Source organism: Carcharodon carcharias, chromosome 32 (genome assembly GCF_017639515.1).
Source record: "Carcharodon carcharias isolate sCarCar2 chromosome 32, sCarCar2.pri, whole genome shotgun sequence".
In the NCBI taxonomy this organism is placed as follows: domain Eukaryota; kingdom Metazoa; phylum Chordata; class Chondrichthyes; order Lamniformes; family Lamnidae; genus Carcharodon; species Carcharodon carcharias.
This window is the reverse complement of record NC_054498.1, coordinates 26,699,398-27,276,113: the sequence shown is the minus strand read 5'-3', so window position 1 is coordinate 27,276,113 and position 576,716 is coordinate 26,699,398. Positions and strand designations below refer to the sequence as shown.

At 51.0% G+C, this 576,716-nt stretch overlaps 2 protein-coding genes across 3 annotated transcripts in view; both read left to right on the top strand.

Annotated features, from left to right (window-relative positions):
- The first annotated feature begins 146,772 nt into the window (after positions 1 to 146,772).
- Positions 146,773 to 447,927, top strand: LOC121272105 (nuclear receptor ROR-alpha A). The gene is made up of 10 exons (XM_041178549.1): positions 146,773 to 146,907; positions 241,666 to 241,751; positions 257,649 to 257,790; positions 284,108 to 284,494; positions 294,356 to 294,477; positions 294,582 to 294,714; positions 301,785 to 301,892; positions 309,361 to 309,471; positions 317,167 to 317,279; positions 447,638 to 447,927. The coding sequence occupies exons 1-10, from the start codon at positions 146,877 to 146,879 to the stop codon at positions 447,800 to 447,802; spliced, it is 1,398 nt and encodes a 465-aa protein (XP_041034483.1). The 5' UTR covers positions 146,773 to 146,876; the 3' UTR covers positions 447,803 to 447,927.
- Positions 447,928 to 484,575: 36,648 nt separating this feature from the next.
- Positions 484,576 to 576,716, top strand: part of ice2 (interactor of little elongator complex ELL subunit 2) — a 196,534-nt gene continuing 104,393 nt past the window's right edge. Inside the window, exons 1-4 of one of the 2 annotated variants that reach the window (XM_041178568.1) lie at positions 484,576 to 484,632; positions 484,917 to 485,021; positions 487,507 to 487,783; positions 489,667 to 489,786. In XM_041178568.1, the coding sequence (XP_041034502.1) occupies positions 484,619 to 484,632; positions 484,917 to 485,021; positions 487,507 to 487,783; positions 489,667 to 489,786 (516 nt within the window). In that variant the 5' untranslated portion in view covers positions 484,576 to 484,618. Of the gene's footprint in view, positions 484,633 to 484,916; positions 485,022 to 485,078; positions 485,251 to 487,506; positions 487,784 to 489,666; positions 489,787 to 576,716 lie in introns of those variants that run through there. The other variant, XM_041178569.1, reaches the window with a different exon arrangement.

The following is a 576,716-nucleotide window of genomic DNA, read 5'->3' as shown; positions in this document are numbered from 1 at the left end:
CAGTCAGAAAGGAGTTATTTTTCCAAGTTTGCTCAACTCTCTTGTGTGCAGCATTTACATTGTGGATGTTGTGGGTCAGAGATAATGGTTGAGCGTACCATCACAGCATTCTGACCACACTTTGGTTTTTGGGTAAGTTTTGAATCATAGGCCACAGATATATCCACCCAAAACTGCCATTTGCTTTAAGCAATCACTGTCACTGCTGCCACCCTGTACTGATACCTCTTTAAAGAGGAGGGTAGTGGTGGAAACCACAAGTTGTTTGAAAGATTGTCAATGGTTACTAAATGTACAAAGGAGTGAACTTGTGTTGTAAGCTCCATAAATCTGCAGCCCACCCAACACACACACAAACATGCACAGGCTCACACACACAGACATAGAAACAGACAAACATGCACAGGCTCACACACACAGACATAGAAACAGACAAACATGCACAGGCTCACACACACAGACATAGAAACACACAAACATGCACAGGCTCACACACACAGATACAGACACACACAAACATGCACAGGCTCACACACACAGACACACACACACACACACAAACATGCACAGGCTCACACACACAGACACAGAAACAGATAAACATGCACAGGCTCACACACACAGACACAGAAACAGACAAACATGCACAGGCTCACACACACAGACACAGACACACACAAACATGCACAGGCTCACACACACAGACACACACACACACACAAACATGCACAGGCTCACACACACGGACGCACACACACACAGACACAAACATGCACAGGCTCACACACACAGACACACACACACAAACATGCACAGGCTCACACACACACAAACATGCACAGGCTCACACACACGGACACAAACATGCAGAGGCTCCCACACACACACAGGCTCTCACACACACACAGGCTCACACACACACACAAACATGCACAGGCTCACACACATACACACAAACATGCACAGGCTTGCATGCACACACACACACATGCACGCAAACATACATTGGCTCACACGCACACACATGCGCGCGCACACACACACACACACACACACTCAGATGCATACAAGCACATGCGCACAGACATACATACACACACTAACACCCATGTACACAAACACACACAAAAACATACATACACACACGTGCACAAACGCACATGTGCACACATACACAGAAGAGGAAAAGAGAGGAAAAAAGGCAAGTCATGTGTGAGTCATGTGATTATGACACAGATGCTATGAAGGTAGCAAATCTGTGCCCATGTCACACTGCTCAAATACAGTAACCTCACACTCAGTATGTTTTAGTTGTCACCTAGAAAGTGAGACCTGCTTTCATGAAGCTAACAGAGGAATGGCAAATAAGGAAAGCAATAAATTTTGGAGTTCTTTGTTTAATCATTCATTTGCCCTTCAGCTGAAGTTGCCATGGAATTTGCACATAAACAAGAACTAGCGCCATCAGCCTCAGTGTCATTTTGACAGCAAACTCTGGCCCAAGATGTTTCCCCCCTTACTCAACTATAGTGCTGATAGAATGCATGTGGCTTCTCATGTTAATCCTGTGACTTCTTCCAAGTGATTGTTTTGAAGAAATTTGCAGGGTTTGTTCCAGGGAGTGGGGACTGAGGGCTGACTGGTGCTGCCTGCTTTCTGACACCAACTCTCATGCTTGGTGTGCACTGTGCTGTTGCACTGACTGATACCAGCCCCATAAACTGTCCCCTCCGTGGCCCACAGCCCTTGCAGAACCTTCAAACTCCTGATCTCTAAAACTGGATTTCCCTCACTCTGCAAAGCTCAATTTTGCTGTGACCTGCCTTCCAGTAACGTTTCCGGTGCTTAACTTCCTCCTAATGAAAGCTGCTCTCCATTGTCTGCTCTGTGTGTGAGAGTTATCATTCACGTTTGATCAAAATCATGAGCAAAGCAGCAGCAATAAATTTAATCTCCACATAGCGCATAACCAATCTTTTAGCCTCCTTCTCTGAAGAAACGGTGGAAAGTTATGAAAGGCTAAATTGGGTGGTAAGGCTCCCTGTCTAGTGAAATGCTCCCTCAGCCTCCGACACAGTGATCAAAGATAACCTGCTGTACTCAGGTGGTTTCTGCTGAGCAGAAATCTCAGTTGATGTTCCACATTGTTCTGATATCTGGCAAGGCGTGGGTGTGTATGTTGTAGATAGCAGAATCTGACCCTTATCTCCCAACAGTTGGCCGAGCGCAGTGCAAGATAGCACAGCTGGCCATGAGTAACCCTGAACATTCATTTTGGATATGAAGATGGTTAAGGAGCAGGCGCTGTGTTTATATGGGGGGGTCAGGATGCGATACATACCTTTGTTTCGTAATATGTACCTTCAGATCCACAGGGGCTGCATCTCAATCAGAAATTTGATCGACAGACACTGGCAGAATTTTTTGCTTGGTTATACCACTTGACTCTTCTTTCTACTCTGTACACCTTGCACTGTGCTGGCTTCCCTCTCTTACTGCAGACTTTACTGGGGGAAAAAAATGATCTTGTGATTATCAAATTAACACAGAACAAAATCCAATCTGTCACATGAGATTGGAGCTTGTGTGAGAGTTTCTGGCAGAACACTTTAACTGTGCTTTCAGTACGTTTTGTATATTTTATTCCTCTCAGAGCTATTTAGAGATGATGCACCAGCTTCTATGTGTGTAACAGGGTCTGTTTACCTACTCCATACTTCTAGCTCAGTCTGTAGTCCGGACCAGGTAAGGATGGCAGATTCCCTTCCCTGAAGGACATTAGTGAACCAGATGGGTTTTTGCAAGGATCGATGTAAGTTTCTTGGTCATACTTACTGAGACTAGCTTTTTATGCCAGCTTTATTATGGGAGGTGGTGGCATAGTGATATTGTCACCGGGCTGGTATTCCAGAGACCCAGGGGACGTGGGTTCATATTCCACCACAGCAGAAATAAGAAGCCTGATGATCACCACTGAACCATTATTGTGAAACCCCATCTGGTTCACTAATGTTCTTTAGGGAAGGAAATCTGCCATCCTTACCTGGTCTGGCCTACATGTGACTCCAGACCCACAGCAATGTGGTTAACACTTAAATGCCCTCTGAACAAGGGCAATTAGGGATGGGCAACAAATGCTGGTCTAGCCAGCGACACCCACAAACCAGGAATGAACAAAATAAATACTGATTGAATTCAAATTCCACCATGGTGGGATTAGTCCCCTGGTTATTCACCTGGGCCTCTGGGGTTACTAGTACAGTGATGTTACTGCCTCCCCCATCTCAGCTTCCTCAACTAAAGCAGGGTATTACAACTGGGTGAGGAGGGATGAACAGGGTCCCTTTATTCAGCTTCCTCAGTTGGTCACAGCGAAGGGTTTTTAATTTCATTTCCCCGTAGATTCCAATCCCAAATGTAGTTACTTCTTAATAAGGAACCAATCAAGCTGGGTTTTCATGAGCCAGAGAGTAAGGTTATTAGATACGAAACCTGAGAAACATAACAAAATACACGACAACACACACACAGATATCAGAAATAAGAAAAGTTACAGTCCAAATAAGTTAAAAGTGATATATTAGCATGGAAAGGGAATGGGCTTAACAGGGAGTCGGGATAAATGGGTAACTATCAAGTTGGCAGATCGTAACCAGTGGAGTGCCACAGGGTCAGTGCTGGGACCGCAACTGTTTAAGATCCACCTAAATGATTGGAAGAAGGGACAGAGTGTGTTGTAGCCGTGTTTACTGACAGCACAAAGATAGGTGGGAAAGCAGGTTATGCAGAGGAACCTTAAGGCCTGATTTTTACCCCTGGTGGGCGGGCGCAATGGGCGGGGCCGGGGACAGCCGGGAAATGGACCCCCCGACCGCAATTTCGCTCTGGCCGGCCGGTCAACGACCAGCCAGCGTGAGCCGCGCACCGAGAGGCTCAGCGCTGCCGGGGTGAGGGGCGGGAAGAGGGCGAAAGATGATGTCACCGCGGGGGTGGGACAGCGCCGGGACGCTCGCCCGACGTCCCCTCGCGTACTTTTACGCCCGATCGAGTCGGGCGAGGACCTGCCCCTGAGGGTCTGTTAAGGGCTAAGTGGGACATGGCGGGCGTAGCTGTCAGTGTCACTGGACTAGTAATCCAGGGGCCCAGGTTGATGCTCTGAGGATAGGGGTACAAATCCCACCACATCAGTCGATGCAAATTAAACCCCATTCATCATTTCAAGGAGAACCTGATAATTGTGGTTAAAAACCCATCTGGGTCACTAATGTCCTTCAGGGAAGGAAATCTGCCCTCCTTACTGGTCTGGCCTACACGTGACTCCAGACCCACAGCAATGTGGTTGACCCTTAATTATGGACAGGGCAACAAATGCTGGCCCTGCCAGGACATGCACATCCTCGGAAAGAATCGAAGGAAAATGTTGGTAGGTTAGGTGGGAAAATGTGAGGCTGTCCTCTTTGATAGGAAGATAGAAAAGCAGAATATTAGAGATTACAGACAGAATGCTGAGCTGGAGAGGGACCTCCAGGCAGAAGCCACCAAAAATTAGCAAAAAGGTACGACCAGTAATTAAGATGGCAAATGAAACGTTGAATCCTAGGCGGTGAAGAGATTGTCTAATGAGGAAAGGTTGGGCCTAAATTCATTGGAGAACACAGGGGAGAGGGTTTTAAGAAGATGCTTTGGAGTAGAGAAAAGAAACTGGGGGCTTTCTTTGCATTTGGTGAGCTGTCCACCATGTCCTGCTGTGTAGGGTGAAAGGTATACCCTGAGGTTCTGTGTGGACAGCAGACAGCAGAGTGAAGCTAGGAAGCAGACAATGCTGCAAGTATTCAGCGGGTTGGGAAGTGTCAGAGTTGAGAGAAACAGAGTTAGCATTTCAGATCGAGGACCCTTCGTCAGAACTCCTTTTATTAAGTAAAGGAACAAAAGATCTGCCCAGAGAAGGTGAGATAATGACAGGCTCATGAACATCGGCCATCCGAGAGCATAAAGAAAGGGAAAAGGATGAAACAAGAGAGTAAAGCCAAACCAGCAAAGATAAAGGAAACAAAATAGGGGCCAGAGGTTACGATCTAAAATTGTTGAACTCAGTGTTCAGTCTGGAAGGCTGGAAAGTGCCCAATCTAAAGATGAATGATGTTCCTAACACTCAGCTTCATTACAACACCACAGGAAACCAAGAACAGCCAAGTCTGAGTGGGTGTAATGTGAGAAATTAAAATGACAGGCGATTGGAAGCTCAGGATCATGCCTGTGAACTGAACAAAGACGTTCTGCAAAGTGGCTTCCCCAGAGCCAAGGAGACCACATTGTGAGCAGCAATGAGGAGAACAAATTAAATTGAATGAAGCGCAAATAAATCATTGCTTCACCTGAAAGGAATGTTTGGGGCCTTGCAAGGTGAGAAAGGCAGAGCTAAAAGGGCAGGTGTTACAAGGAACTTACAAGGAAAGGTGCCACAGAAAGGGGGCAGTGGAGGGTTGAGGGAGGTAACTGAGGAGCAGACTCAGGTATCACAGAGGGAACGAGCGCTTCAGAATGCTGAAAGAGGAGGTGAGGGGAAAACTCATTTGGTGATGGCATGCTAGAGGTGGCAGAAGCGGTGGTAGTTGTTGAAGCTAAGAATCTCTGTGATGCAGCTGCCGCTTCGAAACAATTCATCTGTAAACACCTGCCTGTCGGGTCAGATGTTGCAGCAGTTTACCTTCCCCCCACCCCCACCCACCCCGTCTCCCGTAAATTGCCCCCTCTCATCTACAAACTGAAATTTATAACCTTGTGTGACCTGAATAGGATTGCATGTTGTAGGATGAACTATTAACCTTTGACTTGACCTGTTGGGATTACAGGAGCTGCCCACCACATTGTCCTGTCCACTGTGTAGGATAACAAGATTTCATTGTCAACATTACCCATTCAGGCTAAATCTAATTATGAAATGTATTTAAATTGGGAAAGTTACACAGAAGCAGACACACAGCAAAGAATTGCACTAAAAAAACACAGCATAGTTTTACATTGTATTTGTTTTTTATTCATTCACGGCATGTGGGCATCATTGGCTGGGCCAGCATTTATTGCCCATCCCTAATTGTCCTTGAGAAGGTAGTGGGTGAGCTGCCTTCTTGAGCCGCTGCAGTCCATGTGGTGTAGGTGCACCCACAGTGCTGTTAGGGAGGGTTTTTTTCCCAGCGACAGTGGAGGAACAGCAAATATATTTCCAAGTCACGATGGTAAGTGGCTTGGAGGGGAATCTCCAAGTGGCGATGTTCTCATGTGCCTGTTGCCCTCCTAGATGGTTGTGAATTTGGAAGGTGCAGTCAAAGGACCCTTAGTGGGTTATATAAGTGAAATAGTGTAATAGCACCCTGTTGTGGCCATTCACGTATGTATAGTCAATTGGAATAAACCAGTTTCAGTTGGCATTTGACTTCACATGTGGCACACTGTTTACATTCCTACAATCTGGCAATGAGGTGGGATTGGGGAAGTACCTAGCTGAATAAATTTGGTTGGAGAAGGTTCGAACAAACCAGCAGATTCTGTGAGGTTTCTTTTGCTAAGAAATAGATTTTAAAATCCAGTCTTAGAGAAAAAAGCTGTTTCTACGCACAGGTTGACAGAACTTTGAAGATGGTTGCATCAGCAGGTATTGACGCACGACTGGGAGGGTCTTTCAGTGTGTATGTGGAGCGGTATGAGATGTTTTTCACTGTTAATAATATTCTCAATATCCCTGATAATCCAGTTGTTAATCAGACAGTGGGGGGAAAGGATAAGGGTGATAATTTGGACTGAATCAGGCCCAGAAGTGTTTGATAAAGGCAAAATACTGCGGATGCTGGAAATCTGAAACAAAAACAAAAAATGCTGGAAAAACTCAGCAGGTCTGACAGCATCTGTGGGGAGGAAGACAGGGTTAATGTTTCGAGTCCGTATGACTCTTCTCCAGAGCTAAAGGGAGGCAGAAATGTGGTGAAATATATACTGCTTAAAGGGGGTGGAATAGGTGAAGCTGGAAAGAAGACCAGCGATTGGTGGAAGCAAAGGAGAGATTGCGAAAGATGTCATAAAGAAAAGGTCAAAGAGTTGTTAATGGTGGTTATACTGGCTAAAGGAGGTGCTAATGTTGACATTAAGAGTGGAAATCAGAATGTGACAATGGCTGGACCAGGGTAAGCACTCTGGACAGTGACAGGTGGCCTGAGTGGAGATGGAGTTGGGGGAGGGGATGGTGTTGGGAAAAAATATCAAAAAGATTAAAAGCTGAGGATAAAACAATGAATGAAAATGGAAATAAATGTAAAAAAGATAATGAAAGTGGGAAAAAAATTAATTAAAAAATAAAAATGAATATAGAAAAAATGGGGGGGTCGGAAAGGGAATGGGAATGGAGGAGAGAGTTCATGATCTAAAGTTATTGAACTCAATATTCAGTCCGGAAGGCTGTAAAGTGCCTAGTTGGAAGATGAGGTGCTGTTCCTCCAGTTTGCGTTGAGCTTCACTGGAACATTGCAGCAAGCCAAGGACAGACATGTGGGCAAGAGAGCAGGGTGGAGTGTTGAAATGGTAAGTGACAGGGAGGTCTGGGGCATGCTTGCGGACAGACTGCAGGTCCACAAAGCGGTCACCCAGTCTCTCCAAAGTAGAGGAAACTGCATTGGGAGCAGTGAATGCAATAGACCAAATTGAAGGAAGTGCAAGTGAAATGCTGCTTCACTTGAAAGGATGGTGAGGAGAGGGGAAGTAAAGGGGCAGGTGTTGCACCTTCTGCAGTTGCATGGGAAGGTGCCATGGGAGGGGGTTGAGGGTAGGGTTGATGGAGGAGTGGACTAGGGTGTCCTGGAGGGGCCCGGTTACAGTGGGTGAGAGGAGCAGAGAAATTGAGACGACTGATGTCACACCGACAGTTCTCAATGAAAAGATCAGGAACAGGTAAGAGGCCAGAGTGAGGGATCCAGGTGGAGGGAGACTATTGGAGGCGGATAAAAGGATCCGTTGAACGGGGAGAGGACTCCTGCCCAAAGAAGTGAGAACGGAGGTGAAGACAGTGGAAGAAGAGTTCAGCATTGTGCCAAGCCCGAAATTCATTGAGGTGAGGGCGTAAGGGCATGAACCTGAGTCCTTTGCTGAGCACTGAACGTTCAGCATTGGAGAGGGGAAGGTCAGGGGGTATGGTGAATACACGGCTGGGGCTGGGATTGGAAGATGGGATGGGGACAGAGGGACAGGCAGGGGTGGAGGGTCCTGGATGGGTGTTGGTGTCGATGAGTTGTTGGAGCTTGTGTTCCTTTGAATCTGAAAGAAAGAGACAAAGTTTCTTGTTGAGGCGTTGGACGAGGCGAAGAATAAAATGAAACTGGGGGCAAGAACAGCTTAGAGATAGGGTGAGTCGGTGCTGCTGGAGGGAGAGGTCGAGTGTGTTCATATAGGGGCACATGGCACTGAGTGTGGATCTCAGGATGTGACTAGAACAGCAGTCTGAGGAGCGTGTGTGTCCTGGAAATACCTGTAATCCTGGGTGGGTTTGAAACATGAGGGACAACAACCAGAAACGTTTGAAATACTCAACAATTTTCTCACTCCTGCTAAGCCACAAGACGCACTGCTTGTGCAGCCCCATAATCCCAATCTATCTGAGATTGCAGAAAGCTAACCGTTTGGAACAAGGAATCAGTTGCCCAGTGAGGACATTGGAGAGTTTATGATGGCTTTGAAAAAGCTGTCCATCCATTGTAATTTTGGAGAATTTCAAGAGAGAGCATCGAGGGACAGATTTGTGTGTCATGTAAAAAGTGAACGTATTCACAGTAAGTGGACACTATCGCCAAAATTAACTTTCAACATAGCCCGCCAGTATCATTGTCCTGTTACTGATGCTTAGGCTAACACTGGGCGCAGAACGTTTACCAGACTAATACCTGGAATGGATGGGTTGTCTTATGAGGAAAGGTGGGACAGACTAGGCTTGTTGTTATGACGTGACAGAAGATGTGTGCCAGGTGAATCAAATCCACGAGGGAAACTTGACCGCGCAGTCACAACGATCTTGCAATTTGTATTTTATTTTGAGATGCATGCTTTGAACTCAGTAGTAATAAGTCCACCAAGATTTAAGGTAAAAGTGTTAGCTCGTCGGGCGAGCGTGTGCCCAACCCGCTCGAGTGTAAAATGATGCGCGATGGCCTCGGGCGAGTGTCCCAACATCATCACGCGCTCACGTGATCTTTCAGTCAGCGGGCGTGCGCCGGAGTCAGCAGCTCCCTTGCCGAGAATTAAAAGGCCTGTTAAGACCATTAAAAAGTGATTTAAAGTAAATTTTTCACTGCCCATCCCACCTTATGGTTGGCAGGCAGGCGAAAAGGGTTTGGAAACCTCAACCGCTGGCGGGATGAGGTTTCCAAAAGCAAATAAAAATAAAATAAAAACTTTATTTTTTCATGAATAACATGTCCCTGTACATGTGACAAAGTCACATGAGGGGACATGTTGCATTACATTTTTATTTTTAATTTATTTTTCATATCTCTTCATCTCCATGAGCCCCGCTAGCCCTCCCTCCCCCCCACCGCCCGCACAGGCAGCGCTGCTGCTCAGGTTTCATGCTGGGCAGGCCTTAATTTGCCCACCAGCCTTCCGGCCCCGATCGCGGGCAGCAGTCAGCTTCCCAACCACCCCCGCCAACCCCGCCCGACATGGGTGCAATTCTGCCCCTAAAGATTTTTTACAAAACTAAATTAAACACTTATTAACAAAAGAAGAGATTTCAAGCACGTACATAGCTCTACAAATTACTATAATAACTCCTAAAACCCCTAATTAATCTGGCTTCCAGTTACGCCCCCATTAAGGCAATAGTCAAAAAATAGATTTAAACAGACCCAGGCAAAGCCACACAATACCCGGGACAGTCGAATTCAAAGTGAGTTTTCTCAGCTTCAGTTCCTTTGGCCAGCAACTTGATGCACAGAGATTAGAGGCTTTTCACACTTGTGTTAGATCTTCGAATGCCTTGCTCCCTGACACATAGCCTCATCTCCTTTTTACATGTTTCTCCCTTTTCAATGCAAATTCCATTGTTCCCATATGGTTTTGCAACTTTACTAATAACCTTTAAGAAAAATAAACACATTGGTTGGCTTGGCTTCTTCTGGCGAGGTATAACACCTTTACCATTTCTTTGAAATCCAGACAACCCTAATTTATCCATAAATGCAAATTTTCTTCACACTTCACATTCTAAAGCTTCAGCCATGTTTACTTATTTAGCACTTCAAACCTAGCTTCTTGTTGATACTCAAAGTTCCAAACTAGCTGTCTCCAATTCAATTAAATCCACCCCTCCCTCCCCCACCACACACACAAACTAGGCCAAACCCCACTATTAACCCACTTTTACAATAAATCACAATAACATTATGAAAGTTATAATATTTTCATGACACTTGTATCTGCTGGAGTTTCGAAGAATAAGAGGCATGGACAGGGTGGATAGGGAGCAGCTGTTCCCCATAGTTGAAGGGTCAGTCAGGATGGGACATAAGTTCAGGGTGAGGGACAGGAGGTTTAGGGGGGGATGTGAGGAAAAACCTTTTTCACCCAGAGGGTGGTGAGGGTCTGGAATGCGCTGCCTGGGAGTGTGGTGGAGGCGGGTTGCCTCACATCCTTTAAAAAGTACCTGGATGGGCACTTGGCACGTCATAGCATTCAAGGCTATGGGGCCAAGTGCTGGTAAATGGGATTAGGTAGGTAGGTCAGGTGTTTCTCACGTGTCGGTGCAGACTCGATGGGCCGAAGGGCCTCTTCTGCGCTGTGTGATTCTGTGATTCTGTGAGGCAACTTGATTGAAACACATAAGATCGTGAGGGGTCTTGACAGGGTGGATGTGGAGAGAATGTTTCCTCTTGTGGGAAAATTTAGAACAAGGGGGGTCACTGTTTAAAAATAAGGGGTCGCTCATTTAAAACAGAGATGAAGTAAATGTTTCACTCAGAGGGTGGTGAGTCCTTGGAACTCTCTTCCTGAAAAGGTGGTGGAAGCAGAGTCTTTGAATATTCTTAAAGCAGAAGTGGATAGATTCTTGGTAAGCAAGGGGGTAATAGATTATCGGAGGTAGCTGGCATGCAGATTTTAGGTTACTATCAGCTCAGTCATGATCCCATTGAATGGTGAAGCAGGTTCGAGGGGCTGAATGGCCTATTCCTTCTCCTTGCTCGTATGTTCATACGTAAGTTCATAGACTTGTCCATTTGTGAAGGCAGAGTGCTCCAGCTGCAAGAAGCCGGGTCATATTGCGAAGATATGTTGAAAGAAGGTAAACAGAGGAAACACTGGCTGGAGGAAATGGCAGTCACTGCATAGGAGTGTCGAACAGCACCCGGTCAATGAGGTGGTCGGTTGAAACCCACACAATCCAAAGCACAAGGATATCCAGTGGAAACTCACAGGACATCACAGTCCAAGTAGTGTTGAATGGAGCTCCTGTAAACATGGAGATCAACACAAGGACATCAGTCAGCGTGATTCCTGAATCACTATATCATCAAAAGTTCAGTCGGCATCAGCTGGAGAAATTATGCATAGAATTATGAGGTTATGGAGAAGCGAAAATCCCCAAAATGGGAGATGAGTCTGTTCCAGCCACATACAAGGAGCAATGTGAAAACCTGCCTGCCATTTGGAGTGAAAATATCAGCCTTTTTAGGAAGAAACTGCTTAACAGCAACTTACGTTAAACTGGAACGAGCTTTCTCGTGTAGAAGTGAAATTCACATCAAAAGGTGACATGATCAAAAGATGATCAAACTGATTCAAGAATATAAGGTCAATGTACAGGTCCAGAGGAACACAAGACCAGTTCACTGCAGGCCTCATCCAGTACCCTCTGTCTGAGGGAGAAAGCAGAGAAGGAGCTGACAAGACTTGACACTGAGAACATGATCTCTGAAGTAGAACAGAGTAATTGGGCTATTCCCATTGTGGCAATACCAAAGTCAGAAGTTAGTGTAAGGATATTGGGGATTATAAGGTAACTGTAAATCAGGTACTGGAATGTAATCCACCCGAAACTTTACCAAACATGGAGAATCTGTTCACAATGTTGTCAGGAGGCCAGATTTTTCAAAGTTAAATCTGACTAATGTCTATTTGTAACTTGAGTTAGACGATGAGTCTAAGTCGTATTTGACTATTAATCCAGACGTGGGTCTATTTCTATTTCATAGGCTGCCATTTGGTGTTTGTTCAGACCGGAATTTTCCAAGGGGTGATGAAGCAGCTTTTTGTAAGGAATTCCGGGAGTCGTGTGTTAGTTGGATGACACTTATTTCAGCTCCAAATAGGCAAATCTGTGATGACAGAGTGAAAAAGGAGCTCCACCACTCGGAAAAGCACGGAGCTCTGGTGAAGACACACAAATGTGAGATGTTTCAAAACTCTGATGAGTATTTTTTTGGGTCACAGGCTGGACAAAGCTGGGTTACAATCTACCAAGAGTAAGGTTCAAGCAATAAAAAAATGTGCCACACCCTCAGGATATCTCCGAGCTCAATCTTTTTTGGGTTTAGGTGAATTACTGTGGTAAATTCGTATCCAATTTGGCAACTTTATTGCATCCATTGAATGAACTCTTGAGGAAGGGTGTTGTGTGGAATTGGACAAGGCATTGGAGTTGTCTAAAAGTCAATTTGTAGATGGTACAACACTTGCACATTATGAGGTGTCCAAAGAGATAAAGCCAGCATGTGACGCCTCTCCATACGGGGTAGGTGCTGTGATCTCTCATGTGTTGGATAATGATGAGGAGAGACTGATTGTATTTGCCTTGTGCACCCTCAGTCCAATGAGTGAAATTATGCTCAGATAGGATGTGAAACACTGTCTTTGATTTTTGGAGTAAGAACATTTCATAAATACTTGTATGGTCGTAGTTTCACAATCAAAACTGACCACAAGTCACTGACAGCTATATTGAATCCAAAATATCAAGTACCCACTTTAGCTGCAGCCTGAATGCAGAGATGGGCTTTGATTTTGTCTGTTTATTTGTATGAGATTAAATATAGACAATCGGAAGATCAGATGTAATCTCTCGATTACCATCCCCCTCAGAGCTGGAGCCCCACAGGGATGATGTCTTTTGCTTTTCACACATAAATGAGTTGCCATCACAGCAGGTGACATTGTTAGAATGACTCGTAGGGTCCCTGTATTGGCAAGAGTGTACAACTATATCGCCAACGGATAGCCAACACAGGTACTGGATTAGAAATCAGGCTATTTTTAATAAAGGTTGTGTTATGTGAGGAGCCAGAGTTGTAACTCCTGAAAGGTACAGGTCGCAGTTGCTTTGTGATCTTCCTGATCAACACTTGGGGATGAGCTTGACAAAGAGTCGAGTGAGAAGCCATCTTTGGTGGCCAGGGTTAGATAAGGACATGGAAGACACAGTGAAACAGTGAAGAGTATGTCAAGCTGTAGAGAGGAAGGCACCATCAGTACATTTGTAACCATGGAAATGCCAGCTAGAGTGTGGCAGAGGATGCACATAGATTTTGCAAAATTTGAAGAGCAACAACTGTTCATTCCGATAGAATGAATGGAGTAAAATATATTCTAATTCCACCATATCACCCTGCTACAGATGGAGCAGCAGGCCGCACAGTACAAATTGTTAAGCGTGCTCTTGTTAAGAAAATGCTAGATGCAAATCAGAAGAAACATTGTCATTGAATCCCAAACTGGTGAAATTTTTGTTTATTTATCATAACACGCGATGTGAGATATATTACTACCAGCCGAATTGTCTCTGAAAAGAGAGCCTGAAATGAGGTTTTCATTGCTGAAGCCACAGTTGGTACAAGAGAAACTATCCGGGCAGAAATAAGGTCATGACATGGGTAGAGTGAGTGAAAGAAGCCTGAAGTTGAACCGGAAAGTTAAGGTGAAAGATCATCATCATTAGTGGTTACTGGGAAGAGTTGTGAAAGTATGTGGTCCTTGCACATATTTGGTCAACATGTTTGGTAGCGGAAAGTTTAGGTTTGTACATATAGGTCATGTCTTACCTTCAGCCATTCATGAAGAAGAAAGGACTTAGGAAGAATCAAATGAGTTTGATAAATTGGACAAGTGAGAAATAAATAGATTACTAATAGTTATGCCAACACAAATCGTGCCTGAAACCAGTTCAGATCCGAGTCAGAGTCAGACTGACATGTCTGATGAAGTGGAAATTCAATTAAAGGTCAAGGGCAAAAGCAGTCTTTGTCAAAAAAAACTTCCTCTCAGGGTCAGGCCCAGATCGGTCCAGCACCATCTCTGAGTTCTGAAAGTTTCGGTCAAGAAAGGAGATATCCTCTTGGGAATACGAGTAGTTAAGCTGGTTTTATAAATAGCCGAAAAACCAGCAATATACATTGTATAAAATTTGGACATTGTGTAACATTTTCCTAAAGGAGAGAGGGAGGAGTAAAAGTACCCTCTTGTGGCCATTTGGGTATGTATGCATATATAGTCAAACCTGAATAAACTACTTTCAGTTGGAACTTGACTTTGCATGTGGCACACTACCTCTTTTCTATCCTGCAAAGATATCCCAGAACTTACAGCACAGAAGCAGACCATTTGGCCAAGCTGTACTACGCTGGTGTTTGTGCTTCACATGTGTTGAAAAGTAGTAATGCAGTGTTTCATTGAATACGTAATGGCTTTTGGCTTTGAACAAAGCTACTGTGCTGGCAGGGCAGAAGCAGATAATAATTCCCAGCAGTTAGAGGAATGCATTCTGAGTCTCAGGGGTTTTCCAGAGACAGCTTATTTGCATATTGATCGGCAGACTCCTGCCATCTATTGACCACAGGAGACAGTGGAAACTCTGTGGCTGTGAAATGCTTGTATGTACGCCATTGGGAAGCCTTCAGTCCCTCCCAGCATGGCTGATCTGTGATTCTTTCTAAACTCCTCATGTGTCAGTGCCTCTGGATTGGGGTGTCCAAAGTGGGAATGCAACCAAACCTGCTTCCTTGCCCTTTGATTGTGCTCACACTGTATAAGAAGTGATGGGATGACCAAGAGTAGGTTCATAGCCGGCTGGCTTTCAGCAACAACAGCTCGCATTGATATAGCACCATTAGCATAATGAACACAACAAGACGCTTCACAGGAGCATTATCAAACAAAATTTAACACTGAGGCAAATAAGGGGCTAATAGGATAAATGACGACAGACTGGTCAAAAAAAGTAGATTTTACTGAGTGTCTTCAATGAGTTAATGAGGAGAGAATTGGAGAGGTTTAGGGAGCAAATTCCTGAGCAGCTTTGAGCAACTCTGTTTTATTCTTCCATGGGATGTGGGAGCCAGTGTTTGTTACCCATTCCTAATTGCCCTTGAGAAGATGGTGGTGAGCCGCCTTCTTGAACCGCTGCAGTCCACATGGTGTAGGTACACGCACAGTGCTGTTAGGGAGGGAGTTCCAGGATTTTGACCCAGCGACAGTGAAGGAATGGCGATATATTTCCAAGTCAGGATGGTGAGAGGCTCCGAGAGGAACTTCCAGGTGGTGGTGTTCCCATCTATCTGCTGCCCTTGTCCTTCCAGATGTGTAAGAAATGACTTCTTTAAAAATATTATTGGATTGGCAGGCATAACATTGTGGTTCAGAAACAGAAAGTGCTGGAAAAACTCAGCAGCTCTGACAGCATCTGTGGAGAGAAAGACAGAGTTAACGTTTCGAGTCCATATGACTCTTCAGAAATAAAGAGAAGTAAAAGTGTGGTGAAATATAAGCTGTTTAAGGGGGGGTGGGACAGGTGGAGCTGGATAGGGGGTCAGTGATAGGTGGAGTCAGAGGAGAGATTGCAAAAGATGTCATAAACAAAAGGTTAAAGGGGCGTTGATGGTGGTGATACTGGCTAGAGGAGGTGCTAATGGTGACAATAAGTGTAGAAAGCAGGATGAGCAAGTGACAGGTGGTCCTGGTGGGGATGGGGGGAAAAAGATCGAAATAGCCTAAAAGGTGGGGATAAAATGATGAGTGGAAATACATTTTAAAAAAATAATAATAATAGAAATAGGTGGTAAAATATATATAAAAATTTAAAAATTAATATTTGAGTAAAAGGGATCAAAAAGGGAACAAAAATCTTTTGCAATCTCTCCTTTGCCTCCACCTATCACTGGCCCTCTATCCAGCTTCACCTGTCCCACCCCCACGCCCCCCTCCCCCCCTCCTTAACCAATATATATTTCAGCACATTTTTACTTCTCTTCAATTCTGAAGAGTCATACAGACTCAAAACTCTGTCTCTCTCTGTCCACAGATGCTGTCAGACCTGCTGAGTTTTTTTCCAGCATTTTCTATTTTTGTTTCAGATTTCCAGCATCTGCGGTATTTTGCTTTTATCACAGTATTGTGGCTGTCCAACAGAGTCTCTCATTCTCTCTCTTTGGTTAAAAAAAAAAGTTCTTAGCAACCAAGGGCAGAGGTGAACAAAGATAATATCCAAGAAGAATGGTGCTCTGAGGGATCGTGTGTCAAGGTCTCCTGGCTCAGTCTTCCATGTTGATGCTCTTCAGTCAATAGGATGGAATCTTGTACCTTCTCCTCGAGACCAGTGTCTGGCAGGAATTAACAAATGGCACCATGATAAGAGAAGCTGAAAGATGAGCTCGGGCCAATGTGATGGATGCAGTGTGGGGAAGGACGTTATACATTACGTCGCTACCCATTGGCGATTGGTAGGCCAACTAGCCCCCTAGAAATAAAGAATATAAAGGGTTGCTCATGCTGGGGGTGGGAGCAGTCATGGTCAGATAGAAGAAGATCAGAGGAGAACTTCCTAACACTTCAGTTCAAAGCCGGAGGTGTTATCAGCACCAGACCTCAGCTACAGAGACCAGCTTTACTCTGTGTTACCCATTCCTTTGCCCCCTGGGACCGGTAAACCACTCTCACCAGTCACAGGTCATCTGTTTTATTCTTTCTAATTAGTTTATGTATTATATTTAATCTGTTGCTTCTTAATAAGCTATTTTAAAATCACGAGCTAAACCCCCTTTTTTGGGGTAATCTCAGAGTCCTGAACTCAAGTGGTGGAGGTCACAGTTTGGAAGGTGCTGTCGAAGGATTCTTGGCGACTTGCTGCAGTGCATCATTGTTGATGTAGATACTGCTGGCACTGTGCGTCTCTGGTGGATGGAGTGAATTTTTAAGGTGGTGGATGTGGTGCCAATCAAGTGGAGCTGCTTTGTCCTGGATGGTGTCGAGCTTCTTGAGTGTTGTTGGAGCTGCACTCATCCAAGCAATTGGAGAGTATTCCATTACACTCCTGACTTATGTCTTGTAGATGGTGGACAAGATTTGGGGAGTCAGGAGGTGAGTTACTGTCTGTCGAACTCCCAACCTCTGATCTTGTAGCCACAGTATTTATATGGCTGGTGCAGTTCAGGTTCTGGTTAATAATAAATCCAAGGATGTAGACAATGGCGGATTCAGTGATGGTAATGCCATTGAATGTCAAGGGGAGATGGTTAGATTGCCTCTTGTTGGAGGTGGTCATTGCCTGGCACTTGTGTAGCATGGATGTTACCTGTTGTCCAAGTGTTGCTAAATGTGGGAATACACTGCTTCAATACCTGAGGAGCTGTAAATGGTACTGAACGTTGTGCAGTGATCATCTCTACATCTAACCTGATGATGAAGGGAAAGGACTGAAGGCACAGCTGCCACTGGTGGAGCACAGGAAATAGGGAATGTGCAAGAGACTAAAACTGGAGGAGCCAGAGACCCCGGAGGAACGCTGGGCTGGAGGAGGTTATACAGAGACCGGTTGGTGGTGGTGGGGGGGGTGAAACATTTGAAAACAAGAATGAGAAATTCAGGCATTTGCACTGGATAGTGGGTGGAAAGGCAAGATGGGATTGGGGCATTCAGGTGAGATAATCACTAATACCTCACAGTTGCTATAGTAACATCAGATCCTGAAATTTGGTGCGGAATCATCCCAGATTTGCACTAAGAGCGGTAGCAGGCGTATAAAACAATGCTTTACCCGCTGGCCGCAAAGGTGGGTTTTCACGCTGCACCATCCCTTCCTGCAGTCGGGAGAAACAAGCCGTTTCATTGGCAGGTTTCCCCCAATTCACCCGCCACATCATCACCTCGCTGCTTCCTCATGCCAGGCAGCATATTTGATCCAAAACAAAAACAGAATTACCTGGAAAAACTCAGCATCGGCGGAGAAGAAAAGAGTTGACGTTTCGAGTCCTCATGACCCTTCAACAGAACTGGGTGAATCCAAGGAGAGGGGTGAGATATAAGCTGGTTTAAGGTTGGGGGGGGGGGGGGGGGGGGGTGAGGTGGGTGTTGGGTGGGGGGAGAGAAGTAGGGGGGGTGGTGTGGTTGTAGGGACAAGCAAGCAGTGATAGAAGCAGATCATCAAAAGATGTCACAAACAATGGAACAAAGAAGTGTTGAAGGTGGTGATATTATCTAAATGAATGTGCTAATTAAGAATGGATGGCAGGGCACTCAAGGTATAGCTGTAATGGGGGTGGGGTGGAAAGACTAGCAGGGCATAAAAGATTTAAAAATAATGGAAATAGGTGGGAAATGAAAAATCTATATAAATTTTTGGAAAAAACAAAAGGAAAGGGGAAGAAACAGAAAGGGGGTGGAGATGGAGGAGGGAGGTCAAGATCTAAAGTTGTTGAATTCAATATTCAGTCTGGAAGGCTGTAAAGTGCCTAGTCGGAAGATGAGGTGTTGCTTCTCCAGTTTGCGTTGAACTTCACTGGAACAATGCAGCAGGCCAAGGACAGACATGTGGGCAAGAGAGCAGGGTGGAGTGTTGAAATGGCAAGCAACAGGGAGGTTTGGGTCATTCTTGCGGACAGACTGCAGGTGTTCTGCAAAGCGGTCACCCAGTCTGCGTTTGGTCTCTCCAGTGTAGAGGAAACCGCATTGGGAGCAACGAATGCAGTAGACTAAGTTGGGGGAAATGCAAGTGAAATGCTGCTTCATCTGCAGTCATGTGCACAGCTGTCAAAGCCCAGGACCGCTGCATAGAAGACATGGCCCCAAAAGGCAAGAGGACTGCAGCCCACCATTTTTCTGACGCATCCCTGGAATGCCTTTTGGATATTGTGGAGGGCCACTGCAATGTCCTCTACCCCTGCTTTGGCTGCAGGAGGCCCATCAGTCTCACCACTCCGGCTTGGGAGGCGATGGCAGTGGTGGTTAGTGCCAACGCTGCACAGAAGAGGTTGGCCATCCAGTGAAGAAAGAGGATGAATGATCTCCTCCGTGCAGCCAGGGTAAGGCAACCATTTCATCACTCTAAACTCACACACTCACAAGCCCATCACACACTCACTAGCATCTCACTCACTGCCAGCTCAAGGGGCATCACCACTCACTTTCTCACACACACCCTCACATCTCCATCTGGCCTCATCTTGTCTGGAGACTGTCCCCTCAGCCCTCACCATATTGAGACCACTTACGCCGATCAACATGTGTCCCCACACACACCCTGGGATACTCCCCTTCCCCAGTACAGCCCTCGCCCTGCAGCCTCTTCCTTTGCCTGAGGCCACTTCTCCCCCTTCCCCAAGCAAGCCCTAACCCTGCAGCTGTAGAAAAGCCACCCACATATGGCTGGTCTGGTAGGTAGAGACCTGCCCATGAGCCTCCCTAACAGTGATGTGGTGCTGCCTGTGAAGCCTGGCGCTGATGACTGCGAGGGCTGCCTGAAGCAAGGTGGGCAAAGAAACCTCAAAGTCCCGAGTGAGATGCAGCTCACCAGGGGCACGTTGCTTATGTACAGTTATGAAACACGTCAGTCTTCCCGAGTGGAGGGGGGGCTGATTCTGGCAGGCAGACATGATGATGAGCTGGAAATACATTAAAATTATGTTCCTAACATTGGACGACAGGAAGTGCGGCCTGCCATTGACAGGTGCAGCAGACAATTGCAAACTTGTTTCATGACAGCGTGAACCCGATTTTTGGCCTTCCCACCATATTGTCCCCCCAATGCCACTAAGCATGCCCTCCGCCCACAGGAGCAGATGACTCTGCCCTGAGTTAGAAAAAACTGCGTCTATATAGCATGGTATATGTATGGTATATGTATGCATACATTTATTTTTATTTATGACCTCTTAATGCTCAGCTGGTGATGTACCCAGGCTGTCGGGTCACTGTTAGAATGTAAAGAAAGTCAAGGTAATAAATCATTCTTATTCACCGAGGTAAGCAGGCATTGATTCAGTCACAGCCACAGCATGACCAGTGCAGCTTCTGCCCTCGGTCTAAACATCCTCCATTCGTTCAACATTGAAAATCCGTCTGAGTGCAAGTACGCACTCTGGCACCCAAAATTGTGTGTATGTATGTGTGGGCCGGAGTGGAAATCGCAGCAAATGGCACGAAAAGGACACCACAATATCAGCTCTACCCCTGAGCAGGTGCTTCTCTGAGAAACCTCAGTAACGCAACCTTTTAGCTGCTGAGCTGCTCCTCCTATGAATCATTACATGGTCAAGACACCCACGGGCAATGCAAAGCAGAGAGCTGAAGACCGTGGGGAAATCCCCAACTCTTAGACAAACTTTTCAGGGACTTCCAGAGACAGGTTCCAGCACCCGATATCAAAGAGGTTCATTTTGCAGTTGTCAGCCAATCAGGTTAATAAAACATTCTCGTTATGAACAGTTGTACCCGCTGTGGGCAAACCATTTACCTTGCCCCTTGTGGGGGGTTTTTGCCTTTGGCGCCTGCCTGCCAGAGATGGTCAGCAGATGGATGAAGGCATAGGCTGCCGTCAAACATATCCATTCTACTTCAAAGCATCAAGAATTCCAGAAAAGATAAAGACCTGCATTTCTATAGTGCCGTTTAAGACCTCAGGGGCAAGCCAAAGCTTCACTGTGCAGTTATTCTTATGACATAGGACATTTGTAAACAGCAGGATCCTACAGATGCTGACGTGATAATGACTAGCCCATCACGAGTGATGTTGATTGAGGGGGAAATATCGTTCAGGGCACTTGGGAGAACAGGCCTCGGACTGTTATCATCTATCCAAGAGTGCTACTGGGACCTCAGCTTAGCATCTCATCCCAACGGTGGTACCTCTGGCAGTGCAGCGATCTCTCAGTGCTGCCCTGGAGTGTCGGCCGATGGTATTGAACAACAGTGCAACCAGGGAGGTGCTGGTAGCTGCCAGTGCGACACTCACCCGAAGCCTAGGGTTGCCACTATATGCCAGGCCAGAGGTGAGTGATGGCAGGAGTGGGGGGCTGCAGAGGTGGGGGGGGGGTTGCGGTTTGTGGTCATGGAAACACGGGGCATTTCAGCAGCAGGGGCGTGGGTTGGCTCTCAATGGGCCCCCCCCCCCCTTGCTGATGCTGGCCCCCTCGATCGGGCATTGAGTGTCGTGATCCCTGCATGGCGAAACCCCCCACCCGCCATGGGGTGAAAACCTGTGGTGGTGGGGTGAGGCCCTTAAGTGGGCTTTAATTACCCATTTAAGAGCCTCAGTTGGCAGTGGGGCAGGAAGGCTGTTCACAGGCCTTCCCAGCACGTACTTAATTGGGGTGAAGGCAGGAAGGTGATGGGTTCCCCATCTGTCACCCTCCCAACTGATTAAATGCCCCACCACCACCAAACTCACCACAGCAGGGGGCACAAGATTCTGCCCACTGTAAGCAATCTCTGTAAATATTGGGCTCAGGTTCAAAGCCTGGATTTCTTTTCAGAGGTTCTGACTATTTATAATCATCATATGTAAATGATATAACATAGGAATGTTCCTGTGTGAGGTTGTAGTGGCACTAGATAGCAACCCAAACATTGGAGCCTCCTTCATATGCTTTCCTGTGTTCAAGGTGCTATGTAAATGCAAAGTGTTGTTGATTATTAATTGTTCTACATTGTTCATCCTCCCTCCTATTCGGACATGTCAACACTGGAGGAGAAGCAGGAAGCTGTCATTTCCATAAGCCTGATCACCCGATCTCCCTCCCCAGTTCCCAGTGTCCATGTGCAGCAAGTGTAACGAGTCTTCAGCATGGCTGAGTCTATGTAAAAAAAAGGAAGGTATGCATTTATATAGCGCCTTCAAAAACTCAGGACCTCCCAAAGTGCTTTGCAGCCAATGAAGTACTTATGCTGCTGAAATGAGGAAACAGGGCAGACAACGTGTGCCTGACAAGATAGCAATGTGATAACAGATGATCTGTTTTCATGATGTTGGTTGAATGATTAATAGGAGAACTACTCTACTTAAATATAATGGCATGGGATCATATACTCCCTGGAAGGGTAAGTGATGCCTTGGTTTACTCCACACCTGAAACAACTGTGCCGCACTCCCTCAGTACTGCATTAGAGTACAAGCTATTAACAAAGAGCTCAGCTGTAAGTAGGCAACGTGCTCTTGCTATAAGCACCATATTCACAAGCTGCTTTCTTTCTCTTGCAGGTATTTCCGTTACAAAGAAGACACACACGTGTAAGTAGATGTTAATCATTTTTTTAGTCATCCTGGTTCTAGCTTCTCCCTGGGCAGCAGGGTACACGGAGATGGGTGGGGACGTGGCAGGGGTAATAAGGGAGGCAAGAGGGAGACTGGACATCCAACTTATCCTAGTGATGCCTAACCTGGGGTGATGCAATAACATGTCTGATCGTGAACCGTGATTTGCATCGCCCTGCCTTGTGCTTAAGGAATGTGGAGCAGATGAATGTTGTCTAACTGGCTATTGGTGATGGGAGATGCCCATGTACTGGGCACTGGACCAGCACATGTAGCTAATTGGGAATCCAGATGTTGTAAATTGCATTTCTGATTGGTAAAAGTCATTGGTCATGTAATCTGCATAGTCACATGGTGTAGGCATGTAAATTTTAACCTTTTAGTGTACTTGTTGGCAACATGGTCAGTGAAATGCAAACTGAGTGCTTTCTGATTAGCGTGGTAGCTTTATTTCCTTGCTGACTGATTGGTGGTAGATATTTGTGAAGTAAATGTGCACATGTGGAATACATTGGCCCGTGTTGTGTGTGAAGTGTTTTCCATTGCAATGTGGCTAAAACAATGTCACTGTAGCCTCTGCTGGGCCTAGTCAGCAATGGACAAGGATGCACTGTGTTCTACAGTTATTGGCACAAGGTACTTTGGCATGTTTCAGATATTTCCGTTTTTAACGGCCTCTGGCAAGAATTTATCAGAAACACTGCCAGAATGGAAAGGTATATTTATAATTATAAATAAGGTAAAGTTTTTGCACACTTGTTGGATTCCTTAAAATGAAACATTCTCCAAACATCAGGTGACTTGCCCAAATCATGTGACCAGGATTGGATTTGACTTTGTTGTTTTTCTGAACAATCTCTATGTGACTTGTTAATTCTTTTGCGGGTTGGTCATATTGCATATGATGGTAATGTGAAATGGAAAATTCAAATTTCAGTTCCTTTCAAATAGGTTTTTTGGTGATTGTTCATTCAGCATCAATCATGGTCTGTTAGCAATGCTTTCTTTTACCTCAAAACTCACCTCTTTGGGGGTATTAATATGGGAAATAGGGAAATGATAGAGACTTTTAACAAGTATTTTGTATTTGTCTTCATGGTAAAAGGTGCTAAAAGCATCCCAGAAATAGTAGAACATCAGGGGGCAAAGGGAGGGCGGAGTTTAATCATTATCACGAGACAACTATACTAATAAATGGAACTAAAGTCTGACAAGTCCCCTGGACCTGATGACTTGCCTACTATTCTTAGAAGAAGTAGTTAACAGTTTACATTGGTTGTAATCTTCCAAATTTCCCTCAATCCAGGAAAGGTTCTGAATACTTGTCAGTATCTCGCCTGTCAGATCCCTTCAGAATCTTGTATTTCAATGAGATCACCTCACATTCTTCAAAATTCTGGAGAATATAGGCCTACTTTATTCAGTCTGTCATCATATCAACCCTGTCATCCCAGGGACCAATCTAGGGAATCTTTGTTGTATCGCCTTCGGGGGCAAGTACACTGTATATCCTGCCTTAAATATATAGAGCAAAACTGCACACAGTATTGCAGATGTGGCCTCACCAGAACTCTGTACAATTGTAGCAAGATTTCCTTATTTCTTGTACTCCAATCCCCTTGCAATAAAAGCCAATATGTCATTTGCCTTTCTAATTGCTTGCTGTACCAGCATGCTAGCTTTCTGTGTCCCTCATCTGAGCACAGCCAAGACTCTCTGAACATCAACATTTTGAAGTTTCACATCTTTTAATAGATATTCTGCTTTTCTGTTCTTACAACGAAAGTGAATAACCTCACTACTTCCCCATATTGTTGCTCATTCTTGTTAACCTGCCTCTATCTCTTTGCAGTCTCTTTGTGTCCTCCTCACAGCTTGCATTGCCATCTAGCTTTGTACCATCAGCAAACTGGATACATTACTCTCTGCCTCTTTGTCTAAGTCATTAATATAGATTGTAAATAGCTGAGGCCCCAGCACTGATCCTTGTGGCACCCACTATTCACAACCTGCCAATTTGAAAATGCCCCAATTATGCCTACTCTCTGCTTCCTGTCCATTAATAATATATTACCCCAAACTCCATGTGCTCTTATCTTGCCTATTAACCTCTGTGTTGCACCTTATCAAATGCCTTTTGGAAATCCAGATATAGCACATCTACTGGTTCCCCTTTATTTAGCCTACTGGATACATCCGCTAAAAGTTTAATAATATTGTCAACTAGGATTTCCCTTTCATTAAACCATGTTGACTTTGTCTAATTGTACTTTGATTTTCTAAGTGCATTGTTAAAACTTCCTGAGTAATAGACTCCAGCATTTTTTTCCGATGACTGATGTCAGGCTAACTGACCTGTAGTTCCCCGTTTTCTCTCTCCCTCTCTTTAGCTGTGTTACATTTGCTGACTTCCAATCTGCTAGGTCCGATCCAGAAGCTAGAGAATTTTGGAAAACCATTGCCAGCACATTCACTCTCCTTGTTTTAGAATCCTAGAATGGAGGCCATCAGGTTGAGCGGATTTATTGGACTGTAGTCCATAAATTTCTCCAGTATTTTTTTTCTGCTGGCATTAATTGCCTTTATTTCCTCACTCTTTTTGGCACTTCGGTTACTCTCTATTTCTGGTATGCAACTTGTGTATTCTACTATGAAATATTTGTTCAATGTCTCTGCCATTTCCTCATGCCCCATGATAGTTTCTCCTGTGTCTGCTTCTAAACAACCAATGTTTACTTTAGCTCCTCTCCTTTTTATATTCTTATAAAAGTTCTTACAATCTATTTTTATATTCTTGACCATTTTACTCTCATTCTATTTTTTTCCCTTTTTAATCAACTTTTTGGCAGCCCTTTGCTGGTTTCATAACGTTCCAAACCCTCAGACTTAGCGCTGTTCCTCGCAACATTTTGAGCCTCTTCCTTTAATATAATTATATCCATAACTTCCTGAGGGAGCCACGGATCGATCTTTCATGCTGAGTTTTTGCTTTCTGAATGAATGTATTTTTGTTGAACACTTTGAATTGTTTCTTTAAATGTTTTCCATTGTTAATTTCCTGTCGTACCTTTTAGTCTATTTACCCAGTGGACCTTAGCCAACTCTCCCCTTATACCTATTATAAAAGGAAATTGTAGCAGGGCATTTAGAAAACTATAATACAATCGGAGAAAGTCAGCATGTTTTTATGAAAGAGTCATTGTGTTTGACAATGTTCTTTGAAGACATAATAAGCCGGATAGATAAAGGGGAACCAGTAGATTTACTGCATTTGCATTTCCAAAGGACACCTGATAAGGTGTAACATAAAAGGTTACTAAACAAGATATGAGCTCATGGTGTTAGGGGCAATATATTAGCATGAATAGAGGGTTGGCTCACTATCAGGAAGCAGAGTCAGAATAAATGGGCCATTTTCAGGTTGAGAAGTTATGACTAGTGGAGTGCCATAAGTATCATTGTTGGGCCTCAACCATTTATAATCTATCTCTTCTCTTTATTCTTTCATGGAGTGTGGGCATCACTGGCAAGGACAGCACTTGTTGCCCATCCCTAATTGCCCTAAATGGCTTGCTAGGCCATTTCAGAGGGCAGTTAAGAGTCAACCACATTGCTGTGGGTCCAGAGTCACATGTAGGCCAGGCCGGGTAAGGTTATAGCAGGTTTCCTTCCCTAAATGGTGTTGACTGGGGATGAAGAGACCAAGTGTATTGGAGCCAAATTTGCTGATGATACAGAAATAGAAAGTGGCATGTGTGGAGGCTGCAAAGGGAGGAATCATTCTGCCTTTGGAGACTTTCTGAGGTCAGGACCAAAAGAGTGTCCTGGCCCCGTTTATGTGCACTGGTGCCCTGCTGGCAACCCCAGATGGAGAGGTGACAGGACGATGTGCCACAAATGGAGGCAGTCTCAGAAACTGTCAAAACTTAAGAAAGATTTTGCGGGCCACAGCTGCCAGACCGGGTCTTACATAGATGCCACAGCCTGATTTCCCACCCACTGAGAAAACTGGGATAAATGGCCCAAGGTCACGTGTCACCATGTGAAGGGTGCTGCAGTCAATAGACATGGGGGGGGGTGGGAGCGTTAGCGGGGAGCTTGACAACAGCTCAATCCTCCAATTTCCTTGTGGGGTCTGGAGAAGTATTCCTTTTTCTCTTCACCTGCAAGGACATAAAAACTTATCATCCTGGGTCTTTTCTGGTCGAAACCAGTGTTGGGCTGACCTGATGGGAAAATTGCTGCTGATTCTCACTCAGCTATCTGAGTAAATATTGTAGCTGGTCCCAATGACATAACCAGGCTTTGAAGTGCATGTATCGGCAGGGTCCCTGCAAGTTCTGTTGACTGCCTGTTCAAGAGAGCAAATTAAACCCAAAAACTATCTGTCCCTGGTGACTTCAGAATGAGGAAGTAATTTGGCCAATTTTTACCTGCTCACTCACCTGGTTTCTCCCAGTTAAATTCTCCCCCACTTAAAAGGGAATTGGATATATATTTGAAGAGAGTAACTCAGAAGAACACAGGAGTGTGAATTCGAGTAGAAAGCTCTTGAAGAGTGGTGTAAGCGTGATGAGGCAGACATCTTTGTCCATGCCAAAATTGGAATGATTCACTGAAGGTTAAGACAGAAATCAAAAGCTTTTTAAAAGCAAAGAGATCAAGAGGTATGGGGATAGTGTGGGATAATGACCATAAGACCATAAGACATAGGAGCAGAAATTAGGCCATTTGGCCCATCAAGTCTGCTCCGCCATTCAATCATGGCTGATAAGTTTCTCAACCTCATTCTCCCGCCTTCTCCCTGTAACCTTTGATCCCCTCACCAAACAAGAACTTATCGATCTCGGTCTTAAGTACACTCAATGACCTGGCCTCCACAGCCTTCTGTGGCAATGAATTCCATAGATTCACCACTCTCTGGCTAAAGAAGTTTCTCCTCATCTCTGTTCTAAAAGGTCTTCCCTTTACTCTGAGGCTGTGCTCTTGGGTCCTAGTCTCTCTTACTAATGGAAACATCTTCCCCACGTCCACTCTATCCAGGCCTTTCAGTATTCTGTAAGTTTCATTCAGATCCCCCCTCATCCTTCTAAACTCCATCGAGTATAGACTCAGAGTCCTCAAACATTCCTCATATGTTAAATAATGGCATTAAGGCAGACAATTAACCATGATCTGGGTGAACGACCTACTCCTGGCTCCTATTTCCCATGTTCCTCTGTTGTGATCCAAACTAAAGAGAGAGAGAACCAAGTTGTTAATGAAGGAAGTTGCCTGCAATATTACGGGGCACCCTGAAGGAAGTTGCCTGCAATATTACAGGGTACCCTGAGTGAAGCTGTTTGCAATATTACAGGGTATCCTGAGGGAAGTTGCCTGCAATACTACAGGGTACCCTGAGGGAAGCTGTCTGCAATATTACAGGGTACCCTGAGGGAAGTTGCCTGCAATATTACAGGAGATCATGGAAATTACAAACACACATCTAAACAGCACAATCTATTGTTTTACATTCCCAACTTCACCTTTGTCCTTTCTCGTTCCATGTATTTCAACCAAACATCAGACACTCAGAGATTCAAGTAATGGTTATGAAGGGACAAAGGAAAATGGGCTGATGATTTATTGTATCCTGTAATCACAATGTACAAGTCTCTGTGATGCCTCCGATGGGTATTTGAGTGTTACAATGTTGAGTGTGAACAACTTGATTTGATTTATCAGCCATTTGTGAAAGAGCCCCTGAACAGAGACAGCAACATCAAACTTGTTGCCTGTTTTACAGATAAGGATCGATGTAAAGTCTTCCTGTATTGTTGCTGAGTCCAGTGGAGAGTTACAACCTCTGAATGACACATAAATACCCTTTAAATCACGGCCACTTTGGTTTGTTCAGTTTAGCAGTGTGCACTGGCCTAGAGGTCACGGGACATGGAAACTCTGAAAAGAGTCAAATTGAAGTGGAAAAACCAGGTAATATATGTACCAATACCAGATTCTCATGAAAAAGTTTCAGGGCAGTAAATTTTTTTTAAATTCAATTGCGAAATCTGGGCATCACTGGCTGGGCCAGCATTTATTGCCCATTCTCAATTTCAGAGCTTTTTTAACCTACATAAGGTGAGTCTCACACAGAATTCCCATGTTACCAACATCTGATTGCTGTTCTGACTCCTGTGTCACAGTGACTGACTGTTCAGATCCCAATGTCACAGTGACTGACTGTTCTGATCCCAATGTCACAGTGACTGACTGTTCTGATGTCGGTGTCACAGTGACTAACTGTTCAGATCCCAATGTCACAGTGACTGACTGTTCTGATCTCGGTGTCACAGTGACTAATTGTTCAGATCCCAATGACACAGTGACTGACTGTTCTGATCCCGGTGTCACAGTGACTGACTGTTCTGATGCCAATGTCACAGTGACTGACTGTTCTGATCTCGGTGTCACAGTGACTGACTGTTCAGATGTCGGTGTCACAGTGACTGACGGTTCAGATCCCAATGTTACAGTGACTGACTGTCCTGATCCCAATGTCACAGTGATTAACTGTTCTGATCCCGGTGTCACAGCGACTCACTGTTCTGATCCCAATGTCACAGTGATTAACTGTTCTGATCCCGGTGTCACAGTGACTCACTGTTCTGATCCCAATGTCACAGCGACTGACTGTTCAGATCCCAATGTCAAAGTGACTGACTGTTCAGATCCCAATGTCACAGTGACTAACTGTTCTGATCCCAGTGTCACACTGACTGTCTGTTCTGATCCGAATGTCACAGTGACTGACTGTTCAGATCCCCGTGTCACAGTGACTGACTGTTCTGATCCCAATGTCACAGTGACTGACTGTTCAGATGCCAATGTCACAGTGATTGACTATTCTGATCCCAATGTCACAGTGACTGACTGTTCTGATCCCAATGTCACAGTGACTAACTGTTCTGATCCCAATTTCACAGTGACTGACTCTTCAGATCCCAATGTAACAGTGACTAACTGTTCTGATCCCAATGTCACAGTGACTGACTGTTCAGATCCCAATGTCACAGTGACTAACTGTTCTGATCCCAATGTCACAGTGACTGACTGTTCGGATCCCAATGTCACAGTGACTGACTGTTCAGATCCCAATGTCACAGTGACTAACTGTTCTGAACCCGGTGTCACAGTGATTGACTGTTCAGATCCCAATGTCACAGTGACTGACTGTTCTGAGCCCAATGTCACAGTGACTAACTTTACTGATGCCAGTGTCACAGTGACTGACTGTTCTGATCACAATGTCACAGTGACTGACTGTTCTGATCCCGGTGTCACAGTGACTTACTGTTCTGATCCCAATGTCACAGTGCCTGACTGTTCAGATCCCAATGTCACAGTGACTGACTGTTCTGATCCCGGTGTCACAGTGACTTACTGTTCAGATCCCAATGTCAAAGTGACTGACTGTTCTGATCCCAGTGTCACAGTGACTGACTGTTCTGAGCCCAGTGTCACAGTGACTAACTGTTCTGATCCCGGAGACACAGTGACTGACTGTTCAGATCCCAATGTAACAGTGACTGACTGTTCTGATCCCAATGTCACAGTGACTGAATGTTCTGATCCCAATGTCACAGTGACTGACTGCTCTGATCCCGGTGTCACAGTGATTGACTGTTCAGATCGCAATGTCACAGTGACTGACTGTTCGGATCTCAATGTCACAGTGACTGACTGTTCAGATCCCAATGTCACAGTGACTGACTGTTCTGATCCCGGTGTCACAGTGACTTACTGTTCAGATCCCAATGTCAAAGTGACTGACTGTTCTGATCCCAATGTCACAGTGACTAACTGTTCTGATCCTGGTGTCACAGTGACTGACTGTTCAGATCCCGGTGTCACAGTGACTGACTGTTCTGATCCCAATGTCACAGTGACTGACTGTTCTGATCCCAGTGTCACAGTGACTTACTGTTCTGATCCCGGAGTCACAGTGACTGACTGTTCTGATCCCAATGTCACAGTGACTGACTGTTCTGATCCCAGTGTCACAGTGACTGAATGTTCTGATCCCAGTGTCACAGTGACTGACGGTTCTGATCCCATTGTCACAGTGACTGACTGTTCTGATCCTAATGTCACAGTGACTGACTGTTCTGATCTCGGTGTCACAGTGACTGACTGTTCTGATCCCAATGTCACAGTGACTGACTGTTCTGATCCCGGTGTCACAGTGACTGACTGTTCTGATCCCAATGTCACAGTGACTGACTGTTCTGATCCCAGTGTCACAGTGACTGACTGTTCTGATCCCAATGTCACAGTGACTAACTGTTCTGATCCCAATGTCACAGTGACTGACTGTTCTGATCCCGGAGTCACAGTGACTGACTGTTCTGATCCCAATGTCACAGTGACTGACTGTTCTGATCCCGGCGTCACAGTGACTGACTGTTCTGATCCCAATGTCACAGTGACTGACTGTTCTGATCCCAGTGTCACAGTGACTGACTGTTCAGATCCCAATGTCACAGTGACTGACTGTTCTGATCCCGGTGTCACAGTGACTGACTGTTCTGATCCCAGTGTCACAGTGACTGACTGTTCTGATCCCAATGTCACAGTGACTGACTGTTCTGATCCCAATGTCACAGTGACTAACTGTTCTGATCCCAGTGTCACAGTGACTGACTGTTCTGATCCCAATGTCACAGTGATTAACTGTTCTGATCCCGGTGTCACAGTGACTCACTGTTCTGATCCCAATGTCACAGCGACTGACTGTTCAGATCCCAATGTCAAAGAGACTGACTGTTCAGATCCCAATGTCACAGTGACTAACTGTTATGATCCCAGTGTCACACTGACTGTCTGTTCTGATCCGAATGTCACAGTGACTGACTGTTCAGATCCCCGTGTCACAGTGACTGACTGTTCTGATCCCAATGTCACAGTGACTGACTGTTCTGATCCCAATGTCACAGTGACTAACTGTTCTGATCCCAATTTCACAGTGACTGACTCTTCAGATCCCAATGTAACAGTGACTAACTGTTCTGATCCCAATGTCACAGTGACTGACTGTTCAGATCCCAATGTCACAGTGACTGACTGTTCTGATCCCAATGTCACAGTGACTGACTGTTCTGATCCCAGTGTCACAGTGACTGACTGTTCTGTTCCCAATGTCACAGTGACTGACTGTTCCGTTCCCAGTGTCACAGTGACTAACTGTTCTGATCCCGGAGTCACAGTGACTGACTGTTCTGATCCCAATGTCACAGTGACTGACTGTTCTGATCCCAGTGTCACTGTGACTGAATGTTCTGATCCCAATGTCACAGTGACTGACGGTTCTGATCCCAGTGTCACAGTGACTGACTGTTCTGATCCTAATGTCACAGTGACTGACTGTTCTGATCTCGGTGTCACAGTGACTGACTGTTCTGATCCCAATGTCACAGTGACTGACTGTTCTGATCTCGGTGTCACAGTGACTGACTGTTCAGATCCCAATGTCACAGTGACTGACTGTTCTGATCCCGGTGTCACAGTGACTGACTGTTCTGATCCCAATGTCACAGTGACTGACTGTTCTGATCCCAATGTCACAGTGACTGACTGTTATGATCCCGGTGTCACAGTGACTGAGCGTTCTGATCCCAATGTCACAGTGACTGACTGTTCTGATCCCAATGTCACAGTGACTGACTGTTCTGGTCTCAATGTCACATTAACTGACTGATCAGATCCCAATGTCACAGTGACTGACTGTTCTGATCCCAATGTCACAGTGACTGACTGTTCTGATCCCGGTGTCACAGTGATTGACTGTTCAGATCCCAATGTCACAGTGACTGACTGTTCGGATCCCAATGTCACAGTGACTGACTGTTCAGATCCCAATGTCACAGTGACTGACTGATCAGATACCGGTGTCACAGTGACTGACTGTTCAGATCCCAATGTAACAGTGATTAACTGTTCTGATCCCAATGTCGCAGTGACTGACTGTTCTGATCTCGGTGTCACAGTGACTGACTGTTCAGATCCCAATGTCACAGTGACTGACTGTTCAGATCCCGGTGTCAGAGTGACTGACTGTTCTGATCCCAATGTCACAGTGACTGACTGTTCAGATCCCAATGTCACAGTGAGTGACTGTTCTGATCCCAATGTCACAGTGACTGACTGTTCTGATCCCAATGTCACAGTGACTAACTGTTCTTATCCCAATGTCACAGTGACTGGCTGTTCAGATTCCAATGTCACGGTGACTGACTGTTCATATCCCGGTGTCACAGTGACTGATTGTTCTGATCCCAAAGGCACAGTAACTGACTGTTCAGATCCCAATGTCACAGTGACTAACTGTTCTGATGCCGGTGTCACAGTGACTCACTGTTCTGATCCCAATGTCACAGTGACTGACTGTTCTGATCCCGGTGTCACAGTGACTGACTTTTCTGATCTCAGTGTCACAGTGACTGACTGTTCTGATCCCGGTGTCACAGTGACTGAGCGTTCTGATCCCAATGTCACAGTGACTGACTGTTCTGATCCAATGTCACAGTGACTGACTGTTCTGGTCTCAATGTCACAGTAACTGACTGATCAGATCCCAATGTCACAGTGACTGACTGTTCGGATCCCAATGTCAAAGTGACTGACTGTTCAGATCCCAATGTCACAGTGACTGACTGTTCTGATCCCAATGTCACAGTGACTGACTGTTCTGATCCCAATGTCACAGTGACTGACTGTTCAGATCCCAATGTCACAGTGACTGACTGTTCTGATCCCATTGTCACAGTGACTGACTGTTCAGATCCCAATGTCACAGTGACTGACTGTTCTGATCCCAATGTCACAGTTACTAACTGTTCTGATCCCGGTGTCACAGTGATTGACTGTTCAGATCCCAATGTCACAGTGACTGACTGTTCTGATCCCAATGTCACAGTGACTGACTGTTCAGATCCCAATGTCACAGTGACTAACTGTTCTGATCTCGGTGTCGCAGTGATTGCCTGTTCAGATCCCAATGTCACAGTGACTGACTGTTCTGATCCCAATATCACAGTGACTAACTGTACTGATGCCGGTGTCACAGTGACTGACTGTTCTGATCACAATGTCACAGTGACTGACTGTGCTGATCCCGGTGTCACAGTGACTTACTTTTCTGATCCCAATGTCTCAGTGCCTGACTGTTCAGATCCCAATGTCACAGTGACTGACTGTTCTGATCCCGGTGTCACAGTGACTTACTGTTCTGATCCCGGTGTCACAGTGACTGACTGTTCTGATCCCAATGTCACAGTGACTGACTGTTCTGAGCCCAGTGTCACAGTGACTAATTGTTCTGATCCCGGAGTCACAGTGACTGACTGTTCTGATCCCAGTGTCACAGTGACTGAATGTTCTGATCCCAATTTCACAGTGACTGACTGTTCTGATCCCAATGTCACAGTGACTGACTGTTCTGATCCCGGTGTCACAGTGATTGACTGTTCAGATCCCAATGTCACAGTGACTGACTGTTCGGATCCCAATGTCACAGTGACTGACTGTTCAGATCCCAATGTCACAGTGACTGACTGATCAGATACCGGTGTCACAGTGACTGACTGTTCAGATCCCAATGTAACAGTGATTAACTGTTCTGATCCCAATGTCGCAGTGACTAACTGTTCAGATCTCGGTGTCACAGTGACTGACTGTTCAGATCCCAATGTCACAGTGACTGACTGTTCAGATCCCGGTGTCACAGTGACTGACTGTTCTGATCCCAATGTCACAGTGACTGACTGTTCAGATCCCAATGTAACAGTGACTGACTGTTCTGATCCCAATGTCACAGTGACTAACTGTTCTTATCCCAATGTCACAGTGACTGGCTGTTCAGATTCCAATGTCACGGTGACTGACTGTTCAGATCCCGGTGTCACAGTGACTGATTGTTCTGATCCCAAAGGCACAGTGACTGACTGTTCAGATCCCAATGTCACAGTGACTAACTGTTCTGATGCCGGTGTCACAGTGACTCACTGTTCTGATCCCAATGTCACAGTGACTGACTGTTCTGATCCCGGTGTCACAGTGACTGACTTTTCTGATCTCAGTGTCACAGTGACTGACTTTTCTGATCCCAATGTCACCGTGACTGACTGTTCTGATCCCAATTTCACTGTGATTAACTGTTCTGATCCCAATGTCACTGTGATTAACTGTTCTGATCCCGGTGTCACAGTGAGTGACTGTTCTGATCCCAATGTCCCAGTGACTGACTGTTCAGATCCCAATATCACAGTGACTAACGGTTCTGATCCCGGTGTCACAGTGACTGACTCTTCTGAAACCAATGTCACAGTGACTAACAGTTCTGATCCCGGTGTCACAGTGACTGGCTGTTCTGATCCCGGTGTCACAGTGACTGACTGTTCTGATCCCAATGTCACAGTGACTGACTGTTCGGATCCCAATGTCACAGTGAATGACTGTTCTGATCCCAATGTCACAGTGACTAACTGTTCTGTTCCTGGTGTCACAGTGACTGACTGTCCAGAACCCAATGTTACAGTGACTGACTGTTCTGATCCAAATGTCACAGTGACTAACTGTTCTGATCCCGGTGTCACAGTGACTGACTGTTCTGATCCCAATGTCTCCGTGACTAACTGTTCTCTTCCCGGTGTCACAGTGACTCACTGTTCTGATCCAAATGTCCCACTGACTGACTGTTCAGATCCCAATGTCACAGTGACTGACTGTTCTGATCCCAATGTCACAGTGACTAACTGTTCTGATCCCGGTGTCACAGGGACTGACTGTTCTGATCCCAATGTCACAGTGACTGACTGTTCAGATCCCAATGTCACAGTGACTAACTGCTCTGATCCCGGTGTAACACTGACTGTCTGTTCTGATCCCAATGTCACAGTGACTGACTGTTCAGATCCGAATGTCACAGTGACTGACTGTTCTGATCCCAATGTCACAGTAACTGACTGATCAGATCCCAATGTCACAGTGACTGACTGTTCGGATCCCAATGTCAAAGTGACTGACTGTTCAGATCCCAATGTCACAGTGACTGACTGTTCTGATCCCAATGTCACAGTGACTGACTGTTCTGATCCCAATGTCACAGTGACTGACTGTTCAGATCCCAATGTCACAGTGACTGACTGTTCTGATCCCATTGTCACAGTGACTGACTGTTCAGATCCCAATGTCACAGTGACTGACTGTTCTGATCCCAATGTCACAGTTACTAACTGTTCTGATCCCGGTGTCACAGTGATTGACTGTTCAGATCCCAATGTCACAGTGACTGACTGTTCTGATCCCAATGTCACAGTGACTGACTGTTCAGATCCCAATGTCACAGTGACTGACTGTTCTGATCCCGGTGTCACAGTGACTGCCTATTCTGATCCCAATGTCACAGTGACTGACTGTTCTGATCCCAATGTCACAGTGACTGACTGTTCTGATCCCGGTGTCACAGTGAGTTACTGTTCTGATCTCGGTGTCACAGTGACTGACTGTTCTGATCCCAATGTCACAGTGACTGACTGTTCTGATCCCAATGTCACAGTGACTGACTGTTCTGTTTCCTGTGTCACAGTGACTGACTGTTCTGATCCCGGTGTCACAGTGACTGACTGTTCTGATCCCAGTGTCACAGTGACTGACTGTTCTGATCCCAATGTCACAGTGACTGACTGTTCTGATCCCAGTGTCACACTAACTGACTGTTCTGATCCCAGTGTCACAGTGACTACTTGTTCTGATCCCGAGTCACAGTGACTGACTGTTCTGATCCCAATGTCACAGTGACTGACTGTTCTGATCCCAATGTCACAGTGACTGACTGTTCAGATCCCATGTCACAGTGACTGACTGTTCTGATCCCAATGTCACAGTGACTGACTGTTCTGATCCCGATGTCACAGTGACTGACTGTTCTGATCCCGGTGTCACAGTGACTGACTGTTCAGATCCCAATGTCACAGTGACTGACTGTTCTGATCCCAATGTCACAGTGACTGACTGTTCTGATCCCGATGTCACAGTGACTGACTGTTCAGATCCCAATGTCACAGTGACTGACTGTTCAGATCCCAATGTCACAGTGACTGACTGTTCTGATCCCAATGTCACAGTGACTGACTGTTCTGATCCCGGTGTCACAGTGACTGACTGTTCTGATCCCAATGTCACAGTGACTGACTGTTCAGATCCCAATGTCACAGTGACTGACTGTTCTGATCCCAGTGTCACAGTGACTGACTGTTCAGATCCCAATGTCACAGTGACTGACTGTTCTGATCCCAATGTCACAGTGACTGACTGTTCTGATCCCAATGTCACAGTGACTGACTGTTCGGATCCCAATGTCACAGTGACTGACTGTTCTGATCCCAATGTCACAGTGACTGACTGTTCTGATCCCAATGTCACAGTGACTGACTGTTCTGATCCCAATGTCACAGTGACTGACTGTTCTGATCCCAATGTCACAGTGACTGACTGTTCTGATCCCAATGTCACAGTGACTGACTGTTCTGATCCCAGTGTCACAGTGACTGACTGTTCAGATCCCAATGTCACAGTGACTGACTGTTCTGATCCCAATGTCACAGTGACTGACTGTTCAGATCCCAATGTCACAGTGACTAACTGTTCTGATCCCGGTGTCACAGTGACTGACTGTTCTGATCCCAATGTCACAGTGACTGACTGTTCTGATCCCAATGTCACAGTGACTGACTGTTCTGATCCCAATGTCACAGTGACTGACTGTTCTGATCCCAGTGTCACAGTGACTGACTGTTCTGATCCCGGTGTCACAGTGACTGACTGTTCTGATCCCAATGTCACAGTGACTGACTGTTCTGATCCCAATGTCACAGTGACTGACTGTTCTGATCCCAGTGTCACAGTGACTGACTGTTCTGATCCCAGTGTCACAGTGACTGACTGTTCTGATCCCAATGTCACAGTGACTGACTGTTCTGATCCCAATGTCACAGTGACTGACTGTTCTGATCCCAGTGTCACACTAACTGACTGTTCTGATCCCGATGTCACAGTGACTGACTGTTCTGATCCCAATGTCACAGTGACTGACTGTTCTGATCCCAATGTCACAGTGACTGACTGTTCTGATCCCAATGTCACAGTGACTGACTGTTCTGATCCCGGTGTCACAGTGACTGACTGTTCAGATCCCAATGTCACAGTGACTGACTGTTCTGATCCCAATGTCACAGTGACTGACTGTTCTGATCCCAATGTCACAGTGACTGACTGTTCTGATCCCGGTGTCACAGTGACTGACTGTTCTGATCCCAATGTCACAGTGACTGACTGTTCTGATCCCAATGTCACAGTGACTGACTGTTCTGATCCCGGTGTCACAGTGACTGACTGTTCTGATCCCAATGTCACAGTGACTGACTGTTCTGATCCCGGTGTCACAGTGACTGACTGTTCTGATCCCAATGTCACAGTGACTGACTGTTCAGATCCCAATGTCACAGTGACTGACTGTTCTGATCCCAATGTCACAGTGACTGACTGTTCTGATCCCAATGTCACAGTGACTGACTGTTCTGATCCAATGTCACAGTGACTGACTGTTCTGATCCCAATGTCACAGTGACTGACTGTTCTGATCCCAATGTCACAGTGACTGACTGTTCTGATCCCAATGTCACAGTGACTGACTGTTCTGATCCCAATGTCACAGTGACTGACTGTTCTGATCCCAATGTCACAGTGACTGACTGTTCAGATCCCAATGTCACAGTGACTGACTGTTCTGATCCCGGTGTCACAGTGACTGACTGTTCTGATCCCAATGTCACAGTGACTGACTGTTCTGATCCCAATGTCACAGTGACTGACTGTTCTGATGCCAGTGTCACAGTGACTGACTGTTCTGATCCCAATGTCACAGTGACTGACTGTTCTGATCCCGGTGTCACAGTGACTGACTGTTCTGATCCCAATGTCACAGTGACTGACTGTTCTGATCCCAATGTCACAGTGACTGACTGTTCTGATCCCAATGTCACAGTGACTGACTGTTCTGATCCCAGTGTCACAGTGACTGACTGTTCTGATCCAAATGTCACAGTGACTGATTGGTCTGATCCCAATGTCACAGTGACTGACTGTTCTGATCCCAATGTCACACTAACTGACTGTTCTGATCCCAATGTCACAGTGACTGACTGTTCTGATCCCAATGTCACAGTGACTGACTGTTCTGATCCCAATGTCACAGTGACTGACTATTCTGATCCCAATGTCACAGTGACTAACTGTTCTGATCCTGGTGTCACAGTGACTGACTGTTCAGAACCCAATGTCACAGTGACTGACTGTTCTGATCCCAATGTCACAGTGACTGACTGTTCTGATCCCAATGTCACAGTGACTGACTGTTCTGATCCCAATGTCACAGTGACTGACTGTTCTGATCCCAATGTCACAGTGACTGACTGTTCAGATCCCAATGTCACAGTGACTGACTGTTCTGATCCCAGTGTCACAGTGACTGACTGTTCTGATCCCAATGTCACAGTGACTGACTGTTCTGATCCCGATGTCACAGTGACTGACTGTTCTGAGCCCGATGTCACAGTGACTGACTGTTCAGATCCCAATGTCACAGAGACTGACTGTTCTGATCCCAATGTCACAGTGACTGACTGTTCAGATCCCAATGTCACAGTGACTAACCTTTCTGATCCCAGTGTCACAGTGACTGACTGTTCAGATCCCAATGTCACAGTGACTGACTGTTCTGATCCCAATGTCACAGTGACTGACTGTTCTGATCCCAGTGTCACAGTGACTGACTGTTCTGATCCCAATGTCACAGTGACTGACTGTTCTGATCCCAATGTCACAGTGATTGTCTTTTCTGATCCCAATGTCACAGTGACTGACTGTTCTGATCCCAATGTCACAGTGACTGACTGTTCTGATCCCAGTGTCACAGTGACTGACTGTTCTGATCCCGGTGTCACAGTGACTGACTGTTCTGATCCCAATGTCACAGTGACTGACTGTTCTGATCCCGGTGTCACAGTGACTGACTGTTCTGATCCCAGTGTCACAGTGACTGACTGTTCTGATCCCAAGTCACAGTGACTGACTGTTCTGATCCCAATGTCACAGTGACTGACTGTTCTGATCCCAATGTCACAGTGACTGACTGTTCTGATCCCAATGTCACAGTGACTGACTGTTCTGATCCCAATGTCACAGTGACTGACTGTTCTGATCCCAATGTCACAGTGACTGACTGTTCTGATCCCAATGTCACAGTGACTGACTGTTCTGATCCCAATGTCACAGTGACTGACTGTTCTGATCCCAATGTCACAGTGACTGACTGTTCAGATCCCAATGTCACAGTGACTGACTGTTCTGATCCCAATGTCACAGTGACTGACTGTTCAGATCCCAATGTCACAGTGACTGACTGTTCTGATCCCAATGTCACAGTGACTGACTGTTCTGATCTCGGTGTCACAGTGACTGACTGTTCTGATCCCAATGTCACAGTGACTGACTGTTCTGATCCCAATGTCACAGTGACTGACTGTTCAGATCCCAATGTCACAGTGACTGACTGTTCTGATCCCGGTGTCACAGTGACTGACTGTTCAGATCCCAATGTCACAGTGACTGACTGTTCTGATCCCAATGTCACAGTGACTGACTGTTCTGATCCCAATGTCACAGTGACTGACTGTTCTGATCCCAGTGTCACAGTGACTGACTGTTCTGATCCCAGTGTCACAGTGACTGACTGTTCTGATCCCAATGTCACAGTGACTGACTGTTCTGATCCCAATGTCACAGTGACTGACTGTTCTGATCCCAATGTCACAGTGACTGACTGTTCTGATCCCGGTGTCACAGTGACTGACTGTTCTGATCCCAATGTCACAGTGACTGACTGTTCTGATCCCAATGTCACAGTGACTGACTGTTCTGATCCCAGTGTCACAGTGACTGACTGTTCTGATCTGGTGTCACAGTGACTGACTGTTCTGATCCCAATGTCACAGTGACTGACTGTTCTGATCCCAGTGTCACAGTGACTGACTGTTCTGATCCCAATGTCACAGTGACTGACTGTTCTGATCCCAATGTCACAGTGACTGACTGTTCTGATCCCGGTGTCACAGTGACTGACTGTTCTGATCCCAATGTCACAGTGACTGACTGTTCTGATCCCAATGTCACAGTGACTGACTGTTCTGATCCCAATGTCACAGTGACTGACTGTTCTGATCCCAATGTCACAGTGACTGACTGTTCAGATCCCAATGTCACAGTGACTGACTGTTCTGATCCCAATGTCACAGTGACTGACTGTTCTGATCCCAATGTCACAGTGACTGACTGTTCTGATCCCAATGTCACAGTGACTGACTGTTCTGATCCCAATGTCACAGTGACTGACTGTTCTGATCCCAATGTCACAGTGACTGACTGTTCAGATCCCAATGTCACAGTGACTGACTGTTCTGATCCCAATGTCACAGTGACTGACTGTTCTGATCCCAATGTCACAGTGACTGACTGTTCTGATCCCAATGTCACAGTGACTGACTGTTCTGATCCCAATGTCACAGTGACTGACTGTTCTGATCCCAATGTCACAGTGACTGACTGTTCTGATCCCAATGTCACAGTGACTAACTGTTCTGATCCCGGTGTCACAGTGATTGACTGTTCAGATCCCAATGTCACAGTGACTGACTGTTCTGATCCCAATGTCACAGTGACTGACTGTTCTGATCCCAATGTCACAGTGACTAACTGTTCTGATGCCGGTGTCACAGTGACTGACTGTTCTGATCCCAATGTCACAGTGACTGACTGTTCTGATCCCAATGTCACAGTGACTAACTGTTCTGATGCCGGTGTCACAGTGACTGACTGTTCTGATCACAATGTCACAGTGACTGACTGTTCTGATCCCTGTGTCACAGTGACTTACTGTTCTGATCCCAATGTCACAGTGCCTGACTGTTCAGATCCCAATGTCACAGTGACTGACTGTTCTGATCCCAGTGTCACAGTGACTTACTGTTCTGATCCCAGTGTCACAGTGACTGACTGTTCTGATCCCAATGTCACAGTGACTGACTGTTCTGATCCCAGTGTCACAGTGACTGACTGTTCTGATCCCGATGTCACAGTGACTGACTGTTCTGATCCCAGTGTCACAGTGACTGACTGTTCTGATCCCAATGTCACAGTGACTGACTGTTCTGATCCCAATGTCACAGTGACTGACTGTTCTGATCCCAATGTCACAGTGACTGACTGTTCTGATCCCAATGTCACAGTGACTGACTGTTCTGATCCCAATGTCACAGTGACTGACTGTTCTGATCCCAATGTCACAGTGACTGACTGTTCTGATCCCGGTGTCACACTGACTGACTGTTCTGATCCCAATGTCACAGTGACTGACTGTTCAGATCCCCGTGTCACAGTGACTGACTGTTCTGATCCCAATGTCACAGTGACTGACTGTTCAGATCCCAATGTCACAGTGACTGACTGTTCTGATCCCAGTGTCACAGTGACTGACTGTTCTGATCCCAATGTCACAGTGACTGACTGTTCTGATCCCAATGTCACAGTGACTGACTGTTCTGATCCCAGTGTCACAGTGACTGACTGTTCTGATCCCAATGTCACAGTGACTGACTGTTCTGATCCCAATGTCACAGTGACTGACTGTTCTGATCCCAATGTCACAGTGATTGACTGTTCTGATCCCAATGTCACAGTGACTGACTGTTCTGATCCCAATGTCACAGTGACTGACTGTTCAGATCCCAATGTCACAGTGACTGACTGTTCTGATCCCAGTGTCACAGTGACTGACTGTTCTGATCCCAATGTCGCAGTGACTGACTGTTCTGATCCCAATGTCACACTAACGGACTGTTCAGATCCCAATGTCACAGTGACTGACTGTTCTGATCCCAATGTCACAGTGACTGACTGTTCTGATCCCAATGTCACAGTGACTGACTGTTCTGATCCCAATGTCACAGTGACTGACTGTTCAGATCCCAATGTCACAGTGACTGACTGTTCTGATCCCAATGTCACAGTGACTGACTGTTCTGATCCCAATGTCACAGTGACTGACTGTTCTGATCCCGGAGTCACAGTGACTGACTGTTCTGATCCCAATGTCACAGTGACTGACTGTTCTGATCCCAGTGTCACAGTGACTGAATGTTCTGATCCCAGTGTCACTGCGACTGACTGTTCTGATCCTAATGTTACAGTGACTGACTGTTCTGATCTCGCTGTCTCAGTGACTGACTGTTCTGATCCCAATGTCACAGTGACTGACTGTTCTGATCCCAATGTCACAGTGACTGACTGTTCTGATCCCAATGTCACAGTGACTGACTGTTCTGATCCCAATGTCACAGTGACTGACTGTTCTGATCCCGGTGTCACAGTGACTGACTGTTCTGATCCCAATGTCACAGTGACTGACTGTTCTGATCCCGGTGTCACAGTGACTGACTGTTCTGATCCCAATGTCACAGTGACTGACTGTTCTGATCCCGATGTCACAGTGACTGACTGTTCTGATCCCAGTGTCACAGTGACTGACTGTTCTGATCCCAATGTCACAGTGACTGACTGTTCTGATCCCGATGTCACAGTGACTGACTGTTCTGATCCCAATGTCACAGTGACTGACTGTTCTGATCCCAATGTCACAGTGACTGACTGTTCTGATCCCAATGTCACAGTGACTGACTGTTCAGATCCCAATGTCACAGTGACTGACTGTTCTGATCCCAATGTCACAGTGACTGACTGTTCAGATCCCAATGTCACAGTGACTGACTGTTCTGATCCCAATGTCACAGTGACTGACTGTTCTGATCCCAATGTCACAGTGACTGACTGTTCAGATCCCAATGTCACAGTGACTGACTGTTCTGATCCCAGTGTCACAGTGACTGACTGTTCAGATCCCAATGTCACAGTGACTGACTGTTCTGATCCCAATGTCACAGTGACTGACTGTTCTGATCCTGGTGTCACAGTGACTGACTGTTCTGATCCCAATGTCACAGTGACTGACTGTTCTGATCCCAATGTCACAGTGACTGACTGTTCTGATCCCAATGTCACAGTGACTAACTGTTCTGATCTCGGTGTCGCAGTGATTGCCTGTTCAGATCCCAATGTCACAGTGACTGACTGTTCTGATGCCAATGTCACAGTGACTAACTGTACTGATGCCGGTGTCACAGTGACTGACTGTTCTGATCACAATGTCACAGTGACTGACTGTGCTGATCCCGGTGTCACAGTGACTTACTTTTCTGATCCCAATGTCTCAGTGCCTGACTGTTCAGATCCCAATGTCACAGTGACTGACTGTTCTGATCCCGGTGTCACAGTGACTTACTGTTCTGATCCCGGTGTCACAGTGACTGACTGTTCTGTTCCCAATGTCACAGTGACTGACTGTTCTGATCCCAGTGTCACAGTGACTGACTGTTCTGAGCCCAGTGTCACAGTGACTAATTGTTCTGATCCCGGAGTCACAGTGACTGACTGTTCTGATCCCAGTGTCACAGTGACTGAATGTTCTGATCCCAATGTCACAGTGACTGACTGTTCTGATCCCAATGTCACAGTGACTGACTGTTCTGATCCCGGTGTCACAGTGATTGACTGTTCAGATCCCAATGTCACAGTGACTGACTGTTCGTATCCCAATGTCACAGTGACTGACTGTTCAGATCCCAATGTCACAGTGACTGACTGATCAGATACCGGTGTCACAGTGACTGACTGTTCAGATCCCAATGTAACAGTGATTAACTGTTCTGATCCCAATGTCGCAGTGACTGACTGTTCTGATCCCAATGTCACAGTGACTGACTGTTCAGATCCCAATGTCACAGTGACTGACTGTTCAGATCCCGGTGTCACAGTGACTGACTGTTCTGATCCCAATGTCACAGTGACTGACTGTTCAGATCCCAATGTCACAGTGACTGACTGTTCTGATCGCAATGTCACAGTGACTAACTGTTCTTATCCCAATGTCACAGTGACTGGCTGTTCAGATTCCAATGTCACAGTGACTGACTGTTCAGATCCCGGTGTCACAGTGACTGATTGTTCTGATCCCAATGTCACAGTGACTGACTGTTCTGATCCCAATGTCACAGTGACTGACTGTTCTGATCCCAATGTCACAGTGACTGACTGTTCTGATCCCAATGTCACAGTGACTGACTGTTCTGATCCCAATGTCACAGTGACTGACTGTTCTGATCCCGGTGTCACAGTGACTGACTGTTCTGATCCCAATGTCACAGTGACTGACTGTTCTGATCCCAATGTCACAGTGACTAACTGTTCTGATCCCGGTGTCACAGTGACTGACTGTTCTGATCCCAATGTCACAGTGACTGACTGTTCTGATCCCAGTGTCACAGTGACTGACTGTTCTGATCTCAGTGTCACAGTGACTGACTGTTCTGATCCCGTTGTCACAGTGACTGACTGTTCTGATCCCAATGTCACAGTGACTGACTGTTCTGATCCCAATGTCACAGTGACTGACTGTTCTGATCCCAATGTCACAGTGACTGACTGTTCAGATCCCAATGTCACAGTGACTGACTGTTCGGATCCCAATGTCAAAGTGACTGACTGTTCAGATCCCAATGTCACAGTGACTGACTGTTCTGATCCCAATGTCACAGTGACTGACTGTTCTGATCCCAATGTCACAGTGACTGACTGTTCAGATCCCAATGTCACAGTGACTGACTGTTCTGATCCCATTGTCACAGTGACTGACTGTTCAGATCCCAATGTCACAGTGACTGACTGTTCTGATCCCAATGTCACAGTTACTAACTGTTCTGATCCCGGTGTCACAGTGATTGACTGTTCAGATCCCAATGTCACAGTGACTGACTGTTCTGATCCCAATGTCACAGTGACTGACTGTTCAGATCCCAATGTCACAGTGACTAACTGTTCTGATCTCGGTGTCGCAGTGATTGCCTGTTCAGATCCCAATGTCACAGTGACTGACTGTTCTGATCCCAATGTCACAGTGACTAACTGTACTGATGCCGGTGTCACAGTGACTGACTGTTCTGATCACAATGTCACAGTGACTGACTGTGCTGATCCCGGTGTCACAGTGACTTACTTTTCTGATCCCAATGTCTCAGTGCCTGACTGTTCAGATCCCAATGTCACAGTGACTGACTGTTCTGATCCCGGTGTCACAGTGACTTACTGTTCTGATCCCGGTGTCACAGTGACTGACTGTTCTGATCCCAATGTCACAGTGACTGACTGTTCTGATCCCAGTGTCACAGTGACTGACTGTTCTGAGCCCAGTGTCACAGTGACTAATTGTTCTGATCCCGGAGTCACAGTGACTGACTGTTCTGATCCCAGTGTCACAGTGACTGAATGTTCTGATCCCAATGTCACAGTGACTGACTGTTCTGATCCCAATGTCACAGTGACTGACTGTTCTGATCCCGGTGTCACAGTGATTGACTGTTCAGATCCCAATGTCACAGTGACTGACTGTTCGGATCCCAATGTCACAGTGACTGACTGTTCAGATCCCAATGTCACAGTGACTGACTGATCAGATACCGGTGTCACAGTGACTGACTGTTCAGATCCCAATGTAACAGTGATTAACTGTTCTGATCCCAATGTCGCAGTGACTAACTGTTCTGATCTCGGTGTCACAGTGACTGACTGTTCAGATCCCAATGTCACAGTGACTGACTGTTCAGATCCCGGTGTCACAGTGACTGACTGTTCTGATCCCAATGTCACAGTGACTGACTGTTCAGATCCCAATGTAACAGTGACTGACTGTTCTGATCCCAATGTCACAGTGACTAACTGTTCTTATCCCAATGTCACAGTGACTGGCTGTTCAGATTCCAATGTCACGGTGACTGACTGTTCAGATCCCGGTGTCACAGTGACTGATTGTTCTGATCCCAAAGGCACAGTGACTGACTGTTCAGATCCCAATGTCACAGTGACTAACTGTTCTGATGCCGGTGTCACAGTGACTCACTGTTCTGATCCCAATGTCACAGTGACTGACTGTTCTGATCCCGGTGTCACAGTGACTGACTGTTCTGATCCCAATGTCACAGTGACTGACTGTTCTGATCCCAATGTCACAGTGACTGACTGTTCTGATCCCAATGTCACAGTGACTGACTGTTCTGATCCCAATGTCACAGTGACTGACTGTTCTGATCCCGGTGTCACAGTGACTGACTGTTCTGATCCCAATGTCACAGTGACTGACTGTTCTGATCCCAATGTCACAGTGACTGACTGTTCTGATCCCAATGTCACAGTGACTAACTGTTCTGATCCCGGTGTCACAGTGACTGACTGTTCTGATCCCAATGTCACAGTGACTGACTGTTCTGATCCCAATGTCACAGTGACTGACTGTTCTGATCCCGATGTCACAGTGACTGACTGTTCTGATCCCAATGTCACAGTGACTGACTGTTCTGATCCCGTTCTCACAGGGACTGACTGGTCTGATCCGAATGTCACAGTGACTGACTGTTCTGATCCCAATGTCACAGTGACTGACTGTTCTGATCCCAGTGTCACACTAACTGACTGTTCTGATCCCGATGTCACAGTGACTGACTGTTCTGATCCCAGTGTCACAGTGACTGACTGTTCTGATCCCAATGTCACAGTGACTGACTGTTCTGATCCCAATGTCACAGTGACTGACTGTTCTGATCCCAATGTCACAGGGACTGACTGTTCTGATCCCGGTGTCACAGTGACTGACTGTTCTGATCCCAATGTCACAGTGACTGACTGTTCTGATCCCAATGTCACAGTGACTGACTGTTCTGATCCCAATGTCACAGTGACTGACTGTTCAGATCCCAATGTCACAGTGACTGACTGTTCTGATCCCGATGTCACAGTGACTGACTGTTCAGATCCCAATGTCACAGTGACTGACTGTTCTGATCCCAATGTCACAGTGACTGACTGTTCAGATCCCAATGTCACAGTGACTGACTGTTCTGATCCCAATGTCACAGTGACTGACTGTTCTGATCCCAATGTCACAGTGACTGACTGTTCTGATCCCAATGTCACAGTGACTGACTGTTCTGATCCCAGTGTCACAGTGACTGACTGTTCTGATCCCAATGTCACAGTGACTGACTGTTCTGATCCCAGTGTCACAGTGACTGACTGTTCTGATCCCAATGTCACAGTGACTGACTGTTCTGATCCCGGTGTCACAGTGACTGACTGTTCTGATCCCAATGTCACAGTGACTGACTGTTCTGATCCCGATGTCACAGTGACTGACTGTTCAGATCCCAATGTCACAGTGACTGACTGTTCTGATCCCGGTGTCACAGTGACTGACTGTTCTGATCCCAATGTCACAGTGACTGACTGTTCTGATCCCAATGTCACAGTGACTGACTGTTCTGATCCCAGTGTCACAGTGACTGACTGTTCTGATCCCAATGTCACAGTGACTGACTGTTCTGATCCCAATGTCACAGTGACTGACTGTTCTGATCCCAATGTCACAGTGACTGACTGTTCTGATCCCAATGTCACAGTGACTGACTGTTCAGATCCCAATGTCACAGTGACTGACTGTTCTGATCCCAGTGTCACAGTGACTGACTGTTCTGATCCCAATGTCACAGTGACTGACTGTTCTGATCCCAATGTCACAGTGACTGACTGTTCTGATCCCAATGTCACAGTGACTGACTGTTCTGATCCAGGTGTCACAGTGACTGACTGTTCTGATCCCAATGTCACAGTGACTGACTGTTCTGATCCCGGTGTCACAGTGACTGACTGTTCTGATCCCAATGTCACAGTGACTGACTGTTCTGATCCCAATGTCACAGTGACTAACTGTTCTGATCCCGGTGTCACAGTGACTGACTGTTCTGATCCCAATGTCACAGTGACTGACTGTTCTGATCCCAATGTCACAGTGACTGACTGTTCTGATCCCAGTGTCACAGTGACTGACTGTTCTGATCCCAATGTCACAGTGACTGACTGTTCTGATCCCGATGTCACAGTGACTGACTGTTCTGATCCCAATGTCACAGTGACTGACTGTTCAGATCCCAATGTCACAGTGACTGACTGTTCTGATCCCAATGTCACAGTGACTGACTGTTCTGATCCCGATGTCACAGTGACTGACTGTTCTGATCCCAGATGTCACAGTGACTGACTGTTCTGATCCCAATGTCACAGTGACTGACTGTTCTGATCCCAGTGTCACACTAACTGACTGTTCTGATCCCGATGTCACAGTGACTGACTGTTCTGATCCCAGTGTCACAGTGACTGACTGTTCTGATCCCAATGTCACAGTGACTGACTGTTCTGATCCCAGTGTCACAGTGACTGACTGTTCTGATCCCAATGTCACAGTGACTGACTGTTCTGATCCCGATGTCACAGTGACTGACTGTTCTGATCCCAATGTCACAGTGACTGACTGTTCTGATTCCTCTGTAACAGTGACTGACTGTTCTGATCCCAGTGTCACACTAACTGACTGTTCTGATCCCGATGTCACAGTGACTGACTGTTCTGATCCCAATGTCACAGTGACTGACTGTTCTGATCCAAATGTCACAGTGAATGACTGTTCTGATCCCAATGTCACAGTGACTGACTGTTCTGATCCCAGTGTCACAGTGACTGACTGTTCTGATCCCAATGTCACAGTGACTGACTGTTCTGATCCCAATGTCACAGTGACTGACTGTTCTGATCCCAATGTCACAGTGAATAACTGTTCTGATCCCATTGTCACAGTGACTGACTGTTCTGATCCCAATGTCACAGTGACTGACTGTTCTGATCCCAATGTCACAGTGACTGACTGTTCTGATCCCAATGTCACAGTGACTGACTGTTCTGATACCGCTGTCACAGTGACTGACTGTTCTGATCCCAATGTCACAGTGACTGACTGTTCAGATCCCAGTGTCACAGTGACTGACTGTTCTGATCCCGGAGTCACAGTGACTGACTGTTCTGATCCCAATGTCACAGTGACTGACTGTTCTGATCCCAGTGTCACAGTGACTGACTGTTCTGATCCCAGTGTCACAGTGACTGACTGTTCTGATCCCAGTGTCACAGTGACTGACTGTTCTGATCCCAATGTCACAGTGACTGACTGTTCTGATCCCAATGTCACAGTGACTGACTGTTCTGATCCCAATGTCACAGTGACTGACTGTTCTGATCCCGGTGTCACAGTGACTGACTGTTCTGATCCCAATGTCACAGTGACTGACTGTTCTGATCCCAATGTCACAGTGACTGACTGTTCTGATCCCAGTGTCACAGTGACTGACTGTTCTGATCCCAATGTCACAGTGACTGACTGTTCTGATCCCGGTGTCACAGTGACTGACTGTTCTGATCCCAGTGTCACAGTGACTGACTGTTCTGATCCCAATGTCACAGTGACTGACTGTTCTGATCCCAATGTCACAGTGACTGACTGTTCTGATCCCGGTGTCACAGTGATTGACTGTTCAGATCCCAATGTCACAGTGACTGACTGTTCGGATCCCAATGTCACAGTGACTGACTGTTCAGATCCCAATGTCACAGTGACTGACTGATCAGATACCGGTGTCACAGTGACTGACTGTTCAGATCCCAATGTAACAGTGATTAACTGTTCTGATCCCAATGTCGCAGTGACTGACTGTTCTGATCTCGGTGTCACAGTGACTGACTGTTCAGATCCCAATGTCACAGTGACTGACTGTTCAGATCCCGGTGTCACAGTGACTGACTGTTCTGATCCCAATGTCACAGTGACTGACTGTTCAGATCCCAATGTCACAGTGACTGACTGTTCTGATCCCAATGTCACAGTGACTGACTGTTCTGATCCCAATGTCACAGTGACTGACTGTTCTGATCCCAATGTCACAGTGACTGACTGTTCAGATCCCAATGTCACAGTGACTGACTGTTCTGATCCCAATGTCACAGTGACTGACTGTTCAGATCCCAATGTCACAGTGACTGACTGTTCTGATCCCGATGTCACAGTGACTGACTGTTCTGATCCCGGTGTCACAGTGACTGACTGTTCTGATCCCAATGTCACAGTGACTGACTGTTCTGATCCCAATGTCACAGTGACTGACTGTTCTGATACCGGTGTCACAGTGACTGGCTGTTCAGATTCCAATGTCACAGTGACTGACTGTTCTGATCCCAATGTCACAGTGACTGACTGTTCTGATCCCAATGTCACAGTGACTGACTGTTCTGATCCCAATGTCACAGTGACTGACTGTTCTGATCCCAATGTCACAGTGACTGACTGTTCTGATCCCAATGTCACAGTGACTGACTGTTCTGATCCCAATGTCACAGTGACTGACTGTTCTGATCCCAATGTCACAGTGACTGACTGTTCTGATCCCAATGTCACAGTGACTGACTGTTCTGATCCCAATGTCACAGTGACTGACTGTTCTGATCCCAATGTCACAGTGACTGACTGTTCTGATCCCAATGTCACAGTGACTGACTGTTCTGATCCCAATGTCACAGTGACTGACTGTTCTGATCCCAATGTCACAGTGACTGACTGTTCTGATCCCAATGTCACAGTGACTGACTGTTCTGATCCCAATGTCACAGTGACTGACTGTTCTGATCCCAATGTCACAGTGACTGACTGTTCTGATCCCAATGTCACAGTGACTGACTGTTCTGATCCCAATGTCACAGTGACTGACTGTTCTGATCCCAATGTCACAGTGACTGACTGTTCTGATCCCAATGTCACAGTGACTGACTGTTCTGATCCCAATGTCACAGTGACTGACTGTTCTGATCCCGGTGTCACAGTGACTGACTGTTCTATTCCCAATGTCACAGTGATTGACTCTTCTGATCCCAATGTCACACTAACTGACTGTTCTGATCCCGATGTCACAGTGACTGACTGTTTTGATCCCAGTGTCACACTAACTGACTGTTCTGATCCCAATGTCACAGTGAATAACTGTTCTGATCCCGTTGCCACAGTGACTGCCTGTTCTGATCCCAATGTCACAGTGACTGACTGTTCTGATCCCAGTGTCACAGTGACTGACTGTTCTGATCCCAATGTCACAGTGACTGACTGTTCAGATCCCAATGTCACAGTGACTAACTGTTCTGATCCCAATGTCACAGTGACTGACTGTTCTGATCCCAATGTCACAGTGACTGACTGTTCTGATCCCGATGTCACAGTGACTGACTGTTCTGATCCCAATGTCACAGTGACTGACTGTTCTGATCCCAATGTCACAGTGACTGACTGTTCAGATCCCAATGTCACAGTGACTGACTGTTCTGATCCCAATGTCACAGTGACTGACTGTTCTGATCCCAGTGTCACAGTGACTGACTGTTCTGATCCCAATGTCACAGTGACTGACTGTTCTGATCCCAATGTCACAGTGACTGCCTGTTTTGAACCCAATGTCACAGTGACTGACTGTTCTGATCCCAATGTCACAGTGACTGACTGTTCTGATCCCAGTGTCACAGTGACTGACTGTTCTGATCCCAATGTCACAGTGACTGACTGTTCTGATCCCAGTGTCACAGTGACTGACTGTTCTGATCCCAATGTCACAGTGACTGACTGTTCTGATCCCAGTGTCACAGTGACTGACTGTTCTGATCCCAATGTCACAGTGACTGACTGTTCTGATCCCAATGTCACAGTGACTGACTGTTCTGATCCCAATGTCACAGTGACTGACTGTTCTGATCCCAATGTCACAGTGACTGACTGTTCTGATCCCAATGTCACAGTGACTGACTGTTCTGATCCCAGTGTCACAGTGACTGACTGTTCTGATCCAATGTCACAGTGACTGACTGTTCTGATCCCAGTGTCACAGTGACTGACTGTTCTGATCCCAATGTCACAGTGACTGACTGTTCTGATCCCAATGTCACAGTGACTGACTGTTCTGATCCCAATGTCACAGTGACTGACTGTTCTGATCCCAATGTCACAGTGACTGACTGTTCTGATCCCAATGTCACAGTGACTGACTGTTCTGATCCCAATGTCACAGTGACTGACTGTTCTGATCCCAATGTCACAGTGACTGACTGTTCTGATCCCGGTGTCACAGTGACTGACTGTTCTGATCCCAATGTCACAGTGACTGACTGTTCTGATCCCAGTGTCACAGTGACTGACTGTTCTGATCCCAATGTCACAGTGACTGACTGTTCTGATCCCAGTGTCACAGTGACTGACTGTTCTGATCCCAATGTCACAGTGACTGACTGTTCTGATCCCATTGTCGCAGTGACTGACTGTTCTGATCCCAATGTCACAGTGACTGACTGTTCTGATCCAGTGTCACAGTGACTGACTGTTCTGATCCCAATGTCACAGTGACTGACTGTTCTGATCCCAATGTCACAGTGACTGACTGTTCTGATCCCAGTGTCACAGTGACTGACTGTTCTGATCCCAATGTCACAGTGACTGACTGTTCTGATCCCAATGTCACAGTGACTGACTGTTCTGATCCCAATGTCACACTAACGGACTGTTCAGATCCCAATGTCACAGTGACTGACTGTTCTGATCCCAATGTCACAGTGACTGACTGTTCTGATCCCAATGTCGCAGTGATTGACTGTTCGGTTCCCAATGTCACAGTGACTGACTGTTCTGATCCAAATGTCACAGTGACTGACTGTTCAGATCCCAATGTCACAGTGACTGACTGTTCTGATCCCAATGTCACAGTGACTGACTGTTCTGATCCCAATGTCACAGTGATTGACTGTTCTGATCCCAATGTCACAGTGACTGACTGTTCTGATCCCAGTGTCACACTAACTGACTGTTCTGATCCCGATGTCACAGTGACTGACTGTTCTGAACCCAGTGTCACAGTGAGTGACTGTTCTGATCCCAATGTCACAGTGACTGACTGTTCTGATCCCAATGTCACAGTGACTGACTGTTCTGATCCCAATGTCACAGTGACTGACTGTTCTGATCTCGGTGTCACAGTGACTGACTGTTCAGATCCCAATGTCACAGTGACTGACTGTTCTGATCCCGGTGTCACAGTGACTGACTGTTCTGATCCCAGTGTCACAGTGACTGACTGTTCTGATCCCAATGTCACAGTGACTGACTGTTCTGATCCCAATGTCACAGTGACTGACTGTTCTGATCCCAATGTCACAGTGACTGACTGTTCTGATCCCAATGTCACAGTGACTGACTGTTCTGATCCCAGTGTCACAGTGACTGACTGTTCTGATCCCAATGTCACAGTGACTGACTGTTCTGATCCCAATGTCACAGTGACTGAATGTTCGAATCCCGGTGTCACAGTGAGTGACTGTTCTGATCCCAATGTCACAGTGACTGACTGTTCTGATCCCAATGTCACAGTGACTGACTGTTCTGATCCCAATGTCACAGTGACTGACTGTTCTGATCCCAATGTCACAGTGACTGACTGTTCTGATCCCAATGTCACAGTGATTGACTGTTCTGATCCCAATGTCACACTTACTGACTGTTCTGATCCCGATGTCACAGTGACTGACTGTTCTGATCCCAATGTCACAGTGACTGACTGTTCTGATCCCAATGTCACAGTGACTGACTGTTCTGATCCCAGTGTCACACTAACTGACTGTTCTGATCCCAATGTCACAGGGACTGACTGTTCTGATCCCAGTGTCACAGTGACTGACTGTTCTGATCCCAATGTCACAGTGACTGACTGTTCTGATCCCAATGTCACAGTGACTGACTGTTCTGATCCCAATGTCACAGTGACTGACTGTTCTGATCCAGGTGTCACAGTGACTGACTGTTCTGATCCCAGTGTCACAGTGACTGACTGTTCTGATCCCAATGTCACAGTGACTGACTGTTCTGATCCCAGTGTCACAGTGACTGACTGTTCTGATCCCAGTGTCACTCTAACCAACTGTTGTGAACCCAATGTCACAGGGACTGATTGTTCTGATCCCGGTGTCACAGTGACTGACTGTTCTGATCCCAATGTCACAGTGATTGACTGTTCTGATCCCAATGTCACACTTACTGACTGTTCTGATCCAATGTCACAGTGACTGACTGTTCTGATCCCAATGTCACAGTGACTGACTGTTCTGATCCCAATGTCACAGTGACTGACTGTTCTGATCCCAATGTCACAGTGACTGACTGTTCTGATCCCAGTGTCACAGTGACTGACTGTTCTGATGCCAATGTCACAGTGACTGACTGTTCTGATCCCAATGTCACAGTGACTGAATGTTCTGATCCCAGTGTCACAGTGACTGACTGTTCTGATCCCAATGTCACAGTGACTGACTGTTCTGATCCCAATGTCACAGTGACTGACTGTTCTGATCCCAATGTCACAGTGACTGACTGTTCTGATCCAGTGTCACAGTGACTGACTGTTCTGATCCCAATGTCACAGTGACTGACTGTTCTGATCCCAATGTCACAGTGACTGACTGTTCTGATCCAGGTGTCACAGTGACTGACTGTTCTGATCCCAATGTCACAGTGACTGACTGTTCTGATCCCAATGTCACAGTGACTGACTGTTCTGATCCCGGTGTCACAGTGAGTGACTGTTCTGATCCCAATGTCACAGTGACTGACTGTTCTGATCTCAATGTCACAGTGACTGACTGTTCTGATCCCGGTGTCACAGTGACTGACTGTTCTGATCCCAAAGGCACAGTGACTGACTGTTCAGATCCCAATGTCACAGTGACTGACTGTTCTGATCCCGGAGTCACAGTGACTGACTGTTCTGGTCCCAATGTGACAGTGACTAACTGTTCTGATGCCGGTGTCACAGTGACTGACTGTTCTGATCCCAATGTAACAGTGACTGACTGTTCTGATCCCAATGTCACAGTGACTGACTGTTCTGATCCCAATGTCACAGTGACTGACTGTTTCTGATCCCAGTGTCACAGTGACTGACTGTTCTGATCCAATGTCACAGTGACTGACTGTTCTGATCCCAATGTCACAGTGACTGACTGTTCTGATCCCAATGTCACAGTGACTGACTGTTCTGATCCCAATGTCACAGTGACTGACTGTTCTGATCCCAATGTCACAGTGACTGACTGTTCAGATCCCAATGTCACAGTGACTGACTGTTCTGATCCCAATGTCACAGTGACTGACTGTTCTGATCCCAATGTCACAGTGACTGACTGTTCTGATCCCAATGTCACAGTGACTGACTGTTCTGATCCCAATTTCACAGTGACTGACTGTTCTGATCCCAATGTCACAGTGACTGACTGTTCTGATCCCAATGTCACAGTGACTGACTGTTCTGATCCAATGTCACAGTGACTGACTGTTCTGATCCCAATGTCACAGTGACTGACTGTTCTGATCCCAATGTCACAGTGACTGACTGTTCTGATCCCAATGTCACAGTGACTGACTGTTCTGATCCCAATGTCACAGTGACTGACTGTTCTGATCCCAATGTCACAGTGACTGACTGTTCTGATCCCGGTGTCACAGTGACTGACTGTTCTGATCCAATGTCACAGTGACTGACTGTTCTGATCCCAGTGTCACAGTGACTGACTGTTCTGATCCCAGGTGTCACAGTGACTGACTGTTCTGATCCCGATGTCACAGTGACTGACTGTTCTGATCCCAATGTCACAGTTACTGACTGTTCTGATCCTGCTGTCACAGTGACTGACTGTTCCGATCCCAATGTCACAGTGATTGACTGTTCTGATCCCAGAGTCACACTAACTGACTGGTCTGATCCCGGTGTCACAGTGACTGACTGCTCTGATCCCAATGTCACAGTGATTGACTGTTCTGATCCCGCTGTCACACTAACTGACTGTTCTGATCCCTATGTCACAGTGACTGACTGTTCTGATCCCAATGTCACAGTGACTGACTGTTCTGATCCCAATGTCACAGTGACTGACTGTTCTGATCCCGATGTCTCAGGGACTGACTGTTCTGATCCCGGTGTCACAGTGACTGACTGTTCTGATCCAAATGTCACAGTGACTGACTGTTCTGATCCCAATGTCACAGTGACTGACTGTTCTGATCCAAATGTCACAGTGACTGACTGTTCTGATCCGATGTCACAGTGACTGACTGTTCTGATCCCGTTGTCACAGTGACTGACTGTTCTGATCCCAATGTCACAGTGACTGACTTTTCTGATCCCAATGCCAAAGTGACTGACTGTTCTGATCCCATGTCACAGTGACTGACTGTTCTGATCCCAATGTCACAGTGACTGACTGTTCTGATCCCAATGTCACAGTGACTGACTGTTCTGATCCCAATGTCACAGTGACTGACTGTTCTGATCCCAATGTCACAGTGACTGACTGTTCTGATCCCAATGTCACAGTGACTGACTGTTCTGATCCCAATGTCACAGTGACTGACTGTTCTGATCCCGATGTCACAGTGACTGACTGTTCTGATCCCAATGTCACAGTGACTGTCTGTTCTGATCCCAATGTCACAGTGACTGACTGTTCAGATCCCGGTGTCACAGTGACTGACTGTTCTGATCCCAATGTCACAGTGACTGACTGTTCTGATCCCAATGTCACAGTGACTGACTGTTCTGATCAATGTCACAGTGACTGACTGTTCTGTTCCCAATGTCACAGTGACTAACTGTTCTGATCCCGATGTCACAGTGACTGACTGTTCTGATCCCGTGTCTCAGTGACTGACTGTTCTGATCCCAATGGCAAGTGACTGACTGTTCTGATCCCAATGTCACAGTGACTGACTGTTCTGATCCCGGTGTCACAGTGACTGTGCTTTCTGATCCCAATGTCACAGTGACTGAGTGTTCTGATCCCAATGTCACAGTGACTGACTGTTCAGAATCCCAATGTCACAGTGACTGACTGTTCTGATCACCATGTCACCGTGACTGACTGTTCTGATCCCATGTCACAGGTGTCTGACGGTTCTGATCCCGGGTGTCACAGTGACTGGACTGTTTCTGGATCCAATGTCCACAGTGACTGACTGTTCTGATCCAATGTCACAGTGACTGACTGTTCTGATCCCAGTGTCACAGTGACTGACTGTTCTGATCCCAATGTCACAGTGACTGACTGTTCTGATCCCAATGTCACAGTGACTGACTGTTCTGATCCCAGTGTCACAGTGACTGAATGTTCTGATCCCAATGTCACAGTGACTGACTGTTCTGTTCCCGGTGTCACAGTGACTGACTGTTCAGATCCCATGTCACAGTGACTGACTGTTCTGATCCCAATGTCACAGTGACTGACTATTCAGATCCCAATGTCACAGTGACTGACTGTTCTGATCCCAGTGTCACAGTGACTAACTGTTCTGATCCCAATGTCACAGTGACTGACTGTTCTGATCCCAATGTCACAGTGACTGACTGTTCTGATCCCAATGTCACAGTGACTGACTGTTCTGATCCCAATGTCACAGTGACTGACTGTTCAGATCCGGATGTCACACTAACTGACTGTTCTGATCCCAATGTCACAGTGACTGACTGTTCTGATCCAATGTCACAGTGACTGACTGTTCTGATCCCAGATGTCACAGTGACTGACTGTTCTGATCCCAATGTCACACTAACTGACTGTTCTGATCCCGATGTCACAGTGACTGACTGTTCTGATCCCAATATCACAGTGACTGTTTGTTCTGATCCCAGTGTCACAGTGACTGACTGTTCTGATCCCAATGTCACAGTGACTAACTGTTCTGCTCCCGGTGTCACAGTGACTGAGTGTTCTGATCCCGGTGACAGAGCGAATGACTGTTCTGATCCCAATGTCACAGTGACTGACTATTTAGATCCCAGTGTCACAGTGACTGACTGTTCTGATCCCAAAGTCACAGTGACTGACTGTTCTGATCCCAGTGTCACAGTGACTGACTGTTCTGATCCCAATGTCACAGTGACTGACTGTTCTGATCCCGGTGTCACAGTGACTGACTGTTCTGATCCCAATGTCACAGTGACTAACTGTTCTGATGCCGGTGTCACAGTGACTGACTGTTCTGATCCCAATGTCACAGTGACTGACTGTTCTGATCCCAATGTCACAGTGACTGACTGTTCAGATCCCAATGTCACAGTGACTGACTGTTCTGATCCCAATGTCACAGTGACTGACTGTTCTGATCCCAATGTCACAGTGACTGACTATTCTGATCCCAATGTTACAGTGACTGACTGTTCTGATCCCAAAGTCACAGTGACTGACTGATCAGATACCGGTGTCACAGTGACTGACTGTTCAGATCCCAATGTCACAGTGACTGACTGTTCAGATCCCAATGTCACAGTGACTGACTATTTAGATCCCGGTGTCACAGTGACTGACTGTTCTGATCCTAGTGTCACAGTGACTGACTATTCTGATCCCAATGTCACAGTGACTGACTGTTCTGAACCCAGTGTCACAGTGACTGACTGTTCTGATCCCAATGTCACAGTGACTGACTGTTCTGATCCCAATGTCACAGTGACTGACTGTTCAGATCCCAATGTCACAGTGACTGACTGTTCTGATCCCAATGTCACAGTGACTGACTGTTCTGATCCCGGGTGTCACAGTGACTGACTGTTCTGATCCCAGTATCACACTAACTGACTGTGCTGATCCCGATGTCACAGTGACTGACTGTTCTGATCCCAATGTCACAGTGACTGACTGTTCTGATTCCTGTGTAACAGTGATTGACTGTTCTGATCCAATGTCACAGTGACTGACTGTTCTGATCCCAATGTCACAGTGACTGACTGTTCTGATCCCAATGTCACAGTGACTGACTGTTCTGATCCAATGTCACAGTGACTGACTGTTCTGATCCCAATGTCACAGTGACTGACTGTTCTGATCCCAGTGTCACAGTGACTGACTGTTCTGATCCCAATGTCACAGTGACTAGACTGTTCTGATCCGGTGTCACAGTGACTGACTGTTCTGATCCCAGTGTCACAGTGACTGACTGTTCTGATCCAGTGTCACAGTGACTGACTGTTCTGATCCAATGTCACAGTGACTGACTGTTCTGATCCCTGTGTCACAGTGACTGACTGTTCTGATCCCGGTGTCACAGTGACTGACTGTTCTGATCCAATGTCACAGTGACTGACTGTTCTGATCCAGTGTCACAGTGACTGACTGTTCTGATCAAATGTCACAGTGACTGACTGTTCTGATCCCAATGTCACAGTGACTGACTGTTCTGATCCCGGTGTCACAGTGACTGACTGTTCTGATCCCAGTGTCACAGTGACTGACTGTTCTGATCCCAGTGTCACAGTGACTGACTGTTCTGATCCCAATGTCACAGTGACTGACTGTTCTGATCCCAATGTCACAGTGACTGACTGTTCTGATCCCAATGTCACAGTGACTGACTGTTCTGATCCCATGTCACAGTGACTGACTGTTCTGATCCCAATGTCACAGTGACTGACTGTTCTGATCCCGATGTCACAGTGACTGACTGTTCTGATCCCAGTGTCACAGTGACTGACTGTTCTGATCCAATGTCACAGTGACTGACTGTTTCTGATCCCGGTGTCACAGTGACTGACTGTTCTGATCCCAGTGTCACAGTGACTGACTGTTCTGATCCAATGTCACAGTGACTGACTGTTCTGATCCAATGTCACAGTGACTGACTGTTCTGATCCCAATGTCACAGTGACTGACTGTTCTGATCTCAATGTCACAGTGACTGACTGTTCAGATTCCAATGTCACAGTGACTGACTGTTCTGATCCCGTGTCACAGTGACTGACTGTTCTGATCCCAATGTCACAGTGACTGACTGTTCTGATCCCAATGTCACAGTGACTGACTGTTCTGATCCCAATGTCACAGTGACTGACTGTTCTGATCCCAATGTCACACTAACTGACTGTTCTGATCCCTATGTCACAGTGACTGACTGTTTTTATCCCAGTGTCACACTAACTGACTGTTCTGATCCCAATGTCACAGTGAATAACTGTTCTGATCCCGTTGCCACAGTGACTGCCTGTTCTGATCACAGTTACCCAGTGACTGACTGTTCTGATCCCAAAGTCACAGTGACTGACTGTTCAGATCCCAATGTCACAGTGACTGACTGTTCTGATTCCAATGTCACAGTGACTGACTGTTCTGATCCCGGTGTCACAGTGACTGACTGTTCTGATCCTGGTGTCACAGTGACTGACTGTTCTGAACCCAATGTCACAGTGACTGACTGTTCTGATCCCAATGTCACAGTGACTGACTGTTCTGATCCCGGTGTCACAGTGACTGACTGTTCTGATCCCAATGTCACAGTGACTGACTGTTCTGATCCCAATGTCACAGTGACTGACTGTTCTGATCCCAGTGTCACAGTGACTGACTGTTCTGATCCCAATGTCACAGTGACTGACTGTTCTGATCCCGGTGTCACAGTGACTGACTGTTCTGATCCCAATGTCACAGTGACTGACTGTTCTGATCTCGGTGTCACAGTGACTGACTGTTCTGATCCCGGTGTCACAGTGACTGACTGTTCTGATCCCAATGTCACAATGACTGACTGTTCTGATCCCAATGTCACAGTGACTGACTGTTCTGATCCCAATGTCACAGTGACTAACTGTTCTCATCCCGGTGTCACAGTGACTGAATGTTCGGATCCCAGTGTCAAAGTGAGTTACTGTTCTGATCCCAATGTCACAGTGATTGTCTGTTCTGATCCCAATGTCACAGTGACTGACTGTTCTCATCCCAATGTCACAGTGACTGACTGTTCTCATCCCGCTGTCACAGTGACTGAATGTTCGAATCCCAGTGTCAAAGTGAGTTACTGTTCTCATCCCAATGTCACAGTGACTGACTGTTCTGATCCCGATGTCACAGGGACTGACTGTTCTCATCCCAGTGTCACAGCTACTGACTGTTCTGATCCCAATGTCACTGTGACTGAATGTTTTGATCCAGGTGTCACAGTGACTGACTGTTCTGATCCCAGTGTCACACTAACTGACAGTTCTGATGTCAATGTCACAGCTACTGACTGTTCTGATCCCAATGTCACAGTGACTGACTGTTCTGATCCCGGTGTCACAGTGACTGACTGTTCTGATCCCAATGTCACAGTGACTGACTGTTCTGATCCCAATGTCACAGTGACTGACTGTTCTGATCCCAGTGTCACAGTGACTGACTGTTCTGATCCAGTGTCACAGTGACTGACTGTTCTGATCCAATGTCACAGTGACTGACTGTTCTGATCCGAGTGTCACAGTGACTGACTGTTCTGATCCCAGTGTCACAGTGACTGACTGTTCTGATCCCAATGTCACAGTGACTGACTGTTCTGATCCAATGTCACAGTGACTGACTGTTCTGATCCAGTGTCACAGTGACTGACTGTTCTGATCCCGATGTCACAGTGACTGACTGTTCTGATCCAGTGTCACAGTGACTGACTGTTCTGATCCCAATGTCACAGTGACTGACTGTTCTGATCCCAATGTCACAGTGACTGACTGTTCTGATCCCGGTGTCACAGTGACTGACTGTTCTGATCCAATGTCACAGTGACTGACTGTTCTGATCCCAGTGTCACAGTGACTGACTGTTCTGATCCCGGTGTCACAGTGACTGACTGTTCTGAACCCAGTGTCACAGTGACTGACTGTTCTGATCCCAATGTCACAGTGACTGACTGTTCTGATCCCGATGTCACAGGGGCTGACTGTTCTGATCCCGGTGTCACAGTGACTGACTGTTCTGATCCCAATGTCACAGTGACTGACTGTTCTGATCCCAATGTCACAGTGACTGACTGTTCTGATCCTGTAGTCACAGGGACTGACTGTTCTGATCCCAATGTCACAGTGACTGACTGTTCTGATCCCGGTGTCACAGTGACTGACTGTTCTGATCCCAGTGTCACAGTGACTGACTGTTCTGATCCCAGTGTCACAGTGACTGACTGTTCTGATCCCAGTGTCACAGTGACTGACTGTTCTGATCCCAATGTCACAGTGACTGACTGTTCTGATCCCAATGTCACAGTGACTGACTGTTCTGATCCCTATGTCACAGTGACTGACTGTTCTGATCCCGGTGTCACAGTGACTGACTGTTCTGATCCCAATGTCACAGTGACTGACTGTTCTGATCCCGATGTCACAGTGACTGACTGTTCTGATCCCAGTGTCACAGTGACTGACTGTTCTGATCCCAATGTCACAGGACTGCCTGTTCTGATCCCAGTGTCACAGTGACTGACTGTTCTGATCCAGAGTCACAGTGACTGACTGTTCTGATCCCGGTGTCACAGTGACTGACTGTTCTGATCCAGTGTCACAGTGACTGACTGTTCTGATCCCAATGTCACAGTGACTGACTGTTCTGATCCCAATGTCACAGTGACGACTGTTCTGATCCCAGTGTCACAGTGACTGAATGTTCTGATCCCGTGTCACAGTGACTGACTGTTCTGATCCCGATGTCACAGTGACTGACTGTTCTGATCCAATGTCACAGTGACTGACTGTTCTGATCCCAAGTGTCACAGTGACTGACTGTTCTGATCCCAATGTCACAGTGACTGACTGTTCTGATCCAGTGTCACAGTGACTGACTGTTCTGATCCCGGTGTCACAGTGACTGACTGTTCTGATCCCAATGTCACAGTGACTGACTGTTCTGATCCCGGTGTCACAGTGACTGACTGTTCTGATCCCAGTGTCACAGTGACTGACTGTTCTGATCCCAATGTCACAGTGACTGACTGTTCTGATCCCAATGTCACAGTGACTGACTGTTCTGATCCCAATGTCACAGTGACTGACTGTTCTGATCCCGCTGTCACAGTGACTGACTGTTCTGATCCCGTGTCACAGTGACTGACTGTTCTGATCCCAATGTCACAGTGACTGACTGTTCTGATCCCAATGTCACAGTGACTGACTGTTCTGATCCCAGGTGTCACAGTGACTGACTGTTCGATCCCAATGTCACAGTGACTGACTGTTCAGATCCCAATGTCACAGTGACTGACTGTTCTGCATCCCGAGTGTCACAGTGACTGACTGTTCTGATCCCAATGTCACATTGACTGACGGTTCTGATCCCAATGTCACAGTGACTGACTGTTCTGGATCCCATTGTCACAGTGACTGACTGTTCTGATCCCTATGTCACACGTGACTGACTGTTCTGATCCGATGTCACAGTGACTGACTGTTCTGATCCCGGTGTCACAGTGACTGACTGTTCTGAGCCCGGTGTCACAGTGACTGACTGTTCTGATCCCAATGTCACAGTGACTGACTGTTCTGATCCCAATGTCACAGTGACTGACTGTTCTGATTCCTGTGTAACAGTGATTGAATGTTCTGATCCCAGTGTCACACAAACTGATTGTTCTGATCCCAATGTCACAGTTACTGACTGTTCTGATCCCAGTGTCAAAGTGACTGTTCTGATCCCAGTGTCACAGTGACTGACTGTTCTGATCCCAATGTCACAGTGACTGACTGTTCTGATCCCAGGTGTCACAGTGACTGACTGTTCTGATCCAATGTCACAGTGACTGACTGTTCTGATCCCAAGTGTCACAGTGACTGACTGTTCTGATCCCAGGTGTCACAGTGACTGACTGTTCTGATCCAATGTCACAGTGACTGACTGTTCTGATCCCAGTGTCACAGTGACTGACTGTTTCTGATCCCAATGTCACAGTGACTGACTGTTCTGATCCCAATGTCACAGTGACTGACTGTTCTGATCCCAGTGTCACAGTGACTGACTGTTCTGATCCCATGTCACAGTGACTGACTGTTCTGATCCAATGTCACAGTGACTGACTGTTCTGATCCCGGTGTCACAGTGACTGACTGTTCTGATCCCAATGTCACAGTGACTGACTGTTCTGATCCTAATGTCACAGTGACTGACTGTTCTGATCCCAATGTCACAGTGACTGACTGTTCTGATCCAAGTGTCACAGTGACTGACTGTTCTGATCCCAATGTCACAGTGACTGACTGTTCTGATCCCGATGTCACAGTGACTGACTGTTCTGATCCCAATGTCACAGTGACTGACTGTTCTGATCCCAATGTCACACTAACTGACTGTTCTGATCCCGATGTCACAGTGACTGACTGTTCTGATCCCAATGTCACAGTGACTGACTGTTCTGATCCCAATGTCACAGTGACTGACTGTTCTGATCCCAATGTCACAGTGACTGACTGTTCTGATCCCTGTGTCACAGTGATTGACTGTTCTGATCCCAGTGTCACACTAACTGATTGTTATAATCCTGATGTCACAGTGACTGACTGTTCTGATCCTAATGACACAGTGACTGACTGTTCTGATCCCAATGTCACAGTTACTGACTGTTCTGATCCCAGTGTCACAGTGACTGACTGTTCTGATCCCAGTGTCACAGTGACTGACTGTTCAGATCCCAATGTCACAGTGACTGACTGTTCTGATCCCATTGTCACAGTGACTGACTGTTCTGATCCCAATGTCACAGTGACTGACTGTTCTGATCCCAGTGTCACAGTGACTGACTGTTCTGATCCCAAGGTCACAGTGACTGACTGTTCTGATCCCGGTGTCACAGTGACTGACTTTTCTGATCCCAGTGTCACAGTGACTGACTGTTCTGATCCCAATGTCACCGTGAATAAATGTTCTGATCCCAATGTCACAGTGACTGACTGTTCTGATCCCAATGTCACAGTGACTAACTGTTCTGATCCCGGTGTCACAGTGACTGACTGTTCTGATCCCAATGTCACAGTGACTGACTGTTCTGATCCCGGTGTCACAGTGACTGACTGTTCTGATCCCAATGTCACAGTGACTGACTGTTCTGATCCCAATGTCACAGTGACTGACTGTTCTGATCCCAGTGTCACAGTGACTGACTGTTCTGATCCCAGTGTCACAGTGACTGACTGTTCTGATCCCAATGTCACAGTGACTGACTGTTCTGATCCCAATGTCACAGTGACTGACTGTTCTGATCCCAATGTCACAGTGACTGACTGTTCTGATCCCAATGTCACAGTGACTGACTGTTCTGATCCCAATGTCACAGTGACTGACTGTTCTGATCCCATTGTCACAGTGACTGACTGTTCTGATCCCAATGTCACAGTGACTGACTGTTCTGATCCCGGTGTCACAGTGACTGACTGTTCTGATCCAGTGTCACAGTGACTGACTGTTCTGATCCCAATGTCACAGTGACTGACTGTTCTGATCCCAATGTCACAGTGACTGACTGTTCTGATCCCAATGTCACAGTGACTGACTGTTCTGATCCCAGTGTCACAGTGATTGAATGTTCTGATCCCAGTGTCACAGTGAGTTACTGTTCTGATCCCAATGTCACAGTTACCGACTGTTCTGATCCCAATGTCACAGTGACTGACTGTTCTGATCCCGATGTCACAGGGACTGACTGTTCTGATCCCGCTGTCACAGTGACTGACTGTTCTGATCCCAATGTCACAGTGACTGACTGTTCTGATCCCAATGTCACAGTGACGGACTGTTCTGATCCCAGTGTCACAGTGACTGACAGTTCTGATCCCAATGTCACAGTGACTGACTGTTCTGATCCCTGTGTAACATTGATTGACTGTTCTGATCCCAGTGTCACACTAACTGACTGTTCTAATCCCGATTTCACAGGGACTGACTGTTCTGATCCTAATTACACAGTGACTGACTGTTCTGATCCCAATGTCACAGTGACTGACTGTTCTGATCCCAATGTCACAGTGACTGACTGTTCTGATCCGAATGTCACAGTGACTGACTGTTCTGATCCCGGTGTCAAAGTGACGACTGTTCTGATCCCAGTGTCACAGTGACTGTCTGTTCTGATCCCAATGTCACAGTGACTGACTGTTCCATTCCCAATGTCACAGTGACTGACTGTTCTGATCCCGGTGTCACAGTGACTGACTGTTCTGATCCCGGTGTCACAGTGACTGACTGTTCTGATCCCAATGTCACAGTTACTGACTGTTCTGATCCCAATGTCACAGTGACTGACTGTTCTGATCCCGATGTCACAGTGACTGACTGTTCTGAACCAAGTGTCACAGTGACTGACTGTTCTGATCCCAATGTCACAGTGACTGACTGTTCTGATCCCAATGTCACAGTGACTGACTGTTCTGATCCCGGTGTCACAGTGACTGACTGTTCTGATCCCATTGTCACAGTGACTGACTGTTCTGATCACGGTGTCGCAGGGACTGACTGTTCTGATCCCGATGTCACAGTGATTGACTGTTCTAATACCTGTGTCACAGTGACTGACTGTTCTGATCCCTGAGTCACCGTCACTGACTGTTCTGATCTCAGTGTCACAGGGACTGACTGTTCTGATTCCTGTGTCACAGTGACTGACTGTTCTGATCCCAATGTGACAGTGACTGACTGTTCTGATCCCTTTGTCACAGTGACTGACTGTTCTGATCCCAGTGTCACAGTGACTGACTGTTCTGATCCCAGTGTCACAGTGACTGACTGTTCTGATCCGATGTCACAGTGACTGACTGTTCTGATCCCAATGTCACAGTGACTGACTGTTCTGATCACGGTGTCACAGTGACTGACTGTTCTGATCCCAAAGTCACAGTGACTGACTGTTCTGATCCCGGTGTCACAGTGACTGACTGTTCTGATCCCAGTGTCACAGTGACTGACTGTTCTGATCCCGTGTCACAGTGACTGACTGTTCTGATCCCAATGTCACAGTGACTGACTGTTCTGATCCAAATGTCACAGTGACTGACTATTCTGATCCCGGTGTCACAGTGAGTTACTGTTCTGATCCCAGTGTCACAGTGACTGACTGTTCTGATCCCAATGTCACAGTGACTGACTGTTCTGATCCCGTGTCACAGTGACTGACTGTTCTGATCCCGATGTCACAGTGACTGACTGTTCTGATCCCGGTGTCACAGTGACTGACTGTTCTGATCCCAGTGTGACACTAACTGACTGTTCTGATCCCAATGTCACCAGGACTGACTGTTCTGATCCCGCTGTCACAGTGACTGACTGTTCTGATCCCAATGTCACAGTGACTGACTGTTCTGATCCCGATGTCACAGTGACTGACTGTTCTGATCCAAATGTCACAGTGACTGACTGTTCTGATCCCGGTGTCACAGTGACTGACTGTTCGATCCCAGGTGTCACAGTGACTGACTGTTCTGATCCCAATGTCACAGTGACTGACTGTTCTGATCCCAGTGTCACAGTGACTGACTGTTCTGATCCCAGTGTCACAGTACTGATTGTTCTAATCCCGATGTCACAGGGACTGACTGTTCTGATCCGGGTGTAACAGTGACTGACTTTTGTGATCCTAATGACACAGTGACTGACTGTTCTGATCCCAATGTCACAGTTACAGACTGTTCTGATCCCAGTGTCACAGTGACTGTTCTGATCCCAGTGTCACAGTGACTGACTGTTCTGATCCCAATGTCACAGTGACTGACTGTTCTGATCCCAGTGTCACAGTGACTGACTGTTCTGATCCCAATGTCACAGTGACTGACTGTTCTGATCCCAGTGTCACAGTGACTGACTGTTCTGATCCCAATGTCACAGTGACTGACTGTTCTGATCCCAGTGTCACAGTGACTGACTGTTCTGATCCCAATGTCACAGTGACTGACTGTTCTGATCCCGGTGTCACAGTGACTACTGTTCTGATCCCGGTGTCACAGTGACTGACTGTTTCTGATCCCAATGTCACAGTGACTGACTGTTCTGATCCCAATGTCACAGTGACTGACTGTTCTGATCCCAATGTCACAGTGACTGACTGTTCTGATCCCAATGTCACAGTGACTGACTGTTCTGATCCCAATGTCACAGTGACTGACTGTTCTGATCCCAGTGTCACAGTGACTGACTGTGCTGATCCCAATGTCTCAGTGACTGACTGTTCTGATCCCAGTGTCACAGTGACTGACTGTTCTGATCCCAATGTCACAGTGACTGACTGTTCTGATACAAGTGTCACAGTGACTGACTGTTCTGATCCCAATGTCACAGTGACTGACTGTTCTGATCCCAATGTCACAGTGACTGACTGTTCTGATCCCGGTGTCACAGTGACTGAATGTTCGAATTCCAGTGTCAAAGTGAGTGACTGTTCTGATCCCAATGTCACAGTGACTGTCTGTTCTGATCCCAATGTCACAGTGACTGACTGTTCTGATCCCAATGTCACAGTGACTAACTGTTCTGATCCAGGTGTCACAGTGACTGACTGTTCTGATCCCAATGTCACAGTGACTGCTGTTCTGATCCCAAGTGTCACAGTGACTGACTGTTTCTGATCCCAGTGTCACAGTGACTGACTGTTCTGATCCAGGTGTCACAGTGACTGACTGTTCTGAGCCCATGTCACAGTGACTGACTGTTCTGATCCCAATGTCACAGTGACTGACTGTTCTGATCCCGGTCACAGTGACTGACTGTTCGATCCCAATGTCACAGTGACTGACTGTTCTGATCCCGATGTCACAGTGACTGACTGTTCTGATCCAATGTCACAGTGACTGACTGTTCTGATCCAAGTGTCACAGTGACTGACTGTTCTGATCCCAATGTCACAGTGACTGACTGTTCTGATCCCAGTGTCACAGTGACTGACTGTTCGAATCCAGGTGTCACAGTGACTGACTGTTCTGATCCCAATGTCACAGTGACTGACTGTTCTGATCCCAATGTCACAGTGACTGACTGCACTGATCACGGTGTCACAGTGACTGACTGTTCTGATCCCAAAGTCACAGTGACTGACTGTTCTGATCCCGATGTCACAGTGACTGACTGTTCTGATCCCAGTGTCACAGTGACTGACTGTTTCTGATCCATTGTCACAGTGACTGACTGTTCTGATCCCATGTCACAGTGACTGACTGTTCTGATCCCAATGTCACAGTGACTGACTGTTCTGATCCCAATGTCACAGTGACTGACTGTTCTGATCCCAATGTCACAGTGACTGACTGTTCTGATCCCAATGTCACAGTGACTGACTGTTCTGATCCCAATGTCACAGTGACTGACTGTTCTGATCCCAATGTCACAGTGACTGACTGTTCTGATCCCAATATCACAGTGCCTAACTGTTCTGATCCCGTTTTCACAGTGACTGACTGTTCTGATCCCAATGTCACAGTGACTGACTGTTCTGATCCCAATGTCACAGTGACTGACTGTTCTGATCCCAATGTCACAGTGACTGACTGTTCTGATCCCAATGTCACAGTGACTGACTGTTCTGATCCCGTTTTCACAGTGACTGACTGTTCTGATCCCAATGTCACAGTGACTGACTGTTCTGATCCCAATGTCACAGTGACTGACTGTTCTGATCCCAATGTCACAGTGACTGACTGTTCTGATCCCAATGTCACAGTGACTAACTGTTCTGATCCCGGTGTCACAGTGACTGACTGTTTTGATCCCAATGTCACAGTGACTGACTGTTTTGATCCCGGTGTCACAGTGACTGACTGTTCTGATCCATGTCACAGTGACTGACTGTTCTGATCCAAGGTCACAGTGACTGACTGTTCTGATCCAGTGTCACAGTGACTGACTTTCAGATGCCAGTGTCACAGTGACTGACTGTTTCTGATCCCAATGTCACAGTGATTGAATGTACTGATCCCAATGTCACAGTGACTGACTATTCTGATCTCGATGTCACAGTGACTGACTGTTCTGATCCCAATGTCACAGTGATTGACTTTTCTGATCCCAATGTCACACTGACTGACTGTTCTGATCCTGGTGTCACAGTGACTGACTGTTCTGATCCCAGGGTCACAGTGACTGACTGTTCCTGATCCCAATGTCACAGTGACTGACTGTTCGTATCTCCCCGGATGTCACAGTGACTGACTGTTCTGATCCAGTGTCACAGTGACTGACTGTTCTGATCCCAATGTCACAGTGACTGACTGTTCTGATCCCAGTGTCACAGTGACTGACTGTTCTGATCCCAATGTCACAGTGACTGACTGTTCTGATCCCGGTGTCACAGTGACTGACTGTTCTGATCCCAGTGTCACAGTGACTGACTGTTCTGATCCCAGTGTCACAGTGACTGACTGTTCTGATCCCAATGTCACAGTGACTGACTGTTCTGATCCCAATGTCACAGTGACTGACTGTTCTGATCCGAATGTCACAGTGACTGACTGTTCTGATCCGAATGTCACAGTGACTGACTGTTCTGATCCTGGTGTCACACTAACTGACTGTTCTGAACCCGATGTCACTGTGACTGACTGTTCAGATCCCGGTGTCACAGTGACTGACTGTTCTCAACCCAGTGTCACAGTGACTGACTGTTCTGATCCCAATGTCACAGTGACTGACTGTTCAGATCCCAATATCACAGTGACTGACTGTTCAGATCCCATTGTCACAGTTACTAACTGTTCTGATCCCGGTGTCACAGTGACTGAATTTTCGAATCCAGGTGTCGCAGTGAGTGATTGTTCTGATCCCAATGTCACAGTGACTGTTTGTTCTGATCCCAATGTCACAGTGACTGACTGTTCTGATCCCAGTGTCACAGTGACTGACTGTTCTGATCCCAATGTCACAGTGACGGACTCTTCTGATCCCGGTGTCACAGTGACTGACTGTTCTGATCCCAGTGTCACACTAACTGACTGTTCTGTTCCCGATGTCACAGGGACTGACTGTTCTGATCCCGGTGTCACAGTGACTGACTGTTCTGATCCCAGTGTCACACTAACTGACTGTTCTGTTCCCGATGTCACAGGGACTGACTGTTCTGATCCCGGTGTCACAGTGACTGACTGTTCTGATCCTAATGTCACAGTGACTGACTGTTCTGATCCCGGTGTCAAAGTGACTGACTGTTCTGATCCCAGTGTCACAGTGACGGAGTGTTCTGATCCCGATGTCACAGGGACTGACTGTTCTGATCCCGGTGTCACAGTGACTGACTGTTCTGATCCTAATGTCACAGTGACTGACTATTCCGTTCCCAATGTCACAGTGACTGACTGTTCTGATTCCTGTGTCACAGTGACTGACTGTTCTGATCCCGGTGTCAAAGTGACTGACTGTTCTGATCCCAATGTCACAGTGACTGACTGTTCTGATCCCGTTGCCACAGTGACTGACTGTTCTGATCCCAATGTCACTGTGACTGACTGTTCTGATCCCGGTGTCACAGTGACTGACTGTTCTGATCCCAGTGTCACAGTGACTGACTGTTCTGATCCCAATGTCACAGTGACTGACTGTTCAGATCCCATTTCACAGTGACTGACTGTTCTGATCCCGTGTCACAGTTACTGACTGTTCTGATCCCGCTGTCACAGTGACTGACTGTTCTGATCCCGAGTGTCACAGTGACTGACTGTTCTGATCCCGATGTCACAGTGACTGACTGTTCTGATCCCGATGTCACAGTGACTGACTGTTCTGATCCTAATGTCACAGTGACTGACTATTCTGATCCCAATGTCACAGTGACTGACTGTTCTGATCCCAATGTCACAGTGACTGACTGTTCTGATCCCGGTTTCACAGTGACTGACTGTTCTGATCCCTGTGTCACAGTGATTGACTGTTCTGATCTCAATGTCACAGTGACTGACTGTTCTGATCCCAATGTCACAGTGACTGACTGTTCTGATCCCAATGTCACAGTGACTGACTGTTCTGATCCCAATGTCACAGTGACTGACTGTTCTGATCCCAATGTCACAGTGACTGAATGTTCTGATCCAGTGTCACAGTGACTGAGTGTTCTGATCCCAATGTAACAGTGACTGACTGTTCTGATCCCAATGTCACAGTGACTGACTGTTCGGATCCCGATGTCACAGTGACTGACTGTTATGATCCCAATGTCACAGTGACTAACTGTTCTGATCTGGTGTCACAGTTTCTGACTGTTCAGAACCCAATGTTACACTGACTGACTGTTCTGAACCCAGTGTCACAGTGACTGACTGTTCTGATCCCAATGTCACAGTGACTAACTGTTCTGATCCCGTTGTCACAGTGACTGACTGTTCTGATCCCGGTGTAACAGTGACTGACTTTTGTGATCCTAATGACACAGTGACTGACTGTTCTGATCCCAATGTCACAGTTACTGACTGTTCTGATCCCAGTGTCAAAGTGACTGTTCTGATCCCAGTGTCACTCTAACCAACTGTTCTGATCCCAATGTCACAGTGACTGACTGTTCTGCTCCCGATGTCACAGTGACTGACTGTTCTGATCCCAATGTCAATCTTAATGACTGTTCTGATCCCGTTCTCACAGGGACTGACTGGTCTGATCCGAATGTCACAGTGACTGACTGTTCTGATCCCAATGTCACAGTGACTGACTGTTCTGATCCCAATGTCACAGTGACTGACTGTTCTGATCCCAATGTCACAGTGACTGACTGTTCTGATCCCAATGTCACAGTGACTGACTGTTCTGATCCCGGTGTCACAGTGACTGACTGTTCTGATCCCAATGTCACAGTGACTGACTGTTCTGATCCCAATGTCACAGTGACTGACTGTTCTGATCCCAATGTCACAGTGACTGACTGTTCTGATCCCAATGTCACAGTGACTGACTGTTCTGATCCCAATGTCACAGTGACTGACTGTTCTGATCCCAATGTCACAGTGACTGACTGTTCTGATCCCGGTGTCACAGTGACTGACTGTTCTGATCCCAATGTCACAGTGACTGACTGTTCTGATCCCAATGTCACAGTGACTGACTGTTCTGATCCCAATGTCACAGTGAGTGACTGTTCTGATCCCAATGTCACAGTGACTGACTGTTCTGATCCCAATGTCACAGTGACTGACTGTTCTGATCCCAATGTCACAGTGACTGACTGTTCTGATTACTGTTTAAGAGTGACTGACTGTTCCTGATCCCAGTGTCACATTAACTGACTGTTCTGATCTCAGTGTCGCAGTGAATGACTGTTCTGATCCCAATGTCACAGTGGACTGACTGTTCTGATTCCAGGTGTCACAAGTGACTGAGTGTTCAGATCCCAATGTCACAGTGACTGACTGTTCTGATCCGGTGTCACAGTGACTGACTGTTCTGATCCCAAAGTATCAGTGACTGACTGTTCTGATCCCGGTGTCACACAATTACTGACTGTTCTGATCCCAATGTCACAGTGTCTGTCTGTTCTGATCCCAATGTCACAGTGACTGACTCTTCTGATCCCGGTGTCACAGTGACTGACTGTTCTGATCCCAGTGTCACAGTGACTGACTGTTCTGATCCCAATGTCACAGTGACTGACTGTTCTGATCCCAGTGTCACAGTGACTGACTGTTCTGATCCCGGTGTCACAGTGAGTGACTGTTCTGATCCCAATGTCACAGGGACTGACTGTTCTCATCCCAGTGTCACAGTTACTGACTGTTCTGATCCCAATGTCACCGTGACTGAATGTTTTGATCCAGGTGTCACAGTGACTGACTGTTCTGATCCCAGTGTCACACTAACTGACTGTGCTGATCCCGATGTCACAGTGACTGACTGTTCTGATCCCATGTCACAGTGACTGACTGTTCTGATCCCAGTGTCACAGTGACTGACTGTTCTGATCCCAGTGTCACAGTGACTGACTGTTCTGATCCCAATGTCACAGTGACTGACTGTTCTACTCCCGATGTCACAGTGACTGACTGTTCTGATCCCGGAGTCACAGTGACTGACTGTTCTGATCCCAATGTCACAGTGACTGACTGTTCTGATCCCGGTGTCACAGTGACTGACTGTTCTGATCCCAATGTCACAGTGACTGACTGTTCTGATCCCAGTGTCACAGTGACTGACTGTTCTGATCCCAGTGTCACACTGACTGACTGTTCTGATCCCAATGTCACAGTGACTGACTTTTCTGATCCCGGTGTCACAGTGACTGACTGTTCTGATCCCAGTGTCACAGTGACTGACTGTTCTGATGCCAGTGTCACAGTGACTGACTGTTCTGATCCCAGTGTCACAGTGACTGACTGTTCTGATCCCTATGTCACAGTGACTGACTATTCTGATCCCAGATGTCACAGTGACTGACTGTTCTGATCCCAGTGTCACAGTGACTGACTGTTCTGATCCCGGTGTCACAGTGACTGACTGTTCTGATCCCAGTGTCACAGTGACTGACTGTTCTGATCCCGATGTCACAGTGACTGACTGTTCTGATCCCAGTGTCACAGTGACTGACTGTTCTGATCCCAATGTCACAGTGACTGACTGTTCTGATCCCGATGTCACAGTGACTGACTGTTCTGATCCCGGTGTCACAGTGACTGACTGTTCTGATCCCAGTGTCACAGTGACTGACTGTTCTGATCCCAATGTCACAGTGACTGACTGTTCTGATCCCAATGTCACAGTGACTGACTGTTCTGATCCCAGTGTCACAGTGACTGACTGTTCTGATCCGGTGTCACAGTGACTGACTGTTCTGATCCCAATGTCACAGTGACTGACTGTTCTGATCCCATGTCACAGTGACTGACTGTTCTGATCCCATGTCACAGTGACTGACTGTTCTGATCCCATGTCACAGTGACTGACTGTTCTGATCCCAGTGTCACAGTGACTGACTGTTCTGATCCTAATGTCACAGTGACTGACTGTTCTGATCCCAATGTCACAGTGACTGACTGTTCTGATCCCAGTGTCACACTAACTGACTGTTCTGATCCCGGTGTCACAGTGACTGACTGTTCTGATCCCAGTGTCACAGTGACTGACTGTTCTGATCCCAATGTCACAGTGACTGACTGTTCTGATCCCAATGTCACAGTGACTGACTGTTCTGATCCCAATGTCACAGTGACTGACTGTTCTGATCCCAGTGTCACACTAACTGACTGTTCTGATCCCAGTGTCACAGTGACTGACTGTTCTGATCCCGGTGTCACAGTGACTGACTGTTGTGAACCCAGTGTCACAGTGACTGACTGTTCTGATCCCAATGTCACAGTGACTGACTGTTCTGATCCCAGTGTCACAGTGACTGACTGTTCTGATCCAATGTCACAGTGACTGACTGTTCTGATCCCAATGTCACAGTGACTGACTGTTCTGATCCCAATGTCACAGTGACTGACTGTTCTGATCCCGGTGTCACAGTGACTGACTGTTCTGATCCAGATGTCACAGTGACTGACTGTTCTGATCCAATGTCACAGTGACTGACTGTTCTGATCCCAGTGTCACACTAACTGACAGTTCTGATGTCAATGTCACAGCTACTGACTGTTCTGATCCCAATGTCACAGGGGCTGACTGTTCTCATCCCGGTGTCACAGTGAGTGACTGTTCTGATCCCAATGTCACAGTGACTGAGTGTTTTGATCCCGGTGTCACAGTGACTGACTGTTCTGATCCCAGTGTTCACAGTGACTGACTGTTCTGATCCAATGTCACAGTGACTGACTGTTCTGATCCCAATGTCCCAGTGACTTACTGTTCTGATCCCTTTGTCACAGTGACTGATTGTTCTGATCCCGGTGTCAAAGTGACTGACTGTTCTGATCCAATGTCACAGTGACTGACTGTTCTGAACCCAATGTCACAGTGACTGACTGTTCTGATCCCTTGTCACAGTGACTGACTGTTCTGATACCGGTGTCACCAGTGACTGACTGTTCTGATCGCCAATGGTCACACTGGACTGACTGTTCTGAACCCAATGTCTCAATGACTGAACTGTTCAGGATCCCGTGTCACAGTGACTGACTGTTCTCTTCCCAATGTCACAGTGACTGACTGTTCTGATCCCAATGTCACAGTGACTGAATGTTCTGGTCTCAAAGTCACACTAACTGACTGATCAAATCCCAATGTAACAGTGACTGACTGTTCTGATCCCAATGTCACAGTGACTGACTGTTCGGATCCCAATGTCACAGTGACTGACTGTTCTGATCCCAATGTCACAGTGACTGACTGTTCTGATCCCAATGTCACAGTGACTGACTGTTCTGATCCCAATGTCACAGTGACTGACTGTTCTGATCCCAATGTCACAGTGACTGACTGTTCTGATCCCAATGTCACAGTGACTGACTGTTCTGATCCCAATGTCACAGTGACTGACTGTTCTGATCCCAATGTCACAGTGACTGACTGTTCTGATCCCAATGTCACAGTGACTGACTGTTCTGATCCCAATGTCACAGTGACTGACTGTTCTGATCCCAATGTCACAGTGACTGACTGTTCTGATCCCAATGTCACAGTGACTGACTGTTCTGATCCCAATGTCACAGTGACTGACTGTTCTGATCCCAATGTCACAGTGACTGACTGTTCTGATCCCAATGTCACAGTGACTGACTGTTCTGATCCCAATGTCACAGTGACTGACTGTTCTGATCCCGGTGTCACAGTGACTGACTGTTCTGATCCCAGTGTCACAGTGACTGCCTGTTCTGATACATGTGTCACAGTGACTGACTGTTCTGATCCCAATGTCAAAGAGACTGACTGTTCAGATCCCAACGTCACATTGACTGACTGTTCTGATCCCGGTGTCACAGTGACTGACTGTTCTGATCCCGGTGTCACAGTGACTGACTGTTCTGATCCCAATGTCACAGTGACTGACTGTTCTGATCCCAATGTCACAGTGACTGACTGTTCTGATCCCGATGTCACAGTGACTGACTGTTCTGATCCCAATGTCACAGTGACTGACTGTTCAGATCCCAATGTCACAGTGACCAACAGTTCTGATCCCGGTGTCACAGTGACTGACTGTTCTGATCCCCGGTGTCACAGTGACTGACTGTTCTGATCCCAATGTCACAGTGACTGCCTGTTCTGATCCCAATGTCACAGTGACTGACTGTTCTGATCCCAATGTCACAGTGACTGACTGTTCTGATCCCAATGTCACAGTGACTGACTGTTCTGATCCCAGTGTCACAGTGATTGACTGTTCTGATCCCAGTGTCACACTAACTGACTGTTCTGATCCCAATGTCACAGTGACTGACTGTTCTGATCCCGGTGTCACAGTGACTGACTGTTCTGATCCCAATGTCACAGTGACTGACTGTTCTGATCCCGGTGTCACAGTGACTGACTGTTCTGATCCCAATGTCACAGTGACTGACTGTTCTGATCCCAGTGTCACAGTGACTGACTGTTCTGATCCCAGTGTCACAGTGACTGACTGTTCTGATCCCAGTGTCACAGTGACTGACTGTTCTGATCCCAATGTCACAGTGACTGACTGTTCTGATCCCAGTGTCAAAGTGACTGTTCTGATCCCAGTGTCACAGTGAGTGACTGTTCTGATCCCAGTGTCACAGTGACTGACTGTTCTGATCCCAAGGTCACAGTGACTGACTGTTCTGATCCCAATGTCACAGTGACTGACTGTTCTGATCCCGGTGTCACAGTGACTGACTGTTCTGATCCCGGTGTCACAGTGACTGACTGTTCTGATCCCAGTGTCACAGTGACTGACTGTTCTGATCCCAATGTCACAGTGACTGACTGTTCTGATCCCGATGTCACAGTGACTGACTGTTCTGATCCAGTGTCACAGTGACTGACTGTTCTGATCCCAGTGTCACAGTGACTGACTGTTCTGATCCCAGTGTCACAGTGACTGACTGTTCTGATCCCGATGTCACAGGGGCTGACTGTTCTGATCCCGGTGTCACAGTGACTGACTGTTCTGATCCCAATGTCACAGTGACTGAATGTTCTGATCCCAGTGTCACAGTGACTGACTGTTCTGATCCCAGTGTCACAGTGACTGACTGTTCTGATCCCGTTGTCACAGTGACTGACTGTTCTGATCCCAGTGTCACAGTGACTGACTGTTCTGATCCCAGTGTCACAGTGACTGACTGTTCTGATCCCAGTGTCACAGTGACTGACTGTTCTGATCCCAATGTCACAGTTACTGACTGTTCTGATCCCAGTGTCAAAGTGACTGTTCTGATCCCAGTGTAACAAGAACTAACTGTTGTGAACCCGATGTCACAGGGACTGATTGTTCTGATCCCAGTGTCACAGTGACTGACTGTTCTGATCCCAATGTCACAGTGACTGACTGTTCTGATCCCGATGTCACAGTGACTGACTGTTCTGATCCCTATGTCACAGTGACTGACTGTTCTGATCCCAGTGTCACAGTGACTGACTGTTCTGATCCCAATGTCACAGTGACTGACTGTTCTGATCCCAATGTCACAGTGACTGACTGTTCTGATCCCGGTGTCACAGTGACTGACTGTTCTGATCCCAGTGTCACAGTGACTGACTGTTCTGATCTCAATGTCACAGTGACAGCCTGTTCTGATCCCAGTGTCACAGTGACTGACAATTCTGATCCCAGTGTCACAGTGACTAACTGTTCTGATCCCAATGTCACAGTGACTGACTGTTCTGATCCCAATGTCACAGTGACTGACTGTTCTGATCCCGGTGACACGGTGACTGACTGTTCTGATCCCAATGTCACAGTGACTGACTGTTCTGATCCCAATGTCACAGTGACTGACTGTTCTGATCCCAATGTCACAGTGACTGACTGTTCTGATCCCAATGTCACAGTGACTGACTGTTCTGATCCCAATGTCACAGTGACTGACTGTTCTGATCCCAATGTCACAGTGACTGACTGTTCTGATCCCAATGTCACAGTGACTGACTGTTCTGATCCCAATGTCACAGTGACTGACTGTTCTGATCCCAATGTCACAGTGACTGACTGTTCTGATCCCAATGTCACACTGACTGACTGTTCTGATCCCAATGTCACAGTGACTGACTGTTCTGATCCCAATGTCACAGTGACTGACTGTTCTGATCCCAATGTCACAGTGACTGACTGTTCTGATCCCGATGTCACAGTGACTGACTGTTCTGATCCCAATGTCACAGTGACTGACTGTTCTGATCCCGGTGTCACAGTGACTGACTGTTCTGATCCCAGTGTCAACGTGATTGCCTGTTCTGATCCCAATATCACAATGACTGACTGTTCTTATCCAGGTGTCACAGTGACTGACTGTTCTGATCCCAATGTCACAGTGACTGACTGTTCTGATCCCAATGTCACTGTGATTGACTGTTCTGATCCCAATGTCACAGTGACTGACTGTTCTGATCCCGGTGTCACACTAACTGACTGTTCTGATCACAGTGTCACAGTGATTGACTGTTCTGATCCCAATGTCACAGTGACTGACTGTTCTGATCCCGATGTCACAGTCACTGACTGTTCTGATCCCAATGTCACAGTGACTGACTGTTCTGATACAAGTGTCACAGTGACTGACTGTTCTGAACCCAATGTCAAAGTGACTGACTGTTCTGATCCCAATGTCACATTGACTGACTGTTGTGAACCCAATGTCACAGGGACTGATTGTTCTGATCCCGGTGTCACAGTGACTGACTGTTCTGATCCCAATGTCACAGTGATTGACTGTTCTGATCCCAATGTCACAGTGACTGACTGTTCTGCTCCCGATGTCACAGTGACTGACTGTTCTGATCCCAATGTCACAGTGACTGACTGTTCTGATCCCAATGTCACAGTGACTGACTGTTCTGATCCCAATGTCACAGTGACTGACTGTTCTGATCCCAATGTCACAGTGACTGACTGTTCTGATCCCAATGTCACAGTGACTGACTGTTCTGATCCCAATGTCACAGTGACTGACTGTTCTGATCCCAATGTCACAGTGACTGACTGTTCTGATCCCGGTGTCACAGTGACTGACTGTTCTGATCCCAATGTCACAGTGACTGACTGTTCTGATCCCAATGTCACAGTGACTGACTGTTCTGATCCCAATGTCACAGTGACTGACTGTTCTGATCCCAATGTCACAGTGACTGACTGTTCGAATCCCGGTGTCACAGTGACTGACTGTTCTGATCCCAATGTCACAGTGACTGACTGTTCTGATCCCAATGTCACAGTGACTGACTGTTCTGATCCCAATGTCACAGTGACTGACTGTTCTGATCCCAGTGTCACAGTGACTGATCTGTTCTGATCCCAAGTGTCACAGTGACTGACTGTTCTGATCCCATGTCACAGTGACTGATTGTTCTGATCCCAATGTCACAGTGACTGTTTGTTCTGATCCCAATGTCACAGTGACAAGCTGTTCTAATCCTGGTGTCACAGTGACTGACTGTTCTGATCCTGTGTCACAGTGACTGACTGTTCTGATCCCAATGTCACAGTGACTGACTGTTCTGATCCCAGTGTCACAGTAACTGACTGTTCTGATCCCAATGTCACAGTGACTGACTGTTCTGATACAAGTGTCACAGTGACTGACTGTTCTGATCCCAGGTGTCACAGTGACTGACTGTTCTGATCCCAATGTCACAGTGACTGACTGTTCTGATCCCAGTGTCACACTAACTTACTGTTCTGATCCCGTGTCACAGTGACTGACTGTTCTGATCCTAATGTCACAGTGACTGACTGTTCTGATCCAAGTGTCACAGTGACTGACTGTTCTGATCCCAGTGTCAAAATAACTAACTGTTCTGATCCCTGTGTCACAGGGACTGATTGTTCTGATCCCGGTGTCACAGTGACTGACTGTTCTGATTCCAATGTCACAGCGATTGACTGTTCTGATCCCAATGTCAAACTAACTGACTGTTCTGATCCCGATGTCACAGTGACTGACTGTTCTGATCCCGGTGTCAAAGTGACTGACTGTTCTGATCCCAGTGTCACAGTGACTGACTGTTCTGATCCCAATGTCACAGTGACTGACTGTTCTGATCCCAGTGTCACAGTGACTGACTGTTCTGATCCCGATGTCACAGTGACTGACTGTTCTGATCCCAGTGTCACAGTGACTGACTGTTCTGATCCCAATGTCACAGTGACTGACTGTTCTGATCCCAGTGTCACAGTGACTGACTGTTCTGATCCCAATGTCAAACTAACTGACTGTTCTGATCCCGATGTCACAGTGACTGACTGTTCTGATCCCGGTGTCACAGTGACTGACTGTTCTGATCCCAATGTCACAGTGACTGACTGTTCTGATCCCGTTGTCACAGTGACTGACTGTTCTGATCCCGTTGTCACAGTGACTGACTGTTCTGATCCCAGGTGTCACAGTGACTGACTGTTCTGATCCCTTGTCACAGTGACTGACTGTTCTGATCCCAGGTCACAGTGACTGACTGTTTAGATCCCGGTGTCACAGTGACTGCCGGTTCTGATCCCAATGTCACAGTGACTGACTGTTCTGATCCCAATGTCACAGTGACTGACTGTTCTGATCCCAATGTCACAGTGACTGACTGTTCTGATCCCGGATGTCACAGTGACTGACTGTTCTGATCCAGTGTCACAGTGACTGACTGTTCTGATCCCAATGTCACAGTGACTGACTGTTCTGATCCCGATGTCACAGTGACTGACTGTTCTGATCCCAATGTCACAGTGACTGACTGTTCTGATCCTGCTGTCACAGTGACTGACTGTTCTGATCCCAATGTCACAGTGACTGACTGTTCTGATCCCAATGTCACAGTGACTGACTGTTCTGATCCTGGTGTCACAGTGACTGACTGTTCTGATCCCAATGTCACAGTGACTGACTGTTCTGATCCCGGTTTCACAGTGACTGACTGTTCTGATCCCAATGTCACAGTGACTGACTGTTCTGATCCCGGTGTCACAGTGACTGACTGTACTGATCTTGGTGTCACAGTGACTGACTGTTCTGATCCCAATGTCACAGTGACTGACTGTTCTGATCCAAATGTCACAGTGACTGACTATTCTGAACCCGGTGTCACAGTGAGTGACTGTTCTGATCCCGGTGTCACAGTGACTGACTGTTCTGATCCCGGTGTCACAGTGACTGACTGTTCTGATCCCGGTGTCACAGTGACTGACTGTTCTGATCCCAATGTCACAGTGACTGACTGTTCTGATCCCAGTGTCACAGTGACTGACTGTTCTGATCTCGGTGTCACAGTGACTGACTGTTCTGATCCCGGTGTCACAGTGACTGACTGTTCTGATCCCAGTGTCACAGTGACTGACTGTTCTGATCCCAATGTCACAGTGACTGACTGTTCTGATCCCGGTGTCACAGTGACTGACTGTTCTGATCCCAATGTCACAGTGACTGACTGTTCTGATCCCAGTGTCACAGTGACTGACTGTTCTGATCCCAAGTGTCACAGTGACTGACTGTTCTGATCCCGATGTCACAGTGACTGACTGTTCTGATCCCAGTGTCACAGTGACTGACTGTTCTGATCCCATGTCACAGTGACTGACTGTTCTGATCCCGATGTCACAGTGACTGACTGTTCTGATCCCAATGTCACAGTGACTGACTGTTCTGATCCCGTGTCACAGTGACTGACTGTTCTGATCCCAATGTCACAGTGACTGACTGTTCTGATCCCAGGTGTCACAGTGACTGACTGTTCTGATCCCAATGTCACAGTGACTGACTGTTCTGATCCCAATGTCACAGTGACTGACTGTTCTGATCCCAGTGTCACAGTGACTGACTGTTCTGATCCCATGTCACAGTGACTGACTGTTCTGATCCCAGTGTCACAGTGACTGACTGTTCTGATCCCAAGTGTCACAGTGACTGACTGTTCTGATCCAATGTCACAGTGACTGACTGTTCTGATCCCGGTGTCACAGTGACTGACTGTTCTGATCCGAATGTCACAGTGACTGACTGTTCTGATCCCAATGTCACAGTGACTGACTGTTCTGATCCCAGTGTCACACTAACTGACTGTTCTGATCCCGATGTCACAGTGACTGACTGTTCTGATCCCAACGTCACAGTTACTTACTGTTCTGATCCCAGTGTCAAAGTGACTGTTCTGATCCCAGTGTCACAGTGACTGACTGTTCTGATCCCAATGTCACAGTGACTGACTGTTCTGATCCCAATGTCACAGTGACTGACTGTTCTGATCCCAATGTCACAGGGACTGACTTTTCTCATCCCGCTGTCACAGTGACTGAATGTTCGAATCCCAGTGTCAAAGTGAGTTACTGTTCTGATCCCAATGTCACAGTGATTGTCTGTTCTGATCCCAATGTCACAGTGACTGACTGTTCTGATCCCGATGTCACAGTGATTGACTGTTCTGATCCCAATGTCACAGTGACTGACTGTTCTGATCCCAGGTGTCACAGTGACTGACTGTTCTGATCCCAGTGTCACAGTGACTGACTGTTCAGATCCCGAGTGTCACAGTGACTGATTGTTCTGATCCCGGTGTCACAGTGACTGACTGTTCTGATCCCATGTCACAGTGACTGACTGTTCTGATCCCAATGTCACAGTGACTGACTGTTCAGATCCCAATGTCACAGTGACTGACTGTTTCTGATCCCAGATGTCACAGTGGACTGACTGTTCTGATCCAATGTCACAGTGACTGCCTGTTCTGATCCCGATGTCACAGTGACTGACTGTTCTGATCCAGTGTCACAGTAACTGAACTGTCTGATCCCGTGTCACAGTGACTGACTATTCTGATCCCGTGTCACAGTGACTGACTGGTTTCTGATCCTATGTCACAGTGACTGCCTGTTCTGATTCCCAGATGTCACAGTGACTGACTGTTCTGATCCAATGTCACAGTGACTGACTGTTCTGATCCAGATGTCACAGTGACTGACTGTTCTGATCCCGTGTCACTGTGGACTGACTGTTCTGATCCCAATGTCACAGTGACTGAAAGTTCTGATGCCCTATGTCACAGTGACTGACTGTTCTGATCCCGTGGTCACAGTGACTGACTGTTCTGATCCCAATGTCACAGTGACTGACTGTTCTGATCCCATGTCACAGTGACTGACTGTTCTGATCCCAGGTGTCACAGTGACTGACTGTTCTGATCCCAATGTCACAGTTACTGTTTGTTCTGATCCCAAGGTCACAGTGACTGACTGTTCTGATCCCAATGTCACAGTGACTAACTGTTCTGATCCCAATGTCACAGTGACTGACTGTTCTGATCCGGGTGTCACAGTGACTGACTGTTCTGATCCCAGTGTCACAGTGAGTGACTGTTCTGATCCCAGTGTCACAGTGACTGACTGTTCTGATCCCAGGTGTCACAGTGACTGACTGTTCTGATCCCAATGTCACAGTGACTGACTGTTCTGATCCCATGTCACAGTGACTGACTGTTCTGATCCCAGTGTCACAGTGACTGACTGTTCTGATCCCAGTGTCACAGTGACTGACTGTTCTGATCCCAGTGTCACAGTGACTGACTGTTCTGATCCCAATGTCACAGTGACTGACTGTTCTGATCCCAGTGTCACAGTGACTGACTGTTCTGATCCCAGTGTCACAGTGACTGACTGTTCTGATCCCATGTCACAGTGACTGACTGTTCTGATCCAGTGTCACAGTGACTGACTTTCTGATCCCAATGTCACAGTGACTGACTGTTCTGATCCGGTGCACAGTGACTGACTGTTCTGATCCCGATGTCACAGTGACTGACTGTTCTGATCCCAATGTCACAGTGACTGACTGTTCTGATCCCAGTGTCACAGTGACTGACTGTTCTGATCCCGATGTCACAGTGACTGACTGTTCTGATCCAAGTGTCACAGTGACTGACTGTTCTGATCCCATGTCACAGTGACTGACTGTTCTGATCCCAGTGTCACAGTGACTGACTGTTCTGATCCCGGTGTCACAGTGACTGACTGTTCTGATCCCAATGTCACAGTGACTGACTGTTCTGATCCCAGTGTCACAGTGACTGACTGTTCTGATCCCATGTCACAGTGACTGACTGTTCTGATCCCAATGTCACAGTGACTGACTGTTCTGATCCCAGGTGTCACAGTGACTGACTGTTCTGATCCCAGTGTCACAGTGACTGACTGTTCTGATCCCAATGTCACAGTGACTGACTGTTCTGATCCCGGTGTCACAGTGACTGACTGTTCTGATCCCAGTGTCACAGTGACTGACTGTTCTGATCCCAATGTCACAGTGACTGACTGTTCTGATCCCAGTGTCACAGTGACTGACTGTTCTGATCCCAATGTCACAGTGACTGACTGTTCTGATCCCAATGTCACAGTGACTGACTGTTCTGATCCCAGTGTCACAGTGACTGACTGTTCTGATCCCAATGTCACAGTGACTGACTGTTCTGATCCCATGTCACAGTGACTGACTGTTCTGATCCCAATGTCACAGTGACTGACTGTTCTGATCCCAGTGTCACAGTGACTGACTGTTCTGATCCCAATGTCACAGTGACTGACTGTTCTGATCCAGTGTCACAGTGACTGACTGTTCTGATCCCAATGTCACAGTGACTGACTGTTCTGATCCAAATGTCACAGTGACTGACTGTTCTGATCGCAGTATCACACTAACTGACTGTGCTGATCAAGATGTCACAGTGACTGACTGTTCTGATCCCAATGTCACAGTGACTGACTGTTCTGATCCCTGTGTAACAGTGATTGAATGTTCTGATCCCAGTGTCACAGTGACTGACTGTTCTGATCCCAGTGTCACAGTGACTGACTGTTCTGATCCCAGTGTCACAGTGACTGACTGTTCTGATCCCAGTGTCACACTAACTTACTGTTCTGATCCCGTGTCACAGTGACTGACTGTTCTGATCCTAATGTCACAGTGACTGACTGTTCTGATCCCAATGTCACAGTGACTGACTGTTCTGATCCCGGTGTCACAGTGACTGACTGTTCTGATCCCTGTGTCACAGTGACTGACTGTTCTGATCCCAGTGTCACAGTGACTGACTGTTCTGATCCCAGTGTCACAGTGACTGACTGTTCTGATCCAATGTCACAGTGACTGACTGTTCTGTTCCTGGTGTCACAGTGACTGACTGTTCTGATCCCAGTGTCACAGTGACTGACTGTTCTGATCCCAGTGTCACAGTGACTGACTGTTCTGATCCCGGTGTCACAGTGACTGACTGTTCTGATCCCAATGTCACAGTGACTGACTGTTCTGATCCCAATGTCACAGTGACTGACTGTTCTGATCCCAGTGTCACAGTGACTGACTGTTCTGATCCCAATGTCACAGTGACTGACTGTTCTGATCCCAATGTCACAGTGACTGACTGTTCTGATCCCGGTGTCACAGTGACTGACTGTTCTGATCCCAGTGTCACAGTGACTGACTGTTCTGATCCCGATGTCACAGTGACTGACTGTTCTGATCCCAGTGTCACAGTGACTGATTGTTCTAATCCCAATGTCACAGTGACTGACTGTTCTGATCCAGTGTCACAGTGACTGACTGTTCTGATCCAGGTGTCACAGTGACTGACTGTTCTGATCCCGATGTCACAGTGACTGACTGTTCTGATCCCAATGTCACAGTGACTGACTGTTCTGATCCCGGTGTCACAGTGACTGACTGTTCTGATCCCAGTGTCACAGTGACTGACTGTTCTGATCCCAATGTCAAAGTGACTGACTGTTCTGATCCCAATGTCACTGTGACTAACTGTTCTGATCCCGATGTCACAGTGACTGACTGTTCTGATCCCGGTGTCACAGTGACTGACTGTTCTGATCCCAATGTCACAGTGACTGACTGTTCTGATCCCAATGTCACAGTGATTGACTGTTCTGATCCCAATGTCACAGTGACTAACTGTTCTGATCCCGGTGTCACAGTGACTGACTGTTCTGATCCCGGTGTCACAGTGACTGACTGTTCTGATCCCAATGTCACAGTGACTGCCTGATCTGAACCCAATGTCACAGTGACTGACTGTTCTGAGCCTGGTGTTACAGTAACTGACTGTTCTGATCCCAGTGTCACAGTGACTGACTGTTCTGATCTCGGTGTCACAGTGACTGACTGTTCTGATCCCAATGTCACAGTGACTGACTGTTCTGATCCAATGTCACAGTGACTGACTGTTCTGATCCCAATGTCACAGTGACTGACTGTTCTGATCCCAGTGTCACAGTGACTGACTGTTCTGATCCCAGTGTCACAGTGACTGACTGTTCTGATCCTAATGTTACAGTGACTGACTGTTCTGATCCAGTGTCACAGTGACTGACTGTTCTGATCCCAGTGTCACAGTGACTGACTGTTCTGATCCCAGTGTCACAGTGACTGACTGTTCTGATCCCAGTGTCACAGTGACTGACTGTTCTGATCCCGATGTCACAGTGACTGACTGTTCTGATCCCAATGTCACAGTGACTGACTGTTCTGATCCCAATGTCACAGTGACTGACTGTTCTGATCCCAATGTCACAGTGACTGACTGTTCTGATCCCAGTGTCACAGTGACTGACTGTTCTGATCCCAATGTCAAAGTGACTGACTGTTCAGATCCCAATGTCACAGTGACTAACTGTTCTTATCCCTGTGTCACAGTGAATGAATGTTCGAATGCCGGTGTCACAGTGACTGACTGTTCTGATCCCAATGTCACAGTGACTGTCTGTTCTGATCCCAAAGTCACAGTGACTAACTGTTCTGATCCCGGTGTCACAGTGACTGATTGTTCCGATCCCGGTGACACACTGACTGACTGTTCTGATCCCAATGTCACAGTGACTGCCTGATCTGAACCCAATGTCACAGTGACTGACTGTTCTGAGCCTGGTGTCACAGTAACTGACTGTTCTGATCCCGGTGTCACCGTGACTGACTGTTCTGATGCCCATGTCACAATGACTGCCTGTTCTGATCCCAATATCTCAATGACTGACTGTTCTGATCCCAGTGTCACTGTGACTGACTGTTCTGATCCCAATGTCACAGTGACTGACTGTTCTGATCCCGGTCTCACAGTAACTGACTGTTCTGATCCCGGTGTCACAGTGACTAACTGTTCTGATCCCAATGTCACAGTGACTGCCTGTTCTGATCCCAGTGTCACAGTGACTGACAATTCTGATCCCGGTGTCACAGTAACTAACTGTTCTGATCCCTTTGTCACAGTGACTGACAATTCTGATCCCGGTGTCACAATTACTGATTGTTCTGATCACATTGTCACAGTGACAGCCTGTTCTGATCCTAGTGTCACAGTAACTGACAATTCTGATCCCAGTGTCACAGTGACTAACTGTTCTGATCCCAGTGTCACAGTGACTGACAATTCTGATGCCGGTGTCACAGTGACTGACTTTTCTGAACCCAATGTCACAGTGATTGACTGTTCTGATCCCAATGTCACAGTGACCGACTATTCTGATCCCGGTGTCACAGTGACTGACTGTTCTGATCCCAATGTCACAGTGACTGACTGTTCTGATCCCAATGTCACAGTGACTGCCTGTTCTGATCCCAGTGTCACAGTGACTGACTGTTCTGATCCCAATGTCACAGTGACTGACTGTTCTGATCCAATGTCACAGTGACTGACTGTTCTGATCCCAGTGTCACAGTGACTGACTGTTCTGATCCCGGTGTCACAGTGACTGACTGTTCTGATCCCAATGTCACAGTGACTGACTGTTCTGATCCCAATGTCACAGTGACTGACTGTTCTGATCCCAATGTCACAGTGACTGACTGTTCTGATCCCGGTGTCACAGTGACTGACTGTTCTGATCCCAGTGTCACAGTGACTGACTGTTCTGATCCCGGTGTCCACAGTGACTGACTGCTCTGATCCCAATGTCACAGTGAATAACTGTTCTGATCCCGTTGCCACAGTGACTGACTGTTCTGATCCCGTTGTCACAGTGACTGATTGGTCTGATCCGAATGTCACAGTGACTGACTGTTCTGATCCTGGTGTCACACTAACTGACTGTTCTGAACCCGATGTCACTGTGACTGACTGTTCTGATCCCAATGTCACAGTGACTGACTGTTCTGATCCCGGTGTCACAGTGACTGACTGTTCTGATCTCGGTGTCACAGTGACTGACTGTTCTGATCCCAATGTCACAGTGACTGACTGTTCTGATCCCGGTGTCACAGTGACTGACTGTTCTGATCCCAGTGTCACAGTGACTGACTGTTCTGATCCAGTGTCACAGTGACTGACTGTTCTGATCCCAGTGTCACAGTGACTGACTGTTCTGATCCAATGTCACAGTGACTGACTGTTCTGATCCTGTGTCACAGTGACTGACTGTTCTGATCCCGGTGTCACAGTGACTGACTGTTCTGATCCAATGTCACAGTGACTGACTGTTCTGATCCCGATGTCACAGTGACTGACTGTTCTGATCCCGGTGTCACAGTGACTGACTGTTCTGATCCCAGTGTCACAGTGACTGACTGTTCTGATCCAATGTCACAGTGACTGACTGTTCTGATCCCATGTCACAGTGACTGACTGTTCTGATCCCAATGTCACAGTGACTGACTGTTCTGATCCCAGTGTCACAGTGACTGACATTTCTGATCCCAGTGTCACAGTGACTAACTCTTCTGATCCCAGTTTCACAGTGACTGACAATTCTGAGCCGGTGTCACAGTGACTGACTGTTCTGATCCCAATGTCACAGTGACTGACTGTTCTGATCCCAATGTCACAGTGACTGACTTTTCTGATCCCGGTGTCACAGTGACTGACTGTTCTGATCCCAATGTTATAGTGACTGAATGTTTTGAACCCAGTGTCACAGTGACTGACTGGTCTGATCCCAATGTCACAGTGACTGACTGTTCAGATCCCAATGTCACAGTGAGTAACTGTTGTGGTCCCGGTGTCACAGTGACTGAATTTTCGGATCCCGGTGTCACAGTGACTGACTGTTCTGAGCCCGGTGTCACAGTGACTGAATGTTCTGATCCCACTGTCACAGTGACTGACTGTTCTGATCCCAATGTCACAGTGACTGTCTGTTCTGATCCCAATGTCACAGTGACTGACTGTTCTGATCCCGGTGTCACACTGACTGACTGTTCTGATCCCAATGTCACAGTGACTGACTGTTCTGATCCCAATGTCACAGTGACTGACTGTTCTGATCCAGGAGTCACAGTGACTGACTGTTCTGATCCCAGAGTCACACTAACTGACTGTGCTGATCCCGATGTCACAGTGACTGACAGTTCTGATCCCGATGTCACAGTGACTGACTGTTCTGAACCCAGTGTCACAGTGACTGACTGTTCTGACCCCAATGTCACAGTGACTGACAGTTCTGATCCCAAGTGTCACAGTGACTGACTGTTCTGATCCAATGTCACAGTGACTGACTTTCTGATCCGGTGTCACAGTGACTGACTGTTCTGATCCCAATGTCACAGTGACTGACTGTTCTGATCCCAATGTCACAGTGACTGACTGTTCTGATCCCGGTGTCACAGTGACTGACTGTTCTGATCTCGGTGTCACAGTGACTGACTTTTCTGATCCCGGTGTCACAGTGACTGACTGTTCTGATCCCAATGTCACAGTGACTGACTGTTCTGATCCCAATGTCACAGTGACTGACTGTTCTGATCCCGGTGTCACAGTGACTGACTGTTCTGATCCCTGTGTCACAGTGACTGACTGTTCTGATCCCTGAGTCACAGTGACTGACTGTTCTGATCCCAATGTCACAGTGACTGACTGTTCTGATCCCGGTGTCACAGTGACTGACTGTTCTGAATCCGATGTCACAGTGACTGACTGTTCTGATCCCGTTTCCACAGTGACTGCCTGTTCTGATCCCAATGTCACAGTGACTGACTGTTCTGATCCCAGTGTCACAGTGACTGACTGTTCTGATCCCAATGTCACAGTGACTGACTGTTCTGATCCCGGTGTCACAGTGACTGACTGTTCTGATCCCAGTGTCACAGTGAGTGACTGTTCTGATCCCGGTGTCACAGTGACTGACTGTTCCGATCCCAGTGTCACAGTGACTGACTGTTCTGATCCCACTGTCACAGTGACTGACTGTTCTGATCCCAATGTCACAGTGACTGACTGTTCTGCTCCCGATGTCACAGTGACTGACTGTTCTGATCCCAATGTCAATCTTAATGACTGTTCTGATCCCATTCTCTCAGGGACTGACTGGTCTGATCCGAATGTCACAGTGACTGACTGTTCTGATCCCAATGTCACAGTGACTGACTGTTCTGATCCCAATGTCACAGTGACTGACTGTTCTGATCCCAGTGTCACAGTGACTAACTGTTCTGATCTGGTGTCACAGTTTCTGACTGTTCAGAACCCAATGTTACACTGACTGACTGTTCTGATCCCGGTGTCACAGTGACTGACTGTTCTGATCCCAGTGTCACAGTGACTGACTGTTCTGATCCCGATCTCACAGTGACTGACTCTTCTGATCCCAATGTCACAGTGACTGACTGTACTGATCACGGTGTCACAGTGACTGACTGTTCTGATCCCAGTGTCACAGTGACTGACTGTTCTGATCCCGGTGTCACAGTGACTGACTGGTCTGATCCGAATGTCATAGTGACTGACTGTTCTGATCCCGGATGTCACAGTGACTGACTGTCCTGATCCCGATGTCACAGTGACTGACTGTTCTGATACCCGTGTCACAGTGACTGACTGTTCTGATCCCAGTGTCACAGTGAGAGACTGTTCTGATCCCGGTGTCACAGTGACTGACTGTTCTGATCCCAATGTCACAGTGACTGACTGTTCTGATCCCAATGTCACAGTGACTGACTGTTCTGATCCCAATGTCACAGTGACTGACTGTTCTGCTCCCAATGTCACAGTGACTGACTGTTCTGATCCCAATGTCACACTTACTAACTGTTCTGATCCTGTTGTCACAGGGCCTGACTGGTCTGATCCGAATGTCACAGTGACTGACTGTTCTGATCCCGGTGTCACACTAACTGACTGTTCTGATCCCGATGTCACAGTGACTGACTGTTCTGATCCCAATGTCACAGTGACTGACTGTTCTGATCCCAGTGTCACAGTGACTGACTGTTCTGATCCCAATGTCACAGTGACTGACTGTTCAGATCCCAATGTCACAGTGACTGACTGTTCTGATCCCAAGTGTCACAGTGACTGACTGTTCTGATCCCAATGTCACAGTGACTGACTGTTCTGATCCAGGTGTCACAGTGACTGACTGTTCTGATCCCAGTGTCACAGTGACTGACTGTTCTGATCCCAATGTCACAATGACTGACTGTTCTGATCCCAATGTCACAGTGACTGACTGTTCTGATCCCAATGTCACAGTGACTGACTGTTCTGATCCCAATGTCACAGTGACTGACTGTTCTGATCCCGGTGTCACAGTGACTGACTGTTCTGATCCCAATGTCACAGTGACTGACTGTTCTGATCCCAATGTCACAGTGACTGACTGTTCTGATCCCAATGTCAAAGTGACTGACTGTTCAGATCCCAATGTCATGGTGACTAACTGTTCTTATCCCGGTGTCACAGTGAATGAATGTTCGAATCCCGGTGTCACAGTGACTGACTGTTCTGATCCCAAACTCACAGTGACTGGCTGTTCTGATCCCAATGTCACAGTGATTGACTGTTCTGATCCCAATGTCACAGTGACTAACTGTTCTGATCCCGGTGTCACAGTGACTGATTGTTCCGATCCCGGTGACACAGTGACTGACTGTTCTGATCCCAATGTCACAGTGACTGCCTGTTTTGAACCCAATGTCACAGTGACTGACTGTTCTGAGCCTGGTGTTACAGTAACTGACTGTTCTGATCCCGGTGTCACAGTGACTGACTGTTCTGATCCCAATGTCACAGTGACTGACTGTTCTGATCCCGGTCTGACAGTAACTGACTGTTCTGATCCCGGTGTCACAGTGACTAACTGTTCTGATCCCAATTTCACAGTGACTGCCTGTTCTGATCCCAGTGTCACAGTGACTGACAATTCTGATGCCGGTGTCACAGTGACTGACTTTTCTGATCCCAATGTCACAGTGATTGACTGTTCTGATCCCAATGTCACAGTGACCGACTATTCTGATCCCGGTGTCACAGTGACTGACTGTTCTGATCCCAATGTCAAAGTGACTGACTGTTCTGAACCCAATGTCACAGTGACTGACTGTTCTGATCCCAATGTCACAGTGACTGACTGTTCTGATCCCAATGTCACAGGGACTGACTGTTCTGATCCCAGTGTCACAGTGACTGACTGTTCTGATCCCAATGTCAAAGTGACTGACTGTTCAGATCCCAATGTCACAGTGACTAACTGTTCTTATCCCTGTGTCACAGTGAATGAATGTTCGAATCCCGGTGTCACAGTGACTGACTGTTCTGATCCCAATGTCACAGTGACTGTCTGTTCTGATCCCAATGTCACAGTGACTAACTGTTCTGATCCCGGTGTCACAGTGACTGATTGTTCCGATCCCGGTGACACACTGACTGACTGTTCTGATCCCAATGTCACAGTGACTGCCTGATCTGAACCCAATGTCACAGTGAGTTGCTGTTCTGAGCCTGGTGTCACAGTAAGTGACTGTTCTGATCCCGGTGTTACCGTGACTGACTGTTCTGATGCCCATGTCACAATGACTGCCTGTTCTGATCCCAATATCTCAATGACTGACTGTTCTGATCCCAGTGTCACTGTGACTGACTGTTCTGATCCCAATGTCACAGTGACTGACTGTTCTGATCCCGGTCTCACAGTAACTGACTGTTCTGATCCCGGTGTCACAGTGACTAACTGTTCTGATCCCAATGTCACAGTGACTGCCTGTTCTGATCCCAGTGTCACAGTGACTGACAATTCTGATCCCGGTGTCACAATTACTGATTCTTCTGATCACAATGTCACAGTGACAGCCTGTTCTGATCCTAGTGTCACAGTAACTGACAATTCTGATCCCAGTGTCACAGTGACTAACTGTTCTGATCCCAGTGTCACAGTGACTGACAATTCTGATGCCGGTGTCACAGTGACTGACTTTTCTGATCTCAATGTCACAGTGATTGACTGTTCTGATCCCAATGTCACAGTGACCAACTATTCTGATCCCGGTGTCACAGTGACAGACTGTTCTGATCCCAATGTCAAAGTGACTGACTGTTCAGATCCCAATGTCACAGTGACTGACTGTTCTGATCCCAACGTCACAGTGACTGACTGTTCTGATCCCAATGTCACAGTGACTGCCTGTTCTGATCCCAGTGTCACAGTGACTGACAATTCTGATCCCAGTGTCACAGTGTCTAACTCTTCTGATCCCAGTTTCACAGTGACTGACAATTCTGAGGCCGGTGTCACAGTGACTGACTGTTCTGATCCCAATGTCACAGTGAATGCCTGTTCTGATCCCAATTTCACAGTGACTGACTTTTCTGATCCCGGTGTCACAGTGACTGACTGTTCTGATCCGAATGTCACAGTGACTGACTGTTCTGATCCCGGTGTCACACTAACTGACTGTTCAGATCCCAATGTCACAGTGACTAACTGTTCTGATCCCAATGTCACAATGACTGAATTTTCTGATCCCGGTGTCACAGTGACTGAGTGTTCTGATCCCAATGTCACAGTGACTGACTGTTCTGATCCCAATATCACAGTGACTGACTGTTCTGATCCCGGTGACACATTGACTGAGTTTTCTGATCCCTGTGTCACAGTGAGTGACTGTTCTGATCCCGGTGTCACAGTGACTGACTGTTCTGATCCCAATGTCACAGTGACTGACTATTCTGAACCCGGTATCACAGTGACTGTCTGTTCTGATCCCAGTGTCACCGTGACTGACTGTTCTGATGCCCATGTCACAATGACTGCCTGTTCTGATCCCAATATCACAATGACTGACTCTTCTGATCCCGGTGCCACAGTGACTGACTGTTCTGATCCCAATGTCACAGTGACTGAATGTTCTGATCCCGGTGTCACAGAGATTGACTGATCTGATCCCGGTAACACAGTGACTGACTCTTCTGATCCCAATGTCACAGTGACTGACTGTTCTGATCCTGGTGTCACAGTGACTGACTGTTCTGATCCCAATGTCACAGTGACTGTCTGTTCTGATCCCCGTGTCACAGTGATTGACTGTTCTAATCCCAGTGTCACACTAACTGACTGTTCTGATCCCGATGTCACAGGGACAGACTATTCTGATCCCGGTGTCACAGTGACTCTCTGTTCTGATCCTAATGTCACAGTGACTTACTGTTCTGATCCCGGTGTCTCAGTGACTGACTGTTCTGATCCCAATTTCACAGTGACTGACTGTTCTGATCCCAGTGTCACAGTGACTGACAATTCTGATCTCAGTGTCACTGTGACTAACTGTTCTGATCACAGTGTCACAGTGACTGACAATTCTGATGGCGGTGTCACAGCGACTGACTGTTCTGATCACAATGTCACATTGATTGACTGTTCTGATCCCAATGTCACACTGACTGCCTCTTCTCATCCCAATGTCACAGTGACTGACTGTTCTGACCCCGGTGTCACAGTGACTGACTGTTCTGATCCCAATGTCACAGTGACTGACTGTTCTGATCCCGGTGTCACAGTGACTGACTGTTCTGCTCCGAATGTCACAGTGACTGACTGTTCTGATCCCGGTGTCACAGTGACTGCCTGTTCTGATCCCAATATCACAGTGACTGCCTGTACTGATCCCAGTGTCACAGTGACTGACTGTTCTGATCCCGGTGTCACAGTGACTGATTGTTCCGATCCCGGTGACACACTGACTGACTGTTCTGATCCCAATGTCACAGTGACTGCCTGATCTGAACCCAATGTCACAGTGACTGACTGTTCTGAGCCTGGTGTCACAGTAACTGACTGTTCTGATCCCAATGTCACAGTGACTGACTGTTCTGATGCCCATGTCACAATGACTGCCTGTTCTGATCCCAATATCTCAATGACTGACTGTTCTGATCCCAGTGTCACTGTGACTGACTGTTCTGATCCCAATGTCACAGTGACTGCCTGATCTGAACCCAATGTCACAGTGACTGACTGTTCTGATCCCAATGTCACAGTGACTGCCTGTTCTGATCCCAGTGTCACAGTGACTGACAATTCTGATCCCAGTGTCACAGTGTCTAACTCTTCTGATCCCAGTTTCACAGTGACTGACAATTCTGAGGCCGGTGTCACAGTGACTGACTGTTCTGATCCCAATGTCACAGTGAATGCCTGTTCTGATTCCAATTTCACAGTGACTGACTTTTCTGATCCCGGTGTCACAGTGACTGACTGTTCTGATCCGAATGTCACAGTGACTGACTGTTCTGATCCCGGTGTCACACTAACTGACTGTTCAGATCCCAATGTCACAGTGACTAACTGTTCTGATCCCAATGTCACAATGACTGAATTTTCTGATCCCGGTGTCACAGTGACTGAGTGTTCTGATCCCAATGTCACAGTGACTGACTGTTCTGATCCCAATGTCAAAGTGACTGACTGTTCAGATCCCAATGTCACGGTGACTAACTGTTCTTATCCCGGTGTCACAGTGAATGAATGTTCGAATCCCGGTGTCACAGTGACTGACTGTTCTGATCCCAAACTCACAGTGACTGGCTGTTCTGATCCCAATGTCACAGTGATTGACTGTTCTGATCCCAATGTCACAGTGACTAACTGTTCTGATCCCGGTGTCACAGTGACTGATTGTTCCGATCCCGGTGACACACTGACTGACTGTTCTGATCCCAATGTCACAGTGACTGCCTGATCTGAACCCAATGTCACAGTGACTGACTGTTCTGAGCCTGGTGTCACAGTAACTGACTGTTCTGATCCCGGTGTCACAGTGACTGACTGTTCTGATCCCAATGTCACAGTGACTGACTGTTCTGATCCCGGTCTGACAGTAACTGACTGTTCTGATCCCGGTGTCACAGTGACTAACTGTTCTGATCCCAATTTCACAGTGGCTGCCTGTTCTGATCCCAGTGTCACAGTGACTAACTGTTCTGATCCCAGTGTCACAGTGACTGACAATTCTGATGCCGGTGTCACAGTGACTGACTTTTCTGATCCCAATGTCACAGTGATTGACTGTTCTGATCCCAATGTCACAGTGACCGACTATTCTGATCCCGGTGTCACAGTGACTGACTGTTCTGATCCCAATGTCAAAGTGACTGACTGTTCTGAACCCAATGTCACAGTGACTGACTGTTCTGATCCCAATGTCACAGTGACTGACTGTTCTGATCCCAATGTCACAGGGACTGACTGTTCTGATCCCAGTGTCACAGTGACTGACTGTTCTGATCCCAATGTCAAAGTGACTGACTGTTCAGATCCCAATGTCACAGTGACTAACTGTTCTTATCCCTGTGTCACAGTGAATGAATGTTCGAATCCCGGTGTCACAGTGACTGACTGTTCTGATCCCAATGTCACAGTGACTGTCTGTTCTGATCCCAATGTCACAGTGACTAACTGTTCTGATCCCGGTGTCACAGTGACTGATTGTTCCGATCCCGGTGACACACTGACTGACTGTTCTGATCCCAATGTCACAGTGACTGCCTGATCTGAACCCAATGTCACAGTGACTGACTGTTCTGAGCCTGGTGTCACAGTAACTGACTGTTCTGATCCCGGTGTCACAGTGACTGACTGTTCTGATGCCCATGTCACAATGACTGCCTGTTCTGATCCCAATATCTCAATGACTGACTGTTCTGATCCCAGTGTCACTGTGACTGACTGTTCTGATCCCAATGTCACAGTGACTGACTGTTCTGATCCCGGTCTCACAGTAACTGACTGTTCTGATCCCGGTGTCACAGTGACTAACTGTTCTGATCCCAATGTCACAGTGACTGCCTGTTCTGATCCCAGTGTCACAGTGACTGACAATTCTGATCCCGGTGTCACAATTACTGATTCTTCTGATCACAATGTCACAGTGACAGCCTGTTCTGATCCTAGTGTCACAGTAACTGACAATTCTGATCCCAGTGTCACAGTGACTAACTGTTCTGATCCCAGTGTCACAGTGACTGACAATTCTGATGCCGGTGTCACAGTGACTGACTTTTCTGATCTCAATGTCACAGTGATTGACTGTTCTGATCCCAATGTCACAGTGACCAACTATTCTGATCCCGGTGTCACAGTGACAGACTGTTCTGATCCCAATGTCAAAGTGACTGACTGTTCAGATCCCAATGTCACAGTGACTGACTGTTCTGATCCCAACGTCACAGTGACTGACTGTTCTGATCCCAATGTCACAGTGACTGCCTGTTCTGATCCCAGTGTCACAGTGACTGACAATTCTGATCCCAGTGTCACAGTGTCTAACTCTTCTGATCCCAGTTTCACAGTGACTGACAATTCTGATGCCGGTGTCACAGTGACTGACTGTTCTGATCCCAATGTCACAGTGAATGCCTGTTCTGATCCCAATTTCACAGTGACTGACTTTTCTGATCCCGGTGTCACAGTGACTAACTATTCTGATCCGAATGTCACAGTGACTGACTGTTCTGATCCCGGTGTCATAGTGACTGACTGTTCAGATCCCAATGTCACAGTGACTAACTGTTCTGATCCCAATGTCACAATGACTGAATTTTCTGATCCCGGTGTCACAGTGACTGAGTGTTCTGATCCCAATGTCACAGTGACTGACTGTTCTGATCCCAATATCACAGTGACTGACTGTTCTGATCCCGGTGACACATTGACTGAGTTTTCTGATCCCTGTGTCACAGTGAGTGACTGTTCTGATCCCGGTGTCACAGTGACTGACTGTTCTGATCCCAATGTCACAGTGACTGACTGTTCAGATCCCAATGTCACAGTGACTAACTGTTCTTATCCCTGTGTCACAGTGAATGAATGTTCGAATCCCGGTGTCACAGTGACTGACTGTTCTGATCCCAATGTCACAGTGACTGTCTGTTCTGATCCCAATGTCACAGTGACTAACTGTTCTGATCCCGGTGTCACAGTGACTGATTGTTCCGATCCCGGTGACACACTGACTGACTGTTCTGATCCCAATGTCACAGTGACTGCCTGATCTGAACCCAATGTCACAGTGAGTTACTGTTCTGAGCCTGGTGTCACAGTAAGTGACTGTTCTGATCCCGGTGTTACCGTGACTGACTGTTCTGATGCCCATGTCACAATGACTGCCTGTTCTGATCCCAATATCTCAATGACTGACTGTTCTGATCCCAGTGTCACTGTGACTGACTGTTCTGATCCCAATGTCACAGTGACTGACTGTTCTGATCCCGGTCTCACAGTAACTGACTGTTCTGATCCCGGTGTCACAGTGACTAACTGTTCTGATCCCAATGTCACAGTGACTGCCTGTTCTGATCCCAGTGTCACAGTGACTGACAATTCTGATCCCGGTGTCACAATTACTGATTCTTCTGATCACAATGTCACAGTGACAGCCTGTTCTGATCCTAGTGTCACAGTAACTGACAATTCTGATCCCAGTGTCACAGTGACTAACTGTTCTGATCCCAGTGTCACAGTGACTGACAATTCTGATGCCGGTGTCACAGTGACTGACTTTTCTGATCTCAATGTCACAGTGATTGACTGTTCTGATCCCAATGTCACAGTGACCAACTATTCTGATCCCGGTGTCACAGTGACAGACTGTTCTGATCCCAATGTCAAAGTGACTGACTGTTCAGATCCCAATGTCACAGTGACTGACTGTTCTGATCCCAACGTCACAGTGACTGACTGTTCTGATCCCAATGTCACAGTGACTGCCTGTTCTGATCCCAGTGTCACAGTGACTGACAATTCTGATCCCAGTGTCACAGTGTCTAACTCTTCTGATCCCAGTTTCACAGTGACTGACAATTCTGAGGCCGGTGTCACAGTGACTGACTGTTCTGATCCCAATGTCACAGTGAATGCCTGTTCTGATCCCAATTTCACAGTGACTGACTTTTCTGATCCCGGTGTCACAGTGACTGACTGTTCTGATCCGAATGTCACAGTGACTGACTGTTCTGATCCCGGTGTCACACTAACTGACTGTTCAGATCCCAATGTCACAGTGACTAACTGTTCTGATCCCAATGTCACAATGACTGAATTTTCTGATCCCGGTGTCACAGTGACTGAGTGTTCTGATCCCAATGTCACAGTGACTGACTGTTCTGATCCCAATATCACAGTGACTGACTGTTCTGATCCCGGTGACACATTGACTGAGTTTTCTGATCCCTGTGTCACAGTGAGTGACTGTTCTGATCCCGGTGTCACAGTGACTGACTGTTCTGATCCCAATGTCACAGTGACTGACTATTCTGAACCCGGTATCACAGTGACTGACTGTTCTGATCCCAGTGTCACCGTGACTGACTGTTCTGATGCCCATGTCACAATGACTGCCTGTTCTGATCCCAATATCACAATGACTGACTGTTCTGATCCCGGTGTCACAGTGACAGACTGTTCTGATCCCAATGTCACAGTGACTGAATGTTTTGATCCCGGTGTCACAGAGATTGACTGATCTGATCCCGGTAACACAGTGACTGACTCTTCTGATCCCAATGTCACAGTGACTGACTGTTCTGATCCTGGTGTCACAGTGACTGACTGTTCTGATCCCAATGTCACAGTGACTGTCTGTTCTGATCCCCGTGTCACAGTGATTGACTGTTCTAATCCCAGTGTCACACTAACTGACTGTTCTGATCCCGATGTCACAGGGACAGACTATTCTGATCCCGGTGTCACAGTGACTCTCTGTTCTGATCCTAATGTCACAGTGACTTACTGTTCTGATCCCGGTGTCTCAGTGACTGACTGTTCTGATCCCAATTTCACACTGACTGACTGTTCTGATCCCAGTGTCACAGTGACTGACAATTCTGATCTCAGTGTCACTGTGACTAACTGTTCTGATCACAGTGTCACAGTGACTGACAATTCTGATGGCGGTGTCACAGCGACTGACTGTTCTGATCACAATGTCACATTGATTGACTGTTCTGATCCCAATGTCACACTGACTGCCTCTTCTCATCCCGATGTCACAGTGACTGACTGTTCTGACCCCGGTGTCACAGTGACTGACTGTTCTGATCCCAATGTCACAGTGACTGACTGTTCTGATCCCGGTGTCACAGTGACTGACTGTTCTGCTCCGAATGTCACAGTGACTGATTGTTCTGATCCCGGTGTCACAGTGACTGCCTGTTCTGATCCCAATATCACAGTGACTGCCTGTACTGATCCCAGTGTCACAGTGACTGACTGTTCTGATCCCGGTGTCACAGTGACTGATTGTTCCGATCCCGGTGACACACTGACTGACTGTTCTGATCCCAATGTCACAGTGACTGCCTGATCTGAACCCAATGTCACAGTGACTGACTGTTCTGAGCCTGGTGTCACAGTAACTGACTGTTCTGATCCCAATGTCACAGTGACTGACTGTTCTGATGCCCATGTCACAATGACTGCCTGTTCTGATCCCAATATCTCAATGACTGACTGTTCTGATCCCAGTGTCACAGTGACTGACTGTTCTGATGCCCATGTCACAATGACTGCCTGTTCTGATCCCAATATCTCAATGACTGACTGTTCTGATCCCAGTGTCACTGTGACTGACTGTTCTGATCCCAATGTCACAGTGACTGACTGTTCTGATCCCAGTGTCACAGTAACTGACTGTTCTGATCCCGGTGTCACAGTGACTAACTGTTCTGATCCCAATGTCACAGTGACTGCCTGTTCTGATCCCAGTGTCACAGTGACTGACAATTCTGATCCCGGTGTCACAATTACTGATTCTTCTGATCACAATGTCACAGTGACAGCCTGTTCTGATCCTAGTGTCACAGTAACTGACAATTCTGATCCCAGTGTCACAGTGACTAACTGTTCTGATCCCAGTGTCACAGTGACTGACAATTCTGATGCCGGTGTCACAGTGACTGACTTTTCTGATCTCAATGTCACAGTGATTGACTGTTCTGATCCCAATGTCACAGTGACCAACTATTCTGATCCCGGTGTCACAGTGACAGACTGTTCTGATCCCAATGTCAAAGTGACTGACTGTTCAGATCCCAATGTCACAGTGACTGACTGTTCTGATCCCAATGTCACAGTGACTGACTGTTCTGATCCCAATGTCACAGTGACTGCCTGTTCTGATCCCAGTGTCACAGTGACTGACAATTCTGATCCCAGTGTCACAGTGTCTAACTCTTCTGATCCCAGTTTCACAGTGACTGACAATTCTGAGGCCGGTGTCACAGTGACTGACTGTTCTGATCCCAATGTCACAGTGAATGCCTGTTCTGATCCCAATTTCACAGTGACTGACTTTTCTGATCCCGGTGTCACAGTGACTGACTGTTCTGATCCGAATGTCACAGTGACTGACTGTTCTGATCCCGGTGTCACACTAACTGACTGTTCAGATCCCAATGTCACAGTGACTAACTGTTCTGATCCCAATGTCACAATGACTGAATTTTCTGATCCCGGTGTCACAGTGACTGAGTGTTCTGATCCCAATGTCACAGTGACTGACTGTTCTGATCCCAATATCACAGTGACTGACTGTTCTGATCCCGGTGTCACAGTGACTGATTGTTCTGATCCCAATGTCACAGTGACTGACTATTCTGAACCCGGTATCACAGTGACTGTCTGTTCTGATCCCAGTGTCACCGTGACTGACTGTTCTGATGCCCATGTCACAATGACTGCCTGTTCTGATCCCAATATCACAATGACTGACTGTTCTGATCCCGGTGCTACAGTGACTGACTGTTCTGATCCCAATGTCACAGTGACTGAATGTTCTGATCCCGGTGTCACAGAGATTGACTGATCTGATCCCGGTAACACAGTGACTGACTCTTCTGATCCCAATGTCACAGTGACTGACTGTTCTGATCCTGGTGTCACAGTGACTGACTGTTCTGATCCCAATGTCACAGTGACTGACTGTTCTGATCCCCGTGTCACAGTGATTGACTGTTCTAATCCCAGTGTCACACTAACTGACTGTTCTGATCCCGCTGTCACAGGGACAGACTATTCTGATCCCGGTGTCACAGTGACTCTCTGTTCTGATCCTAATGTCACAGTGACTGACTGTTCTGATCCCGGTGTCTCAGTGACTGACTGTTCTGATCCCAATTTCACAGTGACTGACTGTTCTGATCCCAGTGTCACAGTGACTGACAATTCTGATCTCAGTGTCACTGTGACTAACTGTTCTGATCACAGTGTCACAGTGACTGACAATTCTGATGGCGGTGTCACAGCGACTGATTGTTCTGATCACAATGTCACATTGATTGACTGTTCTGATCCCAATGTCACACTGACTGCCTCTTCTCATCCCGATGTCACAGTGACTGACTGTTCTGATCCCGGTGTCACAGTGACTGACTGTTCTGATCCCAATGTCACAGTGACTGACTGTTCTGATCCCGGTGTCACAGTGACTGACTGTTCTGCTCCGAATGTCACAGTGACTGACTGTTCTGATCCCGGTGTCACAGTGACTGCCTGTTCTGATCCCAATATCACAGTGACTGACTGTTCCGATCCCGGTGTCACAGTGACTGACTGTTCTGATCCCAATGTCACAGTGACTGCCTGTACTGATCCCAGTGTCACAGTGACTGACTGTTCTGATCCTGGTGTCACAGTGACTGACTGTTCTGATCCTGGTGTTGCAGTCACTGACTGTTCTGATCCTGGTGTCACAGTGACTGACTGTTCTGAACCCAATGTCACAGTCATTGACTGTTCTGATCCCGGTGTCACAGTGACTGACTGTTCTGATCCCGGTGTCACAGTCACTGACCGTTCTGATCCTTGTGTTTTAATGGCTGACTTTTCATTTGCTGTGTTTTGTATCCACACAGAATTCACTAGTTTTCTGTATCACCTGGGATACATTATTGGTGGCTCCCTGAGTAATGGTTTTTTTCCTGCTGAGTATCCCCGGCGCACAATATATATCAGAATAATGCCTGCATTGAAGGAGCTTTCTTTCTATAATAACTACTTGCCAGAAATCCTTATAATTCTTCTTTACTTAGTGTATAAATAGCAGAAAACAATAAACAGGCATTTGATGTATTTCAGCAACTTTTATGAACTAAATAATAGAGAAATGATAAACTATTGAAGTCAACCTGCAGGCCAAGTGATATGTCCCACACTGGCAGACCTGACATTAGCAAATGGCTTCTGCAGTCTACAAGAATCTTCACACTTTCATTGGCAGCTAAACTCAAACTTGTGATTGATGAACTTCTTGAACAACTATTTCAGGCCTGTGTATTGACGCCAAGTGTCACAGAGGTTCCTTCATTCACCAACATTGGGGGATAAGAGTTTCACCACCAAAGTGGCAGAATGGGTGCATAAGGTTTGGGCAAAGGGAACAAGGGGGAATGTGTAGCTGGGTAAATGTGTTCTTTGGTGGGGTAGAGTCATTAACCAACATCTTGAGGGCTGTTATGGCATGTGGGAAAAGAAGGAAGGAAAGACTCGGATTTATACAGTGCTTTTTGCAACCTCGTCAAAGAGCTTTACAAACAATTAAATACTTGTAAAGTGTAGTCACTGTGGTAATGTGGCTGCCAAATTGTAAAGCCCAACAAGGAGAAGGGCGATAATGAATGACCAGATAATAATGTTGATTGAGGAATAAATATTGACCCAAGGCTTTGGTAGTAGGAAACTGAAAGAAAGGGAGACTGATACATGAGAACAGATTCACGTGAAATGTTTCTTCATTCTTGACTTTCACCTGTACAAACTAGGTACATAGCGGTCCGTTGCAGAGTATCACTCCCCATAACAACACTGGCATAGAAACGTGTCAACCAAGAAAAGTCCACTCAGTCCATCAAGTCGTTACCTTCAACAATTCAGGCTTCACTGACACGAGAAGGTGAACTTTGTCTTCGAATTTCTGCGTCCCCATTGGGCGTAAAATAGCGCACGATGACATCGGGCGAGCGTCCTGACATCATTGCGCACTCGCACGATATTTCAGTTGGCGGGCGAGAGGCGGCAGTGCGCCCGCTGACAATTAACAGGCCTATTAAAGCCCTTAATCAATTAACTTATTTCTGTTTCTCGCTGCCCGTTCAACCTTTTGCTTGGTGGGCGGACAAATCGGTCAGGCGGCCTTTGCATCTTTTACGAAACCTCATCCATGGGTGGGATGAGGTTTCCAACAGCAACTGTGAATAAAAAACATTAAAAAATGTTAACATCATATTTAACATGTCCCTCTTCATGTGACTGAGTCACAAATGGGGACATGTTTATATCATCATTTGTAAAATCTTTATTTGTGCATGTATGATTGTTCAGCTCCCTGAGGCAGCTCTATGCCCCATGCATCCTGAGGAGCTTAATAACTAGAAGCATGGCAGGACACCTCAGGATTTTCAGATGAAATAAAGAGGGAGATAAACTCAGGAGGGGGGCGCGGTATTGGTTAAGGAAACAATCACATCTGTAAGGAGGGACAATGCTAGAGAAAGCATCAAAATGAAGCCATTAAATGGGTTGAACTGAGAACAAAGAGGGGAAAATCACACTGTGGGCCATCTACTCCAGACCCTCTCTCAGTTCAGGAAGATTGCTGCAAAGTGAAAAAATGAAAGGCAATAATAATAAAGGATTTCAACCACCCTCATATTAATAGGGAGAAATCTAATGGACATGGTACAGAGAAAGCAGAATTTTTAAAATGCATTCCAGAAAGCTTTTCTAGCCAATGCATGGCAAGAAAGGGCAGTTCTGGATTTAGTTTTAGGGAGTGAAGCTGGGCAAGTGGAAGGGGTATCAATGTGAGAGCATTTTGGTAGTAGTGATCATAATTCAGTTAGATGTAGTGTAGTTATGGACAATGATAAAGATAGACTAAGAATAAAAGTTTTAAATTGGGGAAAGGGTAATTTTACTACCTGAGATGCGGTTTGGCAAAAAAGAACTGGAAACAGTTACTTGAAGGTAAATCAATGCCAACATTGTGGAAAATATTCAAGCTAAGGAAGTCTCTGCACAGATACATTCCCACAGAGAAAAAGGGTGGGACTCACAAACCTAAATGTCAAAGAACACATAAGGGGAACAAACTGTATATGCCAGATGTTAACAGCTCAGTACTGTGGAAAACCTAGAGGTGTGTAGAAAGTGCAGGGGTGAACTTAAAAAGGCAATTAGGAAAGAAGATAAAGGGCTTGGAAAAATATTGTCAAGTGAAATCAAAGAAATTGCCAAGATGTTTTATAAACACATAAAAACAAAGAGGATAACCAATGAAAGAGTAAGGCCTATTGGAGACCAAGAAGATAAGTTGTGTGTTGAAGCAGAAGACATCAGCATGATTTTTAATGAATGCCCTGTGCCTGTTTTGACAAAGGTAGGGACAAAGCAGGCATTGTAGTTAAGGAAGAGAAGCATGAACTGGGATAAACAAATTTGAGGGAGGAAATATTAACGTGTTTACCATCCTTGAAAGTAGTTAAATTTCCAGGTCTGGATGAATATATCGCAGGCAGTCAGGGGAGGCAAGAGAAGAAATAACAGAGGCTCTGACCATCATTTTCTACTCTTCATTTGTTGTAGCCATGGTGCTGAAGGACTGATAACACTGTCCCATTGTTGAAAAAGGGAGGAAGGATAGCCAGATTAATTGCTGGCCATTCAGCCAGGGTTGAGCGCAAATTATTGGAAATAATTCGAAGACGTTATAATTCATCATTTAGAAAGGCATGAATTAATCAACAACCATCAGTACAGAGTTTTTAAGGGAATTTGACTAACTTGGATGAATTTTTTTGAGGAGGTAACAAGAACATATGAACATATGAATTAGGAGCAGGTTAGGCCATTCGGCCCCCTTGAGCCAGATCATGGCTGATCTGATTGTGACCTCAACTTCACATTTCCACCTACCCCCAATAACCTTTCACCCCCTTGCTTATCAAAAATCTACCTACCTCTGCCTTAAAAATATTCAAAGACTGCTTCCACCGCCTTTTGAGGAAGAGAGTTCCAAAGACTCACCACCCTCTGAGAGAAAAAATTCTCCTTATCCCTATCTTAAATGGACAACCTCTTATTTTTGAACAGCGACCCCTAGTTCTGGATTCTTGCACAAGAGGAAACATCCTCTTCACATCCACCCTGTCATTACCCCTCAGGATCTTATATGTTTCAATCAATTCACCTCTTACTCTTCTAAACTCCAGCGGAGGGTCGACGAAATAGGTTTGAGCAAGTTTGTGTAGCCTAGATTTCAGCAAGGCTTTTGACAAAGTTCCACATGGCAGACTGTCCAGTATACTGAAAGCTCATGGAATCCAAGGGCAAGTTATATCCAAAATTGGCTGACTCACAGGAAGCAAATGGTTATTGTTGATGGGTGTTTTTGTGATTGGCTATCTCAGTACTAGGTTTCTTGCTATTTTTGGTATCTGTATCATTGATTTAGACATAAATTTAGGGGGCATGATTAAAAAGTTGACAGATGATACAAAAATTGGCTGTGCGATTGATGGGAGCATAGATGGGAACACTGCCACCTGGAAGTTCCCCTCCAAGCCACTCACCATCCTGACTTGGAAATATATCGCCGTTCCTTCACTGTCGCTGGGTCAAAATCCTGGAACTCCCTCCCTAACAGCACTGTGGGTGTACCTACACCACATGGACTGCAGTGGCTCAAGAAGGCAGCTCACCACCACCTTCTCAAGGGCAACTAGGGATGGGTAATAAGTGCTGGCCCAGCCAGTGAAGCCCACATCCTGTTAAGGAATTTTTTTAAAAAAAATGCTGTAGACTGGATATCAATGGACTGGTCAGGTGGGCAGAAAAATGGCAAATAAAATGCAATCTGCTGATGTCTGAGGTGATGCAGTTGGCAAATGCTATCAAGGCAAAGGAATTCACAATAATCGGTTGGATACTGAGAAGTGTAGACGTCCACAGATCCCTGAAGGTAGCAGGACAAGTAGGTAAGGTGTCAAGAACACTGACAGAATTCTTTCCTAACTGATGTATAGAGTATAAAAGCTGGGAGGCTATGCTGGAGCTGTATAAAAACTAGTTAGATCACTATGTACAGTTCTGGCTGCCGCACTACAGGAAAGATGTGATTGCACTCAAGAGGGTACAGATGAGATTTACAAGGAGATTGCCGGGAATGGCGAATTCTCGTTCTGAGGAAAGATTGAATAGGCTGGGGTTATTTTTTTGGGAACAGAGGAGGTTGAAGACCTGTGTTTCTTTGGAGCTTGTATATTCGCAAATTGTTATTATTTTCTCTCTAGTCTGATCCCTCTTTCCACTCTTGAAAGAGTTTTAAATTCTTTATCAAATTTTTCCTGCTAGTGGCTGGTGGGTAACAGCTGCAGGTTATGGGTGGGATTTTTCGGGTCTGCTGGTGGTGGGTGTGATGGGTGGTGTGCGCGGAGAATATGGTGCGAGCTGCTTCACGACAGCGTGGCCAGCCTCAGAGGTGACTGCTGAGGGGACAGGGGGTCCGGGGGCAAGTGCTGGTCAGCCTCAGAGGCAACCGGTGTCGGTGGGCAGGGGTCAGGTGTGCGGTCCTGGGCGCTGCATCCCACGCACAGGCAATCGAGGAGGGGGGCAGGGTAAGTGAGGGGAGTGGCTGCTCATTAGGGACCTGTATAAACTGACCAGGCCTCTGTAACTGAGACAGATCAGGCCCAGCCACGGGGATATGATAGCCTGCCCACCCATGCAAGCAATATGGAGTCACCAAAGGGCCACCAAGCGCTCCATGGAGACGCAGTGGAGGCCCTAACAGTCGCTCTATTGCAGGAGGATGATGATAAATGCAGTGAGGACACTCCATAGACCTTCACACAGCCTCTGAGAATGTCTGACTCCTGTCTGGCCGAGGGCAGGTCTATTACACTCTGTGATCAGAGTCACATCTCAGAAATGCAGCCATGAAACTTTAGACGCATCTGATGCTGTGTCCGCCTTCAGCACTTCAGCCCTTCAGGAGCTGGTGCACAGCATCACTGGTCACAGATGCTGGTGTGATGGGGGCCAGCCCCACATTAAAGGTGTTGAGAGCACACAGAGAGTATGAGGGAACTCTGGTGCCTGCCCACTACATTCTGACAGCAATAACCAGCATCGCCGAGGTGCAGGCATCAGTAATGTTTCCAGGGAGCGTGAGGCCAGACCATCACTTTGGTCTGAAGGCTGTACAAAGCTCAGGGAAGAGGCCCTGAACTTAGACATCTGCTTTTATCTTGTGCAGAAAGGCTTCACATCTGAGTGACATGAACACTGCTCATCAGAACAAGGAGCCACAGGCAGGGAGGCATTCTTGGGAGTTTATTGACAATAGTGAAAAGTATGTACAAGTGATTAACACACATGTCCAGGCTGTGCAACAACATCTTAACTTTCCTAACACTGCCGCTACATCTTGGTGCTCCCTGGCCATCCACAGCGGAGGTGGAGACAGCCTGCTGACTGCTATACCCTGTCTGTGATGAAATTGGCGGGCATCCTCTGGAGGGCCGAGACCTGGAGGGCCGAGACCTGGAGGGCCGAGACCTGGAGGGCCGAGACCTGCTGTGTGGCAGTGACACCCTCCTCGCCCTGTGGAGCTGGAGCTGCTGGGGTCACAGGAAGAGGAGATTCGAATGGGCCGGACACTCCCAGAGTCACCTGGATGGATGGCCCCAGGCTGTGCACCTGCTGATCCTCCTCCCTATGGGTGCCCGAGGGCCCCAGGCTGAATCCTTGAGGAGAAGGGGTAACTGGAGTGAGATCGAGCTGCCCCCACTCCTCTCACGTACACACTGTTGGAGACCAACTATGGCATCATCGATGGAGTTGAGCCCATGCAGCAGTACAGGAGCGATGTCCTGGACCAAGGTCTCCATAGCGACCGCTATCCTGCCAATGTTGACCTCGGTGTGTTGCAATGCTAGCGCTATCACCTCAGAGTGAAGGTGGATGGACTCCTCCATCGTGCCTTGCAATCTGAGGAGTGCAGCAGACACCCCTTCCTGATGTTCCTGAGCTTGTCTTTGCAGCTCCAGCAACTGTGACATGACCGAGAACCAGAGGCTCCTCATCTGACAGACTCAGCAACATTCTGGCCTCCAGCAGCTCTCCGAGTGCCGGGGATCTGGGAAGTCTCTGTCTCCACCTGCTGTGGATCAGACAGTGCGATGTGCTCACCAGATTGTGATCCCGACGCTACTGTAAAGCTAGGTCCCACCAAGGTGTGTGTCTCTGCGCTGGTGGAAGGTGTGGGTGAGGCTGTGATGGGTCTTCAGGGAGGGTGCCTTCAGATTCCTCTTCAGAGGTTTCTTCGGAGTTTGTTTAGAGGCCTTGGGTCATGGACTCTCTTGGCTGTTTCCCAGATGTGCCTGTGGAAGCAAGGGGAGATAATCAGTGCATGGCAGTGTCCTGTGAAAGAGGACACATCACTCACAGCATGGTTACTGATGGATGTTGCACTGCTGGATCCTCACTTGGTAGAGCAGCGCCGATCTCACCGTCAGCACAGGACCGGTCCCGGTCATCGCCGGCCAGCTGGATGGCTCTGTTTTCAAATTCTGTCAGAACTTTGATCTCCGGCATCCCTCCACCTGTCTGTGACCTTCCCCTCCTGTTGTGTGTCAGCTTGTCCTGCATGATAGAGATGGGGAGAGTGTATCAGGACGCCTGCCAGACCAGATGATAAGTATGTCTGGCCTGTGTGGGTGGTGACTGGTCCCATGGACAGGATGAGGACAATGACGGTGAGTGTGAGAGGGTGAATGGTGATGTCCCTTGAACTGGCAGTGAGTGAGATCCCTGTGGGTGTGTGATGGGTTTGTGAGTGTGTGAGTTGGGAGTGATGTGAAGAGTGAGTTACCCTGGGGAACAGAGGAGATCATTCATCCTTTTGCAGCACTGGATGTCTGTCCTCCTCTGCAGAGCATTTACACTGACCACCGCTGACCCCACCTCCCAAGCCGGGTTGGTGACTTTGCTGCCCATCCTGCAGACAGAGCGGGGGTAGAGCACATCCCAGTGACCTCCATGGCATCCACAGTCGCTCGAGGGACCCGTCGTTGAAGCAGGGGCTGCAGTGTATTTTCCTTTGCTGGCCGTGTCTCCCAGACAGCGGTGGTGAGCTGGTGGTGATGATCCCTTTGCTGGCCGTGTCTCCCAGACAGCGGTGGTGAGCTGGTGGTGATGATCCCTTTGCTGGCCGTGTCTCCCAGACAGCGGTGGTGAGCTGGTGGTGATGATCCCTTTGCTGGCCGTGTCTCCCAGACAGCGGTGGTGAGCTGGTGGTGATGAGCTCTTTGCTGGCCGTGTCTCCCAGACAGCGGTGGTGAGCTGGTGGTGATGAGCTCTTTGCTGGCCGTGTCTCCCAGACAGCGGTGGTGAGCTGGTGGTGATGAGCTTTTTGCTGGCCGTGTCTCCCAGACAGCGGTGGTGAGCTGGTGGTGATGATCCCTTTGCTGGCCGTGTCTCCCAGACAGCGGTGGTGAGCTGGTGGTGATGAGCTCTTTGCTGGCCGTGTCTCCCAGACAGCGGTGGTGAGCTGGTGGTGATGAGCTCTTTGCTGGCCGTGTCTCCCAGACAGCGGTGGTGAGCTGGTGGTGATGAACTCTTTGCTGGCCGTGTCTCCCAGACAGTGGTGGTGAGCTGGTGGTGATGAGCTCTTTGCTGGCCGTGTCTCCCAGACAGCGGTGGTGAGCTGGTGGTGATGAGCTCTTTGCTGGCCGTGTCTCCCAGACAGCGGTGGTGAGCTGGTGGTGATGAGCTCTTTGCTGGCAGCTGCCTTTTAAAGATGGCGGTCAGCGTGATGCAACAGCGGGGTGATGGTGAGCGGGTAAATGAGACCCCGCCCACCATGGAAACAGCGTGTTTCATGGTAGTGAACAAATAATGAGGTGGGCTCGGGATGATACAGTGTGAAAACCCGTCATTTTCATCAGCAGGTAGGACTCCATTTTACCCGCCCGCTACCACATTTAGTGCAATCCTGGGAAAATTGCACCTTGTGACTACTGTGGCCATGTTTATGGACAGGGACTTCCTGAGGAATTCTGGGACAGATCTGCAATGGCAAAGGGCTGCTCCTTCCTAAAATAGCTAACACCTGTCATAGTACCCAAACAATTCTTACCAAGGTCACAGATGGCTTCCAAAATGACTGTGACAAAGGTAACCCATCCCTCATCATCGCCCCCTGCCTGTCTTGTAGCTTTTGACCTGATTGAGCATAAAATCCTGCTCCAAAGCATCTTCACTGCTGCCAAGATGAAAGGGTCTGCATTTCCCTGGTTTCATTCTTGTCTATCCTGTTATAGCCAAAGAATCATTAAATGGTTTCTCGTCTCCCTCTTGCACCGTTACCAGTTGGCTTTTGGCCACCCAGGTTTTAGAGTCTGGAATTTGCTCCCTAAGCCTCTCTACCTCTATCGCATCCTTTAAGTCGCTCCTCAAAACCTACCTTTGTAAGCAAAGTTGTAAGCAAGGTCCTCCCCTTACGTTGCTCAGTGTTAAGTTTTATTCCATAATGTCCCTCTTGAAGTGCTGGGGTCATTATCTTCCATTAAAAGTATTAGAGTAAGTGATTGTTATACCAGAAATGCTCCTGTGTGAATGAAGTTCCTGGAAACCTGGGCCAGGTCTCATTTCACCACTTAACCACTTAAATATTCCAGTTATTAAACTATAAAAAAGGGATCTTTCCATTTGATGTTTCCTGCTTTTATTCCATGATTTTAGTATCATGAGCGGAGTTTCTGAGCAGAAGATGCAATGGCTACACAATCTGCTGAAACAGTGTGAATTCCTTATCCCTTCATGGGATGTAGGCAACACCAGCATGTGTTGCCCATCCCTAATTGCCCTCAGGCTTGTAAAGCGATTTCTGAGGGCAAATTCGAGTCAGCCACATTGCTGTGGGTCTGGAATCACATGGAGGGCAGACCGGGTAAGGATGGCAGATTTCCTTCCCTAAAGGGACTAGGGAGCAAATTGCGTTTTTACAACAATCGATGATTACTTAAGATCAGCTGTCAATTCTAGAATTTAATAATTGAATTTAAATTCCACCAGCACACCCTGATGGGGTTTGAACCCACACCCCCTGAAGATTGGCCTGGGTCTTTTAGGTTACTGGACCAATGGCATTACCACAACACCACTGTCTTTCTGAATATGTAAGAGGGCAAAAGAAAAAGCCAACAGTATTTTTCTTAGAATAGGGGCATCGGGCACAAGAGTTAAAATGTGACGATCAATTAATACAAAGCATTAGTTAGGCTACTGTTAAAGCACAGTTTGAGTGTCCTGTTACAGAAGGGACATTAAAACCAGAGAGAGTGCTCAGCATAGAGTCACTAGGATGTGAAATGACAGGGGGAGGTTTGAGCTATGAGACTATTTCCATTGGAACAGAGAAGGATATTTAATTGAGGTTTTGAAAATGATGAAGATCTTTGCAAAGTGAGGACAGGAAAGCTAATTCCTTGGGTTGGGAATTCAGTGATGAGGGATCATCAATTTCCTTGATCATGAAGAGAGGGAGAAGAGAGGTTGGGAGAACATTCTTCACCCAGTGGGTTATTACAGCACTGAATGTCTTGTCATAGGCAGTAGTTTCGACAGAGACCATTGCATTTTATAAGGAAAACTTAGATAAATATTTTGAGTGTGAGGCTATGGGCAGGGAGTGGGACAGTGGAATCACATTTGGTTTAGCAAAGGCAATACAGACATTATTTTTTATTCTCTCATGAGATGTGGGCATCGCTGGCAAGGCCAGCAATTGCTGATCCCTAATGTTCCTTGAGAAGGTGGTGGTGAGCCATCCTCTTGATCCACTGCAATACTGGACACAGTTTATACATCCAGTTGTACACGTTCTTCCATTCACTTTATCTCCGAGGTCCAGCAACAGAAGTTGTCAATTGTATCTGCTAAAGCTGGAAGACTACTTGCTCACCTCAAATCATATCACGGGATCTTTGGAAAGTCACTGGGCTAGGCAGCCTGTAGCTTACTGGTAAAACTCTCACCCCCTGATCCAGGAGGCTGTGGGTTCAAATTCCACGACAGAGGCTCAAGTATGAAGTTTCAGTTAACAATCGCAGTGCAGTGCCAGTACAGAAATGTTGGAGGTATCAGATGAGACATTACACTGAAGCTGTGCCTATCCTCTCTCTCATCTGGATGTGAAAATATTCACAGCATTACTAGAAGAGGAGCAGGGACGTTCTTTCCAGTGACCTGGTCAATGTTTATTCCTCAACCAAAATTACTCAAACAGCTTATCTCAATGTCCTGAGATCATGAGAGCTCCTACATGAACGGAATTCTTTTCTCTTTCTGAGTTTTTTTAAGGTGAGACATTTTACTGTGTGAAATCACTCACACCACATCCAACCAACTGTGAAGCTATAAGAATAGCATTTTATGTTAACATTTAACCCACAAGTGATTATACTCAGGTCTGGGTCACACTGAATGAGTGGTATTAGCTCATCAGACTCACTCTGACTCACTTTTCCAAAATCACTTCATCCAATTCAGGGTGGTGTGGAGTCGAGCGTACCCCGGCAGGCAGTCACAGGTACTTTTTGCAGAGCTGTATGTGTCTTTAAGGGGCTCTATTGCATTTCTACATGAAATTTCTGATGAACTCCATTAAGTGGCACGGTTTCGAATCAGTGAGTCTTACAGCAGAGAAGGAGACCATTGGGCCTGTGTCTCACTCTTTTGCTCGTTTCCACAGCCCTGAACATTTTCCCTTTTCAAGTATTTCTCCAATTTCCCTTTTGAAAGTTCCTATTGAGTCTTCTTCCACTGCCCTTTCAGCCAGCACCTTCCAGATCACAGCAGCTCATTGTGTTAAAAAGGAACTTCTCATTCCTCTCTGGAGCTTTTGCCAATTATCATAAACCTGTTTCCTCTTGTCTGTATTCTATCATATAAATACATGTTATGAGCTGGGAAGAGGAAGCTTCAGAGATTCTGTAACCATCTTAAAGATTTCTCCGAACAGGAGTACAATCCAGCCAAATAATTATTTGTAAAGCAAGTGAGACTGTATCACCCAAATGATATATTTACAACCTGCCAGAATAATCTTAGGCTCTGACAATACCTTCTAATCCACCAGGATTGGACAGGTCATAGCTCACATGTCACAGGGGACATCAGGAAGTCAGAATTGAATCGAAGAATCATTAAATAAAATTATAATGTACTCTCCAGCAAAGGAATGAGATACATGACTCTACCTTCCTATCTCTGTAACCTCCTCCAGCCATACACTCCTCCCTATCTCTGTAACCTCCTCCACTCTACACCCCTCCCTACCTCTGTAACCCCCTCCACTCTACACCCCTCCCTATCTCTGTAACCTCCTCCACTCTACACCCCTCCCTATCTCTGTAACCTCCTCCACTCTACACCCCTCCCTATCTCTGTAACCCCCTCCACTCTACACCCCTCCCTATCTCTGTAACCTCCTCCGCTCTACACCCCTCCCTATCTCTGTAACCCCCTCCACTCTACACCCCTCCCTATCTCTGTAACCTCCTCCACTCTACACCCCTCCCTATCTCTGTAAACCCCACTCTACACCCCTCCCTATCTCTGTAACCCCCTCCACTCTACACCCCTCCCTATATCTGTAACCTCCTCCACTCTACACCCCTCCCTATCTCTGTAACCTGCTCCACTCTACACCCCTCCCTATCTCTGTAAACCCCTCCACTCTACACCCTTCCCTATCTCTGTAACCTCCTCCACTCTACACCCCTCCCTACCTCTGTAACCCCCTCCACTCTACACCCCTCCCTATCTCTGTAAACCCCTCCACTCTACACCCCTCCCTCTATCTGTAACCCCCTCCACTCTACACCCCTCCCTATCTCTGTAACCCCCTCCACTCTACACCCCTCCCTATCTCTGTAAACCCCTCCACTCTTCACCCCTCCCTATCTCTGTAACCCCCTCCACTCTACACCCCTCCCTATCTCTGTAAACCCCTCCACTCTACACCCCTCCCTCTATCTGTAACCCCCTCCACTCTACACCCCTCCCTATCTCTGTAACCCCCTCCACTCTACACCTCTCCCTATCTCTGTAAACCCCTCCACTCTACACCCCTCCCTCTATCTGTAACCCCCTTCACTCTACACCCCTCCCTATCTCTGTAACCCCCTCCACTCTACACCCCTCCCTAGCTCTGTAACCCCCTCCACTCTACACCCCTCCCTATCTCTGTAAACCCCTCCACTCTACACCCCTCCCTATCTCTGTAACCCCCTCCACTCTACACCCCTCCCTCTATCTGTAACCCCCTCCACTCTACACCCCTCCCTATCTCTGTAACCCCCTCCACTCTACACCCCTCCCTATCTCTGTAACCCCCTCTGCTCTACACACCTCCCTCTATCTGTAACCCCCTCCACTCTACACCCCTCCCTATCTCTGTAAACCCCTCCACTCTACACCCCTCCCTATCTCTGTAACCCCCTCCACTCTACACCCCTCCCTATCTCTGTAACCCCCTCCACTCTACATCCCTCCCTATCTCTGTAACCCCCTCTGCTCTACACACCTCCCTATCTCTGTAAACCCCTCCACTCTACACCCCTCCCTCTATCTGTAACCCCCTCCACTCTACACCCCTCCCTATCTCTGTAACCCCCTCCACTCTACACCCCTCCCTATCTCTGTAACCCCCTCTGCTCTACACACCTCCCTATCTCTGTAACCTCCTCCAGCCCTACTGCCTTCTGGGTTCTCTATGCTCCTCTATTTTGGGTCTTTTCAGCATCCCCAATTTTTATCACTTCAGCTTTGGCAGCCCTGCCTTCAGCTGCCTCAGTCACAAGTTCTGGAATTCCCTCCGTCAGCCCCTCCACTTCTCTACCTCGCTCTCCTATTTAGGTGCTCCTTAAAGGCTTCCCTCTTTACCAAACTTTTTTCAACCGTCCCAATATGTTCTTTGTGATTCTGTGTCAAAGTTTGTTTGAAAATAAAATGTTTTGATGTTTTACAATGTTAAAGGTGCTGTCTAAATGCAAATTGTTGTTCAACATGTAAAGTGACAGTAACTGAGTAACAGCGTCAAGGAAGAGAAGCCCCCCCTCGTCCGTCTAGACCACTGCTATGACCACAGCCGATGTTAATTGCCCATAGGGAAACTTGATTTATGGGCCACAACCTTGTCTTGTATTCTGAAGGTAAAAAAAAACATACAAATCTCGGCTGCAAGAAGTCCTGTAACACATTTTTGGATTTTAAAGAGTAAAAGTACAAGTTTTATTAACAAGAATAAAAGAAAACTTAAGCACACAAGATTACTGTTGCAGCTAAAATTAGTGTTACAAAACATTCCCCAAAAAGCTCCCTACTTGGTCAGACCCATAAGCAAACACCTTGCAGGCTGCACTCCCTTATAGATGTTTAACTAAAAACAGCCAGTAATATTACCCAAGGCAAACTGCTGTAGCTTTAATAAAGTCACACCACATGACCTCTTAAACTCCCTTCCACTCTGCTGTTGCAGCCCAAGACTTTTCTGGCTTGACTGGACAGCTGATTCAAACTGCATTTTCTCACAGACTAGAGCTGTTTCCAGGAAATTTTCCTCACACAGCCAACAGCTACCTTAAGCTTCCCACAGTAACTCTAAAATACCTTTTTCCCTCTTTCACCTCAGGTTCCATTGTTCTCACATCTCTTTGAAACTCAAATCCTTCCAAATATAAAATATTTCATGTTTCTATTTTTCTCTGCTTTCAGATCAATAAAATATAATACCCCCACCTTTATTTACCTACTGGAACTCCTACAAGATGCAAACATGTCTCTTGTTACCTCTGACTTCCCTTTGATATTCAGACAAACTCTCAACTTATCTAAAATACAAATGTTAGATCCAACCGATTCACTTGTACCTCAAACCTAACACCTCTATCCTTTTATGTTTTAAACCCCCCAGACAATCTGTCTTCTAGTAACATTTCTCCAGCTTAATTAAATTTTTCACACACACACACACACACTTCTTCACAGAACAACACAATATTCCTGCAAAATATTTTTAAAAATAACATCCTTTCTCACAGCACTCACCCACCCACTCTGTTTCCTTGCAGCATTTCTAATAACCCACATGACATTTGTTGACTAGGATCTGCCCAGTTTCTTCTTCTTCTTCAGTTTCTTAAGGTTTCTTGTCCCAGCTGCCGTGCTGGTTAATCTGCTCCAGGGCAAAGTGTTTGAGCAAGAAGTGTAACCTGCTATTAATTATGAAGCACTGTGGTGGCTCAGTTGTTAAATATGTTCCAAGATAGTGACCAATAATTTGGGGGTGATGGTGGCACTGTGGTAATGTGACTAGACTAGCAATCCAGGGGCCCATGGGCTAATGCCCTGGACATGAGTTCACATCTCACTGTGGCAGCTGGTAGAATCTGGAATATAAAATTAGTTTCAGCAATGGTGGCCATGAAACTATCATTGATTGTTGCAAAAACTCATCTGGTTCACTAATGTCCTTCAGGGAAGAAAATCTGCCATCCTTACCTGGTCTGGCCTAGCTGTGACCCCAGACCCACAGCAATGTTAATTGCCTCCTAGTAAGCCACTCAGTTCAAGGGAAATTCGGGATGGGCAACAAATGCTGGCCTTGCCAGTGAGACCCACATCCCACAAAAGAGAAAAAATATGATTTTTGGGTGTGGGAAGGTGGAGCTGAGGTAGAAAGTTAAATTCCGGTCTTGTTAAATTGTGGAGTAGCCTTGAAGAGCCAAGTGGTTTAACTTCAGCTCCTAGTTCTCATGTTCTGATATGAAGAGCAGTTTGGTGCTAAGATAGGTCTCCGACCAGCACATTAGAAGTTGTGAGATGTTTCACAGAAGGATGGCCATTCAGCTGTCTGCTCACATGTTAATAGGAGTTCAGTTTGTTCACAGTGAAACTTCAGTGACAGAAAAGAATACTTTTTTTTAGACAAATGAAAGACCCAAAACTTTTAAGAGGTTTTTTTAATGCAAAAGACCTGTGAGTAAATACAAAGAGCTTTCACTTGTGGCTTTTACAGCCCAGGTATGTGTGGGCAATGCACAGAGTCTGACAACAGAACTGATGGTGATATTGCAGTGTTGAATGACAGCAAATGTCATAAACTTCTGCAATATTCTATCAAGTAACTGCTTTGCACAAACCACATCCACACTATCTAGATCAAGAGTGATATGAACAATAGGCATTAATCTTTGATGCATCCTCACAGGCACTGTTTTATCTATACCAAAGAACATCGTGGGCTCGCTTAGCGTCAAAAAAAATGTGAACAGGATTGCAAAAAGTGCCAACAAGACAAATCCCAGCGCGTACAGACCTGTGCATGCAATGCTGTAAAGATCAGACTGTGAGCTCACACACACACACACACACACACAAACTGCCACAATATGCAATGCGGTGGGAGCTTCTGAACTTTCCGATCCATTAACCAATCCATGCTAATAGGTAACGAGAGAAAATGGCGGAGAGTTTTATGTAAATATGTACATCATACGGAATCCAAAATATTTTACAGCAAATGTAACATAGAATCTAGTGTTTGTTACATACAGGGTAACTCAGAGTCTAGCTCAGAGTGTGTTGTGTACATTATAAACTGTGTCATGCACAGCTTCATCTCATTTTTGCTTTGTACAGGGTAACACACAATAATGTGTTCACATAAGGTAACGCAAAATATGGGATGTTTTACCTAAAGTATAACGTACAATGTATCTCAGACCCCAAAGTATCACTTGGGCAGGGTGATTCACAGTCAGGAGTACATTACATACTGAACAGCAATCTCTACTGAGAGCTGAAAGTGTGGTGTGTAGCAATCTGTACTGGGGCTAGAATTCACTCCTTAGCACTGATGGTGCCTACCTAGACTGGGCAGCAACGCTAGACAGGGTTTGTGAGAGATACAGGGGTCATGCTACACCAAGGCATCAGCCTCCTTATAAGGACAAGAAATATATGGAGTGTCTCTTGCCAGATTTAGTTGGGAATGCAGGTAAATGCATGGAAATCTTTGACTTACAACGAGGAGCCAAACCACATGTTTTGCTTCTTCGAAACATCTGTGCAGTGGTCTGTCTTTTGTTGTTGCTTTTATTTGAAGGCTTTTCCGCCTGCAATTTATTTTAGTTTTTATTTTTATTTTCTCTTTTTGTTACCTCGTAGTCAATAGTTTCCCTACTTACGCTGCAGCTCGTGGCGGTCGAGTGGAAGCACACTCCTTTCAAAAGCCCTTTGAACTAATTTGAAGTTTTGTGGCACTGACAGGCATGAACATGGTTACTCTATGTTGGAGCATAGGCATGTGCAAGATTAAGCTGTTAGCCCAGCGCTGGGGTCTTGTGCAGCAATATTAAGGGATGCAAGCTTTGAACTATGCAGGAGATACCTAGTATGATTGGGTTGCCAGACTGTGTGCCATCTTCATCTGTATCTGGTCCCAGATATTGCAGGCAATGCGGACTCAGTTGATCCTCCTTACCACCTGCTGCCAGCTATCCACTGGTGAGGGTGGCCTTAAATAGACAACTGCCCTCACACCCACTTGACCATCACTGAGACAGGGCCTTGGATGTGGTGCCACTCATAGAACCATAGAATCTTACAGCACAGAAGGAGGCTGTTTGGTCCATCATGCCTGTACCAGCTCTCTGAAAGAGATACAAATTAGCCCCACTTCCCTGTTTTTCCTCCTCTATCCTTGCAAATCTTCCCCTTTTCCCCCCAGTTCCTTCTGGAGAGTTTCTCTTGAACCAGCTTCCTCCACTCTTTCAGGCAGTACTTAGGAACTCATTCAGTAGTCCACAGAACCAGGTCCTGCCTCCACAAGGGATTTCCATCCACTTCATTTATGCTTGACACTTGTTCTAGCGGCAAAGCTGAATCAAAGATCTGAAATTTGATTTTCAACTTGACAAAGCCAGAAATAAATATTTATACCTCACACTCTGGCCCTTATTTACTTGCCCACACTCGTCTAATTTGGATCTGAACACTAATAATTCCATTAGTCCTATTGAACTGACGTTCTGCACAGGGGCAATGTGCAGATTTATTCAAACAAGATGAGGGTTGAATTTCTGGGTCCTCGGTTCTCCAGAAACAGACACAAGGGCCTTTATTTTCCAACTCGATTGTATCAGTTTCTTCATCGCATTTCCCCTGAAATGAGTGTAAAGGCAGCAGAAAAGATCAGGAAATTTGCAGCAGACGTTGTGTTCAGCGTGACTCACCTTATTGAAATCTGTTGTGCTAGTTTCAAACACATCACACTACAAAAGACCAGAAGAAACGGGAACAGGAGTAGGCCATTCGGCCCCTCGAGACTGCTCCGCCATTGAGTAAGGCCATGGCTCATCTGATTGTGGCCTTACCTCCACATTCCTGCCTGCCACTTGTCAATCAGGAATCTGTCTAACTCAGCCGGGATTATATTCTCTGCGGTAGAGAACTCCCAAGGCAAACAACCCTCTGAGAGGAGAAAATCCTGCTCATCTCTGTCTTAAATGGGAGACCCACCCCCCCCCCCACAATTTTTAAACTGTGTCCCCTAGTTCTAACCTCTCCGACAAGGGGAACCATGCTCTCAGCATCCACCCTGTCAAGTCCCCTCAGGATCTTAAATATTTCGATAGGAATCAGTTCTGCCCATAAAAATTGATCGTTGGGAGTTTCCGCTAATCACACCTTCTTGTGCCTTTTGAAGAGATTCCCGAAACTATTTGGTGGAACTTTTGGGGGCATGGACATCAACGGTCATATTTTAAAAGACTTTGATTGAACTTCGTTTTTTTTAAATTTACTAAGGAACTGACGAATGTACCCCAAACTAAATAGAAGATAGATCTGTACATGTTTTAAAATTCATTTTCAATTATATAAAATCTGGTGACTGGGGGCAGATTGGCACTGTGGTTACAAATGCTTATTTTTTTTATGATAAACAATTAAAAAAAAATACATCTTATAACGTTTGTGCTGTTCTGGGCAGACTCTGCAGTTGAAGATAAGCGTATAAGTTTAATTGGAAACTGGAGAAAAACAGCTTCTCAAAATAGGAAATATTCTGGCTGTAACTTGTGCCTGAATCACCGATCCTGTCTGAAGATCTACTTCCAATAATCTTAGTTGCATTGAAGTTTCAGCTCGATTTCTCTCTCCAATTCAATTTAACTTTAAATGCTTATGTCATAAAGTGCAGCAATTAAAATTATTACTTGTCTTCATCAGTGCAGCTGAAATGTTGTTCATGCACAGGTGTCTTCTCCTACGTGTACCTGTGTCAGTAAGTGTCTGCCTGAAGTATATGGCTCTGAGTAACAGTAAGTTGGATGAAAAGAGAAGCTATAGCATCTCCTTCCTGAGGAACCTCAGTGAAGGCTGAAGGCCACAGTGCAGCAAGATTGGACAGAACAAGAGGGAGAGTGAGAAATCTAGGTCCCTAAAGGCTGCGGGACACTGTGAGAGCGGACAGAATTTCAGCCCCTGCTATCTCTAGCATTTTGGAAATGGTCAATACTGAGGGGTAACAGAGAGGAAGGAGACCAGTTAGATCAGTTCTTAACCCCTATTGCATTGTGTTACAAATGCAAGGTTCTATAAGAGGGTTATGTTTTAAACTGTCTCTTTAATTTAAATTAAAATGGGATAATGAATGTGTGTGTGAGAGAGAGAGAGAGAGAGAGAGAGAGAAAACAATGGTGCAAGCAGCAAGGAAAAGGCTGTTCTTGTGTTAGATACCAGGCAGAATGCTGGTGGTAGCTGGTGGAGGAGAGGGAAGCAGTAGGAAATTAAGGATCATCCAAGGATTTATCAGAGTGAGCCAGGGGCAGGAAGTTGATTGAGGAAAGGGGTCATTGACAGTCACTGGACATTATGACTTGGTGAGATGGGAAGAAGCAAACTCACTGTAAACTGGGAGTAACAATGGACAGAGTCCTGTAAAGACTGTAATTCTGAGGAGAGCGTGCTGTAATGTATAAATTTATTGATTGTATTAAAAAACTAACAAAAAATGAATTTCCTTTAGTTTGGTGTATTTGTTGCCAAAGTAATGTTTAGTTAATGTTGGTTTCAGTTTGTTTGTTACAGTAATAGCCTCAAAACTTGAAATCTTGTTGGGCGACTCCTTTAAATTGATCACTGGGAATTCAAAATCTTTTTATAAGTTATCAGTCTCTACAGGGATAGAATTTTTCCTGGGCTTTCTCAGATAGGCAGAGCTAAGCCTGTGCCATAATGATGCAGGGCCAAGGCAGCCATGAAGATGAAGCAGATGGACATTCCTGTCCTCTCCACCCACCATCTCCTGGCCACCACCCTCAGGTTGAAGGATTTGAGGGGGTCAAGCAACAAGGCATGAAAGGCCCCAAGTAGATAGGAAGCCACCCTTTTCTCTATTGCAATGTCCACAGGGATCTTTGGGCCTGACAAGTCCTGGTTAATGTTGGAGAGCAGAAGGTAGCCTTTTAGAAAAGGAATCTTACGGAGATCCAAACAGTCAGAGAGATGGAATCATATTGTGCTCCAAACAGTCGGAGAGATGGAATCATTGCTACCAGCTGCTGTGGTGGGATTTGAACCCATGTCCCTAGAGCATTAGTGCTGATCTCTGGGTTACTAAACTCAACGATATTACTACTACACCACTGTCTTCCTTTAAAACTAATGTTTTATATTCATTTCACATAACCTCCCAGCTTTTGTACTCTATGCCTTCAAGATATGGCTCCATAACTCTCATAGTTTCAGTACCAAAGCTGCTGTTTTGGTACCAAAGTAAAATCTGAGCACATATAGTCCTGACTCGCCAGACATCATTGTGGTGAGATTTGCGTGTGGGCGTTGGGAATGTGAGCTGGAATGTGCGGCGTGATGTCAGTCAGCATGTGACGCTGATTTGACATTTTCGACCTTGCTGCTTCAGCTAACTCCCCTCTCTCAGCAGCAGCGAGGACCCCAGACTCATCCTCGGCTGGCCCTCGATTTGAGGATGACAGAGTCGCAGGCCTACCTCTCAGTCTTGCACTGAGCCAGGGTTGTCAACTTTCCAGGATTGTCCAGGAGTCTCCCTGCAGGAATTTACAGTGTAATGCCAGAGCAAATCCAGAAGAAAACTCATAGTGCCATTAAAATATTCTTTATTGTAAAAAATTTCCTTTGAATTCTTTTTTTAACTGGTTATAAGAAGTACAGAATTCATCCAATTGAGTAATAAAGTGACTATTCATTTTCCAATTGGTATATGGAAGCAAGGTACCATGAGGATGGGTATGCTGGGCAAAGTATTGCAGGTGTGTGGGGTTGGGCACCACAAGGATTGACATGTTGAGAGGCCAATGATGGAAATGTGGGAGTGGGGACCACAAGGGTCAGCGTGAGTGGCAACCAATGGCTGAAGTGTGGGGGGAGGCGGGGAATGACAAGGATGGACATTTTGGATGACCAATAGGAGTTGTGTGGGTGCAGGCAGTTGCTGTGCGTAACAGTGCGTGGTCCAGCCACATCCTTACAATAGACCGTTCTCCAGACAGGGACACCCAGCAGGGAAGGGCATGTGAGAGAATTTCAGTGGTGCAGAGACTGCAGTAGTGTTGATAAGAAAGATAAGCAAGCAGAGTCATGGCAGAGAAGATGGAGCCACTCAATAATTCATCAGATGAAAGACCTTTCATGGTTTCTATTTCGGAATGTCCAAAAGGTATTGGAAGGAACCTCCCCAGAAAAGAAAGCAGGTTCAAATCTAAGACATAGGAACATAGGACTGAGGAGCAGGAGTAGGTCATTTGGCCCTTCGAGCCTGCTACTCCATTTGGTTAGATCATGGCTGATCTGGTTGTGCTCTCAACTCCAAATTTCCTGTGTGCCCCTCCGACCCCACAACCCTTGACTCCCTTGTCTAGCCAACATCTGTCTAACTCAGCCTTGAATAAATTCCATGGCCCAGCCTCCACTGCTTTCTGAGTAAGAGGTATCTAATTAGCCCCACTCCACCACTTTTCCCCTGTCACCCCAATTTTGTGATCCCTTTTCAAGTATTCATCCAACTCTCTTTTAGAAGTTACTGTTGAATCTGTTTTCCCTGCCCTTTCAGGCAGTTTGTTCTAGGTCATGACTTGCTCTATTGCTCCTCACGCTCACACACAATTCCTTACCTGTGTCTATTGGCTACTGACTCCCTGCCAGTGGAAGGAGATAATTTGAACAACTCTATTTAATCCCCATTTAATCTTCCCTGCTCTCGAGAATGATCCCAGCCTCTCAAGTAACTCCCTACACCTGAAGTTCCGAAACCCTGATACCATTCTCAGAAATCTCCTCTGCACTCTCCTTACATCCATCTTAAATCCATCTTACATCCATCTTAAATCCATCTTACATCCATCTTAAAGTGTTGGATCTAGTATTAGACATAATTCGGGGAATTTTATGGAGCCTGAAAGAGAGGGAAATATAGCGGGCGGGAGCCAAAATTTTGATTGCTCGATGGTGGTTCAAATTTAGAGATTAAGTCGGCAGTGTGTTTGAGGTGGATTGGGCCTCACACCATCCAATGGTGGACTCCGACTTGCAATACATTGGCATGCCGTGAATACTCGTTATACTAAAACATTTTGTGAATGTGCCCTACCTTCAAGATTAAGGCAGCAGCTGTATGAGAATCTCGTGGCTCCCGGTTCATCTTTGTTTGAAGGTGGCGTGCAGCAGGTGGCTTTGTGCAGTTTTACCTGAGGTCAGCAGCTTTCCATGTTACACACTCAGCAGCACCAAGGGAGGGGAGCTGGAGAACTGCAGCTTGTGTGGACGCTCGGGACCAGCAAAGGCAAGTCAGGGGTGAGGAGGTGGTGTGAGTGTGGTCGGGGCATCGAGGAGTGAGGAGGGATCCAAGGCAGGACAGAAGGTGGGGTTGAGGGCATCGTTTGTTTCTCTAGAGTGCAAGAGGTCATTGACTGCACTCAGAGCTCAAGAGGTCCAGCCAGCAGCATCTGTGAATCGCAAAGGCATTCACTCTTTAACTGGTCTGTGACCACGGGTGAAGAACCATGTCTGTGCCCCATGTCCCAGGGACCTGCCATAACACATGCATCTTGCACAACACACAGCTCCCACAGCTTTCTGAGGCTCCAGCCAGACTGATGGCCAGATCCTGGCTAACAAAGCTACCCGCTGCAGCCAGGGCAGATGACACCAGTGAGGCATCCCTAGAGCTCAGCAGGAGAGCCACAATCCAGCTTACACCTCCACTAGAGCCACCAGCAAACACACCACCGGCTCGCTAAGAGTGTGCTTCCACTGTCTTGTCCGGTCTCGAGGTGCAGTACGAGGGTGTCATGAATAGTTGTGGTGGGCTGTGAAATGCAGACGCATGTTACCAGGGGATGAGCAGAAGCAGCGTCCCTCCTCTTCAGGGGAGAGATGAAATGTATTAGTCTGAGGAGGAGGCCGTGAATGTGAGTGACCTTTTACTGGATCCCAGGGCCATGGAGAGCTGACCACAGGATACAAGGGACAGACCTTACTTACACACGGCTCGCCCAAGATTGAGGCAAGGATCAATGCGCAGAGAAAAGTCTGATCTGAACAGTTTGCTGGACATGACCTAGATTCAGTAGGAAACAGCCACTGGGGCAGCAAAGAGGTCATGAGTTCCCTCAGCAGAGACGTCCTCAGCTCTCTGGTTTTGGATGTCTGCCCAGGTATAGAGCTGCTGTTTGCATCCAACATTCCCATTCAAATCAGACTTTGCATCAAAACATTCAAGCCCAGGCGCTGCTGCCTTTCCCATTGATTGGCCCCCGGCATTCCCAGCCTTCACGGGATAGAGTTCCACATTTCCCCTGCCCTTTGTGTGGAGGATCCCTGACATTGCTGTAAAACTTCGGCTGGTGTCTCACCTACAGGTCTGGACACGTGTATGTTTCAGCATAAACCATTTACTGTTAACCCATATTCCAGACACTACCATGCATGGGTGCTGCCTCCATAACTCCCTCCAGACTCTACTCCACAGTCCACTACAACAGTACTATTTACACAATACCCTTGCTCTGCCGAACACCTTCATACCACAATGGCATGCTGCTACTGCTTAAAGGCATATACAGCAGACCTCACCACTGAACAATTTAGCTCTCATTTTAAGACTGTGACCTGAGCTATATGCAGTACTCCACACGGAGACTAACCAAGACTTTATAGAACAGAAACATAATTTCTACCTCTTTGTATTAAATTCCATTGGAGATAAAGACCGACATTCCATCTGCCTTTCTGATTGTTAGTGAACCTGGTCTTAAGTGATTTGTAAACATGGATACCTTTTGCTTTGCTCCTCCACACTTCTGAGTCTTCCATCATTGAAAAAATACTCTGACTGGTCTTTCTCAGATCAAAGCGGATGACTTCACATCTTGTCACACCGACTGCCATTTGTTACTAATTCTTCCCACTCGATTCATCTGTTTGTGCCCCTTTGTAACTCTCTGCTCCTGTGATTTGCTTTAATCTTCACTGGGAGCAAGTCATGCATTGGGTTATCATTGATAGTAATGGCGCCATCAGCTTTACTTAGATCCCAGGTAACTATTCATTTTGAGGGGAATCAAAGCTGACAGATATCCCATTCTATTGGGATATGCAACTAAATATTTGAGAGATATTAGGCCTTTAATTTCACACTCTATTTCTGTCCAGCTAATTTCATAGGTTTCAATGAGATCACCTCTCATTCATCTAAACTCTAAATAATATAGACACAATTTACTCAGCCTCTCATCATTGGACAACCCCCTCATCCCGGGGACCAATCTAGTGAACCTTCAGTGCACCGCCTCCAATGTAACTTTATCCTTTCTTAAATGTGGAGACCAAAACTGCACACAGTACTCCAGATGTGGTCTCACCAAAACTCTGCACAATTCTAGCAAGACTCCTTCATTCCTGGATTCAAATTTCCATGCAATAAAGGCCAACAAGCCATTTGCCTTCCGAATTGCTTGCTGCACCTGCCTGCTAACTTTCTACATCCCTTGTTTCTCCAACCTATACACTGATATATATAAAATCCTTCATCCTGGAAATAATTCTAGTAAATCTCTTCTATAACCCTCTCAAAAGCCTTCATGTCCTTTCTAAAGCGTGGTGCCTGGAATTGAGCGCAGTTGGGGGCTGGACTATTTTTAAAAATTCTTTGGCGAGATGTGGGTGTCGCTGACAAGGCCAGCATTTGTTGCCCATCCCTAATTTGCCTTGAACTGAATGGCTTGTTGGGGCATTTCAGAGGGCAATTCAGAGTCAACCACATTGCTGTGGGTCTGGAGTCACATGTTGGCTAGACCAGGTAAAGACAACAGATTTCCTTCCCTAAAGGTCATTAGTGACCCAGACTTTTTAAAAAAAACAATGGTTTATAGTGACCGTTACTGAGACTACCTTTATATCCCAGATTTATTCATTGAATTTAAATGCTACCAGCCGCTGTGGTGGGATTTGAACCCATGTCCCTAGAGCATTAGTGCTGATCTCTGGGTTACTAAACTCAACAATATTACTACTACACCACTGTCTTCCTTTAAAACTAATGTTTTATATTCATTTAACATAACCTCCCAGCTTTTGTACTCTATGCCCTCAAGATATGGCTCCATAACTCTCATAGTTTCAGTACCAAAGCTGCTATTTTGGTACCAAAATACAATCTGGGCACATATAGTCCTGACTCGCCAGACATCATTGTGGTGAGATTTGAGTGTGGGCGTTGGGAGTGTGAGCTGGAACGTGCGGCGTGATGTCAGTCAGCATGTGACGCTGATTTGACATTTTCGGCCTTGCTGCTTCATCTAACTCCCCTCTCTCAGCAGCAGCGAGGACCCCAGACTCATCCTCGGCTGGCCCTCGATTTGAGGATGACATCTACTTAGGGTTGCAAGTTTCTGCCATGGGTCTCCTCGTGACTGAACAGGCCGATTCTCGGCCCGCAGATCTTTGGGCACATGAGGCAGGACATCGCACAAGGTATTGGGATCAGGAGTGTGGGGTCTACTTCCTTTTCTTTCCGTCTCTGTCACTGCTTTGCCTCAATCATTAGGACATTGGGGCTCAAAGCGTGAAGCAGTTTGATTGATACGTCGTCATCATTCAGGTAGCAAGCTCTTTCCACTCATTAGGGTCAACACCATCATGCTTCAAGCAGAGTTTCTGAACAATCTTTGAAGCATTTTCTTGCCCCCATTCCCCTCCCTTCCCCCACCCCCAACCCCTGACTAGCGCTATTTAAAAGGTACTTGTCTACTTTCGGCTTAGTTGCTGATTCATTTCTCTTGGCTTTGTTTGTGTTTATAGGAGCGCTGAGAGTTTTCTAGTGCAGCTTAAGGTTGATGAAGTTGCCAGAGTGATGCTGCACATGGCAATGGCCTGGGTTTTGACTCCAAGGGTTCTGGTCAGATCATTTACTCTCAGTCCTGGGCGCTGCTATCAGCGTCTCTTTGATCTGCAGCACGAAAGGAAGATTGAAGAGAGGGGCAGCACAGAAGATGACAGGAGGAGGAGGAGGGGAGGAGGACTCTTATCAGGAGGTTTTATCTACCAGGGGTCTTCAGGGACCATTACTCTTAGCTCAGTCTAAGCCAGAAAGATTGGGTCAGATCTTCAAATGCCAACAGTGGTGACTATTGAGATGTCCACCGTTGTTGTGCTTTAGGACCCATCAGAGGTCCTGACAGGTGCACAGGCACTGTAATAGCCTGCTCTGGACCCTCTGCAAATGTCTCTTACACTGTGGGGGTCTCCGCTAGGTACGTGCAACCTACCCATATACTCACCCTAGAGCTGTTCCACTGTTCATTCTCTGATCAACAGTGCAATCCAATCATTTACATCCCACAAAAAACCTCCTGACCCCCAACCCAACCTGACTGCCCCCGCAAAGCTCACTCACTCATTCACCCTCCCACTCACTCACTTACCCACTCACTCACCCATTGAATGTCCTTGAGATCTTTAAATCCTTACTTGAATATGGCAGCTGGTATGGTCAAAAAGAGGGCGTAACCTCTTCACTATTCCTCCCCCTTGCTGGCTACCCTGGGACAGGAAGTCCCTACTGGAAGGATGTCAAAGGGTCAAGGTTCAGTGATGTTTGCTGTCAGTGGTGGTCAGTGCTGCAGCAAGAATGCTCCCCCTTTTTAGGTGGTGCTAACCTTACATGAACCTGGGCTCTACTGCTGCAGGACAATGTCAATATGATTGGGATAGAGACATGGGGGAGATGTAGAGTAAAGGGTTAACATCAGAAACATACATGATGCTGATGTAATAATGATGTCAGATCACATGACTGAGAAGTAAGAGAGATCTGGAAGGAGGAGAAGCTCCAACCTCATGGAGTGCTCCAAATGTGTAAACACTTGCTGTAAATGAAGAGTCATGATTTTCAGAAACTACAGACTCATGCAGTATCCTTTGGGAGAATAGTCAATCCCCAAACCACGCCCCCCCCCCCACCCCATCTAGACTCTGACCACACAACAAAACATGGTGGCAGTGAGTAAAAGACCCAGCAGACCTTAAAAGGAAGATACAGGGCTGGCAAGAAAAGAGATCCTTGAAGGAAGATCAGAAGAAAAAAAATTATAATTCGCCAAGACGTCAGAGCATCACAGGGACAGCCGATACAAGCAGAGACACAGACCCGGAGACCGGACAGCAATGAGTAGAGGCCCAAAGCATCAAGCAGCAGTACAGAAGCAAGAACAATTCCAGGGCTCAGCAGAAACATGGAATCCACACTACCACTCCCAGAACCATTTCATAGTGCAGAAAATTTGCAACTGGGACAACTAGAGAAAAAGGTTCACAAGATACAGAACTGCTTCAGGATTACACAAAAAAGATCAAAGACCGGGTCAGTACACTACTTTATGCAGTAGGATCTATTGATGACGATGTGATAGCAAGGCAGGGGTTGATGAGACTACAACTTCTTAGGAAAAAGCCCTGCCAGATTTGACTTATTTCAGCCTCCATTGGAATTTAATGATAGAGAGGGCTAAATTTAACAACAGAAAGCAAAGACCAGGTGAAAGCATGGATTCATTCATCAACGATCTCTATAGGCCGACAGGGAACTGAGAATTTGGAATCTTAAAGGATGAGCTGATCTGTGACAGGATTGAAGCTGGGGTCCTAGATGAAGCACATTCAGATCTCTTACTGACAGGAGAGGATTTAACAACAGTGAAAGCCGTGCCCATTGCGAGGCAAACAAAGCTCAGGTAACAGAATCGGGGAGTTGTTCACAGGAAGGAGAAGTCCCACGGAGAAGATCGAGTGAGACCATTCAGTTTGTAAGTCAGAAAAGAGAAAGTGCGCCAAAGCTTAAGCCCTCTAAAATTGAATTGTTTTGAACCATCTTTGATGTGGCAGAAACAAACAAAGTGAGAAGAATGTCCAGCGGGGTGGGGGGCTGAGTGGAGACTGTGGAAATTAGGCCATTTCAAAACTGTCACACAAAAGCACTGCCAATCTGTGACAAAAGGGAGAAAATTTTAAAACCAAGCTGCATGCAAGAAATGGAGGAACCACAAGCAAAGGAACTAACCTTACTGGCATGGTAAATGATACCAAAAACAAGCCTTGGAGTATTAAACTCGAAGTGGGTAGAAATCCCACACAGTTTAAACTAGACACCGGAGCAGGGGTTTCTATTTTTTTAGATAAAGCCAGGTGAGTTTTTTCAGATGAAGTCAGCTGGGTTTTTTCCAGATGGAGTCAGATGGCTCAAACAGATTACATAGCAACCCTCATCTATCAAATTACAGGGTCCTGGTGGGACAACTTTAATAGTGAAAGGCCAACTCATGGCAAAGCTGAAGTGTAAAGATCGGGAAATCCTCGAATCTCTCAATGTCATTCAAAATCAAGAGTGCTCTCAACCAATCAGAAAGGCCTGCCTGAAACTGAAATGAATTGATAAAGTGGATGAAGTTGCTGATGTGAACTACAGCAGTACATTTCACAATGAATTTCCAAAATTGTTTACAGACCTAGGGAAGTTAAAGACCGAGCACCACACCACCCTACGAGCTGATGTTAAACCAATCTGCAGTGGAATGTGAGATCCACCCGATGGCCTCAGTGGATGAGAGTCTTACCAAACTAACCAAGATAGCTTTATTTACCAAACTGGGTGCTAAAATTCCAAAAAAAAAGAAAAATCTGGAAATATTCAGCAGGCCTGACAGCAACTGTGAGAAGTGGAACAGAGTTAATGGGCAGAATTTTGCCCTTGACGTGTGGGATCAGGCAGGTGGGCAGGGGGGTGGTCGAGAAGCCAACCATCGCCCGCGATCAGCAGCGCGCCGCCATTTTACGAGCGTGGGCCAATTAAGACCCGCCCAGCGTGATACGCGAGCGGTAGCGCTCAGCACTGCCCATGTGGGCAGGGGGGAGGAGGGCGAGCAGGCATCACACACAATTCACGCATGTGTGTGAAAGAGCGTCGAATAATCTCCCTGAGGCACCGAGCTGCCTGTAGGAGATTAAAAATATCTTGGAAAAAATTATTAAACAGCCCAAAAAAATGAATGAAACATGATCCTGCTCATGTGGCACTGTCACAAGAGCAGGGACGTGTTTTTAATTAAAAATTAAAGTTTTCATTTCATTTGTATTTGCTTTTGGAAACCTCATCCCGCCCGTGGATGAGGTTTCCAAAAAATTGTGAAGGCCGCTTGGCCCTTTCACCTGCTTCTCAACGGTAAGGCTGATCAGGCAGTGAAAAGTTCAGCCGATTGATAATTTAATGGCCTTAATAGGCCTTTTCATTGTGGGCGGGCGCGCTGCCGGTTTCAGCGCGTGTCCCCTGACCGAACTATCGTACGACTGCGCGTTGAGGTCTCCATGCTCGGCCGACATCATCGCACATCATTTCACACTCGGTCAGGTCAGACGCACGCCCACCCACCGGGGTAAAAATCCTGCCCAATGTTTCAGGTCAGAACCACCTCCTCCCCCTCCTGCCCCTCCTGCCTCTCCTACCCCTCCTACCCCTCCTGCCCCTCCTGCCCCTCCTGCCTCTCCTACCCCTCCTGCTCCTCCCACCCCTCCCACCCCTCCCACCCCTCCTGCCCCTCCCACCCCTCCTACCCCTCCTACGCCTCCTGCCTCTCCTCCAGCAGCTGGTGCGTTCAGCCTGGCCTCATCCTCGGCCTATTCCTCCTGTAGACCAAGAGAGACCCCTAGCAAGGTGCCCGTGACCAAACACTCCCTTTCTCCTGGTGACTCCTATAAGGTGTCCAGTACAGGAGCACAGCGCCCACTCTCTATAGGTGAAATGCTCTGAGATTTCCAGAATAAATGTGGATAGGGTGTCAGTGAAGTCATTGGGGAACAGATTGCCTGGATCACTTTCATTACTTTCCTTCACAGTCTCGAAAACTTCATTTGTAACTCCTGGTCTCCAGAGAAAGATCTATGCCTCTCCCCGCACATTGAATTACTAGAATCTTAGGTGTTCCTGGAACCACTCAGTCCTCTCTCTGGACAATATAAACCATCCCTTGGCCCAATTCTGGAGAAGAACAGGGGAACTGTCTCCAGTGTCCTGGCCAATATTTATCCCTCAACCAACATCAGTTAAAAATGGACTATCTGGTCATCATTACATTGTTCTTTGCGGGATCTTGCTATGCATCAATTAACTGCTGAGTTTCTAACATTACAACAGTGACTACATTTTTAAAAACCTTCGGTATTTACTCATGTAACACTGATTGAAACCTTTAAGATACTTTAAGATCCTGAGGGGTCTTGACGGGGTGGATGTGGAGGGAATGTGGGAGACTCTAGAACTAGGGGTCGCTGTTTAAAAATAAGGGGTCGCTCACTTGAAACAGATGAGGAGAATTTTTTTTCTCTCAGGGGGTGGTGAGTCTTTGGAACTCTCTTCCTCAAAAGGTAGTGGAAGCAGTCTTTGAATATTTTTAAGGCAGAGCCAGATAGATTCTTGATTAACAAGGGGGTGAAAGGTTATCGGGGGTAGGTGGGAATGTGGGGTTGAGGTTACAGTCAGATCAGCCATGATCTTATTGAATAGCGGAGCAGGCTCGAGGGGCTGAGTGGCCTACTCCCACTCCTGATTCATTTGTTTGTATGTTCGTATCAATGCTCGAGTTTCTAAGAGCAAATTTTTAGCCAAGCCAAAGGCGGTCAACTTTGGCATGAGTAATATTTTCGAGGGATTGAAATCCAGCCTCTGCCATCGTCTCGCTATTGCAGAGTTGCTCCCGGCAACCCCACCCCCAAAAGTACTACAAAAGGAGCCAATGGTATTTTTATCATGGAATTTTCATCAATAAATAACAACTTTCATGGAGGTAGCCATTCATTTGTGTTCACTAAATTCATCAAATTTATCAAATCTCTCAAAAAAACCCAGCTACTTATACAAGTTTAGACAATTTCATTCGGTTTTTTTCCATGGCCCAGTTACCTTCACGACTGCTGTATTCTCGCCAACTTTGCTGACTGTTTGACCGGTTGGCATGGTAACAGTCAAGGGAGTCTCATCCATGCTCCCAATACGAGCCAATCTCTATCCAATCTTTTCTTGACGTTTGATTATAAACCTCAGCAAACATGTCATCAGGTCTCGGTGGTAGATCCCGTGAAACCGTGGGGCAGAATTTTGCCATCGCCGGGCGGACATGGTGGGCGAGCCTGGGATTGGCTGGGAAGTTGACGATCGGGCCCCGCCCACGATTTCGCGCTGGCTGGCCAATGAACGGGGTGAAGGGGGCGGGAGGAGCACTGAAGGTCGTGCATGCACATGGGGTGCACACAGTTAAAGCCGCCGGAGGGCGCAAAGCTGCCTCGGGGAACTGAAGACTTTTATCAGTAAAAATAAAGATTTTTAAACTAATGAACACACGTCCCCTCATGTGACTCTGTCACACGAGCGGGGACATGTTAAGTATTAATGGAAAACGTTTCTATATTTTTTAATCACTGGTCGAAACCTCATCCTGCCCATTGGATGAGGTTTCACCAGAAATGCAAAGGCCGCTTGGCCTATTCATCCGCCCACCAACCGAACGGTTAGACGGACAGTGAAAAATTCTAATCTATTCGTTGATTAAGGGCCTTCAGTCGGCCGCTTAATCGTCAGCAGGCGGCTGCCAACTCCCGTGTGCGCCCGCTGACCGAGATATTGCGCGAGTGCGCGTTGACGCTCACCTGAAGTCATCGCGTGTCATTTTACACGAGACCGTGTCAGGCACAATGCCCACACACCGAGCGAAAAATTCTGGCCTTGGTCTTCTATCACTGACAAGATTTTTCAAATTCATTCACAGGATATGGGCATCGCTGGCAAGGCCGGTATTTATTGCCCATCCCTAATTGCCCTTGAGAAGGTGGTGGTGAGCTGCCTTCTTGAACCGCTGCAGTCCATGTGGTGTAGGTACACCCACAGTGCTGTTAGGGAGGGAGTTCCAGGATTTTGACCCAGTGACAGTGAAGGAACGCTGATATATTTCCAAGTCAGGATGGTGAGTGACTTGGAGGGGAACTTCCAGGTGGTGGTGTTCCCATGTGTCTGCTGTCCTTGTCCTTCTAGATGGTAGTGGTCATGGGTTTGGAAGGTGCTGCCTAAGGAGACATGGTGAGTTCCTGCAGTGCATCTTGTAGATGGTACACACACTGCTGCTACTGTGCGTCAGTGGTGGAGGGAGTGAACGTTTGTGGATGGGGTGCCAATCAAGCGGGATTGCTTTGTCCTGGATGGTGTTGAGCTTCTTGAATTGTTGGAGCTGCACTCATCCAGGCAAGTGGAGAGTGTTCCATCACACTCCTGACTTGTGCCTTGTAGAAGGTGGACAGGATTTGGGGAGACAGGGGGTGAGGTACTTGCCACAGGATTCCTAGGATCTGACCCGCTCTTGTAGCCACAGTATTTATATAGCTAGTCCAGATAAAGCTGGTACATTATCCAGGACTGGCTTTGAAATCTGCAATGCCTAATTTTCTTGTTTATTTCAGGGTGACAGTTCAGACAGATCCTCAAGAAGCTGAGTCCATTCTGGTGATTTTCATTGATGTATTTTGCGGCTTTGTTTTCCAACAGTGGCCATGTGCTAGGCTTTCCTCTGTTCGCACATTTACTCCTAGGTATCTGCCTAAACTGTGGAGAGAGCTCCCTTCAAACTCTAACATTCTTCTCCGATATCTTGAATGCTGTAGCTGCTGCACAATTATTTGTCTGATCTGCAACTCAACAGCTTTAAGTTTGAAGTGTGTTGTTTTTTTATTTTTTTTATTTGTTCATGGGATGTGGGCTTCGCTGGCTGGGCCAGAATTTATTGCCCATCCCTAATTACCCTTGAGAAGGTTGTGGTGAGCTGCCTTCTTGAACCGCTGCAGTCCATGTGGTGTAGGTACATTCACAGTGCTGTTAGGGAGGAAGTTCCAGGATTTTGACCCAGCGACTGTGAAGGAACGGCGATATATTTCCAAGTCAGGATGGTGAGTGGATTGGGGGGGAACTTCCAGGTGATGGTCTGCTGTTCCTTTTTGGTGCCATATTGTCATATTAGAGGGTGGGATTGTGGGCACACAGTGAGCATCAGTGAGGTGGTCGCCTTGACATCACATGTTGACACGAGCGGGCATGAGGAGCTGACCCACCCTCTTCAGCGGTGTGCTATTCCCTGATTCTATCCATGAATCGGTTTGCACCAGGGCGAGTTTGACTTCAGCGGTGAGCAGGTGGTGAGTACAAAGAACTTGGGTCTTTTGGCCCAAAGTCAGGGGCCAACTTATACACAAGACTGACCATGGCCCAAGTATATGTGGTAATTTTCTGTGAAACCACTGCCTCAATGCAAGACTTCCTTCTCTTCATTCAACCCACCCATTAATTTTCAGAATAGGATTTTCTTTATGCAGGAGGTTGTTGGGATAGAACCATAGAACCATAGAACACTACAGCACAGAAAACAGGCCATTCGGCCCTTCTAGTCTGTGCTGAAATATTATTCCGCTAGTCCCATTGACCTGCACCCAGTCCATAACCCTCCAGACCTCTCCCATCCATGTATCTATCCAATTTATTCTTAAAACTTAAGAGTGAGCCCGCATTTACCACGTCAGATGGCAGCTCGTTCCACACACTCACCACTCTGTGAGTGAAGAAGTTCCCCCTAATGTTCCCCCTAAACCTTTTCCCATTCACCCTAAAGCCATGTCCTCTCGTGTTTATTTCTCCTAATCTAAGTGGAAAGAGCCTACTCGCATTTACTCTGTCTATCCCCCTCATCATTTTTTAGTTAAGATATTGAACGTCTGGGTGGGCGGGCCAGTCAGAATCCAGAATAACTACCAAAAGGGAGTGGGATAAATATTTGAAATGGAAAAAATTGGAAAGATTTGGGGAAAGGGCGGGATGAATAGAACTCAGAGGGCTGGCACAGGATGACAGGCTGAATGGCCTCCTTACGGGTGTAAAACTCTGTGATCATTAATCATTTATTGCTGTGTTATGTTATGATCCAAGCTGAGGTTACTCCTGGATAAACCTGATCCCAGACTGGAACCCCGCTTGTTAGATCCTAACTTTTAATTTGTTTAGATACGTGGAGAGAGGCTACTGAACAGAGTCAGCTAATGAACTTTTAACAAAAGCATAAAACATTTATTTAACAAGAAAAGATGAACTATATTACAATACTCCTTCACCCACAACTGTACATTTACAGATATATACAGGTTTGTAAGGATAACACAAATTACAAAAGCTATCTTATATTCTAATGTACACAGTAAGTACACGTCAACAAATAGGCATCCTGTGGTCAGACACACCACACTCTGAAACTGAGTGACAGATGCCACCTCAACCAGATGTTATGGATCTCTCCTCAACTCCCCCAGATGTTTGTCACACCATTCTGTCTCACTGAATTCCGAATATCACATGAGGGTTTCCAATCTCCACACTCTAAGAATCTTCTCCCAAACCGATGCTTTCTCTCAGATGTCTTCCACAAGGGTTCATCTCCAGGGTTTCGAACTCTCCTTTCGATGTTCCTCTCCCCTGGATCACCACATTCATTCGAGCTGTCTTCCATGCACTCTCTCTCACCAACTCAGCCGTCAACAGTACACCACTGCTTCACATGCCCATAGCAAAGAGTTACAGAACTTCCCTCGTCTCTTTGGATCTTCTGGCCTCTTGCAAGATGTTTTCACCCTAAATCTGCTTTCTGCAGCTTTTATATTTTTAAAGCTGAAGCTTGAAGCATTTCTCTCTGCCCCTCACTCTTAACTTCATTAACAGGACCTTTTCCCTAGTTCCTGTCCTTCTATTGATTAGAATTTCTGCTTGGGACTCTCCCCTGTTCCACTCCCCTGGATTCGGGAACTTTTCTTTAGCTTGGGACTGACTATCTGTCCCCTTTTCTCCAGTCTTTTCTGGCAGCTACTTTCTAACGCAACTGGATGCAACAGCTTACAAATCAAACTGCTGTTTCTAGTTCCTCCCGTATGTGTCTGTGCAAGGGACCTGCCTCTCTGGACTCCTGTTGCTAGGCAACAGCCCAGGGTTTTTTTTTCCCTCTTGTTCGCTTACCCTAGCTGCAACAGTTACAAAACTCTCATTAGAAATGCAAGCACCTTTTAAAGTGAAACTAAAACTCAGCCTGACCTTTCCTCAACACACAGATGAAGAAATACAAACCAAACTTAAGCTAAATTCCTCACACCCACAAAATACACATATAACTTACTTAAACTGTCTCTATTTTCTAACAGTTGGTAAATGCTTCTCTCCATATAACAGATATTTACCTTTGTGATTCACACCTTAGTAATATTAGTTTTAACATTTTAGACACAATTGTCCTGTAGTTGCTCTTCATTAGATATGGAAGATCTGATAGTCCATAGTTCATCCAAGCAGGAAAAGCCTGTAGTCCCCTCTCCCACTCCAGCATCCATCTCAATCTCCAATGATTGCCGGATTGTTGACCCCAATCCTGTATCTGGAAATTTATTCCACACATTGGTTGCTCTGTCTGTATAAGAATGTCCTGTTATCAATCATACATTTAACTTTGACTTGTTTAAATTTGTGTCCCCTGTCCTACTCTGACACTATAGCTTAAGCTAACATTCTAGACTTACCTTTCCACCCAGTAGGTATCTGCACTGCAGCAGGTATCTTGCTGCCCAGTCAGCCTGACATTATTCAAAGAAATGGGAGTTCCTCTCAGTATCCCTGCCACTACTCATTCATAGGTTAGCTGCTGATGGTAGAACAGTGCTTGTCTGTCTGCGCTAGTAGAACAGAGGACTGGAATAACGATATGGAAACGTGGGGTAGGGTTTTATGCTCCCCCGCCAATGGGTTTGAAGGTGTGGGGGGCAGGGGGGAGCTTGTAAAATCCGGCCAACAACCTGCCCACCATCTACCGTCTCACTATCCCCTTCTCGCCAAGACCCTGACCATGGACTTCACTGGGCTCCTCGGCATGGTTGGACTGCTTGTAGTCCCATCAGTGACCAGCCCTCCTGGTGGCACTGCTGGGCCAATCACATGGGTTGGCAGTTCTCCAAGGCGGGACTTCTGTCCGAGAAAGGGGCGGGAACCTCGCTTTAAAACACTTAATGCTGTTATGCCAGCGTTAAGTTGCTAGAAGGCGGCCATTGGGATCACGGGTGGGCTCTCCATAACTTTCTTAGCCAGAGGTATGTGGGCCAGGGCACCCCAGAAAATCAGTTCCATGAGCTCAAATCACATCATGGAATTTAAATTCAGTTAAATAAAAATCTAGAATTAAAAAACTGATGTCAGTAAGGGAGACCACAGACTGTTGTTTGCTCATCTCCTTACCCAGTCTGACCTACATGTGGCTCCCTCTTCAACTCACAGCAACGTGGCTGGCTCTTGACTGCCCTCTGAACGCGGCTAGCACGTTATTCAGTGGTGTGACTCACCACCACCTGCTCATGGACAGTCGTGACAGACAAGAAATGCTGGCCTTGCCAGTGGTGCCCACACCTCGTGAATGAATAGTGAAAAAAGAAATCATGAAAGCAGGATCATCTGGCCATTATCACGTTACCTTTTCTGGGATATTGTTCTGTGCAATTTAGCTGCTTCATCTCCTGCATTACAACACAAAGTATGCTTCAAAAAAATTACTTTGCTGGGTATAAAGCGCTTTGGAAGGTCCTGAAGTCAGGAAAAGCAATATATGAATGAATATTTTTTTTCTATTTATGCCCCTCATTTTTCAAACACCACCTCTCCAGTGCATCTCCATAACCCAGTGGCTGCCTGCGGATCACTCTCACAGCTTTCACTGCATTGTCTCCTGCACTCGAATGCTTGTATATGAGTGATCAGCACTGACATCTTACTTGAGCTGTGGTTCAGTGTTCAATCCCTGCATGTCTGTTTATAAAATTTACCAGCTTCATAAATTCTGATCAACCCTGCCTGCTTTTTAGACAATCCCATCAGCTTTTGTTTCGGTATTTCTGCACCCACCGCAGCTGCTATGTGACATCAAAGGAGAAAAGTTACTGAGCCTAACCCTGTGATACGGCCAACTGATGCACACACTGACACAAAATGTGGCTTTGTTCTGGCTGGCTCACTGTCACAGCTTTATGCACTAGGTTCCTGAGGATGTCCATAAACTCAAGAGTATTAATGACTCAACGTAACGGAGTTTGAAAGGGCCCTGATGGTGGGCCTCAGGGCTGGAGTCACTGAAGGTTGAGGGTCTTGAATGATAGCGAGTGTCACCATTAAACACCAGGCAGAGGAACATCGTCTGATGTTCTTCCCAACAGTCGCTGCTTCTTGTGATCTCTGGAAGTGGTTATAGGGGCTAGCTTTCCTTTCAGTGAGATTCTGATGGTGAGCCTCAGTCTTTGACAAATGGGACCCGTTTTCCTTTATTAAAATCTGTTACGAGGAGGGAATCTCACAGCAACATGCAATGGGAGAGGGACACGACACCAGCCAATCAGAGACAGGCATAAGAACTGGGAACAGGTATTGGCCATTCGGCCCTTTAAGCCTGCTCCATCATTCAATACGATCTTGGCTGATCTCCTTCCTCAACTCCAACTTTGCACACAGTGTTCAAAAATCTATGATTTCTCATTTATCCACTCAACGAATATACTTAATGCCTGAGCATCCACAGCTCTCTTGGGTAGAGAATTCCCAAATCCATAACCTTTTGAGTGAAGAATTTTCTCAGTATCTCGGTCCTAAATGGTCGACCCCTTATTCTGAGACTGTGACCCCATGTTCTGGACTTGCCAGCAAGGGAAAGCCTCCTCCCTGCATCTAATCTATCAAGCCCCTTAACAATCATATATGTTACAATCATATCATCTCTTTCTCTCCTAAATTCAAGGGTTTGAGGGCCTATTGTCTATTCAACCTTTCTTAAAAGGTGATCCCAGGAATCAATCTAGTGATCCTTCACTGCAGCCCCTCTAAGAGTATATGCTTTCATTAGGAAACAGGACCAAACTGTTTGCAGCCTGTCAGGTAGGCCCACACAAGGCCCTATATCATTGTAGTAAGGCTCTTGAACTCCAATTCCTGTGTAATAAAGGCTAACATACCATTTACATTTGGAATTGCTCCCTGAATCAGCATTTTCACTTTCTGGGATTCATGTGCAACGATACCAAAGTCCCTCCGAATACCAACATTTTTCAGTCACTCACGATTTCAGAAAGAATGTTGGTTTTCTCATTTCCCTTCCAAATAGTAGATAACTTCACAGTTTCCCACATTACATTCCATCGGACATGTTCTTGCCCACTCAATGAGTACATATTTCTGTTTCTATATTTCCGTATATTAGTCTACATTCCTTTGCAGCCTCTTTGCACTCTCCTCAGAGCTTGCTTTACCATCTAACTTTGTATCATCAGCAAACCTGCTTACCTTACTCTCGGTTCATTCATCTAAGTCATTGATATAAATTGTAAATAGCTGAGAATGTGTAACACCAATCAGAGCAAGGCACTGTGCCAACCAATCAGGGACAGGCATTGTACTAACCAATCAAAGAGAGGCACTGGATAAACCAATCAGAAAGAGAGGAATTGCACCAAGCAGAGAGAAGCACTGCACCAGCATAATGATAAGACATTATTACAGTGTTAACAGTAATACTATTACATTATTAATGATAGCAAGTAATGCATTTTTAAACATAGCTTTACAGTAATTTTTTTATTTATTTGGTCACAGATTGTGGGTGTTGCTGGCTGGGCCAGCATTTATTGCCCATACCTAACTGCCCTTGGGAAGGTGGTGGTGAGCTGCCTTCTTGAACCGCTGCAGTCTATGCGGTGTAGGTACACCCACAGTGCTGTTAGGGAGGGAGGATTTTGACCCAGTGACAGTGCAGGAACGGCGATACATTTCCAAGTTAGAATGGTGTGTGAGTTGGAGGGGAACTTCCAGGTGGTGGTATTCCCATGAGTCTGCAGCCCTTGATGGTAGAGGTCACCGTTTGGAGGTGCTGTCTAAGGAGCCTTGGTGAATTCCTGCAGTGCATCTTGTAGATGGTACACACTGCTGCTACTGTGCATCGGTGGTGGAGGGAATGAATGTTTAAGGTGGTGGATAAGGTGACAGTCAAGTGGACTGCTTTGTCCTGGATGGTGTTGAGCTACTTGAGTGTTGTGGGAGCTGCACTCATCCAGGCAAGTGGGAAGTATTCCATCACACTCCTTCTTGTGCCTTGTAGATGGTGGACAGGCTTTGGGGAGTCAGGAGGTTAGTTACTTGCCGCAGGATTCCCAGCTTCTAACCTGCTCTTGGAGCCACAGTATTTATATGGCTAGTCCAGTTCAGTTTCTAGTCAATGTTAACTCCCAGGATGTTGATAGTGGGGGATTCAGTGATGGTAATGCCATTGAATGTCAAGGGCAATGGTGAGATCCTCTCTTGTTGGAGATGGTAATTGCCTGGCACTTGTGTGGCGTGAATGTTACTTGGCACTTGTCAGCCTAAACCTGGATATTGTCCAGGTCTTGCTGCAATTGGACATGGACTACTTCAGTATTTGAGGAGTCGCGAATGGTGCTGAATATTGTGCAATCATCAGCGAACATCCCCACTTCTGACCTTATGATGGAAGGAAGGTCACTGATGAAGCAGCTGAAGATGGTTGGGCCGAGGACACTACCCTGAGGAACTCCTGCAGTGATGTCCTGAAGCTGAGATGATTGACCTCCAACAACCACAACCATCTTCCTTTGTGCTAGGTATGACTCCAACCAGTGGAGAGTTTTCTCCCTGATTCCCATTGACTCTGGTTTTGCTAGGGCTCTTTGATGCAACACTCAGTCAAAAGCTGCCATGTTGTAAAGAGCAGCCACTCTCACCTCACCTCTTGAGTTCAGCTCTTTTATCCATGATTGCACCAAGGCTGTAATGAGGTCAGGAGCTGAGTGGCCCTGGCGAAACCTAATCTGAGCCTCAGTGAGCAGGTTATTGCCAAGTAAGTGCCACTTGACAGCACAGTCAATGACCACTTTCCATTACTTTGCTAATGATTGAGAGTAGACTGATAGGGTGATAATTGGCCAAGGTAGATTTATCCTGCTATTTGTGTACAGGACATACCTGGGCAATTTTCCATGTAGCCAGGTAGATGCCAGTGTTGAAGTTGTACTGGAACAGATTGGCTAGGCTCTGAAGTACAAGTCTTCAGTACTATTGCCAGAATATTGTCAGGGCCCATGGCCTTTGCAGTATCCAGTGCCTTCATCTGTGGAGTGAACTGAATTAGTTGAAGACTGTCATCTGTGACGCTGGGGACCTCACAAGGAGGCTAAGATGGATCATCCACTCGGCACTTCTGTCTGAAGATTGTTGTAAATGCTTCAGCCTTGTCTTTTGCACTGCTGTACTGGGCTCCTCCGTCATTGAGGATGGGCATATTTGTGGAGCCTCCTCCTCTAGTTAGTTAATTGTCCATCACCATTCATGACTGGATGTGGCAGGACTGCAAAGCTTAGATCCATCACTTTGCTAATGATGGAGAATAGACTGATGGGGTCGTAATTGGCCAAGATAGATTTATCCTGCTATTTGTGTACATGACATACCTGTGCAAATGGTTGTGGGATTGCTTAGCTCTGTCTATCACTTGCTGCTTATGCTGTTTGACATGCAAGTAGTCCTGTGTTATAGCTTCAGCAGGTTGACACCTCATTTTTAGGTATGTCTGGTGCTGCTCCTGGCATGCCCTCCTGCACTCCTCATTGAACCAGGGTCAATCCCCTGGCTTGATGGTGCATAGTAACACAGTATTAACAGTAACAACACTGGTATTTTCATTACTGATCCCTGGCAGTTCTGGCACAGGAATTGCCAGTATTATTCAGCAGTAAGTACCTAGGATGGGCTGCAACACAGATCTACCGGAAAGGTACCAAGCCATGAAAGGTTTAAATTGTGAGAACAGATTCCATAGTCTAGGCTCGTATTGCCTTGAGTATAGAAAATTAAAGTGTGAGCTCATCGAGGCTTTGGGCAGGACGGGTAGAGAGAAATCATGTTCTGTGATAAGAGAATCCAGAACGAGGGGATAAAACCTTAAAATCAGGACGAGATCATTCAGTAGGCCATGTGTGGATTGAGCAATGGAACAGCCTCCAGGAGGGATATGGCTTCTTTCTCTCTCTATGTAGAGTTAGGGGGTGGAGAGGGAGTTAAGAGGCATTGTGTTAATCGTGCTCAGCGTGAATGAACCAGGAGTGACCCACGAGTGTCGATTGTGTCCAATGTGACTGAAGGCTTGAAGCAGTATCTTATTCAATGAGTGGGGACAATCCTGCTAATCCATATTGGAAGCAGTATTGTCAACAACTGAAGGACAGGCCAGTAACTCGATGGCCATTAAGTTAATCCAATCAGCACAGAAGGTATCAAGAAAAGAATGAAGTTGATACGACTGAATGACCAACAATAAATATTGCTTTGCACTTACAGTAAACAGGAAATGAGTGCTTTTATCTCTCGCACAAATCGTAGTCAATTTCATATTTCCCGCTTTTCTTTGAATCCATTTCTAGGATGCTGCTGTTGCTGGCAAGGCCAACGTTTATTGCCCATCCCTAATTACCTCAAAAAGTGGTGAGCTGCCCTCTTGAACACTGTGGTCATTTCGGAGACAGTTAGAGTCCACTGCGTTGCTGTGGGTCTGGGGGCACACGTGTGCCAGAGCAGGAAGTGGCCAACGTTCCCTGTAGCTGCCCAGAAGGTGCCTGCGTAGGACCCTTTAAGCTATTGTGCATCTGCAGTTGCGCAAAATAGGAAGAAAACCACCCATTCCAAAAACAAATCCGAGACCACCTTAAGGAAAGCAGATTTCCTTCCCTAAAGGACGTTTGTGAATCAGATGAGTTTTTACAATAATTCCGTAGTTTCACGGCCTTTTTATCCCAGACTTATTTGATTGAACTTAAATTCGCCCACTGCCATCCAGGGATTCTAACTTGTGTATCTGGATCATTAGGGCAGGCCTCTCTGGGTTACGAGTGCAGTAATATTATCATTGCACTGCCAGAAGCTCTCTTGTTACCCAGAGGAAGTAATTGCAAAGATGATTGAGAGGAAAACTGAAGTTGGATGGCTGTTTGTGAGTGACTATCTGATGGAGAAAGAGAGAGAGAGAGAGAGAACGAGGTGTCGCTTGCTGCATACCTGCTGACTGTGTTAGACTGCAGTAAGCAGCAGTGTGGCTGGGAGACAGAGTGGTTGGTAGATTGAGCCTCCCACGCTGCCAATCAGCAACAGTGGGTGGAGACTAAACAGATTACTGGGTATGTGACTGGGTCACGTGGATTTTCAGATGGCTGGTGTTGTCAGGCAATGCTGCAGACCACAGCTGTTAAATAGGCAAAGGAAGACTCAAGCATAAACTAAATCCTGGACCAGGCAGCCATCAAATGATGTATTTTTTATGTTCAGCTATGAAAGGTATGTAGAAATTGTGCAACCTCTGCTGTTCAGTGACTGTTGATAGCATGTCGACCTGAAGCAGCCTGATTAAAGATGGTTCATCTTCAGATTGACGACTTGCCTCTTTGAGTCCTGCTGTGCTCAGTTCCTGTTGAGCTGCATTACAGGGTGAATAGGAATCCAGTTTTATTTCAAGGTACACGTGAGAGTCATTGGGAGAAAAGGAATGCCAGCAATCTGTGAGCTCTCGAGGTGCCTGGGTTCCTGGGCGGGCTGCAGTGAGTGGCTCCTGGAATGAAAGATGCTTTAGCGAGCTGTCAGCCTTTTTAGGGTTAGCTGGCTGTTTTCAGCCAGTGCGTGAAATAGTGTGTGAAGTTGCTCTGTGATCTCATCCGCCTGCTGGGACTCACTGGCTTTCGGTTGGTGCAGTAACAGGGAGATGGTAATGTTGTCCAAATCAGGGAGCCGAAACAGTATTAGGCTGAGGCTGTTAATCCTGCAAGTAGTTGCTGTCAGTTTGAACTCCTGGAGGCAGAAGGATAAAGGGATTGATGGAGTGTGAATCATTTTGGCTCTTGCCCTGGTCAAACGTGTAACAGTGAAAGGTAGGTTTTGGGCTTAGGTGCTCCAGTACATTGAGAAACAGCATTATTTATTATCCTGGTTTCTACAGCAGACAGAACATGATTTACAGTATACAAGGTTTATATAATTAAGACATAGAGAGAAACAAGTCTTTGTATCGCAGCTGTGGAGAAGCGTGGTCAGTTCTATTTGGTCTAAACGGGCAGTATTTTCACATGTTGTCATTCGAACTCTGAACTCTGGAAACTCAGATGGCCTGGATATATTTTGAAGCCGGAGATTGGCTACAGAACACATTTTGCCAGCACAGAGTCTCACTTAACGGGAATATAAACCAGAGAATCTTGGGCATGTCAGGTCAGGAGCATCATTGGTCCAGTGTGCCGACTCCCAGGGCCTATTCTCTGGCCTGAGCACCTGTCAGGAGAAGTGATGAACTGGGACAGCAACCTCGTAAAACTGCTCTTTAGTTTTCCAAGGCATCAAATGTTGTAATGGACTGAGTGTGTGTGTGTGTGTGGGAGAGAGAGAGAGAGAGAGAGCGGAGTGTGTGTGCATGTGTGAGTGTAAGAGTGTGTGTGTGTGTGTTTGTGTGTGGGTGGGTGTTGTCCATATGAGAACCCTGAATGTCAGTGCTTAACTTATGATCTCTGATGGGAAAGGTGAGGATGTATTTGGACTGTCGTGGATGTATTTGGACTGTTGGGGATGTATTTGGATTGCTGGGGATGTACTTGGATTGTCGGGGATGTATTTGGATTGTCGGGGATGTATTTGGATTGCTGGGGATGTATTTGGAACGCTGGGGATGTATTTGGATTGTCGGGGATGTATTTGGACTGTCGGGGATGTATTTGATTGTCAGGGATATATTTGGACTGTTGGGGATGTATTTGGACTGTCGGGGATGTATTTGGATTGCTGGGGATGTATTTGGAACGCTGGGGATGTATTTGGATTGTCGGGGATGTATTTGGACTGTTGGGGATGTATTTGGACTGTTGGGGATGTATTTGGACTGTTGGGGATGTATTTGGACTGTTGGGGATGTATTTGGATTGTCGGGGATGTATTTGGACTAAAGGGGATGTATTTGGATTGTTCGGGGATGTATTTGGATTGTTCGGGATGTATTTGGATTGTTCGGGATGTATTTGGATTGTTGGGGATGTATTTGGACTGTTGGGGATGTATTTGGACTGTTGGGGATGTATTTGGACTGTTGGGGATGTATTTGGACTGTTGGGGATGTATTTGGACTGTTGGGGATGTATTTGGATTGTCGGGGATGTATTTGGACTAAAGGGAATGTATTTGGATTGTTTGAGATGTATTTGGATTGCTGGGGATGTATTTGGACTGTTGGGGATGTATTTGGATTGTCAGGGATGTATTTGGACTGTTGGGGATGTATTTGGACTGTTGGGGATGTATTTGGACAATTGAGGATGTATTTGGATTGTCGAGGATGTCGTTGGACTGTCGGGGATGTATTTGGATTGCTGGGGATGTATTTGGAACGCTGGGGATGTATTTGGATTGTCGGGGATGTATTTGGACTGTCGGGGATGTATTTGATTGTCAGGGATATATTTGGACTGTTGGGGATGTATTTGGACTGTCGGGGATGTATTTGGATTGCTGGGGATGTATTTGGAACGCTGGGGATGTATTTGGATTGTCGGGGATGTATTTGGACAGTCGGGGATGTATTTGGACTGTTGGGGATGTATTTGGACTGTTGGGGATGTATTTGGACTGTTGGGGATGTATTTGGACTGTTGGGGATGTATTTGGATTGTCGGGGATGTATTTGGACTAAAGGGGATGTATTTGGATTGTTCGGGGATGTATTTGGATTGTTCAGGATGTATTTGGATTGTTGGGGATGTATTTGGAACGCTGGGGATGTATTTGGAGTGTTGGGGATGTATTTGGATTGTCGGGTATGTATTTGGACTGTCGGGGATGTATTTGGACTGTCGGGGATGTATTTGGACTGTCGGGGATGTATTTGGACTGTTGGGGATGTATTTGGACTGTTGGGGATGTATTTGGACTGTTGGGGATGTATTTGGATTGTCGGGGATGTATTTGGACTAAAGGGGATGTATTTGGATTGTTCGAGATGTATTTGGATTGCTGGGGATGTATTTGGACTGTTGGGGATGTGTTTGGATTGTCAGGGATGTATTTGGACTGTTGGGGATGTATTTGGACTGTTGGGGATGTATTTGGACTGTTGGGGATGTATTTGGATTGTTGGGGATGTATTTGGACAATTGAGGATGTATTTGGATTGTCGAGGATGTCGTTGGACTGTTGGGGATGTATTTGGACTGTTGGGGATGTATTTGGACTGTCGGGGATGTATTTGGACTGTTGGGGATGTATTTGGATTGTCGGGGATGTATTTGGATTGTCGGGGATGTATTTGGATTGTCGGGGATGTATTTGGATTGTCGGGGATGTATTTGGATTGTCGGGGATGTATTTGGATTGCTGGGGATGTATTTGGAACGCTGGGGATGTATTTGGAGTGTTGGGGATGTATTTGGATTGTCGGGTATGTATTTGGACTGTCGGGAATTTATTTGGATTGTCGGGGATGTATTTGGACTGTCGGGGATGTATTTGGACTGTTGGGGATGTATTTGGATTGTCGGGGATGTATCTGGATTGTCGGGGATGTATTTGGATTGTCGGGGATGTATTTGGACTGTCGGGGATGTATTTGGACTGTTGGGGATGTATTTGGATTGTCGGTGATGTATTTGGACTGTCGGGGATGTATTTGGACTGTTGGGGATGTATTTGGATTGTCGGGGATGTATTTGGATTGTCGGGGATGTATTTGGATTGTCGGGGTGTATTTGGACTGTCGGGGATGTATTTGGACTGTCAGGGATGTATTTGGACTGTCAGGAATGTATTTGGACAATTGAGGATGTATTTGGATTGTCGGGAATGTATTTGGACTGTTGGGGATATATTTGGACTGTCGGGGATGTATTTGGACTGTCAGGGATGTATTTGGACTGTCGAGGATGGATTTGGACTAAAGGGGATGTATTTGGACTGTCGAGGATGGATTTGGACTAAAGGGGATGTATTTGGATTGTTCGAGATGTATTTGGATTGTTCGGGATGTATTTGGACTGTTGGGGATGTATTTGGATTGTCAGGGATGTATTTGGACTGTTGGGGATGTATTTAGACTGTTGGGGATGTATTTGGACAATTGAGGATGTATTTGGATTGTCGAGGATGTCGTTGGACTGTTGGGGATGTATTTGGACTGTTGGGGATGTATTTGGACTGTCGGGGATGTATTTGGATTGCTGGGGATGTATTTGGATTGTCGGGAATGTATTTAGATTGTCGGGGATGTATTTGGACTGTCGGGGATGTATTTGGACTGTCAGGAATGTATTTGAACAATTGAGGATGTATTTGGATTGTCGGGAATGTATTTGGACTGTTGGGGATGTATTTGGACTGTTGGGGATGTATTTGGACTGTCGGGGATGTATTTGGACTGTCGGGGATGTATTTGGACTGTCGGGGATGTATTTGGACTTTCAGGGATGTATTTGGACTGTCAGGAATGTATTTGAACAATTGAGGATGTATTTGGATTGTCGGGAATGTATTTGGACTGTTGGGGATGTATTTGGACTGTCGGGGATGTATTTGGACTGTCAGGGATGTATTTGGACTGTTGGGGATGTATTTGGACTGTCGGGGATGTATTTGGACTGTCAGGGATGTATTTGGACTGTCGACGATTGATTTGGACTAAAGGGGATGTATTTGGATTGTTCGAGATGTATTTGGATTGTTCGGGATGTATTTGGACTGTTGGGGATGTATTTGGATTGTCAGGGATGTATTTGGACTGTTGGGGATGTATTTAGACTGTTGGGGATGTATTTGGACAATTGAGGATGTATTTGGATTGTCAGGGATGTATTTGGACTGTCGGGATGTATTTGGACTATTGGGGATGTATTTGGACTGTCGGGGATGTATGTGGACAATTGAGGATGTATTTGGATTGTCGGGGATGTATTTGGACTGTTGGGGATATATTTGGACTGTCGAGGATGGATTTGGACTGTCGGGGTTGTACTTGGACTGTCAGGGATGTATTTGGACTATTTGGGATGTATTTGGACTATTTGGGATGTATTTGGACTGTCGGGGATGTATCCGGACTGTCGGGGATGTATTTGGATTGTCGGGTATGTATTTGGACTGTCGGGGATGTATTTGGACTGTCGGGGATGTATTTGGACTGTCGGGGATGTATTTGGATTGTCAGGGATGTATTTGGACTGTCGGGGATGTATTTGGACTGTCGGGGATGTATCTGGACTGTCGGGGATGTATTTGGACTGTCGGGGATGTATTTGGACTGTCGGGGATGTATTTGGACTGTCAGGGATGTATTTGGACTGTCAGGGATGTATTTGGACTGTTGAGGATGGATTTGGACTGTCGGGGTTGTATTTGGATTGTCGAGGATGTATTTGGATTGTCGGGAATGTATTTGGATTGTCGGGGATGTATATGGATTGTCGAGGATGTATTTGGATTGTCGGGAATGTATTTGGATTGTCGGGAATGTATTTGGATTGTCGGGAATGTATTTGGATTGTCAAGGATGTATTTGGATTGTCGGGAATGTATTTGGATTGTCGGGGGTTTTATTTGGATTGTTGAGGATGTATTTGGATTGTCGGGAATGTATTTGGATTGTCGGGAATGTATTTGGATTGTTGAGGATGTATTTGGATTGTCGGGAATGTATTTGGATTGTCGGGGATGTATTTGGATTGTTGAGGATGTATTTGGATTGTCGGGAATGTATTTGGATTGTCGGGAATGTATTTGGATTGTCGGGGATGTATTTGGATTGTCGGGAATGTATTTGGATTGTCGGGGATGTATTTGGATTGTCGGGGATGTATTTGGATTGTCGGGAATGTATTTGGATTGTCGGGGATGTATTTGGACTGTTGGGGATGTATTTGGATTGTCGGGGATGTATTTGGATTGTCGGGGATGTATTTGGATTGTCAGGGATGTATTTGGATTGTCGGGGATGTATTTGGACTGTCGGGATGTGTCTGGACTGTCGGGGATGTATTTGGACTGTCGGGGATGTATTTGGATTGTTGGGGATGTATTTGGATTGTTGGGGATGTATTTGGATTGTTGGGGATGTATTTGGATTGTTGGGGATGTATTTGGATTGTTGGGGATGTATTTGGATTGCTGGGGATATATTTGGATTGTAGGGGATGTATTTGGATTGTCGGGGATGTATTTGGACTGTCGGGGATGTATTTGGACTGTCGGGGATGTATTTGGACTGTCGGGATGTGTCTGGACAGTCAGGGATGTATTTGGACTGTCGGGGATGTATTTGGACTGTCGGGATGTGTCTGGACTGTCAGGGATGTATTTGGACTGTCGGGGATGTATTTGGACTGTCGGGGATGTATTTGGATTGTCGGGGATGTATTTGGATTGTCGGGGATGTATTTGGATTGTCGGTGATGTATTTGGATTGTCGGGGATGTATTTGGATTGTTGGGGATGTATTTGGATTGTCGGTGATGTATTTGGATTGTTGGGGATGTATTTGGACTGTTGGGGATGTATTTGGATTGTTGGGGATGTATTTGGATTGTCGGTGATGTATTTGGATTGTCGGTGATGTATTTGGATTATCGGGGATGTATTTGGATTGTTGGGGATGTATTTGGATTGTCGGTGATGTATTTGGATTGTCGGGGATGTATTTGGATTGTTGGGGATGTATTTGGATTGTCGGTGATGTATTTGGATTGTTGGGGATGTATTTGGACTGTTGGGGATGTATTTGGATTGTTGGGGATGTATTTGGACTGTCGGGGATGTATTTGGACTGTCGGGATGTGTCTGGACTGTCAGGGATGTATTTGGACTGTCGAGGATGTATTTGGATTGTTGGGGATGTATTTGGACTGTCGGGGATGTATTTGGACTGTCGGGATGTGTCTGGACTGTCAGGGATGTATTTGGACTGTCGGGGATGTATTTGGATTGTCGGGGATGTATTTGGATTGTCGGGGATGTATTTGGTTTGTCGGTGATGTATTTGGATTGTTGGGGATGTATTTGGACTGTCGGGGATGTATTTGGACTGTCGGGATGTGTCTGGACTGTCAGGGATGTATTTGGACTGTCGGGGATGTATTTGGATTGTCGGGGATGTATTTGGATTGTTGGGGATGTATTTGGATTGTCGGTGATGTATTTGGATTGTCGGGGCGTATTTGGATTGTCGGGGCGTATTTGGATTGTTGGGGATGTATTTGGATTGTCAGGGAAGTATTTGGACTGTCGGGATGTGTCTGGACTGTCGGGGATGTATTTGGATTGCTGGGGATGTATTTGGATTGCTGGGGATGTATTTGGATTGTCGGGGCGTATTTGGATTGTCGGGGCGTATTTGGATTGTTGGGGATGTATTTGGATTGTCAGGGAAGTATTTGGATTGTCGGGGATGTATTTGGACTGTCGGGGATGTATTTGGACTGTCGGGATGTGTCTGGACTGTCGGGGATGTATTTGGATTATCGGGGCGTATTTGGATTGTTGGGGATGTATTTGGATTGTCAGGGAAGTATTTGGACTGTCGTGATGTGTCTGGACTGTCGGGGATGTATTTGGATTGTCGGGAATGTATTTGGACTATTGGGGATGTATTTGGACTATTGGGGATGTATTTGGACTGTCGGGGGTGTATTTGGATTGTCGGGGATGTATTTGGATTGTCGGGGATGTATTTGGATTGTCGGGGATGTATTTGGATTGTCGGGGATGTATTTGGATTGTCGGGGATGTATTTGGATTGTTGGGGATGTATTTGGATTGTTGGGGATGTATTTGGATTGTTGGGGATGTATTTGGATTGTTGGGGATGTATTTGGACAATTGGGGATATATTTGGATTGTCGGGGAGGTATTTGGATTGTCGGGGATGTATTTAGATTGTCTGGGATGTATTTGGATTGTCGGGGATGTATTTGGATTGTCGGGGATGTATTTGGATTGTCGGGGATGTATTTGGATTGTTGGGGATGTATTTGGATTGTTGGGGATGTATTTGGATTGTTGGCGATGTATTTGGATTGTTGGCGATGTATTTGGACAATTGGGGATATATTTGGATTGTCGGGGAGGTATTTGGACGATTGGGTATGTATTTGGATTGTCGGGGATGTATTTGGGTTGTCGGGGGTGCGTTTGGACTGTCGGGGGTGTATTTGGACTGTCAGGGATGTATTTGGACTATTGGAGATATATTTGGACTATTGGGGATGTACTTGGACTGTTGGGGATGTACTTGGACTATTGTGGATGTATTTGGACTGTCGGGGATGTATTTGGACTATCGGGGATGTATTTGGACTGTCGGGATGTACTTGGACTATTGGGGATGTATTTGGACTGTCGGGGATGTATTTGGACTGTTGGGGATGTATTTGGACTGTCGGGGATGTATTTGGACTATCGGGGATGTATTTGGACTGTCGGGATGTATTTGGACTGTTGGGGATGTATTTGGATTGTTGGGGATGTATTTGGATTGTTGAGGATGTATTGGTTGTTAAACAAATGGAACCCCAGGTTCTCAAAGTCACAGGCAAACAAGCAACAGCTCCCATTGTCCTGCTCTCCCTACCATACAAAGGCTCTCGGTCTGCCAATGCTTTAAGTTAAAAATTCACATTCTTGTGTTTAATTCTCTTCAAAGCCTCAGCCATCTCCATCTCTCTATCCTCTACTACAAACCTCTCTCCAAGCTCTCCATTCCTCAACCCAATCAGCAGTCCTGTCCTCTAGAGTTGAACCCTGAAACCTCTGCACAGGGCGTCTTGGAGCACAGTCGGTAGAGTTCCTCTAGGTTCAAGTATCGCTCCAGGACTTAGTGGCCAAGGAATTTGCACTCATAACGAGGCCAAACAGGTTGTGTATCAACTTGTAAATCCTTCCAGCACACGCCAATGACTGGCAGCAAGAGCGGGAGAGATTCCTGGTCAGCTGTCTGATTAAAAGAAATTGGAGCCTTTACCATCACTATCCATAGCTCCAGACTACCACATGCATGGAAAGTGTATGTTGCCACAGCAACTCGGGCTCTTTTGGGGGGTGCTGGTTGGCTCGTTCAGCTGTACAGCTGATGTGGATCAGATCGATGCCAACGCCAAGGGACTCAATCGCGGTTCTGGCTGGGCTGGACTCAGGACCTGCCTCCTTGCCCGGCCTGTGGTGAAAGTCATGGTGCCTGTGGGTCAGACCTGTCTTCGCTGTCCACATCGCCACCACCCTCTCCTTCCTTTAAGACCCTTCTGAAATTCCACTTTGACCAAGCTTCAGCCGTTACTCCTGATAGCTTTTTTTCTTGGCTCCTCATTATCCCTCTGTGGAGAGGCCTGGGATAGCTTTCTATGATAAATACACTTTATAAAATGTAAGTGCTTGTGTGTTAAGGATACACAGTTACTCAATGTTGGCAGGAATGTGATACCCACTGCTTTGGTAATTTGGTTTAAATGTTGAGCTGATCAATTAGTTGCCATTGAAAGTTCTGTGTATTACACAATAGAGCGAGTGAGAGGAGGCCTTCCCTTTGAATTAGCTGCAGCAGAATTACAAACCTATTCTTTACAAACAGGTTTCTAATTTTGTTATGGTTACTAGAAGAAGACCTCCCTCCCCTCTCCCCTTTTCCATTTTAGACTTCAGCAAGAGGCAGCAGCCCTGTGGCAGTAACAACACACTTGACATTCAGCCAAGATTCCTCCCCTCTGCCTCAACCCTATTTCTCAGCCTCAGCAAAGAGCTCCCTCAACTCACCAGGGCAACACTTGCCCACAACCTGGTCAATTAGTACCAAATACTTCCCATTGGAACCTTACAGCCACGAGACAGAGAACATATTTAACGTGAGCCCTGGTTCCAGGGACAAGAAGTCAGTGTCTATAATCCCAGACCTCCCTGTCACTTGCCATTTCAACACTCCACCCTGCTCTCATGCCCACATGTCCGTCCTTGGCCTGCTGCATTGTTCCAGTGAAGCTCAACACAAACTGGAGGAACAGCACCTCATCTTCCGACTAGGGACTTTACAGCCTTCCGGACTGAATATTGAGTTCAACAACTTTAGATCATGAACTCTGTCCTTCATCCCCACCCCCCTTCCAATCCTACTTTTTTCCAATAATTTATATAGATTTTTCTTTTCCCACCTATTTCCATTATTTTTAAATGTATTTCCATCCATTGTTTTATCTGTACCTTTTAGCCTATTTCAATCCCTTCACCTCACCCCACCCCACCCCCCACTAGGGCTATCTGTACCTTGCTTGTCCTGCTTTCTACCCTTAATTAGCACATTCCTTAGATAATATCACCACCTTCAACACCTGTTTGTCTTTTTGTCTATGACATCTTTTGACTATCTCCAACTATCACTGGCCATCTATTCAGCTCCACCTGTCCCACCCCACCTTAAACCAGCTTATATTTCACCTCTTTTCTATTTTCCCTTAGTTCTGTTGAAGAGTCATTCAGACTCGAAACGTTAACTGTATTCCTCTCTGCAGATGCTGTCAGACCTGCTGAGTTTTTCCAGGTATTGTTTTGGATTTCCAGCATCCGCAGTTTTTTGCTTTTATCTTAGTGTCTATAATCAGTTCCCCATCTTATGCACCTTCAATAAACCAGTAATAGGGACACAGGGTACCGGACGAGCTTCAGTGGAAGAGTTAGGGTACTAAAGAGATGGGCATTGATGCTAGAATTAAGGTACTTCAGGGGAGGTGGTGGTGTAGTGATATTATCACTGGACTAATAATCCTGAGACCCAGGGTAATGCTCTGGGGACCCGGGTTTGAATCCCACCACAGCAGATGGTGAAATTTGAATTCAATAAAAATTGGGAATTAAAAGTCTGATGATGACCATTGTCAATTGTAGTAAAAACCCATCTGGTTCACTAATGTCCTTTCAGGAAGGAAATCTGCCATCCTTACCTGGTCTGGCCTACATGTGACTCCAGACCTACAGCAATGTGGTTGGCCTTCTGAACAAGGGTGATTCGGGATGGGCAATAAGTGCTGGCCTAGTCAGCGATGCCCACATCCCATGAACGAATATTAAAAAATAAACCAGAGCAAAGAGCTTTGATGGTGGAATTATGGTAACAGAGCAATGGGTCTTTCTGGGAGGGTTGGAGTACCAATGGGATTGGCTTCAACAGGGTCAGTGGCCACTCTTGTTATAGTTCACTGGAAATGTGCTATGCATCAACCCGAGTTAAAATTATTTTCAATTTAATTCAAATTGGCCACATTTCTTGAAGAAACTGTCTGGAATTGGAGATTGGGATTGTACAATGTGAATCGAGCGTGTGGTCCTTCAGTGGAGAGAAAAGCCTCTCGAAGCTGTCCACCCATGAATTCCAGAAGGATTAACAATGACAAATGAAAAATAAATTATTTAAAAATTTGATCTATTTGTGTCAGGAATCAAATCAACTTTGCTGAATACAGTATAAGTTGATAGGGATTTCAGACCTCTGCTCATCAGACACAATAAAAGCTGCTGTCATTTCTACCATTCGGGAAGGCTGTCACACACAAAAGGTAATACAGCCTTAAATGGCATGTCGAATGATGCTAGGTAGGTAATTAGCCATAGTCGACGAGGGACCATAGGCATCTCTCTCTCCATTTGAGAGAGACAATTGGTTACATAGCTTGAGGGGCCCAACTTAACAGCAAGCATGGGGCAAGACAAGGAGGCAGAACCCACTAGTTGTGCCACTAATTGTAGCAGGAATCTCGATAGTAATCGCAGTGGTTATAATACAATGTGATAGAAATTGTGGCAGTGATTACCTCAGTAATTATGACTGTAATATTGCAGTAATTGTGGCAGTATCACTGCAGTAATTTTGGTTGTTAACATGGCAGTAATTGTGGCAGTATTTATTGCATCAGTTGTGGCAGTAATTGTGGCAGTAATCATTTCAGAACTTGTGGCAGTAACTCTTTCGAGTACAAACCCATTTCCATCTGTTTCAGATGAAGTTACATTGTTTCATAGTTTGCCATTGTGAGATTTGAACTCTTGATTTTGGGATTACAAACCCAGTACCATAACCACTTGGCTATTTAGGCCAAGCTCTTTGTGGCAGTAACTATTGCAGTAATTATGTCAGTCATCATTGAAGTAATCATTGCAGTAAACATTGCAGAAATTGTGGTTGTAATTAATGCAATAACTGAAGCTGTAATCAGTGCAGTAATCATTGCGGTAATCATTTGAGTAATTGAGGCAGTAATTGTAGCAGTAATCATTGGAGAGATTGTGGCAGTAATTGTGCTACAAAACATGGCAGCAATTGTGGTAATACTCAGCAGTAATTCTGTCAGTAATCATAGCAGTAATTGTGGCAGGAAAAATGTTAGTAAATGCAGATGTAATTGTGGTCCTAATCATGACAATAATTATGGCAGTAATCATGGTCGTAGTTGTAACAGTAATTGAGACAAGAATCATAGCTATAATCACAACAGGCAAAGTGATGCTGGTTGATAAGCCCTGTGTTCTCAGTACCTAATTGTATGGCTGTGTAACATGAACGATTTACCACAATCAAGAAAGGAAACTTGACCTTCACTGTTTGTGGCCCATTCTGGGCATCTCATGTGTAGACAATATCAGGAATGCAGAGTCCTCTCAAAGGCAAGGCTCCCAAGTATGCCGGCACTCATCAAGGAGAGATGACGTCACTGGCTCAGGTACGTTCACACAGCGGAAGACAATTGGATGCTTAAGGATTTTCTCTATGGTGAGATAGCTGGAAGCAGACAATGAGTAAGACACCCAAAGCTCCACTTCAAGGACACCTGCATGTGTGACATGAGGCCCCAAATATCGATTCTCGCACCTGGGAGACAGGAGCTGAAGACAGAGGAAAATGGTGACATCGTCTGTGGACCCTTGTGCGCCACCATGACGATCAGTGGCTTGGCAAAAGGAGCCAGCACTGAAAATAACAACCCTCAACGATGCCTGATAACCACTTCGTATGTGGCATTTGTGGTAGAACCTGCCTGTCACAGATTGGTCTCTTCAACCATCAGTAAAAATGCACCATATGAAGCTATCCCTTCCCAATGGATTTGATTTGCCACACGTCCATCTTCTTAGGCCAGTGGAAGGATTCCAACGACAATGATGAACAGGGAACATGCCAGTAATTGTGCCAGTATTCGTGACAAGAACAATAGCTGTAACTGTAACAGTAATCTTAGCAGTAATCGAGGCAGTAATGTCGTTGAACTTTTTATTGGTTTCTCCCTATGCAATCTGTTGGGAGTTTTGCATTATTTTCATTATTTATTTTACTATAAAGAGCCAGGATGACACAACACTAAGATGCAATCGGAGAAATGCTCAAGAGGAAGAAATACTACCTTTGAAACACTGAAATGCAGGTGTGGGTGTTTAACATAACGTGTGCTGTAAGCAGCCTCAGGAATCAGAGAATGCTTTGGTCAATGAGAAACAGGAATAACATTAAGAGTTGTGAATGAAAGGCAATATACCCTCCATATATGGGCAGCACATCTAGATGGCATTGCATAAAGGAAGCTGGGGAAGGTCATTGTTTTGTTTGTAAGTGATAACTGTACAAGCGATAATTGTACAAGCGATAGATGTATAAGCGATAACTGTACAAGCGATAACTGTACAAGCGATAGATGTACAAGCGATAACTGTACAAGCAAGAATTGTACAAGCGATAATTGTACAAGCGATAATTGTACAAGCGATAGCTATATAAGCGATAACTGTACAAGCGATAGCTATATAAGCGATAGCTATACAAGCACAGTGAACTGATTCATATTAAGTTATCAATTTGCTTCATCTCTGGCTTCAAAGTTTTGCAGTGATATGTTCAATCCTGTCATATATATTTTTACTTCTTCTGTGAGGGTTGGGCCAACATTTATGGCTTAGTTGCCCTTGAGACGGTGGTGGTGAGCTGCCTTCTTGAACCGCTTGGAAGGTGGTGGCATAGTGGTATTGTCACTGCTCTAATATTCCAGACACCTGGGGCAGTGCTCTGGGGACCTGGGTTCGAATCCCACCACGGCAGATGGTGAATTTTGAATCCAATAAAAATCTGGAATTAAAAGTCCAATGATGACCATGAAACCATTGCCGAGTATCACAAAAACCCATCTGGTTCACTAATGCCCTTTAGGGAAGGAAATCTGCAGTTCTTACCTGGTCTGGCCTACATGGGACTCCAGATCCACAGCAATGTGGTTGACCCTTAAATGCCCTCTGAACAAGGGTGATTAGGGATTGCCAGTGATGCCCACATCCCATGAAGGAATTAAAAAAGTCCCTGTGGTGTAGGTACACCCACAGTGCTGTTAGGGAGGGAGCTCCAGGCTCCTGAACCAGTGACGATGGAGGAATATGTCCAAGTCTATGAGCTGCGGTGGGGTGGAACTTGGAAGTGATGACATGCCACAACATGGCCCATCCTGGTAACAAAGGTCGGGAAGAGGGGCTTGCTTGGAAAATTGCTGCAGTGAATCCTGTAGCTGTACGCAGTGCTGCCACAGGGTCTGGTGGAGAGGGTGAATACTGCTTAGACTTCAATATGTTTCAGATGGCCAAAAAAATGACGACTTTCCCAAAGCAAGCAACGCAACAAGTGAGTAGACCTAGAGGAGCGGAGTAAGAAAACTGTATGTTATTAGGATCAACACCATTAACTTACTGTAGCTCGGAAACACACATTGCTTCTTAAGTAATGAGATACATTTCCAGATGGGTTGTGTGGCTAATGCAGTTAAGCAGTTGAGTTACACAAACTTAAAAGACCCCAGGTTTAATTTCTAGCCTCTGTTGATCTCAGATGAGGTGACACTAGTGAGGGCAATTAGGGAGGGGCAGTAAATGTTGGCCTAGCCCACATCCCTTGAATGAATACAAAAAAAGAGTAGTACAGTTGCCCCATGCACACTTGGGTTCGTATGGGCTCCCATTCCTGATTATTATCCATAGATGTGGATATCGTGTAAAGTCAGGTTTGTGATTGAATGTGACGTACACCATGGTAGAATAGTTACCTTGGCTCAGGTGTAGATTGTTTTTATTATATTTGTTCATGGGATGTGGGTGTCACTGGCTAGGCCAGCATTTATTGCCCATCCCTAATTGCCCGTGTTCAGAGGGCATTTAAGAGTCAATCACATTGCTGTGGGTCTGGAGTCACATATAGGCCAGACCAGGTAAGGATGGCAGATTTCCTTCCCTAAAGGACATTATTGAACCAGATGGGTTTTTACAACAATCAACAATGGTTTCATGGTCACCATCAAACTTTTCATTCAAATTTCACCATCTGCTGAGGTGGGACTCTAACCTGGGTCCCGAGAGCATTACCCTGGGTCTCTGAAATACTAGGGCCAGTGGCAATAGCACTTCACCACCACCTCCCCAGAGGGAGGTGTCTTCTGCAAATAATAACGTCTTCTGGAAGGTTGTTGAGGGTGCCTGGTGCCCAAGCAAGGAGTGAAGGTATAGGGAGAGAGAAAGCCAGGAGAAAACACCAACAAAGAGCAGAGGAACTTTCAAAAGGCCTGTAGCCTACCCTAATGAAGGATTTATTCGTTCGATCGAGCATTAAGACAAATGGCGTTTTTTTCCTGTCTGAAGCAATACATTTGACTCTCAGGTACAATAAATGCTTTAGATCTTAACAATGCACATAATCATTTTATTAAAGCTTTAAATTCAAAGGCCCAATTATTCAGACACTGATATTCATTTTGTTTTTAACACACACCGGTACACAATGTGAAGCTGTTAGTGGTGTCTCCAGATATAAAGTACTGAGGACAGATTAGGGGGAGCAGAAATTGCAAGAATAATAGAAGATAAAATAAGTAAAAGCTTCAATTCACACAGATAGTTAGAGGTGTTTCAACCTTGGTCATTCCTATCAGAAGAGGCTCTTACTTTACTGATGTTGCCCAGAACCTGGCTGATCTAGTTCTCTAGTTAATAGAGTTAGAACACTTTCCAGTCTCGAGGCCATTCAGCCTTTTGTGACCGTGCCAGCTCTTGGAAAGAAATGTTACTCAATCCAATCCTCTGCTCTTACTACCAACCCTTCCAAATATTTATCTCCTTTCCTTTGAAAATCTTCAATCAGTCCACTGTTTCTGATTCCTGTATGGATAGGGTAGCCTAGTCACAGGAATAACTAACCCAATGATCATTGGCTGGATTTTCCCACGGGCTTCAGAACAATGTGGGAGTCCCAAGCCCGCACCTGCCAACAGCGAGACTTCTGGGAGACAACCTCCTGATTGGCCGCCTCCGAGCTCACTGTCCCAATGCAGGCGGGGCCCCCAATGCTACAGGATCAGTCGGCAGGCTGGCAGCTCTGGAGTCTTGGTAGCTCCATCGGGAGAGGTCAGTGCTGCTGAGGCAGGTCAGAGACCACGGGGTCCCCTCAACAGAGCATGGCACGGAAGACTCTGGAAGTTCAGACCTTGGGATGTGGGGGAGGGGAATCTCGTCCACGGGTTTGGATCTGGCTGTGATTGTGGCTTTTCAGCCACGCTGCCCTGTCATTGGGGCTCTGATGGCCCCCCCAGCCTGGCTGCAGGGAGGGGTCATCTGCAATGAGCTTGTGAGCTGCACGCGCAGTGAGGGACCATCAGCTGCTGGAAAAGTTCCAGCGACACCGCAAAATTGCCCATAAATGGGACCTTCGCCTTAATTGGCTGCCCACCTGGATGGGGGTAGAAGTCGATCCTGTCAACAGCCCTACCCTGGGAAAGATACCTGGCAAAGGGAATGTGTTGGGAGCTGTTCCGATATGGCTGCCCCCTCTTTTCCCAGCGCCACCACACCCCCCACCTCTAACCCTCCAATATCTCCCAGGCTGGGAAAATTCAGCCCCATAAGTTCAAATCCCACCGAGGTAAGTTGCAGGATCGAATTTCCAAGTCTGGTCTTTTGTGGGGAGGCAGCAAGAAAATGACCATAAAATCTGTTGGAAAAATCCAAATGGTTCATATTCCTGGCCTGGTCTGTACATGACCCCCGTCCCACATTAATATTAATACTTCGAACGTAGACAGGTCAGCATAAAAGGTTATTTATGGAATGTCTGAAAAGAAGCAGTGGTCAAAGCAAAATCCAAAACAGCTTTTAAAATCTAATTGGATAGATATTTGAAAAAGTCATTTTGAAAGAGTGTAGAGCCAGCAGACATGTGATGGGCTGAATGGCCTCCTTCTGTGGTTCTATGATTTAGGTTTTGAATGGAAGAGCCAGTGAAAATTCAGCGAGAAATGATTAGGTGAGACAGCCTTTGTCAGAGCCAAGGCTCCGTAAACTGATGTTGATTTATTTTTATAATGGAGCCACTGAGTACATTCATCAATCACACTCTCCAATGTTGGAAAGGAGCACAGGTCAGGGGCCCGGTAACAAAAATTAATAATACCTAAAATAAAAGTGGACAATTTAAGCACAAGTAGCCTCCTTCAGGCTCAGGTGATGCGCGGCTAGGCCTGTGTATCCTCTGAACATGACTCAGGGCTGGGCATGAGATCACCACGTTTATCCTCAAAACTCAAAACACGGCTGTTCATCGACTGTTTCAAGTTTCCCATAAAACTAACCCAAAGCAACAGATTGTTAGCATTGCAGTGGGGAATTAACAGTCGTGCTGTTGATGAAATCCTTTCATCTATGAGAGACGACGGACACGCAGCAAACAATCTATTTAGGTGGGGCGGGGTCTTCATGGTCTTCATCTTTACTGATGGCTGAAGAGCCGGATCCTTGAGAATCAGGTTCTGTCACAAGCGCCTCACTTGAAGCTACTGAGTGACCGTGTGGGTTATTATTTTCGATTGGTGGCTATTTGCCAAGCTGCTGTAGCAGCACTCGTCATCATGGTAATGCACACCAACCCCCACAGGAGGTGCTGCCATTTTCCTCTTTTGCCAGCCAGTGACTCCCAGGCGTGATGGACAATGTGGAAGGTCTTCATGTCACGCTTGCAAGCATCCACGAATTGGAGCCTTGGGCAACCCCACTGGTCATCTGGCTCCAGCTACCTCAGCATACAGAAGGTCCTTGGGTATGCAGCTGCCCTCTGTCCTGTGGACGTGCTTGAGTCCTCCAAGCTGCCTCTGTTTGAGTAACACTTGGGAGCTCTGTCTTTCAGAGGACTATCACCATTTGTGAGGATACACACCTGTCAGGATACACATAATGCACCAGAGACAACCAGGATAGAAATGATTGAGCTTCATTCCTGGTGACTTCAGTCACCCAACAGTCCTACTGAACACCAAGTATATCCTGATGCCTAAGCTCAGTGGGTGAGCTCTGGCAGTTTATATGGACCAGGGTTCAGTGCATGGCCTCTGGGTAGTGTTTCTATGGGTAGAACAGTACTGGCCTGGTTTTATTCTTAATTACCTAGTGTGGTGACTCAATCCACAACCATTGCAAACATAGATCAATTTCAATTCCCAGGATCGAAAGTGACCACAAATGAGGATAGCAGCACTGAAACCACACAAAGGCTTGTAATTACCTGCACGGCAACTCATCAGCTGAATGCAGTATGGAGGGCATCCATTGCCAGCCTGCACTGCAGGAAGCAATTTGCAAATTCCCTGGTGTGGAGCATTGCACTGTATGGGTGTGAGAGCTGGACCCCTCAGTAAGACTGACAAGAAGAGGCTTACAGCTTTGAAATGTGGCCTCTGGCAAAGAGTCCTTAGAATCAGCCGGACAGAGTGAAGAACTAACCAATCAGTCCCATGGGAAAATCGGATCCCCGGCAGCTGGCGAGCTTTTATAGCTGAAGTGGAAATGGAGAGAGTGTGTGTCAGCTGGGAAGGGCACGGTCTGGAGTTGGCGAAAGTGGCAGGTGAAACATCAGGAAGGAGCAAAGCCAGGTCGGAGAGAGACTGGATAACTTCAGAAACTGGACAGAGGGAGGAATGACAGCAGCTCGCAGAGATGCAGTGAATGGAGAGATATGCTGACGGCTCTTTATTGATTAGACCATTGATCACAGTGTACAAGTTGACCCAGGGTATAAGCCAAGCCCATTTTCCTGGCCCCCAAAAATCGTATTTATGTATATGCTCGGCATAAGTTGACCACACACACCCCACCCCAGCCCCCGCACCCCCCACAGCCTTTTCAGCTTTCGAGCCATGACATGTTATGAAGGGAGATGGCACAGTGATAATGTCACTGGGCTAGTCATTCAGAGAGCTAGCCTGCTAGCTCTCGAGATACACAGAGTCAAATCCCACCATGGCAGTTGGTGGAATTTAAATTCAATAAATACGAACTGGGATATAAAACTAGTATCAGTAACAGCGACCATGAAATCATCATCGATTGTTGTAAAAACCCATCTGGTTCACTAATGCCCTTTAGGGAAGGAAATCTCACCTGGTCTGGCCTACATGTGACTCCAGACCCACAGCAATGTTGATTGACTTTTCAAACTGCCCTCTGAAATGGCCCAGCAAGCCACTGAGTTCAAGGGCAATTAAGGATGGGCAACAAATGCTGGCCTTGCCAGCGACACCCACATCCCATGAAATAATTAAAATAAATAGTCACACTCCACAAACAAACGCTTTACTTACCGGAACCTTATAACGGGGTCAAGTCGGTGATACAGGCTGCGTGGTGAAGGTGTGCGGGAGTTTAAGATACAGTCACTCTTCGCATCGGATGCTGAGGACAATGAAATTGACAGCTTTAAAAACACTTCGATTGTGGTTAAAAGTATCTTTGTACAGTTCACTTAATTTAATAAACTGTGTCACAATTTAATATGAATTACATGTTTGTTTCTGCTCAAAAAAGAGAGATGTTGAAGCTTTCTGACTTGCACTCATCAGGAGACTTCGCAAGAACACCAATATAAGCAGAAAACAACAATTCATATTGTATGTGAAGAGAGTGCTAATTGGTTGGCAAGTGGATTCCAGTCGAGGCATTGCCATGGAGCATGCACCAATTGATGGTGACAGACAGTTAATTGCCAAGTATTGTTTGAAGTTTAAACCAGCAGCTTGACCTTGATTGGTCAAGGCATTTCCCTGAGGAGTGAGTCAGTGAATTGCTGTCACCTCCTTTGTTTAGCTGAAACAGGTGTAATGTGTGTACATTTTGTTTCTGTCTATAAAGGACAGGGCCCTGTGTATTAATATATGTAGCTTCCAGTACACACCAATGTGCCACATTGCGAGCCCAACTGACAATCTTAACTTGGTTGTCAGCATAATGTTTAGCACACGGAGGATTATTTAGCAAATGTTTTCCAATCGTGGAATCACATCTAATATTGGACACTGTGTTTTGAGATTTGCAAGCACAGGCTGGTTGGGTACAGTCTGTACCTTGCCTGTTGTGAACAATGGCTGGGGTGTGCAGTTTGATACAATCCACCAGTCTCTGGGACATATGGTCTATATATCTAGCATCACACTGACTCTGAAATTCATATACCACATTACTCATTTGTGTGATAGGCAGAGCGTCTTTTTGGCTTGACGCAGCTTCCTGTTAGTGGCGAATATCACTCGTGCTGCTGCTGCAGGGTAGCAGCGTGAAACAGCTAGCTTCACCTGTTTTTGAGATACTTTGCCCTTCCAGGGTAATCTCAGGTAGAGTGGGCATTTTTCAGGGTTGAAAGTGATGGCCTTAGGCCCGTTCATGAGTTTGTGTGATTTATAGTGTGAAATGATCTGATCAGGGTGGCCATTATCCCACAGGATGCCTTTGGCCCTATTTCAGCATCAAGCTTGCATGGTGAGCAAATGGCTCGGGCCCTATTTACAAGGTTGCCAATAAACCAATCTTATAGCGTGTGGAACTGTAAGAATCCCAATGCGTGTCTCATGGAACCCAACAAAGATCTTAGTGAGAGCTGGGCCTAGAGGGGTCCCATGGAAACACCACCAATATTCCACTTAAGGAAGCCATAGACATTGGTGCTGCATCCCATGGCGATGTAGACCCACCACCATTGCATGAATCAGCATTCATTGAACTTATGAACTCAGCAATCTGCGCAGTTGAATTCAGATTTAATAACACTACGTATGTCCAAATAGATGGTGTTTCCATGGGACCCCTCTAGGCCCAGCTCTCACTAAGATCTTTGCTGGGTTCCATGAGACATGCATTGGGATTCTTACAGCTCCACACGCTATAAGATTGGTTTATTGGCAACCTTGTAAATAGGGCCTGAGCCATTTGCTCACTGCGCAAGCTTGATGCTGAAATAGGAGCATCAAAGGCATCCTGTGGGATAATGGCCACCCTGATCAGATCATTTCACACTGTATGTTATGCAAACTCATGAATGAACTTAAAGCCGTCACTTTCGGCCCTGAAAAGTGCCCAGTTTACCATCAGATTACTCTGGAAGGGCAAAGTATCTAAAAAATGCAACAGGTGAAGCTAGCTTTTTCACACTGCTACCCTGCAGCATCAGCACGAGTGACATCCGCCACTAACAGGAAGCTGCCGTCAAGCCAAAAAGACGCTCTGCCTATCACACAAATGAGTAATGTGGTATATGAATTTCAGAGTCAGTGTGATGCTAGATATATAGACTGTACGTCCCAGAGACTGGTGGATTGTATCAAACAGCACACCCCAGCCACTGTTCACAAAGGGCAGGGTACAGACCGTACCCAACCAGCCTGTGCTTGCAAAACTCAAAACACAGTGTCCAACATTAGATGTGATTCCGCGATTGGACAACATTTGCTAAATAATGCTCAGCGTGCTAAAAATGATGCTGACAACCGATTTAGATTGTCAGTCTTAACATGAACCGCTGCAGTCCATGTAGTGTAGGTACACCCACAGTGCTGTTAGGGAGGGAGTTCCAGTTTTCTGACCCAGTTACAGTGAAGAACAGTGATATATTTCCAAGTCAGGATGGTGAGTGGCTTGAAGGGGAACTTCCAGGTGGTGGTGTTCCCATCTATCTGCTGCCCTTGTCCTTCTAGGTGGTAGTGGGTTTAGAAGGTGCTGTTGAAGGAACCTTAATGAGTTACTGCAGTGCATCTTGTAGATGGTACACACTGCTGCTACTGTGCGTTGGTCGTGGAGGGAGTAAATGCTTGTTGATGGGGTGCGAATCAAGTGGGCTGCTTTGTCCTGGATGGTGTCGAGCTTCTTGAGTGTTGTGGGAGCTGCACTCATCCAGGCAAGTGGAGAGTATTCCATCACTCTCCTGACTTGTGCCTAATAGATGGTGGACAGGCTTTGGGGAGTCAGGAGATGAGTTACTCGCCACAAGATTCGTCGTCTCTGACCTGCTGTAGAAGCCACAATATTTATATGGCTAGTTCAGTTCAGTTTCAGGTCAATAGTAACCTCCAGGATGTTGATAGTGGGGGATTCAGCAATGGTACTGCCATTGAATGTCAAGGAGCAATGGTTAAATTCTCTCTCGTTCAAGATGATCATCGTCTGGCACCTGTATGGCGTGAACATCACTTGTCATTTATCAGCCCAAGCCTGGATATTGTCCAGGTCTTGCTGCATTTGGACATGGACAGCTTCAGTATCTGAGGAGTCACAAACAGTACTGATCATTGTGCAATCATCAGCGAACATCCCTTCTTCTGACCAAACATCTGTGATGAAGCAGCTGAAGATGATAGTATTTACTATGTAAAATGATTTAATATGTAAGCATGTCTTTTTAAAATACTCTATTTGAAGACACATGGTAAATTTGAGACTGCACTTGGAAGCAAGGACCAGCATGGATTGTGTTTTGGTTGGAAGTGGCTGTAAACTCTTCAATGGTTAAACATCACCACCCCCACCCCCCTCCCCTCCCCTTACCCCCTACCCCCTACCCCCAGCACCAAACTGGCCGATGGGCGAGGGCAGATCCGCTGTGGAAGTTCTGTTTCTCCTGGCACCTGCCCAGCTGGCTTTTTGTAGTTGGGCTGACAGGCTCTGAGTCTGTAGCAGGCCTCCTGTTGGGAGGCAGTCCTTAGGGGTTGTTGGGGGGCGGGGGGGTGGGGGGGGGGGTGAATTCCAGTAACGCTGCATCTCTTAAAGGGGCACACGTAATAGCTGAAGCGTCATCTCTGTGAACACAATTCTTTTTTATTCAACTGGCTTTTGTTTCCTTAAGAGTCTAGCAAAGTAAATTGAGCTCAAAGGACAGAGACAAAGAGAGACAGAAGCCCCATGGAGTTGCAGTGAAAATTATCACTCACCTGTTACTCGTGTGACACAGACACACAGGAATGGTAGCATTTCACTCAATTCCACACAGCGTTTCCTCTCATTTGGCGATTAATTATTGGAACTGTGTTCACATTAGAATAGATAAGCATCTCGTGAAGGAAAGCATTTCAATTTGCTGCTGGTTAGGGAGAGAACAGAGTAGGAACAGCTGTGACTAGTTTTAATTACATGCACTGAGCACTGAGTGTGGAACCAGCAGTAAACAACCAGCCTGCAGCTCTAATATGGCAGCAGTCTCTCTTAGAACACCAACACCAGTCAAAACCCTCTTGACTGTGTTCAGTCCAGTTCATCGCAGTGTCTACAGTTTAGCTCTGTATGAAAAGATGGATCTGTTTTAATTGACAGTGGAATGCATGAGGAGACAGGGAAGATTTCTCATTCCTGACACATTGGCTTCAAACATGTTTTGAAAATGCACCAGTGTGAGCTGCAGAATCCAGCTGTTTCCTGTGGTATCCAGCTGTTTTCTTCAGTGCCTCACTGTCGCCCTCAGTGCCCGGCTGTCGCCCTCAGGGTCCGGCTGTGGCCCTCAGTGCCCGGCTGTGGCCCTCAGGGTCCGGCTGTGGCCCTCAGTGTCCGGCTGTAGCCCTCAGTGTCCGGCTGTAGCCCTCAGTGTCCGGCTGTAGCCTTCATTGTCCGGCTGTCGCCCTCAGTGCCCGGCTGTCGCCCCCAGAGTCTGGCTGTAGCTCTCAGTGTCTGGCTGTAGCCTTCAGGGTCCGGCTGTAGCCCTCAGTGTCCGGCTGTAGCCCTCAGTGCCCAGCTGTCACCCCCAGGGTCCGGCTGTAGCCCTCAGTGTCCGGCTGTAGCCCTCAGTATCCGACTGTCACCCCCAGGGTCCGGCTGTCACCCCCAGGGTCCGGCTGTCGCCCTCAGTGTCCGGCTATAACATTTGTCTAAACCGTTTGCTGTTTGAACATTGTAATAGTTTAGTTGCTCTGATACCCCAGGGGGTGAATTTCACAGCCTCTCCCACCCCCACCCCCACCCCCACTCCCACTGGCGTATTTGAAGGCAGGAGAAATAAAGCAGCGTGTCAGCCTTCCTGCCCGTCCCCCGTGTCTCAGTGGGTGGGGAAGGTGTCAGGCAGCCTGCCCACCCTTAGGCCTATTGCGACCCTTAAGTGGCCAATTAAGGGCCAGCAGAAGACCTCACCCCACCTCCACCGATAACACAGGCAGCAGGGGGAGGTATGGGAAAGCCCAGTAGAGCGGCAGGTTTGGCTTCACAGGCTAAAGGTGACAGTGAGGAGGTGGGAGCAATTTCTTTTGGGGGGGGCGGGGGGGTCTCCTATGCCTATTGGGGGCACTGCCAGCCCCAAGACAACATTCCCCCCTTTGTGCCTCACCCCTAGCCTCTAAAACCCTACCCACACATGCTGAGGTCACAAAAACGTCCCCGACCAATGTGTCTGGAATTACCTGAAGCTGGGTCTCCATCTTCAGTTCTTGCAGTCCCAACAGTGGCCACTACCGTGTTGTGGCACTGCTGGGGACTAAAGAGCTGCCAACCAATCAGTTTCGCCGGCAGCTTTGGGGGGGGGGTAGTGGGGGCGAGACTTGCTGTCCTTGGGGATGGAAGTCCTGCTCTTCCCTGGGCATATTATCACTGCGAGGCAGCCAGAGGTAAAGTTGGTATGGCGCTGACTAACATTTCGACTGGGGTTGGGAGGAATACATTCTCCCCCATCCTGCAAAATTCCCCCCTTCAGTGTTGTTCTAATTATTGCTTCTGAGTAGTCAGAAGACAGCCTGTGTCTGCTCCTTACAGATATCCTGCAGTGTCAGTATGACAATAGCTCACCCCATCGCTCCTCACCCCTTGCCCTCTCTCTCTGCAATACACCCTCACCTTTCACCCCCTCTCTAATAAAGCAGCTCACCCCCCCCCCTTAACCACCCCCCCTCTCCCCAGTGTAATAAAGCCCATTTACTGAAGTTTTACTGTACGCCTGGATACTCAGCTGTGAAGTGAAATCTCCCCTCTGTTATCTCCCTAAGGTACTCCCACTCTCACACACTCCCCCTACCTCACATATACATTCCCGATTTCTCTGTCTCAGTTTCTTTTTCTCTCTCTTTGACCCTGTCTAAAACTCTTTCCAAGGCCTTTGGCCTTATCTGCCTCTCTCTCTGACCCTCCCTCTCTCTCTCTCTCTCTCTCTCTCTGTTTCCTTGTCTTTCCATCTTCTTGGTCTCTGTCTCGTCTATCCCTTGCTGTCTCTGTCTCTCATCTCTCGCCCTATCTCTCTCTCTCTCTGTGTGTCTCATCTCTCTCTGTCTCTGTCTTGCTGTCTCTCATTCTCTGTCTCCACTGTCCTTCTCTATTTCTGTCTTTTTCTCTCACTCTCTGCTTCTCTCTCTCTCTCTGTCGCTGTCTCCTTGTCTATCTGTCTCTTTCCCTCTGAATCTCATCTCTCTGTCCTCCTCTTGCTCTGCTTCTCTGTCTCTCTCTGTCTGTCTCTCTCTCTGTCACTGTCTCTCTCTCTCTCGCTCTCTGTGTCACCTGTCTCTTTGTTTCTATCTCTGTTTCTGTCCTTCCCAAACAGACATGCAGAGAATTTTTTCACAGGAACTACCTATCAAGTCCTCCTTTTATGCATCTGACTCAATAGTTAACTCTCGATTTTCTAATTTCAAAACCACATGGTGAAATAATAACTCCCACAATACTTCTAACAGAAAAATAAAGATCAGAACAGCAGAAAGTCTGCAGCATTGAGGTTCAGGTGAACTTCCCACCTCACATCTTAGGCCCCTGAGAGAAAGACAGGTAAGTGGAGCAACCTGCGGAACTAACTCAAACATTAAACAACCACCTTCATGGGTGAATTAAATGTCCCTTGCAGATTTGTGAAATGTTATGATGTTATTTCTATGTATGTACTAACCTGACTAAAGGAGGAAGTTGATAGTTGAGAAATTTGGACTGAGGTTTCTTGTGTGATTTATGTATGCTGCTTTGTAAATGATCAGTTTATTTTTTTAAAAAACGGAGGGATTTGACTTAGTTTTTTGTTGATTGCTTGTTCATTAGTGGTATTTTTTACTGCTTGTGTGGGATTCACATTTAGCCAATCAGGTATGTGATTGAGTGGTTGACTATTTGAATTAGATGCAACTTTGAAATGTGACCAAGCTGAAACGTGTGAATGAAATGGATGTGACCTGGATATGGTGCTAAATGGGATAATGGAGAGATCTTGCTGACATCTTGCTAGCTGGGTGTTTTCTTTAATTCAGTAGCATTTATTACCCATCCCTAATTGCCCTTGAGAAGGTGGTGCTGAGTTGTCTTCTTGAACCGCTGCAGTCCATATGGTGTAGGTACACCCACAATGCAGGGGTTATGGAGGGAGTTCCAGGATTTTGACCCAGTGACAGTGAAGAAACGGTGATATGTTTCCAAGTCAGGATGGTGAGTGACTTGGAAGGGAACTTCCAGGTGATGGTGTTCCCATGTGTCTACTGCCCTTGTCCTTCTAGATGATGGTGATTGTAGGTTTGGAAGGTGCTGCCTAAGGAGCCTAGGTGAATTCTTGCAGTGCATCTTGTAGATGGTGCACACTGCTGCCACTATGCGATGGTGGTGGAGGGAGTGAATATTTGTGGAAGGGGTGCCAATCAAGCAGGCTGCTTTGTCCTGTATGGTGTCGAGCTTCTTGAGTGTTGTGGGAGCTGCACTCATCCAGGCAAGTGGGGAATATTCCATCACACTCCTGACTTGTGCCTTGTAGATGGTGGACAGTCTTTGGGGAGTCAGGAGGTGAGTTACTCATTGCACAATTCCTAGCCTCTGACCTGCTCTTGTAGCCATAGTATTTATATGGCTAGTCCAGTTCAGTTTCTGATCAATGTTAACCCCTATGATGTTGATAATGGGGTATTCAGTGATGGTAATAATATTGAATGTCAAGGGGCGATGGTTGGATTCTCTCTTGTTGGAGCTGGTCATTGCCTGGCACTAGTGTGGTGCAAATGTTACTTACCACTTGTCAGCCCAAGCCTGGATATTGTCCAGGTCTTGCTGCATTTGGACATGGACTGCTTCAGTATCTGAGGAGTTGCGAATGGTGCTGAACATTGTGCAATCATCAGCGAACATCCCCACTTCTGACCTTATGATGGAAGGAAGGTCATTGATGAAGCAGCTGAAGATGGTTGGGCCGAGGACAATTTTTTTCTTCACTCACAGCCATCCGCTACACCTGACTTTGACTTTTCTGTTGTTTTGCGGCTCTGCTAAGTGCACCTGAGTCACCATGATGTACGGTGGTGACAGGAAGGAGAAGACGGCTGTCACATGTCAATGACATGATTTACTATGGCTGTGACAAGATGTTGTTTGACATCTGTTGTGTGCTTACTGTGCTGAATTTGGAAATGCCACAGTTGCACCTTGCATGATATACAGTAGATGTGTTGTTGAAAAATAGTAAGCCAGCTACCTCAACATGGAAATGTAAAAAAAACTGCATCCCAACTTTGGGAGAGAATGGTGACTTTTGACAGGCTTGGTGGGCCGTGTGTACTACCCCTGCTCCTATTTCTTATGTGACACCTGTGACCCTCTCAGAATGAATCATCCAGGCATCATTTGGTAGGGGAAACACCAGAACAACAGTGTTCTCGGCCAGCTCTGTAGAATAGATGCACTAAGATACCATTCAGATCTATCGTCCTGATATGTTCACCACAACCCTGCTGCAACTTGTGCCCTCACTCTCACTAAGAAAGAAGCCGGGCAACTTATAGTGAGTGATCTCTTAAAGTACTGACTGATCTGCTGGTAACCAGTTTGTAATTCAGTGCGCAGCTCACAGACCTGCCAGTGATAGTGATGCTATTGTGGAATAAAAGAGAAATGGAGTTCTCAGAGTCTTTGAGTTGTCAGAAACCATCCAAACAAATCCCTGTCAAATGTAGCATCCCCATAATAACTAACACCAACAACTCACCTTCTATTTTAAAACTGTTGAAGCAGGAATGACCACTGTTTCAGTACAACTCATATGTAAACATGCAAGTGTCACACATGCAAAAGCTGTGCCACATTTGCTTCTGATTGACTCCATTGTTTCTAATGAAATCAGAACAAATCAAAACTGAGCGCATGTGTGAAAAAGGTAGCAAAATATTATGAAGCTTGATCGCTAATTTTCAACACTGTTGGTTTCTTACGCTTTTGTTAAACATCACGTGCTCATTGTCTGTATCTTAAACTCAGAGGAATTAACACAATCAAAACTAATAGCATTAAAAGAGAGTAAGAATAATGCCTGCAGTGTCTATTGACGATTTGATATTGCATGGCAGTCCGATTGCAAACAGCAATATAGACACAGAACAAATTATGATGTTTGGTTCTTGTGCGCAAGTTGTTTCTACAGCTCTGTGTCCGTGACCATCAGGATTTTCCTGTAGGCCTCTCCAGTGATAGTCTCCCCTGGGTCCCTAGCAACAGAACCTGCCTGCGAGCTCACCCTCTGGTGAGCTGGAACAGGAGCTATCCTTTCCCAGTACTGCGTGGACCTCGGAGCCAGACCCCAGGAACTGACCTCCCTGGTCACCTCCTCCCATTCCACTCCCAAGGTTTTGCCTTGAGGGCCTCCTGACTTCCTGCGGGAAATGATGCGCTGCGTTTTTGGCTCTCCCGCCAGCGGTTTGAAGGCGGGGAGGCAGGTAAAAGCCAGCGGGTGGCCATCTCGCTGCCTACCTGCCCACACAACCTGTCGTCCATTTTATTGGGCCTGGGGGAACTGTTGTGTGGCCAGCCTGCCTGACCGTGGGCCTACTGAGGCCCTTAAGTAGCCAATTAATGGCCACTTTAGGGACGCACCCCATCGCTGGTGGTTTTCACCTGAGGCAGGGGAGGCCTAAGCCATGCAGGCAGCCCAGCAGGTACCCCTCCCTCCAAGATCATTCCCCCCTTTAACCCTACCCCCCCCCCCCCACAACCACCCCTTTAACCATCTCCCCGGCCTCTATACCCCACTATACCCCGCACCTTAACTCGCCAAGTCCCCCACACGTGGACCTACCTGGGCTCCTCGGCAGGGTTGGGCCCTCCTGTAGCCCCAACAATGGCCACCGCTCGCAGCTGGTACTCCCGGGACTACGGAGCTGCCAGTCTTCCGATTGGCTGCCAGCCCCCTCAGGCCGGAATTCCACCCGAGAAAGGGGCGGAAAAGCAACCAAAGCTGCTCTCAATGTTAAATTGTTGTGGGTCAGCTACCAGGATCGTGGGCCAGTTTCTCCACCCTCCCACCCCCCCGACTTTTCATCCAGAGAGCAGGGTGGGTGTGGCGAGCGTGGATCTCTGGAAAATCCAGCCCAGTGTTTCCCTCCCCCTGTCCAGCTCCTGTAATAATTCCTCCGGCCCTGCATCAGGAAGCCTGGGAGCACTCGGTCTTCCCGTTGCTCCATTTGGTGAGCTTTTACCTCTTTCCAAGTCTCCCGCAGATGGCCCACAGCAACCTCTGTTCGATTAGTGCATTTTTTAAATTCTTCCATGTGATGTTGGCTTCACTGGCTGGGCCAGCATTTATTGCCCATCCCTAGTTGCCCTTGAGAAGGTGGTGGTGAGATACCTTCTTGAGCCGATTCAGTCCATGTGCTGTTAGGGAGGGAGTTCCAGGATTTTGACCCAGTGACGGTGAAGGAATGGTGATATATTTCCAAGTCAGGATGGTGAGTGACTTGGAGGGGAACTTCCAGGTGGTGGTGTTCCCATCTATCTGCTGTCCTTGTCCTTCTAGATGGTCGTGAGTGTGGTAGGTGCTGCCTAAGGAGCCTTGGTGACTTGTTCAGACTGGAAAATCTGTAACCTCATGGCCCGGCATATCCCCCCCACTCTACCATTACCATCAAGCCAGGGGATCAACCCTGGTTCAATGAAGAGTGCAGGAGGGAATGCCAGGAGCAGCACCTAAAAATGAGGTGCCAACCTGGTGAACCTACAACACAGGACTACTTGCATACTAAACAATGGAAGCAGCAAGTGATAGACAGATATAAGTGATCCCACAACTAACGGATCAGATCTGAGCTCTGCAGTCCTGCCACATCCAGTTGTGAATGGTGGTGGACAATTAAACAACTCACTGGAGGAGGAGGCACCACAAATATCCCCATCCTCAATGATGGAGGAGCCCAGCACATCAGTGCAAAAGATAAGGCTGAAACATTTGCTACAACCTTCAGCCAGAAGTGCCAAGTGGATGATCCATCTCGGCCTCCTCCGGAGGACCCCAGCATCACAGATGCCAGTCTTCAGCCAATTCGATTCACTCCACTTGATATCAAGAAATGGCTGAAGGCACTGGATACTACAAAGGCTATGGGCCCTGACAAACTCTGGCAATAGTACTGAAGACTTGTGCTCCAGAACTTGCTGTGCCCCTAGCCAAGCTGTTCCAGTACAGCTACAACATTGGCATCTACCCGGCAATGTGGAAAATTGCCCAGGTATGTCCTGTACACAAACAGCAGGACACATCCAACCCAGCCAATTACTGTCCCATCAGTCTACTCTCCATCATCAGTAAAGTGATGGCAGGGGTCATCGACAGTGCTATCAAGCAGCACTTACTCAAACATATGGAACGTACGAACAAGAAGTGGGAGTAGGCCAATCAGCCCTTTGAGCCTGCTCCACCATTTAATGAGATCATGGCTGATCTGATAGTAACCTGAAATCTGCATCCCACCTACCATGATAACTATCACCCTCTTGCTCACCAAGAATCTATCCACCTCTGCCTTAAAAATATTGAAAGACTCTGCTTCCACCACCCTTCCAGGAAGAGAGTTCCAAAGACTCACCACCCTTTGAGGGAAAAATTTCACCTCATCTCCATTTTAAATGGGCAAGCCCTCATTTTTAAACAGTGACCCCTAGTTCTAGATTCTCCCACAAGAGGAAACATCCCCTCCACATCCACCCTACTCAGCAATAATCTGCTCACTGATGCCCAGTTTGGGTTCCTCCAGAGCCACTCAGCTCTTGACCTCATTACAGCCTTGGTTCAAACATGGACAACAGAGCTGAACTCCCAAGGCGACATGAGAGTGACTGCCCTTGACATCATTGCAGCATTTGACCGAATGTGGCATCAAAGAGCCCTAGCTAAACTGGAGTCAATGGGAATCAGGGGGAAAACTCTCTACTGGTTGGAGTCATGCCTAGCACAAAGGAAGATGGTTGTGGTTGTTGGAGGTCAGTCATCTCAGCTCCAGGACATCACTGCAGGAGTTCCTCAGGGTAGTGTCTTCGGCCCAACCATCTTCAGCTGCTTCATCAATGAACCTCCCTCCATCATATGGTCAGAAGTGGGGATGTTCACTGATGACTGCACAATGTTCAGCACCATTCACGTCTCCTCAGATACTGAAGCAGTCCATGTCCAAATGCAGCAAGACCTGGACAATACCCAGGCTTGGGCTGACAAGTGGCAAGTAACATTCACACCACATAAGTGTCAGGCAATGTCCATCTCCAACAAGAGTCGATCTAACCATCGCCCCATGACTTTCAATGGCATTACCATTACTGAATCCCCCACTATCAACATCCTGGGGGTTACCATTGACCAGAAACTGAACTGGACTAGCCATATAAGTACTATGGCTACAAGAGCAGGTCAGAGGCTAGGAATTCTGTAAGGCGTAACTCACCTCCTGACTCCCCAAAGCCTGTCCACCATCTACAAGATACAAGGCAAGAGTGTGATGGAATACTCCCCACTTGCCTGGATGAGTACATCTCCAACAACATTCAAGAAACTCGACACCATCCAGGGCAAAGCAGCTGGTTTGATTGGCACCCCATCCACTACCTTAAACATTCACTCCCTCCACTACTGATGCACAGTAGCAGCAGTGTGTACCATCTACAAGATGCACTGCAGGAATTCACCAAGGTTTCTTTGACAGCACCTTCCAAACCTGCAACCATTACCACCTAGAAGGACAAGGGCAGCAGACACATGGGAACAGCACCACCTGGAAGTTCCCCTCCAAGTCACTCACCATCCTGACTTGGAAATCTATTGCCATTCCTTCACTGTCGCTGAGTCAAAATCCTGGAACTCCCTTCCTTTTGAGGGTGTACCTACATCGCGTGGTTCAAGAAACCACCACCTTCTCAAGGGCAATTAGGGATGGGCAGTAAATGTTGGTCCAGGCAGCAACACCCACAACAGCAAAAAAACACTTAGAAAGACACTTTTTAGGTTAACAGTGATGTGACTGTTTCTTATCACACTGTGCTGTTGATCATAACAGATATTCCCACTAACTGCCAATGACAATATTGATCTCTGATAAATAATCTCTCTACGCTGCAAAAGGTTTAGGTATTTATCTTGGGTAACCACGTTACACACCAGTGCTACGGATCCTAATTAATGCTGCAGTGCATCTTGTAGATGGTACACACACTGCTGCCACTGTGCGTCGGTGGTGGAGGGAGTGAATGTTTGTGGATGGGGTGCCAATCAAGCGGGGCTGCTTTGCCCTGGATGACATCAAGCTCGATGAATGTTGTAGGAGCCACACTCGTCCAGGCAAGTGGGGAGTATTCCATCACACTCCTGACTTGTGCCTTGTAGATGGTGGACAGGCTTTGGGGAGTCAGGAGGTGAGTTACTCACCGCACGATTCCTAGCCTCTGACCTGCTCTTGTAGCTACAGTATTTATATGGCTAGTCCAGTTCAGTTTCTGGTCAATGGTTACCCCCAGGATGTTGATAGTGGGGGATTCAGCGATGGTAATGCCATTGGATGTCAAGGAGAGATGTTACATTCCCTCATTGCCTGGCACTTGTGTGGCATTAATGTTACTTGCCACCATCAGTCAATGCCCAGCTCTTGCTGCATATACACACACAGAATGCTTTAGTACCTGAGGAGCTGCCAATGGCACTGAACAGAGTGCAATCACCAGGGAAGTTCTTCCTTTTAAGAGGGGTAGGCTACCTTTAAGATGTGCCAGCAAGCTTGGAGCATGTGTGTGCTCCAGCATCTCATTTTCAGTGTGGAGCCAGCTAGCAGTGGACACTGAAACCCCTGAAATAGGGAGACAGCACTAAGTTTGCCTGTTATTCACTTGAACAGGACTAGTACCGTGCATTGCAAACCCTGCAGCTGAATCGAAACATAACCGGATTTTTCCCTTATGTGTTTTGTTAATTTACCAAGTGAGATGACTCGGCGTATCTATATGTAGTATGACTTGTCAGCTGTGATCCACAGCACTTCATTGTGTGAATACATTCTAATGCATTATTTAAATCAGATTGATTTTGATTGAGAGCAAGCAGCATTGTTTGAAGAGCAGAGTTATTAAGCATCAATTAATCTCTCAGGGTGTGAGTATTCACAGTGATTGAATTTTGCAGCCAAGACAGGAGAGGCTGGGTTAATGGCCAAATATTACACTGTGGCGTAATGTTCCAGTCCTACTAAACCCAGCATATCACCTGATGCTCTCAGCGATGGCAAACAAGATGATCTAGTATTTAGATAATTTCGTTTACAACATACACTCCTTGCATGTGTTTAATAAGCAGCGGAAGCCTAGCTGAGGGATGGCGGAACAAGGGACTAGAACACTGCACCTCCCAGCGCCTGCTCCCTGATCAGGAGCAACACAGTCTGGATCAGGCAAATGAACCTGAATCAGTACTGAAGGTCCGTGTCAGCGAGGGGCTAGCTTTTCCCAGTTTCTCACGTGCCCCTGAGTCCAGGAGTGAGTTTGAGTGGCACTTTTGTGACTCAGCTGCATGCCCATTGGAACCTGATTTGAACAACGGAAGGTCGGGTACACTGAGAGCGTTACCAACAACAGCGAGAGTGGCGATGGGGAGGGTGGGAGGTCCTCCTGTTATCTGTATTGAACCAAAGCCCCTCAGCTCTACAGAAACGTGTTTGAACTCCCCATCCTGCAGCTTTTTGATGTAACATCATTCTTACAGGATGTGACAGCAGACAGCAAGTGGAGACTCCCAGGCCTGGTGTTCAGTCTAAGCGTGTGCTGGCTGTTACAGGGGAAGATCAATATGCATTAGCCACTGGGACCTGTGTTTGAAAATCAGGCACAAAGCATGAGAGGAGCACACTCAGTGTAAAGAGAGGCCCCTGAAGGCAGATGAAACGATGACTCACAAAAGAGCTGCTCAGCAACTAACAACAAAACCAAGTGCAATCTAACCCATTCCGATCTAACCCATTCCGATCTAACCCATTCCGATCTAACCCATTCCGATCTAACCCATTCCGAACAAGGCCTCACCTATGAAAGGAATTCAGCTGAAGTGGGATCATCAGGGGCTCGAGCAGAATGCTGGAACCCAATGGGAGTAACACCGTTACTGTACTCCAGATAAGTCATTATTTTGCCTCTACCACCTTGCCTGTCAGTGCAGTTTTATATTTCAGGTTATGATTGAGAAGGGAAGCAGCCTGAGACAGTGTCACCTGGCAGATTATGAATCCTGTGTGTGATGGCAGGAAACAGGAGGTGACCACGTAACTGCTGCAGCCTATTCCATCATCCAGTTAGACTGTAACTGATAGGCACCTTAACTTCATTCTCCTGCCTTAATTCCATATCCCACCCTTACCCAATAAAATCAGCATTGAAAACTCCAACTAACTTGGAATCTACAGCCTTTTGAGGCAGAGAATTACTAAGTTACACGACCCTTTGAATGGAAAAGTGCTTCCTAACTTCATTCCTGAATGGAGAAGTCTACCTTTAATTTTAAGATTGGGCTTGCTGTTCTGCATTCACCCACAGAAGGAAATATCTCTCTTTATTTGTGCTATTGAATCAATTTATCATTGGAAACATCTTTGTTAGATCATCTATCAACCTTCTAAACCTAAGGGAATGCAAAACAGTTCTATACAAATACAAGAACATTCACTCCACACAGGAACACACTGTACACAGGAACACACTGTATACAGGAACACACTGTACACAGGAACACACTGTACGCAGGAACACACAGTACACAGGAACAAACCCACTGTACACAGGAACACACTGTACACAGGAACAAACTCACTGTACACAGGAACACACTGTATACAGGAACAAACTCACTGTACACAGGAACACACTGTACACAGGAACATACTCACAGTACACAGGAATACACCGTACATAGGAATACATTCACTGTACCCAGGAATACATGTAAATTAGAACACGCTCACTGTACACAGGAATACACTGTACACTAGAACATACTCACTGTACACAGGAATACACTGTACATTAGAACATACTGTATACAGGAATACACTCACACAGGAACACACTGTGCATTAGAACACTTTTACTGTACACGAAAACACACTGTAAACAGAAATACACTCACTGCACACAGGAATAGACTGTACACAAAAACACACTGTAAACAGAAATACACTCACTGCGCACAGGAATAGACTGTACACGAAAACACACTGTAAACAGAAATACACTCACTGCACACAGGAATAGACTGTACACGAAAACACACTGTAAACAGAAATACACTCACTGCACACAGGAATAGACTGTACACAAAAACACACTGTAAACAGAAATACACTCACTGCACACAGGAATAGACTGTACATGAAAATACACTGTAAACAGAAATACACATTGCACACAGGAATAGACTGTACATGAAAACACACTGTAAACAGAAATACACACTGCACACAGGAATAGACTGTACACGAAAACACACTGTAAACAGAAATACACACTGCACACAGGAATAGACTGTACACGAAAACACACTGTAAACAGAAATACACACTGCACACAGGAATAGACTGTACACAAAAACACACTGTAAACAGAAATACACACTGCACACAGGAATAGACTGTACACAAAAACACACTGTAAACAGAAATACACTCACTGCACACAAGAATAGATTGTACTTAGGAAAATTAATGCCCTGATTCCACGATGGAATCACTGGAAATATCTCAGAGATGCTGACTAATTATGTCTCAGTCATTCAGCTGCTATTTACAATAAGCACTGTCATAACTTATATTTATATAGCACCTTTAACAGAATAAAAAAAAATCCCAATGCACTTCACAGGAGCATCATCAACCAAAATTTAACACTGAGGCACAGTGAGGAGATATTAGGCCAGATCAGCAGAAGCTTGGTCCAAGAGGTGGGTGTGAGCTGGAGAGAGCCACTTTAATGAGGGAGTCCCAGAGTTTACAGTAATGCTGGCGATGATGGAATGATTAAAACTGGGGATACTGAAAAGGTCAGAATTGGAGAAGCTCAGAGAGCTCGAAGGGTTAGAAAGGGTAATCTTACCGGCAAGAGATGAAGAGAAAGCTTAGGAGGAATTACTTCTGCATAGGACATGGGATGGCCAGCCAGAAACAGTAGGCCACACAAATTCATGAAAGCTTCTGAAATGGAAATTAATAAGTATTTGAGAAAGAGGAATCCTAAAGAATACAGGGAAAGGCCAGGAAATGGGGATAAGTGAATAGCGCTAGCCGAGATGCACACTGCTCATCTCCCTCAAACAGTGCAGCATTCTGATTCACTTTCAAATCCAGCGATTTTTCACTGAATTGGAAAGGAAACAGATGGCGCAGGTTAAAAATCTGAAATTTGCAAAAGGGAAAAACAGAAGATACTGGAAATACAGCGACAGATTCATCCGAAGGGAGCCAGATTAATGCCAGTTTACTCAACCAGGATCTGACTGGGATACCCACACCTGAATCACTCCATCAGCCTTCCCTCGCTACAGATGCTGATGGACATTAGGAATTGGATACAGTGCAAAAACCGGGCGCCGATTGGGCCTGAACTTGGTTTGTTTTTCCTAAAATTATGTTTGAACTTGCAGCCGAAAATCACTTGTAAAATCACAAACATAAAACCATTCATGAACCTACACATCTGGACATCGTAATGGCTCATAACCAGTGTTTCTCTTTGCATTAAAAACATTCATTGATATATTTAAGAGTGATAGCCTGATGCAGTTTCATTAACAGCTGAAAATGGGGCCCATCCTAAAAGCAAACCTTTTTAACCAAAGTCCGTCCCTTCAACTGTGAAGAATTTGGCTTAAAGTCATGGAAATTGGCTTAAAGACAACGCAGAACCACGTCCTCATGTTGTTAGTGTGGGACCAGTCAGTTTCTTAGCAAATTAAATATTTCTAATGTTAAACTTTTAAAACGTGCCCCCTAGTGCCTCTGCATCTAAAACAGAAATGAGCGAAATTTGGACAGCCTCCTTGAACTGCTGCTAAAGGACACAGGCGACAGAAATTTGACATTTTCATTATTCCATTCCCTGGGGTTGGCCAGTTTTAAGGGTGTGATTAGCGACCAGGGCTCCACCTTTTAAAGCAGCATAAAAGATCGTGAAATCTGGATTTACGCTCGATGGTGCAATAAAATTCACCCAACTTCTGTGCCACTTCTGAGGCTTTCACCTGTTTTGTGTTGGAAATACCTGTGCACTTTAACAGCAACATGACCTCCTGGTGGGTTTCCTGTTTGTAGCCCCTCACTGAAAGACCCCCGCTGTTCCAGAATTGAGACGGAGTTAACACTTGTACAGGTGATTGAGGGACCGAGGAGGAGTCAGCTTCCTCTTCGGACTTTGTCAGTGCTGGACTGACAATAGAAAGAAATAACTTGTGCCTTTTACAACCTCATGATATCCCAAAACGCTTTACAGCCAATGAAGTGTTGTCACTGTCGTAATGTCATAATGGGAGCAAACTCCCACTAACAGCGATGTGATAATAACCAAAATATCTAGTTTAGTTTCAGCTGCAGAATGGCCATTTTATAGCTGGCAAATGAATTTCAATATAGATATAAGTGTGAGGATGACATGATGGCAAGAAAAATAAGCAGACTCCATATTACTTAGAGAATAAGAATCTAAATGGGGTACAGGAGGGAAGAGGCCTGGGAGTACAAATACGCAGGTCACTAAAAGTTGCAACACAGGTTAATAAGGCAATAAAAATAGCAAACCAAGCACTAGACTTTTTATTTCTGTCACGGCCCAGCTGATGGTAAACACTGAGCTGCTCAAATCCCAAAGGGAAACTTGAAACAGCTGCCACAACTGTTTTGCAATTTGTATTTTGTTTCGAGATGCCTGCCTTGAATTCAGTCATAATAACTCCACCGAGTCTTAGAGGTTTTTTTACAAAGCTAAATTAAACAATTAATAATAGAAAAGAAGATTTTAAGCACATACCTAGGTCTACAAATTACTACTATAATAAATCCTAAATCCCCTAATTAATCTGACTTCCAGTTATACCTCCGTTAAGGCAACAGTAAAAACAAATAAATCTCAACAGATCCAGGCAAAGCACACAATATTAACAGCAACCTTTGGGAAAAATTAACACACTGTTTCGCTTAGCTTCTTATGACTTGGTGTAACATCTTGCCATCTCTTTGAAATTCAAACTAACCTAATTTATCAAAAAATGCAAATGTTCCTCACACCTCACATACTAAAACTTCAGCCATGCTTACGTATTTAGCATTTCAAACCTAGTTTCCCTTTGATCATTCAAAAGTTTCAGACCAGCTGCCTCCAATTCAATTAAATCCTCCCACACACACACATTCGCACAGAGAAACTAATCCAAACCCCACTATTAACCTGTCTTTACAATAACTCACAATAATATTTTGAAAATTATTATATTTTCATGACATTTCAGAAACAGAATATCGTAGGATGTTGTGTGTGCCTGCATGCCATTATAATGTAAAGGTACTCAGGAGAGCGAGGGCTAACGTGGGACTGGAGAATAGCAGTGCCCACAGTATAATGTATAGAGTCACATGGTAATAGACTCAGAGACAACAGCCTAGAGAGAACACTCTAGAAGCAGCCTACCTGCATGGTGAGCAGCGCCATGCATGACAGTAACCTGGGATCTGTAAGTAGTTAAAGACTACTAATAAGGGGTTCATATTTAAACATACAAAACTCTCTCATCAATGAGTCACAGCAACCAAACCCATATTACAACACAGAATTGAAATGTTATGCTAAATTCACGTTGAACCCTGGTTAAAGCACACTTTGAATAATGTGTACAGTTCATGGTCATTGGTTTTATATGGGATGGAGAGAGGATGCAAAAAAAGATTTGCAAGACTAAAACCAGAAGTGTAAGGTTAGATCTATTAGGAAAAGGTGGTCTTGTGGCGCAGTGGATAGTGTCCTTGCCTCTGATCCAGAAGCTCTGGGTTCAAGTCTCACCCCAAGAGCTGATAGCCAAGGAAGGTGCTTCTGTAATGTGGCCAAAGAGGTTGAGTACCAACCTGTAAATCCTTCCAACACACACCAAAGACAGGCAGTAAGAGTGGGAGAGATTCCTGGTCAGTTATATGATGGGAGGAACACTGGAGCCACTACCATAGCTCCAGACCACAATATACATAAAAAGGTACATGTTGCCAAGGCAACTTGGACTCCTGAGTGAACAATAACACACCATCACTACTGCAGCGAATGGGTGGAACACAGCTATGTTCGTTTTGCGAGCCCATTCATCTCAAGGCACACATGTACATTACTCTACATTACTTAAAATCTTGAAATGGTTACAGCACAAGGAGGTCCCTCCTGCCTGGCCCTGACTCACTGTAAAAGCAGCTCAGCTGGGCCACTTTGTCCCACAGCTCTGCATTTAATTTTTTTTGGAGAGTAGTTGCCTCCAGCCGGAGTTCTCTCCCATCAGTAGTAGCGGCTTTTATCAGAGAGCAGCTGTTCAGGAATCCACGCCTTCATCAGTATGGAGTCACGTAGCTGGTGGAAGAGAGGGCGTGGGCTTCCAAAGTGACCAATGTCAGAGTGGTGCTGGATGGTGTAGGAGTTGGGCTGGGTGCTACCAGAGGAACTTGGGTGGTCAAAAACAGCAAAGCAAAGTACAGCACAGGAACAGGCCCTTCGGCCCTCCAAGCCTGCGCTGATGTACAATGTTGGACATCCAGCTCATGGCCATCCAGAGCCATGCTCGCCCCCTGACTGGACACTAGGTGGTGAGGTGACCATTAACTGGTCCGGGCAGCAGGCAATTGAAGGGGTCATTTTGCCAGAGACTGATTGCTCTCTCCCATGGTAATTCCACGCCGGGGTGACCTTGGAGAGGGAGCACGCGGTGTCCACCAGTAGGTTTGAGGCCTTCTGAGACTGTTGGGGGTGGGTGGTTGGGGATACCCTGTAGGGGTACAGGTGGGTACAGAGTTCATCATAGCCCCCCAGCCCAGCTGGAAATGTCATTTTAATTTGATAAGTTTATTTTAAAGCTTTTGTTTTGTTGCAATAACTTAAAGAACCCATTTCAAAGGGGTTGATCATTTTATTAAAATTTATTTCTCATCTGATTCTCAGAAGAGTATAAAGGGAGACCTCTGGGACACTGGTAATAGGCTAAGTGAGGAGGTGAATCTCTGTTGCATTCTGTGAATAAAGTTAGCATTAAATAAAAGATTACCATCCAGTTTCCTACTTCACAACTGGCTATAAAACTTTTACTATGGTAGCAGAGGATGGTTGCCTAAAGGTGAAGATTGGAAACGAAGAAATAGTTTTTTCAGACACAAGACTGTAATCGGAGTTGAGGGGGTGAATGTTACGGCCTCCACCCTGCCCATATTTGAAGGCAGGGGGGACGTGTGAGATGAAGAGGGTGGCCTGCTTGCCATCTTCCCACCCATTCCAGACCTGTCCCCCGTATTATGGGATGTGGGTAAGTCATCAGGCACCTCCCCCCATCCCATCCCCCCTCAACCCCAACCTTAGGCCTATTGAGGCCTCCAGCTGGGCAGCATGGACTGCTGCCGGCAGGAAGGTGGGAGTGGGGGTGCAATTTACCCCCTTTTGGCTCATCCCTATGCCCATCTGGGGCACCTGCCCCCAAAATGGTACTTTCCCTTTGCTCCTCACCACCCCCCTTCCCTCCGGCTTCTCTAACCAGATCCCCCCTCCCCAACTACCCTCCGCCCTGCACCCCACTCCTCCCACTACAGGGACTACAGAGCGCCGGCCAATCTGATTGGCCTGGCGGCTCTCTAAGGCAGGACTTGCTGCCCCTGAGGGTCAGAAGTCCCACTTTGTACTCATGAAGACTCCCCCGAGATCTGCAGCCAGGTTTCACGTCAGTGAGTTACCAGCCAACTTCTAAGTCGAGTGGGGGGTGGTTGGGGAAGTAGGTAACCCATCCTCTTGTAAGACCCACCCACTGTGAAGATTGGCTGAAAGAAAGTGTGATCTGTTAGGAAATGATTACTCACCCATGTTCTCCAAATCTGAACCTCATGACCAGTGGAAAATTGAAGTATATGGACATGGGTTATGCTTCTACTGAGGAGAAAGGAAGATATGGCCTTGTTATTGTCGCTTCCTCACAAGAGTAAAATCAGGGGCAAGGTATTTTGTGCGCTGGATTCCTGTTACTTGGTCACGGGTTTGGACCTTCTATTAAGCTTCATGGATGAAATTTACAAGAAAGATGATCCATGCAGGGCATGATTAAACTTTGATAGATTTCAAAAGCATGGAGGAATATATCATGGTCTTTAACAAACTGTATAAAAGATTGCAGACATTCAGTTTGCTGAGTCCTTATTCAGTGTTTGCATTTAAGTTGTTCGACTGTGCTAAGGTGTCACATGGACAGGCTTCTAGTCTTAACGGGAACTCAGTCCTCAGAAAGTGACTCCCTTTTAGAGCAGACATCTGCTGCATTAAAAACTATCCTGGGGGAGCAGTCATTTTCAGCAACCTTGATGGTACAAATGGGAGATTCTGCGTCACAAAAGACGTAAGACTCAATGATTGGGGTATTTCGAGACTAGGAGTCCGGACAATAGAAGAGTTACAGACAGAAGGAACGAGGGTGAAGACACTCTTTGCAGGTTTAGATATCATAGCAGACAACAGGATTGGTGCAACAACAGTAGGTGAATGAGTCCTAGGAATGCCTGGGGAATAGTTAACAGGTGCTTCAGGTTGTGACACAAAATATCATTATGCAGTGGATAGCCCAGAGTGGAAAAGCAGGGTTTTGGAAGCAGTGCATGAGACGGAGAATTTAGAAGTTGAAGATGATGATAATGATCAATGACAAGAAGCTTTAGTCCAATAATGGGTGTTATAGGCGAGGGTTCATTTAACTCCGCCATGTTAGATAGTGGTTGCACCTCACCAGTATGTGGAACAGATTAGTTAAAATGTTATTTAGTTACTCAGTAGTAAGGATCGAAGTAAGGTCAGGGAGTATGAAAGTTCTATTTGTTTCATCTTCAAGGGATGACAACACATTAAGTTCACTAAAAAGATTAGCAATTCCATGCAAAATAGCTGGAGTAAGCCACTTTATTAACAATGATGTAGCCTCTAGTGAGATACCTTGCCACTGAACAAATCTTCCATGAAAAACATACAAATGAAATTGCACATGGGACACGATAATGCAATTATTGTTGGAAAGCCAGGGAATCTAGTTTACCCAGTCAGGGGATTATTACACCGCCTATACAATTCTAATCAAAATGGTAAAGTGTTAATGGCAGCAGGGAATGGCATCTGAGAGAAGAAAGCAAACTGTCTGAAAGTTACACAGGCAATTTGCTCACCCTTATTTTTACAAATTAAAGATCTTACTAAAGGATGCAGATGCAGTTGATGATGAGTCTACAAGGCTCATCAAAGAGATTGGTGAAAAATGTGACATATGTAAAAAGTATCAGAGGATGCTGACACCTCCCATTATAATTTCCATTAGCGTGAGACTTTAATGAAGTAATAGCCATGGATTTAAAGATGTTGTGCACAGACTGAAACATTTACATTTTATACATATGGCAATCCGATTTAATTTCCGGTAAAGACAAACTGATGATCGTAGATAAAGTTATAGAAAATTAGATAGGGACCGGACTTAGAACATTGTATAAATTTGTGACTATCAATGGCAGGAAGTTTGCTAACGACAAGTTTAGAGATGTGAGAAAATATGAAAATATGTGGTCATGAGCACTGCAGCTAAAAATCCTTTCAGAATAAACTCTGTGAAAAAAAGACACACGGTGATCAATCAGATCCCCCTTAAGACCTTAGCCGATCACCCAGACTGCAAGTTAACAACTGCCTTGGCATGGATGGTCCATGCAAATAATTCACTTCAAATAGGTGGAGGGCATAATCCTTATCAATTGGTCTATGGGAGGAATTCCAAAGTATCTTCTGTGCTGTGTGATAGACCATTTCCCACCTCCCCCCCACAATTGCCCCTAGAAGGGGCTATGATTGGTTCCATTTTTTCTGTGCTTTTCGAGAAGGGTATTCATCAGTGCTGAAGTCTTAGAGAAAATTTGGAGAGATCTAGGGCATCATATAAGACCATCTGAGATCATTTTTAGTCCTGGAGATTTAGCATACTATGAAAGAGAGGGTCATAAAGAGTGGAAGATCGAGGAAATTATGTAATGGTAAGACAGTGGTTCTCTAACATGGTAGTCAAACTATTAAGGTCCATTGATCTCAGTTAATAGGGATTGAATACAAGCTTTCAGAATCTGAGCAGTTAATAGAAGGTGGTAAGGCACACTGTACCTCACAAACTCATGTGTTTGACAGTTACAAGGAGCAGAATACGAATTGGGGTCAGGTGGCGATAGGCAGAATGATACCAATGCACAGAATAGGGCTATCATGTCCAAAGGAAAATCACCCAGAGTGAGTACTCAGTGGTGTGCACGCCAGGCGGGCTCAGTGAATGGAGAAATGTGATTAATGTAGGGGGAGTAGGGAAAGCCACCAGAAAGTTCAAATATTGGCTAAATGTCCAATTGATGGACAAATAAGATCCATGGATTGGCTGGGTCGGATGAAAGAGTGGAAAGCAGGAAAACTCTGCGAATTCTCATAGTGGAATTGGAAGTGAATCATGTGCTGAAGAACGATCACATAGAACGTCTGATCGTGGGAGGGGAAGATCCTGGAGTAGTAGTCATGGAAATGCAAGTTGACGCTGTAGCTTGACTAGATTATGCAATAGAACAAGGACTACAGAGCAATCTAGAAACACTACTAGAAGCAAAAGCCCATTTGACCAGGAAGTTTTGGTGGCTGCCAATGAATTGGAAGATAAATTAATAAGAGAGGCAAAACCAAAAACTTGGGCGGTTGGAAGGAATTTGGTGTCTACTCTGAAGTGCCAGATAGGAGACAGCCAGCCAGATCACATAGATGGATATGTACAGAAAAAGTCCACTTAGATGAGACTTATAAGGCGAAAGCAAGACTAGTGCTCGGAGTTTCAAAGAGCAACTTAGAATTCGAGGTGTTAGAGTGGGTTCCACCCCCAGTGGGAAAAGGAATCCTGAAATTTTCTTAGCTCTGTAGGCCACATAAATTGTGGGAGTGTACGTCAATTGATATAAGAGCTGCATTTTTGCTGGGAGGAAAGTTTCAGGGAGGAGTGTTTTTGAAGCCACCTAAAAAGGCAAGCGATGTAGAAGGGAAACTAAACAAATATGCTTATGGATTGAATGATGCATCAAGTGTATGGTATTTCTCAGTTAGCTCTGTCTTGCTGTACTCAGCTGAAAGCAGATCCAGCAATGTTCTACTGGTATCAGAGGAGATGGTGGCAGACTGGTGATGTCACTGGACTAGTACTGCAGAGATCCAGGCTAATGCTCTGGGGACATGGGTTCAAATCCCATCATGGCAGCTGGTGAAATTTAAATACAATTAAAAAACCTGGAATATAAAGCTGGTCTTAATAACGGTGACCATGACAACCGGCATCAATTGTTGTAAAAACCCATCTGGTTCGCTAATGTCCTTTAGAGAGGGAAGTCTGCCATCCTTGTCTGGCTTTAAATATGGAGAAGTGTGTACTCAAGTTTCCAGCCTTGGGGGACGTGAAACTAGTTATTTTTCATGATGTTTCTCATGCCAGTCTTCTGGATGGGTGTTTGAATATAACTGGTTTTATAGTATTCTTAGTGGGTGAAAATGGAAAATGTTGTTCTTTGGCATGAGAAGCTAAGATAATAAAAAGGTGGTTAAAAACACTTGAGCTGCAGAAACACTGGCTCCTGTAGAAGCAATAAATATGGGGTTTTACGTGTCAAATATTTTACAGCATATTCCATACAAGAGGTGTTTTGAGAATAGTTTGCCTATGAAATGTTATACAGATAATTTTTCCCTGTGAATAATATATAGTTAACAAATGGTGTGAAAAGATTAAGGATTGACCTTGCTAATGTAAAAGATATGCTATTCATAAAATAAATCTTCAGGATCAAATGGGTTGATACAAGTCATCAATTTTTGGATTGCTTTACAAAAAGGAATGCTTGGACAAAGACACTATTGAAGATCTTAGAACTGTGACATCTTGGATTATGATTTGCTGTACAGATTATGGAAAATAATTTTTCCTTCTCTTCGGTTTGTTTTGAAATATTATTTTTGTGTTATAAAGTTTTGATTTAAACAGCGGAGCAGAACCTGTTAATAGTATGTTGATTGTATTTTTAAGGTTAAGGATACACAGGTGGAGGGCATTGATGCAATAACTATCTTGAGCACATATAAAGAGAGACTTCCAGAGCATGTGTGTCGGTTAGGGAGGCAGTATACATTTGTAATACTGCATCCTGTAAATAAACTTAGCATCAAGTAAAAGATTGGCACCTGGTTTCCTGGTTCACTATCTGGCTATCAGAAGTTTATAACACCTAATTGGGGTCTTTAAAATTATGAAATGTTTTGATCAAGTGGATATAGAGAGTGTGTTCCACTTGTGGAGAAGAAGAAAACTAGAGGCCATCAATATAAGATTGTCAGAAAGAAATCAAATGGGGAATTCAAAAGAAAACCCTTTACCCAGAGAGCTGTGAGAATGTGGAACTTGCCTGTTTCTGTGATGTATATCCAATATTATTCCTTGTCTGATGAGTGAGGGATAAATATTGGCACGGACAATGATCACTATGAAGTCGCCTACATGTGAATGAGCTTGTGTGACTGAAATGATCTGTGACTATTCCAATTCTTCTGTAACCCAGCCCACATCACGAAAGAAATAGCTGAACACCTTCTCATGATGCCCTTTGATTCAACGGTTTCTCAGAGAATTTGACAGGAAGTTGAATGACGTCTGGTTCGTGTGTTTGCATTGTATGAAAGCACAAACTCAGCTTGCGAAGAATAGTTTCAACCACTTCTAGCTTTGTGTCAGAGTGGTTACAGAATACAAATGTTACAAGGAACTTTGTGCTTTCTGTAGAACTATATTTAGACAGGAAAAGAAGGCATTATTCTCACACCTAACTAATCAGTGGGTTTGATTACAACATGGTATTATGAGACTGGGTGTGCCTTGTGTGCAGCATGCAAAAAGCAAAATCAACTACTCACATTAGTGTGAATGCAGATTGTTCACAGCTTGTATTAAATACAGTTAGCCCATGATGTGTGCTTGGGTGATTATAACCAGTGAGAACGTAGCTGAGTTTCTCCTCAGAAGCTATAGGAATTATTACCGAGTGCAGTCAGAGAATGTTAATCGTGCAATCATATGTGCGTGAAGTGACTGGAACAAATTTGCCACTTAGATCCCACTGATTTGTTTAAAAACCTGACAAATCAGCTGCAAACCAGCAATTAATTTTAGTGACAATTTCTGTGATTTTTCTTTGGATGAGATACAACAGAACCAAGAGTGATAAGAGTAACAAAGTACCCCCGGTGTCGGTGCATTTTATTCTGCATACGATGTGCCAGCTCCTAGGAGTTAAGCTCCCAGGTTCTCTACAGGCTTTGGGTATAATTGTACACAGCAACCGGGGAAGATTAACTGGGGACCTATGGTGTGTTTACACCATACCCCCGGTGTGAAATTTCCAGGCTGCATTCCTGAGCCAAGCATCAAAAATAAAAATCCAAAGCCAAGAGCTGTGGATGCTGGAAATTTGAAATATAAACAGAAAATGCTGGAGGAAGCTCATCAGGCCAGATGGTATTGGCTAACAGTAACGTTAACATTTCAGTTCACTGACCTTTCATCAGAACTAGAGATTTAGCAGTTTATGAATATGGTGCGCACATGTCTGTCTGTGACTGATGCAAATGCTGTTGCTCTGCAGTCACTGGATTATGCTTATTATATCTGTAGGAGCAGGTTTTCGGCCAATCGTGTGGGAGCTCTGGTCTCACGCAGGCCAGGAGGGGAGTAGCCACCGTGTGGGAGTAGCCATCGTGTGGGAGCTCTGGTCTCACGCAGGCCAGGAGGGGAGTGAGGAAATGAAACCTTGGTTGAGATACTCCCAGTTCTGGCTATAGCAGCACTCACATCGCAATGACTGAAGATAACTTACTGCCTTGTGGACTATTTTTATCCACTGCCCTGCAGGATGAGGCCTGGAAGCCTGTGCCTGAGCAGCCATTGAAAGCCTGGTTCCCATGGCTATGAGTCTGTCAGAGAGGCATAACTATAAGTTGTTGGCAAGGCAACTTGCCCAACATCGAAGCGCTAATCACTCAAAACCAGTTCCACTGGGCAGGACATGTCATTCACATGCCTGACATCAGATTCCCACATTTATTTGTCTACTTGGAACTTGGTTGTGGCAGGTGACTCCCAGAGGACAGGGGAAACACTTTAGGGATGTCCTCAAAGCATCCCTGAAGAGGTCAAACATATCCACCAATATGGGAGATCCTGGTTTGTGAGTGACCAAGCCGGAGAAGGCTCATTCAGGAAGGCACCAAACACATCGAGAGATTTTGTCAGGAACGCGCAGAGGTGACGTCGAGGCACAAACCTCCGAACAGCCCATCGACTTAATCCCGCAAGAACCACCTGGCCCACATGAGGCAGGGTCTGCAGATCGCGCATTCGATTTACCAGCCCTCTCAGAACCCATCAAACATAAAGCGGAAGCAAGTCATCCTCGATCCTGAGAACTGCTGAAGGAGGAGACTGTACAAATATATCTGATTATTTCTTTTTCTCCTATGGAAGAAATGCAACTTTCGCAACGTTAGGACATCTCTAACCTTAAAGCCGAGACACTGTTGTAATGTAGGAAGCATGGCAGCCAATTTCAGAATACAGGCTCTCACTAACTGCAATGTGCTAATACCTAGATAATCTATTTTAATGATGTTAGGTGATATAAAAGTATTCTCCTGGACCCTGAGGATAACTCTTTAATCTTCTTCAAAATAGTGCCATGAAATCTTTTACGCTTGAGAGGGCAGACATCTTGGTTTAACATCTCACCAGAGAGGTCGTTGCCATGACAGCACAGCACTCCCTCGGTGTTGTACTTGAATGGCAAGGAAGATTTGGAGCACAGCTCCCTGGAATGAGACTCAAACTTACAACCTTCTGCCTCAGAGACGAGTTCGCTATCGCTTAACCACTGCTGATGGTTGGGTAACAGTTTCAGTCTCTTTCTCATTTTTTTTCTTTTGCCTTAATGGCTTTCTTTTTCCACTCCCGTAGCAGCCATGACTAGTTACCATGTGAGCCCATGAAGAGTGTTGAACGGGTCACTCTCACTGTAGCTGCTGGAATAGCCCTCTCCCTATAGTCATCAGATGAGAAAAGAAGGAGGCTATTTAATCCATCTTGGAAACCACTATCCACTTAATCCCATGCCTCTGCTTCTTTTGAAAAAGAAGGCTGAGAGGTGAACTAATCGCGGTCCTTAAGACCTTGAAAAGTTTTGACGGAGTGGATACAGAGAGAATGTTTCCCTTTGTGTGGAAGAACGTGACTAGAGGCCATGACTATAAGATAGTCGGCAAGAAATCCGATAGGGAATTCGGAAAGAGTGGTGAGAATGTGGAACTCGTTATCACAGGGAGTGGTTGAAGTGAATAGTATAGATACATTTAAGGGGAAACTAGACAAGCATATCATTGAGAAGAGCATAGGGGGTTACAAGGATAGATATAGATGAGGAAAGATGGGTGGAGGCTCAAGTGGAGCATAAACACCAGCATTGACTGGTTGGGCCGTCTGTTCTGTTCATCCTTCCTCACAGCCCTGCAAAGGTTTCCTTTCAGGTAGTCATCCAGTTTCCTTTTGAAAGTTACCTTTGAAACTGCTTCTACCGTTGTAGTAATTGTAAGTAAAACCTTTGCTACTGTAATGGGAATCATGTGACTGTATGGGCGAATCAGCCCTAAGTGTGGGTAATCTTAGGGGCGGAGTTTTCTAGCCTTGGTTTTGGTACAAGCATGTAGCTTCATCAGGAGCTCTGTAAATAAAGTTTACTGTTTCTAACAAGAAACCTGCCCAGCATTCCAGTTTATTACAACTGGTGACAAGGATGGAATAGCTCTGGTCCTGCACCTCGCTCTGTGTATGTGAGTATTCTGATTTTTAAGGGACGAAAGGAAAGTATACTCACCAATAATGCTACTCTTCAGCAGAATCGACCTGTATGACTCATATACTGGAGTCAGTATATGGAGTGCCTATGTTTCTACATTGTGGTGAACGAAATAACGGCAGAGGAGAAACCAAAGGCAATTCTCCTAAGTGTTTGTGGGAGAAAACGTACAACCTAATCCATAGTCTGACAGCCCGGAAAGTGCCAAATTCAAGATCCATTAACGAGCTGGTAGACCTCGCGCAGGTACGTTTTCAGCCTTAACCATTGGTGATCACACAAAGATTCAAATTCAACTCTAGAGTAAGGGCCCCCAGCGAGTCAATTGCAGCATGTATCACAAAGTTAAAGCAGTTAATGGAGCACTGTGACTGCGGAGATAGTTTAAACGACATGTTGCGAGATCATTTGGTATGTGGTATACATGACGATGTCATTCAGCACCGTTTGCTTGCAGAAGTTGAGATAGACCTGAAGTGTGCCATGGAGATAGCGCTAGCAATGGAGAGTGATGAGAGAGACTCACAGGCTCTGCAGAGTGTGCAACATGGTGCCATTTGGCAGCTAGGGCGGGAACCTGCCACCGAGTGTAGCACGAGGATCAGCGAGGCTATCACAAAGTGGGACATGGTCCTTACCGCTAGAAAAACAAAAAGAAATGCTGGAGCAGCTCACCAACGATTCAGAAGTTAAATTGCTACCGATGTGAGGGTAACCACATACCAGAAACCTGCAGATTTAAAGAGGCAGAATGCCACTACTTTCACAAGAAAGATTATGTTATAAAGCAATGCAGGGCAAAATCAAAACAGCCATTCAGACAGCAGGTCAAGTTAAATGAAGTGCACAATATAAATGAGCCAGAAGTTACTGAGGCTGGTTTATTCCCTACACAATCTGAAGGCAGGAAAACTGAACCAATCACTGTTACCCTTCAAGTAAATGGGAAGGTGGACACAGGAGCATCAACCACAGTGATGGGATAACACATATTTAAATACCTCAGAGATGATACCCAGTCATTGAGTTTGGAGAAAACCGCTGCTCAGTTAAAAATATATACAGGAGAAACAATACAGGTGAGAAGCATCACCTCTGTACCTGTATCCTACAGGCAACAGACAGCTCAGCTGCCAATAATTGTACTAACGGGTGAAGGACCTTGCCTTCTGGGCCATGATTGGTTGAAAGAAATCAAACTAAACTGATCAGAAACTTTTCAAGTCAGGACAGGAGGAATTGCAGAGTTGCTGAAAAAGTATGATGGAGTATTCCGAGATGAGTTCGGAAAAATCAGAGGCCTAATAGCTAAAATATATGTGGATTCTGAAACAACACTCCAGCTTTTTTAAGACAAGACCTGTGCCTTCTGCCCTAAAGGAGAAGGTGGATGCAGAATTGTGAAGTTTAGAGAAGCTGGAAATAATTCAGCCAGTCCAATTTTCAGAATGGTCAGCACCCATAGTGCCTGTGATGAAACCAGACCAAATCATTCACATCTGCAGAGATTATAAATCAACGGTGAACAAGGCTGTGAAATTAGACAAATACCCAGTTCCAAGGATTGAAGATCTGTATGTTAAACTTGCAGGAGGAAGATCCTACACTAAACTGGACATGAGCCATTCCTGCCAACAGCTCGAGCTGGACAACACATCAAGAAGTTATGTCACCATAAACACGCACAAGGGCCAGTACCAATATACACGCCTATCCTTTGGTCTGTCATCTGCCTGTGCGATTTTCCAAAGAACCATGGAAAGTCTACTACAAGACTATAAGGACTTCCCTGAGTGATAGTGTACCTGTTCGACGTCCTAATCACAGGTTCCATGGAAGCAGAATGTGTGGCCAACCTCAAAGAGATTTTTGGAGGCTGGTGTTTGTTTAAAAAACAGAAAAGTGCACTTTCGAAGCAAAGGAAGTTATGTGTTTGGGTCATCAAGTGGATGCCCAAAGGTTGTATCCATTAGAGGAGAAAGTCAGGGAATCAAGGCTCTCTCCTACCAACATCAAGGAGCTCAAGTCTTTTTTGGGCATGGCAAACTATTATGGTTGATTCTTGCCTATCTACCTTCAGTGTTAGCCCCTTTACAATTATTATTGAAGAAGATCCACAGATGGTCCTGGAAGGCACAGCAAGAGGAAGCCTTCACAACAGTTAATAAGCTTTTATACTCGCCGTGTCTGCTAGTGCACTATGACCCATCTAAGTAATTAATACCCACTTGTGATGCATCTCCCTAAGGAGTGGGAGCAGTATTGTTACACAAGATGGAGGATGGATCTAAAAGAGTGATAGGATATGTACCCAGAACCCTTTCTGCAGCCGAGAAAAAAAGAGGGGTTATCTAATGTATTTGGAGTAAAGAATTTCCATCAATATTTGCACAATCAACACTTCACCATAGTGTCAGATCACAAGTTGTTGTTGGGTTTGTTTAGCAAAGATAAAGCAATCCCACTGATAGCCTCTGCCAGAATTCAAAGATGGGCTTTAGTTTGTTAAGCATATGTGTTCACTTTTATGCACTGTCCGGGTGTGCGTATAGCAAATACAGATTCCCTCAGTCATCCTCCTTTGTTAGACAGTATTACACATGTTCCAGTACATCAAGAGGTAGTACTTGTGTTGAATTTCCTGGACTTCTCACCATCCTGTGCGAAGCAGATAAAGAATTGGACAAACCGGGATCCAATTTTATCAAGAGTCCGAGAACAGGTATTGCCAGGATGGTCCAATGCCAAAGTCTCTGAAGAGTTAAAACCATTCCATGCTCATAAAGTTGAATTAAATTGCCAAGATGGTATCTTGTTGTGGGGAGCAAGAGTCATCGTCCCTTTGCAAGGTAGAGAACCACTATTGGCAGAGCTTAACGGTGCACATCCAGGCATTTCAAAAATGAAAATATTCACACAAAGTTATATCTGGTGACCAGGTATAGACAGTGATATAGAAAAAATGGTTAACCACTGTCTCCAGTGTTAGCAACAGCAGAAGTTGCACATTTCGGCTCCACTGCATTTGTGGGAGTGGGCTGGTCGACCCTGGGTTAGGCTACACATAGACTAGGTAGGTCCATTTTTAGCTACCATGTTTTTATTGATCATCATCGGGCATTCTAAGTGGATGGATGTGTATGAAGTGAGATCACCTACATCGTGTGTAACTATTGCAAAGCTGCACCAATGTTTTAGTGTACATGGCCTACCAGACGTCATTGTGTCAGAAAATGGTACTGCTTTCACTAGTACTGAATTCCAGAGACTCATGAACCTAAATAGGATTAAACATGTCAGAACAGCACCGTAACATCCCTCATCCAATGGGTTAGCAGAAAGAGCAGTATAAACCTTTAAACAGGCATGAAGAAACTATCCGAGGGAACATTAGAAACATGAATTTCAAGATTTCTTTTCAACTATCACACGACTCCTCAAGCAACCACAGGTTCAACACCGTCTGAATTACTAATGAAACGTTGCCTTCATACAAGATTGAGTCTAGTATTCCCTAATTCAGAGGGGAAGGTGCAGAAAAACCAGAGTGATCAGAAAGTGAATCATGGTGTTCACAGTAAACGTTGAGAATTTACTGCAGGAGAGACAGTTTTTGTACGAAATTTTGCAACTGGACCAAGTTGGATCCCTGGTACAATCATCTCTGAAACAAGATCGTTATCTTATCAAGTAGAAGTGCAAAACAGGATTGTTAGGAAACACGTGGATCATCTCAGAAGTAGAGAAACCCTCTAACAACCAATTAATTCACCTGAAATTGAAGTCGAAACTTCTACCCCAGCTGCCATATTGACAAAGAATAGACATACCTGATGTCTCGGTTGAAGTCAATAATTCTGAACTGTCATTGTCTAAGGATATCCCTGATGCTGCAGTTCCTGATCAAGTCGATCCAGTGGAAGAATCTCAAGTCGTAGAGTTACGTCACTCTACCTGAATCAGGAAACCACCTCAAAGACTAAACCTATAATTGCATAAACTGTGTATAATTGTATATGATATGGGTTAAGGTATTTTTGTAAATAAGAGAGGTAAAACAAAATTAAAGTGGGTGGAAAGTAGTAATTGTAAGTAAAACCTTTCACACTGTTATAGGGATCATGTGATGGCACAGACGAATCAGCCCTAAGCGTGGGTAATCTTAGGGGCGGAGTTTTCTAGCTTTGGTTTTGGTACAAGCATGTAGCTTCATCAGGAGCTCTGTAAATAAAGTTTACTGTTTCTAACAAGACACCTCCAAGTTTATTACAACCATCCTTTCAGACAGTAGATTCCAGATTGTCCATTGTTTTTTCTCTCTCCAGAATTACGAGGATGGGAGTTACAGATGCAGTGTCTCCAATCCACCTACCTAAAAACGGGAGATGTTCAAAAACCAGACATTTTTATAAGCTGCCATGCATGAATTTTAATTCTTATTAACTGAGCAAAATAACTTCCTGGCTTGCTCGGCTAGGTGCTGTATTGGAGTGGTGGCATGCCAGACTAATTTTCGGCTTCTCAGGCTGGTCTCCTCCCGTGCTCCAAGCGGTCTGAGTGACCTTTGACCCCACCCAATTTGGCCGGAGCCACCCAATCCAAAAAAAGCAGCAAGGTCCGAAATCCAGCATGGACTCAGTGCTGAGGTGGCCGGGTTTGAGACACTGCTCCCTGTATAAGGATCTCTGGCCCAACCATAGCAGTAGGGTAAAGCAGAGGGGAAGTGATTGGAGCTGTGATTTCTCTCCGATTGGAGCAGGCAGTAGGCTTGTCATTGCTATTGGAAACGGCAGTGTCTCCTCAGACAGGCTGGAAATGATCCTGAAGTCACCTGGCACAGTACGATGGGAATTCTAGTGCCATATGCTACCTGATTATTTCCTAAGGATGAAAACACGCCAGAGGCAGTGAAACTATTTGTTTCTGTGGAGAAATTGAAAAAGTCACTCCTCACAGCCTTGCTGTATGTGGGATGCCACTATATTATTTGTGCAAACAATTGCAGTCCCTCCACGCATACACCAGTCTGCAATACCATATCTCTCAGAGATGTTAAATGTTTCAACGACAAGGCAAAAAATTGTGTCTGAATGAAATGTTGGAGGAGCGTGTGTCTAAACTTTGATGAGGCAGGTTGGAGGGAGGGGCAGAGGCAGGGCAGAGTGGAATGATGGGGTCATGGGATGGCAAAGGGAGGGACAGGATAGGGTAATGGTTGGGGATAGTTGGGAGTGTGCAAAGGGGTGCAATTCCTTCCCCCAGTACCCTTGCAAGGTGCCCAAAATATTAAGCACCCAGAAAGTGCTACCACTGTGGTCTGCCAAGCAAGGGTGCATGGAGCCTGGCAACAGATGGGCATTAACATTTGCATTCTCGTGCCTGCTCCGAGGGTCTCCAGCTCGATAGAAGGTCTGTGGATCCCCACCAGCAGACAGGAAGCAGTCAGGCTAGAGAGGCTGGTGACTGCTCCTCATTGTCAGTGCAGCTCCATTAGTTAAATGGAAATAAAAAAGTGAATGCAGCTGCCAGCTAACTATCACCTGTTTTACACTGTCGCACAACATCAGACTCTGCCCCACCCTGAGTAATGTTCCAGGAAATTGAACTAGTTTATTTCACAATTATACATCAAGAGCCCCTCATTTGCTGAGGCTTCCAATCTGCGGAGAAACTTGTGCCACTTCTGACTAGCTGGTGGATGTGTGTATCAGGAACTTTGTGTGGTCTGATGGGCTCAACGTTTGGTCAGCCCACCAACAGTTGGGAGTAACTGAGGAATATTACAGTTTCACTGACAGTAAGTCACAGCCTGTACACCCGTCAGTTCCTGATCAACCTCCCGCTCTGTGCAGAGCCTGCCTTATGGTGGGTGTTGGGAAACAGTCCAACGCTCCTGTCCTTACAAAACATATCCTCTGACTACAGCGAGTAGAAGCACGGGAGGTTTCTTAATAATGAAAAAGAAAATCAAAAACACTGTATTTTAAATCCAAGATAAAGAAAGCTCCCTTATTACATTCCTGTGATGACTCAAGGTTCTTAGCATCCCTTTCAAAGAGCAGTCACTGATGTTTTGTTGGTAAATATAGCCACGAATTACCCACAAGCAGTAAGCGAGATGAATAACTGGATAAATCTACAGTTTTTTTATTGGATGGGACTCCTGGCTCCCCTTCAATTAATGCATGGGAGCGTTAATGTCCACATATGAGTTTTACATGCATCAGTGTACTTCACTTTCAGAGGTGCTGTCTTTTTGGTGAGATATTAAAGTGAAGCCCTGTCTGTCCTTTGAGGTGGGTGTAAAAGATCCCATGGCACTTTTTCAAAGGAGAGCAGGGGAGTTCTCCCTGGTGACCTGGGACAATATTTGTCCCTCAGTTAACATCACTAATCTGGCCATTATCACATTGATGTTTGTGGGAGCTGGTTGTGCGCAAACTGGCTGCCACATTTCCTATGTGAAAGTTGCGACTATAATTGTAAAGTACTTCACTGGTCCTAAAGCACGTGTTGAGGTTGAGAAAAACGCTATAGAAATGCAGTTCTTCATCACGAACAGGTGTGCAGAGCCTCGGTTTAATGGTGTCACCTCCAACAAGGCAGCACCCCTTCATTACTGCACTGCAGTGCCAGTACCATCCTGAGTATGATTGGGGTTAGGCTGGAACCAATGGTGAGATTGAGATGAGATGGGACATCACTGTGCCGTTGACCTGTGAACTATAGAGAGCTAGATAATGTCTCATTGAGAATACAATTTGCTATGCAGAGGTTCAGTTTTTACATCAGACTGTTACAGCTGCTCCTTCTATTGTCACTTATCTGGTCCTGGCTGGAATGTCTGTTTATTAATCCTACAGCAGTGAGTAAACTTCTCTTTTCTTATGTCTGCCACGCATCTTATGACTGATCTATTTATCACAGAAACTCAATTTGTGCTGAGTGTAAATTTGCACTTTCAGTTCCTAGATCTTTTACATTAGTTTGGCCAATTTGAGGCACAACCTGGTGGAAAATCTATCTAAACATAACTATTCCGACCAATTCTGTGGAAAATGGATGTCATGTTGATAGCATTTGGCCTTGCTCCATCTCTATGCAATGTAGGGGGGGTGGTAGGTGACCCAGAGGCCTGAGCCAATGCCCATGGGGACTTGGGTTCAAATCCCATCATGGCAGCTGGTAGAAATAAAATTCACTTAATTATTAAATGCAATTCATTAAGCTCAAGACTAGTCTCACTAATGGTGATCATGAAATTATCATGGATTGCTGTAAAAACCCATCTGGTTCACTAATGCCCTTTAGGGAAGGAAATCTGCCATTCTTCTCTGGTCTGGCCTACATAGGACTCCAGACCCACAGTGATGTGGTTGACTGCTAACTGCACTGGCAAACCGCTCAGTCCAAGAGCAATTAGGAATGGGCAATAAATGCTGGCCTTGCCAGCAATGACCACATCCCAATAAAGAATAAAAACATTGTTAATGGTCTGTCCTGAATAATACAAATTTGTGCTCAGTTCAACCCCTGGCCAATGTTAAGCTGAGAAACACCTCCCCCCCCATCCAGACCCTGCTGACCCCATTGACATGCAGGCATTACATACACCTGAACAGAAATGAAGAGAGTTACAAGTGCGAAAGTACCAAAGTTAATGTTGTGTTTGTAACTCTGATTTTCGGGATAAGGTACAGCATGTTATTTCACAGTGCTGTTGGCTAGATAGGAAGGCATGGTGAGATGTGTTTGGTTCATAGTTTTGGTTGCCTGCCTTGAAGCATTTTAGCCCTTGTTGTTTATTATTTGAACGTGTTCGCGATACCAAGTTATTTTCCTCTGATTTTTTTTTTGACTGGCCAGAGCTACATTTACTAATTGAACAGCTTGCACTGAGCTGGTACAAACACGTGGGTTACATTGTGCATTTTTACTTTCAAGTAATCTGGGAGGGGTTCCAAAAAGCCTGTCTCTCTAATTAGTTTGCAGTCACAGGCTGGCTGTAGCTGATTAATATTATTTTCCTCTGGTTGAGCTGCTTATATATGTAATAAAAAAGAAACAACAACACTTGCTGTGGCATTCTGTGCCCTCAGACTTGCTCTGAGAATGCAACAACTTTATTTATTAAAGATTGTTTGCATACATTCCATGTGCATTTCATCAGACGTGTATTTAGTAAGTTATAAATACAGTGCAACTGCACCTTGGCACCGCTTACTGAATGAGTGTTACCTTAGATGCCCCCTTGAGGTTAAATCATATCTTTACTGCATTGTGCCGAAATCAAGCCCACTCCAGATTTCTGGGGCTCAGAGTAGGTGATGGTGTAGGGCATAGTGCTGCATAGTTAAAGGAAAAGGTGCCAATGTGCAAAACATTGTTCTGCAGAAAGAAAAAAACATTCTTCAACTGTAACAAATACCTTTCCTTTTTTAATTTTGGGGCCTGGTAAGTAGCTGTGCAGGTTTTTATGGTAGTTACTGAGCAGATCTGTGCTTCAAATCACTGATCTCCTGCAATCGGATTATCAGGTGTCAGCTTTACAGTATGTATCGCCGATTTATCGGTGCAAATCCTTCTGAGAGCAGCCGTGTGTGATGCCACAGATTAGCAGGATGTCAGTGAAATTCTATGAACTTCTAGCCACTGAGGTAAAGAAAGGAAAAGGTTTACTTCTATACAACATTATAATGTGGAAAGCAGAGCAGCCAATTTGTGCAGAGCAAGATCTCACCAGCAGTAATGCATTAATGCCTAGATAAGCTGTTTTTAGTGATGTTGGTTGAGGGATAAATATTGTCCAGGACTCATGGAGAGAAGTCCTCTGCTCTGCTTTGAAATAGTGCCATGAGATTTTTTTACATCCACCTGAGAGTGCAGACAGTTTAACATCTCACCCGAAAGATGGAACCTCCAACAGTGCTATACTCCCTCAGTACTACACTGGGACTGTCACCCTATATCTTGTGCTCAAGCCTTTGGACTGGGACATGAACCCACAATCTTCTGACTCAGAGGTGAGACTGCTACCTATTATACTACAGAAAGACTGTTGGTGAAGGATAGAACTGGAGCCAATCTATACATGCTTTTATTTATTTACTGAGTTACACTTTACAAACATGCACCTCCTAACCCAACAATCTCAGTTTCAATCTGTCTTTATTTTTAGGGATTCAGATGAATCATCAGTTATTTCCCACCATCAAATCAAACACAAATAATATATAATTAACACCACCCACTGGGCAACAACTAAGACCTTTGACTGGTTCAGCCATGTCACCGTGGTGATGGGCTAAGCTCGCTATGATTGGCTCACTGTTTTATTTTCAGTGAATTGTCTGAATTGTGTTTCTCTCTGCCTCACGTACAAGATGAGAACGATGTTAGACTGGATCTTCCAATGAAGCCTCCTGGTAGCACAATTTTCTGTGAGGCAGTTGGGCCTCCTGCCTGAGTTGTAATTTGTGCAATAACAGACACAAAGTACTGTTACAAAACAGCCTCATTAAAGCATAGAGTCTTTGCAATAGCAAGTAAATGGCTCTTTACTCCAATGTGCTGTATTTTCCACATCTCTTTTGGACCAAAGCTGTAATGTTCCTGCCCTGACTCTCATTAGCAAGTTTCTTGAACCTGAAGCAAGCATATACCAAGTGTATAAATTATGTAACTAAGCTGGCCTGCCAGAATCCTAAGAGACCATCGATACAGCCATAAAGGAAGCAGAGCTCTCAGTGGTCTGACCCCTGTGACTAGGATATTGGGAGCATTGTGGCCTCCGCAGCATTAGTCAACTCCTGCCCTAATGGTTCCAGTCACTTGCAGAGGCCAGAAGAAAAGGATCCCATTGTGTCTCTCAGAAACATCTCAAAGATCTTTGTTTCCAAGTGACCCTGCAATGGAGCAACAGATGTTGTGTCAGCGAATGCTGCAGCCATTTTGCGCAGATGAAGATCCCGCAACAAACTCTAAGATGAATGACCAGGTTTTCTGTCCTCGGGAGAGGGAGAGCGATTCACCAGGGCCAGGCTTCCAATTGAGCCACAAGATCTGCACTTTCCGGCAGTACTGGAAAGGGTGGCACCCTCCGCACGATGACACTCTCCCAGTAAGACCAGTCTTGCTGGTGTGGTCTGACCATAGCAAGCTACTCCAAGCAGACGCTGAAGAGATTTTTTACAAAATAAGTTGCCAGTGATGATAACTATCCACCATTTTATAACAGCAGGCAACATACTGAGCTCTACCGGCAGAGGCTGGGCACTGATGCCTTGCAGCAACTAAACTGTTAAAGCAGACCTAGCAAGTCGACTGGTGGCTGCGATTTATTTTTCCACAAGCCTTCCCGGAACAGTTTATTTGGTTTAGGCCACAGACTGTGCAATTACGCAATTTCTGCTTGGTAAAGGATATTGATCCGCTATTAAATGTGTTGATTTTTGGATTGAAAGGTGGGACATAATCGGTCCTCCCTAATACTGGGTGCAGTGTGTGGTGGGGTGAGGTCAGTCAACCCTGCTCAAGAGAGAGGGGTAACAGTTAGCTCACGGTTAGTAAAGATGCAGAGGTTAACTTCAATAATAGAGCAGCCTGTGTGGAATTAGTCTGCTGGCTGCCTCCACACTCTGTTGGCTGAATAAGGAAACCCCATAGTCCCTGTGCTTGCACATCCCAGGAAGCTGAATCCCAGTTGATATCACCTTTCTTTGACCTGAAAAAATATCTAGACCAATCTATCACTTCTTAATTTAATCAGCATGTAAATCCCTTTTCAATATTCCATAACTCAACCCATCTCCCAACAAAGCTATGTCTAAAATCACACTGAAGACCTCCCTGTCTCTGAGTTTTACTTTACCGCTGAAACCTTCTCATAGAATCATAGGATCACACAGCACAGATGGGGGCCACCCGGCCCATCCTGCCTGTACTGGCTCTTTGAAACACTGTCCAATTAGTCCAGCTCCCTGCTCTTTGTTCACAGCCCCCGTGATCTTCCGTTTTTTTTTCTCAAATTCCCTTTTGAAAGATACTTTCAGAAAGTGCAGATTCCAGATCGTGACACCTGGCGCTTGACTTTCACAGCCATTCCTCTGTTGGTCTTTCAGCCGATGGGAGTATTGTTAAGGTGATATTGCGGCATGGTTTGCACAGGGACCTTTGCTCATGCTCATTCTCTTGATCTCCTGTTTCTGGCACATTTCCTGAATAGTCCCCTCCAACGGATTTGGCATTTTCTCTCCTTAGGTATTCCTCTGTGGAGCGTGTTTGTGACGGGTTTCCAGTTAACTGATGTGCTTCATTTTCTCTTTGTTTGTGGCTTCATTTCGGAGGATAGGTGTGGCTGATATTCGTGTACTGATGGCAGATTTTCTTTGCACAGTGTTGAGGTTTACTTTGTGCCTTCAGCCGAGAGAAGTGAGCTTTCCTGTTGTTGCTTTCCTTTAACAGCTTTCCTCTGCTTTTTGTTTTACCTTTTTAAGTGTAAGGTCAGATAGGACTGGAGTCTTTCTGATAGGCTCTCATCTGTCACACACTGATAAAGCGCTGTCAGAAATCAGTGGATGATCTACAGTGCCGCACAGGTCTGCAAAGTGGACTGTAATGAAACTGCTGACAGATTTCTCTCTTTATTTTCTTCAATAAAAATTTTACTTTCTAAAAACAAACGCTCCCTTGAAAACATCAGTTTGAAATCATTCCATCTCCCGCATTCCCCTTCAGCTGAAATGTGCCCAGAATCTACCACCGCCCCCCCCCCCAACCCCCCATCACCCCCAAGTGGATCCCAGGTCCCTGACTGAATCCAGAGGTGTGTGTGTGAGTGGGTCCCCCAGGGGACTGGGTGTGGATCCCAAAGGGGTTTGCAAGTGGATTCCCAGGTCTGCGAGTAGATCCCAAAGGGCTCTGAGTACATTCTTGTGGAGCCATTGTGTGGCCCCTACAGGTCTCTGTGAGTAGATGCTGGCGTGTGAGGGTGGATTCTTAGAGATCTGTCAGTTATCAGAAGGAGAATCCAGTAGGATATGGAAATGGTGGGAACCAGTACCACTTGCCCAAACTGGTCTTGCACACCTTGCAATGGAAGCCCATTCTGATTGATTTTCATTGGGGACTGACAGTCTTGAACTGGTCTTTCCTTCTTGCTGAGCCCTGGAGGGATTTGGGAATTGATTTTAAGAGATTTCTGAATGGACCCAGGAGGGTCTGAGTGGATCCTGAGGGCCTGTGAGTGGATTCTCAGGGGTTCAGTGGGGGTGGGGGAGGGGTTGTTGCGTGGTGGTGTCTGGAGGTTATTGGATTTCTATCTGGAGTCGAGCACCATATGGTGAGGTGCCAAGTGAATCCTGTACTCCACATTGTTCTTGTGTAATAACTAAAAAGTATTGTTGCTTGGAGTAATTCTCCCTGTCTTTCAGAAGCTCAGATGTGGGGACCCGAGCACAGGTCAATATTTGTGCCTCTTAATCTGAATAGCCAAAGCCCAGGGAGTGAAAACTCTGAATGACCTTGTGTTCCTCAAACAAATCACAATCTCACAACCTCATGCCCACAATTGCTGCTTCTTCCCTGCCTCTTATAGCTCTGTGTCTCCCCTCACTGGTCACTGCTGGATTTTGATTCGCTTTTGTTTAATATAGTGCCTTTGTAGTAATTGTAGTTTTAAGGAGATGTGGTGACTGTAGCTTGAGGACTTAATGTGTTGTAGAGTATCACATGACAGTGTGAACGAATCAGCTGTAAGGGCGAGGTATCTTAGAGTCAGAGAACTTCTACTAGTTATGGAGCTTGCTGGAAGCATGTAACTGCTGCTGCAGCCTGTAAATAAAGCTCAGTGTTTCTAATGAGAAACCTGTCTGTAAAATCAAGTCCATAATAGTCTTGCTTTCTGATTTTCTTTCCTCCAGTTTTGCAAAATTACCCCATATGCCATCACATGGTGTTGTGAGTTATTTTAATCACACTGTTACGCAGAAAAATTGAAATTGTAACCCTACTCTTCTAAGGCTGTTTGCTATTTCACTGTCCATATGCAAAGAAAGCTGATTCCTCCACCCACACCAACGAGGGAGATAAGTTTCCAACAGCATGGAACGTTCCACTCATTAAACACTGGTTGCTACATCCCACCCAACTAGTGACTCCCGTTTGAAGAAGCAATCTCACTGGAATGGAGTTAGCATACCGGTATTGGCATGTTCCAGTTATCTGGCAGCCTCACAACGGGTTGTGCTATCTGATAGCAGCCACTTCAATTTCAGTTCTGTTTCCCAGGAAAGAAGAGTAGGAACTAAGAAAAACCAGAAGAGGGTCCATGTAAAGGATAAAGGTCGAGGAGAAGGAGCAAGGCTAAAGGTGTAATGTATAGTCAACCGTCAGAGAATCCAACCAGACAGAAAGAACACAAGTCAAACTGGGAACAGATTAGGAGGCTGAGATTTGATCTGAAAGGAGAATGGTGAGGGGTGGAGGGAGGGAATGGTGGGATTGATGAGCTCAGCAGGGAGAATATATCAGGAGAAAATCAGAGCAAAGACAAGCATCACTGCTGTTCCTCGCAACCCGCCCTGATTGTTCTCTTCTCCCTCCCTCCAAACCTCTCATCCCATCAATGAACAAAAATCATCTCATAATAAGTTGATTAAGTAACTATAGCTCATCTTTCTAGCAGCCTAGAACTAATAAACATCAAAGATTGATCTTCCACCCAAACCAATTTGGATTCATCAATTCCCAAACTCGAGAAGTCAATGTGCCCCATCACCTAATTCCCCTTGACTAGGAGTAATTGAGCTGTGTTTGATTCTTAACCACATCTAGAAAATCAAACTATGGTAAATCAAGGGAGCCACCATGATTAGTTGAAAGCATTTGACAATTTAATAGTTTATTTTGAAGTGGTGAAGGATAAAACAGGAGCCAATCTTTACACACCTTTGAAAGCATTTATTTACAGAGAAACACATTACAAGCAGTTACCTCCTAAACTCAAACCCCAGTTTCAGTTTGTTCCTATTTATTGGAGCTCATGTGAATCACCAGTTAATGCCCAGTACCTACATCCAGTTAAACACAATGAATATACAACTAACAGTGACTGGGTTGATAGAGGGAAGGCAAAAGGTGGTCTTTAATGTGGACTTTCAAGAGGCTTTTAGTAAGATGGCTCACAAAAGGCTTGTTAGAAAAATTCAGGTATAAAAGGAAATGTAGCGGTATGGATAGAATTAGAGTTGGAGTCTAGAGTTGGGGTGAATGGGTGCTGTTCCAATGGAAGTAGTTAGGGTGGGGTTCCCAGGGGTCAGTGCTGGGGTGAATGAGCTTTGATTGGATTGAAGAGGGAAAATTGGGCTGGGGTAATTCAGGGGTAATTGCTGAGGTAAATAGATGCTGTTCCAATTGAGGGGGTTTGGACTGATGTACTCCAGGGTAAGGGCTGGAGTAAATGGATGTTGTTTGGATAGAGGGGTATCAGGGTGGTGTACCCAGGGTTCAGTGCTGGACCCACTCCTATTCTCAGTATAACAAGCACATCACAATCAATTTTGTGATGCTAGGGCATGGATTAAGACAAGGTAATATGTTCCATTGAAGTCTTGTGGTGCAGTGTGAATGTCCCTACCTCTGAGCCAGAAGCTTTGGTTGCAAGTTCCCCTCCAGGGCTTGATGGCCAAGCAAGGTGCATTCATAATGTGGCCAAACAGGTTGAGTATCAACTTGTAAATCCTTCCAACAGACGCCAATGACAGACAGTAAAAGCGGGAGAGATTCCTGGTCAGCCATATGATGGAAAGAATGTTGGAGCCTGTACCATCACTACCCATAGCTCCAGACTACAACATGCGTGGAAAAGTGTATACTGCCACAGCAACCTGGACTCCCAGGGTGGGGGGGTAGGGGGGTGTTGCGGAGGGAGACTGTTGGCTCGGTTGGCTGGACGGCCGACATAGATCAGGTTGATGCCAACAGCATGCCCACTGCCTACAACCCTTCCTGTGTTGTGATCGCGGCACTATGGGTTAGACCTGCCTTTGGGCAGAGAACTGAAGAAGAATACATTCCGTAAGGTGAGACATGAGGAATATTTTCAACAGAACACTAATGAAGGCTGTGGGTTAATAATGAGTTTGCATTTTAAAATATATGGGGTTAGATTTTAACTTACTGCTGGTCTGAAACGAATGGTGTGAATCAGCCCGATTCACATTTGCATTGATCACGAAGAGGAGATTTAATACAGGTTTATCAAATTTTGAAGACTTTTGAGTGAATTGGGGCGATAAAGAAACCGTTTCCTCATATCGACGAGTCATCAAAGTGTCATTGATATTAACTTTTCAGGGAGTGAGGAGGGGTTTCTATATATGCAGCAGGTTCTTTCAGCATTGAATGCTTTACCACAGCGAGGGATTGGGGCAGAGACCACTGCATCTTTTAAAGGGTAACTTGGAAGAATATTCGGAGCAGAGAAAAGTACAGAGTTAAAAAACTGGAAGTGCTCAGGTCAGGCAGCATCTGCGGAGAGAGAAACGGAGTTAACAAGCTGGATTTTACACTCCTCTGCAGGCAAGCATGAAACCGTGGTGGGGGTAGAGGGGCTCATAGACCCCCACCATTCAATTGTTGAGGGGCTGCCATTACTATGATATGTGGGCTTTTCAGCCAGCTGGTTTCCTGTCTGGGACCACCGCGCTCCGTAAAATCCCGCCCCACATTTCAGGCCAATGACCTTTCCAGAACTGGTACAGGATTATGGGGAGCAAGTGGGGAAGTGGGACTAAGTAGATTTGTTCCAGGAGAATAGCAATGAGATAGTAATGATGGGTCAGATGTGCTGTAAACCTGTATGGTTCTATGTACATCAGGTCGCAGACCGGAGAGAGCTGCAATACAGGTTAGCTCTGCTATGTTCGGCCTAATATTGATTGCTCAACCAATGTCACTGTAACAGATTGTCTGGTCATTATCATATCGCTGCAGACCAACCTTGCTGTCTGCAACCTGACTGCTGTGCTTCCTACGTTACAACAGCAGCCATTATACTGCTGTGGAAAGAGAAAATGCTGGAAAAACGCAGCCGATCTGGCAGCCTCTGTGGAGAGAGGAACAGAGTTAACGTTTCAAGGCCGTCTGACTCTTCTTCAAAATGTTTTTTTTTTTTTGGAGAGAGGTAGAAATGTGATGGGTTTTGTGCTGTTGAAAAAGGGGGGAGGGACAGACGGAACGATGTAGAAGATCAGGGATAGGTTGGGGGGAAGATTAAATGACAAAGATGTCATGGAACACAAGATGAAGGGAGTGGTAATGATAGTTTTCAAGTCTAAAGCTTTGGTCCAGAGCAAGTGTTAATAGCAGAATAAAGGTCAGCACTGTCTGAAAGTATAAACAAGAGAACAAGATACAGACTGACACTTGGGGGAGAAAGATCAAAATGGAGGACAGAGTTCATGGTCTGAAGCTGTTGAACACAATATTGAGCCCTGAAGGCTGTAATGTGCTGAATTAGAAGATGAGGTGTTGTTCCTCCAGTTTGTGTTGAGCTTCACTGGAACATTGCAGCAGGCCAAGGACAGACATGTGGGCATGAGAGCAGGGTGGAGTGTTGAAATGGCAAGCGACAGGGAGGTCTGGGTCATGTTTGCGGACAGACTGAAGGTGTTCTGCAAAGTGGTCACCCAGTCTGCATTTGGTCTCTCCAATGTAGAGGAGACCGCATTGGGAGTAGTGAATGCAGTTGACTAAATTGAAAGAAGTGCAAGTGAAATGCTGCTTCACTCGGAAGGAGTGTTTGGGCCCTTGGACGGTGAGGAGCGAGGAGGTAAAAGGGCAGGTGTTGCACCTTTTGCGATTGGAAAGGAAGGTTCCGTGGGAAGGGGATGAGGATGAGGAGATTATACTGTTGTATATGTAAACAATTGCATAGAATTAGATGGAATTTTACAGTGGAGAAACAGGCCATTCAGCCCATCTGTGTCAGTGTTTATGCTGTACATGAGACTCCTCCCACCCTATTGTATCTGACCCTATCAGCATGTCCTCCCTTTCTCTCTCGTGTTCCTATTAGTTCACCTTTGAATGAATCTATGCCCTTGGCCTCAAACATTCCATTATCTCACCGAGAACACTCAAACTCTAAACATTTGCAACAAGCTAAGGAAACTGGCTGACCATAACTAAAGAAATAATTCCTGTCACAATGTCAAGTCTGAGAGTGCTTCAATGCCAGTGGTTGGCTTTTTCAGTTGTTTTACTGAAGTAACATTCAGCAGCCAACGTGTGTACTCCAAGGACAACAGCAAATGCACAGTTAATCTATTTAAGGCTATGGTTGAGGGAGAACTCTGTATTTTTTCTTTCAATATTGCCATGGGATCTTGCTTTGTAGAGGCTGATGGGGTCCCCAAGTCAATGTCTCATCTAAATAGCAGCTCCCTCCAACAATGCATCACTTCCTGAATGACCAGCCTGGGCTGGGGGCAGAGTTTGGAAATGCAAGCTCCTGTCTCAGGAGTGAGTGCACTGCCACTAGGAATCTCAAACCTTTGCAGCCCATCAGTCAAGTCATTTACAAGGAAAGTAAATCATGTGATTAACACCCAGGCCAAAGACCCTCTTTTTTTTTCCATTTGTTTGTCTGATATGGGTGTCTCTGGTTGCCCCTTGAGAAAGTGGTGGTGAGCTGCCTTCTTGAACCGCTGCAGTCCATGTGGTGTAGGTACACCCACAGTGCTGTTAGGGAGGGAGTTCCAGGATTTTGACCCAGCGACAGTGAAGGAACGGCGATATAGTTTAAAGTCGTAGTAGGTTGTGGTTTGAAGAGAAGCTTACAGGTGGTGGTGTTTCCATGCATCTGCTGCCCTTATTCTTCTAGGTGGTAGAGGTTGCAGGATTGGAAGATCGAAGGAGGTCTGGCGAGTTCTTCAGACTGAGCAGTGCTCATCTGAGATAAAGTTACTCTTTGTTAACAGTGAAGTAAATGCTTCTAATCAGATTTTGCCTTTGATTGACAGTGTATAACAGGCATTCCTATTAACTGCCAATGATGGGGACTATATGGCTCTCTGATAAATAATCCCTCAATGCTGCAAGAGGTTTAGGTATTGATCTTTGGTCAGCACATTACACCACCAGTGCTACAGATGCCTTATCAATAACATTCTCAGAAAGCCAGCGGTATAGATACCCCTCCTCCCTGACCAATAACTTTTCCAGATTACCAAGTTACATTTTCAACCTCTTTCAGTCTAATACATGCCACTAATTAGAATGTTTACATTTACTGTTAACAATTCTCAGTGGATAAATATCCTCTGTTTGCTTCACATTCTTTTTTGAAAGATTAATTCAAATTAGAATGAGGAAAGACTCAATTAATTTCCTGAAGCGAATGGAACTTAAAACAAAAGCTACAATTGTTTTAGCGAATAATAATCTTCCATTTCTTTCTCTCTCATACAGATGGTTTTAAAAAACACAAACGGTATAGACGTTACCCTGGTGTAATTTCTGGCATTGGTCCTCCAGCTTTCCATTCAATAATTAAAAAAAATAACTGAGCATAAATCGTTACAAGCTGAAGCAAAATGTCTCCACAATTCAGCTTATTAGACGGTATTAATTTTCTCTGGAAAACTAGAATATTAAAATGCTGAGAGTATATTGCCTGGATTCCGTTAACAACGTTACTGTTCTGATATATTAATTTCAAGCCCAGCCTTGTTGGAGGCAGTCAAGTAAGAACTTAAATGAAAATGTTAAAAGACTCATAAATCAATTCAAGGGATAAATATAATTGCTTTTGTGGAATATTTAATTTTTGATTTAAAAATATATTATTTTACGTCTAAATTGGGCATTGAAAATTTCAGTTATTGAGAGGAAATGGTGTTTGTATATTTCTGAAAGCATTTTGAATGGTTCTGCAGCGGAGTGACATGACAGCACTGTGACATATGATGATGAGACGGAGCTTTGACAGGCTAGTTATCAAATTAATATTAAACTTTTAATGAAATGCCACCTACTGACGTAACAGGGAAATGTAATGGACAAGTATAGACAAGTGAAATGCAAATAGCAGCTCTCAATTAAGCACACAGATACTAATATATTACTAGAGATATGCTGAAGGACTGCAGTAACAATGTTGCAGTATAGGCTAGATGTCACTTGGGATTAAGAATATTACCAGATTGTTCTGAGAGTTATTTAAGTGGAATTAGCAGAGAATGGAAGATTCCTGTGGATCACAGTGCCAAGCCTTTACTGTAAAGAAGGAAACTTAAAGAGACCATGTCTGGATGAAATATATTTTTTGTCCCATATTTTGATATGAATTACCCTATGGGCATTTGTAAATGAAAATAAATGTGTGTTAAATATCTTTACTGTAACAGCGTTTGACTGTAAAAGTTACAGTCACTTGAGCAGAAATTAAGCACAGTAGAACAGTGTCCTTACTGTGCAGAAGGAGGCCATTCAGTCCATCGAGTCTGCACTGGCTCTCTTAAAGCATACTCCACCTGATCCCGCTCCCCTGCCTTATCCCTGTAAGTTTGCACGTTCTCTCTCTCCAGGTAGCAATCCAATTCCCTTTCCATACCTTGATCGAACCTGCCTCCAACACCCTTTCAGGGAAGTTTGTTCCAGACTCCAACCACCCTCTGGGTGAAAAAGACTTTTCCTCGCATCACATTTCAATTACTTTGAATCTTGCAGCTTGTAAATATGTGGTTCAGGTGTCCACAGCCGAACCAAGGGACCAGAGCACCGAATGAATATTGGAATCTCAGAGAATTTGTAGCAACATTTCCATAGCAACGTATCAGCTCAACCAGAAAACCATCTACTCATCCCTTTTAGCGCAGGCCAGTTTAATTGAAGGTTCTGCTTAATGTCTTTTTCTAAACCACAAGATGTTATCGAGTCTATAAAGGAATAATTATGAACAGAGTTCAGTGTGCCAGTAATTACAGGATCAGAACAGTCACCTCAATGATTCAACATGTGCCAACAATAACCATCACTTAATTGGGAAATTAGCAACTTTTAAAAAAGATCAAACTTGTTATATTTTATCCTTTGAACTGGAAATGTCTTCAGCCACACATCGACTTCTTGGAGTGAGTGCAAACGTGACACTGGAGGTTGACACTTTAGAAAGTAATCAAAGTCTTCGAGAGGGTGCAGAGGAGATTTACTAGGCTGGTGCTAGGGATGAGGAGCTTTAGTTATGTGGAGAAGCTAGGATTGTTCTCCTTAGAGCACAGAAGATTAAAGGGAGAATTAATAGAGGTGTTCAAAATCATGAAGGGTTGTGATAGAGTAGATAAGGGCGTTTGTTTCTGTGGCAGACTGATTTGCAAATATAACACTGTTCCTTCACTGCCATTGGGTCAAAATCCAGGGTTCCCTACCCAAGGCAGCAGTGTGGGCGTAACCTTCACCACGTGGGATGCAGTCTTACAAGAAAGAAGCCCACCTCCATCTTAAGGCAATTAGGGGTGGGCAAGAAATGCTGGCCTTGCCAGCAACGTTCACATCCCTGGAAAGAGTGGAAAAAGGGAAGAGCTGGTAACCAGAGAGCACAGGTTTAAAGAAAAGAATCAGAGGGGAGATAGCAGAGGGAGGTGATGAACGAGAAGATGGACAAGCAGCCGGGGTGGGGGAGGGGGTGTGTGCGGAGGGGGCGGTGTTATGGAAGGAAGTGGCGAGCAGGAGAGGTGGGAAGCCAAATTGTTTTTCTCATGCAACCATAGAATCACAGAATTCAGCCCATTGTCTCTGTGCTGCTGAAAAAGAGCTACTCAGACTGATCCCAGTCTCCAGCTCTTGGTCCAAAGCCCTGTGGATTGCAGCACCCCAAGTGAAAACCCAAGCTTGTTTTAAAATGTGATAAGCCTCTACACCCTTTCAGGCTGTGAGTTAGATCACCGCCACACTCTGGGTGAAAACACTTCTCCTCAACTCCCGCCTAATCTCTCCACCAATTACTTTAAACCAATATCCCCTGGTTATTGACTTCTCTGCTGATGGAAATAGGTCCTTCCTATCCACCCTATTGTGGCCCCTCAATTTTATACCTCATTTAAATCTCCTCTCAACCTTTTCTGTTCCAAGGAAAACAACGTCGCCTGTCCATTCTTTCCCCATAGATAACATTTTCCATTCCTGACAACATCCTCTTAAACCTCCTCTGTACCGTCTCTCGTACAATCACATCCGTCTTGCAGTGTGGTGACCAGTACCCCAGCTGTGGCCTCACTAATGCTTTATATTGTTCCTCTGTGAACGGCAAGGGACCGAGTACTGAGCCCCATGGCACCCCATTGGAAGCAGCCTTCCAGTCACAAAAACACCCTTTGACCATAACCCTTTGCGTCCTACCCCTGAGTCAGTTTTGGATTCAACTTGCCACTTTTTCTTGAATCCCACTTTTCTGAACCAGTCTGCCATATGGGTAAAAGCAAAATACTGCGGATGCTGGAAACCTGAACAAAAATTGCTGGAAAAACTCAGTATCTGTGGAGAGAGAGACAGAGTTAACATTTTGACTCCGTATCTCTTCTTCAGAACTAAACAGAAATAGAAATGTGATGAAATATAAGCTGTTTAAGGAGGGGGTGGGACAGGTGGAGCTGGATAGAGGGCCAGTGATAGGTGGAGGCAAAGGAGAGATTGCCAAAGATGTCATAAACAAAAGGACAAATGGGGTATTGACGGTGGTGATATTAGCTAAAGGATGTGCTAATGGTGACATTAAGGGTAGAAAGCAGGATGACCAAGAGACACATGGCCCTGGTGGGGGTGGGGTGGGGGGAGAGGACAGTGTGGGAGAAAAGATCAAAATGGGCTAAAAGGTGGGGATAAGACAATAGATGGAAATGAATTTTAAAAATAATAATAGAAATAGGTGGGAAAAGAAAAAAATATATATATAAAAAATATATAATAATTATTAGAAAAAAGGGGATCAAAAAAGGGGTGAGTATGGAGGACAGAGTTCATAGACTGAAATTGTTGAACTCAATATTCAGTCCGGAAGGCTGTAAAGTGCCTAGTCGGAAGATGAGGTGCTGTTCCTCCAGTTTGCGTCGAGCTTCACCGGAACAATGCAGGAGGCCAAGGACGGACATGTGGGTATGAGAGCAGGGTGGAGTGTTAAAATGGCAAGCGACAGGGAGGTCTGGGTCATGTTTGCGGACAGATCAAAGGTGTTCTGCAAAGCGGTCACCGAGTCTGCGTTTGGTCTCTCCAATGTAGAGGAGACCGCATTGGGAGCAACAAATGCAGTAGGCTAAATTGAGGGAAGTGCAAGTCAAATGGGACCTTGTCTAAATCCTTGCTAAAATCCATGTGGACTATGTCAAACATGGTACCCTCGTTGACTCTCTTTATACCTTCTCAAAAAATTCACTCCTGAGAGTCAGACATGGCCTTCCCTTAACAAATCTATGCTGACTACCGTTGATTAATCCATGCCTTTTTAAATGGTGATTGATACTGTCCTTGAGAAATGTTTCCACTAATTTGCCCACCACTGAGATGAGGGTTGAATAGCCTGCAAAAACTCGGGCTATCCCTTCCTCCCTTTTTAACCAACAGTACAACGTTAGGAATCCTCCAGTCATCCGGCACTACTCCCGTAGCGAGAGACAGTGGGAAAATGATCATCAGCGCCTTCGCTATTTCCTCCCTTAACAGGCCAGGTTACATTTTCATTTGTGCCTGGTGAGTTATCCACTGTCAAAGCTGCTAAACCCCTTAACATCTCCTCTCTCACTTTTATCTCATCCAACATTTCACAACATAGCTCCTTCCGCTCCCCCTCTTTTGTGAAGACAGATGCAAAATATTCACTGGGCAGAATTTTGCCCTTGGCGTGCGGGGGGGGGTGGTTGGGAAGCCAACTGCTGCCCACGATCGACGGTGCACCATGATTTCACACTGGCGGGTCAGTTGAGGCCCGCCTGGCGTGATATGCGAGCAGCAGCGCAGAGTGCCGCCTGTGCGGGCAGGGGGAGGAGGAGGGCGAGCAGGTCTAGCACGAACTTCGCTGCCTCAGGGAGATGAATATATTGGAAAAAATGATTAAACAACAGGAAAATGTAATAAAAGGTCCCCTCATGTGTCTCTGTCACATGGGAAGGGACGTGTTTTTAACTGAAAATGAAGGTTTTGCTTCATTTTGTATTTGGTTTTGGAAGCCTCATCCCGCCTGTGGATGAGGTTTCCAAAAAAAAGATGCAAAGGCCACTTGGCTTTCTCGCTTGCCCCACCAATCGTCAGAGTGAACGGGCAGCGAGAAGTTAAGGACAATTGATAACTTAATGGCCTTAAGAGGCCTTTTAATTATCGGCGCGCGCCTGCCGACTGTACTGTCACATGATTACTCGATGACATCGGCACGCTCAGCCGACATTGACGCGTTTCATTTCATGCTCGGTCGGGTCGGGTATGAGCTGAGCTAAAACTTCTGTCCATTAAGAAACCATACCTGCATCTTCCATTGCCCCACACAAGTTGCATTTTCGTTCTGTAATAGACCCTATCCTTTCCTGAGTTATTCCTTTTGCACTTTATGGGTTTATAAACGTCTTTGGGTTTTCTTTGGCTTTGCTTGCTAGTATTTTTTCATGCCCTCTCTTGCTTTCCTAGTTTTCTGTTTACTGCCGCCTCTGCACTTTCTAAATTCCCCTAGGCTTTCTGTAGTAGTGAGCTCTTGGCATCTGACGTACTGTAATTTTCCATACATAATATGCCCCAAATATAATACGCACCTGGGCTTTCAGGAACAAAAAATCAAAATTGCCCCATCCCGTGTATAATGTGCACCTAGACTTTTCGATACTGCAGTCAAAGTGTCACTACTCCAGGTGACAGGATAGACCAGTTACAAATGGTGGACGTGCACTGCTGCAGGCTCGAGTGTCTGTCCGAGAGTGCCACACTCACAGACGGTTCCTGCATTATCTGCCTCTTACACGCCTTACTCTACAAAATACCGACTCACGTACCTGGACCATGAGTATGAAGAGTTTTGGGTGACATCCTGCAGCTCATGATGCCATTTAAATCTTGTGGTGGATTTCGGCTCTGCAGTCCCCAGATGACTCGCCTCAGAGGAGAACTGTCACCGAGCAGATCTTGAAAGAAATGCTGCAGGATGCATAGTTTATCCCGCTTGCAGGTAGCAGTTTTCTTTCGTAGCCTCTCTGTCTCCTTGTGAGAGTTTCCATCCTTCTGCCATTAAATAACCTCCAGCAGGGAACATGAGACCTGACCTCATTTCTTCTGTGGGCCTTCCAAAAGGACCCAAACGTTTGCTTGGGAAAGATAGCCGTTCCCAAACAGGATCGACTGCATTCCCCATGAAGTCCATTTGCTGTGTGCAGATAAACTCACCTTGATTTGTTACCATGTAGACTATGCACCCTAACTTCTATATACGTTTTTAGGGAAAGAAAGACGCATTATATTCAGAAAATGACAGTAAGCTTTTTATGCCTTATCCTACCTTGTATGCTCCTTGACATTGGGGATCACTCTAGATTTGAGAATCCCACCATTTCTCTTTATGGAAACATATTTATTCTGAACCCTCTGTAGCTGCTCCCATTCCTCTGACACTGATTTACCATTTGCCAAATCACAGCTTAGTAAAGTGGCCCTTTTCCCAATATAAAAGTTTTAGTCTATCTTTATCCTTTTCCGCAATGACATTAAATCTAACTGAATTATGATCACTGCTACCAAAATGCTCTCACACTGATTCACCCTTTTCTCATTGGGCTTGCTAAGTACTGGCTGAAAAAGTTCTCCTAAATACAGTTTAAGAATTTTTCACCCACTGCACTTTTTAACATTATATTAATATTAATTTAATATCAGGGTCATTTAAATCTCCTGTTATTACCGTGGTTTATGTGCTTTTCAGAAAGCTACCTATATATCTGCTCTTCTACGCCCCCCCCACCTCCCCCACACACACAACCCCCTGAGTGTCTGGGGGTCTGCAGTACTATCTCAGCAGTGTGATGGCTCCTTTTTTCATCTTTAACTCAACCTATGTGCAGGGGAGTTGTTGTGATCTGGGGTGCGCTGCCTGAAAGGATGGTGGAAGAAGATTTAATAGGTATTGTTAAAAGCAAATTAGATAAGTACTTGAAAGGGAATAACATACAAAGCTGCAAGGGCAGGGGAGTGGGTGATATTGGATAACTCTTTCAAAGAGCTGGCACAGGCAGTATGGGCCGAATGGCCCCTTTCTGTGCTGTGTCTTTCTGCAATTCTGGGCAGAATTTTTCAGCCAGCATGTGGGGGCGGGCCCAACACACCTGCTCCCACCACCCGAAATATTCAGGCCCCCATGCTTCGAGAGGAACTTTAAACAAACCACATTATTCCATCTTACACTCGTCTTGCAGAATGTTTATTATAACTATTGATTTATTTAAGCAGATTACAGTGTGATATCCACTTTGACATCAGTCAGAGATTCTCCTGATGAGAGTTGGTGGATTTGTTTGACCTTCCTGTGATTACTGTAAGCTGCAGGATATATCGCTAACAGCAAAACCTAAGGCTTCCTGTAATTTGGCAAACATTTTACAGAGAGTTGCTGATAGATTGGGTTCACAGTCTCTGGATGGGTTAGCAGGAATGACACCCAGGAGATTCTAAACACAGGACAGGTCCCGACTCTAATCCTCTGACTGCTGGTGAATCAATACAGCTGGATTTGATCAACTGGATCTCATCTGTCATCCAGTAACATTTAACGTGGAATCATAGAATAGCACAGCATCGAAGGAGGCCATTGGCTTATTGTGTCTGTGCTGGCTCTTTTGACTGAGTTATGCAATTAGTTCCACTTCAGGCTAATTTTCCCTTTAAGTATTTCTCCAATCCCCTTTTGAAAGATATTATTGAATCAGCTCCCACTGCCCATTCAGAAAGTGCATTCCAGATCACAATAAGTCACTGTGTAAAATTTAAAAAAAATCCCCTCATCACACTGGCTTGTCTCAACAAAGTGATGGGGAGAAGCAGCCTTTACAATCTGACAATGAGAGAAAAGAAGGAATCCTGGGGATAGGGAGCAGAAAATGGTGTTACCGAGTGAGGGAGGAGACAGTGTCTGAAAGTGTGACGCTGACTGTGGAGTGAGTAGGAAACCCAACGGTCTCCGAGACCAAATTCCCAACTGGTTGTCCTGACAGGCAAAGCACCAAGACAAGAGAACAAATTCATCAACTCTACCCATTTAGATAGCTAAGCAACAGCTCAGTGCTGTTGGTCTGTGCGTCCGCAAATCTTTCAGCAAGACCTGTTGAGGCTTTGAAGGACAACCCTCATTGCGAGTATTACTTTCAGTATGGAGAAATAATTTACTTATCTTCAAGTCAATTGCATTGGGAATGTTTTTCATTCTTTCATGGGATGTGGACATCACTGCCTCAGACAGCATCAGCCCATCCCTAATTGCCCTTGAGAAGGTGGTGGTGAGCTGCCTTCTTGAACCACTGCAGTCCATGTGGTGTAGGCACACCCACAGTGCTGTTAGGGAGGGAGTTCCAGGATTTTGACCCAGTGATAATGAAGGAACGACCGATATATTTCCAAGTCAGAATGGTGAGTGGCTTGGAGGGGAACTACCAGGTGGTGGTTCTCCCATGTATCTGTTGCCCTTGTCATTCTAGATGGTAGTGGTCATGGGTTTGGAAGGTGCTGTCTAAGGAGTCTTGAGTTAATGCAGTGCGTCTTGTAGATGATACACACTGTGCATCAGTGGTGGAGGGAGTGATGTTGGAGGTGGTGGGTGGGGTACCAATCAAGTGGGCTGCTTTGTCCTGGATGGTGTCGAGCTTCTTGAGTGTTGTTGGAGCTGCACTTATCCAGGTAAATGGGGAGTATTCCATCACACTCCTGACTTGTGCCTTGTAGATGGTGGACAGGCTTTGGGGAGTCAGGAGGTGAGTTACTCTCCACAGAATTTCCAGCCTATGAGCTGCTCTTGTAGCCACAGTATTTATATGGCTAGTCCAGTTCAGTTTCTGGACAATGGTAATCCCTCGGATGTTGATAATGGGTGATTCTGAGATTATATTGCCATTGAATGTCAAGGGGCAATGGTTGGATTCTCTCTTGTTGGAGATGGTCATTGCCTGGCACTTGTGTGGTGCGAATGCTACTTGCCACTTATCAGCCCAAGCCTGGATATTGTCCAGGTCTTGCTGCATATAGACGTGGACTGTTCCATTCAGGATTGAAGAATTCAGGAGTAAAACTCATTGAGCGGAGGATGCGAGGAAAAGAGGGGAGGTGGAGAGGAAGAGAAAGAAGAAAAGGGAGGAGAAGGATGAGGAGGTGAAGGGGAGAAGGGAGAGAATTGGGAGAAGTGGGAAGAGAACAGGAAAGAGCGTAAGGACAGAAGGGGGATAAACGGAGTGAGGGAGGGTAAGGGAGAGGGAAGAAGAGGGGAGGAGAGGAGAGAAATGGGAAATGGGGGCAGGAGGGAAAGAGGGAGTGGAGTGAAGGGGTGGGAAAGGGAGAAGAGGGGAGTGGAGAAGATGGCAAGGTGAGGAGGAAGGGTGAGAAGAGAAGGGGAGGGGATAGGAGAGAAGTGGTGGGGAGGGGAGTGCTGAAAAGCGAGGGGGAGGAGAAACAGGAGGAGGGGGGTGGCTGTCAGAAAAAAATGAATTATGAGGTACCCAGGCTTCCTGATTACCCAGTGAAGCTGACTGTGGCTGGATTGACCCATTATCCAGCAACAGAGCACAGTGACACAGTGAGAATATACAGAGAGTAATCAATCACATGTATAATCTTAACATGGACTTCCTTCCAGCCACACACCATGATGCTTTGTGGGGATCTCCCCTGATTGCTGCCACACGTTTGATAGCAGTGACTCTGGACAAAACCCAAATACCAAACTGTGCTGTCGAACACTACACCCAAAGCAGCCCCCTTCCCCCTCCCTGAACACTCATAATCTCATCCATATCACTCCTTGGAAGCCAATTTCTCCAACTGCCTCCCATCCTGTCAAGGGCAGTTTGGGAGTGAAAGCATCATTGACCATCATGACTGCCTTGGACCATATGTGGAGACCAAAGACTCTGTCAGTTCATCCCTCTAAACCTCCAACAGGATCACCAGTAGAATCTGACTCAGATCATTTACATTGCCAGAGGCATCACCCTCCAGTTACCCAGTGAGTAAAAGTCAGGCCTGAGAAACTTGAGCAACAGCCAGAATATCTGCATTTCTTTTTCTTCATTTGTGGGATGTGGGTGTCGCTGGCTAGGTGATTACCCATCCCTAGTTGCCCTTGAGAAGGTGGTGGGTGAGCTGCCTTCTTGAACCACTGCAGCCCATGTGGTGTAGGTACACCCACAGTGCTGTTAGGGAGGGAGTTCCAGGATTTTGACCCAGCAATAGTGAAGGAACAGCGATATATTTCCTAGTCAGGATGGTGAGTGGCTTGGAGGGGAACTTCCAGGTGGTGGTGTTCCCATGTGTCTGCTGCCCTTGTCCTTCTAGATGGTAGTGGCCAGGGGTTTGGAAGGTGCTGTCTAAGGAGCCTTGGTGAATTCCTGCAGTGCATCTTGTAGATGGTACACACTAATGCTACTGTGTCAATGATGGAGGGAGTGAATGTTTGTGGATAGGGTGCCAATCAAGCGGGCTGCTTTGTCCTGGACGGTATCAAGCTTCTTGAGTGTTGTGGGAGCTGCACTCATCCAGGCAATTGGGGAATATTCCTTCACACTCGTGACTTGTGTCTTGTAGGTGGTGGACAGGCTCTGTGGAGTCAGGAGGTGAGTTACTCTTCGCAATATTCCTAGCCTCTGACCTGTTTTTGTAGCCGCAGTACTTATTTGGCTAGTCCAGTTCAGTTTCTGGTCAATGGTAACCCCCAAGATGTTGATTATGGGAGATTCAGTGACAGTAATGCTATTGAACATCAAGGGGCGATGGTTAGATTCTCTTTTGTTGGAGATGGCCATTGCCTGAAACTTGTGTGGTGTGAATGTTACTTGCCACTTGTCAGTCCAAGCCTAGATATTGCATTTGGACATGGGCTGCTTCAGTATCTGAAGAATTGTGAATGGTGCTGAACATTATGCAATCATCAGCGAACATCCCCACTTCTGACCATTTGATGGAAGGAAGGTCATTGATGAAGCAGCTGAAGATGGTTGGGCCGAGGACACTACCCTGAGGAACTCCTGCAGTGATGTCCTGGAGCTGAGATGACTGACCTCCACCAACCACAAATATCTTCCTTTGTGCTAGGTATGACTCCAACCAGCGGAGAGTTTTCCCCCTGATTCCCGTTGACTCCAGTTTTGCTAGGGCTCCTTGATGCCACACTCGGTCAAATGCTGCCTTGATGTCAAGGGCAGTCACTCTCAACTCGTGAGTTCAGCTCTTTTGTCCATGTTTAAACCAAGGCTGTAATGAGGTCAGGAGCTGAGTGGCCCTGGCGGAACCCAAACTGGGTGTCAGTGAGCAGGTTATTGCTGAGTAAGTGCAGCTTGATAGCACTGTTGACGATCCCTTCTGTCACTTTACTGATGGTGGAGAGTAGACTGATGGGGCGGTAATTGGCCGGGTTGGATTTGCCCTGCTTTTTGTGTACAGGACATACCTGGGCAATTTTCCACATAGCTGGGTAGATGCCAGTGTTGTAGCTGTACTGGAACAGCTTGGCTAGGGGCGCGGCAAGTTCTGGAGCACAACCTCCCCTTTAAACATTCTCACCCTCCATTTGCTGTCCTTTCCACACACCAGCCTTACCCACCCCCCCCCCACCCCGCCCCCAACCACCCCGCAAGAAACTCCGAGACTATGACAATATAAATGCTTCGGTTTGCTTAATATTGGAAAGTAAAGGGACACACAAATAGAGAGAGTTTGGCAGTACAGAACTTGACTGTTGCTGAGAAGAGAGATATGTTGCTGAAGGTTTTCCCCTTGCACTCATCAGGACAAATGCAAGAATGCCAAATTTCAAACTATCGCAACTATTTATACTACAGGAGAAAAGGGTGCTGATTGGTTGGAAAGTAGACTCTCTTTGGCTGAGACGTTGGCATGTAGAAAGCAACGGGGAGCTACAGGTTCCCTATGCATCCGGTTAATTCAGAAAAAAATGCAAGGCTCGAACATATTCCTTTTGTTTGCAGATAATGGGTTCCTGCATGTATGTATGTGTCACTTCTAGCAAGCATAAATAAGTCACATTATAGGTTTATAATGTAATCTAAATTGAGGTGATCATTTAAAATTTGGCATTCTTGCATTTGTCCTGATGAATGCAGGATGAAAAGCTTCAGAAAGATGTCCCTCTCTCTCTCTCCAGGAATAATCAAACAGAGAATTCCACAAAAGCCACACATCAGCAAACACTAAGTGTTGTTACAAACTGAGATAACACATCCATAGTTATTGAATACATCACCTGCTCTATTGCCAGTACCTTTAGCATGTAGACAGCAGACACTAGGGTGGATGTCATTATTCTGGAGTTAAGAAAAATGTTGCTCATTAATAACTCGCATCAGGAAGGACTGACTGATTGGCTTCATTGCTCCCATGATGATAGTGAGGCCTCATCACCAAGGGCTGATGGCCGAGTGGTATTGTCACCTGATTTCCAGCAGACCTTTGAAGGAAGGGAAGGGGGAGTGAAGGAAGTGGTTTAGGATGAAATTCCCTAGACCTGGAAACAGTGAACTGAGATTGACCATGAGGTAGAGAGAGAGTGGGGAAGGGGCAGAAGCCAGAGTGAGAGATGAAGTGGTCGTGAGGTGGATCATGTGATTGGGAAGATTGTTGTTTTAAAGAAGAACAAGGCCGAGGGCCTTTGGAGCCGTGAAGAGGTTGAATTTAATCCATGAGGAGACAGTGGAGCTGGTCCAGAATGGAGCTGATGCACACGGAACAACTTTGGAGCTGAGGTGACCCTGAGTTTTGGAGAAAGGTAGAATTCAAGATGGAGAAATGGCTTGGGATGGAATCCTCAGGAGTAGGGAATAGTGAATTCAGGAAAAATGAGATCCTGGTGTCCTGGGTGTGATCTCTTGCCCGTTCAGAGGCCCCATGTCTGCTGGCTCAGACTGAGTCCTGTTACTTCAGCCCGGAGTTAGCAGGAATTGAAATGGATGGAAAGGAACTTTCAACTTATCCATAAGTGTGTCAGGCGGGCAGGGTGGAAGTTTCGCTGCCCACTGGCGTCGGGCTCGTTCGGTGATTCGGTGACGTGAGTGGATAATATAGCAAGAAGGCCAAAATTCAGCTTCACAACATCATGAAACCAGTTTGCAATCGTCTGCTCAGCCCATCAATGGTGGGCTGCGTTTCCTGCCACTGGATGCTGGAAGCCTCATTGTAATATCTCTACGTATCATTATAAGGCCAGCCCACCAGACTCTCCCCCTGCCCTCCCCCTCCCCCACCCCACATCACTGGCCAAACCCCCCCCCCCCCCACTCCCTCCCCCCCACCGCACCACTAGATCATCCGCCCACATCGGTGGGAAAACACATCAAACACGTCTTGACAACTGTGACATGCAGAAGTCGGGACTGACCTGCCAGGGCCTCGCTCACATTGCGGACATTGAGGAGCAGAAGAAGCTGGAAGCCGATAGCAGTGGGATCCTGGAGGAATGTTCATGACCTGCTGGGTGGATTCTCATGGACATGGCTTCACCTCAAAGCAGCTCACAGAAGTTGGAAAGTCACCCTTGAGGGTCTGCTCACAATGGATGCTGGTCGAGGGGGTGGAGAGGAAGGTCCAGCTGTGTTGGGGAGAGGAAGATGTACCAGGGGGTGGGAGAGGAAGGTCTAAAGTCGACTGGGAGAAGAAGAGGTGTCGGCGGGAGTGAGGTTGGGAGGAGTGGGGGAATAATGGGGGAGAAGATGGCAACAGGGGAAGTAGGTGTAAGGAAAGGGGTTTGGAGAGGGGAAGGAGTCTGGGGGGGAGAAAGGAGTTTGGAGAGGGGAAAGAGTTCAGGGGGAGGAAGGAGTCTGGGGGGGAGAAAAGAGTTTGGAGAGTGGAAGGAGTCCAGGGGGAGGAAGGAGTGTGGAGAGGGGAAGGAGTCCAGGGAGAGGAAGGAGTAAGGGTGGAGAAAGAAGTAAGTGTGGAGGAAGGAGTTTGGATTTGGGAAGGAGTAAGGGCGCGGGGAGGAAGAAGTAAAGGTGTCTGAAGGAGTCAGGAAGGAGAAAGGAGGAAAGATGGAGTCAGGAAGGGGGAAAGGGTGGTGGTGGAAGGACAAAGTGGGAAGGAGTTCCAAGGGGGGAAGGAATGCGGAGGGTGAGGGGAGGGGGCGATGTCCAGGTGAACTTGGGCCCATGGCAGCCTCCTGGGGAGCGAGCTGAGGGTGGGTGTGGTACAAGGGAATGGTGAGACTGACCGAGGGCAGGGTGAGGTGGGAGGGCGGTAGGGTGGGAGGGTGAGGGTGCAGTGGAATCGGTAGAAGGGATGGTGAGGGTGGTTGGTGGGGAATCGGAGGCAGACACAGACCCTGGGGGTGGGAAGGAGGAGGTCGGGGAGGTTAATGTGGGAGTGGGTGGGATTCTCAGGAAAGATGGGAATGTGCACGTTCACCTGGACATCCCCAAAGGAAAAGGGTGAGGCTGGTAGGTCAGAGAGGGGAGGTAGGTGATGCTGGGGGTGTTGACAGTGATGGGGGAAAGGAGATGGGTGACTGGGGGAGGGGAAAGGCCAGGGGAATGCAAGAAAAAACTGTATTACTACCACGTTACTAAATCGAAAGTGAAACAAGAGTCATGGTGGATGGGATCAGGTGCTGCATGGGAGTGTGATCAGTGGGTGGACGGAGATGCAGCTCAGTTCAGGTGGACAACTGAAAGGGAACCCCAGCAGCAGCATTGAAAATGCTCAGGACATTGAGGTGAGTGTGAAACGTGAAGGATCCGTATGTGTGGGAGAGTGTTTGCACGAGGCTCCGAGAGACCCTGTCACACACACACTTCACCCTCCACCATCACTCCTGGGCCAGCTACGTGCAGCTGAACAGCGAGTGGGGGAGGGGGGTTGCATTGGGAGGAGTGGTGAAGCCTGTCAATGAAACTGAAAGTGAAAGTGAATATATTTCCAAATTGTAAAGTGACGAAATGTGTTCACCCATGCAACCAACAGTGATCACAATTACTTAACTTTTGAACACTTTAGACTTCTAGGTGCTGCCCTGACATCTGCAGCAGGGGTGGGGACAATCTGGGCAACGGTTGGCCCTGTTACCTCTGATGCTTTCGGTGAGGGTCCTCAGGAGAGCTAAGGCCTTGAGGGCCCCGGCTTGCTTTGGCTGTCCTCCTATGGGCCGGCTGCTCCCTCTGTGGTGACAGAGGGCGAGGTGAGGGGGTCACAGGCAAAGGGGACTCGGAATGAGAGGACAGCCTCTGAGATTCTGGAATGGATGACCCAGGGGTGTCCAGCTGCTGCCCCTCCTCCCTTCGGGTGCCTGAGGGCCACAGCCTGACTCCTTGAGGGGAAGGAGCACCTGGAGGGATGTTGAGGTGCCCGTTTGCCTCTTGCGTTGCCACTGCAGGAACTCACCCATGGCTCCCATGACGGAGTGCAGGTCTGTGCACATCTTCTGCTGGACCAGGGTCTCCATGGCATCCACCACCCTCCCTATGGAGTCCTCCAGACACACGCATGTGGGCACCACTTCATCAGAAAGCAGGTGGACGCACTCCACTGACTCACATGCCACTCTGTTGAGGGCCTCCTACATCTCTGTGTGATGTTCCCCCGCCTTCTGCTGACACTCCAGGATGAGTTGGGAGGCCGAATCCAGAGGCTCATCATCTGACTCGGGCCTCACAGGCGCCTCTTCCCCAGCAGTCCTCCAAGTGCCGGGGAGCTCGGCTGAACCTTCCTCCTCCTGCTTTGGACACGTGTCCGTGTGGTGACCACCAGATTGTGAACCCCAGCCTGGTCTCACCGAGGTGTGTGTCTCTGTGCTGGTGGAGGGTGTGGGTAAGCACTGTGAGGGGTCTCCCAGGCTGCTTATCTCCTACTCTTCAATGGAGGAGGTGTCCTCTTGGCTGGAGGTGAGGAGGTGGATGGAGCTGAGGGACTGGCTGCCTGAGGGTGTCGGTCACTTGGCAGAGCTCCCTGTGAACCAAGGTAGGGTTAATTAGTGCCTGGCAGCAGAGTCAAAAGCAGGACAGAGAGAAACTCCCAGTTGCGTTGAGGGAGGGATGATGTGGTGCAGGATCCTCATGAGGGTGTTCACCGCTGACCTCACTGTCACCACAGGCAGGGTCCACACCCTCACCAGACAGCGCAATGGCCACTCCTCACAGTGAGTGAGGGGCCTAATGTGGGCCAGTCCACCCCTGGGTCTGGGACCTCTCCCTGCTGTTGTGAGCCAGCTTCTCCTGCATGGAAACAGACAGAGAGAGTGTGGGCAGGACACATGGCGCTGTGTGGAATGTTTGTGTGGTGAGCGGGGACATGGACAGGATGAGGTGGGAGCTCCAGAGGACATGAGGCTGATGGAGATGTGAGGCTGTGTGTGAGAGTTAGTGGTGTTGCCCCTTGAGGTGTGAGATCCCTGTGGGTGTGCGATGGGTTTGTGAGTGTGAGAGTTGGGAGTGATGAGGACAGTGAGTTACCCTGGTGGAATGGATGAGGCCATTCATCCTGTAGTGTCACAGGGTGACTGTCCTGTTTTGCAGGGCATTGGCGCTGATCACAGCTGTCAGCGCCTCCCCTGCTGATGTTGCTGCTCCTCCTGCAGCCAGAGCAGGGGTTTGGGGACATCATGGCCTCCGCTGCATCCAAAAGGCGCTCGATGGACACGTCATTAAACTGGGGCGGGTGGAGGCTGCAGTTTCCTTGACTTTTGGGGCCAGGTCTTCAGTGCAGGAGTCCTGGGCTGGAAGCACCAAGAGGTGTGAGTGTGGGTGCACTTTACATATGGTGCCCGGCGTGATGAAGCGGTGAGGGGATGGTGTGGTGGGTGAATCAGATACCACATGCCATCCAAACAGTGTGATTCCCGGGAATGCATTATGAATGCGGCAGGATTGGGACGATACGGTGTGAGAAGCTGCTACTGCAGCCAGCGGGTAAAATGTCGTTTTTCCTACCAATCTGGGACAATTCCACCCACAGTCACATACCCAGGCTGGAATCGATGGCACCATGGAAAGGTGGAGTTGTGTGGTGGGGCCTCCACACTGAGTGTGTGTCAGTACCACTTACCTCAGGGAAACCCAACTTGCTGAAGGCCCCACGGTCAAAGCGATGTGGCAAACAGGCGGCCGGTCCTTTCCCCAAACCCCCTGCCGCACTCCCACTGCTCCTCTCTCTGATCCTGCTGTCCGAGGGTCCTTCTGTCCAGGAGAAGCAAGGCGTGCAGCTGTACCCAGTGCTTCACAGAAGCACTCGGCTGGATGATGTGAAACTGGAGGGTGGGGGGGGTGAGTGAGGATTTTGGATTCCCGGGGCGACCCCGCTACAGGGCACAGCCATTCGTTCAGAGCACCTCAGACAGGATATGCACGGCAACAGGAACAGATCAACTGCAGTGATATGAAGCTGCCCTTTCTATTTCCTCCCAATCACCAATCAGGACAGTGTGCGGTTTCCTCACTTATCAAAATAGCCAGGTTGAGTCATCCTCTACTTGCATGTCAGCAATCTTTGTAGAACCAATTTAAACTGTCACGCTGCATCTCGCTCCCAATTGTGATGACAATGGGACTCTCCGATTACACACAGCACCGAATCAATGGTTTGCAATTTGTATGTGTCCTTTCACACGCCTGCTATTGCCACACCATGGTGGTTTTCTGAAGGCCTTTATTGTTCAAGCATATTTTACTCCTTATCTCAGAAATCATGGATATTGTGTTCCAGCTGGAGGCAGGGTCGATTACCGAGTCTGTAGTGATGTCCTCGGCACCGACACACCGACTCACCCTGCCCCAGCCCTGCTGCTTTGCTTTCAGGCTGTTCAGCCTTTTACTTCTCCTGTCCTTCAGCCTTGCTTTCCCACAACAGCTGCTGCTGCTTAAATTCCACGTTACCTTTCACTCCGGTGTTAATGAACGCTGCGCCCTGTGAGAAACCGGGGAGAATTCGCATCGAGGGAAGGCATAAAAAACCCTGACCCTGTGCTGACTCCCTCTCTCTCTCTCTCTCTCTCTCTCTGCCCTCTCCTGCCCTCTCTCTGAACTTATCGCCACTTGAACTCTCCCAACCACATCCACAGCAACCCCCCCTTTGACCCTCCCTTTATGGTGGAAGATTTATGCCTGAGCAGTGACCTGGCAGAATGCATTGTATATCCTGTACAGGATGTACATCCATGCTGCCAAATCACTGTTCATAGAACATAAGAACAGGAGGAGGCCATTCAGCCCATCAAGCTTGTTCTTCAATTAGATCAAGGCTGGCCTGTATTTTTTCTCCAACTACCTAATTTGGTACTAATAGCCCTGGCCAGCAAAACTCTGTCCATCTCAGTTTTTTACATTTTTTCAACTGATGCACAGCCTCAACAGTTTTCCAGGTACCTTTGTGTAAAGAAGTGTTTCCTAAACATCACCCCTGAACAGCTTGGCTCCAATTTTAAGATTGTACCCATTTGTTCTGGACTCCAGTACCAGAAGGAACACAAAGCATATTATCTAAATGGTGAGAGATTCAGAGGGAGCTGGGTGTCCTAGTGCATGAATCACAAAAGGTTAGTGTGCAGGTACAGCAAGTAATTAGGAAAGCAAATAGAATGTTATTGTATATAGCAAGGGCAATTGAATATAAAAGTAGGGAGGTTATGCTTCAGTTCTGCAGGGCTCTAGTGAGACCACATCTGGAGTACTGTGTGCAGTATTGGTCTCCTTATTTAAGGAAGGATGTAAATGCATTAGAAGCAGTTCAGAGAAGGTTTACCTGACCAATACCTAGAATGGGTGGGTTGTCTAATGAGGAAAGGTTGGACAGGTTAGACTTGTATCCACTGGAATTTAGAAGAGTAAGAGGTGACTTAATTGAAACCTTTACAATCCTGAGGGGTCTTGACAGGCTGGATGTGGAGAGGATGTTTCCTCTTGTGGGAGAATCTAGAACTAGGGGTCACTGTTTAAAAATAAGGGGTCGCTCATTTGAAGCAGAGATGATAGAAATTTTTCCCCTGGAGGGAGGTGAGTCTTTGGAACTCTCTTCCTCAAAAGGCGGTGGAAGCAGAGTCTTTGAATATTTTTAAGGCAGAGGTGGATAGATTCTTGATTAACAAGGGGGTGAAAGGTTATTGGGGGTAGGTGGGAGGTTACAATCAGATCAGCCATGATCTTATTGAATGCAGAGCAGGCTTGAAGGGCCAAGTGGCCTACTCCTGTTCCATGTTTGTATGTTATCGACTCTATCAAATCCTTTATTCATCTCAAATACCTCACTTAGATCACCCTTAATCTTCTATATTTGAGGGAATTCAAGCCTAGTCTCTGTAACCTGCCCTTACAATGTAACCTTTTAGGAAGTGAAGGTATATATATTCTGAATGGTTGGGAAAGCAGTTATAATTCGGTATTAAGGTTAACAATCCATTCAACAGCTTTAGCTAACACCGTGTGAATGGCTGAGATGCCACAAGGAACGAATTTCTCAGAGCGGAAGTTCAGTACGTGGGCGATCGGTCTGACTTGGACGGCCTGTCACAATTTGACCCATTCCATTCCACTTGTACAGCAAGTGGCCACATCCCTGGCCCATCCTCAAGTGGTTGAGATGAAGGATTTTGACAGCTTTCGGGCAATATTCAGTCATATCTTTTTCTTTGTCGCTTTCATGAGACACGGTCCTTTGACAATCTCCAACTCCTCTAAATTCGCTCCAGGCCCTTCCAAATGGCAGCTTCAGTTCCTTCATTTCATTCTCCACAATCCCTTTATAACCAAACTAAACCTATCCATTTCAATTGATGCAGCATCTTGTTTGCAATTGTTTCCTACAACACTTCACAAAGTACTTCATTGGCTGTAAAACACTTTGGGACATCTGGTATTTGTGAAAGGTGCTATATAAATGCAAGTCAATCTTTGTTTTGCAGCCACCATAATCTTATTTGCATTAGATCAGTACAGTTCTATCATAATAAAATTACAATGATTTTACATTTCGCAAGTCTCATTCACCTGTCACAGCTGCACTTGTCTGACCTACACAAGCTTCCTGTCTGGCAAAACCCCGATCTTAAAAATCTCATCCTTGATTTCAAACCCCTCCACAGCCTTGGCCCTCCCTATTTCTGTCATCTCCTCCAACCCTACAATCTCTCAAGATTTCTGTGCTGCTTCAATTCTGGCTTCTTGAGCATCGCTGATTTAATCGCTCCACCATATCGGCCATGCTTTCAGATACCCCCAGCCTAAACCCTGCAATCCCCTCTCTTAACCTCTTCACCTCAGTCCCTTGCTTCTAAGCATTCCTCAAAACTTACCTCTCACCTGCCCTGTTACCCCTTACTTGGCTTGGTGCCAGATTGTTTGGCTTGGTAAAGCTCAATGGAAGTGTCTAGGGACATTCGGAATTGGAAGGTATCAGAGGACAGATTCATGAGAATGGTTTCTGGGATGAGGAACTCCTGTTACATGGGTAGATTGGAGAAGTTGGGACTGTTTCCCTCGGAGGAGGTTGAAAGGGATGATGGAGGTGGTTGAGATCATGAGGGGTCTGGGCAGAGAGTAGATAGGGAGAACTGTTCCCTTTGGTGGAAAGATCAAGTCTAAGAGGGCACAGATTTAAGATACTGAGAGAAAGAAACAATGGAGAAATGAGAAGGAATGTTTTACGCAGCGAATGGTTAGGATCTGGAGGCAGAGGTGGTGGAGGCAGGCTTTTAAGAGGAAGTTGCTTACCATCTGAAAAGGAAGAATGTGTAAGATTATGGAGAGAAGGCTGGGGACTGGCACTCGGTGAATTACTGGTTCGGAGAGCCAGCACAGACACGATGGGCCAAATGGCCTCTTTCTGTGCTGTAACAGTTCTGTGATTCTGTGACCTAACAATGTTAAAGCTGCTATAAAACTGCAAGTTGTTGTTTTAAACCTAACTAAGAAGATAGGGCCCAAAGTCCTGTGTAAAACTGTGATTTAACAGTAAAGTGCCATCACCAGTGGGAGGTTGCAATTACAACATGAGATCCTTGTGGGCAGTTTCTTATCTGGACAAGAATTAGTAATACAAATAACTAACAGAAGTGTGACCAAAATGTGACAACAGGACGTGAGGTTTTGTAGACTGGGAATGCATGTGTATGTTGACACGTGTGAAACATCAGAAACTGCACCCTCGGTCCCGGAGATGAATCGCTCCTCCGAAGGGTAAAGTCGAGCGTATGTGATTGAAGCTGGTGGGGTGGGAGTATTAGCAGTGGGGCAGGTGTTCATAGTATTGAAGTAACCCTTAGATTTCTATAATTTGTTGTATCAGCCTAATCCTTCTCACAAGAGAGGGTGCCCTAGATTACAGAATTATAGGCTACAGATAGATAGAAATACAGAGCTGGTCAGTTCTGCAACTTAACCAGTGTAAGGTGAAGCTTGAGATTCTAATTGTTGACCAGGATATTACAGTGAATCATAGTGACATAACATTATTGATAGATGCTTAGACTTCATATTGCAAAGGTTTGTGTGATGAGATTGTACTTGTTGTTTAAACTGTGAGGTTAATGGAAGGAATATTTGAATCTTATTCTAAAAATGTCTATTTGCAAATGAGACCTTTCGACTTCAGTTGTGTTTACTGTGGTAAGCTCAGTACCAAACTTCACCTGAAAAATAACTTGCCTACTCTTCCAGTTCTGTGTCCCTACGAGACCTGTTCCAAACTGTTAAAGACTACACCAAATACAGCATCAAAGGGATTTGAGTCAGGGTGAGTCAGGACCGAACAACCGGAAAATACAACTCACTGACTGGGGACATAAACCTCCTCCTCTGGCCTTAATACTACCTGAACACTCAAACTGCCCCCAAGGTTTGTGAAGGAGTCAAAGGGTCAGGAACCAGAAAATACAGGTTTGAAGGGAATTGGCAAAAGAAACATGTTGATTCACGATGAAAAGATGATGAGAATACTTTCTCCTGCACAGCGAGTTGTTATAATCTGGATTGAACTGTATGGAAAGGATGGTGGAAACAGGCTTAATATGATCTTCCAAAGAGCGAATTGGAGAAACACTTGAAAAGGAAACATTTGAGGGCAATGGAGAAACACTAGGGTGAACAATGGGCTGAATGGCTTCCCTAATGCTCTGCAAGATGATAAGTACTTTCCAACTTACTATCCCTTGTTGTTTTTTACACCACATCCATAAACATTCAATCCCTTCACCACTGACACACAGTAGCAGCAGTGTGTATCATGCACTGCAGGAATTCACCAAGGCTCCTCCTTCCAAAACCACAACCACTACCATCTAGAAGGACAAGGGCAGCAGATAGATGGGAACATCACCACCTGGAAGTTCCCCTCCAAGTCACTCACCATCCTGACTTGGAAATATATCACTGGTCCTTCACTGTCGCTGGGTCAAAATCCTGGAACTCCCTCCCTAACAGCACTGTGGGTGTACCTACACCACATGGATTGCAGCAGTTCAAGAAGGCAACTAACCACCACCTCATTAGGAATGAGCAATAAATGCTTGCCTATCCCACTGATAGTCACATCCCATGAAAGAATAAAGAAAATACTGCCTGTCTGACAGTACAGCACTTCCTCAGTACTTCCCCTCTGACAGTGCAGCACTCCCTCAGTACTGACCCTCCAACAGTGCAGCACTCCCTCAGTACTTCCCCTCTGACAGTGCAGCACTCCCACAGTACTGACCCTCCAACAGTGCGGCACTCCCTCAGCACTGCCCCTCTGACAGTGCGGCACTCCCTCGGTACTGACCCTCCAACAGTGCAGCGTTCCCTCAGCACTGCCCCTCTGACAGTGCAGCACTCCCTCAGTACTACCCCTCTGACAGTGCAGCATTCCCTCAGTACTGACCCTCTGACAGTGCGGCATTCCCTCAGTACTGACCCTCTGACAGTGCGGCACTCCCTCAGTACTGCCCCTCTGACAGTGCAGCACTTATTCAGTTATACGCCTCTGATAGTGCGGCGCTCCCTCAGTTGTGGATCGGAATGTCGACCTGTATTATATTCTCAAAGTTCTGGAGTACCACTTGAACCCACAACTCCTGACTCAGAGGTGAGGGAGCTAACCACTGAGCCTGGTTTGACATGTGAGCATTTTGTTTCTAATCAGTTTTGTTCAGGGGCCACTGCCACCTGGGTGAACTTGTTTGCAATGTGGCAGCGTTACACCCCATGTAATGGCATGTGCGGTAGGTCACAGGTACCTGCACAAACCTGATTGGTTGGGAACTGCTTGTGATGAACGTTGATTGGCTTGTGGGGACGGAGCCATCAGCATCTCTTGCATTGACACCGCAGTGTCTGCCAGTGAGGCAGAGACACACAGGGGCCTTGCGATCATTGATAGCGCAAACTGCCTATTGGTGTAGAATACAATGTGGAAAGGATGAGGGAGCACTGAGTGGTGATGGGAAGCCTAGGCACATGGTTTATTGGAGAGTCAGAAAAAAAACTTCAGGAAGTAATAAAACTAGCCAGGATTGGGAGCGGAAACAACTGAGATGTTGGATTTGAACATTTTTGTACCTGGCCCGTTTTGAGTTGAATCCTTTGCTGGATTGACCGTTTCATCTCCGTAGAGTAAGGTTCCAGCTTCCCAGTCAAACTGAGACAGACAGTGGACAAAACCCTAAGCTCTGGAAACACAGGCCAGCGTGGAATGGGGAAGGGGAAATGTTACCTTCCAGCCTGGGGCTGTACGCTGGGTCGATTTGGAAGTGGTGGTCGGGTAGGCTGCTGGTAACGGATCACACTGGAGGAGATGACAGCGCTAACAGCTGCGGAACCCTGTCACAGACACCGTTGAGCTCCCTGTAGTGAGTCAAGCACAGAAAGAACCCTCAGTGATACTGAGCGGTGTTGGCGCTGTGCACAATTTAGAACTTGTCCTGTAGAAGATCAGCGCCGTTTCTCCAAAACTAGTTTCTAACAGGCACCTGGGTTAAAGCTGTGACGTGGCCTCTCCTCAGGTGCTCAAGTCAGAATATTACAAAATTAAACGTGGTTGTCATGACACGATATTCGTTTATGTCTTGCAACTATCATGAAAAGCCGCAGCCTGACTGAATGACATCCACGTACAGTTTGCCCAGAGAATACTTCAGCGAGACTTTCAGCTTCACAGCTGGCTGGTGGGAGCCTCAGCCATTTCCAGTACCACACTGCCACCTCTTGCTCTCTCCTTGGAACTGCAGGAACAGCAAGGGAGGCAATCAAATTGAAAGTCCCCTGAGGGGACTTTGACAGGCTTCTGATACTGAGAGGATGGTTCCCCTTGCGGAGGAGTCTAGGACTAGTTTAACCATTTTAACACAGTTTAACAGTTGGGGATCTCCCATCTCAGACTGAGACGAGGAGAATTTTTTCTCTCAGAGGGTCGTTAGCTTGTGGATTTCTCTTCCCCCTTGTTCATCGAGAATCTATCTGGCTCTGCCTTAAAAATATTCAAAGACTCTGCTCCCATCGCCTTTTCAGGAAGAGATTCCAAAGACTCACCACCCTCTGTGAGAAAAAAATTTCCTCATCTCTGTCTGAGATGGGCGAGCCTTTATTTTTAAACAGTGACCCCTAGTTCTGTTTGTGTTGGTAGAGATATGTTAGGCTGGAGGGTTCGTTAGGTAGATGGAGGATGATGGAGATGAATCAGTTGTGTTGCAGTTACCTGTGCAACTCACAGTGCCCAAAATTCCTTGATCTTTTAAGCCATGTGATGGGTCTGTGGCCAGATGAGGTGTGTGTGTGGTCACGAATGTGAAGGAACTCCAAACGCCAATGTTTGGTGATGTTGCTGTCAGGTCTACATCCTGCAAAGTCTGTCTGGGCATCACTGCTAAGGACACATAATCCTTGCTGCCCATTGTACCAGTTAGAGCCATAGAACCATAGAAAAGTTACAGCACAGAAGGAGGCCATTTGGCCCATCTTGTCCATGCCAGCCCAAGGACACCGAAGTACCCTTTCTAATCCCACCTTCCTGCACCCGGCCCATAGCCCTGCAGCTTACAGCACTTAAGGTGCAGATCCAGGCACTTTTTAAAAGAGGTTAGAGTTTTTGCCTCTACCACCAACTTGGGCAGCGAATTCCATACACCCACTACCCTCTGCGTAAAAAAGTTCTTCCTCATGTCCCCCCTACACCTTCTGCCACTTATCTTGAATCTATGTCCCCTGGTTCTAGAATTCTTCACCAAGAGAAACAATTTTATCCTGTCCACTCTATCTATTCCCCACATAATTTTGTACACTCAATCGAGTCACCTCTCAGCCTCCTTTTCTAAGGAAAATAACCCCAACCTATCCAATCTCTCCTCATAGCTACACTTTTCTAACCCTGGCAACATTCTTGTAAACCTCCTCTGCACTCTCTCCAGAGCTATTACGTCCTTCCTGTAATGTGGTGACCAGAACTGCACACAATACCCCAGTTGTGGCCTTCCCAGTGTTTTATACAATTCCAACATTATATCCTTACTTTTATATTCGATACCTCTGCCAATGAAGGAGACCATTCCATATGCCTTCTTTACAACCTTGTCTACTTGAACTGCTGCCTTCAGGGACCTGTGTACTTGTACACCAAGATCTCCCACTTCATCTACCTCTCTTAGTATATTCCCATTTATTGTGTAATCCCTATAACTGTTTGACCTCCCTAAATGTATGACCTCACACTTCTCTGTGTTAAAATCCATCTGCCACTTTACCGCCCACTCCACCAACCCATCTATATCGTTTTGGAGATTATGGCTATCGTCTACACTGTCCACTACTCGGCCAATCTCTGTGTCATCTGCAAATTTCCCAATCCTGCCCCTCACATTCACGTTCAAATCGTTAATATATAACACAAACAGCAAGGGTCTCAACACCGAGCCCTGTGGAACACCCAGTGAAACAACTTTCCACTCGCAGGGACATCCATCAACCATTATCCTTTGTTTCCTGCAGTTACAGGCAGTGACAGAAACTAAGTGAATTCCCCTCCCCACTGCCATCACCCCCTCCCCCACCCCCGGCCCTGAAACAGACTTCTTCGTTCCCAAGTCAAGGGGATCTCCAGGCATCCAGCAACAGTGATGTCATCAAACAGATAAGCAACCAATCACATTGAAGTATTGTCACAGACAGCAAACCAGGAACTTAAATCACTGAAACCATAGTTAAAAAATTATAAGTAGCAAAATAAATGACTGGCATGGGATACACATGGGATTAAGCTAGAAGCTAAACATGTTGTAAGTAAACTTCATTTTATCCTTCTATAAATATGTAGAATTGCTTATCAACATGGAGAAATTTGGCATTCAACAGACGACTCTTTCAGGGCCAATGAAACTCTTTCGCAGTAATTATTCTGTTAAAAGTCCAGCTACACCTCATTCAACAGTCTTAACTTTTTCAAGAGTTTTTACAATGACACTAAGGGTGTAAGAGTAGAAGGTTTCAGTCAGCTGTTGATTTCCCATTGAGTGAGGCCCCAGGGTTTTCAGTAGTGCCCTCACTGGAGGAGAGTAGAATCACTGACAGCAGCTTCTGGATCTTCATGTTGTCTTGCACATGTCCAGACTCCAGAAGTTGCTCTAAGTTTCAGAGGAGTCCTGATGGCGAATGCTGACAGTTTCATGGTCAAATGCTGATGCAAAAATCCAGCCTTTCCATCTTCCTGAATGAGAAATGGGGCCTTTGCTTGAATTTACAAATTCTGACAGTGTTCCCTCTCAACACTGCCCCTTCACACATTCACCAAACTCCCTTAAGCACCTGGCAGCAATCTGACAGTGTTATGTTGTTGCTAAATTCAGCCTAATGTAATTAAAAACTGGAAATTACCTAACAGAATGGGACCAGCATTCTGGTCGGGGCATTCTGTATTAGGCCAAAGGTCTCGGGTGGTAAATTTAGAAATCCCGAAAGCCAGTGATTTATCCGTGTGACTTCACAATGAAGGTTTAAAATGGACAATGGTTAACAGATTGTTGCACTGTACCGTAAAAAAGGTGTTGCTTAGGGAAATGCTTTAGAGAACAAAAAAGTAAATTGTGATTAAACACTTACTTTGTTTTTTGTTCCAGCTCAAATTGAAATTATTCCATGCAAGATCTGTGGAGATAAATCATCAGGAATCCATTATGGTGTCATAACTTGTGAAGGCTGCAAGGTGGGTGATATCCAACTGTTTGTACCGAGTGCTCAGGAAGTTTGTGCTGATAAAGAAAATGCTGTCAAGCTATGTGTATGGATTTTCAAAAAGACTTTTGATGGAGTGTCACACACAAAGGTTGTTAATGAAATAAAGACGCATTGAAGCGTGAGGGGGAATGTGACAGCATTGATAACAAGCTGGTTACATAGCGTTGCACAACCGATGAAGGGCATTTGAAGTGTTGCCATTGCTGTGAGACAGAAGACACAGCAGTGTCACCAGTTTGCAAAACACCAAGTTCCTACAGACAGCAATGAGGTGAATGGCCAGATAATCTCGTCTAATGATGTGATTTGAGGGATAAATGATGACATGACGTTGGAATTGAGAATGTAAAGTGCTGTCCTGATGTGGGCCTGAATGGCCTCCCCTTGTTCCTGAATACTTATGTTCAATTATTTTACAAGAGAGCTGCTTTAAAAAGGAATGTTAAAGAGTAGGTTTAGGATTAGTTGAGGTTACTTGTGGAGAAAACACTTAACCAGAATTGCTGGTTGGGCCTTTGTAACATTTCTATGAACAAATGCACTGCATGAAGCAAATATTACACCAAGAATTTCATCAATCAAAACTCTTAGTTCAAAGACAATTCATTTAAATTTTCCGATCATTCAAAATTTCTGCTTCCCTTTGTTAAATATTTTGCTCAGCTCAGATTGGCAATTCCATTTATTGGTTCAAAATGACTGAATTATCGTCAAATAATTTGAATCATCAGAGAGGCACATTGGTAATCTCCTATTTAGTGCATCTTTTTGTTATGTGTATAGTTAAGCACAAAGACAGCTTTATGTTTGCTCCTTTATGAACTGTTCAAGCATCAGGTAGGTTTGTGTAAACATCAAAATCCATCAGGAGCATCACAGCACACTCCAATCACGCTTACCACCAACCCTGCACTCTGGCTCTCCTGGTGGGGATAGGTCACCAATCCTTGGCCTAGTGACAAAGCTCAGTAAAGGTATTAATCTCTGTAACAACCCCCTGTAAAATAAACTCCTCCAGTCTCTCCCAAAAAGGGGGGGTCTTGATAGGACAGGCCAACAGACCATTGACTTGTTTACTATGTTATTTTTCTAATTTAGCTACAATAAGCATGAAGTACAGGAAGTTCAGACGAGGTCCCTTTGTAGCTGGGGTATCTAAATTATTTCTGATTTCCGAAGGAATAGTAACTTGCCCGTGCAATTTATCTCTGAAATTGATCATCGTTATTTGATATGAAGTATACTTTGGGCACGAGATCAGTTTGTTATTGATACACTGGGACTGAGAGTTTCCATCTTTCACATGCTTCAGGAATGTGAATGTGCAAGAAAAACAGGTTTAAAGTTTCAACAAGTGCTGAAACAATGGTTACAATTCCCATGTGCTCCTGCAGACCAGAGAATGCACCTTGCTCTGATTGGGATAGCTTTCATTATGGGACTGAAACTGGAAACCAGCCCAACATAATCCATTTGAGCAGAATATTAATGGCTTCCCATGGAAACCACAAATAAATATTCCAGGGGGAGGTCAGAAACACTAGCCAGATAAAGTTCTTCAGCTGTGACAGGACTGTAGCATGGTCCCCAAATGACATTGCAAATGAAAAATTTCCGCCTTTAAACGCATTTTCAACTCATTCTGGCATTTGTTTCATTTACTTAAACCACATACTCTCGATCCTCGTTAATGTGATAGAGAGTAAAGCTTGCAAAGTTGGTTCTAAAGTCCTGCTGACTCACTGAGATCAATGTTTTCCTGGGCTCGGTGTCAAAATCAGTTAGAGCCAGCCAGTAAAACTGTGGTGGAAATTCTGAGGCTATTACAAACAAGAATTAGGCAACTGAGTTATTTATAGAGGTGGACTCCAATATACATGCTTCAAAATTCACCTGTTTTTAATGAACTCAAATTAGAAAAGCACTAGTTTCTCTCTCAACTTAATGGAACAGAGTTATGTTCTTAAAAAACTCATACAGGCTTAGAATGGTCTAGATCAAGAGGCCATTTGGCCTGTTGTGTCCATGCTGTTGTTCCCTGCAAGAGCAATTTACCTAGTGCTACTCTCCCACCTTTTCCCCATTGCCCTGCTGCTCTCTTCAGGTAGTTATCCAACTCTCTTTTCAAAACCATGATTGAACCTGCCTCCACCACACTCTCAGTCAGTACATTCCGGATCCCAACCCTTATTGTGTAAAAAAAAGGTTTCCTCTTGTGTCACCGTTGCTTCCTTTGTCAATCGCCTTAATTTGGCGTCCTCTGGTTCTTGATCCTTCCACTTTTGGGAACAGGGTCTCCCAATCTATTCTATCCAGACCCCTCATGGTTTTGAACACCTCCAGCAAATCTCCTCTAAGGAGACTCAGCTTCTCCAGTCTATCCTCTTAACTGAAGTCCCTCATCCCTCGAACCATTCTCGTGAACGTTTTGTCAATGAAGCCCCCCGGATTAGTTGCAGTTGCTTGCTCATGGGGTATCAAGGTAACCTGTGTAAGATCGCCAGCAATTCTGACAAATTTTGCCCCGATAAACATTTCAGAATACAAGCAGCAACTCCGGTAGCGGTGTAATCAGCATGGTTCGCTTTGTTTAAATCATGCACATATTCTTTTAAAAGACAGTGTGAACTTGACCTTAAGCTCTTGAGATCAATTTCAAGATGAACTAGAAAAAAAAAGCTAAAAAAAACACTCCAAGAGTTCAGTAAATGAGCTGAGAATGAGGCATCCTGAGAAATTGGATATGCAGCTCTACTTGCTCAGAGTCACAGAACGGAGAAAGAATCTCAAATCCGAGCCCAGGCTTTTTGGGGGAAGCCAAGGCCTGAATGTAAAAACTGTAAATGTAGGTCTGCTTCAGCTCTACAAAAGCCCTGGTTAAGATCACACCTGGAGTTACTGTCAGCAGCTTCTGGGCACCACACCTTAGGAAGGATAGGTTGACCTTGGAGGAGGCAGTGGTACAGTGGTATTGTCACTGGAGTAGTAATCCAAAGACCCACTGTAATTCTCGAATCCCACCACCGCAGATGTTGAAACTTGAGTTCAATAAAAAGATCTAGAATTAAAAGTCTTATGATGACCATGAATGAGATTGTCAATTGTCATAAAAACCCTTTGGGGAAGGAAATCTGCTGCCCTTATCTGGCTTGGCCTAGATGTGACTCCAGGTTGTCCCTTAAATACCCTCTGAAATGGCCTACCCTCTGATGAGCAAGCCACTCAGTTCTCAAGGATGGCTAATAAATGCTGATCCCCACCCCACCATCCCATAAACAGATTTAAAAAAAAGTTTGGGCCCCAAAGGTCAAGTTACAAGAAGAGATGACACAAGCTAGCATTGCACTCATGGAATTCAGAAGGTTAAGGGATGACTAAACCATTTCTTTAAAGCTATTAAAGGGAATAGACAGCGTAGTTATAAAGAAACTATTTCCGCTGGTTGTGGAGTCTGGGACTAGACGAATGGTCTGAAAGTTAGACCAGGCCTTTCAGAGTGAGTTTAGGGAACATTTGAACATACCTAAGGTGATTGAAGTTTGGAACTCTCTTCCACAAGTAGCAATTGATGTTAGATCAATAGTTAATTTTAAATCTGAACTTGATAGGTTTGTTCTCCAAAGGTATTAAGGGATATGGGGAAGAGGTGTAAGGTGCAGATCAGCCATGATCTCATGTGAAAACAGAATAAGCTCGTGGGGTTAAATTGCCACCTCCTCTTCCTTCACCCCCCCCACCCCATGTTCCAAAAGATTCAGAACTCTTTGAATGAAGAAATCACTCCTTATTTCAGCCCTAAATGGCTGAGCTCTGTCTCTAAAGCTATTGGTTTGGATTTTGTTTTGAGACTAACAATGATTTGCGCTCACTGTTGTTACAGTGTACATTGGACAGCAACTTCTGGAGTCCCTACATGTGGAATGAAATGAGGAAATACAGAAGCTGCTGTCCAATTTGTTCTTCCACTCCACAGGAGACTTGCAATCAATATAAGAACTTATGGTGCTTAACCCATGAGTAACGCACTAAACATACCAGGAAAATTAGGGATGGGTCTCATCCTTTCAGCATTTAATTATTGATACAAATTTTTAAAAATTAAGATTTAAAAAAAATATTCTGTCTCTTTTCTCTCTCTCTCTCTCTTAATCTCATCTTTCTCTCCCAATCTTTATTTTGCTTTCTGTAGATGATTTAATTCAGAGGATTACATATGGTACAGAAACAGGCCATTCAGCTGAATCAGTCCATGTCTCCTCCCAACTTTCCTCATCTAAATCTATCATTGTGACCCTCTAAACCCTTCTCCCTCATATGCTTGTCTTCTAGTTTCCCCTTAAACGTGTCCGTATTATTCACTAAACCACTCCCTTTGGTAACGAGTTCCACATTCTCACCACTCTCTGTAAAGGAGTTTCTTCTGAATTCCCTATTGGATTTCTTGGTGACTACTTTATATTGACGGCCTCTAGTTATACTCTTCCCCACGAGAGGAAACATTCTCTCTGTATCCACTCAATCAAAACCTTCAGAATTTTAAAAACCTCTATTGGTCATCCCTCAGCCTTCTCTTTTTCAAGAGAGAAGAGACCCAGCCTGTCAATATTTCCTGATACATACACCCACACCTTTCTGGTATCTTCCTTGTAAATCTTCTCTGCACCCTCTCCAGTGCCTCTACCGCCTTTCTATAGTACGATAACCGAAATTGCACAGTACTTAAAGTATGGTCTAACCAAGGTTTAATTCAGATTTAACAAAGCTTTTACATCCTGGTTTATACTTCCTACTTTAAATATTGAATGGTTCGGTGAAGATCCTGCAATCTGATTGGTTGAAGAGCCTCACTCTTGCTCACCTGGAGAAAGCACTGCACCAGATCAAACATCCACCGCGAGCAACTCTCTACTCAAAAGCCACAAAAAATCTACAGGCAGCTGTACTGTGTTCAGTGTGCTGAACAGCAAGTGCTGTGTCACTGCTGCTGCCTGCAATAATTGGGCTATTGTGCTTTTTAAAAACAGGCAAAGTGCATTTTGAACATATCAGACTGTCCTGATTACACAGCCAATGTAGTTTCTGTTTGTGTTACTTAGATTCCCCCAAAGTCCTTGAATGCACTGACAGCTCTCAAATTTGTACTATCCTGCTCCTCATTGGTTGAATCTCTCCACATTAAGCCCCTCTCACAACACCAAAGTCTAAACAAGAACATGAGCAACACTGTCTGTGACTGTGAAAATGTTATCTCCACTCATCCTTCTTGCAGCCTTTGGCACAGTTGACCACACCATTCTCCAACACATCCCCTTCATTGGGGTACATGTTGGGAACATAATTCATTTCAATAAATATAAATGTGTTTTTTTTTAATTCTTTCATGGCATGTGGGCCTCACTGTCAAGCCCAGCATTTGTTGCCCCATCCCTAACTGTCCTGAGAAGATAGTGGTGAGCCGCCTTCTTGAACAGCTGCAGTAAGTGTGCCCACAGTGCAGTTAGGATGGGAATTCCAGGATTTTGATCCAGTAACAGTGAAGGAACAGCGATATAGTTCCAAGTCAGGGTGATTTTTGGCTTGGAGGGGAACTTGTAGGCTGTGGTATTCCTATGTGTCTGCCCTTGTCCTTTTAGATGGTAACGGTCACAGGTTTGGGAGGTGCTGTTGAAGGAGCCTTGGCAAGTTGCTGCAGTGCATCTTGTAGATGGTACACACTGCTGCTACTGTGCATCGGTGTAGGAGGGAGTGAATCTTGAAGGTGGTCAGCGGGGTGCAAATCAAGGGGCTGCTTTGTCCTGGATGGTATCGAGCTTCTTGAGTGTTGTGGGAGCTGCACTCATCCAGGCAAGCGGGGAGTGTTCCATCACACTCCTGACTTGTGCCTTGTAGATGGTGGACAGGCTTTGGGGAGTCAGATGGTGAGTTACTCGGCTCAGAATTCCCAGCTTTTGACCTGCTCTTGTAGCCACAGTATTTATATAGTTGATCCAGTTCAGTTTCTGGTCAATGTTAACTCCCAGGATGTTGATACTGGGGGATTCAGTGATGGTAATGCCATTTAACATCAAGGGGTGATGGTTGGATTCTCTCTTGTTGGAGATGGTCATTGCCTGGCACTTGTGTGACGCGAATGTTACTTGCCACTTGTCAGCCCAAGCCTGGATATTGTCCAGGTCTTGCTGCATTTGGACATGGACTGCTTCAGTATCTGAGGAGTCGCAAATGGTGCTGAACATTGTGTAATCATCAGCGAACATTCCCACTTCTGACCTTATGATGGAAGGAAGGTCACTGATGAAGCAGCTGAAGATGGTTGGGCCGAGGACACTACCCTGAGGAACTCCTGCAGTGATGTCCTGGAGCTGAGATGACTGACCTCCAACAACCACAACCATCTTCCTTTATGCTAGGTATGACTCCAACCAGTAGAGAGTTTACCCCCTGATTCCCATTGACTCCAGTTTTGCTAGGGCTCCTTGATGCCACACTCGGTCAAATGCTGCCTTGATGTCAAGGGCAGTCACTCTCACCTCACCTCAGGGGTTTAGCTCTTTTGTCCATGTTTGGACCAAGGCTGTAATGAGGTCTGGAGCTGAGTGGCCCTGGTGGAGCCCAAACTGAGAATCAGTGAGCAGGGTATTGGTGATTGGTAGCACTGTCGACGAGCCTTTCCATCACTTTGCTGATGATCAAGAGTGGAGTGATGGGCTGGATAACAGAACAACAACATTTGTAGATTATCTGTGAAGAGGGATTGCAGCTACCTCCAGGAGGACACTGAGAGATTAATAGATTGGGAAGAGAGATATATTTACTGTGTTCAAGGCACTAAGTGAAATACAGTTTGTTGCTGGTGTCGAAGAGAGGGAACAGAGACTAGGAGTTAAGAGCAGTTTTTTTCAAGAGGTTAGAAGTGGTTAGTTGTGTCCAACATGATTTGCTAGAGTGTGCTAACTGCTACACAGCAGCTCATTTCAGGATGACTCAGGGACCAGGGCAGAAGACGCACAGCTTCTCAGCTGTGGCCCTTGAGATCCTGTTGGAGGATCATCCTGTACAAAAGGGAGAAGGAGTCCACATTGTCTTTGTGTCTTCCCTGTCCCTCTCTCCACCTGTTGTCTCCTCTCAGCTTCCTGTACTCTCTCCTCCCAGGGTCCTCCTGTCCTTCTGTCCTCGAGCAGCTTCCTGTACTCTCTCCTCCCAGGGTCCTCCTGTCCTTCTGTCCTCGAGCAGCTTCCTGTACTCTCTCCTCCCAGGGTCCTCCTGTCCTTCTGTCCTCGAGCAGCTTCCTGTTTCATCTCCTTTACCAAGATGGCGCCTTGCACTAAATGTGGGGTAAACTAGTGTTTTGGCGTAACGGCCCACCTTGGTCACTTCAGAAACTCTTCAGCTCCGAAATTACCTGGAGAAATCACATATATAAAACCTTAGTAGATCACAGTTGGTGAAATCTATAGGGAGGATGTTGAGACAAGAAAGGGGTTACAGCACAGATTCACTGGGATGGCTGCCTGGTGTGAGAAACGCTGAAGGGAGTGGTTAAAGGGAGGTTTGTTGGAGGTGTTTTAGAAGGATACCAGAGCTTATAGGACATTATAAGTAGAAAAATAGTTTTTTCCAGGGCTGTAGAATGAGAGGGTGGATGTAAGATTAAATTTAATATGTTTAGAACAGAGAGCAAGAGACCTTTTGCCACACAGGGTTGTGAGTTGATGGAATGCAATAACAGAGTTTGTGGGGCAGAGACCATTTCAATACTTGAAGGAAAGAGATATGGTGACAGGAAGGGTTATATGACTAAGAATATTGCTCGTATAGATGATAAATACCGACATGGTTGAGCCAAAAGGACTGTCCCTGTAGATATTTCTAGGTATGCCGATGTAAAACTATGGATTCTGAACTTTATAGATCAAGTTTTGAGGAGAGGAGCAGAGTTAATGATGAGGAATTCCTTTGAATCTGAACCCGCTTTGCCACTGTCACTTCTCCACAAACGCCATGGAAATCCTCTGTTACCCTGACCTCTGCTGCCACTTTAACAGTGCCTTAAGGTCCAGGATGTGTCCAGGCTCCCTCTGCTCTTTGGCCTAGGCTGGTTCTGTGCCTCCACATGTACCCGGAGGAAGCTGTGTGACCCTGCTCCGTGTGCCTGTGTTAATGGCACTGTGTTTGTCAATGGTGTCACAGGAGGTTAGCTAAAGAGAGAAAGACTTGCATTTATGTAGCTCTTTTCACCACCTCAGGATGTCCCAAAGCACTTTACAGCTAATGAAGTACTTTTGAAGTGTGGTCACTGTTCGTAAAGTTGGAATCGTGGCAGTCAGTTTGCACACAGCAAGATCCCATAAACAGCAATGCAGTAGTTACCAGATAACCCGATTCTAGTAGTGTTGATTGAGGGATAAATATTGTCCAGGGCACCAGAGAGAGCTCCCCGCGACTCTGAAAATAGCACCATAGTGCTACCTCCGGCAGTGCTGCACTCCTGCAGCACTGCACTGGGGTGTCCAGGTTTCTGGAATGGGGCCCAAATCCATGATCCTCTGACTCTGAGGGGTCTTGTTACCCAAGGCTGACACCTCATTAGCAAAATAAAATGAGTAAAAGGTTAATTTGAAATGGATGTTATCAGAACAGTTTCACTCGAAGAGTGCAAAAGGATGGGTGAAATCGAGACGTGCAGGTAAAGTGAGGTAGGATTTGCCGGGAGTGCGGCTGATCGGAGACTCGGCTCGGCACGGCTATAAGGACCAGCTTCAATGGATTGAAGGGAGCTTCTGAGTTCTTTTCAGTGCAGTTAGGAAGGCTGCACAATGCTCTGATATTGTTGTTACTGTATCAACACAGGGATTTAATACAAGCAGAAGGATTTAATGAGGCATGTTGTTAAAGATGAGTAGAGATGATAAATCACTCCGCAGCACTAAGAATAAACCAGCCCAGCTTCTCCTGGGCTATTCTCTTGCAAATGCACAAGTGCTGCGGTGTTAAAAAACCAGCTGGCAGCTGCTTTTCTCCTAATTAAACAGCCGGTGACAAACTAATTAAAACATATGGGCCTATTGGGGCAGGTCTGTGTGATCATTCGCTGTTAGTGTCAATTCATTTAGCTGATATTATCCGTCTACCAAACAAAGTCAAATGTGAACCCATCCTTTTAGTAATTTGGAGCTGGTGCCCGGCCTATTGGCCCATTCGGGCCGAGCTCAGCTTTCTGTATGCTGATTGGCTGTTTCTGAAGTGCTGTGCACTAATCCCACCGACAGATTCCAAAGGCTAAAAGTTCAGTACGGCCAGTTAGCAGGAGCAGGCTCGCGAGGTGCGACTGCACCCACAGCCGATGGAGACAGCAGGTACAGTTCATGCTGCCCGCTCATTTAACCGATTGTGGTCTGCAGCCTGATTCCCTGAAGTTGACCCCTTCAGGCCTTAGTCCCAGAACCGGCAAAGAGGAGGGAGGGAATGTTTCCTTAGGGGGACGAGGCCCACTCTCCTCCCACCCCCCACTCCCCCATCCCCCCACCCAACCCAGACACAGAGTGCAAAGGGAATGGGAGCAGCCATGGAGAGTAACTCAATGAATCTGTTGCCAAGGGCTTGGCTACAACACCCCAAAAATCTTCAATATTTTACACAAGTGGTCAAGGCCAGTCAGTGAATGCACCTTCCAATGCCACCTCTTGCCCGCCACACCACCAACTTCATCCACTGCTCCAAACCCCCAATCATTCACCCGTTCAGGACTCATGCCTAACATTCAGATGCTCCACCTCGCCCTCACACGCAGTACTGTCAGCCTCACCCCAGCTCTTGCAGCTTCCACAGACTTCCAGCTATTCAGCCACGGCAGGCACATCACTCAAACACACTCACTGACACTTGTTGCTCTCTCTCTCTCTCTCTCACAAGATGTGGGGCAGGATTTTGTTGAGGTGTAGGGGCTGGTGCCTGTCCACTGGAAAGCCAGCAGGAGACCCACCCTGCCTCTCCTCGGGAAGGCCCACCAATCAGGCGGTGGCAAGGCCAGCAGTGGGTCTTTTCCTGGAATCGAGACACCCAGGGGCTGAACGTTTCACCTCCCGAGAGCTGTTGGCCTCTATCTCAAGGGGCTGTCTGAGTTTTGATAAAAATAAACTCTGGCCACATCTGCCCGGCCGTCCTTGATGTGCTGGGGTGGCGGGGGTTGGTGGGAGGTGATGGTGGTGCCCGCTGACCTGCCTGCTGACCAGTGCTGCTCCGGTGTGGGGGTGGGGTTAAAAACAGGAAGCCATGTGCCCCCACCCCAGACCGGTCTGGCCAGCTATCTCCAGGCACATGCTGGACTCTGGCCTCAGTGTGAGTCTGTCCCAGCAACACCCCTGATCATCCCACAAATGGGCAGTCAGTTATTCAAATTGGCTACCCACGGGGTACACAGCTATTGCCAGTGATGATCCACCTCCGGCAAGATTGGCCGGGTTGGGAAATGTCAAACTGCTGAGTCAACACCGGAATCCCTGAATTTCCTCCTGGTCCCATCTTCAAGCCCTCTCCATGGAATGGAAGATTCTCCCCTTTGTGCGCTCTGCACAGCCTCCACTCACACTGAGCTCCGAATCATCAACAAACCTGGACACATTACTCTCTGTCTCTTAATCTACATTATTAATATAGATCTTAAATACCGTAGCTGAGGCCCCAGCACTGATTCTTGCAACACATCACTAGTCATAGTCTGCCAACTTGAAAATGCCCCAATTACCCTTACTCTCTGCTTTCGGCCCATTCGCCAATCTTCTATCCATGCTAAAATATTACCCCCAACTCCACAAACCCTTATCTTATGTATTAGCCTTTTGTATGGCAGCTTACCAAATGCCTGCTGGAAATCTAAGTATACTACATCTATTGGTTCCCCTTTATCTACCCTACTAGTTGCATCCTCAAAAACTAATAAATATGTCAAATACTATTACCCCTTCATCGAAACCATGCTGACTCAGTCGGATCATACAATGAGCTTCTAAGTGCAATGTTATGACTTCTTTCATAATAAGTTCCAGCACATTCCTGATATCAATCATTGGGATAACTAGCCTGTAGTTCCTTATTTCCTATCTCTCTCTTGTCTTGAATAGCGATGTTGCATTTGCTAACTTCCACACTGGGGAATTTTGGAAAATCCTAAGCAGTATGCTCACTATCTCTGCAGCTACCTCTTTCCGAATCCTAGGATGTAAGCCATCAGGTTCTGGAAATTTTAGTCCCTTAAGTATCACTCTTTCTCTGCTGGCATTAGTTACTTTACGTTCCTCATTCTTATTAATCCTTTTGTTGCCCTTTATTTCTAGTATGTAATTTGTGTTTGTTACTGTGAAGACAGCCACAAAATATCTATTCAACATTTCTGCTATCTCCTCATTCCCCATGATAATTTCTCCTATTCTGCCTCTAAGGGACCAACACTTACTTTAGCTACTCTCTTCCTTTTATTATATCTTTAAAAACACTTACAATCTGATGTGAGATGTTTGGCATCATAATTTGCCCACTCCACGTGCTTCCAGCACCCATGCTAGCACCCTTACAATCATGCCAGTTATACCTGAAGCGGCATTTTATGAGCTCCTGCGCTATGAAACTGAATTTTGTGGCCTCTGTATTGGTTCTATCAAAATCTTTCATAATTTTAAATACCTTTATTAGGTCACCCCCTTCAGCGTTCTCTGTAAATAAAAAAAAGGCCCAACCTATTCATACTTTGCTGATAGGTATAATGTCACAGCTCCGATATCATCCTTGTAAATCTTTTTTGCACCCTCACTAGTGCCTCTATATGCTTTTCATAATATGGTGAATAGAACTGTTCTCTGCACTGTGTGTGTAGTCTAACTAACATTTGCTCCAAGTTTAAGATGACTTCTTTATTTTTCAATTCTATCCCTCCAGAAATAAACCCAACTGTTTGGTTACTTTGATTACGATCTTATTAACCTGTGATCCCTTTGCACATTGACTTCATTTAGATTGTTATTTTTCAAGTAAAATGTGGCCTCCTTATTTTTCTTATCAAAATGTTATTTCGCACCCTTATCTGGGTGAAATTCATTTGTCAATTCTTTGACCAATCAGCATTTGTGTATTTTTGTAATTTATTACCATCCTTCTCAGCTTTGACTCCCCTCCCAATTTGGTTCCGTCCCCAGACTTAGAAATTGTGTTCTTGATTCCTCCATCTCCTTCCCACTCTTTAGGGTTGGACAGTAATCACCCAGCAATGTAACATCTCTTTTTTTCTGATCCTTAACTCGAATAAATTAGATTTGGTCTTGGAATCCTTTAGAATATCACCCCTCTGTAAAGCTGTAATATTTTCCTTGATCAATACTGCTACCTCTAAGACCAGAATATCCTTCCTGAAGTGTGGTGCCAACATATTCCAGATGAGGTCTGACCAGAGCTTTGTGCAGTCGTAACTTAATTTCCTCACTTTTGAATTACATCCCTTTGAGATCACAGGCTGTAATCTATTCACCATTTTCAATATTGGTTCAATGGAAGATTGCAGGAGAGCATGCCAGGAGCAGCACCAGGCATACCTAAAAATGAGGTGTCAACCTGGTGAAGCTATAACACAGGATTACTTGTCTGCCAAACAGCATAAGCAGCAAGTGATGGACAGAGCTAAGCAATCCCACAACCAATGGATCAGATCTAAGCCCTGCAGTCCTGCCACATCCAGTTGTGAACGGTGGTGGACAATTAAACAACTCACTGGAGGAGGAGGCTCCACAAATATCCCCATCCTCAATGATGGAGGAGCCCAGCACATCAGTGCAAAAGATAAGGTTGAACTGTTTGCAACAATCTTTAGCCAGAAGTGCTGAGTGGATGATCCACCTAGGCCTCCTCCGGAGGTCCCCAGCATCACAGATGTCAGTCTTCAGCCAATTCGATTCACTCTAATGTAATATCAAGAAACAGCTGAAGGCACTGGATACTGCAAAGGCTCTGGGCTCTGAAAATATTCCAGCAATAGTACTGAAGACTTGTGCTCCAGAACTTGCAATGCCCCTAGCCAAGCTGTTCCAGTACAGCTACAACACTGGCATCCACAGCTATGTGGAAAATTGCCCAGGTATGTCCTGGACACAAAAAGAAGGACAAATCCAAACTGGTTAATTACCACCCTATCAGTCTACTATGGATCATCAGTAAAGTGATGAAAAGTGTCATCAATAGTGCTATCAAGTGGCATCAACTCAGCAATAACCTGCTCACTGACACTCAGCTTGGGTTCTGCCAGGGTCACTCAGCTGCTGACCTCATGACAATTTTGGTCCAGACATGGACAAAAGAGCTGAACTCAAGTGGCACTGTGTGTCTCGAGTATTGTTGCAGCTGCACTTATCCAGGCAAGTTCCATCATGCTCCTAACTTGTGCCTTGTAGACGGTGGACAGGCTTTGGGGAGTCAGTAGGTGAGTTACTTGCTGCAGCATTTTCAGCCTCTGACCTGCTCTTGAAGCCACAGTAACTATTTACTGGTAAAGTTCAGTTTCTGGTCAGTGGTAACCCCAGGATGTTGATAGCGAAGAATCAGTGATGGTAATGCCATTGAATGTCAAAACAGCATTGGTTAGATTCTCTCTTGTTGGAGATGGTCATTGCCTGACACTTGTGTGGCTTGAATGTTACTTGCCACTTGTCAGTCCAAGCCTGAATGTTGTCCAGGTCTTGCTGCATTTGGACATAAACTGCTTCAGTATCTGAAGAGTCATGAATGGTGTTGAACATTGTACAATCATCAGTGAACATGCCCACCTCTGACCTTATGACAGAGGAGAGGTCATCGATGAAGCAGCTGAAGATGGCTGGGCCTAGAACACTACCCTGAGGAACTCCTGAAACGATGTGCTGGGACCGAGATGATTGACCTCCAACAACCACAACCATCTTCCTTTATGCTAGGTATGACTCCAACAAGCAGATATTTTCCCCTGATTCCCATTGGCTTAAATTTTCTTGCACTCTTCAATGCCACACTTGGCTGCAATGGTGCCTTGATGTCAAGGGCAGTCAGTCTCACCTTCCTTCTTGAATTCAGCTCTTTTTTTCTGTTTGAACCAAGGCTGTATTGAGGTCAGGAGCTGAGTGGCCCTGGCGGAATACAAACTGAGCGTCAGTGAGCAGGTTATTGCTGAGTGAGTGCCGTTTGATAGCACTGTCGATGACTCCTCCCAACACTTTGCTGATGATTGAGAGTAGACTGATGGGGCAGTAAGTGGCTGGGTTGTATTTGCCCCGCTTTTTGTGTACAGGACATGCCTGGGGGATAGGCAGGAAGGTGGGGTTGAGGTTACAATCAGAGTAACCATGATCTTATTGAATGGCAGAGAGCAGGCTTGAGGGGCTGAGTGGCCTACTCCTGCTCCTAATTCACACGTTTCTTTGGGTCATTTTCACCTAGCTGGGTAGATGCCAGTGTTGTAGCTGTACTGGAACAGCTCAGCCATGGGCGTGGCTAGTTTTGGAGCACAGGCCTTCAGTACTATTGCTGGAATATAGTCAGGGCCTTTGCAGTATCCAGTGCCTTCAGCCATTTCTTGATATCATGTGAAGCAGAGACCTCAGGAGGAGGCCGAGATGTATTACCCATTTGGCACTTTTGGCTGAAGATGGTTGTTAGTGCTTCAGGCTTGTGCTTTGAATACCAGTGGCAGTGGGATGAGGCCCTTAAGCCAGCATTCCCAACCGAACAAAGTCCGGGCAGAGGCAGGAAGGTGGCAGAGTCTCCACCCTGCCCGATTAAATACATCCCTCCTCCAAACTCGCCTTGGGGGTGGGTTTAAATTCCAGTCACTTTGACTGCATTTCCTGCTCCCATTCACACAATGCCTCCTAAATTAGTGCCATTTACAAACTTGGATGCACAACACTCTTTTCCTCATCTAAGTCATTGATAAATACGGTGCAAAGTTAAGACCCTACGATAGAACCCAGGGGAACACAACTTGTTACACCCTATCACTCCTTTCATGTTCACTCTCTCTGTCCTGCCTCTGTCCAGTTATCAATCAATGTCATAAAGTTATCTACAATGCCTTGTATTTTCACTTTTGATATTTTTATTTGTATGTAACCTTATCAAATGCCTTGTGGAAGTCCATGTCTAACATTCATTGACCCTCCCCTATCCACTACATTAGCGATCTCCTCAAAAAATTCAACTAGACATGCCTACCCTTCAGAAATCCATGCTTCAGCTCTCTTATTAACTGATACTCGTTTAAGTTTTCCGGCATTTGCGGAGAAAGAATCAGAGTCAACACTTCAGGCTGATGATTTTTCATTTGAACTCACAAAAGCAGCTGGGAACTGATCAGACTTTCTGACTAAGAGAAAGCAATAGAGAGAAAGGGCTCAGCGGAAGATTATACAGTTAGCTGGGCATACAAATGAAAGCGAGGTGGTAATTGAAGTAGATACACTATTCAGTAGAAACGATATGGTAAACCTTGATAATTATTTCAAATTACTCCGAAAAAGTAGGACCACTGTGGGATTGAGTGAAAAGCAAACATAGGAAAATCTTCCTTGCTCAGTGAGTTAGAATGAATAATTTACCAAGAAAAGTGAGGAACTAATTTCAAATACAAACGGATGTCATGATTGGGGAGTTAATGTACTGGAAGGATTGGTTCTGCTTCGAAGGGCCAAAGCACTTTTTTTGTCCCTGGCTGTTCCTTTACACTTCTCATGCCGACAGTGCACACTGCCCTAACAAAACTTAGAAATGGGACTCAGTTTGCCAGGTGGGGAAGGTTGAAGCTGGGTCTTAGTGTGAGACCGTGTCTGATGTGAATGTTTTATTTGTACTGAAGGGGTTCTTTAGGAGAAGCCAGCAGAGCAATGCCACGTACTCATGCCCTCGGCAAAAGAACTGCCTGATTGACCGAACAAGCCGGAATCGGTGCCAGCACTGCCGGTTACAGAAGTGTTTGACGGTGGGAATGTCACGAGACGGTAAGCTGTTTACGGTCACTGTGCGTTATCCAGGGTGTGCTCTACCTGACTGACAGTGCTTTACATACATGAGCTATACTGGGTGTTTAAGCGCATGGGCCACATTTCCCACTGGTCATTACCAAATGTCACGGTAACAATAAACTGGTGAGCAAGGCCAAGTGAATGCTGCGAAACATATCCGGTCGATATTTTGCATTATCCCGTTGATTGTTTTCCTATACTGAGATGGTTTAATCAAAACTACTGAGAAACGTCATGGAAGGTTTATCCAGAGATCTGCTCAAGGAAGGAGAAGGAACAGAGCAGAGAAGGAGTTATTAACCCTGAACTCATACACGTGAGTTATATAAAAAGATGGTGAAATAGCCAGGACTACTGTTAAAAATACTACAATTTTAATGTAGCCCCGTGTAAAAATGCACAAGTTGGTTCAAACATCATTTGTAGAAATATAATTTTTCATGAATTTTTTAATTATGTTTTTTCTTCAAGAAAGTATTTAGGAATAAACTGAGCTTTTCCAGGTATTTTTGTTTTTGTTCTTGATTTCCAGCATCTGCAATGTTTTGCTTTCATCTTAGGAATAAGTAATATTAAGTGTTAAGTTTTAAAACAAAGTAATTTTGGACTTTAGAAAGTTATAGCCTACAGTTACTGATACAGAGGGTGTATATTGTCTAATGGAGCGGACGCTGATGAATATTAACCCTTTACCAGCCACCTTGCAGAATGTTGTGCTTCACAATCAGCTTCAGAATGAGGCAGTGAGGCTTCTTCAGCCACCATGGCCTTTTTTAATGATCAGGAATTGTATCTATACATCAAAAGTGGGAGGAGACAAATGCTCTGGTCTCTTGGCCAATTACGTAGGACATGAGGTGAGGTGGGGGTGGGGGGGTGGGGAGGGGGAGAAGCTAGGGGGTCACATGCACTGGAATCATTAGGGATGGGCTGTTGTGGAAGTCCAGTGCCGGATGTCAGGATGGTAGTTGCCAATGGCAGCAATGCATTGAGGGAGGTGATGCCACTAGGAAGCAGCGAGAAGCCAGTGCTGCTCATTTACCTGGGGGGTTAGGTCTCACTTACATTCATCTGACTGAGATTTAATGTTTTATGTGGAATGAAACGAACACCACAGGGAGATCACGGGCTGTCAGATCCCTCCATCGTTTGAGGCTGGGGGTGCTGAGGGGAGCTCTCATTCCCCAGTGGAAATCAGGCCACCTTGGAGCTGTCTTCAATCAGAGAGCAGGAAGGGGAGAAGAGGCCATTCTTTAATCCCCTACTGTGGGGCAGCTCTGAGGAGCCAAGAGTAGTCTGTGGTAGTTGCCTCACAGTGGGGTAAGAAAAGACACAGGGTCAGAGGGGTGCATCGGGAAGGTCTGGAACCCACTAGACTATTTCCTGCAAGAGCAGCAACCAGTGAAAGGAGGGTTCATGGACTGGAGATGGTGGGATTCCTTGCAGCGACTGCTCAGTTGATCTGGGAGGGTTGAGAGGTACCACACTCAGGCCTGGTTGCCATTTCAAAATGGCACCAGCACTTGATATCTCCGCCTTGCTGCCTGACCCATTCACAATTGGACAGACTCCACGTCTCCATGTTACCCATTGACCAGCCACCACATGATCATGTTCGGCTGACCGCTTCACTCCAGATTGGCACTGGTGCCTGAGTCCAGTCCTGCTTCCAAGACCCGCACCACAACAATTAATGTCTACTCGCTAAGTGGAAAGATCCATAGACGTCAGCATAAGTGTCGACCTTTGAAAAAGGTCTCTCCAAAAAATGGGGATCGATTATATGGTGAGTATAAAAGTGAACCGAGTGTGGGTGTTCACCATCTGAAGCGTGGGCTTGTTTGAAACTTGCGCGCAGCTTTGCAACACAGCCTGTATCACCTGCTCGACCCCTTACATCCAGTTATAACATACCGGTAAGTAAAGCATCTTAACTATGGGGTGAAACATTGAGGATGATTACTGATGGGAGTGCAGCATGTCATGACTTGAAAAGGGAGGTCAACTTATACGCTGAGTGTTTGATTTTTCATGATTTTTGAGAGCTGAAAATGTGGGATCATCTTATATTCTGGGTTGACCTATACACCACATCTACGGTAAGTGGGAGGTACTTTCACTTCTTGTGACTACAGAGAAAGAATGGGAGAGCAGAGACAGGAGCTTTTCAACATGAAGGTGCAGACCCAGAACTAAAAACTAAGGTGCAGGAGGTAAGATTTACAGTTAGAAGCTGTTGGGAAAGAATGGTCATATAATCAAAAAAATTAACCCATAAAAATGACAGTGTGGGGTTATTATTATTTCTGTCTCTTTTTTTTTCTAGAAGAGAAGTAAGAATTAAGTGAATGAAGCTTGTTTACATTGTCCATTCCTCCAGCTGTCACTGGCTGCCTGTAAATGAGAATTTGTGTCATGCCTTTTAGCTGAAAGACTTTTAGAAATCCAGGTACTGAAAGATAGGAGAGAGGCACGAGCAAAGAAAAGGAAACATCCAATTCAGAGACAATGATTCCCGCAGTGATGTAATGCAACATTTAATTTAACTTAACATTTAGTTGCATAAAGGCAGGTGGGATACGCTCCTGAACGTAAGACCAGAGGGACAAAAACCTGAAAAAAAACCCATCATCTGCTATTTAAATATGGATTGCTATGCTTGACACATAATAAAGCTGTTAATAGTTTGAAGGAGGTAATTGCACCATTATGATATCTAATAATGTGATTGAACAATGGATGAACACCTTGTACTATTTAAACATTTAACAGGCAGAAAGGAAAGAAAAATGCAGACAGGATTCACTGGTTCTTTCTGATGGTGTTTCCCCCGAACAACTCCCAATCAAACTTCAAGATGTAAGAAAGGAGGGCACAACTTAAACTGTGTTTGTCCAATGGAAACTGAGCGAGCAGGCAGTTAAAATCGATGGACTGACTTAGCTGCCCTGGAACTTAACAGGCCTCCTGGACAGTTGGCAAGGGTACCTGCCCACAGCTGCTGATTTCCTTTGCATATGCCCGCTATTTCTTCATGACGTCACCAGGCCCCAACTGCAATTTTAACTCCGCTTTGAGCCTGAAGGCCCTGCACTTCCTCCACGGGCTGGAACATGTTGAACCAGCCGCAGAAAAAGCCAAAAACAAGGTCAACGTTTCCCCTTCTTCTGTGGGACCAAGAGGAGCTGGAGTTCTCCACCTGGCCCCATGAGGAAAGCTGAAGCCACCCCTGCTCCGGGCTCCCTCTGCCCTCCTTGCCCATTCTTGAGACCGCCCTCCCCCCCGCCCCCCCGCCATGGGTGGAGGAGCAAACAGGTGTTTCTGTAGCGACAGATGTGAATCTGAGAAGGTGTGTTCTGTCCCTGGTCCCAGGGTCAAGGAATGTCACTGGATGGCTGCAGAGCTCCCTGAGTGGGGTGGGGGAGGGGGGAGGGGGTGTGGGAGGGGTGAACAGCCAGCAGTCAAGGTGCACAATGGGACCAATGACATAGGTGGAAAGTGCAGTGAGATCCTGCAGACAGACTTTAGGGAGCAAGGTTAGCCAGCAGGACCTCAAAAGTAGTAACGTCCAGATTACCCCTGGTACCGCGTGCAAGTGAGTATGGAAATAAGTGATATAGCAGATAGATGCATGGCTGGAAAGATGCTGAAGAGGGTAGGGTTTTAGCTTCCTGGGACATTGGGATCAGTTCTGAGGAGATGGGATCTGCAGGAATGAGTTGCATCTGAGAAGAGCCAGGACCAATTTCCTTGTGGGACGATTTGCTGGTGCTATTGGGGAAGGTTTAAACTAACTTGGCAGGAGAGTGGGAGCCAGGAGGTAATATTAGAGAGAAACACCAAGAAGCACAGAATACTGCGAGAGACAGATAGTGCTAGAATAGGAAATAGTAAGATATTAGGTGGGTTCAGTGTATGGAAGAATGTAATAAAGGCTAAATTAGGGTTACAATGTGTGTATTTGAATGCACAGAACATGGTAAATAGGATTGGTGAGTTGCAGATACAGATAGTCACTTGGTAATATGTTACTGTGAAGTTCTTGGGTAGAAACTGTAAAATTCAGCAACATTCAGTTAGAAACAGAATGATGCACATGTTGTCAAAACATGGATCCTTCATAATCCCTTTTCACTCCCTCTGCTGGTACATTGTGTATGGTTCCCTCAAGTGGACAAAATGCACAATGCAATTTTCAACACACTACAGTGGTGGTAACAGAGACCTGGCTCTTAAAAGGGCAAGACTGCGTATTAGATATTCATGGATACAAGGTGTTCAGGAATGATAGGAAAGGGAGGAAGGAGGGCGGGGAGGCAGGACTGATTAAGGATAACATTGCAGTTCCAGAGAGAGAAAGGATGTCCCAGAGGTATCAAGGACAGAATCAATTTGGCTAGAGCTAAGGAATAAAAAAGTGTACTTACATTGTTCAGTGTAGCCTATAGACCACCAACGAGTGGGAAAGAAGTGGAGGAACAAATTTGCAAAGAAATTATAGAGAGGTACAAGAATTATAAAGTAGCTATAATGGAGGGCTTTACTTGTCTGGATATAGACTGGAATTGTAGCATTGCAAAGGACAGAGAAAGGCAAGAGTTCCTGAAGCGCATTCAGGAGAAGTTTCTACAACATTCAGGGGAATTTTCTAGTCCAACAAGAAAGAAGGCACTACTGGACCTGGTTCCTAGGAATGAGGTGGGCCAAGTGGATCAAATGTCAGTAGGGGAACATTTAGGGAACAGTGATCATTGTATCATAAGGCTTTATGCTGACTATGGAAAAGACAAAGACCAAACCAGAATAAGAATAATTAACTGGGGGAGAGCCAACTTCAATCAGGTAAGAATGGATCAGGCCCAGGTAAATTTGAATCAAAGATTAACAGGAAAAACTGTAACTGAACAATGGGCTGCCTTTAAAGAAGAGATAGTTTGGGTACAGTCAATGTATAAACCCACAAATAGGAAAGGTGGGGAAAATAAATCCAGACATTGCTGGATGATGGAAGAGATTGAGATTAAGATGAAGCAGAAAAAAGTGTGCTTGTGACAGATGTCAGGTGGATAATAAAATTGAGAACTGTCGTGCCGTTATAATGATATAAAGGCAGCACTCATCAGGCATTGGGTAAACATGTGGGTTCATTTATTAAAACTAGGCACATGGGAATAGATATATATGGAGAGGAAGCTTAAAGACATCATCGCCAGAGCTTTGTGTGTAAGTGTGCGCGCACGCATGTGTGTGTGTGTGTGTGTGTTTCTGTGTGTGTGTCTGTGTGCGTGCGCGCGTGTACATGTGTGTGCGTGTGCGCGTGTACGTGTGTGTGCGTGTGCACGTGTACGTGTGTGTGTGTGCGCGCGTGTACGTGTGTGTGCGTGCGCGCGTGTACGTGTGTGTGCGTGCGCGCGTGCGCGCGTGTGTGTACGCGTGTGCTTTGCTCAAAAGCGAAAGTGCAACTAAGACTGGATCACCTGACACACTTCCCTTCTAGTGATGTCATGCTGCTATTCCTTAAAGGCATAGTAAAACATACCCCTTTCTTTTTAAAGATACTTCCCCCCACCCACCCTTCCAAAGAAGTATAACTTTTTACAACACATGTTTAGTTACCATTGCATAAATATGTAGGACTGGTGAATTCATGGGTCTCTGAAGCATAGAGGTAATCTGCTGGTACACCCAGAATTTGTAATGGTAACCTTGCCCAGAGGTGTCTTTGATTGCTCACAGTGATCTGTGGGACTGGCAGTCTTGGATGTTGTTCCTGGCTGCCACATACCTTCTGTGGGATGTGAACATGTTGGCCCAACTGTAAACTTGGCAATTCTGTACTGTCGTTTTTATCTTCACATTGGTCACCTCTTGCAGCTTTAAAAGTGGCTCTCTAGTTTCTGAGAGAGTAGAATGGGTCAGAGTAGGTAAATAGGTACACACTGGTCTGCCAAATATGAGCTTGATGAAATAGTTGCACTTAAAGTTGTCGCTCTCAGATGTAACTTTGCAATGTGTCAGTCTACATTTGAGAACTAGGGATTTCACCATGTGAATCATTCATTCAGCAAGGCCATTAGATCTAGGGTAATGATGAGAAGAAGTAGTGTGTTCGATATGCCACTTCTTACACGTATCCTGAAATGGCTTACCAATAAATTGTGGACCGCTTTCCATAATTACATTAGGCACATCAAATAAACTGGAACTAGCACTTAGAGTGTGCATTGCAGTTGTGCTTGACGTATTGTACAATTGTCAAATAATGGGCTATTTGGTAAAGTAGTCAATATGATGATGAAGTCAGTGTCATGGGCATGAAAGAGGTCGGATTCAATTATGGACCAAGGATGGCTAAGAACTTTATGTGGAATCAGTAGTTCTTTGTGCTGACTTGGCATATGTTCCTGACATGCCTCACACTTACTGACAATGACTTCAATGTAACCATTCATAGCTGGGCAATAGACTGTCCCCCTTGTGAGACTTCTCATCTGATCTATGCCCATGTGTGAGTAATGAAGTTGTTGAAGAATATCAGGTCGCAATGATTCCGGTATGATGACCTGCCGGCCTTTAAAAATGACTCCCCGGGAGATGCCAAGCTTATCCCAGTAAAACCAAGATGGTCTCACGTGTTCGTGCTCATGCTGAATTGAATCAGGCCATCCTTCAATGATGATCATCACAGTTTCTGTAGTGTTGAATATTTTGCCATTTTTTGCTTGCAGCAGCTGGCATTTGTGTTGTGCAAAATGTGCCGGATCAATTGTTATACTTGCATTCTCCTGCAAGCATAACGTTGCAGCTCCTTTGAAACTGCTAATATCGTCGAAACTTCCTGGATATTTCAATGTTAGGTGAACTGAGGCGATAGGTAGTTTCTGCCATGTGATGTCTGACTGATTCCATGTATTCACTTGGATTGACATAGCCTCCAGGGCTATGGGCCAGGCACTGGAAAATGGGATTAGTATTGTCAGATATTTGTTTTTTCTTCCCTTATTTTATTCATTCATGGGATGTGAGCTTCACTGGCCAGACCAGCATTTATTGCCCATTCCTAGTAGCCCTTGAGAAGGTGGTGATGAGCTGCCTTCTTGAACCGCTGCAGCCCTTGTGGTGTTAGAAAGGGTGTTCCAGGATTTTGAACCAGTGACGGTGAAAGAACGGTGATATATTTCCAAGTCAGGGTGGTGAATGACTTGGAGGGGAACCTCCAGGTGCTGGTGTTCCCATCTATCTGCTGCCCTTGTCCTTCTAGATGGTAGTGGTTGTGGGTTTGGAAGGTGCTGGTGAAGAATCTTTGGTGAATTCCTGCAGTGCATCTTGTGGATAGTACACACTGCTGCTACTGTGCATCAGTGGTGAAGGGAGTGAAAGTTTGTGGATGTGATGCCAATCAAGTGGGCTGCTTTGCCTGGATGGTGTCAAGCTTCTTGAGTGTTGTGGGAGTTGCACTCATCCAGACAAGTGGGGAGTATTCCATAAGACCATAAGATATAGGAAATTAGGCCGTTTGGCCCATCGAGTCTGTTCTGCCATTCAATCATGGCTGATAAGTTTCTCAATCCCATTCTCCCACCTTCTCCCCATAACCTTTGATCCATCACACTCCTGACTTGCACCTTGCAGATGATGGACAGGCTCTGGGGAGTCAGGAGGTGAGTTACTCATCGCACGATTCCTAGCCTCTGACCTACTCTTGTAGCCACAGTATTTATATGGCTAGTCCAGTTCAGTTTCTGATCAATGGCAACCCCCAGGATGTTGATAGCGGAGGATTCAGTGATGGTAATGCCATTGAATGTCAAAGGGCGATGGTTGGATTCTCTCTTGTTGGAGGTGGCCTGACACTTGTGTGGTGTGAATGTTACTTGCCACTTGTCAGCCCAAGCCTGGATATTGTCCAGGTCTTGCTGCATTTAGACATGGGCTGCTTCAGTATCTGAGGAGTCGTGAATGGTGCTGAACATTGTGCAATCATCAGTGAACATCCCCACTTCTGACCTTATGATGGAAGGAAGGTCACTGATGAATCAGTTGAAGATGGTTGGACCTTGGACACTACCCTGAGGAACCCCTGCAGTGATGTCCTGGAGCTGAGATGACTGACCTCCAACAACCACAACTAACTTTCTTTGTGCTAGGTACGACTCCAACCAGTGGAGAGTTTTCCCCCTGATTCCCATTGACTCCAGCTTTGCTAGGGCTCCTTGATGCCACACTTGATCAAATGTAGCCTTGATGCCAAGGACAGTCACTCTCACCTCACCTTGGGAGTTCAGCTCTTTTGTCCATGTTTGAACCAAGGCTGTAAAGAGGTCAGGAGCTGAGTGGCCCTGGCAGAATCCAAACTGCGCATCAGTGAGCAGGTTATTGCTAAGCAAGTGCCACTTGATAGCACTGTTGATGACCCCTTCCATCACTTTACTGATGATCGAGAGTAGACTGATCTTTTTCGGTTAATTCTAATGTGTTCAGCTCGTGTAGATCTTCATTCCCAATTGCTGGGTGAATTTTTATGGCTTGCTTGTCTGGTCCAGACACACCTGAATCAAGAAACCATAGCTCTGTGCACTGTTTAAACATTCTGAATTCGGATAGTAGACCAGTTCATCCCAATTCACACTGGAGAATTTTGTAGACATTCTGATAATACCACTTTGACCTTCTGTCTCCCATATTACCTGGGACAAGCGTCGCTGTAGCCACTTTCATGCGCTTTTCCAAAGCCCCACCCTTTATAATCATAACTTTCCCTGGCCCGATTTTTATTTTGTTTGACTCTCCCTCACTCGCTATCAATCCAACCTGCTCCCTGGTCACTCACGTTCCCTGACTGAGCTGGTCCTCTGGATGTGCTGTCCCACTCACGGAACTGACAGGCTATGTGCTGCAATCTCGCCATGAGGGATCCGTCTGCTTACCAGCTCTTTATTTGAGCTCTGTCTCGGCCCTGTGTCTTCAAAACTTTTCTGCACGGTCACCAGACTGTGTTCTCAACATTCTCTGATGCTGCGACTCCACTGTGATCTGCCCAAAACGTTGAGGGTCATCTCATGCCATGTAGCATGATCTAAGACTGTTCACCATGTTGTACCTGTGCTTAACCTTGCTGCCAGGCTCTTTGACCACTGCTGAGCACCATGTTGCATTTTTATAATGATATAAAGGCACAAATCACTCATTAGGGATTGAGTAAACATGTTGTGGGTTCACTTATTGAGACTAGGCATTGGAGAACAGATATACACAGTTAGAGAACTTGAAGACATCAGCATCAGAGCCGTGTGCTGTATGCTCTGTTCAAAAGCAAAAGTGAAATTAAGACCAGATTGCATGACACATTTCTCTCCTAGTGATGTCATGCTGCTATCTCTTAAAGGCATATTACAACAAGAACCAGGCTGAACATAGAAGGTCCAGAGGGGAATTGGAAAAACAAATAAGAGAAGCAAAGTAGAGTATGAGAAGAGACTGGCAGCTAATGTAAAAGATAATTCAAAAGTATTCTATAGGAATTAAATAGTAAAGGGGTAGAAGAGGAGGAGTGGGGCAAGTAGGGGCCAAAGGGGGGACTTACAAAGAGAGGGAGAGGGCATAGTTGAGGTATTAAATGAAAACTTTGCATCTGTCTTTATCTAGGTAGAAGATGCTGCACAGGTCATGGTGAAAGAGGAGGTAATTTAGACACTAGAAGGAGGGGGTATCAGATAGGCTGTCTGTACTTAAAGTTGATAAGGCACCGGGACTGAATGAGATTCATCCAAGGATACTGAAGGTAGATAGAGTGGAAATTATGGAAGCACTGCTCACAAATTTCCAATCTCCCTCAGACTCAAGGCTAGTGCCAGAGAATTGGAGAAAAGCAAACGTTACACATCTTGTTAAAAAAAAGTGTAAAGATAAGCCCAGCAAGTACAGGCCAGTCAGCTTAACTTCGGTGTTGGGAAAACGTCTAGAAACAATAATTTGAGACAAAATTAATAGACACACGGACAAATGTGATTTAAATAAGGAAAACCAACACAGACTTGGTAAGGCCAAATTGTACTTAACTGACTTACTGAAGTTTGTTTGATGAGGTAACAGAGAGGGTTAATGAGGGTGATGCTGTTGATGTGGTGTACATGGACTTCCGAAAAGCATTCGATAAAGTGCCACGTGACTTGTGAGAAAAGTTAGAGCTTATGAAATAAAAGGGACACTAGCAACATGGATACGAAATTGGCTGAGTGATCGGAAACAGAGAGTAGTAGTTAATAGATGTGTTTCAGGCTGGAGGAGGGTTTATAGCGGAGTTCCCCAAGCTCTTCCTTATATATATTTGTGACCTAGGCCTTGGTGTATGGCCCAATTTCAAAAGTTGCAGAGGATATGGAACTTGGAAGTATTATGCACCATGAGGAGGATAATGCAGAGCTTCGAAAGGACAAGGACAGATTGATGAAATAGGTGGGACGTGGCAGATAAAATTTATTGCAAAGAAGTGAAGTAGAAAGAAGGCAGAGAGACAATATAAAATAAAGGGTACAATTCTAAAGTGGGGGTGCAGGAGCAGAGGGACCTGGGTAAATCATTGGAGGTGGCAGGACATGTTGAGAGAGCAGTCAATAAGGCATACAGTATCCTAGGCTTTATTAATAGGGGCACAGAGTACAAAAACAAGGAGGTTATGTTAAACTTGTATAAAACACTGGTTTGGCCTCAGCTGAGTATTGTATCTAGTTATGGGCACCATACTTTAGGAAGGATGTGAAGGCATTAGAGAGGATGCAGAAAAGATTCACGAAAATGGGGATAAGGAACTTCAGTTATGTAGATCGATTGAAGCTGGGACTGTTTTACTTGGAGAAGGGAAGGCTGAGAGGAGATTTGATAGAGGTGTTTAAAATCATGAGGGACCTGGACAGAGTAGGTCGGAAGAAACTGTTCCCATTGGTGGAAGGATCGAGAACCAGAGGGCACAGATTTAAGATGATTGGCAAAAGAAGCAATGGAGACATGAGGAGAAACTGTTCCACGCAGCGAGTGATTAGAACTTGGAATGCACTGTCTGAAAGTGGAATGGAGGCAGGGTCAATTGGGGCTTTCAAAAGGGAATTGGATCATTATCTGGAAAGGTCAAATTTGCTGACTACGGGGAAAAGACAGGGGAGTAGTACAGGTGAATTGTTCCTACAGAGGGCCAGCACCGGCATGATGTACTGAATGGCCTCCTTCTGTGCTGTAACCAATCTATGATTCTAGGATATGCCCGATTCCCAACCCTGCCACTTACCTTGCATCAGCAGATCCCTACCACTTGCTGATTGCAGGCTCCTGCGGAAGAGTGGATGTTAATGAGGCCTGGGAATTAAATTATCCAGTCCCTGAATTCTGCAGCAGCACATTTCCAGCGCACCACCCACCGAATAGTCAACCCACCCAGAGGGAAATTTGGGGCTGATTTAACTTAAAAGCTTCCTGCAGGCTTCCCCTCCTTTTGTTCAAAAAAGGTTTGGTATTGGTAGGATTGAAAGCGCCGGAACACTCTGATCATTACTTGATGTTAAATCAGCCTGCTGACACTCTCACTCTCAGAAACTCCTTTAAGCCTGACGCTCTAACCAGCACCTTCTGTACAAGTCGTTAGCACAGATCTCTCAAGTGGTAAAGTTCTGTCTCATTCTGAGCATTTTGAGTTCACTGTACTTTGAGAGTAATTATTCCAGTACTCTTTTCCTGCAGTCAGTCAGAGAACCCAAGCAATACAGTCAAACCCCCTAAGGTCATGTTATAGCCAATTACAAGGGAACGAGTGTGACCCAAGCTGACCTGCAACTTTCTGCACAGTGACCTTGCAGCTGTGGACATGATTAAATTGGGGTTAGTACCACTGACGGATGAACTCTGCTATATTGTTTAGATGAATGAAACTGTTGGGATTCTCTACAGGGTGAAACTGATGATCGCACATTCCCGGCACGAAATTCAGCTTAGTGTGGGCTGGAGATGGGGCTTGTCTCACAGACGAGCTCAGAAGTGTCGACTAAACTCTTGTGCTGTCACGGAAACGTTTGAGGCTTTCGAACAACGCGCGTGGTTTTTTTTTTAACAATTGACTTAATAATGTGGAGAGCGTAGTTTACTTACTGGAGAAATTATCAAAAGTGACACGTTTGGAATGTGCAATCCCTCCAGAGTGTTTTTGTAAATAACCTGACACGAAGCAAAGCCGCCTTCTTAACATGTACAGGGAGGAAAGGAGGATCCGGAAGATATGAGCCTGCCAAACAGAGTATCTCACAGCACTGACTCCCCGAGGTACCTTCTTAATCTTAGAGTCACAATGGTGGCATTGTTGCAGCCATGTGGAGAGAGATGCTGAAACAGAAACGATGGAATGATTTTTCTTCATTTCAACAGGTAAATAATTTCTATTATGTTTAGAAAAAAATTGCAAATTGCTTAATTACTGGTTACCTTTGCAAAATAAAATGAATTACGTACATAATCTTTGAAGATGATAGGATATAAGACAGTGAAAAAATTGTATGATTGCATGCTAACCAAGTTTGGGAACTATTATACCAGATTTTTCAAAAAGGTAGACAGAATGGGAAAAGGAGGGGTTTAGCTCGAATAATAAAGGATGATGTAAGGACAATAGTGAAGGATTTGTGCTTGAAAAAACAGGAATTGGAATTAGCATGGGTATGGATAAGAAATAACAAGGGTCAGAATACATCAGTGGGAGTAGTTTAGAGCTCATTACAGTAGCTATACTGATGGGCAGAGTATTAACCAAAAAATAAGAGGAGCTTGTAAAAGGGAATGCATTTAATCTTCATATAGACCGGACAAATCAATTTGGCAAAAGTAGTTTGGAGGTCAAGTTTATGGAAATGCATTCAAGACAGTCTTCAGCATCATACTTTGTGGAACCAACCAGACCTTGTCTTGTGTTGAGAAGAGTTAATTAGTAATCTCATAGTAAGGGAACTTCTTGGAAAGAGTGATCATAATATGTTAGAATTTCACACTCAGTTTGAGACTGATGCGCATAAGTTTGAAACTGGAGTATTAAACTTAAACAATTACATAAACATATGGGCCAGTTTGACCGAGATATTTTGGAAAATTAGATTAAAATGTATGACAGGAGATAAGCAGTGATGGACATTTAGCAAGATATTTCATAGTTCTTAACAAATGTATATTTCTTTGTATATTCTTCACGGGAAAAGTGATCCATCCGTGGCTAATTAAAGAGTTTAGGATAGTATTCGATTAAAAGGAGAGGCTTATAATGTTACCAAGAAGAGTAATATCTAAGGGATGAGAGAGTTTTAGACACTGGCAAAAGATGACCAACAAATTGATAAAGAAGGAGAAAATATGAGCGAACTAGTGTGCAAACAAAAAGGAGTACTGAAAATAAACGTGGGTTCCTCAGAGGCTGAAACAGGAGAAATTATAATGGGGAATAAGGAAATAACAAAGATGTTAAGCAAATATTTTGAGTTTTTCTTCACAGTAGAAGATATTAAAAAAAGCAGAAGTAGTGGAGAACAAAGGCTCTAATGAGAGTCAGGAAGTTAAAGTAATTAATGGTAGTAAAGAAAAGGTACTGGAGAATTAATGGAACTAAAAGCTGACATAAACCCTGGGCCTACACCTTAGGTTTCTAAAGAGGTGACTGCAGAGAGACATTGGATGCACTGGGTGTAACCTTCTAAATTCCCTAGATTCTGGCATAGTCCCAATGGATTGAAAGTTAACATATGAAACACTGAGATGGAGAGAAAATACAGGGAACTACAGGCCATCAAACCTGATATCAGTTGTCAGGAAAGGCTGGAATCAATTATAAGAACATAAGAAATAAGAGCAGGAGGAGGCCATTCAGCCCACCAAGCCTGCTCTGCCATTCAATAAGAACATGGCTGATCTGATCGTGGCCTCAACTCCGCTTCCCTGTCTGCCCCATCATGATCTTCAACTCCCTTGCAGGTCAGAAACTTGTCTAATTCAGCCTTGAAACTATTCATTGACCCAGCCCTGCTGCTCTGTGTGGAACAGAATTCCAAAGCCTAACCACCCCCTGAGAGAAGACATTCCTCCCCCTTTCCTTCTTAAATGGGAGACCCCTGGTTCTAAAGTTGTGCCCCCCAAGTTCTTAGCTGAGATTTTCTGGCTCCTCCATGGCCAGAACCCACCGGGGGGTGGGGGGGGTTGCGGGGATGATGTGACGGGCAAGTCAAAAGCCCATTGACTCTTGGTGGGACCAGAAGATCCCAACGGCGAGCAGGGTCATAAAATCGCAGCCCTCGGTTCCTCCACAGAAGTGGTAGCAGGGCACTGAGAAAATCGGAATATGGCTAGGCAAAGTTTACGGCCAGGATTTTGCGGCCCCACTGTGGTGGGACCCACTTGGGTGAGGGAAGGTGGTGGGGGAGGGATGTGGTGTGCCCGCTAAACACCCATTAACTTTCGGAATGATTTGACAATCCCCGTGGTGGGCGGGGCCCTGCATGTTTTTATGGAAGGGAAATAATGTTTGACAAACCTGTTTAGAGTTTTTTTTTGTGGATAGAGCTGCCAGAGTGGATAAACTAGTGAATGTAATAATTTGATTTTCACAAGGCATTCAATAAGGTGCCACGCACCGGGTTGTTATAGAAGATAAGGGGCCGTAACTTCTGAGCTCCCCACTGTCGGGTTTTGTGGGGGTGGGGGGGCGGGGGGTAATACCCCTCTCGGAATGTCAAAGGTCAGGGTTTGCGCAGCAATTGCCCAGAAGTGCAGACTTCCTCTGGGCAGTTGCCCTGCTCTGGGAAGCATTCGGAAATGCAATTTAAATCACAAACTTCAGATGGTTCCGGCTCTGTTACACAAATAGTTACTCAGAAAGAGTTAGAGTAATTAAAACCTCTTCTAACTACTGGGTAACTATTGTAGAGACACATACTGCCCCCGCCCTCCCCCTCGCCCCCACGAGACCGCCCCCACACCCCCGACCCTCCCGGGGTGTCACCCTACTCCTCCGACTACACCCCCCCCCCCCACATGTTATTCCCCAACCCCCCATGGGATTCTCCCCGACCCAACTTGATCCCCCACAGCCCAGAAGGCCTGCCCCCCCCCACCCCACCCCCACCGACCCAACCCCACCCCCGTGGTACTGACCCCCCCCCCTCCAGTAACAACCGTACACCCCCTGACCTGCCCGCCCCCTGCTGTCCCGGCTATTTACAATGAAGGAACAGAGTGTAATGTATCCCAACGCGCTGATGATGCCAGACTAAGTGCAAACACCAAGTGTCAGGTCAGGAGGACACAACAAGTCTGTAAAAGAATCTCGATTTGTTGAGCAGGCAAGAAAGTGGCGGATTGAGTATAACTTGTGGAAATTAGAACTTTGGGCGGAATAGAAATACAACAGTTTTTAAATGCTGAGAAAATATTGAAAGTTGGTGTTCGGAGTGATTTAACAAGGAGCAGAAAGTTAACATGCAGTTCCAGCAAGCAATTTGGAAGGCACATGATATGTTGGCCTTTCCTGGAATACCAGAATAAGGAAGTCTTGCTGCTATAGCTCAGAGCTTTGGTGAGACCATACCCTGGAGCACTCTGCACTGTTTTGGTCTCCTAACCTAATGAAGGATATACACTTTCCCTAGAGCAGAGGCAACGATGATTCGCTGAATCAGTTCCTGGGACTGAAGGGCTCTCCTTTGAGGAGAGATTGAATAAATTAAGCCTCCGCTCTCTGGGATTTAGAAGAATGAGAAGTGATCTCATTTAAACATATCAGATTCTGAGAGAGCTTCACAGGGTGGTCAGTGAGAGACTACTTTCCCTGGCTGGAGGCTCGAGAACTAGGGGGCATTATCTCAGAATAAGGATTTGGCTGTTTGGGACTGAGGTAAGGAGCAATCCCTTCACTCAGAGACTATGAATCTTTAAAGTTCTCTATCCCAGAAAACTGTGCAAGCTCAGCTGTTGAGTATATTCAAGGCTGAGGTTGACAGAATTTTGGACTCTAAGGGTTCAGGGGATATGGGATTCTGAGGGAAAGTGAAGTTGGGTTTGAAGATCTTATTGGATGGTGGAGCAAGCTCAAGGGGCCTTATGGCCCAGTTCTCCTGTTGTTTCTGTTTATATTTTCTTGAAAGCATGGGGGACCCTTGAGATTCTAATAAAGGCATAGGGTACACCTTTGTAAAATACTCATTCAGCCTCAGCTAGAGTATTGTATCAAATTCTGAGGATGACACTTTAGGACCAGATTCAAGGCCCTGGTAAGAGTGCAGAAGGTTACTAGAATAGGACCAGGGATGCGAGAATTTAGTTATAGGGAGAGACAGGAGGAGCTGGAATTGCTCTCCTTACAGCAGAGAAGGTTAAGGGGAGATTTAATGGAGGTGTTCAGAATCATGAAGAGTAAATGATAAGGAATTGTTTCCAGTGGCAGAAGGGTCAGGAGTCAAAGGAGACAGATTGAAGATAATTGGTCAAACAGCCAGGTGGGGAGACGAGGTGAATTTTATTTACACAGTAAATTGTTTTAATCTGGAATGCACTACCAAGGAATGGAAATTGGATAAATACTCGAAGGGGGAAAATTTCAGGGCCATGGGAAAGAAGCAACGTTATTGGGATTTTCTCCTATTCTTCCATGGGATGTGGGTGTCGCTGGCTGGACCAGCATTTACTGTCCATTCCTAGTTGCCCTTGAGAAGGTGGGGGTGAGGCGCCTCCTTGAACCGCTGCAGCCCATTGGATAGCTCTTCCAAAGAGCCACAACAGCAGTAAAAACACTTATAAAGCACCTTTAGCGATATAGGTCAGCAGCACAGGGGTGCTAGGCGAATGGGACTTGCTGCAGGTTAGGACACGGGGAGCAGAGTTCTGGATGTTGTCAGATTTATGAAGGCTGGGAAATGGGAGTCCTGCCAAGAGTGGATTGAAATGGTTAAGTCCAGAGGTAACAAAGTTACAGGTGAGGGTTTCAGCAGCAAATGAGCTAAGGGAGAGGTCAGAATGGGTCAAATCTCCTCCTCCTGCTATACCAGCCTATGAAACCCTATTGGAACCCGTTCAACGGATCCTTTTACCCACCTCCAATATTCTCCCTCCACCTGGACCCCTCCCTCTGGATTCTTACCTTCTCTTGATCTTTTCATTGAGAACTGTCGGCGCGACATTAGTCGTCTCAATTTCTCTGCTCCTCGCACCCATTCTAATCTGTCTCTCTCTGAACTTACTGCACTCCGTTCTCTCAGGTCCAACTCTGACATTGTCATCAAACCCACTGACAAGGGTGGTGCTGTTGTTGTCTGGCGCACTGACCTCTACCTCGCGGAGGCTGAGTGTCAACTCGCAGACACTTCCTCCTACCTCTCCCTGGACCATGACCCCACCACTGAACATCAAGCCATTGTTTCCAGGACTGTCACTGACCTCATCTCCTCTGGGGATCTTCCTCCCACAGCTTCCAACCTGATAGTCGCCCAACCTTGGACGGCCTGCTTCTACCTCCTACCCAAAATCCAGAAACAGAACTGTCCCGGTAGACCGATCGTGTCAGCTTGCTCCTGCCCCACGGAACTCATTTCTCGTTATCTTGACTCCCTTCACTCTCCCCTTGTCCAGTCCCTTCCCACCTAATCCGTGATTCCTCTGACACCTTACGTCACATCAACAATTTCCAGTTCACTGGCCCCAACCGCTTCCTCTTCACCAATCCCTCTACACCTCCATCCCCCACCAGGATGGTCTGAGGGCCCTTAGCTTCTTCCTCGAACAGAGGCCCAAACAATCCCCATCCACCACTACTCTCCTCCGTCTGGCTGAACTTGTTCTCACGCCGAACAATTTCTCCTTCAACTCCTCTCACTTCCTCCAAATAAAAGGTGTGGCTATGGGTACCCGCATGGGCCCCAGCTATGCCTGTCTCTTTATGGGGTATGTGGAACATTCCTTGTTGCAGTCCTACTCCGGCCCCCTTCCACAACTCTTTCTCCAGTACATCGATGATTACTTCGGTGCTGCTTCATGCTCTCGTCGGGACTTGGAAAAATTTATTAATTTTGCTTCCAATCACCACCCCTCCATCATTTTCACATGGTCCATCTCTGACACTTCCCTTCCCTTCCTTGACCTCTCTGTCTCAATTTCTGGTGATAGACTGTCCACCAATATCCATTACAAGCCTACCGACTCCCATAACTACCTCGACTACAGCTCCTCACACCCCGCTTCCTGTAAGGACTCCATTCCATTCTCTCAGTTCCTTCGCCTCCATCGCATCTGTTCCGATGATGCTACCTTCAAAAACAGTTCCTCTGACATGTCCTCCTTCTTCCTTAACCGAGGTTTTCCACCCACGGTCGTTGACAAGGCCCTCAACCGTGTCCGGCCCATCTCCCGCGCATCCACCCTCACGCCTTCTCCTCCCTCCCAAAAACATGATAGGGTCCCCCTTGTCCTCACTTATCACCCCACCAGCCTCCACATTCAAAGGATCATCCTGCACCATTTCTGCCAACTCCAGCATGATGCCACCACCGAACACATCTTCCCTTCACCCCCCCGGCGGCATTCCGTAGGGATCATTCCCTCCGGGACACCCTGGTCCACTCCTCCATCACCCCCTACTCCTCAATCCCCACCTATGGCACCTCCCCATGCCCAAGCAAACGATGCAACACCTGCCCCTTCACTTCCTCTCTCCTCACCGTCCAAGGGCCCAAACACTCCTTTCAAGTGAAGCAGCATTTCACTTGCATTTCCCCCAACTTAGTCTACTGCATTCGTTGCTCCCAATGCGGTCTCCTCTACATTGGAGAGACTAAACATAAACTGGGCGACCGCTTTGCAGAACACCTGCGGTCTGTCCGCAAGAATGACCCAAACCTCCCTGTTGCTTGCCATTTTAACACTCCACCCTGCTCTCTTGCCTACATGTCTGTCCTTAGCTTGCTGCATTGTTCCAGTGAAGCTCAATGCAAACTGGAGGAACAACACCTCATCTTCCGACTAGGCACTTTACAGCCTTCCAGACTGAATATTGAATTCATCAACTTTAGATCTTGAGCTCCCTCCTCCATCCCCACCCCCTTTCTGTTTCTTCCCCCTTCCTTTTGTTTTTTCCAATAATTTATATAGATTTTTCTTTTCCCACCTATTTCCATTATTTTTAAATTTTTTATGCCCTGCTAGTCTTTCCACCCCACCCCCACCAGAGCTGTACCTTGAGTGCCCTACCATCCATTCTTAATTAGCACATTCGTTTAGATAATATCACCAACTTCAACACCTCTGTGTTCTTTTGTTCTTTTGTCTGTGACATCTTTTGATTATCTGCTTCTATCACTGCTTGCTTGTCCCTACAACCACACCCCCCCCCCAACTTCTCTCTTCCCACCCCCCCCCTCCTTAAACCAGCTTATATTTCACCCCTCTCCTTGGATTCGCCTAGTTCTGTTGAAGGGTCATGAGGACTCGAAATGTCAACTCTTTTCTTCTCCGCCGATGCTGCCAGACCTGCTGAGTTTTTCCAGGTAATTCTGTTTTTGTTTTGGATTTCCAGCATCCGCAGTTTTTTGTTTTTACCTATTGGAAGTAGATGATTGAGAGGAAGCATCCCTATAAACGACCTTCCACAGGCTTTACAGGGAGAGTGATGCCTCTGTCACTGTGCCCCAACTGTAGTCAGCCAACATGCATAATGTGACCCCTGTATTTAAAGAACGTAAGCCAATCTGTGGAGCCTTAAATATAGTCCTCTAAACTCTCAGATTGCCCTCTCTCTCTCTCTCTCTCTCTCACACACACTGGCTGGCTCAGGATAGAGGTTTGACAATGGAGCAAATCAAGTCACAGCTTCCATTGGCGGTGTGTCCATTCATGTTTTAAAGGTGGACGGAATTTTGCAAAGTAATGGAGCATGAGAGAGGGAGGAGCTGCAGAAAAAGGATTTTGCTGCGGGTTTCTGTGGACATGTGGCCATGCATTTGAAAGCAGGAAACAGGAAAACAAAGATTGTATTTACGTGGCGTCTTTCATAAGTTCGGGATGCCCCACAGTGTTTCCCAGCCAATGAGGGACCTTGGACATATAGTCACATTTCAGTATAAGAAACAGGACAACCAATTTGCATACAGCAAATTCTGACAAATAACGATGAGCTATTGACCAGACAACCTGTTCTTATCACGTTGATCAAACAATAAATATTAGCCAGGACACCAGGAAGAACTATTGCCAAGGGATTATTCACGCAGAGGGAGTTGAGGGTTATTGGGAAAATGCCAGATGAGGTAAGGGAGCTGCAGACACTGGAGCGCACACACACAATGCTCGCATTACAAACAGAAGACAAGGCAGAAGGATTGAAACACCAGCCTGTGTGGACTGGGCACTGGGCAAATTCTGGCCCCACCCTCCCTCAGCACCAACAAGAAGACCCAAAAATAGAAGATCGATTTACCCAAGTTTCTCCATCTTTGCCTTGGCTTTTATATCTGGGGAATGGAGCATAAACACAGGCTGTGAAAAGGGGCCTCGTGGTCTCTTCCAAATTCAGAGGTTCTACTGCTCTAACATGACTAAGTGATTTTTCACGTGTATTATCGCACACTTGATGAATTTAATTAAGGTTATTCTTCTGTTAACATGCTGTCTTATTCCCCTTTCCCAGGTTTGAATCAAAAGGAGAGGAGATGGCTACAGTGGAGCAGGAAGTAAAGAGGACACGTGACAGATAGCGAGAAGGGGGAAGGGGGAATCTCGCCTCGTGGCGCTCTAGGTGGCCAACTCCCTCAGCTTGGTGGGAGGTGGGGAGATCCTTCCAGCTTCCAAAGTGCAGATGGCGCCCTTATTAAAGAACTGTTCACATTTCCAGCTGCTTCTGTATGAGCCGCTGTGAGCTGACTGAGCCCATCCCTGGCTGTCAGACTGGGTTTCTCAGAACCTGTTAACAGTTGCCAACGGTGATTGGCCATATTCCCTGGAGGGTGGGCAACCCCAGAACCGGCCAGTGGATGTGAAAGGTTTTCCCTGGCGTGCTGTGGAGGACCGTACCCGCAAAACAGTCCCTCGGGAGTTGGGTGTGGTGGACATTCTTCCCTGCTTGCCCAGTTAAGGGTCCAGGACCCTCCTGTGTGACCAGCCCTGACCTTAAAGCGTGGGGTGAGTCACAGGTCCGAGGGCAAATGTTGTGGAAATAAAAATGCTGGAAATGCTCAGCAGGTCTGGCCATACCTGTGAAGAGAGGAACACAGTTAATGTTTCAGGTCAATGACTGTTTTGTCAGAATGGGAATACCTTAGAGATGCAACATCTTTGAAGCAAGAGAGAGAGGTGGAGAAAGGGGGGGAAAATGGAAGGACGGAAAGGTGGGGAAGGAGCAAAAGGGAAGGCCTGAGGCAGAGTGGAAGGTGAAGAGATTAGATGAGAAAAGGCGTGATAGTTGCAAGGCAATGGGATTATGTTAAAAAATGAAACAAAAGATGTGCCAGAGAAGGTGTAAATATGAAAAACGGAATCATCACCAACAGCTTCTATTCTCCTCCCCACTAACCCCCCCAAAACAAATTATCGGAAGCAAGAATTAGGGTCTGAAAACGTTGAACTCAGGGGCGAGATGGAAGATTGTACGATGCCCTGTCGAAAGGTGAAATGTTGTTCCTTGAGTTTACATTGAGCTTCTGTGGAATGGGCTAGGAAGCCGTGGACTGAAGAGTGGCAGGAGAGCTGAGATTAAGATGACAGGCAGCCAGAAGATCAGGCTCATGTCTGTGAGCTGATAGGAGATGTTCCATAAAAGCAATCACCAAATCTGTGTTTGGCCTCCCCAATTCAGAGTGGACTGCATCGTGAAAGAAGTACAAGTAAATCTGGAAGGATTGTTTGGCTCTTGAGAAGGGAGGAGCCAAAATGGCAAGTGTTGTATCTCCTGTGCTTCCATGGAAAGGTGACATGAGAAAGGGAAGGGAGGTGTTGGGAGTGATGGAGGAGTGAACCAAGGTGTCATGGGGGGAATGGCCTCCTCAGAAGGTTGAATGGGGAGGGGAGAGGAAGATGTCTTTGGCGGTGGTATCAACCGGGAGCTAGTGAAATGACAGAGGATGATGTGTTGAGTGCGCAGTGGAAGATGAGGACACAGGGAGCACCCTTGAGGGAGGGGGAAGGGGTGAGAGCAGAAGTGTGGGAAATGGGATAGTCCTCACACTTTCTATCCATGTATCAATGTTCCCATGTGACTAATCTAAACATGTTTACACAATCCCTTATCTGCGATTGGTGCTCCTATCATTGTAACATAACAGCAATTCTCCAGTGAGGAAGACACACTGGAGACGCTGATGGGAAGATGGAAATATCAGAACAGATGCAGCGGGGAGAGAGAAACTGAGAGAATGGAATTGACACAGGAAGAGGGATGTGAGGAAGTGTAGTTGAAGTAGCTGTGGGAGTCAGTGAGCTTAAAGTGAATATTAGCCCATATAAGCTATTCAAAAAATGGAGACAGAGACATGAAAGAAGGGAAGGGAAGAGTTGGAGATTGATAATGTGAAGGAGAGGTAAGAAACGGAAATTGGAAGCAGAGTTAACAAAACCTTCCAATTTAGCAAGAAACAACAGCAAAATAATCTTCAGTACACTGGGGAAAAAGGGAAGGGAAGGGGACCTGAATAGGGAAAAACGATGCTCCACATATCCCAGGAAAGGACAGTGATATAGCCAGGACCCATATACCTTTCTGTAGAAACACCTTTTATTTGTAGGTCCACTCCTCAGTCACCCCCAACACCCTCTCCAAGTTCCCTTCCAAGCACAGGAGCTGCACCATGTGCTCTTTCACCTCCTTCCTTCTTATTGTCAATGGCCAGAACAGTCCTTTCAGGTGAAACAGTGCCTCACTGGTACTTGTACTTCTTTCAGTTGACGACACAGTTTTCACTACTCACGACATGATCTCCTCAACATTGAGGGTGGCCGATTGTTTTGCAGGACATCTCCATTTAGTCCACAAGCTTGACCTCGAGCTTCCAGCTCCGCTGTCCAATTAATTCTCTGCCCCATTCCCGCTCTGACCTTTCTGCCCTGCACCTCCTATATTGCCCCAGTGAAACACAACGTAAACCCGAGGAGTAACTAAATCCTTTGGCAAGGCACTTTACAACCTTCCAAACTCCAGTGAGTTCAGCAATTCTAGATCATAACCTCTGCTGTCATTCTGTCGGGAGACAGCCGTTGTTGGCGATGATTCTGCTTTTCATGTTTTACACTTCATCTAGACACATCTTGTCACTTCTCTTTGCCTTGCACTTGTCGTCCTTTTTGTCATTTAACCTCTCCCGCTTTCTGCCCTACCACAGATCTTCCCTTTTGGTCTTTTCCTCCTCTCCCTTGTTCTCCTGCCCTGTTTAAAAGCTGTTACATCCCTAAGCAACTCCCAGTCCTGACGAAGGGTCATCGACCTGAAATGCTAGCTCTGCTTCCAAACCTGCTGAGTATTTCCAGGACCTTCCTGTTTTATTTAAACCTGCTCCCATTTTTCTCTCGCTCTCCCAAAGTTTGGGATTCGTCCTGGAACCTGTTCTGTTTTGTGGAAAAATAATTGTATGTGTCTTGTTGCAGAATGTCTGCCTCTGTTTAATCCTGGAGCAAACAAGTATATTTGAATAAATGTCACATTTAAATATTTTCTGACTAAATTTCTTTTCCAAAGTGTGTTATTTGTGGTGAGACACCAGGTTTACCAATCAGGAAACCCTTGTTCCAATTAATGGCTGACTTCTCATTGGTTGTGGGACTTTGAGAGGGACTCTCCATCTGAGCCTGGAGATTGTAACCATGGTGATTGTCTCTGTTTCTGTACTTGTCCAGGGTCAGCTACAGTGATATCAGCAATATTTCGTATGCGACATATATCACATGCCTCCTCAGATCTAAAACCTGTTCTCCTACCAGTTTCACCAGGCGCATAACACTGGATTATGGCGAACTTTCCTGGGTCAGTGTACGTGGCCCACGTGAGTATGCGTGTGCATGCAAGGAGGAGATGCACGCACTAACATGGGCAATGGTGCACATATGTTCCACAAATAAAGGCTACTTTCACTATTTCGTTTTAGCTTTTTATTTTGACGCAAAACCTTCCCAGTCATATGTAAAGTTGGTCCAAATATCAGCCATGCAAGTACCCCAGGAATGCTGTTGTGATATTCGCCCTACTGACCAACTTCATATTCCACAGAATCACTATGCCATCCCATTTCACTTTAACAGTAAATATACAATCGCAAGATCATTCCTCATGCTTTAAACTCCCAAAGGTGCACCACAGATAGGATCTTCTCGCAAACAGCATTGACGGTGTGCAATCAAGTCTGGTGTTAAATTCATAATGGAGCAGAGGAAAGGGGACATCAGACTGAATGTAAGTGTTTTAGGCTGGAGAGGAGAGATTTTTTTCTCTCACGGGGATCTATAAGGCTGTGAAATGCACCTGTAATGTTTGAAACAGATTGTCAACATTTAGGGAGCATTTAGATAGGCGAGTGAAGGAGAGACACACAAAGGGATCTGGGAACTGGGTGCACTCATGGGATTAGGATACCACTGGTGGAGAAGAAACACCAATGTGGACTTCCTGCAGTAGATGAAACACACTGAGTATTTGTCTGGGAGGGTCAGATACCTTCACAGGGTTAAAATCAGCAATGGACCACCAGTTTCAATAATGCACAAAATTAGTATATCTGTGGTTACCAACAGACATCGCTAGATTTTGCTTCCATTCTCCACTCCTGCTTTCCTTGCCAAGGCAGTCACTAAAACTGTAGTGTAACCATAGTGTCTACTAGGAAAGCCAACTCCGTACTGGCTACATTCTTTAATTGGGCCAGAAATTGGCACTAGAATTAGCTAAAAGAGGTGAATAGCAAGATTCTGCTTCTGATCGTTATAGAGTGAAAGTCAGATGGGGACAGAATTGGACTCTGCTATGCTGCCCATCACTGTGAACTCTGCTCAATCTCAAGGTTCATGCATGAAGAATAATCCATGGGTGAGGTACTGGAGGCTTGTTGATGCCTGTGGAGACAGATCCCACAAGAAGAACAAGGAGGGAAGAGGAGAAAAGAAGCCAAAAATAACCTAGAAATAAATTATAATGCTAATGGACAAATCTGTCTTTCAGTTGTCCTAATATGTCTGTAAGGGATAGCAGCATGCCATCACTTTAAGGGAAGTGTGTCATGTGATCCAGCCTCAGTTTCACTTTGACCTGGAACAGAACACAGACATCCAGCTCTGCAGCTGTGATGTCTGCAAGCTTTCTATCCATGTATATCTGTTCACATGTGCCTAGAATCAATAGATGGACCCACAGTGTCTTTGCACAATGTCTTATGAATGATTGGTGCCTTTATATCATCATAACACACAGGTGACACTCCTCAACTGCAATTCCAACAGAAACTGTAACTCCTTTCTTGTAAATGGGGGAACTTCACTGCTCGCATAACACAGGAATCTCACAGAAACAATAGACGTTTGACCATCTGGGTTTATAACACCCCGTAAATTCAAAGCGCAATGAAAGAGAGACTGGCATTTACCACTTTGGGCCATCCCTAAGCACTTTACTGCCAATGAAATACTGCCTGAACTGTAGCTATTGTTGTAGAAACAAAGCATTGCAACCAATTTTCTCACAGCCAGCTCCCACAAAGAGCAGTGAAAGAAATGACCATATAATGTGTATATATTTTAGTGATGATGGTTAAAGGTTAAATACTGGCCAGGACACAGGGCAGAACTAGCCATTCTTCTTTGAACTCGTGCCAATGGACCTTTAACATCCAGCTGAGGGGCCAGATGAATCCTTGGTTTAACGTCTCATTTGAAAGATGCCATCTCGAACAGGGCAGTGGTGCACTGCCGATAGCATTCTCAAGTCCCTGGAATGGAAGGAAAATTGTGGGATTTCCTCTGGATCCTATCATGTGTTTTTTGTTTTCTATCAATTTTTTGGAATACAAAATAGGGAGAGGGGAGAGTTTGACATTCAAACAAAGCTCAAACACTCAATATTACTCACCCGAAATTAATGGGTTTAATGTTCTTAAAGCCTTGAAGATAATATCAGGTGAGATGTTTTTAACTTTGTGGAGAGTGTTTGTAGAAAATCTCTGCTTCTGAAAGTTTAGTTCAGATGTTTGTGAGGTTAGTTTAGTTTTGTAAATAAGCCCGAGTTCATTTCTCATTTGAAGGTGTGTGTTCTTTCTTGCAGCTGTCAAGTTTGGTCGGATGTCCAAGAAACAGAGGGACAGTCTGTATGCTGAGGTACAAAAGCATCGCCTGCAGCAGCAACAGCGAGATCACCAGCAGCAACCTGGTGAAGCAGAGCCCCTGACTCCAACGTACAATGGGCTCACAGAACTGAACAGTGACCTCAGCAACCTCTACATGGACGGGAACACACCAGAAGTGGGCAAAGCCGAGTCAGGAATGAACAACTTCTATTTGGACATTCAGCCTTCCCCGGACCAGTCCGGTCTAGACATCAATGGTATTAAACAAGAACCCATATGTGAATACGCAGCAGTGCCAGATTTCTTTCCTTACTGCTCCTTCACAAGCGGTGAAAGCTCTCCCACTGTCTCGATGACAGAATTAGGTAAGGTACCTCCCCCCCCCCAGCCCCTGAAGAAAAGGGATGCACAACCACCAACATTTTTTAAATTATTATTCGTTTATGTGGGCATCGCTGGCAAGGCCAGCATTTAGTGCCCATTTTTAAATGCCCTTGAGAAAAAAATATTCAGAAGTGAAGCAAGGGAAGGACTGGGCTATTAAATTAAAACAGGGGGTGGAACAGTCGAGATTGTGGGCTAGTGAGCTCATGAATTACGCTACCTGTGGGGCTTTCAAATGGCTGATCTCACCCATGTCATTGGCAATGGGTGGGAGAGTCTGTCTGGGGAGATGGAGTCTAAAGGGATCTATTACCATTCAGTGTTCTTCTGCTGTTCCCATCATGGTCAGGAGTAATGTTCCTACACTACACCCTGGGGTCTGTATCAGGATGGAATGCCACATCAAAGGGCCACGCCCCAAAATTTATATTGTTATCTTTTTTAGAAAGGTTTTAGTTAGATTCATTTCCTGCGCTAGTTTTGAGCCTAAGATTATTTGTGTTTGTATCAGAGCTGGCCAATTAACAGCCTTAAAATATCACAGAACCACGGAATTGTTACAGCACAGAAGGAGGCCATTCAGCCCATCTTACTGTCCAAGGGAGCATTCCACCTAGTACCATTCTCCTGCCTTCTCCCCATAACCCTACCACCTTTTCAAATAATCATCTAATTTCCTCTTGAATGCCTCGATTGAACCTGCCTCCACCACATTCTCAGGCAGTGCATTCCTGACTCTAGCCGGTCACTGTGTGAAAATATTTTTCTCATATCGCTTTTGCTTCTTTTACCAATTACCTTAAGTCTGTAAAATATGTAATGATTTGGTGCTGAGGTCTGTACAGGATCCACTGCAACAAACTCCAAACATTTTCAGGGAGTCATGATCTCAAATAGAAGAGTTAACAAATTTACCACTGATATAAAAACACAAAATTGACAATAAATGTGATTACTTTTGTTCTAGAATTTCAAGTTACATTTTCTTCATTGTTTCTGTACCGCAATATTCTCACTGGCTAACATGAGATAAATTACTTTTAAGAACTTAGGATGGTACATATCTTGGTTAAGGATGGTCTTGGAGATTGGACTTAGCCCAAGGGTGCATTTTTTAGCATTCTTTCTTGCAATGTGGACATCACTGGCAAGATCAGCATATATTACCCATTCCTAATTGTCCTTGAGAAACTGGCGGTGAAACACCTCCTTGACAACAGAGTCGGTTTCCAGATTGATTCAGAGGGAAGTTTATCGTCAGCAACATTACTGTGGGCATGGAGTCACGTGTAGGCCATACTGGGTAAGGACATCAGCTAGGTTTCCTTCCCTAGTGATTGCTTTTTATGACACTTACATTAGTCAGTGTGTGACTAATTTCTCTATTCCAGATTTTTTAATGAACTGAATTCTGCATATGGCTGAACAAAGAAACATGTCGAAGCTTTTCCTCTTGCACTCATCAGGACACATCGCAAGAATACCAATATGAGGGGGAAACAACAATTTATAACGTATGTGAAGAGAGTGCTGATTGGTTGGCAAGTGGTTTTACCATGGAGAATGACTGACAGTTAACTGCCAAGCATTGTTTGAAATTTATACCTGGCAGCTTGACCCTGATTGGTCAAGGCATTGTCCTGAGGAATGAGTCAATGAATGGCTGTCACTTATTTTGTTTAACTGAAACAGGCGCAATGTGTGTACATGTTCTTTCTGTCTGCAAAGAACAGGGCCCTGTGTATTAATATATGTAGCTTCCAGTACACGCAAATGTACTACATTGTGAACCAGACTGACAATCTTAAATTGGTTGTCAGTGTAATTCTTAGCACATTGAGGATTATTTAGCAAATGTTGTCCAGCCATGGAATCACACCTAATGTTGGACACCGTGTTTTGAGTTTTGCTGGTTGGATAGGGTCTGTACCTTGCCTGTTGTGAACAGTGGCTGGGGTGTGCTGTTTGATACAATCCACCAGTCTTTGGGACGTACAGTCTATATATCTAGCATCACACTGACTCTGAAATTCATATACCACATTACTCATTTGTGTGATAGGCAGAGCGTCTTTTTGGCTTGACGCAGCTTCCTGTTAGTGGTGAATATCACTCGTGTTGATGCTGCAGGGTAGCAGCGTGAAACAGCTAGCTTCACCTGTTGCTCACATTTTTCAGATATGTTGCCCTTCCAGGGTAATCTGATGGTAAACTGGGCACTTTTCAGGGCCAAAAGTGAAGGCCTTAGGCCCGTTCATGAGTTTGTGTGATTTACAGTGTGAAATGATCTGATCAGGGTGGCCATTATGCCACAGGATGCCTTTGGCCCTATTTCAGCATCAAGCTTGCATGTGAGCAAACGGCTCGGGCCCTAATTACGAGGTTGCCAATAAACCAATCTTATAGCGTGTGGAACTGTAAGAATCCCAACGTGTATATTGATCCGTGAAGGCAGGCTTGTGGTAGACCGTGATAGAGAACCTCATGGCAAATTTCTCAACTAATACGTGAAGGAAGGGGAGTTAACTTGACTGCTCTATTTTAAAAGTGAATTTGAGCACAGGATGGAGCTCTGTCAGTCATCATCCATCACTGGTGTATCCTCTATGGCAATGCCACTTGGCAATCAATCTGCACTCCCTTCTCATCGAGTATAAATTGTTGTTTTCCCCTTATATTGGTGTTCTTGCAAAGTGTCCTGATGAGTGCAAGATGAAAAGCTTCGACATGTCTCTTTTTTCTAGCCATACTCAAGTCCTGTACTACGAAACGACAAAGTGAATTCTGCTGCTGCAGTGGGATTCAAACTCATGTCTCTCCATCATTAGTCCAGACCTCTGTATTACTAGTCCAGTAACATAACCACTATGCTACTGTACCAATATTTGAACATTTCTGGTGGACAATTGATTTAACAATTCATTGCCAATTTGGCTGGACCACATAAAACAGGATCAGGCCCTACTCTCCTCTACCAAAACATTTCACTATTCCAGGATCATCCTGAAATGGGAAGATAATCCTCAGTTTTCTACAGACCATCTTCTGAAACCCCTCTTCCCTGCCTCATCCATCCTCACCTCCATCAGCAAGTTTGAGGAACACATGGGCTGCATTGTCACTAAGACTGAAACCATCTGTTCTGCCATTTCCTCCACCTTTCCCTGGTTCGCTCCTGTTTTTCCTCATAGCCACTATGAGCTCATAGTGTCCATGGCAGCCTCCTCCTGTTCCCTCACAGCCTATTTCCACCAAACTGCTGACTACCCAACTTTCTGTTACACTGTCCATGTTACACTGTCCCCCCACCCCCCTACTCCCCCCCTGTACACTGCTCATTGTTACACTTCATCCCCTTACACTGTAACCTGTTGCACTGGCATCTTTTACATTGGTTTCTGTTACAAAAACATATTACATTGGCTTCTGTTATTGTTTGGGCTTTTGAAAATATGATCTTACTAAGTGTACGACATAGCTTGCCAGAGTCATGTGACTCTGCCATGAGGCAGACTGACTGTCAGCTGTGATTTCTACACACTTCAGTCAAGCCTCTCACTGAGGACACATTAAAGAAAGCTGCTGTCCTTATACATGAAACGTGGTGTCAGAAGATGAAGAAAAAATATATTTTTGGACCCTGGAAATGAAGCGGAGGAGGCACTGAGAACCCAGGAACACAAAAGGTTCAAATCTGCAAAATGGCTGCTGAGAAAAGGACAGAAAGGAAAGCTGCAAGTAAACTATTGGTACAGAGAAGACATAGCTAAGGAAGCCACACAGAAAGGTTCAAAACTGCAGAAACCACTGAAAATAGGACAAAGGAAAAGCTACAGATAATGGACAAAGGAAACACAGACAAAGGCTGCAGGTATATCACTGTGTGAGTTAAATGGCTGCAGTAAATTTTTTACTGCCATCTCCAGTCATATTGAAAAGTGATGCAGTTGTTCCACTTACAATGACAAAACTATGAGATTGTAATAGACTTAATTAACAAGCCTGAACCGATAAGAGTAGTCACACTGTTAACACTGCTGGGGACGGACTCCTACAAAGTGTATACCTCTCTAAATCTAACAGATGAAGTAAAAAGATGACAGAAATTATGAAAGCTTTGTCTCATGTTTTGAACCCCAAGTGAATATTACATATGAACGTTATATATTCAACACTAGAGTCCAGAGTGAAAACAAGATCATTGAATGAATGTGATGGCGGTAACACAGCTAGCAGAGTCATGTGAATTTGGACAGCTAAAAGATGATTCATGATAGATTGGTCTTAGATGTGAGAGATCCCTCGGTGAGACCAAGTCTGCTGATAGATGAGAAACTGATGCTAAAGAAAGCGATGGACATGTGTCGAAATGTAGACGTTGTGAAACAACAGCTAGAGCATATGTATAGCACACAAACCAGGAGATACATTCTGCTGAGGGACAGTCCAAGCAGAAAGAGTGGAGCAATCACGGACAAAGGGCAGAATACAACTGCTGTGGCATACAGCATGCACAGGGTAAGAGGGACTGCCCAGCATGGGGAAAGCAGGGTTTTAACTGCAAGAAGCAGAATCATTTCACACACAAATGCTTCACTAGGAAAAGCAAAACAAGCCGATACAGATGAGATATCAGCAGAGGAGTCTGATGAAGAACTACACACCATATAACAGATTGGTTCAGTCAAGTTTATAGACAATAAATGGTTTGTGACTGTTACAATGATGGCCGGAGAGGGAGAGCATCAAGTGAACAAGCAATGTCAGATAGACATACGTCTGTCATGTAACATCATGATCTTCACAGACCTATGTGAAGTGGCTCAGCATGGTGATCCGAAAATGAAGCCCTCAAAAGTAAGGTTGAGGCTATATGATGGCACAAGGCTCAGGCCAAGAAGAATAGTTAATCTGAGAGCCCAGTGTAATGGCAAGAAGGAAGATCTGGAGTTCCAGACCGTAGATGGGACACAATGGCTGTACATCTTAGCTGGAGCAAATCTAAAGCTCGGGCTGGTAACCATGAACATACCAACAGAGATTCACAATGTGTTGCAGCACAAAACCATTGAGAGCAGAACAGATCCTAGAGGAGTACAAAGGTGTGTTTGCAGGGTTGGGATGTCTACCAGAAGAATTTCATCTCGAAGCAGATGAGAGTGTAAGACAATTCAGCATCAGCTGAGAGTTCCAGCTGTTCAGCTCAAGTTCAGCCTAAAAAACAAGATAGAAGAGCTGGTAAAGCAGTGAGTAATCAAAAAAGTGACAACTACAGACTGGATTAGCAGCAATGGTAGCAGTGAAACAAGCTGAGAATATGCTCAGACCTAAAGGATATAAATAAAGTGCTGAAGAAATCTCACTACCCCATGCCAACCATCGAGGGAATTTTGCCACAACTTGCCATGGCAAAGCTCTCTACTACCCTCCATGTGAAGGATGGTTACCAGCAACTGAAGTTGGATGAAAGCCGCAGCTTTCTAATAACATTATGGACACCGTTTGGGAGATACAGATCGTTGCGCATGATATTTGGCATTTCCACAGCTCCAGAAGAGCATCAACGCAGACAGTATGAGATAGTCAATGATCCTCCCGGAGTGAAGACATGGCGGATGATCTGCTAGTCTTTGGATGTGGAGACACAATGGAAGAGGCCATAGCTGACCATGGTCAGAATTTCATATGACTGCTGGAGAGACCTCGACAGATCAGCCAGAAGCTGAACTAAAACAAATCGCAATGGAAGATGCCTGAAGTCAAGTACATGGGTCATGTGCTGACAGCAAAATGTCTTCACCCAGGTCCTGATACGATGAGAGCTGTAATTGCCATGCAGTGACTGACAGATGTGGAAGCAATGCAATGATTTGTTGGATTGGTGAACTATTTAGGGAAATCTTTGTCTAATTTGTCATTGGAGTGTGAATTATGCCAGCTCACTGCCAAGGATGTGCAGGGGTATTGGGGCATAGAACAAGAAGCAGCATTCACAAAAATCAAACAACTGGTGACGACAACACCAATGCTGATGCTCTGTGATGTCAATGATGAGGTCACCTCACAGTGTGACATCAGTGATGCAGCAAGGACAACCCAGTCCCATTTGCGTCCGGGGTGTTGACACAAATTGATCGAAACCACCCTCAGATTGAGAGAGTGCCTGACTGACGTCTTTGCTTATCAACATTTTCATCAATACCTGCTTGGGAAAGACAGAGTAACAGTGGAGTCTAACCACAAGCCCCTTCAAAGCATTTCTCACAAACTGCTACAAACTGCTCTGAAGCGGCTGCAAAGAATATTACTTTGTTTACAAAGATATCATCTAGGCATGTTATACAAGCAAGGGACACAAATGTACATTGCAGACATGTTTTCGAGAGCAGCACTCCCCATGAAGCAAGTTGAGGATGCAGCAACAGAATGCAACATTTCCCAGATTCAACATGAAGCAGCAGCTAGACATGACCTGGAAGCCATCAACCCAGAGACATTGAATCTGACAGACAAGCGCCTTGCTCAAATCAGGTGAACAAGCCAACACAATGCAACTCTCCAAGCACGACAAGAAGTAGTGATGAAAGGACTGCCAGAGAGCATCAAGGACACACCTGTGGTCACAAGACCATATTGGGCACACCGAGATGAATTGACAGCCCAAGATGGCATCTTGTACAAAGAAAATAGAATTATTATTCCTAAGGGGGTGAAAGGAGAGATGCTGAAGCATATCCATGCAAGCCATCAAGGAATTGAATCAACTTTGAGAAAAGCAAAGGATGTGCTTTACTGGGCAAACATGAGCAATGGAATTAAAGACCACATTGGCCAGTATGGTGTGTGTAACCAAGCTAAACAAGCTAGAGCACTGTTAATGACACATTACATTCTGGATAGACCATGGATGAAGCTGGGAGTAGACCTTTTCAGTTTAGCAGGAACTGACTATCTTGTCACTGTAGAATACTATTCTGACCACTAGGAATTAGACCAGCTGACTTCAGCACAGGTGTATCATGTAACATCATGACCCTCAAAGGCCTGTGTGAAGTGGCTCAGCATGACGATCCGAAAATGAAGCCCTTGTAAATAAGATTGAGGCTATGTGATGGCACAAGACTCAGACCAAGAGGACAAGTTAATCTGAGAGTCCAATGTAATGGCAAGAAGGAAGATCTCAAGTTCCAGATTGTAGATGGGATGCAATGGATAGAGAATGAGAAATAGTCGAATGCCTATCGTTACGGAATTCCAGACATTGTGGTGAGTGACAATAGCCCTCAGTTCACGTGTGAAGAATTCAGCCAATTCACAAAGGATTGGGAACTTCAGCATTACACATCATCTCCACACTGTGCAGTCTAATGGAAAGGCTGAGGCAGCAGTGAAAATCACCAAAGGACCATCAAGAAATTGAGAAAATCAAGCACATACAAGGCAATCCTTGAGTGCAGAAATACACCGACTGAAGTCCTGTCCAGTGACTAATGTCACACCACACACAAACTACTCTTCCAATAGCAAAAAAGCAACTAAAACCAGAAGTAGCAGTAGGTGTGAGTGAAAAGGTCAGAAAGGACAGAAAGCCAAATTTCAGTTTAACAAGGCTGCCAAATCATTACCAGAGCTGAGCATTGGAGAGCCAGTCAGGGTACACGCCTTCAACATTCTCAACAGGAGGCTGCCCACGTGGAAATTTGGCACATGGGTATAGAAATTGTCACCTCGATCGTTCACAGTGGAAGTGAACAACCAAATATACCAGGACAACCGCAGGCAAACCAGACCAACTAGCGAAGCTGCTCCTTCACAGCAATCAGGCAGTCAGGGAGAAGGGATCTCACCAGCTGTACTGAGTACAGAACTACCATCAATCCCAGAGGTCTACAAGTGCCCAATAACAGACATGGAACAATAATAGTCACCAAAGCAACAAGTGCCTCAGGAACGACACTCTCTGGACAAGGAACAACACCCAGCCAAACAACCAATGTCAATGTGCACATGTTCCATTAAGAGACCTGTATGGTTTAAAGGCTATGTGTGAAATGCATGTGCAGTGACTGTCTAGTAAAACAAACAGCTGTTAATGCATGAGAATGGTAGGTGAATACTGGGTAACCTGGGTAACTCACAGTCACACGGGATGCAAATGTGTTTGTTGTTTGCTTGCAAAAAGGGGATGTTTGATTCTTTTGTTCAATATGAAAGGGGAGATGTTTAGAGTTTTGAAAATGTAGTCTTACTAAGTGTACTACCTAGATTGCAATGGTCATGTAACATTGCCATGAAGCAAGCTGACTGTAGGCTGCCATTTCTACACAGTTCAATCAAGCCCCTCACTGACACTGTAGAAGACTACTGTCCTTATACATAAAACAGTTATATTGGCCCTTGGCATTTTCCCTGTGTTACACTGTTCCAGTTACCCCTCCCTTGTCTAACACATCTCTCTGTTACACTGCTGTCTATCACACCGACCTCTGTTACACTGGTGGGTGGGATCCGGATGCAGAAAGTTCTCCTCCCATTTCCAACAGGTCCCATTTTTGCCGGTAGAGGAATGGTGGTGGGACATGAATCACACAGAAGTGAAACCCGAACTCAGAAGGGCCACTTAATGCTGAGTTTAAACAGACCCCATTTTGGCTATTGCAAGGGCCTTAACCCACAGTATGGGTATCACAAATTGATGGAGTTGATATAAATGCACCTAAATGGATAAGGTCTGTTTAACTGTAATGATCTGAATTTTGTCTTCTGAGTTCACAGTTTGATTGGCAGTTTAAAGAGGCTATTAAAGGCTTAGGGGTATGGACAGAAGATTGTTTTTATAAGAGATTAACTACTTGAGGAGATTTAAAAGTTTTAATGCTTTTAGGAATGGGAGATTTTTTCACTATCAAGCCTGTACGGTGTGAACAAAATAGGTTTTGAGAAGTTTTTTTTTCATCTCCATGTGGCTCCTGACGTCTGCCACAGTAGATAATTGATGAGTTGGCACTAAGTTGGCATGGAGGGTATTAGGGGCCATGAGAGATCAGGGTGTAAGAAGTGAGGGTTAAAGGACCTCAAATCTTCTAAAACAACTGAGACCAGGTCCCAGAGAACTGAGGCAGGCCTTCCAACCAGCCAGCCTTGGCACTCACCCACATCCATGTCCGCCTAGCATTTGCTTCTGGGGTTGTCAGGCCTTGCTTCACCTCCCGTCTCTCATGCAAGTTTCTTGTGTTTTGAGATACTTCTTACCGAGATGTGTCCAGCAAGTCAGGAAACTTCTCAACTTGAGCAACCTGCCACATAATCCACCCCACTGTTCCTGTTCCACTATCCCCATTATATGGTTCTATTTCACTGGCCCAATTACTCTGGCTCCAGTACACTGCAAATCACTGAGCTGAAGGTTTGATACTTTTAGATTTTTTAAGTTGGATAAATATTTGAAGCAAGGAAGGGCACCAGGACATGGGGAGCCAAGGACAGTAAGATTCATTTTCGATTGATACAAGGCTACAGAGAGAGTGGGAACTAGCCTAGGAATAGTAGGCTGAAGGGCCTCCTTCTGTGCTCTAAACATGTAGGAAACTAGCCTCACGACAACACAGTGACCTCAGCAGCTCTGGTTGTGTTTGTAAGTGCCTCATTATCAATTGGAATTTTGATGACATCCCCTTGTTAAAGATTGCCATTGCTGCTATCAGTAAAATACCCTCCGCAGATTAATCTCCTGTGTTTCAAGGCTCTGAAAGCATTGTCTTAGAACTGTTGACTGCTTAGATCTGTGACCGTTGGTCAGTTTTACGGATGCTACATAAATCGCTGAACATTTTGCCCTGCAGAGCACCTTGCACAGAACATTTCCAAGTCCCACCTTGAGACCTGCCAATACTTGTGGGAGGAGCTGCAGCAGATCACATGGCAAGCCTACGTACAAGAGGAAGTGGAGATTTACCAGAATAAGGTAGGGAGGACAAAAGCGGCCAGATCAAACGGTAAGTACCACAGTAACAAGTGTCATTTTCTCAATCAAATGTGTAAGTTCACACGACAATCCTTTCTATGCAGCCCCGAGAGGTGATGTGGCAGCTCTGTGCACTCAAAATAACTGAAGCGATCCAGTATGTGGTGGAGTTTGCAAAACGGATTGACGGGTTCATGGAACTGTGTCAAAACGATCAGATCGTACTCCTCAAAGCAGGTACTCAATTGTTGTCAAGTTACTCCTTAATCCTTTCCAGGTTTTACAGGCTGGAGCCCTTTTCTCCAGGAAAGAAAAGACTGAGAGATCCTTACAACCATAAAAGTCTTTGGGACGGTAGATTTAGTCCTGCCCCAAGGTGATTTGGAGGTGGGCAGTGGGGACCTCCCCACCTCTGCCCTGATTAAACCCGGGTGGGAAGGCTCGTGGACGGCCTGAAGAATATACCTGTTGTGTTTGCTTGCAGGCTTCCGGGGGTGTGACCCCCCTTGTTCAAAGGCACTCAGTGCCCGATCGAGGGCCATGGCATTGGGAAGGGGAGAGCTGACTGAGCATACCCCTCGCTCTTGCTGCTGACCCCCCTCTCGCCTCCCCCACAGCCTCCACCCTGAGGCCCCCATCCCTCCCTCACTCACTTGTGGCTTGATGTCCCTCGCTGACCCTGTGCCTCTGGTGGGTGCATTGCCAGCAGCAGCTGCCACTCCCAATGCCGCTGCCTGCAATGGACAGCTGCCGGCCTCTGATTGGCCAGAAGCTCTCACCGGTGGGCTTTCTGCTCCTGGGGTCATTGGTTCCTCAGACACTGAGATGCACTTAATACTGGCGGGTCTTCCCCAGTGGAAGCAACACCGGGCTCTCCAGCCAGCAGACGTCTGACATTTTACTTGTGAGGGAGATCAAAGCTAGAGGCCATAAATATAAAATAATCACTATTAAAACCACGAAGGAATTAAGAGCAACTTTTTTACTCAGAGAGTGCTGGGAATGCAGAACTCAATGTTTGAGATAAATAGGTTAGATGCATTTATCAGGAAACTAGAACACATGAGGAAGAATGGAAGGGTAGGCTGATAGGATTAGGATTAGCTTTAGGATGATATGGTTAGGATTAGTCTGATAGGATCACGATTAGGATTAGAGTTAAGGTGATAAGGTTATGATTAGGGTTAGGCTGATAGGCTTAGGGTTAGGCTGATAGGATTGGGGTTAGGGTGATATGGTTAGGGATAGGATTAGGTTGATAAGATCAGGATTAGGGTTAGGGTGATAGCATTAGGGTTAGAATTAGTCTGGTGGGATTTGGGTTAGGGTGATAGGGTTAGGATTAGACTGATAGGATTAGGTTTAAGGTTATAGTATTAGGGTTAGGATTAGGGTTAGGCTGTTAGGGTTAGGTTTAGGATTAGGTTGATAGGATTAGGGTTAGGATTAGGTTGATAAAATCAGGATTAGGGTTAGGGTGATAGGGTTATAGTGATAAGGTTAGGATTAGAATTAGGGTTAGGCTGATGGGGTAAGGGCTAGGTTTAGGCGCATTGGATTAGGATTAGGGTTAGAGCAATAGGGTTAGGTTTAGGCTGATAAAGTTAAGGTTAGGGTGATAAGATTAGGATTTGGTTTAGAGTTATGATGATAGGGTTAGGATTAGGCTGATAGGGTCAGGGTTAGGGTTAGGCTGATAAGGTTAGGCTGATGGGGTTAGGATGAGGCTTTTTGAGTTAGATGAAGATGGGTAGGAAGAGGTTCACGTGACGCATAAACATCCACATAAACCAGTTGGACTAAATGGTGTGTTTGTGTGCTGTGAGTTCTGAAAAAAGAGTGCTCATCGACTGACAACTGAGAACCCTCTTTTAATGCATTGGCTATGTGATGTAGTGACTCCAGAAGGACAGTATTTATTATTCATCCCTAATTATCCTGAGGGTATTAAGACTCTACTGAATTGTTTTGGACTGACTCCAGTACTGGTGAATGAGGTACTGATGAAGTCGGCTGTTTGTCCTGCATGGTGTCAACCTTCTTGAGCGTTGTTGTGCCCTTGAAATTGGGCAGCCCTGACTTAAAATGAGAGAACTTTCCCTATGTAAGACTGGGTCCCTTATCAGCCTCCCGGACTCCCAGGCTCCCAGACTCCTAGGCTCCCGGACTCCCAGGCTCCCAGACTCCCAGACTCCCAGGCTCCCGGACTCCCAGGCTCTCGGACTCCCAGGCTCCTGGACTCCCAGGTTCCTGGACTCCCGGGCTCCCGGACTCCCAGGCTTCTGGATTCCCAGGCTCCCGGATTCCCAGGCTCTTGAACTCCCAGCCTCCCAGACTGTCTGTATCTGTGTCCTTTGTTTCTCAATAGTCAAGAAGCAATGGATTGACCTGTGATTCTTCCCCAGATCTCTTGAACCAGTACGTGGTCAGCAAGACTTCCTGTAAAACCAGCTATCCTCCCCCCTCCCTCTACCCCTTTTCCAAGTGAGGGGTCCCTGCAACTACTCACTACTGGCTGACCTGGGTGGACCATCTCATAATAATGGGTGTGGCTGTCTAATCTGCTCTCACAGACTCACATTGAAGGAGAATGTACTTCACTTACCAGATTGTTGGGATTTAACCTATGCCCCAGCAAGTGACTGCTCTTATAGACAAAATTGCTTTCAATGAAATACACTAAACTCCTCCGAGGTTAAAGAACCAGAATTCCTGAGATCTCCACTCTCCCACTCCATCCCCATCCCTTTTCAAATCGATTCTGGATTTCGATTCCCTCACTGTTTCGGGTCAGAAATTCCACATCCTAACAACCCTCTTCACAAGAAAATTCTCAGAATCACTCAGTCTTTAACTGATAACCATTCGATATTCTATCTGCTATTCTCTGAAGTCTAGCTTGGCTATATCATTTTTATGGTCACTATTTACTAGGGGCTCCCCAATCCTTTTATTACTCGTCTTACTTCATTTCTTAAAACTGGAGCCAGTACTTCCTCTTTCCTATTGGGCTAATAGACTAGAAAGCACTGCTGGGTGTGCTGTAGAAACCTTTCTCTTTCGTTGCCACTTGGATTACATTTTCCCCAGTCTATCGTTGGATAATTTAACTCACTTAAAATTGTGGCCATGTTGTTCCTATATTTGTTTTAATGGCAAGTTTCTCTATTCTTTCCTCATTAGTAAAGGGTCTTTCCTCTTATATCACATTAGTGAATCACTTCTTCACTTTGTCCATGGCCTCGCCCATATTCTTAAAGAAAGGCAACTAATACTGCTCATGTTAGTAACTTTTAGAAATTTAGAATCACCCTTTGCTTTAGTTCTCCAGGCCCCTGTTGATAAATCTCAGCATACCGGAACTTTTTGTACAGATTTATTGACATGACCTACTACGTTAAAAGATTTGTGCATCTCAATCTCCATGTCCCTCTGCCCCTTTGCTACTTTTTAAGGTTTTTGGCATTTAAAGCATATTTCCTTTCTTCATACCTCCTCGAAAATATCTCCCCTCACATTTCTCCACATTAAATCTCATCGAAGATCCACCAATCCAATAAACTGAGCCATTGGTGTCCTCTTAAACCTCCCTTCCAGCCCTCTTCACACTTAATCACGCCCCTTATTATTGAGTCATTTACAAACTCTGATATTCTGCTCCACATACCTAAATCCAGATCATTTCTACTTATTGAGGACTGTAATGGTCCCAACACTGATCCCTGCCATTTGAAAAAAACATTCATTAATCACTTCCTACCCATTACTAACAAGCTTCCCATGCAGAAATTATGAAATGCTTTTTGAGAATACTTATTCAGAACATCCATTGCATTTTCTTTACCAAAGAATTCTAATAAATTTGTCAGACACAACTTTGCCTTTACAAACCTGTGTCCTGTCCTTACTGAACCTGATTTATGACAACCAGCCAGTTCTCTGGCACAATTCAAACATCCAAAGATTGTGGCCTGTGCCCCTTTGAATTTCTTCAGCATTCTAGGTTTCAGCCATCAGCACCTTTTCTACTTTAGGTTCTACCCATCTTGTTCATAAATCATTCCTTAACCAGAGATACAATATCACAGAAATATTTCTGGTAAAAGCTTTTCATCTTGCGCTCACCAGGACAATTCGCAATGTGCACACGTTGCACCTGTTTCAGCTAAACAAGATAAGTGGCAACCAGTCGCTGGTTCATTCCTCAGGAGACCACCTTGACCAATCAGAGTCAAGCTGCCTGGTTTAGGTGTCAAACAATGCTTGGCTGTTAACTGTCAGTCAGCATCAACTTGTGAATTCTCCATGGCAACGTCTCTACCAATCAGAGTCCACTTGCCAATCAATCAGCACTCTCTTCTCATACAGTATAAATTGGTGTTCTCCTTACATTTGATTTTGCTGCGAATTGTCCTGATAATTGCAAATTGAAAAGCTCAACAAAAAAGGTCTTTTTTTCAGCAATACTCATGCTCTGTAGTACCAAAAGACTATTCATAGTTATAATCTCAACTTGCTCCAGCTCCTCCTCTTGGCACCTTTCATTCTATAAATTTCAATGAGCACCATCATTTAGTAGCTCCTCCGCTGCATGCAATTTCTCTTCTCATCTCTAGTCAACCCACCCTTTTTTTTAGCTATTATTTATTTTGTTTTTAAGTCCCTTTATTATTTCCATTGGTCACCTGACAGTCTTCCTTCATAAACCCTTTTAACCTTGTTGATCTTGTTTACTTCGATATTATATTTCCAGTACTCTGCTTGATATTTTGGTGTGTTATTATGCCATGATATAAAATTTGCTTGTGTATTAAATTTATTTTAATCAATATTCTCTCCCTGTCCAAGGAATTTCTGCTTTAGTTGCACCACTTCGCTTCTGGTGGGGATATTTCTGATCCGTAGCAAACTATTTCTTGTTTGTATGTTTCCTATTATTTGTAAACTTATCTGTTAATCTTTCTTTCAAGTCTATCTTGGCTATGTCATTTTTGTGGTCACTATTTACTAGGGTCTCCCCAATCCTTTATTACTCGTCTTACTTCATTTCCTAAAACTGGAGCCAGTACTTCCTCTTTCCTATTGGACTAATAGACAAGAAAGCACTTCTGGGTGTGCCTTAGAAACCTTTCTCTTTCGTTCCACTTGGATTACATTTTCCCCAGTCTATCGTTGGATAATGTAACTCACTTAAAATTGTGGCCATGTTGTTCCTATATTTGTCTCTAATTTGCCTATCTGCCTATCTCTTCCCCTCTGTCCTTTCAAATATTTGGCAGTTTGTAATCTGCTCTCAATAGAGTTCCTTTTTCTTAAATCTAATCAAATCAGTTTAGATTTTGCATCATCTCTTATTTCCTCCTGTGGGAGAATCCAGAATGAGGGGTCTTTTATCTTAAAATTAATGCAGGACTGATCAGAGTGAAATCAGGATACATTTTCCACACATGCTCTCCACCAGAAAGTTATGGATGCTGGAGGTCAATTTAAACTTAATAAGGACAGGTCAACAGATTTTGTGAGGTATACCAAGGGACATGCGTGTGTGTTTGTTTGGAGGGACTTGAGTGTGTGTTTGTAGGGAAGTGCGTATGTATGTGTTTGGAGGGACGTGTGTGTGTGTGTGTGTTTATGTATGTGTTTGGAGGGACGTGCATGAGTGTGTGTGTGTTTTTGGAGGGACGTGTGTGTTTGTGTGTTTGGAGGGACGTGTGTGTGGTGAGTAAATAGGGTTGGGGTGCAGCTCGCCTGTGATCAAACAGAGTAGCGGAACAGTCCAAAGGGGCTGAATAGCCTCCTTTTGATCCAAGGCTAACCCTTGGATCTAGTGCCGTACTAGGATTAATACTTGCCTACCCCAGCTTTATCCCTCCTGAATATTGTGTAACCAACAATGTTCAGCTCCCAGTTCTATTATTGCCTGCGTTTGCATGAGCACTTTCTGTTTTTTAAAGAAATTCTTCATCCAGTTCCATGATTGATTTGGATTCCTGGGATTTTCATTTTAATGAGAAGCATTTTATGTGCAGCTATACTGAAAGCTATCTGCAAGTCCAAATGAAATATGTCATAGTTTTAGAGTTGACTGTTAGCCAAGGGAGATGGCAGCATAATGGTAATGTCAGTGAGCTACTAATCCAGAGGCCCAGGCTAATCCTCTGGGGTCATGGATTCAAATCCCACCAACAAGCAAATGATTTTGAAACTTGAAATTTTCTGTTAAAGGATGGAATTTAAGCTAAGTTAATAAATCTGAAATTCTGAAGCTGGATACATAGTGAGTAAATGGAGGAATAAATTAAAGTAATGGTGACCATGAGAGTTCTCACTGATTGTCATAAAAACCCCATCTGGTTCACTAATGTCCTTCAGGGAAGGAAATCTGCCATCCTTACCCGGTCTGGCCTACATGTGACTCCAGACCCACAGCAATGTGGTCGCCTCTGAAATGGCCTAGCAAGGGCAATTAGGGATGAGCAACAAATGCTGGCCTTGCAAGTGATGTCCATGTCCCATGAAAGAATAAAGAAACTTCACACTGATTATCCCTGAGTGTCGGCTGTTGTTTTATTGTGTGTACTTTTTCTTACCATTACCCACCCTTTGAACTTGCAGGTCAGACTAGCTCTGTAGATTCTTTTTCTGACCAGGAGGTGGCAGTACACTGCACTCTTTTCTCCACACCAGTATTGTAAACCTGGAATCCCATATGAACTTTACCTGTGACCTCCTGAGGTTTATCATGTTGGACCTTAGCCATGTAAACCTATCTTTATTATTGAGCTGTCACTGTATCTCTCCCATTCTGCAACTTTAGAATTAATTCCATTATTTTGCTTGTTATTAAAGTTTGGTGCATGGGCCTGTAGTTTCTCCTGGAGCTGGGTGAGTTGGGTTGGGTTGGAGTTTGATGTGATGAGGTGGGCTGAGGGAGTTGTGCCCTGTAGATGTTTTATAACCAGCAGTAGACACTTTTATGCAGTACAAGAAAATCTTTCACTATTACCTGTTCTCCGCTTTATTAAGTGAATTACCTATTACCACACAAAGGAATGGGAATTCACAAGCATGGCTGATAGGTTGAAACAACAAACAGTTTTGGGAGTTTAACCCATCGCTCCCAAAGACGTGTCTCTAAGCTGTGCTTTGTGAGCAGTAGAGTGGATTGTTGTGTACAGGTTTCCATATCTCCACTTGTCTTCTGCAGTTTGTGGGGAACACAGAATTAGGATTCTTCCCAGGAGCTGTGGTATATTTTTACAGATATGTTACCAATGCCAATTCTGAATTTGTGACTTTTTCTCCAGGTTCTTTAGAAGTTGTATTTGTCCGAATGTGTCGAGCCTTCGACCCACAGAATAATACGGTTTATTTTGACGGGAAGTATGCTGGTCCAGATATCTTCAAATCATTAGGTAGGGTATAACCGTCTCTTACTCTTCTGGAATAACAAATCACTTTGAGGCAGAGTCATTCAATATCCTAATCCTTTGAGTAGGAATAACTGCACCACAATTGGATTGTTCGAATCACACACAGCAGTTCTGATATTCAGTATTCCTAGTTATTCAAATGTGGATTTACCTGGGATTTAACCTTTGCAGAGCTCAACATTGGGCTTACGCATACACTCCGATCTAAGAACATAAGAAATAGGAGCAGAACTAGACCATTTGGCCCCTCAAGCCTCAAGATAATAGCTGATCATCGAACTCATCTCCACTTTCCCACCCGCTCTCCATACCCCTTGATTCCCTGACAGACCAAAGATCTGTCCATCTCAGCCTTCAATGTATTTAATGATGGAGTATCCACAACTCTCTGTGGGAGGGAAACCCAAAGATTCACATCCCTTTGAGTGGAGAAGTTTCTCCTCATCTCAGTCCTAAAGGAGCGACCTCTTATCCTGGGACTGTGCCCCCATGTTCTAGATTCCCCAGCCAGGAGAAACAACCTCTCAGTGTCTACCCTGTCAAGCCTTCTTCAGAATCATCTTCTTCAATGAGAATGGGAACAGAGAGCCTCCTCCTTTTCTCTTGCCCACATTCTATTCCCTGCTGTACTAGAATGTATAAGCTGAATGGTTGTCCCCTCACTTCTACATTTCATGATTCCTTTTCCTTGTCCAATAACCCCACCAAGACTGTCAGTAAAATGCACAGACCCACCCTCTCCCACCCCAGGCACATGGGGAAGATGGTGGCTGGAGTCACACTGTGACGTGTTGATTCAGATGGGGCTTCCACAGGATCATATTTCCTGAACTGGGAAAAGCCTTATTCATTCACAAGTTAACCCAAGGGGTTGTGATATTGTGTGTGTCTGAAAGCTGTTTTCAGTTCCTTGCCTCAGACGATTATCTCCAATGGTGCAGCCCCCAGTAATCACTGTTTCACTTTCACCCTTCAGACAGCACAATTCTGTAAGAACCAGAAGTGAAAGACATGAGACCTGTCACAATGTGAAAATGCTATTAATATAAACGCAGTTCATCAGGCTCAAGGGAACATCTGTATGTTTAAGTGTATTATGGTGTAACCTTGTAGGAGAGAGGCCACAGTGAGTGCTCGCACGAGCCAATGAATTCTTCTCTCTGACAGTTATGGGTTGAAATGAAAAATGAGCATAACCATTTGAAAAGCAGTTTCCACTGATTTCAAGTTACAGCACAAAGTTATCCTCGCAATCCTAAACAGGCACAAGAACTAAACTCTTACATAACATACTAAGCCCAGGTAGCAAGCTCCATTTCAAAAGTTTGACTGAAGTTTTTAATTTTAAGGTTTGTGTGTGATTGTTTGCTGATGATTGCACAATGTTCAGCACCATTCGCAACTCCTCAGATACTGAAGCAGTCCATGTCCAAATGCAGCAAGACCTGGACAATATCCAGGCTTGGACTGACAAGTGGCAAGTAACATTCACGCCACACAAGTGTCAGGCAATGACCATCTCCAACAAGGTGGAATCTAACCATCACCCCTTGACATTTAATGGCATTACCATCACTAAAATCCCCCACTATCAACATCCTGGGTGTTACCATTGACCAGAAACTGAACTGGACTAGCCATATAAATACTGTGGCTACAAGAGAAGGTCAGAGGCTAGGAATCCTGTGACGAGTAACTCACCTCCTGACTCCCCAAAGCCTGTCAACGATCTACAAGGCACAAGTCAGGAGTGTGATGGAATACTCCCCACTTGCCTGGATGAGTGCAGCTCCAACAACACTCAAGAAACTTGATATCATCCAGGACAAAGCAACCCACTTGATTGGCACCACATCCACAAACATTCACTCCCTCCACCACCGACGCACAGTAGCAGCAGTGTGTACCATGTACAAGATGCACTGCAGGAATTCACCAAGGCTCCTTCAACAGCACCTTCCAAGCCCATGACCTCTACCATCTAGAAGGACAAGGACAGCAGACACATGGGAACATCACCACCTGGAAGTTCCCCTCCAAGTCACTCACCATCCTGACTTGGAAATATATCACCATTCCTTCACTGTCGCTGGGTCAAAATCCTGGAACTCCCTTCCTAACAGCACTGTGGGTGTACCTACACCACATGGACTGCAGTGGTTCAAAAAGGCAGCTCACCACCACCGTCTCAAGGGCAACTAGGGATGGGCAATAAATGCTGGCCCAGCCAGCAACACCCACATCCCATGAATGAACAAAAAGAAGTCATCAATTTTAATTTGTGTAACTCATTAGTTAATCTGGTCACACAGTTTGCTATCTAACTGGCTGTGTGGTAAGTATGGGTGGAATTTTAATGGAACGATTTTGTTTCCAGCTGTGTGCCAGTCTGCGGATCGGGGACTCCGTTGTTGATGAAGCAGACTCTGTGCCCACCTCCAGGTTTCCTGGCCAATTCCAGAATGCGGGTGTGATGATGTCCCACACCTGCCAGTGAAATAATTCCGAATAAGGGGATTGAAGGCCCAGGGATCAGAATGGCTGCATCCTACATTGCACCGGAATGGTCCTGCAGGATAAACAAAGGAACAGAGACATGGGAAAGCCTGCCCTCTGCCTCAACCCAGTCCCCTGACTCTTCCCTGGGGAAGATGCTGGAGGCAGCCAGGGTCTGAAGTGACCCATCGTTTGCCATAGGCAGAAGGAAGAGGCCAGCCCTATAATACAAACTGGCATGGCTGGAAGTTTCAGAGACAATCAGCAGCATGAAAGTGGTCGCTAGAACCTGGATCCAGTACTGCAAGGGGTTTAGTGACCCCATAAGGGCAGCAAAAGTGACTGGTATCCTAGTTTCAACCCCACAACCTGACATCCCCAGCATTCTCCTGCACAACACTCCTCAGAGCAATGCATTCCTTTCTCTTGAGGCATGCCTTCACACCCCAATCTGAACAGCAACTCACATGGCTACCTCTCATCCAATTGACATCTCTCACCCGCCCCTCACAGCCATACTATCATTCAGTCCGCCGCACACAATCCAATTCTCTCACTCAGAACTCTGCTTAATTCCCTCCTTAGAGGAGGAGAGAGCGCACAACCCCGGGGGGAGGCAGAGAACCAGAGGTGCCATGCCATTGTAGCCAACCTGACTGGTGCAGAGCTGGAGGCGTTGGAGGTCAGGAGGGCGCAGAGTCCATGTACGTAGGCAATGGAGAGATGGGGCTCTCCCATATACCTAGTGACAGAATGAGATATCACACTACCACTTAGCATACAACAGTCTCTTATGTTCAAGCGGCGGTAGATGGGACGCAGATTTCAGGTTACTATCAGACCTTATGATCTTATTAAATGGCGGAGCAGGCTTGAGGGGCTGAATGGCCTACTCCTGCTCCTTGTTCACATACTTGCAACTGCTGTCACCACTAACTGAAATGTCAAGACCTGCACAATATAACCTTTGAACCCTTGCCCCATGTCAGTTTGAATCCATGTTTTTCACCTTTCACAGGTCCTGGAAGGGTGACAGAGGAGCAGGGGGAGACCTCAGGGGACAGCGCACAGTCCGAGGAAGCACCAGTACAGCACTCATGCACACCTTCCACCAGTGGAGCTGCACACCTCACTGGGAACTTTAGTAGAAATAGTTCAATTGTCACACGGTGAGACGCACATCATACATGAGCAGAAGTAGGTGCTGGAGACAGGGAGCACAGTGGACAGTACCCTTCAGAGGGTGCAGGATAGTGCAAAGGCTGTAAGCCCTGACCACATCCTGGCAATAGTACTGAAGGCTTGTACTCCAGAACTTGCCGTGCCCCTAGCCAAGCTGTTCCAGTACAGCTACAACACTGGCATCTACCCAGCTATGTGGAAAATTGCCCAGGTATGTCCTGTCCACAGAAAGCAGGACAAATCCAACCTGGTCAATTATCAGTCTACTCTCGATCATCAGCAAAGTGATGGAAGGTGCTAGCAAGTGGCACTTACACAGCAACAACCTGCTCACCCTGTACGTGTGAACAGATATACATGGATAGAAAGCTTGAGGACATCTGAGCTGCAGAGCTGTGTCCTGCTCCAGGTCAAAGTGAAACAGGCCGGAACACATGACACACTTCCCTTAAAGTGATGACATGCTGCTATCCTTTAAAGACATTTACAACAATGTCACCAGCAGATCCCTGGAAGGAGCTGGAGGTGAAGAAACTCAGGGTTGTATTGGCCTTGATGGCCACTGGCAAAGCATTGCCACTTGCTGTAGGATGTTGCAGATGTCAACACTGAAAGACTGAGACTCCTGAGGCACTGGTACTCCATCATATTGAGGAAGCTGATCCTCTGCCTGCCTACCCTGTTCTGGGGTATTACCTGCTTTGCGCTGCAGCTCTGTGGAGCAGCATGTAGCTGCAGAGAAGGCAATCGTTGCTGCTGTTGTCCCTCCCAGCGGCATTGACGTTGGTGTGGCTGCGCCTCATGTTCCTCTTCAGAGTCCATGCTGTTGCTGCAGAAGCTGCTCCCATGCTGCAGTGAAATCTGACAACTGGGAAGTGCAGATCAAAGTGGACTGGTAGGGAATAACTTCAAGTCCTGTGCTCACAAACCTCTCACATAGAAAGGACAACAGCTATCCTGTTTCAAACTTTAAAGGCTTTCCAGCCTGTCAGTTACATTGATCAATGACTCTGTGCTGTCACCTCACCGAACCTAGCAAGCTCCACGCCCCTGGTGAACCCTGTGTGCTGGCTGTCAAGGCTAGAATTCTGGGTTAAAGGCACAATTAATTGCATATTTTAATGACTGACCCAACATGAGTGATCCCGCTCACCTCCAAAAAAAGCCCTGGAAAGTGCCAGAAGTGGGTGAGATCATGTTGGGTTTCCAAAATGCTGACAATTTTTGGGGATTTAACCCATTCACTCCATACTGTCACATCTGAACCGCTCCCCCTTGGCAGTTAAAATTCTGCCTTGTATCTCAGCAGTTAAAACTATAACTCAACCCAGTCCAAATATGGGAGCAAGGCTTCGCCGGACACAATCCAAGTTATACACTAAGATTTTCATTCTTTCACAGGGTGTGGGTGTCGCTGGCTAGGCCAGCATTTGTTACCCATACCTAATTGTCCTTCAGAAGGTGATGGTGAGCTGCCTTCTTTAACCGCTGCAGTCCATGTGGTGTAGGTACACCCACAGTGCTGTTAGGGAGGGAGTTCCAGGATTTTGACCCAGTGACGGTGAAGGAACGGCGATATATTTCCAAGTCAGGATGGTGAGTGGCTTGGAGGGGAACTTCCAGGTGGTGGTGTTCCCATTTGTCTGATAACCTTGTCCTTCTAGGTGGTAGAGGTCATGGGTTTTGGAAGGTGCTGTTGAAGGAGCCTTGGTGAATTCCTGCAGTGCATCTTGTGTTATTTGCCACTTATCAGCCCAACCCTGAATGTTGTCCAGGTCTTGCTGAATATGGAGATGGACTGCTTCAGTATCTGAGGAGTGTCTGTTTGTTAGATTGATGCTCACTCTATACGTATTAGGCCTGATCTTGATCGCTATCTCACAATGCACGTCAATCTTTTAGACTTTACCCTACATCCTTTCGCTGTAAATGTTCCAGGCTGTAACTTGCTGGCAGTGAGAACTGATAGTGTGCAGAGGGCAAAGGGGCATCAGGAACCTCCCTGAATGATGGGATCAACAGTCGCCTTAACCAATGAGATTAAAGTATTGAGAAAGGAACAGAGTTCCTAAAAAAAAAGGAACAGTGTTCCTGAAAAACTGTGTACTAAATAGAAACACGCTAAACGAAAATCGATTTCCCAGAAGAATACATGACATTAGGGTGGGTTAGGTTCCTGACCTGTAATCTTTAATTTGAACCTTTGAACCTTTGAACCTACCTGGCCCAAAAACCCTCTTTCTAACTCTTACTAACTCTTTCTATTTACCTCCCACTCATCACTTCCGTCCCCTGACACCGCCGCTCGCTGCCTCTCCCGATCTTCCAGCCCACTGTTTCCTGCCATCTGTGCCATTCCCTGCCTCCCTCTCATTGCCTCTCCTGAGCCCTTACTCACAGCAAAGCTTGGGAGAATTGGGGGGGTGAAGCAGAAAACAAAGAGAGGCCAGGATTGGGAAAGACAGAATATTTCTTAAATGGTGAGAGGTTGGGAAGAGTTGTGCCCAAAGGGACCTGGGTGTCCTTGTTCATGAGTCACTAAAAGTTAGTTTCGAAATGCAGCAAGCAATTAGGAAGGCAAATGGTATGTTGGCCTTCATCGTGAGGGGATTTGAGTAGAGGAGTAAAGCTGTCTTGCTGCAATTCTATAGAACCTTAGTGAGTCTGCACCTGGAGTATTGTGCACAGTTTTGGTCTCCTTATCCAAGGAAGAATATACTTGCCATAGAGGGAATTCAGTGGAAGTTCACTGGACTAATTCCTGGGATAGCAGGATTGTCTAATGAGGAGAGACTGGGTCTGTATTCTCTAGAATTTCATAGAATGAGAGGTGATCTCATTGAAACTTACAAAGTTCTTCAATGGGCACAACAGGCTGGATGTAGATAGGATGTTTCCCCTGACTTGTGAGTCTAAAACCAGGGGACACAGTCTCAGAATAAGGAGTAGGCCATTTAGGACTGAGATGAGGAGGAATTTCTTCACTCAGAGGGCAGTGAATTGTTGGAATTCTCTACCTCAGAGAGCTGTGGAAGCGCAATCACCGAAAATGTTCCAAACAGAAATTGATAGATTTCTGGATACTACTGACATCAAGGGATATGGAGATAGTGTGGGAAAGTGGCATTGAGGTAGATGATCATCCATGATCAAATTGAATGGTGGAGCAGACTCAATGGGCCGAATGGCCTTCTCCTATGCTCCTACATGAAGGTAAATTAAGAAAAAAAAGTTTAAAATTTAACATTTTCAAAATCCCCAAAACCAAAATACTGACTGAAAGAATGCAATTGTTACTTTTCTGCATCATAGAGTTTGCTTGGCATTGCGCTAACAATTATCACACTCTTAAAAAAACACTTACGCCATTAAGTTCCAGATTTAACTTTCTACGATGCGTTTAAAGGGCAAATAATGTTAACAAAAAGGGGAAGGCTGAGCATGAGATGTCGGAAGGAGCAGCAGAAACTGACCATCAGGTCCTGGGGAGTCAGAATGAGTTTCAGATTTTCCGACGAACACACTGTTATTATTCCAGCCTGCTGGGCTCAGCATGAATGTAAATGTTTAATGAACTATTATGTGGTTTGAAGCAGGCTTTCCGCTCATTGGACAGCCTCCAAATCTTTTAACGGTATGAGTTATGAATTATATGTTGAATTATATGCTCAAACATTTGCATCAATCTATAAGTACCAGCAAACTGGTCGATTTGGGACAAAATGTGATTTGCCAAGTGTTTTAATTGTTTGGCCATCCCTTCTTCTGACAGGTTGTGATGACTTGATCAACTCCATCTTTGAATTTGGTAAAAGTATGTGCGCATTGCACCTAGTGGAGGATGAGATTGCCTTGTTTTCTGCATATGTGCTGATTTCTGCAGGTGAGCTCCACAGTAAACTCTCATTGAATGACTTTTCTCAGCCAGTCATTTAACCTAGTTTATTCTCTGCCGCCCATCATCCTTCATGCTTTGTGGAATGTTCAGTGGTTCAATTGATCTGTGTTTGATTGTGTAAGTCTGTTTACTTTTGATGCTCACTGTGCTTGACTGGTTACGCCTGGGTGTGAACACAGAGAAAAGTGAACAAACTGTAGAAAAAGCTAGAAGACCTGGAAGCATGGAGTAGACATTTTGAAGCACTGTAAATAAAACTTGTCACACACGTAGAAACTAGTGTCATCTCTACTAAGTTCTGAGATAAAAAAATATACAACACTTTGCTTGTCAAATGTGACTCTGTAAATTTTTGCAAGGGTCAAATGCTGACCAGATGTTCCAGTGAGATAGACACTGCCTATTCACGGCTATTCTGACTATTGGGCACTCCTCCTCTCAAGTGCTGGAGAACCAGCGCTGCCACCATGGTGTAGTAGCTTCTGTTCCTGGTTTTCTAAAAACACAATTATTCACCTGAAACAGGTAGCTGAATATCCTAACCAGAAGGGAGGGTATGGGTGGGCATAGGACTCACAGGGCCACACTTCCACCATCTGCACACCTTTCTCCTCTTTCTCCATGTGATGCACACTTGAGATGACCAGCATCTAGCTCTCAAGATTCGTAGTGTTTTGACACAAAACTTTGACGGTTTTAACAGCAACACTCCCACCTTTAAGGTGGTAAATCATCCCAGGGGTCTTTCCAAGGAACATTATTAAACAAAATCTGTTCAACAAAACAAAACTATTAAACAAAGCTGAAAGGCATAATGAGATATTACAACAGGCAACTAAAAGTTTGGTCAAAGACATAGGTTTTAAGTAGCATCTTGAAAGGAGGGTACAGAGATAGAGAGTTGAGAGTTTTAGCAAGGAAATTCCCTGAATTTAAGGCCTGGGCAGCTGAAAGTGTAGCCACCAACAGGGGAGGGGTGAAAGTTGGGGATGCACAAAAGGCCAGAATTGAGGCTAACATTGGAGAAGCCCAGCAATATCAGCAAGTTGTGTGGGGTGGAGGAGGTTACAGAGAAATGGAGGAGATAGGCCACAGATGGATTTGAAAACAAGATTGAGAATTTTAAAATCAAGTCATTGCTTGACTGAGAGGAGCGAGCGCAAAGTGATCTGGTTGCTTCATTAGCAGGCAACTAAAGTGAAGAATTTGGTGCAGGTGGGGAAGGAGGTGCTGTATTTTATGTTTTTATTCATGATGAGTATTTTCTTTTGATCTCTAAGCTAGGAAAATGTAACTTGCTGTTATTTTACCAAATTAGTAACTTAAACAAGGTAAACTAATTGATGAGTAAAATTATAATATTTGATATTTTTTAAGTATTAAGTAATCCAATAAATAAGGTGAAACAGACATGGCAGGGATGGTGATGTATTGTGACTGCAGAATGTGGGTATGTGTGTGGTCAGCTTTACAATCCTGGACATCCCACACCTGCCCTAAGTGTCTACAGCTCAAGTACCTTCGGCTCAGAGCTGCTGAACTAGAATCTGAGCTGCAGGCTCTGTGGAGCATCAGGGCAGGGAGGGCTACCTGGACACTGTTCCAGGAGATTGTCATCCCTCAGGTTAGACCAAACATTAGAGTCAGACAATGCTCAGGGAGTCAGGCAGGGATGTGGAACCAGCATGGCCAACTGGTAGAAGGCACTTATTACCTGTGTGGATGAGAACAAGGACCATAGAGTGAAGGAGCAAACTGACCATGGTACCTTGGTGCAGGAAGCCATTCAAGTTAAGGGAGTGAAAGTGGAAGTGGTAGTAATGCAGAGAGTATAGTTATGGGAGTGAATACTGTTCTCCACAGGCATGACCGATAGCTTCAAAGATTGTGTTACCTGCCCAGTGCTAGGGTTAATGACACCTCGACGAGGCTGGAGGTGAACTTGGAATGGGAGGGGGGAGGATCCAGTCGTCATGGTCCATGTACGAACCAATGACAGATAAAACGAGTGATATTTTGCCGAGAGAATTTGAGGATTAGGCTCCAAATTATACAGTAAAACCTCACAAGTAATAATCTCTCGATTGTTACCTGAGCCGCATGCCAGTAGGTATAGGGATAAACAGATTTGAAAGTTAAATGTGTGGGTGAAGACAGGGTGTGGAAGGCAGTGGTTTCAATTCATGGGTCACTGGCATCAGTACTGGGGAAAGAGAGAACTGTTCCTGTTCCTGTTGCAATATGTCTTAAAGGGATATCAGCATGACATCACTAGAAGGGAAGTGTGTCATGTGATCCAGTCTTTAGTTTCACTTTTGCTTTAAGCAGCAGAGCACTCAACAGCTCCTGGTGCTCCAAGCTTTACAACAACGTACGACTGTTCTCATGTGCCTAGTCTTAATAAATAAACCCACAACATGTTTACCCAATCCCGAAAAATGATTGGTGCCTTGTGTCTTATACAATAAATAAGCTCAAGGACTTATATCCTTATAATAACATGACAGTTCCTTCGAGAGGCATTGGAGGAGGATGAGGTGGTCAACTGTGTCAAAGGCTGCAGACAGGTCGAGAAGGACGAGGAGGGTAAGTTTACCCTGGTCACAATCACATAGGAGGCCGTTGGTGATGTACATAACAAGTTCTTTGCTACTGTGGCAGGGGCTAGGCTACCTTAGGGTAGAGCTGCTTGAGCTGAGACTGGTGAAGGTGGGCTGGATGCTCAGTGCTGTGGCTGGGTGTGGGCTGGGTACAGGCTGGTGTAAGGGGGTTAGAATCGGCGCTTGGGATAGTCTGGCAGTAGTGAGGGAGTCAGGAGAGCGGCTGGGAGGGTAGTCAGGGAGGTGGGGCGTGGGTGTTTAGTCATGGTTTCGGGAGAGTAGTCGAGGGGGGTGGAAGTAGGCAAGGGGGTAGGGCATTAGTTGGGGACTCAGGAGGATAATCAGGGGGGTTGGGGGGTGTGTTGGGGGGATGGGGGGTGGAGGGGGAGTTGTAGTGCAGTCGGTGGGCATGGTTGTTACCCTATAGTTACCCAGGAGTTATGAGTGGTTTTCATTCTTCTAACTTTTCATGGGTAATTATTCTGTTAAGACAGTCAGAACAATCCGAATTCTCTGATTTAAATCGGAATGTCACATGGTTCCCAGTGCAGGGTAGTTGCCTATCGGAATTTTGAACTTCCCAGGCAATTCCCAGTGTCTCCTTTGGGGTGCATCCAGGGTACAACCCCCCCCCCCCACCTCCAGAGATTGGGAGCTATGGGCTTATATGTTTGGTGCCAGTGTAATAAAGAGTCACTGAACTGGAATCTTCATGTGTCCAGTATGCCTTCACCTGTGTTCCATAGGGAACAGTAGGAAATCTCTACTAACTGCTCTCACAAGTCCCACCGGGTACCTGAATCTTCTGTGGTCCATGCAATCATACAACCATACAAATTAGGAGCAGGAGTAGGCCACTCGGCCCCTCGAGACTGCTCCGTCATTCAATAAGATCATGGGTGATCTGAATGTAACCTCACGCCTATATTACCACCTACCCCCAATAACCTTTCACCCCCTTGTTAATCAAGAATCTATCCACCTCTGCCTTAAAAATATTCAAAGTCTCTGCTTCCACCGCCTTTTCAAGATGAGAGTTCCAAAGACTTTCAACCCTCAGAGAAAAAAAAACTCGACTCATCTCTGTCTTAAATGGGCGCCCCCTTATTTTTAAACCCTAGTTCTAGATTCTCCCACAAGAGGAAACATCCACTCCACATTCACCCTGTCAAGTCCCCTCAGGATCTTATATGGTTCAATTAAGTCGCCTTTTATTCTTCTAAACTCCAGTGGATACAAGCTTAACCTGTCCAACCTTTCCACATAAGACAACCCGCCCATTCCTGGTATTAGTTTAATAAACATTCTCTGAACTGCTTCTAACACATTTACATCTTTTTTTAAATAAGGAGACCAGTACTGTACACAATTCTCCAGATGTAGTTTCACCAATGCCTTGTACAACTGAAGCATAGCCTCCCTCCTTTTGTATTCAATTCCCCCTCACAATAAATGATAACAGTCTATTAGCTTTCCTAATTACTTGCTGTACCTGCACAATAACCTTTTGCGCTGAATCTCAGAGCTCTGCAATCTCTCACCATTTAGATAACAAGCTTCTTTTTCATTCTTTCTGCCAAAATGAACAATTTCACGTTTGCCCACTTTATACTCCATTTACCAGGTCTCTGTCCACTCACTGGACCTATCACTTTGTAACCTCCTTACATCCTATTCACAATTTACTTTCCTACCTAACTTTGGGTCATCAGCAATTTAGCCACCATTCCTTTGGCCCCTTCTTTCAAGTCATTTATTTAAATTGTAAAAGGCTGAGGGCCTAGCATTGATCCCTGTGCCACACCACTCGTCACATCCTGCCAAGCAGAAAAAGACCCATTTATGCTAACTCTCTGCTTCCTGTTAGCTAGCCAATCTTCTATCCATGCAAATTTGTTACCCACTACACCATGAGCTCTATTTTCTGCAATAACCTTTGCTGTGGCTGTGATGAATGTCACTTCTTAATGTATGGCAAGCTCGGGGGAATAAATTCTATGGGGGGGGTTGACTAGGAAAAAATGGCTGTATGATAGGCTGGCTATATAAAAACAACCACAGAAGCTCTCATGTAAATAAAGTTTGTTTTGTTTGACTAAGCAGCCTCCCAGAGCATGGCACTTTATCAAATGCCTTCTGGAAATCTAAGAACAGTACATCCACAGGTTCGCCTTTATTCACAGCACATGTGACTTCTTCAAAGAACTCCAATAAGTTGGTTAAACATGATTTCCCTTTCACAAAACCATGTTGACTCTGCCTGATTGCATTGAATTTTTCTAAGTGCCCTGCTATAACATCTTTAATAATTACTTCTAACATTTTCCCTATAGCTTCCTGCTTTCTGCCTCCTTCCCTTTTTGAATAAAGGAATTGTGTTTGCTCATTTCCAATCTAATAGAACCTTCCCAGGATCTAGGGAATTTTGGAAAATTAAAACCAGTGCATCAACTATCTCACTGGCCACTTCTTTCAAGACCTGAGGGTGAAGTCCATCCGGACCTGGAGATCTGTCAGTCCGCAGCCCCAACAATTCGCTCAGTACCATTTCCCTGGTGATTGTAATTTTCCCCCTCCCTCCCTTCCATTTCCTGATTTACAGCTACTTCCAGGATGTTACTTGTGTTCTCTATGGTGAAGATCAAAGCAAAATACCCGTTTAATTCGTCCACCATCTCCCTATTTTCCATTATCAATTCTCCAGATGCACTCTCTATAGGACCACCGCTCACTTTGTTAACTCTTTTCTTATTTAAGTATCTTTAGAAACTCTTACTAGCCATTTTTTTATAGTTAGCTTTCTCTCATACTCTAATTTTTCCATCCTTAGTAATCTTTTTGTCATTCTTTGCTGTTCTTTATATTCTTTCCAATCTTCTGACCTGCCACCTGTCTTTGTGTAATTATATAATTTTTCTTTAAGTTTGATTCTGCCTTTAACGTTTTTAGTTAATCACCGGATGGTGGGTCCTCCTCTTGGAATTTTTGTTTCTCATTAGAATGTATATATTCTGCGTATTCTGAAATATCGTTTTAAATGTTTACCACCGAACTTCTATTGACAAATCCCTTAACTCATTTGCCAGTTCACTTTAGCTAGCTCTGCTTTCATGTCCTCATAATTGCCCTTATTTATAAAATACTAGCCTTGGACTCACTCGTTTCTCATTTCTCCCTCAAAATGAATGTAAAATTCCATCATATTGTGATCACTGCTACCTTTGGGTGCCTTTACTAGGAGGTTATCAATTAACCCTATCTTGTTGCTCAGTACCATGGTCTAGTATAGTCTGTTTTCTGTTGGCTCCAGAACGTGCTGTGAGAAGAAACTATCCCAAAAACATTCTATGAACTCCTCATCTAGCCTTCCTTTATCCATCAGATTTTTCAGTTTATATGTAGATTAATCATTGTTTAATCATTGCTGTACCTTTCTGGCAAACTCCCATTATCTCTTCTTTTATACTCTGCCCTCCTGTGTAGTTACAATTAGGGGCCTGTACACCATTCTCACAAGTGACTTCTTGCCTTTATCATTCCTCATCTCAATCCAAACCGCTTCTACATCCTGGTTTCCTGAACTTAGGTCATCCCTCTCTATTGTGCTATTCCCATCAGTAACTAACAGAGCCACCCCTACACCTTTACCTAACTTCCTGTCCTTCCTAAATGTCACGTACCCTTCAATATTCAGATCCCAATCTATGTCACCTGTAGCCATGTCTCTGTAATGGTTATCAGATTGTACTTATTTATTTCTATTTGTGCTTTCAGTTCATCTGTTTTGTTTCAAATGCCATGTGCATTTAGATACAGAGCCTTTAGTTTTGTGCTTTTATTATTTTGGTAGTGTCTAGCCTTTTTGCTGATTCCATCTTAGATTTGTACTCTCTGTCTCTTCCTATCACACTTTGTTTATCATTTCCCATATTAATACCTGTCTCTCTTGCCTTGTCTCTACACTTTGTTTTACCACACCTTCCTAAATTTGATCCCTTGCTCCCACTATTCAGTTTAAATTCCCCTCTACTTCCCTAGTTAGGCTGCTTGCAAGGACACCAGCCCCAGCACGGTTCAGATGTAGACCGTCCCAATGGTGCAGATCCCACTTTCCCCAATACTGGTGCTAGTGCCCCACAAGCTGGAACCCAGCTCTCCCACACCAGCCTTTGGGCCATGCATTCATTCCTCTGATCTTATTTGTCCTATACCGATTTGCATGTGACTCAGGTAATAATCCAGGAATTATTACCTTTGATGTTCTGCTTCTTAATTTGGTGCCTAGCTCATCATACTGACTATGCAGAGCCTCCTTCCTCATCCTGCCAATGCCATTGGTACCTACTTGGACCATGACAACTGGATCCTCCCCCTCCCACTGCAAGTTCCTCTCCAGCCCTGAGCAAATGCCCCGAACCCTGGCACTGGGCAGGTAACAATGCTGTCAGAACTCTCGCTCTTTGCTGCAGAGAACAGTGTCAATCCCCTTACTATCCTGTCGCCTAATACCACCATGTTCCTTTGTGCTCCCCCCACTTGGATGGTTTCCTGTCCCACGGTGCCATGGTCAGTTTGTTCATCCACCCTGCAGCCCCCACTCTCATGCAAATAAGCTGAGAGAACCTCAAACCTGTTGGACAATTGCACAGGCTCACACTCCTGCTTTCTGGGTCCCCTTAACTGCCTCACTCTCAGTCACATTTTCCTGTCCCTGGCCACTGACTAAATCAGAAGACCCTATCCTAAGTGGTGTGACTGCCTCCTGATATAAAGCATCCAGGTAACTTTTCCCCCTCCCTGATGTGTCGCAGTGTCTGCAGATCAGCCTCCAGCTCGATGACTCTGAGCCAGAGTCCCTCAAGCTGCAAACACTTACTACAGAAGTGTTTACCCTGGATCACAGTGTTATCCAGGATCTCCCACATGCTGCTGCCGCGACACATCACCTGTCCTACCGTCCTTAATGTGTTTTAAATAATGACTTAATGATATTAATCACTCAGTGAAGGCTATGAAAATTACTGGTGAGAAGCTGTGGGGTTGATTCCTGTGCTTATTCTTTCATTGCTTCTCCTCCCAGATCGTCTTTGGCTTCAGGAGAAAATAAAAGTTGAGAAACTGCAACAGCGAATCCAACTAACACTTCAGCATATTTTACAGAAACACCACAGAGAGGATGGCATTCTGACAAAGGTAATCAAGGAGTTCAGGATGCAAAGCTGCAGGGATATGAGGAAAGTGGGAGGGAGGAGGATAACGAAAGCTGGTGAAGTTTCAATGGGCTGAATGGCCTCCTCTGCACTATCCTATAATTCAGTGATTTACTTTCAGAGCTCTGCTTACTCAAACCCCCGGGTTATGGCTGAAAACCTGAACACAAAAACGCCAGGTAGCTGCAAAGATACAAGTTGAACAGAACATCAAAAGCCAGAATGTCTGAAACAGGACTTAGATAGAGTCTCAACTTTACATTAGTATTCACACGTACAGATAAATGTGCAGGTCCATGTAATTGAATCAGTGCAGCATGAGTGGAGCCTGATAAATTAATCTCACTCCGATTCACCTCGATGATAGTTTGAAATGCCAGGCTTGAGGATAGTTAATGAGGCTACCTGGTGACCACAGCTTTTGTTTTGCTGGGATTTTTGTGTATTAAGCTGAAAGAGTTAGAGCTCGCTTACACACCAGAACCAATAACACATCTGTGAAATGTCCGGATTTAAAACTGCCTCCCCCCCCACCTCTTGCTGCAAGTTAAGATTGTGACTGAACCAGGGTCTGACTGCACAACCCAGATCTATATAATGACAACCATGGGGATCTGATGGTTAGTCTCATCACTGCGAAATGTCCCATAAACAATTAACTGCTGGCACAGGCAAGAGGAAGCACTATATGAGTGGAAATTGAGAGCTGAGGAACAAAAGGTAATCTTCAGTAAAGTGCCAGTCAGGTTTATTTAGTCAGCTGGATGTCTGACTTGTGCAGAGGCCTATCACCATGTGCTGGAATCTTCAAAGCAAACTACAGAGAAAACTGCACCATGAGAGTCCACGAGGTGGTGGGACGTGGGTGTTCCTGGCTGGGCCAGCATTTGCTACCCATCTCTAATTGCCCTTGAGAAGGTGGTGGTGAGCCACCTTCTTGAATTGCTGCATTTCACCTGGCGTAGGTACACCCACAGTGCTGTTAGGTGTTGGATATGTCTCCATCTCCCAATCCAGTGTTGGGTATCGCTGAAATTTCAATTAAAATTTTGCATAACAAGATGCTGAAAGCCATCATTTACCATTGGATTCGGTTTTGATTATTTGACACAATGGGTCAGTTATTTGCTAGTTTTCTAGACTGACTTCAACAGAGTCCTTTGAACACACCTACTCTTCATTCATGTTACCAATGTGAACGTTTTAGGTTCCCACACCAATCAGCTTCGGAGGAGAATCACCACTCAGTGTGAAATGGGTCCTGTCCAGCAAGTAGAGGAGACTTTCATCTTTGGTCAGAAACTGGAGAAGAATATTCAGAGAGCCAGGTTCATCTGGCTATTCACGGCCATCAGACCCACTCTCCCGTCTTGTTGTTGAATGACACGTCCCTGCTTCCCCAGCCAAAGAGTAAAGAAAGTGGACTGAATACAAAGGAGAGTTCTAATAGATGAAGTTTAAGTAGGTGTTTGGAAAACATGTCATGAGACGTTCTTCAGGAAATTAGTTCCAAAAATTAGGCACAGAGGTTGAGAGGGCATGTAGAGAATGGGTAGCAGGATGCTGGTTGACATGAAACAGAAGATTGGGAGAGTGGGTGTGGCTTTAACTGATGGAAATCGTGCCTGCCCTCGATCTGCTCTAGCCCCATATAGAATAGAATCACAAAATGGCAACAGCACATGTGGAGGCCATTCGGTCGGTTGTGTCTGTGCCAGCTGTCTGTAAAGAGCCACTCAGCAAGCCCCACTCTGCCACCCATCCCCCATTGCCCGGCAAAAAGTTTCTCTTCAAATGATCCTGCTTCTCTTTTGAAAAAGACAACAGAACCAGCCATGAGCACAGTCTCAGCCAGTGCATACCAGACCCTAAACACTTCCTGTGTGAAAGGTTACTCCCCATCACCTCTGCACCTTTGACCAATAAACAATGGAGCCTCATTCTCGACCGTACTGCTGTCACTCCCGCACAGTGTCACTGACCGTCACTCCCGCACGGTGTGATTGACCGTCCCTCGCGCACGGTGTGATTGACCGTCACTCCTGCACGGTGTGATTGACTGTCACTCCCGCACAGTGTGATTGACCGTCCCTCGCGCACGGTGTGATTGACCGTCACTCACGCACGGTGTGATTGACTGTCACTCCCGCACAGTGTGATTGACCGTCATTCCCGCATGGTGTGATTGACCGTCCCTCGCGCACGGTGTGATTGACCGTCATTCCCGCATGGTGTGATTGACCGTCCCTCGCGCACGGTGTGATTGACCGTCCCTCGCGCACGGTGTGATTGACCGTCACTCCTGCACGGTGTGATTGACTGTCACTCCCGCACAGTGTGATTGACCGTCATTCCCGCATGGTGTGATTGACCGTCCCTCGCGCACGGTGTGATTGACCATCATTCCCGCATGGTGTGATTGACCGTCCCTCGCGCACGGTGTGATTGACCATCCCTCGCGCACGGTGTGATTGACCGCCCCTCGTACCTGGTGTCGTTGACCGTCCCTCACGCATGATGTGATTGACCGTCCCTCGTGCACGGTGTGATTGACCGTCCCTCGCGCTCGGTGTTGTTGACCGTCCCTCGCGCTCGGTGTCGTTGACCGTCCCTCGCGCATGGTGTGATTGACCGTCCCTCGTAAACGTTGTCATTGATCGTCCCTCGCGCTCTGTGCCATTGACCTCCGCTCACGCCCGGTGTCGTTGACTGTCACTCGCACACGTTGTGATTGACCGTCCTTCGCGCACGGTTTGATTGACTGTCCCTCGCGCTCGGTTTGATTGACCGTCCCTCGCGCCCGTTGTCGTTGACCGTCCCTCGCGCACGGTGTGATTGACCATCCCTCGCGCACGGTGTGATTGACCGTCCCTCGCGCACGGTGTGATTGACCGTCATTCCCGCATGGTGTGATTGACCGTCCCTCGCGCATGGTGTGATTGACCGTCCCTTGTGCACGGTGTGATTGACCGCCCCTCGCGCCCAGTGTCGTTGACCGTCCCTCACACACGGTGTGATTGACCGACCCTCGCGCACGGTGTGATTGACCATCCCTCGCGCTCGGTGTCGTTGACCGATCCTCACGCGCAGTTTGATTGACCGTCCCTCGCACATGGTGTGATTGACCGTCCCTCGTGCACGGTTTGATTGACCGTCCCTCGCGCACGGTGTCGTTGATTATCCCTCGCACGGTGTGATTGATCGTCCCTCGCGCCCGGTCTGAATGACCGTCCCTCGTTCACGGTGTGTTTGACCGTCCCTTGTGCACGGTGTCGTTGACCGTCCGTCGCACACATTGTCGTTGACCGTCCCTCGCGCATGCTGTGATTGACCGTCCCTCACGCACGGTGTGATTGACCGTCCCTCACGCCCGGTGTCTTTGACCGTCCCTCACGCCCGGTGTCATTGACCGTCCCTCGCGCCCAATGTGATTGACCATCCCTCGCACCCGCTGTCGTTGACCGTCCCTCACGCACGGTGTGACTGACCGTCCCTCGCGCACGGTGTGATTGACCGTCCCTCACGCCCGGTGTGATTGACCATCTCTCACACCCGGTATGATTGACCGTCTCTCACGCACGGTGTGATTGACTGTCCCTCATGCCCGGTGTCGTTGACCGTCCCTCGCGCCCGGTGTCGTTGACCGGCCCTCGCACACGGTGTCCTAGACCGTCCCTCGCGCACGGTGTGATTGACCGTCCCTCGCGCCCGGTGTGATTGACCGTCCCTCGCACCCGGTGTCGTTGACCGTCCCTCACGCACGGTGTGACTGACCGTCCCTCGCGCACGGTGTGATTGACCGTCCCTCACGCCCGGTGTCTTTGACCGTCCCTCGATCCCGGTGTCGTTGACTGTCCCTCGCGCCCGGTGTCGTTGACTATCCCTCGCACACGGTGTCCTAGACCGTCCCTCACGCACGGTGTGATTGACCGTCCCTCGCGCACGCTGTCGTTGAACATCCCTCGCTCCCGGTGTGATTGACCGTCCCTCACGTCCGGTGTGATTGACCGTCCCCCATGCCCGGTGTCTTTGACCGTCCCTCGCGCATGCCGTCGTTGAACATCCCTCGCGCACGCTGTCGTTGAACGTCCCTCGCGCCCGGTGTGATTGACCGTCCCTCACGCCCGGTGTGATTGACCATCTCTCACACCCGGTATGATTGACCGTCTCTCACGCACGTTGTGATTGACTGTCCCTCATGCCCGGTGTCATTGACCGTCCCTCGCGCCCGGTGTCGTTGACCGGCCCTCGCACACGGCGTCCTAGACCGTCCCTCGCGCACGGTGTGATTGACCGTCCCTCGCGCCCGGTGTGATTGACCGTCCCTCGCACCCGGTGTCGTTGACCGTCCCTCACGCACGGTGTGACTGACCGTCCCTCGCGCATGGTGTGATTGACCGTCCCTCACGCCCGGTGTCTTTGACCGTCCCTCGATCCCGGTGTCGTTGACTGTCCCTCGCGCCCGGTGTCGTTGACTGTCCCTCGCACACGGTGTCCTAGACCGTCCCTCGCGCACGGTGTGATTGACCGTCCCTCGTGCACGGTGTGATTGACCGTCCCTCACGCATGTTGTGATTGACCGTCCCTCGCGCCCGGTGTGACTGACCGTCCCTCGCGCATGCTGTCGTTGACCGTCCCTCGCACTCGGTGTTGTTGATCGTTCCTCACGCGCGGTTTGATTGACCATCCCTCGCGCACGGTGTCGTTGACCGTCCCTCGCACTCGGTGTTGTTGATCGTTCCTCACGCGCGGTTTGATTGACCATCCCTCGCGCACGGTGTCGTTGACCGTCCCTCGCGCACGTTGTCGTTGACCGTCCGTCGCACACATTGTCGTTGACCGTCCCTCACGCATGCTGTGATTGACTGTCCCTCAAGCACGGTGTGATTGACCGTCCCTCTAGCTCGGTGTCGTTGACCGTGCCTCGCATATGGTGTGATTAACCGTCCCTTCGCACGGTGTGATTGACTGTCCCTCGCGCTCGGTGTCGTTGACCGTCCCTCGCGCTCTGTGTCATTGACCGTCCCTCGCGCACGGTGTGATTGACCATCCCTCGCACACGTTGCCGTTGACCTTCCCTCGCACACGTTGTCGTTGACCGTCCCTCGCGCTCTGTGTCGTTGACCGTCCCTCATGCATGGTGTGATTGACCGTCCCTCGCGCCCAGTGTCATTGACCGTCCCACGCGCACGGTGTGATTGACTGTCCCTCGTGCCCGGTGTGTTTGACCGTCCCTCTTGCCCGGTGTCATTGATCATCCCTCACGTGCGGTGCGATTGACCATCCCTCGTGCCCGGTCTGAATTACCGTCCCTCGCGCACGGTGTGTTTGACCATCCATCGCGCGTGGTGTAATTGACCGTCCATAGTGCACGGTGACACTGACCGTCTCGCTAGCATGCTGTCACTGACCATCTCTCGCGCACGCTGTGATTCACCGTCCTTCGCGCCCGGTGTCGTTGACCATCCCTCGCGCCCGGTGTGATTGACAGTCCCTCGCACCCTGTGTGATTGACCATCCCTCGCGCACGGTGCGATTGACCGTCCCTCGCGCCCGGTGTCGTTGACCGTCCCTCGCGCCCGGTGTCATTGACTGTCCCTCGCGCACGGTGTGATTGACCGTCCCTCGCGCCCAGTGTCATTGACCGTCCCTCGCGCACGGTGTGATTGACCGTCCCTCGCGCACGGTGTGATTGACCGTCCCTCGCGCCCGGTGCGATTGACCGTCCCTCGCGCTCGGTGTCATTGACCTTCCCTCGCACTCTGTGTTGTTGACCATCCCTCGCACCTGGTGTGATTGACCATCCCTCGCGCTCTTTGTCGTTGACCGTCCCTCGTGCACGGTGTGATTGACCGTCCTTTGCGCACGGTGTGATTGACCGTCCCTCGCACACGTTGTCGTTGTCCGTCCCTTGCTCTCTGTGTCGTTGACCGTCCCTCGCACCCGGTGTCATTGACCATCCCTCTCACACGTTGTGATTGACCGTCCTTCGCGCACGGTGTGATTGACCGTCCCTTGCGCCCGGTGTGTTTGACTGTCCCTCGCACATGTTGTCGTTGTCCATCCCTTGCTCTCTGTGTCGTTGACCGTCCCTCACAGCCGGTGTCATTGACCATCCCTCACGCCCGGTGTGATTGACCGTCCCTTGCGCCCGGTGTGTTTGACCGTCCCTCGTGCCCGGTGTCATTGATCATCCCTCGCGCACGGTGTGTTTGACCGTCCCTCGCGCCCGGTCTGAATGACCGTCCCTCGCGTATGGTGTGATTGACCGTCCCTCGCGCACGTTGTGATTGACCGTCCCTCACGCCCGGTGTCTTTGACCGTTCCTTGCGCACGCTGTCGTTGACCGTCCCTCGCGCACGCTGTCGTTGAACGTCCCTTGCGCACGGTGTGATTGACCATCCCTCACACCCGGTGTGATTGACCGTCCCTCGCGCACGCTGTCGTTGACCGTCCCTCACGCCCGGTGTGATTGACCGTCCCTCGCGCCCGGTGTGATTAACCGTCCCTCTCGCCCGGTGTGATTGACTGTCCCTCACGCACGGTGTCTTTAACCGTCTCTCGCGCACGCTGTCGTTGAACGTCCCTCGCGCCCAGTGTGTTTGACCGTCCCTCACGCCCGGTGTGATTGACCGTCCCTCACGCCCGGTGTCTTTGACCGTTCCTCGCGCATGCTGTCGTTGAACGTCCCTCGCGCACGCTGTCGTTGAACGTCCCTAGCGCCCAGTGTGATTGACCATCCCTCATGCCCGGTGTGATTGACCGTCCCTCACGCCCGGTGTCTTTGTCCGTCCCTCACGCCCGGTGTCGTTGACCGTCCCTCGCACACGGTGTCATTGACCGTCCCTCGCGCATGGCGTGATTGAATGTCCCTCACGCACGGTGTGATTGACCGTCCCTCGCGCTCAGTGTCGTTGACCGTTCCCCACGTGCGGTTTGATTGACCGTCCCTCACACACGGTGTCGTTGACCGTCCCTCGCGCACGTTGTCGTTGACCGTCCGTCGCACACATTGTCGTTGACCATCCCTCGCGCATGCTGTGATTGACCATCCCTCACGCACAGTGTGATTGACCGTCCCTCGCGCACGGTGTTGTTGACCGTCCCTCGCGCCCGGTCTGAATGACCGTCCCTCGCGTACGGTGTGATTGACCGTCCCTCGCGCACGTTGTGATTGACCGTCCCTCACGCCCGGTGTCTTTGACCATTCCTTGCGCACGCTGTCGTTGACCGTCCCTCGCGCACGCTGTCGTTGAACGTCCCTTGCGCACGGTGTGATTGACCATCCCTCACACCCGGTGTGATTGACCGTCCCTCGCGCACGCTGTCGTTGACCGTCCCTCACGCCCGGTGTGATTGACCGTCCCTCGCGCCCGGTGTGATTAACCGTCCCTCTCGCCCGGTGTGATTGACTGTCCCTCACGCACGGTGTCTTTGACCGTCTCTCGCGCACGCTGTCATTGACCGTCCCTCGCGCCCAGTGTGTTTGACCGTCCCTCACGCCCGGTGTGATTGACCGTCCCTCACGCCCGGTGTCTTTGACCGTTCCTCGCGCATGCTGTCGTTGAACGTCCCTCGCGCACGCTGTCGTTGAACGTCCCTCGCGCCCAGTGTGATTGACCATCCCTCATGCCCGGTGTGATTGACCGTCCCTCACGCCCGGTGTCTTTGTCCATCCCTCACGCCCGGTGTCGTTGACCGTCCCTCGCACACGGTGTCATTGACCGTCCCTCGCGCATGGCGTGATTGAATGTCCCTCACGCACAGTGTGATTGACCGTCCCTCGCGCTCAGTGTCGTTGACCGTTCCCCACGTGCGGTTTGATTGACCGTCCCTCACACACGGTGTCGTTGACCGTCCCTCGCGCACGTTGTCGTTGACCGTCCATCGCACACATTGTCGTTGACCATCCCTCGCGCATGCTGTGATTGACCGTCCCTCACGCACAGTGTGATTGACCGTCCCTCGCGCACGGTGTGGTTGACCGTCCCTCACGCTCGGTGTCGTTGACCGTGCCTCGCACACGGTGTGATTGACGGTCCCTCGCGCTCGGTGTCATTGACCTTCCTTCGCGCTCTGTGTCGTTGACCGTCCCTCGCACATGGTGTGATTGACCGTCCCTCGCGCTCTTTGTCATTGACCGTCCCTCGTGCCTGGTGTCGTTGACCGTCCCTCACGCCCGGTGTCGTTGACCGTCCCTCGCGCCCGGTGTGATTGTCCATCCCTCACGCCCGGTGTGATTGACCGTCCCTCACTCACGGTGTCTTTGACCGTCTCTCGCGCACGCTGTCATTGAACGTCCCTCGCGCCCGGTGTGATTGACCGTCCCTCACGCCCGGTGTGATTGACCGTCTCTCACGTGCAGTGATTGACCGTCCCTCACACCCGGTGTCGTTGACCGTCCCTCGCTCACGCTGTCGTTGACCGTCCCTCGCACAGGGTGCCATTGTCTGTTCCTCACGCACCGTGTGATTGGCCATTCCTCACCCGCGGTTTGATTGACCATCCCTCGCGCACTGTTTGATTGACCGTCCCTCGCGCACGGTGTAATTGACCGTCGCTCGCACACATTGTCGTTGACCTTCCCTCACACATGTTGTCGTTGACCGTCCCTCGCACACGTTGTCGTTGACCGTCACTCGCGCTCTGTGTCGTTGACCGTCCCTCGCACACGTTGTCGTTGACCGTCCCTTACGCTCTGTGTCATTGACCGTCCTTCGCACTCTGTGTCGTTGACCGCCGCCCGCGCTCAGTGTGATTGACCGTCTCTCGCGCACGGTGTGATTGACCGTCCCTCACGCTCTGTCGTTGACCGTTCCTCACGCGCTGTTTGATTGGCCGTCACTCGCGCACGGTGTGATTGACTGTCCCTCACGCACGGTGTAATTGACCGTCCCTCGCGCACGTTGTCATTGACCGTCCCTCGCGCACGGTGTGATTGACCGTCCCTCGCGCACGGTGTGATTGAGCGTCCCTCGCACACGGTGTGATTGACCGTCCCTCACGCTCTGTGTCATTGACCGTCCTTCGTGCTCTGTGTCATTGACCGCCGCCCGCGCTCAGTGTGATTGACCGTCTCTCGCGCACGGTGTGATTGACCGTCCCTCGCGCTCTGTCGTTGACTGTTCCTCACGCGCTGTTTGATTGGCCGTCACTCGCGCACGGTGTGGTTGACTGTCCCTCGCGCACGGTGTAATTGACCGTCCCTTGCGCACGTTGTCATTGACCGTCCCTCGCGCACGGTGTGATTGACCGTCCCTCGCGCACGGTGTGATTGACCGTCCCTCGCGCACGGTGTGATTGACCGTCCCTCTCGCTCTGTGTCATTGACCGTCCTTCGCGCTCTGTGTCATTGACCGCCGCCCGCGCTCAGTGTGATTGACCGTCTCTCGCGCACGGTGTGATTGACCGTCCCTCGCGCTCTGTCGTTGACTGTTCCTCACGCGCTGTTTGATTGGCCGTCACTCGCGCACGGTGTGATTGACTGTCCCTCGCGCACGGTGTAATTGACCGTCCCTTGCGCACGTTGTCATTGACCGTCCGTCGCGCACGGTGTGATTGACCGTCCCTCGCGCACGGTGTGATTGACCGTCCCTCACGCTCGGTGTCGTTGACCGATCCTCACGCAGGGTGTGATTGACCGTCCCTCGCGCACGTTATCGTTGTCCATCCCTCGCGCACAGTGCCGTTGACCGCCGCTCGCGCCCGGTGTCGTTGAGTGTCACTCACACACGTTGTGATTGACCGTCCTTCGCGCACGGTGTGATTGACCGTCCCTCGCGCACGGTTTGATTGACCGTCCCTCGCGCCCGTTGTCATTGACCATCCCTCGCGCACCATGTGATTGACCGTCCCTCACGCCCGGTGTCGTTGACCGTCCCTCGCGCCTGGTGTCGATGACCGTCCCTCAGGCGCGGTGTCGCTGACCATCCCTCGAACGCGGTGTGATTGACCGTCCCTCGCACCCGGTGTGGTTGACTGTCCCTTGAACATTGTGTCGTTGACCATCCCTCGCGCACGCTGTTGTTGACCGTTCCTCGCGCGCGGTGTCGTTGACCGTCCCTTGCGCCTGGTGTCGATGACCGTCCCTCAGGCGCGGTGTCGCTGACCATCCCTCGAACGCGGTGTGATTGACCGTCCCTCGCACCCGGTGTGGTTGACCGTCCCTTGAACATTGTGTCATTGATCGTCCCTCGCGCACCCTGTCGTTGACCGTCCCTCGCACACCCTGTCATTGACCGTCCCTCGCACACCCTGTCATTGACCGTCCCTCGCGCACGGTGTGATTGACCGTCCCTCGCGCCCGGTGTCGTTGACTGTCCCTCGCGCCCAGTGTGATTGACTGTCCCTCGCACACGGGTCGTTGACCGTCCCTCGCGCGCGGTGTCGCTGACCGTCCCTCGTGTGCGGTGTCATTGACCGTCCCTCGCTCCTGGTGTTGTTGACCGTCCCTCGCGCCCGGTTTCGTTGGCCGTCTCTCGTGCCCGGTGTCATTGACTGTCCCTCGTGCCCGGTCTGATTGACTGTCCCTCATGCCCGGTGTGATTGACCGTCCCTCGCGCCCGGTGTCATTGACTATCCCTCGCGCATGGTGTCGTTGACCATCCCTCGCGCATGGTGTGATTGACCGTCCCTCGCGCTCGGTGTGATTGACAGTCGCTCACGCGCGGTGTGATTGACTGTCCTAAGTGCACTGACCATCTCTCTAGCATGCTGTCACTGACCATCTCTCGTGCCTGCTGTGATTCACCGTCCCTCGCGCCCGGTGTCGTTGACCATCCCTCACGCATGGTGTCGCTGACCGTCCCTCGCACGCAGTGTCACTGACCGTCCCTCGCGCACAGTGTCGCTGACCATCCCTCGCGCACGGTGTCGCAGACCATCCCTCGCACGCGGTGTCGCTGACCATCCCTCGTGCACTTTGTCGTTGACTGTCCCTCGCGCACGGTGTGATTGACTGTCCCTCGTGCACGTTGTCGTTGACCATCCCTCGCGCACAGTGTGATTGACGGTCCCTCGCGCACGCTGTGATTGACTGTCCTTCGTGCACGGTATGATTGACCATCCCTCACGCACGGTGTGATTGACCGTCCCTCGCTCACGGTATGATTGACCATCCCTCGTGCTCGGTGTCGTTGACCGTTCCTCACCCGCGGTTTGATTGACCGTCTGTCGCGCACGGTGTGATTGACCATCCCTCGCGCACATTGTCGTTGACCGTCCCTCGCGCTCTGTGGCGTTGACCATCCCTCGCGCACGGTGTGATTGACCGTCCCTCGCGCAAGGTGTGATTGACCGTCCCTCGCACACGTTGTCATTGACCAACCCTCGCGCACGGTGTGATTGACCGTCCCTCGCGCACGCTGTGATTGACCGTCCCTCGGGCACGGTGTGATTGACCGTCCCTCGCGCACGCTGTGATTGACTGTCCCTCGCGCACTGTATGATTGACCATCCCTCGCGCTCGGTGTCATTGACCGTTCCTCATGCGCGGTTTGATTGACCGTCACTCGCGCATGGTATGATTGACTGTCCCTCGCCCACGGTGTGATTGACCGTCCCCCGCGCCCGGTGTGATTGACCGTCCCTCACGCCCGGTGTCTTTGACCGTCCCTTGCGCACGCTGTCGTTGACCGTACCTCGCGCCCGGTGTCGTTGACCGTCCCTCGCGCAATGTGCCATTGACTGTCCCTCGCGCACTGTGTCGTTGACCATCCCTACCCGTGGTTTGATTGACCGTCCCTCGCACACGGTGTGATTGACCGTCCCTCGCGCACGGTGTGATTGACCGTCCCTCGCGCACGGTGTGATTGACCGTCGCTTGCATACATTGTCGTTGACCGTCCCTCGCGCTCTGTGTCGTTGACCGTCCCTCACACACGTTGTCGTTGACCGTCCCTCGCGCTCTGTGTCGTTGACTGTCCTTCGCGCTCTGTGTCGTTGACCGCCGCTCACGCTCAGTGTGATTGACCTTCTCTCGCGCACGGTGTGATTGACCGTCCCTCGCGCACGGTGTGATTGACCAGCCTCGCACACATTGTCGTTGACTGTCCGTCGCGCTCAGTGTCATTGACCATCCCTCGCGCACGGTGTAATTGACTGTCCCTCGCGCACGTTGTCATTGACTGTCCGTCGCGCTCAGTGTCATTGACCATCCCTCGCGCACGGTGTAATTGACCGTCCCTCGCACACATTGTCGTTGACCGTCCCTTGCGCTCTGTGTCGTTGACCGTCCCTCGCGCACTGTGTCGTTGACCGCCGCTCATGCCCGATGTCGTGGACCGTCCCGCGCACACGTTGTGATTGATCGTCCTTCGCGCACGGTGTGATTGACCGTCCCTCGCGCACGGTGTGATTGACCGTCCCTCGCGCGCCGTGTGTTTGACCGTCCCTCGTGCCCAGTGTCGTTGATCATCCCTCGCGTGCGGTGTGTTTGACTGTCCCTCACGCACGCTGTGATTGACCGTCCCTCGCACCCGGTGTGGTTGACCGTCCCTCACGCTCGGTGTGATTGAGCGTTCCTCGCGCACGGTGTGATTGACCATCCCTCGCGCACGCTGTGATTGACCGTCCCTCGCGCACGGTGTGATTGACCGTCCCTCGCATGCGGTGTGTTTGACTGTTCCTCGCGCACGCTGTGATTGACCATCCCTTGTGCACGGTGTGATTGACCGTCCCTCGCGCACTCTGGGATTGACCGTCCCTCACGCACGGTGTGATTGACCGTCCCTCGTGCACGCTGTGTTTGACCGTCCCTCGCACCCGGTGTGATTGACCGTCCCTCGTGCCTGGTGTCGTTGACCGTCCCTCGTGCGTGGTGTGTTTGACCGTCCCTCGCGCCCGGTCTGATTGACCTTCCCTCGCGCACGGTGTGATTGACCGTCCCTCGCGCACGGTGTGATTTACTGTCTATAGTGCACGGTGACACTGACCGCTGTCTAGCACGTTGTCACTGACCATCTCTCACGCACGCCGTGATTCACTGTCCCTCGCGCCCGGTGTCATTGACCATCCCTCGCGCCCAGTGTCGTTGACTGGCCCTCGTGCCCGGTGTCGTTGACCGCCCCTCGCGCCCGGTGTCGTTGACCGTCCCTCGCGCCTGGTGTCGACCGTCCCTCACACGCGGTGTCGCTGACCCTCCCTCGCACCCGGTGTGGTTGACCGTCCCTTGAACACTGTGTCGTTACTGTCCCTCGCGCACGCTGTCGTTGACTGTCCCTCGAGCGTGCTGTGATTCACTGTCCCTCGCGCCCGGTGTCGTTGACCGTCCCTTGTGCGCGGTGTGATTGACCGTCCCGCATGCACGGTGTGATTGACTGTCCCTCGCGCCCGTTGTGATTGACCATCCTTCACACCCGGTGTGATTGACCGTCCCTCACGCACGATGTGATTGACCGTCCCTCGCGCCCGGTGTGATTGACCGTCCCTCATACCCGGTGTGATTGACCATCCCTCACGCTCGGTGTCTTTGACCGTCCCTCGCGCACGCTGTCATTGAACGTCCCTCGCGCCCGGTGTGATTGACCGTCCCTCACGCCCGGTGTGATTGACCGTCCCTCATGCGGTGTGATTGACCGTCCCTCACGCCCGGTGTCTTTGACCGTCCCTTGCACATGCTGTCGTTGACCGTACCTCGCGCTCGGTGTCGTTGACCGTCCCTCGCGCACGCTGTCGTTGACCGTCGCTACCCATGGTATGATTGACCGTCTCTCGCACACGGTGTTATTGACCGTCCCTCGCGCACGGTGTGATTGACCGTCGCTCGCACACATTGTCGTTGACCTTCCCTCGCACACATTGTCATTGACCGTCCCTCTCGCTCTGGGTCGTTGACCGTCCCTCGCACACATTGTCGTTGACCGTCCCTCACGCTCTGTGTCGTTGACCGTCCTTCGCGCTCTGTGTCATTGACCGCCGCTCGCGCTCAGTGTGATTGACCTTCTCTCGCTCCCGGTGTCGTTGACCGCCCCTCGTGCCCAGTGTCATTGACCGTCCCTCGCGCACGGTGTGATTGACCATTCCTCACGCACGGTGTGATTGACCGTCCTTCACGAAGATTGACCGTCCCTTGCACACGTTGTCGTTGACCGTCCCTTGCGCTCTGTGTCGTTTACCATCCCCCGTGCTCCGTGTCGTTGACCGCCCTCGCGCCCGGTGTCGTTGACCGTCCCTTGCGCACCGTGTGATTGACCGTCCCTCACGCCCGGTGTCATTGACCGTCCCTCGTGCCTGGTGTCGACCGTCCCTCACACGCGGTGTCGCTGACCCTCCCTCGCACCCGGTGTGGTTGACCGTCCCTTGAACACTGTGTCGTTACTGTCCCTCGCGCACGCTGTCGTTGACCGTCCCTCGCGCATGCTGTGATTCACTGTCCCTCGCGCCCGGTGTCGTTGACCATCCCTCGCGCCCAGTGTCGTTGACCGTCCCTTGCGCCCGGTGTCGTTGACCGTCCCTCGTGCGCGGTGTGATTGACCGTCCTGCATGCACGGTGTGATTGACCGTCCCTCGCGCACGTTGTCGTTGACCAACCCTCGCGTACGGTGTGATTGACCGTCCCTCGCGCATGCTGTGATTGACCGTCCCTCGGGCACGGTGTGATTGACTGTCCCTCGCGCATGGTATGATTGACCATCCCTCGCGCTCGGTGTCGTTGACCGTTCCTCACGCGCGGTTTGATTGACCGTCCCTCGCGCACGGTGTGATTGACCGTCCCTCGCCCACGGTGTGATTGACCATCCCTCGCGCTCTGTGTCGTTGACCGTCCCTCACGCACGATGTGATTGACCATCCTTCGCGCCCGGTGTGATTGACCGTCCCTCACACCCGGTGTGATTGACCGTCCCACACGCTCGGTGTCTTTGACCGTCCCTCGCGCACGCTGTCGTTGAACGTCCCTCGCACCCGGTGTGATTGACCGTCCCTCACGCCCGGTGTGATTGACCATCCCTCACGCGGTGTGATTGACCGTCCCTCACGCCCAGTGTCTTTGACCGTCCCTTGCACATGCTGTCGTTGACCGTACCTCGCGCTCGGTGTCGTTGACCGTCCCTCTCGCACGCTGTCGTTGACCGTCCCTACCCATGGTTTGACTGACCGTCTCTCGCACACGGTGTGATTGACCGTCCCTCGCGCACGGTGTGATTGACCGTCGCTCGCACACATTGTCGTTGACCTTCCCTCGCACACATTGTTATTGACCGTCCCTCTCGCTCTGGGTCGTTGACCGTCCCTCGCACACATTGTTGTTGACCGTCCCTCACGCTCTGTGTCGTTGACCGTCCTTCGCGCTCTGTGTCATTGACCGCCGCTCGCGCTCAGTGTGATTGACCTTCTCTCGCGCACGGTGTGATTGACCGTCCCTCGCGCTCTGTCGTTGACCATTCCTCATGCACGGTTTGATTGACCGTCATTCGCGCACGCTGTGATTGACCGTCCCTCACGCACGGTGTGATTGACTATCCCTCGCACTCGGTGTGATTGACCGTCCCTCGTGCCCGGTGTCGTTGACCGTCCCTCGTGCGCGGTGTGTTTGACCGTCCCTCGCGCCCGGTCTGAATGACCTTCCCTCGCGCACGGTGTGATTGACCGTCCCTCGCGCACTGTGTGATTGACCGTCCCTCGCGCACGGTGTGATTGACCGTTCCTCGCGCATGGTGTGATTGACCGTCCATCGCGCCCGGTGTGATTGACCGTCCCTGCGCCCGTGTGATTTTCCGTCCCTCACGCATGCTGTCGTTGAGTGTCCCTTGCGCACGCTGTCGTTGACCGTCCCTCGCGCCTGTTTTCTTTGACCGTCCCTTGCGGGCCTGTCGTTGACCGTCCTTCACACACCGTGTCGCTTACCGTCCCTCGCGCCTGGTGTTGTGGACCATCCCTCGCACACACTGTCGTTGACCGTCCCTCGCACCCGGTGTGATTGACAGTCCCTCGCGGCCGGTGTGATTGACCATCCCGCGCACACATTGTGATTGACTGTCCCTCACGCACTGTTTGATTGACCGTCCCTTGCGCACGGTGTGATTGACCGTCCCTCGCGCACGGTGTGATTGGCCGTCCCTCGCGCATGGTGTGATTGACCGTCCCGCGCGCACATTGTGATTGACCGTCCTTCGCGCACTTTGGCGTTGACCGTCCCTCACACATGGTGTGATTGACCGTCCCTCACGCCCGGAGTGATTGACCGTCCCTCGCACACGTTGTGATTGACCATCCCTCGCGCACGGTGTGATTGACCGTCGCTCGCAGACATTGTCGTTGACCTTCCCTCGCACACATTGTCATTGACCGTCCCTCTCGCTCTGGGTCGTTGACCGTCCCTCGCACACATTGTCGTTGACCGTCCGTCGCACTCTGTGTCGTTGACCGTCCTTCGTGCTCTGTGTCGTTGACCACCGCTCGCACTCAGTGTGATTGACCTTCTCTCGCGCACGGTGTGATTGACCGTCCCTCGCGCTCTGTCGTTGACCATTCCTCATGCGCGGTTTGATTGACCGTCATTCGCGCACGCTGTGATTGACCGTCCCTCACGCATGGTGTGATTGACCGTCCATCGCGCACGCTGTGTTTGACCGTCCCTCGCACCCGGTGTGATTGACCGTCCCTCGCGCTCGGTGTGATTGACCATCCCTCGTGCCCGGTGTCGTTGACCGTCCCTCGTGCACAGTGTGTTTGACCGTCCCTCGCGCCCGGTCTGAATGACCTTCCCTCGTGCACGGTGTGATTGACCGTCCCTCGCGCACGGTGTGATTGACCATCCCTCGCGCACGATGTGATTGACCGTCCCGTGCACACGTTGTGATTGACCATCCTTCGCGCACGGTATGATTGACCGTCCCTTGCGCACGGTGTGATTGACCGTCCTTCGCGCACGATGTGATTGACCGTTCCTTGCGCACGATGTGATTGACCGTCCTTTGCGCACGATGTGATTGACCGTCCCTCGCGCACGATGTGATTTACCGTCCCTCGCGCACGGTGTGATTGACCGTCACTCGCGCACGGTGTGATTGACTGTCCCTCGCGCACGTTGTCGTTGACCGTCCCTCGCGCACGGTGTGATTGACCGTCCCTCGAGCACGGTGTGATTGACCATCCCTCGTGCACGTTATCGTTGCCCGTCCCTCACGCACGGTGTGATTGACCGTCCCTCGCGCCCGTTGTCGTTGATCATATCTCGCCCACGTTGTGATTGACTGTCCCTCGCGCCCTGTGTGATTGACCATCCCTCGCACACGGTGTGATTGACCGTCCCTCGCGCACGGTGTGATTGACCGTCCCTCGCACACGTTGTCCTTGACTGTCCCTCGCGCACGGCGTGATTGACCGTCCCTCGCGCCCGGTGTCATTTACCGTCCCTCGCGCACAGTCTGATTGCCCGTCCCACACGCTCTGTGTCATTGACTGTCCCTCGCGCACGCTGTCGTTGACCGTCCCTCGCGCACGGTGTCCTAGACCATCCCTCGCGCACGGTGTCCTAGACCGTCCCTCGCGCACGGTGTGATTGACCGTCCCTCGTGCACGGTGTGATCGACCGTCCCTCGCGCCCAGTGTGATTGACCGTCCCTCGCGCACGCTGTCGTTGACCGTCCCTAGCGCCCGGTGTCGTTGACCGTCCCTCGCACCTGGTGTGATTGACCATCCCTCACGGACGGTGTGATTGACCGTCCCTCGTGCTCGGTGTCGTTGACCATTCCTCACGCGCGGTTTGATTGACCGTCCCTCGCGCACGTTGTCGTTGACCGTCCCTCGCGCACGTAATGATTGACCGTCCCTCGTGCTCGGTGTCGTTGACCGTGCCTCGCGCACAGTGTGATTGACCATCCCTTGCACACGTTGTCATTGACCGTCTCTCACGCTCTGTCGTTGACCGTCCCTCGCGCTGTGTCGTTGACCTTCCCTCGTGCATGGTGTGATTGACCGTCCCTCGCGCACGTTGTCGTTGACCATCTTTCGCGCTCAGTGTCAGTGACCGTCCCTCGCGTACGGTGTGATTGACCGTCCCGCGCACATGTTGTGATTGACCGTCCTTCGCGCACGGTTTGATTGACAGTCCATCGCGCACGGTGTGATTGACCGTCCCTTGCGCATGGTGTGATTGACCGTCCCTCGCGCTCGGTGTCGTTGACCGTTCCTCGCGCACGGTGTGATTGACCGTCCCTCGTGGACGGTGTGGTTGACCGTCCCTTGCGCTTGGTGTCGTTGACCATTACTCACGCACTGTTTGATTGACCGTCCCTCGCGCACGTTGTCGTTGACCGTCCCTCGCGCACATTGTCGTTGACCGAACCTCGCGCACGTTGTGATTGACCGTCCCTCATGCTCGGTGTCCTATAACGTGCCTCGCGCACAGTGTGATTGACCATCCCTCGCGCACGTTATTATTGACCGTCTCTCGCGCTCTGTCGTTGACCGTCCCTCGCGCTCTGTGTCGTTGACCTTCCCTCGTGCATGGTGTGATTGACCGTCCCTCGCGCACGTTGTCGTTGACCGTATTCCGCGCTCTGTGTCAGTGACCGTCCCTCGCGCACGGTGTGATTGACCGTCCCTCACGCACGGTGTGATTGACCGTCCCGCGCACACGTTGTGATTGACCGTCCTTCGCGCACGGTTTGATTGACAGTCCATCGCGCACGGTGTGATTGACCGTCCCTCGCACCCAGTGTGATTGACCGTCCCTAGCGCCCGGTGTCGTTGACCGTCCCTCGCACCCGGTGTGATTGACCATCCCTCGCGGACAGTGTGATTGACCGTCCCTCGCACTCGGTGTCGTTGACCATTCCTCACGCGCGGTTTGATTGACCGTCCCTCAAGCATGTTGTCGTTGACCGTCCGTCGCGCACGTTGTCGTTGAACGTCCCTCGCGCACGTTGTGATTGACCGTCCCTCATGCTTGGTGTCGTTGACCGTGCCTCGCACACAGTGTGATTGACCATCCCTTGCACACGTTGTCATTGACCGCCCCTCGCACTCTGTGTCGTTGACCTTCCCTCGTGCATGGTGTGATTGACCGTCCCTCGCGCACGTTGTCGTTGACCATCTTTCGCGCTCTGTGTCAGTGACCGTCCCTCGCGTACGGTGTGATTGACTGTCCCGCGCACATGTTGTGATTGACCGTCCTTCGTGCACGGTTTGATTGTCAGTCCATCGCGCATGGTGTGATTGACCGTCCCTCGCGCTCTGTGTCGTTGACCGTACCTCGCGCACGTTGTGATTGACCGTCCCTCATGCTCGGTGTCGTTGACCGTTCCTCGCGCACAGTGTGATTGACCATTCCTCGCGCACGTTGTCGTTGACCGTCTCTCGCGCTCTGTCGTTGACCATCCCTCGCGCTCTGTGTCGTTGACCTTCCCTCGCACATGGTGTGATTGACCGTCCCTCGCGCACGTTGTCGTTGACCGTCCCTCGCGCTCTGTGTCGTTGACCGTCCCTCGTGCTCTGTGTCGGTGACCGTCCCTCGCGCACGGTGTGATTGACCGTCCCGCGCACACGTGATTGACCGTCCGTCGCGCACGTTGTCGTTGACCGTCCCTTGCGCACGTTGTGATTGACCGTCCCTCGCGCTCGGTGTCGTTGACCGTGCCTCGTGCACAGTGTGATTGACCATCCCTCGTGCACGTTGTCATTGACCGTCCCTCACGCTCTGTGTCGTTGACCATTCCTCGCGCACGGTGTGATTGACCGTCCCTCGCACATGTTGTCGTTGACCGCCCCTCACGCTCTGTGTCGTTCACCGTCCCTCGCGCACGGTGTGATTGACCGTCCCTCGCGCTCGGTGTCGTTGACCGTGCCTCGTGCACAGTGTGATTGACCATCCCTCGTGCACGTTGTCATTGACCGCCCCTCACGCTCTGTGTCGTTCACCGTCCCTCGCGCACGGTGTGATTGACCGTCCCTCGCGCTCGGTGTCGTTGACCGTGCCTCGTGCACAGTGTGATTGACCATCCCTCGTGCACATTGTCATTGACCGTCCCTCATGCTCTGTGTCGTGACCGTCCCTCGCGCACGGTGTGATTGACCGTCCCTCGCACACGATGTCGTTGGCCGCCTCTCGCGCTCTGTGTCGTTGACTGTCCCTCACGCACCTAGACCGTCCCTCGCGCACGGTGTGATTGACCGTCCCTCGCGCACGGTGTGATTGACCGTCCCTCACACACGGCGTGATTGACCGTCCCTCGCCCTCGCGCCCAGTGTGATTGACCGTCCCTCGCGCACGCTGTCGTTGACCGTCCCTCGCGCACGGTGTCCTAGACCGTCCCTCGCACACGGTGTGATTGACCATCCCTCGCGCCCGGTGTGATTGACCGTCCCTCGCGCTCTGTGTCATTGACCGTCCCTCGTGCACGTTGTCATTGACCGTCTTTCGCGCTCTGTGTCGTTGACCGTCCCTCGCACTCTATGTCGTTGACCGTCCCTCGCGCTCTGTGTCGGTGACCGTCCCTCGCGCCCGGTGTGATTGACCGTCCCGCGCACACATTGTGATTGACCGTACAATCGCGCACGGTTTGATTGACAGTCCATCACGCACCGTGTGATTGACCGTCCCTCGCGCTCGGTGTCGTTGACCGTTCCTCACGCACGGTGTGATTGACCGTCCCTCGCAGCCGGTGTGATTGACCATCACTCGCGCACAGTGTGATTGACCGTCCCTCGCACCCGGTGTGATTGACCGTCCCTCGCGCACGCTGTCGTTGACCGTCCCTAGCGCCCGGTGTCGTTGACCGTCCCTCGCGCACGGTTTGATTTACCGTCCCCCGCACTCGGTGTCGTTGACCGTACCTCGCGCACGTTGTCGTTGACCGTCCGTCGCGCACGTTGTCGTTGACCGTCCCTCTAGCACACTGTGATTGACCGTCCCTCGCACTCGGTGTCATTGACCGTGCCTCATGCACAGTGTGATTGACCATCCCTCGCGCACGTTGTCGTTGACCGTCCGTCGCGCACGTTGTTGTTGACCGTTCCTCTAGCACGCTGTGATTGACCGTCCCTCGCGCTCGGTGCCATTGACCGTGCCTCATGCACAGTGTGATTGACCATCCCTCGCGCACGTTGTCGTTGACCGTCCCTCGCGCACGTTGTGATTGACCGTCCCTCGTGCTCGGTGTCGTTGACCGTGCCTCGCGCACAGTGTGATTGACCATCCCTCGCGCACGTTGTCATTGACCGTCTCTCGCGCTCTGTCGTTGACCGTCCCTCGCGCTCTGTGTCGTTGACCTTCCCTCGTGCATGGTGTGATTGACCGTCCCTCGCGCACGTTGTCGTTGACCGTCTTTCGTGCTCTGTGTCAGTGACCGTCCCTCGCGCACGGTGTGATTGACCGTTCCTCGCGCACGGTGTGATTGACCGTCCCGCGCACACATTGTGATTGATCGTCCTTCGCGCACGGTTTGATTGACAGTCCATCGCACACGGTGTCGTTGACCGTTCCTCGCGCACGGTGTGATTGACCGTCCCTCGCACCCGGTGTGATTGACCGTCCCTCACGCACGGTGTGATTGACCGTCCCTCGCGCTCGGTGTCGTTGACCGTCCCTCGCGCACGTTGTCGTTGACCGTCCGTCGTGCACGTTGTCATTGACCGTCCCTCGCGCTCTGTGTTGTTGACCATCCCTCGCGCTCTGTCGGTGACCTTCCCTCGCGCCCGGTGTGATTGACCGTGCCTCGCACACATTGTGATTGACCGTCCTTCACGCACGGTTTGATTAACCGTCCCTCGCGCATGGTGTGATTGACCATCCCTCGTGCATGGTGTGATTGACCGTCCCTCGCGCAGTGTCGTTGATTATCCCTCGCGCGCTGTGTGTTTGACCGTCCCTCGCGCTCAGTGTGATTGACCATCCCTCGCGGACGGTGTGATTGATCATCCCTCGAGTGCGATGTGTTTGACTGTCCCTCGCGCTCAGTGTGATGGATCATCCCTCGCGTGCGGTGTGTTTGACCGTCCCTCACGCTCGGTATGATTGACCGTCCCTCGCGCCCGTTGTCGTTGATTGTCCCTCGTGCATGGTGTGATTGACCGCCCCTCGCGCTCGGTGTGTTTGACCGTCCCTCGTGCCCGGTCTGAATGACCTTTCCTCGCGCACGGTGTCGTTGACCGTCCCTCGCGCACGGTGTGATTGACCTTCCCTTGCGCCCGGTGTGGTTGACCGTCCCTCGCTCCGGTGTGATTGACCGTCCCTCACGCACGGTGTGTTTGACCGTCCCTCGCGCCCAGTGTGATTGACCGTCCCTCGCGCACGCTGTCGTTGACCGTCCCTCGCACACGCTGTCGTTGACTGTCCCTCACGCCTGGTGTCTTTGACTGTCCCTCGCGCGCCCTGTCCTTGACCATCCCTCACACGCCGTGTCGCTGACCGTCCCTCGCGCCCAGTGTTGTGGACCGTCACTCGCGCACGGTGTGATTGACCGTCCCTCGCGCACGTTGTCATTGACCGTCCCTAGCCCCCGGTGTTGTTGACCGGCCCTCGCACCCGGTGTGATTGACCATCCCTCGCGGACGGTGTGATTGACCGTCCCTCACGCACGGTGTGATTGACCGTGCCTCGCGCACGTTGTCGTTGACCGTCCCTAGCGCCCGGTGTCGTTGACCGGCCCTCGCACCCGGTGTGATTGACCATCCCTCGCGGACGGTGTGATTGACCGTCCCTCGCGCTCGGTGTCGTTGACCAATCCTCACGCGCGGTTTGATTGACCGTCCCTCGCGCACGTTGTCGTTGACCGTCCGTCGCGCACGTTGTCGTTGACCGTACCTCGCGCACGTTGTGATTGACCGTCCCTCATGCTCGGTGTCGTTGACCGTGCCTCGCGCGCAGTGTGATTGACCATCCCTCGCGCACGTTGTCATTGACCGTCTCTCGCGCTCTGTCGTTGACCGTCCCTCGCGCTCTGTGTCGTTGACCTTCCCTCGCGCTCTGTGTCATTGACCTTCCCTCGCGCACGGTGTGATTGACCGTCCCTCGCGCACAGTGTGATTGACCGTCCCTCGTGCACGCTGTCGTTGACCGTACCTAGCGCCCGGTGGCGTTGACCGTCCCTCGCGCACGGTGTGATTGACCATCCCTCGCGCACGGTGTGACTGACCGTCACTTCGCGCACGGTGTGTTTGACCGTCCCTAGCGCCCGGTGTCGTTGACCGTCCCTCACGCCAGGTGTGATTGACCGTCCCTCGCGCACGGTGTGGTTGACCATCCCTCGCGCTCGGTGTCGTTGACCGTCCCTCGAGCACGTGTGATTGACCGTCCCTCGCGCACGGTGTGATTGACCGTCCCTCGCGCTCGGTGTCGTTGACCGTGACTCGCGCACAGTGTGATTGACCATCCCTCGTGCACGTTGTCATTGACTGTCCCTCACGCTCTGTGTCATTGACCATCCCTCGCGCACGGTGTGATTGACCATCCCTCGCGCAAGGTGTGACTGACCGTCACTTCGCGCACGGTGTGTTTGACCGTCCCTAGCGCCCGGTGTCGTTGACCGTCCCTCACGCCAGGTGTGATTGACCGTCCCTCGCGCACGGTGTGGTTGACCATCCCTCGCGCTCGGTGTCGTTGACCGTCCCTCGAGCACGTGTGATTGACCGTCCCTCGCGCACGGTGTGATTGACCGTCCCTCGCGCTCGGTGTCGTTGACCGTGACTCGCGCACAGTGTGATTGACCATCCCTCGTGCACGTTGTCATTGACTGTCCCTCACGCTCTGTGTCATTGACCATCCCTCGCGCACGGTGTGATTGACCGTCCCTCGCACACGTTGTCGTTGACCGCCCCTCGCGCTCTGTGTCGTTGACTGTCCCTCGCGCATGGTGTCCTAGACTGTCCCTCGCGCACGGTGTGATTGACCGGCCCTCGCGCACGGTGTGATTGACCGTCCCTCGCGCCCAGTGTGATTGACCGTCCCTCGTGCACGCTGTCGTTGACCGTACCTCGCGCCCGGTGGCGTTGACCGTCCCTCGCGCATGGTGTGATTGACCGTCCCTCGCGCACGGTGTGATTGACCGTCCCTCGTGCACGGTGTGATTGACCGTCCCTCGCTCACGGTGTGGTTGACCGTCCCTCGCGCTCGGTGTCGTTGACCGTCCCTCGCGCACGTTGTCGTTGACCGTCTGTCGCGCACGTTGTCGTTGACCGTCCCTCTAGCATGCTGTGATTGCCCGTCCCTTGCGCATGGTGTGATTGACCGTCCCTCGCGCAGTGTCGTTGATTATCCCTCACGCACTGTGTGTTTGACCATCCCTAGCGCCCGGTGTCGTTGACCGTCCCTCACGCCCGGTGTGATTGACCGTCCCTCGCGCATGGTGTGGTTGACCATCCCTCGTGCTCGGTGTCGTTGACCATCCCTTGAGCACGTGTGATTGACCGCCCCTCGCGCACGGTGTGATTGACCGTCCCTCACTCACGGTGTGATTGACCGTCCCTCGCGCTCGGTGTCGTTGACCGTCCCTCGCGCACATTGTCGTTGACCGTCCGTCGCGCAAGTTGTCGTTGACCATCCCTCTAGCACGCTGTGATTGACCGTCCCTCGCGCATGGTGTGTTTGACCGTCCCTCGCGCAGTGTCGTTGATTATCCCTCGCGCGCTGTGTGTTTGACCGTCCCTAGCGCCCGGTGTCGTTGACCGTCCCTCACGCACGGTGTGATTGACCATCCCTTGCGCATGGTGTGATTGGCCATCCCTCGCGCTCGGTGTCGTTGACCGTCCCTCGAGCACGTGTGATTGACCGTCCCTCGCGCACGGTGTGATTGACCGTCCCTCGCACCCGGTGTGATTGACCGTCCCTCGCGCACGGTGTGATTGACCGTCCCTCGCGCTCGGTGTCGTTGACCATGCCTCGTGCACAGTGTGATTGACCATCCCTCGTGCACGTTGTCATTGACCGTCTCTCACGCTCTGTGTCGTTGACCATCCCTCGCGCACGGTGTGATTGACCGTCCCTCGCGCACGGTGTGATTGACCATCCCTCGCGGACGGTGTGATTGACCGTCCCTCGCGCTCGGTGTCGTTGACCAATCCTCACGCGCGGTTTGATTGACCGTCCCTCGCGCACGTTGTCGTTGACCGTCCGTCGCGCACGTTGTCGTTGATCGTACCTCGCGCACGTTGTGATTGACCGTCCCTCGTGCTCGGTGTCGTTGACCGTGCCTCGCACGCAGTGTGATTGACCATCCCTCACGCACGTTGTCATTGACCGTCCCTTGCGCTCTGTGTCGTTGACCTTCCCTCGCGCACGGTGTGATTGACCGTCCCTCGCGCACGGTGTGATTGACCGTCCCTCGCGCACAATGTGATTGACCGTCCCTCGTGCACGCTGTCGTTGACCGTACCTAGCGCCCGGTGGCGTTGACCGTCCCTCGCGCACGGTGTGATTGACCATCCCTCGCGCACGGTGTGACTGACCGTCACTTCGCGCACGGTGTGTTTGACCGTCCCTAGCGCCCGGTGTCGTTGACCGTCCCTCACGCCCGGTGTGATTGACCGACCCTCGCGCACGGTGTGGTTGACCATCCCTCGCGCTCGGTGTCGTTGACCGTCCCTCGAGCACGTGTGATTGACCGTCCCTCGCGCACGGTGTGATTGACCGTCCCTCGCACCCGGTGTGATTGACCGTCCCTCGCGCTCGGTGTCGTTGACCGTGACTCGCGCACAGTGTGATTGACCATCCCTCGTGCACGTTGTCATTGACTGTCCCTCACACTCTGTGTCATTGACCAGCCCTCGCGCTCTGTGTCGTTGACTGTCCCTTGCGCATGGTGTCCTAGACTGTCCCTCGCGCACGGTGTGATTGACCGGCCCTCGCGTACGGTGTGATTGACCGTCCCTCGCGCCCAGTGTGATTGACCGTCCCTCGTGCACGCTGTCGTTGACCGTACCTCGCGCCCGGTGGCGTTGACCGTCCCTCGCGCATGGTGTGATTGACCGTCCCTCGCGCATGGTGTGATTGACCATCCCTCGCGCACTGTGTGATTGACCGTCCCTCGCTCACGGTGTGGTTGACCGTCCCTCGCGCTCGGTGTCATTGACCGTCCCTCGCGCACGTTGTCGTTGACCGTCTGTCGCGCACGTTGTCGTTGACCGTCCCTCTAGCATGCTGTGATTGCCCGTCCCTTGCGCATGGTGTGATTGACCGTCCCTCGCGCAGTGTCGTTGATTATCCCTCACGCACTGTGTGTTTGACCGTCCCTAGCGCCCGGTGTCGTTGACTGTCCCTCACGCCCGGTGTGATTGACCGTCCCTCGCGCACGGTGTGGTTGACCATCCCTCGTGCTCGGTGTCGTTGACCATCCCTTGAGCACGTGTGATTGACCGCCCCTCGCGCACGGTGTGATTGACCGTCCCTCACTCACGGTGTGATTGACCGTCCCTCGCGCTCGGTGTCGTTGACCGTCCCTCGCGCACATTGTCGTTGACCGTCCGTCGCGCAAGTTGTCGTTGACCATCCCTCTAGCACGCTGTGATTGACCGTCCCTCGCGCATGGTGTGTTTGACCGTCCCTCGCGCAGTGTCGTTGATTATCCCTCGCGCGCTGTGTGTTTGACCGTCCCTAGCGCCCGGTGTCGTTGACCGTCCCTCACGCACGGTGTGATTGACCATCCCTTGCGCACGGTGTGATTGGCCATCCCTCGCGCTCGGTGTCGTTGACCGTCCCTCGAGCACGTGTGATTGACCGTCCCTCGCGCACGGTGTGATTGACCATCCCTCGCGCACGGTGTGACTGACCGTCACTTCGCGCACGGTGTGTTTGACCGTCCCTAGCGCCCGGTGTCGTTGACCGTCCCTCACGCCCGGTGTGATTGACCGTCCCTCGCGCACGGTGTGGTTGACCATCCCTCGCGCTCGGTGTCGTTGACCGTCCCTCGAGCACGTGTGATTGACCGTCCCTCGCGCACGGTGTGATTGACCGTCCCTCGCACCCGGTGTGATTGACCGTCCCTCGCGCTCGGTGTCGTTGACCGTGACTCGCGCACAGTGTGATTGACCATCCCTCGTGCACGTTGTCATTGACTGTCCCTCACACTCTGTGTCATTGACCATCCCTCGCGCACGGTGTGATTGACCGTCCCTCGCACACGTTGTCGTTGACCGCCCCTCGCGCTCTGTGTCGTTGACTGTCCCTTGCGCATGGTGTCCTAGACTGTCCCTCGCGCACGGTGTGATTGACCGGCCCTCGCGCACGGTGTGATTGACCGTCCCTCGCGCCCAGTGTGATTGACCGTCCCTCGTGCACGCTGTCGTTGACCGTACCTCGCGCCCGGTGGCGTTGACCGTCCCTCGCGCATGGTGTGATTGACCATCCCTCGCGCACGGTGTGATTGACCATCCCTCGTGCACGGTGTGATTGACCGTCCCTCGCTCACGGTGTGGTTGACCGTCCCTCGCGCTCGGTGTCATTGACCGTCCCTCGGGCAGGTTGTCGTTGACCGTCTGTCGCGCACGTTGTCGTTGACCGTCCCTCAAGCATGCTGTGATTGCCCGTCCCTTGCGCATGGTGTGATTGACCGTCCCTCGCGCAGTGTCGTTGATTATCCCTCACGCACTGTGTTTGACCGTCCCTAGCGCCCGGTGTCGTTGACTGTCCCTCACGCCCGGTGTGATTGACCGTCCCTCGCGCACGGTGTGGTTGACCATCCCTCGTGCTCGGTGTCGTTGACCATCCCTTGAGCACGTGTGATTGACCGCCCCTCGCGCACGGTGTGATTGACCGTCCCTCACTCACGGTGTGATTGACCGTCCCTCGCGCTCGGTGTCGTTGACCGTCCCTCGCGCACATTGTCGTTGACCGTCCGTCGCGCAAGTTGTCATTGACCATCCCTCTAGCACGCTGTGATTGACCGTCCCTCGCGCATGGTGTGTTTGACCGTCCCTCGCGCAGTGTCGTTGATTATCCCTCGCGCGCTGTGTGTTTGACCGTCCCTAGCGCCCGGTGTCGTTGACCGTCCCTCACGCACGGTGTGATTGACCATCCCTTGCGCACGGTGTGTTTGGCCATCCCTCGCGCTCGGTGTCATTGACCGTCCCTCGAGCACGTGTGATTGACCGTCCCTCGCGCACGGTGTGATTGACCGTCCCTCGCACCCGGTGTGATTGACCGTCCCTCGCGCACGGTGTGATTGACCGTCCCTCGCGCTCGGTGTCGTTGACCATGCCTCGTGCACAGTGTGATTGACCATCCCTCGTGCACGTTGTCATTGACCGTCCCTCACGCTCTGTGTCGTTGACCGTCCCTCGCGCACGGTGTGATTGACCGTCCCTCGCAAACGTTGTCGTTGACCACCCCTCACGCTCTGTGTCGTTGAATGTCCCTCGCGCTCGGTGTCCTAGACCGTCCCTCGCGCCCGGTGTGATTGACTGTCCCTCGCACACGGTGTGATTGACCGTCCCTCGCACCCGGTGTTATTGACCGTCCCTCGCGCACGGTGTGATTCACCGTCCCTCACGCTCGGTGTCGTTGACCGTCCCTCGCGCACGGTGTGATTGACCGTCCCTCGCACACGTTGTCGTTGACCACCCCTCGCGCTCTGTGTCGTTGACTGTCCCTCGCGCACGGTGTGATTGACCGTCCCTCGCGCACAGTGTGATTGACCGTCCCTCGTGCACGCTGTCGTTGACCGTACCTAGCGCCCGGTGGCGTTGACCGTCCCTCACGCACGGTGTGATTGACCATCCCTCGCGCATGGTGTGATTGACCGTCCTTCGCGCACGGTGTGTTTGACCGTCCCTAGCGCCCGGTGTCGTTGACCGTCCCTCACGCCCGGTGTGATTGACCGTCCCTCGCGCACTGTGTGGTTGACCATTCCTCGCGCTCGGTGTCGTTGACCGTCCCTCGAGCACGTGTGATTGACCGTCCCTCGCGCACGGTGTGATTGACCGTCCCTCGCACGCGGTGTGATTGACCGTCCCTCGCGCTCGGTGTCGTTGACCGTGACTCGCGCACAGTGTGATTGACCATCCCTCGTGCACGTTGTCATTGACCGTCCCTCACGCTCTGTGTCGTTGACCGTCCCTCACGCATGGTGTGATTGACCGTCCCTCGCACATGTTGTCGGTGGCCGTCCCTCGCGCTCTGTGTCGTTGACTGTCCCTCGCGCACCGTGTCCTAGACCGTCCCTTGCGCACGGTGTGATTGACCGTCCCTTGCGCACGGTGTGATTGACCGTCCCTCGCACCCGGTGTGATTGACCGTCCCTCGCGCACGGTGTGATTGACCGTCCCTCGCGCTCGGTGTCGTTGACCATGCCTCGTGCACAGTGTGATTGACCATCCCTCGTGCACGTTGTCATTGACCGTCCCTCACGCTCTGTGTCGTTGACCGTCCCTCGCGCACGGTGTGATTGACCGTCCCTCGCACACGTTGTCGTTGACCACCCCTCGCGCTCTGTGTCATTGACTGTCCCTCGCGCACCGTGTCCTAGACCGTCCCTTGCGCACGGTGTGATTGACCGTCCCTCGCACACGGTGTGATTGACCGTCCCTCGCAACCGGTGTGATTGACCGTCCCTCGCACACGTTGTCGTTGACCACCCCTCGCGCTCTGTGCCGTTGACTGTCCCTCGCGCTCGGTGTCCTAGACCGTCCCTCGCGCCCGGTGTGATTGACTGTCCCTCGCGCACGGTGTGATTGACCGTCCCTCGCACCCGGTGTGATTGACCGTCCCTCGTGCCCGCTGTCATTGACCGTCCCTCACGCCCAGTGTGATTGCCCGTCCCTCGCGCCCGGTGTGATTGACCGTCCCTCGCGCCCGGTGTGATTGACTGTCACTCGCGCACCATGTGATTGACCGTCCCTCGCGCTCAGTGTGATTGACCGTCTCTCGTGCACGGTGTGATTGACCATCCCTCGCGCATGCTGTGATTGACCGTCGCTCACGCGCGGTGTGATTGACCGTCCATAGTGCACGGTGACACTGACCGTCTCTCTAGCACGCTGTCACTGACCATCTCTCGCGCACGGTGTGATTCACCGTCCCTCGTGCCCGGTGTCGTTGACCGTTCCTCGCGCCCGGTGTCGTTGACCGTCCCTCGCACACGGTGTGATTGACCGTCGCTCATGCCCGGTGTGATTGACCGTCCCTCGCGCCCGGTGTGATTGACCGTCCCTCGCGCACGCTGTCGTTGACCGTCCCTCACTCCCAGTGTGATTGACCGTCCCTCGCGCCCGGTGTGATTGACCGTCCCTCGCGCCCGGTGTGATTGACCATCGCTCGCGCACGGTGTGATTGACCGTCCCTCGCACACGTTGTCGTTGGCCGCCCCTCGCGCTCTGTGTCGTTGACTGTCCCTCGCGCACGCTGTCCTAGACCGTCCCTCGCGCACGGTGTGATTGACCGTCCCTCGCGCACGGTGTGATTGACCGTCCCTCGCGCCCAGTGTGATTGACCGTCCCTCGCGAATTCTGCTGTTGACCGCCCCTAGCGCCCGGTGTCATTGACCGTCCCTCACACCCGGTGTGATTGACCATCCCTCGCGCACGCTGTCGTTGACCGTCCCTAGCGCCCGGTGTCGTTGACCGTCCCTCGCGCACGGTGTGATTGACCGTCCCTCGCGCACGTTGTCATTGACCGTCCCTCGCGCACGGTGTGATTGTCCGTCCCTCGCGCCCGGTGTGATTGACCGACCCTCGAGCTCTGTGTCATTGACCGTCCCTCGCGCACGGTGTGATTGACCGTCCCTCGCGCTCGGTGTCATTGACCGTCCCTCGCGCACGTTGTCGTTGACCGTCCGTCGCACACGTTGTCGTTGACCGTCCCTCACGACCGGTGTGATTGACCGTCCCTTGCGCACGGTGTGATTGACCATCCCTCGCGTTCGGTGTGATTGACCGTCCCTCGCACACATTGTCGTTGGCCGCCCCTCGCGCTCTGTGTCGTTGACTGTCCCTCGCGCACGGTGTGATTGACCATCCCTCGCGTTCGGTGTCATTGACCGTCCCTCGAGCACGTGTGATTGACCATCCCTCTCGCACGGTGTGATTGACCGTCCCTCGCACCCGGTGTGATTAACCGTCCCTCTTGCACCGTGTGATTAACCGTCCCTCGCGCTCAGTGTGATTGACCGTCCCTCGCGCACGGTGTGATTCACCGTCGCTCACGCCTGGTGTGATTGACCGTCCCTCGTGCACGCTGTCATTGACCGTCCCTCACACCCAGTGTGATTGCCCGTCCCTCGTGCCCGGTGTGACTGACCGTCCCTCGCGCCAGGTGTGATTGACCGTCACTCGCGCACCGTGTGATTGACCGTCCCTCGCACTCAGTGTGATTGACCGTCCCTCGCGCACGGTGTGATTGACCGTCCTTCGCGCAGTGTCGTTGATTATCGCTCGAGCGTTGTGTGTTTGACCGTCCCTAGCGCCCGGTGTCGTTGACCGTCCCTCACGACCGGTGTGATTGACCGTCCCTTGCGCACGGTGTGATTGACCATCCCTCGCGCACGGTGTGATTGACCCCGTCCCTCGCGCTCGGTGTCGTTGACCGTCCCTCGAGCACGTGTGATTGACCATCCCTCTCGCACGGTGTGATTGACCGTCTTTCGCACCCGGTGTGATTGACCGTCCCTCGCGCACGGTGTGATTGACCCCGTCCCTCGCGCTCGGTGTGATTGACCGTCCCTCGCGCACGGTGTGATTCACCGTCGCTCACGCCCGGTGTGATTGACCGTCCCTCGTGCACGCTGTCATTGACCGTCCCTCATGCCCAGTGTGATTGCCCGTCCCTCGCGCCCGGTGTGATTGGCCGTCCCTCGCGCCCGGTGTGATTGACCGTCACTCGCGCACCGTGTGATTGACCGTCCCTCGTGCTCAGTGTGATTGACCGTCGCTCGTGCACGGTGTGATTGACCGTACCTCGCGCCTGTGGTCTTTGATCATCCCTCGCGCGCTGTGTTTGACCGTCCCTCGCGCACGGTCTGAGTGACCCTCCCTCGCGCACGGTGTGTTTGACCGTCCCTCGTGCCCGGTGTCGTCGATCATCCCTCACGCCCGGTGTGTTTGAACTTCCCTCGCGCCCGGTCTGATTGACCGTGCCTCGCGCACGGTGTGATTCACCGTCCTTCGCGCACGGTGTCAATGATCGTCCCTCGCGCACGGTGTGATTGACCGTCCCTCGCGCATGGTGTGATTGACCGTCCCTCGCGCATGGTGTGATTGACCGTCCCTCGCGCATGGTGTGATTGACCGTCCCTCGCGCATGGTGTGATTGACCGTCCCTCGCGCACGGTGTGATTGACCATCCCTCGCGCATGCTGTGATTGACCGTCGCTCACGCGTGGTGTGATTGACCGTCCATAGTGCACGGTGACACTGACCGTCTCTCTAGCACGCTGTCACTGACCATCTCTCGCGCACGGTGTGATTCACCGTCCCTCGCGCCCGGTGTCGTTGACCGTCCCTCACGCCCGGTGTCGTTGACCGTCCCTCGCACACGGTGTGATTGACCGTCACTCACTCCCAGTGTGATTGACCGTCCCTCGCGCCCGGTGTGATTGACCGTCCCTCGCGCCCGGTGTGATTGACCGTCGCTCGCGCACGGTGTGATTGACCGTCCCTCGCACACGTTGTCGTTGGCTGCCCCTCGCGCTCTGTGTCGTTGACTGTCCCTCGCGCACGCTGTCCTAGACCGTCCCTCGCGCACGGTGTGATTGACCGTCCCTCGCGCACGGTGTGATTGACCGTCCCTCGCGCCCAGTGTGATTGACCGTCCCTCGCGCATGCTGCTGTTGACCGTCCCTAGCGCCCGGTGTCGTTGACCGTCCCTCACACCCGGTGTGATTGACCATCCCTCGCGCACGCTGTCGTTGACCGTCCCTAGCGCCCGGTGTCGTTGACCATCCCTCGCGCACGGTGTGATTGACCGTCCCTCGCGCACGGTGTGATTGACCGTCCCTCGCGCTCGGTGTCATTGACCGTCCCTCGCGCACGTTGTCGTTGACCGTCCGTCACGCACGTTGTCGTTGACCGTCCCTCACGACCGGTGTGATTGACCGTCCCTTGCGCACGGTGTGATTGACCATCCCTCGCGTTCGGTGTCGTTGACCGTCCCTCGAGCACGTGTGATTAACCATCCCTCTCGCACGGTGTGATTGACCGTCCCTCGCACCCGGTGTGATTAACAGTCCCTCGCGCACCGTGTGATTAACCGTCCCTCGCGCTCAGTGTGATTGACCGTCCCTCGCGCACGGTGTGATTCACCGTCGCTCACGCCTGGTGTGATTGACCGTCCCTCGTGCACGCTGTCGTTGACCGTCCCTCACACCCAGTGTGATTGCCCGTCCCTCGCGCCCCGTGTGATTGACCGTCCCGCGCGCCCGGTGTGATTGACCATCACTCGCGCACCGTGTGATTGACCGTCCCTCGCACTCAGTGTGATTGACCATCCCTCGCGCACCGTGTGATTGACCGTACCTCGCGCCCAGTGTGTTTGACCGTCCCTCGCGCCCTGTGTGATTGACCGTCCCTCGCGCCCGGTGTGATTGACCGTCACTCGCGCACTGTGTGATTGACCGTCCCTCGCACTCAGTGTGATTGACCGTCCCTCGCGCACGGTGTGATTGACCGTACCTCGCGCTCAGTGTGATTGACCGTCCCTCGCGCACGGTGTGATTCACAGTCGCTCACGCCTGGTGTGATTGACCGTCCCTCGTGCACGCTGTCGTTGACCGTCCCTCACACCCAGTGTGATTGCCCGTCCCTCGCGCCCGGTGTGATTGACCGTCCCGCGCGCCCGGTGTGATTGACCATCACTCGCGCACCGTGTGATTGACCGTCCCTCGCACTCAGTGTGATTGACCGTCACTCGCGCACGGTGTGATTGACCGTACCTCGCGCCCAGTGTGTTTGACCGTCCCTCGCGCCCGGTGTGATTGACCGTCCCTCGCGCACTGTGTGATTGACCGTCACTCGCGCACTGTGTGATTGACCGTCCCTCGCACTCAGTGTGATTGACCGTCCCTCGCGCACGGTGTGATTGACCGTACCTCACGCCTGTTGTCTTTGATCATCCCTCGCGCGTGGTGTTGTTGATTATCCCTCGCGCGCTGTGTTTGACCGTCCCTCACGCATGGTCTGAATGACCCTACCTCGTGCACGGTGTGTTTGACCGTCCCTCGTGCCCGGTGTCGTCAATCATCCCTCACGCCCGGTGTGTTTGACTGTCCCTCGCGCCCGGTCTGAATGACCGTGACTCGCGCACGGTGTGATTGACCGTCCCTCGCGCACGGTGTCGATGATCGTCCCTCGCGCACAGTGTGATTGACCGTCCCTCGCGCATGGTGTGATTGACCGTCCCTCGCGCACGGTGTTGTTGATCGTCCCTCACGCACGGTGTGATTGACCGTCCCTCGCGCCCAGTGTGATTGACCGTCGCTCGCGCATGGTGTGATTGACCGTCCCTCGCACACGTTGTCGTTGGCCGCCCCTCGCGCTCTGTGTCGTTGACCGTCCCTCGCGCACGCTGTCCTAGACCGTCCCTCGCGCACGGTGTGATTGACCGTCCCTCGCGCACGGTGTGATTGACCGTCCCTCGCGCCCAGTGTGATTGACCGTCCCTCGCGCATGCTGCTGTTGACCGTCCCTAGCGCCCGGTGTCGTTGACCGTCCCTCACACCCGGTGTGATTGACCATCCCTCGCGCACGCTGTCGTTGACCGTCCCTAGCGCCCGGTGTCGTTGACCGTCCCTCGCGCACGGTGTGATTGACCGTCCCTCGCGCACGGTGTGATTGACCGTCCCTCGCGCTCGGTGTCATTGACCGTCCCTCGCGCACGTTGTCGTTGACCGTCCGTCGCGCACGTTGTCGTTGACCGTCCCTCATGACCGGTGTGATTGACTGTCCCTTGCGCACGGTGTGATTGACCATCCCTCGCGTTCGGTGTCGTTGACCGTCCCTCGAGCATGTGTGATTGACCATCCCTCTCGCACGGTGTGATTGACCGTCCCTCGCACCCGGTGTGATTAACCGTCTCTCGCGCACCGTGTGATTAACCGTCCCTCGCGTATAGTGTGATTGACCGTCACTTGCGCACCGTGTGATTGACCGTCCCTCGCACTCAGTGTGATTGACCGTCCCTCGCGCACGGTGTGATTGACCATCCCTCGCGCTCGGTGTCATTGACCGTCCCTCGCGCACGTTGTCGTTGACCGTCCGTCGCGCACGTTGTCGTTGACCGTCCCTCACGTCCGGTGTGATTGACCGTCCCTTGCGCACGGTGTGATTGACCATCCCTCGCGTTCGGTGTCGTTGACCGTCCCTCGAGCATGTGTGATTGACCATCCCTCTCGCACGGTGTGATTGACCGTCCCTCGCACCCGGTGTGATTAACCGTCTCTCAAGCACCGTGTGATTAACCGTCCCTCGCGCTCAGTGTGATTGACCGTCCCTCGCGCACGGTGTGATTCACCGTCGCTCACGCCTGGTGTGATTGACCGTCCCTCGTGCACGCTGTCGTTGACCGTCCCTCACACCCGGTGTGATTGCCTGTCCCTCGCACCCGGTGTGATTGACTGTCCCGCGCGCCCGGTGTGATTGACCGTCACTCGCGCACCGTGTGATTGACCGTCCCTCGCACTCAGTGTGATTGACCGTCCCTCGTGCACGGTGTGATTGACCGTACCTCTCGCCCAGTGTGATTGACCGTCCCTCGCGCCCGGTGTGATTGACCGTCCCTCGCGCCCGGTGTGATTGACCGTCACTCGCGCACCGTGTGATTGACCGTCCCTCGCACTCAGTGTGATTGACCGTCCCTCGCGCACGGTGTGATTGACCGTACCTCGCGCCTGGTGTCTTTGATCATCCCTCGCGCGTGGTGTGGTTGATTATCCCTCGCGCGCTGTGTTTGACCGTCCCTCACGCAGGGTCTGAATGACCCTCCCTCGCGCACGGTGTGTTTGACCGTCCCTCGTGCCCGGTGTCGTCGATCGTCCCTCACGCCCGGTGTGTTTGACCGTCCCTCGCGCCCGGTCTGAATGACCGTGCCTCGCGCACGGTGTGATTGACCGTCCCTCGCGCACGGTGTCGATGATCGTCCCTCGCGCACAGTGTGATTGACCGTCCCTCGCGCATGGTGTGATTGACTGTCCCTCGCGCACGGTGTTGTTGATCGTCCCTCGCGCACGGTGTGATTGACCGTCCCTCGCGCACGGTGTGATTGACCGTCCCTCGCGCACGGTGTGATTGACCGTTCCTCGCGCATGCTGTGATTGACAGTCGCTCACGCGCGGTGTGATTGACTGTCCATAGTGCACAGTGACACTGACCGTCTCTTTAGCACGCTGTCACTGACAATCTCTCGCGCACGCTGTGATTCACCGTCCCTCATGCCCGGTGTCGTTGACCGCCCCTCGCGCCCGGTCTCGTTGACCGTCCCTCGCGCACAGTGTGATTGACCATCCCTCGCGCCCAGTGTCGACCGTCCCTCGCGCCCGGTGTCGTTGACCATCCCTCACGCCCGGTGTGATTGACCGTCCCTCACGCCCGGTGTGATTGACCATCCCTCGCGCATGCTGTGATTGACCGTCGCTCAAGCGCGGTGTGATTGACCATCCATAGTGCACGCTGTCACTGACCATCTCTCGCGCACAGTGTGATTCACCGTCCCTCGCGCCCGGTGTCGTTGACCGTCCCTCACACCCGGTGTCATTGACCGTCCCTCATGCACGGTGTGATTGACCGTCGCTCACGCCCGGTGTGATTGACCGTCGCTCGTGCATGGTGTGATTGACCGTCCCTCGCACACGTTGTCGTTGGCCGCCCCTCGCGCTCTGTGTCGTTGACTGTCCCTCGCGCACGGTGTCCTAGACCGTCCCTCGCGCACGGTGTGATTGACCGTCCCTCGCGCACGGTGTGATTGACCGTCCCTCGCGCCCAGTGTGATTGACCGTCCCTCGCGCATGCTGCTGTTGACCGTCCCTAGCGCCCGGTGTCGTTGACCATCCCTCACACCCGGTGTGATTGACCATCCCTCGCGCACGCTGTCGTTGACCGTCCCTAGCGCCCGGTGTCGTTGACCGTCCCTCGCGCACGGTGTGATTGACCGTCCCTCGCGCACGGTGTGATTGACCGTCCCTCGCGCATGGTGTGATTGACCGTCCCTCGCGCTCGGTGTCATTGACCGTCCCTCGCGCACGTTGTCGTTGACCGTCCGTCGCGCACGTTGTCGTTGACCGACCCTCACGACCGGTGTGATTGACCGTCCCTTGCGCACGGTGTGATTGACCATCCCTCGCGTTCGGTGTCGTTGACCATCCCTCTCGCACGGTGTGATTGACCGTCCCTCGCACCCAGTGTGATTGACCGTCCCTCGCGCACGGTGTGATTGACCGTCCCTCGCACCCGGTGTGATTGACCATCCCTCGTGCACAGTGTGATTAACCGTCCCTCGCGCTCGGTGTGATTGACCGTCCCTCGCGCACGGTGTGATTCACTGTCGCTCACGCCTGGTGTGATTCACCGTCCCTCGTGCACGGTGTGATTCACCGTCGCTCACGCCTGGTGTGATTGACCGTCCCTCGTGCACGCTGTCGTTGACCGTCCCTCACACCCAGTGTGATTGCCCGTCCCTCGCGCCCCGTGTGATTGACCGTCCCGCGCACCCGGTGTGATTGACCATCACTCGCGCACCGTGTGATTGACCGTCCCTCGCACTCAGTGTGATTGACCATCCCTCGCGCACGGTGTGATTGACCGTACCTCGCGCCCAGTGTGTTTGACCGTCCCTCGCGCCCTGTGTGATTGACCGTCCCTCGCGCCCGGTGTGATTGACCGTCACTCGCGCACTGTGTGATTGACCGTCCCTCGCACTCAGTGTGATTGACCGTCCCTCGCGCACGGTGTGATTGACCGTACCTCACGCTCAGTGTGATTGACCGTCCCTCGCGCACGGTGTGATTCACAGTCGCTCACGCCTGGTGTGATTGACCGTCCCTCGTGCACGCTGTCGTTGACCGTCCCTCACACCCAGTGTGATTGCCCGTCCCTCGCGCCCGGTGTGATTGACCGTCCCGCGCGCCCGGTGTGATTGACCATCACTCGCGCACCGTGTGATTGACCGTCCCTCGCACTCAGTGTGATTGACCGTCACTCGCGCACGGTGTGATTGACCGTACCTCGCGCCCAGTGTGTTTGACCGTCCCTCGCGCCCGGTGTGATTGACCATCCCTCGCACACGTTGTCGTTGACCGTCCCTCGCGCTCTGTGTCGTTGACCGTCCCTCGCGCATGGTGTGATTGACCATCCCTCACGCCCGGTGTGATTGACCGTCGCTCGCGCCCGTTATTGTTGACCGTCCCTCGCACATGCTGTCGTTGACCGTCCCTCGCGCACGCTGTGATTCACCGTCCCTCACGCACGGTGTGATTGACCGTCCCTCACTCCCGGTGTCTTTGACCGTCCCTCGCGCACGCTGTCGTTGACCGTCCCTCGCGCATGGTGTCGTTGACCGTTCCTCACCCGCGGTTTGATTGACCGTCCCTCGCGCACGGTGTGATTGACCGTCGCTCGCACACGTTCTCGTTGACATTCCCTCGCACACGTCATTGACCGTCCCTCGCGCTCTGTGTTGTTGAGCGTCCCTCACACACGTTGTCATTGACCGTCCCTTGCGCTCTGTGTCGTTGACCGTCTCTCGCGCTCTGTCGTTGACCGTCCCTTGCACACGTTGTCATTGACCATCCCTCGCGCTATGTGTTGTTGACCGTCCCTCGCTCTCTGTGTCATTGACCGTCCCTCGTGGTCCGTGTGATTGACCATTCCTCATGCCCGTTTTGATTGACCGTCCCTCACGCATGGTGTGATTGACCGTCCCTCGCGCAAGGTGTCGTTGACCGTCCCTCACGCACGGTGATTGACCGTCCCTCGCGCACCGTGTCGTTGACCGTCCCTCGCGCACACAGTGATTGACCGTCTCTCATGCCCGGTGTGATTGACAATCCCTCGCGCCCGGTGTCGTTGACCGTCCCTCACGCCCGGTGTGATTGACCATCCCTCACGCCCGGTGTGATTGACCGTCCCTCACGCCCGGTGTCTTTGACCGTCCCTCGCGCACGCTGTCGTTGAACATCCCTCGCGCCCGGTGTGATTGACTGTCCCTCACACCCGGTGTGATTGACCGTCGCTTGCACATGTTGTCGTTGACCTTCCCTCGCACACGTTGTCGTTGACTGTCCCTCGCGCTCCGTGTCGTTGACAGTCCCTCGCGCTCTGTGTCATTGACCGTCCCTCACGCTCTGTCATTGACCGTCCCTCGCACACGTTGTCGTTGACCGTCCCTCGTGCTCTGTGTCGTTGTCCGTCCCTCGCGCACGGTGTGATTGACCGTCCTTCGCGCACGTTGTGATTGACCGTCCCTCGCGTTCAGTGTCGTTGACCGTTCCTCACGCGCGGTTTGATTGACCGTCCCTCGCACACGGAGTGATTGACCATCCCTCGCACATGGTGTGATTGACCGTCCCTCGCGCACGTTGTCGTTGACCGTACCTTGCACACGGTGTGATTAACCGTCCCTTGCACACGGTGTGATTAACCGACCCTCGCGCTCGGTGTCATTGACCGTCCCTCGCACTCGTTGTGATTGACCGTCCCTCGCGCACGGTGTGATTGACCGTCCCTCGCGCTCGTTGTTTTTGACCATTCCTCATGCGCGGTTTGATTGATCGTCCCTTCGCACGGTGTGATTGACTGTCCCTCACGCACGGTGTGATTGACCGTCCCTCGCGCATGGTGTCGTAGATCATCCCTCGCGCACGGTGTGTTTGACCGTCCCTCGCGCACGCTGTGATTGACCGTCCCTCGCGCACACTGTCGTTGACCGTGCCTCGCACACGGTGTGATTGACCGTCCCTCGCGCACAGTGTGATTGACCGTCCCTCGCGCACGGTGTGATTGACTGTCCCTCGCGCACGGTGTTGTTAACCGTCCCTCGCGCACAGTGTGATTGACTGTCCCTCGCGCACGGTGTCGTTGATCGTCCCTCGCGCACGGTGTGATTGACCGTCCCTCGCGCACGGTGTGATTGACCGTCGCTCACGTGCGATGTGATTGACCGTCCATAGTGCACAGTGACACTGATCTTCTCTTTAGCACGCTGTCACTGACCATCTCTCGCGTACGCTGTGATTCACCGTCCCTCGCGCCCGGTGTCGTCGACCGCCCCTCGCACCCGGTGTCGTTGACCTTCCCTCGCGCACAGTGTGATTGACCATCCCTCGCGCCCGGTTTCGTTGGCCGTCTCTCGCGCCCGGTGTCATTGACCGTCCCTCGCGCACGATGTCGTTGACCGTCCCTCGCGCGCGGTGACAATGACCGTCCCTTGCGCACGGTGTGATTGACCGTTCCTCGCGCACGGTGTCGCTGACCGTCCCTCGCGCCCTGTGTCAATGACCGTCCCTCGCGCCCGGTTTCATTGACCGTCCCTCACGCCTGGTTTTGATGACTGTCCCTCACGCACGGTGTGATTGACCATCCCTCGCGCACGGTGTCGTTGATCGTCCCTCGCGCACGGTGTGATTGACCGTCCCTCGCGCACGTTGTCGTTGACCGTTCCTCACCCGCGGTTTGATTGACCGTCCCTCGCACACGGTGTGATTGACCGTCGCTCGCACACGTTCTCGTAGACCTTCCCTCGCACACGTTGTCGTTGACCGTCCCTCGCGCTCTGTGTCGTTGACCGTCTCTCACGCTCTGTGTCGTTGACCGTCTCTCGCACACGTTGTCATTGACCGTCCTTCGCGCTCTGTGTCGTTGACCGTCCCTCGCTCTCTGTGTCGTTGACCGCCGCTCGCGGTCCGTGTGATTGACCGTTCCTCACGCCCGGTTTGATTGACCGTCCCTCACGCATGGTGTGATTGACCGTCCCTCGTGCTCGGTGTCGTTGACTGTCCCTCGCGCATGGTGTGATTGACCGTCCCTCGCGCACGTTGTCGTTGACCGTCCCTCGTGCACGGTGTGAATGACCTTCCCTCGCGCACGGTGCGATTGACCGCCCCTCGCGCACGGTGTGATTGACTGTCCCTCGTGCGCCGTGTCGCTGACCGTCCCTCGCGCGTGGTGTGATTGAACATCCCTCGCGCACGGTGTCATTGACCGTCCCTCGCGCCCGGTTTCATTGGCCATCTTTCGCGGCCGGTGTCATTGACCGTCCCTCGCGTGCGGTGTCATTGACCGTCCCTCGCGCACGGAGTGATTGAACATCCCTCGTGCACGGCGTCGTTGACCGTCCCTCGCGCACGGTGTGATTGACCGTCCCTCGCGCAAGGTGTCGTTGACTGTCCCTCGCGCACGCAGTGATTGACCGTCTCTCATGCCCGGTGTGATTGACAGTCCCTCACGCCCGGTGTCGTTGACCGTCCCTCACGCATGGTGTCTTTGACTGTCCCTCGCCCCCAGTGTGATTGACCGTCCCTCACGCCCAGTGTGATTGACCGTCCCTCACACCCGGTGTCTTTGATCGTCCCTCGTGCACGTTGTCGTTGAACGTCCCTCACGCCCGGTGTGATTGACCGTCCCTCACGCCCGGTGTGATTGACCATCCCTCGCGCACGGTGTGATTGACCGTCGCTCGCACAAGTTGTCGTTGACCTTCCCTCGCACACGTTGTCGTTGACCGTCCCTCGCGCTCCGTGTCGTTGACCGTCCCTCGCGCTCTGTGTCGTTGACCGTCCCTCGCGCTCTGTCGTTGACTGTCCCTTGCACACTTTGTCGTTGACTGTCCCTCGCGCTCTGTGTCGTTGACCGTCCCTCGCACACGGTGTGATTGACCATCCTTCGCGCACGTTGTGGTTGACTGTCCCTCGCGCACGTTGTCGTTGACCGTCCCTCGTGCACGGTGTGAATGACCTTCCCTCGCGCACGGTGCGATTGACCATCCCTCGCGCACGGTGTGATTGACTGTCCCTCGTGCGCCGTGTCGCTGACCATCCCTCGCGCGTGGTGTGATTGAACATCCCTCGCGCACGGTGTCATTGACCGTCCCTCTCGCCCGGTTTCATTGGCCATCTTTCGCGGCCGGTGTCATTGACCGTCCCTCGCGTGCGGTGTCATTGACCGTCCCTCGCGCACGGAGTGATTGAACATCCCTCGTGCACGGCGTCGTTGACCGTCCCTCGCGCACGGTGTGATTGACCGTCCCTCGCGCACGGTGTCGTTGACTGTCCCTCGCGCACGCAGTGATTGACCGTCTCTCATGCCCGGTGTGATTGACAGTCCCTCACGCCCGGTGTCGTTGACCGTCCCTCACGCATGGTGTCTTTGACTGTCCCTCGCCCCCAGTGTGATTGACCGTCCCTCACGCCCAGTGTGATTGACTGTCCCTCACACCCGGTGTCTTTGACCGTCCCTCGTGCACGTTGTCGTTGAACGTCCCTCGCGCCCGGTGTGATTGACCGTCCCTCACGCCCGGTGTGATTGACCATCCCTCGCGCACGGTGTGATTGACCGTCGCTCGCACAAGTTGTCGTTGACCTTCCCTCGCACACATTGTCAGTGACCGTCCCTCGCGCTCCGTGTCGTTGACCGTCCCTCGCGCTCTGTCGTTGACCGTCCCTTGCACACTTTGTCGTTGACCGTCCCTTGCACACTTTGTCGTTGACTGTCCCTCGCGCTCTGTGTCGTTGACCGTCCCTCGCACACGGTGTGATTGACCATCCTTCGCGCACGTTGTGGTTGACTGTCCCTCGCGCTTGGTGTCGTTGACCGTTCCTCACGCGCGGTTTGATTGACCGTCCCTCGCACACGGTGTGATTAACCGTCCCTCGCACATGGTGTGATTGACCGTCCCTCGCGCACGTTGTCGTTGACCATCCATCGCGCACGTTGTCGTTGACCGTCCCTCGCACACGGTGTGATTGATTGTCCCTCGCGCACGGTGTGATTGACCGACCCTCGCGCTCGGTGTCGTTGACCGTTTCTCACGCTCGGTGTCGTTGACCGTCCCTCGCGCACGCAGTGATTGACCGTCCCTCAGGCCTGGTGTGATTGACAGTCCCTCGCGCCCGGTGTCGTTGACCGTCCCTCACGCACGGTGCCTTTGACCGTCCCTTGCGCATGCTGTCGTTGAATGTCCCTCGCGCCCGGTGTGACTGACTGTCCCTCACGCCCAGTGTGATTGACCATCCCTCACGCCCAGTGTCTTTGACCGTCCCTCGCGCACGCTGTCGTTGAACGTCCCTCGCGCCCGGTGTGATTGACCGTCCCTCATGCACGGTGTGATTGACCGTCACTCGCACACGTTGTCGTTGACCGTCCCTCGCGCACGGTGTGATTGACCATCCTTCGCGCACGTTGTGGTTGACAGTCCCTCGCGCTCGGTGTCATTGACCGTTCCTCACGCGCGGTTTGATTGACCGTCCCTCGCACACGGTGTGATTGACCGTCCCTCGCACATGGTGTGATTGACCGTCCCTCGCGCACGTTGTCATTGACCGTCCATCGCGCACATTGTCGTTGACCGTCCCACGCACACGGTGTGATTGACCATCGCTCGCACATGTTCTCGTAGACCTTCCCTCGCACACGTTGTCGTTGACCGTCCCTCGCGCTCTGTGTCGTTGACTGTCTCTCACGCTCTGTGTCATTGACCGTCCCTCGCACACGTTGTCATTGACCGTCCTTCGCGCTCTGTGTCGTTGACCGTCCCTCGCTCTCTGTGTCGTTGACCGCTGCTCGCGGTCCGTGTGATTGACCGTTCCTCACGCCCGGTTTGATTGACCGTCCCTCACGCATGGTGTGATTGACCGTCCCTCGTGCTCGGTGTCGTTGACTGTCCCTCGCGCATGGTGTGATTGACCGTCCCTCGCGCACGTTGTCGTTGACCGTCCCTCGTGCACGGTGTGAATGACCTTCCCTCGCGCACGGTGCGATTGACCGTCCCTCGCGCACGGTGTGATTGACTGTCCCTCGTGCGCCGTGTCGCTGACCGTCCCTCGCGCATGGTGTGATTGAACATCCCTCGCGCACGGTGTCATTGACCGTCCCTCGCGCCCGGTTTCATTGGCCATCTTTCGCGGCCGGTGTCATTGACCGTCCTTCGCGTGCGGTGTCATTGACCGTCCCTCGCGCACGGAGTGATTGAACATCCCTCGTGCACGGCGTCGTTGACCGTCCCTCGCGCACGGTGTGATTGACCGTCCCTCGCGCACGGTGTCGTTGACTGTCCCTCGCGCACGCAGTGATTGACCGTCTCTCATGCCCGGTGTGATTGACAGTCCCTCACGCCTGGTGTCGTTGACCATCCCTCACGCATGGTGTCTTTGACTGTCCCTCGCCCCCAGTGTGATTGACCGTCCCTCACGCCCAGTGTGATTGACCGTCCCTCACACCCGGTGTCTTTGACCGTCCCTCGTGCACGTTGTCGTTGAACGTCCCTCGCGCACGGTGTGATTGACTGTCCCTCGTGCGCCGTGTCGCTGACCGTCCCTCGCGCGTGGTGTGATTGAACATCCCTCGCGCACGGTGTGATTGACCGTCCCTCACGCCCGGTGTGATTGACCATCCCTCGCGCACGGTGTGATTGACCGTCGCTCGCACAAGTTGTCGTTGACCTTCCCTCGCACACATTGTCGTTGACCGTCCCTCGCGCTCCGTGTCGTTGACCGTCCCTCGCGCTCTGTGTCGTTGACCGTCCCTCGCGCTCTGTCGTTGACCGTCCCTTGCACACTTTGTCGTTGACTGTCCCTCGCGCTCTGTGTCGTTGACCGTCCCTCGCACACGGTGTGATTGACCATCCTTCGCGCACGTTGTGGTTGACTGTCCCTCGCGCTCGGTGTCGTTGACCGTTCCTCACGCGCGGTTTGATTGACCGTCCCTCACACACGGTGTGATTAACCGTCCCTCGCACATGGTGTGATTGACCGTCCCTCGCGCACGTTGTCGTTGACCATCCATCGCGCATGTTGTCGTTGACCGTCCCTCGCACACGGTGTGATTGATTGTCCCTCGCGCACGGTGTGATTGACCGACCCTCGCGCTCGGTGTCGTTGACCGTTTCTCACGCTCGGTGTCGTTGACCGTCCCTCGCGCACGCAGTGATTGACCGTCCCTCAGGCCTGGTGTGATTGACAGTCCCTCGCGCCCGGTGTCGTTGACCGTCCCTCACGCACGGTGCCTTTGACCGTCCCTTGCGCATGCTGTCGTTGAATGTCCCTCGCGCCCGGTGTGACTGACTGTCCCTCACGCCCAGTGTGATTGACCATCCCTCACGCCCGGTGTCTTTGACCGTCCCTCGCGCACGCTGTCGTTGAACGTCCCTCGCGCCCGGTGTGATTGACCGTCCCTCATGCACGGTGTGATTGACCGTCACTCGCACACGTTGTCGTTGACCGTCCCTCGCGCACGGTGTGATTGACCATCCTTCGCGCACGTTGTGGTTGACAGTCCCTCGCGCTCGGTGTCGTTGACCGTTCCTCACGCGCGGTTTGATTGACCGTCCCTCGCACACGGTGTGATTGACCGTCCCTCGCACATGGTGTGATTGACCGTCCCTCGCGCACGTTGTCATTGACCGTCCATCGCGCACATTGTCGTTGACCGTCCCACGCACACGGTGTGATTGACCGTCCCTCGCGCACGGTGTGATCGACCGACACTCGCGCTCGGTGTCGTTGACCGTTCCTCGCGCTCGGTGTCGTTGACCGTCCCTCACGCACGGTGTCTTTGACCGTCCCTTGCGCATGCTGTCGTTGAACGTCCCTCGCGCCCGGTGTGATTGACTGTCCCTCACGCCCGGTGTGATTGACCGTACCTCACGCCCGGTATCTTTGACCGTCCCTCGCGCACGCTGTCGTTGAACGTCCCTCGCGCCCGGTGTGATTGACCGTCCCTCACGCACGGTGTGATTGACCGTCACTCGCACACGTTGTCGTTGACCGTCCCTCGCGCTCCGTGTCGTTGACCATCCCTCACGCTCTGTCGTTGACCGTCCCTCACACACGTTGTCGTTGACCGTCCCTCGCGCTCGGTGTCGTTGACCGTTCCTCACGCGCGGTTTGATTGACCGTCCCTCGCACACGGTGTGATTGACCGTCCCTCGCACACGGTGTGATTGACCGTCCCTCACACATGGTGTGATTGACCGTCCCTCGCGCACGTTGTCGTTGACCGTCCATCGCGCACGTTGTTGTTGACCATCCCTCGCACACGGTGTGATTGACCGTCCCTTGCGCACGGTGTGATTGACCGACCCTCGTGCTCGGTGTCGTTGACCGTCCCTCGCGCACGGTGTGATTGACCGTCCCTCGCGCCCGTTGTCGTTGACCATCCCTCGCGCTCTGTGTCGCTGACCGTCCCTCGCACTCTGTGTCGTTGACCGTAACTCGCACACATTGTGATTGACCGTCCCTCGCGCACGGTGTCGTTGACCGTTCCTCACGCGCAGTTTGATTGACCGTCCCTCGTGCACGGTGTGATTGACCGTCCCTCGCGCACGGTGTGATTGACCGTCCCTCGCGCACATTGTCGTTGACCGTCCCTCGCGCTGTGTCGTTGTCCGTCCCTCTCGCACGGAGTGATTGACCATCCCTTGCGCACGGTGTGATTGACCATCCCTCGCGCACATTGTCATTGACCTTCCCTCGCGCTCTATGTCATTGACCATCCCTCGTGCACGGTGTGATTGACCATCCCTCGCACACGTTGTCGTTGAACGTCCCTCGCGCCCGGTGTGATTGACCGTCCCTCACGCACGGTGTGATTGACCGTCACTCGCACACGTTGTCGTTGACCGTCCCTCGCGCTCCGTGTCGTTGACCATCCCTCACGCTCTGTCGTTGACCGTCCCTCACACACGTTGTCGTTGACCGTCCCTCGCGCTCGGTGTCGTTGACCGTTCCTCACGCGCGGTTTGATTGACCGTCCCTCGCACACGGTGTGATTGACCGTCCCTCGCGCATAGTGTGATTGACCGCCGCTCTCGCGCGGTGTGATTGACCATCCATAGTGCATGGTGACATTGACCGTCTCTCTAGCATGCTGTCATTGACCATCTCTCGTGCACACTGTGATTCACCGTCCCTCACGCACGGTGTGATTGACCGTCCCTCGCACCCGATGTGATTGACCGTCCCTCACGCCTGGTGTGATTGACCGTCTCTCGCGCACGGTGTTGTTGACCATCCCTCACGCACGCTGTCGTTGACCGTCCCTCGCGCACGGTGTCGTTGACCGTTCCTCACCCGCGGTTTGATTGACAGTCCCTCGCGCACGGTGTGATTGACCGTCGCTCGCACACGTTCTCGTTGACTTTCCCTCACACACATTGTCATTGACCGTCCCTCGCGCTCTGTGTCGTTGACCATCCCTCGCACACATTGTCATTGACCGTCCCTCGCGCTCTGTGTCATTGACCGTCTCTCGCGCTCTGTCGTTGACCGTCCCTCGCACACGTTGTCATTGACCATCCCTCGCGCTCTGTGTCGTTGACCGTCCCTCGCTCTCTGTGTCGTTGACCGTTCCTCGCAGTCCATGCAATTGACCGTTCCTCACGCCCGGTTTGATTGACCGTCCCTCACGCATGGTGTGATTGACCGTCCCTCGCGCTCGGTGTCGTTGACTGTCCCTCGCGCAAGGTGTGATTGACCATCCCTCGCGCACGGTGTCGTTGACCGTTCCTCGCGTACGCATTGATTGACCGTCTCTCATGCCCGGTGTGATTGACAGTCCCTCGCGCCCGGTGTCGTTGGCCGTCCCTCACGCACGGTGTCTTTGACCGTCCCTCGTGCATGCTGTCGTTGAACGTCTCTCGCGCCTGGTGTGATTGACCGTCCCTCACGCCCGGTGTGATTGACCGTCCCTCGCGCACGGTGTGATTGACCATCGCTCGCACACGTTGTCATTGACCTTCCCTCGCACACGTTGTCATTGACCGTCCCTCGCGCTCCGTGTCATTGACAGTCCCTCGCGCACTGTGTCATTGACCATCCCTCGCACTCTGTCGTTGACCGTCCATCGCACACGTTGTCGTTGACCGTCCCTCGCGCTCTGTGTCATTGTCCGTCCCTCGCGCACGGTTTGATTGACAGTCCTACACGCACGTTGTGATTGACCGTCCCTCGCGCTCAGTGTCGTTGACCGTTCCTCACGCGCGGTTTGATTAACCGTCCCTCGCACACGGTGTGATTGACCATCCCTCGCACATGGTGTGATTGACCGTCCCTCGCGCACGTTGTCGTTGACCGTCCATCGCGCACGTTGTCATTGACCGTCCATCGCACACGTTGTCATTGACCGTACCTTGCACACGGTGTGAATGACCGACCCTCGCGCTCGGTGTCGTTGACCGTTCCTCGCGCTCGGTGTCGTTGACCGTCCCTCGTGCATGCAGTGATTGACCGTCCCTCACGCCCGGTGTGATTGACCGTCCCTCACGCCCGGTGTCTTTGACCGTCCCTCGCGCATGCTGTCGTTGAACGTCCCTCGCGCCCGGTGTGATTGACCGTCCCTCACGCCCGGTGTGATTGACCGTCCCTCGCGCACGGTGTGATTGAACGTCCCTCGTGCTCGGTGTCGTTGACCGTCCCTCGCGCACGGTGTGATTGACCGTCCCTCGCGCACGGTGTCGTTGACCGTTCCTCGCGCACGCATTGATTGACCGTCTCTCATGCCCGGTGTGATTGACAGTCCCTCGCACCCGGTGTCGTTGACCGTCCCTCACGCACGGTGTCTTTGACCGTCCCTCGTGCATGCTGTCGTTGAACGTCTCTCGCGCCTGGTGTGATTGACCGTCCCTCACGCCCGGTGTGATTGACCGTCCCTCGCGCACGGTGTGATTGACCATCGCTCACACACGTTGTCATTGACCTTCCCTCGCACACGTTGTCATTGACCGTCCCTCGCGCTCCGTGTCGTTGACAGTCCCTCGTGCTCTGTCGTTGACCGTCCCTCGCACACGTTGTTGTTGACCGTCCCTCGCGCTCTGTGTCATTGTCCGTCCCTCGCGCACGGTGTGATTGACCGTCCTACGTGCACGTTGTGATTGACCGTCCCTCGCGCTCAGTGTCATTGACCGTTCCTCACGCGCGGTTTGATTGACCGTCCCTCGCGCACATTGTCGTTGACCGTCCATCGCGCACGTTGTCATTGACCGTACCTTGCACACGGTGTGAGTGACCGTCCCTCGCGCACGGTGTGATTGACCGACCCTCGCGCTCGGTGTCGTTGACCGTTCCTCGCGCTCGGTGTCGTTGACCGTCCCTCGTGCACGCAGTGATTGACCGTCCCTCACGCCCGGTGTGATTGACCGTCCCTCACGCCCGGTGTCTTTGACCGTCCCTCGCGCATGCTGTCGTTGAACGTCCCTCGCGCCCGGTGTGATTGACCGTCCCTCATGCACGGTGTGATTGACCGTCGCTCACACACGTTGTCGTTGACCGTCCCTCGCGCTCCGTGTCGTTGACCGTCCCTCGCGCTCCGTGTCGTTGACCGTCCCTCGCGCTCTGTGTCGTTGACTGTCCCTCGCGCATGGTGTGATTGACCGTCCTTCACACACGGTGTTATTGACCGTCCCTCGCGCTTGGTGTCGTTGACCATTCCTCACACGCAGTTTGATTGACCGTCCCTCGCACACAGTGTTATTGACCGTCCCTCGCACATGGTGTGATTGACCGACCCTCGCGCTCGGTGTCGTTGACCGTCCCTCGCGTACGGTGTGATTGACCAACCCTCGCGCACGGTGTGATTGACAGTCCCTCGCACATGGTGTGATTGACCGTCCCTCGTGCACGTTGTCGTTGACCGTCCATCGCGCACGTTGTCGTTGACCGTCCCTCGCACACGGTGTGATTGACCGTCCCTTGCGCATGGTGTGATTGACCGACCCTCGCGCTCGGTGTCGTTGACCGTCCCTCGCGCACGGTGTGATTGACCATCCCTCGCGCACGGTGTGATTGACCGTCCCTCGCGCACATTGTCATTGACTGTCCCTCGTGCTCTATTTCGTTGACCATCCCTAGCGCATGGTGTGATTGACCATCCCTCGCACACGTTGTCGTTGACCGTCCCTTGCGCTCTGTGTCGTTGACCGTCCCTCGCGCATGATGTGATTGACCGCCGCTTTCGCGCGGTGTGATTGACCATCCATAGTGCATGGTGACACTGACCGTCTCTCTAGCACGCTGTCATTGACCATCTCTTGTGCACGCTGTGATTCACCGTCCCTCACACATGGTGTGATTGACCGTCCCTCGCGCCCGATGTGATTGACCGTCCCTCACGCCCGGTGTGATTGACCGTCCCTCGCGCACGCTGTTGTTGACCATCCCTCGCGCACGCTGTCGTTGACCGTCCCTCGCGCACGGTGTCGTTGACCATTCCTCACCCGCGGTTTGATTGACCGTCCCTCGTGCACGGTGTGATTGACCGTCGCTCGCACACGTTCTCGTTGACCTTCCCTCGCACACGTTGTCATTGACCGTCCCTCGCGCTCTGTGTCGTTGACCGTCCCTCGCGCTCTGTGTCGTTGACCATCCCTCGCACACGTTGTCATTGACCGTCCCTCGCGCTCTGTGTCATTGACCGTCTCTCGCGCTCTGTCGTTGCCCGTCCCTCGCACACGTTGTCATTGACCATCCCTCGTGCTCTGTGTCGTTGACCGTGCCTCGCTCTCTGTGTCGTTGACCGCCGCTCGTGGTCCGTGTGATTGACCGTTCCTCACGCCCGGTTTGATTGACTGTCCCTCACGCATGGTGTGATTGACCGTCCCTCGCGCTCGGTGTCGTTGACCATCCCTCGCGCACGGTGTGATTGACCGTCCCTCGCGCACGGTGTCGTTGACAATTCCTCGCGCGCGCATTGATTGACCATCTCTCATGCCCGGTGTGATTGACAGTCCCTCGCGCCCGATGTCGTTGACCGTCCCTCATGCACGGTGTCTTTGACCGTCCCTCGTGCATGCTGTCGTTGACCGTCCCTCACACCCGGTGTGATTGACCGTCCCTCACGCATGGTGTGATTGTCCATCGCTCGCACACGTTGTCGTTGACCTTCCCTCGCACACGTTGTCATTGACTGTCCCTTGCGCTCCGTGTCGTTGACAGTCCCTCGCGCTCTGTGTCATTGACCGTTCCTCGAGCTCTGTCGTTGACCGTCCCTCGCACACGTAGTTGTTGACCGTCCCTCGCGCTCTGTGTCTTTGACCGACCCTCGCGCACGCTGTCATTGAACGTCCCTCGCGCCCGGTGTGATTGACCATCCCTCACGCCCGGTGTGATTGACCGTCCCTCACACCCGGTGTCTTTGACCGTCCCTCGCACACGCTGTCGTTGACCGTCCCTCGCTCTCCGTGTCGTTGACCATCCCGCGCGCTCTGTGTCATTGACCGTCCCTCACGCTCTGTGTCATTGACTGTCCCTCGCGCACGGTGTGATTGACCGTCCTTCGTGCCCGGTGTGATTGACCGTTCCTCGCGCTTGGTGTCATTGACCGTTCCTCACGCGCGGTTTGATTAACCGTCCCTCGCACACGGTGTTATTGACCGTCCCTCGCACATGGTGTGATTGACCATCCCTCGCACACGTTGTCGTTGACCGTCCATCGCGCACGTTGTCGTTGACAGTCCCTCGCACACGGTGTGATTGACCGACGCTCGCGCTCGGTGTCGTTGACCATCCCTCGCGTACGGTGTGATTGACCGACCCTCGCGCACGTTGTCGTTGACCATCCCTCACGCTCTGTGTTGCTGACCGTCGCTCGCGCTCTGTCATTGACCGTAACTCGCACACATTGTGATTGACCGTCCCTCGCACACGGTGTCGTTGACCGTTCCTCACGCGCGGTTTGATTGACCGTCCCTCGCACACGGTGTTATTGACCGTCCCTCGCGCGCGGTGTGATTGACCATCCCTCGCACACGTTGTCGTTGACCGTCCATCGCGCACGTTGTCGTTGACAGTCCCTCGCACACGGTGTGATTGACCGTCCTTCGTGCCCGGTGTGATTGACCGTTCCTCGCGCTTGGTGTCATTGACCGTTCCTCGCGCACATTGTCATTGACCGTCCCTCGCGCTGTGTCGTTGACCATCCCTCGCGCATGGTGTGATTGACCATCCCTCGTGCACGGTGTGATTGACCGTCCCTCGCGCACATTGTCGTTGACCGTCCCTCACGCTCTATGTTGTTGACCATCCCTCGCGCACGGTGTGATTGACCTTCCCTCGCACACATTGTCATTGACCTTCCCTCGCAGACGTTGTCGTTGACCGTCCCTCGCGCTGTGTCGTTGACCGTCCCTCGCGCACGGTGTGATTGACCGTCCTTCAAGCATGGTGTGATTGACCGTCCATAGTGCACGGTGACACTGACCGTCTCTCTAGCACGCTGTCATTGACCATCTCTCGTGCACACTGTGATTGACCGTCCCTCACGCACGGTGTGATTGACCGTCCCTCGCGCCCAGTGTGATTGACAGTCCCTCACGCCCAGTGTGATTGACCGTCCCTCACGCCCGGTGTCTTTGACCGTCCCTCATGAACGGTGTGATTGACAGTCCCTCGTGCGCCGTGTCGCTGACCGTCCCTCGCGCGTGGGGTGATTGAACATCCCTCGCACACGGTGTGATTGACCGTCCCTCGTGCCCGGTGTCGTTGACCGTCCCTCGCGCCCGTTTTCGTTGGCCGTCTCTCGCGCCGGGTGTCGTTGACCGTCCCTCGCGTGCAGTGTCATTGACCGTCCCTCACGCACCGTGTGATTGACCGTCCCTCACGCCCGGTGTCGTTGACCATCCCTCGTGCATGCAGTCGTTGACCGTCCCTCGCACATGGTGTGATTGACCATCCCTTGCGCACGGCGTCGTTGACCGTCCCTCGCACACATTGTGATTGACCGTCCCTCGCGCTCAGTGTCGTTGACCGTCCCTCGCGCTGTGTCGTTGACCGTCCCTTGCGCACGGTGTGATTGACCATCCCTCGCACACGTTGTGATTGACCGTCCCTGGCACTCAGTGTCGTTGACCGTCCCTTGCGCACGGTTTGATTGACCGTCCCTCGCACACGGTGTGATTGACCATCCCTCGCACATGGTGTGATTGACCGTCCCTCGCGCTTGGTGTCGTTGACAGTTCCTCACGCGCGGTTTGATTGACCGTCCCTCGCATATGGTGTGATTGACCGTCCCTCGCTCACGTTGTCGTTGACCGTCCATCGCGCACGTTGTCGTTGACCGTCCCTCGCACACGGTGTGATTGACCGTCCCTCGCGCTCGGTGTCGTTGACCGTCCCTCGCGTACGGTGTGATTGACCGACCCTCGCGCACGTTGTCGTTGACCATCCCTCGCACACGTTGTCGTTGACCGTCCCTCGCGCTCTGTGTCACTGACCGTCCCTCGCGCTCTGTGTCGTTGACCGTAACTCGCACACATTGTGATTGACCATCCCTCGCACACGGTGTCGTTGACCATTCCTCACGCGCGGTTTGATTGACCGTCCCTCGTGCACGGTGTGATTGACCGTCCCTCGTGCATGGTGTGATTGACCGTCCTTCGCGCACATTGTCGTTGACTGTCCCTCACGCTGTGTCGTTGACCGACCCTTGCGCACGGTGTGATTGACCATCCCTCATGCACGGTGTGATTGACCGTCCCTCGCGCTCTGTGTCGTGGACCGTCCCTCGCGCTCTGTCGTTACCGTCCCTCGCACACGTTGTTGTTGACCGTCCCTCGCGCTCTGTCGTTGACCGTCCCTCGCGCTCTGTGTCGTTGACCGTCCCTCGCACACGTAGTCGTTGACCGTCCCTCGCGCTCTGTGTCGTTGACCGTCCCTCGCGCAAGCTGTCTTTGAACGTCCCTCGCGCCTGGTGTGATTGACCGTCCCTCACGCCCGGTGTCTTTGACCGTCCCTCGCGCACGCTGTCATTGAACGTCCCTCGCGCCCGGTGTGATTGACTGTCCCTCGCGCCCGGTGTGATTGACCGTCCCTCACGCCCGGTGTCTTTGACCGTCCCTCGCACATGCTGTCGTTGACCGTCCCTCGCGCTCCGTGTCGTTGACCGTCCCTCGCGCTCTGTGTCATTGACCGTCCCTCACACTCTGTGTCGTTGACTGTCCCTTGCGCACGGTGTGATTGACCGTCCCTCGCACATGGTGTTATTGACCGTCCCTCGCACATGGTGTGATTGACCATCCCTCGCGCACGTTGTCGTTGACCGTCCATCGCGCACGTTGTAGTTGACCATCCCTTGCACACGGTGTGATTGACCGACCCTTGCGCTCGGTGTCGTTGACCGTCCCTCGCGTACGGTGTGATTGACCGACCCTTGTGCACGTTGTCGTTGACCATCCCTCGCGCACTGTGTCACTGACCGTCCCTCGCGCTCTGTCGTTGACCGTAACTCGCACACATTGTGATTGACCGTCCCTCGCACACGGTGTCGTTGACCGTTCCTCACGCGCAATTTGATTGACCGTCCCTCGTGCACCGTGTGATTGACCGTCCCTCGCGCATGGTGTGATTGACCGTCCCTCGCGCACATTGTAGTTGACCGTCCCTCGCGCTGTGTCGTTGACCGTCCCTCGCGCACGGTGTGATTGACCATCCCTCGTGCACGGTGTGATTGACCGTCCCTCGCGCACATTGTCGTTGACCATCCATTGCGCTCTATGTCGTTGACCGTCCCTCGCACACGTAGTCGTTGACCGTCCCTCGCGCTCTGTGTCGTTGACCGTCCCTCGCGCACGCTGTCGTTGAACATCCCTCACGCCCGGTGTGATTGACCGCCCTCACGCCCGGTGTGATTGACCGTCATTCGCGCACGGTGTGATTGACCGTCGCTCGTACACGTTGTCATTGACCTTCCCTCGCACACGTTGTCGTTGATCGTCCCTCGCGCTCTGTGTCGTTGACCGTCCCTCGCGCTCTGTGTCGTGGACCGTCCCTCGCGCACGCTGTCGTTGAACGTCCCTCACGCCCGGTGTGATTGACCGCCCTCACGCCCGGTGTGATTGACCGTCATTCGCGCACGGTGTGATTGACCGTCGCTCGTACACGTTGTCATTGACCTTCCCTCGCACACGTTGTCGTTGATCGTCCCCCGCGCTCTGTGTCGTTGACCGTCCCTCGCGCTCTGTGTCGTGGACCGTCCCTCGCGTCTGTGTCGTTGACCGTCCCTCATGCACGGTGTGATTGACCGTCCTTCGCACACGTTGTCATTGACCGTCCCTCGCGCTGTGTCGTTGACCGTCTCGTGTGCACGGTGTGATTGACCGTCCCTCGCGCACATTGTCATTGACCGTCCCTCGCGCTGTGTCGTTGACCGTCCCTCGCCTCTGTGTCGTTGACTGTCCCTCGTGCTCTGTCATTGACCGTCCCTCGCGTACTGTGTCGTTGACCGTCCCTCGCGCATGGTGTGATTGACCGCCGCTCTCGCACTGTGTGATTGACCATCCATAGTGCACGGTGACACTGACCATCTCTCTAGCACCCTCTTATTGACCATCTCTCGCGCACGCTGTGATTCACCGTCCCTCACGCACGGTGTGATTGACCGTCCCTTGCGCTCGGTGTCGTTGACCGTCCCTCGCACACGGTGTGATTGACCGTCCCGCGCGTTCGGTGTGGTTGACCGTCCCTCGCGCTCAGTGTCGTTGACCGTCCCTCGCGCACGGTGTGTTTGACCGTCCCTCGCGCTCGTTGTCGTTGATTGTCCCTCGTGCTCTGTGTCGTCGACCGTCCCTCGCGCTCTGTGTCGTTGACCATCCCTCGCGCACGGTGTGATTGACCGTCCCTCGCACACGTTGTCGTTGATCGTCCCTCGCGCTGTGTCGTTGACCGTCCCTCGCGCACGGTGTGATTGACCATCCCTCGCGCACATTGTCGTTGACCGACCCTCGCGCTCTGGGCCGTTGACCATCCCTCGCACACGGTGTGATTGACCATCCCTCGCACACGTCGTTGACCATTCCTCGCGCTCGGTGTCGTTGACCGTCCCTCGCGCACGCAGTGATTGACCGTCCCTCATGCCAATGTGTGATTGACAGTCCCTTGCGCCCGGTGTCGTTGACCGTCCCTCACGCACGGTGTCTTTGACCGTCCCTTGCGCATGCTGTCATTGAACATCCCTCGCGCCCGGTGTGATTGACCGTCCCTCACGTCCGGTGTGATTGACCGCCCCTCACACCCGGTGTACTTGACCGTCCCTCGCACACACTGTCGTTGAACGTCCCTCACGCCCGGTGTGATTGACCGTCCCTCACGCACGGTGTGATTGACCGTCGCTCGCACACGTTGTTGTTGACCGTCCCTCGCGCTCCGTATCGTTGACCGTCCCTCGCGCTCTGTATCGTTGACCGTCCCTCGCGCTCTGTGTCATGGACCGTCCCTCGCGCTCTGTCGTTACCGTCCCTCGCACACGTTGTTGTTGACCGTCCCTCGAGCTCTGTCGTTGACCGTCCCTCGCGCTCTGTCGTTGACCGTCCCTCGCGCTCTGTGTCGTTGACTGTCCCTCACACACGTAGTCGTTGACCGTCCCTCGCGCTCTGTGTCGTTGACCGTCCCTCGCACAAGCTGTCTTTGAACGTCCCTCGCGCCCGGTGTGATTGACCGTCCCTCACGCCCGGTGTCTTTGACCGTCCCTCGCGCACGCTGTCATTGAACGTCCCTCGCGCCCGGTGTGATTGACTGTCCCTCACGCCCGGTGTGATTGACCGTCCCTCACGCCCGGTGTCTTTGACTGTCCCTCGCGGACGCTGTCATTGAACGTCCCTCGCGCCCGGTGTGATTGACTGTCCCTCATGCCCGGTGTGATTGACCGTCCCTCGCCCGGTGTGATTGACCGTCCCTCACGCCCGGTGTCTTTGACCGTCCCTCGCACACGCTGTCGTTGACCGTCCCTCGCGCTCCGTGTCGTTGACCGTCCCTCGCGCTCTGTGTCATTGACCGTCCCTCGCACTCTGTGTCGTTGACTGTCCCTTGCGCACGGTGTGATTGACCGTCCCTCTCACATGGTGTTATTGACCGTCCCTCGCACATGGTGTGATTGACCATCCCTCGCGCACGTTGTCGTTGACCATCCATCGCGCACGTTGTAGTTGACCATCCCTTGCACACGGTATGATTGACCGACCCTTGCGCTCAGTGTCGTTGACCGTCCCTCGCGTACGGTGTGATTGACCGACCCTTGCGCACGTTGTCGTTGACCATCCCTCGCGCTCTGTGTCACTGACCGTCCCTCGCGCTCTGTCGTTGACCGTAACTCGCACACATTGTGATTGACCGTCCCTCGCACACGGTGTCGTTGACCGTTCCTCACGCGCGATTTGATTGACCGTCCCTCGTGCACCATGTGATTGACCGTCCCTCGCGCACGGTGTGATTGACCGTCCCTCGCGCACATTGTCGTTGACCATCCATCGCGCTCTATGTCGTTGACCGTCCCTCGCACACGTAGTCGTTGACCGTCCCTCGCGCTCTGTGTCGTTGACCGTCCCTCGCGCACGCTGTCGTTGAATGTCCCTCACGCCCGGTGTGATTGACCGCCGTCACGCCCGGTGTGATTGACCGTCATTCGCGCACGGTGTGATTGACCGTCGCTCGTACACGTTGTCATTGACCTTCCCTCGCACACGTTGTCGTTGATCGTCCCTCGCGCTCTGTGTCGTTGACCGTCCCTCGCGCTCTGTGTCGTGGACCGTCCCTCGCGCACTGTGTCGTTGACCGTCCCTCGCGCACGGTGTGATTGACCGTCCTTCGCACACGTTGTCATTGACCGTCCCTCGCGCTGTGTCGTTGACCGTCTCGTGTGCACGGTGTGATTGACCGTCCCTCGCGCACATTGTCATTGACCGTCCCTCGCGCTCTGTGTCGTTGACCGTCCCTCGCCTCTGTGTCGTTGACTGTCCCTCGCGCTCTGTCATTGACCGTCCCTCGCGTACTGTGTCGTTGACCGTCCCTCGCGCATGGTGTGATTGACCGCCGCTCTCGCACGGTGTGATTGACCATCCATAGTGCACGGTGACACTGACCATCTCTCTAGCACCCTCTTATTGACCATCTCTCGCGCACGCTGTGATTCACCGTCCCTCACGCACGGTGTGATTGACCGTCCCTCGCGCTCGGTGTCGTTGACCGTCCCTCGCACACTGTGTGATTGACCGTCCCGCGCGTTCGGTGTGGTTGACCGTCCCTCGCGCTCAGTGTCGTTGACCCGTCCCTCGCGCACGGTGTATTTGACCGTCCCTCGCGCACGTTGTCGTTGACCGTCCCTCGCGCTCTGTGTCGTCGACCGTCCCTCGCGCTCTGTGTCGTTGACCATCCCTCGCGCAAGGTGTGATTGACCGTCCCTCGCACACGTTGTCGTTGATCGTCCCTCGCGCTGTGTCGTTGACCGTCCCTCGCGCACGGTGTGATTGACCATCCCTCGCGCACATTGTCGTTGACCGACCCTCGCGCTCTGTGTCGTTGACCATCCCTCGCGCTCTGTGTCGTTGACCATCCCTCGCACACGTCGTTGACCATTCCTCGCGCTCGGTGTCGTTGACCGTCCCTTGCGCACGCAGTGATTGACCGTCCCTCATGCCCGGTGTGATTGACAATCCCTTGCGCCCGGTGTCGTTGACCGTCCCTCACGCACGGTGTCTTTGACCGTCCCTTGCGCATGCTGTCATTGAACGTCCCTCGCGCCCGGTGTGATTGACCGTCCCTCACGTCCGGTGTGATTGACCGCCCCTCACACCCGGTGTACTTGACCGTCCCTCGCGCACACTGTCGTTGAACGTCCATCGCGCCCGGTGTGATTGACCGTCCCTCACGCACGGTGTGATTGACCATCGCTCGCACACGTTGTTGTTGACCGTCCCTCGCGCTCCGTATCGTTGACCGTCCCTCGCACTCTGTATCGTTGACCGTCCTTCGCGCTCTGTGTCATTGACTGTCCCTCGCGCACGGTGTGATTGACCGTCCTTCGCGCACGGTGTGATTGACCGTCCTTCGCGCACGGTGTGATTGACCGTCCCTCGCACATGGTGTGATTGACCGTCCCTCGCACGCGTAGTCGTTGACCGTCCCTCGCGATCTGTGTCGTTGACCGTCCCTCGCGCACGCTGTCGTTGAACGTCCCTCGCGCCCGGTGTGATTGACCGTCCCTCATGCCCGGTGTGGTTGACCGTCCTTCGCGCACGGTGTGATTGACCGTCGCTCGCACACGTTGTCATTGACCTTCCCTCAGATACGTTGTCATTGACCTTCCCTCGCACACGTTGTCGTTGACCGTCCCTCGCGCTGTGTCGTTGACCGTCCCTCGTGCACGGTGTGATTGACCGTCCTTCACGCATGGTGTGATTGACCGTCCATAGTGCACGGTGACACTGACCGTCTCTCTAGCACGCTGTAATTGACCCTCTCTCGCGCACGCTGTGATTCACCGTCCCTCACGCACGGTGTGATTGACCGTCCCTCGCGCCCAGTGTGATTGACAGTCCCTCACGCCCGGTGTGATTGACCGTCCCTCACGCCCGGTGTCTTTGACCGTCCCTCATGCACGGAATGATTGACAGTCCCTCGTGCGCCGTGTCACTGACCGTCCCTTGCGCGTGGTGTGATTGAACATCCCTCGCACACGGTGTGATTGACTGTCCCTCGCGCTCAGTGTCGTTGACCGTCCCTCGCGCTGTGTCGTTGACCGTCCCTTGCGCACGGTGTGATTGACCGTCCCTCGCACACGTTGTGATTGACCGTCCCTGGCGCTCAGTGTCGTTGACCGTCCCTCGCGCTGTGTCGTTGACCGTCCCTTGCGCACGGTTTGATTGACCGTCCCTCGCACACGGTGTGATTGACCATCCCTCGCACATGGTGTGACTGACTGTCCCTCGCACTTGGTGTCGTTGACAGTTCCTCATGCGCGGTTTGATTGACCGTCGCTCGCACACGGTGTTATTGACCGTCCCTCGCAGATGGTGTGATTGACCGTCCCTCGCGCACGTTGTTGTTGACCGTCCATCGCGCACGTTGTCATTGACTGTCCCTCCTACACGGTGTGATTGACCGTCCCTCGCGTTCGGTGTCGTTGACCGTCCCTCGCGTACGGTGTGATTGACCGACCCTCGCGCACGTTGTCATTGACCATCCCTCGCGCACGTTTTCGTTGACCGTCCCTCGCGCTCTGTGTCGCTGACCGTCCCTCGTGCTCTGTGTCATTGACCGTAACTCGCACACATTGTGATTGACCATCCCTCGCACACGGTGTCGTTGACCGTTCCTCACGCGCGGTTTGATTGACCGTCCCTCGTGCACGGTGTGATTGACCGTCCCTCGTGCATGGTGTGATTGACCGTCCTTCGCGCACATTGTCGTTGACCGTCCCTCGCGCTGTGTCGTTGACCGTCCCTTGCGCACGGTGTGATTGACCATCCCTCGTGCACGGTGTGATTGACCGTCCCTCGTGCTCTGTGTCATGGACCGTCCCTCGCGCTCTGTCGTTACCGTCCCTCGCACACTTTGTTGTTGACCGTCCCTCGAGCTCTGTCGTTGACCGTCCCTCGCGCTCTGTCGTTGACCGTCCCTCGCGCTCTGTGTCGTTGACTGTCCCTCACACACGTAGTTGTTGACCGTCCCTCGCACAAGCTGTCTTTGAACGTCCCTCGCGCCCGGTGTGATTGACCGTCGCTCACGCCCGGTGTCTTTGACCGTCCCTCGCGCACGCTGTCATTGAACGTCCCTCGCGCCCGGTGTGATTGACTGTCCCTCACGCCCGGTGTCTTTGACCGTCCCTCGCGCACGCTGTCATTGAACGTCCCTCGCGCCCGGTGTGATTGACCGTCCCTCACGCCCGGTGTCTTTGACTGTCCCTCGCGGACGCTGTCATTGAACGTCCCTCGCGCCCGGTGTGATTGACTGTCCCTCATGCCCGGTGTGATTGACCGTCCCTCACACCCGGTGTCTTTGACCGTCCCTCGCACACGCTGTCGTTGATCGTCCCTCGCGCTCCGTGTCGTTGGCCGTCCCTCGCGCTCTGTGTCGTTGACCGTCCCTTGCGCACGGTGTGATTGACCGTCCCTCGCACACGGTGTTATTGACCGTCCCTCGCACATGGTGTGATTGACCATCCCTCGCGTACGTTGTCGTTGACCGTCCATCGCGCACGTTGTAGTTGACCATCCCTTGCACACGGTGTGATTGACCGACCCTTGCGCTCGGTGTCGTTGACCGTCCCTCGCGTACGGTATGATTGACCGACCCTTGCGCACGTTGTCGTTGACCATCCCTCGCGCTCTGTGTCACTGACCGTCCCTCGCGCTCTGTGTCGTTGACCGTAACTTGCACACATTGTGATTGACCGTCCCTCGCATACGGTGTCATTGACCATTCCTCACGCGCGATTTGATTGACCGTCCCTCGTGCACCGTGTGATTGACCGTCCCTTGCGCATGGTGTGATTGACCGTCCCTCGCGCACATTGTAGTTGACAGTCCCTCGCGCTGTGTCGTTGACCGTCCCTCGCGCACGGTGTGATTGACCATCCCTCGTGCACGGTGTGATTGACTGTCCCTCGCGCACATTGTCGTTGACCGTCCCTCGCACTCTATGTCGTTGACCGTCCCTCGCACACGTAGTCGTTGACCGTCCCTCGCGCTCTGTGTCGTTGACCGTCCCTCACGCACGCTGTCGTTGAACGTCCCTCACGCCCGGTGTGATTGACCGCCCTCACGCCCGGTGTGATTGACCGTCATTCGCGCACGGTGTGATTGAACATCGCTCGCACACGTTGTCATTGACCTTCCCTCGCACACGTTGTCGTTGATCGTCCCTCGCGCTCTGTGTCGTTGACCGTCCCTCGCGCTCTGTGTCGTGGACCGTCCCTCGCGCTCTGTGTCGTTGACCGTCCCTCGCGCACGGTGTGATTGACCGTCCTTCGCACACGTTGTCATTGACCGTCCCTCGCGCTGTGTCGTTGACCGTCTCTTGTGCACGGTGTGATTGACCGTCCCTCGCGCACATTGTCATTGACCGTCCCTTGCGCTCTGTGTCGTTGACCGTCCCTCGCCTCTGTGTCGTTGACTGTCCCTCGCGCATGGTGTGATTGACCGCCGCTCTCGCACGGTGTGATTGACCATCCATAGTGCACGGTGACACTGACCATCTCTCTAGCACCCTCTTATTGACCATCTCTCGCGCACGCTGTGATTCACCGTCCCTCACGCACGGTGTGATTGACCGTCCCTCGCGCTCGGTGTCGTTGACCGTCCCTCGCACACGGTGTGATTGACCGTCCCTCGCGTTCGGTGTGGTTGACCGTCCCTCGCGCTCAGTGTCGTTGACCCGTCCCTCGCGCACGGTGTGATTGACCGTCCCTCGCGCACGTTGTCGTTGACCGTCCCTCGCGCTCTGTGTCGTCGACCGTCCCTCGCGCTCTGTGTCGTTGACCGTCCCTCGCGCTCTGTGTCGTCGACCGTCCCTCGCGCACGCTGTCGTTGAATGTCCCTCACGCCCGGTGTGATTGACCGCCCTCACGCCCGGTGTGATTGACCGTCATTCGCGCACGGTGTGATTGACCGTCGCTCGTACACGTTGTCATTGACCTTCCCTCGCACACGTTGTCGTTGATCGTCCCTCGCGCTCTGTGTCGTTGACCGTCCCTCGCGCTCTGTGTCATGGACCGTCCCTCGCGTCTGTGTCGTTGACCGTCCCTCGCGCACGGTGTGATTGACCGTCCTTCGCACACGTTGTCATTGACCGTCCCTCGCGCTGTGTCGTTGACCGTCTCGTGTGCACGGTGTGATTGACCGTCCCTCGCGCACATTGTCATTGACCGTCCCTCGCGCTCTGTGTCGTTGACCGTCCCTCGCCTCTGTGTCGTTGACTGTCCCTCGCGCTCTGTCATTGACCGTCCCTCGCGTACTGTGTCGTTGACCGTCCCTCGCGCATGGTGTGATTGACCGCCGCTCTCGCACGGTGTGATTGACCATCCATAGTGCACGGTGACACTGACCATCTCTCTAGCACCCTCTTATTGACCATCTCTCGCGCACGCTGTGATTCACCGTCCCTCACGCACGGTGTGATTGACCGTCCCTCGCGCACTGTGTCATTGACTGTCCCTCGCGCACGGTTTGATTGACCGTCCCTCGCGCATGCTGTGATTGACCGTCCCTCGCGCACGGTGTGATTGACCATCCCTCACGCACGGTGTGTATGACCGTCCCTCGCGCACGGTGTGATTGACCGTCCCTCGCGGACGCTGTGATTGACCGTCCCTCGTGCACGGTGTGATTGACCATCCCTCGCGCACGCTGTGATTGACCATCCCTCGCGCACTGTGTCATTGACTGTCCCTCGCGCACGGTTTGATTGACCATCCCTCGCGCACGCTGTGATTGACCATCCCTCGCACACGGTGTGATTGACCGTCCCTCGCACTCGGTGTCGTTGACCATGCCTCGCACACGGTGTGATTGATCGTCCCTCGCACACGGTGTGATTGATCGTCCCTCGCGCACGGTGTGATTGACTGTCCCTTGCGCACGGTGTGATTGACCATCCCTCGCGCCCGTTGTCATTGACCGACCCTCGCGCACGGTGTGATTGACCGTGTCTCGCGCCCAGTGTCGTTGACCGTCCCTCACCAGCGGTGTGATTGACCATCCCTCGCGCCCGGTGTCGCTGACCGTCCCTCGCACACCGTGTCATTGACCGTCCCTCGTGCACAGTGTGATTGACCGTCCCTCGCGCCCGGTGTCGTTGACCGTCCCTCGCACACGGTGTGATTGACCGTCCCTCACGCACGGTGTGTATGACCGTCCCTCGCGCACGGTGTGATTGACCGTCCCTCGCGGACGCTGTGATTGACCGTCCCTCGTGCACGGTGTGATTGACCATTCCTCGCGCACGCTGTGATTGACCGTCCCTCGCGCACGGTGTGATTGACCGTCCCTCGCACTCAGTGTCGTTGACCATGCCTCGCACACGGTGTGATTGACCGTCCCTCGCGCACTGTGTGATTGACTGTCACTCGCGCTCGGTGTCATTGACCGTTCCTCATGCGCGGTTTGATTGACCGTCCCTTGGGCGCGGCATGACTGACCGTCCCTCGCTCACGGTGTGATTGACCTTCCCTCGCGCACGATGTCGTTGACCATCCCTCGCGCTCTGTGTCGTTGACCGTCCCTCGCACTCTGTGTCATTGACCATCCCTCGAGCACTGTGTCGTTGACCTTCCCTTGCACACGTTGTTGTTGACCGTCCCTCGCGCTCCGTGTCGTTGACCATCCCTCGCGCTCTGTGTCGTTGACCGTCCCGCGCGCACGGTGTGATTGACCGTCCCTCACGCAAGGTGTCGTTGATTATCCCTCGCGCGCTGTGTGTTTGACCGTCCCTCGCGCCTGGTCTGAATGACCGTCCCTCACGCACGGTGTGATTGACCGTCCCTCGCGCCCGGTGTCGTTGACCGCCCCTCATGCCCAGTGTCGTTGACCGTCCCTTGTGTCCGGTGTCATTGACCGTCCCTCGCGCACGGTGTGATTGACTGTCCCTCGCGATCAGTGTCATTGACCATCCCACGCGCCCCTTGTCATTGACCGTCCCTCGCGCACGGTGTGATTGACTGTCCCTCGCGATCAGTGTCATTGACCATCCCATGCGCCCCTTGTCATTGACCGTCCCTCGCGCACGGTGTGATTGACCGACCCTCGCGCTCGGTGTCTTTGACTGTCCCTCGTGCATGGCGTGATTGACCATTCCTCGCGCACGGCGTGATTGACCATCCCTCGCGCTCTGTCATTGACCGTCCCTCGCGCTCTGTGTCGTTGACCATTCCTCGCACACTATGAGATTGACCGTCCCTCGCACACGTTGTCGTTGACCTTCCCTCGCACACGTTGTCATTGACCGTCCCTCGCGCTCTGTGTCGTTGACCGTCCCATGCGCTCTGTGTCGTTGACCATCCCTCGCGCACGTTTTGATTGACCGTCCCTCGCGCACGGTGTGATTGACCGTCCCTCGCACAGGTTGTCGTTGACCGTCCCTCGCGCTCTGTGTCGTTGACCGTCCCTCGCACACGGTGTGATTGACCGTCCCTCACACACATTGTCATTGACCATCCCTCACGCTCTGTGTCGTTGACCGTCGCTCGCGCCCGGTGTCGTTGACCGTCCCTCACGCACTGTGTCTTTGACCGTCCCTTGCGCATGCTGTCATTGAACGTCCCTTGCGCCCGGTGTGATTGACCGTCCCTCACGTCCGGTGTGATTGACCGCCCCTCACACCTGGTGTACTTGACCGTCCCTCGCGCACACTGTCGTTGAATGCCCCTCGCGCCCGGTGTGATTGACCGTCCCTCACGCACGGTGTGATTGACCGTCGCTCGCACACGTTGTTGTTGACCGTCCCTCGCGCTCCGTATCGTTGACCGTCCCTCGCGCTCTGTATCGTTGACCGTCCCTCGCGCTCTGTGTCACTGACTGTCCCTCACGCACGGTGTGATTGACCGTCCTTCGCGCACGGTGTTATTGACCGTCCCTCGCGCTCAGTGTCGTTGACCGTTCCTCACATGCGGTTTGATTGACCGTCCCTCGCACACGGTGTGATTGACCGTCCCTCGCGCACGTTGTCGTTGACCATCCCTCGCACACGGTGTGATTGACCGTCCCTCGCGCACGTTGTCGTTGACCATCCCTCGCGCTCTGTGTCGCTGACCATCCCTCGCGCTCTGTGTCGTTGACCGTAACTCGCACACATTGTGATTGACCGTCCCTCGCGCACGGTGTCATTGACCGTTCCTCACGCGCGGTTTGATTGACCGTCCCTCGTGCACGGTGTGATTGACCGTCCCTCGCCCATGGTGTGATTGATCGTCCCTCGCGCACATTGTCATTGATCGTACCTCGCGCTGTGTCGTTGACCGTCCCTCGCGCACGGTATGATTGACCATCCCTCGCGCACATTGTCGTTGACCAACCCTCGCGCTCTGTGTCGTTGACCATCCCTCGCACACGTCGTTGACCATTCCTCGCGCTCGGTGTCGTTGACCGTCCCTTGCGCACGCAGTGATTGACCGTCCCTCATGCCCGGTGTGATTGACAGTCCCTTGCGCCCGGTGTCGTTGACCGTCCCTCACACACAGAGTCTTTGACCGTCCCTTGCGCATGCTGTCATTGAACGTCTCTCGCGCCCGGTGTGATTGACCGTCCCTCACGTCCGGTGTGATTGACCGCCCCTCACACCCGGTGTACTTGACCGTCCCTCGCGCACACTGTCGTTGAACGTCCCTCGTGCCCGGTGTGATTGACCGTCCCTCACGCACGGTGTGATTGACCATCGCTTGCACACGTTGTTGTTGACCGTCCCTCGCACTCCGTATCGTTGACCGTCCCTCGCACTCTGTATCGTTGACCGTCCCTCGTGCTCTGTGTCATTGACTGTCCCTCGCGCACGGTGTGATTGACCGTCCTTCGCGCACGGTGTGATTGACCGTCCTTCGCGCACGGTGTGATTGACCGTCCCTCGCGCTCGGTGTCGTTGATCGTTCCTCACACGCGGTTTGATTGACCGTCCTTCGCACACGGTGTGATTGACCGTCCCTCGCACATGGTGTGATTGACCGTCCCTCGCACGCGTAGTCGTTGACCGTCCCTCGCGATCTGTGTCGTTGACCGTCCCTCGCGCACGCTGTCGTTGAACGTCCCTCGCGCCCAGTGTGATTGACCGTCCCTCACGCACGGTGTGATTGACCATCGCTCGCACACGTTGTTGTTGACTGTCCCTCGCACTCCGTATCGTTGACCGTCCCTCGCACTCTGTATTGTTGACCGTCCCTCGCGCTCTGTGTCATTGACTGTACCTCGCGCACGGTGTGATTGACCGTCCTTCGCGCACGGTGTGATTGACCGTCCCTCGCGCTCGGTGTCATTGACCGTTCCTCACACGCGGTTTGATTGACCGTCCTTCGCACACGGTGTGATTGACCGTCCCTCGCACATGGTGTGATTGACCGTCCCTCGCACGCGTAGTCGTTGACCGTCCCTCGCGATCTGTGTTGTTGACCGTCCCTTGCGCACGCTGTCGTTGAACGTCCCTCGCGCCCGGTGTGATTGACCGTCCCTCATGCCCGGTGTGGTTGACCGTCCTTCGCGCACGGTGTGATTGACCGTCGCTCGCACACGTTGTCATTGACCTTCCCTCAGACACGTTGTCATTGACCTTCCCTCGCACACGTTGTCGTTGACCGTCCCTCGCGCTGTGTCGTTGACCGTCCCTCGCGCACGGTGTGATTGACCGTCCCTCACGCCCGGTGTGATTGACCGTCCCTCACGCCCGGTGTCTTTGACCGTCCCTCATGCACGGTGTGATTGACAGTCCCTCGTGCGCCGTGTCGCTGACCGTCCCTCGCGCGTGGTGTGATTGAACATCCCTCGCACACGGTGTGATTGACCGTCCCTCGCGCCCGGTGTCGTTGACCGTCCCTCGCGCCCGTTTTCGTTGGCCGTCTCTCGCGCCGGGTGTCGTTGACCGTCCCTCGCGTGCGGTGTCATTGACCGTCCCTCACGCACCGTGTGATTGACCGTCCCTCACGCCCGGTGTCATTGACCATCCCTCGTGCATGCAGTCGTTGACCGTCCCTCACACATGGTGTGATTGACCATCCCTTGCGCACGGCGTCGTTGACCGTCCCTCGCACACGTTGTGATTGACCGTCCCTCGCGCTCAGTGTCGTTGACCGTCCCTCGCGCTGTGTCGTTGACCGTCCCTCGCGCTGTGTCGTTGGCCGTCCCTTGCGCACGGTGTGATTGACCATCCCTCGCACACGTTGTGATTGACCGTACATGGCGCTCAGTGTCGTTGACCATCCCTCGCGCTGTGTCGTTGACCGTCCCTTGCGCACGGTTTGATTGACCGTCCCTCGCACACGGTGTGATTGACCATCCCTCGCACATGGTGTGATTGACCGTCCCTCGCGCTTGGTGTCGTTGACAGTTCCTCACGCGCGGTTTGATTGACCGTCCCTCGCACACGGTGTGATTGACCGTCCCTCGCGCACGTTGTCGTTGACCGTCCATTGCGCACGTTGTCGTTGACCGTCCCTCGCACACGGTGTGATTGACCGTCCCTCGTGCTCGGTGTCGTTGACCGTCCCTCGCGTACGGTGTGATTGACCGACCCTCGCGCACGTTGTCGTTGACCATCCCTCACGCACGTTGTCATTGACCGTCCCTCGCCTCTGTGTCACTGACCATCCCTCGCGCTCTGTGTCGTTGACCGTAACTCGCACACATTGTGATTGACCATCCCTCGCACACGGTGTCGTTGACCGTTCCTCACGCGCGGTTTGATTGACCGTCCCTCGTGCACGGTGTGATTGACCGTCCCTCGTGCATGGTGTGATTGACCGTCCTTCGTGCACATTGTCGTTGACCGTCCCTCGCGCTGTATCGTTGACCGTCCCTTGCGCACGGTGTGATTGACCGTCCCTCGAGCATGTTGTCGTTGACCGTCCCTCGCGCACGGTGTGATTGACGGTCCCTCGCGCACGATGTGATTGACCGTCCCTCGCGCTCGGTGTCTTTGACTGTCCCTCGTGCACGGCGTGATTGACCATCCCTCGCGCTCTGTGTCGTTGACCGTCCCTCGCGCTCTGTGTCGTTGACCATTCCTCGCGCACTGTGAGATTGACCGTCCCTCGCACACGTTGTCGTTGACCTTCCCTCGCACACATTGTCATTGACCGTCCCTCGCGCTCTGTGTCGTTGACCGTCCCATGCGCACGCTGTCGTTGAACGTCCCTCGCGCCCGGTGTGATTGACCGTCCCTCATGCCCGGTGTGGTTGACCGTCCTTCGCGCACGGTGTGATTGACCGTCGCTCGCACACGTTGACATTGACCTTCCCTCAGACACGTTGTCATTGACCTTCCCTCGCACACGTTGTCGTTGACCGTCCCTCGCGCTGTGTCGTTGACCGTCCCTCGCGCACGGTGTGATTGACCGTCCTTCACACATGGTGTGATTGACCGTCCATAGTGCACGGTGACACTGACCGTCTCTCTAGCACGCTGTCATTGACCCTCTCTCGCGCACGCTGTGATTCACCGTCCCTCACGCCCGGTGTGATTGACCGTCCCTCACGCCCGGTGTCTTTGACCGTCCCTCATGCACGGTGTGATTGACAGTCCCTCGTGCGCCGTGTCGCTGACCGTCCCTCGCGCGTGGTGTGATTGAACATCCCTCGCACACGGTGTGATTGACCGTCCCTCGCGCCCGGTGTCGTTGACCGTCCCTCGCGCCCGTTTTCGTTGGCCGTCTCTCGCGCCGGGTGTCGTTGACCGTCCCTCGCGTGCGGTGTCATTGACCGTCCCTCACGCACCGTGTGATTGACCGTCCCTCACGCCCGGTGTCATTGACCATCCCTCGTGCATGCAGTCGTTGACCGTCCCTCACACATGGTGTGATTGACCATCCCTTGCGCACGGCGTCGTTGACCGTCCCTCGCACACGTTGTGATTGACCGTCCCTCGCGCTCAGTGTCGTTGACCGTCCCTCGCGCTGTGTCGTTGACCGTCCCTCGCGCTGTGTCGTTGGCCGTCCCTTGCGCACGGTGTGATTGACCATCCCTCGCACACGTTGTGATTGACCGTACATGGCGCTCAGTGTCGTTGACCATCCCTCGCGCTGTGTCGTTGACCGTCCCTTGCGCACGGTTTGATTGACCGTCCCTCGCACACGGTGTGATTGACCATCCCTCGCACATGGTGTGATTGACCGTCCCTCGCGCTTGGTGTCGTTGACAGTTCCTCACGCGCGGTTTGATTGACCGTCCCTCGCACACGGTGTGATTGACCGTCCCTCGCGCACGTTGTCGTTGACCGTCCATTGCGCACGTTGTCGTTGACCGTCCCTCGCACACGGTGTGATTGACCGTCCCTCGTGCTCGGTGTCGTTGACCGTCCCTCGCGTACGGTGTGATTGACCGACCCTCGCGCACGTTGTCGTTGACCATCCCTCACGCACGTTGTCATTGACCGTCCCTCGCCTCTGTGTCACTGACCATCCCTCGCGCTCTGTGTCGTTGACCGTAACTCGCACACATTGTGATTGACCATCCCTCGCACACGGTGTCGTTGACCGTTCCTCACGCGCGGTTTGATTGACCGTCCCTCGTGCACGGTGTGATTGACCGTCCCTCGTGCATGGTGTGATTGACCGTCCTTCGTGCACATTGTCGTTGACCGTCCCTCGCGCTGTATCGTTGACCGTCCCTTGCGCACGGTGTGATTGACCGTCCCTCGAGCATGTTGTCGTTGACCGTCCCTCGCGCACGGTGTGATTGACGGTCCCTCGCGCACGATGTGATTGACCGTCCCTCGCGCTCGGTGTCTTTGACTGTCCCTCGTGCACGGCGTGATTGACCATCCCTCGCGCTCTGTGTCGTTGACCGTCCCTCGCGCTCTGTGTCGTTGACCATTCCTCGCGCACTGTGAGATTGACCGTCCCTCGCACACGTTGTCGTTGACCTTCCCTCGCACACATTGTCATTGACCGTCCCTCGCGCTCTGTGTCGTTGACCGTCCCATGCGCTCTGTGTCGTTGACCATCCCTCGCGCACGTTTTGATTGACCGTCCCTCGCGCACGGTGTGATTGACCGTCCCTCGCGCACGTAGTCGTTGACCGTCCCTTGTGCTCTGTGTCGTTGACCGTCCCTCACGCTCTGTGTCGTTGACCATCCCTCGCGCACGCTGTGATTGACCATCCCTTGTGCTCTGTGTCATTGACCGTCCCTCGCGCACGGTGTGATTGACCGTCCCTCGCACAGGTTGTCGTTGACCGTCCCTTGCGCTCTGTGTCGTTGACCGTCCCTCGCACACGGTGTGATTGACTGTCCCTCACACACATTGTCATTGACCATCCCTCACGCTCTGTGTCGTTGACCGTCCCTCGCGCTCTGTGTCGTTGACCGTCCCTCGCGCTCTGTGTCATTGACTGTCCCTCGCACACGTTGTGATTGACCGTCCCTCGCGCCCGGTGTGATTGACCGTCCCTCGCGCATGCTGTCGTTGACTGCCCCTCACGCCCAGTGTGATTGACCATCCCTCACGCCCGGTGTGATTGACCGTCCCTCGCGCACGCTGTCGTTGACCGACCCTCGCGCACGGTGTGATTGACCGTCCCTCGCGCCCGGTGTGATTGACTGTCCCTCACGCCCGGTGTGATTGACCGTCCCTCATGCGCGGTGTGATTGACCGTCCCTCATGCCCGGTGTGATTGACCGTCCCTCACGCGCGGTGTGATTGACCGTCCCTAACGCCCGGTGTCTTTGACCATCCCTCGCGCACAGTGTGATTGACTGTCGCTCGCACACGTTATCGTTGACCTTCCCTCGCACACGTTGTCGTTGACCGTCCCTCATTCTCTGTGTCGTTGACAGTCCCTCGCAGTCTGTGTCGTTGACCATCCCTCGCGCTCTGTGTCGTTGACCGTTCCTCATGTGCGGTTTGATTGACCGTCCCTCGCGCACGGTGTGATTGACTGTCCCTTTTGCACGGTGTGATTGACCATCCCTCGGGCACGGTGTGATTGACCGTCCCTCGCGCTCGGTGTCGTTGACTGTCCCTCGTACATGGTGTCATTGACCATCCCTCACGCTCGGTGTCATTGACCGTCCCTAGCGCACGGTTTGATTGACTGTCCCTCGCGCACGTTGTCGTTGACCTTCCCTCGCAAATGTTTTTGTTGACTGTCCCTCGCGCTCTGTGTTGTTGACCGTCCCTCGCGCACAGTGCCGTTGACGGCCGCTCGCGCCCCGTGTCGTTGACTGTCACTCGCACACGTTGTGATTGACCGTCCTTCACGCACGGTGTGATTGACCATCCCTCGCGCCCGTTGTCATTGACCGACCCTCGCGCATGATGTGATTGACCGTCCCTCATGCCCAGTGTCATTGACCGTCCCTCACCAGCGGTGTGATTGACCATCCCTCGCGCCCGGTGTCGCTGACCATCCCTCGCACACCGTGTCGTTGACCGTCCCTCGTGCACAGTGTGATTGACCATCCCTCGCGCCCGGTGTCGCTGACCATCCCTCGCACACCGTGTCGTTGACCGTCCCTCGCGCACGGTGTGATTGACTGTCCCTCACGCACGGTGTGTATGACCGTCCCTCGCGCACGGTGTGATTGACCATCCCTCACGCACGGTGTGTATGACCGTCCCTCGCGCACGGTGTGATTGACTGTCCCTCGCGGACGGTCTGATTGACTGTCCCTCGTGCACGGTGTGATTGACCATCCCTCGCGCACGCTGTGATTGACCGTCCCTCGCGCACTGTGTCATTGACTGTCCCTCGCGCACGGTTTGATTGACCATCCCTCGCGCATGCTGTGATTGACCGTCCCTCGCGCACGGTGTGATTGACCATCCCTCACGCACGGTGTGTATGACCGTCCCTCGCGCACGGTGTGATTGACCGTCCCTCGCGGACGCTGTGATTGACCGTCCCTCGTGCACGGTGTGATTGACCATCCCTCGCGCAAGCTGTGATTGACCGTCCCTCGCGCACTGTGTCATTGACTGTCCCTCGCGCACGGTTTGATTGACCATCCCTCGCGCCCGTTGTCATTGACCGACCCTCGCGCACGGTGTGATTGACCGTGACTCGCGCCCAGTGTCGTTGACCGTCCCTCACCAGCGGTGTGATTGACCATCCCTCGCGCCCGGTGTCGCTGACCGTCCCTCGCACACCGTGTCATTGACCGTCCCTCATGCACAGTGTGATTGACCGTCCCTCGCGCCCGGTGTCGTTGACCGTCCCTCGCGCACGGTGTGATTGACCGTCCCTCACGCACGGTGTGTATGACCGTCCCTCGCGCACGGTGTGATTGACCGTCCCTCGCGGACGCTGTGATTGACCGTCCCTCGTGCACGGTGTGATTGACCATCCCTCGCGCACGCTGTGATTGACCGTCCCTCGCGCACGGTGTGATTGACCGTCCCTCGCGCACGGTGTGATTGACTGTCCCTCGCGCTCGGTGTCATTGACCGTTCTTCATGCGCGGTTTGATTGACCATCCCTTGCGCGCGGCATGACTGACCGTCCCTCGCTCACGGTGTGATTGACCTTCCCTCGCGCACGATGTCGTTGACCATCCCTCGCGCTCTGTGTCGTTGACTGTCCCTCGCGCTCTGTGTCATTGACCATCCCTCGAGCACTGTGTCGTTGACCTTCCCTCGCACACATTGTTGTTGACCGTCCCTCGCGCTCCGTGTCGTTGACCATCCCTCGCGCTCTGTGTCGTTGACCGTCCCGCGCGCACGGTGTGATTGACCGTCCCTCGCGCAAGGTGTCGTTGATTATCCCTCGTGCGCTGTGTGTTTGACCGTCCCTCGCGCCTGGTCTGAATGACCGTCTCTCGCGCACAGTGTGATTGACTGTCCCTCGCGATCAGTGTCATTGACCGTCCCACGCGCCCCTTGTCATTGACCGTCCCTCGCGCACGGTGTGATTGACTGTCCCTCGCGATCAGTGTCATTGACCATCCCATGCGCCCCTTGTCATTGACCGTCCCTCGCGCACGGTGTGATTGACCGACCCTCACGCTCGGTGTCTTTGACTGTCCCTCGTGCATGGCGTGATTGGCCATTCCTCGCGCACGGCGTGATTGACCATCCCTCGCGCTCTGTCATTGACCATCCCTCGCGCTCTGTGTCGTTGACCATTCCTCGCACACTATGAGATTGACCGTCCCTCGCACACATTGTCGTTGACCTTCCCTCGCACACGTTGTCATTGACCGTCCCTCGCGCTCTGTGTCGTTGACCGTCCCTCACGCTCTGTGTCGTTGACCATCCCTTGCACACGCTGTGATTGACCATCCCTTGTGCTCTGTGTCGTTGACCATCCCTCGCGCACGGTGTGATTGACCGTCCCTCGCACAGGTTGTCGTTGACCGTCCCTTGCGCTCTGTGTCGTTGACCGTCCCTCGCACACGGTGTGATTGACCGCCCATAGTGCACGGTGACACTGACCGTCTCTCTAGTACGCTGTCACTGACCATCTCTCGCGCACGCTGTGATTCACCGTCCCTCTCGCCCGGTGTCGTTGACCGCCCCTCGCACCCGGTGTCGTTGACCATCCCTCGCGCACAGTGTGATTGACCGTCCCTCGCACACGGTCTGATTGACCATCCCTCGCGCACGGTGTGATTGACCGTCCCTCGCGCACGGTGTCGCTGATCGTCCCTCGCGCACGGTGTGATTGACCGTCCCTCGAGCATGCTGTGATTGACCGACCATAGTGCACGGTGACACTGAACGTCTCTCTAGTACGCTGTCACTGACCATCTCTCGCGCACGCTGTGATTCACCGTCCCTCTCGCCCGGTGTCGTTGACCGCCCCTCGCGCCCAGTGTCGTTGACCGTCCCTCGCGCCCGGTGTCGTTGACCGTCCCTCGCGCACGGTGTGATTGACCGTCCCTCCCGCTCGGTGTCATTGACCGTTCCTCATGCGCTGTGTGTTTGACCGTCCAACGCGCCTGGTCTGAATGACCGTCCCTCGCACACGGTGTGATTGACTGTCCCTTGCGATCAGTGTCATTGACCGTCCCACGCGCCCCTTGTCATTGACCGTCCCTCGCGCACGGTGTGATTGACCGTCCCTCATGCTCGGTGTTGTTAACCGATCCTCACGCGCGGTTTGATTGACCATCCCTCGCGCACGTTGTCGTTGACCGTCCTTCGCGCTCTGTGTCGTTGACCTTCCCTCGCAAACGTTGTCGTTGACCGTCCCTCGCGCTCTGTGTCGTTGACCGTCCCTCGCGCACAGTGCCGTTGACAGCCACTCGCGCTCAGTGTCGTTGACTGATCCTCACGCGCGGTATCATTGACCGTCCTTCGCGCTTGGTTTCGTTGGCCGTCTCTCGCGCACGGTGTGATTGACCGACCCTCCCGCGGTTTGATTGACCGTCCCTCGCGCACGTTGTCGTTGACCGTACGTCGCGCACGTTGTGGTTGACCTTCCCTCGCACACATTGTTGTTGACCGTCCCTCGCGCTCCGTGTCGTTGACCATCCCTCGCGCTCTGTGTCGTTGACCGTCCCGCGCGCACGGTGTGATTGACCGTCCCTCGCGCAAGGTGTCGTTGATTATCCCTCGTGCGCTGTGTGTTTGACCGTCCCTCGCGCCTGGTCTGAATGACCGTCTGTCGCGCACAGTGTGATTGACTGTCCCTCGCGATCAGTGTCATTGACCGTCCCACGTGCCCCTTGTCATTGACCGTCCCTCGCGCACGGTGTGATTGACTGTCCCTCGCGATCAGTGTCATTGACCATCCCATGCGCCCCTTGTCATTGACCGTCCCTCGCGCACGGTATGATTGACCGACCCTCACGCTCGGTGTCTTTGACTGTCCCTCGTGCATGGCGTGATTGGCCATTCCTCGCGCACGGCGTGATTGACCATCCCTCGCGCTCTGTCATTGACCATCCCTCGCGCTCTGTGTCGTTGACCATTCCTCGCACACTATGAGATTGACCGTCCCTCGCACACGTTGTCGTTGACCTTCCCTCGCACACGTTGTCATTGACCGTCCCTCGCGCTCTGTGTCGTTGACCGTCCCATGCGCTCTGTGTCGTTGACCATCCCTCGTGCACGTTTTGATTGACCGTCCCTCGCGCACGGTGTGATTGACCGTCCCTCGCGCACGTAGTCGTTGACCGTCCCTTGCGCTCTGTGTCGTTGACCGTCCCTCACGCTCTGTGTCGTTGACCATCCCTTGCGCACGCTGTGATTGACCATCCCTTGTGCTCTGTGTCATTGACCATCCCTCGCGCACGGTGTGATTGACCGTCCCTCGCACAGGTTGTCGTTGACCGTCCCTTGCGCTCTGTGTCGTTGACCGTCCCTCGCACACGGTGTGATTGACCGTCCCTCGCACACATTGTCATTGACCATCCCTCACGCTCTGTGTCATTGACCGTCCCTCGTGCTCTGTGTCGTTGACCGCCGCTCGCACCCGGTGTCGTTGACTGTCCCTTGCACACGTTGTGTTTGACCATCCCTCGCGCACTGTTTGATTGACCATCCCTCAAGCACGGTGTGATTGACCGTCCCTCACGCCCGGTGTGATTGACCGTCCCTCGCGCCCGGTGTGATTGACCGTCCCTCGCGCATGCTGTCGTTGACTGTCCCTCACGCCCAGTGTGATTGACCGTCCCTCACGCCCGGTGTGATAGACTGTCCCTCGCGCACGCTGTTGTTGACCGACCCTCGCGCACGGTGTGATTGACCGTCCCTCGCGCCCGGTGTGATTGACCGTCCCTCACGCCCGGTGTGATTGACCGTCCCTCACGCGCGGTGTGATTGACCGTCCCTCACGCCCGGTGTGATTGACCGTCCCTCACACGCGGTATGATTGACTGTCCCTCGCGCACGGTGTGATTGACCGTCCCTCGCACAGGTTGTCGTTGATCGTCCCTCGCGCACGGTGTCGTTGACCGTCCCTCGCGCATGCTGTGATTGACCGCCCATAGTGCACGGTGACACTGACCGTCTCTCTAGTATGCTGTCACTGACCATCTCTCGCGCACGCTGTGATTCACCGTCCCTCTCGCCCGGTGTCGTTGACCGCCCTTCGCGCCCAGTGTCGTTGACCGTCCCTCGCACCCGGTGTCGTTGACCATCCCTCGCGCACAGTGTGATTGACCGTCCCTCGCACACGGTCTGATTGACCATCCCTCGCGCACGGTGTGATTGACCGTCCCTCGCTCACGGTGTCGTTGATCGTCCCTCGCGCACGGTGTGATTGACCGTCCCTCGAGCATGCTGTGATTGACCGACCATAGTGCACGGTGACACTGAACGTCTCTCTAGTACGCTGTCACTGACCATCTCTCGCGCACGCTGTGATTCACCGTCCCTCTCGCCCGGTGTCGTTGACCGCCCCTCGCGCCCAGTGTCGTTGACCGTCCCTCGCGCCCGGTGTCGTTGACCGTCCCTCGCGCACGGTGTGATTGACCGTCCCTCCCGCTCGGTGTCGTTGACCGTTCCTCATGCGCTGTGTGTTTGACCGTCCAACGCGCCTGGTCTGAATGACTGTCCCTCGCACACGGTGTGATTGACCGTCCCTCACGCTCGGTGTTGTTAACCGATCCTCACGCGCGGTTTGATTGACCATCCCTCGCGCACGTTGTCGTTGACCGTCCTTCGCGCTCTGTGTCGTTGACCTTCCCTCGCAAACGTTGTCGTTGACCGTCCCTTGCGATCAGTGTCATTGACCGTCCCACGCGCCCCTTGTCATTGACCGTCCCTCGCGCACGGTGTGATTGACCGTCCCTCACGCTCGGTGTTGTTAACCGATCCTCACGCGCGGTTTGATTGACCATCCCTCGCGCACGTTGTCGTTGACCGTCCTTCGCGCTCTGTGTCGTTGACCTTCCCTCGCAAACGTTGTCGTTGACCGTCCCTCGCGCTCTGTGTCGTTGACCGTCCCTCGCGCACAGTGCCGTTGACAGCCACTCGCGCTCAGTGTCGTTGACTGATCCTCACGCGCGGTATCATTGACCGTCCTTCGCGCTTGGTTTCGTTGGCCGTCTCTCGCGCACGGTGTGATTGACCGACCCTCCCGCGGTTTGATTGACCGTCCCTCGCGCACGTTGTCGTTGACCGTACGTCGCGCACGTTGTGGTTGACCTTCCCTCGCACACATTGTGATTGACCGTCCCTCGCGCACGGTGTGATTGACCGTCACTCACGCATGCTGTGATTGACCGTCCCTCGTGCAGGGTGTGATTGACCATCCCTCACGTACGCTGTGATTGACCATCCCTCAAGCACGTTGTCATTGATCGTCCCTCGCGTACGATGTGATTGACCGTCCCTCGCGCACGCTGTGATTGACCATCCCTCGCGCACAGTGTGATTGACCGTCCCTCGCACACGGTGTGATTGACCATCCCTCGCGCACGGTGTGATGACCGTCCCTCGCGCACGGTGTCATTGATCGTCCCTCGCGCACGGTGTGATTGACCGTCACTCAAGCATGCTGTGATTGACCGCCCATAGTGCACGGTGACACTGACCGTCTCTCTAGTACGCTGTCACTGACCATCTCTCGCGCACGCCGTGATTCACCGTCCCTCTCGCCCGGTGTCGTTGACCGTCCCTCACGTACGGTGTGATTGACCGCCCCTCGCGCACGGTGTGATTGACCGTCCCTCGCGCTCGGTGTCATTGACCGTTCCTCATGCGCAGTTTGATTGACCGTCCCTTGCGTGCGGTGTGAGTGACCATCACTCACCCGGTGTGATTGACCGTCCCTCGCGTCCAGTGTCATTGACCGTCCCTCGCACACGGTGTGATTGACTGTCCCTCGCAATCAGTGTCATTGACCGTCCCACGCGCCCCTTGTCATTGACCATCCCTCGCGCACGGTGTGATTGACCGTCCCTCACATACGGTGTGATTGACCATCCCTCAAGCCCGGTGTGATTGACCGTCCCTCGCACCTGGTGTGACTGACCGTCCCTCGCGCACGCTGTCGTTGACCGTCCCTCGCGCACGGTATGATTGACCGTCCCTCAAGCCCGGTGTGATTGACCGTCCCTCGCGCCCGGTGTGATTGACCATCCCTCGCGCCCGGTGTGATTGACCGTCCCTCGCGCACGCTGTCTTTGACTGTCCCTCATGCACTCTGTGATTGACCGTCCCTCGCGCACGGTGTGATTGACCGTCCCTCGAGCATGCTGTGATTGACCGACCATAGTGCACGGTGACACTGAACGTCTCTCTAGTACGCTGTCACTGACCATCTCTCGCGCACGCTGTGATTCACCGTCCCTCTCGCCCGGTGTCGTTGACCGCCCCTCGCGCCCAGTGTCGTTGACCGTCCCTCGCGCCCGGTGTCGTTGACCGTCCCTCGCGCACGGTGTGATTGACCGTCCCTCCCGCTCGGTGTCGTTGACCGTTCCTCATGCGCTGTGTGTTTGACCGTCCAACGCGCCTGGTCTGAATGACTGTCCCTCGCACACGGTGTGATTGACCGTCCCTCACGCTCGGTGTTGTTAACCGATCCTCACGCGCGGTTTGATTGACCATCCCTCGCGCACGTTGTCGTTGACCGTCCTTCGTGCTCTGTGTCGTTGACCTTCCCTCGCAAACGTTGTCGTTGACCGTCCCTTGCGATCAGTGTCATTGACCGTCCCACGCGCCCCTTGTCATTGACCGTCCCTCGCGCACGGTGTGATTGACCGTCCCTCACGCTCGGTGTTGTTAACCGATCCTCACGCGCGGTTTGATTGACCATCCCTCGCGCACGTTGTCGTTGACCGTCCTTCGCGCTCTGTGTCGTTGACCTTCCCTCGCAAACGTTGTCGTTGACCGTCCCTCGCGCTCTGTGTCGTTGACCGTCCCTCGCGCACAGTGCCGTTGACAGCCACTCGCGCTCAGTGTCGTTGACTGATCCTCACGCGCGGTATCATTGACCGTCCTTCGCGCTTGGTTTCGTTGGCCGTCTCTCGCGCACGGTGTGATTGACCGACCCTCCCGCGGTTTGATTGACCGTCCCTCGCGCACGTTGTCGTTGACCGTACGTCGCGCACGTTGTGGTTGACCTTCCCTCGCACACATTGTGATTGACCGTCCCTCGCGCACGGTGTGATTGACCGTCACTCACGCATGCTGTGATTGACCGTCCCTCGTGCAGGGTGTGATTGACCATCCCTCACGTACGCTGTGATTGACCATCCCTCAAGCACGTTGTCATTGATCGTCCCTCGCGTACGATGTGATTGACCGTCCCTCGCGCACGCTGTGATTGACCATCCCTCGCGCACAGTGTGATTGACCGTCCCTCGCACACGGTGTGATTGACCATCCCTCGCGCACGGTGTGATGACCGTCCCTCGCGCACGGTGTCATTGATCGTCCCTCGCGCACGGTGTGATTGACCGTCACTCAAGCATGCTGTGATTGACCGCCCATAGTGCACGGTGACACTGACCGTCTCTCTAGTACGCTGTCACTGACCATCTCTCGCGCACGCCGTGATTCACCGTCCCTCTCGCCCGGTGTCGTTGACCGTCCCTCACGTACGGTGTGATTGACCGCCCCTCGCGCACGGTGTGATTGACCGTCCCTCGCGCTCGGTGTCATTGACCGTTCCTCATGCGCAGTTTGATTGACCGTCCCTTGCGTGCGGTGTGAGTGACCATCACTCACCCGGTGTGATTGACCGTCCCTCGCGTCCAGTGTCATTGACCGTCCCTCGCACACGGTGTGATTGACTGTCCCTCGCAATCAGTGTCATTGACCGTCCCACGCGCCCCTTGTCATTGACCATCCCTCGCGCACGGTGTGATTGACCGTCCCTCACATACGGTGTGATTGACCATCCCTCAAGCCCGGTGTGATTGACCGTCCCTCGCACCTGGTGTGATTGACCGTCCCTCGCGCACGCTGTCGTTGACCGTCCCTCGCGCACGGTATGATTGACCGTCCCTCAAGCCCGGTGTGATTGACCGTCCCTCGCGCCCGGTGTGATTGACCATCCCTCGCGCCCGGTGTGATTGACCGTCCCTCGCGCACGCTGTCTTTGACTGTCCCTCATGCACTCTGTGATTGACCGTCCCTCGCTCCTGGTGTGATTGACCGTCCCTCGCTCCTGGTGTGATTGACCGTCCCTCACGCCCGGTGTGATTGACCATCCCTCACGCACGGTGTCTTTGACCGTTCCTCGCTCACGCTGTCGTTGAACGTCCCTCGCGCCCGGTGTGATTGACTGTCCCTCACGCCCGGTGTGATTGGCCGTCCCTCACGCGCGGTGTGATTGACCGTCCCTCACGCCCGGTATCTTTGACCGTCCCTCACGCACGGTGTGATTGACCGTCGCTCGCACACGTTGTGGTTGACCTTCCCTCGCACACATTGTCGTTGACCATCCCTCGCGCTCTGTGTCGTTGACCGCCGCTCGCGCTCAGTGTGATTGACCGTCTCTCGTGCACGGTGTGATTGACCGTCCCTCACGCTCTGTGTCGTTGGCCCTTCCTCCCGCGCGGTTTGATTGACCGTCCCTCACGCACGGTGTGATTGACCATCCCTTTTGCACGGTGTGACTGACCGTCCCTCGCGCACGGTGTGATTGACCGTCCCTTGAGCACGTTTTCATTGACCATCCCTCGTGCACGGTGTGATTGACCATCCCTCGCGCACGGTGTGATTGACCGTCCCTCGCGCTCGGTGTTGTTGACTGTCCCTCGCGCATGGTGTGATTGACCGTCCCTCACGCTCGGTGTTGTTGACCGATCCTCACGCGTGGTTTGATTGACCATCCCTCGCGCACGTTGTCGTTGACCGTCCTTCGTGCTCTGTGTCGTTGACCTTCCCTCGCAAACGTTGTCGTTGACCGTACATCGCGCACGTTATCATTGACCGTCCCTCGCGCACGGTGTGATTGACCATCCCTCGCGCACGGTGTGATTGACCGTCACTCACGCATGCTGTGATTGACCGTCCCTCGTGCACGGTGTGATTGACCGTCCCTCACGCACGCTGTGATTGACCGTCCCTCACGCACGTTGTCATTGATCGTCCCTCGCGCACAATGTGATTGACTGTCCCTGCGCAAGCTGTGATTGACCATCCCTCGCGCACAGTGTGATTGACCGTCCCTCGCACACGGTGTGATTGACCATCCCTCACGCACGGTGTGATTGACCGTCCCTCGCGCACGGTGTCGTTGATCGTCCCTCGCGCACGGTGTGATTGACCGTCCTTCGAGCATGCTGTGATTGACCGCCCATAGTGCACGGTGAAACTGACCGTCTCTCTAGTGCGCTGTCACTGACCATCTCTCGCGCACGCTGTGATTCACCGTCACTCTCGCCCAGTGTCGTTGACCGTCCCTCGCGCCCGGTGTCGTTGACCATCCCTCCCGCACGGTGTGATTGACCGTCCCTCACGCCCGGTGTCGTTGACCGTCCCTCGCACACGGTGTGATTGACTGTCCCTCGCGTGCGCTGTGAGTGACCGTCCCTCGCGCACGGTGTGATTGACCGTCCCTCACGCACGGTGTGATTGACCGTCGCTCGCACACGTTGTGGTTGACCTTCCCTCGCACACATTGTCGTTGACCGTCCCTCGCGCTCTGTGTCGTTGACCGCCGCTCGCGCTCAGTGTGATTGACCGTCTCTCGCGCACGGTGTGATTGACCGTCCCTCGCGCTCGGTGTCGTTGACCCTTCCTCCCGCGCGGTTTGATTGACCGTCCCTCGCGCACGGTGTGATTGACCATCCCTTTTGCACGGTGTGATTGACCGTCCCTCGCGCACGGTGTGATTGACCGTCCCTTGAGCACGTTTTCGTTGACCATCCCTCGCGCACGGTGTGATTGACCATCCCTCGCGCACGGTGTGATTGACCGTCCCTCGCGCTCGGTGTCATTGACTGTCCCTCGCGCATGGTGTGATTGACCGTCCCTCACGCTCGGTGTTGTTGACCGATTCTCACGCGCGGTTTGATTGACCATCCCTCGCGCACGTTGTCGTTGACCGTCCTTCGCGCTCTGTGTCGTTGACCATCCCTCGCGCACGCTGTTTATTCACCGTCCCTCTCGCCCGGTGTCGTTGACTGCCCCTTGCGCCCAGTGTCGTTGACCGTCCCTCGCGCCCGGTGTCGTTGACTGTCCCTCGCGCACGGTGTGATTGACCGTCCCTCAAGCCCGGTGTCGTTGACCGTCCCTCGCGCTCGGTGTCATTGACTGTCCCTCGCGCATGGTGTGATTGACCGTCCCTCACGCTCGGTGTTGTTGACCGATTCTCACGCGCGGTTTGATTGACCATCCCTCGCGCACGTTGTCGTTGACCGTCCTTCGCGCTCTGTGTCGTTGACCATCCCTCGCGCACGCTGTTTATTCACCGTCCCTCTCGCCCGGTGTCGTTGACTGCCCCTTGCGCCCAGTGTCGTTGACCGTCCCTCAAGCCCGGTGTCGTTGACCGTCCCTCGCACACGGTGTGATTGACTGTCCCTCGCATGCGGTGTGAGTGACCATCCCTCGCGCACGGTGTGATTGACCGTCCCTCACGCACGGTGTGATTGACCTTCCCTCACGCACGATGTCGTTGACCATCCCTCACGCTCTGTGTCGTTGATCGTCCCTCGCGCACGGTGTGATTGACCATCCCTCGAGCATGCTGTGATTGTCCGCCCATAGTGCACGGTGACACTGACCGTCTCTCTAGTACGCTGTCACTGACCATCTCTCGCGCACGCTGTGATTCACCGTCCCTCTCGCCTGGTGTCGTTGACCGCCCCTCGCGCCCAGTGTCGTTGACCGTCCCTCGCGCCCGGTGTCGTTGACCGTCCGTCGCGCATGGTGTGATTGACCGTCCTTCATGCCTGGTGTCGTTGACCGTCCCTCGCACACGGTGTGATTGACTGTCCCTCGCGTGCGGTGTGAGTGACTGTCACTCACGCCCGGTGTGATTGACCGTCCCTCGCGTCCAGTGTCATTGACCGTCCCTCGCGCCCGGTGTCGTTGACCATCCCTCGTGCACGGTGTGATTGACTGTCCCTCGCGATCAGTGTCATTGACCGTCCCACGCGCCCCTTGTCATTGACCGTCCCTCGCGCACGGTGTGATTGACCGCCCCTCGCGCACGGTGTGATTGACCGTCCCTCAAGCCCGGTGTGATTGACCGTCCCTCGCGCCTGGCGTGATTGACCGTCCCTCGCGCACGCTGTCGTTGACCGTCCCTCACGCCCGGTGTCGTTGACCGCCCCTCGTGCCCAGTGTCATTGACCGTCCCTCGCGCCCGGTGTCGTTGACCGTCCCTCGCTCATGTTGTGATTGACTGTCCCTCGCGATCAGTGTCATTGACCGTCCCACGCGCCCCTTGTCATTGACCGTCCCTCGCGCACGGTGTGATTGACCGTCCCTCAAGCCCAGTGTGATTGACCGCCCCTCGCGCCTGGTGTGATTGACCGTCCCTCGCGCACGCTGTCGTTGACCGTCCCTCGCGCACAGTGTGATTGACCATCCCTCGCGCCTGGTGTGATTGACCGTCCCTCACGCCCGGTGTGATTGACCATCCCTCACGCACGGTGTCTTTGACCGTTCCTCCCTCACGCGGTCGTTGAACGTCCCACGCGCCCGGTGTGATTGACCGTCCCTCACGCCTGGTGTGATTGACCGTCCCTCACGTGCGGTGTGATTGACCGTCCCTCACGCCCGGTATCTTTGACCGTCCCTCACGCACGGTGTGATTGACCGTCGCTCGCACACGTTGTGGTTGACCTTCCCTCGCACACGTTGTCGTTGACCGTCCCTCACGCTCTGTGTCGTTGACCGCCGCTCGCGCTCAGTGTGATTGACCCTCTGTCGCGCACGGTGCGATTGACCGTACCTCGCGCTCTGTGTCGTTGACCGTTCCTCACGCGCGGTTTGATTGACCGTCCCTCGCGCACGGTGTGATTGACCATCCCTCGCGCACGGTGTGTTTGACCGTCCCTCGCGCACGGTGTGATTGACCGTCCCTTGAGCACGTTTTCGTTGACCATCCCTCGCGCATGGTGTGATTGACCATCCCTCGCGCACGGTGTGATTGACCGTCCCTCGCGCTTGGTGTCGTTGACTGTCCCTCGCGCATGGTGTGATGGACCGTCCCTCACGCACGGTGTTGTTGACCGATCCTCACGCGCGGTTTGATTGACCATCCCTCGCGCACGTTGTCGTTGACCGTCCCTCGCGCTCTGTGTCGTTGACTGTCCCTCGGGCACAGTGCCGTTGACCGCCGCTCGCGCTCGGTGTCGTTGACCGATCCTCACCGCGGTATCGTTGACCGTCCTTCGCGCCCGGTTTCATTGGCCGTCTCTCGCGCACGGTGTGATTGACCGACCCTCCCGCGGTTTGATTGACCGTCCCTCGCGCACGTTGTCGTTGACCGTACATCGCGCACGTTGTCATTGACGTCCCTCGCGCACATTGTGATTGACCGTCCCTCGCGCACGGTGTGATTGACCGTCACTCACGCATGCTGTGATTGACCGTCCCTCGTGCACGGTGTGATTGACCGTACCTCACGCACCCTGTGATTGACCGTCCCTCACGCACGTTGTCATTGATTGTCCCTCGCGCACAATGTGATTGACCATCCCTCGCGCACGCTGTGATTGACCATCCCTCGCGCACAGTGTGATTGACCGTCCCTCGCACACGGTGTGATTGACCATCCCTCGCGCACGGTGTGATTGACCATCCCTCGCGCACGGTGTCGTTGATCGTCCCTCGCGCACGGTGTGATTGACCGTCCCTCGAGCATGCTGTGATTGACCGCCCATAGTGCACGGTGACACTGACCGTCTCTCTAGTACGCTGTCACTGACCATCTCTCGCGCACGCTGTGATTCACCGTCCCTCTCGCCCGGTGTCGTTGACCGCCCCTCGCGCCCAGTGTCGTTGACCGTCCCTCGCGCCCGGTGTCGTTGACCGTCCCTCGCGCACGGTGTGATTGACCATCCCTCGAGCATGCTGTGATTGTCCGCCCATAGTGCACGGTGACACTGACCGTCTCTCTAGTACGCTGTCACTGACCATCTCTCGCGCACGCTGTGATTCACCGTCCCTCTCGCCTGGTGTCGTTGACCGCCCCTCGCGCCCAGTGTCGTTGACCGTCCCTCGCGCCCGGTGTCGTTGACCGTCCGTCGCGCATGGTGTGATTGACCGTCCTTCATGCCTGGTGTCGTTGACCGTCCCTCGCACACGGTGTGATTGACTGTCCCTCGCGTGCGGTGTGAGTGACTGTCACTCACGCCCGGTGTGATTGACCGTCCCTCGCGTCCAGTGTCATTGACCGTCCCTCGCGCCCGGTGTCGTTGACCATCCCTCGTGCACGGTGTGATTGACTGTCCCTCGCGATCAGTGTCATTGACCGTCCCACGCGCCCCTTGTCATTGACCGTCCCTCGCGCACGGTGTGATTGACCGCCCCTCGCGCACGGTGTGATTGACCGTCCCTCAAGCCCGGTGTGATTGACCGTCCCTCGCGCCTGGCGTGATTGACCGTCCCTCGCGCACGCTGTCGTTGACCGTCCCTCACGCCCGGTGTCGTTGACCGCCCCTCGTGCCCAGTGTCATTGACCGTCCCTCGCGCCCGGTGTCGTTGACCGTCCCTCGCTCATGTTGTGATTGACTGTCCCTCGCGATCAGTGTCATTGACCGTCCCACGCGCCCCTTGTCATTGACCGTCCCTCGCGCACGGTGTGATTGACCGTCCCTCAAGCCCAGTGTGATTGACCGCCCCTCGCGCCTGGTGTGATTGACCGTCCCTCGCGCACGCTGTCGTTGACCGTCCCTCGCGCACAGTGTGATTGACCATCCCTCGCGCCTGGTGTGATTGACCGTCCCTCACGCCCGGTGTGATTGACCATCCCTCACGCACGGTGTCTTTGACCGTTCCTCCCTCACGCGGTCGTTGAACGTCCCACGCGCCCGGTGTGATTGACCGTCCCTCACGCCTGGTGTGATTGACCGTCCCTCACGCGCGGTGTGATTGACCGTCCCTCACGCCCGGTATCTTTGACCGTCCCTCACGCACGGTGTGATTGACCGTCGCTCGCACACGTTGTGGTTGACCTTCCCTCGCACACGTTGTCGTTGACCGTCCCTCACGCTCTGTGTCGTTGACCGCCGCTCGCGCTCAGTGTGATTGACCCTCTGTCGCGCACGGTGCGATTGACCGTACCTCGCGCTCTGTGTCGTTGACCGTTCCTCACGCGCGGTTTGATTGACCGTCCCTCGCGCACGGTGTGATTGACCATCCCTCGCGCACGGTGTGTTTGACCGTCCCTCGCGCACGGTGTGATTGACCGTCCCTTGAGCACGTTTTCGTTGACCATCCCTCGCGCATGGTGTGATTGACCATCCCTCGCGCACGGTGTGATTGACCGTCCCTCGCGCTTGGTGTCGTTGACTGTCCCTCGCGCATGGTGTGATGGACCGTCCCTCACGCACGGTGTTGTTGACCGATCCTCACGCGCGGTTTGATTGACCATCCCTCGCGCACGTTGTCGTTGACCGTCCCTCGCGCTCTGTGTCGTTGACTGTCCCTCGGGCACAGTGCCGTTGACCGCCGCTCGCGCTCGGTGTCGTTGACCGATCCTCACCGCGGTATCGTTGACCGTCCTTCGCGCCCGGTTTCATTGGCCGTCTCTCGCGCACGGTGTGATTGACCGACCCTCCCGCGGTTTGATTGACCGTCCCTCGCGCACGTTGTCGTTGACCGTACATCGCGCACGTTGTCATTGACGTCCCTCGCGCACATTGTGATTGACCGTCCCTCGCGCACGGTGTGATTGACCGTCACTCACGCATGCTGTGATTGACCGTCCCTCGTGCACGGTGTGATTGACCGTACCTCACGCACCCTGTGATTGACCGTCCCTCACGCACGTTGTCATTGATTGTCCCTCGCGCACAATGTGATTGACCATCCCTCGCGCACGCTGTGATTGACCATCCCTCGCGCACAGTGTGATTGACCGTCCCTCGCACACGGTGTGATTGACCATCCCTCGCGCACGGTGTGATTGACCATCCCTCGCGCACGGTGTCGTTGATCGTCCCTCGCGCACGGTGTGATTGACCATCCCTCGAGCATGCTGTGATTGACCGCCCATAGTGCACGGTGACACTGACCGTCTTTCTAGTACGCTGTCACTGACCATCTCTCGCGCACGCTGTGATTCACCGTCCCTCTCGCCCGGTGTCGTTGACCGCCCCTCGCGCCCAGTGTCATTGACCGTCCCTCGCGCCCGGTGTCGTTGACCGTCCCTCGCGCACGGTGTGATTGACCGTCCCTCTCGCCCGGTGTCGTTGACCGTCCCTCGCACACGGTGTGATTGACTGTCCCTCGCGTGCGGTGTGAGTGACCGTCACTCACGCCCGGTGTGATTGACCGTCCCTCGCGTCCAGTGTCATTGACCGTCCCTCGCGCCCGGTGTCATTGACCGTCCCTCGCGCACGGTGTGATTGACTGTCCCTCGCGTGTGGTGTGAGTGACCGTCACTCATGCCCGGTGTGATTGAACGTCCCTCGCGCCCGGTGTGATTGACCGTGCCTCGCGCACGCTGTCGTTGACCGCCGCTCGTGCCCGGTGTCGTTGACTGTCCCTCGCACACGTTGTGATTGACCGTCCTTTGCGCACAGTGTGATTGACCATCCCTCGCGCACGTTGTCTTTGACCGTCCCTCACGCCCGGTGTCGTTGACCGCCCCTCGTGCCCAGTGTCATTGACCGTCCCTCGCGCCCGGTGTCGTTGACCGTCCCTCGCTCATGTTGTGATTGACTGTCCCTCGCGATCAGTGTCATTGACCGTCCCACGCGCCCCTTGTCATTGACCGTCCCTCGCGCACGGTGTGATTGACCGTCCCTCAAGCCCAGTGTGATTGACCGCCCCTCGCGCCTGGTGTGATTGACCGTCCCTCGCGCACGCTGTCGTTGACCGTCCCTCGCGCACAGTGTGATTGACCATCCCTCGCGCCTGGTGTGATTGACCGTCCCTCACGCCCGGTGTGATTGACCATCCCTCACGCACGGTGTCTTTGACCGTTCCTCCCTCACGCGGTCGTTGAACGTCCCACGCGCCCGGTGTGATTGACCGTCCCTCACGCCTGGTGTGATTGACCGTCCCTCACGCGCGGTGTGATTGACCGTCCCTCACGCCCGGTATCTTTGACCGTCCCTCACGCACGGTGTGATTGACCGTCGCTCGCACACGTTGTGGTTGACCTTCCCTCGCACACGTTGTCGTTGACCGTCCCTCACGCTCTGTGTCGTTGACCGCCGCTCGCGCTCAGTGTGATTGACCCTCTGTCGCGCACGGTGCGATTGACCGTACCTCGCGCTCTGTGTCGTTGACCGTTCCTCACGCGCGGTTTGATTGACCGTCCCTCGCGCACGGTGTGATTGACCATCCCTCGCGCACGGTGTGTTTGACCGTCCCTCGCGCACGGTGTGATTGACCGTCCCTTGAGCACGTTTTCGTTGACCATCCCTCGCGCATGGTGTGATTGACCATCCCTCGCGCACGGTGTGATTGACCGTCCCTCGCGCTTGGTGTCGTTGACTGTCCCTCGCGCATGGTGTGATGGACCGTCCCTCACGCACGGTGTTGTTGACCGATCCTCACGCGCGGTTTGATTGACCATCCCTCGCGCACGTTGTCGTTGACCGTCCCTCGCGCTCTGTGTCGTTGACTGTCCCTCGGGCACAGTGCCGTTGACCGCCGCTCGCGCTCGGTGTCGTTGACCGATCCTCACCGCGGTATCGTTGACCGTCCTTCGCGCCCGGTTTCATTGGCCGTCTCTCGCGCACGGTGTGATTGACCGACCCTCCCGCGGTTTGATTGACCGTCCCTCGCGCACGTTGTCGTTGACCGTACATCGCGCACGTTGTCATTGACGTCCCTCGCGCACATTGTGATTGACCGTCCCTCGCGCACGGTGTGATTGACCGTCACTCACGCATGCTGTGATTGACCGTCCCTCGTGCACGGTGTGATTGACCGTACCTCACGCACCCTGTGATTGACCGTCCCTCACGCACGTTGTCATTGATTGTCCCTCGCGCACAATGTGATTGACCATCCCTCGCGCACGCTGTGATTGACCATCCCTCGCGCACAGTGTGATTGACCGTCCCTCGCACACGGTGTGATTGACCATCCCTCGCGCACGGTGTGATTGACCATCCCTCGCGCACGGTGTCGTTGATCGTCCCTCGCGCACGGTGTGATTGACCATCCCTCGAGCATGCTGTGATTGACCGCCCATAGTGCACGGTGACACTGACCGTCTTTCTAGTACGCTGTCACTGACCATCTCTCACGCACGCTGTGATTCACCGTCCCTCTCGCCCGGTGTCGTTGACCGCCCCTCGCGCCCAGTGTCGTTGACCGTCCCTCGCGCCCGGTGTCGTTGACCGTCCCTCGCGCACGGTGTGATTGACCGTCCCTCTCGCCCGGTGTCGTTGACCGTCCCTCGCACACGGTGTGATTGACTGTCCCTCGCGTGCGGTGTGAGTGACCGTCACTCACGCCCGGTGTGATTGACCGTCCCTCGCGTCCAGTGTCATTGACCGTCCCTCGCGCCCGGTGTCATTGACCGTCCCTCGCGCACGGTGTGATTGACTGTCCCTCGCGTGTGGTGTGAGTGACCGTCACTCATGCCCGGTGTGATTGAACGTCCCTCGCGCCCGGTGTGATTGACCGTGCCTCGCGCACGCTGTCGTTGACCGCCGCTCGTGCCCGGTGTCGTTGACTGTCCCTCGCACACGTTGTGATTGACCGTCCTTTGCGCACAGTGTGATTGACCATCCCTCGCGCACGTTGTCTTTGACCGTCCCTCACGCACGGTGTCACTGACCGTCCCTCGCGCACGGTGTGATTGACCGTCCCTCGCGCACGGTGTCATTGACCGTTCCTCGCGCATGTTGTCATTGACCGTCCCTCGCGCACGGTGTCACTGACCGTCCCTCGCGCACGGTGTCACTGACCGTCCCTCGCGCACGGTGTGATTGACCGTCCCTTGCGCACGGTGTGATTGACTGTCCCTCGCGCCCGGTGTCATTGACCGTTCCTCGCGCCCGTTGTCGTTGACCGTCCCTCGCGCCCGGTGTCGTTGACCGTCCCTCGCGCACGGTGTGATTGACCGTCCCTCACGCACGCCGTCGTTGACCGTCCCTAGCACCCGGTGTCATCGACCGTTCCACACCCCCGATGTGATTGACTGTCCCTCGGGCACGCTGTCATTGACCGTCCTTCGTGCATGCTGTCGTTGACCGTCCCTCGCGAACGGTGTCGTTGACCGTTCCTCGCGCTCGCTGTCGTTGACCGTCCCTCGCGCCCGGTGTGATTGACCGTCCCTCGCGCACGGTGTGATTGACCGTCGCTCGCACATGCTGTCTTTGACCGTCCCTCGCGCCCGGTGTGATTGACCGTCCCTCGCGCACGGTTTGAATTACCGTCCCTCGCACATGCTGTCTTTGACCGTCCCTCGCGCACGGTGTGATTGACCATCCCTCGTGCACGGTGTGATTGACCGTTCCTCGCGCTCGGTGTTGTTGACCGTTCCTCACGCGCGGTTTGATTGACCGTCCCTCGTGCACGGTGTGATTGACCGTCCCTCGTGCACGGTGTGATTGACCGTCCCTCACGCATTGTGTGACTGACCGTCCCTCGCGCACGTTGTCGTTGACCATCCCTCGCGCTCTGTGTCGTTGACCGTCCCTCACACACGTTGTCGTTGTCCGTCCCTCATGTTCTGTGTCGTTGACCGTCCTTCGCGCTCTGTGTCATTTTCCGCCACTCGTGCTCAGTGTGATTGACCGTCTCTTGCGCACGGTGTGATTGACCGTCCCTCGCGCTCTGTGTCATTGACTGTCCCTCGCGCTCTGAGTCGTTGACCATTCCTCGCGCACTGTGAGATTGACCGTCCCTCGCACATGTTGTCGTTGACCGACCCTCGCGCTCTGTGTCGTTGACCGTCCCACTCGCTCTGTGTCGTTGACCATCCCTCGCGCACATTTTCATTGACCGTCCCTCGCGCATGGTGTGATTGACCGTCCCTCGCGCACGTTGTCGTTGACCGTCGCTTGCGCTCTGTGTCGTTGACCGTCCCTCACGCTCTGTGTCGTTGACCATCCCCCGTGCACGGTGTGATTGACCGTCCCTCGCACAGGTTGTCGTTGACCGTCCCTTGCGCTCTGTGTCGTTGACCGTCCCTCGCGCACAGTGTGATTGACCGTCCCTCGCACACGTTGTCATTGACCATCCCTCGCGCTCTGTGTCGTTGACCGTCCCTCGCGCTCTGTGTCGTTGACCGTCGCTCGCGCCCGATGTCGTTCACCGTCCCTCGCACATGTTGTGATTGACCATCCTTTGCGCACAGTGTGATTGACCATCCCTCGCGCATGTTGTCTTTGACCGTCCCTCACACACGGTGTCACTGACCGTCCCTCGCGCATGGTGTGATTGACCGTCCCTCGCGCACGGTGTGATTGACCGTCCCTCGCGCCCGCTGTGATTGACCGTCCCTCGCGCACGGTGTGATTGACCGTCCCTCGTGCACGGTGTGAATGACCGTTCCTCGCGCTCTGTGTCATTGACCGTCCCTCACACACGTTGTCGTTGACCGTCCCTCATGCTCTGTGTCGTTGACCGTCCTTCGCGCTCTGTGTCATTGACCGCCGCTCGCGCTCAGTGTGATTGACCGTCCCTCGCGCATGGTGTGATTGACCGTCCCTCGTGCACGGTGTCGTTGATCGTCCCTCGCGCACGGTGTGATTGACCGTCCCTCGCGCACGGTGTGATTGACCGTCCCTCGCACACGGTGTCGTTGATCGTCCCTCGCGCACGGTGTGATTGACCGTCCCTCGCGCCCGGTGTCATTGACCATTCCTCGCACCCGTTGTCATTGACCGTCCCTCGCACACGGTGTCCTAGACCGTCCCTCGCGCACGGTGTGATTGACCGTCCCTCGCGCACGTTGTCATTGACCGTCCCTCGCGCTCTGTGTCATTGACCATCCCTCACACACGTTGTCGTTGACCGTCCCTCATGCTCTGTGTCGTTGACCGTCCTTCGCGCTCTGTGTCATTGACCGCCGCTCGCGCTCAGTGTGATTGACCGTCCCTCGCGCCCAGCCTGAATGACCGTCCCTCGCGCATGGTGTGATTGACCGTCCCTCACGCACGGTGTCATTGATCGTCCCTCACGCACGGTGTGATTGACCGTCTCTCGCGCATGGTGTGATTGACCGTCCCTCGCGCCCAGTGTGATTGACCGTCCCTCGCGCCTGGTGTGATTGACCGTCCCTCGCGCACGCTGTCGTTGACCGTCCCTAGCGCCCGGTGTCGTTGACCGTCCCTCACGCTCGCTGTCGTTGACCGTCCCTCGCGCCCGATGTGATTGACCGTCCCTCGCGCATGGTGTGATTGACCGTCGCTCGTGCATGCTGTCTTTGACCGTCCCTCATGCCCAACGTCATTGACCGTCCCTCACTCACGGTGTGGTTGGCCGTCGCTCGCGCATGCTGTCTTTAACTGTCCCTCGAGCACGCTGTCGGTGACCGACCCTCACGCCCGGTGTGATTGACCGTCCCTCGCACCCGGTGTGATTGACCGTGCCTCGCGCACGCTGTCGTTGACAGCCGCTCGTGCCCGGTGTCGTTGACCGTCCCTCGCACACGTTGTGATTGACCGTCCTTTGCGCACGGTGTGATTGACCATCCCTCGCGCACGTTGTCTTTGACCGTCCCTCACACACCGTGTCACTGACCATCCCTCGCGCACGGTGTGATTGACCATCCCTCGCGCCCGGTGTCATTGACCTTTCCTCGCGCCCGTTGTCGTTGACTGTCCCTCGCACACGGTGTCCTAGACCGTCTCTCGCGCATGGTGTGATTGACCGTCCCTCGCGCACGGTGTGATTGACCGTCCCTCGCGCATGCTGTCATTGACCGTCCCTAGGGCCCGGTGTCATTGACCGTCCCATGCCCCCGGTGTGATTGACCGTCCCTCGCGCACGCCGTCATTGACCGTCCCTCGCGCATGCTGTCATTGACCGTCCCTCGCGCTCGCTGTCGTTGACCGTCCCTCGCGCCCGATGTGATTGACCGTCCCTCACACCCGGTGTCGTTGACCGTCCCTCGCGCACGGTGTGATTGACTGTCTCTCGCGTGCGGTGTGAGTGACCGTCACTCACGCCCGGTGTGATTGACCGTCCCTCGCATCCAGTGTCATTGACCGTCCCTCGCGCCCAGTGTCGTTGACTGTCCCTCGCGCACGGTGTGATTGACTGTCCCTCGCGTGCAGTGTGAGTGACCATCACTCACGCCCGGTGTGATTGACCGTCCCTCGCGCCCGTTGTGATTGACCGTGCCTCGCGCACGCTGTCGTTGACCGCCGCTCGTGCCCGGTGTCGTTGACCGTCCCTCGCACACGTTGTGATTGACCGTCCTTTGCGCACGGTGTGATTGACCATCCCTCGCGCACGTTGTCTTTGACCGTCCCTCACACACCGTGTCACTGACCGTCCCTCGCGCACGTGTGATTGACCGTCCCTCGCGCCCGGTGTGATTGACCGTTCCTCGCGCTCGGTGTCGTTGACCGTTCCTCACGCGCGGTTTGATTGACCGTCCTTCGCGCACGGTGCGATTGACCGTCCCTCGTGCACGGTGTGATTGACCGTCCCTCGCGCACTGTGATTGACCGTCCCTCGCGCACGTTGTCGTTGACCGTCCCTCGCGCTCTGTGTCGTTGACCGTCCCTCACACACGTTGTCGTCGACCGTTCCTCATGCTCTGTGTCATTGACCGTCTCTTGCGCATGGTGTGATTGACCATCCCTCGTGCACGTTGTCTTTGACCGTCCCTCACACACCGTGTCACTGACCGTCCCTCGCGCACGGTGTGATTGACCGTCCCTCGCGCCCGGTGTGATTGACCATTCCTCGCGCTCGGTGTCGTTGACCGTTCCTCACGCGCGGTTTGATTGACCGTCCTTCGCGCACGGTGAGATTGACCGTCCCTCGTGCACGGTGTGATTGACCGTCCCTCGCGCACTGTGATTGACCGTCCCTCGCGCACGTTGTCATTGACCGTCCCTCGCGCTCTGTGTCGTTGACCGTCCCTCACACACGTTGTCGTTGACCGTTCCTCATGCTCTGTGTCATTGACCGTCTCTTGCGCATGGTGTGATTGACCGTCCCTCGTGGTCTGTCGTTGACCATTCCTCACGCGTGGTTTGATTGCCCGTCTCTTGCGCCCGGTGTGATTGACCGTCCCTCGCGCCCGGTGTGATTAACCGTCCCTCGCGCCCGGTGTGATTGACCGTCCCTCGCGCACAGTGTGTTTGACCGTCCCTCACGTGCTGTGTTTGACCATCCCTCGCGCCCGGTCTGAATGACTGTCCCTCGTGCACGGTTTGTTTGACTGTCCCTCGTGCCCGGTGTTGTTGATCATCCCTCGCGCGCGGTGTGTTTGACTGACCCTCGCGCCCGGTGTCGTTGACCATTCCTCGCGCTCGGTGTCGTTGACCGTCCCTCACGCACAGTGTCTTTGACCGTCCCTTGCGCATGCTGTCGTTGAATGTCCCTTGCGCCCGGTGTGATTGACCGTCCCTCATGCCCGGTGTGATTGACCGCCCCTCACGCCCGGTGTCTTTGACCGTCCCTCGCGCACGCTGTCGTTGAACGTCCCTCGCGCCCGGTGTGATTGACCGTCCCTCACGCACGGTCTGATTGACCGTCACTCGCACACGTTGTCGTTGACCATCCCTCGCGCTCCGTGTTGTTGACCGTCCCTCGCGCTCTGTGTCGTTGACCATCCCTCGCGCTCTGTCGTTGACTGTCCCTCGCACACGTTGTCGTTGACCGTCCCTCGCGCTCTGTGTCGTCGACTGTCCCTCGTGCACGGTGTGATTGACCGTCCTTCGCGCACGGTGTGATTGACCGTCCCTCGCACTCGGTGTCGTTGACCTTTCCTCACGCGCGATTTGATTGACCGTCTCTTGCGCGCGGTGTGATTGACCGTCCCTCGTGGTCTGTCGTTGACCGTTCCTGACGCACGGTTTGATTGCCCATCACTTGCGCACAGTGTGATTGACTGTCCCTCGCGTGCTGTGTTTGACCATCCCTCGCGCCCGGTCTGAATGACTGTCCCTCGTGCACGGTTTGTTTGACCGTCCCTCGTGCCCGGTGTCGTTGATCATCCCTCGCGCGCGGTGTTTTTGACCGACCCTCGCGCCCGGTCTGAATGACCGTCCCGCCCGCATGGTGTGATTGACCGTCCCTCGCGCACGGTGTCGTTGATCGTCCCTCGCGCACGGTTTGATTGACCGTCCCTCGCGCACGGTGTGATTGACCGTCCCTCGCGCACGTTGTCATTGACCGTCCCTCATGCTCTGTGTCGTTGACCGTCCTTCGCGCTCTGTGTCATTGACCGCCGCTTGCGCTCAGTGTGATTGACCGTCCCTCGCGCCCAGTCTGAATGACCGTCCCTCGCGCAAGGTGTGATTGACCGTCCCTCACGCATGGTGTCATTGATCGTCCCTCACGCACGCTGTGATTGACCGTCCCTCGCGCCCGGTGTGATTGACCGTCCCTCGCGCACGCTGTCATTGACCGTCCCTAGTGCCCGGTGTCGTTGACCGTCCCTCGCGCTTGCTGTCGTTGACCGTCCCTCGCGCCCGATGTGATTGACCATCCCTCGCGCACGGTGTGATTGACCGTCGCTCGTGCATGCTGTCTTTGACCGTCCCTCGAGCACGCTGTCGGTGACCGACCCTCACGCCCGGTGTGATTGACCGTCCCTCGCGCCCGGTGTGATTGACCGTGCCTCGCGCACGCTGTCGTTGACTGCCGCTCGTGCCCCGTGTCATTGACCGTCCCTCGCACACGTTGTGATTGACCGTCCTTTGCGCACGGTGTGATTGACCATCCCTCGCGCCCGGTGTCATTGACCTTTCCTCGCGCCCGTTGTCGTTGACTGTCCCTCGCACACGGTGTCCTAGACCGTCTCTCGCGCATGGTGTGATTGACCGTCCCTCGCGCACGGTGTGATTGACCATCCCTCGCACCCAGTGTGATTGACCGTCCCTCGCGCACGCTGTCATTGACCGTCCCTAGGGCCCGGTGTCATTGACCGTCCCATGCCCCCGGTGTGATTGACCGTCCCTCGCGCACGCTGTCATTGACCGTCCCTCGCGCATGCTGTCATTGACCGTCCCTCGCGCTCGCTGTCGTTGACCGTCCCTCGCGCCCGATGTGATTGACCGTCCCTCACACCCGGTGTCGTTGACTGTCCCTCGCGCACGCTGTGATTGACTGTCCCTCACGTGCGGTGTGAGTGACCGTCACTCACGCCCGGTGTGATTGACCGTCCCTCGCATCCAGTGTCATTGACCGTCCCTCGCGCCCAGTGTCGTTGACTGTCCCTCGCGCACGGTGTGAATGACTGTCCCTCGCGTGCGATGTGAGTGACCGTCACTCACGCCCGGTGTGATTGACCGTCCCTCACGCCCGGTGTGATTGACCGTCCCTCACGCACGCTGTCGTTGACCGTCCCTCACGCCCGGTGTGATTGACCGTCCCTCGCGCCCGGTGTGATTGACCGTGCCTCGCGCACGCAGTCGTTGACCGCCGCTCATGCCCGGTGTCGTTGACCGTCCCTCGCACACGTTGTGATTGACCGTCCTTTGCGCACGGTGTGATTGACCATCCCTCACGCACATTGTCTTTGACCGTCCCTCACACACCGTGTCACTGACCGTCCCTCGCGCACGGTGTGATTGACCGTCCCTCGCGCCCGGTGTCATTGACCGTTCCTCGCACCCGTTGTCATTGACCGTCCCTCGCACACGGTGTCCTAGACCGTCTCTCGCGCATGGTGTGATTGACCGTCCCTCACGCCCGGTGTGATTGACCGTCCCTCGCGCACGCTGTCGTTGACCGTCCCTAGCGCCCGGTGTCGTTGACCGTCCCACGCCCCCGGTGTGATTGACCGTCCCTCGCGCACGCTGTCATTGACCGTCCCTCGCGCATGCTGTCGTTGACCGTCCCTCGCGCTCACTGTCATTGACCGTCCCTCGCGCCCGATGTGATTGACCGTCCCTCGCGCCCGGTGTCATTGACCGTTCCTCGCGCCCGTTGTCGTTGACTGTCCCTCGCACACAGTGTCCTAGACCGTCTCTCGGGCATGGTGTGATTGACCGTCCCTCGAGCACGGTGTGATTGACCGTCCCTCGTGCCCGGTGTGATTGACCGTCCCTCGCGCACGCTGTCATTGACCGTCCCTAGCGCCCGGTGTCGTTGTCTGTCCCACGCCCCCAGTGTGATTGACCGTCCCTCGCGCACGCTGTCATTGACCGTCCCTCGTGCATGCTGTTGTTGACCGTCCCTCGCGCTCGCTGTCGTTGACAGTCCCTCGCGCCCGATGTGATTGACCATCCCTCGCGCACAGTGTGATTGACCGTCGCTCGCGCATGCTGTCTTTGACCGTCCCTCGCGCCTGGTGTGATTGACCGTCCCTCGCGCACGGTGTCGTTGACCGACCCTCGCACTGTTTGATTGACTGTCCCTCATGCTCGGTGTCGTTGACTGTTCCTCACGCGCGGTTTGATTGACCGTCCCTCACGAACGGTGTCGTTGACCGTCCCTCGTGCTCGCTGTCGTTGACCGTCCCTCGCGCCCGGTGTGATTGACCATCCCTCGCGCACGGTGTGATTGACCGTCGCTCGCACATGCTGTCTTTGACCGTCCCTCGCGCCCGGTGTGATTGACCGTCCTTCGCGCACAGTTTGATTGACCGTCCCTTGCGCACGGTGTGATTGACCGTCCCTCGCACACGGTGTGAATTACCGTCCCTCGCGCATGCTGTGATTCACCGTCCCTCTCGCCCGGTGTCGTTGACCGCCCCTCGCGCCCAGTGTCGTTGACCATCCCTCGCGCCCGGTGTCGTTGACCGTCCCTCACGCACGGTGTGATTGACCGTCCCTCACGCCCGGTGTCGTTGACCGTCACTCACGCCCGGTGTGATTGACCGTCCCTTGCGTCCAGTGTCATTGACCGTCCCTCGCGCCCGGTGTAATTGACCGTCCCTCGCGCACGGTGTGATTGACTGTCCCTCGCGTGCGGTGCAAGTGACCGTCACTCACGCCCGGTGTGATTGACCGCCCCTCACGCCCGGTGTGATTGACCGTCCCTCAAGCACGCTGTCGTTGACCGCCCCTCACGCCCGGTGTGATTGACCATCCCTCATGCCCGGTGTGATTGACCGTGCCTCGCGCACGCTGTCGTTGACCGCCGCTCATGCCCGGTGTCGTTGACCGTCCCTCGCACACGTTGTGATTGACCATCGTTTGCGCACGCTGTGATTGACCATCCCTCGCGCACGTTGTCTTTGACCGTCCCTCACGCACAGTGTCACTGACCGTCCCTCGCACACGGTGTGATTGACCGTCCCTCGCGCCCGGTGTCATTGACCGTTCCTCGCGCCCGTTGTCGTTGACCGTCCCACGCCCCTGGTGTGATTGACCGTCCCTCGCGCACGCTGTCATTGACCGTCCCTCGCGCATTCTGTCGTTGACCGTCCCTCGCGCTCGCTGTCATTGACCGTCCCTCGCGCCCGGTGTGATTGACCGTCCCTCGCGCACGGTGTGATTGACCGTCCCTCGCGTGCTGTGTTTGACCATCCCTCGCGCTCGGTCTGAATGACCGTCCCTCGTGGTTTGTTTGACCGTCTCTCGTGCCCGGTGTCGTTGATCATCCCTCGCGCGCGGTGTGTTTGACCGGCCCTCGCGCCCGGTCTGAATGACCGTCCCTCGTGCATGGTATGATTGACCGTCCCTCGCGCACGCTGTCATTGACCGTCCCTCGCGCATGCTGTCATTGACCGTCCCTCGCGCTCGCTGTCGTTGACCGTCCCTCGCACCCGATGTGATTGACCGTCCCTCACGCACGGTGTGATTGACTGTCGCTCGCGCATGCTGTATTTGACCGTCCCTCGCGCCCGGTGTGATTGACCGTCCCTCGCGCACTGTGTCGTTGACCGACACCCTCGCGCTGTATGATTGACTGTCCCTCGTGCTCGGTGTCGTTGACCGTTCCTCACGCGCGGTTTGATTGACCGTCACTCGCGAACAGTGTGGTTGAGCGTCGCTCGCGCATGCTGTCTTTGACCGTCCCTCACGCCCGGTGTGATTAACCGTCCCTCGCGCCCGGTGTGATTGACCGTCCCTCGCGCACGGTTTGATTGATCGTCGCTCGCACATGCTGTCTTTGACCGTCCCTCGTGCCTGGTGTGATTGACCGTCCCTCGCGCACGGTTTGATTGACCGTCCCTCGCGCACGGTGTGAATGACCATGTCTCGCACACGGTGTGAATTACCGTCCCTCGCGCATGCTGTGATTGACCGTTCCTCGCGCTCGGTGTCGTTGACCGTTCCTCACGCGCGGTTTGATTGACCGTCCCCTCGTGCACAGTGTGATTGACCGTCCCTCGTGCACGGTGTGATTGACCGTCCCTCACGCCCGATGTGATTGACCGTCCCTCGCGCCCGGTGTGATTGACCGTCCCTCGCACACGGTGTGATTGACCGTCGCTCGCACATGCTGTATTTGACCGTCCCTCGTGCCTGGTGTGATTGACCGTCCCTCGCGCACGGTTTGATTGACCGTCCCTCGCGCACGGTGTGAATGACCGTGTCTCGCACACAGTGTGAATTACCGTCCCTCGCGCATGCTGTGATTGACTGTCCCTCGTGCATGGTGTGATTGACCGTCCCTCGCGCTCGGTGTCGTTGACCGTCCCTCGCGCCCGATGTGATTGACCGTCCCTCACGCACGGTGTGATTGACTGTCGCTCGCGCATGCTGTATTTGACCGTCCCTCGCGCTCGCTGTCGTTGACCGTCCCTCGCGCCCGATGTGATTGACCGTCCCTCACGCACGGTGTGATTGACTGTCGCTCGCGCATGCTGTATTTGACCATCCCTCGCGCCCGGTGTGATTGACCATCCCTCGCGCACGGTGTCGTTGACCGACACCCTCGCACTGTTTGATTGACTGTCCCTCGTGCTCGGTGTCGTTGACCGTTCCTCACACGCGGTTTGATTGACCGTCCCTCGCGAACAGTGTGGTTGAGCGTCGCTCGCGCATGCTGTCTTTGACCGTCCCTCACGCCCGGTGTGATTAACCGTCCCTCGCGCCCGGTGTGATTGACCGTCCCTCGCGCACGGTGTGATTGACCGTCGCTCGCACATGCTGTCTTTGACTGTCCCTCGTGCCTTGTGTGATTGACCGTCCCTCGCGCACGGTTTGATTGACCGTCCCTCGCGCACGGTGTGAATGACCATGTCTCGCACACGGTGTGAATTACCGTCCCTCACGCATGCTGTGATTGACCGTTCCTCGCGCTCGGTGTCGTTGACCATTCCACACGCGCGGTTTGATTGACCGTCCCCTCGTGCACGGTGTGATTGACCGTCCCTTGTGCACGGTGTGATTGACCGTCCCTCACGCCCGGTGTGATTGACCGTCCCTCGCGCCCGGTGTGATTGACCGTCCCTCGCACACGGTGTGATTGACCGTCGCTTGCACATGCTGTCTTTGACCGTCCCTCGTGCCTGGTGTGATTGACCGTCCCTCGCGCACGGTTTGATTGACCGTCCCTCGCGCACGGTGTGAATGACCGTGTCTCGCACACAGTGTGAATTACCGTCCCTCGCGCATGCTGTGATTGACTGTCCCTCGTGCACGGTGTGATTGACCGTCCCTCGTGCATGGTTTGATTGATCGTCGCTCGCACATGCTGTCTTTGACCGTCCCTCGTGCCTGGTGTGATTGACCGTCCCTCGCGCACGGTTTGATTGACCGTCCCTCGCGCACGGTGTGAATGACCATGTCTCGCACACGGTGTGAATTACCGTCCCTCGCGCATGCTGTGATTGACCGTTCCTCGCGCTCGGTGTCGTTGACCGTTCCTCACGCGCGGTTTGATTGACCGTCCCCTCGTGCACAGTGTGATTGACCGTCCCTCGTGCACGGTGTGATTGACCGTCCCTCACGCCCGATGTGATTGACCGTCCCTCGCGCCCGGTGTGATTGACCGTCCCTCGCACACGGTGTGATTGACCGTCGCTCGCACATGCTGTATTTGACCGTCCCTCGTGCCTGGTGTGATTGACCGTCCCTTGCGCACGGTTTGATTGACCGTCCCTCGCGCACGGTGTGAATGACCGTGTCTCGCACACAGTGTGAATTACCGTCCCTCGCGCATGCTGTGATTGACTGTCCCTCGTGCATGGTGTGATTGACCGTCCCTCGCGCTCGGTGTCGTTGACCGTCCCTCGCGCCCGATGTGATTGACCGTCCCTCACGCACGGTGTGATTGACTGTCGCTCGCGCATGCTGTATTTGACCGTCCCTCGCGCTCGCTGTCGTTGACCGTCCCTCGCGCCCGATGTGATTGACCGTCCCTCACGCACGGTGTGATTGACTGTCGCTCGCGCATGCTGTATTTGACCATCCCTCGCGCCCGGTGTGATTGACCGTCCCTCGCGCACGGTGTCGTTGACCGACACCCTCGCACTGTTTGATTGACTGTCCCTCGTGCTCGGTGTCGTTGACCGTTCCTCACGCGCGGTTTGATTGACCGTCCCTCGCGAACAGTGTGGTTGAGCGTCGCTCGCGCATGCTGTCTTTGACCGTCCCTCACGCCCGGTGTGATTAACTGTCCCTCGCGCCCGGTGTGATTGACCGTCCCTCGCGCACGGTGTGATTGACCGTCGCTCGCACATGCTGTCTTTGACTGTCCCTCGTGCCTGGTGTGATTGACCGTCCCTCGCGCACGGTTTGATTGACCGTCCCTCGCGCACGGTGTGAATGACCATGTCTCGCACACGGTGTGAATTACCGTCCCTCACGCATGCTGTGATTGACCGTTCCTCGCGCTCGGTGTCGTTGACCATTCCACACGCGCGGTTTGATTGACCGTCCCCTCGTGCACGGTGTGATTGACCGTCCCTTGTGCACGGTGTGATTGACCGTCCCTCACGCCCGGTGTGATTGACCGTCCCTCGCGCCCGGTGTGATTGACCGTCCCTCGCACACGGTGTGATTGACCGTCGCTTGCACATGCTGTCTTTGACCGTCCCTCGTGCCTGGTGTGATTGACCGTCCCTCGCGCACGGTTTGATTGACCGTCCCTCGCGCACGGTGTGAATGACCGTGTCTCGCACACAGTGTGAATTACCGTCCCTCGCGCATGCTGTGATTGACTGTCCCTCGTGCACGGTGTGATTGACCGTCCCTCGTGCATGGTGTGATTGACCGTTCCTCGCGCTCGGTGTCGTTGACCGTTCCTCACGCGCGGTTTGATTGACCGTCCCCTCGTGCACGGTGTGATTGACCGTCCCTCGCGCACTGTGTGATTGACCGTCCCTCGCGCTCTGTGTCGTTGACCTTCCTTCGCGCTCTGTGTCATTGACCGCCGCTCACGCTCAGTGTGATTGACCGTCTCTTTCGCACGGTGTGATTGACCGTCACTCGTGGTCTGTCGTTGACCGCTCCTCACGCGCGGTTTGATTGCCCGTCACTTGCACACGATGTGATTGACCATCCCTTTTGCATGGTGTGATTGACCGTCCCTCGCGCACGGTGTGATTGACCGTCCCTTGAGCACGTTTTCGTTGACCATCCCTCGCGCACGGTGTGATTGACCATCCCTCGCGCACAGCGTGATTGACCGTCCCCCGCGCACGGTGTCGTTGGCTGTCCCTCGTGCACGCTGTGATTGACCGTCTCTCGCGCAAGGTGTCATTGACCGTCCCTCACGCACGTTGTCGTTGACCGTCTCTCGCGCACATTGTCATTGAGCGTCCCTTGTGCGCAATGTGATTGACCGTCCCTCGCGCACGCTGTGATTGTCCGTCTGTCGCGGCCGCGGTGATTGACCGTCCCTCGCGCACGGTGTGATTGACCGTCTCTCGCGCACGGTGTGATTGACCGTCTCTCGCGGCCGGTGTGATTGACCGTCCCTCGTGCACGGTGTGATTGACCGTCCCTTGCGCACAATGTCGTTGACTGTCCCTCGCGCACGGTGTCTTTGACCATCCCTCGCGCCCTGTGTTATTGACCGTCCCTCGCGCACGGCGTGATTGACCATTGACCGTCTCTCGCGCACGGCGTGGTTGTCCATCCCTCGCGCATGGCGTGGTTGTCCGTCCCTCGCGCACGGTGTCGTTGACCGTCCCTCGCGCACGGTGTGATTGACCGTCCCTTGCGCAAGGTGTCGTTGACTGTCCCTCGCGCATAGTGTGAAGCCGTCCCTCGCGCACAGTGTGATTGACCATCCCTCGCGCCCGGCGTCGTTGGCTGTCCCTCGTGCACGCTGTGATTGACCGTCTCTCGCGCAAGGTGTCATGGACCGTCCCTCATGCACGTTGTCGTTGACCGTCTCTCGCGCACGTTGTCGTTGAACGTCCCTTGCGCGCATTGTGATTGACCGTCCCTCGCGCACGCTGTGATTGACCGTCTCTCGCGGCCGCGGTGTTTGACCGTTCCTCGCGCACGGTGTGATTGACCGTCCCTCGCGCACGGTGTGATTGACCGTCTCTCGCGCACGCTGTGATTGACCGTTTCTCGCGCACATTGTCGTTGACCGTCCCTCGCGCACGCTGTGATTGACCGTCTCTCGCGCCGGTGTGATTGACTGTCCCTTGTGCACGGTGTGATTGACCGTCCCTCGCGCACGATGTCGTTGACCGTCCCTCGCGCACGGTGTCTTTGACCATCCCTCACGCCCGGTGTTATTGACCGTCCCTCGCGCACGGCGTGATTGACCGTCCCTCGCGCACGGCGTTATTGACCATCCCTCGCACAAGGCGTGATTGACCGTCCCTCGCGCTCAGCGTTATTGACTGTCCCTCGCGCGCGGCGTGATTGACCGTCTCTCGCGCACGGCGTGGTTGTCCATCCCTCGCGCACGGCGTGGTTGTCCGTCCCTCGCGCAAGGTGTCGTTGACCGTCCCTCGCGCACGGTGTGATTGACCGTCTCTCGCGGCCGCAGTGATTGACCGTTCCTCGCGCACGGTGTGATTGACCGTCCCTCGTGCACGGTGTGATTGACCGTCTCTCGCGCACGCTGTGATTGACCGTTTCTCGCGCACATTGTCGTTGACCGTCCCGTGCGCACGATGTGACTGACCGTCCCTTGCGCACGCTGTGATTGACAGTCTCTCGCGGCCGGTGTGATTGACCGTCCCTTGTGCACGGTGTGATTGACCGTCCCTCGCGCACGATGTCGTTGACCGTCCCTCGCGCACGGTGTCTTTGACCATCCCTCGCGCCCGGTGTTATTGACCGTCCCTCGCGCACGGCGTGATTGACCGTCCCTCGCGCACGGCGTTATTGACCGTCCCTCGCACAAGGCGTGATTGACCGTCCCTCGCGCTCAGCGTGATTGACCGTCCCTCGCGCACGGCATGGTTCTCCATCCCTCGCGCACGGTGTCGTTGACCGTCCCTCGCACACGGTGTCGTTGACCGTCCCTCGCGCACGGTGTGATTGACCGTCCCTCGCGCAAGGTGTCGTTGACCGTCCCTCGCGCATAGTGTGAAGCCGTCCCTCGCGCATGTGTGATTGACCGTCCCTCGCGCCCGGCGTGATTGACCGTCCCTCGCGCACGGCGTGATTGACCGTCCCTCGCGCACGGCGTCGTTGGCTGTCCCACGTGCACGCTGTGATTGACCGTCTCTCGCGCAAGGTGTCATGGACCGTCCCTCACGCACGTTGTCGTTGACCGTCTCTCGCGCACGTTGTCGTTGAACGTCCCTTGCGCGCATTGTGATTGACCGTCCCTCGCGCACGCTGTGATTGACCGTCTCTCGCGGCCGCGGTGATTGACCGTTCCTCGCGCACGGTGTGATTGACCGTCCCTCGCGTACGGTGTGATTGACCGTCTCTTGCGCACGCTATGATTGACCGTTTCTCGCGCACATTGTCGTTGACCGTCCCGTGCGCACGATGTGACTGACCGTCCCTCGCGCACGCTGTGATTGACCGTCTCTCGCGGCCAGTGTGATTGACCATCCCTTGTGCACGGTGTGATTGACCGTCCCTCGCGCACGATGTCGTTGACCATCCCTCGCGCCCGGTGTTATTGACCGTCCCTTGCGCACGGCGTGATTGACCGCCCTCGCGCACGGCGTTATTGACCGTCCCTCGCACAAGGCGTGATTGACCGTCCCTCACGCTCAGCGTTATTGACTGTCCCTCGCGCGCGGCGTGATTGACCGTCCCTCGCGCACGGCGTGGTTGTCCATCCCTCGCGCACGGCGTGGTTGTCCGTCCCTCGCGCAAGGTGTCGTTGACCGTCCCTCGCGCACGGTGTGATTGACCGTCTCTTGCGGCCGCGGTGATTGACCGTTCCTCGCGCACGGTGTGATTGACCGTCCCTCGCGCACGGTGTGATTGACCGTCCCTCGCGCACGGTGTGATTGACCGTCTCTCACGCACGCTGTGATTGACCGTTTCTCGCGCACATTGTCGTTGACCGTCCCGTGCGCACGATGTGACTGACCGTCCCTCGCGCACGCTGTGATTGACCGTCTCTCGTGGCCGGTGTGATTGACCGTCCCTTGTGCACGGTGTGATTGACCGTCCCTCGCGCACGATGTCGTTGACCGTCCCTCGCGCACGGTGTCTTTGACCATCCCTCGCGCCCGGTGTTATTGACCGTCCCTCGCGCACGGCGTGATTGACCGTCCCTCGCGCACGGCGTCGTTGGCTGTCCCTCGTGCACGCTGTGATTGACCGTCTCTCACGCACATTGTCTTTGACCGTCCCTCGCACACGATGTGACTGACCGTCCCTCGCGCACGGTGTGATTGACCGCCTCTCGCGGCCGGTGTGATTGACCGTCCCTCGTTCACGGTGTGATTGACCGTCCCTCGCGCATGGTGTCGTTGACCGTCCCTCGCGCACGGTGTGATTGACCGTCTCTCGCGCACGGTGTCGTTGACCGTCCCTCGCGCACGTTGTGATTGACCGTCCCTCGCGCACAGTGTGATTGACCGTCCCTCGCGCTCGGTGTGATTGACCGTTCCTCGCGCTCGGTGTCGTTGACTGTTCCTCACGCGCGGTTTGATTGACCGTCTCTCGCGGCCGCGGTGATTGACCGTTCCTCGCGCACGGTGTGATTGACCGTCCCTCGCGCACGGTGTGATTGTCCGTTTCTCGCGCACGCTGTGATTGACCGTTTCTCGCGCACGCTGTGATTGACCGTCTCTCGCGGCCGGTGTGATTGACCGTCCCTTGTGCACGGTGTGATTGACCGTCCCTCGCGCACGATGTCGTTGACCGTCCCTCGCGCACGGTGTCTTTGACCATCCCTCGCGCCCGGTGTTATTGACCGTCCCTCGCACACGGCGTGATTGACCGTCCCTCGCGCACGGCGTTATTGACCGTCCCTCGCACAAGGCGTGATTGACCGTCCCTCGCGCTCAGCGTTATTGACTGTCCCTCGCGCGCGGCGTGATTGACCGTCCCTCGCGCACGGCGTGGTTCTCCATCCCTCGCGCACGGCGTGGTTGACCGTCCCTCGCGCAAGGTGTCGTTGACCGTCCCTCGCGCATGGTGTGATTGACCGTCCCTCGCGCATAGTGTGAAGCCGTCCCTCGCGCATGTGTGATTGACCGTCCCTCGCGCCCGGCGTGATTGACCGTCCCTCGCGCACAGCGTGATTGACCGTCCCTCGCGCACGGCGTGGTTCTCCATCCCTCGCGCACGGCGTGGTTGTCCGTCCCTCGCGCACGGTGTCGATGACCGTCCCTCGTGCACGGTGTGATTGACCGTCCCTCGCGCAAGGTGTCGTTGACCGTCCCTCGCGCATAGTGTGAATCCGTCCCACGCGCATGTGTGATTGACCGTCCCTCGCGCACGCTGTGATTGACCGTCTCTCGCGGCAGGTCTGATTGACCGTCCCTTGTGCACGGTGTGATTGACCGTCCCTCGCGCACGATGTCGTTGACCGTCCCTCGCGCACAGTGTCTTTGACCATCCCTCGCGCCCGGTGTTATTGACCGTCCCTCGCGCACGGTGTGATTGACCGTCCCTCGCGCACGGCGTTATTGACCGTCCCTCGCACAAGGCGTGATTGACCGTCCCTCGCGCACGGCGTGGTTCTCCATCCCTCGCGCACGGCGTGGTTGTCCGTCCCTCGCGCAAGGTGTCGTTGACCGTCCCTCGCGCACGGTGTGATTGACCGTCCCTCGCGCAAGGTGTCGTTGACCGTCCCTCGCGCATAGTGTGAAGCCGTCCCTCGCGCATGTGTGATTGACCGTCCCTCGCGCCCGGCGTGATTGACCGTCCCTCGCGCACGGCGTGATTGACCGTCCCTCGCGCACGGCGTGGTTCTCCATCCCTCGCGCACGGCGTGGTTGTCCGTCCCTCGCGCACGGTGTCGTTGACCGTCCCTCGCGCACGGTGTGATTGACCGTCCCTCGCGCAAGGTGTCGTTGACCGTCCCTCGCGCATAGTGTGAAGCCGTCCCACGCGCATGTGTGATTGACCGTCCCTCGCGCCCGGCGTGATTGACCGTCCCTCGCGCACGGCGTCGTTGGCTGTCCCTCGTGCACGCTGTGATTGACCGTCTCTCGCGCAAGGTGTCATGGACCGTCCCTCACGCACGTTGTCGTTGACCGTCTCTCGCGCACGTTGTCGTTGAACATCCCTTGCGCGCATTGTGATTGACCGTCCCTCGCGCACGCTGTGATTGACCGTCTCTCGCGGCCGTGGTGATTGACCGTTCCTCGCGCACGGTGTGATTGACCGTCGCTCGCGTACGGTGTGATTGACCGTCTCTTGCGCACGCTGTGATTGACCGTCTCTCGCGCACATTGTCTTTGACCGTCCCTCGCACACGATGTGACTGACCGTCCCTCGCGCACGCTGTGATTGACCGCCTCTCGCGGCCGGTGTGATTGACCGTCCCTCGTTCACGGTGTGATTGACCGTCCCTCGCGCATGGTGTCGTTGACAGTTCCTCGCGCACGGTGTGATTGACCGTCTCTCGCGCACGGTGTCGTTGACCGTCCCTCGCGCACGTTGTGATTGACCGTCCCTCGCGCACAGTGTGATTGACTGTTCCTCGCGCTCGGTGTGATTGACCGTTCCTCGCGCTCGGTGTCATTGACTGTTCCTCACGCGCGGTTTGATTGACCGTCTCTCGCGGCCGCTGTGATTGACCGTTTCTCGCGCACATTGTCGTTGACCGTCCCGTGCGCACGATGTGACTGACCATCCCTTGCGCACGCTGTGATTGACCGTCTCTCGCGGCCGGTGTGATTGACCGTCCCTTGTGCACGGTGTGATTGACCGTCCCTCGCGCACGATGTCGTTGACCGTCCCTCGCGCACGGTGTCTTTGACCATCCCTCGCGCCCGGTGTTATTGACCGTCCCTCGCGCACGGTGTGATTGACCGTCCCTCGCGCACGGCGTTATTGACCGTCCCTCGCACAAGGCGTGATTGACCGTCCCTCGCGCTCAACGTTATTGACTGTCCCTCGCGCGCGGCGTGATTGACCGTCCCTCGCGCACGGCGTGGTTCTCCATCCCTCGCGCACGGCGTGGTTGTCCGTCCCTCGCGCAAGGTGTCGTTGACCGTCCCTCGCGCACGGTGTGATTGACCGTCCCTCGCGCAAGGTGTCGTTGACCGTCCCTCGCGCATAGTGTGAAGCCGTCCCTCGCGCATGTGTGATTGACCGTCCCTCGCGCCCGGCGTGATTGACCGTCCCTCGCGCACGGCGTGATTGACCGTCCCTCGCGCACGGCGTGGTTCTCCATCCCTCGCGCACGGCGTGGTTGTCCGTCCCTCGCGCACGGTGTCGTTGACCGTCCCTCGCGCACGGTGTGATTGACCGTCCCTCGCGCACGGTGTCGTTGACCGTCCCTCGCGCATAGTGTGAAGCCGTCCCACGCGCATGTGTGATTGACCGTCCCTCGCGCCCGGCGTGATTGACCGTCCCTTGCGCACGGCGTGATTGACCGTCCCTCGCGCACGGCGTCGTTGGCTGTCCCTCGTGCACGCTGTGATTGACCGTCTCTCGCGCAAGGTGTCATGGACGGTCCCTCACGCACGTTGTCGTTGACCGTCTCTCGCGCACGTTGTAGTTGAACGTCCCTTGCGCGCATTGTGATTGACCATCCCTCGCGCACGCTGTGATTGACCGTCTCTCGCGGCCGTGGTGATTGACCGTTCCTCGCGCACGGTGTGATTGACCGTCCCTCGCGTACGGTGTGATTGACCGTCTCTTGCGCACGCTGTGATTGACCGTCTCTCGCGCACATTGTCTTTGACCGTCCCTCGCACACGATGTGACTGACCGTCCCTCGCGCACGCTGTGATTGACCGCCTCTCGCGGCCGGTGTGATTGACCGTCCCTCGTTCACGGTGTGATTGACCGTCCCTCGCGCATGGTGTCGTTGACCGTCCCTCGCGCACGGTGTGATTGACCGTCTCTCGCGCACGGTGTCGTTGACCGTCCCTCGCGCACGTTGTGATTGACCGTCCCTCGCGCACAGTGTGATTGACCGTCCCTCGCGCTCGGTGTGATTGACCGTTCCTCGCGCTCGGTGTCGTTGACTGTTCCTCACGCGCGGTTTGATTGACCGTCCCTCGCGCACGGTGTGATTGACCATCCCTTTTGCACGGTGTGATTGACCGTCCCTCGCGCACGGTGTGATTGACCGTCCCTTGAGCACGTTTTCGTTGACCATCCCTCGCGCACGGTGTGATTGACCATCCCTCGCGCACGGCGTGATTGACCGTCCCTTGCGCACGGCGTCGTTGGCTGTCCCTCGTGCACGCTGTGATTGACCATCTCTCGCGCAAGGTGTCATTGACCGTCCCTCACGCACGTTGTCGTTGACCGTCTCTCGCGCACGTTGTCGTTGAACGTCCCTTGCGCGCAAGGTGATTGACCGGCCCTCGCGCACGCTGTGATTGTCCATCTCTCGCGGCCGTGGTGATTGACCGTCCCTCGAGCATGGTGTGATTGACCGTCCCTCGCGCACGGTGTGATTGACCGTCTCTCGCTCACGCTGTGATTGACCGTTTCTCGCACACATTGTCGTTGACCGTCCCGTGCGCACGATGTGACTGACCGTCCCTCACGCACACTTTGATTGACTGTCTCTCGTGGCCGGTGTGATTGACCGTCCCTTGTGCATGGTGTGATTGACCGTCCCTCGCGCACGATGTCGTTGACCGTCCCTCGCGCACGGTGTATTTGACCATCCCTCGCTGCCGCTGTTATTGACCGTCACTCGCGCACAGCGTGATTGACCGTCCCTCGCGCACGGCGTCATTGACCGTCCCTCGCACAAGGCGTGATTGACCATCCCTCGCGCTCGGCGTTATTGACCGTCCCTCGAGCGCGGCGTGATTGACCGTCTCTCGCGCACGGCGTGTTTGTCCATCCCTCGCGCACGGCGTGGTTGTCCGTCCCTCGCGCACGGTGTCGTTGACTGTCCCTCGCGCAAGGTGTGATTGACCGTCCCTCATGCACGGTGTGATTGACCGTCCATCGCGCAAGGTGTGATTGACCATCCCTCGCGCAAGGTGTCATTGACCGTCCCTCGCGCATAGTGTGAAGCCATCCCTCGCGCACAGTGTGATTGACCGTCCCTCGCGCCCGGCGTGATTGACCGTCCCTCGCGCACGGCGTGATTGACCGTCCCTCGTGCACGGCGTCGTTGGCTGTCCCTCGTGCATGCTGTGATTGACCGTCTCTCGCGCAAGGTGTCATGGACGGTCCCTCACGCACATTGTCGTTGACCGTCTCTCGCGCACGTTGTCGTTGAACGTCCCTTGCGCGCAATGTGATTGACCGGCCCTCGCGCATGCTGTGATTGTCCATCTCTCGCGGCCGCGGTGATTGACCGTCCCTCGCGCATGGTGTGATTGACCGTCCCTCGCGCACGGTGTGATTGACCGTCTCTCGCTCACGCTGTGATTGACCGTTTCTCGCACACATTGTCGTTGACCGTCCCGTGCGCACGATGTGACTGACCGTCCCTCGCGCACACTTTGATTGACTGTCTCTCGTGGCCGGTGTGATTGACCGTCCCTTGTGCATGGTGTGATTGACCGTCCCTCGCGCACGATGTCGTTGACCGTCCCTCGCGCACGGTGTATTTGACCATCCCTCGCTGCCGCTGTTATTGACCGTCACTCGCGCACGGCGTGATTGACCGTCCCTCGCGCACGGCGTCATTGACCGTCCTTCGCACAAGGCGTGATTGACCATCCCTCGCGCTCGGCGTTATTGACCGTCCCTCGAGCGCGGCGTGATTGACCGTCTCTCGCTCACGGCGTGGTTGTCCATCCCTCGCGCACGGCGTGGTTGTCCGTCCCTCGCGCACGGTGTCGTTGACTGTCCCTCGCGCACGGTGTGATTGACCGTCCCTCATGCACGGTGTGATTGACCGTCTATCGCGCAAGGTGTGATTGACCATCCCTCGCGCAAGGTGTCATTGACCGTCCCTCGCGCATAGTGTGAAGCCATCCCTCGCGCACAGTGTGATTGACCGTCCCTCGCGCCCGGCGTGATTGACCGTCCCTCGCGCACGGCGTGATTGACCGTCCCTCGCGCACGGCGTCGTTGGCTGTCCCTCGTGCACGCTGTGATTGACCGTCTCTCGCGCAAGGTGTCATGGACGGTCCCTCACGCACGTTGTCGTTGACCGTCTCTCGCGCACGTTGTCGTTGAACGTCCCTTGCGCGCAATGTGATTGACCATCCCTCGCGCACGCTGTGATTGACCGTCTCTCGCGGCCGCGGTGATTGACTGTTCCTTGCGCACGGTGTGATTGACCGTCCCTCGTGTACGGTGTGATTGACCGTCTCTTGCGCACGCTGTGATTGACCATCTTTCGCGCACATTGTCGTTGACCGTCCCTCGCACACGACGTGACTGACCGTCCCTCGCGCACGCTGTGATTGACCGTCTCTCACGGCCGGTGTGATTGACCGTCCCTCGTGCACGGTGTGAATGACCGTCCCTCGCGCATGGTGTCGTTGACCGTCCCTCGCGCACGGTGTGATTGACCGTCTCTCGCGCACGGTGTCGTTGACCGTCCCTCGCGAATAGTGTGAAGCCGTCCCTCGCGCACAGTGTGATTGACCGTCCCTCGCGCTCGGCGTGATTGACCGTCCATCGCGCACGGCGTCGTTGGCTGTCCCTCGTGCACGCTGTGATTGACCGTCTCTCGCGCAAGGTGTCATGGACCGTCCCTCACGCACGTTGTCGTTGACCGTCTCTCGCGCACGTTGTCGTTGACGTCCCTTGCGCGCAATGTGATTGACCATCCCTCGCGCACGCTGTGATTGACCGTCTCTCGCGGCCGCGGTGATTGACTGTTCCTCGTGCACGGTGTGATTGACCGTCCCTCGCGTACGGTGTGATTGACCGTCTCTTGCGCACGCTGTGATTGACCGTCTTTCGCGCACATTGTCGTTGACCGTCCCTCGCACACGATGTGACTGACCGTCCCTCGCGCACACTGTGATTGACCGTCCCTTGAGCACGTTTTCGTTGACCATCCCTCGCGCACGGTGTGATTGACCATCCCTCACGCACGGTGTGATTGACCGTCCCTCGTGCACGGTGTGATTGACCGTCCCTCGCGCATGGTGTTGTTGACCGTCTCTCGCGCACGGTGTGATTGACCGTCTCTCGCGCACGGTGTCATTGACCGTCCCTCGCGCACGTTGTGATTGACCGTCCCTCGCGCACGGTGTGATTGACCGTCCCTCGCGCTCGGTGTGATTGACCGGCCCTCACGCAAGGTGTCGTTGACCGTCCCTAGCGAACGGCGTGATTGACCGTCCCTCGCACACGGCGTCATTGACCATCCCTCGCGCACGGTGTGATTGACCGTCCCTCGCACATGGTGCCGTTGACCGTCCCTTGACCATGGTGTGATTGACCGTCCCTCGCACATGGTGCCGTTGACCGTCCCTCGCGCATGGTGTCATTGACCGTCCCTCGCGCACGGTGCGATTGACCATCCCTCGCGCACGGTGCGAATGACCGTCTCTCGCGCACGGTGCGATTGACCGTCCCTCGCGCACGGTGCGATTGACCGTCCCTCGCACACGGCGTGATTGACCGTCCCTTGCGCTCTGTGTCGTTAACCGTCCCTCGCGCTCTGTGTCATTGACCGTCCCTCGCGCACGGTGTTATTGACCGTCCCTTGCGCATGGTGTCGTTGACCGTCCCTCGCGCACGGTGTCTTTGACCATCCCTCGCGCCCGGTGTTATTGACCGTCCCTCGCGCACGGCGTGATTGACCGTCCCTCGCGCACGGCGTTATTGACCGTCCCTCGCACAAGGCGTGATTGACCATCCCTCGCGCTCAGCGTTATTGACTGTCCCTCGCGTGCGGCGTGATTGACCGTCCCTCGAGCACGGCGTGGTTGTCCATCCCTCACGCACGGCGTGGTTGTCCGTCCCTCGCGCAAGGTGTTGTTGACCGTCCCTCGCGCACCGCGTGATTGACCGTCTCTCGCACACGGTGTGATTGACCGTCCCTCGTGCACGGCATGATTGACTGTCCCTCGCACACGGCGTGGTTGTCCATCCCTCGCGCACAGCGTGGTTGTCCGCCCCTCGCACATGGTGTCGTTGACCGTCCCTCGCGCACGGCGTCGTTGGCTGTCCCTCGCGCACGCTGTGATTGACCGTCTCTCGCGCAAGGTGTCATTGACCGTCCCTCACGCACGTTGTGATTGACCGTCCCTCGCCCCACGGTGTGATTGAACGTCCCACGCGCTCGGTGTGATTGACCGTCCCTCACGCAAGGTGTCGTTGACCGTCCCTAGCTCACGGCGTGATTGACCATCCCTCGCGCACGGTGTGATTGACCGTCCCTTGCGCAAGGTGCCGTTGACTGTCCCTCGCGCATAGTGTGAAGCCGTCCCTCGCGCACAGTGTGATTGACCATCCCTCGCGCCCGGCGTCGTTGGCTGTCCCTCGTGCACGCTGTGATTGACCGTCTCTCGCGCAAGGTGTCATGGACGGTCCCTCACGCACGTTGTCGTTGACCGTCTCTCGCGCACGTTGTCGTTGAACGTCCCTTGCGCGCAATGTGATTGACCATCCCTCGCGCACGCTGTGATTGACCGTCTCTCGCGGCCGCGGTGATTGACTGTTCCTCGCGCACGGTGTGATTGACCGTCCCTCGCGTACGGTGTGATTGACCGTCTCTTGCGCACGCTGTGATTGACCATCTTTCGCGCACATTGTCGTTGACCGTCCCTCGCACACGACGTGACTGACCGTCCCTCGCGCACGCTGTGATTGACCGTCTCTCGCGGCCGGTGTGATTGACCGTCCCTCGTGCACGGTGTGAATGACCGTCCCTCGCGCATGGCGTCGTTGACCGTCCCTCGCGCACGGTGTGATTGACCGTCTCTCGCGCACGGTGCCGTTGACCGTCCCTCGCGAATAGTGTGAAGCCGTCCCTCGCGCACAGTGTGATTGACCGTCCCTCGCGCTCGGCGTGATTGACCGTCCATCGCGCACGGCATCGTTGGCTGTCCCTCGTGCACACTGTGATTGACCGTCTCTCGCGCAAGGTGTCATGGACCGTCCCTCACGCACGTTGTCGTTGACCGTCTCTCGCGCACGTTGTCGTTGACGTCCCTTGCGCGCAATGTGATTGACCGTCCCTCGCGCACGCTGTGATTGACCGTCTCTCGCGGCCGCGGTGATTGACTGTTCCTCGTGCACGGTGTGATTGACCGTCCCTCGCGTACGGTGTGATTGACCGTCTCTTGCGCACGCTGTGATTGACCGTCTTTCGCGCACATTGTCGTTGACCGTCCCTCGCACACGATGTGACTGACCGTCCCTCGCGCACACTGTGATTGACCGTCCCTTGAGCACGTTTTCGTTGACCATCCCTCGCGCACGGTGTGATTGACCATCCCTCACGCACGGTGTGATTGACCGTCCCTCGTGCACGGTGTGATTGACCGTCCCTCGCGCATGGTGTTGTTGACCGTCTCTCGCGCACGGTGTGATTGACCGTCTCTCGCGCACGGTGTCGTTGACCGTCCCTCGCGCACGTTGTGATTGACCGTCCCTCGCGCACGGTGTGATTGACCGTCCCTCGCGCTCGGTGTGATTGACCGGCCCTCACGCAAGGTGTCGTTGACCGTCCCTAGCGAACGGCGTGATTGACCGTCCCTCGCACACGGCGTCATTGACCATCCCTCGCGCACGGTGTGATTGACCGTCCCTCGCACATGGTGCCGTTGACCGTCCCTTGACCATGGTGTGATTGACCGTCCCTCGCACATGGTGCCGTTGACCGTCCCTCGCGCACGGTGTCATTGACCGTCCCTCGCGCACGGTGCGATTGACCATCCCTCGCGCACGGTGCGAATGACCGTCTCTCGCGCACGGTGCGATTGACCGTCCCTCGCGCACGGTGCGATTGACCGTCCCTCGCACACGGCGTGATTGACCGTCCCTTACGCTCTGTGTCGTTAACCGTCCCTCGCGCTCTGTGTCATTGACCGTCCCTCGCGCACGGTGTTATTGACCGTCCCTTGCGCACGGTGTCGTTGACCATCCCTCGCGCACGGTGTCTTTGACCATCCCTCGCGCCCGGTGTTATTGACCGTCCCTCGCGCACGGCGTGATTGACCGTCCCTCGCGCACGGCGTTATTGACCGTCCCTCGCACAAGGCGTGATTGACCATCCCTCGCGCTCAGCGTTATTGACCGTCCCTCGCGCGCGGCGTGATTGACCGTCCCTCGAGCACGGCGTGGTTGTCCATCCCTCACGCACGGCGTGGTTGTCCGTCCCTCGCGCAAGGTGTCGTTGACCGTCCCTCGCGCACCACGTGATTGACCGTCTCTCGCACACGGTGTGATTGACCGTCCCTCGTGCACGGCGTGATTGACTGTCCCTCGCACACGGCGTGGTTGTCCATCCCTCGCGCACAGCGTGGTTGTCCGCCCCTCGCACATGGTGTCGTTGACCGTCCCTCGCGCACGGCGTCGTTGGCTGTCCCTCGCGCACGCTGTGATTGACCGTCTCTCGCGCAAGGTGTCATTGACCGTCCCTCACGCACGTTGTGATTGACCGTCCCTCGCCCCACGGTGTGATTGACCGTCCCACGCGCTCGGTGTGATTGACCGTCCCTCACGCAAGGTGTCGTTGACCGTCCCTAGCTCACGGCGTGATTGACCATCCCTCGCGCACGGTGTGATTGACCGTCCCTCGCACATGGTGCCGTTGACCGTCCCTTGACCACGGTGTGATTGACCAGCACTCGCAAATGGTGCCGTTGACCGTCCCTCGCGCACGGTGTCGTTGTCCATCCGTCGCGCACGATGTCGTTGACCGTCCCTCGCGCACGGCGCGATTGACCGTCCCTCGCGCACAGCGCAATTGACCGTCCCTCGCGCACGACGCGGTTGACCGTCCCTCGCGCTCTGTGTCCTTGACCGTCCCTCGCGCTCTGTGTCGTTGACCGTCCCTCGCGCACGGTGTGATTGACCATCCCTCGCGCAAGGTGTGATTGACCGTCCCTTGCGCAAGGTGTCGTTGACCGTCCCTCGCGCACGGCGTGATTTACCATCCCTCGCGCACGGCGTGATTGACCGTCCCTCGCGCCCGGTGTGATTGACCGTCCCTCGCGTACGGCGTGATTGACTGTCCCTCGCACACGGCGTCTTGGCTGTCCCTCGCGCACGCTGTGATTGACCGTCTCTCGCGCAAGGTGTCATTGACCGTCCCTCACGCACGTTGTGATTGACCGTCCCTCGCGCACAGTGTGATTGACCGTCCCTAGCGCACGGCGTGATTGACCGTCCCTCGCGCATGGCATGATTGACCATCCCTCGCGCACGGTGTGATTGACCATCCCTCGCACATGGTGCCGTTGACCGTCCCTTGACCACGGTGTGATTGACTGTCACTCGCAAATGGTGCCATTGACCTTCCCTCGTGCACGGTGTCGTTGACCGTCCCTTGTACACGATGTGATTGACCGTCCCTCGCGCACGTTGTCGTTGTCCGTCCGTCGCGCACGGTGTCGTTGACCGTCCCTCGCGCACGGTGCGATTGAACTTCCCTCGCGCACGGTGCGATTGACCGTCCCTCGCGCACGGTGCGATTGACCGTCCCTCGCGCACGGCGCGATTGACCGTCCCTCGCGCTCTGTGTGATTGACCGTCCCTTGCGCTCTGTGTCGTTCACCGCCCCTCGCGCACGGTGTCGTTGACCGTGCCTCGCGCACGGTGTCATTGACCGTCCCTCGCGCACGGTGTCGTTGACCGTCTCTCGCGCCCGGTGTGATTGACCGTCTCTTGCGCACGGCGTGATTGACCGTCCCTCACGCACGGTGCATTTGACCGTCCCTCGTTCACGGTTTCGTTGACCGTACATCGCGCACGGTGTGATTGACCGTCCCTCGCGCACGGTGTGATTGACCGTCCCTCGCGCACTGTGTCGTTGACCATCCCTCACGCACGGTGTGATTGACCGTCCCTCGCGCACGGTGTGATTGACCGTTCCTCGCGCACGGTGCATTTGACCGTCCCTCGTTCACGGTGTCGTTGACCGTACATCGCGCACGATGTGATTGACCGTCCCTCGCGCACGGTGTGATTGACCGTCCCTCGCGCACTGTGTCGTTGACCATCCCTCGCGCACGGTGCAATTGACCGTACCTCGCGCACGGTGTGATTGACCGTCCCTTGCGCATGATGTCGTTGACCGTCCCTCGCGCACTGTGTCGTTGAGCGTCCCTCACACACGGTGTGATTGACTGTCTCTCGCGCACGGTGTCGTTGACCGTCCCTCGCGCACGTTGTGATTGACCGTCCCTCGCGCACGGTGTGATTGACCGTCCCTCGCGCTCGGTGTGATTGTCCGGCCCTCACGCAAGGTGTCGTTGACTGTCCCTCACGCACGGTGTGATTGACCGTCCCTCGTGCACGGCGTGATTGACCGTCCCTTGCGCACACTGTCATTGACCGTCCCTCGCGCTCTGTGTCGTTGACCGTCCCTCGCGCACGGTGTTGTTGACCGTCCCTTGCACACGGTCTGATTGACCGTCCATCGTGCTCGGTGTCGTTGACCATCCCTCGCCCACGTGTCACTGACCGTTCCTCACGTGCAGTTTGATTGACCATCCCTCACGCACAGTGCCATTGACCGTCCCTCGCGCTCGGTGTCGTTGACCGTCCCTCGCGCACGGTGTGATTGACTGTCCCTCGTGCCCGGTCTGATTGATGGTCCCTTGCGCATGGTCTGATTGACCGTCCATCGCGCTCGGTGTCGTTGACCGTCCCTCGCGCCTGGTGTCATTGACCATCCTTCGCGCACGGTGCCGTTGACCGTCCCTCGCGCCCGGTGTCGTTGACCATCCCTCGCGCACGTTGTCGTTGACCGTCCCTCGCGCTCTGTGTCATTGACGGTCCCTCGCATGCGGTGTCGTTGACCGTCCCCCGCGCGCATTGTCGTTGACCGTCCCTCGCGCACGGTGTGATTGACCGTCCCTTGCGCACGGCGCGATTGACTGTCACTCGCGCTCTGTGTTGTTGACCGTCCCTCGCGCTCTGTGTCGTTGACCGTCCCTCGCGCACGGTGTGATTGACCGTCCCTCGTGCACGGTGTGATTGACCGTCCATCGCGCAAGGTGTGATTGACCGTCCCTCGTGCAAGGTGTCGTTGACTGTCCCTCGCGCACGGCGTGATTTACCGTCCCTCGCGCACGGCGTGATTGACCGTCCCTCGCGTACGGCGTGATTGACCGTCCTCGCGCACAGCAACGTTGGCTGTCCCTTGCGCACGCTGTGATTGACCGTCTCTCGCGCAAGGTGTCATTGACCGTCCCTCACGCACGTTGTGATTGACCGTCCCTCACGCACGGTGTGATTGACCGTCCCTCGCGCTCGGTGTGATTGACCGTCCCTCACGCAAGGTGTCGTTGACTGTCCCTAGCGCACGGCATGATTGACCGTCCCTCGCGCACAGTGTGATTGACCGTCCCTCGCACATGGTGCCGTTGACAGTCCCTTGACCACGGTGTGATTGACCGTCATTTGCAAATGGTGCCATTGACCGTCCCTCACGCACGGTGTCGTTGACCGTCCCTCGCACACGATGTGATTGACCATCCCTCGTGCACGTTGTCGTTGTCCGTCTGTCGCGCACGGTGTCGTTGACCGTCCCTCGCGCACGGTGCGATTGACCGTCCCTCGCGCACGGTGCGATTGACCGTCCCTCGCGCACGGTGCGATTGACCGTCCCTCGCGCACGGTGCGATTGATCGTCCCTCGCGCACGGCGCGATTGACCGTCGCTCACGCTCTGTGTCGTTGACCGTCCCTCGCGCCCGGTGTCGTTGACCATGCCTCGCGCACGTTGTCGTTGACCGTCCCTCGCGCTCTGTGTCGTTGACCGTCCCTCGCGCTCTGTGTCGTTGACGGTCCCTCGCATGCGGTGTCGTTGACCGTCCCTCGCGCGCATTGTCGTTGACCGTCCCTCGCGCACATTGTCGTTGACCGTCCCTCGCGCACGGTGTGATTGACCGTCCCTTGCGCACGGCGCGATTGACTGTCCCTCGCGCTCTGTGTCATTGACCGTCCCTCACGCTCTGTGTCGTTGACCGTCCCTCGCGCACGGTGTGATTGACCGTCCCTCGTGCATGGTGTGATTGACCGTCCATCGCGCAAGGTGTGATTGACCGTCCCTCGCGCAAGGTGTCGTTGACTGTCCCTCGCGCACGGCGTGATTTACCGTCCCTCGCGCACGGCGTGATTGACCGTCCCTCGTGCCCGGCGTGATTGACCGTCCCTCGCGTACGGCGTGATTGACCGTCCCTCGCGCACGGTGTGATTGACCGTCTCTTGCGCACGGCGTGATTGACCGTCCCTCGCGCACGGTGCAATTGACCGTCCCTCGCGCATGGTGCAATTGACCGTCCCTCGCGCACGGTGTGATTGACCGTCCCTCGCGCACGGTGTGATTGACCGTCCCTCGCGCACGGTGCGATTGACCGTCCCTCGTGCCCGGTGTCGTTGACCGTCCTTCGCGCACGGTGTGATTGACTGTCCCTCGCGCACCGTGTCGTTGACCGTCCCTCGCGCACGTTGTGATTGACCGTCCCTCGCGCACAGTGTGCTTGACCGTCCCTCGCGCTCGGTGTGATTGACCGTCCCTCGCGCAAGGTGTCTTTGACCGTCCCTAGCGCACGGCGTGATTGACCGTCCCTCGCGCTCGGTGTGATTGACCGTCCCTCGCGCAAGGTGTCATTGACCGTCCCTAGCGCACGGTGTGATTGACCGTCCCTCGTGCACGGCGTGATTGACCGTCCCTCGCGCACGGTGTGATTGACCGTCCCTCGCACATGGTGCCGTTGACCGTCCCTTGAGCACGGTGTGATTGACCGTCCCTCGCACATGGTGCCGTTGACCATCCCTCGCGCACGGTGTCGTTGACCGTCCCTCACGCACGGTGTGATTGACCGTCCCTCGCACACGTTGTCGTTGTCCGTCCGTCGCGCACGGTGTGATTGACCATCCTTCGCGCACAGTGTCGTTGACCATCCCTCGCGCACGGTGTGATTGACCGTCCCTCGCGCACGGTGTCGTTGGCCGTCCCTCGCGCACGGTGTGATGGACCATCTCTCGCCCCGGTGTGATTGACCGTCCCTCGCGCACTGCGTGATTGACCGTCCCTCACGCACGGTGTGATTGACCGTCCCTCGCGCACGGTGTCATTGACCGTACATCGCGCACGGTGTGATTGACCGTCCCTCGCGCACGATGTCGTTGACCGTCCCTCGCGCACGGTGTCGTTGACCGTCCCTCACGCACGGTGTGATTGACCGTCCCTCGCGCACGGCATGATTGACCGACCCTTGCGCACGCTGTCGTTGACCGTCCCTCGCGCACGGTGTCTTTGACCGTCCCTCGCGCACGGCGTGATTGACCGTCCCTCGCGCACGGAGTGATTGACCGTCCCTCGCGCACGGTGTTGTTGACCGTCCCTTGCGCACGGTCTGATTGACCATCCATCGCGCTCGGTGTCGTTAACCATCCCTCGTCCACGTGTCACTGACCATTCCTCACGCGCGGTTTGATTGACCATCCCTCACGCACAGTGCCATTGACCGTCCCTCGCGCTCGGTGTCATTGACCGTCCCTCGCGCACGGTGTGATTGACTGTCCCTCGCGCCCGGTCTGATTGATGGTCCCTTGCGCATGGTCTGATTGACCGTCCATCGCGCCTGGTGTCGTTGACCGTCCCTCGCGCCTGGTGTCGTTGACCGTCCCTCGCGCCTAGTGTCGTTGACCATCCCTCGTGCACGTTGTCGTTGACCGTCCCTCGCGCTCTGTGTCATTGACGGTCCCTCGCATGTGGTGTCGTTGACCGTCCCTCGCGCGCATTGTCGTTGACCGTCCCTCGCGCACATTGTCATTGACCGTCCCTCGCGCACGGTGTGATTGACCGTCCCTCGCGCGCGGTTTCACTGACCGTCCCTCGCGCCCGGTGTCGTTGACCGTCCCTCGCGCGCGGTGTCGTTGACCGTCCCTTGTGCCCGGTGTCATTGACCGTCCCTCGCACGCGGTGTGATTCACCGTCCCTCGCACACGGTGTCGTTGACCGTCTCTTGTGCACATTGTCGTTGACCGTCCCTCGCACACGCTGTGATTGACCGTCCCTTGCGCACGGTGTGATTGACCGTCCCTTGCGCACAGTGTGATTGATCGTCCCTCGCGCGCGGTTTCATTGACCGTCCCTCGTGCCCGGTGTCATTGACCGTCCCTCGCGCGCGGTGTCATTGACCGTCCCTCGCGCCCGGTGTCGTTGACCGTCCCTCGCGCCCGGTGTCGTTGACCGTCCCTCGTGCCCGGTGTCATTGACCGTCCCTCGTGCCCGGTGTCATTGACCGTCCCTCGCACGCGGTGTGATTGACCGTCCCTCGCACACGGTGTCGTTGACCGTCTCTTGTGCACACTGTCGTTGACCGTCCCTCGCACATGCTGTGATTGACCGTCCCTTGCGCACGGTGTGATTGATCGTCCCTCGCGCGCGGTGCCTTTGACCGCCCCTCGCACGCGTTGCTGTTGACCGTCTCTCGCGCGCGGCACCTTTGACCGTTCCCCAGCGTCGATTGACTGTCCCCCACCCGCGGCGCCAATTGACCGTCCCCCGCCTGCGCCGATTGACTGTCATCCACACTGTACCGTTGACTGTCACTCACACACATGGTTGCTGCCAGCATATTAATGGGATTAAAATCACAGTTTTAATTTTCACATTGAAACAGTTTTTGATCTGATCCTGATGCTGCCAGTGGAATCAGTGCCATCTAGAGTGACAACACAGAATTGCAGAGTTCCAGCTCATTCCCTTCCCCAGTGGTGAAGGACTAAATGCAGTTAATGTGGTGGCGTGGTGAGCTAGACACTGGCTATTGACCTTTCAGACATGGCCTGAAAATTAGGCCTCACTGAGGGGATCAAAGCTGAGAAGAGACTAATGTCAAAAGTTGTGGAGGTTCTCAGTTGGCGAAATGTCACCGAATTTGCAAGCTTCAGAAATGGCTGGTGTGGGAGATGAGAAATATCCAGTTGGTTCTGACAGTCTCCAGGGAGTCTAATCTCCAAGTTCTCTGCACTCCTCCAATTCAGGCCTCCTGTACATCCCCGATTTTCATCCCTCTTCAATTGGCGACTGTACCTTCAACTACCTAGGTCAGGGCGGGTGGATAATTTGGCCTGAGGGGCACATTTGGGTGTGGAAATGGACATAAATTCTCAAGGAAGAAACAAGTCATGTTCAAACAGGGTCGAGACAATGTTGTTTTGCAATCAGCGCTGTGTTAAAATAATACTGTTCAACAATGCATAGCCATCAACAGCCCAGTCCCACATAAAAAATACCCTTAATTTACAAACAAAAGTGTTAAAAATAAATGAGAACTAAAGTTCTAGTCATTAACTGTCTGAAATGATCTTTCTAAGGCTTATTGGAAGCAGCACCCATGGAGTGCTGATCATTCATGGAGATTTCTGGAGGGGTGGGAACTCATCTTCAAAAGTTATCAGCAATTTCCTGAGGGGTAAAAAAAGATGCGGAGAGTGACTGCTTCTGAAAATAAACTAAAGCACATTTAATAAGAGCAACGATTTATAGAGGACACAATAACGTGAGCGAGGGGGAAATCTTTTGTGTTACCAGCGGCCCTCACATCTTTCTCCTCATGGTGACATTCCCCGTTTGAATCCACTTCCGGCTCCATCCTCCTCCTCCAAATTTAATTTAATTATGGACTTTCTCCGAAAATGAGAATAAAAACTTCCTCCACCATTGTCAGAGTTGTGGTCGCCCCCAAGAATTCCACCAAAATCCCAACGGCCATTTGGTTAGGCCCTGTCATTGGTTAGTGCCCAGCAGCACAGGCAGAGGAAGGACTGGGGACCACCCTGGGATTTCCAGTGCAGGAAGGAACTCCTCTCTCCCTCCCTCCCTCCTTCCTTCTCAGGAGCTTTGCCACCGGCCTGGACTCACTGGCAGTTATAGTTCACAACGTCCAGCTTCCCTAACGGAGGGAGTGAATGTGATGGACTGCAAGTCCAGAAGTGCAGGACAATGCAGCTCGAGGGTCGGACAAAAACCTCCATAGTTTTCCCACCACGGGCCTAGGTCCTAAACTCTGCAATTCCTCCCTTGAATCCTACCTCTTTGACCAGCCTTGCAACCACCTGCTCTAACATATTTATGGCTCAGAATCATTTTTTTTTTTATAGATATATAAAGTTCATGCAAAGAGACTTGGGGTGTTTAACTATGCCTACTATGATATGATTGCATTCTCCTGTTGCAAAGCGGCTGGTGGGTTCTGATGGTGAACAATGTGAGTTCACTGCCCCAAACCTAACATAGACATAGCATTAATCAGAGAATTATAGAATGATACAGCACCAAATGAACCTGTCAGCCCCTGGTGCTTGTGCTGACTCTTTACAGAGCTACTTAATTAGTCCAATCCCCTGATTTTTTCCCCCCCAGATACCAGCAAACCTTTCGCCTTCGAATTAGCATCCAATTCTTTTTTGAACATACCAATTGAACCTACAAGTGTAATGTAGCAAACAGGGCAGTCGATCATCACAAGAGCACCTAAACAACAAGTGATTGAGGAAGGTTTTGCCTGTCAGGACACCAGGAGAACTCCCCTGCTCTTCCCTCAGTCATACCGGGAAATGTTTACATTCACCCGAAGTGACACACCCGGCATTGACATCTCTGAAAAGAAACATTGTTCCTGTCAAACTGTATCCCGCCCTCAATACTCCATTGCCTTGTCAGCTAAAATGACATGCTCGGGTATTGAAAAAGCACTGAGACCCGAAATCTGAATGAGAGACCAGAATTCAACTAACTGAGCCTGATCGAGCCAGGATTCTTGCTGCTGATCATGTCCCAGTTGTTAACAGGATTCATGCCAGAAGCTTTCCTTTATCAAGAGTTAATTGACTTGTTCAGTCTCACAGCTCTCCTCCCACTCAACCCAGTGGCCCAGCTATCCCCTATTTATATTCTGTTTATAAAGAACAGAAAACAGAAACAAACGATCAGTAAAACAAAATAATCAAAGAGGAGGTAGGTGACAGCCCCTAGTGCAGCACCGTAACTAAAATAAAAACGTCAAAGGAAACTTACAAAATCAAATCGAAATGCCATTTCCGGGGGTGATGATGCACCCCAGCCACCACAGCACACACCGATCGCAGAAGGCATCTGGCGTACCGGTGGATGCCGCATGCTCCCTCTCCTGGGCCACTCAGCCACAAACATAGCCATGGTAGAAGGGCAGACAGTCAGGCCAGATGACCGCCCACTGCCTGGACCTGTTGATGGTCACCTTGGCCAAGCTGAGGCCAAGACTTTTTTTTAATTCACTAAATGGATGTGCACGTTTCTGGCAAGTCCAGAATTTCTTGCCCATCCCTAATTGCCCTCTTTCAGAGGATGTCCTGAGGAGGAGCAGAAGAAGGTCCTCCTCCCTCCCCGCTCCACTCCGCATCGGGTGATCGCCTATTATAGACTCAATTAATTAACCCAAAAAGATCAATAAGTGAAAGCAGGTAAACAGCCCCGGGGGGGGGGCACTTTAACTAATACAAAACATCAAAGGAAACTTACAAAATGAAACCAAAATGTCACTGGACTTTGACCCAGTGACAGTGAAGGAACAGCGATATATTTGCAAGTCAGGATGGTGAGTGAGTTGGAGGGGAACACCCCAGCCTCTGCAGTGCCCACCAATCGTGAAAGGCCTTTGGTGTATCTGTAGACACTGCATGCTCCCTTCCCAAGGCCACCCAGCTGTGAACATAGCCACGGTAGGGGGGATGATCCCCTATTTATATGTGCTCAAAGACAATTAATACCCATCACCTGTTTCTCCCGGCCTTAGCAATGTAATTGACATTAACAAACCTTGACAATGTAATTAACAAGACATTAATTTCAGAGACCCCTTGCTTGAGAGTGCACAGATGGAGATCTGGTGTGGATAAATTTGAATCAATTGTGGTGGCTCCAAAGTGAAGAGTCTGGCGAGTGTTTGGGGATTTAGGCAGGCAGTGGAACAGATTATAGCTTAATCCAAAGAAGTTGGGATTGTGGGAACCATACCAGCTGAAGGTGAACCTGTACTGGGCTCTCAGGCTCAGCATTAGTGCAGTGTGGGGGTGTCAGGTACAGTGTGGGAGTGTCAGGGACAATGTGCGGGTGTCCGAGACAGTCTGGGGTGTCAGGTACAGAATGGGAGTGTCAGATACAAAGTTGGGGTTTCAGGTATAGAATGGAAGTGTCAGATACAAAGTGGGGGTTTCAGGTACAGAATGGGAGTGTCAGATACAAGGTGGGGGTTTCAGGTACAGAATGGGAGTGTCAGATACAAAGTGGGGGTTTCAGGTACAGAATGGGAGTGTCAGGTACAGAGTGGGGGTTTCAGATACAGTCTGGGGTGTCAGGGACAGTCTGGGTGTCAGGTACAGTGTGAGAGTGTCAAGGACAGTGTGGGAGTGTCAGTGACAGTAGTCAGAATGCTCCCAGATTTGCACTAAGTGCAGTAGTGGGTAGGTAAACTCGCCGTGATGGCTGGTTTTCACTCCGTACCATCCCAAATCCACTGCATTACATATGCATTCCAGGGAAACATGCCACTTCCATGGTGGGCAGGTTCTCATTCACCCATCACTCCATCACCTCACCGCTTCATCATGCCAGGCACCACAGTTAAAGTCCAGCCGCACTCAGTGCTTCCAGCCCAGGACTACAGCAAAGAAGACATGGTCCTGAAAAGCAAGAGAACTGCAGCCCTCGAGCACCTTTTGGAAGCCATGGAGGCATTGTTTTATCCACCCACCACTGCACTATGTGCATCGTCCCAGATTTGCACTTAGAGGATGAATGATTTTTTTTTATCCATCCACGGGATGTGGGCTTTGCTGGCTGGGCCAGCATTTACTGCCCATCCCTAATTGCCCTTGAGAAGGTGGTGGTTAGCTGCCTTCTTGAACCGCTGCAGTCCATGTGGTGTAATTATACCCACAGTGCTGTTAAGGAGGAAGTTCCAGGATTTTGACCCAGCGACAGTGAAGAAATGGTCGATATATTTCCAAGTCAGGATGGTGAGTGGCTTGGAGGGTAACTTCCAGGTGGTGGTGCTCCCATCTATGTGCTGCCCTTGTCCTTCTAGATGGTAGTGGTCATGGGTTTGGAAGGTGCTGTTGAAGGAACCTTGGTGGATTCCTGCAGTGCATCTTGTAGATGGTACACACTGCTGCTACTGTGCGTCAGTGGTGGAGGGTGTGAATGTTTGTGGATGTGGTCCAATCAAGTGATGTGCTTTGTCCTGGATGGTGTCAAGCTTCTTGGGTGTTGTTGGAGCTGCACTCATCTAGGCAAATGGGGAGTATTCCATCACACTCCTGACTTGTGCCTTGTAGATGGTGGACAGGCTTTGGGGAGTCAGGAGGTGAGTTACTCTCCACAGAATTTCCAGTCTCTGACCTGCTCTTGTAGACACAGTATTTATATGTCTAGTCCAGTTCAGTTTCTGGTCAATGGTAACCCCCAGGATGTTGATAGTGGGGGATTCAGTGATGGTAATGCCATTGAAATCAAGAGGCAATGGTTGGATTCTCTCTTGTTGGAGATGGTCATTGCCTGGCACTTGTGTGGCGTGAATATCACTTGCCACTTCTCAGCCCAAGCCTGGATATTGTCCAGGTCTTGCTGCATTTGGACATGGACTGCTTCAGTATCTGAGGAGTTGCGAATGGTGCTGAACATTGTGCAATCATCAGTGAACATCCCCACTTCTGACCTTATGATGGAAGGAAGGTCATTGATGAAGCAGCTGAAGATGGTTGGGCCGAGGACACTACCCTGAGGAACTCCTGCAGTGATGTCCTGGAACTGAGATGACTGACCTCCAACAACCACAGCCATCTTCCTTTGTGCTAGGTATGACTCCAACCTGTGGAAACTTTTCCCCCCAATTCCCATTGACTCCAGTTTAGCTAGGGCTCCTTGATGCCACACTCAGTCAAATGCTGCATTGATATCAAGGGCAGTCACCCTCACCTCACCTTGGGACTTCAGCTCTTTTGTCCATGTTTGAACCAAGGCTGTAATGAGGTCAGGAGTTGAGTGGCCCTGGCGGAACCCAAACTGGGCATCAGTGAGAAGGTTATTGCTAAACAAGTGCAGCTTGATAGCACTGTTGATAACCCCTTCCATCACTTTACTGATGATCGAGAGTAAACTGATGGGACAGTAATTGGCCGGGTTGGATTTCTCCTACTTTTTGTGTACAGGATGTACCTGGGCAATTTTTCACCTTGCTGGGTATATGCCAGTGTTGTAGCTGTACTGGAACAGCTTGGCTAAGAGTGTGGCAAGTTCTGGAGCACAAGTCTTCAGTACTATTGCCGAGTTGGCAATGCAGACAGGGTAAGGCAACCATCTCATCACTATAAACTCACGCACTAAACTCACTCAAGCCCATCACACGTTCACTGGCATCTCGCTCACTACCAGCTCGAGACATCACCACCCATTCTCACATACACCCTCACATCTCCATCTGGCCTCATCTCCTCTGGAGACTGCCTCCTCAGCACTCACCATCTTCAGGTCACTTGCACAGATCAACATTTTCCCCCACACACAAACCTGGGATATCCTCCTTCCCCAGTACAGCCCTCACCCTGCAGCCTCTTCCCTTCCTGAGGCCACTTCTCCTTCTTCCCCAAGCCAGCCCTAACCCTGCAGCTGTTGCAAAGCCACCCCCGCCTTATGGCTGCTCTGGTAGGTAGAGACCTGCCCATGAGCCCCCCTAAAAATGATGTGGTGCTGCCTGTGAAGCCTGGCGCTGATGACTGCGAGGGCTGCCTGAAGCAAGGTGGGCAAACAAACCTCAAAGTCCCGAGTGAGATGCAGCTCACCAAGTGCACATCGCCTATGTACAGTTGTGAAACATGTTGACAGGAAGGGCGGACGATCCACTGAGAGGGGGAAGATTCGAGCAGGCCTTAGAATGATATGTTGATGTATTACAATGAGATTCCTGATGTCTGATGGCAGGAAATGCAGCCCACCACTGGCGGTGTCAGGGACAGTGTGGGGGTGTCAGATACAGAATGGGGGTGTCAGAGACAGCCCAGATGTGTCAGGGACAGTGTGGGGGTGTCAGATACAGAATGGGGGTGTCAGGGACAGTGTGGGAGTGTCAGAGACAGAATGGGGATGTCAGGGACAGTGTGGGGGTGTCAGATACAGAATGGGGGTGTCAGGGACAGTGTGGGAGTATCAGATACAAAATGGGGATGTCAGGGACAGTCTGGGAGTGTCAGAGACAGTCTGGGAGTGTCAGGGACAGTCTCGGAGTGTCAGGGACAGTCTGGGAGTGTCAGGAACTTCTCTCTAGGAAGTACTTCTATTTCACCCTTCCCTGTTACCCCCTATCCATCTAATCTGAAAACCCTGTAACCAATAATGTTGAGCTGCCATTTCTGCTCTCCTTGAAGCCATGTTTCACTAATAGCTATGATATCAGACTTCCCAGTGCCTAGCTGTGTCCTCTGCTCATCTAGTTTCTTCATTAGACTGCTTGTATTAAAGTATGTACCACTAATCAATGAACAATACTTGTGTTGCCTATTTTCTAGCCTTTGATTCCTCTGTCTTCTGTACTCACTAACCAGTTCCTTCTGTTTCCAGCTTTGCTTTGCTTTCATTCTGTATCTATGCTCTGCTCCCCACCCCTCAGCTACTCTAGTTTAAACCCTCCTCAAACATGTTCAAACCTATTAAGCATTTTTATGGAGTAAATAAGGAGACCCTGTTCCTGCCAGCAGGAGGATTGGTGACCAGAGGGCAGAGTTCAGACTATTACAAAAATGGCCAGAGAGAAAATAAGGTTTTTTTTTTAGTCAGTTGATGTGATCTTGAATGCGTTACCTGAAAGGGTGGTAGAAGCACTTTTATCAATAATTTTCGAAAGAAAATTAGATATACAATTAAAAAGAAAGTATTTTCAGGGCAATGGTGAAATCAGGAGAGTGAGACTAATTGGAATGCACTTTCAAAGCACCAGCAGAGGCAAAGTGGGCTGAATGGCCTCCTCCTGTGCTCTACAATTCCAAAGATGGTATAAAGGCGACCTACACCACGGTCTCACTGGCACAGCCAGGTTTTCCCTCAGTGATGGGGACAGCATCAATCCTAGTTGTGCGAGGAGGCTCAATGCTAATCGTTCAGAAGTGTTTCTTTTTAGCTTGTGCATTGCCAGATTTGGAAGTGACTGCTAATTGTTTCCGCCTTGTCTTTCCAGCTCTTATCTAAAGTCTCCACGTTACGAACACTGTGTAATCGACATATTGAGAAGCTGTCTTCATTCAAAGCAATACACCTGGACATTGTGCGGGTCCACTTCCCTCCGTTATATAAGGAGCTGTTCAGCTCCGAGTTTGAGCAGATGATGCCAACAGATAGTTAAACATTGTCACCAGAGAAGATCAGACCTTGGAAGTACCTGCATCAAGTTATTGAAGATACTTTACATTTTTCTGTTGCTGCACTGCAGTTGCTGTGCACAGCCCAAGAGATTAAAGAGGCGACATATTTTTGGGTGGGGAGTATAGAGATTGGGGGCAGGGGCAAATTAATATTAGTTTCTTAGTGAAAGTTGAACTTGTTTTTCTCATGCATTTAGTTTGTGTAGAGCACAGCGTACAGTGACATTATAATGCTGAGAAGCTAATTTAGAGCAAATCTTTTACAGGGTATATAGAGTAAATACGGTGAATATAACAATTATTATCAGTATATCATTTTAAACTTGATGTGCTGTGAGACAATATATGAATCTGCAATTTAAGCACTTTTTCCCAATTTGTACATGATATGTTGTATTTATTAGTTCTGTTTATAGGATGTGCACAAGAAATACAAGTTTAACGATTGAGTGTATGGAGGGGAAGTTCGGAGTTTTAGATGCTGCTGTTTAGGTTGATGTTTGTGTATTGTAGGAATGCCCACATACTTAGTTTGATTTACAAACTCACTCCAATTTCCATAGTCTGTGTGGCTGGTTAATGTGTCATTGATTCAGATTTAAGAATAGTATGGTGAAAGGTAATGGAATCAAATGATTTATAAGATACAAAGCCTTGTCTGGACCACTTTAGAGAGAGTTCTATTTTTATAACCCTGGTATGAATATTAGGAAGCACTTAAAATATTCCTGCAATAAAAGAAGTGTGATTTGTGTAAGAGAAATGTTTTTTGTAAAAGGTGAGTCAACAATAGAAAGAAGTGTTATTTTCTAAAAGCTTGGTATTATTTTCTTGCGAGAATATGTCTGATCCGGTCTAGCGAAATCTTTTCAATTAATGTGCCACAGTGTAAATGTGTTTCTGCTATTGAGTAAAATGAATCTTTTTAACCTTGAAATGGAGGTTTCCTTGTGAAACAACATTCCAAAAAGAACACGCAAAAATGTAGAAATGTCTAAAGTAAATGTTTGAGTGTGTGTGTCTGTGTGTGTCTGTGTTTGTGTCTGTGTGTGTGTTCGTGTGTGTGTGTGTGTGTGTGAGAATAGTAAGTCTGTCACTGTTGCTTTTTGCACATTTACTTCATTCCTTGGTAGTGCAATATGTACAAAGAGCACTTGCTGGTGTACATTTAACCCCTCAGGGAAGAAAAAAAAAGTGTTTGTACAGTCTCTTAATCTGCTAAGAGTTGTTGGCTAGATCATTTGTATGTCTGTGTGTGAGGCAGTCAGTCTGGCTCTGCAGTCAGTCAGGATCCAGGAATTAGTGCAGCTCTTGGAGTCAGTCTTGATGCTGATGTAGTTCTGGTCCTTTCGTCATTCTGATTCTGATCCTGGAGTCAGTCTGGATCCTGGAGTCAGTCTGGATCTTGAAGTCCATCAGGCTCCTGGAGTCAGTCCGGATCTTGCAGTCAGGCCACTGTTTGTTTGAAATGCTCCAAAAGAATCAGTTGTTGATTGTGAAACACGCCTGGCGATTGCTGTTACTGTGAAAGACAATCCAGAATTCTGATGAAATGGTAAGAATCCTAGGGAGAAAATCCTGGAGGTCAGACAGAGGCCAGATGGAGGGTTTGAAATTTTAGCTCAGGGATAATTTAGATTATAACGAAGGTGTGAAGTGGTCAGTATTTCTTGTAACAGTAAACACAGCAATGACATTCAGGCCCTAAGAAGTTGCAAACTAACTTTACAATAATATTGTCTATATTTACTATTTAAGGTGATTTGTTGGACAGTGTTTGGAAGCCGCTAGTTACTTACAGACAGTTGCGATTTTGTTTTTAGAGAGGAAGAGCTGATAGAGGAGACTTCTATGGAATACTCTTCACCCCTGGATTTATCACCACAACATTCAAGACTCTTGTCCTCTCTTTCAATCATTTCTACCTATGTGGCTGCCAGAGCCTGTGGTCAGGTGCATGTGAAAGGAGAGCACATATAGGCCCCCATCTTCCTCACAAACACCAGCACAGTGCCCACTCAAACAGTTCTACCTCCCCACACCTGGCAATTCAGGGCCACTGTTGGACGGGTGGGGCATTTCCAAATTGAGATGGAGAACAGATGCCAAGGTCCAGTTTGCCAACCTGTACATCAGAAAGGAGAGGAGGTGGTATTGAAGCCATTTGCATCCTGGATCCATCTGTTTCCCATTCCCGGGACACGCAGCTCCCTGAGAGAAAAGTAATAGGTTGACAAGTAAACGATGGCCATGCGGGAGAGGAGTCCAGACACTATCCTCAGCTGTACTTGCTTTATCTCCCAGCAACATGCCCTCGCTGGTGTGAGCAAGTGTCTCCCACATTGACTTAAAGCTGCTTATCATCAAAGTGCAGCTCTCATTTAGAGAAGGTATGGATAACCAGGCTGAAATTCCCCAGGAACATGCTCATAGCACGTCACTTCCCTGCACCATTCAACAAGGGTCACCCTCAGTGATCGGGGCTAATCATCCCACGATATTCCCCCCAACCAACTCACCCCACATTCTCACCATTGGTCTCCAAATCCACCCATCTTGCCACACCGCATGCCCACACTCCCGCGTAGGTCGACCAATATGTCCATCCTCACAGAGTCCCGTCCCCTTGCTCCCATTGTTGATCACCTGACCACTCCTCCCGAACAGAGTCCTGCCCTGATACTCATTCGAAAGTGAATGAACTTTTCATTGGCCAGTTGGATGATTTGCATCTGTCAACCACACAGCATTTACCCCCATGTCTGATATTTTTGTCACTCAGAAACACAAGTGGTCAAAGACAATATAGAGATGACCGCATTCTGTTTTTTTAACACAGTGACTCGTCTCTGAGTCGCCTACAGAAATTCCCAGGATTTTAGTCTTTAATTCCTGGAGACTCCGAGGCAATCTAGAACATTGGCAATCCTGCATTCATTGGGAAGTTTAAAAGCCAGTCATTCTTTTAATTATCATTAATCACTGCATTTCTTTTCCTGCTATTTCTTGTGCCTCAGCTGACAGTGCACTGGCACAGTGTCTAACCGCTCAGAGTGACAAGTCACATCAGCCGTTAGAACATGCAATTTACAACTTGCACCTTCAACTTCCCCAAGTTCCCTGTTACCAAAGAGCCCTCAGTGATGTAAGTCATTTCACAATAAGTGAATAGAAGAGGGGATAGAAACAGCAGAAAAAAATGCTGCAAACAGACAGCAGGATGGTGGGATAAACTTTGCCAAGGGGATTTAAACCATGAGACCTGGCAAATCACCTGCACTCAGCCCATCCCTGTGACTGGGAGCTCAAGTGCTGAGCGATCGCTTTCTTTCATGGACTGAGGTGGGATGAAGCGACTGTGCCACAAAAGCAGATAGGAGCACGCAGAAACAAAATGCTGCCAATATGCAACTGGCCAATCAGTGTCTATGAAGAGAGAAGGCAAATCCGCCTGTAATTCTGCTCCAAGCTGCTGGAAACCTTGTCCGCTGATTAACAAAACGTCAGAATCAATAATCCATAACTTTCCCAGCTACCTCATGCATGGTGACCTGTACAAGTGTGAATTCTGTCCCACCCACTCCCTTCGCCCTGTTCCACCAATCCTGTTTGAATTTAGTACAAAAACTGATCCGTTCTGCTAGAAGGGGAGATAATTGCGATAACCAGGGAGACTCTGTTGGGGCCTTTAAAAATGGCGGCCGGGACCTGAGTCCCGGATACCCGACCCATTCTGGGGGGTTTCCGATATTTAACAGTGCCTTTTTTTAAGGGTGTGGCTGTTTCGGGTGGGGAGCCCACACCCTGCTTCTCCGACCTGGCCACCTTCCTTGCGGGGATAGGCATGTCCTCGTGTTCCGTGGGTTTCCTGGAGTTGGGCCAGCTTTCCAAAGAGCCCTGGCTTATGGCGTCTCAGAGGTGTCCGTGAACTATAGGGCCGAACCTTACAGCCCTGCCTGCAGCAGGGGTCGGGCCAATCAAAACCCCAATGACTTCAGCGGGATCCTAAACCCCCCTCCTGGCGTAACATTCCCCCCACCACCCCCGGAATAACATTCCCCCCCCCCCCCCCCACCCCCCCCGCCCCAGCACCCCAGCGTCATAGTCTGCAGGAGGGGATCTTTTGAAAGGTAATTTTTCAAATGATCCTCCTCATACCAAGGTAACCTTCCCCTCCAAACAACCCCTCTGGCCCCTCATGCCCCCATCCCAAGTAATGCCACCGCCACCCCACCCCCCCCCCCCCCCCCCCCCCACTTCGTTACAGGGTGAAGTCTTTTCTGTTTTAATTTTAACTGGGACAGAGTCCCGCAGGACAGAGGTGGGCCTTTTCAGCAACCTCGCCTCCACACCCGGCAACCCCTATGGCTGCCTCTGCCCCCACCCCCTTCCCCCCACCACTGGGTCGGCAGCCCCACCCCCCACCCCCTCTACAATGAAAACCCCGTCCTCGCGGGAACTTCTTCCTGAGGCGGGTAGGCCCAGCCGGGAGTTTTCCCAATTATCTCCCGCTCCCTGCCTCCAGGGTAGAAGGATCCAGCCCGTTACCTCTGCCCCCTCTCTCCAACCGGCGCTGCCAGACTTGCTGAGCATTTCCAGCATTTTCTGTCTTTATTCCTTCTTCGCAATTTGATTAGCTATTCAGTCCCTCCCTTCACAAAACCGAACTTCCCAAATTGCTCCTGGGCCTTGTAATAATGTTTATCCTGCAGCTAGTTGCTGACTAGGCCCTGGCACATCCTTTCAGATGGTGCCACTCGGCAGCACAATTTATTCTGCCTAGACTGCAGAAGGAGGTGCTGAGGAGCAGCAGGAAGCCACTATGTTAAAAAAAAATCAGCGTAGCGGAGTAGGCCAGCCACGATCTTTTTAAATGCGATGGGTGAATGTGCCTCAGATGCACTTCAAGTGAAAGTTTGTCCTAAGATTGCAAACCTCAATCCACGTTCACTGCCCGGCCGTATCGACACAGAATCATTGCGATAACTGGCCTGCTTTCAGCCCCAAAACGTGCAACACCCACACTGACTTCGCCTGAGGTGGTACCTCTCAAGCATTCGCAGCTATAGTTCCTGGTGCACAGACACGCCACAGGCCAAATGCTCACCTCCACTCGGCTGAATAAATTTACCCCTTCGTCAGCACCTACCTCCAACAGACCTCTACATCAGAGCGCTACTGCTCCATCAGCCTTTGTTACCACACACTCACCCTGCCATGTGCTTTCCACAGTTACCTGCTTCCCACACACAAGTATCCATAGAGGTTTCCTCTGATGGTTCGTTTGGACAATGGAGTTGGTCTCTTTTTCATTAACAGAATATGAATTTTAGAACATTTCAGAGCAGTTTTTAACGTGAAAACAATTTTTCACTCGCAAGCAATATAAATAAATATTTTATACGGGGCTGGGTAGGGGTGGGGGGGGTGAAATTGAAGAAAAAGTGTTTTTAAAGGAATATTTTTAACCTAGATATTTGTTTGAGTTACCATGTATTTTAAACTCATCCAAACAATGGCCTGATATTTTGTCATTAATGTGTCAGATATCAGAAGACTGCTTCTCTCTCTGTGTCCTTGTGTGTGTTACTCCTTCTCATGAGGGAGCTGTTTTGTCTTGTGGGTTTGGGCCAATGTGGACCTTTCGAGCTGTATTATATTTTACCAGTTTAAAGAAATGCGTAAATAGGGCTAGCCCAGACAAGGCTTTTACTGTTAGTGTCAGGTGGGAAACTTTCAAATAGGACTTAATCCATTTTTATGGAATTTTAGCAATTTTCTTGTCTCCAAAGTACCAATAATAATAACAGATAAAACTCTAGCCATAACACCATGTCGAGCAATAAAATATAAAAATAATCACTTTATGTGCATAGTAAGACTTAGACTTGAGCGTGTAAATGCAATCTGCTATTTATCGCTTTCTTCATTATAAATGACAGACTCTTTTGTTTCTAATTAAGAATTTGCAATGGCCCACTTGCTCTCTGCTTTTCCTTGCAATATTTAAAGTTCTATCACCCTGTATACAGTTATCTTTTTAAACTTCTCTGTTTGTTTCTGTATAGGTAAGAGAGGAAATGGTATTATCAAGCTGCTCAGTGCAAATATTTACCTGTTTATTAAATACTGCATTATTATAACTGTATAATATCTCTTTCAGTATATACTATCTTAGCCATATAGTTACAAACTAGGGTGTGCTATTTTGTGTTTTCTGCTGTGTGGTGCTAGACAAGTTGCTTTGTGAACAAATATCTTTATTCCTAAACAATGCCACCCTTTGATCACCTTACTTTCACTGAGTAGATCAGCCACAGATACGTGTGTTAGAGGACTAGACTTGGGATAAGTCCGAGGACTGAGGAAGCCAGTCCTTCTCTGCCAAGGACAGTATCAATTTCCTTTAATTATATCCTTCCAGATTCTCTCTGACTACAGTCTGCCTATCCTAAATAGTCTTGCTCCTTCACTGATTCCTAAATAAAAAGTATTTTGATTTGTTTTGTAAATAAAACTGTAAAAAAAAAATAAGAGATTTAATGTTGTCTTTTAAATACTCAGATTTTCATTCTAATATGAATGTTGTTATATTGTACTTAGAAACGGTTATCTTTAATATTACCTTTATTGAAACTGCAGGCGACACATCAATTTTAGATGTGCTTTATGTGCGGTTATCCCTATAATAAAATTATTGCTTATAATGGGCTCCACCTGGTGTCTTCTTCCTTTGGTCTCTTCTCGCTCAATTCACGTTTCTGATATTTCACTCCGTGTTCTGACTTCTTCCTGAATTTACAAACTTCTGATCACTTTCTGTTGAATTGTTGGCTGAGTTCAGTGCATGCCTCCTGCCCGACCAGCTTCTACATCCTGCAGTCATGGTTTAACCAGAAATAAGAGTGTTTAATTTTCCTTCTTCCCACTCCGCATGCTATATACAGCTCGGAGTTCCCTACCTCTGCCCCCTGTCCATCTGCCCCTCGCCCTTCTGTCTGCCCCTCTCTACCTGCCTCTCTCCGTCTGTTTTGGCGGGGGGGGGGGTGCACCAGTAAGTGGACTTGTTTCTGTAAAAAACGGAAGGCTGAAAGGTGACTGTGATAGAAAGGTCACAGAAGCAGCTTGTCATGTCTATACTGGTTCTTTGAAAGGCAATCACGCCGAGTCCTGCACCCTCACATTTTGATGGTAAGGCAGTAAGTTTCTCATCCTCAAATTCCTGTCCAATTCTATTTTTTTAAATGATTTATGGAATCAGCTTCCATCACCATTTCAGGTCAATCATTCCAGATCCAATAACTTTCCCAGTGAATAAAATTCTTTGATCTCCCCACTATACCTTTAGCCAATGATTTTAAATCAGAGGGAACAGCTTTTCTCCAGCTCCTCCATTAAAACTTCTCACCATTTTGAAAACCTCATTAAGTCACCTTCCAAGGAGAACAGTCCTAACGTTCCCAACCTCTCTTCATGTCCCTCATCCCTGGTAACATGTGTTCTATGGGTTTAATACAAAAAGCAGAATGCAGTCTACCTTTTATTTTTATTCTGTAAACTAGGGAGAGCTGCATTTTGCAACATGTTGTAATTATTTGTACACCAAAATATTAATAATTGTGCAATCCTTTTATTATTTTATTCTTTATTTTAATCATTGTCTATAACTATATTTATGTTATGACCCTTGACCAGACCCCGGGACATGTGGGGAGATCTGCTTAGAAACCAATAATGTTTTGTTTAACATAGACAAAGGTTGAGATTCAAGACACCTGCTTTTGGAATAAAGCCACAGGATTCTATTGGGTTTGTACAAATGAAAAAAAACAAACCTTACTATAAGAGCTTAGAAAGATAAAACAATTTACAGTACACACCTTATACTCTAACATTCAGGGTAAGTATGAGGTACATGTGAATTAACAGATGAACTGTTGATCGGACACACCACACTAGAGTAAATGACAGATGCAACCAAGATAGAGTCCATGGATTTCTCAAGAGCCCACCCAGACGCCATGTCAATCAATCTCATTGAAACTCTGTCTCATGAGGGATTCCCAGCTTCACCTTTGAAGATCCCATTCTTGGAATTCTCTCCAGAAGTCACTCCTATCAGACGGGCTGTAACAATGGCCCAGCTCACAGGATTTCAATCTCACCTTCTGAGATTCCCTTCTCCCTGGATTCCTGAGTACACCCAATCACTAACTTACAAGCACACTTTCAGATCAAAGGCCATACAAAGCAGAACACCACTGCTCCAAAGGGGTACCTTTGCCCCAATTGCCCTCTTAAAGTCTGTTCCCCACAGCTCTCTTTTAACTTAACTGGAACCTGTTCCTGCCCTTGTCTCTGTGGCACTTGTAGGCTGACTTCCCGAAACTGACTGCCTCAAGGAGAGCTGTTCACTGACCATTGAACTGATCCAGGGACCTAGCAAAACACTCCCAGAGGATTCCACCCTTGTTACTAGGCAGAAACCAATGTAACCTGCATTGGAACACCCTGTACCTTAAATCTCCACAGGCTACTAATTTAGCAGATAAGGACCTAAAGATCAATGGATTTCATGACTGTGATGAATTGTAATCATTTGTTTTATTTGTATCATTTCACAATACGGCACCTGCCACCAGGATGATTTTTCAATGAATTATCCATCAAGAAAAAATTCCTGATAAACCTCCCCAAAACCTCTCTGAAACCCGTCAATCTTTCCTCAAGTGTAGGGCCTAGTATTGTCCACAATACATCAGCTGAGGCATAACCAGTGATTTATAAAATTCAGGTATTATTAGTCAGCTAGATGGCTGGAGCACGGTGCAGAACAATGCTAACTGGGCTTAATCCCTATACCGGCTGTGGTTGTTCATGAAAACCTGTCCCCTCATTGTGGTCCATGCTTGATGTGAAGTGATGCTCCTCTGGCTATATAACCAATTGTCTCTCTCTAATGGAGAGAGATACCTATGATCCTTCATGGACTATGTTTTTATATTCTATTCCTCTATTTAACAACTCTTATGCTTTAACTGTCTTTTCACCTTGCCCTGCCACCTTAAAGCATTTGTGTACATGGACACTGAGGTCTGTTTGCTCACCCTTACAAAATCCTGCTATTTATGCTTGGCACACCAAGCCTGCTTTGACATTCAATAAGACCTTGATTGACCTTTTACTTTGAACTCTGCCTTCTCACCCTATCCTGAGATCTCTTGAAATCCACCTGCCATCTTCCTGCCCACGTCACCATCCTGCCTATGTCATCCCGAAGCCTATAACTATCCTCATCATTTTGCCAAGTATGGTGGAGCAGGCTCGAGGGGCCAAATGGCCTACCTCTGCTCCTAATTCGGATGTTTGTGGGTGTGTAACCTGCAAACTTTATAATAATTCTGTTCCCCACATCCAAGTCGAGGTCATTTATAAAAAAAGGAAAGAGGAATCCACCAAAACTAACCCTCGGACCACATCACTGCAAATCGCCTCCCTAAATGACAAACCTCCATCCACCACCACACTCTGTCTCCCACCTCTGAACCTATGCTGGTACATAATGCCTCAAGGCCATGATCTTCCATCATCTTAACAAGCATCCTCTGTGACACTTCAGTGGAGCCTTCCAAAAGCCCATAGAGGGAGATGGTGTCAAAGTAATGGTGGTAACATCACTGAGTTAGTAATCCAGGGGCCAGGTTAATGCTCTAGGGACATGGGTTCAAATCCCACCATGACAGCTGGGGGAATTTTAACTCAATTAATAAACCTGGAATATAAACTCAGTCATAGTGACCATGAAACTATCATCAATTGTTGTAAAAACCCATCTTGTTCAGTAATGTCCTTTAGGGAAGCAAATCTAACCTCATTATTTGGTCTGGCCTACGTGTGACTCCAGACACACAGCAATGCGGTTGACTCTTGACTACCCTCTGAAATGTTCAGTTCAAGGGCAATTAGGGATGGGCAACAAATGCTGGCCTTGCCAGTGACGCCCATATCCCATGAAAGAATAATTTTTTAAAAAATACAACATGTACTGCATCACCTGATTAGGTTTCAGTGTTAACTCAAAGAATTCAGTCAAATTAATCAGACATGATTTATCTTTAATACACCCCATGCTGTCACTCCTTGATTAACCCTTGCTTTTCCAAATGGAGTGATACAAGAGCAGTAACAGGAAGCGTAGCATAGTGTAATGTTACTGCTAATCCAGAGGCATGAGGTCAAACTTCACCTCGACAGCAGGAGAGGGGGCGTGGAATTTAAATTCAATGTATTAATAAACCTGGAATAAAGTGACAATCTCAGTAATGGTGGCCTGAAACTCGCAGACTGTCGTAAAAAAACATTTGGTTCAGGAATGTCCTTTCGAGAATGGAATCTGTCATCCTTACCTGGCCTGACCTACATGTGACTCCAGGCCTACAGCAATGTGGTTGACTCTTAACTGCCCTCTGAAATGGCCCAGCAACCACTCAGCTGTATCAAACCCATCAGAAAAGTCAAATAAGAATAAAACCAGATGGAGAACTAGGCATTGACCTAGGCACTGGGAATGACAAAGGCACACTGCCCTGTCAACTCTGCAAAGTCCTCCTTCCTAGCGTCTGGGGACTTGTGCCAAAATTGGAGAGCTGTCACACAGGCTAGCCATTCAACAGCCTGAAAAAAATCATACTCACCAAATCATATCTTACAGCCAATGTCCCAGACACCACCTTCACCATCTCTGTCCCACCAACAGGACAGACCCACCGGAGGTAGCAACACCGTGGTATACAGTCAGGAGGGAATTGTCCTGGGAATTGTCAACGTTGCATCCGAACCGCATGAAGTTTCATGGCATCAGGGTAAACTTGGTAAGGGAACCTCCTATTGATTACCACCTACCACCCTCCTCCAGCTGATAAATCAGGTCTCTTCTGCTTGGAAGAGGTGCTGGGGGCAGCCAGGATAGGGCAATCCAATGTCCATCACCCAGAGTAACTCGGTAGCTACCATTGGCCAAGCTGGCCAAGTTCTGATGGACGTACCTGTCAGACTCGGCCGATGGCAATTGGTGGAGGAACCAACAAGACCTATCTGAACTCACTTTCACTGATCTACCAGTGGCAGATGCACCTGCCTATGGCAGCGTTGGTAGGACTGGCCACCGCACAGTCCTTGTGAAGATGAAGATTCGTCTTCACATTGAGGATACCCGCCATGGTGTTGTGTGGCACCGCCACCGTGATAAATGGGATAGAATTTGAACAGACCTAGCAGCTCAGAGCCAAGCATCCATGAGGCATTTGCACCCAGAGCAGCAGCAGAATTGTATTCAGTCACAATCTAACCTCATGGCCTAGCCTATCCCCCACTCCACCATTACCATCAAAGCCAGAGGATCCACCTTAGTTTAATGAGGAGAATGCCAGGAGTGTGCTAGGAGTAGCACCAGGCACAGCTAAAAATGAAGTGGGAACATGGGGACACTACAACACCGGACTATTTCCATGCTAAACAGCGAAAGCAGCATGCAATAGACAGAGCTAAGCAATTCCACAACCAACAAATCAGATCTAAACTCTGCATTCCTGCCACATCCAGCTGTGAATGGTGGTGGATAATTAAACAGCTAACAGGAGGAAGAGGCTCCACGAATATCCCCATCCTCAATGTTGGGGGAGTCCAGCACAAAAGGCAAGGCTGAAGCCTTGCAACAACCTTCACTCAGAAGTGCTGAGTGGATGATCCATCTCCATCTCCTCCTGAGGTCCCCAGCATCACAGATGTCAGTCTTCAGCCAATTCAATTCACTCCACGTGACATCAAGAAACAGCTGAAGGCATTGGATACTACAAAGGCTATGGACCCTGACAATATTCCAGCAACAGTACAGAAGACTTGTGCTCCAGAACTTGCCGTGCCCCTAGCCAAGCTGTTCCAGTACAGCTACAACACTGGCATCTACCCAGCTATGTAGAAAATTGCCCAGGTATGTCCTGTACACAAAATGCAGGACAAATCCAACCCGGCCAATTACCGCCCCATCAGTCTACTCTCATCAGTAAAGTGATAGAAAGTGTTGTCAATAATGCTATCAAGCAGCACTTATACAGCAATAACCTGCTCACGACACTCAGTTTGGATTCCACCAGTGTCACTCAGCTCCTGACCTGACTACAGATTTGGCCCAAACATGGACAAAAGAGCTGAACTCCAGAGGTGAGGTGAGAGTGACTGCCCTTGACATCAAGGCAGCATTTAATCGAGTGTAGCATCAAGGAACCCTAGCAAAACTGGAGTCAATGGGAGTCAGGGGGAAAACTCTCCGCTGGTTGGAGTCATACCTAGCACAAGGGAAGATGGTTGTGGTTGTTGGAGGTCAGTCATCTCAGCTGCAGGACATCACTACAGGAGTTCCTCAGGGTAGTGTCCCAGGATAACCATCTTCAGCTGCCTCATCAACGAGCTCCTCTGTCATAAGGTCAGGGGTGGGACTATTTGCTGATGATACCTGAACTATAAACTCCCCAAGCTCCTGGGCAATTCAGAAAAGGTGTAAATACTAGAAGTGTCATCCATTAATACACAGGGACCCATTCTCTGCAAACAAAAGCCTTTTGTTCAAGCCTTGCACCTTTTTTTCAATTATCCTGGAGATTGGGGAGCCTATAGCTCCCCATTGCTTTCTCCATGGCAACACCTCAGCCAATCAGAATCAACTTGCCAGCCAATCAGCACCCTTTTTTCCTCCAGCATAAATTGTTGCAATCATTTCAAATTTGGTACTCTTGTGTTTGTCCAAATGAATGAAAAGCTTCAGCAACACATCTCTTTTCACACTATTCATGTTCTGTCATACCGAGCAACTGTTAATAGTCAAGAATCTCTACATCACCCAGGACAAAACAGCACACTTGATAGGCACCCCATCCACCACTTAAACATTCACTCCCTCCACCACCGATGCACAGTAGCAGCAGTGTGTACCATCTACAAGATACACTATAGGAATTCACCAAGGCTCCTTCGATAATACCTTTCAAACCCACAACCACTACCACCTAGAAGGCAAAGGGCAGCAGACACATGGGAACACCACCACCTGGTAGTTCCCCTCCAAGTCACTCACCATCCTGACTTGGAAATATATCACCATTCCTTCACTGTCACTGGGTCAAAATCCTGGAGTTTCTGCTTCTGCTTTAGTTGTGTGGGTACCATAATATCCATATTCCCCCAACATTTCTATGGGTAGCGCTAGCTAAACCAGGCGTGACCAGCTGAGATGGTAGTCTTGATAATGAATACTTTTAAATAGAAATAATCTGAAGATGGGTTTTGAAGGTTTGTAATGATGGGGCTGTGACAATCCTTTTTGGCAGCTTGTTCCATTGTGGGATTGTCTTTGGGGAGAAAGGTTGTTGATGCACTGTCTAGGAAACAAGTGGACTTGGTCATTTGTGTGGATGGTACTTCATTTTGTGTCCACTCCCTTCACAATAATCAATCCATGACCTTGACATCACTATTGGATTTTTCAAATTGTTTTTTCATACTCTGACTGCAGCTGAAGATGTTAAAATGTGAAGTGTTTGGTAGGGTAGAGACAGGGAATGTAGCCACTCATAGGGAAGATAGGAACTAGAGCCTTAAATATAACTGTTGGGAATACCATGGGTGGAATTTTCCAAGCTCGCTGGTGGTGGGCGTGATAGGAGGGTGTGTGCGGTAAACATGGTGGGATCTGCTTCACGGCAGCGTGAAGGCTGGTCACGATCGTCCGCTCAGCCAGCCAATGGTGGGCCGCATTCCCTGCCACTGGTCAGCGGGGAGCTAATTGTAATACATTAACATATCATTAACAGTCCATCCCGCCAGGATCTTGGAACCCCACCGTATCATCCATCCACATCGGCGGGAAGGCACACTGATGTGTTTCACAACAGCACACAGGTGACCTGCACTTGGCGGCCTTCACTGTGGGGGAACTGAGGTGAGTGAGCAGCAGCTTCTCCACAGCTCGGCCATTGTGCCGGCGAACGGAGGAAACTGATGTCTGGCCTCAGAGGCGACAGCTGAGAGTGGGGGGTGTCCAGGGTCAGGTGCTGCCCTAGCGCTGCATCCCGCGCACAAGCAATCGAGATGGGGGGCAGGGTAAGTGAGGGGAGTGGCTGCGCAGTAGGGACTGTATAAACTGACCAGGCCTCTGTAACTGAGACAGATCAGGCCCAGCCACAGGGATATGATTGGGGTCGGGCTCCCAGCCTGCCCACCCATGCAAGCAACGCAGAGACACCAAAGGGCCACCAAGGGTAAGCTCGAGGCCTTACCCCCCACCCCCCACACCCCCTACACCCCGGTACAGACTTCGAGTCCGCCACCACTTTATTGGACCCTGGAGCAGTTGGGTTGCACACGTTGTCCAATCTCCTCCCCAGCACTGGCCATGGAGCAGTCACTGCAGGAGGTGCTCACAGCCCCTTTGCAATCTCACCATCCCGGTTTGGAGCAGTGTCCCCCATGTCGCAGGCTGACAGGGCAGACATGCAGCACACTCACATCTGGCCATCTGAGGGGTGAGCAGCTCTCACCGGGAAGCACTAAGGGGCAGTCACACAGGGCCAGGGAAGGTGCTAAGTCCAGTCATGATGGCCACGTCTCTTTCTCTCTCTTTCATCCTGCAGGAGGACCACGTCTGGATCATGGATCTTGGTGATCTAGCTGTGTGCCTGATGGTCTACAGAGACCGTGGAAGATGGAGGAAAGAGTGACTGAGGCTCCTGGCTGTACAAAGGCAGGAGCAGCGACCTCATGAAGAAGGGGCAGTAGGGGCTCCCGCACACATTGCCCAGGAGTGACAGTGAGCCGTGCTGGTCAGTACCCAGTGACCTGCTGTTCCTGCAGATGAGTGAGAATCAGTGTCACTGACAACTGCGCATGCCGAGGGACCTGGTAGCTCACATCTGCCACTTACTGTAGGACTTGGCACCAAGGGGACATGGAGGACATCCACTGCCGGTGGCTCCTTTCAGGGCTCCACAGGCGACCTCTGTGGGATTTCACAATCCGACACCCACAAATGTATCTATGAGGTCACGGATGCACCTTCTCCATGGCAACAACTTTGTGCATTTCGCCCGGGACCGGGACAGCCAGGATACAAGGGCCATTGGATCTGCCCTGATCTCGGGGTTCCCACAGGTACAGGGTGCGATTGACTGCACCCATGTGGTGCTCAGGTCTCCATCGCTACACTGGGTGACTTCATCAACCACAAGGGCTTCCACTGACTGAACATGCAGCTGGTGTGCAACCACCAGAAACACATCCTGCAGGTGCACACACGTTTTCCAGGGAGTGTGCACAACGTCTACACCCTCAGTCGCTCGCAGATCCCTGCAGTTTTCCAGGGTCCACAGAAGCTGCAGGTTTGGCTCCTCGGGGACAAGGACTACCCGCATAGGCCATGGCTGATGACACCCGTGCGGCGGCCTCAGACTGCAGCAGAGCGACAGTACAATAAGGCTCGTGCTGCAGCTCACAACTTGGTGGAGCAGACCATTGGGATGCTGAAGATGAGGTTCTGGTGCCTGGACCGGTCTGGTGGAGCTCTGCAATATAGTCCACAGAGGGTGTCACGCATCGTCGTCGTCTGCTCCGCCCGTTACAACCTGGCGCTGCAACGGGGAGTGGAGCTGGCTGAGGAGGAGATAGAGGAGCTGGAGCTCTCCTCTGGTGAGGAGAATGCTGACAGGGATGAGGGTGAAGAGGTCCTCAAAGGCAACGATGATCGGGATGAGGCCCTCACACTGGCCAGACGAGGCAGGCACACTGGGGAGGCCCTCATAACTGCTAGATTTGTGGAAGATGATGAAGACATGCAGTGAGGTGACCCCATAGATCCTCACATCGCATTTGTGAATGCTTGGCTCCAACCTGGCTTAACTCAGCACCAATACCCTCTGTGAGAATGCTCCTGTCATGGAGACGCAGTGGAGGCCCTAATAGATGCTCGATTGCAGGAGGATGATGAAATGCAGTGAGGACACTCCATAGACCTTCACACAGCCTCTGAGAATGTCTGACTCCTGTCTGGCCGAGGGCAGGTCTATTACACTCTGTGATCAGAGTCACATCTCAGAGATGCAGCCATGAAACTTTAGACACATCTAATGCTGTGTCCGCCTTCAGCACCTCAGCCCTTTAGGGCCGCTATCCTGCCAATGTTGACCTCGGTGTGTTGCAATGCTAGCGCTATCACCTCAGAGTGAAGGTGGATGGACTCCTCCATCATGCTTTGCAATCTGAGGGGTGCAGTGGACATCCCTTCCTGATGATCCTGAGCTTGTCTTTGCAGATCCAGCAACTGTGACATGACTGAGTCCAGAGATTCATCATCTGACTCAGACTCAGCAACATTCTGGCCTCCAGCAGCTCCTCCGAGTGCCGGAGACCTGGGAAGTCTCTGTCTCCGCCTGCTGTGGATCAGAAAGTGCGATGCACTCACCAGACTGTGATCCTGAGGCTACTCTAGAGCTAGATCCCACCGAGATGTGTGTCTCTGCGCTGGTGGAGGGTGCGGGTGAGCACTGTGATGGGACTTCGAGGAGGATGCCTCCAGATTCCTCTTCAGAGGTTTCTTTGGGGCTTGATTGGAGGCTTTCTGTTGTGACCTCTGTCGGCTGTTTCCCAGGTGTGCCTGTGGAAGCAAGGGGAGATAATCAGTGCATGGCAGTGTCCTGTGAAAGAGGACACATCACTCACAGCATGGTTACTGATGGATGTTGCACTGCTGGATCCTCACTTGGTAGAGCAGCGCCGATCTCACCGTCAGCACAGGACCGGTCCCGGTCATCGCCGGCCAGCTGGATGGCTCTGTTTTCAAATTCTGTCAGAACTTTGATCTCCGGCATCCCTCCACCTGTCTGTGACCTTCCCCTCCTGTTGTGTGTCAGCTTGTCCTGCATGATAGAGATGGGGAGAGTGTATCAGGATGTCTGCCTGACCAGATGATAAGTATGTCTGGCCTGTGTGGGTGGTGACTGGTCCCATGGACAGGATGAGGACAATGACGGTGAGTGTGAGAGGGTGAATGGTGATGTCCCTTGAACTGACAGTGAGTGAGGGCCCTGTGGGTGTGTGATGGGTTTGTGAGTGTGTGAGTTGGGAGTGATGTGAAGAGTGAGTTACCCTGGGGAACAGAGGAGATTATTCATCCTTTTGCAGCACTGGGTGTCTGCCCACCTCTGCAGGGCATTTACACTGATCACCGCTGACCCCACCTCCCAAGCCGGGTTGGTGACTTTGCTGCCCATCCTGCAGACAGAGCGGGGGTAGAGCACATCCCAGTGACCTCCATGGCATCCACAGTCGCTTGAGGGACCTGTCGTTGAAGCGGGAGCTGCAGTGTTTTTTCCTTTGCTGGCCGTGTCTCCCAGACAGCGGTGGTGAGCTGGCGGTGATGAGCTCTTTGCTGGCCGTGTCTCCCAGACAGCGGTGGTGAGCTGGCGGTGATGAGCTCTTTGCTGGCCGTGTCTCCCAGACAGCGGTGGTGAGCTGGCGGTGATGAGCTCTTTGCTGGCCGTGTCTCCCAGACAGCGGTGGTGAGCTGGTGGTGATGATCCCTTTGCTGGCCATGTCTCCCAGACAGCGGTGGTGAGCTGGTGGTGATGAGCTCTTTGCTGGCCGTGTCTCCCAGACAGCGGTGGTGAGCTGGTGGTGATGAGCTCTTTGCTGGCCGTGTCTCCCAGACAGCGGTGGTGAGCTGGTGGTGATGGGTGCTTTGCTGGCCGTGTCTCCCAGACAGCGCTGGTGAGCTGGTGGTGATGATCCCTTTGTTGGCCGTGTCTCCCAGACCGCGGTGGTGAGCTGGTGGTGATGAGCTCTTTGTTGGCCGTGTCTCCCAGACAGCGGTGGTGAGCTGGTGGTGATGATCCCTTTGCTGGCCGTGTCTCCCAGACAGCGGTGGTGAGCTGGTGGTGGTGAGCTCTTTGCTGGCCGTGTCTCCCAGACAGCGGTGGTGAGCTGGTGGTGATGAGCACTTTGCTGGCCGTGTCTCCCAGACAGTGGTGGTGAGCTGGTGGTGATGATCCCTTTGCTGGCCGTGTCTCCCAGACAGCGGTGGTGAGCTGGTGGTGATGAGTTCTTTGCTGGCCGTGTCTCCCAGACAGTGGTGGTGAGCTGGTGGTGATGAGCTCTTTGCTGGCCGTGTCTCCCAGACAGCGGTGGTGAGCTGGCGGTGATGAGCTCTTTGCTGGCCATGTCTCCCAGACAGCGGTGGTGAGCTGGCGGTGATGAGCTCTTTGCTGGCCGTGTCTCCCAGACAGCGGTGGTGAGCTGGCGGTGATGAGCTCTTTGCTGGCCGTGTCTCCCAGACAGCGCTGGTGAGCTGGCGGTGATGAGCTCTTTGCTGGCCGTGTCTCCCAGACAGCGCTGGTGAGCTGGCGGTGATGAGCTCTTTGCTGGCCGTGTCTCCCAGACAGCGGTGGTGAGCTGGCGGTGATGAGCTCTTTGCTGGCCGTGTCTCCCAGACAGCGGTGGTGAGCTGGCGGTGATGAGTTCTTTGCTGGCCGTGTCTCCCAGACAGCGGTGGTGAGCTGGTGGTGATGAGCTCTTTGCTGGCCGTGTCTCCCAGACAGCGGTGATGAGCTGGTGGTGATGAGCTCTTTGCTGGCCATGTCTCCCAGACAGCGGTGGTGAGGTGGTGGTGATGAGCTCTTTGCCGGCTGTATCTCCCAGACAGCGGTGGTGAGCTGGTGGTGATGAGCTCTTTGCTGGCCGTGTCTCCCAGACAGCGCTGGTGAGCTGGTGGTGATGGGTGCTTTGCTGGCCGTGTCTCCCAGACAGCGGTGGTGAGCTGGTGGTGATGAGCTCTTTGCTGGCCGTGTCTCCCAGACAGCGGTGGTGAGCTGGTGGTGATGGGTGCTTTGCTGGCCATGTCTCCCAGACAGCCGTGGTGAGCTGGTGGTGATGAGCTCTTTGCTGGCCGTGTCTCCCAGACAGCGGTGGTGAGCTGGTGGTGATGAGCTTTTTGCTGGCCGTGTCTCCCAGACAGCAGTGGTGAGCTGGTGGTGATGGGTGCTTTGCTGGCCGTGTCTCCCAGACAGCGCTGGTGAGCTGGTGGTGATGAGCTCTTTGCTGGCCGTGTCTCCCAGACAGCGGTGGTGAGCTGGTGGTGATGAGCACTTTGCTGGCCGTGTCTCCCAGACAGCGGTGGTGAGCTGGTGGTGATGATCCCTTTGCTGGCCGTGTCTCCCAGACAGCGGTGGTGAGCTGGTGGTGATGAGCTCTTTGTTGGCCGTGTCTCCCAGACAGCGGTGGTGAGCTGGTGGTGATGAGCACTTTGCTGGCAGCTGCCTTTTAAAGATGGCGGCCAGCGTGATGCAACAGCGGGGTGACGGTGAGCGGGCGAATGAGACCCCGCCCACCATGGAAATGGCGTGTTTCACGAGAGTGAACAAATATTGAGGTGGGCTCGGGACAATGTGGCTTGAAAACCCGTCATTTTCATCAGTGGGTAACACTCCATTTTTCTTGCCCGCTACCACACTTGGTGCAAATTTGGGAAAATTCCACCCCATACCTTCACGAACTGGATTTTTCTTTTAAAATATGGAAAGACATTGCATTATCTGGACATTTGGATGCTGACCTGGAGTGTTTTTTTAAAAATGGGATCATAAATTCACCTTGGACTGTCAACAAGCAGGCCTTTTCCAAGAAATCACCTGACCAGCGTGGTACTTGAAGAGATGTCTATTTGTTTTGAACACCAATCACTTAAAGTGATGGGGGGAGAAAAACACTAAATATACAGACAAGTGACTTACTGGAAATCACATGGCAGAGACAACCTTTAAGTTTTGAACCAGTTGTTTTGTGAATTCAATCTTGTTGGGGAATAAGCTGAGAAGGAAGACTACCCTAACTGACTCTGTCTCTCTGCCTTGCCTGAAATTCTGTGTGTGGTTATAAGCCTGAAGCCAGAGAATCCTCATCTAAGTGTAACTTGCCTGCATTTTGGACCTGCAAAGCAGAGACAGGAGGAATTGTTCCAGCTCCATATTATCTTCCAGGCTGAAGCTCCATTGGTGAGAACCTCCAGACATCTACCATGACCATCGGCCCATCTTCACATGAGGGAGCTCGAGATCAAAAGCATCGGAAGCCTATGAACTTTATCCTTTTCTTATAACATTTATTTCAACCACCCACCTCTGCAGAGGCCACTTGTGTGTCTGTGTGTGTGTGTGTGTGTGTGTGTGTGTGTGTGTGTGCGCATGTGCTCTGTTTGCATGTGTGTATGCGCGAATGTGTGTGTCTGTGTGCGTGTTTGTGTGTGTGTGTCTGTGTGTGTGTGTGTGTGTGTGTGTGTCTCTGGGTGTGTGTGTCTGTGCGTGTGTGTGTGGGTGTGTGTGCCTGTGCGCGTGTGTGTCTCTGTGTATGTGTGTCTGTGCGTGTGTGTGTGTGTGTGTGTGTGTGTGTGTCTGTCTGTGCGTGAGTGTATCTGTGTTTGTGCTGGAGAATTTTTAAGAAGTGATAGATAGTTAAACTTCCAGATTACAACTGTGTGTTAACCACTTCTTGCAACTTGTTAAAAATAAGTTTTGTTTTATAATAAATCAATCATTCTGAGTTTATTGGAAGAATCCTGGTTAAAGTCTTGAAGAGTCATACGGACTCGAAATGTTAACTGTATCCCTCTCCGCAGATGCTGTCAGACCTGCTGAGTATTCCAGCTGTTTTTGTTTTTGTTTTGTTTTTGTTTCAGATTTCCAGCACCTGCAGTATTTTGCTTTTATCTCATTCTGGGTATCAGTAGTGAAGGCAAAAAATTGGCCATTTTGGTAAGTAAATTAAACTTTTAAACTAACGGTATGACCTGCGGTATAACAGGATTAGATAATCCACACACACCTCCCATCCCAGTGGTAACACAAGAGAGTCACTAATAAATTCAATGAGGGGTCCAATCCAATCCAGAGAGTGGTGCGAATGTGAAACCCTCTATCACAGGGAATGGCTGAGCTGAATAATTGATTGAAAGGGAAGCTAGATAAACAAATGGGGGAGGAAGGAGTGGGTGGGACATCTTGACGGAGTTAGATGAGGAGTGGTGGGGGAAGGCTCACGAGACACATAAAGACTGGTGCAGTTGGACCAAAAGGCCTGTTTCTGTGCTGGAGGTAAGGTGCTCAATTTCCAACCTCAGAAAACCCTTTTGGTACAAAATTGGTCCACCTCTTGGCTCTGTACCCCTTGTGAACGAGATCCCTGTGGGTGTGAGATGGGTTTGTGAGTGTATGAGTTGAGAGTGATGAGAAGAGTGACTTACTCTGGTGGAACAGAGATCATCCATCCTCTTGCAGCACTAGGTGTCTGTCCTCTTTTACAGGGTGTTGGTGCTGACCACCACCTCCCATGCTGGATTGGTGACCTTGCTTGCTGGTCTTTGCCCAGAGTGAGTGTAGATGACTGTGTCCAGTAGGTGGTTGAAGGAGACGTCACTAAATTTGGGGTCAGCAAGTTTCCTCCCTTTGGCAGCCATCAGTTCCCAGCAGCTTCCTATCCCTTGAAGAGCGCTAGCTCTGTGCAGGGGGTGGCCTTTAAATATAGCACCCAGTTTACTAAAGGCCTGAGGTGATGGCCGGGCAGGTGAATCAGAGGCCCACCACCCCCCTTACCGCCAGCAACCAGGCGCATTTCCCAGGAATGCATAATTGTAGCAATAACTTTTACCTGCGCCTATATTCCCAAAGATGGCTCCCCTGGAGGCTGAATGTACACTCCTGGCCTCCTCCCCCTTCTAGCCCTCCCTCCCTCCTCAGAGGAGGTGCCTCCAGTGGACAGTTCAGCTCCCATTCCCAGGCTAAGAAAAGGCTTCCTGAAACCTGCAGAACCAAAAAAGATTCCTCACTGCAGCGTGCTGACATGAAGGTTAAGAGTCCAGACAAAGGAGCTGGTGTGCGTTTTGAAGTCTTGCAGATCACATAGGCAAGTTTCAATAACTTTGAAAAATCAATACCTGAGAGAGCACACTCGCGACCCCACTGAGTCCTCTTATCCCACCTGTGGATGTGGTTTATACAAATGTGTCCTACCCGCCTGCCTGTTGTGCCCGTGCACCAACCCAGAGATTGCACCGAGTGCTGAAAGATCGGCATCGATTGGGGAGTCAAGGGCCTTAACCAGCCCGTTAATTAATGGTGGGCACACGTTGGACATCATCGCGCACCCACCCAGCGAAATATCGCGCTGGCACGTGGTGATGTCATTTTACACGCAGACATGCAGGGCCTGTCCCCACACGCCAACGGGAAAATTTTGCCCATGGTTAGTCGATTTGCATTCTCTTAAAGGTACATGGTACTCCACTTTACCACAAGCCACACCTCTGTAATGCTTATCAGATCATATTTATTCACTTCAATGTGCACCATCAATTCATTTACTTTGTTATGAATGCTACACACATTCAGATACAGAGCCTTTAGTTTTGTCTTTTTGTTATCTTTGTAACATATACTCTTGACTATTGGATTATTCTAGGTTTTATTTCTCTGCCCCTGCCTGACCCTCATTTCCCATATTACTATTGTGGTCTCCTGTTTGGAATCTACCCCTTGATTTGCCACATTTACCCAAGCTTGATCCCTCACCACCCCCACCACCATTGTTTGGTTTAGACAATCAGCAGACTGCTGGGGATCAGGGCCCTGTTGAGCCCCACGCAGATGATAAGCCTCTGGTCACAGCCACGAGAAGCCCGATGTTTATTACATCTCAGTGTTTATTGTCATTGTGTTTATTGCAGGTCAGTGTTTATTACATGTGAACATAGGAATTAGGAGCAGGGGTAGGCCACTCAGCCTCTCGAGCCTGCTCTGCCATTCAATAAGATCATGGCTGATCCACCTAAATGCCACATTCCCACCCACCCTGATAACTTTTCAGCCTCTTGTTTATAAAGAATCCATCTAGCTCTGCCTTAAAAATATTCAAAGACTCTCCATTCACTGCCTTTTGTGGAAGAGAATTCCAAAGACTCTCAACCCTCAGAGAGAGAAAAAAATCTCATCTCTTTCTTAAACGGATAATCCCTTATTTTTAAACAGTGACCCCTAGTTCTAGATTCTCCCACAAGAGGAAACATCCTCTCCACATCCACCCTGTCAAGACCCCTCAGGATCTTAAAGGTTTCAGCCAAGTCACTCTTCTAAACTTCAGAAGATACAAGCCCAGCCTGTCCGAACTTTCCTCATTGGAAAGCCCGCCTATTCCAGCTATTAGTCTAGTAAACCTTCTCTGAACCGCTTCCAACACCTTTACATCCTTCCTTAAATAAGGAGACCAATACAGTACACAGTACTCCAGTCTTACCAATGCCTTGTATAACTGCATAACCTCTCTTTTTTTGTGATCAATTCCCCCTCACAATAAATGATAACATTCTATTAACTTTCCTAATTACTTGCTGTACCTGCACACTAACCTTCTGTGATTCATGCACTAGGACACCCAGATCCCTCTGAATCTCAGAGCTCTGCAATCTCTCACCATTTAGATAACAAGCTCCTTTTTATTTTTCCTGCCAAAATGGACAGTTTCACATTTTCCCACTTTGGACTCCATTTGCCATATCTTTACCCACTCAATTAACCTATCTATATCCCTTTGTCTCTTCCTTATGTCCTCTTCACAACTTACTTTCCTACTTATCTTTGTGTCACCAGCTGATTTGGCAACAATTCCTTCGGTCCCTTCAGCTGTCATTTTTACAAAAGGTAACAAGTTGAGGCTCCAGCACTGAACTCTGTGGCCCACCACTCGTAACATCTTGTCAATCAGAAAATGACCTATTTATGCCTACTCTGATTCCTATTGGCTAGACAATATGCCCTGCATGGCCCCTACACCATGAGCTTTTATTTTCTGCAATAACCTTTAAGTCGCGCCTTATCAAATGCCTTCTGGAAACCTAAGGACATCACATCCACTGGTTCCCCTTTATCCATAGCGCATGCTACTGCTTCAAAGAACTCCAATAAATCAGCTAAACATGATTTCCCTCTCCCAAAAGCATGCTGATTCTGCCTGACTACCTTGAATTTTCCTATGTGGTCCTGCTATAACGTCATTTTAAGTAAGCTTAGATGGTGATTTTTAGTAAAAGTCAATCATTCTCAGACCAACTTACTGAGTAAACTAACAGGACCAAAGGAAACCATCTTAGAAGTAACATGTGATTCCTTGACATTCCCTTATTTTTTTACATTGACAATGAGTTAGACAAGCCAGCAACAGATGATTTTAAGATAGTGAGCCTGAATTAATTTTAATTGAAGACATTAGATGGATCAATAGTCATTTTAATTCTTGACTAGACTAATACCCCTTTAAAAGCAAGTATTTTAACAGAATACCTGCCACTGTAATTTTGTAAAACTCCTGTTAAGTTCAACATAGTTATTGCATGTATCTTATAGTCCATAACTATGTACTGAAATGTGTGCGGGTAACATCAAAATTGCAAGTAGTATGCCAGCAATCAAAGATTTAACCCTGGATCATTAAGAGAACTGTCATTGTTAGTTCACTGCCTATAGGTATATAACCTTAGCTGTATCATATTACTTTTTTTATTAAGCCTTTACATCTAAATTAAGATTAACTCGTGAGAATTACTTTTGTAGTTTAAAACAAACAAGGCAAATCTGTACTGTTAGAATGTACGTAACAGTGCACACAACAGGTAAGAATCACTGGCAGCTGAGACCTCGATCCATCAATTCACACCAGCCCAAAAATTAAGATGGTGCCTCAGTTATAATTAAATAACTATTAATTAATTAGTAGTTTTATCACAAGATTGGTCTTTAAAGTAACACAGGTATGTTCCTAAAGAGATTTTATGATTGATATAAAGTCTTCTTACAAACTTTTTTGTCCCAGATTTGCACTAGTTGTGGTAGTGGGCAGGAAGAAGGATGCTTTACCTGCCGGCTGATATGGTAGCTTTACAGCACCGTATCGATTCATTCTCGCCTCATTCATTATGTATTCCTGGGAAACGCGCCTGGTCGCTGGCGGTAAGGGGGGTGGGGTCTCTGATTCACCTGCCCGGCCATCACCTCAGGCCTTTAGTAAGCTGGGTGCTATATTTAAAGGCCACCCCCTGCACAGAGCTAGCATTCTTCAAGGGATAGGAAGCTGCTGGGAACTGATGGCTGCCAAAGGGAGGAAACATGCTGACCCCAAATTTAGTGACGCCTCCTTCAACCGCCTACTGAACACAGTCATCTACACTCACTCTGGGCAAAGACCAGCAAGCAAGGTCACCAATCCAGCATGGGAGGTGGTGGTCAGCACCAACACCCTGTAAAAGAGGACAGACACCTAGTGCTGCAAGAGGATGAATGATCTCCTTTGTTCTGCCAGGGTAAGTCACTCTTCTCATCACTCTCAACTCACACACTCACAAACCCATCTCACATCCACAGGGATCTCGTTCACTGTTGGTTAAAGGGCTATCACCATTCACTCTCTCACACTCACCTTCATTTGCCCTGCAGGTCATGTCCTTATCCAGTCCATGGCACCATTCCCCACCCACACACAAGCCAACCAGCCTTCTAATCTGGCCTGGCAGGACAGGCTGGCACTCAACAAAAGGGGGAAGCCACAGACTGGTGGAGGGATACCTAAAATCAAGGTCCTCATGGACTTTGAAAATAGAGTCATCCATTTGGCCAGCGATGGTCTGGAACAGCCCTGTGCTGACGGTGAGGTCAGTGGTGCTCAACCAAGTGAGGCTTCAGCAGTGCAACACCCATTAGCCAGCCATGCTGTGAGTGAGCTCCGCTGTACCACAGTCCCCTGCCATGCACCAATTATCTCTCCTTGCTTTCTCAGGCACATCTGGGAAGCAGCCAAGAAGATCCATGACTCAGGTCCTTGAGTCAAGCCCCGAAGAAACCTCAGAAGAATCTGATGACACCCTCATTTAAGATCCACAGAAGGATGTTACAGAGTGACTGCAGGCCGTTCTTCTGGGGGAGGGTGAACAGCCAGAGATCGTGGTCCACATTATCCACAGTCCACTAATGACTTAGGTAGGAAGGCGGATATGGTCCTGCAATCAGAATTTAGGGAGCTGGGTAGAAAATTAGCAAGCAGGACCTCAAATGTAGTAATCTCCGGATGACTCCTAGTGCCACGTGCCAGTGAGTACAGAAATAGGAGGATTAGACAAATAAACGTGTGCCTGGAAAGATGGGACAGGAGGGAGGGCTTTAGAATCCTGGTACTGGCTCTGGGGGAGATGGCACCTGAACAAGCCGGACAGGCTGCACCTGAACTGAGCTGGGACTGAGTTCCACTAGTTTAGCTAGTGCTGTTGGGAGGACATTAAACTAACTCAGCAGGGGTGTGGGAAGCAAGGGAAAGGTTTAGAGAGGAACACCAGGGTGCCCAAAATACTGGAAGGGACAGATAACACTGGTATAGAGAATAGTAATTGTAATAGGTGAATTTGGGGTGAGGGAGAAAGTAACAAAATCTAAATCGGGGTTACTGTGCATGTATGTGAATGCACGGAGTACAGTAAATAAGATTGGGGAGTTACAGGTGCAGATTGCCATGTAGAAATACGGCCAGAATTTTCGGGTTGGCAAGTGGAGGCGGGGCCTGCTCGCCGGTGTGTAAAATGATGCGCGGTGACATCGGGCGTGTGTCCCGACATCACCGCACGTCATTCAGATTTTCAGTTAGGCGGGCGCGGACCAGAGTTGACTGGGCACCCCCCGAACTGTCTAAGGCCTGTTAAGGCCACTTAAATGTTAATTAAAACAATAAACAGAGCTGCCCGTCCAGCCTTAATGTCGGCGGGGGGGGAGCAGGCGAAGATCCCAGGCAGCCTTCGTATTTCTCATGAAACCTCATCCACGGGCGGGATGAGGTTTCATGAAGGTATTTATAAAAATTTTAATAACATTCACAGACATGTCCTCACTCATGTGACACTTTCACCTTAGGGGACATGTCTTAAATTTATTTTTTCTTTATTAAAATTTTCAGCACTTAAACTAATCTCCCTGAGCCTCCGGGAGCCTTTGTGCCTCCAGGAGATTTCTGCGCTCTTTCATGTGCATGGGAGAAAGAGCGCACTCACCGACTCAGGGAACCCCCACCCCCGCCAGCACATGTAGCGATCAGCACTTCTGGGCGCATGTCACGCTGGGTGGGCCTTAATTGGCCTGGCCACGTAAAATGGCGGGGCCCAGCCGATCTTGGGCTGTATTGATTAAGGAGAGTATTGCAGTGCTGGAGAAAGAGGATGTCCCAGAGGGATCAATGACAGAATCAATTTGGCTGGAAATAAGGATCAAAAAAGGGTGCAATCACATTGCTCGGTGTAGTCTATAGACCGCCAACTAGTGAGAAGGATTAGAAGAACAAATCTGCAGTGAATTTGCAGAGAGATGCAGGCATTATAGAGTAGTTTTAATGGGTGACTTTAATTACCCAAACACAGACTGGGACAGTGGTAGTGTAAAGAGTGGGGAGGGGCAAAAGTTCCTAGATTGTGTTCAGGAGAATTTTCTACAGCAGCATGTATCCAATCCAACAAGAAAAGACACACTGGTTCTTGGAAATGAGGTGGGTCAAGTAGATCAAGTGTCTGTGGGGGAGCATTTAGGAGACAGTGATCATTGTATTGTGTGTTTTAAGATAATGATAGAAAAGGACAATAGGAAATCCAGAGTAAGAATAATTAACTGGACAAGAGCCGACTTCAATGGGGCAAGAACGGAGCTGGGTCAGATAGACTGGAATGGAAGATTGGCAAGAAAAACTGTAGCTGAACCTTCAAAAAAGAATTGGTTCAGGCACAGTCAAGGTATATCCCATCGAAAGGGAAAGGTAGGGAAACAAATCCTGAGCTCCTGGGATGAAAAAGAAGATAGAAATTAAGATAAAAAATAAAAAGTGTGTTTATGACAGGTGCCAGATAGAAAATACATTTGAGAACCAAGAGGAATACAGAAGGTTCAGAGGGGAGGTGAAAATGTATATTAGAAAAGTGAAGAGGGATTATGAAAAAAGACTGGCAGCCAACATAAAGGGGAATCCCAAAGTCTTCTATAGGCATATAAACAGTAAAGGGTGGTAAAAGGAGGAGTAGAGTTAATTAGGGACCTAAAAGGGAATTTACACATGGATGAAGGAGCCATGGCTGAGTATTAAATGAATACTTTACATCCGTCTTTACCAAGGAGGTAGATACTACCCAGGCCATGGTGACAGATGAGGAAACTCTGTCACTAGAAGGGTTCAAAATTGATAAGGAGGAAGTGTTGAATAGACTATCGGTACTTAAAGCTGACAAGGCACCGGGACTGAATGAGATGTATCCAAGGATATTGAAAGAAGTGAGAGTGGACGTTGCAGGGACACTGGCTATAATCTTTCAGTCTTCCCTAGACTCAGGTGATGTGCCAGAGGACTGGGGAATTGCAAATATTATGCACTTGTTCAAAAAAGGTTGTAAGGATAAGCCCAGCAATTACAGACCAGTCAGTTTAACTTCAGTGGTGGGCAAGATTCTAGAAACAATTATTCGGGATAGAATTAGAAGTCACATGTAAAAATATGAGGATAAGGAAGAGAAAGCATGGATTTCTAAAGGGGAAATCATATTTAATTAACTTGCTGGAGTTTTTTTGAAGAGATAACAGAAAAGGTCGATGAGGGTAATGCTGTTGATGTGGTGTACATGGACTTTCAAAAGGCATTTGACACAGTGCCACACAACAGACTTGTGAGAAAAGTTATTGCTCATGGAATAAAAGGGACAGTAGCAACGTGGATACAAAATTGGCTGAAAAATAGGAAGCAGAGTGTAATGGTTGATGGATATTTTTCGGGCTGGAGGAAGGTTTGTAGTAGGGTTCCCTGGGGTCAGTATTGGGACCCTTGCTGGTCCTGATATATATTAATCATCTAGATCTTGATGTGCAGGGGACAATTTCAAAGTTTGTGGATGATACAAAGCTTGGAGTGTTGTGAACTGCAAGGAGAATGATGTGGAACTTGAAGAGGACGTAGTCAAGTTGGTGGAAAAGGCCGATAGATGGTGGGTGAAGTTCAGTGCGGAGAAGTGTGAGGTGATGCATTTTGGTCAGAAGAACATGGACAGACAATATAAAATAAGGGGTGAAATTTTGAAGAGAGTGCATGTATGCATAGATCATTGAAGGTGGCAGGACAGGTGGAGAGAGCAGTTAATAAAGCATATACTATCCTATTATTAATAGGGGCACACAGTACAAGAGCAGGGAGGTTATGCTGAATTTACATAAAACACTCATTAGACCTCAGTATTGTGTACAGTTCTGGTCACCACATTATAGGAAGGATGTGAACACATTGGAGAGAGTGCAGAAGAGGTTTACAAGAATGGTTCCAGGGATCAGAAACTTCAGCTATGAGGATAGATTGGAGAGGTTGGGACTGTTCTTCTTGGAGAGAAGCAGGCTAAGGGGAGATTTGATGGAGATGTTCAAAATCATGAGGGGGCTGGACAGAGTAAATAGGGAGAAGCTGTTCCCACTCAAAAGGATCAGGAATGAGGGGGCATAGATTTAAAGTGATTTGCAAAAGAAGCAAGTGTGATGTGAGAAAACATTTTTTCACACAGCGAGTGGTTCAGGTCTGGAATGCACTGCCTGGAAGTGTGGTGGAGGCAGGTTCAATCGAGGCATTCAAGAGGGCATTAGGTGATTATTTGAACAGAAGCAATGCGCAAGGGTACAGGGAAAAGGCAGGGCAAAGGCACTAGGTCATAATATTCATTTGGAGAGCTGGTGTAGACATGATGGGCTGATTGGCCTCCTTTTGTGCAGTTAAAGTGCTGTAATTCTATGATTCTGTGATTCTATGACCCATCACAGCGCTCGCCCATACCTCCACCAGGACAGAGACATACACCTCGGTGGGACTGAGCTTTAGAGTAGACCCAGGATCACAATCTGGTGAGCACATCGCACTGTCTGATCCACAGCTGGTGGAGGCAGGGACTTCCTAGATGTCCGGCTTTCGGAGGACTGCTGGAGGCCAGAAATTACTGAGTCTGAGTCAGATGAGGAGCCTCTGGACTCAGTTGCTGGAGCTGCAAAGGCAAGCTCGGGAACATCAGGAAGGAATGTCCACTGCACTCCTCAGATTGCAAGACATGATGGGGGAGTTCATCCACTTTCACTCTGAGGTGATAGCACCGGCATTGCCAAAGCACCGAGATCAACACTGGTGGGATGGCGGACTCCATAGAGACCTTGGTCCAGGACATCGCTCCTGCACTGTTGCGCAGGCTCAACTCCATCACTGACACTCTAGTTGGCCTCCAACAATGTGTACGTGAGAGGGGTGTGGGGCAGCTCAATCTCATTCCAGCTACCCCTTCTCCTCAAGGTGTCAGGAACCCTTGGACACCCATAGGGAGGAGGATCAGCAGATGCACGCTCTGGGGCCATCCACCCAGGTGACTCCAAGAGTGTCTGGTCCATCCGAATCCCCTCTTCCTGTGATCTCAGCAGCTCCAGCTCCACAGGGTGAGGAGGGTGTCACTGCCACACAGCAGGACCCCGAAAGCAGGCTGGGGCCCTCCAAGTCTCAGCCTTCCAGAGGACGCCTGTTAAGGTCATCACAGACAGAGTGTAGCAGTCAGCAGCTGCCTCCACCTCAGCTGTGGATATCCGGGGGAGTAGCAAGATGTAGTGGCAGTGTTAGGAAAGTTAAGAAGGTGTAACTCTTTCGAGTTAAAACCAATTAAACCAAATTAACAAAATTGGGATAAATCAGGCACAACCCCTAATTCAGGTCAGCTGTAAAACTACGAACAAAGTTTAAAGGAAACTTACAAACTTTAAACCAAAATGTGATTAAAGGGTTCAGTAAAGCACCCCAGTCTCCGCGGTGCCCACCGAGCATGGAAAGCCTCGAGAGTGCCAGCAGACACCGCGTGCTCCCTCTCCAGGGACATCCGGCCGCGAACGTAGCCGCGGAAGAGGGACAAATAATCGGGCGGGACTCCCCCGTCGATCGCCCGCTGCCTGGACCTGTTAATGGCCAACTTGGCCAGGCCCAGGAGCAGGTTCACAAGGAGGTCCTCCTCCTTCCCGACTCCCTTCTGCACCGGGTGCCCATAGATCAGGAGCGTGGGGCTGAAGTGCAAACAAAACATCAATAAAAGGTTTTTCAAATAACTAAAAAGGGAGTGCAGCCTACAACACCCTATATATGCATGGTCCACGGACTCCACAAGACCGCAAAAAGGGCACGTGTCCTGAGAGTCCGTGAACCTATGCATCCTCTTATTATAGGGGACTGCTGCATGCAACACCCTCCAACCCAGGTCCCCGATAGAAAGGGGGAGGACACCTCCGTAGAGGGCCTCCCATCGGGGGCCTCCGCCGCCGGACGGCAACAAGGCACGCCAGGGCGTGTCCGGGCGACGGACAAGGCCGAGAAAATGGAAGGTGTGCAGCAGCAGTCCGTACAGAAAGCTCCTCTTGGCCGTGCCAAATGGCACAGAGGGCATGTCCCCGAGGTGGCTCATATTGAGGGGCACCAGCACCCGAGGGACGGTTTGGGGCTTGGGGCCAATGTGGAATTCTGTCTGAACAGGAGAAGTTAAAGTTTCCCTGCTACATCTCCAATGGTATGACCCTGTTCACAGAGCACAAGCGAGGTGCCATCAGCCAGACAGGAGTCAGACACTCACATAAGCTGTGTGAGGATCTATGGAGTGTCCGCAGTGCATGTCATCATCATCCTCCTGGAATGTAGGGACTATGGACATCCGCTGCGTCTCCACGACAGGAGCCTTATGACAGAGGGTATGTGTGCTGGCATCAGCCAGACAGGAGGATCTATGGAGTCTCCTCACTGCATGTTGTCTTCATCCTCCACAAATCTCACAGCCTCATGGGTGCACCTGGAATCACACACAGGCCAGACCAGGTAAGGAGGCCAGGTTTCCTTCTCTAAGGGACATTGATGAGCCAGATGGGTTTTTATGACAATTGGCAATTGACTAATTGTCATTATTCTTTTAATTCCAGACTTACACTGGTTTCAAATTTCACCATCTGCGGGTGGGATTCGAACCCAGGTCCCCAGAGCATTACCATTGGTCTCTAGATGACTAGCCCAGTGACAATACAGCTACACCACAACATCCTCACCCTCATCCCCATCAAGTCCTCCTTATCAGAGGAGACGTGCAGCTCGTCCATCTCCTCATTCAGCCCCTCCCACATTGTGGCTCCAGGTTGTAAAGCAGTGACAACCATGATGTGGGACACCCTGTGTGAACTATATTGCAGGGCTCCACCAGACCGATCCAGGCACCAGAACCTCATCTTCAGCATCCCAATGGTCTGCTCCACTAAGTTGCAGGTTGCAGCATGAGCCTCATTAAACCATCGCTCTGCTGCAGTCTGAGGCCACCGCATGGGCGTCATCAGCCACATCACCTGCAGGAAGCCCTTGTCTGCGAGGAGCCAAACCTGCAGCTTCTGTGGACCCTGGAAGACATGAGAGATCTGAAACCTACTGAGGATGTAGGAGTCGTGCACACTCCCTGGAAACCATGCGCAGACCCCGTCATTAGTGACAATTAATGACATTAGTCAATTGCCGATTGTCATAAAAGCCCATCTGGTTCATCAATGTCCCTTAGAGAAGGAAATCTGGCACCCTTACCTAGTCTGGCACAGGAAGTGTTTCTGTTGGTCACACACCAGCTGCACATCCAGCGAGTGGAAGCCCTTGAGGTTCACATTGTTGACCGCCTGTTGCCATGGAGACCTGAGCACCATGTGAGTGCAGTAGATGACACCCTGCACCTGTGGGAATCCAGAGATCGCTGCAAATCCCAGCGCTCTTGCTTCCTGGCTTTCCTGACCTCGGGCAAAATGCACAAAGTTCTGTGCCCTCATGGGTATGGCGTCTGTGACCTCCTGGATGCATTTCTGGCTGGAAGTTTGTGAGATCCCACAGAATCCCACTGAAAGGAGCCACCGGTGTAAAAGATTGAGCACCGCAGCCACTTTCACAGCCACGGACAGTGGATGCCCTCCATGTCCCCTTGGTGACAGGTTTGACCAACCAGTTCCCTGCACATGAGCAGTCTTCAGCCACACTGGTTCTCGGTCATCTGCAGGACTGGCAAGCCACCATCTGTACACCCTGTTCAATGCCGGGTGTATCTCAGTACCGGGTGTATCTCGGTGCCTGGTGTATCTCAGTACCGGGCATATCTCAGTGCCTGGTGTATCTCAGTGCCTAGTGTATCTCAGTGCCCGGCATGTCTCAGTGCCTGGTGTATCTCAGTGCCCAGTGTATCTCAGTGTCTAGTGTATCTCAGTGCCTGGTGTATCTCAGTGCCCGGCATGTCTCAGTGCCTGGTGTATCTCAGTGCCTAGTGTATCTCAGTGCCCGGCATGTCTCAGTGCCTGGTGTATCTCAGTGCCCAGTGTATCTCAGTGCCCAGTGTATCTCAGTGTCTAGTGTATCTCAGTGCCTGGTGTATCTCAGTGCCCGGCATGTCTCAGTGCCTGGTGTATCTCAGTGCCCGGCATGTCTCAGTGCCTGGTGTATCTCAGTGCCTAGTGTATCTCAGTGCCCGGCATGTCTCAGTGCCTGGTGTATCTCAGTGCCCAGTGTATCTCAGTGTCTAGTGTATCTCAGTGCCTGGTGTATCTCAGTGCCTGGTGTATCTCAGTGTCTAGGGTATCTCAGTGCCCTGTGTATCTCAGTGTCCGGTGTATCCTAGTGCCTGGTGTATCTCAGTGTCTAATGTATCTCAGTGTCCAGTGTATCTCAGTGCCAGGCATATCCCAGTGTCTAGTGCATCTCAGTGTCTAGTGTACCTCAGTGTCTATTGCATCTCAGTGCCTGGTGTATCTCAGTGCCTGGTGTATCTCAGTGCCTAGTGTATCTCAGTGTCCAGTGTATCTCAGTGCCAGGCGTATCCCAGTGTCTAGTGCATCTCAGTGTCTAGTGTACCTCAGTGTCTAGTGCATCTTAGTGCCCGGTGTATCTCAGAGCCTGGTGTATCTCAGTGTCTAGTGTATCTCAGTGCCCGGCATGTCTCAGTGCCTAGTGTATCTCAGTGTCTAGTGTATCTCAGTGTCTAGTGTATCTCAGTGCCGAGCGTATCTCAGTGTCTAGAGTATCTCAGTGTCTGGTGTATCTCAGTGCCCGGCATGTCTCAGTGCCTAGTGTATCTCAGTGCCTGGTGTATCTCAGTGTCTAGTGTATCTCAGTGCCGAGCGTATCTCAGTGTCTAGAGTATCTCAGTGTCTGGTGTATCTCAGTGCCCGGCATGTCTCGGTGCCTGGTGTATCTCAGTGTCTAGTGTATCTCAGTGCCTGGTGTATCTCAGTGCCTGGTGTATCTCAGTGCCTGGTGTATCTCAGTGCCCGGTGTATCTCAGTGCATGGTGTATCTCTGTGTCTAGTGTATCTCAGTGTCCGGTGTATCTCATTGCCTGAAGTATCTCAGTGCCCGGCATGTCTCAGTGCCTGTTGTATCTCAGTGTTTGCTGTATCACAGTGCCTGTTGTATCTGTGTTTGCTGTATCTCTGTCTGTTGTATCTCAGTGCCTGTTGTATCTCTGTCTGTTGTATCTCAGTGCCTGTTGTACCTCAGTGCCTGTTGTATCTCAGTGTCTCTTGTATCTCAGTATCTGTTGTATCTCTGTCTGTTGTTTCAGTGTTTGCTGTATCTCAGTGCATGTTGTATCTCTGTCTGTTGTATCTGTGTTTGCTGTATCTCAGTGCTGTTGTATCTGTGTTTGTTGTATCTCTGTCTGTTGTATCTCAGTTTTTGGTGTACCTCAGTGCCTGTTGTACCTCAGTGCCTGTTGTATCTCAGTGTTTGCTGTACCTCGGTGCCTGTTGTATCTCAGTGCCTGTTGTATCTCAGTGTTTGCTGTATCTCAGTGCCTGTTGTATCTGTGTTTGCTGTATCTCAGTGCCTGTTGTATCTGTGTTTGCTGTATCTCTGTCTGTTGTATCTGTGTTTACTGTATCTCAGTGCCTGTTGTATCTGTGTTTACTGTATCTCTGTCTGTTGTATCTGTGTTTACTGTATCTCAGTGCCTGTTGTATCTGTGTTTACTGTATCTCAGTGTCTGTTGTATCTGTGTTTACTATATCTCAGTGTCTGTTGTATCTGTGTTTACTGTATCTCAGTGCCTGTTGTATCTGTGTTTGCTGTATCTCTGTCTGTTGTATCTGTGTTTACTGTATCTCAGTGCCTGTTGTATCTGTGTTTACTGTATCTCAGTGCCTGTTGTATCTGTGTTTACTGTATCTCTGTCTGTTGTATCTGTGTTTACTGTATATCAGTGCCTGTTGTATCTGTGTTTACTGTATCTCAGTGTCTGTTGTATCTGTGTTTACTGTATCTCGGTGTCTGTTGTATCTGTGTTTACTGTATCTCAGTGCCTGTTGTATCTGTGTTTGCTGTATCTCTGTCTGTTGTATCTGTGTTTACTCTATCTCAGTGTCTGTTGTATCTGTGTTTACTGTATCTCAGTGCCTGTTGTATCTGTGTTTACTGTATCTCTGTCTGTTGTATCTGTGTTTACTGTACCTCAGTGTCTGTTGTATCTGTGTTTACTGTATCTCAGTGCCTGTTGTATCTGTGTTTGCTGTATCTCTGTCTGTTGTATCTGTGTTTACTGTATCTCAGTGTCTGTTGTATCTGTGTTTACTGTATCTCTGTCTGTTGTATCTGTGTTTACTGTATCTCAGTGCCTGTTGTATCTGTGTTTGCTGTATCTCAGTGCCTGTTGTATCTGTGTTTACTGTATCTCAGTGTCTGTTGTATCTGTGTTTGCTGTATCTCTGTCTGTTGTATCTCTGTTTACTGTATCTCAGTGCCTGTTGTATCTGTGCTTACTGTATCTCAGTGTCTGTTGTAACTGTGTTTGCTGTATCTGTCTGTTGTATCTGTGTTTACTGTATCTCAGTGCCTGTTGTATCTGTGTTTACTGTATCTCAGTGTCTGTTGTATCTGTGTTTGCTGTATCTCTGTCTGTTGTATCTGTGTTTACTGTATCTCAGTGCCTGTTGTATCTGTGTTTACTGTATCTCAGTGTCTGTTGTAACTGTGTTTGCTGTATCTCTGTCTGTTGTATCTGTGTTTACTGTATCTCAGTGCCTGTTGTATCTGTGTTTACTGTATCTCTGTCTGTTGTATCTGTGTTTACTGTATCTCAGTGCCTGTTGTATCTGTGTTTGCTGTATCTCTGTCTGTTGTATCTGTGTTTACTGTATCTCAGTGCCTGTTGTATCTGTGTTTGCTGTATCTCTGTCTGTTGTATCTGTGTTTACTGTATCTCAGTGTCTGTTGTATCTGTGTTTGCTGTATCTCAGTGTCTGTTGTATCTGTGTTTGCTGTATCTCTGTCTGTTGTATCTGTGTTTACTGTATCTCAGTGCCTGTTGTATCTGTGTTTGCTGTATCTCTGTCTGTTGTATCTGTGTTTACTGTATCTCAGTGCCTGTTGTATCTGTGTTTGCTGTATCTCTGTCTGTTGTATCTGTGTTTACTGTATCTCAGTGTCTGTTGTATCTGTGTTTGCTGTATCTCAGTGTCTGTTGTATCTGTGTTTACTGTATCTCTGTCTGTTTTTGGAGCGGAACCTTTGTCCGGCCGGCGCGCGGCGGAACCTTTCCCCGCGGAGCCTGTGTTCCGGGGGGACGGAGAGTTTGAGCGGAGGGCAAGATGGCGGCGCCCTGGTGAGAGAGGGGGAGACCGAGACCCGGGACCGGGGACCGGGGGGCTGTGGGCCGGGCTGGGGGGTGGGGAATGGGGGTACCGGGGGAGCCGGGTGGGGGATCGGGGATGTGAGGGGCTGGGAGTCTCCCCCACCCCCCGGAGCTGTTATTTGTTGTTGTTGATGTTGGGATCTTGCTGTGTAAAGGAGGTGGGGCCGGGTGTTGAACTGTAACTGTCTGTGTGTGGATGGGGAAGGCTCTATATCAATGTTGCCCACACTGACTCTTCCTTTTTCCTTCCCCAGGGATGTTGAGCCCAGGAATGGGATTCACGAGTTCTTTTCCCATGAGATGTTCACCCGCTTCTCCATGGCCCCGACCTTCTCCGAACTGTGTGCCTTGGTCAGCAGGTACTGGAGTCTGTCACATCGTCTCTCCCCAGTAATGAGCGTCTGCACCTTGCACTGACCCTGAGCCTCTTCATTTCAACTGTAAAGTGAATGGGCAGAACTGGTGAATGTGATGTCTCTGATTTTGGACCCGATTGGAGACTCCCTTATCTAAACGGTGCACAGGTAGAAGCAGTGGAGGTCCACAGAGTCTTGAGGGTCCGGGTACACAGATCAGCTCCAGACAAAGGTTAACGAAATGCTGGACTTTATAATGAGAGGACTCGTTACAAGGGGTAGAATTCACTCTTGAGCTATTCAGATCCCCTGTTGGACTAGACCTGGAACAGTCCTGGGCACCACACCTTAGAGAGGATATATTAGTCCTGGAGGGTGGGCAGTATAGATTTACTAGAATGATACCTGGACTCGAAGGGTTAAAGTATGAGAAAATAGCGTGCAAACTATAATTGTATTCATAGGAATCTAAAACGGTTAACATATCAAAGTTTTCAAGATATTAAGGTTAACAGTTTCTCTCCCGACTCTGTTTCCATTGGTTAGCAAGTCTAGGACTTGGGGCATAGTCTAAAATCTAAAGCCAAACTTTTCAAGAGTAAAATAAGGAAGCACTTCGAAACTCAAAGGGTGCTAGAAACTTGCAACTCTCTTTTGCAAATGGCATTTGATGCTAGACCAATTGTTAATTTGAAATCTGAGATTGATAGATTTTTTTGTTAACTAAAGCTATTTAGGAATATGGGGTAAAAGCAGGTACGTCATACATCAGCCATGATCTCATTGAATGATGGGACCATTGTTCCTCTCACTAATCCCTGCTTGGACGTAAATCGAGCAGCGAGCAGCAGCGGTGGTCAGCGAGCTGGCACTGGTTGGCACATTAATTGGCTTTACTGTTTAATCACCAGTCAGGTTGCTCATATGAAATTTAATTCTGTGCCGGCTGTTTGTGAGCTCCTCCCAAACATTGCATTGGTAACTCTTGCCAGGTGTGTTCCACTGATTCCAGCTTTCTCAAGTTTTCTCAACCTGTCCCTGCCTGTGCTCTTTGCAGAGGAATGTTGGTCACTTACTCTTTGTGTTCATTAGACTGTTGTTGGCTTGTTAAACTGCACCATGTTTAACTACAGACAGAAAATGTAATTATTAGAAGGAAAGGTCTCAGCCTTCACTCAATCGTAACACCCTCACCTCTAAGTCATTTGTGGATTCGAGCCCCAATCCAGAGACCTGAGCACAAATTCCAGGTTGACATTGTCAGTGCAGTATTGAGGGAGTGCTGCACTATCAGAGGTGCTGCTTTTGGGATAGGATGTTAAACAGAGGCTCTGTCTTTCTGCATAGTGGAATCCATGGCATTATTTTCAAGTGAAGCAGGCAAATTCTCTCAGGCCCTGGCCAATGTTTAGCCCTCAACCAACATCACTAGAGCAGCTTACCTATTTATTGTTGTTCAGTGTTGTTAATGGGAACTTGCTGTGCACTAAGTAGCTGTTGCATTACAACAGTAACTACATTTCTAAAGTACTTCATTCTGTAAAGTGCTTTGGGATCCTCCTGAAGTTGTGCAAAGCGCTATATAACTGCAAGCCAGTCCTTAGTTTTGCTGAATTGTCTGCTTGTCTCAGTTGATAGCACTTGCACCTCTGGGTCAGAAGTTTCTCAGTGCTCCATTTAGCATCCAGTCTGGACTGATATAGCACTGCAGTACTGAAGGAACTGGTTCCTGGGGAGGAAAACAGTATTTATTACCCATCCGTAATCACCCTGGAGTGTCAAATCATGCAAAATTGACCACAAAGTGTGGGGCTGGTGTCATGGGTCAGCCAGGCTGGGTCAGGACTGCAGATTCCCTTCCCTGAAGAGAATCCTATTGGTTATGCCAACAATCTAGCAAATTGGTGCCAACTTGCCAATGACCAGCTTATTGACTTCAGCTTCACACCCAGTGATGACAGAGTTTTCCTTGTCACCTCTCGCAGTTTAGCAGGAAAGGTCTATTTGTAGAGTGGCTTTGGGTAATGCTGAGGCCTTGTAGAATCGGAGTTTGTTCCCAGTTTGAGTGCAGCGTAAAGCAGGGTGCATCTCCATCCTGCAGAACTTGCCTCTGGATTTACTGTAACTTCAGTGCCAATGAGAAGTGAAGCCAATTTAGATGTGGCAGAATGCACCCGGAGGGGCTGATCTTTCGATGAGATGCTAAACTGAGAGTTGAGATTAAATGAACTAAATGTTTGGGTGAAGAGTTACAGCAAGTAGGGGGTGAGGAGGCTCTTGTGGAACATAAACCCAGCATGGACCAGTTGGGCTGAACAGCCTGTGGCTGTGCTATACTTCTTAATGTAAAATTGGGTGGGAGTGAAATGAGTAACTCTGTAACTGTGCTGACTCCATCATTCCCCAAATTGTCGTGTTGTACTGTTGGCTCACTCTGATTTGAATGTTAAGCCACATGAGAACGAGCCCTGTTTTGCATTCCTGCCAGGAAAACGCTGGAAAACAGTGAAGGTCCCACCCCTGCGGAAACGCAGCTGACTTCTGAGCCGAGCACCAAACCGGAATCCTCTACTCCAGCCAATCAGACCAGCAAATGCTCAGCGGTATCGTTTCCGCTCCCTGAACCCAGAGTGCCTTATCCCCGCTTCTCCTCTCTCAACGAGAGGGACCAGAGGAGTTATGTGCAGTTCATGGAAAAATACAGGAATTTGCACAAGGCCGGAAGGATATCGGCGAGAACGTTGGAGTATCTCGCACAATATTCTGTGAGTAAACTGAACGACGGGTTGGAATGCACTTGTGACTTTTAAGGTGTTGATTCTTGAATGCCATCAGAATTCTGAGAGTTGTGGGTTTATTCACGGTCCTACGCTCAGAATTTGATCTTGGACTCCTTCGCAGACACCTTACAGGGCATTGCTTTCCTTCCACAGCCTCCTCAAAAAATAATCAAGCAGTATTGTTCATGTTTCATACGAGCCTCCCCTCCCCACTTCTCACTCTATCAGCATATCCTTCTATTCCTTTCTCACTCCTGAGTTTCTCCTTGAAACAGCTGTACATACAAACATAAATAGAAGCAAGAGAAGGCCACTCGGCCCTTCAAACCTGCTCTGCCATATGATCATTGCTGATCTTCCACCTCCCCGCACTATCCCTGTACTCCTCAATTCCCTTAGTACCCAATCATCTATCAATCTCAGCCTTGAATATTCTCAATGGTGGAGCATCCACAACCCTCTGGGTTAGAGAATTCCAAAGATTCCCAGCCCTCTGAATGCAGGATTTCCTCTTACTCTCAGTCCAAAGAGGCCGACCCCTTATTCAGACACCGAGACCCCATGCTTTAAATTTGCCAGCCAGGGGAAACATTCTCCCAGCGTCAGCCCTGCCGAGGCTCTTAAAAATGTTACATATTTCAACAAGGCGATCTCACATTCTTCTAAACTCCAGAGTGTAGGCCCATTCTACCCAATCCCTCCTCATAGGACAATCCCCTCATCCCAGGAATCAGTCTGATGAACCATCATTACGCTGCCTCAGAGGCTTGTGCTTCCTGAGATGGGCAGATAAAACTGCACCCTGTGGTCTCACTGAGGCCCAATAGAATTGAAGGAAGACCTGTTCACGCTTACGCTCCAATCCCTTTTGTAGTAAAGGCATCATACCATTTGATTTCCGAGGTGCTTGCTGTATCTGCGTGTGAACTTTGATTCATGTACGCAGACACCCAGTGCCTCTGAATACCCAGTGCTCCCCAGTTTCTCACCATTTAAAAAATATTCTGTGTTTCTATTTTTCCTTCCAAAGTGGATTACACCGCATTTCCCAGCATTATATATTTCACCTGCCATGTGCTTGCCCGCTCACTTTATCCTCTCTGCAACCTTTGCATCCTTCTTGTCATTTACTTTCCCACCTAACTTTGCATTGTCAGCAAATTTGGGTACATTATACTCATTCCCCTCTAAGTGATTGATGTAGCTGAGTCCCCGGCACTGATCCTTGTGGTACCCACTAGGTATAGCCAGCCCAATCGAAAAGGACTCATTACTCCAACTCTCTGGATTCTGTCCAGCAACCAATCCTCCACCCACACTCATACAAAACCCCAATCCCATCGGCCTAATTTTGAATAATACCCTCTTGTGTGCCCAAATTCCATCTGAAGGTTAAAACCCTCCCTAATTGCTATATTCCTGCTCATCTAATTTTCTGGTTTATACTTTTCTTGACTTTTTGGAGCTTACGAACTACTCCAGCCAGTGTTTCTGCCCCTTGTTCTTTTCTGGAACCATTCTACATCTTGAACTTCATTCACCAGCTGGTTATGTATTAGAGATAAGGTCATGTGGACGGAGGGGCATGTAGAGAATAAACACCGACGTGCACCCCAATGGGTCAAAATGGCCTGTCTCTGAGCAGTAACGGTTATGTAATTCTATGTAGTTTACCGCTGCTGTTCTATCTCTTTGTCAACATTTTGGTCCAATTTACCTGCTCTTGTTACATCCTCACCTCACCCCCCCGCCCCTCATAATTAACTTCTTTTCCAATCTTGTTCTCCTAGTTAATCCTTCACGTTATTTACTGGCTTGCCTCCAGTTAGTGATATTTGAAGCTGTAACTGTGTGGGGATCTGTTACAGGAGCTGAAGAATGCTGTCTGGAAAGAAATACCGGACTTTATGAAATATCTGCAGAATGTGGCGCGAACATGCGCTGAAGATTACAATGTCATCAGTCCTGATGCTCTCCGCTACACTGAGGTAACACGTTCGGGTTAACAATCCGGGAGTTACTGAGCTATCATACATGCTTGTGTATGGAAATGTCCAATATTTGCTTTATTTTCACTCTGTAACCTTTAGTCCTGGATTAATAAGTCTGGACTGGAACATGTGTTTGAATTCATTGATGGATTCAATCCCTCTGTAAACTGGCTGTAAAGGGCCCGGTGTAAAATCCAGCATTTTCATTACCGTAATCCTTGCTTCATTACTCCCTCGATGGTATTGGACCCTTTGCTCCTATTGAAAACTGAAGCAAATTCTTCATTGAGCAATTCTGCCATGCTTTTGCCCTCTATAGTTGTAATGCCTTGATCTGTTAAAATCCACCTTCTTCTCTAACTCATACTGTACTTAGAAAGCCTTTTGCTTTAAAGCTTTGATAGAGCCTGCAGATTTTTTTCATGCTCCCTCTTTACCTCATTAATTTCTTGGTTTCTTTTTATTGCTTTTAATAATCCTGAGTGCTTATTGTTCTCACTGTTCCTTCACCACTGGCCATAACTACTTTCAACATTACATTGTCCCAGAAATAACCCTGTTACCTTTCAGGTAGCGTTCTCATCTACCAGTCAAAAGATCGCAGGTCCAAGTTCCATTCCAGGACTTCAGCATGAAAATCTAGGTTGACAGTGCAGTGCTGTACAGAGGGAGTGTTGCACTGTCAGAGATGCTATCTTTCAGATGCGATATTAAACTAACATCGAACTGTTGTGCTTAATGTCAAAGATCTCAAGGAATTAAAGATGTCAAAGGCACAATTCTGGAAAGCTGGAAATTTACCAGCTGGCCTGGCCATCATTTCTCCATTTACCAACACCGAAGATATCAATGATTCATTTATTTCCTGTTTGTGGGACGTTGCTGTGCACAAATTGGCTCCTCCTTTTGCCCAAGTAACATCAATAACTGCACTTCAGACGTAATTCATTAGGGGAGGTGTTCAGATCGGAGGGTAGCAGGGTTCTGGGTTGAAGGGTGGGATACTGCTCCTGATATTCATCTTGGACAACGTGGAAAGGGTGTTCTGGATCTGAAGGGTCTCCGAGGGGAGGTGTGGCATTTTTAAAAAATTCATTCACGGGATGTGGGCTTTGCTGACTAGGCCAGCATTTATTGCCCATCCCTAATTGTCCTCGAGAAGGTGGTGGTGAGCTGCCTTCTTGAGCCGTGCAGTCCATGTGGTGTACGTAGACCCACAGTGCAGTTAGGGAGGGAGTTCCAGGATTTTGACCCAGTGACAGTGAAGGAACGGCGATATATTTCCAAGTCAGGATGGTGAGTGACTTGGAGGGGAGTTTCCAGGTGGTGGTGCTCCCATCTATCTGCTGCCCTTGTCCTTCTAGATGGTAGTGGTCGTGGGTCTGGAAGGTGCTGTCTAAGGAGCCTTGGTGAATTCCTGCAGTGCATCTTGTAGATGGTACACACTGCTGCTACTGTGTGTTGGTGGTGGAGGGAGTGAATGTTTGTGGATATGGTGCCAATCAAGCGGGCTGCTTTGTCCTGGACAGTGTCAAACTTGTTGAGTGTTGTGGGAGCTGCACTCATCCAGGCAAGTGGGGAGTATTCCATCACACTCCTGACTTGTGCCTTGTAGATAGTGGGCAGGCTTTGGAGAATCAGGAGGCGAGTTACTCATCGCAGGATTCCTAGCCTCTGACCTGCTCTTGCAGCCACAGTATTTATATGACTAGTCCAGTTTAGTTTCTGGTCAATGGTAAACCCAAGGATGTTGATAGTGGGGGATTCAGCGATACTAATGCCATTGAACATCAGTAGATGATGGATAGATTCTCTCTTGTTGGAGATGGTCATTGCCTGGCACTTATGTGGCATGAATGTTACTTGCCACTTGTCAGCTCAAACCTGGATATTGTCCAGGTCTTGCTGCATTTGAACATAGACTGCTTCAGTATCTGAGGAGTCACGAAAGGTGCTGAACATTGTGTAATCATCAGCAAACATCCCTCTTATCTTATGATGGAAGGAAGATAATTGATGAAGCAGGTGAAGATGGTTGGGCCGAGGACACTACCCTGAGGAACTCCTGCAATGATGTCCTGGAGCTGAGATGACTGACCTCCAACAACCACAACCATCTTCCTTTGTGCTAGGTATTACTCCAACCAGTGGAGAGTTTTCCCCTGATTTCCATTGACTCCAGTTTTGCTAGGGCTCCTTGATGCCACACTCGGTCAAATGTAACCTTGATGTCAAGGTCAGTCACTGTCACTCTCACCTCGGGAGCTGAACTCTTTTATTCATGTTTGAATCAAGGCTGTAATGAGGTCAGGAGCTGAGTGGCCCTGGTGGAACTTAAACTTGGCATCAGTGAGCAGGTTATTGCTAAGCAAGTGCCACCTGATTGCACTGTTGATGACCCCTTCCATCACTTTACTGATGATTGAGAGTAGACTGATGGGGCAGTAATTGGCCGGGTTAGATTTGTCCTGCTTTTTGTGTACAGGACACACCTGGGCAATTTTCCACATAGCCGGGTAGATGTCAGTGTTGTAGCTGTACTGGAACAGCTTGGCTAGGAGCACAGCAAGTTCTGGAGCACAAGTCTTCAGTACTATTGCTGGAATATTGTCAGGGCCCATAGCCTTTGCAGTATCCAGTGCCTTCAGCTGTTATTTAATATCACATGGAATGAAATGAATTAGCTGAAGACTGGCATCTGTGATGCTGGGGACCTCCGGAGGATGCCGAGATGGATCATCCACTTGACACTTCTGGTTGAAGATTGTAGTAAATGCTTCAGCCTTATCTTTTGCACTGATGTGCTGGGCTCCTCCATCATTGAGGATGGGAATATTTATGGAGTCTTCTCCTCCAGCGAGTTGTTTAATTGCCCACCATCATTCATGACTAGATGTAGCAGGATAACCAAGGTTAGATCTGATTTATTGGCTGTGTCGGTCAGTAGTGGTGCTACCGAGCCACTTTTGGTGATGGACATTGAAGTCCCCCACCAGAGTACATTCTGCGCCCTTGCCACCCTCAGTGCTTCCTCAAAGTGGTGTTCAACATGGAAGCGTACTGATTCATCAGCTGAGGGAGGGTGGTACATGGTAATCAGCAGGCGGTTTCCTTGCCCATGTTTGACCTGATGCCATGAGACTTCATGGGGTCCGGAGTCAATGTTGAGGACTCCCAGGGCAACTCCCTCCCGACTGTATATCACTGTGCCGTCACCTCTGCTGGCTCTGTCCTGTCGGTGGGACAGGACATACCCAGGGATGGTGATGGTGGTGTCTGGGACATTATCTGTAAGGTATGATTCTGTGAGGATGACTATGTCAGGCTGTTGCTTGACTAGGTCTGTGAGACAGCTCTCCCAATTTTGGCACTAGCCCCCAGATGTTAGTAAGGAGGACTTTGCAGTGCTGACAGGGCTGTGATTGCCGTTGTCGTTCCCGGTGCCGAGGTCAATGCCGGGTGGTCCGTTCAGTTTCATTCCTTTTTTGTGACTTAGTAGCGGTTTGATACAACTGAGCGGTTTGCTCAGCCATTTCAGAGTCAACCACATTGCTGAGAGTCTGGAGTCACGTGCTAGGTCTCTGGATTACTAGTCCAGTGACAATACCACTGCGCCATTGCCTCTGTATAGGTTATTGTCACTGATATTTTCGAGACCCCGAGTAATGCTCTGGGGATCCAGGCTTAAAATCCCACCATGACAGGTGGTGAAATTTAATTTCAGTAAAGATCTGGAATTAAAAGTTTGATGATGACCACTGTTTAGGGAGGGAATCTGTTGTCCTTACCTGGCCTACAGGTGACTCCAGACCCACAGCAGTGTGGTTCACTTTTAAACACCCTCTGAACGAGGGAAATTAGGGACGGTCAGTAAATGCTGATCTAGCTAGTGACACCCACATCCCGTGGTTGGCCGAATAAAGAAGGAAGGAACAGTTAAACTAGTGAGACAAGGGTTCTCAGGGTCACAGTTGTGGACAGATCAGCAAGATGGTCACCGGATCAGCATTCGATGTTCCCAATGAGAAGCAAATTGCCCCTGGTGCTGTGAATACTGGAGCAACATCACCCGATTTGCCCTTTGACATGGAAGGACGCTTTGGAATCCTGTGCAGTGGTGTTTACAGGAAGTGAACGTACCACATCCTCCGGCTCCTGACCCCAACCCTCCACCCTCCGGCTCCTGATCCCTACACTCCCTGTCCTCCGACTCCTGACCCCAACCCTCCAACCTCCGGCTCCTGATCCCTACACTCCCTGTCCTCCGACTCCTGACCCCAACCCTCCACCCTCCGGCTCCTGATCCCTACACTCCCTGTCCTCCGACTCCTGACCCCAACCCTCCACCCTCCGGCTCCTGATCCCTACACTCCCTGTCCTCCGACTCCTGACCTCAACCCTCCACCCTCCGGCTCCTGATCCCTACACTCCCTGTCCTCCGACTCCTGACCCCAACCCTCCACCCTCCGGCTCCTGATCCCTACACTCCCTGTCCTCCGACTCCTGACCCCAACCCTCCACCCTCCGGCTCCTGATCCCTACACTCCCTGTCCTCCGACTCCTGACCCCAACCCTCCACCCTCCGACTCCTGACCCCAACCCCCCCGCCCTCCGGCTCCTGACCCCGAAGCCCCTGCCCTCTGGCACCTGACCCCACCCTCTGGCTCCCTAGCCAGGCTCCCCCCTGCCCTTTAGCTGCTGACCCCAAGGGTGAGGGTTTATTCGCTGTTGAAGAAATGGTTATTGTTTCTGATTGCTGGGCAGCGATGGTTTGGATGGAAGTTGGACCTGCCTGATTCCAAACTCATTTATGCATCTGAACCGATATCCTTAAACATTCTTGCTGAAATTGAAGCAGCCGAGTACTTCAATTGAAATTTAACCTATCACACCTCCAGAGGACACTGAGCAGTGGATGAAGCCACGATGCCTGTGACTGGGTTGTGATAACTCGGCCAGTTCCTGGGATTCGGAACAATCAGAGTGGGGTCCACAGTGTCAGCAATCAGAGCGGGGTCCACAGTATCGGAGCAATCAGAGTGGGGTCCACAGTGTCAGCAATCAGAGCGCGGTCCACAGTGTCAGCAATCAGAGTGGGGTCCACAGTGTCGGAGCAATCAGAGCTGGGTCCACAGTGTCAGCAGTCAGAGCGGTGTCCACAGTGTCAGCAATCAGAGCGGTGTCCACAGTGTCAGCAATCAGAGCGGTGTCCACAGTGTCAGCAATCAGAGCGGTGTCCACAGTGTCAGCAATCAGAGCGGGGTCCACAGTGTCAGAGCAATCGGAGCGGGGTCCACAGTGTCAGAGGAATCAGAGCGGGGTCCAAAGTGTCGGAGAAATCAGAGCGGGGTCCACAGTGTCGGAGCAATCAGAGCGGGGTCCACAGTGTCGGAACAATCAGAGCGGGGTCCACAGTGTCAGAGTAATCAGAGCGTGGTCCACAGTGTCGGAACAATCAGAGAGGAGTCCACAGTGCCGGAGCAATCAGAGCGGGGTCCACAGTGTCGGAACAATCAGAGAGGAGTCCACAGTATCGGAGCAATCAGAGCGGGGTCCATAGTGTTGGCGCAATCAGAGCGGTGTCCACAGTGTCAGAGCAATCAGAGTGGGGTCCACAGTGTCAGAGCAATCAGAGCGGGGTCCACAGTGTCAATAATCAGAGCGGGGTCCACAGTGTCAGAGCAATCAGAGCGGGGTCCACAGTGTCAGAGCAATCAGAGCGGGGTCCACAGTGTCAATAATCAGAGCGGGATCCACAGTGTCAGAACAATCAGAGTGGGGTCCACAGTGTCAGAGCAATCAGATTGGGGTCCACAGTGTCAGCAATCAGAGCTGGCATGCACAGTGTCAGCGTAATCAGAGCGGGGTCCACAGTGTAGGAACAATCAGAGCGGGGTCCTCAGTGTCAGAACAATCAGAGGAGCGATCCACAGTGTCGGAGCAATCAGAGTGGGGTCCACAGTGTCAGCAATTAGAGTGGGGTCCACAGTGTCAGCAATTAGAGTGGGGTCCACATTGTCAGCAATCAGAGCGTGGTCCACAGTGTTGGCGAAATCAGAGCGGCATCCACAGTGTCAGCAATCAGAGTGGGGTCCACAGTGTCAGCAATCAGAGCGGGATCCACAGTGTCGGAGCAATCAAAGCGGGGTCCACGGTGTCTGCAATCAGAGCAGTGTCCACAGTGTCAGCAATCAGAGCGGGGTCCACAGTGTCAGCAATTAGAGTGGGGACCACATTGTCAGCAATCAGAGCGTGGTCCACAGTGTTGGCGAAATCAGAGCGGCGTCCACAGTGTCAGCAATCAGATTGGGGTCCACAGTGTCAGCAATCAGAGCGGGATCCACAGTGTCGGAGCAATCAAAGCGGGGTCCACGGTGTCTGCAATCAGAGCGGGGTCCACAGTGTCGGCGCAATCAGAGCGGGGTCCACAGTGTCAGCACAATCAGAGCGGGGTCCACAGTGTCAGCATTCAGAGCGGGGTCCACAGTGTCAGAGTAATCAGAGCGGGGTCCACAGTGTCAGCAATCAGAGCGGGGTCCACAGTGTCAGCAATCAGAGCGTGGTCCACAGTGTCAGCAATCAGAGCGGGGACCACAGTGTCAAAGCAATCAGAGCGTGGTCCACAGTGTCGGAGCAATCAGAGCAGTGTTCACAGTGTCTGCAATCAGAGCGGGGTCCACAGTGTCGGAGCAATCAGAGGGTGTCCACAGTGTCTGCAATCAGAGCGGGGTCCACAGTGTCAGCAATCAGAGCGGTTTCCACAGTGTCTGCAATCAGAACGGGGTCCACAGTGTCAGAACAATCAGAGCGGGGTCTGCAGTGTCAGAGCAATCAGAGCGGGGTCCGCAGTGTCGGAGCAATCAGAGCGGTGTCCACAGTGTCGGAGCAATCAGAGCGTGGTCCACAGTGTCGGAACAATCAGAGCGGAGTCCACAGTGTCAGAGCAATCAGAGCGGTGTCCACAGTGTCGGAGCAATCAGAGCGGTGTCCACAGTGTCAGCCATCAGAGCGGGTTCCACTGTGTCGGAGCAATCAGAGCGGGGTCCACAGTGTCAGCAATCAGAGCGTGGTCCACAATGTCGGAGCAATCAGAGTGGTGTCCACAGTGTCAGAGCAATCAGAGCGGTGTCCACAGTGTCAGAAATCAGGGCGGGGTCCACAGTGTCAGCAATCAGGGCGGTGTCCACAGTGTCGGCGCAATCAGATCGGGGTCCACAGTTTCAGCAATCAGAGCGGTGTCCACAGTGTCAGCAATCAGAGCGGTGTCCACAGTGTCTGCAATCAGAGCGGTGTCCACAGTGTCAGCAATCAGAGCGGTGTCCACAGTGTCAGAGCAATCAGAGCGGGGTCCACAGTGTCAGAACAATCAGAGCGGGGTCCACAGTGTCAGAGAAATCAGAGCGGGGTCCACAGTGTCAGCAATCAGAGCGGTGTCCACAGTGTCAGCAATCAGAGCGGGGTCCACAGTGTCAGCAATCAGAGCGGTGTCCACAGTGTCAGCAATCAGAGCGGTGTCCACAGTGTCAGCAATCAGAGCGGTGTCCACAGTGTCAGCAATCAGAGCGGTGTCCACAGTGTCCGCAATCAGAGCGGGGTCCACAGTGTCAGAGCAATCGGAGCGGGGTCCACAGTGTCAGCAATCATGGCGGGGTCCACAGTGTCAGCACTCAGAGTGGGGTCCACAGTGTCAGCAATCAGAGCGGGATCCACAGTGTCAGAGCAATCGTAGCGGGGTCCACAGTGTCAGAGCAATCAGAGCGTGGTCCACAGTGTCGGAACAATCAGAGCGGAGTCCACAGTGTCAGAGCAATCAGAGCGGTGTCCACAGTGTCGGAGCAATCAGAGCGCGGTCCACAGTGTCGGAACAATCAGAGCGGAGTCCACAGTGTCAGAGCAATCAGAGTGGGGTCCACAGTGTCAGCAATCAGGGCGGGGTCCACAGTGTCGGCGCAATCAGATCGGGGTCCACAGTTTCAGCAATCAGAGCGGTGTCCACAGTGTCTGCAATCAGAGCGGTGTCCACAGTGTCAGCAATCAGAGCGGTGTCCACAGTGTCAGCAATCAGAGCGGGGTCCACAGTGTCAGAGCAATCAGAGCGGGGTCCACAGTGTCAGCAATCATGGCGGGGTCCACAGTGTCAGCAATCAGAGCGGGGTCCACAGTGTCAGAGCAATGAGAGCGGGGTCCACAGTGTCAGCAATCAGAGCGGGGTCCACAGTGTCGGAACAATCAGAGCGGGGTCCACAGTGTCAGAGCAATCAGAGCGGGGTCCACAGTGTCGGAACAATCAGAGCGTGGTCCACAGTGTCGGAACAATCAGAGAGGAGTCCACAGTGTCGGAGCAATCAGAGCGGGGTCCACAGTGTCGGAACAATCAGAGAGGAGTCCACAGTATCGGAGCAATCAGAGCGGGGTCCATAGTGTTGGCGCAATCAGAGCGGTGTCCACAGTGTCAGAGCAATCAGAGTGGGGTCCACAGTGTCAGAGCAATCAGAGCGGGGTCCACAGTGTCAATAATCAGAGCGGGGTCCACAGTGTCAGAGCAATCAGAGCGGGGTCCACAGTGTCAATAATCAGAGCGGGGTCCACAGTGTCAGCAATCAGAGCGGGGTCCACAGTGTCAGAGCAATCAGAGCGGGGTCCACAGTGTTAACAATCAGAGTGGGGTCCACAGTGTCAGAGCAATCAGAGTGGGGTCCACAGTGTCAGCAATTAGAGTGGGGTCCACAGTGTCAGCAATTAGAGTGGGGTCCACATTGTCAGCAATCAGAGCGTGGTCCACAGTGTTGGCGAAATCAGAGCGGCATCCACAGTGTCAGCAATCAGAGTGGGGTCCACAGTGTCAGCAATCAGAGCGGGATCCACAGTGTCGGAGCAATCAAAGCGGGGTCCACGGTGTCTGCAATCAGAGCAGTGTCCACAGTGTCAGCAATCAGAGCGGGGTCCACAGTGTCAGCAATTAGAGTGGGGTCCACATTGTCAGCAATCAGAGCGTGGTCCACAGTGTTGGCGAAATCAGAGCGGCGTCCACAGTGTCAGCAATCAGAGTGGGGTCCACAGTGTCAGCAATCAGAGCGGGTTCCACAGTGTCGGAGCAATCAAAGCGGGGTCCACTGTGTCTGCAATCAGAGCGGGGTCCACAGTGTCGGCGCAATCAGAGCGGGGTCCACAGTGTCAGCACAATCAGAGCGGGGTCCACAGTGTCAGCAATCAGAGCGGGGTCCACAGTGTCAGAGTAATCAGAGCGGGGTCCACAGTGTCAGCAATCAGAGCGGGGTCCACAGTGTCAGCAATCAGAGCGGGGTCCACAGTGTCAGCAATCAGAGCGTGGTCCACAGTGTCAGCAATCAGAGCGGGGACCACAGTGTCAGAGCAATCAGAGCGTGGTCCACAGTGTCGGAGCAATCAGAGCAGTGTCCACAGTGTCTGCAATCAGAGCGGGGTCCACAGTGTCTGCAATCAGAGCGGGGTCCACAGTGTCAGCAGTCAGAGTGGGGTCCTCAGTGTCAACAATCAGAGCGTGGTCCACAGTGTCAGCAATCAGAGCGGGGTCCGCAGAGTCAGAGCTATCAGAGCGTGGTTTGCAGTGTCAGCAATCAGAGCGGGGTCCACAGTGTCAGAGCAATCAGAGCGGGGCCCACGGTGTTTGCAATCAGAGCAGTGTCCACAGTGTCAGCAATCAGAGCGGGGTCCACATTGTAAGCAATCAGAGCGGGGTCCACAGTGTCGGCGCAATCAGAGCGGGGTCCACAGTGTCAGCACAATCAGAGCGGGGTCCACAGTGTCAGCAATCAGAGCGGGGTCCACAGTGTCAGAGTAATCAGAGCGTGGTCCACAGTGTCAGCAATCAGAGCGGGGTCCACAGTGTCAGCAATCAGAGCGGGGTCCACAGTGTCAGCAATTAGAGTGGGGTCCACAGTGTCAGCAATTAGAGTGGGGTCCACATTGTCAGCAATCAGAGCGTGGTCCACAGTGTTGGCGAAATCAGAGCGGCATCCACAGTGTCAGCAATCAGAGTGGGGTCCACAGTGTCAGCAATCAGAGCGGGATCCACAGTGTCGGAGCAATCAAAGCGGGGTCCACGGTGTCTGCAATCAGAGCAGTGTCCACAGTGTCAGCAATCAGAGCGGGGTCCACAGTGTCGGAGCAATCAGAGCGTGGTCCACAGTGTCGGAACAATCAGAGCGGAGTCCACAGTGTCAGAGCAATCAGAGCGGTGTCCACAGTGTCGGAGCAATCAGAGCGGTGTCCACAGTGTCAGCCATCAGAGCGGGTTCCACTGTGTCGGAGCAATCAGAGCGGGGTCCACAGTGTCAGCAATCAGAGCGGGGTCCACAGTGTCGGAGCAATCAGAGTGGTGTCCACAGTGTCAGAGCAATCAGAGCGGTGTCCACAGTGTCAGGAATCAGGGCGGGGTCCACAGTGTCAGCAATCAGGGCGGGGTCCACAGTGTCGGCGCAATCAGATCGGGGTCCACAATTTCAGCAATCAGAGCGGTGTCCACAGTGTCAGCAATCAGAGCGGTGTCCACAGTGTCTGCAATCAGAGCGGTGTCCACAGTGTCAGCAATCAGAGCGGTGTCCACAGTGTCAGAGCAATCAGAGCGGGGTCCACAGTGTCAGCAATCAGAGCGGGGACCACAGTGTCAGAGCAATCAGAGCGGTGTCCACAGTGTCAGCAATCAGAGCGGGGTCCACAGTGTCAGAGCAATCAGAGCGGTGTCCACAGTGTCAGCAATCAGAGCGGGGTCCACAGTGTCAGCAATCAGAGCGGGGACCACAGTGTCAGAACAATCAGAGCGGGGTCCAATGTGTCAGAGCAATCAGAGCGGGGTCCACAGTGTCAGCAATCAGAGCGGTGTCCACAGTGTCAGCAATCAGAGCGGTGTCCACAGTGTCAGCAATCAGAGCGGTGTCCACAGTGTCAGCAATCAGAGCGGGGTCCACAGTGTCAGCAATCAGAGCGGGGTCCACAGTGTCGGTGCAATCAGAGCGGGGTCCACAGTGTCAGAGCAATTGGAGCAGGGTCCACTGTTTCAGAGCAATCAGAGCGGTGTCCACAGTGTCAGCAATCAGAGCGGTGTCCACAGTGTCAGCAATCAGAGCGGGGTCCACAGTGTCAGCAATCAGAGCAGGGTCCACAGTGTCAGCAATCATGGCGGGGTCCACAGTGTCAGCACTCAGAGTGGGGTCCACAGTGTCAGCAATCAGAGCGGGATCCACAGAGTCAGAGCAATCGTAGCGGGGTCCACAGTGTCAGAGCAATCAGAGCGTGGTCCACAGTGTCGGAACAATCAGAGCGGAGTCCACAGTGTCAGAGCAATCAGAGCGGTGTCCACAGTGTCGGAGCAATCAGAGCGGTGTCCACAGTGTCAGCCATCAGAGCGGGTTCCACTGTGTCGGAGCAATCAGAGCGGGGTCCACAGTGTCAGCAATCAGAGCGGGGTCCACAGTGTCGGAGCAATCAGAGCGGGGTCCACAGTGTCGGAGCAATCAGAGCGGGGTCCACAGTGTCAGCAATCAGGGCGGGGTCCACAGTGTCGGCGCAATCAGATCGGGGTCCACAGTTTCAGCAATCAGAGCGGTGTCCACAGTGTCAGTAATCAGAGCGGGGTCCACAGTGTCAGCAATCATGGCGGGGTCCACAGTGTCAGAGCAATCAGAGCGGGGTCCACAGTGTCAGCAATCAGAGCGGGGTCCACAGTGTCAGCAATCATGGCGGGGTCCACAGTGTCAGAGCAATCAGAGCGGGGTCCACAGTGTCAGCAATCAGAGCGGGGTCCACAGTGTCAGCAATCAGAGCCGGGTCCACAGTGTCAGAGCAATCAGAGCGGGGTCCACAGTGTCAGAGCAATCAGAGCGGGGACCACAGTGTCTGCAATCAGAGCGGGGTCCACAGTGTCAGAGCAATCAGAGCGGGGTCCACAGTGTCAGCAATCAGAGCGGGGTCCACAGTGTCAGCAATCAGAGCGGGGTCCACAGTGTCAGCAATCAGAACGGGGTCCACAGTGTCAGCAATCAGAGCGGGGTCCACTTTGTCAGAGCAATCGGAGCGGGATCCACAGTGTCGGTGCAATCAGAGAGGAGTCCACAGTGTCGGAGCAATCAGAGCGGGGTCCACAGTGTCGGAACAATCAGAGAGGAGTCCACAGTGTCGGAGCAATCAGAGCGGGGTCCACAGTGTCGGAACAATCAGAGAGGAGTCCACAGTATCGGAGCAATCAGAGCGGGGTCCATAGTGTTGGCGCAATCAGAGCGGTGTCCACAGTGTCAGAGCAATCAGAGTGGGGTCCACAGTGTCAGAGCAATCAGAGCGGGGTCCACAGTGTCAATAATCAGAGCGGGGTCCACAGTGTCAGAGCAATCAGAGCGGGGTCCACAGTGTCAGTAATCAGAGCGGGGTTCACAGTGTCAGCAATCAGAGCGGGGTCCACAGTGTCAGAGCAATCAGAGCGGGGTCCACAGTGTTAACAAACAGAGTGGGGTCCACAGTGTCAGAACAATCAGAGTGGGGTCCACAGTGTCAGAGCAATCAGATTGGGGTCCACAGTGTCAGCAATCAGAGCGGGCATGCACAGTGTCAGCGTAATCAGAGCGGCGTCCACAGTGTAGGAACAATCAGAGCGGGGTCCTCAGTGTCAGAACAATCAGAGGAGGGATCCACAGTGTCGGAGCAATCAGAGTGGGGTCCACAGTGTCAGCAATTAGAGTGGGGTCCACAGTGTCAGCAATTAGAGTGGGGTCCACATTGTCAGCAATCAGAGCGTGGTCCACAGTGTTGGCGAAATCAGAGCGGCGTCCACAGTGTCAGCAATCAGAGTGGGGTCCACAGTGTCAGCAATCAGAGCGGGATCCACAGTGTCGGAGCAATCAAAGCGGGGTCCACGGTGTCTGCAATCAGAGCAGTGTCCACAGTGTCAGCAATCAGAGCGGGGTCCACAGTGTCAGCAATTAGAGTGGGGTCCACATTGTCAGCAATCAGAGCGTGGTCCACAGTGTTGGCGAAATCAGAGCGGCGTCCACAGTGTCAGCAATCAGAGTGGGGTCCACAGTGTCAGCAATCAGAGCGGGATCCACAGTGTCGGAGCAATCAAAGCGGGGTCCACGGTGTCTGCAATCAGAGCGGGGTCCACAGTGTCGGCGCAATCAGATCGGAGTCCACAGTGTCAGCACAATCAGAGCGGGGTCCACAGTGTCAGCAATCAGAGCGGGGTCCACAGTGTCAGAGCAATCAGAGCGGGGCCCACGGTGTTTGCAATCAGAGCAGTGTCCACAGTGTCAGCAATCAGAGCGGGGTCCACATTGTAAGCAATCAGAGCGGGGTCCACAGTGTCGGCGCAATCAGAGCGGGGTCCACAGTGTCAGCACAATCAGAGCGGGGTCCACAGTGTCAGCAATCAGAGCGGGGTCCACAGTGTCAGAGTAATCAGAGCGTGGCCCACAGTGTCAGCAATCAGAGCGGGGTCCACAGTGTCAGCAATCAGAGCGGGGTTACAGTGTCAGCAATCAGAGTGGGGTCCACAGTGTCAGCAATCAGAGCGGGATCCACAGTGTCGGAGCAATCAAAGCGGGGTCCACGGTGTCTGCAATCAGAGCAGTGTCCACAGTGTCAGCAATCAGAGCGGGGGTCCACAGTGTCGGAGCAATCAGAGCGTGGTCCACAGTGTCGGAACAATCAGAGCGGAGTCCACAGTGTCAGAGCAATCAGAGCGGTGTCCACAGTGTCGGAGCAATCAGAGCGGTGTCCACAGTGTCAGCCATCAGAGCGGGTTCCACTGTGTCGGAGCAATCAGAGCGGGGTCCACAGTGTCAGCAATCAGAGCGGGGTCCACAGTGTCGGAGCAATCAGAGTGGTGTCCACAGTGTCAGAGCAATCAGAGCGGTGTCCACAGTGTCAGGAATCAGGGCGGGGTCCACAGTGTCAGCAATCAGGGCGGGGTCCACAGTGTCGGCGCAATCAGATCGGGGTCCACAATTTCAGCAATCAGAGCGAAGTCAGAGCAAGGGGGGTCCACAGTGTCAGCAATCAGAGCGGGGTCCACAGTGTCAGAGTAATCAGAGCGGTGGCCCACAGTGTCAGCAATCAGAGCGGGGTCCACAGTGTCAGCAAATCAGAGCGGGGGTCCACAGTGTCAGCAATCAGAGCGTGGTCCACAGTGTCAGCAATCAGAGCGGGGACCACAGTGTCAGAGCAATCAGAGCGTGATCCACAGTGTCGGAGCAATCAGAGCAGTGTCCACAGTGTCTGCAATCAGAGCGGGGTCCACAGTGTCGGAGCAATCAGAGGGTGTCCACAGTGTCTGCAATCAGAGCGGGGACCACAGTTGTCAACAATCAGAGCGTGGTCCACAGTGTCAGCAATCAGAGCGGGGGTCCGCAGTGTCAGAGCTATCAGAGCGTGGTTTGCAGTGTCAGCAATCAGAGCGGGGTCCACAGTGTCAGAGCAATCAGAGCGGGGCCCACGGTGTTTGCAATCAGAGCAGTGTCCACAGTGTCAGCAATCAGAGCGGGGTCCACATTGTAAGCAATCAGAGCGGGGTCCACAGTGTCGGCGCAATCAGAGCGGGGTCCACAGTGTCAGCACAATCAGAGCGGGGTCCACAGTGTCAGCAATCAGAGCGGGGTCCACAGTGTCAGTGTAATCAGAGCGTGGTCCACAGTGTCAGCAATCAGAGCGGGGTCCACAGTGTCAGCAATCAGAGCGGGGTCCACAGTGTCAGCAATCAGAGCGTGGTCCACAGTGTCAGCAATCAGAGCGGCGTCCACAGTGTCAGAGCTATCAGAGCCTGGTCTGCAGTGTCAGCAATCAGAGCTGGGTCCACAGGGTCAGAGCAATCAGGGCGTGGTCCACAGTGTCGGAGCAATCAGAGCGGTGTCCACAGTGTCTGCAATCAGAGCGGGGTCCACAGTGTCGGAGCAATCAGAGGGTGTCCACAGTGTCTGCAATCAGAGCGGGGTCCACAGTGTCAGCAATCAGAGCGGTGTCCACAGTGTCTTCAATCAGAGCGGGGTCCACAGTGTCAGAACAATCAGAGCGGGGTCTGCAGTGTCAGAGCAATCAGAGCGGGGTCCGCAGTGTCGGAGCAATCAGAGCGGTGTCCACAGTGTCGGAGCAATCAGGGCGTGGTCCACAGTGTCGGAGCAATCAGAGGGTGTCCACAGTGTCTGCAATCAGAGCGGTTTCCACAGTGTCTGCAATCAGAGTGGGGTCCACAGTGTCAGCAATTAGAGCGGGGTCCACAGTGTCAGAACAATCAGAGCGGGGTCTGCAGTGTCAGAGCAATCAGAGCGGGGTCCACAGTGTCGGAGCAATCAGAGCGGGGTCCACAGTGTCGGAGCAATCAAAGCGGGGTCCACGGTGTCTGCAATCAGAGCAGTGTCCACAGTGTCAGCAATCAGGGCGGGGTCCACAGTGGAAGCAATCAGAGCGGGGTCCACAGTGTCGGCGCAATCAGAGCGGGGCCCACAGTGTCAGCACAATCAGAGCGGGGTCCACCGTGTCAGCAATCAGAGCGGGGTCCACAGTGTCAGAGTAATCAGAGCGGGGTCCACAGTGTCAGCAGTCAGCGTGGAGTCCACAGTGTCAGCAATCAGAGCGGGGTCCACAGTGTCAGCAATCAGAGCGGCGTCCACAGTGTCAGCAATCAGAGTGGGGTCCACAGTGTCGGAGCAATCAGAGTGGGGTCCACAGTGTCAGAGCAATCAGAGCGGGGTCCACAGTGTCAATAATCAGAGCGGGGTCCACAGTGTCAGAGCAATCAGAGCGGGGTCCACAGTGTCAATAATCAGAGCGGGATCCACAGTGTCAGCAATCAGAGCGGGGTCCACAGTGTCAGAGCAATCAGAGCGGGGTCCACAGTGTTAACAATCAGAGTGGGGTCCACAGTGTCAGAACAATCAGAGTGGGGTCCACAGTGTCAGAGCAATCAGATTGGGGTCCACAGTGTCAGCAATCAGAGCTGGCATGCACAGTGTCAGCGTAATCAGAGCGGGGTCCACAGTGTAGGAACAATCAGAGCGGGGTCCTCAGTGTCAGAACAATCAGAGGAGCGATCCACAGTGTCGGAGCAATCAGAGTGGGGTCCACAGTGTCAGCAATTAGAGTGGGGTCCACAGTGTCAGCAATTAGAGTGGGGTCCACATTGTCAGCAATCAGAGCGTGGTCCACAGTGTTGGCGAAATCAGAGCGGCATCCACAGTGTCAGCAATCAGAGTGGGGTCCACAGTGTCAGCAATCAGAGCGGGATCCACAGTGTCGGAGCAATCAAAGCGGGGTCCACGGTGTCTGCAATCAGAGCAGTGTCCACAGTGTCAGCAATCAGAGCGGGGTCCACAGTGTCAGCAATTAGAGTGGGGTCCACATTGTCAGCAATCAGAGCGTGGTCCACAGTGTTGGCGAAATCAGAGCGGCGTCCACAGTGTCAGCAATCAGATTGGGGTCCACAGTGTCAGCAATCAGAGCGGGATCCACAGTGTCGGAGCAATCAAAGCGGGGTCCACGGTGTCTGCAATCAGAGCGGGGTCCACAGTGTCGGCGCAATCAGAGCGGGGTCCACAGTGTCAGCACAATCAGAGCGGGGTCCACAGTGTCAGCATTCAGAGCGGGGTCCACAGTGTCAGAGTAATCAGAGCGGGGTCCACAGTGTCAGCAATCAGAGCGGGGTCCACAGTGTCAGCAATCAGAGCGGGGTCCACAGTGTCAGCAATCAGAGCGTGGTCCACAGTGTCAGCAATCAGAGCGGGGACCACAGTGTCAAAGCAATCAGAGCGTGGTCCACAGTGTCGGAGCAATCAGAGCAGTGTCCACAGTGTCTGCAATCAGAGCGGCGTCCACAGTGTCGGAGCAATCAGAGGGTGTCCACAGTGTCTGCAATCAGAGCGGGGTCCACAGTGTCAGCAATCAGAGCGGTTTCCACAGTGTCTGCAATCAGAACGGGGTCCACAGTGTCAGAACAATCAGAGCGGGGTCTGCAGTGTCAGAGCAATCAGAGCGGGGTCCGCAGTGTCGGAGCATTCAGAGCGGTGTCCACAGTGTCGGAGCAATCAGAGCGTGGTCCACAGTGTCGGAACAATCAGAGCGGAGTCCACAGTGTCAGAGCAATCAGAGCGGTGTCCACAGTGTCGGAGCAATCAGAGCGGTGTCCACAGTGTCAGCCATCAGAGCGGGTTCCACTGTGTCGGAGCAATCAGAGCGGGGTCCACAGTGTCAGCAATCAGAGCGGTGTCCACAATGTCGGAGCAATCAGAGTGGTGTCCACAGTGTCAGAGCAATCAGAGCGGTGTCCACAGTGTCAGAAATCAGGGCGGGGTCCACAGTGTCAGCAATCAGGGCGGGGTCCACAGTGTCGGCGCAATCAGATCGGGGTCCACAGTTTCAGCAATCAGAGCGGTGTCCACAGTGTCAGCAATCAGAGCGGTGTCCACAGTGTCTGCAATCAGAGCGGTGTCCACAGTGTCAGCAATCAGAGCGGTGTCCACAGTGTCAGAGCAATCAGAGCGGGGTCCACAGTGTCAGAACAATCAGAGCGGGGTCCACAGTGTCAGAGAAATCAGAGCGGTGTCCACAGTGTCAGCAATCAGAGCGGTGTCCACAGTGTCAGCAATCAGAGCGGTGTCCACAGTGTCAGCAATCAGAGCGGTGTCCGCAGTGTCCGCAATCAGAGCGGGGTCCACAGTGTCAGCACTCAGAGTGGGGTCCACAGTGTCAGCAATCAGAGCGGGATCCACAGTGTCAGAGCAATCAGAGCGCGGTCCACAGTGTCGGAACAATCAGAGCGGAGTCCACAGTGTCAGAGCAATCAGAGCGGTGTCCACAGTGTCGGAGCAATCAGAGCGGGGTCCACAGTGTCAGCAATCAGAGCGGTGTCCACAGTGTCGGAGCAATCAGAGCGGGGTCCACAGTGTCAGCAATCAGAGCGGGGTCCACAGTGTCGGAGCAATCAGAGCGGGGTCCACAGTGTCAGCAATCAGATCGGGGTCCACAGTTTCAGCAATCAGAGCGGTGTCCACAGTGTCTGCAATCAGAGCGGTGTCCACAGTGTCAGCAATCAGAGCGGGGTCCACAGTGTCAGAGCAATCAGAGCGGGGTCCACAGTGTCAGCAATCATGGCGGGGTCCACAGTGTCAGCAATCAGAGCGGGGTCCACAGTGTCAGAGCAATGAGAGCGGGGTCCACAGTGTCAGCAATCAGAGCGGGGTCCACAGTGTCAGAGCAATCGGAGCGGGGTCCACAGTGTCAGAGGAATCAGAGCGGGGTCCAAAGTGTCGGAGCAATCAGAGCGGGGTCCACAGTGTCGGAACAATCAGAGCGGGGTCCACAGTGTCAGAGCAATCAGAGCGTGGTCCACAGTGTCGGAACAATCAGAGCGTGGTCCACAGTGTCGGAACAATCAGAGAGGAGTCCACAGTGTCGGAGCAATCAGAGCGGGGTCCACAGTGTCGGAACAATCAGAGAGGAGTCCACAGTATCGGAGCAATCAGAGCGGGGTCCATAGTGTTGGCGCAATCAGAGCGGTGTCCACAGTGTCAGAGCAATCAGAGTGGGGTCCACAGTGTCAGAGCAATCAGAGCGGGGTCCACAGTGTCAATAATCAGAGCGGGGTCCACAGTGTCAGAGCAATCAGAGCGGGGTCCACAGTGTCAATAATCAGAGCGGGGTCCACAGTGTCAGCAATCAGAGCGGGGTCCACAGTGTCAGAGCAATCAGAGCGGGGTCCACAGTGTTAACAATCAGAGTGGGGTCCACAGTGTCAGAACAATCAGAGTGGGGTCCACAGTGTCAGAGCAATCAGATTGGGGTCCACAGTGTCAGCAATCAGAGCGGGCATGCACAGTGTCAGCGTAATCAGAGCGGGGTCCACAGTGTAGGAACAATCAGAGTGGGGTCCTCAGTGTCAGAACAATCAGAGGAGGGATCCACAGTGTCAGAGCAATCAGAGTGGGGTCCACAGTGTCAGCAATTAGAGTGGGGTCCACAGTGTCAGCAATTAGAGTGGGGTCCACATTGTCAGCAATCAGAGCGTGGTCCACAGTGTTGGCGAAATCAGAGCGGCATCCACAGTGTCAGCAATCAGAGTGGGGTCCACAGTGTCAGCAATCAGAGCGGGGTCCACAGTGTCGGCGCAATCAGATCGGAGTCCACAGTGTCAGCACAATCAGAGCGGGGTCCACAGTGTCAGCAATCAGAGCGGGGTCCACAGTGTCAGAGCAATCAGAGCGGGGCCCACGGTGTTTGCAATCAGAGCAGTGTCCACAGTGTCAGCAATCAGAGCGGGGTCCACATTGTAAGCAATCAGAGCGGGGTCCACAGTGTCGGCGCAATCAGAGCGGGGTCCACAGTGTCAGCACAATCAGAGCGGGGTCCACAGTGTCAGCAATCAGAGCGGGGTCCACAGTGTCAGAGTAATCAGAGCGTGGCCCACAGTGTCAGCAATCAGAGCGGGGTCCACAGTGTCAGCAATCAGAGCGGGGTCCACAGTGTCAGCAATCAGAGCGGGGTCCACAGTGTCAGCAATTAGAGTGGGGTCCACAGTGTCAGCAAATAGAGTGGGGTCCACATTGTCAGCAATCAGAGCGTGGTCCACAGTGTTGGCGAAATCAGAGCGGCATCCACAGTGTCAGCAATCAGAGTGGGGTCCACAGTGTCAGCAATCAGAGCGGGATCCACAGTGTCGGAGCAATCAAAGCGGGGTCCACGGTGTCTGCAATCAGAGCAGTGTCCACAGTGTCAGCAATCAGAGCGGGGTCCACAGTGTCGGAGCAATCAGAGCGTGGTCCACAGTGTCGGAACAATCAGAGCGGAGTCCACAGTGTCAGAGCAATCAGAGCGGTGTCCACAGTGTCGGAGCAATCAGAGCGGTGTCCACAGTGTCAGCCATCAGAGCGGGTTCCACTGTGTCGGAGCAATCAGAGCGGGGTCCACAGTGTCAGCAATCAGAGCGGGGTCCACAGTGTCGGAGCAATCAGAGTGGTGTCCACAGTGTCAGAGCAATCAGAGCGGTGTCCACAGTGTCAGGAATCAGGGCGGGGTCCACAGTGTCAGCAATCAGGGCGGGGTCCACAGTGTCGGCGCAATCAGATCGGGGTCCACAATTTCAGCAATCAGAGCGGTGTCCACAGTGTCAGCAATCAGAGCGGTGTCCACAGTGTCTGCAATCAGAGCGGTGTCCACAGTGTCAGCAATCAGAGCGGTGTCCACAGTGTCAGAGCAATCAGAGCGGGGTCCACAGTGTCAGCAATCAGAGCGGGGTCCACAGTGTCAGAGTAATCAGAGCGGGGTCCACAGTGTCAGCAATCAGAGCGGGGTCCACAGTGTCAGCAATCAGAGCGGGGTCCACAGTGTCAGCAATCAGAGCGTGGTCCACAGTGTCAGCAATCAGAGCGGGGACCACAGTGTCAGAGCAATCAGAGCGTGATCCACAGTGTCGGAGCAATCAGAGCAGTGTCCACAGTGTCTGCAATCAGAGCGGGGTCCACAGTGTCGGAGCAATCAGAGGGTGTCCACAGTGTCTGCAATCAGAGCGGGGACCACAGTGTCAACAATCAGAGCGTGGTCCACAGTGTCAGCAATCAGAGCGGGGTCCGCAGTGTCAGAGCTATCAGAGCGTGGTTTGCAGTGTCAGCAATCAGAGCGGGGTCCACAGTGTCAGAGCAATCAGAGCGGGGCCCACGGTGTTTGCAATCAGAGCAGTGTCCACAGTGTCAGCAATCAGAGCGGGGTCCACATTGTAAGCAATCAGAGCGGGGTCCACAGTGTCGGCGCAATCAGAGCGGGGTCCACAGTGTCAGCACAATCAGAGCGGGGTCCACAGTGTCAGCAATCAGAGCGGGGTCCACAGTGTCAGTGTAATCAGAGCGTGGTCCACAGTGTCAGCAATCAGAGCGGGGTCCACAGTGTCAGCAATCAGAGCGGGGTCCACAGTGTCAGCAATCAGAGCGTGGTCCACAGTGTCAGCAATCAGAGCGGCGTCCACAGTGTCAGAGCTATCAGAGCCTGGTCTGCAGTGTCAGCAATCAGAGCTGGGTCCACAGGGTCAGAGCAATCAGGGCGTGGTCCACAGTGTCGGAGCAATCAGAGCGGTGTCCACAGTGTCTGCAATCAGAGCGGGGTCCACAGTGTCGGAGCAATCAGAGGGTGTCCACAGTGTCTGCAATCAGAGCGGGGTCCACAGTGTCAGCAATCAGAGCGGTGTCCACAGTGTCTTCAATCAGAGCGGGGTCCACAGTGTCAGAACAATCAGAGCGGGGTCTGCAGTGTCAGAGCAATCAGAGCGGGGTCCGCAGTGTCGGAGCAATCAGAGCGGTGTCCACAGTGTCGGAGCAATCAGGGCGTGGTCCACAGTGTCGGAGCAATCAGAGGGTGTCCACAGTGTCTGCAATCAGAGCGGTTTCCACAGTGTCTGCAATCAGAGTGGGGTCCACAGTGTCAGCAATTAGAGCGGGGTCCACAGTGTCAGAACAATCAGAGCGGGGTCTGCAGTGTCAGAGCAATCAGAGCGGGGTCCACAGTGTCGGAGCAATCAGAGCGGGGTCCACAGTGTCGGAGCAATCAAAGCGGGGTCCACGGTGTCTGCAATCAGAGCAGTGTCCACAGTGTCAGCAATCAGGGCGGGGTCCACAGTGGAAGCAATCAGAGCGGGGTCCACAGTGTCGGCGCAATCAGAGCGGGGCCCACAGTGTCAGCACAATCAGAGCGGGGTCCACCGTGTCAGCAATCAGAGCGGGGTCCACAGTGTCAGAGTAATCAGAGCGGGGTCCACAGTGTCAGCAGTCAGCGTGGAGTCCACAGTGTCAGCAATCAGAGCGGGGTCCACAGTGTCAGCAATCAGAGCGGCGTCCACAGTGTCAGCAATCAGAGTGGGGTCCACAGTGTCGGAGCAATCAGAGTGGGGTCCACAGTGTCAGAGCAATCAGAGCGGGGTCCACAGTGTCAATAATCAGAGCGGGGTCCACAGTGTCAGAGCAATCAGAGCGGGGTCCACAGTGTCAATAATCAGAGCGGGATCCACAGTGTCAGCAATCAGAGCGGGGTCCACAGTGTCAGAGCAATCAGAGCGGGGTCCACAGTGTTAACAATCAGAGTGGGGTCCACAGTGTCAGAACAATCAGAGTGGGGTCCACAGTGTCAGAGCAATCAGATTGGGGTCCACAGTGTCAGCAATCAGAGCTGGCATGCACAGTGTCAGCGTAATCAGAGCGGGGTCCACAGTGTAGGAACAATCAGAGCGGGGTCCTCAGTGTCAGAACAATCAGAGGAGCGATCCACAGTGTCGGAGCAATCAGAGTGGGGTCCACAGTGTCAGCAATTAGAGTGGGGTCCACAGTGTCAGCAATTAGAGTGGGGTCCACATTGTCAGCAATCAGAGCGTGGTCCACAGTGTTGGCGAAATCAGAGCGGCATCCACAGTGTCAGCAATCAGAGTGGGGTCCACAGTGTCAGCAATCAGAGCGGGATCCACAGTGTCGGAGCAATCAAAGCGGGGTCCACGGTGTCTGCAATCAGAGCAGTGTCCACAGTGTCAGCAATCAGAGCGGGGTCCACAGTGTCAGCAATTAGAGTGGGGTCCACATTGTCAGCAATCAGAGCGTGGTCCACAGTGTTGGCGAAATCAGAGCGGCGTCCACAGTGTCAGCAATCAGATTGGGGTCCACAGTGTCAGCAATCAGAGCGGGATCCACAGTGTCGGAGCAATCAAAGCGGGGTCCACGGTGTCTGCAATCAGAGCGGGGTCCACAGTGTCGGCGCAATCAGAGCGGGGTCCACAGTGTCAGCACAATCAGAGCGGGGTCCACAGTGTCAGCATTCAGAGCGGGGTCCACAGTGTCAGAGTAATCAGAGCGGGGTCCACAGTGTCAGCAATCAGAGCGGGGTCCACAGTGTCAGCAATCAGAGCGGGGTCCACAGTGTCAGCAATCAGAGCGTGGTCCACAGTGTCAGCAATCAGAGCGGGGACCACAGTGTCAAAGCAATCAGAGCGTGGTCCACAGTGTCGGAGCAATCAGAGCAGTGTCCACAGTGTCTGCAATCAGAGCGGCGTCCACAGTGTCGGAGCAATCAGAGGGTGTCCACAGTGTCTGCAATCAGAGCGGGGTCCACAGTGTCAGCAATCAGAGCGGTTTCCACAGTGTCTGCAATCAGAACGGGGTCCACAGTGTCAGAACAATCAGAGTGGGGTCTGCAGTGTCAGAGCAATCAGAGCGGGGTCCGCAGTGTCGGAGCAATCAGAGCGGTGTCCACAGTGTCGGAGCAATCAGAGCGTGGTCCACAGTGTCGGAACAATCAGAGCGGAGTCCACAGTGTCAGAGCAATCAGAGCGGTGTCCACAGTGTCGGAGCAATCAGAGCGGTGTCCACAGTGTCAGCCATCAGAGCGGGTTCCACTGTGTCGGAGCAATCAGAGCGGGGTCCACAGTGTCAGCAATCAGAGCGGTGTCCACAATGTCGGAGCAATCAGAGTGGTGTCCACAGTGTCAGAGCAATCAGAGCGGTGTCCACAGTGTCAGAAATCAGGGCGGGGTCCACAGTGTCAGCAATCAGGGCGGGGTCCACAGTGTCGGCGCAATCAGATCGGGGTCCACAGTTTCAGCAATCAGAGCGGTGTCCACAGTGTCAGCAATCAGAGCGGTGTCCACAGTGTCTGCAATCAGAGCGGTGTCCACAGTGTCAGCAATCAGAGCGGTGTCCACAGTGTCAGAGCAATCAGAGCGGGGTCCACAGTGTCAGAACAATCAGAGCGGGGTCCACAGTGTCAGAGAAATCAGAGCGGGGTCCACAGTGTCAGCAATCAGAGCGGTGTCCACAGTGTCAGCAATCAGAGCGGGGTCCACAGTGTCAGCAATCAGAGCGGTGTCCACAGTGTCAGCAATCAGAGCGGTGTCCACAGTGTCAGCAATCAGAGCGGTGTCCACAGTGTCAGCAATCAGAGCGGTGTCCACAGTGTCCGCAATCAGAGCGGGGTCCACAGTGTCAGCAATCAGAGCGGTGTCCACAGTGTCGGTGCAATCAGAGCGGGGTCCACAGTGTCAGAGCAATCAGAGCGGGGTCCACAGTGTCAGCACTCAGAGTGGGGTCCACAGTGTCAGCAATCAGAGCGGGATCCACAGTGTCAGAGCAATCAGAGCGGAGTCCACAGTGTCAGAGCAATCAGAGCGGTGTCCACAGTGTCGGAGCAATCAGAGCGGGGTCCACAGTGTCAGCAATCAGAGCGGGGTCCACAGTGTCGGAGCAATCAGAGCGGGGTCCACAGTGTCAGCAATCAGATCGGGGTCCACAGTTTCAGCAATCAGAGCGGTGTCCACAGTGTCTGCAATCAGAGCGGTGTCCACAGTGTCAGCAATCAGAGCGGGGTCCACAGTGTCAGAGCAATCGGAGCGGGGTCCACAGTGTCAGAGGAATCAGAGCGGGGTCCAAAGTGTCGGAGCAATCAGAGCGGGGTCCACAGTGTCGGAACAATCAGAGCGGGGTCCACAGTGTCAGAGCAATCAGAGCGTGGTCCACAGTGTCGGAACAATCAGAGCGTGGTCCACAGTGTCGGAACAATCAGAGAGGAGTCCACAGTGTCGGAGCAATCAGAGCGGGGTCCACAGTGTCGGAACAATCAGAGAGGAGTCCACAGTATCGGAGCAATCAGAGCGGGGTCCGTAGTGTTGGCGCAATCAGAGCGGTGTCCACAGTGTCAGAGCAATCAGAGTGGGGTCCACAGTGTCAGAGCAATCAGAGCGGGCTCCACAGTGTCAATAATCAGAGCGGGGTCCACAGTGTCAATAATCAGAGCGGGGTCCACAGTGTCAGAGCAATCAGAGCGGGGTCCACAGTGTCAATAATCAGAGCGGGGTCCACAGTGTCAGCAATCAGAGCGGGGTCCACAGTGTCAGAGCAATCAGAGCGGGGTCCACAGTGTTAACAATCAGAGTGGGGTCCACAGTGTCAGAACAATCAGAGTGGGGTCCACAGTGTCAGAGCAATCAGATTGGGGTCCACAGTGTCAGCAATCAGAGCGGGCATGCACAGTGTCAGCGTAATCAGAGCGGGGTCCACAGTGTAGGAACAATCAGAGTGGGGTCCTCAGTGTCAGAACAATCAGAGGAGGGATCCACAGTGTCAGAGCAATCAGAGTGGGGTCCACAGTGTCAGCAATTAGAGTGGGGTCCACAGTGTCAGCAATTAGAGTGGGGTCCACATTGTCAGCAATCAGAGCGTGGTCCACAGTGTTGGCGAAATCAGAGCGGCATCCACAGTGTCAGCAATCAGAGTGGGGTCCACAGTGTCAGCAATCAGAGCGGGATCCACAGTGTCGGAGCAATCAAAGCGGGGTCCACGGTGTCTGCAATCAGAGCAGTGTCCACAGTGTCAGCAATCAGAGCGGGGTCCACAGTGTCAGCAATTAGAGTGGGGTCCACATTGTCAGCAATCAGAGCGTGGTCCACAGTGTTGGCGAAATCAGAGCGGCGTCCACAGTGTCAGCAATCAGAGTGGGGTCCACAGTGTCAGCAATCAGAGCGGGATCCACAGTGTCGGAGCAATCAAAGCGGGGTCCACGGTGTCTGCAATCAGAGCGGGGTCCACAGTGTCGGCGCAATCAGAGCGGGGTCCACAGTGTCAGCACAATCAGAGCGGGGTCCACAGTGTCAGCAATCAGAGCGGGGTCCACAGTGTCAGAGTAATCAGAGCGGGGTCCACAGTGTCAGCAATCAGAGCGGGGTCCACAGTGTCAGCAATCAGAGCGGGGTCCACAGTGTCAGCAATCAGAGCGTGGTCCACAGTGTCAGCAATCAGAGCGGGGACCACAGTGTCAGAGCAATCAGAGCGTGGTCCACAGTGTCGGAGCAATCAGAGCAGTGTCCACAGTGTCTGCAATCAGAGCGGCGTCCACAGTGTCGGAGCAATCAGAGGGTGTCCACAGTGTCGGAGCAATCAGAGCAGTGTCCACAGTGTCTGCAATCAGAGCGGCGTCCACAGTGTCGGAGCAATCAGAGGGTGTCCACAGTGTCTGCAATCAGAGCGGGGACCACAGTGTCAACAATCAGAGCGGGGTCCACAGTGTCAGCAATCAGAGCGTGGTCCACAGTGTCAGCAATTAGAGTGGGGTCCACAGTGTCAGCAATTAGAGTGGGGTCCACATTGTCAGCAATCAGAGCGTGGTCCACAGTGTTGGCGAAATCAGAGCGGCATCCACAGTGTCAGCAATCAGAGTGGGGTCCACAGTGTCAGCAATCAGAGCGGGATCCACAGTGTCGGAGCAATCAAAGCGGGGTCCACGGTGTCTGCAATCAGAGCAGTGTCCACAGTGTCAGCAATCAGAGCGGGGTCCACAGTGTCGGAGCAATCAGAGCGTGGTCCACAGTGTCGGAACAATCAGAGCGGAGTCCACAGTGTCAGAGCAATCAGAGCGGTGTCCACAGTGTCGGAGCAATCAGAGCGGTGTCCACAGTGTCAGCCATCAGAGCGGGTTCCACTGTGTCGGAGCAATCAGAGCGGGGTCCACAGTGTCAGCAATCAGAGCGGGGTCCACAGTGTCGGAGCAATCAGAGTGGTGTCCACAGTGTCAGAGCAATCAGAGCGGTGTCCACAGTGTCAGGAATCAGGGCGGGGTCCACAGTGTCAGCAATCAGGGCGGGGTCCACAGTGTCGGCGCAATCAGATCGGGGTCCACAATTTCAGCAATCAGAGCGGTGTCCACAGTGTCAGCAATCAGAGCGGTGTCCACAGTGTCTGCAATCAGAGCGGTGTCCACAGTGTCAGCAATCAGAGCGGTGTCCACAGTGTCAGAGCAATCAGAGCGGGGTCCACAGTGTCAGCAATCAGAGCGGGGACCACAGTGTCAGAGCAATCAGAGCGGTGTCCACAGTGTCAGCAATCAGAGCGGGGTCCACAGTGTCAGAGCAATCAGAGCGGTGTCCACAGTGTCAGCAATCAGAGCGGGGTCCACAGTGTCAGCAATCAGAGCGGGGACCACAGTGTCAGAACAATCAGAGCGGGGTCCACAGTGTCAGCAATCAGAGCGGGGTCCACAGTGTCGGAGCAATCAGAGCGGGGTCCACAGTGTCAGCAATCAGGGCGGGGTCCACAGTGTCGGCGCAATCAGATCGGGGTCCACAGTTTCAGCAATCAGAGCGGTGTCCACAGTGTCTGCAATCAGAGCGGTGTCCACAGTGTCAGCAATCAAAGCGGTGTCCACAGTGTCTGCAATCAGAGCGGTGTCCACAGTGTCAGCAATCAGAGCGGGGTCCACAGTGTCAGCAATCAGAGCGGAGTCCACAGTGTCAGAGCAATGAGAGCGGGGTCTACAGTGTCAGCAATCAGAGCGGGGTCCACAGTGTCAGAGCAATGAGAGCGGGGTCCACAGTGTCAGCAATCAGAGCGGGGTCCACAGTGTCAGAGCAATCGGAGCGGGGTCCACAGTGTCAGAGCAATCAGAGCGGGGTCCACAGTGTCAGAGGAATCAGAGCGGGGTCCAAAGTGTCGGAGCAATCAGAGCGGGGTCCACAGTGTCGGAACAATCAGAGCGGGGTCCACAGTGTCAGAGCAATCAGAGCGTGGTCCACAGTGTCGGAACAATCAGAGCGTGGTCCACAGTGTCAGAGCAATCAGAGCGTGGTCCACAGTGTCGGAACAATCAGAGAGGAGTCCACAGTGTCGGAGCAATCAGAGCGGGGTCCACAGTGTCGGAACAATCAGAGAGGAGTCCACAGTATCGGAGCAATCAGAGCGGGGTCCATAGTGTTGGCGCAATCAGAGCGGTGTCCACAGTGTCAGAGCAATCAGAGTGGGGTCCACAGTGTCAGAGCAATCAGAGCGGGGTCCACAGTGTCAATAATCAGAGCGGGGTCCACAGTGTCAGAGCAATCAGAGCGGGGTCCACAGTGTCAATAATCAGAGCGGGGTCCACAGTGTCAGCAATCAGAGCGGGGTCCACAGTGTCAGAGCAATCAGAGCGGGGTCCACAGTGTTAACAATCAGAGTGGGGTCCACAGTGTCAGAACAATCAGAGTGGGGTCCACAGTGTCAGAGCAATCAGATTGGGGTCCACAGTGTCAGCAATCAGAGCGGGCATGCACAGTGTCAGCGTAATCAGAGCGGGGTCCACAGTGTAGGAACAATCAGAGCGGGGTCCTCAGTGTCAGAACAATCAGAGGAGGGATCCACAGTGTCAGAGCAATCAGAGTGGGGTCCACAGTGTCAGCAATTAGAGTGGGGTCCACAGTGTCAGCAATTAGAGTGGGGTCCACATTGTCAGCAATCAGAGCGTGGTCCACAGTGTTGGCGAAATCAGAGCGGCATCCACAGTGTCAGCAATCAGAGTGGGGTCCACAGTGTCAGCAATCAGAGCGGGATCCACAGTGTCGGAGCAATCAAAGCGGGGTCCACGGTGTCTGCAATCAGAGCAGTGTCCACAGTGTCAGCAATCAGAGCGGGGTCCACAGTGTCAGCAATTAGAGTGGGGTCCACATTGTCAGCAATCAGAGCATGGTCCACAGTGTTGGCGAAATCAGAGCGGCGTCCACAGTGTCAGCAATCAGAGTGGGGTCCACAGTGTCAGCAATCAGAGCGGGATCCACAGTGTCGGAGCAATCAAAGCGGGGTCCACGGTGTCTGCAATCAGAGCGGGGTCCACAGTGTCGGCGCAATCAGAGCGGGATCCACAGTGTCAGCACAATCAGAGCGGGGTCCACAGTGTCAGCAATCAGAGCGGGGTCCACAGTGTCAGAGTAATCAGAGCGGGGTCCACAGTGTCAGCAATCAGAGCGGGGTCCACAGTGTCAGCAATCAGAGCGGGGTCCACAGTGTCAGCAATCAGAGCGTGGTCCACAGTGTCAGCAATCAGAGCGGGGACCACAGTGTCAGAGCAATCAGAGCGTGGTCCACAGTGTCGGAGCAATCAGAGCAGTGTCCACAGTGTCTGCAATCAGAGCGGCGTCCACAGTGTCGGAGCAATCAGAGGGTGTCCACAGTGTCTGCAATCAGAGCGGGGACCACAGTGTCAACAATCAGAGCGTGGTCCACAGTGTCAGCAATCAGAGCGGGGTCCGCAGTGTCAGAGCTATCAGAGCGTGGTTTGCAGTGTCAGCAATCAGAGCGGGGTCCACAGTGTCAGAGCAATCAGAGCGGGGCCCACGGTGTTTGCAATCAGAGCAGTGTCCACAGTGTCAGCAATCAGAGCGGGGTCCACATTGTAAGCAATCAGAGCGGGGTCCACAGTGTCGGCGCAATCAGAGCGGGGTCCACAGTGTCAGCACAATCAGAGCGGGGTCCACAGTGTCAGCAATCAGAGCGGGGTCCACAGTGTCAGAGTAATCAGAGCGTGGTCCACAGTGTCAGCAATCAGAGCGGGGTCCACAGTGTCAGCAATCAGAGCGGGGTCCACAGTGTCAGCAATTAGAGTGGGGTCCACAGTGTCAGCAATTAGAGTGGGGTCCACAGTGTCAGCAATCAGAGCGGTGTCCACAGTGTCAGCAATCAGAGCGGGGTCCACAGTGTCAGCAATCATGGCGGGGTCCACAGTGTCAGCACTCAGAGTGGGGTCCACAGTGTCAGCAATCAGAGCGGGATCCACAGTGTCTGCAATCAGAGCGGGGTCCACAGTGTCAGCAGTCAGAGTGGGGTCCACAGTGTCAGCACTCAGAGCGGGGTCCCCAGTGTCAGAGCAATCGTAGCGGGGTCCACAGTGTCAGAGCAATCAGAGCGTGGTCCACAGTGTCGGAACAATCAGAGCGGAGTCCACAGTGTCAGAGCAATCAGAGCGGGGTCCACAGTGTCGGAGCAATCGGAGCGGGATCCACAGTGTCGGAGCAATCAGAGCGGGGTCCACAGTGTCAGAGCAATCAGAGCGGGATCCACAGTGTCAGAGGAATCAGAGCGGGGTCCACAGTGTCGGAACAATCAGAGCGGGGTCCACAGTGTCGGAACAATCAGAGAGGAGTCCACAGTGTCGGAGCAATCAGAGCGGGGTCCACAGTGTCGGAACAATCAGAGAGGAGTCCACAGTGTCGGAGCAATCAGAGCGGGGTCCACAGTGTCGGAACAATCAGAGAGGAGTCCACAGTATCGGAGCAATCAGAGCGGGGTCCATAGTGTTGGCGCAATCAGAGCGGTGTCCACAGTGTCAGAGCAATCAGAGTGGGGTCCACAGTGTCAGAGCAATCAGAGCGGGGTCCACAGTGTCAATAATCAGAGCGGGGTCCACAGTGTCAGAGCAATCAGAGCGGGGTCCACAGTGTCAGTAATCAGAGCGGGGTCCACAGTGTCAGCAATCAGAGCGGGGTCCACAGTGTCAGAGCAATCAGAGCGGGGTCCACAGTGTTAACAATCAGAGTGGGGTCCACAGTGTCAGAACAATCAGAGTGGGGTCCACAGTGTCAGAGCAATCAGATTGGGGTCCACAGTGTCAGCAATCAGAGCGGGCATGCACAGTGTCAGCGTAATCAGAGCGGGGTCCACAGTGTAGGAACAATCAGAGCGGGGTCCTCAGTGTCAGAACAATCAGAGGAGGGATCCACAGTGTCGGAGCAATCAGAGTGGGGTCCACAGTGTCAGCAATTAGAGTGGGGTCCACAGTGTCAGCAATTAGAGTGGGGTCCACAGTGTCAGAACAATCAGAGGAGGGATCCACAGTGTCGGAACAATCAGAGCGGGGTCCACAGTGTCAGAGCAATCAGAGCGTGGTCCACAGTGTCGGAACAATCAGAGAGGAGTGCACAGTGTCGGAGCAATCAGAGCGGGGTCCACAGTGTCGGAACAATCAGAGAGGAGTCCACAGTATCGGAGCAATCAGAGCGGGGTCCATAGTGTTGGCGCAATCAGAGCGGTGTCCACAGTGTCATAGCAATCAGAGTGGGGTCCACAGTGTCAGAGCAATCAGAGCGGGGTCCACAGTGTCAATAATCAGAGCGGGGTCCACAGTGTCAGAGCAATCAGAGCGGGGTCCACAGTGTCAGCAATCAGAGCGGGGTCCACAGTGTCAGAGCAATCAGAGCGGGGTCCACAGTGTTAACAATCAGAGTGGGGTCCACAGTGTCAGAACAATCAGAGTGGGGTCCACAGTGTCAGAGCAATCAGATTGGGGTCCACAGTGTCAGCAATCAGAGCGGGCATGCACAGTGTCAGCGTAATCAGAGCGGGGTCCACAGTGTAGGAACAATCAGAGCAGGGTCCTCAGTGTCAGAACAATCAGAGGAGGGATCCACAGTGTCGGAGCAATCAGAGTGGGGTCCACAGTGTCAGCAATTAGAGTGGGGTCCACAGTGTCAGCAATTAGAGTGGGGTCCACATTGTCAGCAATCAGAGCGTGGTCCACAGTGTTGGCGAAATCAGAGCGGCATCCACAGTGTCAGCAATCAGAGTGGGGACCACAGTGTCAGCAATCAGAGCGGGATCCACAGTGTCGGAGCAATCAAAGCGGGGTCCACGGTGTCTGCAATCAGAGCAGTGTCCACAGTGTCAGCAATCAGAGCGGGGTCCACAGTGTCAGCAATTAGAGTGGGGTCCACATTGTCAGCAATCAGAGCGTGGTCCACAGTGTTGGCGAAATCAGAGCGGCGTCCACAGTGTCAGCAATCAGAGTGGGGTCCACAGTGTCAGCAATCAGAGCGGGATCCACAGTGTCGGAGCAATCAAAGCGGGGTCCACGGTGTCTGCAATCAGAGCGGGGTCCACAGTGTCGGCGCAATCAGATCGGAGTCCACAGTGTCAGCACAATCAGAGTGGGGTCCACAGTGTCAGCAATCAGAGCGGGGTCCACAGTGTCAGAGTAATCAGAGCGGGGTCCACAGTGTCAGCAATCAGAGCGGGGTCCACAGTGTCAGCAATCAGAGCGGGGTCCACAGTGTCAGCAATCAGAGCGTGGTCCACAGTGTCAGCAATCAGAGCGGGGACCACAGTGTCAGAGCAATCAGAGCGTGATCCACAGTGTCGGAGCAATCAGAGCAGTGTCCACAGTGTCTGCAATCAGAGCGGGGTCCACAGTGTCGGAGCAATCAGAGGGTGTCCACAGTGTCTGCAATCAGAGCGGGGACCACAGTGTCAACAATCAGAGCGTGGTCCACAGTGTCAGCAATCAGAGCGGGGTCCGCAGTGTCAGAGCTATCAGAGCGTGGTTTGCAGTGTCAGCAATCAGAGCGGGGTCCACAGTGTCAGAGCAATCAGAGCGGGGCCCACGGTGTTTGCAATCAGAGCAGTGTCCACAGTGTCAGCAATCAGAGCGGGGTCCACATTGTAAGCAATCAGAGCGGGGTCCACAGTGTCGGCGCAATCAGAGCGGGGTCCACAGTGTCGGCGCAATCAGAGCGGGGTCCACAGTGTCAGCACAATCAGAGCGGGGTCCACAGTGTCAGCAATCAGAGCGGTGTCCACAGTGTCTGCAATCAGAGCGGGGTCCACAGTGTCGGAGCAATCAGAGGGTGTCCACAGTGTCTGCAATCAGAGCGGGGTCCACAGTGTCAGCAATCAGAGCGGTGTCCACAGTGTCAGAACAATCAGAGCGGGGTCTGCAGTGTCAGAGCAATCAGAGCGGGGTCCGCAGTGTCGGAGCAATCAGAGCGGTGTCCACAGTGTCGGAGCAATCAGGGCGTGGTCCACAGTGTCGGAGCAATCAGAGGGTGTCCACAGTGTCTGCAATCAGAGCGGGGTCCACAGTGTCAGCAATCAGAGCGGTTTCCACAGTGTCTGCAATCAGAGTGGGGTCCACAGTGTCAGCAATTAGAGCGGGGTCCACAGTGTCAGAACAATCAGAGCGGGGTCTGCAGTGTCAGAGCAATCAGAGCGGGGTCCACAGTGTCGGAGCAATCAAAGCGGGGTCCACGGTGTCTGCAATCAGAGCAGTGTCCACAGTGTCAGCAATCAGGGCGGGGTCCACAGTGTAAGCAATCAGAGCGGGGTCCACAGTGTCGGCGCAATCAGAGCGGGGCCCACAGTGTCAGCACAATCAGAGCGGGGTCCACCGTGTCAGCAATCAGAGCGGGGTCCACAGTGTCAGAGTAATCAGAGCGGGGTCCACAGTGTCAGCAGTCAGCGTGGAGTCCACAGTGTCAGCAATCAGAGCGGGGTCCACAGTGTCAGCAATCAGAGCGGCGTCCACAGTGTCAGCAATCAGAGTGGGGTCCACAGTGTCAGAGCTATCAGAGCGTTGTCCACAGTGTCAGCAATCAGAGCGGGGTCCACAGTGTCAGCAATCACAGCGGGGTCCACGGTGTCAGCAATCAGAGCGGGGTCCACAGTGTCAGCAATCAGAGTGGGGTCCACACTGTCAGCAATCAGAGCGGGGTCCACAGTGTCAGCAATCAGATTGGGGTCCACACTGTCAGCAATCAGAGCGGGGTCCACAGTGTCAGCAATTAGTGCGGGGTCCACAGTGTCAGCAATCAGAGCGGTGTCCATAGTGTCAGCAATCAGAGCGGGGCCCACAGTGTCGGCGCAATCAGAGCGGGGTCCACAGTGTGAGTGCAATCAGAATGGGGTCTTCTGTGTTGGAGCAATCAGAGCGGGGTCCACAGTGTCATCAATCAGAGCCGGGTCCACAGTGTCAGCAATCAGAGTGGGGTCCACTGTGTTGGAGCAATCAGAGCGGGGTCCACAGTGTCAGCAATCAGAGCGGGGTCCACACTGTCAGCAATCAGAACGGGGTCCACAGTGTCGGAGCAATCAGAGCGGGGTCCTCAGTGTCAGAACAATCAGAGGAGGGATCCGCAGTCTCGGAGCAATCAGAGTGGGGTCCACAGTGTCAGCAATTAGAGTGTGGTCCATGTTGTCAGCAATCAGAGCGTGGTCCACAGTGTTGGCGAAATCAGAGCGGCGTCCACAGTGTCAGCAATCAGAGTGGGGTACACAGTGTCAGCAATCAGAGTGGGGTCCACAGTGTCAGCAATCAGAGTGGGGTCCACAGTGTCAGCAATCAGAGTGGGGTCCACAGTGTCAGCAATCAGAGTGGGGTCCACAGTGTCAGCAATCAGAGTGGGGTCCACAGTGTCAGCAATCAGAGCGGGGTCCACAGTGCCAGAGCTATCAGAGCGCGGTCCACAGTGTCAGAGCAATCAGAGCGGGGTCCACAGTGTCGGAGCAATCAGAGCGGTGTCCACAGTGTCAGCAATCAGAGCTGGGTCCACAGTGTCAGCAGTCAGCGGGGTCCACAGTGTCAGCAGTCTGATCGGAGTCCACAGTGTCAGCAATCAGAGCTGTGTCCACAGTGTCAGCAGTCAGCGGGGTCCACAGTGTCAGCAGTCTGATCGGAGTCCACAGTGTCAGCAATCAGAGCGGGGTCCACAGTGTCAGCAATCAGAGCGGGGTCCACAGTGTCAGAGAAATCAGAGCCGGGTCCACAGTGTCGGAGCATTCAGAGCGGGGTCCACACTGTCAACAATCAGACCGGGGTCCACAGTGTCAGCCATCAGAGAGGGGTCCGCCGTGTCAGCAGTCAGAGCGGGGTCCACAGTGTCAGAGCTATCAGAGTAGGGTCCACAGTTTCAGAGCTATCAGAGCGGGGTCCACAGTGTCAGAGCATTCAGAGCGGAGTCCACAGTGTCGGAGCAATCAGAGCGGTGTCCACAGTGTCAACAATCAGTGCTGGGTCCACAGTGTCAGCAGTCAGCGGGGTCCACAGTGTCAGCAGTCAGAGCGGAGTCCACTGTGTCGGAGCAATCAGAGCGGGCTCCACAGTGTCAACAATCAGAGCGGGGTCCACAGTGTCCGAGCAATCAGAGTGGGGTCCACAGTGTCAGCAATCAGAGCGGGGTCCACAGTGTCAAAAATCAGACCGGGGTCCACAGTGTCAGAGCAATCAGAGCGTGGTCCACAGTGTCAGCAATCAGAGCGGGGTCCGCAGTGTCAGAGCAATCAGAGCGGGGTCTTCAGTGTCAGCAATCAGAGCGGGGTCCTCAGTGTCAGAGCTATCAGAGCAGGGTCCACAGTGTCAACAATCAGAGCAGGGTTCACATTGTCAGCATTCAGAGCAGGGTCCACAGTGTCAGCAATCAGAGCGGGGTCCACAGTGTCAGAGCAATCAGAGCGGGGTCCACACTGTCAGCAATCAGAGCGGGGTCCACAGTGTCTGCAATCAGAGAAGGGTCCACAGTGTCGGAGCAATAAGACCGGGGTCCACAGTGTCAGAGCAATCAGAGCGGGGTCCGCAGTGTCAGAGCAATCAGAGCGGGGTCCACTGTGTTGGAGCAATCAGAGCGGGGTCCACAGTGTCAGCAATCAGAGCGGGGTCCACATTGTCCGAGCAATCAGAGTGGGGTCTACAGAGTCAGCAATCAGAGCGGGGTCCACAGTGTCAGAGCAATCAGAGTGGGGTCCACAGTGTCAGAGCAATCAGAGTGGGGTCCACAGTGTCAGCAATCAGTGCGGGGTCCACAGTGTCAGAGCAATCAGAGCGGGGTCCACAGTGTCGGCGAAATCACAGCGGGGTCCGCAGTGTCAGCAATCAGAGCGGGGTCTTCAGTGTCAGAGCTATCAGAGCGGGGTCCACAGTGTCAGCAATCAGAGCAGGGTCCACAGTGTCGGAGCAATCAGAGCGGGGTCCACAGTGTCTGCAATCAGAGTGGGGTCCACAGTGTCAGCAATCAGAGCGGGGTCCACAGTGTCAGCAATCAGAGCGGGGTCCACAGTGTCGGCAATCAGAGCGGAGTCCACAGTGTCAGCAATCAGAGCGGGGTCCACAGTGTCAGCAATCAGAGCGGGGTCCACAGTGTCAGCAATCAGAGCGGGGTCCACAGTGTCAGCAATCAGAGCGGGGTCCACAGTGTCAGCGATTAGAGCGGGGTCCACAGTGTCAGCAATTAGAGCAGGGTCCACTGTGTCAGCAATCGGAGCGTCGTCCACAGTGTTGGCGAAATCAGAGCGGCGTCCACAGTGTCAGCAATCAGAGCGGAGTCCACACTGTCAGCAATCAGAGCAGGGTCCACAGTGTCAGCAATCAGAGCAGGGTCCACAGTGTCAGCAATCAGAGCAGGGTCCACAGTGTCAGCAATCAGAGTGGGGTCCACACTGTCAGCAATCAGAGCTGGGTCCACAGTGTCAGAGCAATCAGAGCGGGGTCCACAGTGTCACAGCAAATAGAGCGGGGTCCACAGTGTCAGAGCAATCAGAGCGAGGTCCACAGTGTCAGCAATCAGAGCGGGGTCCACATTGTCGGAGCAATCAGAGCGGATCCACAGTGTCAGAGCAATCAGGGCGGGGTCCACAGTGTCAGCGATCAGAGCGGGGTCCACATTGTCGGAGCAATCAGAGCGGATCCACAGTGTCAGAGCAATCAGGGCGGGGTCCACAGTGTCAGCACTCAGAGTGGGGTCCACTGTGTTGGAGCAATCAGAGCGTGGTCCACAGTGTCAGCAATCAGAGCGGGGTCCACATTGTCCGAGCAATCAGAGTGGGGTCTACAGTGTCAGCAATCAGAGCGGGGTCCACAGTGTCAGAGCAATCAGAGTGGGGTCCACAGTGTCAGAGCAATCAGAGTGGGGTCCACAGTGTCAGCAAACAGTGCGGGGTCCACAGTGTCAGAGCAATCAGAGCGGGGTCCACAGTGTCGGCGAAATCACAGCGGGGTCCGCAGTGTCAGCAATCAGAGCGGGGTCTTCAGTGTCAGAGCTATCAGAGCGGTGTCCACAGTGTCAGCAATCAGAGTGGGGTCCACACTGTTAGCAATCAGAGTGTGTCCACACTGTTAGCAATCAGAGCGGGTTCCGCAGTGTCAGAGCAATCAGAGCGGGGTCCACAGTGTCAGAGCAATCAGAGTGGGGTCCACAGTGTCAGCAATCAGAGCGCGGTCCACAGTGTCGGAGCAATCAGAGTGGGGTCCACAGTGTCAGCAATCAGAGTGGGGTCCACAGTGTCAGCAATCAGAGTGGGGTCCACAGTGTCAGCAATCAGAGCGGGGTCCACAGTGTCAGATCAATCAGAGCAGGGTCCACAGTGTCAGCAATAAGAGCGGGGTTCACAATGTCATAGCAATCAGAGTGGAGTCCACAGTGTCAGCACTCAGAGCGGGGTCCACAGTGTCAGAGCATTGAGGGCGGGGTCCACAGTGTCAGAGTAATCAGAGCGTGGTCCACAGTGTCAGCAATCAGAGCGGGGTCCACAGTGTCAGCAACAAGAGCGGGGTTCACAATGTCAGAGCAATCAGAGCGGAGTCCACAGTGTCAGCACTCAGAGCGGGGTCCACAGTGTCAGAGCATTGAGAGTGGGTTCCACAGTGTCTGAGCAATGAGAGAGGGGTCCACAGTGTCAGAGCAATGGGTGCGGGGTCCACAGTGTCAGAGCATTGAGAGTGGGTTCCACAGTGTCTGAGCAATGAGAGCGGGGTCCACAGTGTCAGAGCAATGAGAGCGGGGTCCACAGTGTCAGAGCAATGAGAGCGGGGTCCACAGTGTCAGAGCAATCAGAGCGGGGTTCCCATTGTTGGAGCAATCAGAGCGGGGTCCACAGTGTCAGTAGTCAGAGTGGGGTCCACAGTGTCAGCAATCAGAGTGGGGTCCACAGTGTCAGCAATCAGAGTGGGGTCCACAGTGTCAGCAATCAGAGTGGGGTCCACAGTGTCAGCAATCAGAGTGGGGTCCACAGTGTCAGCAATCAGAGTGGGGTCCACAGTGTCAGCAATCAGAGCGGGGTCCACAGTGCCAGAGCTATCAGAGCGCGGTCCACAGTGTCAGAGCAATCAGAGCGGGGTCCACAGTGTCGGAGCAATCAGAGCGGTGTCCACAGTGTCAGCAATCAGAGCTGTGTCCACAGTGTCAGCAGTCAGCGGGGTCCACAGTGTCAGCAGTCTGATCGGAGTCCACAGTGTCAGCAATCAGAGCTGTGTCCACAGTGTCAGCAGTCAGCGGGGTCCACAGTGTCAGCAGTCTGATCGGAGTCCACAGTGTCAGCAATCAGAGCGGGGTCCACAGTGTCAGCAATCAGAGCGGGGTCCACAGTGTCAGAGAAATCAGAGCCGGGTCCACAGTGTCGGAGCATTCAGAGCGGGGTCCACACTGTCAACAATCAGACCGGGGTCCACAGTGTCAGCCATCAGAGAGGGGTCCGCCGTGTCAGCAGTCAGAGCGGGGTCCACAGTGTCAGAGCTATCAGAGTAGGGTCCACAGTGTCAGAGCTATCAGAGCGGGGTCCACAGTGTCAGAGCATTCAGAGCGGGGTCCACAGTGTCGGAGCAATCAGAGCGGTGTCCACAGTGTCAACAATCAGTGCTGGGTCCACAGTGTCAGCAGTCAGCGGGGTCCACAGTGTCAGCAGTCAGAGCGGAGTCCACTGTGTCGGAGCAATCAGAGCGGGCTCCACAGTGTCAACAATCAGAGCGGGGTCCACAGTGTCCGAGCAATCAGAGTGGGGTCCACAGTGTCAGCAATCAGAGCGGGGTCCACAGTGTCAAAAATCAGACCGGGGTCCACAGTGTCAGAGCAATCAGAGCGTGGTCCACAGTGTCAGCAATCAGAGCGGGGTCCGCAGTGTCAGAGCAATCAGAGCGGGGTCTTCAGTGTCAGCAATCAGAGCGGGGTCCTCAGTGTCAGAGCTATCAGAGCAGGGTCCACAGTGTCAACAATCAGAGCAGGGTTCACATTGTCAGCATTCAGAGCTGGGTCCACAGTGTCAGCAATCAGAGCGGGGTCCACAGTGTCAGAGCAATCAGAGCGGGGTCCACACTGTCAGCAATCAGAGCGGGGTCCACAGTGTCTGCAATCAGAGAAGGGTCCACAGTGTCGGAGCAATAAGACCGGGGTCCACAGTGTCAGAGCAATCAGAGCGGGGTCCGCAGTGTCAGAGCAATCAGAGCGGGGTCCACTGTGTTGGAGCAATCAGAGCGGGGTCCACAGTGTCAGCAATCAGAGCGGGGTCCACATTGTCCGAGCAATCAGAGTGGGGTCTACAGAGTCAGCAATCAGAGCGGGGTCCACAGTGTCAGAGCAATCAGAGTGGGGTCCACAGTGTCAGAGCAATCAGAGTGGGGTCCACAGTGTCAGCAATCAGTGCGGGGTCCACAGTGTCAGAGCAATCAGAGCGGGGTCCACAGTGTCGGCGAAATCACAGCGGGGTCCGCAGTGTCAGCAATCAGAGCGGGGTCTTCAGTGTCAGAGCTATCAGAGCGGGGTCCACAGTGTCAGCAATCAGAGCAGGGTCCACAGTGTCGGAGCAATCAGAGCGGGGTCCACAGTGTCTGCAATCAGAGTGGGGTCCACAGTGTCAGCAATCAGAGCGGGGTCCACAGTGTCAGCAATCAGAGCGGGGTCCACAGTGTCGGCAATCAGAGCGGAGTCCACAGTGTCAGCAATCAGAGCGGGGTCCACAGTGTCAGCAATCAGAGCGGGGTCCACAGTGTCAGCAATCAGAGCGGGGTCCACAGTGTCAGCAATCAGAGCGGGGTCCACAGTGTCAGCAATTAGAGCGGGGTCCACAGTGTCAGCAATTAGAGCAGGGTCCACTGTGTCAGCAATCGGAGCGTCGTCCACAGTGTTGGCGAAATCAGAGCGGCGTCCACAGTGTCAGCAATCAGAGCGGAGTCCACACTGTCAGCAATCAGAGCAGGGTCCACAGTGTCAGCAATCAGAGCAGGGTCCACAGTGTCAGAGCAGGGTCCACAGTGTCAGCAATCAGAGCAGGGTCCACAGTGTCAGCAATCAGAGTGGGGTCCACACTGTCAGCAATCAGAGCTGGGTCCACAGTGTCAGAGCAATCAGAGCGGGGTCCACAGTGTCACAGCAAATAGAGCGGGGTCCACAGTGTCAGAGCAATCAGAGCGAGGTCCACAGTGTCAGCAATCAGAGCGGGGTCCACATTGTCGGAGCAATCAGAGCGGATCCACAGTGTCAGAGCAATCAGGGCGGGGTCCACAGTGTCAGCAATCAGAGCGGGGTCCACATTGTCGGAGCAATCAGAGCGGATCCACAGTGTCAGAGCAATCAGGGCGGGGTCCACAGTGTCAGCACTCAGAGTGGGGTCCACTGTGTTGGAGCAATCAGAGCGTGGTCCACAGTGTCAGCAATCAGAGCGGGGTCCACAGTGTCAGAGCAATCAGAGTGGGGTCCACAGTGTCAGAGCAATCAGAGTGGGGTCCACAGTGTCAGCAATCAGTGCGGGGTCCACAGTGTCAGAGCAATCAGAGCGGGGTCCACAGTGTCGGCGAAATCACAGCGGGGTCCGCAGTGTCAGCAATCAGAGCGGGGTCTTCAGTGTCAGAGCTATCAGAGCGGTGTCCACAGTGTCAGCAATCAGAGTGGGGTCCACACTGTTAGCAATCAGAGTGTGTCCACACTGTTAGCAATCAGAGCGGGTTCCGCAGTGTCAGAGCAATCAGAGCGGGGTCCACAGTGTCGGAGCATTCAGAGCAGGGTCCGCAGAGTCAGAGCAATCAGAGCGGGGTCCACAGTGTCGGAGCAATCAGAGCAGGGTCCACAGTGTCAGCAATCAGAGCGGACTCCACAGTGTCGGAGCCATCAGAGCGGACTCCACAGTGTCGGAGCAATCAGAGCGGGGTCCACAGTGTCAGAGCCATCAGAGTGAGGTCCACAGTGTCAGCAATCAGAGCGGGGTCCACAGTGTCAGAGCAATCAGAACGAGGTCCACAGTGTCAGCAATCAGAGCGGACTCCACAGTGTCGGAGCAATCAGAGCGGGGTCCACAGTGTCGGAGCAATCAGAGCGGGGTCCACAGTGCCAGAGCTATCAGAGCGCGGTCCACAGTGGTAGAGCAATCAGAGCGGGGTCCACAGTGTCGGAGCAATCAGAGCGGTGTCCACAGTGTCAGCAATCAGAGCTGGGTCCACAGTGTCAGCAGTCAGCGGGGTCCACAGTGTCAGCAGTCTGATCGGAGTCCACAGTGTCAGCAATCAGAGCGGGGTCCACAGTGTCAGCAATCAGAGCGGGGTCCACAGTGTCAGAGCAATCAGAGCCGGGTCCACAGTGTCGGAGCATTCAGAGCGGGGTCCACACTGTCAACAATCAGACCGGGGTCTGCAGTGTCAGCAATCAGAGTGGGGTCCACAGTGTCAGCAATCAGAGAGGGGTCCGCCGTGTCAGCAGTCAGAGCGGGGTCCACAGTGTCAGAGCTATCAGAGTGGGGTCCACAGTGACAGAGCTATCAGAGCGGGGTCCACAGTGTCAGAGCAATCAGAGCGGGGTCCACAGTGTCGGAGCAATCAGAGCGGTGTCCACAGTGTCAACAATCAGTGCTGGGTCCACAGTGTCAGCAGTCAGCGGGGTCCACAGTGTCAGCAGTCAGAGCGGAGTCCACTGTGTCGGAGCAATCAGAGCGGGCTCCACAGTGTCAACAATCAGAGCGGGGTCCACAGTGTCCGAGCAATCAGAGTGGGGTCCACAGTGTCAGCAATCAGAGCGGGGTCCACAGTGTCAAAAATTAGACCGGGGTCCACAGTGTCAGAGCAATCAGAGCCTGGTCCACAGTGTCAGCAATCAGAGCGGGGTCCACAGTGTCAGAGTTTTCAGAGCGGGGTCCACAGTGTCAGCATTCAGAGCAGGATTCACATTGTCAGCATTCAGAGCAGAGTCCACAGTGTCAGCAATCAGAGCGGGGTCCACAGTGTCAGAGCAATCAGAGCGGGGTCCACACTGTCAGCAATCAGAGCGGGGTCCACAGTGTCTGCAATCAGAGAAGGGTCCACAGTGTCGGAGCAATAAGACCGGGGTCCACAGTGTCAGAGCAATCAGAGCGGGGTCCGCAGTGTCAGAGCAATCAGAGCGGGGTCCGCAGTGTCAGAGCAATCAGAGCGGGGTCCACCATGTCAGCAATCAGAGCGGAGTCCACAGTGTCAGAGCAATCAGAGCTGGATCCACAGTGTCAGAGCAATCAGAGTGGGGTCCACAGTGTCAGCAATTAGAGCTGGGTCCACTGTGTCAGCAATCAGAGCGTGGTGCACAGTGTTGGCGAAATCAGTGCGGCGTCCACATTTTCAGCAATCAGAGCGGGGTCCACAGTGTCAGCAATCAGAGCGGAGTCCACAGTGTCAGAGCAATCAGAGCGGAGTCCACAGTGTCGGAGCAATCAGAGCGGGGTCCACAGTGTCGGTGCAATCAGAGCGGGGTCCACAGTGTCAGAGCAATCAGAGCGGGGTCCACAGTGTCAGCAATCAGAGCCGTGTCCACAGTGTCAGCAATGAGAGCGGGGTTCACAATGTCAGAGCAATCAGAGCGCAGTCCACAGTGTCAGCACTCAGAGCGGGGTCCACAGTATCAGAGCATTGAGAGTGGGTTCCACAGTGTCTGAGCAATGAGATCGGGGTCCACAGTTTCAGAGCAATGAGAGCGGGGTCCACACTGTCAGCAATCAGAGCGGGGTCCACAGTGTCTGCAATCAGAGAAGGGTCCACAGTGTCGGAGCAATAAGACCGGGGTACACAGTGTCAGAGCAATCAGAGCGGGGTCCGCAGTGTCAGAGCAATCAGAGCGGGGTCCGCAGTATCAGAGCAATCAGAGCGGGGTCCACCATGTCAGCAATCAGAGCGGAGTCCACAGTGTCAGAGCAATCAGAGCGGGATCCACAGTGTCAAAGCAATCAGAGTGGGGTCCACAGTGTCAGCAATTAGAGCAGGGTCCACTGTGTCAGCAATCAGAGCGTGGTGCACAGTGCTGGCGAAATCAGAGCGGCGTCCACAGTGTCAGCAATCAGAGCGGGGTCCACAGTGTCAGAGCAATCAGAGCGTGGTCCACAGTGTCAGCAATCAGAGCGGGGTCCACAGTGTCGGAGCAATCAGAGCGGGGTCCACAGTGTCTGCAATCAGAGTGGGGTCCACAGTGTCAGCAATCAGAGCGGGGTCCACAGTGTCAGCAATCAGAGCGGGGTCAACAGTGTCAGCAATTAGAGCGGGGTCCACAGTGTCAGCAATTAGAGCAGGGTCCACTGTGTCAGCAATCGGAGCGTCGTCCACAGTGTTGGCGAAATCAGAACGGCGTCCACAGTGTCAGAGCAATCAGAGCGGGGTCCACAGTGTCAGAGCAATCATAGCGGGGTCCACAGTGTCAGAGCAATCAGAGCGAGGTCCACAGTGTCAGCAATCAGAGCGGGGTCCACATTGTCGGAGCAATCAGAGCGGATCCACAGTGTCAGAGCAATCAGGGCGGGGTCCACAGTGTCAGCAATCAGAGCGGGGTCCACATTGTCGGAGCAATCAGAGCGGATCCACAGTGTCGGAGCAATCAGGGCGGGGTCCACAGTGTCAGCACTCAGAGTGGGGTCCACTGTGTTGGAGCAATCAGAGCGGAGTCCACAGTGTCAGCAATCAGAGCGGGGTCCACAGTGTCCGAGCAATCAGAGCGGACTGCACAGTGTCGGAGCAATCAGAGCTGGGTCCACAGTGTCGGAGCAATCAGGGCGGGGTCCACAGTGTCAGAGCAATCAGAGCGGGGTCCACAGTGTCAGCAATCAGAGCGGGGTCCGCAGTGTCAGAGCAATCAGAGCTGGGTCCACAGTGTCGGAGCAATCAGGGCGGGGTCCACAGTGTCAGAGCAATCAGAGCTGGGTCCACAGTGTCGGAGCAATAAGACCGGGGTCCACAGTGTCAGAGCAATCAGAGCGGGGTCCGCAGTGTCAGAGCAATCAGAGCGGGGTCCGCAGTGTCAGAGCAATCAGAGCGGGGTCCACCATGTCAGCAATCAGAGCGGAGTCCACAGTGTCAGAGCAATCAGAGCGGGATCCACAGTGTCAGAGCAATCAGAGTGGGGTCCACAGTGTCAGCAATTAGAGCAGGGTCCACTGTGTCAGCAATCAGAGCGTGGTGCACAGTGCTGGCGAAATCAGAGCGGCGTCCACAGTGTCAGCAATCAGAGCGGGGTCCACAGTGTCAGAGCAATCAGAGCGTGGTCCACAGTGTCAGAGCAATCAGAGCGGGGTCCACAGTGTCGGAGCAATCAGAGCGGGGTCCACAGTGCCTGCAATCAGAGTGGGGTCCACAGTGTCAGCAATCAGAGCGGGGTCCACAGTGTCAGCAATCAGAGCGGGGTCCACAGTGTCAGCAATCAGAGCGGGGTCCACAGTGTCAGCAATTAGAGCGGGGTCCACAGTGTCAGCAATTAGAGCAGGGTACACTGTATCAGCAATCGGAGCGTCGTCCACAGTGTTGGCGAAATCAGAGCGGCGTCCACAGTGTTAGCAATCAGAGCGGGGTCCACAGTGTCAGAGCAATCAGAGCGTGGTCCACAGTGTCAGCAATCAGAGCGGGGTCCACAGTGTCAGCAATCAGAGCGGGGTCCACAGTGTCAGCAATCAGAGTGTGGTCCACACTGTCAGCAATCAGAGCAGGGTCCACAGTGTCAGCAATCAGAGTGGGATCCACACTGTCAGCAATCAGAGCGGGGTCCACAGTGTCAGAGCAATCAGAGCGGGGTCCACAGTGTCAGAGCAATCATAGCGGGGTCCACAGTGTCAGAGCAATCAGGGCGGGGTCCACAGTGTCAGCAATCAGAGCGGGGTCCACATTGTCGGAGCAATCAGAGCGGATCCACAGTGTCGGAGCAATCAGGGCGGGGTCCACAGTGTCAGCACTCAGAGTGGGGTCCACTGTGTTGGAGCAATCAGAGCGGGGTCCACAGTGTCAGCAATCAGAGCGGGGTCCACAGTGTCAGCAATCAGAACTGGGTCCACAGTGTCAGCAATCAGAGTGGGCTCCCCACTGTCAGCAATCAGAGTGCGATCCACAGTGTCAGCAATCAGAACGGGGTCCACAGCGTCAGAGGAATCAGAGTGGGGTCCACAACGTCAGCAATCAGAGCGGGATCCACAGTGTCAGAGAAATCAGAGCGGGGTCCACAGTGTCAGCAATCAGAACGGGGTCCACAGTGTCAGAGGAATCAGAGCGGGGTCCACAATGTCAGCAGTCAGAGCGGGGTCCACAGTGTCGACAATCAGACCGGGGTCCACAGTGACGGAGCATTCAGAGCGGGGTCCACAGTGTCGACAATCAGACCGGGGTCCACAGTGTCGGAGCAATCAGAGTGGGGTCCACAGTGTCAGCAATCAGAGTGGGGACAACAGTGTCAGCAATCAGAGCGCGGTCCACAGTGTCGGAGCAATCAGAGTGGGGTCCACAGTGTCAGCAATCAGAGTGGGGTCCACAGTGTCAGCAATCAGAGTGCGGTCCTCAGTGTCAGCAATCAGAACGGGGTCCACAGTGTCAGAGGAATCAGAGCGGGGTCCACAGTGTCAGCAATCAGAGCGGGGTCCACAGTGTCAGAGAAATCAGAGCGGGGTCCACAGTGTCAGCAAGCAGTGCGGGGTCCACATTGTCAGCAATCAGAGCGGGCTCCACAGTGTCAGCAATCAGAGCGGGGTCCACAGTGTCAGCAATCAGAGCGGGGTCCACAGTATCAGCAATCAGTGCGGGGTCCACAGTGTCAGAGAAATCAGTGCGGGGTCCACAGTGTCGGAGCAATCAGAGCGGGGTCCACAGTGTCAGCAATCAGTGCTGGGTCCACAGTGTCAGCAGTCAGAGCAGGGTCCACAGTGTCAGCAGTCTGATCGGAGTCTACAGTGTCAGCAATCAGAGTCGGGTCCACAGTGTCAGAGCAATCAGAGCGCGGTCCACAGTGTCGGAGCAATCAGAGTGGGGTCCACAGTGTCAGCAATTAGAGTGGGTTCCACACTGTCAGCAATCAGAGTGCGGTCCACAGTGTCAGCAATCAGAACGGGATCCACAGTGTCAGAGAAATCAGAGCGGGGTCCACACTGTTAGCAATCAGAGCGGGGTCCACAGTGTCGGAGCAATCAGAGCGGGGTCCACAGTGTCAGCAATCAGAGCGAGGTCCACCGTGTCAGCAATCAGAGCGGGGTCACAGTGTCAGCAGTCTGATCGGAGTGTACAGTGTCAGCAATCAGAGTCGGGTCCACAGTGTCAGAGCATTCAGAGCGGGGTCCACAGTGTCAGAGCAATCAGAGCGGGGCCCACAGTGTCAGCAATCAGAGCGGGGTCCACAGTGTCGGAGCAATCAGAGCGGGGTGCACAGTGTCAGTGCAATCAGAGCGGGGCCCACAGTGTCAGCAATCAGAGCGGGGTCCACAGTGTCGGAGCAATCAGAGCGGGGTCCACAGTTTCGGAGCTGTCAGAGCGGGGTCCACAGTGTCAGCAATCCGAGCGGGGTCCACAGTGTCAAAGCAATGAGAGCGGGGTCCACAATGTCAGAGCAATCAGAGCGGGGTCCCCAGTGTCGGAGCATTCAGAGCGAGGTCCCCAATGTCAGCAGTCAGAGCGGGGTCCACAGTGTCAGCAATCAGAGCTGGGTCCACAGTGTCAGCAATCAGAGCGGGGTCCACAGTGTCAGCAGTCAGAGCGGGGTCAACAGTGTCAGCAACCAGAGCGGGGTCCACAGTGTCAGCAATCAGAGCGGGGTCCACAGTGTCGGAGCATTCAGAGCGGGGTCCACAGTGTCAACAATCAGAATGGGGTCCACAGTGTCAGAGCAATCAGAGCGGGGTCCACACCGCCAGCAATCAGAGTGTGGTCCACAGTGTCAGAGCAATCAGAGCGTGGTCCACAGTGTCAGAGCAATCAGAGCGGGGTCCACATTGTCGGAGCAATCAGAGCGGGGTCCACAGTGTCTGAGCAATCAGAGCGGGGTCCACAGTGTCTGAGCAATCAGAGCGGGGTCCACAGTGTCTGAGCAATCAGAGCAGGGTCCACAGTGTCAGAGTAATTAGACCGGGGTCCACAGTGTCAGAGTAATCAGAGCGGGGTCCACAGTGTCCGCAATCAGAGCGGGGTCCACAGTGTAAGCAATCAGAGCGGGGTCCACAGTGTCAGCAATCAGAGCGGGGTCCACAGTGTCAGAGCAATCAGAGCGCGGTCCACAGTGTCGGAGCAATCAGAGTGGGGTCCACAGTGTCAGCAATTAGAGTGGGGTCCGCACTGTCAGCAATCAGAGTGCGGTCCACAGTGTCAGCAATCAGAACGGGGTCCACAGTGTCAGAGAAATCAGAGCGGGGTCCACAGTGTTAGCAATCATAGCGGGGTCCACAGTGTCGGAGCAATCAGAGCGGGGTCCACAGTGTCAGAAATCAGAGCTGGGTCCACCGTGTCAGCAATCAGAGCGGGGTCCACAGTGTCAGCAGTCTGATCGGAGTCTACAGTGTCAGCAATCAGAGTCGGGTCCACAGTGTCAGAGCAATCAGAGCGGGGTCCACAGTGTCAGAGCAATCAGAGCGGGGTCCACAGTGTCAGAGCAATCAGAGCGGGGCCCACAGTGTCAGAGCAATCAGAGCGGGGTACACAGTGTCAGTGCAATCAGAGCGGGGCCCACAGTGTCAGCAATCAGAGCGGGGTCCACAGTGTCGGAGCAATCAGAGCGGAGTCCACAGTGTCGGAGCAATCTGAGCGGGGTCCACAGTGTCGGAGCAATCAGAGCGGGGTCCACAGTTTCGGAGCTGTCAGAGCGGGGTCCACAGTGTCAGCAATCCGAGCGGGGTCCACAGTGTCAAAGCAATGAGAGCGGGGTCCACAATGTCAGAGCAATCAGAGCGGGGTCCCCAGTGTCGGAGCATTCAGAGCGAGGTCCACAATGTCAGCAGTCAGAGCGGGGTCCACAGTGTCAGCAGTCAGAGCGGGGTCCACAGTGTCAGCAATCAGAGCTGGATCCACAGTGTCAGCAATCAGAGCGGGGTCCACAGTGTCAGCAGTCAGAGCGGGGTCCACAGTGTCAGCAATCAGAGCGGGGTCCACAGTGTCAGAGCAATCTGAGCGGGGTCCACAGTGTCAGCAATCAGAGCGGGGTCCACAGTGTCGGAGCATTCAGAGCGGGGTCCACAGTGTCAACAATCAGAATGGAGTCCACAGTGTCAGAGCAATCAGAGCGGGGTCCACACCGCCAGCAATCAGAGCGTGGTCCACAGTGTCAGAGCAATCAGAGTGGGGTCCACATTGTTGGAGCAATCAGAGCGGCGTCAGCAGTGTCAGAGCAATCAGAGCGGGGTCCACAGTCTCTGAGCAATCAAAGCGGGGTCCACAGTGTCAGAGCAATCAGAGCGGGGTCCACAGTGTCTGCAAAATGAGCGGGGTCCACGTTGTCGGAGCAATCAGAGCGGCGTCAGCAGGGTCAGAGCATTCAGAGCAGGGTCCACAGTGTCTGAGCAATCAGAGCAGGGTCCACAGTGTCAGAGTAATCAGAGCGGGGTCCACAGTGTCAGAGTAATCAGAGCGGGGTCCACAGTGTCCGCAATCAGAGCGGGGTCCACAGCGTCCGCAATCAGAGCGGGGTCCACAGTGTCCGCAATCAGAGCGGGATCCACAGTGTCAGCAATCAGAGCGGGGTCCACAGTGTCAGGGCAATCAGAGCGTGGTCCACAGTGTCAGCAATCAGAGCGGGGTCCACAGTGTCGGAGCAATCAGAGCGCGGTCCACAGTTTCGGAGCTGTCAGAGCGGGGTCCACAGTGTCAGCAATCCGAGCGGGGTCCACAGTGTCAAAGCAATGAGAGCGGGGTCCACAATGTCAGAGCAATCAGAGCGGGGTCCCCAGTGTCGGAGCATTCAGAGCGAGGTCCACCGTGTCAGCAATCAGAGCGGGGTCCACATTGTCGGAGCAATCAGAGCGGATCCACAGTGTCAGAGCAATCAGGGCGGGGTCCACAATGTCAGCAATCAGAACTGGGTCCACAGTGTCAGCAATCAGAGTGGGCTCCCCACTGTCAGCAATCAGAGTGCGATCCACAGTGTCAGCAATCAGAACGGGGTCCACAGTGTCAGAGGAATCAGAGTGGGGTCCACAACGTCAGCAATCAGAGCGGGATCCACAGTGTCAGAGAAATCAGAGCGGGGTCCACAGTGTCAGCAATCAGAACGGGGTCCACAGTGTCAGAGGAATCAGAGCGGGGTCCACAATGTCAGCAGTCAGAGCGGGGTCCACAGTGTCAGCAATCAGAGCGGTGTCCACTGTGACGGAGCATTCAGAGCGGGGTTCACAGTGTCGACAATCAGACCGGGGTCCACAGTGTCGGAGCAATCAGAGTGGGGTCCACAGTGTCAGCAATCAGAGTGGGGACAACAGTGTCAGCAATCAGAGCGCGGTCCACAGTGTCGGAGCAATCAGAGTGGGGTCCACAGTGTCAGCAATCAGAGTGGGGTCCACAGTGTCAGCAATCAGAGTGCGGTCCTCAGTGTCAGCAATCAGAACGGGGTCCACAGTGTCAGAGGAATCAGAGCGGGGTCCACAGCGTCAGCAATCAGAGCGGGGTCCACAGTGTCAGAGAAATCAGAGCGGGGTCCACAGTGTCAGCAAGCAGTGCGGGGTCCACAGTGTCAGCAATCAGAGCGGGCTCCACAGTGTCAGCAATCAGAGCGGGGTCCACAGTGTCTGCAATCAGAGCGGGGTCCACAGTATCAGCAATCAGTGCGGGGTCCACAGTGTCAGAGAAATCAGTGCGGGGTCCACAGTGTCGGAGCAATCAGAGCGGGGTCCACAGTGTCAGCAATCAGTGCTGGGTCCACAGTGTCAGCAGTCAGAGCAGGGTCCACAGTGTCAGCAGTCTGATCGGAGTCTACAGTGTCAGCAATCAGAGTCGGGTCCACAGTGTCAGAGCAATCAGAGCGCGGTCCACAGTGTCGGAGCAATCAGAGTGGGGTCCACAGTGTCAGCAATTAGAGTGGGGTCCACACTGTCAGCAATCAGAGTGCGGTCCACAGTGTCATCAATCAGAACGGGATCCACAGTGTCAGAGAAATCAGAGCGGGGTCCACAGTGTCAGCAATCTGAGCGGGGTCCACAGTGTCGGAGCAATCAGAGCGGGGTCCACAGTTTCGGAGCTGTCAGAGCGGGGTCCACAGTGTCAGCAATCCGAGCGGGGTCCACAGTGTCAAAGCAATGAGAGCGGGGTCCACAATGTCAAAGCAATCAGAGCGGGGTCCCCAGTGTCGGAGCATTCAGAGCGAGGTCCACAATGTCAGCAGTCAGAGCGGGGTCCACAGTGTCAGCAATCAGAGCTGGGTCCACAGTGTCAGCAATCAGAGCGGGGTCCACAGTGTCAGCAGTCAGAGCGGGGTCAACAGTGTCAGCAACCAGAGCGGGGTCCACAGTGTCAGCAATCAGTGCGGGGTCCACAGTGTCGGAGCATTCAGAGCGGGGTCCACAGTGTCAACAATCAGAATGGGGTCCACAGTGTCAGAGCAATCAGAGCGGGGTCCACACCGCCAGCAATCAAAGTGTGGTCCACAGTGTCAGAGCAATCAGAGCGTGGTCCACAGTGTCAGAGCAATCAGAGCGGGGTCCATATTGTCGGAGCAATCAGAGCGGGGTCCACAGTGTCTGAGCAATCAGAGCGGGGTCCACAGTGTCTGAGCAATCAGAGCGGGGTCCACAGTGTCTGAGCAATCAGAGCGGGATCCACAGTGTCTGAGCAATCAGAGCAGGGTCCACAGTGTCAGAGTAATTAGACCGGGGTCCACAGTGTCAGAGTAATCAGAGCGGGGTCCACAGTGTCCGCAATCAGAGCGGGGTCCACAGTGTCAGCAATCAGAGCGGGGTCCACAGTGTCAGCAATCAGAGCGGGGTCCACAGTGTCAGAGCAATCAGAGCGCGGTCCACAGTGTCGGAGCAATCAGAGTGGGGTCCACAGTGTCAGCAATTAGAGTGGGGTCCGCACTGTCAGCAATCAGAGTGCGGTCCATAGTGTCAGCAATCAGAACGGGGTCCACAGTGTCAGAGAAATCAGAGCGGGGTCCACAGTGTTAGCAATCATAGCGGGGTCCACAGTGTCGGAGCAAGCAGAGCGGGGTCCACAGTGTCAGCAATCAGAGCTGGGTCCACCGTGTCAGCAATCAGAGCGGGGTCCACAGTGTCAGCAGTCTGATCGGAGTCTACAGTGTCAGCAATCAGAGTCGGGTCCACAGTGTCAGAGCAATCAGAGCGGGGTCCACAGTGTCAGAGCAATCAGAGCGGGGCCCACAGTGTCAGAGCAATCAGAGCGGGGTACACAGTGTCAGTGCAATCAGAGCGGGGCCCACAGTGTCAGCAATCAGAGCGGGGTCCACAGTGTCGGAGCAATCAGAGCGGGGTCCACAGTTTCGGAGCTGTCAGAGCGGGGTCCACAGTGTCAGCAATCTGAGCGGGGTCCACAGTGTTGAAGCAATGAGAGCGGGGTCCACAATGTCAGAGCAATCAGAGCGGGGTCCCCAGTGTCGGAGCATTCAGAGCGAGGTCCACAATGTCAGCAGTCAGAGCGGGGTCCACAGTGTCAGCAGTCAGAGCGGGGTCCACAGTGTCAGCAATCAGAGCTGGATCCACAGTGTCAGCAATCAGAGCGGGGTCTACAGTGTCAGCAGTCAGAGCGGGGTCCACAGTGTCAGCAATCAGAGCGGGGTCCACAGTGTCAGAGCAATCTGAGCGGGGTCCACAGTGTCAGCAATCAGAGCGGGGTCCACAGTGTCGGAGCATTCAGAGCGGGGTCCACAGTGTCAACAATCAGAATGGAGTCCACAGTGTCAGAGCAATCAGAGCGGGGTCCACACCGCCAGCAATCAGAGCGTGGTCCACAGTGTCAGAGCAATCAGAGCGGGGTCCACATTGTTGGAGCAATCAGAGCGGCGTCAGCAGTGTCAGAGCAATCAGAGCGGGGTCCACAGTCTCTGAGCAATCAGAGCGGGGTCCACAGTGTCAGAGCAATCAGAGCGGGGTCCACAGTGTCTGCAAAATGAGCGGGGTCCACGTTGTCGGAGCAATCAGAGCGGCGTCAGCAGGGTCTGAGCAATCAGAGCAGGGTCCACAGTGTCAGAGTAATCAGAGCGGGGTCCACAGTGTCAGAGCAATCAGAGCGGGGCCCACAGTGTCAGAGCAATCAGAGCGGGGTACACAGTGTCAGTGCAATCAGAGCGGGGCCCACAGTGTCAGCAATCAGAGCGGGGTCCACAGTGTCGGAGCAATCAGAGCGGAGTCCACAGTGTCGGAGCAATCTGAGCGGGGTCCACAGTGTCGGAGCAATCAGAGCGGGGTCCACAGTTTCGGAGCTGTCAGAGCGGGGTCCACAGTGTCAGCAATCCGAGCGGGGTCCACAGTGTCAAAGCAATGAGAGCGGGGTCCACAATGTCAGAGCAATCAGAGCGGGGTCCCCAGTGTCGGAGCATTCAGAGCGAGGTCCACAATGTCAGCAGTCAGAGCGGGGTCCACAGTGTCAGCAGTCAGAGCGGGGTCCACAGTGTCAGCAATCAGAGCTGGATCCACAGTGTCAGCAATCAGAGCGGGGTCCACAGTGTCAGCAGTCAGAGCGGGGTCCACAGTGTCAGCAATCAGAGCGGGGTCCACAGTGTCAGAGCAATCTGAGCGGGGTCCACAGTGTCAGCAATCAGAGCGGGGTCCACAGTGTCGGAGCATTCAGAGCGGGGTCCACAGTGTCAACAATCAGAATGGAGTCCACAGTGTCAGAGCAATCAGAGCGGGGTCCACACCGCCAGCAATCAGAGCGTGGTCCACAGTGTCAGAGCAATCAGAGTGGGGTCCACATTGTTGGAGCAATCAGAGCGGCGTCAGCAGTGTCAGAGCAATCAGAGCGGGGTCCACAGTCTCTGAGCAATCAAAGCGGGGTCCACAGTGTCAGAGCAATCAGAGCGGGGTCCACAGTGTCTGCAAAATGAGCGGGGTCCACGTTGTCGGAGCAATCAGAGCGGCGTCAGCAGGGTCAGAGCATTCAGAGCAGGGTCCACAGTGTCTGAGCAATCAGAGCGGGGTCCACAGTGTCGGAGCAATCAGAGCGCGGTCCACAGTTTCGGAGCTGTCAGAGCGGGGTCCACAGTGTCAGCAATCCGAGCGGGGTCCACAGTGTCAAAGCAATGAGAGCGGGGTCCACAATGTCAGAGCAATCAGAGCGGGGTCCCCAGTGTCGGAGCATTCAGAGCGAGGTCCACCGTGTCAGCAATCAGAGCGGGGTCCACATTGTCGGAGCAATCAGAGCGGATCCACAGTGTCAGAGCAATCAGGGCGGGGTCCACAATGTCAGCAATCAGAACTGGGTCCACAGTGTCAGCAATCAGAGTGGGCTCCCCACTGTCAGCAATCAGAGTGCGATCCACAGTGTCAGCAATCAGAACGGGGTCCACAGTGTCAGAGGAATCAGAGTGGGGTCCACAACGTCAGCAATCAGAGCGGGATCCACAGTGTCAGAGAAATCAGAGCGGGGTCCACAGTGTCAGCAATCAGAACGGGGTCCACAGTGTCAGAGGAATCAGAGCGGGGTCCACAATGTCAGCAGTCAGAGCGGGGTCCACAGTGTCAGCAATCAGAGCGGTGTCCACTGTGACGGAGCATTCAGAGCGGGGTTCACAGTGTCGACAATCAGACCGGGGTCCACAGTGTCGGAGCAATCAGAGTGGGGTCCACAGTGTCAGCAATCAGAGTGGGGACAACAGTGTCAGCAATCAGAGCGCGGTCCACAGTGTCGGAGCAATCAGAGTGGGGTCCACAGTGTCAGCAATCAGAGTGGGGTCCACAGTGTCAGCAATCAGAGTGCGGTCCTCAGTGTCAGCAATCAGAACGGGGTCCACAGTGTCAGAGGAATCAGAGCGGGGTCCACAGCGTCAGCAATCAGAGCGGGGTCCACAGTGTCAGAGAAATCAGAGCGGGGTCCACAGTGTCAGCAAGCAGTGCGGGGTCCACAGTGTCAGCAATCAGAGCGGGCTCCACAGTGTCAGCAATCAGAGCGGGGTCCACAGTGTCTGCAATCAGAGCGGGGTCCACAGTATCAGCAATCAGTGCGGGGTCCACAGTGTCAGAGAAATCAGTGCGGGGTCCACAGTGTCGGAGCAATCAGAGCGGGGTCCACAGTGTCAGCAATCAGTGCTGGGTCCACAGTGTCAGCAGTCAGAGCAGGGTCCACAGTGTCAGCAGTCTGATCGGAGTCTACAGTGTCAGCAATCAGAGTCGGGTCCACAGTGTCAGAGCAATCAGAGCGCGGTCCACAGTGTCGGAGCAATCAGAGTGGGGTCCACAGTGTCAGCAATTAGAGTGGGGTCCACACTGTCAGCAATCAGAGTGCGGTCCACAGTGTCATCAATCAGAACGGGATCCACAGTGTCAGAGAAATCAGAGCGGGGTCCACAGTGTCAGCAATCTGAGCGGGGTCCACAGTGTCGGAGCAATCAGAGCGGGGTCCACAGTTTCGGAGCTGTCAGAGCGGGGTCCACAGTGTCAGCAATCCGAGCGGGGTCCACAGTGTCAAAGCAATGAGAGCGGGGTCCACAATGTCAAAGCAATCAGAGCGGGGTCCCCAGTGTCGGAGCATTCAGAGCGAGGTCCACAATGTCAGCAGTCAGAGCGGGGTCCACAGTGTCAGCAATCAGAGCTGGGTCCACAGTGTCAGCAATCAGAGCGGGGTCCACAGTGTCAGCAGTCAGAGCGGGGTCAACAGTGTCAGCAACCAGAGCGGGGTCCACAGTGTCAGCAATCAGTGCGGGGTCCACAGTGTCGGAGCATTCAGAGCGGGGTCCACAGTGTCAACAATCAGAATGGGGTCCACAGTGTCAGAGCAATCAGAGCGGGGTCCACACCGCCAGCAATCAAAGTGTGGTCCACAGTGTCAGAGCAATCAGAGCGTGGTCCACAGTGTCAGAGCAATCAGAGCGGGGTCCATATTGTCGGAGCAATCAGAGCGGGGTCCACAGTGTCTGAGCAATCAGAGCGGGGTCCACAGTGTCTGAGCAATCAGAGCGGGGTCCACAGTGTCTGAGCAATCAGAGCGGGATCCACAGTGTCTGAGCAATCAGAGCAGGGTCCACAGTGTCAGAGTAATTAGACCGGGGTCCACAGTGTCAGAGTAATCAGAGCGGGGTCCACAGTGTCCGCAATCAGAGCGGGGTCCACAGTGTCAGCAATCAGAGCGGGGTCCACAGTGTCAGCAATCAGAGCGGGGTCCACAGTGTCAGAGCAATCAGAGCGCGGTCCACAGTGTCGGAGCAATCAGAGTGGGGTCCACAGTGTCAGCAATTAGAGTGGGGTCCGCACTGTCAGCAATCAGAGTGCGGTCCATAGTGTCAGCAATCAGAACGGGGTCCACAGTGTCAGAGAAATCAGAGCGGGGTCCACAGTGTTAGCAATCATAGCGGGGTCCACAGTGTCGGAGCAAGCAGAGCGGGGTCCACAGTGTCAGCAATCAGAGCTGGGTCCACCGTGTCAGCAATCAGAGCGGGGTCCACAGTGTCAGCAGTCTGATCGGAGTCTACAGTGTCAGCAATCAGAGTCGGGTCCACAGTGTCAGAGCAATCAGAGCGGGGTCCACAGTGTCAGAGCAATCAGAGCGGGGCCCACAGTGTCAGAGCAATCAGAGCGGGGTACACAGTGTCAGTGCAATCAGAGCGGGGCCCACAGTGTCAGCAATCAGAGCGGGGTCCACAGTGTCGGAGCAATCAGAGCGGGGTCCACAGTTTCGGAGCTGTCAGAGCGGGGTCCACAGTGTCAGCAATCTGAGCGGGGTCCACAGTGTTGAAGCAATGAGAGCGGGGTCCACAATGTCAGAGCAATCAGAGCGGGGTCCCCAGTGTCGGAGCATTCAGAGCGAGGTCCACAATGTCAGCAGTCAGAGCGGGGTCCACAGTGTCAGCAGTCAGAGCGGGGTCCACAGTGTCAGCAATCAGAGCTGGATCCACAGTGTCAGCAATCAGAGCGGGGTCTACAGTGTCAGCAGTCAGAGCGGGGTCCACAGTGTCAGCAATCAGAGCGGGGTCCACAGTGTCAGAGCAATCTGAGCGGGGTCCACAGTGTCAGCAATCAGAGCGGGGTCCACAGTGTCGGAGCATTCAGAGCGGGGTCCACAGTGTCAACAATCAGAATGGAGTCCACAGTGTCAGAGCAATCAGAGCGGGGTCCACACCGCCAGCAATCAGAGCGTGGTCCACAGTGTCAGAGCAATCAGAGCGGGGTCCACATTGTTGGAGCAATCAGAGCGGCGTCAGCAGTGTCAGAGCAATCAGAGCGGGGTCCACAGTCTCTGAGCAATCAGAGCGGGGTCCACAGTGTCAGAGCAATCAGAGCGGGGTCCACAGTGTCTGCAAAATGAGCGGGGTCCACGTTGTCGGAGCAATCAGAGCGGCGTCAGCAGGGTCTGAGCAATCAGAGCAGGGTCCACAGTGTCAGAGTAATCAGAGCGGGGTCCACAGTGTCAGAGCAATCAGAGCGGGGCCCACAGTGTCAGAGCAATCAGAGCGGGGTACACAGTGTCAGTGCAATCAGAGCGGGGCCCACAGTGTCAGCAATCAGAGCGGGGTCCACAGTGTCGGAGCAATCAGAGCGGAGTCCACAGTGTCGGAGCAATCTGAGCGGGGTCCACAGTGTCGGAGCAATCAGAGCGGGGTCCACAGTTTCGGAGCTGTCAGAGCGGGGTCCACAGTGTCAGCAATCCGAGCGGGGTCCACAGTGTCAAAGCAATGAGAGCGGGGTCCACAATGTCAGAGCAATCAGAGCGGGGTCCCCAGTGTCGGAGCATTCAGAGCGAGGTCCACAATGTCAGCAGTCAGAGCGGGGTCCACAGTGTCAGCAGTCAGAGCGGGGTCCACAGTGTCAGCAATCAGAGCTGGATCCACAGTGTCAGCAATCAGAGCGGGGTCCACAGTGTCAGCAGTCAGAGCGGGGTCCACAGTGTCAGCAATCAGAGCGGGGTCCACAGTGTCAGAGCAATCTGAGCGGGGTCCACAGTGTCAGCAATCAGAGCGGGGTCCACAGTGTCGGAGCATTCAGAGCGGGGTCCACAGTGTCAACAATCAGAATGGAGTCCACAGTGTCAGAGCAATCAGAGCGGGGTCCACACCGCCAGCAATCAGAGCGTGGTCCACAGTGTCAGAGCAATCAGAGTGGGGTCCACATTGTTGGAGCAATCAGAGCGGCGTCAGCAGTGTCAGAGCAATCAGAGCGGGGTCCACAGTCTCTGAGCAATCAAAGCGGGGTCCACAGTGTCAGAGCAATCAGAGCGGGGTCCACAGTGTCTGCAAAATGAGCGGGGTCCACGTTGTCGGAGCAATCAGAGCGGCGTCAGCAGGGTCAGAGCATTCAGAGCAGGGTCCACAGTGTCTGAGCAATCAGAGCGGGGTCCACAGTGTCGGAGCAATCAGAGCGCGGTCCACAGTTTCGGAGCTGTCAGAGCGGGGTCCACAGTGTCAGCAATCCGAGCGGGGTCCACAGTGTCAAAGCAATGAGAGCGGGGTCCACAATGTCAGAGCAATCAGAGCGGGGTCCCCAGTGTCGGAGCATTCAGAGCGAGGTCCACCGTGTCAGCAATCAGAGCGGGGTCCACATTGTCGGAGCAATCAGAGCGGATCCACAGTGTCAGAGCAATCAGGGCGGGGTCCACAATGTCAGCAATCAGAACTGGGTCCACAGTGTCAGCAATCAGAGTGGGCTCCCCACTGTCAGCAATCAGAGTGCGATCCACAGTGTCAGCAATCAGAACGGGGTCCACAGTGTCAGAGGAATCAGAGTGGGGTCCACAACGTCAGCAATCAGAGCGGGATCCACAGTGTCAGAGAAATCAGAGCGGGGTCCACAGTGTCAGCAATCAGAACGGGGTCCACAGTGTCAGAGGAATCAGAGCGGGGTCCACAATGTCAGCAGTCAGAGCGGGGTCCACAGTGTCAGCAATCAGAGCGGTGTCCACTGTGACGGAGCATTCAGAGCGGGGTTCACAGTGTCGACAATCAGACCGGGGTCCACAGTGTCGGAGCAATCAGAGTGGGGTCCACAGTGTCAGCAATCAGAGTGGGGACAACAGTGTCAGCAATCAGAGCGCGGTCCACAGTGTCGGAGCAATCAGAGTGGGGTCCACAGTGTCAGCAATCAGAGTGGGGTCCACAGTGTCAGCAATCAGAGTGCGGTCCTCAGTGTCAGCAATCAGAACGGGGTCCACAGTGTCAGAGGAATCAGAGCGGGGTCCACAGCGTCAGCAATCAGAGCGGGGTCCACAGTGTCAGAGAAATCAGAGCGGGGTCCACAGTGTCAGCAAGCAGTGCGGGGTCCACAGTGTCAGCAATCAGAGCGGGCTCCACAGTGTCAGCAATCAGAGCGGGGTCCACAGTGTCTGCAATCAGAGCGGGGTCCACAGTATCAGCAATCAGTGCGGGGTCCACAGTGTCAGAGAAATCAGTGCGGGGTCCACAGTGTCGGAGCAATCAGAGCGGGGTCCACAGTGTCAGCAATCAGTGCTGGGTCCACAGTGTCAGCAGTCAGAGCAGGGTCCACAGTGTCAGCAGTCTGATCGGAGTCTACAGTGTCAGCAATCAGAGTCGGGTCCACAGTGTCAGAGCAATCAGAGCGCGGTCCACAGTGTCGGAGCAATCAGAGTGGGGTCCACAGTGTCAGCAATTAGAGTGGGGTCCACACTGTCAGCAATCAGAGTGCGGTCCACAGTGTCATCAATCAGAACGGGATCCACAGTGTCAGAGAAATCAGAGCGGGGTCCACAGTGTCTGAGCAATCAGAGCGGGGTCCACAGTGTCTGAGCAATCAGAGCGGGATCCACAGTGTCTGAGCAATCAGAGCAGGGTCCACAGTGTCAGAGTAATTAGACCGGGGTCCACAGTGTCAGAGTAATCAGAGCGGGGTCCACAGTGTCCGCAATCAGAGCGGGGTCCACAGTGTCAGCAATCAGAGCGGGGTCCACAGTGTCAGCAATCAGAGCGGGGTCCACAGTGTCAGAGCAATCAGAGCGCGGTCCACAGTGTCGGAGCAATCAGAGTGGGGTCCACAGTGTCAGCAATTAGAGTGGGGTCCGCACTGTCAGCAATCAGAGTGCGGTCCATAGTGTCAGCAATCAGAACGGGGTCCACAGTGTCAGAGAAATCAGAGCGGGGTCCACAGTGTTAGCAATCATAGCGGGGTCCACAGTGTCGGAGCAAGCAGAGCGGGGTCCACAGTGTCAGCAATCAGAGCTGGGTCCACCGTGTCAGCAATCAGAGCGGGGTCCACAGTGTCAGCAGTCTGATCGGAGTCTACAGTGTCAGCAATCAGAGTCGGGTCCACAGTGTCAGAGCAATCAGAGCGGGGTCCACAGTGTCAGAGCAATCAGAGCGGGGCCCACAGTGTCAGAGCAATCAGAGCGGGGTACACAGTGTCAGTGCAATCAGAGCGGGGCCCACAGTGTCAGCAATCAGAGCGGGGTCCACAGTGTCGGAGCAATCAGAGCGGGGTCCACAGTTTCGGAGCTGTCAGAGCGGGGTCCACAGTGCCAGCAATCCGAGCGGGGACAACAGTGTTGAAGCAATGAGAGCGGGGTCCACAATGTCAGAGCAATCAGAGCGGGGTCCCCAGTGTCGGAGCATTCAGAGCGAGGTCCACAATGTCAGCAGTCAGAGCGGGGTCCACAGTGTCAGCAGTCAGAGCGGGGTCCACAGTGTCAGCAATCAGAGCTGGATCCACAGTGTCAGCAATCAGAGCGGGGTCTACAGTGTCAGCAGTCAGAGCGGGGTCCACAGTGTCAGCAATCAGAGCGGGGTCCACAGTGTCAGAGCAATCTGAGCGGGGTCCACAGTGTCAGCAATCAGAGCGGGGTCCACAGTGTCGGAGCATTCAGAGCGGGGTCCACAGTGTCAACAATCAGAATGGAGTCCACAGTGTCAGAGCAATCAGAGCGGGGTCCACACCGCCAGCAATCAGAGCGTGGTCCACAGTGTCAGAGCAATCAGAGCGGGGTCCACATTGTTGGAGCAATCAGAGCGGCGTCAGCAGTGTCAGAGCAATCAGAGCGGGGTCCACAGTCTCTGAGCAATCAGAGCGGGGTCCACAGTGTCAGAGCAATCAGAGCGGGGTCCACAGTGTCTGCAAAATGAGCGGGGTCCACGTTGTCGGAGCAATCAGAGCGGCGTCAGCAGGGTCTGAGCAATCAGAGCAGGGTCCACAGTGTCAGAGTAATCAGAGCGGGGTCCACAGTGTCAGAGTAATCAGAGCGGGGTCCACAGTGTCCGCAATCAGAGCGGGGTCCACAGTGTCCGCAATCAGAGCGGGATCCACAGTGTCAGCAATCAGAGCGGGGTCCACAGTGTCAGGGCAATCAGAGCGTGGTCCACAGTGTCAGCAATCAGAGCGGGGTCCACAGTGTCGGAGCAATCAGAGCGCGGTCCACAGTTTCGGAGCTGTCAGAGCGGGGTCCACAGTGTCAGCAATCCGAGCGGGGTCCACAGTGTCAAAGCAATGAGAGCGGGGTCCACAATGTCAGAGCAATCAGAGCGGGGTCCCCAGTGTCGGAGCATTCAGAGCGAGGTCCACAATGTCAGCAGTCAGAGTGGGGTCCACAGTGTCAGCAGTCAGAGCGGGGTCCACAGTGTCAGCAATCAGAGCTGGGTCCACAGTGTCAGCAATCAGAGCGGGGTCCACAGTGTCAGCAGTCAGAGCGGGGTCCACAGTGTCAGCAGTCAGAGCGGGGTCCACAGTGTCAGCAATCAGAGCTGGATCCACAGTGTCAGCAATCAGAGCGGGGTCTACAGTGTCAGCAGTCAGAGCGGGGTCCACAGTGTCAGCAATCAGAGCGGGGTCCACAGTGTCAGAGCAATCTGAGCGGGGTCCACAGTGTCAGCAATCAGAGCGGGGTCCACAGTGTCGGAGCATTCAGAGCGGGGTCCACAGTGTCAACAATCAGAATGGAGTCCACAGTGTCAGAGCAATCAGAGCGGGGTCCACACCGCCAGCAATCAGAGCGTGGTCCACAGTGTCAGAGCAATCAGAGCGGGGTCCACATTGTTGGAGCAATCAGAGCGGCGTCAGCAGTGTCAGAGCAATCAGAGCGGGGTCCACAGTCTCTGAGCAATCAGAGCGGGGTCCACAGTGTCAGAGCAATCAGAGCGGGGTCCACAGTGTCTGCAAAATGAGCGGGGTCCACGTTGTCGGAGCAATCAGAGCGGCGTCAGCAGGGTCTGAGCAATCAGAGCAGGGTCCACAGTGTCAGAGTAATCAGAGCGGGGTCCACAGTGTCAGAGCAATCAGAGCGGGGCCCACAGTGTCAGAGCAATCAGAGCGGGGTACACAGTGTCAGTGCAATCAGAGCGGGGCCCACAGTGTCAGCAATCAGAGCGGGGTCCACAGTGTCGGAGCAATCAGAGCGGAGTCCACAGTGTCGGAGCAATCTGAGCGGGGTCCACAGTGTCGGAGCAATCAGAGCGGGGTCCACAGTTTCGGAGCTGTCAGAGCGGGGTCCACAGTGTCAGCAATCCGAGCGGGGTCCACAGTGTCAAAGCAATGAGAGCGGGGTCCACAATGTCAGAGCAATCAGAGCGGGGTCCCCAGTGTCGGAGCATTCAGAGCGAGGTCCACAATGTCAGCAGTCAGAGCGGGGTCCACAGTGTCAGCAGTCAGAGCGGGGTCCACAGTGTCAGCAATCAGAGCTGGATCCACAGTGTCAGCAATCAGAGCGGGGTCCACAGTGTCAGCAGTCAGAGCGGGGTCCACAGTGTCAGCAATCAGAGCGGGGTCCACAGTGTCAGAGCAATCTGAGCGGGGTCCACAGTGTCAGCAATCAGAGCGGGGTCCACAGTGTCGGAGCATTCAGAGCGGGGTCCACAGTGTCAACAATCAGAATGGAGTCCACAGTGTCAGAGCAATCAGAGCGGGGTCCACACCGCCAGCAATCAGAGCGTGGTCCACAGTGTCAGAGCAATCAGAGTGGGGTCCACATTGTTGGAGCAATCAGAGCGGCGTCAGCAGTGTCAGAGCAATCAGAGCGGGGTCCACAGTCTCTGAGCAATCAAAGCGGGGTCCACAGTGTCAGAGCAATCAGAGCGGGGTCCACAGTGTCTGCAAAATGAGCGGGGTCCACGTTGTCGGAGCAATCAGAGCGGCGTCAGCAGGGTCAGAGCATTCAGAGCAGGGTCCACAGTGTCTGAGCAATCAGAGCGGGGTCCACAGTGTCGGAGCAATCAGAGCGCGGTCCACAGTTTCGGAGCTGTCAGAGCGGGGTCCACAGTGTCAGCAATCCGAGCGGGGTCCACAGTGTCAAAGCAATGAGAGCGGGGTCCACAATGTCAGAGCAATCAGAGCGGGGTCCCCAGTGTCGGAGCATTCAGAGCGAGGTCCACCGTGTCAGCAATCAGAGCGGGGTCCACATTGTCGGAGCAATCAGAGCGGATCCACAGTGTCAGAGCAATCAGGGCGGGGTCCACAATGTCAGCAATCAGAACTGGGTCCACAGTGTCAGCAATCAGAGTGGGCTCCCCACTGTCAGCAATCAGAGTGCGATCCACAGTGTCAGCAATCAGAACGGGGTCCACAGTGTCAGAGGAATCAGAGTGGGGTCCACAACGTCAGCAATCAGAGCGGGATCCACAGTGTCAGAGAAATCAGAGCGGGGTCCACAGTGTCAGCAATCAGAACGGGGTCCACAGTGTCAGAGGAATCAGAGCGGGGTCCACAATGTCAGCAGTCAGAGCGGGGTCCACAGTGTCAGCAATCAGAGCGGTGTCCACTGTGACGGAGCATTCAGAGCGGGGTTCACAGTGTCGACAATCAGACCGGGGTCCACAGTGTCGGAGCAATCAGAGTGGGGTCCACAGTGTCAGCAATCAGAGTGGGGACAACAGTGTCAGCAATCAGAGCGCGGTCCACAGTGTCGGAGCAATCAGAGTGGGGTCCACAGTGTCAGCAATCAGAGTGGGGTCCACAGTGTCAGCAATCAGAGTGCGGTCCTCAGTGTCAGCAATCAGAACGGGGTCCACAGTGTCAGAGGAATCAGAGCGGGGTCCACAGCGTCAGCAATCAGAGCGGGGTCCACAGTGTCAGAGAAATCAGAGCGGGGTCCACAGTGTCAGCAAGCAGTGCGGGGTCCACAGTGTCAGCAATCAGAGCGGGGTCCACAGTGTCAGAGAAATCAGAGCGGGGTCCACAGTGTCAGCAAGCAGTGCGGGGTCCACAGTGTCAGCAATCAGAGCGGGCTCCACAGTGTCAGCAATCAGAGCGGGGTCCACAGTGTCAGCAATCAGAGCGGGGTCCACAGTATCAGCAATCAGTGCGGGGTCCACAGTGTCAGAGAAATCAGTGCGGGGTCCACAGTGTCGGAGCAATCAGAGCGGGGTCCACAGTGTCAGCAATCAGTGCTGGGTCCACAGTGTCAGCAGTCAGAGCAGGGTCCACAGTGTCAGCAGTCTGATCGGAGTCTACAGTGTCAGCAATCAGAGTCGGGTCCACAGTGTCAGAGCAATCAGAGCGCGGTCCACAGTGTCGGAGCAATCAGAGTGGGGTCCACAGTGTCAGCAATTAGAGTGGGGTCCACACTGTCAGCAATCAGAGTGCGGTCCACAGTGTCATCAATCAGAACGGGATCCACAGTGTCAGAGAAATCAGAGCGGGGTCCACAGTGTCAGCAATCTGAGCGGGGTCCACAGTGTCGGAGCAATCAGAGCGGGGTCCACAGTTTCGGAGCTGTCAGAGCGGGGTCCACAGTGTCAGCAATCCGAGCGGGGTCCACAGTGTCAAAGCAATGAGAGCGGGGTCCACAATGTCAGAGCAATCAGAGCGGGGTCCCCAGTGTCGGAGCATTCAGAGCGAGGTCCACCGTGTCAGCAATCAGAGCGGGGTCCACATTGTCGGAGCAATCAGAGCGGATCCACAGTGTCAGAGCAATCAGGGCGGGGTCCACAATGTCAGCAATCAGAACTGGGTCCACAGTGTCAGCAATCAGAGTGGGCTCCCCACTGTCAGCAATCAGAGTGCGATCCACAGTGTCAGCAATCAGAACGGGGTCCACAGTGTCAGAGGAATCAGAGTGGGGTCCACAACGTCAGCAATCAGAGCGGGATCCACAGTGTCAGAGAAATCAGAGCGGGGTCCACAGTGTCAGCAATCAGAACGGGGTCCACAGTGTCAGAGGAATCAGAGCGGGGTCCACAATGTCAGCAGTCAGAGCGGGGTCCACAGTGTCAGCAATCAGAGCGGTGTCCACTGTGACGGAGCATTCAGAGCGGGGTTCACAGTGTCGACAATCAGACCGGGGTCCACAGTGTCGGAGCAATCAGAGTGGGGTCCACAGTGTCAGCAATCAGAGTGGGGACAACAGTGTCAGCAATCAGAGCGCGGTCCACAGTGTCGGAGCAATCAGAGTGGGGTCCACAGTGTCAGCAATCAGAGTGGGGTCCACAGTGTCAGCAATCAGAGTGCGGTCCTCAGTGTCAGCAATCAGAACGGGGTCCACAGTGTCAGAGGAATCAGAGCGGGGTCCACAGCGTCAGCAATCAGAGCGGGGTCCACAGTGTCAGAGAAATCAGAGCGGGGTCCACAGTGTCAGCAAGCAGTGCGGGGTCCACAGTGTCAGCAATCAGAGCGGGCTCCACAGTGTCAGCAATCAGAGCGGGGTCCACAGTGTCTGCAATCAGAGCGGGGTCCACAGTATCAGCAATCAGTGCGGGGTCCACAGTGTCAGAGAAATCAGTGCGGGGTCCACAGTGTCGGAGCAATCAGAGCGGGGTCCACAGTGTCAGCAATCAGTGCTGGGTCCACAGTGTCAGCAGTCAGAGCAGGGTCCACAGTGTCAGCAGTCTGATCGGAGTCTACAGTGTCAGCAATCAGAGTCGGGTCCACAGTGTCAGAGCAATCAGAGCGCGGTCCACAGTGTCGGAGCAATCAGAGTGGGGTCCACAGTGTCAGCAATTAGAGTGGGGTCCACACTGTCAGCAATCAGAGTGCGGTCCACAGTGTCATCAATCAGAACGGGATCCACAGTGTCAGAGAAATCAGAGCGGGGTCCACAGTGTCAGCAATCTGAGCGGGGTCCACAGTGTCGGAGCAATCAGAGCGGGGTCCACAGTTTCGGAGCTGTCAGAGCGGGGTCCACAGTGTCAGCAATCCGAGCGGGGTCCACAGTGTCAAAGCAATGAGAGCGGGGTCCACAATGTCAAAGCAATCAGAGCGGGGTCCCCAGTGTCGGAGCATTCAGAGCGAGGTCCACAATGTCAGCAGTCAGAGCGGGGTCCACAGTGTCAGCAATCAGAGCTGGGTCCACAGTGTCAGCAATCAGAGCGGGGTCCACAGTGTCAGCAGTCAGAGCGGGGTCAACAGTGTCAGCAACCAGAGCGGGGTCCACAGTGTCAGCAATCAGTGCGGGGTCCACAGTGTCGGAGCATTCAGAGCGGGGTCCACAGTGTCAACAATCAGAATGGGGTCCACAGTGTCAGAGCAATCAGAGCGGGGTCCACACCGCCAGCAATCAAAGTGTGGTCCACAGTGTCAGAGCAATCAGAGCGTGGTCCACAGTGTCAGAGCAATCAGAGCGGGGTCCATATTGTCGGAGCAATCAGAGCGGGGTCCACAGTGTCTGAGCAATCAGAGCGGGGTCCACAGTGTCTGAGCAATCAGAGCGGGGTCCACAGTGTCTGAGCAATCAGAGCGGGATCCACAGTGTCTGAGCAATCAGAGCAGGGTCCACAGTGTCAGAGTAATTAGACCGGGGTCCACAGTGTCAGAGTAATCAGAGCGGGGTCCACAGTGTCCGCAATCAGAGCGGGGTCCACAGTGTCAGCAATCAGAGCGGGGTCCACAGTGTCAGCAATCAGAGCGGGGTCCACAGTGTCAGAGCAATCAGAGCGCGGTCCACAGTGTCGGAGCAATCAGAGTGGGGTCCACAGTGTCAGCAATTAGAGTGGGGTCCGCACTGTCAGCAATCAGAGTGCGGTCCATAGTGTCAGCAATCAGAACGGGGTCCACAGTGTCAGAGAAATCAGAGCGGGGTCCACAGTGTTAGCAATCATAGCGGGGTCCACAGTGTCGGAGCAAGCAGAGCGGGGTCCACAGTGTCAGCAATCAGAGCTGGGTCCACCGTGTCAGCAATCAGAGCGGGGTCCACAGTGTCAGCAGTCTGATCGGAGTCTACAGTGTCAGCAATCAGAGTCGGGTCCACAGTGTCAGAGCAATCAGAGCGGGGTCCACAGTGTCAGAGCAATCAGAGCGGGGCCCACAGTGTCAGAGCAATCAGAGCGGGGTACACAGTGTCAGTGCAATCAGAGCGGGGCCCACAGTGTCAGCAATCAGAGCGGGGTCCACAGTGTCGGAGCAATCAGAGCGGGGTCCACAGTTTCGGAGCTGTCAGAGCGGGGTCCACAGTGTCAGCAATCTGAGCGGGGTCCACAGTGTTGAAGCAATGAGAGCGGGGTCCACAATGTCAGAGCAATCAGAGCGGGGTCCCCAGTGTCGGAGCATTCAGAGCGAGGTCCACAATGTCAGCAGTCAGAGCGGGGTCCACAGTGTCAGCAGTCAGAGCGGGGTCCACAGTGTCAGCAATCAGAGCTGGATCCACAGTGTCAGCAATCAGAGCGGGGTCTACAGTGTCAGCAGTCAGAGCGGGGTCCACAGTGTCAGCAATCAGAGCGGGGTCCACAGTGTCAGAGCAATCTGAGCGGGGTCCACAGTGTCAGCAATCAGAGCGGGGTCCACAGTGTCGGAGCATTCAGAGCGGGGTCCACAGTGTCAACAATCAGAATGGAGTCCACAGTGTCAGAGCAATCAGAGCGGGGTCCACACCGCCAGCAATCAGAGCGTGGTCCACAGTGTCAGAGCAATCAGAGCGGGGTCCACATTGTTGGAGCAATCAGAGCGGCGTCAGCAGTGTCAGAGCAATCAGAGCGGGGTCCACAGTCTCTGAGCAATCAGAGCGGGGTCCACAGTGTCAGAGCAATCAGAGCGGGGTCCACAGTGTCTGCAAAATGAGCGGGGTCCACGTTGTCGGAGCAATCAGAGCGGCGTCAGCAGGGTCTGAGCAATCAGAGCAGGGTCCACAGTGTCAGAGTAATCAGAGCGGGGTCCACAGTGTCAGAGCAATCAGAGCGGGGCCCACAGTGTCAGAGCAATCAGAGCGGGGTACACAGTGTCAGTGCAATCAGAGCGGGGCCCACAGTGTCAGCAATCAGAGCGGGGTCCACAGTGTCGGAGCAATCAGAGCGGAGTCCACAGTGTCGGAGCAATCTGAGCGGGGTCCACAGTGTCGGAGCAATCAGAGCGGGGTCCACAGTTTCGGAGCTGTCAGAGCGGGGTCCACAGTGTCAGCAATCCGAGCGGGGTCCACAGTGTCAAAGCAATGAGAGCGGGGTCCACAATGTCAGAGCAATCAGAGCGGGGTCCCCAGTGTCGGAGCATTCAGAGCGAGGTCCACAATGTCAGCAGTCAGAGCGGGGTCCACAGTGTCAGCAGTCAGAGCGGGGTCCACAGTGTCAGCAATCAGAGCTGGATCCACAGTGTCAGCAATCAGAGCGGGGTCCACAGTGTCAGCAGTCAGAGCGGGGTCCACAGTGTCAGCAATCAGAGCGGGGTCCACAGTGTCAGAGCAATCTGAGCGGGGTCCACAGTGTCAGCAATCAGAGCGGGGTCCACAGTGTCGGAGCATTCAGAGCGGGGTCCACAGTGTCAACAATCAGAATGGAGTCCACAGTGTCAGAGCAATCAGAGCGGGGTCCACACCGCCAGCAATCAGAGCGTGGTCCACAGTGTCAGAGCAATCAGAGTGGGGTCCACATTGTTGGAGCAATCAGAGCGGCGTCAGCAGTGTCAGAGCAATCAGAGCGGGGTCCACAGTCTCTGAGCAATCAAAGCGGGGTCCACAGTGTCAGAGCAATCAGAGCGGGGTCCACAGTGTCTGCAAAATGAGCGGGGTCCACGTTGTCGGAGCAATCAGAGCGGCGTCAGCAGGGTCAGAGCATTCAGAGCAGGGTCCACAGTGTCTGAGCAATCAGAGCAGGGTCCACAGTGTCAGAGTAATCAGAGCGGGGTCCACAGTGTCAGAGTAATCAGAGCGGGGTCCACAGTGTCCGCAATCAGAGCGGGGTCCACAGCGTCCGCAATCAGAGCGGGGTCCACAGTGTCCGCAATCAGAGCGGGATCCACAGTGTCAGCAATCAGAGCGGGGTCCACAGTGTCAGGGCAATCAGAGCGTGGTCCACAGTGTCAGCAATCAGAGCGGGGTCCACAGTGTCGGAGCAATCAGAGCGCGGTCCACAGTTTCGGAGCTGTCAGAGCGGGGTCCACAGTGTCAGCAATCCGAGCGGGGTCCACAGTGTCAAAGCAATGAGAGCGGGGTCCACAATGTCAGAGCAATCAGAGCGGGGTCCCCAGTGTCGGAGCATTCAGAGCGAGGTCCACCGTGTCAGCAATCAGAGCGGGGTCCACATTGTCGGAGCAATCAGAGCGGATCCACAGTGTCAGAGCAATCAGGGCGGGGTCCACAATGTCAGCAATCAGAACTGGGTCCACAGTGTCAGCAATCAGAGTGGGCTCCCCACTGTCAGCAATCAGAGTGCGATCCACAGTGTCAGCAATCAGAACGGGGTCCACAGTGTCAGAGGAATCAGAGTGGGGTCCACAACGTCAGCAATCAGAGCGGGATCCACAGTGTCAGAGAAATCAGAGCGGGGTCCACAGTGTCAGCAATCAGAACGGGGTCCACAGTGTCAGAGGAATCAGAGCGGGGTCCACAATGTCAGCAGTCAGAGCGGGGTCCACAGTGTCAGCAATCAGAGCGGTGTCCACTGTGACGGAGCATTCAGAGCGGGGTTCACAGTGTCGACAATCAGACCGGGGTCCACAGTGTCGGAGCAATCAGAGTGGGGTCCACAGTGTCAGCAATCAGAGTGGGGACAACAGTGTCAGCAATCAGAGCGCGGTCCACAGTGTCGGAGCAATCAGAGTGGGGTCCACAGTGTCAGCAATCAGAGTGGGGTCCACAGTGTCAGCAATCAGAGTGCGGTCCTCAGTGTCAGCAATCAGAACGGGGTCCACAGTGTCAGAGGAATCAGAGCGGGGTCCACAGCGTCAGCAATCAGAGCGGGATCCACAGTGTCAGAGAAATCAGAGCGGGGTCCACAGTGTCAGCAAGCAGTGCGGGGTCCACAGTGTCAGCAATCAGAGCGGGCTCCACAGTGTCAGCAATCAGAGCGGGGTCCACAGTGTCAGCAATCAGAGCGGGGTCCACAGTATCAGCAATCAGTGCGGGGTCCACAGTGTCAGAGAAATCAGTGCGGGGTCCACAGTGTCGGAGCAATCAGAGCGGGGTCCACAGTGTCAGCAATCAGTGCTGGGTCCACAGTGTCAGCAGTCAGAGCAGGGTCCACAGTGTCAGCAGTCTGATCGGAGTCTACAGTGTCAGCAATCAGAGTCGGGTCCACAGTGTCAGAGCAATCAGAGCGCGGTCCACAGTGTCGGAGCAATCAGAGTGGGGTCCACAGTGTCAGCAATTAGAGTGGGGTCCACACTGTCAGCAATCAGAGTGCGGTCCACAGTGTCATCAATCAGAACGGGATCCACAGTGTCAGAGAAATCAGAGCGGGGTCCACAGTGTCAGCAATCTGAGCGGGGTCCACAGTGTCGGAGCAATCAGAGCGGGGTCCACAGTTTCGGAGCTGTCAGAGCGGGGTCCACAGTGTCAGCAATCCGAGCGGGGTCCACAGTGTCAAAGCAATGAGAGCGGGGTCCACAATGTCAAAGCAATCAGAGCGGGGTCCCCAGTGTCGGAGCATTCAGAGCGAGGTCCACAATGTCAGCAGTCAGAGCGGGGTCCACAGTGTCAGCAATCAGAGCTGGGTCCACAGTGTCAGCAATCAGAGCGGGGTCCACAGTGTCAGCAGTCAGAGCGGGGTCAACAGTGTCAGCAACCAGAGCGGGGTCCACAGTGTCAGCAATCAGTGCGGGGTCCACAGTGTCGGAGCATTCAGAGCGGGGTCCACAGTGTCAACAATCAGAATGGGGTCCACAGTGTCAGAGCAATCAGAGCGGGGTCCACACCGCCAGCAATCAAAGTGTGGTCCACAGTGTCAGAGCAATCAGAGCGTGGTCCACAGTGTCAGAGCAATCAGAGCGGGGTCCATATTGTCGGAGCAATCAGAGCGGGGTCCACAGTGTCTGAGCAATCAGAGCGGGGTCCACAGTGTCTGAGCAATCAGAGCGGGATCCACAGTGTCTGAGCAATCAGAGCAGGGTCCACAGTGTCAGAGTAATTAGACCGGGGTCCACAGTGTCAGAGTAATCAGAGCGGGGTCCACAGTGTCCGCAATCAGAGCGGGGTCCACAGTGTCAGCAATCAGAGCGGGGTCCACAGTGTCAGCAATCAGAGCGGGGTCCACAGTGTCAGAGCAATCAGAGCGCGGTCCACAGTGTCGGAGCAATCAGAGTGGGGTCCACAGTGTCAGCAATTAGAGTGGGGTCCGCACTGTCAGCAATCAGAGTGCGGTCCATAGTGTCAGCAATCAGAACGGGGTCCACAGTGTCAGAGAAATCAGAGCGGGGTCCACAGTGTTAGCAATCATAGCGGGGTCCACAGTGTCGGAGCAAGCAGAGCGGGGTCCACAGTGTCAGCAATCAGAGCTGGGTCCACCGTGTCAGCAATCAGAGCGGGGTCCACAGTGTCAGCAGTCTGATCGGAGTCTACAGTGTCAGCAATCAGAGTCGGGTCCACAGTGTCAGAGCAATCAGAGCGGGGTCCACAGTGTCAGAGCAATCAGAGCGGGGCCCACAGTGTCAGAGCAATCAGAGCGGGGTACACAGTGTCAGTGCAATCAGAGCGGGGCCCACAGTGTCAGCAATCAGAGCGGGGTCCACAGTGTCGGAGCAATCAGAGCGGGGTCCACAGTTTCGGAGCTGTCAGAGCGGGGTCCACAGTGCCAGCAATCCGAGCGGGGACAACAGTGTTGAAGCAATGAGAGCGGGGTCCACAATGTCAGAGCAATCAGAGCGGGGTCCCCAGTGTCGGAGCATTCAGAGCGAGGTCCACAATGTCAGCAGTCAGAGCGGGGTCCACAGTGTCAGCAGTCAGAGCGGGGTCCACAGTGTCAGCAATCAGAGCTGGATCCACAGTGTCAGCAATCAGAGCGGGGTCTACAGTGTCAGCAGTCAGAGCGGGGTCCACAGTGTCAGCAATCAGAGCGGGGTCCACAGTGTCAGAGCAATCTGAGCGGGGTCCACAGTGTCAGCAATCAGAGCGGGGTCCACAGTGTCGGAGCATTCAGAGCGGGGTCCACAGTGTCAACAATCAGAATGGAGTCCACAGTGTCAGAGCAATCAGAGCGGGGTCCACACCGCCAGCAATCAGAGCGTGGTCCACAGTGTCAGAGCAATCAGAGCGGGGTCCACATTGTTGGAGCAATCAGAGCGGCGTCAGCAGTGTCAGAGCAATCAGAGCGGGGTCCACAGTCTCTGAGCAATCAGAGCGGGGTCCACAGTGTCAGAGCAATCAGAGCGGGGTCCACAGTGTCTGCAAAATGAGCGGGGTCCACGTTGTCGGAGCAATCAGAGCGGCGTCAGCAGGGTCTGAGCAATCAGAGCAGGGTCCACAGTGTCAGAGTAATCAGAGCGGGGTCCACAGTGTCAGAGTAATCAGAGCGGGGTCCACAGTGTCCGCAATCAGAGCGGGGTCCACAGTGTCCGCAATCAGAGCGGGATCCACAGTGTCAGCAATCAGAGCGGGGTCCACAGTGTCAGGGCAATCAGAGCGTGGTCCACAGTGTCAGCAATCAGAGCGGGGTCCACAGTGTCGGAGCAATCAGAGCGCGGTCCACAGTTTCGGAGCTGTCAGAGCGGGGTCCACAGTGTCAGCAATCCGAGCGGGGTCCACAGTGTCAAAGCAATGAGAGCGGGGTCCACAATGTCAGAGCAATCAGAGCGGGGTCCCCAGTGTCGGAGCATTCAGAGCGAGGTCCACAATGTCAGCAGTCAGAGTGGGGTCCACAGTGTCAGCAGTCAGAGCGGGGTCCACAGTGTCAGCAATCAGAGCTGGGTCCACAGTGTCAGCAATCAGAGCGGGGTCCACAGTGTCAGCAGTCAGAGCGGGGTCCACAGTGTCAGCAATCAGAGCGAGGTCCACCGTGTCAGCAATCAGAGCGGGGTCACAGTGTCAGCAGTCTGATCGGAGTCTACAGTGTCAGCAATCAGAGACGGGTCCACAGTGTCAGAGCAATCAGAGCGGGGTCCACAGTGTCAGAGCAATCAGAGCGGGGCCCACAGTGTCAGAGCAATCAGAGCGGGGCCCACAGTGTCAGCAATCAGAGCGGGGTCCACAGTGTCGGAGCAATCAGAGCGGGGTGCACAGTGTCAGTGCAATCAGAGCGGGGCCCACAGTGTCAGCAATCAGAGCGGGGTCCACAGTGTTGGAGCAATCAGAGCGGGGTCCACAGTTTCGGAGCTGTCAGAGCGGGGTCCACAGTGTCAGCAATCCGAGCGGGGTCCACAGTGTCAAAGCAATGAGAGCGGGGTCCACAATGTCAGAGCAATCAGAGCGGGGTCCCCAGTGTCGGAGCATTCAGAGCGAGGTCCACAATGTCAGCAGTCAGAGCGGGGTCCACAGTGTCAGCAATCAGAGCTGGGTCCACAGTGTCAGCAATCAGAGCGGGGTCCACAGTGTCAGCAGTCAGAGCGGGGTCAACAGTGTCAGCAACCAGAGCGGGGTCCACAGTGTCAGCAATCAGAGCGGGGTCCACAGTGTCGGAGCATTCAGAGCGGGGTCCACAGTGTCAACAATCAGAATGGGGTCCACAGTGTCAGAGCAATCAGAGCGGGGTCCACACCGCCAGCAATCAGAGTGTGGTCCACAGTGTCAGAGCAATCAGAGCGTGGTCCACAGCGTCAGAGCAATCAGAGCGGGGTCCACATTGTCGGAGCAATCAGAGCGGGGTCCACAGTGTCTGAGCAATCAGAGCGGGGTCCACAGTGTCTGAGCAATCAGAGCGGGGTCCACAGTGTCTGAGCAATCAGAGCAGGGTCCACAGTGTCAGAGTAATTAGACCGGGGTCCACAGTGTCAGAGTAATCAGAGCGGGGTGCACAGTGTCCGCAATCAGAGCGGGGTCCACAGTGTAAGCAATCAGAGCGGGGTCCACAGTGTCAGGGCAATCAGAGCGTGGTCCACAGTGTCAGCAATCAGAGCGCGGTCCACAGTTTCGGAGCTGTCAGAGCGGGGTCCACAGTGTCAGCAATCCGAGCGGGGTCCACAGTGTCAAAGCAATGAGAGCGGGGTCCACAGTGTCAGAGCAATCAGAGCGGGGTCCACAGTGTCAGAGCAATCAGAGCGGGGTCCACAGTGTCAGAGCAATCAGAGCGGGGTCCACAGTGTCAGAGCAATCAGAGCGGGGACCACAGTGTCAGAGCAATCAGAGTGGGGTCCACAGTGTCAGCAATCAGAGCGGGGTCCACAGTGTCAGCAATCAGAGCGGGGTCCACAGTGTCGGAGCATTCAGAGCGGGGTCCACAGTGTCAACAATCAGAATGGGGTCCACAGTGTCAGAGCAATCAGAGCGGGGTCCACAGTGTCAGAGCAATCAGAGCGGGGTCCACAGTGTCAGAGCAATCAGAGCGGGGTCCACAGTGTCTGCAAACTGAGCGGGGTCCACATTGTCGGAGCAGTCAGAGCAGCATCAGCAGTGTCAGAGCATTCAGAGCGGGGTCCACAGTGTCTGAGCAATCAGAGCAGGGTCCACATTGTCCGCAATCAGAGCGGGGTCCACAGTGTCAGCAATCAGAGCGGGGTCCACAGTGTCAGGGCAATCAGAGCGTGGTCCACAGTGTCAGCAATCAGAGCGGGGTCCACAGTGTCGGAGCAATCAGAGCGGGGTCCACAGTGTCGGAGCATTCAGACTGGACTCCACAGTGTCGGAGCAATCAGAGTGGGGGCCACAGTGTCAGAGCAATGAGAGCGGGGTTCACAGTGTCAGAGCAATGAGAGCAGGGTCCACAGTGTCAGAGCAATCAGAGCGGGGTCCACAGTGTCTGCAATCAGAGCGGGGTCCACAGTGTCAGCAGTCAGAGTGGGGTCCTCAGTGTCAGCAATCAGAGCGTGGTCCACAGTGTCAGAGCAATCAGAGCGGGGTCCACAGTGTCAGAGCAATCAGAGCGCGGTCCCCAGTGTTGGAGCAATCAGAGCGGGGTCCACAATGTCAGCAGTCAGAGCGGGGTCCACAGTGTCAGCAATCCGAGCGGGGTCCACAGTGTCAAAGCAATGAGAGCGGGGTCCACAATGTCAGAGCAATCAGAGCGGGGTCCCCAGTGTCGGAGCATTCAGAGCGAGGTCCACAATGTCAGCAGTCAGAGCGGGGTCCACAATGTCAGCAGTCAGAGCGGGGTCCACAGTGTCAGCAATCAGAGCTGGGTCCACAGTGTCAGCAATCAGAGCGGGGTCCACAGTGTCAGCAGTCAGAGCGGGGTCCACAGTGTCAGAGCAATCGGAGCGGGGTCCACAGTACAGCAATCAGAGCGGGGTCCACAGTGTCAGCAATCAGAGCGGGGTCCACAGTGTCAGGGCAATCAGAGCGTGGTCCACAGTGTCAGCAATCAGAGCGGGGTCCACAGTGTCGGAGCAATCAGAGCGGGGTCCACAGTGTTGGAGCATTCAGACTGGACTCCACAGTGTCGGAGCAATCAGAGTGGGGGCCACAGTGTCAGAGCAATGAGAGCGGGGTTCACAGTGTCAGAGCAATGAGAGCGGGGTCCACAGTGTCAGAGCATTCAGAGCGGGGTCCACAGTGTCTGCAATCAGAGCGGGGTCCACAGTGTCAGCAGTCAGAGTGGGGTCCTCAGTGTCAGCAATCAGAGCGGGGTCCACAGTGTCAGAGCAATCAGAGCGCGGTCCCCAGTGTTGGAGCATTCAGAGCGGGGTCCACAATGTCAGCAGTCAGAGCGGGGTCCACAGTGTCAGCAGTCAGAGTGGGGTCCACAGTGTCAGCAATCAGAGCACGGTCCACAGTGTCGGAGCAATCAGATTGGGGTCCACAGTGTCAGCAATCAAAGCGCGGTCCACAGTGTCGGAGCATTCAGAGCGGGGTCCACAGTATCAACAATCAGAATGGGGTCCACAGTGTCAGAGCAATCAGAGCGGGGTCCACACCGCCAGCAATCAGAGCGTGGTCCACAGTGTCAGAGCAATCAGAGCGTGGTCCACCGTGTCAGAGCAATCAGAGCGGGGTCCACATTGTCGGAGCAATCAGAGCGGGGTCCACAGTGTCTGAGCAATCAGAGCGGGGTCCACAGTGTCTGCAAAATGAGCGGGGTCCACGTTGTCGGAGCAATCAGAGCGGCGTCAGCAGGGTCAGAGCAATCAGAGCGGGGTCCACAGTGTCAGCAGTCTGATCGGAGTCTACAGTGTCAGCAATCAGAGTCGGTTCCACAGTGTCAGAGCAATCAGAGCGGGATCCACAGTGTCGGAGCAATCAGAGTCGGGTCCACAGTGTCAGAGCAATCAGTCCGCGGTCCACAGTGTCGGAGCAATCAAAGTGGGGTCCACAGTGTCAGCAATTAGAGTGGGGTCCATACTGTCAGCAATCAGAGTGCGGTCCACAGTGTCAGCAATCAGAACGGGGTCCACAGTGTCAGAGGAATCAGAGCGGGGTCCACAGTGTCAGCAATCAGAGCGGGGTCCACAGTGTCAGAGAAATCAGAGCGGGGTCCACAGTGTTAGCAATCAGAGCGGGGTCCACAGTGTCGGAGCAATCAGAGCGGGGTCCACAGTGTCAGCAATCAGAGCGGGGTCCACAGTGTCAGCAGTCTGATCGGAGTCTACAGTGTCAGCAATCAGAGTCGGTTCCACAGTGTCAGAGCAATCAGAGCGGGGTCCACAGTGTCGGAGCAATCAGAGCGGGGTCCACAGTGTCAGTGCAATCAGAGCGGGGCCCACAGTGTCAGCAATCAGAGCGGGGTCCACAGTGTCCGAGCAGTCAGAGCGGGGTCCACAGTTTCGGAGCTGTCAGAGCGGGGTCCACAGTGTCAGCAATCAGAGCGGGGCCCACAGTGTCAGCAATCCGAGCGGGGTCCACAGTGTCAAAGCAATGAGAGCGGGGTCCACAATGTCAGAGCAATCAGAGCGGGGTCCCCAGTGTCGGAGCATTCAGAGCGAGGTCCGTAATGTCAGCAGTCAGAGCGGGGTTCACAGTGTCAGCAATCAGAGCGGGGTCCACAGTGTCTGCAATCAGAGCGGTGTCCACAGTGTCTGCAATCAGAGCGGGGTCCACAGTGTCAGAGCAATCGGAGCGGGGACCACAGTGTCAGAGCAATCAGAGCGGGGTCCACAGTGTCAGCAATCAGAATGGTGTCCACAGTGTCAGAGCAATCAGAGCGGGGTCCACACCGCCAGCAATCAGAGCGGGGTCCACAGTGTCAGAGCAATCAGAGCAGGGTCCACAGTGTCTGAGCAATCAGAGCAGGGTCCACAGTGTCAGAGTAATCAGAGCGGGGTCCACAGCGTCAGAGTAATCAGAGCGGGGTCCACAGTGTCCGCAATCAGAGCGGGGTCCACAGTGTCCGCAATCAGAGCGGGGTCCACAGTGTCCGCATTCAGAGCGGGGTCCACAGTGTCAGCAATCAGAGCGGAGTCCACGGTGTCAGGGCAATCAGAGCGTGGTCCACAGTGTCAGCAATCAGAGCGGTGTCCACAGTGTCGGAGCAATCTGAGCGGGGTCCACAGTGTCGGAGCAATCAGAGCGGGGTCCACAGTGTCGGAGCAATCAGAGCGGAGTCCACAGTGTCGGAGCATTCAGAGCGGACTCCACAGTGTCGGAGCAATCAGAGTGGGGTCCACAGTGTCAGAGCAATGAGAGCGGGGTCCACAGTGTCAGCGCAATCAGAGCGTGGTCCACAGTGTCAGCAATCAGAGCGGGGTCCACAGTGTCGGAGCAATCAGAGCGGGGTCCACAGTGTCGGAGCATTCTGAGCGGACTCCACAGTGTCGGAGCAATCAGAGTGGGATCCACAGTGTCAGAGCAATCAGAGCGGGGTCCACAGTGTCAGCAATCAGAGCGGGGTTCACAGTGTCAGAGCAATGAGAGCGGGGTCCACAGTGTCAGAGCAATCAGAGCGGGGTCCACAGTGTCAGAGCAATCAGAGCGGGGTCCACAGTGTCAGCAATCAGAGCGGGGCCCACAGTGTCAGAGAAATCTGAGCGGTGTCCACAGTGTCAGCAATCAGAGCGGGGTCCACAGTGTCAGCAATCAGAGCGGCGTCCACAGTGTCAGAGCAATCAGAGCGGGGTCCACAGTGTCAGAGCAATCTGAGCGGGGTCCACATTGTCAGTGCAGTCAGAGCGGGGTCTACAGTGTCGGAGCAATCAGAGCGGGGTCCACAGTGTCAGCAATCAGAGCGGGGTCCACAGTGTCGGAGCTATCAGAGCGGGATCCACAGTTTCGGAGCAGTCAGAGCGGGGTCCACAGTGTCAGCAATCAGAGCGGGGTCCACAGTGTCAGAGAAATCAGAGCGGTGTCCACAGTGTCAGCAATCAGAGCGGGGTCCACAGTGTCAGCAATCAGAGCGGGGTCCACAGTGTCAGCAATCAGAGCGGGGTCCACAGAGTCAGCAATCTGAGCGGGGTCCACAGTGTCAGAGCAATCAGTGCGGGGTTCACAGTGTCGGAGCAATCAGAGCGGGGTCCACAGTGTCAGCAATCAGAGCTGGGTCCACAGTGTCAGCAGTCAGAGCGGGGTCCACAGTGTCAGCAGTCAGAGCGGGGTCCACAGTGTAGGCGCAATCAGTGCGGGGTTCACAGTGTCGGAGCAATCAGAGCGGTGTCCACAGTGTCAGAGCAATCAGAGCGGGGTCCACAGTGTCAGCAATCAGAGCCGGGTCCACAGTGTCGGAGCAATCAGATCGGGGTCCACAGTGTCGGAGCAATCAGAGCGGGGTCCACAGTGTCAGAGCAGTCAGAGCGGGGTCCACAGTGTCAGAGCAATCAGAGCGGGGTCCACAGTGTCAGCAATCAGAGCGGGGTCCACAGTGTCAGCAATCAGAGCGAGTCCACAGTGTCAGAACAATCAGAGCGAGGTCCACAGTGTCGGCAATCAGAGCGGGGTCCACAGTGTCAGAGCAATCAGAGCGGGGTCCACAGTATCGGAGCAATCAGAGCAGGGTCCACAGTGTCTGCAATCAGAGCGGGGTCCACAGTGTCAGCAATCAGAGCGGGGTCCACAGTGTCAGCAATCAAGAGTGGGGTCCACAGTGTCATCAATCAGAGCGCGGTCCACAGTGTCGGAGCAATCAGAGTGGGGTCCACAGTGTCAGCAATCAGAGTGGGGTCCACACTGTCAGCAATCAGAGTGGGGTCCACAGTGTCAGCGATCAGAGCGGGGCCCACAGTGTCAGAGAAATCTGAGCGGTGTCCACAGTGTCAGCAATCAGAGCGGGGTCCACAGTGTCAGCAATCAGAGCGGGGTCCACAGTGTCAGCAATCTGAGCGGGGTCCACAGTGTCAGAGCAATCAGAGCGGGGTCCACAGTGTAAGAGCAATCTGAGCGGGGTCCACATTGTCAGTGCAGTCAGAGCGGGGTCCACAGTGTCGGAGCAATCAGAGCGGGGTGCACAGCGTCAGCAATCAGAGCGGGGTCCACAGTGTCAGAGCAATCAGAGCGGGATCCACAGTTTCGGAGCAGTCAGAGCGGGGTCCACAGTGTCAGCAATCAGAGCGGGGTCCACAGTGTCAGAGAAATCAGAGCGGTGTCCACAGTGTCAGCAATCAGTGCGGTGTCCACAGTGTCAGCAATCAGAGCGGGGTCCACAGTGTCAGCAATCAGAGCGGGGTCCACAGTGTCAGCAATCAGAGCGGGGTCCACAGTGTCAGCAATCTGAGCGGGGTCCACAGTGTCAGAGCAATCAGTGCGGGGTCCACAGTGTCAGCAATCAGAGCTGGGTCCACAGTGTCAGCAGTCAGAGCGGGGTCCACAGTGTCAGCAGTCTGATCGTAGTCCACAGTGTAGGCACAATCAGTGCGGGGTTCACAGTGTCGGAGCAATCAGAGCGGTGTCCACAGTGTCAGCAATCAGAGCGGGGTCCACAGTGTCAGCAATCAGAGCCGTGTCCACAGTGTCGGAGCAATCAGAGCGGGGTCCACAGTGTCGGAGCAATCAGAGCGGGGTCCACAGTGTCGGAGCAATCAGAGCGGGGTCCACAGTGTCAGAGCAGTCAGAGCGGGGTCCACAGTGTCAGAGCAATCAGAGCGGGGTCCACAGTGTCAGTGCAATCAGAGCGGGGTCCACAGTGTCAGCAATCAGAGCGGGGTCCACAGTGTCAGTGCAATCAGAGCTGGGTCCACAGTGTCAGCAATCAGAGCGTGCTCCACAACTTCGGAGCAGTCGGAGCGGGGTCCACAGTGTCAGCAATCTGAGCGGGGTCCACAGTGTTAGAGCAATCAGAGCGGGTTCCACAGTGTTAGAGCAATCAGAGCGGGGTCCACAGTGTTGGCGCAATCAGAGCGGGGTCCACAGTGTCAGCAATCAGAGCGGGGTCCACAGTGTCGGAGCAATCAGAGCGGGATCCACAGTTTCGGAGCAGTCAGAGCGGGGTCCACAGTGTCAGCAATCAGAGCGGGGTCCACAGTGTCAGAGAAATCAGAGCGGGGTCCACAGTGTCAGCAATCAGAGCGGGGTCCACAGTGTCAGCAATCAGAGCGGGGTCCACAGTGTCAGCAATCAGAGCGGGGTCCACAGTGTCAGCAATCAGAGCGGGGTCCACAGTGTCAGCAATCTGAGCGGGGTCCACAGTGTCAGAGCAATCAGTGCGGGGATCACAGTGTCGGAGCAATCAGAGCGGGGTCCACAGTGTCAGCAATCAGAGCTGGGTCCACAGTGTCAGCAGTCAGAGCGGGGTCCACCGTGTCAGCAGTCTGATCGTAGTCCACAGTGTCGGAGCAATCAGAGCGGGGTCCACAGTGTCGGAGCAATCAGAGCGGGGTCCACAGTGTCAGAGCAGTCAGAGCGGGGTCCACAGTGTCAGAGCAATCAGAGCGGGGTCCACAGTGTCAGTGCAATCAGAGCGGGGTCCACAGTGTCAGCAATCAGAGCGGGGTCCACAGTGTCAGCAATCTGAGCGTGGTCCACAGTGTTAGCAATCAGAGCGGCGTCCACAGTGTCAGAACAATCAGAGCGGGGTCCACAGTGTCAGCAATCAGAGCGGGGTCCACAGTGTCAGCAATCAGAGCGGGGTCCACAGTGTCAGAACAATCAGAGCGAGGTCCACAGTGTCAGCAATCAGAGTGGGGTCCACAGTGTCGGAGCAATCAGAGCAGGGTCCACAGTATCGGAGCAATCAGAGTGGAGTCCACAGTGTCAGCAATTAGAGCAGGGTCCACAGTGTTGGCGAAATCAGAGCGGCGTCCACAGTGTCAGCAATCAGAGTGGGGTCCAAAGTGTCAGCAATCGGAGCGGGGTCCACAGTGTCAGCAATCAGAGCGGGGTCCACAGTGTCAGAGCAATCCGAGCGGGGTCCACAGTGTCAGCAATCAGAGCGGTGTTCACAAAGTCAGAGCAATCAGAGCGGAGTCCACAACGTCAGCAATCAGACCGGGGTCCACAGTGTCAGAGCAATGAGAGCGGGGTCCACAGTGTCAGAGCAATGAGAGCGGGGTCCACAATGTCAGAGCAATCAGAGCGGGATCCCCAGTGTCGGAGCATTCAGAGCGAGGTCCACAATGTCAGCAGTCAGAGCGGGATCCACAGTGTCAGCAGTCAGAGCGGGGTCCACAGTGTCAGCAGTCAGAGCGGGGTCCACAGTGTCAGCAATCAGAACGGGGTCCACAGTGTCAGAGGAATCAGAGCGGGGTCCACAGTGTCAGCAATCAGAGCGGGGTCCACAGTGTCAGAGAAATCAGAGCGGGGTCCACAGTGTCAGAGAAATCAGAGCGGGGTCCACAGTGTCAGCAATCAGAGCGGGGTCCACAGTGTCAGCAATCAGAGCGGGGTCCACAGTGTCAGCAATCAGAGCGGGGTCCATGGTGTCAGCAATCAGAGTGGGGTCCACACTGTCAGCAATCAGAGTGGGGTCCACAGTGTCAGCGATCAGAGTGGGGCCCACAGTGTCAGAGAAATCTGAGCGGGGTCCACAGTGTCAGCAATCAGAGCGGGGTCCACAGTGTCAGCAATCAGAGCGGGGTCCACAGTGTCAGCAATCAGAGCGGGGTCCACAGTGTCAGCAATCAAGAGTGGGGTCCACAGTGTCATCAATCAGAGCGCGGTCCACAGTGTCAGAGCAATGAGAGCGGGGTCCACAGTGTCAGAGCAATGAGAGCGGGGTCCACAATGTCAGAGCAATCAGAGCGGGATCCCCAGTGTCGGAGCATTCTGAGCGAGGTCCACAATGTCAGCAGTCAGAGCGGGGTCCACAGTGTCAGCAGTCAGAGCGGGGTCCACAGTGTCAGCAGTCAGAGCGGGGTCCACAGTGTCAGCAATCAGAACGGGGTCCACAGTGTCAGAGGAATCAGAGCGGGGTCCACAGTGTCAGGAATCAGAGCGGGGTCCACAGTGTCAGAGAAATCAGAGCGGTGTCCACAGTGTCAGCAATCAGAGCGGGGTCCACAGTGTCAGCAATCAGAGCGGGGTCCACAGTGTCAGCAATCAGAGCGGGGTCCACGGTGTCAGCAATCAGAGTGGGGTCCACACTGTCAGCAATCAGAGTGGGGTCCACAGTGTCAGCGATCAGAGCGGGGCCCACAGTGTCAGAGCAATCTGAGCGGGGTCCACAGTGTCAGAGCAATCTGAGCGGGGTCCACAATGTCAGTGCAGACAGAGCGGGGTCCACAGTGTCGGAGCAATCAGAGCGGGGTGCACAGTGTCAGCAATCAGAGCGGGGTCCACAGTGTCAGCAATCAGAGCGGGGTCCGCAGTGTCAGAGAAATCAGAGCGGTGTCCACAGTGTCAGCAATCAGAGCGGGGTCCACAGTGTCAGCAATCAGAGCGGGGTCCACAGTGTCAGCAATCTGAGCGGGGTCCACAGTGTCAGAGCAATCAGTGCGGGGATCACAGTGTCGGAGCAATCAGAGCGGAGTCCACAGTGTCAGCAATCAGAGCTGGGTCCACAGTGTCAGCAGTCAGAGCGGGGTCCACCGTGTCAGCTGTCTGATCGTAGTCCACAGTGTCGGAGCAATCAGAGCGGGGTCCACAGTGTCGGAGCAATCAGAGCGGGGTCCACAGTGTCAGAGCAGTCAGAGCGGGGTCCACAGTGTCAGAGCAATCAGAGCGGGGTCCACAGTGTCAGTGCAATCAGAGCGGGGTCCACAGTGTCAGCAATCAGAGCGGGCTCCACAACTTCGGAGCAGTCAGAGCGGGGTCCACAGTGTCAGCCATCAGAGCGGGGACCACAATGTCAGCAATCTGAGCGTGGTCCACAGTGTTGGCGAAATCGGAGCGGCGTCCACAGTGTCAGCAATCAGAGTGGGGTCCACAGTGTCAGAGCAATGAGAGCGGGGTCCACAATGTCAGAGCAATCAGAGCGGGGTCCCCTGTGTCGGAGCATTCAGAGCGAGGTCCACAGTGTCAGCAGTCAGAGCGGGGTCCACAGTGTCAGCAATCAGACTGGGGCCCACAGTGTCGGAGCAATCAGAGCGGGGTCCACAGTGTCAGAGCAATCAGAGCGGGATCCACAGTGTCGGAGCAATCAGAGTGGGGTCCACAGTGTCAGCAATCAGAGCGGTGTTCACAATGTCAGAGCTATCAGAGCGGAGTCCACAGTGTCAGCACTCAGAGCGGAGTCCACAGTGTCAGCACTCAGAGCGGAGTCCACAGTGTCAGCACTCAGAGCGGGGTCCACAGTGTCAGCACTCAGAGCGGGGTCCACAGTGTCAGAGCAATGAGAGCGGGGTCCAGAGTGTCAGAGCAATGACAGCTGGGTCCACAGTGTCAGAGCAATCAGAGCGGGGTCCCCAGTGTCGGAGCAATCAGAGCGGGGTCCACAATGTCAGCAGTCAGAGCGGGGTCCACAGTGTCAGCAGTCAGAGCGGGGTCCACAGTGTCAGCAGTCAGAGCGGGGTCCACAGTGTCAGCAATCAGAGCGGGGTACCCAGTGTCGGAGCAATCAGAGCGGGGTCCACAATGTCAGCAGTCAGAGCGGGGTCCACAGTGTCAGCAGTCAGAGCGGGGTCCACAGTGTCAGCAATCAGAGCGCGGTCCACAGTGTCGGAGCAATCAGAGTGGGGTCCACAGTGCCAGCAGTCAGAGTGGGGTCCACAGTGTCAGCCGTCAGAGTGGGGTCGACAGTGTCAGCAGTCAGAGTGGGGTCGACAGTGTCAGCAATCAGAGCGTGGTCCACAGTGTCAGCAATCAGAGCGGTATCCACAGTGTCGGAGCAATCAGAGTGGGGTCCACAGTGTCAGCAATCAGAGCGGGATCCACAGTGTCGGAGCAATCAGAGTGGGGTCCACAGTGTCAGCAATTAGAGCAGGGTCCACAGTGTTGGCGAAATCAGAGCGGCGTCCACAGTGTCAGCAATCTGAGTGGTGTCCACGCTGTCAGCAATCAGAGTGGGGTCCAAAGTGTCAGCAATCGGAGCGGGGTCCACCGTGTCAGCCATCAGAGCGGGGTCCAAAGTGTCAGCAATCAGTGCGGGGTCCACAGTGTCAGGAATCAGTGCCGGGTCCACAGTGTCAGAGCAATCAGTGCGGGGTCCACAGTGTCGGAGCAATCAGAGCGGCGTCCACAGTGTCAGCAATCGGAGCTGTGTCCACAGTGTCAGAGCAATCAGAGCGGGATCCCCAGTGTCGGAGCATTCAGAGCGAGGTCCACAATGTCAGCAGTCAGAGCGGGGTCCACAGTGTCAGCAGTCAGAGCGGGGTCCACAGTGTCAGCAGTCAGAGCGGGGTCCACAGTGTCAGCAATCAGAACGGTGTCCACAGTGTCAGAGGAATCAGAGCGGAGTCCACAGTGTCAGCAATCAGAGCGGGGTCCACAGTGTCAGAGAAATCAGAGCGGTGTCCACAGTGTCAGCAATCAGAGCGGGGTCCACAGTGTCAGCAATCAGAGTGGGGTCCACAGTGTCAGCAATCAGAGCGGGGTCCACGGTGTCAGCAATCAGAGTGGGGTCCATACTGTCAGCAATAAGAGTGGGGTCCATACTGTCAGCAATAAGAGTGGGGTCCATACTGTCAGCAATAAGAGTGGGGTCCACAGTGTCAGCGATCAGAGCGGGGCTCACAGTGTCAGAGAAATCTGAGCGGGGTCCACACTGTCAGCAATCAGAGCGGGGTCCACAGTGTCAGCAATCAGAGCGGGGTCCACAGTGTCAGCAATCAGAGCGGGGTCCACAGTGTCAGCAATCCAGAGTGGGGTCCACAGTGTCATCAATCAGAGCGCGGTCCACAGTGTCGGAGCAATCAGAGTGGGGTCCACAGTGTCAGCAATCAGAGCGGGGTCCACAGTGTCAGCGATCAGAGCGGGGCCCACAGTGTCAGAGAAATCTGAGCGGTGTCCACAGTGTCAGCAATCAGAGCGGGGTCCACAGTGTCAGCAATCAGAGCGGGGTCCACAGTGTCAGCAATCAGAGCGGGGTCCACAGTGTCAGCAATCAGAGCGGCGTCCACAGTGTCAGAGCAATATGAGCGGGATCCACATGGTCAGAGCAATCTGAGCTGGGTCCACATTGTCAGTGCAGTCAGAGCGGGGTCCACAGTGTCGGAGCAATCAGAGCGGGGTGCACAGTGTCAGCAATCAGAGCGGGGTCCACAGTGTCGGAGCAATCAGAGCGGGATCCACAGTTTCGGAGCAGTCAGAGCGGGGTCCACAGTGTCAGCAATCAGAGCGGGGTCCACTGTGTCAGAGAAATCAGAGCGGTGTCCACAGTGTCAGCAATCAGAGCGGGGTCCACAGTGTCAGCAATCAGAGCGGGGTCCACAGTGTCAGCAATCAGAGCGGGGTCCACAGTGTCAGCAATCAGAGCGGGGTCCACAGTGTCAGCAATCAGAGCGGGGTCCACAGTGTCAGCAATCTGAGCGGGGTCCACAGTGTCAGAGCAATCAGTGCGGGGATCACAGTGTCGGAGCAATCAGAGCGGGGTCCACAGTGTCAGCAATCAGAGCTGGGTCCACAGTGTCAGCAATCAGAGCGGTGTCCACAGTGTCAGCAATCAGAGTGGGGTCCACAGTGTCAGCAATCAGAGTGGGGTCCAAAGTGTCAGCAATCAGAGCGGGGTCCACAGTGTCAGCAATCAGAGTGGGGTCCAAAGTGTCAGCAATCAGAGTGGGGTCCACAGTGTCAGCAGTCAGAGCGGGGTCCACCGTGTCAGCAGTCTGATCGTAGTCCACAGTGTCGGAGCAATCAGAGCGGGGTCCACAGTGTCGGAGCAATCAGAGCGGGGTCCACAGTGTCAGTGCAATCAGAGCGGGGTCCACAGTGTCAGCAATCAGAGCAGGGACCACAGTGTCAGCAATCTGAGCGTGGTCCACAGTGTTGGCGAAATCAGAGCGGCGTCCACAGTGTCAGCAATCTGAGTGGGGTCCACAGTGTCAGCAGTCAGAGTGGGGTCGACAGTGTCAGCAGTCAGAGTGGGGTCCACAGTGTCAGCAATCAGAGCGTGGTCCACAGTGTCAGCAATCAGAGCGGGGTCCGCAGTGTCAGAGCAATCAGAACGGGGTCCACAGTGTCAGAGCAATCAGAGCGGTATCCACAGTGTCGGAGCAATCAGAGTGGGGTCCACAGTGTCAGCAATCAGAGCGGGATCCACAGTGTCGGAGCAATCAGAGTGGGGTCCACAGTGTCAGCAATTAGAGCAGGGTCCACAGTGTTGGCGAAATCAGAGCGGCGTCCACAGTGTCAGCAATCTGAGTGGTGTCCACGCTGTCAGCAATCAGAGTGGGGTCCAAAGTGTCAGCAGTCGGAGCGGGGTCCACCGTGTCAGCAATCAGAGCGGGGTCCAAAGTGTCAGCAATCAGAGCGGGGTCCACAGTGTCAGGAATCAGTGCCGGGTCCACAGTGTCAGAGCAATCAGAGCAGGGTCCACAGTGTCAGTGCAATCAGAGCGGGGTCCACAGTGTCAGCAATCAGAGCGGGGACCACAGTGTCAGCAATCTGAGCGTGGTCCACAGTGTTGGCGAAATCAGAGCGGCGTCCACAGTGTCAGCAATCTGAGTGGGGTCCACGCTGTCAGCAATCAGAGTGGGGTCCAAAGTGTCAGCAATCGGAGCGGGGTCCACAGTGTCAGCAATCAGAGCGGGGTCCAAAGTGTCAGCAATCAGAGCAGGGTCCACAGTGTCAGGAATCAGTGCGGGGTCCACAGTGTCAGAGCAATCAGTGCGGGGTCCACAGTGTCGGAGCAATCAGAGCGGGGTCCACAGTGTCAGCAATCAGAGCGGTGTTCACAAAGTCAGAGCAATCAGAGCGGAGTGCCCAGCGTCAGCAATCAGTGCCGGGTCCACAGTGTCAGAGCAATGAGAGCGGGGTCCACAATGTCAGAGCAATCAGAGCGGGGTCCCCTGTGTCGGAGCATTCAGAGCGAGGTCCACAGTGTCAGCAGTCAGAGCGGGGTCCACAGTGTCAGCAATCAGAGCGGGGTGCACAGTGTCGGAGCATTCAGAGCGGGGTCCACAGTGTCAACAATCAGACCGGGGCCCACAGTGTCAGAGCAATCAGAGCGGGGTCCACAGTGTCAGAGCAATCAGAGCGGGATCCACAGTGTCGGAGCTATCAGAGCGGAGTCCACAGTGTCAGCACTCAGAGCGGAGTCCACAGTGTCAGCACTCAGAGCGGGGTCCACAGTGTCAGAGCAATGAGAGCGGGGTCCAGAGTGTCAGAGCAATGACAGCTGGGTCCACAGTGTCAGAGCAATCAGAGCGGGGTCCCCAGTGTCGGAGCAATCAGAGCGGGGTCCACAATGTCAGCAGTCAGAGCGGGGTCCACAGTGTCAGCAGTCAGAGCGGGGTCCACAGTGTCAGCAGTCAGAGCGGGGTCCACAGTGTCAGCAATCAGAGCGGGGTCCCCAGTGTCGGAGCAATCAGAGCGGGGTCCACAATGTCAGCAGTCAGAGCGGGGACACAGTGTCAGCAGTCAGAGCGGGGTCCACAGTGTCAGCAATCAGAGCGCGGTCCACAGTGTCGGAGCAATCAGAGTGGGGTCCACAGTGTCAGCAGTCAGAGTGGGGTCCACAGTGTCAGCAGTCAGAGTGGGGTCGACAGTGTCAGCAGTCAGAGTGGGGTCCACAGTGTCAGCAGTCAGAGTGGGGTCCACAGTGTCAGCAATCAGAGCGTGGTCCACAGTGTCAGCAATCAGAGCGGGGTCCGCAGTGTCAGAGCAATCAGAACGGTGTCCACAGTGTCAGAGCAATCAGAGCGGGGACCACAGTGTCAGCAATCAGAACGGGGTCCACAGTGTCAGAG

Bases quoted from the DNA above. Each gene is read 5' to 3' on its own strand.
- LOC121272105 (XM_041178549.1), top strand. From the start codon at position 146,877: ATGATGTATTTTTTATGTTCAGCTATGAAAG. The intron at 146,908-241,665 runs GTATGTAGAAAT...TTTTTGTTCCAG, and splicing joins TTTATGTTCAGCTATGAAAG to CTCAAATTGAAATTATTCCA. The intron at 294,478-294,581 runs GTAGGGAGGACA...CTTTCTATGCAG, and splicing joins TGGAGATTTACCAGAATAAG to CCCCGAGAGGTGATGTGGCA.